General features: G+C 40.4%; 6 protein-coding genes and 4 long non-coding RNA genes across 23 annotated transcripts; 4 read left to right on the top strand and 6 right to left on the bottom strand.

Moving 5' to 3' along the window:
• Nucleotides 1-23010: 23010 nt before the first annotated feature.
• Nucleotides 23011-26961, bottom strand: LOC310898055. 2 transcript variants are annotated; one of them, XR_014582927.1, is made up of 4 exons: nt 26688-26961; nt 25917-26558; nt 24681-24898; nt 23011-24460 (listed from the first exon to the last, which is right to left on the bottom strand). It is a non-coding gene; the product is annotated as an uncharacterized lncRNA (long non-coding RNA). The 2 variants fall into 2 exon arrangements; XR_014582926.1 differs by having other exon boundaries at nt 25917-26961.
• Nucleotides 26962-46863: 19902 nt separating this feature from the next.
• Nucleotides 46864-52668, bottom strand: NDUFAF5 (NADH:ubiquinone oxidoreductase complex assembly factor 5). 3 transcript variants are annotated; one of them, XR_014582121.1, is made up of 11 exons: nt 52372-52668; nt 52249-52289; nt 52097-52160; nt 51116-51163; nt 50914-51017; nt 50496-50535; nt 49209-49406; nt 48642-48702; nt 47534-47634; nt 47127-47209; nt 46864-46991 (listed from the first exon to the last, which is right to left on the bottom strand). XR_014582121.1 is itself a non-coding variant. In XM_083830518.1 (11 exons), exons 1-11 carry the CDS (start codon nt 52651-52653, stop codon nt 46905-46907), a joined length of 1092 nt encoding a protein of 363 aa, XP_083686644.1. In that variant the 5' UTR covers nt 52654-52668; the 3' UTR covers nt 46864-46904. The 3 variants fall into 3 exon arrangements, 2 of the variants coding, with proteins under 2 accessions (XP_083686644.1, XP_083686645.1); XM_083830518.1 differs by having other exon boundaries at nt 47534-47617; XM_083830519.1 differs by lacking the exons at nt 52097-52160; nt 52249-52289; nt 52372-52668 and adding an exon at nt 51803-52080 and having other exon boundaries at nt 47534-47617.
• On the top strand, nt 52604-83562 carry ESF1 (ESF1 nucleolar pre-rRNA processing protein homolog). Its single transcript, XM_083830517.1, has 14 exons — nt 52604-52727; nt 53036-53729; nt 54477-54823; nt 55605-55718; nt 56929-57029; nt 58689-58841; nt 60294-60408; nt 61391-61529; nt 67054-67215; nt 74761-74882; nt 76544-76634; nt 81019-81089; nt 81828-81974; nt 82558-83562. The coding sequence occupies exons 2-14, from the start codon at nt 53063-53065 to the stop codon at nt 82852-82854; spliced, it is 2526 nt and encodes an 841-aa protein (XP_083686643.1). The 5' UTR covers nt 52604-52727; nt 53036-53062; the 3' UTR covers nt 82855-83562.
• A 24597-nt stretch (nt 83563-108159) lies between these two features.
• On the top strand, nt 108160-191683 carry TASP1 (taspase 1). The gene is given in 16 exon segments (XM_083828898.1): nt 108160-108593; nt 111123-111340; nt 113015-113082; nt 114692-114760; nt 122893-123013; nt 124509-124593; nt 130739-130818; nt 143909-144015; nt 145100-145153; nt 145155-145190; nt 149690-149809; nt 150659-150737; nt 165516-165626; nt 176109-176219; nt 179638-179711; nt 190199-191683. Coding segments are annotated over 15 exon segments (1347 nt in total). The 5' UTR covers nt 108160-108593; nt 111123-111201; the 3' UTR covers nt 190292-191683.
• Nucleotides 191684-198633: 6950 nt separating this feature from the next.
• LOC310896532 lies at nt 198634-223791 on the top strand. Its single transcript, XR_014581579.1, has 5 exons — nt 198634-198754; nt 201066-202810; nt 203928-205690; nt 206527-206746; nt 223655-223791. It is a non-coding gene; the product is annotated as an uncharacterized lncRNA (long non-coding RNA).
• Nucleotides 221646-265400, bottom strand: ISM1 (isthmin 1). Of its 2 annotated transcripts, XM_083828897.1 has the most exons (7): nt 265020-265152; nt 264060-264544; nt 241826-242062; nt 232598-232865; nt 229502-229645; nt 226609-226698; nt 221648-224975 (listed from the first exon to the last, which is right to left on the bottom strand). In XM_083828897.1, exons 1-7 carry the CDS (start codon nt 265027-265029, stop codon nt 224458-224460), a joined length of 1752 nt encoding a protein of 583 aa, XP_083685023.1. In that variant the 5' UTR covers nt 265030-265152; the 3' UTR covers nt 221648-224457. The 2 variants fall into 2 exon arrangements, with proteins under 2 accessions (XP_083685022.1, XP_083685023.1); XM_083828896.1 differs by lacking the exon at nt 241826-242062 and having other exon boundaries at nt 221646-224975; nt 264060-265400.
• On the top strand, nt 264363-278666 carry LOC310896531. Of its 3 annotated transcripts, XR_014581576.1 has the most exons (4): nt 264374-264498; nt 267399-267634; nt 272757-272840; nt 276000-278666. It is a non-coding gene; the product is annotated as an uncharacterized lncRNA (long non-coding RNA). The 3 variants fall into 3 exon arrangements; XR_014581577.1 differs by lacking the exon at nt 267399-267634 and having other exon boundaries at nt 264363-264498; nt 276000-278665; XR_014581578.1 differs by lacking the exon at nt 264374-264498 and having other exon boundaries at nt 265378-267634; nt 276000-278665.
• A 16089-nt stretch (nt 278667-294755) lies between these two features.
• Nucleotides 294756-466867, bottom strand: SPTLC3 (serine palmitoyltransferase long chain base subunit 3). Of its 8 annotated transcripts, XM_083831462.1 has the most exons (31): nt 466769-466867; nt 464706-464776; nt 462260-462333; nt 413074-413135; nt 411605-411683; nt 411089-411161; nt 410880-410946; nt 410330-410513; nt 410104-410216; nt 409258-409595; nt 408772-408907; nt 394323-394428; nt 391931-392190; nt 390784-390904; nt 388815-388875; nt 387320-387551; nt 385945-386096; nt 385417-385492; nt 383388-383475; nt 380971-381136; nt 348154-348345; nt 346462-346616; nt 345589-345737; nt 334992-335116; nt 332717-332810; nt 322013-322118; nt 314496-314715; nt 312233-312359; nt 298672-298807; nt 297578-297707; nt 294756-295226 (listed from the first exon to the last, which is right to left on the bottom strand). In XM_083831462.1, the coding sequence occupies exons 20-31, from the start codon at nt 381085-381087 to the stop codon at nt 295113-295115; spliced, it is 1665 nt and encodes a 554-aa protein (XP_083687588.1). In that variant the 5' UTR covers nt 381088-381136; nt 383388-383475; nt 385417-385492; nt 385945-386096; nt 387320-387551; nt 388815-388875; nt 390784-390904; nt 391931-392190; nt 394323-394428; nt 408772-408907; nt 409258-409595; nt 410104-410216; nt 410330-410513; nt 410880-410946; nt 411089-411161; nt 411605-411683; nt 413074-413135; nt 462260-462333; nt 464706-464776; nt 466769-466867; the 3' UTR covers nt 294756-295112. The 8 variants fall into 8 exon arrangements, with proteins under 8 accessions (XP_083687588.1, XP_083687590.1, XP_083687587.1 ...); XM_083831464.1 differs by having other exon boundaries at nt 409258-409274; nt 409455-409595; nt 410330-411161; XM_083831461.1 differs by having other exon boundaries at nt 410330-410946.
• Nucleotides 466868-494721: 27854 nt separating this feature from the next.
• On the bottom strand, nt 494722-498297 carry LOC310897632. Its single transcript, XR_014582422.1, has 3 exons — nt 498046-498297; nt 497652-497725; nt 494722-496622 (listed from the first exon to the last, which is right to left on the bottom strand). It is a non-coding gene; the product is annotated as an uncharacterized lncRNA (long non-coding RNA).
• Nucleotides 498298-503998: 5701 nt separating this feature from the next.
• On the bottom strand, nt 503999-565809 carry LOC310897407 (uncharacterized protein). Its single transcript, XM_083831028.1, has 22 exons — nt 557884-565809; nt 555616-555725; nt 551424-551543; nt 543598-543794; nt 542849-542942; nt 541509-541676; nt 540765-541189; nt 538515-540629; nt 530166-530391; nt 526841-527029; nt 524183-524237; nt 523892-524082; nt 523071-523721; nt 520001-520123; nt 517540-517776; nt 516584-516738; nt 512886-513048; nt 511692-511761; nt 510583-510771; nt 507021-507152; nt 504993-505054; nt 503999-504918 (listed from the first exon to the last, which is right to left on the bottom strand). The coding sequence occupies exons 18-22, from the start codon at nt 511693-511695 to the stop codon at nt 504811-504813; spliced, it is 495 nt and encodes a 164-aa protein (XP_083687154.1). The 5' UTR covers nt 511696-511761; nt 512886-513048; nt 516584-516738; nt 517540-517776; nt 520001-520123; nt 523071-523721; nt 523892-524082; nt 524183-524237; nt 526841-527029; nt 530166-530391; nt 538515-540629; nt 540765-541189; nt 541509-541676; nt 542849-542942; nt 543598-543794; nt 551424-551543; nt 555616-555725; nt 557884-565809; the 3' UTR covers nt 503999-504810.
• Between the last annotated feature and the right edge of the window lie 9801 nt (nt 565810-575610).

Genomic DNA, 575610 nt, shown 5'->3' with positions numbered 1-575610 from the left:
GAACAAAACATAGGCTATGTCTTTTTCTTTCTGTAACAGGCTAGCTGCCACAGAAGCATAACATTAAATATATATAAATACATTTTATTTTCTTGCTCGTAACATTGTTGATCAGAGTTTTAGCCTGAAGTATTAAGTTTGCCTGTTGTTACCACACAAAAAACATCTCCTAACAGGTAGCATCCTAGAAGTGGAGTGATGCTTAGACACAATGCTAATCTGTATAACACACAATACAGTGATTAACTTCTGCCTCTAGGCAGACACTTAACTGTCTATGTAAGTGGATGAAATTGTGCAAGGACAACACTAGATTTACAACAAAGGTGTAGAGTGAGCATGAACAGAATTCACAGGAGACGCTAAAGGAGAAAAACGGAGGAAAATTCCACACAAAAACCAACAGCACAGTGGCCAGGAATGTGAGAGCAGAACTGCTAGGACTGAAGGATGGAAGTCAAGGATGGTGATCTTTGAGAGAAGCAACAGAGGTGGCAAATGTGGCAGGAAAATTTCGCTAAAAAGCAGCATTTTGGTACTTAGATGAAAACCATTCAGGCTAAAAAATAGATTATTTTTTGGAGACGACTGTAGCGAGGTGTATACACTGTCAGCTAAAGCAATATTTAGAAGGCTTAGACATATTCTGTTGAAACAATGAGCATAAAAATGCATCTTTAGTATTAGACTAATGATTTGTGTGTTTTCGACCATCCATGGCCCAGTGAACATTCTCTGTCATTCTATACAGGAAGATGGGAAAAGCCCAGAAATAGTGTTTAAAATATGTATAGCCTGGACAGAATACAGGTTTCTACTGTGATTGTAAAATGAATGTTTGTTTAACACAAGGATAAAATAATGACAGGTTAGAGAGTTCCTGTTAGAGATATAATAGGAAATGTAAATTAGTAAGAAAATGAATAACACACTGTATAAGTGAATAAATGGATGAAAGAAGAGCTAGAACTGCACTGGAAACTGTTGGGTCATTCAGCACCTGTCTACAGCACTGTGATCACTATCAACCACCCCAACCAAAGTAAAGGAAGCATCTCCACAGATCCCTCAGTGAGCCTGTAAGAGGGGTAAAAGTGAGCAGATTTGGGTCTCCGGAGGAGGTGGGTTGTGGCTGCTGGAGGAGTAGTGGCTCCACAGAGGGTCAGTAGTGGCATCCATGCCAATGGCACACCTGAAGAGAGGAAGGAGACGGTTAGTTTGAGCTGCAGATCTTAAAGGGGGAATGAAAATCATCACTTGAGAGGACAGGAATGGAAGTTAATCATTCCTGATTGTGGTTGTCTGAAAAAATATTTGAAAAAATCTGTACAGAAGAGAGGAAGACACTTCAACGTGGCAAACTGATGCGTTACAGCCCAGTCCTACATCAAGTCAGATGTGAGTGAATATCCACAAACACAACATGATGCCAGGCCAGGGCCTATGCTTGTAGACTTTGCACTGAGGGCAGCAAAACCGAGCAGTCTGGAGCTGGTGCCCCATAAAACAGTTTAAAATATGCCTGTGAACTACTCAGTACTTGTAAAGTCAGTATGGTAATTTCAAAGGTTGTGTAACATGAGTTACGAAGAATAGATCTGAACTTCCTTATACTTCAAAAAGCATGTTCATGCCTGTTTATAAATCTAAGAAACCTCTTACATTTGCAGAAAATGCAAATGATCTTTTAATAATAGGTGGTAATGATTGTACTGACATGTTTTCCTCTAGTTTTCAGATTTTATATTTCTTTATTTTATAAAATCTAAACAACCGAATAGTACAGAAACTGCAAACAGAAATGAGTCAAAGTAATTTTTTTCAGTGTAACTGTAAGATGTTTCTATCTTGTTTAACACAAAATATTTGAGTTTTTCTTCTCACTCTTCCTTTTTAAAACTAGAAACTGTCTTGGTTATGAATTCAAAGTTGAATGCTGAGGCATGAAACGAAAAATTGAAGTGAATTCAGTGGTCCTTTACTTCATCAGTATTTACACTATTTAACTTTGATACAACGTAAAGATGAAATAAAGATTTCTCAAAAAATCTTTTTGAATTTTCATAATGTAAATGCCATTTTAATTAACTGATGACATTATTTTAAATGTGAATTTAAATTGGGATGATTTCCTCTGGCTCTATCCCACTGAAAAAAAACAGAACACAACTTTATGAACATTTTCTCGTTAGGAAAATTTCCTTCCTGATATATGTGAAGATACATTTTGAAATGTGTAATTTGAGTAGCTAGTAAACAAAAGTAATTTATTATTGCAATAACATGATAGAGCAATATAACATATAAAATGGGCGTTTGACTGATTTATATTTAATAAAAATTGTCTCAAAAGTCATTATTTTCACTTATTGGAGCTTGTTTGTGTAGTAAGCCGTGTTAGCACAGTCTTGATTTTGATTAAATCCTGTGCCAATGCACGCTTCCACAGCAAGAAATTCTAATGCAAATTTACAGCCCGTGTACATTAACCACCGAGTCTTTCCTCCTGTCCATTCGTATCACATGGTGAAACTGCTCTGAGTTCTTCTCACACAGCTTCCACAATATCATTGATAAAACGTCACCTTCTATTAGCATGTTCACTTTCAAATTCACTAGCACGCACTTGAAACAGAAAATGCACATCGTTTCTCTCTTATTTGAGAGTTGCATCCCCCCTTACGAGCTTTCAAGCTACTAGCATACCTGGGTCAAGTTTCTGTTAATAAAATTACACCTAGTGACAGGTAAAGAGGGAGTTAACTGATGATAAGCATTAGATAAATTGTTACCTGCAATTTCCCTGGTTCGTTGCCTTGGGCAAATGAGCTGAGGAGGAGGCAAGCAACTACAGGCTCCCTTTGTCCAGTGCCGTGATTGGAGAGAAAGATGAAAGACAATATACTCGTGGGTTTCTTACACCTTTTTGATTTTAATCTATTTTGCCAGGGAAATACATCTTGGTGCATCAGCCACGGTGATAGCTAAACTGTTCAAACAAAGAGAAAAAGAATGCTTCTGTACTGTTAATGGATGTGCTTGTTTATATGATTTACTATAGGCGCTATTTAACAAGTAGTCAAAATTCATAGTAGTTCAGTTTAATATCTTTTATCCACTGAAGGATATTTAGACCTGTACCTAGAAATGGCCATTATTGATAGCAAAGGAAACATTAAACACTTAAAAAAATTAGAGATAATCATTGAAATAATCTAATACAAACACATTAAGTGAATCTTCTGACCAGGAAGACTTTTATTTTCTAATATTGAGATATACAGTTACCTTTATTAGATTTATTAGAACATTACAAACACTTTTTGAAGGGAAATTTGTAGATCCTTTGAAGTCAGACCCATTTTAAGTCAACTGTTCTGGTAAACTTTGTTCCAGCACAGTAGTACCCTTGCACAGTTCAGTCTTGTAATGTAAATGAGAGTGGAGCATGTTCCCAAAAATGGCAGAAGACCCCAAACTGAATTACAGTTCAGAAAGATGAGGTGTGATTATATATGCCAGGCGAGACTGATCCGTGTTTTAATCAGTTCAGTTGTTACTGTGCTGTAACTGAATTCTGCACTACAATGAAGATAACTGTTCACCAAATTCATATCCTATGATCAAAATTCACATATCCAAGGACAAAGGAGAAGGAGCTTTTCAGACTTTCTAAAGAAACTGAGAGAGCTGATTTTTTTATGTGCAGCAGAAGAAGCCAAAAAAAAAAAAAAAAACAAAAAAAAAAACCACAGACAAGAATGTTCACCTTGTGCTCCTCTCTGGGATCAGCATCATAAGATTAAAAAATACAAGGAAAATAAAAATAGCTGTTGGTCTACACTGAAACCAACTCCTGCTCCTGGAACTGTTCCTGTTTCGGGAGGAAAAGAGGAAGAAAAGTGTCCCACCCTGGAGCTGACCAAATGGAGCAGGGAGAGGAATGCCAGACTGACACCTGGTCCCAGGTGGTCTGTAGAGATTCAGATGGTTGCAGTTCTGGTGGAGGTGCTCACACAACCCTTTTCAGGCCTCTGCCAGTGGCCACTGGAAACAGAACTACCGTTAAGTCTTAATGATTCTGTATCAGAACAAACTAAGATGCACCCCAGAAAGTATGCAGTGAAGAGGAAAACTTTTAGGCAGGAAATCGCTTCTCAGTATGCCACTTGAAAATGTGGAATTCCTGCTCAGCCTACAGTGCCCTCAGTAAAAAGTGGAAATTGAAAACACAAATAGATTGAAACAGTCAAAGTGACCTCAATACAGAAGAAGAAAATGCAGAGCTTAACCATGTGCTCAAACTTAAAGTACATAAAAGTAATTCTATTAACTTCAATAGGCTCTACTGGCGTAATACATGTCTGCTGGGGACTTGACCTCTGCTGGCTACGTGCAACCTTCTTGCAGTCAAGAGAGTCACATCATCTAGTGGCTTTGAAAGGACAGAAAATAATTAAATGCAATCAGATCTGGCAGAGGTATTATTCTGCAGTAGCAGTAGTTGATAGTTGAAATGTTTCCTAATTATAAAATTCCTTAAATGAATATTGCTTCTTGTCTTTCTAGAGAAAACAACATCCCGGCAGTAGAAAGGTTTACATAAGGTAACTATATGAAGGGGTAAAAAGATGCATTTATTTATTTTTTTTTTTTGCACTGATTCTTCCACTGTTACTGCAGATGTCTACATCCAGGCTTGATCTGTGTTTCAAGACTGCAAGGGGCAATAGGTGAGCGAGTTACCCCAGCAGGCTATGCCAAATCTCCAGTACCCAGCTGAGCAACTGGGACTAGTTGGGCTGGGGATTAATTGGTTGCTAAAAACAATAAAAGATGAGAACACTATTAAAAGACATCTAACATGCTGGCTGTATAAAATTAGGCTGAAATGACATCATTAAAGAAAGCTTTCAAGTGTCAAAAATGAAAGAAGGTTATATATTCTCCACAGAGGAATTCTAGATCTCACCAGAGGGGACATCCACTTTCATTATTCTGCTATTTTATCTGTTTTGTCTTTTACAACGGCTTTGTAGCCAGACAGGAAAAAAATAAAAAAATAAAAATAAAAAGGAGATATAGTTGAGAGTTGAAAGAATGAGCACAGACAGTAGATAAAAGATGTAAGAATTGGAAAGACAAGTCAAAATTTTAAGATTATGTATAGTGCAAAGCTAATATGAAATAGTTTTTGTTAAAAAAAAAACTAGGCTACCTTGAATATAAATGGTATACATTTTACTCCTTTTAAAGGACATCCTGCATCATCAAACTCAGTAAATGACGTCACTAAAAACGTTTAGTTCATCTGTAACAAGAAATAATAATTATTTTTTTCAACTGCTTGCTTTTCCACCTCCCTTGTTTGTTTTCCCTCCAAACAATGCCATCTAGTCATGGACATCCTCACCATTTCTGTTTTATTCTGTTGTTTTACATCCGCCAGTTCTATGCACCTTTTGTAGATTGGAGGGAAATCTCTTGTCAAGGCACACATCAGTTACAAAAGTACGTCTGCTAATTAACAGGAGTGAGATAGCGCTTGTGATACACACGGAGTGACAGCTTGCAGAAAATTAAGGGAGCTGAGAGTCCCCATGGCTGGAGGGCCCGTTGGGGGTCTCTAGTCCAAGTTCCTGTCCCAAGCAGGACGGCACTGAGTTCGTGCTGGGGTGCTGAGGGCTTTGCCAAGCAGGGTGCTCAAAACCTCTGGGGACAGGGATCCTGCAGCCTTTCTAGGCAACATGTCCCACCCTCTGCTGCATGCTGAAGTGTGTCAACATCCATCTTGCACTTTCACCTCTCCATTTTAGAAAATAACCATAACTTCTTGCTGATTGCAGGGTTTTCAGAACAAGAATGGTAGGGGTGTCTGTGTGTGTTTCAACTTTGTTGAAACAGTGGCACAGTTATTTTCCAGGTTATTTTTCATTCTAATTTCATTTGACTCTTTTGTGTTCTCTTGCATTTTCTTTGCTTCACCTAGCTTTTCTTGTTGTTTATTGCTCATCTCTCCATTAGTTGTTCTCTGTATTTTTACCCCCCTATAAATACAACACATACTCTTTCCTTTTCTTATGATGCTTCCAAATGCTACCTTTTCCTTATATTTTTATTTATCTTAATGCAATACAACCCATATCCACTTTGCTATTTTCCTCTTTCCTGTTCTAAATTATTTATTTGGTGTGAGAGGAGAACAACAGTGTAAATAACTGCTTTACCTATCACCTGGATATCATAACAGTTTGTGTGTACTGTTTTAGTTTAATTATGTTATATCACTTTGCAAAAATTTAGTTCATAATTTGGGAGTCCAGATTTTATAGGAGATTCACAATGTTACTCAGCCTGAATGCTGCTAATTAAAATGTCCTCCTCATCACTTGTGTTTCATTGCTTTACTATATAGCATGTTACTGTATCTTTGATGTTATAGTATATGATGCAACAAGTGGGATATTTTTTTTTTAATTAGGAAACAAAATTCTGAATATTTTTGTTCATTTTTGCTAACTTATCTCTCACATTTCATAATGGGCACTTTACATTTGCAGATATATTCCATGCAAAAATGTTTTCACACATCTTCAGAGAACACAGTAAACACTGATATTTACAAATCAAAGGTGTTTACTGTAATACCTGTGTGTGATCTAACCCAGAGTTGACTTTCATTTCTGTAGTACTCATCACCTATAACTTTACTGTTTTACCTTGTTGCAATATTTTTGTCACTGCTATATTAATGACTTGTGCTTTATGTGCCAAAATCAGTGTCAGCGTACATCCTTAGAGGAATCCATACTCCGTGAGGATTTCCTGTGGGAAACAATTTTCTTTTTTGTTCTCTTCTCCAGCAAGTTGGCCAATAACTGTATTATGAGCTCTAGCCTGCTCTTATTGAACTCAACAGGAAAACCTTTTTGATATTTTGGCTGAGGGAGAGTTATTTATTGCATACACAGAATTTCATTTACTACAGTAAATCCAAAGCTTAGCTACTAACAGTATTGGAGAAAGCAGAGAGTAAAAAATGCATCCCTCCTGCTCTGAGCTGGGTAGGACCATAATGACGGCCCCTGCTCATTCTCCTCTGAGGATCTCCGTAATCTGGCAGCATTATCGCCATGGCTCTAAAGCACTGTCTCTTTCCCGGGCCGTTTTCTAGCTGTACATTGACGCAGAAGGCCTTTGCATTGGGTGTCCTGTTCCATGGGTCACCTACACGAGCTCGACAAAGGTCCTAACATCCTCTGTCATAAATCCCTCAGTGCTCATGTAGTACAGTTAGGCCTAACAGATAACCAAGGCTCCCCATCATCCGTTCTGGTGCAAATGCAGACTTTCTACCTGCTCATGCATAGCCGTCTAGAGGATAAATGGCTGGCTAACCAGAGAACACTACTTAATTTATGGTTATTCATGTAGGTGGTCATGGCTTTGCACTAAATTCTGCCTTTTGTTATAGGTTGGAAAATGAATTTAATCTTTTTCTCCTACAGTCATCCCTTCCTGGAAGTCCTTTTAAGAAGAGGTCTGTACTGTGCTCATTTGAATTTAATCTCTTATATTTTAATAAGTATCCCACAGGGTTATTAAGGTGTTAGAATTATCTCTAAAGAAAAAGAATTACATTATTAGTAAGAAAATTAAGAAAATCTATCTTCCAAATATATTGTTTGAATAGAAACAAAACAGTTTTATAACAAAATGTACCCTGACTGATAACTTGTTTATTTTAAGCAGAAAACATTTTTTTGGAAACCACAGAGAAAATAATGTTTCAAACCAAGTAAATGCATTTCAAAGTATAATTTATCAGGGCAGAGGTTTAGTACTACCACCTTGGTCACAAACTGTGTCACATAGTCGTTTTCAGTGTGGACATTCTCTCTCTGTTAATAAATTTGAAAAGAGGTGTCTTGAATACCTTTTTTTGTTAGTTTGTTTTTAATACTAACATCCAGACTGCATCCACCCAGCTCTGTAAAGGTAGCAGGGATGGGCAGCACTCCCATGCATTCACTCACTGTCGAAGGAAGCTCTGGAGCTGGACATTAAGCACCTACCTGGGAAGTAGCTTTCAGGAGGCTCAAGGCAGGCTGCGGTGATATCGGAAAGTACCCAAAGCAATGCTGTGGAGGACAGCAGGAGCTGAGAACATGGTTTAATTGTCTGCCGGTGTGGTGTTATATGAGGTCAGCTGAGCCTTGCTGACACAAGAAGCAAGGGTCAGCCACTGTGTGGATTCTGGGTTTCCCAGATGCGGGCATCTTTCAGCAAACAATGTGGTTGGTATTTGATGGTACAAGCCACATGCAGAACTTGCCAGGGCTAGGAGATTATGAAGCCATGACCGTAATTTTAGTCATTCTCTGGGACACACTTTAAGGACTCATGCTTCTTGCTGGGCCTTGACTTAGAGTACTGTGCCATCTAGACACAAGATACTGGGGAAAATAGCTGTCAGTGGTCCAGGGAAGAGATCAGAAGATAGCCTGACACACACATACAGTACCAGAATACTGAGAGGGGGCTGAAACACGTCTCCAGAGGGCAGCTTCCACCATCAGTGGGATATGCTGCTTGGCATTTGGCCCCAGGACCCCACGGTCACTGCCCCACAGGAACCACGCTCCCTCCCACAGCTGCACATCTGGCTACACGTGGACTTACTGGTAGTTAGATGAGCCATGAACATCTCTCATCTTCTGTCCATCTGCCTGAGAGTTGGCCACCATTACACAGATAGCCCATGAAATACGCTTACACACAGAGCATCTGAAGTGGGTAGAAAAAATGAGAGCTAATTTTTAAATCGCAAGACTTCAAAACAGTTTCTTATAGTAAGCGTTCTCTCGTGATAGTTGATAACTGCAATTTTAAATAAAATTATTAAAAATCTGAGATAACAATATCATTATTGTTGTGGTGAAATATATCATTATTAGGAAAAGCTTAAACAGCAAGAGCAGCTGTTATTTATAATACCATATAATGTCAGTGTCTCTTATCTTGCTGCTGATAGGGTAAGAAAATGAAATGTACTTCCAAAACTGATAAATCTGTCCATATTCTTAAACTAGTAATCCAATGGAAATGAAAATGCACCAAATACAGCTAGAATTGTCCCAGAACATGGCAATGCAACTACATTTTGAAAACTGGTCATTCATTTTACATCTGTTCATTTTTAGTAACCAAATCGATATTCCATAGATGTGACTTGTGAAGATAACACTTACTAAATGTATTCAATTTCAAGTGTTAAAGTATAGCTGTGGTGTACGTAAAGAGTGCTTATCAAATATCTGCTCTCAGGTGTAAATTATTTAGCAGTGAATTTTGGAAATACCTCATTTTATGCCTAAATCAGGTTGCATTTCAATGCTTTTATTTGAAATAATAAGCTGTGCCAAAGAAGGGTCTTATCTGTGAATGGTATTATCACAGACTGCTCTCCATAAGCTTTTTATTGATAATCTTTCTGCTAGAGATTTGCATGCATTTTAGGCTGAAGTTCTTTTGCTGCTGCAGAGCATGTGGAGAAATAAACAAGTTTATCAGTACAACATAAATTGAAATCAGTGTGTACTTATTAAATAATTTAGTTCTTTGGACATTGCTCAAATTGCATTTAAAAACAATGTTAACTTTTCTGAGAGGTAAATAGCACAATAAACAAATACTACGTTCATCATGAAGGACTTCTGTAGATCACGAAATGGTAACAGCCTTTTGTGTATGAAATATGTATTCTAACGTTATCATTACCTTCACTAAAGGTAGCAGAACAGTTTTCATGGTGACCTTTGCTTTTGCTCATTTTATTTACTGATCATTTCCCATATTTAAATTCACCCTAAAAAGTAAATAACAATATTACAACAGAAGTATTGTTTAATCGTAACAGATTTTAAAACGTAAGAAATACCGTGAACATACCTTCTCAGACCTTAATAATGAACTGTGCCTTCTGACAATCTAATTGGAAAATTTATTCTCAGTGAGTTTCTTGTACAAGGAAAGCCAGCTATTTAGACCACAAAAAAAAAAAAAGGTAAATTAGTAGTTCATGCCTTCGACTCATCTCTCTGCAAAACTTCAGTCTCTTCATGTTGCTCTAGTTGTACAAAATGGGGTAGAAATAGCCTCAGGGAAAAATCCAGGAGTAATGAGGTTACTTCAAGTAGAGCTGACAGAACAACTCTTTATCAGTCCCCCAACACTAAGCCATATCTAGATACATCAGGTAAAATTCACACTAAACAAAAGATCAGCTACAATTTTACTTGTAGATAAATTGTGTTTTCTACTTCCACTTTTCTGATTAAAGGCACACCTTAAGATAGCATCAGAAGGTATGCACCGTAGCATTTGAGAATTAAAGATGCTAGATTAATGCTGGACTAAGAAATGCATGACTGTATCTGCCCTAGTAGAGTTTTGCAGTAAGTTTTAAGAATTTTACCCTTTCCATAAAAAAAAAATAAAAAAATCTGCCTAAATATAACATAGTTTATGTATGAAATACGGAATAACAGGATGTATTTCAGTTTACCCAGGCCAATTGATAGTGATATACATGCTAGATATACAACGGGACGAGGATAATTAATTGTGACATTGTCAAAAGGACACAATGCTTTTTCTGATAAATTCTTTACATCCTTCCAAAGGGTCACAGTAAGTATTTCAGCTTTAGGCTAGGTTATTGCCTAGAGCAAATGTGATTTAATAGAGTTACACAAGCTATGGAAAAGGCGCTGTAGAATGGTTACATGTTTAAAATGTGAAAAACATTCCAGGAAAAAAAGCTACCGCACTTGAACTTCATGCAAATAAAGTCTTAACTGAATGTAAATGATGTATGTTCTTAAGTAAGAGTGCCAAGCTGAAAACAACAAATCGTATTAATATTATAATACCAAGATAAGATAGTTTGATCTTAGTTTGATAGAAGTAATTTAAAAACTAGATAGGTGAGGCTAGTAGAATACAAATCATGATTAGAAGGAAATGAAACCCAGGAAATAGAAAAACTAGCAATAGTTATTTAGGGAAAAAATGAGTTTAAATCCAGAAAGGAAAAAAAAAAGTTCTGCTTTAGAAACGTCAATGAATCTTATTTTTATAACATTTTTGTACTAATTCTCTACAATTCTTCCAATACAGACACAATGAGGCTGATGTAAAAAGGATTTTGCTAGTACAACTGACTTTGCTTGATAAACAATAATGGCAAATCTTGCCCAAATTTTCATTTATAGATATAACTCTGTCAGCAGACATTTACATATGTATCATCCAGCCTCAAAACAGATCTGTCTCTACCTTTCTTTCCATGTTTAATCGGCCATCACCTGCTATATGCAGTTTCACATTACGCTATTCAAATGAAATACTTCAGTGATTCAGCAGTGATATTTTCATGATTTTAAAGTTCGTATTAACTTGACAGTACAGTTTCTTTTTCTGGTATGATAGACTAATATAAGTAAACTGAATAAAACTGTCAAAACTGCTCTGATGTTAGAATCTGGTTGCATTTTCCTAGTATATTCCTGCATCTGAGCAGGAGTAGAGAGAAGTCTGAAGAGCTTTTTAGTCCCAAAGGGCAGCTGCTGCACATAAAAGTGCCAGCTGCTTTTCATGATGGTTCAATGCCACCCACAGACAGTCATAAATGCTCTTTCAAAAGTGATGTCAAATTCTAATTGAAAAAATAATGCTTTGAAAAGTAAAAACAAGATGGGATAAGGAAGTACCTGAATTCAAGAAGATGCGCTCCAAATTCTGATGAAGTGATAATGAGAAATGAAATTAGATTTCTTAGAAGAATTACAAGATTGTCCCTTTATGAAGACTTCTATAAAGCAACCACTTGCAGAAGAATAAGTAGATCAAGAATAGCTCCAAATGGGAATTAATAATGAGGGGCATTAACAAGATGTCCTGTAATATCCATGGACAGTTTTAATTTATTTATTTGAATAATGAAAAAAACAGCAAGCTTTTCAGAAATCACAGATGTATTTCATTAGTCCACTCAAACATGAGGAAGAAAAGCAGTATAGGGAAAAACAAAATTTGAGTTCCTTGGCTTAAAAAAAAAAAAATGTTTCTGCAGGATAAAAGCTGAAGCAAGGTTTCTTCTTATAGGTCAAATTCCAACAACAATAAAACAAGGCATATAGCTACCTTTCCTAGATCTGTATATATATCCCCAGGCTGTCAGCAGAGGCTATACTGACTTAGAGTGAATGAAGCCTGACATGACCTTTCGGGTGTGGTTGAGTTAGGTCAGGCCAATATGGAATGCAATCAGACAGACATTTAGAAAAATGTTTAAGTGATTGTGATGCCCATGGCACTTGCACTAAGTGAAACAAAAGTTTGAGAGAATTTCAGTGGACCTTTGTGTGCTTTAATCAAGAATGTAAGACCCTTAAAGGTATATAATGAAAAATGTCACCAAAGTGTTTGGATAAGATGGAACTTCCACCCCTAAGAAAAACATCTTTCACACCATGCCTATCATGCTTGTACAGACTGCTATAGTTTGACAACAACAGACTAGACTTCAGTTAATGCATCCTAAAAAATGCCTACCTAAGAAATTGTAATTTACAGCCATATGGTGGCTCAAAGTTAAGATCTCTTCAGCTTTAGGTCAGAGACTCCAGACAGCACTGAAAAGCAGATATTGTTTTTAAGGAGAAGAAGTTACAGTGTGTAACAAAAGTAAGGTTTACTGTTAATATGCTATTTTGATACTGTGTTCAGCAAAATTAATAATTGCCAAAAAAATGGTGGACACTAGTCCAAAACAAACTCTTGCTCTGAAGTGAGGGCATTTTATATTAAATGTTTAGCTGAGTGGGCAACAGCAAAATCCTGTAGATTGCAAATATTAATCAGAAACACCTGGGCTGCGAGTCTGGTTTGCCGTGGGTGAGCAGGGTTATGAACCTCCGTGGTGGCACCGCTACCACGAAATGGAGACAGACTGCTCCAGGCACCAGCCTCACTTGGGGCCTGGAATTTAGGTAGAGAGATGGTAACATTTCAAGACACATTACTGAGCAGTAAACCCCAACTAACCCCTCTCCTCAAAGAAAGCCTCCCCTGCTACAAATTTATTTGCATTAAATTTGGCAGATGTTATATTTGGAAAGAGTCTACCAGATTTACTTACTTGTTGAGACACACTCTTTGGTTCCAGGTCTGTAAATTATAGAAATGTTAGAAATGTGTTGACTTGGTCAAAATATTTGTGGTGCATAAACGTAAGCAAATGCATTAGTCTGGAAAAGAGCAGGATCTTGGAATGAGAATAATTCCAGGGAAAAAAGAAAAAAAAAGACACATGCAAAATTAGTGGTAGTAATAAATGGAAGACCTAAGTATTTCCTGTTGAATGGTTCCTTCATTTGCTTTTTGTTTTCTGAGGAATCTAACATATTAAATATCATCAAATATGAGATTTCATAGGTGACGCTGGAGCTCTCATTCCTGTTCTAACTAAATTCCTAGTGCTAATAAAGCAGAATCTTTAAATACTTACTGAAATGTCTTCTGCCAAACAGTGAGAATGGGTCATTACTCTTGTTTATTAAAAGTCAATACAGATATACATTTTCTTGATGATCACTCTATTTGCTGTTACCAATTATAACCTGTATTCTTTCAACGTAGAAAACCCAGACTCCTTCAGCTCATACTGTATGTGCACATATTCATGCCATCTCAAAAGTAGATAAGCGCAAACATTTTATTTATGAGATTTCAGTCTTAACAAGTGCTGCAAACATGGCTCAGTAGCTCATACGGCAACATAACAAAGACTCTTTACACACTATATAACAAGAATAAAAGTAGAGAAGCAAGTGACATCTTATTTCAGTTATTATTGCTACTGAGAATGATGAACGATATATAGAAATACACATAAATGTATGCATGTATCAAAAATAAAAATGGTTTTGAACAAAATGGCACATCATTTCTTTTTGTCTTTACATCCAGGACACACTGAATGAAAGTCAAAGATTAAGACTGTAAGACATAACTCCTCTGCAAGTTGACAGCCTTAGCTGTAAGTGCTTGTTTTCTCTACATGCTGTTTGTCTTCTGTAAAGCATGCTGGCAGTGTAAGACAATGGAATTGCAAAGATTTTTTGAAACAGATGTCTATGTTAATGATTGTGCTCTAAATTTTCTAAAGTTTCACATTCTTCTATGCTTACATGTTATATTGTGTCCTCTCCAGCTGTCCCTTTGTACTTAATTCAATGTTAATAAACAGCTTACTTGTACCAAAAAGAAGACTGTCACCATGGTAATCATAGTAAAAGGTCATTTCTATCTTGTTTCACACATATGGTATAAAAATTTTCATCGTGCACGTACCAAAAACCTACAAGTTGCAAGTAAGGCACATACATAGATGGGAACACCTCTTTGCCTGCAGATCAAGGGTGGAGGACCACGTTCCACACGCTCATCTTTCTTATGGTTGTTGTAAAAAAGGAGGATGAATCTGTTAGTAAATCAAAGTGTTATTCTTGACTTCTGAGTACTCACATTTTTGTCCAAAAACTGTGATCTGCTTTCCCAGTTCAGCATGTTAACCCCATACAGGGTTAATTTTGAATTCATACTTAAAGGTACTTCCATATGGTAAAATGCTTGAGCAGCTGCTTAGATTTTTAATTGAGTGTTTTTTTTGACTGCAGGCCCAATTCATCATAGTTTACTTAATTTGCATTTGGAAGTAGATTATGTATTTTACAGACAAGTTTTCAAAAACTACTTTACAACTGTAGACTGTGTCATGGTAAAAGCAAGTGACTCAGTAGGGGAAAAGTGCGCAGTCAGCACATTGAAGTGAAGAAATGGTCATGGATAGAGGAAAAACATGAGTTCTTGAACTCAGGTCACTATTCAATGTATTTTGACTGAAATACACAGACTTTAAATCTATACTGTGCTCAATAGTAATTTACAGTGCTGTAGTATGTGTCAGATGGATTTGTGAGGCAAAGGAAACTTCTAAAGTAGTGCTTTCAGAGCACTGAGCCATCTATGCCAAATCCTTTTCACTGCTTACTCAGAAATCAATTAAATATTTATAATTATCACCAAAAATGATATTAATTACAAGCTAGTCCTAATAAGAATCTACCTTTTTCATAGAAGCTCCAGGTGAGTGATGATGTCATTTCATCTCCTCAGAAAGTATAACACATTCTTTTAAAGGCAAATTATTAAGCAAAGAGGGCCAGTTTGAATATTACAAAAAGTTACTTCAGTTTTCATATGTGTCATTCCATTTTTAAGTGTTTCATCAGTTGTACCAGGTCCAGGAGAGTTTGGTTTGCTTCACTGGAAAAAAATATGACAGATTTCTTTCTTACATTTCAGTTAACTGAGGTCCAAAGCAACACTTGTGCTGGGCTGGGAGTTGCATTTTTACTACTTTTAACCTCCTTCTTCTTCAAGTAATAAGTAACATCTGTAAAACTCAATCCTGAAACCTCTACTAGAGACAGACTGATTTGTGACAAGGCTTTGGAATTAGATAAATCTATATAAAATCATCTGTTACATTTAAATTGAGGCCCATCTGGAGCTGAATCTGTTGAGGGATGTGAAGTGTAAGACGACAGGCTTCCACAAGTATATCAGCAGTAAGAAGTCTAGGGAAAACGTGGGGCTACTGCTGAAAGGACATGGGACCTGGTGACTAAGGCTACAGAAAAGACCAAGGTACTCAATGCCTTCTTCACCTCAGTCTTTCCTGTTACAACTTGTCTTTGGGAATCTCAGGAATAGCTGATGGAGGGCAGTAAAGAAATTCATGCCAGACTCTTCTTAGTGGTATTCAGTGATAGGACAAGAGCCATATTAAAATAGTCGAAATTAGCTGAGCACGAGGATGGTTGAACACTGGAACAGGTTGCCCAGAGAGGTTGTGGAGGCTCCATTTTTGGAGATATTCAAAACCTGATGGGATGCAGTCCTGGGCAGCGTGCTCTGCGTGACCATGCCTGAGCAGTGTCATTGGACTGGGCAAATTCCAGAGGTCCAACCCAACTTCATCCATTCTGTAATTGAACAATAAAATTAACCAAAGAAAGCCAATTACCTCTCTTACAAAGACAAAAGCCAGAATAATCTCTTATATAAATTAAAGGGGCAGTCCCCTGCCAGTGATGATAAAGGCATGCCAAACAAAAGCAGATACTTCTACCATGTTAATCATGGAGCAAAACAGAATACTGGCCATCATTCTACAGAATGGACAGTGTCTTTCATATGTAGTATTGTTTGCCCAAAGCCTTAAAAGCATTTTTATAAGCTTTTTTTTTTTCTTTTTTTTTTTTTTCAAAAAAGGGAAAACTTGACAGATACATAATTTTTCTCCATTCTGGAAAAGTGATGACTAAGAAAGGGTATGACAAAGATCTGCAAAATCATGAGTGGTAGAGAGAGATTGGATAGAGGTCAAGTATTTATTGTCTCTTCCAAAGCAAAAATTATGGGGGATCAAATTAAATTATTATGTGCTGGTTGAAAATAGCAAGAAAGTTTTCTTCATGTAGTGAAGAGCAGATTTAAGGAACTCCTTGCCAAAAGGTGCAGTGAGTGCTGAAAGTTTACAGCAGCACACAGAGAGACTGGACAACTTCAAAGAAAATAAAACCACTGAGGGTTATTAAATACTCAGGTCAAGAAGCATCTGAGCTTCCCAGCAGCTGGAGGCTAAAAAGTATCCTATAAACTTACTCTGGTTTTAGTCTTTCAGAAACATTCTCATCTGGCCACTGTTCCTTTGAGGCTTCTCTTAAGGAGAAGCAGCAGCCTGCTTGTGCTAAGACTGGAATGTCCTTCCTACGAAAGGCAAGAGGAAAGGAAATGGTACGAAACATTTACAAGATGATATGAAGCAGAAAAGGTGGAGGAAAAAATCAAAAAGTGAGAAAAAAGTAAAAACCCAAACACGCAAAAAAAGTTGAGTTTGTGAACACAGTGGAATTGTCAGGGACCACACAATGTCAGGTCTGAACTGTATGACCACTGTCAAATGTCATGAGCATATCGCATTTACCGTAAAACATTTTGTACTAAGGACTATTAAATTGGAAAGTAGAATTTTTTTTTTCAGTGAGGATGTTGAGACACTGAAACAGGTTGCCCAAAGAAGTTGTAGATGGCTTATCACTGGGAAGTGTTCAAAGCCAGCTAGGACAGGGCTTTGAACAACCTGATCTGGTGTCCCTGCTCATGGCAAGGGGGTTGAACCAGATGATTTTTAAGGGTCCCTTCCACCCCAAACCATTCTATGATTCTATGGTATTGTTGCAATAAGATGTTACTCTGTGCAGTTATATAAACATTATTACACCAACCGTAAGTAATGCTATAATTTGTATCATACCAATGCATTACTGGGACAAATCAAGTAGTTCTATAAAAACTGTAACGCATTATATATATCAAAGATGTAATATATTGAAATAAAGCTTTTAACATCAGTGACAGTCAATTGGATGTAAAATAACATTATTTTATATATAAAGATTGAAGCTTAGCTACAAACGATGATAACCATAGCATTACCTGATAAAATACTCTACTGAGCTTTAATGGATTTTTTTTAAGTACTAATCTTTGATATAAAGATCTGCTTAAATTAGTTGTGGGTTTTAACATAAAAGAAAGACAGAAAGAAAAATACAAGATAATAATGTTTATCCTTAAAAGTACACACAAAAATAGCTGAAAATCCCATGTAGACTTTAAAGATGAAGGAAGGTAGATTGAGAAGTAAGGGGGTTCTTCATAATAAGGCAGCAGTTTGTGCTTCTCTAGCAGTTGTTCACAGCACAAACATCTACGAAACAATTCAGGGACTAACCTGAAGTAGCATGCCCTCATTCCTCTTTATTATGGAATAAATAAACAAGTTTCCAGTGCTCAGTAAGAAAACAAGGCACTTGGCATTGAAAGACTTTAGTAGCTAAGGCACCTTCCTGCAAAGAGCTGCTGTCTGATGCACAGCACTCTACCGAGAGAGTACCCCTAGCTGTAGCACGCTACAAAAATGAGAATACTCCCCTACTTATTTTTTTTCAGTACTGTTGCCTATGTCACCTTTGTTAAGTAATAACAATGCTGAAAAAATTTCATTTTAGTTAGGGACAAACATTTAAAACCAGCAATTTCAGGGCATGTATTTTTCCTTTCTAAGTACTTCTCTATTTATTCCCCAGAAAATTCCCAAGCACAAAGGTGCAAAGCGGTTGTGTAGCATGCACGCAGATGCACACGCACGCATAGATGCTGTGTGCCTCTTCTTTTTAGTTACTAAAGGAAAACTCCATGGAGCTGCTAGAAACAAGGCCTCCAAAAACACTTTCTACTCAGAAAGCAGGCTTCAGAACAATTCATTTCCAACCAGAAGAACTACTGGTAATCACTTTTAAGTATAACAGGGGGAAACTGTATTTTTTTTCCCCTCTTTAGCTTAATCCTCAGGCAGAATTTCCTTTATACCAAAGATCTTATCTACGTAGGTGCTTTGTTCTTACCGCATGCCATCCTCCCTTTGCACAGGTGCAAGGATTGATCTGGGTGGAGGAACTGATCTTGGTTATCAGTAACCTGACAGTCTTTTACTGTCCCTCTGTCTGGTGGCTTCCTTCAGGAAGTCTTCAGGTTTCTGCAGCTTTCAGCATAAATTCAACTCTGGCTTTAATAAATGCAAAGGGATTCAGGTGTCCTGTCTCTCACCAGAGGCTTTAGGTAAGCCTGAATGAGATATTTTATCTTTTCAAGTTAGCTTCCAGTTCCTCTTTTTTCTCCTTTAATGTTATTAACCCTAACCTGATGTTAACATTAATACTATTAAGTAATAGTCACATTAAATTGAAACTACTGCTCTGAGAGCATGGGAGGAAAAACAGGACTTGAAAGATCTCTGTAAACAAAAAGTTATTTTCTAGTTAGCTTGCAGGCAGAGGAAAGAATAGCTATCAGTGTTCCGGTGGGTGCCCCTACACCCTCTATGACTACTCCTAGAGGCCTTGAGAAACATTAAAATTAAATAATTAAATTCGAATCCAACAATTTTGAATTAGGGCGTACTAGTCCCAACAAAGCAACAGTCACAGGAAATTTGAAGGCAATAAAAAAACTGGAGCTCCTGATTTACTCTTCAGTTGTGGTGGCCTTCTGCATGCAAAGTCATTGCAGCTATGCTGCTATATGACAACCTGGTGAAAAAGGATTTCATAAAAGCCAAGCTAGAAGTACGATTTTAAATTTTCTTTTTAAGTGTATAAAGCTTTAATTAGCACTGCTCAGCTGGAAAGCTTATAAATATTTGAACAGCAGTAAGATGTAGTTTACTTTTACTTATAACTTAGCATAAATTGGGGCCTCGTAATTATCAAAACAGCAGTATCCTCTCTGAGATCGTTTTAAGAGGATCATGTTTCCTGATCAGTGTTGGGAATAACTAATTTTAATAGAGCCATTGAACCTTTATAATGTACTTCCTTTTTATTCTTTGAAAGGGTTGCTAATGTCCAGAGCTCCGTTCGTACTGGATTAGGCTGTTCCATATCACTTTTTGTGACGAGTGATAGAATTCTGTTTTATTCGGTTGTTCCAAAGATAATTGGCAATGTTTAACTAAATATTAAATATGATCCCCCATGAAGGTTTTAAATCTAAATTTTGAGTAACTGTATAATGTGAGAGTTGTTTTGAACAGTTTATTTCAGATGTTGGTACGCTACCAGTGAAAACTATATTTAACTGTCAAAGCTACACCTTTGTCTATAAACGTTAGCAGGATCCAAATGTTTTCCTGTAGGAAAAAGAATAGCTATATAAAAAAAAAAAGTTATAACAGTATGTTTCTAATTTGCTCAAGTTTCTTACATGCCAGATATCACTTAGAAGAATTCTGGTCTGAGTAAAACTCCTTTGTGACTACATATGCGCTAACTACATTGGTGATAGGGATTCCTTTAAAAATACCCTGTTATTCCCAGTAGCCGTTTTCTGTCGACTCGTACAAGATTCACTTCCCATTACAACTCTCTATCATTTAGCGTACCTTTAACTCCAGAGCCTGCCAACATTATCACTGTTAACTCCTCCCCACTGGGGATCTCATTATGAAAAGAAATCAGGTGCTCCAAATTCTATTAGTTTCATTCATAATTAATAGTGGATGAGATCCTCAGCCTTATACGCCTGTTAACAGCCTCCTGGATGTTTCCCACTGACAATTTTGTACAGGATAATATTTAGTCCAGCATAACAGAAAGTATTTTAATTATACTATCTCTGATTTCAAGTACAGGAGGATCTGCAGATGCCAAAGCTTTACTTGTGCAAGCATTCTTCTTTGGTGCAAGATAAAGTAAAAATAAACTAAACTTAACAGAATTCCCCATCGCTCAAGAGGGTATTTTATTTGACCCTTCTCTGTTCTCGTTAGGCCTCAATATTGCTCTTCACAAGGTTTCTGCATTTTGGTTGCATGAATTTCCTTCTGAAGAACACTTTTTTATTTGCTTGAGATCCCATGGCAACCATGGCAACAACAGGATGAGCAGACAGGGTTTCCAGTTCAAACTAGATACCAAACACAATCTCAGATTTGTTACGCATCTGGAGAGTATACATTTGAAACAAATGCTTTACGTGGAGGTACTGCACCCTATGCAGGAAAACTTCCAACTTCTATGGAGGCGAAACATCTGTTTTTCAAAATATTTCTCACAAAAATATTTATGAAATTCCAGAAGGATCCAGTAGGAGTTCACTGAGATTTTACGTCATTAGTCTAAAGCAGCTAATATTACAATAAGTTCACTGTAGACGTGAATATAATTGAAATATTACAGATACCTTCCCCCCCTGCCTTCTGTAACATCCTCACATACTCAACATCACCGTGAAAGTGAAGTTCAGTAATTATAAACCTACTCCAAATGCTCAGCTAGAACAGAATTTCTCTATTTCTAAGAAAGGATCATTGTTGAAATAAAAATGAGTAGATGGGAACCGTAAGTAACTTGATACATTAGAAGCCCTTCAAAACAGCAGGTAAATGTCCTACTACAAGGAGTTGTTCACATCTCTTGAATAAATTGACAGGATTCCGAATGAAAGTAATACTGTAGCACAAAGAGAAGCCATTTACTTGTTTTGGCAGCTAGTGTTTTGGTTCTGACTACAGTAGCTCCCTAAGTTTTAGCTAAGCTTGCTACACATTGTGTGTTTCTCCCTGTTTGTTTGAAATACACGTTCTCCTGTTGGGAAACCAGAAAGCATTGGCATACATGATGTGCTGCAACTTGTTGCCATCCTCCTAGGTTTAGGATGCAGGGTTTTCCAGAGGAATCATCTGTGCTGTGGTTGTATAGAGTGCAAGCGTTCTTGTTTGGATTTAAACATATTCCTCAAGGTTACAACTGGGTGAAGAGTCCTGGGAGCAGTGTCCTGAGCGTTCAATACAAGTCCCAGTCTCTTAATGCTTATTTTGCTGTAACTGCTGGCGCTGCCACATACTTCCCTTCATATTGCATCCACATTCCACGTGAATATTAGTACTTCAGTCACAAATTTCTATATCGTGCAGAATCACTGATTTAATGCCAGTATGTTGGAAGCACACATTTCACATCAGTAGCTCCTATCTAGGCCTCCATTCCAAAACCACTACTTCCTAGATGGTGCAAGACAGAATTTAATGTATGATACAGAGACCAAATCTGTGGACGGAACCCCTCCTTGGAGCAGGCTTGGCCCGTATAATATGCTGAAGAGCTGTCACTCTTGAATTTGGCTCCCACTGCTTAAATGTGACTCTGAATGTGATCATCACTCTAGATGTGATTCCCATCAGAATCTTATTCAGGATGGATCAAATTAAATTTTTTCCAGTTTGTTTAATTTCTGTCACTGTCACCATGGTGATAAGCTCTGCAGGAATTAACAGAATCACTTGAAATATATTCAATAGATAGTCACCCCATATCCATTTTCATGTGTGACGTCCTTCAGATGATAGCTCAGAATACTGTTAATGCTGAGGTCCAACAGACTTCTGTAAATACTTAAACTACATTGATCCATCTACTAACAGCATCGGAAGGCATTTGTTACCATTTAAAGTATATTATTTCACTTCTTTTGGACCAGTTCCAAAGTTTAGCACTGCATATGGACAAGTCCCATAGCTTTCTATTTATTTATTTAAGAGGAGAATTAAATCGGAAAAGTAGTGCATTATCCACGGTTATAAGCAATGCACTTCTGCGGAAAAGGTTTTAAGGATTTATTCAGCAGTATCGGTAGTAATTTTATAGGCTACTTCTCCATTATGTGTTCTTCGCATTATTGTACAGTGTTCTTTTTTTTTTTTTTTTTTAATTCTGTAATACTATTGTGCTATCTGCATTCTCTTCAGTAGGTGACTGTATGTGATGAATTTTAAGTATAAAATTATTCAAGGGATGTATACATACCTTGCTATATTTGGCATGAAAAATAAGGAACAGAGTTTGCAAACAAGAAAATAAATAAGCTAGATATATCATAAACAATACAGGGCAAAAAAACATTATTTAATCACAGGCAGTAAGACATCATTATCTTGGAGTTGAGGTTGCTAAGCAACATAACTGGTACAAAAGCTACATAGCAAAAACGTTCCTGTTAATGAATCATAAGTTTGGTAGTGTCCAAAGTAACACAGATTAAACTTATAAGATTATATTTCATATGCTCCCTTGCCTGTACAAACAAGAAAAGTCATAGTAAAAATACGTTATCTCATTGCCCATTTTTCATTATTTTTTAATTTTGTTCAACCATTTATCACTGTACAATAATATGGTATAGAAAATATAGTTCTGAAGACAACGCATAATGGATAGTAGTATAAATTTCAAGTAAGGGCAGAATTTTCAAAACACATTTTCACTTAGTACACACACTGCGGAAAATGCCTTACCTGAAGACCTCATGTGCTCTCCTTAGTTCATAAAAATGCCTTGGCTGTGGAATTTACAGGCCTACCAGGGATTTTGGTCTCTAGGACTAAATCCTACTTTTCATTCCAGGTTCATCAGTTTGCTCTGGAGACATAAAAATCACTCCAGAAACCATTGGCAAAAAACAAAACAAGTATATTATAAATCTCCTTCAAACATTTTGTAGATACATTGAATTTTACAGAACATCCCACTAGTTACAAACTGTATTCCAGGTATTTACTAAATAAGTACTCTGATGTGAAGAGAGGCTAAACACACCAAAATGGCGACTGCAGAAGTTTGTCACGTAGCTGTTATTTACAGTAAAATATATCAGGATGTGTGGATCACAGAAAAGAAGTGGGAAACAAAATAAACAATTTTTATTTTTTCCAGGAGAGGCAAAATCTGAAATCTTCATTCTCGTTAAAACAGAATCTTACAATTTCAGAAACTATTTCTACAGCTTTCCTCAGCTTTGTGCGTATCCTTGCACTTAAAGTTTGTACACAGCTGATGCCGGTGGAACATATCAGTCTTGGGCCTTACCACTACCATCACCAGCTCTCTGAAACCCCCCCAGTAGCCACAACCTCACCACAATTTCTTTTAATTTTATTTATTTATTTATTTATTGGCCTTCCAAAGCTTTATGAAAGCTCCTTAATGGTGTTTCATCAATGCTTTTCCTGAGCTCAGCCTGCTGGTCTGAGGGCGATAGCTTTGGGCCTACCATCTTTTGAAAATAATTTAGTGTGCCATGTACAATCACATGGACCTGGGAGCCCTACTTGTTAAAGGAACTGAACATATGGTTCAATATATGCATGTTACATGTCCTTGGCTTCACTGCTGAAATGAAACCTTACAGAAGATAACCACATAAATTTAAAGTTGAGATAAAATCGAATCTAAATAAAAACCACAGAAGCTATTTTACCACTCAGAGTTCATGCTGAACTAGATGGCTAAGCAGCTGGGCCAGAAATAGGCCTGCTGCCTCTTAGAGAGGCATCTCAGTTGTACGTGCTATGTCAGAGCCCTCATCCAGGATTTAATTAAAGATGATAAACTTTATTAGCGAATGACCTTGTATTTTATGGCATGAATCAAGACTAGCCTTACCTGATAGAAGATGGAGTAGAATATAATGCCAAACTGTACATTTCTTGAGTTCACCTTCAGACAAACTGAATTTATACATTTTCTTGATGTATGTGAAATCAGCTTTAGATTATTATTATTTTTTTATTTTATTTCTTTATTTTTTAAGGGAGGACATCTGTAAATGCCAGATGAGCATCTTTTAGTTGGATTTATTGAGGGAGTCAGAACAGGAGTTTGCATACAGTCAGCATGTAGCCATTGTTTATTTGAAATAAAGCTGCAGTCTAACGAAAGAAAGATAAAAACATCTGTTAAAAGTTTTGTTTAACAAAATTCACAGTATCTACAGTAATTAGTTTCTAATAATAACAAATTATTTCATTTTCTTCCCCTTCCTTCCATCTTCCAGTACTTTCTTCCTCACGTAATTATGCATGCTTGGTGGGCTGCAGCTGGATGCAAAATTTTGTTGTACTGTGTGCTCTTCCTCCTTCTGTTTCTTACCTGCAGATTGTATTCAAGGTTACTCCCAGTGGTTGGGGTCTTTCAGTCTTAACTAAAAGAGGTTACCATTACGTTTATGCTGCAAATGGTGTAACTCTGAAGATTCTTTTTGTTGTAGATTTTGTGTTTTTCCTTTGGATCTTTGTTCGTTTGTACTCATCCCAAGGGCATTCCAATACTCATTCCAAATTCTTGAGTGTTTTTCCTCAGCTAGTCCACTGACCAAAAGCATTGCAGCAAGATGGGAAAAAAAAAAAAAAGAAAATACATTAAAGATCCAGTTAAAGATTTCTGCTGACTTCAGTAAACATTAGATCAAGCAAATAACCATCCATCAAACAGGGTTGATTAACGCATTCCAGTGAGAACAGATTTCATTAGCAAAGCTTACAGAAAGAAAACATTCATTCTTGTTTTTCTAAGCTATCTTTTAATGGTTGGAGCACAAAGTTACAGCACCTTGGCAGTGATCTTTTCTGTTGGTTACCAGCACATGACCTTGACCAAAGGAAGGTCAATGTTTTTGGTTATACCAAATTCTCATATAGGAACCCCAGCAGAGGTCAAATAACTAACTGTCCAGGGAGCATGGGGTGTCTTTACAAACCATGAAACTGAATACAATTCTTTTGCATCTTAGCTGAATGTCTAAGCAAACAGATTAGATTTCTCATTGCAGGAACAACTTTCTTTGATGGATATCATCTCTCTGGCTTCTTTAACCTATTCAGCATGCAAATTTGAATAACTTGTTACGCCAGGTTGTATTCTTAGGCAGTTTGAACTTCCAGATTTCTTTGTTTTAAGTTTAACTTTAATCAGATGACAATGATTTAAATGCCCAACTTTCTTCTTCTTTTACTCCTGTGCTCAGAAGGAAAGACTATCAATCTCCTGTGGCATTACCCACATAAATCTATGAAGTTATGTTAATTTGGACTAAGAACTTTCCAAACCCATGTGTAGTTATCATTTGTGTTAATAGCTGTACTTCTGCTGATTTATTTTTTCCTTTTTCAGTAACATTTATAAAAACTACTTATAACCAACCTCATTGTTCCACCTTATTTAAGAGCTATTTAATATAATGGCTTTCTTGCTTTCCTCTCTATATGATCAGGGAAGGGAAGGAAGCCCATGAAAAAAAAAAAAAAAGGAGAGGAAAAAAAAAAAGAGAACCATCGTTTTGATAGCGCTGCAATAATGAATAGTTATTGCAGCCACTAAACTACTTACGTAAATGACCCATCCAGCGATTACCCGTCAGCTTCATCTCTGGAGCTGATTGAACCTATGATCCCTGTGTGGTCTCCTCAAGGGCATCTTTCTAATTTTCAGGCATAAGCAGTTATCTTCCTCTGATCAGAACCTGTTCCTTTTCTTCCTGAGCAGGGTATTGTCCTGAAGCCTCCCTGTAATTCATGGTGGTTGTTTTTCACTGTTCTGAGTGCGGTTCAACACCCTCAGAGCTCCCTTCCCTCAGAGGGAATGACAAAAGTAGCTGACCACTGCCTCACTTTTGAAATAACCAGTTTAAGACAAAAGAACTAGGGAAAAAAAGAGATAAGTAACTGTAAATGGTTTGCATACGTGCTAACCAAATCAAGATTTACACCAGCTTTGCCTGCCCTTAGGTTGAGCAAGAATTCCTTTTTCTAAGTGAGGGCTTACTTTCCACACATTTTGCCCTTCTTTCTGCCTTCTTAAAATGGAAGAAAGGAGTATTCAAGGCTGGACTGAGTCCACTGAGTACTTTGGCAGCATCTCTGCTCTTCCCCAGGAAGTCTGTAATTCAAAGGAGTGGGATACAAAGCCTGGCACAGTTTGGTACCTACCCTGTGACTGAGGAGCTGATGCACACTGCTTGGATGACATCAGCTGGAGAGAAGAAAAGGCACCTGTTAGTCCACTGCCATTCGCCTCCTTTCCTTGTCCGTGTGAGCCGGACCTGCTCATTCCACTCTCTGTGCATCAGGCTCTTTTTGCCAGTAAAACAGTTTCACTCACCTAAATTTCATGTAGTCCACAGATGGACACCTGGGGTGGCCACCCCTCTTAGGTCCATTCTGCCAAAGCTCTGTCAATGGATGTCTTTTCCCACTTCGCTATGGAAATTGTTGCATAGATTAGGGATTTGCATCAGTTCATAACTATTTTCTACAAGAAATCTTGTAGCCAGGAACTAGAAGGCTTGTATAACAATATTTCCCTGTCCTTCAGCTGCTCCACACTCCCGTAACATCTCACATGGCAATGCTTCTTTTGAAACTTCTGCCTGGCAGCCTGCTCCAGTCTCCCACAGAGAACCTGAAAAATACCATTCTTTTCCTGCAATTCTTTTGAGACATTTACTGTCGTATTACAGTAGGCAAGATTATAAAGAAACAAAATGCCATGACCAAGGATTTCTGTACTAGGTAACAATTTAAGCTGCAGTTATATAGTAGGAGATTGTTATGATAGCAGTTTATTGCAGCTTTGCGAGAAACTGTGTGCCAAGTTGCAGTCATTTTTAGAAATGGTCACTTTTAACCATGAAGCTTCCATTGCCTTGGACAACAGTCTCTCAAGTGCTTCAGCATGTTTTTCCTTTATACTTAACTAGCATTTCATAGCTTAAACTGTAGAAGAGTGAAATTTTCTTTTCCTTCCTCATTTCATACTGTAGCATCTTCTTTTAAAATATATATTTGCGTTTCTGTTTTTTGTTTCTTTTACCTCTGAACCTTCCCTCTTGAGCAGGATAGTTGGCTGCAAATTGTACATAAATTATGCACTTATCTTTCCCCTTCATCCGTTTTAGAGGCACTGAAATATTGTTGTTTTCCTTAATAATATTTATATATTTATATTTATGCAAATATATATATTTAATAAAAACAAATTGAATCAAAATAAAATCTCTCTGAGAATATTGTACACATGGTACAGTACTTTTCCCTCAGGCACATGGAAAGAGCTTTGCTCTAATATCTGTGGGAGCTGCTGTAGATTTTTATCTTTCTAATCTCATAATCATCATTAATGTTTTTAAATTCCAGATGGTAGCAACAAAAAACCTGGAATAGGGAGCAAAAAAAGACATACCTCATACCAGTTTCCATTAGAAGCTTGATTTGTGGGTTCCTAGCCTTTATGATTATATGCTTATGTGCATTTCAAAGCCAATGACACCAGTTTTCTGGACTGTACCCAATTCTTGGTAGTCTGCACTGGAAAAAATGCCAATGTTTTTGAGATCTCAAAAACATTTTTATTCTAGATTAGATCCAACACCCTCCCATGAAAAAAGAGATGACTTGCACTGAGCTTGGACTTCACCACCACCCAATTAACTCTCTTCCCATTTTCACCAGCATCCCAAAATCGTGCCTATGAAATCCTTGCCAAGTGAAATAGGTATGCTTTTTCCTGAAATATGTTTCTGGTTTGATCATATTCTAAATAGTAATAAGAAGAATAATTGAAAAATTTACCACCAGCTGTAGTTTGATGCATTTTTTGTCACTGTAGAATTACATCCCAAATTTCAACAGTCCACTAGTGCTTTAAGGCAAGAAATGAATCTGACTCTAGAAAATGGCAGCTGTGATGTCTTCACATGATTATACTTACACCCTATTTAGTCTTGTAAAGCATGAGAGAACTACATTTAAGATTTCATAGAAATTAAGCTCAGCCAGCAGAGCCATAGCTCATAACACCTGTACTGGTTTACTGACGTAAGAAAAATCTGCTCAGCCAGTTGAGTTATGAGTCCTGCAAATAATTCTTTTATTTACAACTAACTGTAACCTACATCAACTGCAAGAGTAGGTGTTAGGTTTTATCATACAATTTAAAAACATACTATTGTGATTTATTTAAGAGAGCTGACTAAGCTTCTTGTGGGAAATAGTGATGAGCTCCATTCTGCAAGCGGCAGGTGGGTAGAGATAGGAGCAACGTTAACCCTGATAGTGAACTGTTAACTAGAAGCTTCCCTGATTCACGGGATTGTACTGTACTTAGCGTACAACATGGCCACGTGGTTTTACAAAGTCATACATTCTTAATTTTAACTTTCTGTTTTTGTTTCCAAAGTATAGTGAGTTTCATAAGAAACTGTGTATGTTATATAGCTGGAACAATATTTTACCATTTGAAGTTAAAATTAGCAATTTGAAGTTTCTCCTACTATTAATGTGTGTTTTCTCAGAAGATGATTTTGTCGTTAATGCAAAAGCAGTAGAATGTCAAGTTTACATGAGTAATGGTAAAATGAAAATATCGTATTTTGCCAACTCGCAGTCCTGAAATAGTCACATTAGCGTAGCAACAATAAGTACAGAGCTCAGAGAAACACACTAAGTTTTCATAAATACAATCATTATTTCTCACCTCTTGTTGGCCTTGTATCTGTAGCCACATGAAGGGCAAACGTGATAATTTCCAGTGTAAGCACTTGCATTGACTCTTTTTCCAACTTTTAATTCTTACATTTTGCCTTGCAGAGGGCAAACTGGAGACTCTGCTTCTCTCATTCTGTGATCCAGCTCCTGTTGAGCCATTAGCAAAACAACTGGTATGCTGATTTGTTAGAGGCTTTTTGGTTGCTTCTCACATTTCACCAATATACTTACGTAGGCAAGACCATGAGGCAAGTCAGTTGTTCTGAATCGTGCTAAAAACAATAATAGTAGAGCCAAGACATTTCTTAACTAAAAAACCTATCTATATGCCCTCTGCCATCCCCCCAAAACAACACACCTTGTGCTAACTTGTTCAGGAGTTTTGCTGTTGGACGTTATTAAGGAGTGATCTTACAGTTAGATACTGTTCTTGCTTTTTTGAGCTGTCCAATAATTACTAAAAGGAGAAAAGAAGAGCATTGGAAATATTTTTGTGCATTTTTTTCCAGTTAGCTAAACAAGTTTATACACAGTTTCATTAATTATGTTTAACATAAGCTGGATGGTTTGAGATCTTTGTTTTACCATATACTGCTATTTCATCTCAACTTTAGGTCTTACAGTTCACAAGCAACTGCTGTCAGGTTGAAAAAGTTTAAAGATCTTTTAAAAATGTTAAAATTGAACCTCTAGCCACAAAACTATGTCTTGGACAACAGAAAGGAGGAAGGTATGGGGACAATTTCAAATATTTGCTAAATTGCTTTACTCAGAGGAGTAGGGCAAAAAAGGAGCATTATGAAAGGAAACAATGGTTTGGGTATTTATGTGGATGTGTTTTAGGCCCCTGCTCTAACAGCTTTTCTTGAATGTTGCTGAAGATGGTCACTGTCATACACAAAGTACCTTTGACGCTTAATGTACAACTCATTAGGGCCTGTGGTGTGGTTACAGGAAAAAAAATAGAAATCAAGGGTTCACTGCACTGTATTAAGCTATTGGTTTCAACTGGATTCCACTCAGACACAAGGACTGATTGTGCATGCAGGGTATGAACTCTTTGGGCACAGATAATATGTTTGCAGTACTGTGACAACATCTTTTACCCAAAAAGTCATGGGTGGGCTTATTTTGCTAAGTAAAACACTTTCAAAGTACACTTCCTAATTGTCCCCGCTTACCTGCTTTGGCTTTTTTTGCTTTGTGGATAATTTTTGGTGTGTACTAACTAGACTAGTTTCAGTTGAAACTATTAACATGCATTTAGTTCACAGAGTAAGATATTACCTAGTTAGATGTAAATTCCTCACCCCTCCAAAATGCATATCTAATGAATACTCTAGTGAGTCTGCAACATCACCTGCTTGTTTTTGTGATCCTCACCCACTGATTCACCCGTTTTGCTAAGACAGGCACAGCCTACAGAACTAAAGAGCTCACAGAAGATCAGACTTAATTTTAAGACTTTTCAGAGTGTGATCTAGGTCTTCTACTTCTTTTCATTGTGCCGTGAAAAATAAAACACCAATCCAGATCCTAAGAGCTGCTAATAGCATCATAGTTATAAAACAGAAATATGACATAGAAGCCTCAAATCTGGAATCAAAGTAGGCTCTAGGTCTCCAACTAAAGGGGGACTGAGGCCACCAGAGAGAGTGAAAGGGGGAGAAAGTTCCTTCTCACTTCAGCACTGTAGGAAAAGCAATTAAATCAGAAAGTGAGTCTCTTCTCTTTCTGTCCCTACTGTCAAAACAGAAGATGGAATAACTTCTGACTTACTAGGTCAGCATAGTCCTCAAGGCTTTGCAAAATAATGAAGATGAGAGTACTTTCTTAAGCCTAAGGCTTGCCCTCTCAAAAAGATAAATATAAGTCATACACACACAAACGTATGTATCGATTACTTTTTATATGTCACTGAGCACTTCTGGAGACACTGCCATCAACTGAGGCAGAACAGGGAATGTATTGTAAGCGTTAATAATCAGTGTTAAAAAACACTAATGCATATTGTCATAGAAAGTAATGCATCTTCCATATATGCCAATTCACTTCAAGACACATTTCAAATTACAGGTTTGCATGATTCTAGTAGAGTTAACCTGACCTTGTTCTTTAGAAAAAAGTCTTTTGAGGTGAAATATGTAACTGTTCTCATACGACCTCAAATTCAGCCACTTTCCACCTCCCACGTAAACTATGGCCATGTCCCTGTTACGAATTACTCAGTTGAGTGGGAATGTTCATGCATTAACCACTTTTCACAGGAATTTACAAACTCAAAACCTAATCAGGGAAACCCATTTTGTGTGTTTCAACAATTTTCAATCCATACGAAACAAAGTTAAAACATACGACATATCAAGCTTTTTTTCAGCTTGGGGCAGTGGAAGGTATTTTTCTTATTTCCTTTCTTTTTTTTTGTTTGTTCTTTTTTTAAAGAAAGCTTTTACAATTTCATAAAGACAGCTAAAGCAGGATATGCTAATTCTATGGCATTTGGGAAATGGTATGTATCATTTTAAGGCTAATTTGATAAATTGCCATAATTAAGGTCTTCATAATGGCTAGCTCTAATGCAGTTGCTCAGATAAACAAGAGTAGTATGATGCCTGCCCTTTGTTCTTTTTAAGAAAAAGCTGTAGCTTGACTCAGACACTGGTAACAGAATGGGCTGATTGCTCCTGCATCACGCCCTGTAGGATGGAAAATGTTCAAGAGTAAAGGGCAGAGTATAGCAGAACAGAGACAGCATGCATGCATAATGGAAATTGTTTGTTTTCTTGTATATGCAGTAGTATATAAGCCTTCTTCTCACCTCTACTTACCAAGGGAAACAGAATTTGGCTCTTAGAAATCATGTAATTAGTGACTCAATTTGAAAGCAGATAAATTAATGATAATAGTGTCCAAAGAAATCTTTCTAGGATACAGGCTGACTACCAACATACACTTAGTTTATGCTTAAATAATACCTGAAGTAAACTTGGAGAAATGATGTGTATTTGCCTGCTTAACTCCAAAGATAAAGAACCAAGATACACTACTACACATTTTGGTTATGTTGAGCTCTGTGAAGACCACTGAGCTTACATGCCAGCTTGAGATCAGAAGTTTTGCTGCCCTGTACTACCTTAAAGTCAGTAAAGGGAGAAAGGTGCTTTCAAGAGCATCCATGTCTTAGGTGGGGATCAACCTCAGTGCAGCTGATTCCTCTTTTATTTCTATAGAGAACTTCAGTTGTGGAACTTAGTTACGCGATTGATATTAAATGGGTTGAATTTAAACTTGGGACTCTGCAAGTTCATATAAGGAAAGGTTTGGGTCCACAACGCTCATCTTGATCAAATTTTAGAATATGCAAGAGAATTCTCATTAGTCATCCATAGTGAAAATAGAAAATTTTATTTAGTCAATAAATAAAATGGAAAGCTTAAGAAATTAACACATAACCCCTCACTAGATTCACACTTTTTTCACTATTCCTTGAGCAATAGAGAATATTGCTCAATATTTTGAGCTCAGTATGGATTGCTGGTGTCCAGACAACCCATATCCAACAGAAACCTTTGAAGGAAGTCATTATTATCCAGATACTGAATGGATGAACTAGGTAGAAAAAGAATTCTCTCTAAATAGAATTCAAGTTGGAAAGAACAGAACACTTCACCTGTGATATTTATGACTTTACTATCACATCTATAAGGAGAAGATACACTTTTCATATTAACTAGACATTTCTGGAAGAACACATTGCTGTCAGAGTAGCACTCCTGCCTTTAAGAATTTCAGAATGGCAGCTGAAAAGGCGTCATATTTCTTATGTTTTTAATATAATATTACAATATTGTATTTGATTTGTACTTAATTACAGGAGGAAAGCATATAATCTATTTAATGAGACAAAAGTTAAATATAGAAGAAAGGGGTAATATAAAGTATAATGAAATTCTGCAGCTGCTTGTATTTAGGGAAATAATAAATTCTAGCCAAGAAGTTGAAGAATTGAAAGAGGAAGCAAATTCTCATTGCATGCCTGAAGATTGAAGGGCTATTCACCAGGGTACTAATAATCTTCAGAGCCAATAGCTCAAGATCTCATTAAACCATAGAATAGATTATGCATATTAAAACACTAAGGTCAGGCTGATTGCTCAGATGTGCTGCAGACGTGTAAAATCGCACTTAGTTCTACTGCTAGCTATTTGTCCAACTTTACCAAAGTGTTTTTGAACTGCAAAATCAGTCTAAGAAATTCTGTACTGTGTATTTTATTTCCCAAATTGGTGAAATCGATTCACATTGTGTTTGGTACTACAAACTGCAGTTATTCCGTCTTCAAAGGTTTAGTTCTTGCTTCAGTTCAGAAAATACGATGCACTATAAAGCCTTAAGCCTATTAAGAACATCGGAGAGATAGTAGGTTTTCACATCCTTTGGTTGTACAACCGTGATTCTCATTTACATAATCATCATACATGAATATGCTCTACAAAAAAGTTATCTACTGTGTTCAATCCATGTAACTAGTTACTAAAGCTGTAAAAGAAATGTTGTCTTTAGCTAAATTAATCTCTTCCAGAAAAAAAAAGTCATCTTGTTCACTCATGAAAATATGAAGGAAATTAAGTAACAAAATTGATATAAACAGGTAAAAAGATGTTCTTTTTTAAATATATAGTACTTAGTTTAATTAAATACTACATCAAGAATAAACAGTTCTAGAAACATTCACTTGATTCTTCATCCAAAAGTGTTAAAATACAATTTGATCACCATCCAGTTTTGGTAAGTTTCTTTTTGTTTTTTGGCAGTGAAGGCTTACTGTCTCATATAGCAATCCATACCAAACTCAACACCTAGAAGCTCAAGATTTTAGGGTTAAGAAAAGGTCCACATTTTTTTTAAAAGGTACAAATAATTAACCGTTGCCAATAAGGTCTTTGGTAGGTTCACTGGCATTCAGGCTCTTCAGATCAGGATTAAATGTCTTATGGATACTTTACTGAAGTCATTCAGGCTCGCTCAGTATTATGAAAAGTGCCCCTGTGAGGTGACAGCACCCTAAGCACAAATGTCTTTACCAGTCAACAGAAGCTCCAAGATATTTTCAAGCCTTCAAAAACAAACGGACTGCATCTTATGAAGCTGCCAAAATGAAGCAGCCAACATGAAGCAAATAAATATCCGTAAGTACTTCCTCACCTGTATCTTTAAATCAGCCTGTAATATTAACTTTGATTGCTGGACTTAACTTTTCCATCTAGATAGTAAAATATTTACTTTCAGAACAGAAACATGTTCTCATACGACCAGTAAAAAAAGTCAACTTTGCTGTTGATGACATCCCTGTAGCTGTCCTTACCTTTGTCTAACCATTTGTATGACATTTCTTCATTTTTATTCCCTTATTGGCAAAGCAAGCAATTACTGGGCTGGGGTTGGGAGGGGAAAAGGGTGTGGGGAAGAAAAGAAAACCTTGCAGACCAGCAGGATGGAAAAAGAACAATGCAGGAAGACAAGGAAAGACAGACTTGCTAGGTCTCACAGCAGCTGCCATTGCAGCACCTGACTTCTCATCTACAAAGGCTGCAGCCCTGCTCTGTCTCAGTTGGGTAAGAGCAGCCACAGGAGCTGCTTTTCACCTCCTCTGGCAAAAGAAATTCATTCTTCCCCTCACTTCTTGGGCATTAAAACCCAAGCTCGTTCATAGTGCTGAAAAATACTGGACTTACTCCGAATTTCTCTTACAGTATAGTCAGCCTACACCACTCTCCAAGCTGACTCTTGTCTCACTTTGAGTCTCTCATCTTCTCTACCAAATCAGTTCCAGTGAACCTCTCTCCAAAACTTTGATTTCAGTGCCTTCTACAGCAAAGTTATTCCTGTTGCTCCACTAGTTCTAATGGCTTTGCATTTACAGCATACTTCTCCCTTTCCTTCTCTGAAACTTGACTTATCAAAGTGACCAAAAAGATGCTGACAGACTCCAAATCTCATCTTCATAGAATCTTTTATGTTCTCAGTGGCTTTGCTTATCAGTCTTTATAACGTCAAAGAAAGGCCAAGTAGTAACTCCTCCCTCTACAACTTCATCTCATTGCATAAGCTGATAAAAGACAAGTCTCATTTTCCTGCAGCCTTGAGGGAAGCTCTGTGCCTGTTGTCACTCTCACCTAAGTGACATCATATATTCTCAGTATTTCCAAAAGTCATTTGTGTCTTTAAGTGATCTAAATCTCTTCTTACTGCTGGCTGTACTCCCAGATCCCAATCTTAGCAGTAGAATTGAAGGTGTGCCTTGTCACCTCCAGCTAGCTAACAAAAAATATTTTTTTCAACTTTGTTAGATCTTTTTCCTTTCCATCAAACTTTCTCTTTTCTTCCATTATGAGGATACTTGAGCCTATTTCTCTTCTCGCTAAGCTACTGCCCAGGGGATGCATCTTTTCCTTTCACATTGTTCTCTAAATCCTTTCTCCTTTCTCTGATCCTGAAACCATAGCGGGTACTTTTGACATTACCCCTTTTCCTGCCTGTCACTCTGCTTTCTTTGGTTTGTTAGAAATACTGCTGCTAAAAACCCTTCTCAGCACCTGGTTTTGTCGTTCCTTTATCTTCCATATCAGATCCAGGCTTTTCGTTTTCAGCTTCAGAAATCGACACCTCTTGCCTGTACTTACATCTCAGGCTTCAGTTTAGCTGATGGTGTTGTCTGAGTTCTTTACTCCAAATGCCCTGTTTCTGAGTCCTTTTCAGAGTGTTCTGTCATTACTTTGACACTTTTATTCCCTACTGTTCTTCTGTTTGGAATAACCTCTACATATGTTAGGTTAAAAAAATCTATTCTTTTCTTTCTTCACTCATACACTTATTCTCTTCTGCCAAGTTCTAAGTAGCTAGGCATGTGCAATCCCATAAAAGCAATAGTTTCTTTAGCATAGCTTCAAAACATTACTAGTTTAATAGGATTTTATTTTTGCTAACAAGAAGTAAAAATGCTACCTTGAGTGTCCTAAAACAAAGGGCTTGCACTCAGAAGTCCCTCTACTCGCAGGCTGAACACACTACTATAAGATATCCACTGCTCAGAACAGCTACTTTCCCTCAATTTGGGGAGAAAAGACAACAGAAACTTAAGACACTTTGTGTGCCTTGCCCTTCAATGCCTGATCAACAACGAGGGGCAGACAGAAACTGTAAGACTGTCTAATTCTTTGTACCTCCCCCCCTTCTTTGAGGCACCCTCATCAGGAGCTTGCTGCCCTAAACTGGACCTTCCAGCCCTGTAACTCTCCAGGGCTGTTTTGAAGATGACACTTAAATAGAGGCCGTAAATGCCAGCTTCATAGTCGGTAGCTATACACTTTAGTCCCTTTGAGTAGCTCATGGCAGTAATCACCAGCTTTAAAGCCCAGCAGCAAAGTAATTCAGCAATGAAAAATGCAGATTGCAATAACTCAGTAATCTGGAGGCCACAGCTCCAGAGCTGCTCCACTCACAGACTCGTGTGACCTACTGTCAGATTTTACATGTGACTGTTTAACTAATTTCTGCACAAGGAATCAAAAAGCTGAGCCCAAGCCAAGCTACAAGACTTATTTTCCTGTCATATCACATTCCAATTTTGTAGGCATGCATCTTTAACCTTTTTTTTCTTGTCAATATCCATTCATTTTTAATTTAAAAACAAATAAAAACAGTTCACAGTTATGCTACCAATTATGAAACTTCTGTTTTGTTCTTAGTTCTGGCTGTTATAGAAAATACTGAAAAAAAATCCATGGACTTTTATTCTTCAGTGAATTTGCTTTAGTCATAGTGGGGAACTCCTTGCCCTTACTTTCTGTGAGTACTCAAACAATTGAGTTTTCCTGACATAAATGCCTATAGAGAGAAAATGAATGTCAAGGTCTTAAACCAAAGCATTCATGGCAACCTGACTTATCATTCAATCCAGAAATGATGTGCACTCTGGTTTGTTTCTTTCCATTTACTAAATGACATTGTGATTTATGATTGAGTACCTCTAAGCAACGCAGTTTGAAAATTAAAAACTACCAGGGAGTTGACTACACTATATAAAGGTTCCCCTTTATAAAGGCAGGGCGTCAAGAGGTGAAAAGGAAAAATACACATTTGATAATTGAAAGAATTCAGATTAAAGAAAAACATTACTTTTTACTTATTTTTTTTTAATCTTGATCTGCTAATACATTTCAAGTCTTTGTTGTTACATTTGAATGTGAACTTCAATAAACAAGTTGTGAGACATTTCTCTTTCCTTAGTTTCCTTCTACTTTTTGGTAAAAGAGGCAGGTCTTGAGGGTCATCACACACGTTCCTCTTCCATGGCTGTATGTTTTCAAGTTACATTTCCCTTTCATTACAAACTTCATTCTCCTGTGGTCAATTCATACTGCAAAGTTGAGTAAAACTTATAAGCACGGGGATTTTCACACTTTTATAGCAACATTATGCCTTTTTGTGATTTGAGAAAAAAAGTTAAATATAAGTAGTCAGCAACATCCAGTTAGCTGTATTCCACAGAGCTGGACAAACTGCAAGGTAATGTAATGCAAGTGATAATAACTGCAAATACAGACATATCACATTGTATTTTCTGCAAAATACATTATCAAAAAGAAAAGAGACATGTTTTACTAAAATACGAACCTTATGCGGTCAATTAAATACAGATTTTAATGTCTTTATTATTGCTCTGCTCTCTTATTTCTCAGGTGTACCGTTTAGTAAAATTATTGTCAGTTAATTGCATTGTCAAAAATAGCATTGTATTGGAGATTAATTTTATTGATGAAGTATGGTCAGAAAGTCTGTTCCATAAGAACACTGCTGAAAGTAGGATTAATAGGAAAACACAATGAGATCAGTTTTTATGTAGGACTGGGCTCGCTCTTTAGAGTAATGCCTGCTTGAGAGGCAAATCAGAAGCCCATCATGAAAACATACCTTGAAATACTTGTTTCTATTCTTCAAGCCTTGTCTGTTTGTTTGCTTATTCACTCTTAAGAACAGAAGTGAAAGAAACTTCATGTTTTATTAAGTATGTATTCTCATGGTCCATAATTATTACTACTTCAGTCACAGCAAGTCACTGCAACTTTGCTATGACTATCTCCGTTATTTTTACTGTATGAAAATATGGTCAGAAAGAACTTCCCATTATCCCTGGATCATATCAGCTAGGAATTCTGTAAAGGCCCATGCTGGTGTACATCCAACAGTGTGCACAACTACTGGCACACACGTACAGCAGCAGCTGCCTGAATCATTGTTTGAGAATCCCTGTATCAGCAGTGGGACTCCAGCACTCCTTTCCTCTATCAGTAGAGTATTAACATGCTTTTTTTTAGTCTTTGATCTCTGTGTATATGCTACATTTTGAAAAAAATTATGCAAGTTATGAGGCGGCACATACAGAGTTGGCCTTACATTAGTTGCATCCTGACATGTATTACAAGTTTGAATCCACAATCATAATACTCTCCGTTAGAAAGGAAAAAAGCCACCCTAATGCTAACCCAGACAAATAATGATTGTTTTTCTCAAAGAAATGGTGAACACCCCTCTCAGGTCTACTGTCATCCCTGTCTGAGCCAATATTTTAAGAACTCCTCATACTGAACAGGTTTGACTGGCATTTTACAGTAAGGCATTTTGTCAAGAAGGCATCCAATGGGAGCAAGATACTCTACAGAATCTAACACAGCTTACCACGTTTTTGCTAGTATGTTCAAAGTCCACAGAACAAGAAATTGCCCATTAAATTTATAGACCAATTTTATGCTAACTGTACTCATTACAGTCTGTGAGGAAACTAGGTAATTGGGTTGTTATAGTTCTATCTTTAGAAATAAATTAGAATTACTGCTTATTTAGAATAATTTAAAATGTCTGACTGTGCCTGTTCTAAGCATCCATTAACAAATGCTGGCTTTTATTTGACTTCCCACTGCATTAAACAGGCCATTTCTGTACACAAGACAAAGCAGCTAATCAACTGAAGGTTGAAAATAAATATGCAGGAAGCAGGCACACAAACTGAAGTGTTAAAATACATTTGTCTTATGCCAAGATTCATTTGTAAATTCATCTCAAGTGCTATACTAAGTCACACTGATGTGTTTTCAAGATGGTTAACTGCTAGAACACAAACAATATTTAAAGTACAGTTAAATGGAGAGAGTTATTTAGCAATACTCAAAAGCAGAAACTCAAAAGATAGGCCTACAAAAACATTGCTATGCTGCAGCCCTCAGTATTGTAACATCTAACTCTTAGATCCTTTTATAGCCAGGGGACTCTGACTTACATGTAAAATGATGCACAGCCTCCATGTGGCTGTTCAGAGACGCAGGAAAGCTAATATAATGAAACCAAGCTGCCCAGTAGTCAATACTGGAGTAATTTTGTCTGTGTCGAGTTATACTAACTCACTGTAGGGAGCCACAGGAAAACACTTTCTCACACTTACGAGCCCTTTGGGTTCATGAACCTGCATCCTTTCTCGAAGTGGAACAACTAAGTTTACTCCAAACACATTTAAGAGGCCAATAAATAATCATACCATTAACTTCTAATTCAGTACCTTTGAGATCTCTAACCACAGAATTACAGAAGCTGCAAATTAAAGCCTACCCTCTCAATAAGGGATAATTTAACTCCCAGCTACCAAAAAGTAACAGCCACCAGGCTGTAAGAGTCCTGAATAGATACAATCACCCAATCTATACAGTTTTTAAAGTTCCACTTTGCATACAATAAAGATTCACTGAGCCAGGAGGGAGGGAAAAAACAAACCAAACCCTGTAAGCTACGATTTGGAAAGCTCACCTATAAATAAAACAACAGATGTTTCAGTTTGTTTTGTGAAAGGTCGCAATCGAAGATCAGTCACCCATGCAACAAACAAGTGCTCTAACTCTGTTGACTGAACAGCGGTGTGACAGCACCTCAGTGCCTCCTGAGAGTGCCTTCTAAGCTAACTCCTGTAGGCAAAATAATCTAAGGAATGCTCTGATCGAGATCCGACTAACAAAACCTCCTGGCACTAGCTACACCTCTGCTATTTTTTGGAATTCCAGAAATAACTACAGGTAACTGCAGAAATCCAAAGGCAAAAATTAGGCATGGATGGGATGTTATGCAAACTCATGTTTCACAGATATTAAGCTATGACTTCAGTTTACAATTTGACCCCGGTTACTTATCAAGTTCAGCACTAGTTCACCAGCTAAATGTTGCTACAGCCTTTGCCTCCAAGCTACTGTATTACTCCTGAAAGATCAGACATTCTCTGGCTGAGTCAGGAAATGTACTGACTGGGAAACATGATCATCATGTCTAAAGTGGTACTTCATGGGAATTACATTTTTAATTACAAAAGTGAAAACAGCTCTGATACTAGGAAGTAACTTCAGAAGCCTTGTATCAAATGTTTGTAGCTCTGCATTAAATTAAAGCAGTGAATAATTCCAGAAATTGAATAAACCAATAGTTCCCCACAAAAAGATAACAGAAGACAGAACAGAAAAGAAAGGGAGAGTTAACCACGTTCCTGAAGTAGATTCTGGAAGGAAGGGATGTACCTACCAGCCATCTAGATGCTAAAGCAGTACATACTTTGTAGAGATGAGATGGTGGAGCTAAAGAAGGGGTGTTACAGCCATCCACCCACTAGCAGCTTAGCTCTGGGAGAATACAGAGTCTGGCAATTCAAGTATCCAAATTCCAGTAATTTGAAGTTAATTAAATCTAATATACATCTAATACGTATAATCTGTTACTCATTAGATTCCAATAAATTGTTAATTTTCGATATTTCTACAGAATAAATCATTTCTCAATATTAGGGCACTTCACCTTACAAGTGAGTTTAAGATTAGAGCTCTGATCCATTTAAATTAATGCCTGTACTAATTAACCCCCCACCTTTTCTTACGTTGTACATTTGGCTAAAAGCTGAGCTTATATAGAGCAGAAATGTATTCAACATGCTTGTGTCCCTGTAGTTTTGTCATCTATGAAACTAGAAATTATATTTGACTAGAAGTATGAACATTTTCATAAAAACATTATTCGCAAGGTTCATTTTTTCCTTGTTTTCTTAATGTGCTCACACAAGCCCTGGGTGTAATATTACAAGAATAAGCCCATGATCAGAAGTCACACAGTGTGCAGATCTCAACTTTGAAGTTGCACTTCTACCTGTATGAAACATAAGGAATTCCTACAAAATTCAGAAGAAAAATATACAAACTAGATGGAATTCATTGGTATGGTTAAAATGAAGCCTTCTTATGACAAGACAGCCCTATTGTGATACTTCCTGGCCTATTATGCACACTTTGAGGCCAAATAAGATTCTCCAGTATTCATCATCAGTGCTCCAACAGAAACATTTTTCCAAGAAGGACTTATTTTCTCTCTTATTTTATCTATCCCAAGAAACACCTTGAAATTGTGGTGGAAATCCGCATGGCCTCCTCCTGGCCAAAAAGCCTGGATAACAACAGCTGCTAATACAGAAACATGAGTTCAGCATGTGTGTGAACACAACACCCAAAACTTGAGGGGGTGTTTGCCCAAAACCTGCCCAGGTTAATAACGAAGGCCGCCATCAACTGGGTTAAACAGCAACCAGTTACCAAGAGACTTTGGGTGGAAAGAAGAGTCATCTTAAAAAGAAGAGTCAACTTAAAAACAAGAGCCAAACGCACTAAAATCTGTAATTGTGAGAAGCAGAAGAGAGAAGCAGCCCAGTCTGGCCTGACGCTGAGGACGCCCCCCTGGCACCTCAGGCTCCCCGGAGGCCCGGGGCAGCTGGCAGTCCTGCCCTCGGGCTGATGGCCCAGGGTGCAACAAGCATCGAGGGCTCCTGGGGTGCCTGCATGTCGCCTCGTGGGGTGCTGTCCCCACAGGCTGGGTGGATCAGTGGATTGTATGGAGCAGCACCGGTACACGTGAGGCTGTAGCACCCAGGCGTCCAAAGGGGAAGCACTCGGTGCAGGCAGGGGAACACGCCATCCCAGGAGGGTGAGCACATCACTGCAAACTTGTACGAGACTGCTCTAGAAGGGTGTATTAGGTACCTGAAGGTGTTTACTAACATTTTGTAAGGCTCCGGGATGGCCATTTATCTGTTATATTGCTGGTATTAATCCTGCATATGCAGTTCACTGACTGACAGTTAATTACAAGCTATTAATAAATCAACAAACCACTTTGATCCTAGCTTGATTTAAGACATGAGTCATTTTCCTCTACTACAAGCATACGCACCTTTCAGTGTTTTCCACTTCACGCTGCTATGCAGCCGTTGGCTAAAACACAACTTAAAATTTTTATTTTTATTATTTTTTTCCTCTCCTTCACCCAAGGAATAAGATATGCAGGAAATCAACTGGTTCGCTACATAGGTCAAATTTGCTTCAGTACTCAGTCTGCTTCCAATCAAACCACTAGAGTAACTGTACTTCCCCAAATCAACAGCTCCCTAATCTGGCCCAAAATAGAACGTCTTTGAAAAGTGGATATTCAATTATTGGGTTTGACAAATGCTAGCTTTCCTAATGTAGCTTCTTGAACAAATGTTCTAATAAGTTTAATACACTAGATCAGATCTTTGCATCAGTATATTCCAAGGAAAGAAAACATCTGAAAGACAGATATGTGCCACCCCCAACTGAAAAAAGTTTAGTTTTAGCTCACTTCTAGAAAACATTGAAAAGCGTTTTTTGTTGTTTTTGTTTTTGTTTTGTTTGTTTGTTTGTAAGCAGATAAAAAAGTTAAACTTTACTTTGTAAGGCTCCCTTCTGAACTTCTGCTGAAGTCATTTTTATAAACTAGAGGCAATCAAGGATCCTTTCCCATGTTTTAAATTCAAATTCTGAATCGTTTGAAAGCATAGGAACTGCAAAATCTAAAGTTTAGGATACAAAATGTAGAGTTTTATTATCATCCCCTATATCCTAAGTAGCCTTGGATAAAACTACACATTGACAGACTTTGTAATCAAAGACCCTGAAAGAGTATGATCCTTGATGATCACCGTCTCTGACCCTCAGATATTATAACATCAGAATCACTGACTCTGACCTTCAGATACTAATGTTCATTAAGTGTAAATGTCCTTCTAAGCTTTTTTCTTTTTTATTAACTTTTGATTTGCACTCTGAACTTTTGATTGGTCAAAATGATTAATTTTCCTGAATTAATTTTCCTTTCTACTGTAGTCAGGAGAAAAACATTCCATATCGTGTGTGGATTTTTAAAACTACCTAGCTTATAAGAGACATTATGTCACCTTAGCAACTACTTTTTAGAAGTTACTTATTCTGCAAAAGCTGTTTTTTAACATGCAGAGTTCAAAATAATGTCTAGACTAACAACTAGTAATAACATTAATCTTCATTATAATTTCAGAAAGTAATAGTCTTAAATCTGAAAAAGAGAATCAAAATACAAAAGCCTTACATGAAAAAAATTCTGTTCACAATAAACTAACTTTTTTCGAAGGTATTTGTAAGTGCCATACAAAGAAAATGACTAGTGGGAACCAGAAAAAAAATAATAATTCCAAGAAGAAAAAATAATTGCAGTCAAAGTATAGTTCACAGGAAGTTCCAGCTGAATTTGAGATGGCACTTCTTTACTGTGAGGGTGACAGAGCACTGGCACAGGTTGCCCGGAGAGGTTGTGGAGTCTCCTTCTCTGGAGATACTCAACACCCGCCTGGATGTCATCCTGTGCAATGTGCTCTAGGTGATCCTGCTCAGCAGGGGCGTTGGACTGGATGATCTTTCACAGGGCCCTTCCTACCTTGGCCATTCTGTGATTCTGTAAGTTAAATAATAGTAGAGGGATTTTTTATTTTTTTTGAAACTTAGCAAGCAGAAAGACTTACTCATGTCAGAAGCAGCACCTCAGTGTAGTTTTTTCTTTATTTAAATATGTAAAGGATTGTACCTTTGCACATTCATATCTCACTGCTGGTAACATTATGCAAATTTTTATGCCCAACTTACAGCAGCATTCTCATCCTATTTTACATGAAAGTCACAACCTGTTCTGCATTGTTATTTAAAGTTGGGAAGTGGCATCCATGCTGCTCACTGACTTTTTTTTTCTATTGAATTTTGCTCAGCTGGAGCAAGCATTACAGATTACCTCATATGCCAATACACTAGATGTTCAATCCTCAGGCTCTCTTCAACTTCTGTGGGCCACTGACTTGGTGGCCTAACATACCACTTGCAAAAAAAAAATCAAGAAATAAAAAACCTAGAGCACAGTGAAAGCCTGTACATTCATGACCTTCATATAGCATGGCAATGCATTTCAGAGTTTACTTTATCAAACAAACAGAAGGCTGTTTATCAAGCATCATTGGTCAGGGAAACAAACACCTTACCTGTCATGCTCCCTAATTCCCAATTAGCATTGCTCCAAGTAATTTATCTATTACTCACCACTTATATTCCGAGCCCTTTTCCAAGTTAACCAAGTACTTGCACTATGTTCTTCCAACTGCTAAAGAACAGCTAAGAATAGTTTTCTTCCATTTCTCTCTATCCAGAAGATACCTTCTCCCGTTACCAAATCACATTCATACCTACTTTGCTGTTTACATATTCCACCCCTGGAACATGGAATCAAAGAACTGGAAATTCTTCCCTCTCTTCCTGAGTGCTTCACACAAGCACAGTAGGAGCACATCTCCAATTAACATTTACCCAGCACGTTCCACCTCCTCATTCCCTTAACAGATCTGAGTCACAGCCACCAGCAGAAGTGACTGGAAATTAACCTGCTGAAGCAAAAATGCATAAAGTTAGTCATTTGACACAGCTTCATAGAAGCCTACATTTAGGAAACTTGTGAGTTCCCCTTGAAATAATTGAACTTTATTTAAAACGGACAGAACTTGTAAACTGAGGCAGTATCCTGTATTAAGTCCATTGACAGACTATGAGAGAACCAGATGCTGTTGCTGTGACAAGCTCTTCCTTTAGATTAAAATCTTTAAGTGCTTTTTTAAGTGTTTTAAGTGTTATTTTAAGTGTTTTTATTTTAAGTCTTTATTTTAAGTGTTATAAAGGTTATAAAACCACTTCCAGTCTATCTCCATTTTTCCAGGAGCGTTACTATTCTCTAACAAAAATGGAAGATGAGCTCTTTTCCCTTGAAAAATTATGGATTAGGCTTGTCAGCACCAATGGATGATTCTTTCCCTCCTTATCAGGGTGGTTTGTACTTCTCTGCCCATTTCTCACTCAGATAAAATAAGCCCCCACAGTAGGCTCTTAAATTAGTGTTCTAGCCAGCTGAATACTGCATTAATAGTTTCTTTCTAAACAGAATTTCTGCAATTTTGAAAATTGAATACTGGTTAAGCAGTAGGTGGTAACTTTAATATCTGCATTAGTTTTTGAATCATAACTCAAAAATCCTTGACAGAATATTAAGGCTTCTGCCTATCTTGCCTATTTGGACTGTGCCACATTCTGTTACGCTCCACCTGCTGGATAATCTTATTACAGCAGGCTTACAGAAGCTTTATTTTACACCAGTGTTGATACATCTACACTGATAAAACTGCTTGAATATGCTTGATTATATACTTTTCATGCTTTTCCATTCTACTGTTCTCTATCAATACTACAATCAAATGAAATTGTTGGGCAAACTATTTTTTCTAAACATCTCAGGTTAATGGGCCATATTCATAACTAAGTTCAATTTCTGCTAATAGTTATATATGGGAAAGGTCATAGCCCCATGCAACAGCTAAAGGGGGAAAAAATATACTTTATGCTTTTCAGTCTCTAAAGGTAGAAAAGCAGAAAATAACAGGCAAATGTGATTTTAAACCAATATTTAGATAAAGTACCACCTCTAATTTGTCAAATGCTGTGATATACATGTGTAGAAATGCCTTGCAACTTAAAAAAAAAAAACAACTCCAGAGAACGCCAATGGTAAGCTAATTGGTTTGAAGCGTGCAAGTCCATGTGTGTGCTAGTTGACTTTTCTGCTAGCTACTCCTTCCAGTAAACTTAGTCTAATGAGGATACATTCAAGCTAGAATTAAGCATACAGTCTTCTTTATAGTTAAGCTCTCCCACTTGTTTCAGAAACAATTATTTCTGTCTTTGCAAGTGGAGAGAGAAGTAATTGAATGTGCGTGACATTGGTGTAAAGTAGCATCTGAAGATATTTTTACAGTACAGCACTTACTCAATTACTTTCTTTTACGCAAGTCAAACATTCAGATTTCAAACGATACTGACAGTAACTTTGAAGCCATAATTTCCATTCCAACCCACAAAAAAACATATTAGGTTAGCTCTGCGTATTTGGTGATAATATATTTTATAGTATGCCTTATATATACATTTGTCACCAAATATTATTATTCTTTATGATCCACAATCCTTTAGGAATAATTTGAAAACAATGCAGGGTGATGTACACTTGAGACCTGCAATTCATACTAGGAGCAGTCTTTGCTATTGAAATACTTGAAGAGGCATTACATCTCAGAACAGTCATTTAATCAAATTGAGCACTTAGAATACTTATCGAATTATCAAATTATCAGAATTATTATCAAAATTATCAAATATTTATCTAGAAAAAAAAAGAATGCTGTTTTACACAGCTGATGTTGTAGCATAGGCACTAAAAAATCCCCTGCTGCATGCAGATTGCTATCATTTCGAAATGTCTTAAAGTAAGTACAAGTGGAGACTAAACACACTGAGAAGTTTTATAGGAACATCAAAACAACTTTATTTCTCATGAAGAACTATTTTTTTTCTCTCGTAAGAAGTCCATCTATTTTTGCCAGATCTCCAAGTGAAACTGTTGCAGAACCTCTCCGGGCAGGTTTTGCCTAAGAGTAAAAAAACACGAGAGAAAATTCAGGGCTTTTTTTTTTTTTTAAAAAGTTATTTTGCAAAAAAACCTTTAAAATACCAGTCACTTCAAAATGTACCTTCAAAGAGAAAATTGTTTGGCGTCACATTACCTGTGATTCATGAAATTTCCAGCCAATCATGTGGAAGATCTGAAATGTTGCAGGTACCGTGCCATCGCTATTTCCATACATTTCTGCCAGGACAGGAAAGGAGAAAAATGGAAAGGTATACAGAACATTAGTTTTAAGAAACAATCAGTTCCCAAAACATCAGAACCAAGTATGACATATTCATCATAGTGACCCTCAGTGAAAGATTTGGGACAATAAAAATATCCCTTACTGGTATATCAATATAGTTCAGATCCTGTCATTATAATTAAGGTTAAAAATACCTGTGCTAAAATAGTATTTTTTTCAGTTCCAAAATGGTTTTATTTTACATAGAGGTCGGAGAAAAGACATGGAAAATACATTCTTAAAGTCATTTCAGGTGAACTCACCTATTAAATACTTACCTCGGTATATTGCTGCAGCTGCCAGCATCGTATCCCTGTGAAGCAGAGGTTTTCTGTTCCAAGAGCAATTACTCTCTCCCATACCTAAAAATATGTTTCAGCTTTAAGGAAAAGAAGATACAGCATATATCATGAGTTAAGTGTCATGCACTAATGGCAGGTTTTTATTACACCAGAGTAAGTACAGAATCTTCTGAATCTCACTGTAAGAGTACAACCTACAGCAGGGAAGTTTCTTACCTGTACAGATCCAAGCCTCTTAATGCCAGTGCTTTGCAATTTACTGTTTGTATTGCTAGGAATGATTTCAGATTATTACCTTCCAGCAAGAGTGTTCAAGCATTTAGATTTTCTAATAAAATTTTTTCACCCACCAAGTACAAAGTGTTTGTTCAGACACCACTCGTATTTTTATCATCAAAACTAAATACCCCAGAAGATTTTTAGTAAGAAATAATCATAAACCTAACCTTAGATAATTCTCATTAATCACTTACTGTATCTGAATGCTTCTGCAGGGAATTAAAGTTCTATTTTCATTAACATATTAACTCTACACAACAGCAGATGACCTGAAATAAGATGCCCTGAATTGCTCCATAAGTAACTACTGACTGCATACCAACAACTACTTTGCAATTCATGACAAATGAACACCAACTCAATTGTTAAGCACCACTTTTTTTTTTGTGTGTGTGTTTTCCTCATACTCTAGTTTGAGGGTCTATTTATTCTCACTCCAAAGCAGTGTCCTGAACATCCTGTTACTTAGGCAGACTCACAAGAAAAAAAAAAGTCATTATGTTGGATATATGCTTCTGTCTTCCTTTCAGGGCTTTTCAGCAGTTTACACTGAGGAGGCTTACAAAGAACAAGAGTAAAAGAGCAACAGGAAATTTACAGAAGACCACAAGTACAAATTTTTGATTTTTCCTTCCCAATAAAAGTGTACTGATGGGCTTACGTTCCTTACGCACTAGTATCAGGAAAAAAGTAATGCTTTCACTATTACAATATGTTCTATTTCAAGTTAATAAACATGCTGAAACTCTTGTGCATCTGTATCGCTGATATGGAAAATGTTTATATGTCCAAAGTATATACTTGCCTTGCAAGTCTTCCATTATCTCAAACAACCCTGGGTAGTTTACTTGAATTTCATCAGTATCCTGAAAGAATTCAGAATCTTAATTTTAGAGCATATCAAATTAAAAACAAAGCACTATGTCAACTTTCAGAGCCTGCTACTTCAGTTCAAACAGAACCACGTATTTCTCAGAAAAATATACTCCCTCAACATTGCTGAAGAATTTTGTCTAGTAGCTCAAATGCAATCAAATTTTAATTGAAGTGCCATTATTTTCTTCTTCTTTTTAGAAGAAACAGCAAGAGTGTTTTTTCAAGTAGGTCTAACATTTTGCGACACATCTCTCCACAAAGACCATGCAAATTCTACTGGGCCACTAGCCAAAGACACTCTTCTGTGGGTTTCAAAAATCACAGTACAGCCAAGAACAGATTTAGTTCAGGCTATTTCAGAAACTTACTTAGCAAAGTGCACTACATGCAGAAATAAGGAAGCACCACATTAGTAATGTACTTGGAAGTAGCATTTCTTATGCACCAGTTCTGATGTTCCACGTTGTTCTGATTTTTTTTTTTTTTAAATAATTACCACAGTCAGGGTGTTGAAGCCAGTTCTTGACAGGAGATGTCCCAAGTCCGATACAGCAGTGAACGGTGATACATGAGGAGAAAAACCCCCTTCTCTCTCTAATTCCGCTAGCTGCAAAGAGCAGCGAAGCTCATACAGAGTGTCTCCCCCAAACATTGAACCAATAAATACTCCATCTGGCTTAAGAACTTGGTGAATCTACAACAGAAGAAAAATTATATTATTTCTTATATTTTTATTAATACTGCGCAACTAAGACATTCTTAGCTTTTTTTTTTTTTATGAACTATAAGAGTAATCATTATAATATCTTTAACAGATTTTTCATATTGACTATTCCACAAGGCAAGTTGCACCACCAAAGTTTTTGGTAACATTGCAAGATATATAATCTGTTCTCAGAAGAGACTATTTGTCCTTAAGAAAGAGAATCACTGGAAATTACATTCACAACCAGGAAACACAAAATACGCTATTTTCAATTTTCAATTTTTCAAATTTCCAGATAAAATAATGTATTTCTTTCCAAGCTTGGTTTTATTACTATTTATTTATTTACAACAAATACCGTGAGCATTATAATTCTTATTTTTACTATTCTGTAATAGGGTACTCCTATTTGTACGAACATGTGATAGGATAGTACATATATGTTTGAAATAAAGGAAAACACGTCAAGCTGGAGAAGACATTCTTCACTCCTGTGCCAAAGCCAGGAGATTTAAAAATAAAAATAAAAAGTTTTCATCTGCAAAAAAGAGCTTAGGTAACCCCCAAATCAGATTTTTTTCAGTAACGTTTGTGGTTTTTCTTCCTCTACAAATATTTGCTTCACATAAGAATCAGAAAGCTTTTATCTGATTAGAGTTGTAATTCAAAATAGATAGCTGAGGCAAATATTGAACACGAATTCCATAAACCAGCTTTGGACTAGTTTGATTTAGAAAATGTTTAGAAAGCTATTAAGTGCAACTGACAATGAAATCAGTAGCACTGACTCAGTTTATATTAGTTACCATGATCTCAGCTGTTAAAACTGTAAAATATTATATAAACGTGTTGTTTTGTAGTTATTTATCCTAAACTGCTTTGAGACAATAAATTAATAGAAGTATCAACTGGTACTCCTCAAACTGCCAGAAATATTGCAAAAAATACCCAACTAACATGAGCTATTTATGTATCTATTTTATTTAAAGAACAGGAAACATATAGAGCTCTGAATGGAAGTAATGGCAAGTGTTGTTTTTTATTTTAAAACAGTTACACTAAAAAACAGTTTCTTACCTCTCTAAAAGCTTTAGGAAGGTCATTCACCCAGTGTAAACTGAAATACCAGAAAGAATTGCAGAGTAAATAAAGTTTTGGGGAAAGGCAAAAAAATGTATATGCTAAGTATGTTTCAAAAGTCAAATCAACAAACAAGTTTTCAGGCTGCAGAAGTTCTGAAACACTGGCATAAGACGCAGTGAAAAATAAAGAAGAAGGTACGTGTGCCTTGAGGTAAATAAATAAATATTAAGAACCATCAGAACACCGCTTTTTCTTAATGTATGCTCATGTTGACTATGCAAATACATTTCATACAGCACGACTTACAGCACTTGTTGCTCAATGGACTACTTTTTTGGTATTAGTATGGAAAGAACATTATTTAACATCTTTATCCAAAAAATCTAAGTGTCAATAAATGATTAACACATACCTCAAGCTGCTAACAACAAGATCAAATGTATCTTCTTTGAAAGGAAGGAATTCCTCATCAGCTACAATGTTGATTGTAGGTACTTTAGATTCTACAGCGTTTTTCTAATGTTGGGTTATAATAAAAACATCATCAGATATTTGCTCCTTTTGCTTTTCAGCATTATGGAATTAAGTACATTAACACTCAGAAAGCCACTTACAAAAACATTCTCTGCCATATCAACTTGAATAAGTTTTTCGACTATTTCCTGAAATAAAATAAGAAACTCCGTCAACCATTTGAGTTGTTTTATAAATCGACATGAGTTATTTTTGAACGCTTACACGTATAAAGAATTTCTAACACTTGATTAAACTTTTCATAAAGCTGAAGATATTTTTCTCCCCTAGTGTGATACTTAGCAATTGCTCCTTGGGAAAACAGTTGAGGTAAAAGTAGTAAGAACCCTGAGGTTCAGTCAGATATAAACCACAGAATAGCAGACAGCAAAGTCCATTTACAGACTGCATGGTTTATGAAGGACATGCTGTTCTTCATTTTAAAAATCCCCATACTGATAGTTCTTGCTGACAATTAAGTGTGTGCAACAAAGACTGACCGAAAAATATGCACCTCCCAACTGAGGACTGAAAGTTAACTACTCCACAACAGTAGCTTCCCTTGCACTATTATTTGTCTAATCTTCAAATCTAGAGTCCAAGTCTTACGAGGAGAGGTTGAGGGAGCTGGGGTTGTTTAGCTTGAAAAAAAGGAGGCTCAAGGGAGGCCTTATCGTTCTGTACAATTACCTTAAAGGTGTTTGTAACGAGGTGGGGGTTAGGCTTTTCTCCCAAGCATCAAGTGATAAGGCGAGGGGTAGTTTGGATATTAGGAGAAATTTCCTTACTGAAAGGGCTGTGCGGCATTGGAACAGGCTGCTCAGGGAAGTGGTTGAGTCCCCATCCCTGGAGGTCTTCAAGAAATGCGTAGATGTGGAACTTAGTAGCACGGTTTAGTGGTGGACTTGTCAGTACTAGGTTAAAGGCTGGACTAGACACATCTTTGGACTGGAGGTACGTGTATGAGGTTAAAAGTAAAGGAACTTCCTCGTTAGCATTCAGAAGGTTATTTTAACTTACACCAGAGCCCTCCTAGAAAACAGATGGTAGAACACGCGCTTCGAAGCACGACACACCAGTACCTTGGTTAAATGCTGAGCGATGTAACCTCTCCCAGAGCCCACATCCAAAGCGAGAGGGAAGGTCCTGGGGGACAGGCGGAACAAGGTTTAAAGCCGCGCTCCCTCCAGCCCCGCTCCGAGCACGCCTCCAGCTGCCGGGCGGCGAGACCCACCTGGGGATGTCCAGCAGCCTGTCGGCCACCCTGCCGCCGACCTGTGGGGACAGTCTGCCCGTCAGCGACACCGGGGGCGCGGTGCCATCCCCGTCCCCATCCCCGTCCCCGTCCCTACCCCACCTCCTCCCGCAGGTACTCGCACTGCGCCCGCTGCGCCTGCACCGCCGCCCAGTTCTTCTGCTTCCGCTTCAGCCGCCGGTCGAAGGGGCTCAGCACGCCCGGAGAGGCGGCGGTAGGGGGCGAGGAGGAGGAGGAGGCAGCGGCGGCCGGCGGCACCCACAGCCGGCGCCCACCCCACCTCACGGCCCCCCGCCGCCACGCGCGGCCCGCCGCCGCCATGATGCGCGGCGCGCACCCGCCCCTTCCCCTCCGCCCCTCCCCGAGCATGCGCGCCGCCGCCATTTTGCGGGATTGGCTGGGAGCGGGCTGAGCGCTGCGGCCGCCGTAGCTGTGGTGGCAGCGCGTGGTGGGCTGAGGTGAGGTGCTGCCGGCCGGTGGGGGCCGTTAACGGTTTTAACGGTCGTTACCGAGTTTTAACGGTCGTTACCGGGCGGTGGGCGCGGGTCAGTGGTAGGGTCTGTTGTTGGGGGGCAGCCTGAGCTCGCTGTGAGTCCTTCTCCCACCGCCGCCCCCAGGGTTTGGGGCTTTCCCTGCGCGTTCCTTGGGGAATCCTTTTAGATAGAGGTTACAAACTTGACTTTATTAATCTTTTTTTTTTTCCAGTTATGTATCTAAAATTATACTTTTTCGAATACAAACTGCTTTCTTTTCTTTCATGTTCCAGTTACCCAAGCCTCCATTGACACCCAAAATGGCATCCCAGCAGGAAATCCTGAGCGATGAGCGGTTCAGCCGTGTCACCAGGGATCCCAGGTTTTGGGAGATGCCAGAAAAAGATCGCAAAGTCAAGATCGACAAGCGGTTCCGAGCAATGTTTCACGACAAGAGGTTCAAGCTCAAGTGCGCGGTGGATAAAAGAGGGCGCCCTGTTAACTATACCTCTGTGGAGAACCTCAGGAAGTTTTATGCCCTGTCAGAGTCTGACTCTGAACTTTCAGAAGATGATAGTGAAGTATGCACAGAGAAGAAAAAAAAGAAGAAGAAAGCTAAGCCTAAAGAAGAAGTAGATTCTGTAAAACCACTTGCTGATGGTCACCCTAGGAAAGAGAGTAAACTAACCAAACAAGGGGCGGACCGAACGGGTGAAGCCGTGACAAAACTGAATGATCAAAATGAGGGGCAGAAAGTTGCATTGAGGACCAAGTTGAAAGAGGACTCTAAGAAAATTGTAACAGAAATTGATCACTGTCAGGGAAACAAGGACCTTTCACCCCCATGGGAAAACAAGCAAAGAAATGAATCAGGAGGAAGATTGGTTTCAGTTCAAAACAAGCAAAAGCCTTCACGGCCAAGTGGTGCTAAATCAGAAAAAGCTCCTAGGAAGGATCATTCCCTAGGAGGAAAAACAAAAGAATCAGGTTAGTTGTTAAAGTAACAGGTAAATTCACCTATATTTATATGTGTGTTGTTGCCATTGTTTTATGCATAGAAAATATATATATATATTTTTTTCCCGCAATATCAGCCATGGAATAACTGGCTCGGGTTCAGTGTTGCCGAAGAATCAGAGTTGGTCAGCTGCTCACAGAGTTGGTGCTTGTCCTTCTGTAACATTGTGGACAACGATGTCCTCTCCTTTGCTGGAGCTGAAATCGTTCGTTAGGGTAGTTAGAAAAGTAAAATGTATTGTATTGCATACATTTGTGTATCTGCCAAACTGAATATTGAATATAAGGTCTGATGCCATGAGAACTTAATATAAACAGTCACTAAGTGAAAGCATAAGAAGAGCAGTGTAAGCCCTTAGTACAAGAGGGAGTTAGAACAGGTGATTTGAACTCTGTTTATACTATCTCTGTGCATATAGCCTGTATTATTAAAACCCAACTTTTAATCTGTTGATTCTGTATGTATAGTTAGAATAAAATAATAATAGTCTGTTAATTCGCTAATACAACTGTAGGACTGGAGAGCAATAAATTAAAAAAACTGAAGAGGCAATACTGATGATTTGTTGTTTGTACTTCCATGATATAGCCTGTTCTTGTGTTATGTACTTAAGAGGTTTTGTAACTCCATACAAAGTAAACCTTTGTTTTTTCATCCTTGTAAAAGATCTTATGTAGTTACAGCATAAAAATGGATATTTAATGTTTATATTTTAGGGACTGTGCACAGAGACACCTGTGATGAAAGTGATGTCAGTGAAAGCCAATTAGAGGAAGAAACTTCTGAGGGAGAAAACTTAGAGTATGCAGAAACAGAAGAGGAGTCACAAGACGATGGGGAAACAGGCGAGGATGAGGAGTCAGAAGATGATGGAGAAACAGGCGAAGAAGATAGTGATTCAGAAGACGATGAAAGTGATATGGGGCCTGATCTAGCTAGAGGTATAGGGAACATTGAAACAAGCTCAGAGGATGATGAGGACTTAGATGATCTATTTCCAAAGGAGCCCGAGATTGAGCATTCATGGGGTGAACTAGATAAAGATGCGCCTCGTGGAGATGAGGTAAAACTACATCTGCATGTGGAAAGTTGCTATGTGATTACCTCAAAGACGTATGTTGTTATGAGTTGATTGTGGATCTTCATTTATATAACTGTTTGTGAAAGTATTTTTCATAGCGGTTTTTCAGCATTTCTCATTACAAAATGCAAGCCATCCTGAAATTGGCTGAGCATGAGAGACCTTGGGCATTCTCTCCTGTATTCCTCTGCATCTAAGCAGAGGCTCATCTATGAATGTTACCTGCAAGTGAAAGAACGAATGGAATTGAGCTTTTTAAGAAATTCTGGAATTTAAGTAATACTGCTTATGTTTATTACTTATTCTTTTCCACTTTTCTAATTTGTTTTTTTTGATTCATACTTGAAGTTAAGAACTTAGTAGACAACGAAGCAGGACTCACACAGTTATTTTATACGAAATCGCAGTAGTGTGGTGCTGTTGTAACACTGATATTTATTGCTATTATGACTAACCATGTGGTGATAACCCAGTCCTAAGTGCTGATGTTATAAATGCAGTCCTAATTCCGTTGTTGGTGCAGTCCAGTGCACCAGTTGGTGCTTCACCATTTGTGACCTTTTATCTGCTCTGTTGATTGCTGTTTCTGACCTTTGCTAGTTTAAGAGATACTGAGTCTTGGGGAAAATACTACTTTTATGTTTTCTGCAGTTTGTTGCTGACTCAATTTTTTTTAAAGAACAGTTGCTAGAGAGTTGTGTATTCCACAAAGGAGATGGGAATTAAACTTAAAAACTTTGTCCTGTTTTTTTCTCCCATTCAGATTACAAGCAGACTGGCAGTTTGTAACATGGATTGGGATAGGCTGAAGGCTAAGGACTTGCTGGCTTTATTTAATTCTTTTTTACCCAAAGGAGGGACTATATTTCATGTTAAGGTAAGACCTGATTTCTAAAAGAGGTAATGACTTTTACTGGAAAGAGGGGGGAAGCCTGCAAAGAGAGGGAGTTCTGTGGAAGAACCAAACGAGAAATTAACGTGATAAATGAGAAACTGTATGTGTTGCAATTTAACTAGCTGTGTTAGAAGTAAATCACAGAATTGTAGAATATCCAGAGTTGAAAAGGACTGACAGGGAGCTGGACAATTGAGCCCATCTCCTGGCTCCACACAGGACCACCCCAAAATCAAACCCTATGTCTGAGAGCATTGTCCAAATGCTTCTTGAACTCTGTCAGCTTTGTGCCGTGACCTCTTCCCTGAGGGGCCTGTCCCAGTGCCTGACCACCCTCTGGGTACAGAGCCTTTCCCTAACCCCGAGTCTGACCCTCCCCTGTCCCAGCTCCATGCCGTTCCCTCGGGTCCTGTCACTATCCCCAGAGAGCAGAGCTCAGCGCCTGCCCCTCCGCTCCCCTTGCGAGGGAGCTGCAGGCCGCCATGAGGCCTCTCCTCAGCCTGCTCTGCTCTGGGCTGAACGAACCAATGGACCTCAGCTGCTCATAAGTCTTGCCTTCTAGAGTCTTCTAGACTCTTCTCAGCAAAGGATTTGTATGTAGAGATAAATTCTGAAGGTGTTAACACCTGGTCTTTATGAGGCTGGCTCCAAACGCTGTTTTGCTGAGCCTAACAGTGAAGTTCTCTGAGTCTAGTAGACTACATTTCTGTAGCTAGTTTAATTTTCAGTAGCCTATGGGGTAGATTACTCAACCTTAAACCTGTCAATTTTCAAGTGCTTTACAGTCCCTTTTATCATTGCAGAGGTTGGTTTGTTTTTCATCAATTTTGAGTTATTTATAAACTGACTAAATTCTGATAGTTAAGTCCTATTTTTCTGTTTTTAGTATCTGCTTCCAGCAGAAGTTTTTTGAGAAACGTTATTACCGCAGTCCTTTTTGAAATGGGCCACAGTAAGATGTCAGGGCTTCTGTTCTTCATCTGTCTGGAAACATTCCCATTTCTAAATCTGTTTATTCCAGTCTTTTGCGTACGTTAACACTAAGAGGGTATTAAAGTTTGTGGAGTTGATGGCTTTATCTTTCTTTCTCTAAAACCAGTGAACTCTAAAAGGCTTGGTGAGATTTTTTTCTTAATTGGTATACATTATGCTGCTGCAGTTAAAATTTGTTTTTGTGATGTTGTATTTGTAGATTTATCCTTCAGAGTTTGGAAAAGAAAGATTGAAAGAGGAAGAACAACAAGGACCTGCAGAACTAGTTGATCTTCCAGAGAATACCACAGAAAAAGACGGGTATTAATTTAATCTTCAAATGAGAGATAGAAGTCTTAATTCCTAGTGAAACGCCTGGTCAGCTGCTTTTTGCAGATTTTCATTTGTGGGAGTCTCCTGTGGACAAATTAATTTTATATCTTTTTTTTGAGAGAGATTTTAAACCTGACCCATGTACATTGTCAATGCATTGAATAGATGCGTTATGATAAAACTCGAGAAAATTTTCATATTGATAAGTGACTTGAAAATTTTTATTACATAGCTCATTGCAGTAATAAATGGAACAAATGTGTGGAGAGCTTAAAATGTTTTTCTCTGCAAATTGCCATTCATACAACAAACTCCCTTTGTTGCTTACTGTTGAAACTTTTATCTGCGTAACCAACAGGGACCATAACTTAGCCCAAGAATTCCCAGGTTGAGCCTTCCTGAATGCCACCTGCAGCGGCCCTGGCTTACTAGGCTGAGCTCATCAGGCCTACCATTGTCCAGGCTTCTTCAGGCATGTCTCTTTTTCTTTTGTTCCACTCCTCTCTTGTTCTGCTTGAAAGTCTTGTCTGTATGGAACTGGAGAGGTTTTGATTTAATATTTTTCCAGAATTTCCAGATGTTTGGCAACCTGAGTGGAGCCCATTTTGTATAATACATCCCACTGGACTGCCCTATATTTGGAAAATCTGGATGCTTCTAAAACAGGTGTAAATTTCTTTGCAGAAAGTCTCCGGTGCATCAGGGAATTGTATAATGAACTTAAAGCATGTGCTGAAGTCAGCTTCACTCTGTGCTTCAAGGTGCACCCTAAATTATTGGGTTTACTGCTCAGTGAGCTCCAGACACTCAAACATAATGAATGGAAATCCGGATATCTCAGGCACCTCTGTGATACCTCTGCACATACCCTTTACAGTTATAGGCCAGGACCTCAGCCCTGTGATCTGTCTCCTCCGTTTTTCCACCAATTCATCTACTTGTCAACCTCTTTTCTGCTTTTTTTTTTTAACTTCATCTTCTGTGACGACAGCACCACCTGTGCTACTGAAGTTGGTATCCTGATTCCCTTTCTCAGCCGTATCACTTTCTTATTCATTACTCCTACATTGTTTCTCTCCAGCATGAGAATCTGAAATCCTGTCCTCTTACAGTCTTGCAGTTTTGGTTAATGTTCTTAACATGCAACGGTACTTCTATATGAAAATGTTTATCAGCCTTGCAAGGAGCCAGGATTTCAGGTGCCATCCCAGCTAAATAAGTGCAGACACCTCGACAGGAAGGATTAAATGGTACTTCTTGTGGCATGCATAGGGGCATGCAAAGATGCTACCCTGTGTGCCCTGTGCAGAGACGCTAACCTCGTGATGCCTGTAGGAGGCAGAGCTGGATAGAGTTGCTGCTGCATAATGTCTTCAAGTGATTTGAACGCTGCCAGTAATTTAAAAGTTGGGAATTTCATGACTCCAGTCCTAGCATGTTAGCTCATCTTGTGGAAAATACCATTATAAAAGCACCAAGTGAAACAGCACCTCCTTTAATCAAACTATGAATTAGTTTTTTTGAGTAAAGCTGAATGGGTATTTGTAAAGCTTCATGCTGTTTAACATCTAATCGTAGTAAAAGATGAGGAGAGTGTTTGAATGGTGCATGTTTTTAAGTTGATTGTGTTGTTTTCTACTTTTGCAGGCTTTACAGGGAAAAATTAAGGGAGCATCAGTTTAAACGACTGAAGTACTTCTATGCAGTTGTAGAATGTGACTCTCCAGAAACAGCCAATAAAATTTATGAGGAATGCGATGGGTTGGAATTTGAAAGTAGCTGCTCTTTTATTGACCTGAGGTAAATTCAGTGCTGACTGCCTTACATATGTATCCTGGGTGTGGAGGGGGGCAATAAATTTAAAACCAATTTTAAATAATTTGAACTAAACATTATTGCGTTGTAACCAAAATGAGATTTATTTAATTTTTAAATTAGGCAAGCAATGCATTGTTAAGGTGTGGAGTTCTTTTGTTTGTTTGTTTTCCCTTGAGCTGGAAAGTTTCATTTTCTTACTGGAAAATTGCAAGTTTGAGAGGAGCTCTGAATAGAGAGATTATTCTCCGGTAAAAAGTTCTGGATGAGTCTTCAACCTTTTGGTAAAATTCAAGTTGTTGAGAAAACAGGACAACATACTGCTGCTCTCGTGCTTTTTCAGGGTTGCTTACCACAGGGCAAGAATGTTGTCCTGAAGCTGCAACAGATTACTATGCTAGTTCCTGTGAATAAGCTGGAAGCTCTAATATTTCAAAAGTCACGTTTGGGAATAGGAATTTTAAGTTCTAGTGGTGTTTTATTGTTAGTGTTTCCTTTTGTTACCAAAAAGTCTTCTGTTCTGAGCAGAAGTGAGGTTACTAAATCATGTTAAGTTTGGACAGAAGCTGGCTTTGTCTACTGGAACCCATGTTAATGGGCACTCTTGGAAATTGGTGAAAGATAACTTTTTTGTTTTGAATCATTGTCTAGAGGAGATTAATTCATTTTCCTTTGAATCATTCTGGAGGAGATCATCTCTGCCAAATAAACGCACAACTTTTCTTGCTTCTAAACACAGAAAGACAATGTTTTACAGCAGACAGCTGTTTGAAATTCCCCAATCCTTTTCCTAATCTTCCACTTTATTAAATTTTAGTGTTGAATAGTATTCATCATATTACATTTGTAGTGATTAAAAATAAATCACTCAATAACTTAATTTCACATGTAGTGCACAAAGGTGTTTATTTAATCTAACTTTTGGTGGATACAAGAGTCGTCTCTAAATTTTTTTTTCCTACTAATTGTTATGTTAATGATGTACCAGGCTTCCTTAAAATGTTTTGATTTTTTTTTTAGTTCATCTGTTTTAAAATTGTATTTTACTTTTTTCTTCCTAATTTTTAGTATAAACTTTCCTGTAAAGCAAATTCTTAAAACATAATTCTTCGAAAACTGAAAATCACCCCCAAAACAAACAAACAAAACACCACCCTGACTCTGCCTGCTACCAAACTGCAAATTGTTTAGTTTACTTCCCCAACATGGTGAGGTTAAAGACTGAAAATCTGTGGAATAGCTGTGCAAAAGCCAGACAGTTAGTGTGTGTGTGTGTGTGGCACTTGTGTATTGCTTTGGTTTCCTTCTCAGGCTTACTGACTATATTTTAGCAAATTCTTTTGTGCTGATGTACCATATTTGTGAAAAGCTTAGACTGCTTGTACTATGAAATTTCCCAGTATATTTGAATAATAACATGCTTTATCTGCCTTTAAGATTTATTCCAGATAATGTTACATTTGATGATAAGCCAAAAGATGTAGCCTCAGAAGCGAATGTATCTGTATATAAACCAAAGTACTTCACATCTGCTGCTATGGGAACATCAAAGGTATCTTTACAATGCTTTCATCATGTTTTTCTAATTTGTTTAGTTTTATTGTCAGATTTTAAATTATATGTAAGTGGTAGGGAAAAGCTTCCTGCTTGTCTTAAGCATTTCAAAATAGAAACATCCAATATGTTACAAGATGCAGGCATGCTACAGAGCTGCAAGTTGTGACCCAAGATATAAGCTTGAATTTTGTTGTATGAGAGGTTCGACTTTTCTGTTAGAAATTGAATACTACATTTTGACCTCGTAATACCCCTCTTACAAGTTGCGCATGGACTTAACTTTGTTATCCACAGTTAAATCTTCTAATTTGCTGAAAATGGTTGTTTGTGTGTAGTTCAAGAGGCTTTTTGGTGGTGGTGTCAGGCTTAAACAGTTGCTTCCCTTCCTTGTAGCAATCCATTTCTGCTGTCTTATGTGACAGCCAAAATGTTCATCTGGCTATGAAATGAACCGGATTGGGGAAGTGATTAGTTGAGAACTAAGTAATTTCTGCAGGATAATTTTTCAGTCATGTGTTTCATCTTCCTAGTTGAGGGTGCAGTTGCGCAAACACTTCATTGTCCCTATTGCAATCCATGCCTGATTCCAGGAATGAGTTTGTGCTGGAGGAAGAGAGAAGAGAAGTTGGAGGCTGCTGCTTCAATACCAGTATCTGCTGCCACAAAGGAAACTTGGCTTAGAGAGATTTTGGGTTGTGTGACCTGATGTTACAGAACCCTTGAATGCAATAGGAGACTTCATTCTTCCATGTAGTTAAAGCTCCTTGAAACTCTTGTTGCTGAAGAATTTTGAAGAAGTTATTAAATCTATTATAATAAATTATTATTATAGGTAATTGTTCTGTAGGAACATTAGTAATAGGTTTACACTTTTTAAGTAGAAAGTATCAATTTTTTTCTAAAAAAAAAAACAAACCTGTCTTGACATGCTTAATTTTAGTGCTTCAGCTTCTAGAAGTGGCTTTCTTATTTTTAAGGTAGATATAACATGGGATGAAACAGATCACGAACGAGTAATGTCACTTAACAGAACTTTTAAAAAAGAGGAGCTCCTTGACATGGATTTTCAAGCTTACTTGGCTTCATCTAGTGAAGAAGAGGAAGAACAGCAGCAAGGTACCTACATAAATGTTGTTCACAAAGTCAGTAGCTACATTTAATTAACTCGTGTTCAAAATACTGTATAAATTCCACATCATCAGAAAATGCTTTGAATGTCTCCTTTTATAGGGAATTGTTATACTCTGTACTCCTTATACTCATTATAGAGAAAGTATGGTCAAGTTCTACTCTGAAAATAACCTATCTTTGCTACAGAGCTAAAAGTCTCTGAAAATGGTGTATACCTACTTTTCTATATATGTATTATGACCTGGGTGGTGAGCACATTTGTATCTTTGATTCACTCTTCAATTAGGAGATAAATGGATTGATGATAGAATGCTGACAGATGATGGAAAACTTCTTGAAAAATTCTGTAAATCTTTGAGTTAGGCCTGGTAACATGGCAGCTGTAGAGTTCCTCGGATTTACTGGGACTTGACATTCCTTTTTCCCGCCCCTTTATTTCTTTATTTCTGTTCTGTTTTTGTTTTTATTTGAGTTAAATACTGACTGCAAAAACAAACTTTTCCAGTGTTTTCTATCCATAGTAAGAAAACACATGTTCAAATTTCTAAAATTTCTCTTAAAGCCACAGCTGAGATTCATTATACAGACCTGACTCTGATTCTCCAAATAAATAACATCACCATTATGACCTCAAAATGGCCAAATTCCTTTTTCGAAGACAAAGGACAAAATTCTATTGCACTTCTGCAATAGAATTTGTGAACTATATCAGCTGATTTAGGAGTTACAGATTATTTAGAGCATTGATAAGTGAGACAGTTTGACTTTCATGTTTAAACCTCGCTTTCAAAGAGCTTCCTGTTTCTCACTTGTCATGCAAAATCTCTTTACCTAGTGTAATTAATGTTTAATTAAGCCAAACATAATGGTTATAAATGGATTCAAGTAGAAACATTGTGATTCATCTAAATCATAGTTCATTTTCGCCAATATCGATAATTCTGTTAAAGAGGAGACTTTTCGTTGTACGTTTGACTGACTTTCCTAGAGACTGTGGTAGCTATCAAGTTCATTCAGTTCAGAATAAAAATAAGCTTTCTTTCTGTAGAGTTTGAGTAACACTGACTTAAAAATTATTTTAAAAAAATAAAATGGTGGGGGATCAGGAGTTTCCCTAAAGATTTAGTCCCTATGTGGCTGTTTTACGATTAGTAGCTTGGGCCTCTAAGTACAAAATCACTTCCTTCCTTTTTTTTTTTTCTCCTACCCCTCTCTTTATTTTTCAGGGTAATGTAATATTTCAACTGGAAAATTCTATTTTATAGTATTTAGTATATAATAGTATACAGTATAGTAATAGTATGGTATAGTGTTATATATGTAGTGATTTGCTATCTTCATGGCCCTCTGTATACATACTAAAGTCTCTGCAGGGCAAGGACACGCTGAAGAAGCTGTCCTAAGGCTGGGCCTGCTGGGATACCCTAGACAGGACATGGAATGGATCTTAGAGGGCCCTGGGGAGGATGTAGATTGTACAAAGGTCCTTAAGCGCAGCAGTAGCTCTTCTTGGGTAACCACAGTGTGAATGACAGTAGTGAAAACCTGTGGTATGAGACTTCTGGTACTCCAAAGCTTTACTCCAAAGTCTTGCTTTGTGAGGGGGAAGGTAAGCTGCAGAATGTGCTTAAGGGAACCTTATGAAAGATTGGAGCGGCAGCAAATTTTAATTGCTTTCGGATTCTTGTTGCTTCTTAAAAATAGGAAGAGAATGTCATGTAACTTTTAAAGTCTTATGTGTATGGTGCAAATTCCTCAATTACTTTACTTGTTTTCACTCTAAAAATCAGTCTGCTCTTAATTGGTCATATATATAGCCTAAATTACAAGGAAAAGAACATGTCATTAAGCCTTAATCAAGTCTTTCAAGCAGATATTAAAATGGGTTTATACAGCATTAAAGTAGGTTGTTGTAATCAGATGTGTTTGAAGCATGCAAAAGAGCATGACAGATTTTTCTGGTTATGGAGTTGGGAAATTTGCTGGCAGCAGACTTAGCAATATCTTGGCAGGATAAATGTCCATTTGTTTCTTATATTACATAAAAATATGTTTATAAGCTGCACCTCCATGACCTTAATTCTCTAGTAATGCTTAGTAAAATGCATTAATAGGAGCAGTAGCTGCAGAGAAAAGTATTTCGGTTTTCTTAGTTCAGGTTTTCAAGGCTACTGCTGCGTTAAAAGAACAGCCTCTGTTACAGAGTGGTGATAGAATCCATAAGTGAGCAATACTGAAGAAATTTTAAGTAAACTTCTGTTTCTGGGGAGGGAGAGAGATTGACCTAGAGTTATGTTATCACACTAACACATTTTAGACCTGAAATTGTGTAGTTCCTAATGATGGTTTTGAGAAATAAGTTGTTAATAGAGGAATGGTGTTGCCATGTCCATAACGTGTTCCTGACGTTTTATCCGTTGAGTTATAAGATACAAAGCAAGATTTTGCCCAGCAGAATTATGTGGCACTATGCACAAAAGGGAAAAATAGCTGTTTGAATGGAAAGGTAGGAGTGTGATAAGAAGGAAAAAAAATGTTCTGGCCATCTCATTTATTTATTTGTATGCTTTATTTAAAAACAGCTTTTGTTGCCCTGATCCATTCTCGTTTTTATTATATTTTTCAAGTTAAAAATGTCTGTTATGAATGTTGTTGTTATACAACAGTTTTGTAATGTCATGTATTTCAGTTTCATGGACCTGATATATAGTAGTTTGTGGGCACAAAGCATCTCCTTTACATTGCTTCTAAACTCTCTGTTGCTTGGATGCATTTGTTGTGATTAGTAAAACTTCGTGGTGTGCATCAAATTCAAGCCCGTAACTGCTATTTTGATTGTGAGCACCAATGACTTAGTTTATGGCATTTTAAACGATGCTTCAAATTAAGCAGCATGGTGTTGATGCCTAAGATTTTGTGCTGGTGGTTTTTTTATCTTTGCAATAAAAAGATCATATTTGCTGTGCTGCTTTGCTCTTCCCCACAGAGTACGTGAAGAGACTATATGACACAACACTTTAACTGGTGTGGTTTTGAGTAGTTGTTCTTGATGGAGGTGTTACGTGCAGGGAGTTCTGTATAGAATTCTGGATAGAGCCCTGCTCTTCACAGTAGGAGTCTGAGCAAGGAGTTCTGCTGCCCTTTGTGGAGTCTAGTGTTAGAAGCTCTGTACAACAGGAGGCTATTTTGTGCTGCAGCACCAATGCTGGAGATGCACACATGCAAGGAAAGAAAATGTAATCCTTGGAAGAAGGGGAGGATTTGCTAGGTGGAGATTTACTTATTTAATTGTGCTGCTGATACAATTTTTGGTGATTAATGGTAAATAAGATCAGTACGCTTAATAAATATTTTACACTTTTGAAATTATTTTGCTCATTAGCTTAGTTATGTTAAATGGATCTTTTAATATTTTATCATGTGACAGTACATATGTTGTCTTACCTATGAATACTGTTCATTTTTATGCTTGCTAGAACTGTTAAAGAAGGCTAATAACTGGAAGATGATAGAACATGCAGCTATTTAAGATTGTCGCTGAATTCAATGGATATTTATAAAATGCATTGAACACAATGTTATTTGGGTTGGCTTCTCTCCCTTACTACTCTGTAGATGCTTTGGCCACTCTGAGGCATTACTGCAGTTTCAGTGGTAATGAGGATCTGACTTCTTAAAATATTTCTGTTGGGTTAGTTTTGGCATGTTGCTAAAATAATACCTAAGGAAATAAGGCAGAGAGAGGAGTTACCAGTTAATGATTGAGCCAAGCCCCGGTGGAATTTCATGGGATAAAATAGAAGCACCACACCCTGATTGTTTCTTTCTATGAAACGTTAGAAGCTTGGTATAACCTGCTGGTTGGAGATTTTTCTAAGGCATATTTGCAGGTGCGTGTTTTGTGTGCGTATTTGTTATTAAAAAAATAAGATGGATCAAGTTCTAGGAAACCCCAGAACAAAGGTCAACTTGGCTTTCCTTCTGAAAAATTCATGTAACCTCTTGGAGTTGTCCAGTGACTTAAAATTAAAGGATGTCTCTGTGTGCGCTTGTGCAGGCCAGGATGTCCCTGCTCAGAAGTGCCTAGATGGGAGTCCAGTCTGACTTGTATTTTATATTCTTAATTTCATCTGCTTTTGCATTCTTTTCCTTCACAGGCTAAGTTGTTTTTTCTCTTGATTGTATTTCTCTTACAACGTAACTGTTAATGCACCAGACCTTTTTGTTTTGGCTGTTTTTTTTTTTTTTAATTCAAAAAGTCTTTGAAAAACCTATTGGCAGAAAGCGTTACTGCCTTAATATCCGTCAGAAAGTGGTTCCTCATGTTGTGCAATGCAGTGTGATACTTGAAAGCTAGCAGCAAGGTTACTTGAACTCTGAACAAACTTTGAGAACATATTCAGTTAATTTTCCTTTCTTGCAGCTGTTGACAAATGTTCTTTATTTGCTTATAGAATGAAAAAGCTCTTAAGAGTTTTTTGAACGAAATGTTAATGCTTATTTTAAAGCTATTGGTTTTGACAAAAGAAATTCATCTTTTATCAAAATTGGAAAGTATGACAATGTGTCACCACTTAAATTTCTCCTGGCAAAATTAGCAAAAACTGGTCATAATAAAAATGAATCACCCCTTCGTTACCCAGTTTCAAGGGAGCCTTTCTTAGCCAAAGGATCTCTTCAGTTCCCATCCAGAATAGCTTTGCTTATCATTTCTTATGATATCAGGAAAAAAAAAAAAAAGCAACAGTCGCTTATTTTTCTTACTTTAAGAGCTGAATGCATTTTTGCTTGCTGCATGAGCAGATGCTTTTGTCTTAAGAGTTTTCTGCTACTGATGAGGAAAGCGGAAAAGCAGCTGCAGTTAATTGAGCAGTCAAAACTTCCAATCACAGCCAACAACAAGCATCTTAAGGTTATGGGATGTTAAAGAACAACAGGATCAGAAAAAGAAAGAAAAGGAGCCGCAAAGCTAGATTTCTACTGTTCAAGGAGCTGCAGCATCTTTAAAGCTTAAAAAGCCTGTTGTCTTTGAAATGCTTCTTGAAAGCTTATTGCAGGTCACATTGTAATTGTGTTTTCCTTAGCAAAAATAGCCAAAACTGCTTCCATCTTGCTTTATTTATTAATTCAACATGTCACTGAAGATAAAGGCTTGAGTAATTTGTTAAAATTTCGAGATGCTTTACACAACTTTTTTTTAGGTTTAGGTTTTTAGATTTTATTACTGTGTTGCCAGGGACATTAGGGACTCCAAGAGTTGTAAGAAGCAGTAATGGATGCTATGTTCTATCAGTGGTTTCCTTTGTTGGACAAATATTCTTTGCCTTTTCAGATATTTGTATTTCTTTTGTGAAGTAGGGGAGTTCTAGAACTGGTTACTTTTTCTGGGAATAATATATGAAAATACTTTATTTTGTTATAAATGATTTAATGTTCCTTAGGTGTGTTCCTTGAACATAAATGGATCACTTTGAGGTTGTCTTTCATAGCTTTTCTTTTGTCTTTCTAGGCGATGATGTAGCTCATGAAATGGAAGATGACAAACCCAGGAAAAGCCAAAAAGATGATGAGGAACAAATTGCCAAGTACAGAGAACTTCTGCGAAGTATCCAAGAAAAAGAGAAAAAGCAAGAGGAAAAGGATATAGAAATGGAAATTAAATGGGTTCCAGGTAGGCTTTAACTTTTTTCTTTTACTGACTTGCGCAGTATGCAGTATTGGCCTGTTTAATGGGGATACAATGTAAGGTGTACGATTTATAGTAGTAGAAACTGACCTTTTTCCCATAAATTGAAATCCAGATGGAACACAATGGAGGAAATAGAAGAAATAATGACTGAACTCGGTTTCTCAGCTGTAAGATTCTTTGTGTAGCTTATTTACTTGCCAGTTTTTCTTGTGCTTGCTTTTTCATTCATCGCTTTATAGATTTTACTTGAATAGAATTCATGTTTGCCATAGAGTCATAAAACATACGTACACTTCTAAAAATGAAACACAGTATGATTTGGAAACATAGCATGAAATTGGAGGAGAGTGGTTTTGAAATCTTGCTTGCGTAATGCAAAAGGTTTGGGGGAACAAAAGGGAGAAGTCTGATCTTCCAGTGAGACAGCTCTGTTGGAAGGAAAGCTACCAGTAAAGCAAGCTTGGGAGATACTTAGTGATGTATAGATAACTTTACCATATAGCATCCCAGCAGACCTCTTTTTGAGGTCTGAAAACTATTATCTGTTCTTTTCCTTTGGAATGAAAACACATTGAGACTGACTTCGGTTTTGTTTATGAGTGTGTTCCTTCCATGAGAAGTAATGAGCCAGTTGAACAAGACACTACATCCAAAAAAGGGACAGTTTTCTCTGTAGCCTTTCCTCCTTCATCCTGGCCCCAAGCTCATTCTGACAGCATGTACCAGCCCTGGAACTTGATAGATTTATTTGCAAGTTAATTTCATTTGCTAAAATGGCAGAGCTGCTCTGGAAAAAAAGGAAGTGAATCTATACTGCTGAGTTAAAGAGTCCAGCATTTGGTGAAGGCTCAGAGGGTTGAATTATGTGGTCCAAAGACTAAAAAGGGTAACATGCCCCTTCTAGGGGCAGCAGTTGTTGTATTGGCGCAGTACATGTAGGACTGCAGTCTATACAAGGACACGATCTGATCTGTTACTGTACATATGAGACCAGAGCCATGCTAGAACTCATCCCCGTCCCAACTGATGTGTTAATTCCATCTCGAAGTGCATATCTGACTTGCACTATTGTTACTTTGAATTCACGTGGGTAACTTGTGTTGAGTATGTATGTTCCCTTTTAACATCTTGTTCTGGTGTGTGCCAACTCACTGAAATCAATTGAACATGTCAGGGCTAGTTCTTGATAAGGCCTGTATTTGTAAGTAAGCATTGGCATTAGAATACTTGTGAGCTTCAGCTGTGCTTATATAATTCCAATAATTTCTGGCCAGTGTTCTCCCAGAACTCTTTAGAGAAAGATATAACGTGCTTTATGGGACAAGTGCTTACTGACACGGCTATGTGGATGTTTTACTTCATCTGTCCACAGTGTGTCAGTATTTGCATTTCTGAAGTTGCTTGGTTATTATCTTTTATTTGATTGTATCACTGAGCATTCAAGGCAGCTGAGTTTTCACACATAGGTAAACTTAAGTTTTTTATTTTTATTTATTTTTTAAGCAACCTAAGATGGTGACAAAGTTAGGGATCTAGAGCAAACCATCCATTGTAGGAAATGAAAATAGACTGAAGGAAACTTAGTGGCACAGAAAGAGCAACAAGTTTGCTGAAGGGCGTAGCTTCATAAACTGCACCTTGAATGTTACAAGAAAATTTATATTGATGTTTGGGAACGATAGTACAGATGGAATCAAATTCCCCAATAGAGTGGCTCCCGTGTTTCTTTTTTAGTGAACTGGACTTCAGAAAATTGACTTTGTTCTGTACCTCATGTAGTCCAACTCCTTCATTACTGCACCTTGTGGAGCTCCTAGGACTATTTCTATACTCTCCTCTCCCTAGAATAAGGGATGGAAAGGAGCAGTGGTAGCACTCAACATTCCTCATCCTTCCTGCCATTCTGTCAGGCCACATGCTTTGTAAAATCAAACCAACCAAACAGCAAAGATGCACCCTGGTAAATATGGCCTTGTCTAGAGTCAGTAGGATGCCTGGGTGCTGTTATAGATGGGTTTGTATCATGATGGGTTAAGCACGCATGTGTGCACAATGAAGCTTATGAATTAGTAATTCATAGTGTTTGATGACAGTTTTGCAACTTTGATTTTACAGCATGTGTTAGCTTTTTCTTCATTTCTTACTCTTTCTAGAGTATTTTCCAAGATCAGAGGTTCTGGATATCGTGAAAGCGTTCACTTGCCTTTTTTAGTGAAACTCTGAAAACTATGGGTAAAACTGATGGTGCTGGCTGTATTCTAAGGGCTAGTAGCTAGTAATGGTATTGACTGACCTCGTGGAGGTTAGTAGTTTATTTCTTTATTTCATAGTACAAGAGCATTCAGGCTTTGGAAACCTGAATTCAGTTTGTGATATTGGTACTCAGCTCCCTTGCCTACCAACTCTTGAGTCTGTCAGACTGCTTTTAAAATCCTATTCGTGTCCTACCTCCCTTTTTTTATTTTTCATCAAGTGGATGGCTTCTTTCTGAAATAAGTGTTAAAAGCAAAGAAGAGCGTCTTAACTTTGTTTACAGGTCTAATATGTGGCAACGTGTAGCCTTTGTAGACTTCAGACAGCATTTGGAGAGAAGGTCCTGCACACCTGAAGGGGGGCGGCTCTGAGAGTGAAATGCAGTCGCTGCATGCTGAACAGTAGTTTGTTGCTCTGGCAAATATGCACAATTGAGGCTATGATTTCTTATGGGAGAGAAGTATGTCAGTTATTACCCTTTCCTTGAACAAATGTGCATATTTAAATTCTCAAAGAATTAATTATGTTCCATTTGGAGTATTTTGGGAATTTAAAAATAGTTTGTTATCATCTCTTAAGACTCCTTAAGTCTTTTAGAACCAACTTTTGTCTTGAAATGCTTTTATTATCAAACTCCTGCCTCAATCTGATGGACTTACTGCAAGGTCATTTTCCTGTCCAAATATTTAATATAGAGAGAGCTACAACAGTTAAATCTAGGACTTTTTTCAATTGAAAGGCAGATCTGAATTAATTTAAAAATTTGAGTTTTGGCACAAATATTTACACATGGTTATAGAAAGCATACTTTGTGAATGATTCAGTTATTCTTGAATCATAATAGTTTTAATAAACCACAGCGCCAGCAAAAACAAATTAGATGTAGTTCCAACTTTCTTTGGTCTGTTTCTTTTAGGCACAAAATCAATGTTATATTTAAGCATCCATCTGTTTTCTTAATCATAGCTGATTTGAGCAACAATTACTATGCATTCTTATCCAGCTCCCAAAACTCTCCTTAGAAGGTGAAGAGGGAAAAGACCACAATCACTGTTCTTGATGATATTCAGCCAGTTTCTCATACAGCTTTTTTATTGGACTTAAGCTCTTCCTTTGGGAAGAATGAGATGTAAATATTTAGCTGAGCTTAAAGGAAACTTTGAAATTCGTTTTCATCAGAAGTAGACCAGCAGGCAGTCAGATCCCTGTAAAGTGCATAGTGGACCCCAACTGTATGTTGTTACAGATTATGTGGGGCAAGAAAATGACAGAACTGAATCAAAATTTGTCTCAATCTAGATCGCTGCTTCAGCTAGAGGAAACAATAAGCAGTCCTACCACATGCAGCACAAAGAAGCGTGCACTCAGTGCTGTGGTTCTTCACACTTGACACTTTAGCATCTAAGGGGTTTTTGGTGTGTTTTTTTTTTTTTAAGGGAGTTGTTCTGTGTTAGGAAAACTGTCTCGACTCAAGTTGTGTGATATTTGTGGCAAACAAATTGTGATGTTATCAGAATATTTCTGCTGGCCATTCCTTTGATCTAACTGCAACAAGGTGTGTGTATCTGTTCTGTTATTTTTTTTGGGGGGGGGGGGGGGCGGGTAGGTAAGGTATTACACGTAAGATGAATTTACTCATTTAGATTTACTGAGAAGCATCTCTCTAGCTTTTAATAACTGTGACAATTGCAAGCAGTTAAATTGCCTAAAGTTTTTCAGCTGTTTAGAGAAGCAAAATTTCTGTCTCGGCCTTCTTCCCTCAGTGTTCAGCAGTGTGAGAAGCAATACTTTAGCTGGTAATGTGGTATGGTGTCTCACACTTCTAATCCCCTAGTTCAAGTATGATTTAGTTGCATGCTAATATATATTACCTTTACACCTTCTTTTCATGGCCCTTATTTGTAAAGATTAAATATGACTAGTGATTCAGTTATCTAAAAATAGAAAGGGTGAGGAGCAGATACGAATTAATTTAACTTGTTCTATGGCCAGTTAATAAGTCTACCTAAAGCAGATGATTTCTTTCCAGTTCTGCAATCAAAAGTCTTTTGACCACTTAAATACACTCTTATTCTCGGGAAGCGGTCTGGACAGTAGTTTGTAAGCCATTCTGATCTGTGGAGAAACTCTTAAGGCCTTTCATGAGATTGCCAAATACCACAAGAAAGGGTTGTATTTTCTTCCAAGTCCTTCTGTGCCAGATGGATCAAATGATGCCATGTTCTAGGCAAATAAATCAGAAATCTTGTAACCTCCTCTGAGATTTTTTTTAACCCCTGCCCCCCCCTTTCTGGAGATGTGATACGTTTCTTAATCCAGTCTTTAGAGAGAATCTGCAAGGTTGCTACCTGACCAGTAACTTTTTTTTTTCTCCAAAACCTACTGAAAAATAATCCCAAGTAATAGTAGTTCAGTTTCTAGGAAACATATGACTGCCGTTTCCTAGACTTCAGAGACAAAAACACGTATTGTTGGAAGTAACTAAATTACAGCCCTGGTTTTATGAGGGTTTCTTAGTGGCACATTTTTGGTGAACCTGTACAGCACACTTTCCTTTACTTTTTTGTGGCTTTGTATTTGTTTGCTGGTTTAGTAACCAGTTTCTGTGGCGGCACTGGCTTGCCACTTACTGTTAATTCTGGCTTCTTTCTAGCATATTAGAAGGCTGTTTTACGTGGTGTTTCTTTCTTCCTTCTTTTCTTCCTATAAAGCATGGTTTAATACATTTTTAGACCTTGTCCACACTTCATGTTTCAGACATGCTGTAACTAGCTTTCTAGCCTTGGAATTATTTTTGGAGAGCAGGCAAGTGCAAGAAGAGAAATTAGTGTTTGCAGTTTGTTGGAAAAATGTTGTGCCTGCTTTTCTAGGGACAGGTAGGGCTGTCCATGAAGGCTGCTCGTTAATTTTTTTTTGCCATTATGCCATCTGTTTTCAGTTCCTTCTTACTGAGAAGAGCTGGAAGGGTTGATGAGGAGCAGACAAGGGTCAAATGAGAAACCTGGGAGCTGGGAGAAAATACAGTCTAGGACACCTGGAGAGGTCCATATATGATTTGAGCGATAAAGCTAGTATGAGAAATGGAGCTATGTATGGAGCTAGTATGGAGAAATGGCTAGTATGAGAAATGGAGCACTACATGCTCCGAGATCTAACAGTCATGTCCAAAAGGAGGATGTTAATTACAGAACATCGGACTCTTTTGTTAGAGAAGGCTTTTCTTAAAAAAAATAAATAAAAAAAAAATGCGTGTAGTGAATGAATGAAGGACTTGCAAGTAGGAGCAAATCCTTCATTGCTCGGGCTACTGCCTCCTTTCACAGAAGTGGATTCTGCCTTTTTGCCACTGAATTCTGCTCTAGTGTGTTGCAAGGCAAGTTGTTTAATCTCTTTCCATCATGAGGTTTTCTTTTTGTGGGTGCCCATCAAAGTCAGTGTTTATCCTGACTGTAAAGGCAGCTGTAAAATGGGGACACTGTGGCTAGTGGATTCCTTTTTTAGGGTGACGTTTTTGCACTATTGAATACTGTGATGATGGACATTGTAGAAGGCTCCATTCTGTTTCTAGAGTAGAGTTCAATTCTTTTTGGTAATTTGACCATACGCTAGTATGTTCAGTAACATAGCTATAAGTTGTACAGTGACAAAATATTGAGGAGTGGCATGTTAATTACCTGTATATCAAAAAGGGGTAAGATTGGGCAAAGGTAAAATGTGATCACGTGATGAGAAGCTTTATCAATGCATATTGACAAGAGAGCTGAATTAAAGTTTAGGACGTAATTGTGCAAATTCAGGTGCTCAGCCTCGACACAATGACAGCTGGTATTGTTTCATTTGAGTTATTACAGCTTGAAATGGTAGCCGGTGATAACACAGAACATTCTTTTAAATGTTTTTCTGTTGTTTCAAGACTGATCTCTTTCAAGCAGTCTATAATCTTTTAAATTAAGTCCCTTAATCTCTTTTCAATGTTAGCTTATTTTTTTAAAAAACATTGGTAATTTACCCTAAGCATTGAATCTGAATCTAGCTTCCCTGTCGTACAGGAGGTTTACTATTTCTTAATTTAGGATAGCTTTTGTCATTAAAGCAGACTGGTACTATGTAGCTTTAAAAAGAGTTTTGTGAAATAAAACTTATACCTGTTAACAGGAAAACAGACTTCTTAGTTAAGAGCTATTAGGTAGATTGTGCAATGTATGCATAATACTTGATCAGGATTTCATAATATTACTTATTTCTGCTTTTGTGGATTAGAAAACATTTTGTTCTCTGTGAATTTACATACAAGAGACAATGCCGTGTTTTTTGTTTTTATTTTTCGTATTTAACAAGGTGCAATTTTCTATTTGAAGTATCTTGGGCAAAATAAAAAGTAGGAAACAGCAATCCAAGTTGAGAAAGATCTTCCTTTTCTGTATCACTTAAACAACTGAAAAATCCTAACCTTTGCAATGCTCAAATATGCTTCCCTCTTCTCCTTTGTTACTTGGAATTAAACCCAAGATACAGGTTTTCATATTTGTTCTGTTATCCTGAGGGGTACAACAGAATTAAGAACTAGATTACTTGAAAACATCTTGCCTCGTATGACTTAGTACATATCAACTTGTGGTATTAGTACATAATGCAAGAAATTACTTGTTTTATGTCAGTGGGGCATACTGATATAGCAACAACCATCAAATATTTCTGGGTGAAACAGGAAACAGAGAGCACCAGCTACAGGTTCAAGCCAGCTGTGATATGGCCGTATAGTGATTTAACATTTCAGAATCTTTGTCAACTCAATCTTTGTTTTCCCATGGACAAAAAGTGGGAATGACTGGACTGGATTCGAAGTGTTTTTGTGAAGCTTAACTAATAATAGTAAGGTACATTAAATTTAAGGGTGCTGTGTTATTACTGCATTATTATGTTACTCTCAGCATTAAAGTGGTAGACTTTGTAGACTATGCAGTCTACTGTCTGGACAGGTGACATTTTTGAGGAACAGTAAAGATGTTGGGAATAAAATATTGCATACGCAACCTCTTCATCTCACTCCTGTATGAATTGTTACTGGATAAATGTTTTATTTGGAAAAACACAACCTGTAAACTGATCATATTTACCGAGATGTTGCTCCAAGCGATACTTATAATGTTCTCATGGACTTGTGGAAGAAAAACTAGGTTTTTCCTTTGCAAAAGAAAAGCAGTTGATTTTTAAAAAAAAAAAAGTTCAAATTGATCCCATTTCTTTAACTTCCTTTTTTTTTTTTTTTACTAGGCCTCAAAGAAAATGCTGAAGAAATGGTCAAAAATAGGTTGGAAGGAAAGGATAACCTAACTCCATGGCAAAAATACCTAGAGAAGAAGAAAGAAAAAAGAAACCTTAAAAAGAAGAGAAAGGTAATGTCTTGTCTGAGTTGCAGAAGGAGTTACTCTTTCCTTTTCTCAAGTTGCTGTTCTAGTTTTAGTTAAGGGGGGGGGGGTTGTTTTATGGCAGGAGTGCAGTATTGTTTTATGGCTCAAATGTGCACTGGTTGCTCATTCAGAAAGCCTTAATGCTAATCAGATCTACAGAGCTAAAGGATGTTCAGAGTAATACTGATCATATATAATGCTCTTACAAAAAAAAAAAAGTCATTTATCTGTTTGTTTTTGAAGTCGTGCATCTTCCGAATGTATTAGGAAGGGTCTTTTTGCTATGGTATGCTTTTGGTGCAAAGTTGGAATGCATGATAGCTGTAGTTTTGAACCTTACAGACCTAGAATAATACAGACTCTTGTCAGAGCTGTAGCAGCGAAGAACTAATAGCTATGAAGAATCATTCAACTTTTGAACTACAAAAGCAAATTTAGTAAATATTTTTGTGTATGAATAGCAAAGTTGTCTTATAAAAATGCAAAAATTGCTGTTGATTCATCTTCCCACACACAGAAGGTAATTGTGAAGTAACTGACTCCTGTGGCAGAGACGTGCAGGAATAGGCAGATAAATGAAACGTTTGCTTGTATACTAGGAAAAAAAGCATGCAGTATATAGAATCTAGCTTCTGTGTAATCTGAATTACTCTGAATACGGTTCATGTTGCAGAATAATGTTTGTAAGTGTAATCCATAACTAGAGGTACCTTGTCCATTCTAGTTCAGTTTTAACTGGCATTTCATGAATAACTTCTTCAATCTTACAGAAGATAAGTGCTCTGAATTAAGTTGCACTGTTAGGTAGTAGAGCAACTTTTGGTAATGTAATACTCTCTTGTTTGGCCTGATAAATTAGGTGGTGAGGTGTATCACTGAATTCTTCCAGTAATAGAAAGTGCTCTTCTAAATCCAAATTTGTCCCTTTCGATTTTTCGAAGCATAAAGTGAAGCCCCTTACTCTAGCTTTTCCCCAAGGCAGAGTTTTTGTGGAGCATAAGGATGCAACAATGCCTTGATGCCACGTCAGATGCATGTATGTTTTTTTTTTTTTTTTTTTTTGCATGCTATATTCTGTCAGAATCGGTGTCCGGCAAAGAGCATGTGAATAGAGCAAGTAATGGAATTACACTTTCCTAGAGTACCATCGTGGTTTTTGATTCTATGACTTCCTGGGTAGGAGGAGTTTTCACTTGAAGAACGTGACGAGTTGTTTTTTTTTAATAGCACTTGTGAAGTAGTGAAGAACAGAACAGTATGATGCTTGAGGTAGTAAGGATTTAATTTTTTCTTGGTAGGAATTAAGAGCAATCAGGTTAACAACTATGTACCCAGAACTACAGGCTATGCATGTATTTGTTGGTATGATTAGCTACTACATTACAATCTGTGGGTAAGCTCAAAGAGTTCCTTGGAAAACGGAAGTTGCCCTTTTTTAGGTAAATAAAAGAAAGCTTGCAATCTATAATACAGATTTTAAATTGATTGTTCTTAACTAGCGATTTCTAGTGGGTTCTAGTTTCATGATGGTTTAGCATGCAATACTTTGGTTTTCACGTTCATAGTTTCTGACAGAAGGAACATTTAATTCCAGTGAAACTTGTAGTTTGTATGCTAATTGAAATAATGTTTCTGCTTTGTTACAGGCTACTGCTGAGAAAGAATTGAGTGAAGATGAAATTCCATCTGATGTTGATCTCAATGATCCATATTTTGCTGAAGAACTTGGAAAAACAGGTGAGTCAAGACACGTAACTTCTTTTCTGGGATAAGTGTGCTCTTTCTTTAAATAACGAGCTTTAGAAACAAAGGCTAGTCTAAATGCAGAGATGGCATGTTCAGAATGGAAAAAAGTAGGTGTCATTTGCCTATAATTGCAGGCAGGATTCGTGATAAAATGATGCATACTGTAATATATGTAATGGAAATGCGAAATTTCACCCAGTTATAATCAGAGACTGTTACTTAGCCAATTACTGGGGATGGCTGTTGAGAACAAGCGAACCATCTACTCCCCTAAAAATTCTAGAGGAAAAAAACTTGGTTGCCTTGGAAGCGTTTTCCAGACAGATTATATGGTCCCTTTGATGGTTGGGTTAGTTATGTAAATGACAGAAACATTTGACATGTTAAAAAAATAAAAGTCTGTCTTTCATAAGAAAGTAATTTTGTTTTCTCTCAGTCTGATGTATGTTTTTACTTGTGTACTCTGGCTGCTTAGAAAACCAATTGCTGAAATAATAAACTGGACACATACATGATTTTTTATTTGTGGACAGCTTAAAGAGTTATCTACACTATGAAAATATATTAATTATTTCTCTGAAAATAAGTCTTTAATATATGTAGCCTTTCTTAATAGAAAATGGAGAACTGTTCAGGCTTTCAGAATTGTAATGATCTAATGCTAAATAGGTAGCAGAATTCCCATGTGTGTTTTAGTCTAGGAATTTTTTTTAGCATTATTATATGGGCACAAGGACAATAGTAAGATATTTTGAAGTGTAGTATTTTGGGAATTAACTTGTCCAGTTCAGATTTTTGGGATACTGCTTTCACAAGTTTTTGGTCTGGTGTTTAAGTTAGCTCTTGCTGTGACGACAAATTTATTCCAAGGATGACTTTGGTGGCTAAAATTTTAAGTTGAGGGTAATCAAGAAGTGCAAGTTGAAGGCTCTGGGGAGCCAAAGCCTAGGACTGATTCATACGATTGCATATTAAGAGGGTTGAGGGGATGAGGTATTAGCAACAGATTTACAAATACCACAACTCAGAAGTAAACTACTTCTAATTTGACACCAAACACCATAGGCTTATGCCCTGATGGTTAGAAGTTTGTGTTAGGAGAAAGTAAATAAAGTCCAGCTTTTGTTTTTGAATTTCTTAATGTGTTTATATGAATGTCTTAGTAGTCTGAAGTACAAAACAGTGAGTTGTATTTATGTTTCACAGAAAGTATTAGCTTAATTTAAGGAAGGTGTAATGCAGTGCTGTTTTCTGCCAGACTTCTGTGATGAGTTGTGTGTAGGCTAGGTTTCAGAACTTGTTGGAAAGATGCCATTTCTTCCAACATCTTTTTAAAATTTTTCTAATAGCAAGAGTATGTGGATGTTCTCATACAACACTGAAACATCAAATATTGGTATGCAAGATCTCTGAACATGTTTTTCTGCATTATGTAAGAAGTTCTTCGTGTTGTGGAGGGACTCAGCAGAGAATGATTGTCTCTGATGATTAAAACTTCTCATCCATAATAGGGAGAATAGATTTTACTCTGCATGGAGCCTTTGGGGATATCAAAACAGACATAAAGGTTATGCAAGTGAAACTTATGTCTGCAAGATTATTGATAATCTACTGGGGGGAAAAACAATGTGGCTAACCCTGGAGAAGTTTTAAAGGGAGAATACAGTGGTTGACTACAAGCCAACTGACATTTTAGTTATTGTTATACACCCCAACTTTGTCAGGCTTTACCCAAGTTCCCTAAGAAAGGTCTCTGTCTCACAGCTGGGGTTCTCTTTAAGCACAGCTTGCTTACCTGGTTGGGGAAAATGAGTTAAAATCTTCTCTGGACTAGGCTTTATCTGTGACAGTTTCATATCTAGGGTACAGGCAGTATTAAGTTGAATGATCGTAACTTTTCATAAGCCTTCCACAATTCCCCTGAAAGATGGAAATTGCTCCCTTAAACTGCCTGTCATATGATATTAAATTATACTGGAAAAGTATATTACACAATATATTTACAGACTCAGGTGGACCAGAGCAAAACTGAAGATACAATAGTGCTGTTAGTGCTTTGCAGTGGTATATATGCTCCCATAGTGGTTTGACTTCTTGATTGTAATGTGCAAGGGTTTTGCATAAGTTCATTTTTGATGAGGTGGGGTAGTTTAAGGGAAGCAAGACTGTAAGGAGGTATTAGACACAGAGCCTCAGTTTTTCATATTCTGTTTAAGCACCAGTGCTATGAAAAGGAAAACTGGAAGTTATGTAAAGTCTACTCAAGTGTGTGTTTGTCAGATTTGTCTTAGTTCTGTGAAGTACTGTAGCTATATGAGCCTCGATGTTTGTTTGTATTTCAGAAGCTTGATTCTGTTTGGTATTGTCAAGGGAAAGAAAAAGCACTTATCACTTTTGATTTATATGAATGCATGTATTGCTGGAAAAAAGTGTTGTAAATCTTTCATTTGGCTTGGCCAATTTCAGTCTTTGTCTGTTTTTGTGGGCTCACCTGAAACTAAATGTTGTTATTTTTCTTGTTTCAGCCTTGTTTCAGGGAAGTGAATAGCTGAACGGTGTAATTGCTTATTAACGTGGTAGTTTCCAACTCAGGATATTGTGTGATGTATGTGCAAAAGAAGATGGGTATGTGGGTAGATGGACTATGTCAGGACTATGTTAAACAGAAAGAAAATGGCACTTCTGTGAATTACGAAACCAAACTGATTTCACTGCGATGCAATAGTTTTAGTGCTGAGAGAGATTTCAACTTTAGCTGCAAAAGATCACAGCAAGAAATTAATGGATTTTAGTTTTATTTTTATTCTACCTCCTTTCTCTATGCAAAAAAGCTTAGTTTGATACTGTCTCCTGATTTCACCCCAATCTACAGCAACATGAGTCTTTGAAGACTGAAGCATAAGCTGTCTTTGCTTTAGTGGTTCTTCACACAGTAAAAGATGCGGGAAGATATTATGAGGGCACTTCTTAGAGGTGTAGGAAGAAAGGCTATAAGAGGCTTAGATTTAACTTCCAGAATAATTGTCATCAGTTTGCATATCTGGTGCTCTGTTTACTTTGCTCTAGTTTAGTCAGTTCTGGAAAGACAGAGAAGACTTCCAAGTTGTTGAAACCTTACATAAGACAGGTATTTCTTCCCTTCATACATTAAAATAAATTGTTTAAATTAGGTAACAATATTATATCTGAATCTGATTTTCCTGCACACTTTTTGGAACTGCTAGAACAACAGTTCAGCTTGTGAGCTGATGACACTGTGCATCTGGATAGTTAATTTTTTCTGGTGGTAGTAGTTTCTTCTAGAAATCCATTTCAAGCTTGGAATCTGTTTAGAAATAGTCAAGAGAGTAGTCAAGGGAGGAAAAAATGTTCTTCAAGAAATGCATCCTGTTCCAGAGTATACTTAGTGATATAACTTGACATTTTTCTGGCATGATTATATTTTTAGTCTGACTACAAATCTGGCTTAACAAAATGGAGCCAAAATCTTCCTTAAGAGTACCCCCAGTGGACTGTAATAAATTGCCTGGGAATGAAATTCCAAGCTCAAAGGTCAGAGTACGTGTTTCAGGTCAAAACCTTATTTTCCTGCTCCTTCTTGGTCCAGTTCTACGGGTGTTCCAAGGAGAATACATTGAATTTCATAGGATTCATGAAAACAGACCTGTTCATAAAAGTTATGTTTGACTCACGCTTTATGCTGTTACTACTCATTTTGTCTCTAATTAGCACTATGCATCTAACATTAAGTATAAGAATAAGAAAGCTTTATCTGAAGAATATTCAGTCTGAACAGTCAATCATATTTTTATCCCCATGGATGAAAATAGGTCTTTTTTACCTTAATGCCTAACGGCAAGATAGGGTGTTTTAGGCTTACAAGTAAATTCTAAAAATGTGGTTTTTGTTTGACTGATATTTTATCTTACTCAGCTGGCAGGCTTGTGTTCTGGATACAGAGAGGAGGTGCACATTTGCTTTTTATTCTAAAGTATTTGCTACGTTCTCTAAGCAGAAAGAATGAACAATTTGAGAACTGTAGTACATTTCAGTAAGACTTAGGAGTCTAAAATAATTTCTATTTAAAATACTGTGGGAGTGGAGTTGCCATACTTGCCTGCACTGTTGTGATACCTCTCTACCGCTCTATAAAAAATACAGTAGAATCTATTTGAATATTGTTTCCTCCTTGAATTATGCAAATATTCTGTAGATTTTTATTGCTTTAAGTCTAGCTAATTTTTCATCAGTTTTCGGCATCTGATGTTGAAGAAAGAAAGAAAATGAGGTGTACTTTGAGGTCCTATTGATAGGTACATCATGGTCTCATGCAAAAGCTTGAATAAATGTGTGCATGGCCTATTTTTGCACTTAGGTTCAAAGAAGAAGGCAGAGTCAGCTGAAAGTGACCACGAAGAAGATGAAGCTGAAGTTGAAAAGCAGAAGGTAAAGTGGCTTAAAACATTGAGAATTACAGATGGTGCCTTGCCTGAATTCTGCAAATACTTGGAGATGTGTTTGTGAGCGGAACTATTAGTCCCCTAGGCTAACAATAGAATAAAGCTGTATAATTGAAATAGTGAGAGCTTTTGGAACAAATCACCCAAGGAAACTGGTAAATGGTCCCTGAAGATTATACCAGAATATCTTCCTGGAGAACTGTAGTTGAATGTCAGCTCAACAGAGTTTAGTAACCCTAAAATGTAAATGGGCATGGAAACAACACTGGATGGTTAATCTCTAGCTTTAAAGCTGTCTCAGCATGTTTGTCCTATTGGCTTTTAACCTTCAAGATTGAATTGTTTGCTATTGCTTATTTGTTTTTTTATTCATTCTCAGAATTTATTACATTTATGAAGTTTGTGAATGTCAATTATTTTGTGATTTGAATACCCGTAGAAAATGATACTTGTTCTTTTGATGTTAGGGTATACAATTCTCAAATTAGGTTATTAGTACATGTTAGAAAGTTGAAATGTGTATCTGCAGTTTTTTAATTAAAAAAATCAACTTGCATTCTTTAAATATTTTGAGGTGCAATAATGTTATGCATGATATAATACTGTTTTAACAACCCTATTTCAACTCATACGTATGTAGAATCAGACTTGACTAACGTAGTTGCTGTATATTTTCATAGAAAACTCCATTTCATTGCGTACATCAACTCTTATTTTGTAACAGGCTGAAATGGCTCTACTTATGATGGATGATGAGGACGATGGCAGAAAGCATTTTAATTATAAGCAGATTGTAGAACAGCAGAACTTGAGCAAGAAGAAAAAGAAACTCTTAATGAAAAAGAAAGAGTTATTAGAAGATGACTTCCAGGTAATGCTGTATGCTTGATTTTTGAAGATTAACTAGAACAACTTAGATGCTAATTGTTGGTATCAGTTATTTTTGGGATAAATTAGTGGTTCCATATCCTTCTCCCTTGCTCTAGGTGAAGGAGAAGCAGCTATATCTACCTTTTTTAGGGTTTTACAGGCTGTTTTAGAAAACAAACAAAAATATTTTGACACGAGGTTGAAGGGGGGACACATTCCAACTTTGTGTAAGTAACAGGACAATATATAAGACCTTGTACAACTCATTGAGTAAATACTCACAGGTACCTTTTGTTCTAATAATTTTCCACTGTGTCTTTGATTCTGGTCAATTGTTCTCAACTATAGACTCTTCCTTGGTTTGCTGATTGAGGTTTATGCAGGATTTGTACAAGTATTCACTCACCTGGTTTACTAGTATGATCTTCTGGTACTCTACTCTATACTCACTGAAAACTTGTGACTTGAGCAGTTCCTGGAATGATGAACCATTTCATATGCTCAATAAGCATCTAGTGTTGTACTTAGAAACATTGCTATATGAGTAAAGGTTACTTAAAATAAATTTTCTTTTTCTGCTTCAGGTCAATGTTGCTGATACAAGGTTCCAAGCTATGTTTACTTCCCCATTATTTAATGTGGATCCTTCAGATCCAAATTTCAAGAAGACAAAAGCAGTAGAGAAGATCTTAGAAGAGAAAGCTCGCCGAAGAGAACAAAAGCAGCAAGGTCTTAAGGAGGCAAACAAGGAGCAGGAGAGCAAGATGGCAAAGAAAGAGGTCGCAAAGAAATCTACAGATCCTGCTTTATCAATGCTAATAAAGTCAGTCAAAACCAAAACGGAACAGTTTCAGGCAAGGAAAAAGCAGAAAATTAAATAACCGAACTTCATTTATACTCAGACTTTACTTTTGTCCACGTTCTTCTGACAACATCTGTTGACATTTCTACAGTCTGGTCTAATTCCTGTTCACTTAAAATTTCCAAAAAAATCACTTAACTTTGGTGACAAGTTTTGAAGTAACTAGAATAATGATAACCCTTTCTTTCTGCCCCCCAAATTGTTTAGCTGTGTTGTTGGAAAAACTAAGGAATTAGTTGAAAACCTAAGGAATTAATGGTTTTGGAGCTATTTGGTTCGTATCATGCAGTCTCTGAATAGAAGTGCTGATGATGGCTACAAAAAGTAGCCATAATTATGGTTTTATTTAAAAAAGAAAAAAACACAAAAAACACTTCTGCTTTGGGTTTAGAGCTGAGACAATGAGTCTTAATGTTTTTAATTCTGCAGAAGTCTGTAAACATCTGATTAAAAAAGGTAGTAATATAACTAAACACTGAAGAAATTTTGTATACAGGTCTATTGTATACATTTAATTGTTTACATATATGCTACCTGATTAATTTCTACTCCAAATAATTGAAGAGTTTGTGGATCTTGTAAGGGCTAATTAATGGGAAAAAAATGCTATTTAGAAGAATTTCTTTAATATATATCAGAAATAAACATTTAAAACTTGCCCAAAGGAGTTTTTGGGCACTTAGCTCTGTTTTCTTTTTCTGTGCCTAAATAAAACTGTGTTAAAATTGAACTTCTCCTACTAATTTTGCATTCCTGTTAATATAGTTCCTCTTATACCAAGTCTTACAGCGTTGCAAGTGTGTTTTTTTTTTTTTTTTTTAAAGTCAAAAGCAGATCTGGGTGATACAATTTTAGAAACCCTGCTGTTGGTCTCTGTTAGTATTGGTGTCAGTGATGAAGGTATCAACAGTGCAGGGAAGGTAAATACAGGAAGTAGAAAATAGCGTTCTTTCCTAGAGTGTTTCAATTAATTGGTCTTAAGGTGTTTTTTGAAGTGTTTGCTATATCAGCTGTAGTGGAAATACAATATTGTATCAAAAAAGACTGAGAATATTAGGATCATGGAGCTGATAGGTAATTCGTAATCACGAAGAAGTATGGTTAATTTTTAAGTTGTCATATTAATTTGAACAAAGCACTGTTAAAGTAGAGGTTAGAAACTTCAGATACTCAGAACTAGTGTTTACATAAAATAAATATATCTTGATGCGTGAAGGAGATTAGAGTCAGATTTAGCACAGGAGGCTGTATACCTAATAGCAAAAATGGACAAAATATGGTAAGAGAGTATTCAAGTACACATGGAGATACTTTTTTTTTCCCAAGAGTACTTTGTATTGGTGTGCCTGAAGAATACTTGCAAACCTAGAACATTAAAAGTGTTGTTCTCTGTCACCAGCTGAACATCTTCAGATTCATTTTCAAATAGCTAACAGAAAAAAGGTAATGAAATAATACAGTATCTTTTGTGCATAACTTTGATCCAGCTTCTGTGACTTCTTGGCCTTTCAAGCAATACGACAGGACCGATCAAGCGCATTTGGTAGTTTGGAACCGACTGACTGTGATGGTGAACAAGGAAAACCTATCCTGCTGGAAACAGAGAGAAGCTTCTGAGCATGGGTGTACAGCAGAGAATAGCATAATAATATTCAGAAAGATTTGAGTTTACAAACAAAGGGAAGAAAGATACTTTGGGAAACAGAATTTTCCCCTAAGGGAAGTGTTTCTGCATCTCAATCAAAGAGTCAGTGGTTACTATTCTAAGAAAACATGTCATACAAAAGTGATAAAAGTGTATGCATATGCATCTGATAGTGTGGATAAGGAAGCAAGCTTCTGTCATAAAAGACTGTATTCATTTTGCAGTTAAATTTACAGTGGTCATGCCTCTTTTTGAATTCATTGCAATTCATTACCCCTGTCAGTATAAGCCAAAAAAAAAAAAAACAAGAATGGTTTTGACCATCTCATCCTTTAAGAACATTAAAATAGCACCTCAGAGTTCTAAACTGAACTTTAAACTATGATTTTCTTTTTTCAGTAAGTGGCATGTAACCAGCAGCAATGATGATTATCATTAAAAAATGGGGCTGTTGAAGTGAGACAGGACTCATTTTTCTAGTAACTTACGCAGGTTTGGTATAAAGTAGCTTGTCTCCAAGTTGGCGGCCATTAGAGCTGTGTTTAAGCCAGACACTTAAAGATCTAGTATGAGTGGAAATAACAAGAGGTGATTTATTTGAAAATTGAGAGAGATCAGACAACCAAAGATGAAGAGCCATGTATGTTTTCTATTTTTCCTTCCTTCTAGAAATTAAATGTGTTATTTCGAATTGATAGCAATAGTTGGCTTTTTGTTCTTGTTCTGGTAGTGTCCAAAAATAACAGTAAGTTGTGACATTTAAAAAACAGAAGATGAAATACTAGTCTCTCTAAAAGTAGTCTTATGAAATTGTTACATGTTTTTAAAACTACCAGAGTAATTAGTTTGTTTTGCACTTGTTATAAATCAGGAGTTGAATTCCTGTACCTTAGTTTTCTACCTGTGGTAAGAACAACAAAAGTAGTAGCTCTGGCAAAGTAGTTTTCATTAGTCATTTTCATAAAATACTTTGAAAAGATAAATTTCTTGCATTTAAAAGGCTGCAACTTGACATGCACAGGACCATTCTGTAAAAAGCAAGAAAAGTTGTCAGAAAAGCCTGTTGTATTATTTATCTTTTCTGTGCTTGATGTAGTGTTACAAATGGGAATATTTCTGTCTGGGCTCTGAATTCAATCTCGATAAATGTCACTTAAGGTCATTATTGTTTTATATCCTCTTCATTAGCATATGAGTAATGTGTACTCAGCACTGTTCCAGCTTTGTGTTTCAGCCTTGTGAGACTATGCAAGTTTTAAATAACTTTGTTTCTAGCCTCCAGTGACTGCACTGGCAAACCTTGTTCCTGTCCCATTCTTGAAGACACGCATCATCCAAAGGCTGGTTGCCACATCTTCCTGGGCAAATGCTCCTGGGCTGTGTCCCACGCGCTCTGTGGTGCTGCACAGCTTCATGGCTTTGCACTGCAATTCTACCCATAGCACTCAGACCTTCCTCTTTGTCTATTTCTGGGGCAAGGGAGAAGGGAAGGACGACTGAGGCAAATACGGTTTGTATTGACTTCCGACAGCATGAGTCAAAGATTGACGTTTTAAGTCTAAACTATCACAGAAAAACTATTGCTGTCTGCAACGTGTGTGGCTGAACCACTGCTCAAGTGAGTTAGCGGTTTGTTCGTGGAAAATGTAAGTTATAACAGCACTGGTTACCAAAATGACTAAGAATAGCAAAGTGACTGTTTCAGGATGCTTGTGATTTCTATGGGTTAAAATCATGCAACTAAGATTGAGTTTCTGAGGAGTACAAAATTCCTAAGCGTAAGCTTTTTACCTTCCTCATTTACTCAATCTACTCATCTGCTTTTCTCCTTAGGTTAATGCCAGGGCAACCAAAGAATGGACCAGGAGTGAGAGCTACCCCAAGAACTAGTGCGTCGCTCTCGAGCAGGATTTTTTTGCTGGGTGGCACAGCCCGAGCTGTCAGTCTCTTTCCTTAAAGAGTTCTGCAGAAGTGACAACTGAGCAGAACCAGCAACCAGCAGGGAGAGAGCCTGGGAAGATGTGGGATGATGAATTAAGTGTGGTTTTGCCCAGGGGTAGTTCTGCAGGGTGTCCTGACAGCTGGAGGTGGGAAAGAAGGTCAGTAAGGTCAGTAATCACCAAACCAACTACAAGTTATGCTTTTTTTTTTCCCCATCCCAAATACGTAGTTAATGAGAATCTTCCATGTCTGTTCAACAGCTTGCAGGTTAAAGGTAAGATAATTCTGATTTGGTGAATTTTAGAGTTCTGTGAGGACAAAAAAAGACGTGAATGCTTAGGAACCAAAGCCATGTCATAGAGAAAACCAAGTGTGGAGCTTGTGAAATCAGCTATGGCATTTGGTTTTGGTTATTGCAAATGCATTCTTTTCTTTGAGCTGTGGTCTGACAAGAAAATGGCACGCAGGGAAGCATCATGCTATATTTTGGTGTCCAAATGCTCATCTTTTCCAAAATACCTGTTTTGTTATGCTTTTTAATTTTAATTTATCCTAATGGAGGAACAACAACAACAAAAAAGAGTAGTAGATCAGTGATATGAAAAAGAAACATAAACATATTAGTAAATTTCAAGTTACCTGGCTTTCTTAAGAGGCCAAAAACTTCCATTTGACACCAAAGCATGTTGCTTTCATAAGCAACGAAGCATTCGTCACAGATTGGCTGCCTTGCTTTGCTGTAAGCCAAATTTTTTGAAAAGGTAAAAGGTACAATAGATGGAAGAGGGGTAACAGCAATGAACTTAAGCACATGTATTAAAACAAGCTATAGAAGTGTAAATTCTGTCCCGAAACAAACTTGCATAGATTCTTGTGCCAATCTGAACTTGTCTGTCAGCAAATTGGCATTTTGGAGCTCATGAACTAGACTAAGGGATAAGAAGGGATTTTTTTTCTGCATTTTACATCCTGAGGATGAGAACTTCTATAGAGAGAATTGAGTCTGCCATTTATTCTTAAGGTTTTTATAGTGAACTTAAGCATCTTGAACTTCCTGTTGCAGTTGGATCAGTACCATAGAATCTGAACAGGAGGATGTTGTGAAGAGCCCTACTGAAACTGTATCACACCTTGAATGCAGAAAAACAACCTTGGTTTGGGCTAAATCATTACCCATGGAGAGCTGCAGAAAAACCACCATGCAGGTCAAAGCCTATAAAAAAAATGAGATGGTAAAACCCATGGAGAAAATCTAGTCCAGGATTTACTTAGTCACCAACTTGGCCTGTTTTGCCAAAGTGTGTACTTAGAAATGGACGTATTAAAATCCGCACTGTTTTCTGTGGGCACGAAGCAAATGATAGGCAACCCTGAAAACCACTGTTCTGAGTCCTGACTTACTGATTTCCCATAATGGATGATGGGGAGATGACTGTCCTGCTGCATTAGCCAGTACGTATCCTGCGCACATCTAACTCAGCTTCTTTATTTAAGGACTAAAGGCAAAATCTTGTGGGGATTTTGTACTAGTGGTTATTTTGGCAACAGCTGATGAATGCATATTTGAATCTTCATTTCTCATAAGTCCTGTGTCTTACAATTTGGCCCCCACCTAGATACAACTGTGAAAGCTGGCTGAGAGAAGAACACAATCACACAGTTAGAATTTCTTGAGATGCTACGGAACGAGCATTGGAAATAACTGTGTGGGTGTTGAGCGGGCAGGAGTACGTGGAATGCTATTTAGACAGGTCCAGGACGCTGGAGTATTTTCCTTATGTAAACTGGCTCATTATCTGGAAAAAACATTATTTTACTGGCTGGAAGTCAAAGAAGGGGCCTCTTCATTTGCAGAGGAAACAACAAGCATGCCTGGAAAAGACCGCAGGCTTATGTATGCTACCTGCAAAGATCAGGCAGTCTTTGAGGGGGATTAATAAGTTAGTATCTGAACGGATTGATTCCGGTCTTTACAATTGCCTTCAGATGCTATTTTTTGCATGTGGCCATTTAACTAACAGTTTCTGTTGATACTTGATGTGTCCAGCTTCTTTTTCTGTTGATTGTAGAAACGAGTTGCTAAGTTCATGAACTAAATTGGAACAGTCGATATAGGACTACTTTTGCTTCTGATTTTTTTTTGGTCTTGGTGGTGGTGTTTTCTTTTTAAATCTACATGGCTGCTTCCCAGACAAATTCTTGGTTAAATGGTTAAAGTTGTCTTGAATGAATTATATGATGTGGTCCTCTAATCTGGGTCAAAGGGGATACGAGAAGGATGTGTCTTCTCTTGTAATCCCTTTTTTTCAGCTCCTCTGTCCTTTAACAGGCTTCCAAAAGCACTATAAGCTCCCAAAACGAAGTTTCAGCTTTTTGTTGCTGGGAATATTTGCTTTCATAGAGTAGGGAGAGATAAAATAAGTTTAAGTCAGGGTCTCTCTATCTAAAGCAGGTCTCCTCTTGGCCCACAAAAGAGAAGAAGAAAAAAAAGGCAAGAGAAGTATTAGGAAATAAATGTGAACTATGCTGAAAAGCCTGGCTTTCTTGTCTCTGACAATTGAGCATTGTGCTTGAGGGCCACAACTTAGCGTCGCCAGCTTCAGATTGTCTTCTATGAAGTGAAGTAGCTGAATTACTATTTGCTTCTTAATAAAGTTATATGATCTTCCTGGTTTAAAATCAACAGTCATGGCTAGGTTGTAGGTATCAGAGGTGTCATCTGGTTTCTTCTTTTTCTTTGTACTTTGTCTGCATCACTGTAACAAGCTAGTATGACGAATGTATATTGTCAAATACGTGGGCCTGATTTGATTGAAACTCATGGAAATTTCCAGCTACATTGTGTTTTTGTAGGGCTGCACTTGTACTAGTGTGAATGTCAGCAAGTCTGCCTTGCTGCAAACACATTTAAATTCTTCTTATTGAGCCCATGGGATCACCCCCTTCGATATTTGCTCAAAGTAGGAAGGCTCTGCAGGAGGATCTGGATAGGCTGGACCAATGGACTGAGGCCAACTGTATGAAGTTCAACAAGGCCAAGTGCCAGGTCCTGCACCTGGGGCACAACAACCCCAAGCAGCGCTACAGGCTGGGAGATGAGTGGCTGGAAAGCTGCCTGGCAGAGAAGGACCTGGGAGTACTGGTTGATAGTTGGCTGAATATGAGCCAGCAGTGTGCCCAGGTGGCCAAGAAGGCCAACAGCATTCTGGCCTGCATAAGAAGCAGTGTGGCCAGCAGGTCTAGGGAAGTGATTGTGCCCCTGTACTCGGCTCTGGTGAGGCCGCACCTCGAGTACTGTGTTCAGTTTTGGGCCCCTCGCTACAAGAAGGACATGGAGGTGCTCGAGAGAGTCCAGAGAAGGGCAACGAAGCTGGTGAGGGGTCTGGAGAACAAGTCTTATGAGGAGCGGCTGAGGGAGCTGGGGGTTGTTTAGCCTGGAGAAGAGGAGGCTCAGGGGTAACTTTATCACTCTCTGTAGATACCTTAAAGGAGGCTGTAGCGAGGTGGGGGTTGGTCTGTTCTCCCACGTGCCTGGTGACAGGACGAGGGGGAATGGGCTAAAGTTGTGCCAGGGGAGTTTTAGGTTGGATGTTAGGAAGAACTTCTTTACTGAAAGGGTTGTTAGGCATTGAAATGGGCTGCCCAGGGAAGTGGTTCAGTCACCATCCCTGGAGGTCTTTAAAAGACGTTTAGATGTTGAGCTTAGTGATATGGTTTAGCGGAGGACTTGTTAGTGTTAGGTCAGAGGTTGGACTAGGTGATCTTGGAGGTCTCTTCCAACCTAGGTGATTCTGTGAAAAAAATAAGTACCCACTCTTCAAGCTTCTATTAAGGGAATGCAGGTTACATCTCAGGACGTAACTTAACTGAAATGAAACTGATGGTGAGGGATATCTTGCACAAAGCAAGTGTACGTTGACTTCCATCTCTACTGCTAAATATGTTTGGATTTTACCTATCCAATTTATATACACAGATGTACAGATAAAAGTCTGTATTGCGTTACTTAAGATACCTCAATAACATTTTGATATTGGTGCACAGATAACCTCTAACTGAAGAGTGAAATAGTGTTTTCAATCTCTTTAAAATATCGGTCCCCACTCCCGGGCCATCAATTTGGTTTCAAAGGCTGAGGTAGTGTTTCCTACAGTTTGTTTATTTTTCAAACATCTCATTCTTTTTAACCTCTTTCTCTCTGACCCTCTTTTTACCCTTATTGACAGACAAATTCTTCTCTGATCTTCTCATGTTTGGTTGTCTCTGACCTCTTGTTTTTTTCCCTATACCTTCTCTTTTTATTCTCCAATTCTCTGGTCTCTGCTTTGAGTTGTTTTGCCCATATTGTTTCATGTACTGTTGTCCAACTTTAAATTCTTTCTTCTCATTATTTCTGATCTGTTCTTAACTGATTTGGATCTTCTCTCACCTTTTCCTTTGCTCTTTGCACCAATTCAATGCTCCTTAAAAAAAAAAAATCTCTTCATATTTGCTCTGCTTTAGCATACTGTGTTCTTCTGGTGCTTTCTGTCTCTTTGGCCCCCCTCGGGCCTTCTCGGCGCGCGCCCCCCTCGGGCCTTCTCGGCGCGCGCCCCCCTCGGGCCTTCTCGGCGCGCGCCCCCCTCGGGCCTTCTCCAGCCTTCTTTACACCTGCCCTCCTCGGAACGCCTTCAGGCCTTCTCCACGCCCCACTTGGGCCCTACTCAGGCCTTCTTTTTGCCCCCCTCGGGCCCTTCTCCGCGCGCCCCCCTCGGGCCCTTCTCCGCGCGCCCCCCTCGGGCCCTTCTCCGCGCGCCCTCCTTGGGACTTTTTTGGGCCCTTAGGCTTCCCCAGGCCTTCTTTGTGCCCCCTTCGGGCCTTGTTTGCTCCCCCGTCGGGCCGTCCTTGGGCCTTCTTCGGGCCCTCCTCAGGTCTTCTCCGGGCCCCCCTCGGGCCCTCCTCGGGCCTTCTTTGTGCCCTCCACGGGCCTTCTTTGGGCCCTTAGGCCTCCTCGGGCCCCCCTCTGGCCTTCTCCTGGCCTTCTTCGGGCCCTTCTTTGCGCCCTTCTTCGGGCCCTCCTCGGGCCTTCTCCGCGCACCCTCCTCGGGCCTTCTCTGCACGCCCCCCCTCGGGCCTTCTTCAGGCTTTCTTCGGGCCCCCCTCTGGCCTTCTTTGGGCCCTCCTCTGGGCCCTTCTTTGCGCCCTTCCCTGCGCGCCCTCCTCGGGCCTTCCCTGCGCGCCCTCCTCGGGCCTTCCCTGCGCGCCCTCCTCGGGCCTTCCCTGCGCGCCCTCCTCGGGCCTTCCCTGCGCGCCCTCCTCGGGCCTTCCCTGCGCGCCCTCCTCGGGCCTTCCCTGCGCGCCCTCCTCGGGCCTTCCCTGCGCGCCCCCCCTCGGGCCTTCTTCAGGCTTTCTTCGGGCCCCCCTCTGGGCCCTTCTTTGCGCCCTTCTTCATGCCTTCCTCGGGCCTTCTTTGTGCCCTCTGCGGGCCCTCCTCGGGCCTTCTTTGCACCCTCCACGGGCCCTTCTTTGCGCCTTCTTTGGGCCCTCCTTGGGCCTCCTTTGCACCCTCATTGGGCCTATTTTGTGCCCTTATTCGGGCCTTCTTTGCGCGCTCCTCGGGCCTTCTTTGGGCCCTTCTTCAGACCCGCCTTGGGCTTTCTCTGGGGCCTCCTCGGGCCTTCTTCACACACCCTCCTTGGGCCTTCTCTGGGCCATCCTCGAGCCTTCTTCGGGCCCTTCTTTGGGCCCTCCTTGGGCCTTCTTTGGGCCCTTAGGCCTCCTCAGGCCTTCTTCGGGCCCTCCTCTGGGCCCTTCTTTGCGCCCTTCTTCGGGCCCTCCTCGGGCCTTCTCTGCGCGCCCTCCTCGGGCCTTCTCTGCGCGCCCTCCTCGGGCCTTCTCTGCGCGCCCTCCTCGGGCCTTCTCTGCGCGCCCTCCTCGGGCCTTCTTTCGGCCCTTAGGCCTCCTTGGGCCGCCCTCGGGCCTTCTTTGCGCCCTTCTTCAGGCCGCCCTCGGGCCTTCTCTGCGCGGCCGCCTTCGGGCCTTCTTTGCGCGCCCCCCTCAGGCCTTCTTTGCGCGCCCCCCTCGGGCCTTCTTTGCGCCCCCCTCTTGCCCTCCTCGGGCCGTTCTTCGGGCCTCCTCTGCGCCCTCCTTGGGCCTTCTTTCGGCCCTTAGGCCTCCTCGGGCCTTCTTTGCGCCCTCCACGGGCCCTCCTCGGGCCTTCTTTGGGCCCTTCTTCAGACCCTCCTCGGGCTTTCCTCGAGCTTTCTTTGGGGCCTCCTTGGGCCTTCTCCGGGTCCTCCTTTGGCCTTCTTTGGGCCCTTAGGCTTCCTCAGGCCTTCTTTGTGCCCCGCTCGGGCCTTGTTTGCTTCCCCCTCGGGCCGTCCTCGGGCCTTCTTCGGGCCCTCCTTGGGCCTTCTTTGGGCCCTTAGGCCTCCTCAGGCCCCCCTCTGGCCTTCTCCTGGCCTTCTTCGGGCCCTTCTTTGCGCCCTTCTTTGGGCCCTCCTCGGGCCTTCTTTGGGCCCTTAGGCCTCCTCGGGCCCCCCTCTGGCCTCCTCTGGGCCCTCCTCTGGGCCCTTCTTTGCACCCTTCTTCGGGCCTTCTCCGCGCGCCTGCCTCGGGCTCTCCTCGGGCTGCCTTCGGGCCTTCTCCGTGCCCTCCTCAGGTCTTCTTTGCGCCCTCTACAGGCCCTTCTTCGCACGCCCCCCTCGGGCCTTCTTTGCGCCCCCCCTCAGGCCCTCCTCGGGCCTTCTCTGGGCCCTCCTCAAGCCCTCTTCGGGCCCTCCTCTGGGCCCTTCTCTGCACGCCCTCCTCGGGCCTTCTCTGCACGCCCTCCTCGGGCCTTCTCTGCACGCCCTCCTCGGGCCTTCTCTGCACGCCCTCCTCGGGCCTTCTCTGCACGCCCTCCTCGGGCCTTCTCTGCACGCCCTCCTCGGGCCTTCTCTGCACGCCCTCCTCGGGCCTTCTTTCGGCCCTTAGGCCTCCTCGGGCCTTCTTTCGGCCCTTAGGCCTCCTCGGGCCTTCTTTCGGCCCTTAGGCCTCCTCGGGCCTTCTTTGCATCCTTCTTCGTGCCCTCCTCGGGCCTTCTCTGCGCGCCCTCCTCGGGCCTTCTTTCGGTACTTAGGCCTCCTTGGGCCCCCACCGGGCCTTCTTTGCATCTTCTTCGGACTCCCCTCGGGCCATCTTTCCGCCCTCCGCAAGCTTTCTCTGCAAGCTATCCTCAGGCCTTCTTTGCGCCCTTTTTCGGGCCCTCCTCGGGCCTTTTTCGGGCCCTCCTCGGGCCTTTTTCGGGCCCTCCTCGGGCCTTTTTCGGGCCCTCCTCGGGCCTTTTTCGGGCCCTCCTCGGGCCTTTTTCGGGCCCTCCTCGGGCCTTTTTCGGGCCCTCTACAGGCCCTTCTTCTCACGTCCCCCTCGGGCCTTCTTCGCATGCCCTCCTCGGGCCTTCTTTGCGCCTCCCTCAGGCCCTCCTCAGGCCTTCTTTGCACCCTCTACAGGCCCTTCTTCTCACGTCCCCCTCGGGCCTTCTTCGCACGCCCTCCTCGGGCCTTCTTTGCGCCTCCCTCAGGCCCTCCTCAGGCCTTTTCTGGGCCCTCCTCTGGGCCCTTCTTTGGGCCCTCCTCGGGCCTTCTTTGGGCCCTCCTCGGGCCTTCTTCGTGCCCTCCTTGGGCCTTCTTTGCGCCCTTCATGGGCCCTCCTTGGGCCTTCTTTGCGCCCTTCATGGGCCCTCCTTGGGCCTTCTTTGCGCCCTTCATGGGCCCTCCTCGGGCCTTCTTTGCGCCCTCCTAGAGCCCCCCTCAGGCCTTCTTTGTGCCCTTCTTCGGGCCCTCCTCGGGCCTTCTCTGCACACCCTCCTCGGGCCTTCTCTTTGCGCTCTCCTCGTGCCCTCCTCGGGCCTTCTCTGCGTGCCCTCCTCGGGCCTTCTTTCGGCCCTTAGGCCTCCTCGGGCCTTCTTTGCACCCTTCTTCGTGCCCTCCTCGTGCCTTCTTTGCGCCCTTCTTTGGGCGCTCCTCCGGCCTTCTTTGTGCCCTCCTTGTGCCGTCCTTGTGCCCTCCTCTGGGCCCTCCTTGGGCCCTCCTCTTATTCTAGTATTATCTTGGTCTCTCCGATATCTCTTCTTGGGTGTCTTCAAACCCAGAAGATACGTCAGCCCCTTCACTCCTGTACACAGACCAGCATTTGTTACTAAACCATTCTTCTGAATACTTTCTAAATGTGTAACATAGTGGCTATTATATTCCCATCGTTGATGGACCTACTTTTGGCCTTCTCCTGGACCTCCTTTTTGGCCTTCTGAGACATTTTTCTATTTACTTCTCTTCACTTTTTTATTTTCTGAACGTTTTATTTGTCAGTTTTCCGTTTTCCCCATGTCTATCAGTCTTTTTGCTGTTCCCCCTCAAGTTTTTTTTCCTGTGCCTGCTCTCTCATCTTTTCTCAATTTATATGCCTAGGCTCCATTTTCTCTGATTTTTCTGACTTTTTTTTTCATTTTCTGATCTTTTCTAACTTCTTCCTTTGCCTGATCTTTTTTCTTTGATCTTTTCTAGTTTTCTTTTTTTTCCTTCCTACCTTTTCTCCCAGTGTCTGGCACTCTTTTTCTGACCTTTCTTATCTTGTTCCCATGCTTGAACTCTTTTGCTGATGACTTTGGCCTTTTTTTTTTTTTTTTTACTTATCTTCCTTCTGACTTTTTTTTTTTGCTCCCCTGACCTTCCTTTTGATTATTTTCCCATGTCTGACGTTTTTTGCTGAGTTTTCCTGACCTTGTTTTTGCCACTCTGACCTTGTTTTCAGGTGTTTTTGCCATTACTGACCTTTTCACTGATATTCTCTTCTACTTTCTCTAACCATCTTTTTTTATCTTGTCTGACATTCTCCTATTCATCCCTCTGACTGTCTTTTTTCTCCATGCCTGACTTTTTCTCCAGCTTTCTAACTTCTTTAATTTTGTGGTCATTTTCTCAGTCTCTGACCCTCTTATTCCTCGTATTTTCAGACATGCATTTCTGTGGCCTTCTTTCAATTATCCGAGTCTCTGCTTTCTTTTCTGGTGGTCTTTTTCCACATGTCATCTGACATGTCCATTTTTCTTCCAGACCTTCTTTTTTGCGTTCAGATCGACACTATTTACTAACTTGTTCTCTTAACTGCTTTTTGAACATGTTGTCAAACATTATTCCTATCATCTTCTTGTCCTTTCTCACTTCTTACAACTTTTCACACCTCACACATTTGCAATGTTTTTTCTTTTTGGGGCAGCCCTTCTCTTTTTGGGGCGGACCTTCTCTTTTTTTCTTTTTTTTGGCCTCATCTGACAACTTTTTATTTTTGACCATATTTTTCAGCTTCTCCTGTACCTGTTTTTTGACATTCTCCTCCTTCTCTGGGACCTTCTGTTTTCACTTGTCTGCTCCCCTTACCATCTCTTCGTCCCTCTGACCTTCTCTAACCACCTTTCACTTTAGCTAATGTGTTTTTGATCGTGTTATTAACTTTGAGATTTGCTTCTCTTCCTCATTATCATTTGATCTCCTTGTAATTGTTGTTTTCTGTACTTTACTCTATCCGCTTTCTTACAAATCCCCTCTCCTCTTCCCTTCCTTGCTCTTGTGTGTTCTTTTTGATTCATTTCTAAATCCTGAAATGGTCTTGTGGTGGTGGACTTTTGCTTTATTTATATGCTAAATATTTGTATACTGCTGTTTTTATTTGAGAAAAGGTTGCTTATGTGCTGTGGATTATGTTTGGCTGTAGAGAAAAATAACCCTTCCTGATTCAAAGTCTAAGATGATTTTAACAGAGCTTCACATACACACACCGCAATCATACTGGTCAGCACATTGAATTGTTTTCACATGAGAGTAATAGAATGCTTAATAAAATGCCCTAAGTCATTTGCAGTTCTTATTTAAAAAAAAAAAAAAGTCAGTATTCCAACAACACATTTTTCTGTACTTTTAGAAATGAATGCAATACTGCCTGCTAGCATCATCTTTTATGAAGTAGAGTTTTTGCTGCTAATGAGGTCATGGATGGCTTCTGTGTCTTACACAAGCATGGTTGCTTTTTGCCCATGTGTTGCATAGATTTGATAGATATGAATTAAGGAGATATTGAACAGTGCGGGTCAAAACAAGTGCTTGCACTGCATGAGATAACGCTCCTAATGATGAGTTTTGTGGATTAAGTCTATATACCAAGGTCAAATATCTGTGAAGCATTCTTTGTTTCTTTTTTCAGAGATCTATAAGTGAGGGAGTGATGACTGAGAATAGATACAGTTGTGGCAGAATTGCATAAACTTACAGTGCTACCTAGGGACACTTGAAGTGTAGGTTGGTTTCTTGGCTTTTGCTTAAGCTCTCTAGGGAAATTATGTTATATTATTTGATATTCTTTTCTGTGTGTTTTTCCAACTTTTAAGAGTCTCTTTGTCTTATGTTTTTAGTGTTTTTTAGTCTTTATGCATTACCGACAAGCTCTCTTTCTACATTGCCAAAAAAGTACCCATAACAATGTATATAGTTCATTGGGCACTGGCCCTGACATGTAAGTAGCCTTGAAGGCTGCTGTTGGGTTAGAAAATGCCCTTGTCCTGCTAGTTAAATGCTACTGCTTGTTTTTTTAGTTGGATAAGAAGTTACAAAAAAAGATGAAAAAAAATAGGAAGGCGAATGACTAACTGTATTTTAGAAACTTAAGATACAAAACCTTAGCTGCCTCACTTATTTATTTTACGTTGCCAGAAGAAAAAAACAAGCAGTTTTGTTTTGTGGTGATACAAAGCAATTCCTTTCACTCTGTGTTATGTGTTGTTTTTACACTTAAGAAGTTTTTCAACTGTAATATACATATATATTGCAAATGACATGCAAAACCAATATGCTTTAAGCTCCCTGTTGTCTCCTGTTCATTTGGTAAAGCTGTGTTAAAATGGAAAAACTAGTGTGATTGACCTGGATCTGCATTTTTCTTAGTTTTGCTAGTAAGTATTTGATGTATTGGCAATATAGTGAACTGCACATCCTGTCATCCTGTGTTGAGGAAGAACTGAGCATTTACAGAATGGGTCTGCATGTTTTTTTGGTGTTTTTTTTTTTTTTTTTTGTAGGGGGGTGTATTAATCCTGTGTTGAGGAAGAACTGAGCATTTACAGAATGGGTCTGCATGTTTTTTTTTTTTTTTTTGTAGGGGGGTGTATTATTTTTTTTTTTTTTTGGTTTTGATCTTGTTCCATTTTGGAGCCATCTGAAGGTATCCTTCTTCCTTCTGGTGAATTCTGAGATCAGTGATAAGAGTTTATACAACTATGAATCTGATTGTTGGTGAGTAAATTGGCCAAATTCCACTGAAATTAAGGGAGTTATGCCAGAATACAATACCAGGCAGTCTGCGATCCAAAAGCATTTCTGTTAAATGAATGGATCCACTGTTCCCTGCAAGAGACTATCAAAACTGAGTGGAAAACATGTGTTACCTGTAGACGAACATTCAAGTATACCTTCTGTCTCTTAGGATATGACTGGCTGTTGCTGCAGCTTTGCATGAGCCTGGGAAGGGATGGTTCCTCTGACTTTAGAGTGAACTAGGAAGAAGCTTGTGGTTGGATGAAGAAGTGACTGGAGCTGAAGATGCTGTTTTGGAGCAAGTCTGAGTTACCTCTCATTAGAGAATCTTTTGATGTTGTGGAACTCCAGGCTGGGAATGATAAGGTTGAATCCCTGTGGGTTAGGATCCGCGGGAAGGCCAGCAAGGCTAGCATCCTGGTCGGGGTCTGTTATAGACCGCCGAACCAGGATGAGGAGACGGATGAGGAGTTTTATAGGCAAGTTAGACAGAAGTATAGACAGAAGTTGCAAAATCATCGGCGCTTGTCCTCGTGGGGGACTTCAACTTCCCGGACATATCCTGGAAACACAACACGGCACAGAGAAAGCAGTCTAGGAGGTTTCTGGAGAGCATGGGAGATAGCTTCCTGACGCAGCTGGTCAGTGAACCTACCAGGGGTGGTGCCCCGCTAGACCTTCTCTTCACAAACAGAGAAGGACTGGTGGGAGATGTGGTGGTCAGAAGCTGTCTTGGGCAGAGTGACCACAAAATGGTAGAGTTCTCTATTCTTGGCGAGGCCAGGAAGGGGACCAGTAAAACTGCTGTATTGGACTTCCGGAGGGCTGACTTTGAGCTGCTCAGGATGCTGGTTGGCCGAGTCCCTTGGGAGGCGGTTCTGAAGGGCAGAGGAGTCCAGGAAGGCTGGGCGCTCCTCAAGAAGGAAATCGTGATGGCACAGGAGCGGTCCATCCCCACATGCCCAAAGACGAGCCGGCGTGGAAGAAGACCGGCCTGGCTCAACAGAGAGTTGCGGCTTGTGCTTAGCAGAAAAAAGAGGGTTTATAATCTTTGGAAAAAAGGGCGGGCCACTGACGAGGACTACAAGGATGTAGCGAGGCTGTGCAGGGAGAAAATTAGAAAGGCCAAAGCTCATCTGGAGCTCAATCTGGCTACTGCCGTTAAAGACAACAAAAAATCCTTTTACAAATATATCAACGCGAAACGGAAGACTAAGGAGAATCTCCATCCTTTACTGGATGCGAGGGGAAACCTAGTTACTAAGGATGAGGAAAAGGCTGAGGTGCTTAATGCCGCCTTTGCCTCAGTCTTTAGCGGCAATACCGGTTGTTCTCTGGATACCCAGTGCCTTGAGCTGGTGGAAGGGGATGGGGAGCAGGATGTGGCCTTCGCTATCCATGAGGAAATGGTTGGCGACCTGCTACGGAGCTTGGATGTGCGCAAGTCGATGGGGCCGGATGGGATGCACCCGAGGGTACTGAAAGAACTGGTGGAGGAGCTGGCCGAGCCGCTTTCCATCATTTATCGGCAGTCCTGGCTATCGGGGGAGGTCCCAGTTGACTGGCGGCTAGCCAATGTGACGCCCATCTATAAGAAGGGCCGCAGGGCAGACCCGGGGAACTATAGGCCTGTCAGTTTGACCTCAGTGCCAGGAAAGCTCATGGAGCAGATTATCTTGAGGGTCATCACGCGGCACTTGCAGGGCAAGCAGGCGATCAGGCCCAGTCAGCATGGGTTTATGAAAGGCAGGTCCTGCTTGACGAACCTGATCTCCTTCTATGACCAAGTGACGCGCTTGGTGGATGAGGGAAAGGCTGTGGATGTGGTTTACCTTGACCTCAGTAAGGCTTTTGACACCGTTCCCCACAACATTCTCCTCAAGAAACTGGCTGCTCAGGGCTTGGACTGGCGTACGCTTCGCTGGGTTAGAAACTGGCTGGATGGCTGGGCCCAGAGAGTTGTGATGAATGGAGTCAAATCTGGTTGGAGGCTGGTCACTAGTGGTGTCCCCCAGGGCTCGGTACTGGGGCCGGTCCTCTTTAATATCTTTATCGATGATCTGGATGAGGGCGTCCAGTGCACCCTCAGTAAGTTTGCAGATGACACCAAGCTAAGTGCGTGTGTCGATCTGCTCGAGGGCAGGAAGGCTCTGCAGGAGGATCTGGACAGGCTGGACCGATGGGCTGAGGTCAACTGTATGAAGTTCAACAAGGCCAAGTGCTGGGTCCTGCACCTGGGGCGCAACAACCCCAAGCAGAGCTACAGGCTGGGAGATGAGTGGTTGGAAAGCTGCCTGGCCGAGAAGGACCTGGGAGTACTGGTTGATAGTCGGCTGAATATGAGCCAGCAGTGTGCCCAGGTGGCCAAGAAGGCCAACAGCACCCTGGCCTGTATAAGAAGCAGTGTGGCCAGCAGGTCGAGGGAAGTGATTGTGCCCCTGTACTCGGCTCTGGTGAGGCCACACCTTGAGTACTGTGTTCAGTTTTGGGCCCCTCACTACAAGAAGGACATGGAGGTGCTCGAGAGAGTCCAGAGAAGGGCAACGAAGCTGGTGAGGGGTCTGGAGAACAAGCCTTACGAGGAGCGGCTGAGGGAGCTGGGGTTGTTCAGCCTGGAGAAGAGGAGGCTCAGGGGCGACCTTATCGCTCTCTACAGTTACCTTAAAGGAGGCTGTAGCGAGGTGGGGGTTGGTCTGTTCTCCCACGTACCTGGTGACAGGACGAGGGGGAATGGGCTAAAGTTGCGACAGGGGAGTTTTAGGTTGGATGTTAGGAAGAACTTCTTTACCGAAATGGTTATTAAGCATTGGAACGGGCTGCCCAGGGAGGTGGTGGAGTCACCATCCCTGGAGGTCTTTAAAAGACATTTAGATGTAGAGCTTAGCGATATGGTTTAGTGGAGTACTTAGTGTTAGGTTGGAGGTTGGACTCGATGATCTTGAGGTCTCTTCCAACCTAGAAATCTGTGATACTGATACCTTTTTTTTTATTTTTTTTCTTGAGGACAGTTAATTTCATTATCTCTCCAGTTGTGTGAGTCCCAGCCAGCTTTTTCCACCCCTTTTGCAGCTTTTTGCCTATGATTTGTGATAGACCTGTTGCTTTTGGCCTGTGCAACTGGTTGATATTGTTGCTGCCAGTTCTTATTTACAGTTTTGTAGTGTCAGACTGCAGAATTTACTTCAGACAGACCAAAAGGCCTGCTGAGTTCAAATTGAAGGGAAAGAAAGAAAAAAAAGAATATATATATATATATATATATAAAAGATACAAAAGGATGAAGGTTTACTTGTTTACAGTTAGAGTAAAGCTTAAATAAACTTTATTGGAAACGTTTTCCCTTGCCCTAGAAAGAGAGAGGATGTTGAGGATACAGTCAGAAGAAGTAGTAGGAATGTGGCTTTCTTGAAAACAGCCTGTCTCAAATTTGCTAAGTGAGATTGGCTTTGAGCTATGAGCAAATTCTATTTGGCTGTTGCAGAATAAAAGGATATGCGTTTGTAATGTCTTTTGATGCAGTCCAGCTTAATTACAGAGGAGAAAATGACTGGAAATTTTTGGTTGGTAACAGAAACAACTGGCTCAGTGCTGAATTGTGGCTAAGATGGGAGAAAAAAATGTGGTAATATTTTCTGGTTTTATCCTAGAGATGGGTGAGTGGTGTCCCTAGTTATATAAACACACAAGTATCCAGTCAGAGGAAGAAGCTGTTACAAGTATAAACTATGCTTAGTTAAATGTTCACGAACTCCTTTCTTTGGTTGCTGTCTTCTTTAAATCAGGCTTTTTGTATCATCTTTCAGTCTATTTCATTTTTTTTTTTAATCTCTGATGTGCAAAGCAAAGACTTCTATTCTGGTTGTGTAATCTCTAGTTGTCTTTTCCTGTGTTGCTTTGATCGTCTGTAAGTGGTCCATGTCCCCACGCAGGTGAACTGATTCTCAGTTATCACCTGCTTGGAATTCATTCTTGAAAATCTTGAAAAATTGCTTTGTCTTGAGAAGCAGCTGTGGCTTTACTCCTGGATGCACCATTTAAATTTATGATCAAAGATACCAAGAGTTTCACGATGGTATTTGCCAAAGTGTTATTTAAAAACAAATAAAAACCATGAGATAGATACCAAGAGAGAACTGAAATGCAGTCATTTGCTGTTCTGTAGACAGTTCTTGCAAGTCAGGCAGTATCATCCTCTTTAAACAAATAAATCCATTGTCTTGTCAAACCAGAGTAGAGTGCAGTGCTCCAAACAGAAGTTGTCTTAACGAAGTAATAATGTCAATGTATATAACAATTCAGTGCTCAGTTTTGTTTGCTAGAAAGAAATTAAATGAATACATTATGTGTAAGTTGAAATTCTTGGGTCAAGTGCAAGTTCTTGACTCTCCTGACCAGGAATGGTGAGATGAAAATTGGAGTGGGTAGCGGAAAAGCAAATCCGGACTTTCAAGGTGCAGAAATTAGGAAAAGTGATCTCAAACAGTGCATCTTTGCTGTTTCACTAAGACTTTTCAATACCTAGAGATCAACACTAGCATCTGTAACTTAATACTTATTTAGTGGCAAGCCTTGTTGTGCCCTGTAGAATTGCCATGCACAGCTGTATCAGTAATTAGAAAGGTCATGTTTTTTCACACTATCATTTGTGAGGTAGTGAAGGATGAGAGAGAATAGAAATTGTGTACTAGTAATGTGTTGCCTTAAGTCATGTGCTTAAACATTACCTAACAAGTGGGAATAAATACTTCAAATACCGCTTTAAGAAGAAAAGAGCAGTATATTAACAATATTAACAATCTAATCAAAATCACAGAATCACAGAATAGTTGGAAGGGACCTTAAAGATCATCTAATTCCACCCCCCCTGCCATGGGCAGGGACACCTCCCACCAGACCAGGTTGCCAAAGCCCCATCCAGCCTGGCCTTGAACACCTCCAGGGATGGGGCATCCACAGCTTCTCTGAGCAACCTGTGCCAGTGCCTCACCACCCTCTGAGTGAAGAATTTCTTCCTTATATCTAACCTAAACCTACCCTCTTCTAGTTTAAAGCCATTACTCCTTGTCCTATCTCTACACTCCCTGACAAAGAGTCTCTCCCCACCTTTCCTGTAGGCCCCTTTAGGTACTGGAAGGCTGCTATAAGGTCTCCCTGCAGCCTTCTCTTCTCTACGGTGAGCAATTCCAACTCCCCCAGCCTGTCTTGGTACGAGGTGCTCTAGCCCCTTGATCATTTTTGCGGCTCTCCTCTGGACTTGTTCTAATAGGTCCATGTTCTTCTTGTGCTGGGGGCCCCTGTGCTGAACACAGGGCTCCAGGTAGAGTCTCATGAGAGCAGAGCAGTGGGGGAGAGTCACCTCCCTCGGCCTGCTGGCCACGCTGCTTTAGGTGCAGCCCAGGATATGGTTGGCTTTCTGAGCTGCAAGTGCCCATTGTCAGCTTATGTTGAGCTCTTGTCAACCAACACCCCCAGGTCTTTCTCCTCAGGGCTGCTCAATCCATTCTCTGCCCAGACTGTATTTGTACTTGGGATTGCCCTGACCCAGATGCAGGACCTTGTACTTGGCCTTGTTGAACCTCATGAGGGTTGCACAGGCCCGCTTCTCCAACCTGTCAAGATCCCTCTGAATGGCATCCCTTCCCTCCAGCATGTGGATCATATCAAGCATATGTAAGGAAGAGAATACAGTGAAATGAAGTTCCGTCATGAGCTGTGTAACAGCCAAAAAAATATTGCAGTCACAACCTAAAAAAGTGTCATTGCATGTGGTATAGGGTGCTTGATGATCCAGAAACTGTTTCTAAATTTAAAACTGTAAAATTAAAAAAAAAAAATAAAAAATCCAGATTGCCAAGCCACTTTCCACCATCTATCAGCATTCTTGGTTATCTGGAGATGTCCCAGAGGATTGAAGGCTTGCCAATGTGATTCCCATCTACAAGAAGGGCCGTAAGGAGGACCCGGGGAACTACAGGCCTGTCAGCCTGGCCTTGGTTCCAGGGAAAGTTACGGAGCAAATCATCTTGGGTGAGATCACACGGCACTTGCGTGGCATCCAGGGGATCAGGCCCAGCCATCACAGGTTCGTGAAAGGCAGGTCGTGCTTGTCCAACCTCATCACTTTCTATGATCGTGTGACCAGACTGGTAGATGAGGGAAAGGCTGTTGATGTAGTCTACTTAGACTTCAGCAAAACCTTTGACACGGTCTCCCACAGTATTCTCCTGGGGAAACTGGCTTCCCATGGCCTGGACAGATATATTCTTCTCTGGGTAAAGAACTGGCTGGAGGGCCATGCCCAGCGGGTTGTGGTTAATGGAGTTAAGTCCAGCTGGTGTTCCGTTACAAGTGGTGTCCCCCAGGGGTCGGTGCTGGGGCCTATCTTACTTGGGCCTCTCAGCAAGTTTGCAGACAACACCAAGCTAGTAGTGTGGATCTGCCTTGAGGGTAGGGTGGCCCTTCAGAGGGATCTGGATAGGCTGGGCTGAGGCGAATGGGATGAGGTTCAACAAGGCCAAATGCCGGGTCCTGCAGTTTGGCCACAATAACCCCATGCAACACTACAGGCTTGGGGCAGAGTGGCTAAAAGACTGTGAAGAGGAAAGGGACCTGTGAGTGTTGATCGATGCTCGGCTGAGCATGAGCTAGCAGTGTGCCCACGCAGCAAGAAGGCCAACGGCATCCTGGCCTGTATTGGAAATAGTGTAGCCAGCGGGAGCAGGGAGGTGATTGTCCCCCTCTACTTGGCTCTGGTGAGGCTGCACCTCAAGTATTGCATTCAGTTTTGGGCCCCTCACTATAAGAAGAACACCAAGGCCCTGGTGCGTGTCCAGAGAACGGCAACAAAGCTAGAGAGGGGTCTGGAGCACAAGTGTTATGAGGAGCGGCTGAGAGAGCTGGGGTTGTTCAGTCTGGAGAAGAGAAGGCTCAGGGGAGAGCTCATTGCACTCTACAACTTCCTGAAGGGAGGTTGTGATGGGGAGGGGTTCGGCCTCTTCTCTCAAATAACTAATGATAGGACTCAAGGAAATGGCCACAAGTTGCTCCTGGGGAGATTTAGATTAGATATCAGGAAAAACTGTTTCTCTCAGAGTGGTCAGGCACTGGAACAGCCTGCCCAGGTGGGTGGAGGAGTCACTGTCTCTGGTGGTGTTCAAGAAATGCCTGGGTGAAGTGCTACGAGATATGATTTAGTAGCTTAGTGGGTAGTATTGGTGATAGGAGGACGGTTGGACTAGATGATCTTGTAGGTCCTTTCCAACCTTGTGCTTCTATGATTTTGTTGCATATCTTTCTTATAACTCCTCTTATTTCCTCCTTTACAAGTAACATTAATGATTTTTGGCATGAGTTAATGACTTAGGCTTGGCACTTTTTTTTTTTTTTCCTTTGCTGTTTTCAATATGTTTTATTTTGCCTTCAGTGTGCTCTTTTCTGTTGTGGGCGAAAAAGGGATGGGAATGAGTATAGATTTGTAAATGTGATACTGGGCTGCAAGCACCTCTTAGTGTGACTTACTATATTCCTATTGGAAGAGTAAGCAATAGGTCTGTGGCTTACTTGTCAACAGGTCCAGAAAAGTATGTTTTGGTACTGTGCTTAATAAAAAGCTATATTTAAAATAATAATAATAAAAAAAAAGCTAAATGCTCTTAAAACAAATTATTTCCCTTATTTTATTTTCAACAGTTTTTTAAAAGAACAAAATAATAATAATAAAAAAAACCTTCAATGTCTGTCTGTTTTATTTGAGGGATCTGAAATACATTTGCTAATCCATAACCAGAGTCTGCTAGACTTGCCAGCAGCACAAGGGAAACTGATGAGAGGGGTTGAGGAAAATGCATGAATCAACTCTGTAATGTGTACACTAGGAAATCTAATTATCTGATTATTACTGTAGCACTTCAAAAGTGGGGCAGCAAGTCATAGTGACTATGTGATTAGTGAGTCCTGGAAAGGAAAAGGTGAGAAGTGTTATGTTCAAGCTGAGTGCTGTCAGCATATAGCGTCTTTTTACCTCTGCTTTCTTTTCTCACAGTGTAGAATTGGGGATTAGTACAGAGCTAATTCACTTCTCGTGCACGTAGGAATACCTAGTGTGGTCAGCCCTGCAGAAACACTGGCAGAGTGAACATGTAACAAAATCCAAAGTGCTGGACAGACACCGTAGAGCCTGGCAGAGGACGAATGCTGGGTGAAGAGCTGTCCTTCACAGTATTTTCCTCCAGCAATAAGTCACAAGAACCTTTCTATCTTTACTGCATAGCTATTGAAAAGGCTTTTATTTTTCTTCCTTTTTTTTTTTTTTTTTTTTCCCCTTGTAAGCTGCTGGTGATGTGGCCCAGAAAATAGTGAGGAAGAATGAGTCCTAATGTATTCTAACTGATCAGTGAATCTGGGAAGTTAATACAAAAGGAAGATTTTGTTTGCGTGGTACATTCCTTTAACAGAAAACTGGTAAATGAATAAAAGCTATTTGAAATTAAAAATTGGAATTGGGGAGTGGGGGATCCTTGTGTACAGGGGTGTGCTTCAGGGCAAGGCAGTATGCTGGAACCACGTCAGAGAAACTTGCATCAGTGAAGGATGCCTGGATGTAGGCAAGGAGAACCAGAGGAGAGCAAAGGAGGCTCCAGATGCAAGTTCTTCCAAGATCTCAATGGAAGCTGATGGAGTGTTGCCAAGTCAGGAAGGAAGAGTTCATGATATATATATATTTTTAATCTCCATTCTTTTTTCTATTTTTAGTAAGGTTTCTGTAGCAGCAGGGAGAGGATGGAGCTGCAGGGCTGCCCTGTGCTGGACACAGCCATCTCTACAATGGACCCAACACAGAACATAGATGAACCTGAACCCATCAGTGCCCCCGGTGGAGCCTCAATGAAAACGTGCACAAGAAAGGGTAGAAAAAGCTGAGAAGGAGGAACAACACAGCCACAGCAGTAGGAAGAGGAGCTCTGTGGTGGAGTGGTAACATCCCTGATACGTTTGCAATTTAGGAATAACCAACAGTGTTGGGAGATGTCTGGAGTGAAGTTGAAAAGGGGAGAAAAGTGTTATTTCCCCTGCCCCCCCCCCCCCTTTTTTTAAAAGTGTTTTCTTTGTTTCTCAATACCAGAATCAGTAATTGCATGATTGTTAGTTGGAATTAAGTGAAGTTCCCCAAGTCTAGATTCACAGTCCTATGACAAAGAAGATCAGGACCTCTTCTTTTTAAGATACGATAAATGGAGATAAATGAACATGGCGTGGGATAAAGGACGTGGTGTGCAGCTGGCTGTTATGAACATCTGAAAAAACATGAAGGAAATAGGACTTCAGTGTGGCAGCCTTTGTTCCTGGGAAGGTACTTTTAGAAAATGATGCCGGGACAGGTGCCGAGTCTCCTTTAGAGGAAAACGGGTAGAAGCAAGGGGGAACTGAATATTCCTGTCACAGTAAAGGCTCTGAGAATGAAATGACTCTTTCTTGAATGAGGTCCTTCTGGGCAGCCTCAAGTGTGATGGGGAATTATCCAACATGCCTACTACGGAAAAAAGTGCTCTTTTATTTTATCCTTGGTAGAAAGCAGAGCTCATGCTTCTTACTTCGAGGAAGGCAACAGTTACCTCACAACCCCGCTCCCTATGCAAAATCCCTCAGAGGCAGGTCTAGTTTTATGCTCGCTTTTGCTTAAGGGACTCTCTGAGGTAGGAGAGAGGAGAAAGCAGCTGGAGGAAGCCCAGCCCGAGGCTGTCCCCTTCCCCTCCGGCCCGTAGGGCCCAGCCCGGCCGCCATTTCCTCGCAGGCGGCGCCGCGGGCACCACACTCTCTCCCCAGCCCCGCCGCGGCCGCCGTTTTCCGTCAGCCCCTCCCCGAGCCCCTTTCATAGCAGCGCCCGCGCCGCGATTGGCTCCTTCTCTTCAGCGGGGCGGGCCTTTCCCCTCCCCGCCCGCCAATCGGCCGCCCCCTTCCCCTCGCGACGCCTCTTCCGGTCGCGTCGCCGGCCGCGCCCAATGGGAGGCCGGCGGGGGGGCGGGACGCCTCACCCTCACCGAGGCAACGGGGCGGCCGGGCGGTTCCGGGTGCGCGCGAGGCCGGCGGCGGCGGCGGGTGAGTGCTCGGCGCCCGGCCCCGCCCCCCCCGCGCCCCCCGGCCGGCCGTTAACGGCCGCGCGGGCTCGCGCGCTGCCGGGAGGTGGGGGGCGGGGCGGGGAGCTCCCCCCGGTGACGTCACCCCCGCGAACGGCGGAGGCCCCGCCCCCGGCAGGGCGTTGCCATGGCGACCGCAGCGCTGAGGCGGCCCCTCAGGAGGGCGGGGTGGGGGGGGTTTCCCTGGCGGTTTTTCGCAATAAAAGTTGCTTTTCTGCCTTTTTTCGTGCGTCTCTGTGGCTCCTCGTTGGTCGTTGCGTGCTCCCCGTGGCTCACGTTGCGCTCGGGGCTCTCCGCGCTTGCCCTGCTGCCCAATGCCCTCCCGCCCTGCGTTACCCAGCCCCTGTCAGAAACGGAAAGCTCTAAAACACGAAAAGCGCCCGGAAATGAAAAGCCCCAAAGCACGGAAAGCTTCCCCAAAACGACCCCTTTCACGCGGCCAGGGCTGAGACGGAGCCGTCCCTACGGGCGCCCCCTCCTCCCCTCACCTGCCTGTAGCCGTCGGTGTGTGTCAGTACCCGCGGGCGTCTGCCCCGCAGAGCAGGGAGCTGAGCTCCACCTCCCCCGGGGGCGCCCCGCGTCCCCTCTGGGCTCTCGGGCTGCCCCTGGGCTGTGTGTGTGTGGCAGGCACCCGCGCTGGCTGCGACGCCCGCGCTCGGTGACTTTGTTTTTCTGAGCGGCCGCCTGGGATTTCGGCGCTCGTTGCTTTTTAAATGCAGTAAGTGCTTCGGACTGCTTCGTTAGGATTGTCACGGTTTGCGTTCTTCGCGTTCCTCCAGCGTGTCTGTAGCTGCGCGTCGTAGTTCTGTAGCGAGGGGGGGTGAGGTCAGGGCTATCGAGCGTACGAGAGGCCAGCAAAGGGAACAGATCAATCTCTCAAGGCAGCCGTAAAGGGAAAGGCAGGCTCCGACTGGAGCTTAGAGAGTGGAAGCAGCAAGTTTGGGAATGATACTTGAAGAAGGGTTTGGAATGGACGAGATTTGACAAAAAATAATGTAGAAGGATGTTAATGAGATGAGTTTAATATACGTTGTCTTTTGAGCTTACTGTGCAAACTCTGCCACTGCCTTGCTTGTAAAAATCAGCACATCCTCAAACCAAAGTGCGTGTTAACGCCTAATTAGGATTTTCAGTCTGGAGCTATACTATTATTTAGGCTTTAAATAGCATCTGTATCTTTATTTTTAAAAAACATTTCTCTCCCATCTTCATTACTGTTCCTACCACCGTACTATTTTTCTTCTATTTCTGCAAGAATACGTGTTCCATAATTGCCCTTCTATCATTTTACTTCAGTCTTTGTAGTTCCCCTGTAGGTGTGTGCTGCAGTAAGATGCAGGAAAGTGGAGTTTGTAGCAAACAGACTGTTTCAGGTCACCTCCTGTACCAATGGCTGCTGGAGCTCCCTTGCTTCTTGTTAGCAAAAAAGGAAGTAAATTGTGGTGGTTGTGACGTTAACTCGAGCTCTGAAGTCTATACACGAGACTTACAGTTGGATGTAGTTTATAAATTATTTTACTCCTTGTAGAATCTGTATGTTGTTGAGGTAATTAATTTTGTATGAGTATATGTATTTATATTTACATAAGTAAACATAATTATTTGTATTATATATGTTTAGAAATATATGAAGATAAATATGCATATATAGCACCTAAGAGAAAATGAGTGGAAAGAAGTAGCTTCGTAGAAAGCTGTGCTAATTTTCAATATTGCAAAGAAGGCTTTGGTAAACCAGTAAGTTTGTCCTATGCCAGTGCAGAGTGTTGACAAACAACATTTGCATTGTTATGGCTGTTTAAGCGGAGTGATGTTTAATTCCTGGAGTGAGCTGTACAGCATTTGCAAAATTTGTGGTTTAAATCCTACATATTAAACATCCCCTATTCACTTACTAGTGTTTTTAGGTTACAAGTAGTCCCTTTAGAGGTGGGAGGGGAGTTAGACATCATACTGGAATATCTTGATATGTTATCAGAGGTCTTCATCCAAGCATTACAGCGACATGCTTGTTCACTTCCTGAATTAATCCGACACGTAGAATGTGCTTTCAGTTTACCAGCTGAACTAGAGGAATGATAGTGTCATTATTTGTCTGTAGATAAGAGAAGCAGTAAATACAGCAAATTTATTTTCTGACTCTTGAGGAATACAATACATTTTTCTGTACTACCATTTGGGAGCTTTTACTTTTCTAGAAAATACTGTCGGTTTTTCCATGAACTTTCTATAAACATCAAATTCTGTAAACATGTTAAGGGTTAAGATCCAAAAGCTAGCTAAAAGAATGGGTTTACTAAATTATTTGACTTTAACTTAAGCGTATTGTGGTTCATTAATAATCACGGTAGCTGTTCTTTTTCTCTAGGCAAACTTTCCTTCACTGTCTTGGGCTTATTTGGCATTATTTTTAGAAATACTTCGCAATTAAAAAAAATATTCCTTTTTTCTTTTTCCCCTTTAAATTAATGGAGAATAATAAGGGGAGGACGTAGAAGGCTATGGAAGACTAGGAATGAGTTCATTATAGGATCTTAAACAGCTATTTCTTTCAAAAGAAAGAAAAAGATAAGGCATTATTTTTATTCATATGCTGCAATTCTGTGGAGAATGTGTTAATAATTTCTGATAGACTTGAATTTGTGTTAATGTATGTTTTCTACATCACCTATATAAAATAACACAAAATCATGCAGGCAGATGCCAGCACGTGATTTCAGGATAGGAGGTTATGCACGTATCTGTACATACCATCTTTTAGCTTTTGCTAGCGTTGTTATAATGATGCTTAGGACTTTTCACATGAGAAGGGGATGTCACTTTTAAGAAGTCAAGATTATGACTGTGAAGCATCATTGCATTTAAAGCTAGTTAGGCATGTTGGGTGGAGAAATATGTTGTAATGTTGAATAAAAGAAGACCATGGAAAGCAGCTTTCTCAGTCGTGTGCAAGCCTTTGATCAGCAGTTCCCTAGAACAACTGGAAAGATTATTAGGTTCAAGTCTCTTAAGGGGAGCTTAAAGGCTGATTCCAACTTCCAACATGGACTTTTCCAACTGAGTTGGTTATCTTAAGTCATGTTAATACTGCTAGCTAGGCAAGAGGCAGAACTTAGAAGCGCTCCTTTCAACAGGTGTTCTCGCCTTGTTTCAAACCTGTCTTCCAAAAATTCTTTCTGATGTTGATATATATGAAATATGCCTCTTGGAAATCAGTATCTAACATTTGCATGTGATTTGATTTTAGGATGATTCCTCTCCAGAATTTATTTTTGAATGGAAGCATGCTCTTTTCCAGTAGAAGATGGTGATCCTAACGTACGATCATGGAAAAGGGGATAAGTTCGATAGAAGTATTACCTTCCAAATCATCTCAGGTTACAGCTGTAAAAGTGGTGGTCAAAGAGCCCGAAACAAAGCAAACCCAAAGAGGGAAACGAGTGGGATTTGTGCTTGTTCACGCAGGTAAGGTGGGGAAACATAACAGCTGGAATGGAAATAGTGCGTATACAGACTAAATATCAACTGAAGTTTTATATTGGCTTTGGTCTGCTAGTATGTTAATGAAACACATTTAATGAAATGATGTGAACTTTGGATGTAAATGTGTGAGTGGAGAGTTTGTTTGGAAGTTGCATTGGCTGGAGAATCTTGGGAGCTGGTACTAAAAATGTAATTTTTGGTGTTCTGAACGGTTTGTGTGTGTATATACATATTTATATATATAAATATATGCGTTTGCTCTTTGTCAAAAAAATCCTTAAATTTCACAGTTATAAAACATCAAATTCTTCAGTTACATCTGCTGATAGGGAACCCTACAAAATGTGAGAGAGGTCTATTTCAGTCTGTTTCTTTACCGTACAGAAGGATCAAATAGAGCTCTTCGATTACCGACAATTTTTTGTCTAGCTTGTCCTTAAGCATGTCTAGTTAAGACTTTCTGAAACCTTAGGCAATGTGTTGCAGTATTTGACTCTTTTTACACTTTGAAGGTTTTCTCCAAGTCTATTTTTTTATTGTGTTCTTTTTAAAGTGAATTGTTATTTATTCTTTCCACATGTAACAGAGGTCTTCTACTCAGATGTGATATAAAAATGATGTACTATGTGTCTCTTGTTCATAAATAATTTTTAATAGGTTCCTTCTTAAATACTGTTAGTCTTGAAAATATGAATAACGTTTACATCTGGCTATATGTTTGTTTTTAGCTGCTGAAATCCTTCAGGCAAAAACCAAAAAGTCTCCATGGTGCTTATTCTGGGTTGATATTGGAAGACCCTGGTATTTTATTTAAAGAGCAGATTGAAATGATCAATACGTTGCTCTTTGCTGGGTTATTTTGCTATTTAAAAGTCCTTTTTTTCATTGCTAGAAGTGTTAAAACTGATTTTATTAGAGTTTATCAAGGCTGGCATTACTAAAGGTGAGGAAAGGGAAGTTGAAATCAATACAAACGTGTTTGTCAAGTTAAAAAAAAATGGAAACTAAAGGTCAGTGTGCTAATCTTGTCTGCTGTTTTTCTGGTACTGTATTGAGTCAAATAGTGGACACTGATAAATTTCTCAGGTATGGAAATAGGGGACAGTGGCTAAAACCAGGGCAAAATGGGTAGGTGTAGCAGGATAGGCATAAAGACTGAAAATGAGAAAAAGTCGAAAAAAGTGATCCTTATTTCAGGGACATCTTCTGGTTCTAAAACTGGAGTAATGAGCTCTAAAAGTGTAGCATAAATATGAGAAAATAAACAAAATAGTAATTGGCCAACGTACAAGTCATGAGGAAAAGGAAAATTGGAGTTTGACTTAAAAAATTGGAGTTGACTTTCTTTTTTTTTTTCCCCACATGAATGGAGGTTAAATAAAATAGCAGTGCTGGAAATCCTCCAAGAATGAACAAAACTGGAGTTGCTTCTAGAGTGTTTATAGGAACGGATTATATGACACTGAGATTTACACCTGTGTGCTCTGTACTCTATAAGTGTATTTGAATGGCATAAAGTTGTCAACCACGGATACAAAAAAGAAATGCTAATGTAATCCAGACACCTTCTGTTTGCCCATGTCATAATTCTTGCTTTGAAGTATAGACAGTAGTTTGATAAGTAGTATAATCTCTTTTTCTTTTGTCTAATTGTAGGTGCAGGTTATCATTCTGAATCCAAAGCTAAAGAGTATAAGCATGTGTGCAAAAGAGCTTGCCAGAAGGTATGTCTTACCATCCCCACAGTCTTGTACTGGGTATGTAAGAAGTATACAGGGAGCACTGTCCCTTTGCTATAAATAGGCATATTGTGGTTTAGCTACTCAGAACGTATGTGTTGCTAGAGGAAAAAATGGAGCAGCAACAGTTAACGTGATGGCTGTACAGAGTCACTACAGTGCTTGGCCCCAAGGTGCAGAAACTTTGCTATTTCAGTGGTGGCAAATAAAAGACATCAAAGGAATGGTGGAGAACAAACAGGTAAGCTCGCAGTAGTGCCTTCACAGGATATTCTTACAGCTTCATGCATACAGCTTCTGTGGTTCTGGGATTACCAGAGCTGAACATGATGCCTGGATCTTTCTTTCATTAATATCCACACTTTTTGGAGTTTATTTAAGCTCTAGCATCCAGATTGCTCCATAGATATAGGAATTTCTAGAATTCCTTTCTTCTTGATAGCTCTTAACTTTTTAATAGGAGGAGAGGTAGAAACAATGAAAAAAAAACAACCAACCAACCAAAAAAATCCTCTTCCCAAAGTTGGAAAGGAAGAAATGGCACGATTTTCATTTCTATGGCAGTACATATAAAAATATATATTTATTATTTTTATCTACCTTGAGAACTTGGCTTTGGAGCTGGCAAGTCTTGTACACAAAGTGTTGAATAAGAAGCTGGAATACTGATCTTCAAAATTCATAATGCCTTTTGCTTTCTTCACGGAGATGGAGCTGAGGAGCCTGGCAGGCTTTTTGGAAGTGTTTCAGAGCTGGAATCTAATAATTAATTAACACTTCATCTTTACAGTTCTGTTGCTCAATCCTAATACAAATCTAATTTTTTAATGAGAAGCCTCAAAAAGCATCCAAACTTAACACCAGCTTCATTAAAGTTGTACATTAGCCCTGATGATAGTAATTTTTCAGCTAATTATGTGTGGAAAAGAGGTTGTTTGCTGTTGAATTTGTCTAATTGGAGATTCTGTTTGGTTCCTTAAGCTAGGTAGCCAACAAAAATAATTTGTATGAAGAGCAAACAGTCATGGGTTTGTCTTGCTGCTTAAGATGCAGCCATAGCTGTTTTCTGGAGGTTACCTGAGGGCCCAGTATGGATCTGAGATGCAGCGTTAGGCTCTAGAACTCTTTTTGTGTGTGTGCATGCATATAAAATCTGAAGATAACTTTATCGTATATGATATGTTTTTATGCATTGTCTTTTAGATGAGTTCATTTGTTGATAATGTTCAATTTCATGATCATTACCATGTGTGGTACTAGGGATTGTTGTTGAATCTTGGAAAGAAATTAGAAACTTCTTGACTGAAACATTGTGTTTGAGGAAGTCAGGTATGAGAATTTTTTTTGCTACAAATATGAGCTTGCAGGAATCTGCTACTAAATGCAGTGTTGGAATGTCTGAGGAGTAAAAAGCCATCGGATCTGCCCTCACATGGTGCATGGCCGTGATTTCCTGCGTATCTTGTTTTTCTGTCTTCTTACATCTTAAAGTAATTTGGTGAAGATTCTCTTTTGTACAGGACTAGGAAAATGTAGGGCTTAGCGATAAAATATTAGAATTTCCTAATCATCAACTGAAAATTCTGTTTTACAGGCAATTGAAAAGCTACAGGCTGGCGCTCTTGCAACAGATGCAGTGACTGCAGCACTTATAGAATTAGAGGTAAGAATTTCTGACTACTAATGTATATCTCAGGTACATTGTCACATTTTTCTGTAGGAAGGTACTAATTCAAGGGGGGAAGGTACTAATTCAAATGGGAAATCTACTGAGATTTCCCTTTTTGTGTCTTAAAGTTAGTTATCTGTGCAGATAGGGAAGCTATACTAATTTTATCTTGCCTTTTAATTCTCTTTTGGAATAAATGTATTTAAAGACTTCTAAAATTGCCAAGTGAATAAAAGTTCTGTACTTGGTTCAAATTGGTTTTTATCTCAGGTACGTTTTATCAGATAGTCTTTAACAATTAAAAAAAAAACGATTAAAGATTTATCTAACCCTTTTTAGGGAAGTTCTGACTTACAGGTGGACTGCACTGGCTCTGCTTCTTAGGTGGGGAAAAATCATGCTACTGGTAACATTGGCTGACTAGACGTTCTAGAATAAGTTCTAATTTTTTTTTTTCTCATTAGTATCTCTCACAGTTACGTTTAGTTTCTTCAAATTATAGTCAAAGAATTTAGATGTAGTTAGTCCTTAGTAACTGTATTAATGCTCTCAGGTAGCAATTATATTGATGTAACTGTCTCTGATGTGCTTTCCTGGATTGTGTTATTCATACCTTTTTCAGTTCTTCAGGATAACATTGCAAAAGTGATTGTATAAATCTAAGGTTGCTTGTCTCTGTCCAATTAAACGACTATTAGAAAATGAAGTAGGAATTTTAAGTTCTCATTTGTTCCACATCATACTTGAGCTATGCACTTGAACTAATGTAAATCATGAAGGCTTTTTTTCTTATATTTTTACTTTTTTTCCTCTATGATCTCTGTCCGATAGGATAGGAGACTAGAAGCAGGCTGTTTGGCGAAATACAGCTTTTTGTAAAATTATCTTTTTTTTCTGATTTTTATGACGAGCTGTGTATAGAAGAGTAGGACAAGTAATGCTTTTATTTAAAATTGATTTTTTATTTAAGATACAAAGAATCAATAATTATAAGGAGATGAGCAGCTGTTTGTAAGGCATTTGGAAGAGTCTCTTTTTGGAATGGTGAGATTTTACAGCATCTGACTTTAGTGAATGGTCCCTATGAAATAAGGAAAAGGGGAGTAAAGCTAAAAGAATTTCTGGGATATAAATGAGGAAGCTTAATATTAATGATTGTCCCAGGTTCACATATCCCTCATGGCAGTGATTGTTTCATCCTCTCCAACTTTATTAGTGAAAAAGGGAAGGTGATGTGAGTGTTCTACTGTAAAAATAATGTCCTGGTTTGGGAATTTATTGTCAGATTTGAGAGGATTAGCAGTGGATTTGATCACACATATGTTTAGAAAGTATTAATTAACATAAGTGATAGGGTCAGCGTGAGGCACGCAGTATGTACTTCAATATGCGTTAGGCATGCCGACCAGGTGCCGAAGCTTCAGTCATACTTTTAACTTGGTGAACTTCTTGACTTTGAACACTACTCCAGGTCTCCACTGAACTGTTCAAATATGCTTCCATGTGCTATCTTACACATTAAAATAGATCTAGGTGAGAATAAAAGATAAATTCTCTGTAGAGGAATTATTTATGATGCACATCTATAAGCTAACTGAATCTTCTGTTTTTCTACAAGATTGTTTTGTGATTCAGTTCCCTCCTTGGTGGAAGAAAAATTTCATATTTTGTGTTGTGATTTTTATTGTGTTCCTGAACTAAGTAGAAGAAAACATATTTTAAGAAGCTTAACTTAAAAGCTATGTATCTCCTTGCAGCTGTGCCCAGGGTAATTATTTTCTGTTTTTGATATCCCTAAGAAAATCTTTTGCTGTAATAGATTTAAATATTCTGAAGTGATATCTATAAGATGTTATGGCTTTAAGATGAAATTAAAACATATTTAGGGAATTAATCCGATCAGCAACCTTTTTCTTCTTTTCTGTCCTGCTACTGCTCTGGTGATGCCTGCAATCATTCTACTTTCTGTTTTTGTAATTGTATTAGGTAGTATTTTAATGTGTACTGTTGTACAAAACCTGTTTTTTTTTTTTTTTCCTTTTTTCCTGTTTTTAAGATTAAATATTATTTTGTTCAGGCTATTCTTCCATTGTTCTCAACAAAATTATTGGCTTTCATTTACTCATTAAGTGATCTATATAACTTCTTAATTGTGTGTCATTTTCTTTTTTATTGTGATAAAGAATATTGGGTTTGGGATTTGGGCTTCTTTTAAATTAAACTTTATGGCTATGCAGTTAGGAAGAATCAAAGGTATACTCAGAACATAAAATGGTGTGTTTGGCAGTGGCAGTTTTTTGGAACTGATATGAGAAATTCCAAAGTGTTAGACTGTCAGCTTTGAAAATGTTGGAAGGTTTGTGTCTACTCATATCTCATGGTGAACACCACCTCCAGAGATGTCCATCTTTTCTCTAGCTGAGTCTTCTGTTTTATTTCCAGTTCTTTTCCTATTCCTGTCTGGAAAACAGAAACTGCATGTGGCAAACCAACAAAGCAAACAGAGTAAATTTTCTCTTTCATTATAAAAATTTTTAGGTAAAAATGTAGGTTTGTGTGTTGACTGTCTCTCTTGTGAGCTATCACTACTCTTTTTTATGCAGAAAAAATATTGACATTTTCATCAAGTACTTTAGCATTTCGAATTGGGAGGTACATAGTAAAAAATCTGTATAAAAACAGTTTTGTTTGTTTGCATCTGCCACTGCAATACAGATTAAGGTAAAGAACAACAAAATTTTGTATTACATGATAACAGATTCCATCGTGGAATACTGTTTCAAGCTTCTTTATATTTTGGTTGCTGGAGAACACATTATAGTGAGTTTATCTGAAATATTTAATCTCTTTTACAGTTCTGTAGAGTTTTTAATGCTGTATTCCAAAAATCTGTAGTCTTTGCAAGACACACAAATCTTTTCATGGAAGTGTCACAAAAGATTAATTTTTTTTCCCCTCAGTTCCACTCAATTACACAACTCCTATTACACAGAATTTCAGCTAATCCAAGAGGCATCACTTCAAAGACTTGTTGAGGCGCAAGACTTGCTCTTGATCTTTTATGAGCAAGCTGACAGTTTGCTTGTGGTATGCTGTCTGTTTTTTGTTTTATTTTTGCAGGCTCCAAATGGAGAATGAACAGCCTTTTTTTGTTGGACTTTGAATCTCAAATGAAATAGTGGATAGATTAAGATATAATGCTAATAGTTTTTTGAGAAAAGGTAGATTACTTTTACAAAACAACAACACCTGACCACAATACTGTTGAAATAACTTCACTGGTCTTCATAAGCATCAGCTGTATTTCCTAAGTTGATTAAAGGCAGTTACGTTTTCCAGTTTGTGAACTCTGTCATTGCAGAGAAACAAATGAACAGGTTACTTCCTTCAGCTTTTGGTGATAGAATGGATATGGACAAGGTGCTTCATAAAAGTCGTCATTTACACTGTATTCTTCTACAAAGACATGAGCCCAGAATCACTTATTTTTGCGATCTTACTATCAGCCACCATAGGAAGTCTGAACTTGCCTTGAAAAACAAAAGGATTTGGGCAGCTTTTTTTTTTTTTTTTCCTTATGAAACGTGCAGTTTTCAACAAAACCACATGCTGATTGAATTTATGGCTGGCTGGAGAAGTGATGTGCAATTTCAAGCTTAGAGTATAGAGCAATTCAGAGGGTCTACTGCTCAAATATCAGAGACAAGAGCATAAGTTTGTTGTAAAGGACGATGAAGATATTAAAATTTCTCTATGTGTAGTCTAAGTTTGTTAATACGATGTGTACATTGCTTGTTTCTTTAATTTGACTTCTGTGGAATATTATTTATGGACATCATTTAAATTGGAAATTAATGTGATTGATGGGGAAGTGGATGTCACATTTTGCTTTTGATCTCCTTGCTACTAAAATTCCTCTATTTACTTTGCTTGTTTTTTAGCCTCAATTCAAAGGAACGCAAAGCAAAATTTTGCAGTGAAGTAGTTTACTTCTTGTTGAATTGTGGTTGGTTTTTAAGCATGATTTATTAATTTTATAGTAAATAAGATTTTGGAATACAGAATCTTAGTCCCAAGGATATCTTTATAAAGCTGAAAGCACGATGCCGGCAGCACTGTTGTGGTAAGGCAGTCACCATAGATGAACTTTAAATGGATAATGAACTGGAAGTTGTTAATTCTAGTTAAAAGCATTGCTGTGATGTTTTGCAGCAGAGTGACTAATGGTAATCTATGACAAAAGTGTTCTTTAAAAACATTTTAGCTGACTTAGTTGAAAGGGACCTGACTCATCCTTGTAGACTATTACTTCTTGTCACTGAATTCCCACAGAAAAATGAATTTTAAAATTGCAGTGTGTAGAAAGAAATGGCTGTAGACTTTGAAATCCTTTTAAAAGTTGCAAATAAACCTTGGCCTAAACTGTAGAAAAGATGAATGGAATCCTCTTTAATACATGTCAAAATAGAACATTTTAACTATTTGCCTAGATGTAATTCTGGACTATTAGAGTTGAGTAACATCTTCAAGCGTTCCAACTTTGACCGCAGCTGGAAACTTCAGCATGCCTGTGATTGCTGCCAGAACATTTTCAAATACATCTTGAAATGAAAAGGAGTCTACAAATGAAAATGATACCCTTGGTATGGGGTTAACCCAAGATGGGCTAACTTTTGAAAATTAAATTATTGTTCCACATCTTAAAGCTTTGTATTATCTCTTTACTACAGTTTCAAGTTAGAGATACTTCAGTGATGGTGTAATTGCTGTAGTCTAGTATTTTTCACAAATTCGAAAGCTTTTGTTTTATTAAAATGCTTTGAATAGACACTTGTTTGTCTTTTCTCGCATTTTTTACTTTTGTGTAGTGGTAGGGCTTGCTGTTAGCTTGCAAAGCTCGTGCTGTTTTGCTTGTTTATCTGATCTTTTTCTGACTGCTTAGAGATACAAAGGCTGATCTCTGCTTGTGTTTTTTAAATACAAGTAAATACCTGAATATACCTACTGTTACAACTTTCTTTTCCTTCTTTCCCTCCCTCCCCCAAGATGGGTACAGCTTGGGGAATCAGTTCTTGCAGTTCTGGAGTAGCTCAGTTTATTTTTTGCCTTTTGAAAGCATGCACACTTCTGTTTTAATAATGTTTCCACATTCCTCAAAGGCTGTGCATTTTCATTTTAAAACACTTCTTAATTTTCCTAGATTGTATTCCAAAATTTGTTTATCAGTCTTGATATCTTTTGGGCAGACTTTGCAGAGATTCATGTGTTTCAAAAAGAGATGTATTAATGTGCGGTATTTCACGTCCTTGTCTATTCATAGATGTAGGTGTGAATATCTGTTTCCATTTGTTGTAAAGGTTTTTCCCTGCCTCATTTCAAAGGCTTTATATCTCATCTCATCTCATCTCAAAGACACTCCAGTAGGTGTCAGAGATTCCGTGCTGTTCACACCCAGTTCCTGCGCTGTCTAAAGCTGTTATCAGATCAGCTTTTAGGTTTGTGAAGTTACAGAGACCACCTTTCTCTTGGCAATTCTGAGACTGCATCTTAACTGAGTGCAGTCTAATTGTAAAGCTCCACAGAAATTCTGAGCAGGCCCTTGGAATTTGCTCTTCATTTCTTTTTCACTGGAGAAGTCGCTCAGGTTGTGAATGAGCGTACTGGTAAGACTCCGTAGTTCTGAAATGAAAGAGTTGTGCCATCAGAGGCACCTTCTGTTTTGTTGGTTTAGATACCCTATTTATCACATACTATGTGACATTCTCATAAATATTTTGTAGTATTCAGAGGGGAGAAACAGGTGGCATTCGCTTTGTCTTGAGATCCTCTCGATAAGTCATTTCTTGGTGAATCCTCGATGTTGTGCAGGGAAGGTGTTATTCCAAAGCACTTCTTGATTTTTAGAAATAAACCGAACTAGTGCTACTATGTAGCCTGTTTTTTTTTTTCCCCTTAAACTCTCTAAATTATTAGGTGTATCAGATAGTAGGGAGCTTTGTATCTTGCAGGCAGGAGGATTCTAGACAGAGTAACCAGGATTTCTCTTCTGATAGGTCCTCCCTACTCCCCTTATTTGGCTGTGACATCCACTTTTAAGGTAACAGCTGTCTTTGCTTTGTGGCTGTAACAGATCTATAGAACACAAAATTCTTGCTCTTTGCTAATGTTTTTGAGTATAATGTACTGAGCAAATGTTTTTGGAACAGAGCCTTAGAAATTAGTCTCCAGACTTGCAGATCTCCGTGCTCCAATTACCCAAGAGCAAGGAACTTGGAGAGCTCTAGGAGTAAGCACAGTTCATCCTAATGCATTCCTGTTTTTCCTTTGTCCTCCAAGAATTTTTCACTGTTTGCATTCAGATTCCTTCTGTCACTTCGCTGCTCCTTTTGTTCTAAAACTTCACTGGCTTAATTTTCTTCATAGTTGCAGTCTGGCGAGCAATACAGTTGGCTAAGCCCGCTCCTGCTCGGCAATCTTCCCCCTTTCCAAGACCATCATCTTGGTAGCCTTCCACCTTTCCCCCTTTCTAGGGAAGGTTATTCACTGTGTGCCAAGCTGCAAGTGTTTCAACTTCTCTCCCACTTTACTTCTTTTCTGTGATGCATATCTGTCAAAATGAACAACACAATGAACGTACACAATGAATTTGAAGATCTGTTACGGCATGAGATAAAATGGGATGGGATAAAATCTTGTGCTACTTCTTGGATGCAGAAGAAAAACAGACAATAAAGATGAGTGGTGTAGAATTAACATGACGGAGATATTACTGTCTGTTTAATGATTATACGTTGATCATGTATTAATGATTCTCCACTGTTACCTTTAAGCATAAAACTCTAGTGAGACTGCATTTTGATAACTGTTTCCAATATTAATGTGCTAAATACCTTATCTCTGTAAATTAGAATCAGTATCTTGCAAAACAGGTTTTGTATTTACTCATTACTGTTCATTTGGAAGTTAACAAGAGTTCTGACTTGCTGCAAAGTTGTTTTTCATTTCTCTTCTCCCTCTTTAGTTTCCTTGCATTCATTGCAAACTAGCGTGTGCAAAAAAGAGCCAATTCTCTTAACATTTAAGACAGAACTTTGTTTCCAATAGATGTGTTTCTTGATTCTGCATATATTACGTGTATTTGTAACATTATGGCCATCTAATTTCTATGATATATTTACATACGGTCTAGACAACCGTTTTATTTCTTACGTGAGGTTGTTCTGCTATTGTAATAAAAACAGATATAAAACTCTGAAAGCATGCAGCATCTCTAAAATGTTATTGTTTGAATGTTCTGGCCTGTTTTCTTTCTTCATCTTGTACTCAGTTTTGTGCCTGCATATGGAAAGTGGGGGTTATGTTGACCTGACAGTGAGACTTCTGGACTATGCCACTTTAAAGCTTTGTGATTTTAAAATCATGGTGATGCTCCGAGGGAACGTGTAGGCAACAATTCGTACTTTTAAATCTAGCATGCGACACTTCTTGTTCGACAAACTTAAGTTTTCAAAAACTACAGAAAACTCTAATAAAAGATGAGTTAGTTTTTAATTAGGTAGTTTATTAAAGGTTGTTCCATGCTTTATGTGAAATATACCTTTGTTATTCAGTAAACTTCCAGACCATGGTAATGACTGTCCTTGTGCTAGCGTTCAAATAGGAATTTTGCAAAGTGAATTCTTTTTATTGGTGCTGATTCCTCATTTCTGTGTGCAAGGCTGAAATCACAGTCTTATCATCTTAAGGAAACATACAGTTCTGTTTTGCTGCTCCACCATACTTGAGAGTTTCAGAAGTAGACCGTGGTCTCTGTGGAAGAGATTTTTACTCATCTTGTAAAGCTGTTGCTTGCATATAAATGATTATCTAAATTTGTCGTGTGGTTATTATTTATAATAGCCCATTATTACACTTGAGATGTATCACATTGAAGAGGGTATAAGGTATCTACGGTAGTAATTTGAGATGACCAGTGCAAATTGCTCCTCTTTGTTGTTGTGGCAGATTGAAATACTGCAATAAGAAATTGCGCTGTACAAAGACCAGTGTCACCATATTAGTTATGCAAAGGTCTTAATATAGTCTGTTATGGATGTGGCCTTACAGTGTTTTATTCTTATTTTTAGGATTCTCCTTTTACAAATGCAGGAATGGGTTCTAACCTAAACCTTCTGGGTGAGATAGAATGTGATGCCAGTATAATGGATGGAAAGTCATTAAATTTTGGAGCTGTTGGAGCACTGAGTGGTATGTTACTTACGTATTGTAAAGCTAACTACTGATTTATGTGCAAAGATCAATCTTGTTCTTTTTTGTTATGTTTTTGGAGGGGGGTGGTAGTATAAAATACTTCCCTGTTTAATAAATCCTTCTCCCTTTAAGGGGAGAAGGAGGCATTCCTGCACCCTGAAATGCTGCTTTGTGTTGTTGCAGTGTGTTATCTTGTTAGTTGACTGATAATCCTTTGATGCAGAATGATCACGTGATAAAGTGTTCACCAATGGAGTTAAATTTGCTCAGATGGCTTTGGAGAATGAAACTTTATGATATGATAACTACATATGAAAATACAATTATCTATCTTTCTATCTACGTATTAAAAAAAAAAAAAAGAACACTAGCATTTAAATTCCACTTTATATTTGTTTTTGTTATCTGCCTCTTTGGGGAATTTACTGTTACATAATTCAGTCATAAGGTTACCTGATAGTTGGTCTCTTAGTTAAATTGGTCAAATTAGGATACGAAGGAACTGAGATTTCCTTTACAGTGTCAGAAAGTTACATAGATTGCTAGCCTCGAAACCGAAGCTTATTATTTATTCTCGAGAATGGGTTTAGCTATTCATCTGTCAAGCTGTTTGCCTGCAACATAAAATTTCTGTTTAATGTGGATTTTTTTTCATTATAAATTTTCTCACATGAATAGTTACATTTGGATTATTTTTTTTGTGAAACTATTATGAGGTTTGATAAATATGCATACAGGACTTATTTAATCTGAGAAATAATGTGTTTTTCTTCTCCTTTTTGCCTAGCTTTACCTTTCATTACAAAACAAATATACAGACCCAAATAGGGATTGCTGAGCTCTTTCCCTAAGTATGTTCAACAGCCTTAACTGTTACTATTGAATAGCTTTTCTGACAATGTTTCAAGCTTTGTTCTTTATCCTAGAATAGTTCTAAACTGTGGTAATAACTTCCTCATGTAGATATAAATCTAAAATAAATAGTGAAATGAAGTGTTTCAGGGCTTGCTTGTTACAAAAAATATCCTTCAAACCATGGCGAAGGAGAAAATGAGGCAGTGAGAAAAAGCTAAACCTGAATCCTATAATCCCTGTTCTGGCCAGATAGATCCAAATAAAAGCTTTTTCCGTCTTGAAAAATTAATACTCATAAAATGTCTTTGGCCTGTAGAATACCACTGAGTTAATTTTGAGACTTCTGTGGTAGGCATTCACTCCTAATATTTCAGTATGCTTCTTTCTTTAAAAAAACAAAACAAAAGCAAGTGTTGATTAGAAGGCCTTGCCACCACTGATAGGATATGTGAAGGAAAAACTGATACAAAGTGTTATTAAATTGAAACATAGCACCCTGAGGTATCTGTTACTGAATTGCCGAAGCCTTGGAAATTAAAGGAAGCTGACTTCATTGCCAAAATGAAAATTAAAATGCAATGTGGAAAAATATTTTAATGTTTTGTTCCCATTTTTTTTTGCTAATTTTTCTTTTCAGGGATCAAGAATCCGGTTTCAGTTGCAAATAGGTTGTTGTGTGAAGGGCAGAAGGGAAAACTCTCTGCTGGCAGAATTCCACCTTGGTAATTGCTTTGTTCTGCTTGTCTTTACTTTAGTCTTACGTCTCTACTGCATGCGATATTTGAAGGCTATATCTTATCCAAAGAAGGCTGATGCTGTTTTACATACCAGCTATAGCGTGCTTTTAAAAAGAAGCTAAGTTTTGTTCTCTGATCTTGAAACATCTTGTGCACTTGATGCAGCTACGTGTCGAAGCATTGTGGGTAGATGGAGATGTCAGTTTGTGATAATTTCTGTCTGTTATTATTTCCAAAGTTATGTCATACTGAATTCTTATGTTTTTTACTATATCATTTTGAAAAATCTGTGAGCGCATCAAAATGAAAATGAAATTCTACTACCTTTGCCTCTGTTTACCTTTTAAAAAAAAAAAAAAAGCAAGAACACAGCTTTTAAAAAGCATGTAAAAGAATCCTGCTTCATTGACTATGTGGCTTTATTTTGTAGCTGAAACATGAAAATTTCCATTGTTTACTTGGAAGTTGTTTTAAACATGAATTTAATAGTATTTACAGCAACAATGAAAACATGCTTTATTGATATTGGTATAATACCTATATGAAAGAGGAAACTATTAAGCACATGACAACTTTGAATATTCCTGGAAAGAATCCAAGAACTGTTTTGGAATTGATTGATCTTAAAAGCATCTTATTTTCATCAACAGTTTAAATTGACAAGTAGAGATCTTGAACTCAAAGTGGTTACCTCAGTTATCATACTCACGGCAAAAATTTGCTACCGTTTGCTCACTAACTGCAATATTGGCAGATGTGTTAAATCAGCACTTACGTTGTTTGAAATTCCTATATTCAGATTTACAGATTTTATTTTCCTTACTGTGTTATTCTTCCTATAAAGCTATCCAAATAGTCAGTCTGTATCTGATAGTACAGTATTCCAGTTTAAATAGTGAGGGAAACTACTATTTCAGTGTTCTGTAATGCTGCAAAGGTAGGTCACAGATTGAAAACAGGCCCTCCAAAACCAGCCCATCAACAAGCAGATTTTGCATTTAAAACTGTTTTCTTTACTAAAAGAAGGAAAGAGTGATTGTAGTTAGTGAGAACTTCTTTTTCAGAGGAGAAGTTTACTAAGGAATAGGAACTTCAATTTCAGTTGCTGCAAGTAGCTTATTTCTTGAGATTTCAGGAGAAAGCCAGCGTTTAGACAAAATACATTAAAAGGGGGTGTCAAATGGGGTGGTTGTTGGTTTTATTTATTTATTTAGTTTCAGAACAGGGGAGTTTTGTAGCCTCCTACAGGAGCAAGCACCTGTGATTTAGTTTTGTCTCTACCATCACAGTATTTTCTCTAACTGTGGCAAGGAAGAGTACCTGGGATAGTCTGTATCCTATTTTAGCATGTTTTCTGTAACTTCACGACCTAGTTTATGTCGCTATTATTTTAAAAATAACTGAATGGAAAAGAAACTATATCCTCTTGTCCTCAGAAGACAAGACTAAATCTTTCCAACACTGTGCAAGGTCTTGACTAACAAACACTGTAAAAGACAAGGGAGCTCAAATTGTCAAGGTGAGAAGTGAACTGTCTTCAGAGCCAACACATTCAGCTTATTGTGCAAATGCTTTGGATCTTATTTACCTATACATATTTCAATTTCTCCTTCCCCATTCTGAATTTTGGGTATGGATTTTATTAGAAAAAAACTAGTTACCTTGGGAACAATCTATAGTAGTGGAACACAGTAGCTTGCTTTGGTAGATGCTTCTGTATGCGCAGGGTATCCTGAGTTCGGAATGGAGCTAATGATCGTTGTAGGTGTTGACTGTTGACAATTTCATGCCTTGCCTTTCTGGCAGGGTTTGGCGTAACACATTCTTGTTCCAGGAGTGAAACATATTCCAGCACAAGCTGGGAAAATATGTTGTCAAGTAGCAAGAGAACAGCTGTATTTTTGGCGGTCTTCCCAAGTGTTAGGCTTTTAGTAATGAATTTTTATTTGTGAAGATATGCAAGTTTCATCTTGTTTCTTGTGGGCAAATAGTGCTTTGGGGAATCTTACAGATACTGCATAGCCTAAGAACCTATCTTGTTAAAGAAGCCTAGTGGTAGAGACAGCTTCTATAGCATGAGCTAAGCTAGCTTAATGTTTTCTGGCCAGGATGTTTGGCACAGGACCACATGAGAGAAATTCAGGAACTGTGAGATCAGTAGAAGTGGCATTATGGAGGGAGAGGCTTGTCTGTAAGAGAACATATGGAGGCAGTCAGTTTGGCCTGTTCACCACTGTTCTGCACCCATTTGTACAGTGACATTTCAAAATGGCACATTTCTAATTTGCAGTAGAAGAAATTCTAATGACTGTGAATTAATTTATTTGGAGATGGTAAGTTTATTGGGAAGGAGCGATCAAGTGTCCTGACTGATACATGTATGCAGTTTGCTGGGAATTGCTCTGTTGTCTGGTCATTCTGGAACACTATCTTGTTGTTGTGTTCAAAACACAGAATCCCACTATCCAAATTAAAATTTAAAAGGTTTCTAGTAGGGAATTCCTGCATGTATGAGTGTATTTGTTAAAGCTGTTTTAAGATCCTTACACCTTCTCTCATAGTTTATTCAGCTTGTTGTTGGCAGAACGTTCTCCAGCTGTGTGTGCAATGATAGAAAATACTGAACTCTTCAATGTTACATATTATCCTGTAAGACATTCCTAATCGTTGTATAACTTTACAAAAGAAAGAACAATTATAGTTGCACAATTACACATCGGGTGGATCATCAAGAGTGGTCTTTGGTCCCAGAATAATGGATTAGAAGTTTTGTACTAATAGCTTTTAAGTTTTTTTTTTTTCTATTTCATATGCTGAAATGAGGGATACCTGATCCTCCTAAGAGAAAAAAGCTTATTTACATCTTTTACTATTCACTTTAGATATGTAAGGATTGCAAGATTGTACAAATAGACCTAAATGTCTCCTTTTTTAACAATTCCTTTGTATTATTGATTTCAAAGTTCATATTTGTATCCCTTTTTCAGTATTAATAATAATCCGTATGAGAAGAAGGACTTCCCCCCTCTCCCCCCTCTGGACATGAAGGGTTTTGCAGTTTTCACGCCTGTGATGCACAGTGCTATAGACAGGATATGTATGTTGGGCAACTTGCAGGGCAGTGCATAGTCAAGGAAGTGCATAGATTGAAGATTCTCACCACCTTTTATCCCTGTTCTTAATGTCATCTGAATAATTTCTTCGATGCAAGAGTGATTTCAGAGTGATTGCTGCATTTTAAAATAAACATTACAAAATTTGTTACATTCAGGATCACCTTGACCATCTTTCATGAACCCAACCCTCTTCTGCCACTTCTGTTCAGCTCAATGTAGCCTGTCTCCATACTGCCCATATTAAATGGTCCTGTTTGGAGCAAACATCACCAGGAGAACCATGTTCTTGTGAAAATTTGCCTAAAAGGACCATTTTAAGAGTCCTTTGCCTGCATTTTCACTTACTGTGTTGTAGTTCCCCTGGAATTGGAAGGCACATCTAAATGTGGACTTGGTCCTAGGAGGACTTTTTCATCTTCTGTGTGTTCGGAGCCTGTAGCAGCTGCAGAGTACTCTTCATTTGATACATTTGCATCTTTTTATCTTGTTTGTGTAGAACCAACTTTCAGAGTAGCAGAGCACAAACTGTCATTCATCCTTTGTTTTTGTTTTGTTTTTGTTTTCCCTTTTGGGAAAAAATGTATTTTGAACTAGCCTAAAGGCTTTTGAGACTCAGTAGAGTTTTGGCTGCTTTCTGTAGCCCATGGGCTTTGTTCCCTATTTTCCCTCTTCCTCGGTTAATCATGCTTGGTGGTAGCTGCATAGGGTTAGTTTTGCTTTTATGCCAGCTTAAACTATAGCCCTGTTCATTCTTGCCTGCTGCAGCTCTTCTACGTAGGTATATGGATGTGTCTTATGGCACCCAAAGTAGTTTCCTAAGTGCCTGCCTGTTGGTTCCCACCTTCCCACCTCCCTGTGATCTCTGGCTGTGAGCTGAACCAGATCACAGAAACTTGCTTTTTGGACTGGTGTGAAGACTATTTAGTCTTGTTTAGATTTATAATTATTTGGCTACCTACAGAGCTGAGTTCATGCTGTATGTCTGTAGGATTTGCTAACTAGCTATCTTGGTATCAGTTTAGAGGAGGGAGTACAGGTGGTATGGATAACAAAGCACTGAGATCCTGATTTTTTGGCAAACTGATGATGCAACTCCTCTGTGATTATGTTGTCCTTTCAAGGCATCTGAAGTGAAAGATTAAAACAAAAAAACAAACAAGCAAAAGCACTAACTATTCTTTGGGACCAGAACAGGAAAATGCTTAGTCTGTGTCCACCTTATAACCAGGGAGATGAATCCAGGAGTTAAGGACACAAGCGAGAGCAAAATAAAAGTCACGTTACTTAAGTTTTGAACAACTTAGTATATCTTGAACATTCTTGGGGGCTTTTTTTCTTGCTTTGTAAATACCAGTGACTGTTTTTGTGTCTCTAAGTATAACAGAAGCAATTGTGAGATGTCAGGAAAATGTAGCGTTTCTGACTGATCTGTGCTATTCAGGTTATCGTATGTAAGACTCCTAATATCTGATCATGGTACTTTTTGCAACTACCCTTCCTCTATTTTATTCAACAGGAAGCAGTTACTCACTTCCTGAGAATGTATAGTTGAAAGAAAACTTTTAGTCAGTGGAGAATACTACTTACTTCAGTTTGGCTACAATTTGCATTTCTCTCTTATGCTGATCTGAGTGACAGATTGTTCTCGATCACTAGCTTACCTAAAAGGAGACACTTGAGTTCTCCCAAAGTACCCAGTAACTTACTCTACAGTATCTCGCAACATGAAAAAATATTTATCTGGAGCTACACTAACAATGGTAAGAAATACATGCTTAACGATTCAAATTCTTATCTAAAGAAACTTTTTTTTTTTGAGACTTAGGTAAGGAAAGACTGAACTTGTAATGGTTGTGTCATAGAAAAGATGGAAAGTACCACTGCAAAACACCACATACTGAAAGCTGCAGGTGTCAGATATAATGCTATCAAGAAAATTTGCAGCAGTAGTAATGCCAATAAATCTTCTATATCAGTAATGTTCTCAGGAATTGATAGTATTATGTGGTCAAGGAGACTTCTGCATAGCTGAAATAACTTTTTTAACCTCATATATTTTTAACCTCATATATTCATAATTCCGATATTTCTGTAAAGCTTTTTGAAATTATTCTAAGTCCTCAGTCTTTGCTTCTTTTGCCCACTAGGCAGTTGTGGTATTCTTATTTCAAAAGGGAAATAGGAAGTAGTGACTGGAAACAGGTGTCCTTTACTATGTTGCTGCTGTTGCTGTTTTTCAATAGCTTTCTGAAAATGTGTAATTTTCAACTACCACATTCCCTTTTTCAAGGATTCAGATTAATTTATCTAAGGGGAAGTGGTGTAGATAATTGAGATAACTTTTTTTTTTTTCCTAAAAGGAACATGTCTGTGTATAACTCTTGCCATCATTCATTATCATGGCAGTATGTGCTATCTCACTACTGTAAAATGTTAAGTATTGACTACAAAAAAACTTAAATTTTTTTGCCCCGCAGTTATGTTAAATATTCAGTGGACTTGTCTCATTTGCAGATGCTTGATAAAACACCAGACTTATAGAAAGACAGATAGACTTCTGTCTTTCTAAATAAAACTTATTTTTAACTTGTGTCATACATCCCAAAGTAATTCTTGATATTCCAGTAGCACTGACTAACTTCACTGGAAATGTCTTACCATTTTTTTTGTCATTCATCCCATGTCGTTAGTCTTCAGGATCTTACTCAGCTGTTATAGAGAGCGAGCCTATGGACAACTTTATGCTGTTTTAGCTGCAATTAAGAGCTGGTGCTATTTGGTAATTCATTTCAAATTTAATAGCACGTGTTTTTATTCAATAGTAAACAACGTCAGAGCTGCATAGTCTTTTAATGAAACTACGTAAGGTTGCCAACTGAATTATAGCTGACACTTCTGTGAAATGCAGAGAGCTTACAATTTTTAAATGACCAAACCAAATAGAAAAAATAATTGCAAGGAAAGGGGGATTTGTTATATGGTTTTGTTTAAACTCCCTCTTCTGTGTCTCCTAGCTTTTTAGTTGGTGAAGGAGCTTACAGATGGGCAGTTGATCACGGGATACCAGCATGTCCTCCAGGTATCATGGCTACAAGTGAGTAAACTGGTGGTGTGAGTAGGAAGAACAGGACAGAATAATTTAAAATAGTGCCTCATACGTTGAGGTGCACATCATGTCACTGTTCTTAACGTTCAACTAGCTTATGGTATTATGGTATATAAGGATGGTTAAGTTTAATCATTTTCTATTAAGTATCTAAATAGCAAAAATTAAGAACTGTTACTTCAGCTGCATTTTAGCAACATGTAATTCAAATGAATTTGTGATTCTAGGATTAAATACAACAAAGGACTTTTTTTTCATTACTATTCTTTAACCAAAATATAGACTCAAACAGCTCAAGTTGTGATCCATCTTGGATCCAAAAAGCACCAACTAGCCATGTATGTAAATAGTCTCAGATTCTGTAATTACATCCAGCTCTGATTCTTTGTCCAGGATTGTGTGTTGTAAACAGGCCATTATTATTATTTATTCTTTTAAACTTAGCTGGTCTTTTCTTCATCTAATATGGTGGGATGACCCAGTCCAGTGTGACTCAAAATATACTGTACACTAAGAGTGGCCAGGTTTCTTATAAAAGCCTTCTTTTTCTTAAAATAAACAAAGTGTTTGGGGTATATTGATACACCTTCTACAAACTAGGCTAAAAATTTGTGCATGTACCCATGGAAAGGAGGATATAGTTCCCCTTCCTTTTCTTTCTCAGTCCCCAACCTTTTGGCAAGTGCCCTTACCATTAGTTTGTAGCTTGTTATTTTGGTGAGAACAAGCCTTATACTTCCTATTTTTCCTGTGCAGGAAATAAGTCAGAGTTCATTACCAAGAAGACAGACAACTATACAATATTTCTTTTTTTTACAGTTTAAAAGATTACTGCATGAAATATGTGAGTAGTCCCAGAAATTGAAACCCAGGGCTGCTATTAAGGCTTTTATTGGACGTACTTCTAAATGTAGATAAACATCCATAAGTTGCAGTTCAGAGTTGATAATACTCAGTACTCAAATGTAACCCCTGAAACAGTAGTACTGTTACACTTGATCATACCAATTTTCATACATATTCATGATGCATTCCATTTTGAAAAAAAATTTTGATTTCTATTCTCACATGACTTAAACTTGCTCCATCTACCTGCTATTCAGATCAGTATTTGCAAAACAACTTTTGGGCCCAGTTAAGCGAAACAGCTTTATTTCTTTGACTTTAGAAAAGAGGAAAAACTTCTAAAGGATTTTTTTTTGGATGTATTTTCTGTGTATGTGTAGGAGATACTCCAGAAGGAGAGTTTCTTGACTAGCTGTGTTTGAATGCACAAACGTTTACCCTGTTTCTAGTACCACTGCCTTTCTGTTGTGACAGAGATGATTAGTTTATAACATTAATTTCCAAATGTTCTTTTGTTTGCTAAAATTTACTGCGGTCAGAGCAAATCTACATGTGAAGGCTTAAAAATAAGGATGACCTTACTTGGTTGACCCTACTTTGGTCTACCTAACGCAGACTGAATTTACATTGGAGACATAGAAGAAGAATAATCTCACTTGACGTATTTTCCACAAACTAGCTCCAAAAAAATAGTGATTTCTTTTTGTCTCCTCAGCACACTTAGCATATATCTATTTGGCAAAACAATTTCCATTAAAACTTCTCCAGGATTGAGAAGTTAATCCCATTGCTAAGTCAATGCAGAAATGTCGTTTCCTGTTGCAATGTCAATGAATAAAGGATTGGTATTAAATATTGGTATTGAAGTAGCCAACCACCTCCCCCTCCCACCCCCAGACATACACCCCACTTCCACCCAGGTTTATATGCAGCGAAGTACACATATATATGATTATATGCTTGAGTCACTGCACAGGATGGACCCGCTCTGGGAATGAGCTGATGCTGTGAAGCAGGCTGTGACTGTTAGGACTTGTGTGCAGACTGTCACAGAATCATAGGATATCCTGCGCTGGAAGAGACCCACAAGGATCAGCGAGTGCAACTCCTGGCCATGTAAAGGTTTTGCTAGAATGACTTCAGTTTAGGGTACTTGAAGGGTACGCTGGAAAAAAACAGTGGCAAAGAGACTTTGTAATAATGAGCAAATTTCTTAAACTGAGTTCTTCACAGATGTTCTCCAATTCTGTTGCTTTTGCATAGCTTAAATTATAGTCCATAGCCAATCGAATTTACAGAATGGAGGTGTTAGACTATTATAGCGTTGTGCTTCAGATTCCTTCTCAAAAAAAGATGAGATGAGTGTGACCACTATTTAAATAACTAAAATGGATATATAAGAAAAAAAAAAAACACAACAACAACAACAACAAAAACAACTGCCTGAGCAACTTAAACATTGTCATTTTCCCAAGAATTTGAGTATACTTCGTTGTGCAGGATAATCACTAGCTTGTACATTTGATTTTTCTTTAAAAAAATAAAAAAATAAAAAGGGCAAAACTAAACAAAAGCATGAAAAATCACTTCCAGAAAATAATAATACATTGATTTCCTTAACAGTCCTTAGGAAACTTACTCTCTTAAGTTGTAGACTTCTGGTTAGTGAAGCTGGAAGGTAACCACTATCACCTTGAGTGTTACATGCAATTGTTGTAGCTGAAAGCAATTGGAAACTGTCTCATGGGTAACATGCAAGAAAGTCAAAATTGTTTTTTTTTTTTTTTTCCAGTGTTACTAGTGATTTCAGAAATTGCAGTGAAAGAGAAAGCTGTTTTCAAATAACCACAAAGGATCTCATTTGAAGTGAGCTTTTGGACTATATAATGCAAGGAATTTCAAAAATTGGGAGAGGTTTTGATTATGTTTGCTATGTAGGGTTTTCGTGGAGAGTAGGGGGGGTAAATTAACTTGAAATGATCTGACTGTTGGGTAGCTGTGTAAAGTGCAGAACCAAAATAATTGCCAAATGTCAGGGAAAATATGCCGGTAACTTAATTAGAAACAAACAAACAATAACAACAACAAAACACCAAAAAAAAACCAACCACCAAAGCTCTAACTCAAACCGTAGACACATACTTGCAACAAGTATCAACAAGGAGAACTAGGTGCATATGTTCTAGCTTCTCTGTGCTGCACATGGAAAAAATATTCTTGGAGACACATTATTCTGTCTCCCTTTTCCTGGACCTGAGAAGGCAAGAGAAATGTTATACTTGCTATAAGGCTGTGGGATTGTGTGGCTGGTTTTATAGTGATGGAGCTCTCTGTATGATCAGTTACAAAGAAAGCTGCATGATCAGCTTTGTGGTCACACTCCATAATTCTCAGAGAACTTTCAAAGTATTTGAGCACCAAACTGAAATGACATTTTAAACCATGTTATTTGTTGAACTACATTAAGGTTATGTCAAGGCTCACCTGCTTTGTCTTCTTCGGTTTGCCAAGTGTGCAAGGAAATGGGCTTTCTACTGTATGTAGAAATCTGGTGGCTTCCAGTAGAGTGAGTGTTTTTTCTTTTATTTTTAAAAAAAAAAAAAAGATGAAATGTGATCTGCTTGCATTGCCTACAGACTGCAAAAAAGCTGAATTTAATAATTCCTGCCCATACTAGAGCCCATACAAGCATATGATAGTACTTCATTACCCTGCGTAAGAGAGACTGCTTTGAAAGTGTGATCAAAATTTTAAGAGTGTAATTACAATTTAGAAATTCTAATTGACTGTATCATGCAACCTCTCATGAATGTTGAATGTATGCTTTACTCTAAATTGGCAACATAAGTGTGAAGTACAGCTTCAACTGCCAATCTCTCTGCTTGCACTACTAATAACCAAACCACTTTTATCTCTGTTTTTCAGTCCAGCCTATAGTAGATGCAAAGCAGTTGATTTGACAAAGATAACGTGGTACAAGACAACATCTTGCAATTATGCATCTTTGATGGTTGATGCCATCAGCCCTGGCTGGGTGGGAATGTGTATACTATGTATATAATGTTAAGGTGGATCTACTTTGTACAATTGTGTTTGAAAGGGGGAGTTCAATTTCTAGCAGCCTAGAAACTGGCATGAAACTGGAGATCAGAGTTAACAGCCGTAAGGCCTTTTATTTGTGAGACGGTAGTTAATGGCACTTCATTTAAAATCCAACCAAGGCATCACAAAGGGACTTTAAGTTAGAACGTCCGTTTTATATCTGAAGCTGTGGTAGACCTAATCTAGTATTTGTTGCAAAAAAAATCATAATCACTGCACAGCTAATGCTGCTGAGTATGGTCTTCCTACTTGACATAACATGGGGCTGCTTAAGTATACAGTCTTTAAAGAGAAAGAGAAGTACACTCGTGCAGTGTGCTTGTACCTCCAACTCTAATGGTGTGGAAGGGACCATAAGCACTTCAGTAAGTTGTATTCCTTAAGAGCAGGAGCACCTACATCAGTAACTGGAAACCAAGCGTAGCCAAAATTGATGCTTGAAGAAAAACGAACGAGCTGAGTGAATGTTTACCTCCTTTTCCCTACCCCATTTGCTGTCCTAGACAATAAGCTCCTGAATTAGGACTGGTTCCTGCATACCTAGAGGCGATCGATGGTATTTTGTGCTCTTGAGCCCACATTAATTTCTAGCATCAGTAAAGACCTTCACAGCTCAACTATGGTTTATTTGAATAACTACCTCTTTTTCATTAGTCCGAGATCCGCTGAATAAAATCTGCTGGTTTATTGTCAGTCACTGACTCAGAATCCTTCTTCAGTTCTTCTGCCCAGTGCTTATCTTGACAAAATTAGCATCATCAATTTCTATCATTGTTTTGATGCTGCTATGTGTTGGTTTGGCATTCCAGTTGTAACAGGCCATTTACTCCTGCTTTGTTTTCTCTTACTTTAACCATTACAGTATTTTTTATTGTCTATGTAAGGATATTCCTTTTTACCTTATGACTGTTTGGTTTCTTTAATGAAGGAGAGACATTTCTAGATGCCATGCAGATGGTGATACTTCTACTGCCAGGATATGCCTCCCTGTGCATCGGTACTGCTAATATTTGGCCTGTCTCTCTTCCAACCCTCCTCACACCTCCTCATTTTTTCCTCCACTTCACTATTGCAGTAAGAAAAATGTTTGTCGTATTGCTGGAACCGTGCTAGAAGGTTCTGCCAGTAGCTCAGGGCAGTGGCATAGACTGTGATTTGGTTCTTTGGTTTTAGGATGAGAAGGAGATCTGGAGAGAAACTCAGGGGTTTGGGGGATTTTACTAGGTAGCTTGCTTATCTGCTTTGTGTAGTGGAATTTCTGAGTGCCTATCTTGGTTTAGGAAACTAAGAAGTATCTCTCAGAAGATGCTTCTTTTTAACACTAAGGGTTGGTACTTGTGTTCTATAATATGCAAATTAAATTAGCCCTGGTAAATGCAAGTTTCACTTGCACACACAAAAAAACAAAAACAAACAAAAAAAAACGGATGTGGTGTAAAGGCTCCCTGGAGCTGGACATAATATTGCAGATTCACTTGCAGTTCTGAAATCCAACCAAATGCCACCTATATGCAGGCTGTAAGTTAGCCTGGAAAAATTTTGGGCCAAAACACCCAGAAGATACTTTGAGTGAAAATCTTCCAGGGAGCAGAAAGGGCTGCCTGATGAAGAGAAAGGGGTTTCTTCCAGGATGTAGTAAGAAATGATATATTCAGCAATAGTTTACCCTGAGTCCTTGCCACAAAGGACAGATCTGTATGGTAGTGCTCTGAAAAGATAGGTTAATTCTTTTATACACTTCTGATGCAGAGTATTTTTTTCCTTTCATGCTGCTGTCTGTCAAAGTATGGCGACATGGGAAGTAGCACTAATAGTCTTTGATCTCAACAGAAGCATAAGTGGTGTTAATTTGTCATTTAAAATGGCTTTGTTAAAACAAAATTTATTTTCGTCTGTCTTTATTTGTGCCATTCATTTTAGCAACTGCTCAACAGAATTCCTTGTTGGATCATTTTAATTCCTGTGGGTTAACTAATTTGCTAGTATATTCCTTTTTAATTTTCTTCTCTCCAATAGCTGCATTCTCTTTTAATATGGAGTAAAAAGATAAAATGCAGAAAATTCCTTTGGGTTCTTTCAGTTGACTATAAGAAATGTCTGCCAGGGGGTGCTATATGATTGGTCAGAGCTCTGTGCTCCATCTGTACTCTGTACTCCAAAGACTTAAGAAGAGTTTTTGAGTTTTCTTAGTATTTTCAATTTACTGTTTGCTTTTAAACAGGCTTGCTGAACACTCATAGCTTGCATAATGTTTTGTTGCATAACAATTTGTAATGACTGTAATAGAAATAATGGAGTTTGTGTTCCTGGCTTTCTGTTCCACCACTGTAAATACAAAGGTATTGTCCTTTCCTTGAGTTCTGATTTAACGAAGCTAGAAATCTGTATCTGTTACTTGAGTCTGAAAACTTTATTGTCCACTTAAATATCTTACTGGCTTTTAAGCTAGCCTGAAAGTACTGAAGTGAATTGGTATGGCTTATAAAAACATGGGAATTTTATGGAAATGTGGACTTCTTATTAAAAACTTTTTGCATTACCTTTGAGCAAGAAATGTTAGTGTACTATAATAAACAGCTGGTCAGCTACAGGACTGTTTAAAGTACACAGACCTAGAATTAATAAGTAGATATGTATCAATTTTACCATTCTCAAAAAAAAAAAAAAGAAGAAAAAGACTGTCTTACATTTTGTTCTGCATATACAATTCAGTAGTTTGAAGGAGTCCATGAATAGGACAATTGTAACTTTCTCTCTTTAATAATATTTTCTCTTATCTATGTTCTTTAGTCCATTTCCACCGTTTCTTACAGGCTGTGAAAGAGGACTCAGGAAAAGTTCTGTGTAGTGTCTGTGAATAGGAAGTCTAAGGCCATCAGTAATGCTACTGGAAAATTATTAGAGGTCTAGGAGTTGGAGAAGACTGTTCTTTACTGAAAGGGTTGTTAGGCTTTGGAATAGGCTGCTCAGGGAAGTGGTTGAGTCACCATCCCTGGAGGTCTTTAAAAGACATTTAGATGTAGAGCTTAGTGATATGGTTTAGTGGAGGACTTGTTATTGTTAGGTCAGAGGTTGGACTCGGTGATCTTGGAGGTCTCTTCCAACCTAGATGATTCTGTGATTCTGTAAAACAGTAACTCGGGAACTGTGCATCAGTCTAGTGATTCCCAAGTCTCAGTCTAATCATTGCTTGGTTGTAGAGTGTCCCATTTTATATTTATAAAATTTTGCTTTTAAGTTCAATAACTCCCTTTCTGTTTGCAGGTTCATTCTAGATGGTTTAAGGTCCACAAGCTTACATGGCTGTGATCACCTTGTATCGTTCTTTTGTTATGATCCCTACAATTCAAAACTAATAATCCAGATTTGGCTTTTCTTGATTTTAAGACTGGAAAAAACACCATTTTAAGACTCATGGACTTAGATTTTTTGTGCTGCTATAGAAATCAGATTGTGGACTTTGTCTGAATCCAAATGATCTCAGTTTCTTGGTGTTCTTTCCAGCTGGTGCTTACAACTGCTGTCACTGAGAATTTGTCAATGTACACGTGCCTCTGTACAGCCACGTGCCTGCGTGCACATACAGCAGTAGTTTCCAGCAGGTCAGTTTCCTCCAAGCTCAGTCTCGAGAATATCCCTTGGACATACAGAATGTCAGGTCAGTTCGAATCCTACCTGTGGGTAGATGAAACTGGGGAGGACCTGTAAATATGTTGCTAAAACTTTTCTTCATCAGAGTTGATTTTGAAGAGCTTTATCAAAGGAGGAGAGCATGCAGCATGCAAAATTGTTGCATATGCAAATACAGAAAATTGTTTTTGAAGTTGTTCTGTTTTATGAATCAGAAAAGTCAAGTAAGGTAACGAGGGTTGCATGAGACAGAGGTGTGTGCAAGGTGACTAGGAGAAAGGATTACTGCTCTGGAATGATTTCGGGAGCGCATGTGACCAAAAGAGACTTAACAGAAGTGGTATTAGGGGGCTAATTGGATGAAAGTAAGTGAGCCTGGTTTACTGTTTGCAGTGCAGAACAGCACAGTGTAACCTCTGAACGCTAAGGGTTTAGTTCAGTGGTCAGGAGGAATTATCACAGAAGAGCGGTGTAGGACAGGGAATACAGTTGTGTTCCATTTAATCGGTTGCTGTATCATTAAATAGTAAACTGTTAAGATTTTGGGTTAAATATTTACTTGTACATAGTATAACATAGTAACAGGAGTTATGGGAATGATCAAAGTTCCAGAGTGCCAACAGGATTAGTACAAGAGATGAAAAAATGATGTGGAATTTTTATGGCAAACAAGTGTCACACACATGACATCTCTGAACCGACTCAGACCAATGTTCTATTTCTTTTTGTTCCACTGACCTGCTTACTGCAGGTTACTTTCTCATCTATTTCTGTAAAATGGTAATAATGATGTAAAAACCCTATTAAAAAATGTATTAATTGTCTAGCCGTGGTCATACACGTGTAAGATGAAGAGCTTGTGCTAATGAATTATGTAATAAAGATTTTGTGGTTCTTTCTCATCAGTGTGCCCAGTAATACTGGAACCTTTTCAAACTGGGATAACCTGTAACATTCTAATTTTGAGTAAGATGTTCCTGTGAGATTTTTCTTCCACATTTATAGGTAATAAATAAGCACGTATTCTGACACCATCTCTGCTAATACCGACCACTCATGCAGGTGAGGGGTGTTGAGTAGGTTCTGCTTCTACCTGTTCTGTGCTCAGCCACTTAACCTACTCTGCAGGAAAACCCCTGTGCTTGCTTCAGCTTCCACAACTCTGCTGTGACTACGTATTCCACCCAGTGCTTCTACCACTGACTACAAATAGACCCAAAATGTAGGGCTTTTAGGTACAGAGTGCACATGGAGAGTTCCTGTTGGTACCTTGTGGGGTTGAAGGCAGAATGTGGAGGACTGGGAAGATGTTTTCAGGCCCTCGAAGATGATTTGTTCTTAATGGTACCCCATGCTGCATTGCAGGGGCTTGTGACAAGTGCCATAAATGTGAGAAACTGAAGTCCCGAGCTTTTAATAATGTTCTGGTTCTGCTATGCTTTTGTTGTCAGTCATTACATGTCTTTCATCTGGATGAGGCCTGAGTATGACATTTAAACGCTAACAGACAATCATTTTGTAAAGCTGTGGGTTTTTTTGTTCTTTTTTTTTCTTGTCTCCCACCAGCTCTGAAGTAGTTTTATTTATGACAGTATGTGCATAAACGAGAAAGCAAAACAGAAGGGCTGGTTATATTCTGTGGCTTCTGAGATGCAATTCTTTTAAGATTGAGTGTACGTACTATTACTGTGTAGTAATCGTCAAGGACTTTTATCTCAAGGCACATATCTGATTTTCATCTAGACTTTGAAATTCTTGAGTAAAATCAAAGGATGCTGTACAAAATTCCTTTCCATATATTTCAACAACAATACCTCTGGGCTGTACTACAGGAATTTTTCAAACTAAAATCCTGTCTGTTCCCTTACCACCCTTTTTCTAACTTCCTCCCCTTTCCAGTCAATAAGCTCTATCTCTTGCTTCCCTTTTTCCTTGGCCCAGGTGCAACATCAGGCTGATGTAGCTATATTGCATTTGTTTTAGGAAAACATACCTGTCTTCAACACTGTGTTGTCCTTTTCCTCTTCTCAAGCTTGGAATATGCTGTCTTGTTGGAGAAGGTGAGAGTGTTTTTTGTACTGTCATTTAGGACAAATGAAGTTTCTTTTTATCCTTGCATAGCAGAGTTGAGTTTTTGTTTTGCTTTAGGTGTAATTTGAATTATGAACTTGCTCTGTGTTTAGGTGTTTTTCTTCTATGTACATATAAGTAACTCAGGGAAAGGAGGCACACTATTAAAGAAACCTACCCTCCTCCACTCCCAGCTCCCTAAAAATGACACCCCCTCTCAATCCTTCCTCTGCCCAAGACCCTCAGTTATTTCTGATCAAAATTCATGTCATCCTAAAGAACTGAATGAACCACGACTGGCATCTCTTTTAACATCTGCTAGCATAACAGTATGAACTTGCCCACATGACAAATATCACGGTATCTTTCATGGTAGGAGTTAGTGATTAAGTTTTGTAGATACTGTGGTGGAAGAAGCTGGGAAAGTTTGTGTATTTTTTCTAGAAAAACACTATGCTAGCTTCCTTATCGTAGTCTGTTCTGTGTTTGTCATTTAAGTGTCATATTAGTTATGGGGGTGTCTGCTGTACAGGGATAGGATGAGAGCGAAATGACATAAATTAGGATGTGGGAAATTCTGAATAAGTAGGAAAAAAATACGAATTTAAATTGAGGTTAATCAAATACTGGAACAGGAGCCCAGAAAATTTCTAGAATCTCCATCATTGAAGATATCCAAAATTTGACCGCATAAGTTCCTGTGCAGCACTTTTGCAATGGGCTTGCTTTTACTAGGAGGCTAGAGTACATGACCTCCTAAGGTACCTTCCAACCTACATCATTCAATGGTACTAGAAAACTGTCTTCTCCGTCTGTCTGCTTGACATCTGACATAGCTTAAGCTACACAACAAAATACGTGCCGCACCATCTCCTGGGGTTCTAGAGACCTTCTCATCCAGAAGAAGAGTCTTTGTTGGAGCAAAACACCACTGCTCCCCCATGAGATCAGCAAAGTAAAAAAGCAGTGGAGAGAAAATGCACGATAAGTCTTTACCCCAGCATACAGTTAAAAGGCAGTTGAGGTACCTGTGAACTGAAAATATTTGACACCTCGGGATGCAGCAGTTTTTTGTTAGCCAAAATTACTGCTTTGTATGAGAGTCATTCATTCTATAAACATGGACAAAGTGGTACATTGCTAACCCAATTTCCTACTTAGTTTTTCTTATCAACTAGTAAAATGTATGCTTTGCTGTCAATAATGGTCTGTCTTCTCCTGTATATATCCTTGCTTACTGCTACCACTTTGAATTAACAGTGCTAATAAGATACTGTGATCAATGATGTCCTTCAAAGCAAATCTTCATTTTTTTTTTATTGTTTTGAAAAGACAAATAGTATCTTAAAGCACAAAGTAAAATCTGAAAATTGCTTAATCGCTTAGCTAGAAACTGAGGACTTGAGTGGATGGAACGCATCTATTAAACTTGGCGAATGTCATATGTTGTGGAAGAAGAGGCTGGATGAGTAGCAACCAAGGTATAGTTGGAGTGATGATGCTAAGAGGTCATATAACAGCAGCCTGGATAGCTGGCAGAGCAGCTAGGAACTACCCCATGTGTTCCCAGTTTTGCTGCGGTCCTTGAGCGTATGTTCAAACTGGTAGGCATGCAAATATTGCAGAAGACTTCAGAATACCACTAGCATTCAATTCTGGAGTACAAGGAAAACTTATGTTCAGGTTTTCATGTATGGGCTTGTGTACTCTCATATTTGTCTTTCTTCTCTGGTTAGGCAGCTTTTTTCTGAATTGGCAGGAGCCAATGGCAGCAGTAGATAACAGGCTTAGGCATATAGATCCCCATGTAATAGCTACTTTTTGTGAATACCGAGGCCAGGCACCACTTTTCCTCACCCGTATAAAGGTTCTGCTTGTAGATATTTGCTGTACTTACTGAAATTGTGTCAACTTGCAAATTTTCCTGTATAAAAGTTCTGCTAAAAACAATGTGCTGGCTTGGTTTATTTGGCGATACTTCAGTTTAACAAGTGCTGTTCTTGATCTATGGTTAGTTTGTTTACTCCCCCTGAATTAATATTATCAAGTGTTTGTTTTTTACCTCTTGGACCTTATTTCAAACATTAAAAAGTATTGACCAAAGTAGCTGCATCTATCAGCTCTGTATGGTAGGAAGAGTTCCTTTCGTGGTGATGGCAGATGAATACGTGTTTACAGTTTTAAGAAACTGGTATGTGTTAGTTTTTTGGAGAGAAATGCCATTTTTCTCATTATTTTTAGGTTATATACTTGAATAATTGTGTCAGGTTAAGGTTGATTTTTGTGGACTTAAAACAGGTTTAAAAGAGAGTTCACTAGATGATTTTGGTATCTGAATAGGAAGCTTCAAAGAAGTAAAATGCTCAGTCTGTGTACTGTGTGTGAGTTGTAAATGAAAGCGTTGTGTTCTTTTGGCTCTGCAGTATTGATTTTATTCGTAGCCTCTTCTTGCAGCTGTTCTGGTCTTCTGAATAACAGGGATGTAGCTGTATTATGAATTTCATTTAAAATGACATTTTAAAAAGGTTATAGTTTAAATAGGAAACCTGTGCTTTTTAACTTCCACTGAGTTAGTGACCTACCTGAATATACCTCTGCCCTCCAAATAACTTCATTTTCCATGCCTGAACAAGTGACAAAAGACGTTGTTTTCCCCTCTTTTCTCTATATTTCAATGGAAATGTTATTTCAATATGTGGATAATATGAAGTCATAACTGATTTAAAGTAAATTTGTCAATATCTGCAGGTTATTCACGGACTGAAACTTGTAAAATGGCAACTTGTCATTTTGGACTCTTCAGCATAACATTTTTTAAATATTTTTTTTATTGCACTTTAGAAAACACTTTCATTCTGAATGTGGGACTTAGATGTGGAAAATACATGTTTGTCTTTTCAAGATCTAGGTGGTCTTTATACTGTGTTGGATTATGGAACATAAAAATATTGCTTGATTATTGTGTGGCTTTAAATATATGGGTAAACATACAGATATTCAAATAAGGTAATAAAGTAGTAGCCTAATTTTATGGATATCAGAATGAGCTCACATGGTATCTATTTACTTGTCAGCAGTCAAAAACAATAATTTTAATGCAAGCCATTTATTCCATTCTCTTCTGTGTAGCGCTGCTACTTTGCCAAACAGAGAGATATTTAGACTGACATAGCTTCCATATGTGTTCTGCAACTTGTTTCTACTAGTTATTTTACCCATCACTGTTGCTGAACAATAGTAGAACTTTTTTTCGTTTAGGAAAAGATGTAAACATCTTGTACTGGAACTTAAATACTTTGTTGTAGGCTTTTTTTATTGATGCTTTTTGCTGAGAGTGTGGGGAAAGAGACCTCCAAAATGTAAACTTATCAGTATTTGTTTAAGTTAAGTAAGTTTTATTTAGTTAAATGGTTTTGAAATATTTTTATAGGGTTTAGTTTAGCAGCTTTTAAGAGGAACAAGAGGAAGCTGGAGTTGGCTGAAAAGGTGGAAACGGATCTCATTCAACTTAAGAAAAGAAGACAATCAAATGAAAAGGTTAGTTTGTGTTTCAAATTTTATTGTGTCATTATAAGCTTACAGCTGATTGCTAATAAATTTTGTGTTGTACGTATGGTCAGACTAATGTAGCCTCAAAAGATCCTTCTCCTTGGCCACCCATATGTTCGGATGATATAATGGTAACTTAGTGCAAATTAAAACTTTCTGCCTTGCTATTTGAAAGCCAAGCTCTCACTTTGGATTTGTCTATGCTATGGAAAATGTATTTTGCCTATTTTGAAGTGGAAATATGACAAATGTAAACACAAACAGATAATTATTTCCTGAAACATTTTCTTTAGCTTGGGATCTCTGTCAGTGTTTCCCACTTTTTAAATGTTTCCTGAGCGCACTGCATTATGGAGCTGGAATTGGTGAAATTTGAAATATCAGGTAGGTAAACATATGCATCTGTGCATGCATCTAGCATTGACCTGGTCCCTATTACTTGTACTACAGAACTATTAGGACTCCCTCTGTTTCCTTCACTCTGTTAGTTTAAATTTAGAGCCTTTGTTATCGTTTGAAAACATAGATCACGGTATTTGTGTTACTCTTAAATTTTAGCTAAATGAATTAAACCCTTGTGCTTTATCTGGGGCCTGTGGCCATTTGGGTTGGCCGCTTCTTTTTGCTTTGGTAACCTGACTGACCACTGCCTTATTTAGCTGCATATGTTGGTATAAATAATGTACAAATCATAGAGAATTGGACTACAGAGAATGCAACTTTTTTTGCCATGCAAATGCAAACCAGTGATAAATTCAGCAATTTTCTTCTTTCTTCTCAGATCAGGACTTTTTTCTATCAGGGTGCTAATTTTCAGTATTCAGGGAGGTAAGACCTGTAAAGAAAGTAAGGCTAGAGGAGGGAGAAAGTTATTTACTGGTTTTGCAGCTTTTCCTGTTTACGTGACTTCACGCATTTCCTTGTGAAACTTCCATTTCCTAACAGTGTTAAAATGTAACTGAGGGAGGAGGGGTCTCTGTGTAGTATTGGAGTTCATGTAATAAGGGGCAAGTCAATGCTTGAAACATATGCCAATGCATGAGCTTACCGACCTGCAATTTGAAATTTCAAGGGCTCCAGAGTCATGTGCAGCACTTGTGGGAGACCCTCAAAGGCCAATGATGGTAGGTAAAGGAGGTGATCAAATAGAGCTCTACTCACCGGTAAGTAATGCTGTAAAGTAACACAGTGGTTTTGTCCACATTCTGGGTGCATCGTGTCCATGGAAGGGGGGTGAAAACCAAACCACGCTGACAAAGTGGACTGCTTGTCTTACTGCACAGAACATAGGATAATTGCAGTCTTAACTCCTCAAAATGAAATAGAAATGAAAAATTCTGTGAGCGTAAATTTTACAAGAAAAGTAGAATAGTTCTTGCTAAGCTGTTAGAAAGGGGCTGTTTATCAAGGATGAGGCACATGAACTGTGATCCCCAAACTATTGACAAAAATATTGACAAATATTCGACAAAAATATTGTCAAAGCTGAGCTCCCATAAAATCTTAAAAATATTTTTATAGCTACTTAAATACATGAATACTTAAAAGTAAGCATTCCCATCAAGGTTAAGTTTTAATTGTCAAATACTCATTTTATTTTTGTTTGTGTTGTGCTTCTCTGGAGCTGGGGACCTGTCCCTGTAAGCAGGAATTGGTAGCTGTTTTATTGTTTGTCTACTTTCAGTCTCTTACCTGCTTCATGTGCCGCAGTACTGCACAGTTGTTATAAACCCTGGTCATTTTTCATCTCTGAAATTTGAGAAGTCAGGAGAAGAGCAAGGTAGAAAGGATGTTAACAATTTTAAATTTGAATGGAAAACATAACTGAAAGGATTAAGTAAAGATATAGTATCGCTAACCAAGAAAGATAGGTCAAAATCAACTGGAAGCTTAAGCTGTTAAATTTAAATTTAACCAGCTAAAAATGTACAGTTTTGAAAACGTAGCTTTTGATAAAAATTTAAGTATACTAATCTGAAAAAGAATGAGAAGCTGTTTAAATGTAATAAAGTTCCATGGGAAAACTAAATATAAACTACACAACAAATTATTTTTAAATTGTGGTACTACACTGTTAAACCCCCCAAACTGTTTTTGAAATTGACTTGTTAATATAAATTATGAGCTTAAGTTAAATATGGAATTTGTTAACAGATATGGCCAAGTAATAATAAAGTTTCCTCGGGAACTTGCAAAATTTCGAAGTTTAAGGTGTTAAATTTATGAATTAGATACATAAAAAGTTATGGGCAAGCAAGCTGGATCACTTATAGTCCCTTTTGGACCCATATGGAATTTGGACTTATTTTAGAGTTTTGACAGTCTGTTAAGTTTGCCTACTTTAAAATACATATATATATATGTGTGTGTGTATATATATATATATATATATATATAAACTTTGTGAATTGTAGTATTTAACACATTTCTGTTGTTTGTCTTGGTATCAACTTGACAGGATCCTGAATCTTTCGATGTTTATATGGTTTGTAGATCTGAAACATGTCATTGAAAGTCTTCTCACCAGGTGCATTCTTCCTGGCACTCCTCAGGGGCGTAATGCCTTTTTGTATGGAGAGGTACAGGCAATACCTTTGTTAGATTGTGAAGAATTCTTCGTTCACTGATTCAGAAATCATAGGGTTGTTGGTATGCTTTATGTAGGTAGAAGAGTTTTAAGGCTGAACTATAGACATTTATGGTATCACTCACAAGTGTGTAAAGTCAATAGTGTTGAAATGGGAACAAATATAGAGATAAATCTAGAATAGATCCAGTCATGTATTTTCCCATTGCATGTGGAATAGAACTGGTCCATGCTGGTTTTGAGTTTGCTGAGTAAAGGTAAAGGTAACATCAGCAGTGATTCTTTTTCTAATCACAATCTACACCCCAGCCCCTACTTCTGTTCTGTGAAGCAGAATGCAGATTTGCTTTGTTTTACTGGTACAAATTTCCTTGAGAAGGCTGGGCAGGGGGCATGTTAAAATAGGCATTTCCCTTAAAAAAATAAACAAAAAATTCCAGCCTCCTAAATTTCCCTATCTAAAAATAAAATAAAGCCAAACAAGCAAGCTATACCACTGTATTGACAGCAAATACTGATATGAAATAGATCTTCTTTTAAAGTAAATAATTTTTAAAGAAAATAATGCTGAAGAAAGTTTTCATGCAACATATATTTGTAAATGCTTGTGGGTTTTTGATTAAAATATCTCTGAAAAAAAATGTGCAAGGCAAATATTTTATGCAAGTAAGAGCTAGATCTGAAGTTAGATGACAGATTGAGCAATAAGATGCTGCAAAAAAAGGCTGCAAGCATTTTTTCTTTGCTGTCAGATGATATGGAAAACATACTGGTCTATTCTGAGCCTCATCTATCTACCATGTATTTCTGTTCGTTATGGGAACCCCAAGTCTTTGATTTAACATGAATTAAGATTACACAGGTGGCCTTTATTCTGGCATTTCCTAACTTTGATGGGCTTGATTTTCACATCTGTAGTTGTCTATCAATCTATTTTTTGTTGTGGGTATAATTTCCTTTGATAAAAGAGGGGGGCAACGGATGGACGACAAAACCTGCATCCTATTAGTATTTCTTCTCTATACAGAAATCATAGAATCATAGAAGTTTGGAAGAAATTTATCCAGTCTAATCTTGAAAATCTCCAAGGGCTGGGAGTCTGTACCTCCAGTGAGCAGCCTGCTCCACTGCCCAGTATCTTTGCAATCCACTTAGTAGTGTTGTTCTAACTGGGCTAATAATACCCGAATTAGGATTTATAATTTTTCACCTCTCCTTCTCTTTTCAGTTATTCTGCTTTACTTTTAGAGCATTCATCTGTTTTAATATTGAATATGGCCAGCTCCTGAGTGTAGAACTTGTTCAGGTGTGTAGTTCAAGAGTGGAAGCTTACTGTTGTCCTGGGTTAGAGCTGAGGATGACACTCCTGCTTAGGGGTTCCAGTTGCACGAAAAATACTGTAGAACACTGTAGTATTGCATTATATGTATTTCATTTCAAGACTGGTGCAATATTAAGTCAATTAGAATATTTCAGTTGGAAGGGACCTCCAAAGATGATTTAGTCCAGCTGCCTGACCACTTCAGGGCTGACCAGAAGTTAAGCATATTGCTAAGGGCATTGTCCGAACGTCTCTTGAACACTGACAGGCTTGGGGCATCAACCATCTCTCTAGGAAGCCTGTCCCAGTGTTTCAGCATGCTCAGAGTAAAGAAATTGTTCCTAATAGCTAGTTTGAAGGCGTTATATCTATGTGAAGTGTGGCCAGAGTATCACCAGCATGAGTCTCATAGGAATTCTGCTTGACGAGTGACTCTGCCCAAGTAAATTTTCATTGATGATGGGAGCTTGATGATTTGAAGTTGAATAATTAAATATAGATTTTTTTTTAGTTTGCTTTTACACCTGGGTTCTAGTCCAGAAAAAAACATGTTTATGTGAAAAAATACAGCTTAACATCCTTTGGGTTTATTTGCTTGAATAAGTTTTATTTTTACTTTACTTTACATTACTTTACGTTGCTTTACTTTACTTTACTTTATGTTTTAAAGCAGGTATATATCTACAGAGGAAAGATCGATCAGTTCAAGGGTTGAGGGCTTGTGCAGAAGCAGTGTTTATCTTTGGAGTGTGTGATGGATGATGTATCGGTGTTGTTTATTCATTTTATTTTATGTATACTGCATCCTGTGTCCCATTAAAAGCGTGCAGTTGGGCATGAAGTCAGAGTGCCTTGCACTGGCTTGGGCAGAGAAGGGAATCTAGGGGAAGCCTAGGCAGAGGGGAAAACTGCTCTTTCTGATAGAGTGACTGAGTGTGGTGTGTTAAAGAAACAGGGGAAGGAAGGGGAGATTGGAGGGTGAGAGGTGAGAGCTAAAGTGTTTGTGAGACAGTAGGCAGAGAGCTCACATCAGGAACAGATGCTGAAAGACCCCTGCTTTTAGGGGAGGAAATGTGCCTCGCAAGTGATGGAAGTAAGGAGACGTTTTGAGCAACGCAGAGGGAGTGGAGGGTAATTTGTTTCAACCAGGAAGCCACTGGAGATTGCTAAAGTAAGAACAAACATGGCAGAAAGAATCTGTCCTGGGGGGGGGGATTTCCTGTCTTGCTCAGAATATTTGAATGTTCTCTTTACGTGGTAAATTGCTGCTTGTGAATTCTGTTTTCTTTTGATTTGGTTGTGTGTGTGTGTGTCTTTTTTAAAATCGTACATAGCTTTAAAGATCAGAAGTCTCTGAAAATGCCACCTCAAAGCTTTTGGGAGAGGTCTTTTGATACGGTATCTTTGGAATGAATTCCTGAATCACTTCTTAGTGGACAAGTGTGCATCACTAGCATAAAAGGATTTTTGGTACTTTTGTGAGTAAAGGCAGGTAATCTAAGCACTGGATGAGTTGTGAGATGCTTATTTCCTTCTCGTTTCCAGAGAAGCTTTCTTCAGGTCTTGTCGGAGGCAAGAGAACATTTTGGGAAGATTCATGGCAGCATCACCAGTACAATATGCATGATAACAAATCTGTTTTGTTGATGGGCCTGCCATTTGGTTCTGTGCACGTTAGTTTGCACACTCCTAAAAAGCATAATCTGACTTTAATATGCTAGTTTAGTAGTTATTTCTGTTTGTGTATCCTGCAGGAGAATGACTCAGGAACATTGGATACAGTTGGTGCAGTTGTTGTTGACCAAGAAGGAAATGTCGCTGCTGCTGTCTCCAGTGGAGGTTTAGCACTAAAGCATCCTGGAAGAGTCGGTCAGGTGATTATATGTTTTCACTTGGGAATGCCTGTTCAGTAGAGCTGTGGTAGCAAACTGATGTTCTTCCTCCCTTTCCCATTAAACTCTGAAGGTATTATCACTGTCTTGGAATGTAAGTTTTGTTTTTAGTATCCTGCATCAGTGTTATAAGACATTGATAGGTAAGAACTTTTTCTTTAGTTACCTTTTGCGAGAGCTCTTAATATTTAATTTTCAGCTTAAATACCTCTTGCTTACTACAAGTACTCTCTTAAATGCCTGAAGTGTTTTTAGATAGGATTTTTATCAATATTTAGGGAAGTTGTCCTAGTTATTCAATTTTTAAATAATCTTATGAATTGGTAGAAGCGACAATGGTATTAAAAGAACAAATCAGTTGTAGGCATTCTTTATTGTTATTAAGCAAGGGAGTTTTGAAATGCATCAGAAATAATGCCATACTCTGCTGTAGAGGTGTATTTTTGGTGCACTTTTGCCACTGTCATTTGTCTCTTTCAAAACATATTAAAGATTTCCTTTTGGAATAGGAGAATGAAAGGAACTTTATATGAAAGGGAGCAGTTGGCATTATTTTGTTTTGATATTTATACTTAATTTTCTCTAAGGTTAGGTTAGAATACTATACCTCTAGAGATAATCACTCAGTTCTGAAGAGTACTATTGGAAGATACACCGAAGTGGATTGGAATTTTTATTTTGACTGTTATGATTTCCTTATCTGTTGTATTAATACTTGGATTTTTCTCAGGTTTCTTTTTTTTTTTGTCCTTTTTGTTTGTTTTTTAAGAGATTGAAACAACCCAATAGCTTGGATATTTAAATTTATGAAAGATGTGTTTCTTTACTCAGGCAGCTCTTTATGGTTGTGGCTGCTGGGCTGAAAATACAGGAGCTCATACACCTTACTCCACTGCTGTGAGTACTTCAGGTATTTGCTACTTTTATAAATATTTCAAAATGTTGCTATCTCTCTGTAATTTGTTTACAAATCCAAAATAGTTTTAATATAAATGATTAATTAAAATATTATCATTATTTCCATAATGCATTCTATATTTGTTTCACTGTATTTATATATATACACACACACATATATACGCCAGTATTGTCTTTAAATCCATAAATTAATCTCTGTTGGATGCCTACATCAGTCACTGTACTTAACAACCACTTGAACTTTTATTGCACTGAAAGGATGTGTTCTATCTGTTATGTTTTAAGAGACCTGTTGTCCTTTAAAGAACTGTTTTTAGAAGTCTAGTACTGTTTTAAACAAAATGCATCTCTAACTGTAAGCCTTCTGTAGAGGACTAAGATAATTTGAGGGTCCTTAACATAAGAGGGTCCCTGCGATACAAAAATGCTACAAATTGCACTTTTCCCTCCAAAATGGTTAAGTATTATTTTAAGTGAATATTTAAGTCATTTTGTTCTTCACGAAGCTCTCGTTTCCTCTTAAATGGAAGAGGAAAAGGCAAAAACAAATGACTAGAACATATATCTTGGAAATCATTTATTCAGAAATTGTGAATGCAACATCAGAAGAATTAGGGTGGCTTCTCTTCCGTTTGGAAATCTCAGGGTCCTGGACACACAAAAGTATTTTGTTCATATTATGCCTTCCAGTCTGCTGTCACACTGAGCTGTTCTGTTGGCTGGAATGCTGAGCACTGGAGACAACAATTGTAAAAACAAGTTTAACAACAGATCTACTAAATTTAACAGGACAGGAGGAATAGTAACAAAAGAAAAATAATAAAAGAGTAGATAATTAGGATAATAGCTCATAACACTATGTACAATTGGAGAATGTAACCCAAGATGTTTCTGACATGTCAGGAACAGACACTGAAAAGATAACTGTGTTGTATTAAATACCAGATAAATATTTAGAACACAAAAGTTTTAAGATGAAGTTATGCAGGAGTTGCAAGTAAAATTAACAAATAAAAAGTAAAAGCTGTTGAAAGAACTGAATTTCATCTTATGATTGATCCTGGTTGTATGAGCAGTATTAAACAGAAAAACTACTTGTCAGGATGCAAAATCTATGATACTAAATGCAGAAGTGTTGGAAGACATCTCTGCACAAGAAACACCATATTGATTTTAGTTTAAAAAATGCTTACTCGTGTAAGCAAATATATATAAATATTGTAGAATTGGGGACCATAGTAAGTGGTGAGCATAAGGCCAATATTGGAGATTGTTTGTGGGAAAGCTGAGAAGGACACCTTTATTTAATTTTTTTAAACTGCTCTTTACAAAGTCAGCTGGATTCGAAGTCTATGTAAGTACAGACAAACATCCTGATATACTTACAGGAGGTTGACTGAGTTTAATGATGGCCTTAAACAGAAGTCTCCTTTCTTTTATGATGGTACTAATTTTATATAATGGTAAATACTTTAATGTTACACTATTTATAACCCCCCCCCACACACATATATAAATGTATTTCCTTGGTTCAAGTCTTCTAGCTTCCATCGCGTTATATTAATACCAATCACAGTTAATTGAAATAGACTGCTGGCGGTCTATGAAGCATGGCCATCTGTTTATTCGGTGATTTGAAATTCAGACTAGCGGTGTTTAATTAAACTCTCGTTTCTGGCTTTCCTTTAAAGTTTGTGTGTGTGAGAGAGAGAGCAAGAGAAAGAGCGGGAGATAGAAATGTTTACAGGAAGTGAGAACTCTTCTGTAATCAATACCATTCTTTTTTCCATTTTCAGAAGCTCATAATGTTTTATCTTGTAAATAAATTTGTTTTCTAGATAGCCAGAGACTATTTTTCAGTGATAGCTAGGGATAAAAATTTGAGCCTTGAGAGTTTGTTGAATCAGCCTTTATATTCAATGTTGAGAAGGGATATTTTTTGGCATTAGTTCTCTGCAAGCAATTTTTAAGAGCCAGTGTTTGTAAAATATTTTAACATCCCTGTCTTTGGATTTTGGAGATAAGAAAAAGATTGAACAAGCCAGGGAAAACCTCTGGCATGGGGAAGGCAGTCTGGGATAGTAATTCAAAGTATACAGAATACAAACACTTGCATGTCGCAATCCATTCAGAATTGGCAGGAACATAGGACTGGACACACTGGGTCAAAGTAGAACTCCAGACAGTTTGGTGTCCAGTTTCGAATAGAGGGTGGTTGCAGGTCTGCAAGGAAAAGTACCGGACTAGGATTGGCACCTCCACTCTGTTATGTAACCTTCTAGCGATATGCGACATTGGGGCTTTACAAGCTGGAGATACCTTTCTTTTCTATAGGTCAAATGACTTTCTAAAGATTTCTTACTTGTGTTTGGAAGCTCAGTCATTTAATCCTTGATGGGAATGTTTTTCTTATTGTGATGACTGAACTGTGTAGAAGCTTTCCTGGAAAAAGAAATGTCAGTTTGAATGCCACAGTTAATAATTCAGTTGTTTATGTACTTGGATTTTTATTAATTTTGTTCTAAAATCATTCTTTCAAAGCTTCAGCTTGAGACGTATCTTTCACTGTTTTCCTCATAAAAGAGAAGAAACACTACTTCATTAAAAGTACTTCCAAAATTCATGTAGCTTTTTTTAATGGTCATGTATTATTTGAAGACACACTTTTACATCTTGATTGTCTGTTGGCCCTGTGGATGCTGGCTGGCTTCCTGCTTCTGACATACTCAAAAAGGATTTAGTATTAGTTGTTATGCCTTTAGCAAGTTGTTTCTCAAATATTGGCCATTTTTATCATGGTTTTACATCGGATGTGTCAAAGATGGTGGTTCTGAACTTGTTTGGGCATGACTTCAACTTGTTGAATGGTGTTTTCTTACCTCTAACAGTCTCTTGGCCTTGTTGTTTAGTCACACTGTCTTTTGGCTTTTTTTTTTTGGCTTTTCAAAAGATACTTTATGGTTTATAATACACAGGATATTGTAAAACTCATATTATATGGATATAGTTCAGCAGGGGGTGGAACAACTGAAATCAAAAGATGATGACAGGAATGGGGAGACTTTGGAATTTAGGAATGACTTTGCATGTAAAGGGCCTTGAATTCAACGTCTATTTTGTAACTGTTAGTCTGAAACTCAGTTTATATGTTAAACGAGTAAAATCTTTCTGAGTTCTGCATCGTTTTTTTGGGAAGACATTTTAAAGCAGGAACTTTGAATTATGTTACAATTTATGTTTTTTCTGATAAAAAACCAACATGGTTTAGGGACTTCTGGCAGCTTAAGGATAAATATTATAGGAATGCTGTAAGTATCTCAAAATGAGTATTAAAATTCAAGAAATTCAGAGAGTGTTGCTGTTACAGACATAGCTAAGATACCTGTGCAGCCTTAACTGTGGCACCTAACAACAGAATGCAAGAGCCATTCCATGCAAGAATGGTGGTAGAGATTGAGTGAAAGCATGCTAAGTAAGATAGGCATTGCCAATGGCCTTTATTTAGCATAAAGATAAGTAGAAGCTAAACTCTTTTTTGGTTCAGAGTAGTATAAAACCACAGCTTTTGCCTTTAAAAGCTCACACATGCATTTGTGCCCGTGCACACACGGACATGCACACACTTGTGTGTGTGCACACAGAACAGCCTCCCCTTTTAAGCACCCAACCCTCCCAAAAGCCAAAGGCACACTCCAAGGGTCACTTGGAACTCTAATAAATATTTTTTGTTGGTATATGAATATAAACACAGGAAGATGGGTATTATTTGGCAGGAAAATATTTGTGAACAAAATCCGACCACAGGAGAAACAATTGTCTGCCTTTTGGCTGTACTTTAAGAAAACATTTCCTATTTTTTCCTGAATGCAATATGAATTAAAGACATTGTGCATATTTTTTTCATTCAAAATAATATCAACTGTGACTTCAGGCTCCTCCCCAGCTGGGACTTCCATGATGATTGTGAATATTGGTCTACTAACTGTGCCAAGAAGAGGCAGTTTATGTTTTTCCTGGGAGATAAGTTGAAAAGTAAGAATTCTTTTTTGGAGATACAGAGCCTTAGATATAAAATCTACAGTAACAGCTAATGGAGGAGAGTTCGAAAACGGAAGTGTAAGTGGAATTTTTGAGTGGAAATAAAGAGACGGAGAATTATGTGTTGCATTCCTTTTTAACATCTTTACAACAGCAGCTAGTAGAAAGCATCCTTACCCATTCTTCATGTATGGCTGGTGTGCTTTGTGTGTATATAGCAGCCAATGAAACCAGCACGCCCTTTGGTACTGCATTTCTGAAGATAGACTTAAGGTCTTGGGTTATTTAGAAAATGCAGAAATTCTGTAACACAAAGCTGAAAAGTCTCTGACTTTTAGTAGAATCCATTTGAGGAGCATGTTTGGTACATGAATGTTGAAGTGATGTCCTAATTTAAATGGGGCTTAATTATAATTTACAATCCTAAAGAAAGGGGAAGAGTACAATCTTTAAATATATTGAGTTCTTTCAGAAAAAATAAGCATATTAATGAATATAACTGGACTGAGCCCAAAGTTATGTTTTGTTGAGAAAGCAGCAGGTATGTCAGGTTTCTGGACCCAAACTGAGATGTAGGTGAGGATTTAGTCTGGTAGACGTTCTCATAAACACAGAGTGGCCTCTGTTCTCATAAATGCATTTTAGGGATTACATTAAGATACTTCAAAAGGTGGTTTGGAAATACTTTTCTTTTGATGCATCATTCAGTGAAGTGAATAGCACATTTTATATTGTGAAATATCACAGAATTGCTTTGGTTGGGAGGAACCTGAGATCATGTAGTCCAGCCCCTGCTGAAGCAGGGTCAGCTGGAACAGGTTGCCAGGACCAGCGTCCAATTGGGTTTTTATTATATCCACAGACAGAGATTGCACAACCTCTCCAGGCAACCTGCTGTAGTGTTTGACCACCTCATAGTAAAGATTTTGCTTGTGTTCAGATTTAATTTCATGTCTCTTAATTTGTGGCCATTGCCTCTTGTCCTGTCACTGGGCTCCCCTGACACAAGTCTGGCTCACTTATCTTCATTCCCTCCCATCAGATATTCATACGGATTGATAAAATAAGAAATTAGGAGAGTTGTTTCACAATAGGTTGAGATTGCTGCTGTGTGTACCTTTGCCAGCCCTAACAGCCATGGGGCAGTGTAATGATCCTTACAAGCTAATCGTCTTTCCTTAAATTTTGGGTATGACTTGGTTTTCTAGAATATGGTTCAAGATTGTGAAATTGCTCTTGGATACATTGAATTTACTTGACAGATAAGTTCATTAGTTGTGGCCTCCCAAACCTCTGTTTAAAAAAGTTACTGCCGCCCATGTTCTCTTCTTTTCAAAATTATCGTCAATAAGGAAATGAGCGTATTCACTCCTCCTTCCACCGCCTCTTCCTGCTCAAACTTCTGTTTGAACTTTTGTTCAGTTTTGTTCTCCTTTCAAGTCCATTGTGTACCTCATGGATGATTTTGCTGGAGGACAGAGCAGGTAATGTGGAATAGGAAATGCCCCCTGTGAAGAAAAGATGTCTTGTGCTCAGTAAATTGGTTGTTGAGCTGTGCCATAGCCAGCATCTTCCTTTGTGCTTATAGAAGTTGCTGAACCGTAGACTCTTACTTGAAAACTCATTTCCAACAGGAACCATAGATTTATCTGCAAATGTGTGGAGGAAATGCCTCTCAAGGAAGTTTTAATCCAGTAAATTGACTTGTGATGTCTGGTTTTGAGATACCCGTGCACTGAGAGCAGTAGTGGCTGCTGTGGAGCCCAGTGACTGCCAGTGCGTGGGCACGTGCGGTCTGTCTGCCTGACCTGTGCCCTTCTTTGTGCAGAGGCCCACAGTAATTTCATGGGCAAATCTTGTATCTTGCATGGGTCGTTTAAGCTACATCGTGTGAGATAGCTACTGTGGTACAGCTAATCTCTTTGCAGGGAGATGTATTGTCTCTCAAAATCAGTCTGCTCTTGTAAGGTTTGGGGAATAATAGGTAATTTAATGCATCACAGGTGAAGCAGCTGCCTATGGAGAAGAGTTATGTCATTGTGCCAGTTGAACAGAGGGCTGCAGCAGAAAGGTCTGTCTCCAGACAGATCAGCATTTACCTCTGATGCTTCTGTCAAGAGTTCAGACTTTGTCTCCAGATGCCTTTTGGAGGCTTCAGTGCCGTAGCATGTGGTGTCTGAACTGACGTACTATCACCGCAAGGCCATGTGAAGAGGGAGGAAGCAACAAGCGGAGATGATTTGTGGAAGTGGTAGCGCTGTGAGGCAGTCAATGAAACACGCTACCACGGTGCTCAAAGCTGAGGGGCTTGTCCACAAAATAATCAGAATGCTTCCTTGAATGGCCTTCAGAGAGATTTTTTGTTTTTTTTTTTTAAGCAGAACTGGATGGATGCAACACACATAGGGTGCTTATTGCCTTTTGAAATTTTGATTAGACTTAATGTAATAATATATTTTAAGCATGAAGTCGCACTGCTTTTAAAAAGCAGTACTCCTGCAGAAGGCCCACTGCTCGCAGAGCAGTGCGTTCATAACTGCGGGCAGCAGCCAGGCAGGCAGCACAGCACTGTCTCCTCCTCTGAAAAGTGTTAGTCCTGGTCTGCTTGCCATGCCTGGCCCAAATGGCATGACCTGGATGCAAAGGTAGAAAATTAAATGGAGACCGCATCCACCCGAGTTCTGTTTTTGTCTTAAACATTTTTCCATCATTGAGAGAAAACGATTGTATGCATTTAGGTAGCTAATACATAAGCTACTGACTCGCTTCTCTTCATGTAAATTTTACCTGACCAAGGGTTTGTTGTTTGGTGTAGTACTTTTTACAAAGAGATCAGTAGCAACAAACCTTCTGATGAAGGCCTAGGCAAAAATGAGTTTGTGTCTTTCATTTTTCAATTTTACTGAATTTAATCTTTCAAAATATACTAAATGTAAAATAAACTGTAAAATGTGCATCCAGTTTAATGGAACTACATTTTTTCTTCATTCTGTTTTCTTGTTTTCTCTTTGACAGGCATCTGAAATGCTTGTTCTTAATAATTGAAACAAGCAGGTCTTTAATACCTGAAGTTATCTGACATTTTCCAGAAAAATTTTCCATGAAAGTGAAGGATTCATGAATTTTGCAACTTTTAACTAGTCTTTTTTTTTTTTTTTTCTGTCTGTAAAACTGTAGAATAGCGGGATCAGTTGCTCTTTGGAGTGATTTTTAGTTTTTTTTTTTTCTTTTTTTTTTCTCATGCTAAAAACTTGAAGATGTAGAACAATAAAGCTCCTTAGAAAAGATAAGTGAGATGAAGTTTGTCCCAGTGTTAGATTTGTCTTGCTGTCTTTGAAACTTATCCAAATTTACTGAAGTTACAACCTTTTGGAAAATTTCAGTTTGCATCTTCTTAGTAGGTGTTTGCTGGTTTTGAAGCTAAATCACCCAAGAAATTTCTGTCTGCAAGAATGTGCTCCATTGATCCCTCTAGAATCAATGCTTCAGGAATTGTACGGGATTTTGCTTGCAGGTGTTCTTCCTGGCAGCAAGTCAGTAAGTTAAAAAAAAAAAATTCCCCTGCTAGTATGAAGGCAAGATGCAGCAGCTGACATGAGTGCAAAAAGATAAAAATTACGAGGTTTTAATTTAGTACTGTAGTGCATTATGCTAGACTGTAGCATTTTCTGTCTTTTCAGAATTAGAGTTTAGAATCTGAAATGTTCTTAAATTTCTATTTTAATAGGTAACTAACTGTATCAGTATGTTGCAAGCCAAATACTTTTATTTTTACTGTATTTTATTTTTTAACATCATTGCCTTGTAAGTTTTTAGTCATCTCTTTCTAGAGATGCTGGTAATAAACCAGAGGTTATTATAATGCAGGTTTCACTGTATTTCCATTAGGTATTACTAAGAAACTACTTCAGGAAATAAAGCAGGAATAGTAATTTGTAACTTGTGAACTGATACTTGTTTTTTTGGCATTACTAAAAATAATAACATCAAAACTGAAACAACTTGACAGGGCCAGGTTCAGACTCTGCTTTATGAAATAGATAATAAAATACAGATAACCTGTGATTTCTATCTTTAGCTTCTGAAAAGGGAAGAGTCATATTTTGGCAGTGGAGTAAACTAGATTACTTTTTCCATTCTTAGATGAATGTGAGTAATGCAAATTTCCATTTTGTACTCCTTTAAAACAAGCTCCAACACTTTGCGTCGAGGTACTGTACATTTCAATAGCTAGATGGGCTCAGGCAGCTTGTCAAAGCTCCATAAGCTCTCTGCTTATGGCTTGCAGAAAGCAAGCTAGATTTTCATTTCTCCTTCCATTCAACAGGAGTCTCTTTCATGTCTGAAAATTGAAAACGCGTGTTTTTCAGTGTGGTGCATGGATGTGTATGTGCCCTCTGGCACACCTGTTTCTAATTTCCTGACTTGAAAGCATCTCCCATCAAAAGAAGCAGAAAAACAATTTCTTTCTGACACGCTGCTCGGAGGCCTTTGCTTTGCAGAAGGCCTTCCTTTCGTTTGCCATCTTGGTTCCATTGGTAGGACATTATAAGATGCAGAGCACGCTTTGTATGTGATGTTCAGCTTATATTGTGCTGGGTTCTTTCCCCTCTTGTTGTGGTTATTTTAAGCATTAGAAATCTACTTGAGAAGTCCCTATGTTGAGAAAAAAAAATAGAAAGAAAAAAAACCATAATAATTTAATCCATCATTTCTTACATGAAGCACAAATTAGGAACCAAAGTCTACAGCAAGTTTACATTTGTATAACCTACAAATTAGCTGGAACACTAGTTACTGTTTGGTCCAAAAGGTCAGCCATGCTCATTTAACTGTTATAGCTCAGATTTCTAACATTTTCTTCAAGATAATATGCAATGTAACATAGTATGTCATTTAATAGCTGAAAATCAAAGATACTGACAACCTTGAAAATTAGTAATTTGGTTGTTGTGAAATTTTTGTAGGCTAGCTAGTAAATTACTACAGAATAGAGCAATTAACTGTTGAAGATCATTAGGAATTTTAAGCTCTACCTTTCATGTTACTGACTTGTTTTCTCAGTTCAGCAACTGACACATTCACAAACAAATCTGGATTGTGTCCACAGCTGCTGTGCTGCAGTTCGTACCTATCCAGCAGTATGTTGTTGAAATACAATGGTAGAGTTCACTGACAAGCTAAACAGAATGAAACTTTCCAAAAGAATTACAGCTCAAAAACCATTATATGCATACAGCTAAATAGTAATTAAAGTATAAAAACCTTAACTTGGCTCTAACACATGGTGTCTTGTAATTATACTAATAATACACCCAGAAAACCTGATTTTGCTAAGCTTTGCTGATTAATAATATGACCTGGCATATCACTGACAAAAGGTTAAAATTGTGAATCAAGGTATATACTCCTATGCAACTTTATGGACTAAAACAATTAAAAAAAAAATCTTAAATCTTTAAATGGGTCAATAAGGCGTGCCATTCGCATTTATGCCCCCTAAGGTATGCAATCCTAATATATTTCTTGTGCATATACTGACATGCTGTAACAAAGACATCCTGTGCAAAGAGAATATCTGCCTGCTGTTAGAATTACAGATGACAATAGAAAAACTATTGTCATGTGTCAGCATAGTGACAGCTTTCCATGATTGGTTCCTGTCTTTCATTCCCCTGCAAAATGGCATGTATCGCGCTTGCAGGACAGCACTGTACAACGTAACAGGTACTTTTTTTATAACAGGTACTTCTTGTTTGCTTGATCTGTGATTCACTGATCAGCAACATCTGATGCATGGGGCAGGGAGTGCAGGAAGAACTATCTTACTGTGCTCAGAGCTTGAAAAATGCGTCTTGGGGGCTCTATGTTTTTCTGTGCTATTTTTGGCTGAAATAGTAACTTGAGAGAACTACTGATATATACATAAATGTTAAGCTATAAGAGAAGAAAGAGACGCTATGGGAAAAAAAAAGGAGGCTCTGGATTCTCAGATTGTTCTTGTGGGGACCTTGTATGAATCCTCGAGGGGCGTCTGAGTAGGAAAAGTGGTGTTCTCAGAAACTGCACATTTAAATACTCACAGAAGAGGGAAGTCATGTTTCATTGTTGGTTACCTTTACAGTTTGAAAGAAACACTGCATTAGAAACTGTTCTCTGATGTGATCCAAGATGATCTGTATTTCTGAAAGTCAGTTCTGATGCTTTTTGTATGATCTGCAGGGCTAAAGCAGTTTTCAGACACAGCTGCAAACTTCTGAACTTTGCGTTAGGAAAGGTGTAACTTGATCAGTTAGGGTTCGACAGGTTTTATTTATTTATTTAATTGAGACTCTGGATCTCCTCAAACCTTTTGGTTTAAGTGTGAAATAAAAGCTAGGACTGTTGTGCCCTATACTCCTTTGCTACCCTGGTCATAGGAGCCTCTTCCTGCTATGTGACTTTGGAGCCTTGGGGAATCTGGTTTTTGAACCTATTTACTTCCCCTTGACGTAGGAGGCTAGAAAATTGCATCAAAATACTAATCTTTATCAGCCTTTTGATTTATTTATTTCTCAAAATAGAATATCCATTGCTCCTGCAACCATAGACAAAAAGGCCACATGGTGCTTGCACAGTATTACTGTGTTAGGAAAATACATTGGTTACTATATGAAACAGTTCCTTCAGTGAGAAGCAATAAGTTAACCCAGTAAATTTTTCCAGACAGCTATCTCCATTTGACTCACTCTTTCGTGAAGACTTACGGAAGCTTTGGTCTTGTTGCAGAACATTTGTCTCTGAGATATCATGAGCTTCTGGTTACCGAAGAAGTCATCATCTTAACTGGGAAAGGATAATAAAATGATTCAGACTCTGTTTACAGGAAAGTTACTAAAACAAGCATACTTCAAATTTTATGTAGAATTGAAAATTCATCATAGGGAGTTTCCTGTTGGTTTGATTTCAGTATTGTTTAGTGAAAATCTGTGAAGTGTAATAAGACATATTTAAACATAATGTGAGATAGTTAAGCAAATGAAGTTTTCACTAGCTCATGCGTGATTTGGAAATGCGTTGCGGTAGCTCTGACTTGTTGCTATCTTGGTTCATGTTAATAAAACTTTTTCACAAGTTGGCTAGTGATGGTGGTTAGTTTACAAATGAATGAAACAATAAATTTGAACCCACAACTTTATATTGTACGTTATAAATCAGGTTTAGATTACTGTAGTTCTGTGTGCATTTATTTTGTGTCTAGTCCTGGTATTATCAGCACTATTTTCCCAGTTTGAGACAGTAGAGATGTACAGGTGTGATAAACCTGCAGACAGTGCACGAGCTAGTATTTGCTTCTACTTGAGATAATAGGAGATACCATTCTATTGGAATAATTATGATAATTAGTTTTTCCCAGCCTTTTTCTGGTCGAGGTATGTGAAACACTGCTTAGTTATTTTTCTTGTTCAAAAATAGGTGTTCCTAGCTGAAAAACTGAAGGAACAAATTTATCTGTTCAGAAAAGGGTGGCGGGGGGATTGTTTTCATTAGTTATCTGTCCCTGCAAATTGCTGGCGTGTGATGTGCTGAAAGATTTTTACGTACGCTGCCAGCAGTGGTCTGTAAGTTTACTGCCTTGTAGGTTGATATAAATATGACAAAAAGAAATCAGTTTGTCTGTGGGGATGTAGAGATGTGTGATGTGTTAGTAGAATTGCAAGGCTGCTTTCCTTGTGGTTGTTCCTGGATCACGTCAGTGGGCTGCAGCTGTTCTTAACCTGTATTAAGTTTTGTGTCTCTTCATTTTTTTTTTGTAGCAGACTCAATGTTATGGGAACTCTTCAATAAAGTTATTCTCTTGGGGGAAAATAAGATAATGTATCATGCTAAAAAATAGCTATTGTCTTTTTGATGCCAATTTAGGAATTACTTAAATTCTGAAGCAGTAACATCTGGCTTTATTACAACTTGGAGGTGCGTAGTCTCACTCTTATTTTTGTTTCTCATTTGCTTGATTCAATTGTAAGCCCAGTGCTTCTTACCTCATGTAGTGTATTAAATTTATCTTTAAAGTTGTTAACAGGTTTTGTTTAAGAAAAAGTCAACTTGCTTTTTTTTGTTTTTGCTGGAGCATATTCTTATTTAGTTCTATTAATTACAGCTAAATTTCATAATAATTAAATTTTCTTTGTTTAAAAACAAATGAGGTCCAAATTGTGATCTATGGGCAAAATGCATCTTGCAGTTTTTGCATGTTCTTTATGCATTACTTTGTCTTGAATGAATAAATATGAGATAACTCTCAATTGTATTGTGGTCGAAAGGTTTCCAGCATGGAATTAATGAGGCAATGAACGGACAGACCCTCCTGTAAGCAACTGCTGAAGGACACTGTATTGTGTGATCCTCTTGAAGATAATGTCCTAACCAGGACACTTTTCTCAGTAACTTGAGAGTTTGGCAGTCTCTGTGAAAACACTTTTTTCTTGTGCTCTCAAGAATGGCCTCCCTTTGCTGTGTAATTGTGCTATTTTAGGTCTTTCATTTTCCTCTAAATTTATACCTGGCTTTTACTCAATCAGTTTGCTATACAAAGATTTTTTTTGCCTTTCCGTTATGCCAGTTATGTGTAGATTCAATGGCAGAGTGCCCCACTTCAAACAATTCAGTTTAACTGAATTGTATTGATCAGGAGATACTGCCCATTTGAAGGAGCACATAACTGAAGACTAAAGTGTAAGCTTGATGATGGAAGATTGTAAGATTTTGGGACAAGTACACACAATTCTTCCGCCATCTGATCCTGGGCTTGTTCTCAGACTTCTAATGCTTACCTAATGCTCCAGGGGGGTTTTGGTTGTTCATTTTTTAGTCTTGGAAATGACGGTGAAGGAGTAATTTTTTGTCCTGTTTTCTGATATTTTAGCAGTTTTTGAGAAATGGTATTTGAAAACTAATTCTGCCGTGAAGGGGAAGGGTATAATTGCGTGATGAGTAGCCAGAAAGAGAGATTCTTGGAGAAGGTCACTGTGGTAATTGGGGCTTAAAGTGGTGGCAAGAACAAGAAGCAAGTCAGCAAGCAGCTCCAAGACACTGTGCTAGACCTGCCTGTGTGTCTTTGTGCAGCGGTGTGCCGAAGCCAGCCAGTGCTCCCAACTCAGAGCTTTGGGAAGCACAGAGATGAGGCACGCAGCAGAGGCACAAACTGCAGCCAGTTTGGGTTGGATTTAGTTATTCTTTCTTTGTGCCAGATCTAGGCTGGCTTCATCCAGAGTCACTCAGTTTCCTCTGTTCTGGGCTTGTTCGTGCTTCCAGTAAAGTGAATGTTATCCGTGGAGACTGAGCTGCCTTTGTCTGAAGCCAGCTTAGGCCTGATGTCTTACCAGCTCCAGCTCTCTGCCGTGTGAAAGCAGTTAGGTGCTTTCCAGCCCTAAATCGTTTCTGGAAGCTGCAGAGGTCTATTTATGTAGCTCTGCACCTAAGCTAATAAGTCCAACTGGATTATAGCTGATTTTTGTATGGAGCCAGCACAGTGCTTGCAGCCTTGTGGTTAATGAGAAATTAGCTAGAAACATATACAGATATTTGGGAATTGACCGCATTTGACTTCTCTCTATATATTCTGGTGTCCATTGAGGTTTTAGGCCCTGGTACGCTGTGAAGTTGCAGGTCTGATCAAATTGCAGTCACCTAAATGTGGATAATTAAAACCATTGTTGTGTCACAGCTGTTAAATTAGTTGTGGCTTTCCTTTTTTCCTCACTGGATTACACAGCTGAGCTAAACTGGTGCTTGGTAAGACCTCTTCTAGCTGGCTCATCTGCTTCCTTGGCACCAAGGGAAAAAATGTCAACAGATGGGAGGCACAGCAGCAGAATGACTTTCTTATGTATCTAGAAGGTATCACCAATGTGTTTTCCTCTCCAAGAGGAAAGAAGTCTCCAAGAAGACTTTTATCCAATAAATAAGCGCTGTACTCTTTGACCACAGCTCTATGTCCCAAAGAACGTTACAGGAATGGAAAAGAGGATGGCGGAAAAGCAGCGGGTATGAAAACGTTCCTACAGAGTAGCACTAATGACCAATTCATCTTCCTCGTTGGCAAGTTTCATACAGAAAGTACTGAGGCAGTAAACGGTTGGCAGCTGGTGTTTTTTAGTTTCTTAAAGACAAGCCTTTGAAAGTTAAAGTAATTTTTATTAATAGTCCAATAAGCAGACACCGTGTCAAAGTAACATAGTTGTAGGTAAATTCACTTATTCCTTTGTTGACAAAAGGCTGAATCAGATGGACTACATCATGCAGAGGAATTAACTGTGGCATTCACCAAAGATGATTTTGGTTTAAAGATGTCATTTTTTTAAGATTAAACTGTTAAAAATATTTGTTGTATATAATGAGCTGTATCCAAGTATCATTCCTGTGAGAATGACCAGTAGGCGAATTGAGAGAGAATTGCAGGATCTGGATAAAGATGACAAGTCAGAGACAATCTTACTGTTTATTCTCTCTTTATTTAACCCTCTTTGGTTTATGACTTCGTGCAGTAAAAATTTCAGTAAGGTTGTGAGAGAAACTGCTGGCATAATTGAACTTTCTGGTGACCCATTGTCATCCTTTTAAGAAATAATAATTAAAAAATGTTGGATACTGTCAAATGCAGCTTTTATTTTTTTCCCTGTGGTGTTAACGGCAGAGTACTTTCATAGTGCTACCTATATTTTGACTATTCCTAATCTTTATATTTCCTTAGGTTGTGGAGAGCACCTTGTCCGAACCATACTGGCCAGAGAATGTTCATGTGCTTTGCAAACGGAAGATGCCCACCAAGCTCTCCTAGAGACTATGCAAAACAAGTTTATTGGTAAGTATCTGGTGCTAATTGCCTAAGCATTTCATAGCATTATTTAAAATACAATAAATCCTATTAAATAAACTTAAGATACTTATTTTTATGATTTCCGTTGAAACCCTGTGTTGCAATTGGCTTCAAATTTAGTGTTGTATTACATCTAAAGAATGTTAAATCAAACTACAGAGGAAAAAATCTAAAGGAAAACCCTTGGAAATATCTAAATTGATATGTGAGTCATAGAATACCCGGAGAGGTTTGAAGGAAGAATTTCCTGTCTGAATCACTGGCTGTAGCATACAACTGCATGCTTTAGAATTGGTGGTTTAGCAGCATTTATAAAAATTATTCATCACGTTAACCCTTTTCAATATAGCAGACCTCAAAGCCACTGCCTTTTATAATTTAATTTCTTGGACAGACAGCTTCTGGCTTGCTATTTACATTATGAAATTGATTTCTTGAAAAAGTGATGTAGACTACATTCAAGAGGTAAACACAATTTTTTCTTGATCTGAGAGGATTAAGTATATTTGAATGTAGATCTTGTTTTCTTCCGTCAAGTTATAACCAAAATATGAACGTGAAGTTTTAAAATATCTATATGAGCTCGAATTTATGAAGATAGCATAGACTTTAATGGGAATTCTGGCATACATGTTGACTTGCATTGTCTTTATACACCTTGAAAATTTTGAAGCTTTAATATCTACAATTTTGACTTTCAAAATTTCTTCTGGAAAACATAGCACTTCTCGTACACTGTGTTGTAAAACTTTATGGTATTTTAATTAGAACAGAGAGCGACATACAGATACCTCTTTGGGACCCGGGAACTATTGCCCCTGGTCTTAGTAATAATTGTATTGCAGTTCCATTATTTCTGTTTATAATGTTGAATCCTTGTTGAATTCTGCTTCTGACAGCATTACATTTGACTTTTTGAGGAGAAGCTACCTCCATATTAGAAGGATTCACTTAATAATATACTGCTGTATTGCAGTCAATTCTAGCTGCTGTAAAAATGCGGAACAGAATAATCCTAGTATTTTCCCCAAAGAGATTATAACTGAAGTAGAACAAATGTAACTTTTTGTATTAAATTATTTATTCCAGTGCACAAAGTCAGGGATTTAATTATCCAAGAGGTCTTTAGGAAGCATGCATGTGATAGCATCACTAATTTGTAATGTCGCTCTGAAGGTTCTGTATGACCAGGTTCCTGACCTAACTTCAGGAAAATCAGGTCTTTAGTCTCCCTACTTTCTAAAATTATTGTACAGTTTGTTGCAGGGATACCAAAAGAAAACATAAAATAGTACATACCCTTGTTTGATTTCATGTTAACACACACAGATGCATGTACACACACAACAGCTACCGCCAAAATAGTTCTTTAATAGTACTTCATAGAAACTGGCTGATAAAAGATTAAAAAAAAAAAAAAAAAGTTCAGGAAATTGTTAGTTGAGGTACTTTAAGTTGCTAGCAAAAGTGCAGTTCTCTTACTGTTTGTCCTGGTAAAGGTATTTTTAACGTGATCAACGAGTTTCTTTAACTCCTTTTTTTTTTTTTTTTTTCCTTTGGTTTCAATATATTTTGCCAACAGTTTGCATAGCAGATGTTTTTGTTTTAAATGTTAACTGGCTACTATGTGATATATGAATTGTTTTCTTTGCTGAAAATGTTTGTATTGGACTTAAGAAAATATTGAATATTGCTAAGCTTTTTATTATACCTGAAACTATAAATTACAGAGAAAGAGGAGCTGGGCAGACAGAGATACCAGGCTAACAGTGTGATATCTTATTGCCTTGGGAAAACAGACTAAAAACAACAGAACAGGGGAAAGTGAAAAGTATGAGAGGCAGTATCAAATTCATGCTTTTCTTGGCAAACTTGAAAAAAAAAAAAAGTTTTATAGTTCTTTTTTGTAATTTCATATGTTAATTAGTGATAGGTCTTACTTGTATTTTCAGAAACTTGTCACTGCAGGTTTTTGTTATCCAACAGCAGGGATGTGTATTACCTTCTCAGTGGTACTTTGGGGCAGCATTAAAGTGAAACTTTTTTTTTTTTAAAAAAAAAAAGGATGCAGCCATCTTTTTGTGTAAGTGAAGTGCTTCTGTGCATTGATTAGAAAGGGTAAAATCTAGTTTGTCCTCAGCTGTCGTATGAATGAAGAGGCTGAGAAAACCTCAAAGTCCAGATACATCTTGTTGTTTACATGTAACATCGTACTAAGTTTGTAGCCAGTAGTGTAATTTTGAGGAACTTGGCAGTTCTGAAGATGGAATGCAAAGTTATGTCTTGCTAATATAATGTAAGAGCTGAAAAAATGCACTGCATGTCAAACATTAGGTTTGTACTAAATATATATATATATTTATTTATTTCTGTAAATTTTCAGAGAGGTTAATGTATTGTTTGCTATCTCAAGATGTATGGTATGATGCAGGATTTCTTACCATTGTAAAACAATAGGTTGAAACAGCTTAATAGCCTACTTGCTAATGGCATGGATTCTTTCCTTGATAGTCTTTCTTAAAGTCCTATTTTGTGGTCATGTCAAACTTTCGCCAGAATTACAATGGACCAAGGCCAAAAAAAATTAATAGCTTTAACAAAGCAGAGCTGGAATGTTTTGTCAGAAGTCAAAATGTGTGTTACTTGTATTGGAGGGAGGAACAGCTGATTTTGGCAGTTGCCATCAGATTGGTGCTTCCTGTTTACAGAACTCTTCAAATCTCCACAGAGCCCTGGGAATTGTTCCAGCAAGGGAATGCCTGGCTTAAACAGTGAGTGCTGTTTAAACAGCAGGTGATGAACAAACTAATGGCAGATGTGCTTCTCTCATCCTTGCTCAGAGCCAGCTAAGCGTGGATAATGCACAATTGATGGTTGAGCTGGAGGTGGGAGAAATTGAATTTCAACTTTTTGTAAGTTGAATGGGCTTGATATCTACTGTAGAAGAATGCTAAAGGCTTGGTTTGCCGTCGAAGAATGGTGTTCTGTAAACACAAATACCTTCCATACAGAAGAACAGAGGATTTTGTTACTCATCATTCCTTTCAAATGTGGCCAAGTTTGTGGAATGTAGACTTAGAGTAAATGTTTGTGTCATCTCACTGGCGGGAAATCTAGGCTTTTAACAATGGCAATGTTACGAATTCTGCTTCAAAGTTTCTTATAAGCTATTAGAAAATAACAAGCTGAAAGACACAGGTGGAATCTGATATTTGTTCTTTCCTTAGCAGAGAAGTGTTCATCTATTCTTGAATTTTTAAGCTGTACTTCCATCCACAAATGAGCAATGTCTGCAAAAAGGTTTTAACAGAATGATAACACCGCAACTTTCTCTTTTAGAAATTTTGTGCTGAATACCTCTCTTGGGGAAGGAGTTTGGACTCCTTTTTTCAGTTTGTTAAGAATCACAGAGCATAAATTTCTCCATTATGAGCTGTACTCATTGGTGGAAAAAAGCCTCATGCCACAGTTGCCAGTGACTGTTGTTACGCAGGGTTATTTTTGCTTTATACTGAGGTACTGCATCACTCTAAGCTTTGTAGTATCCCTTGGGGTTTGATAGCAGAGGAAGCATGCTATGGAAGCATTATTATGCCTTCTCCATGATGCTGAGAAGAGAATGAAGTGATCCTGAAGTTTCGTGTAAAATGTTTCATCCACTGCACGTTTGAGATTTCAGAAGTTTGTATGGGATGGTAGGACAGGTCTCTCTCTATAAAAACTGAAAAACTAACATGACACAGTGATGTTACACAAGGGTTTGTCTAGGCCCAAGTCGTGCTTCTCCTTATCAAGAGCACTGAGATTTTTTTGGACAGCAGTATCCTCAGTTATTTAATTTCTTAAAATTTTACTTGTGAAGTGTGAAGGTACAGTTCCTTTTTCCTTGCAGCTTCTTTAAAAATTCCAAACAGAAGTTTTAAACAACTTACTTATCATAAAATATGAAAATCTCTGGTTTCAAACAGCTTGTGCTTAAACATTTTACAAATAATAGTGCATGAAATTAAAAGCAGGTTTCATTTAGTGCTTAAGTATTCCTCTAATGTTTATTTAAATTGTTAGCTTGAAGTTTAGCATGATACATAGCAGAAGCAGAGTGGTGAACAGCTTTGTTTTAAAGGCGTGCTGTACAAAGGCTGACAAAGTGCAGTGCCATAGGTGAACTATGGACTGTTGGCCTGGGAAAATCTGAATTTCACTCACGTTATAGCACAAGATGCAGAAGTGTTTAGCTGGGGAATGCTATGGCGCTTAATTTGTTACATTGCGCCACGGCCAGCGTTTAGACCAAAGTTCTGAAGACTTTGAAAGCTGATGTAAACAGTGAAGCTGGTAATGGTTTCTCTGCTGTGTAAGAGTATGAATGTCAGACATCTGATGAACAGCTGGTTAGTCCTTCAGCTGGTAAAGTGTAAATAAAACACTTCTTCTACTCTTAAGAAGGTCTGTGCTAGACTGGATCTGTCCAGTAGCTACAAATGGGAAAAAAAGCACAGGATCAGAAATGCTCATATTGATCGTACGCTTTGGAGTAAGCCCTCTTCATCTTGGGAGCAGATTAATTTACAGGAGACGTAGAAGAAAAAATGTCCTTTATTTATAGCTGTAGTTCCTCCAGAACAAGGCTGAATGTGGAGGCCAGTATTTAACACTTGTGAAATCTCTGTGCTTTGTCCCTGTTGGAGGCTGAAATGGGTCTCGGTGTTCAGCTATGGTTGTTCTTGCAGAACTTGAAGGGATCGGTGAATGGTGGAGCTGCTGTGAAGATCTGTTTGCTTGTTTTAAAGAGACCGTTATTGCAGATTAATAAGGTACAAAATATATAAATAAAAACTCGATAATGCTTTCCGTGTGTCAGATAGCATTAACAGACTAGTTGAGCTCTGAAAGAAGGGAACATATTTTGTAAGACAATTTTGTGACTGAGGGAGCTGAGATTTAAACCCAAAGTATCAAATTATGTTCTTTCTTTGGTTTTCTACACCTTCTCTCTGGTGTGGCCAGTCAGTGGTAACATTATTAGTTGATGCTGTACTTCCAGTTTTGCTTCGGATTTTTCTTACCAAATTCTTCCATGTTATGCCAATACAAACGGGAAGGAACAATGAGTTTCATGAGACTTAAACTGGTATTGTTAAAAGCCCTGGGTTTTTATAGCTTTTTCATTAGCAAGCTATTAGATCAAAGACAGCAATTATACTTGATTACAATAAAAAAAAAAGAAAAAAAAGACTAGTGGGCATATTTTATTTTATTTTTACAGAATTTTTAGTTTTATAGCAACATCTGTCACTCTTAAGAGTACAGAGAGATCAAAATGATGTAGAAGCCTGGGAGCCAGATTTCTTTTTTCTTCTAATGTGAAACCTTTATGGCTTTAATATACATAGAAGTTCTTTATTTGCAAATTTTCTCTTTTTATTTAAATATAATTTAATACAATATATATGAAAAATGCCATTACCTATACTGTTGTTTTTATGTCTGCACTATTCTTTCTTTTTCTCAACGGCTTGGCTTTTAATAGAATGATTTTTAGAACTGAATTAATGAAACGTGTTCCTAACGTTTGAATTCATAGTATTTTTGAGAATACTCAAATTGCTTTATGTGTACTTTGCATGGGTTTTATTTGGGAATAAAGTATAATACTATTTTTCTATTTAGAAATAAAGTACAATGCTATTTTTGTGCCAATGTTTTCAGAAACTTATTAATGGATGCTCATCATTCAGCTGTCTAGAATCTTGCTTAACTTAGACCTAGTCATTTACACTCTATGGCTGTGTTAAAATACACCCTTTAGTGTAATCCCCAGTAAAACGTATGCACATCAGAAAAATCTTTATTTTAAAAAATATTAATATATTTGAAACTCTCTTTTAAAACAAATTCTCTAATTGGAAAATAATGCACTTTGTTTTAAAGAACGTACAGTTTGGTATGTGTTTAATTTAGCTTAGAAACTGATTTTAAGGGAGGAGTAACAGTCTCACTGAATTTATTGTTGTGTAGAAAGATGTAATATTACTGTAGGCAACTGATTTTTACTGCCACTATTTAGAAGCTGATTCCCCACAACTTAGTAGAGTAAATTGGAGGCACATTCCGTATTGTTGCTGGTTTTGCACTGAAATGGTTTAGCTGAAGTTGCTGATGAAATCAGTTGGAATGGATGAGGGAGCAGTCACGCAATTTGTTTCTGATGACTCTATGGAAGGCAACCTCCAGCAGAAGTGGTGTGTGTGTGGAAATTATGAACCATTGTGATGGTTTTACAATTGACTATGTGTTTGTGTCTTCGTTTGTTATTTGTATTTGGAGGTGAGAAGAAGGGTTGTGTTCTTGTTTCACATGTTTTTCCGTATTTCCAGAAGAACGTTCGGACTGCAGTTTGTCATAAAATGGTGTTGAAGAATAGAAATTGGCTCTGGTTTATGCTCAAAGAAAAGAGAGGAGAGAATTTTTCAGTAACTCATCAGAAAATACTAAATCCCAGTAATTTATTGAATTGAAACTCTGTTTTGGCTCAATTTCTATTGCTACAGCTCTGTATGATGGCTAGCTGCAACAAGAAAATCAACATAATCTCATCATTTTCATCGTTGTGCTGTAGTATATTGGTCAACGTGCTGCAAATGAGGATAGCCTGTAGGTTCTGGGTTCGTCTTGGATGTTGTGCACTGCTGGACAAGTAATGCCATGTCTCCATCTGTGGGAAGAAGATAATGCCTCCCATCTTCTTTGCTTTGTTTACACAGTATAAACTTTTAAGACATTCCCTGTTTTAATACTGTGTTCAAATTGCTGACAACTAGTCACTCAAGCCACTGACTTTTACTCATCTCTGTACCAACCCAGTGCTATGGCTGTGTTTGTTCACACCTTACAAAGTTAGTGCAGGAAGGCCTGGTCTATTGGCATACTGTTCACTACAGCAGCCAACTGTTGTCTTTGCTCCAATTTTGTTATTCTTAAACAAGTCACCTTCCTGCATCTGATGTGCTTTTATGAGGGCTAAAGTTAAAGCTGTACTTCATCATGCTTTTATCACACACACAGCTATTGAATCAATCGTCTTTTTAAACTGTTTGAAATGGCAGTAGAATGGCAGTTTACTTCAGCAAATGCTAGATTAATACAGTTAATTTTATAAATTTTGAGTTCTTAGCATGGAATTCAAAGCTTTTGAGTTTTGTTAACTGGTAATGAAGCTTCCATGGTCGGTAGTCACTGAAGGAAGTAAGTTGGTTCGGAGAAACACTTGTGTACATATTTAAACAGTATGATGGTGAGAATGTTTAAAGTAAAAAAGGAGATATACACTTGTAGAACTGGGATTTTCATGACTGTAATTCTGCATGTATAGGTAGAGCATTTCTTTGGAAATTGTATGCTTACAAATTTGTCTTGTGCACTTAAAGCTCAAGTTCTAAATTATTTTTAAATCCTTTTTAAAAAAAATCATAACACATGCTTTGATTGATCACTTTTCTCATTCTGTACTCCACTGAAGAAAATAAATTAACACAGCTTACAGAAAAAAAAAAAAAAAAAAAAAAAAACACAACAAAACTAGTTGCAATGACTTTGACCATAGCATAGCTTATAGCCTAAATAATTTTAGCAATTGAGTATAAGATTAGGTCTGCAAACCAAGTTCAGGTTAAGACATTGTCTTAGAAGTGGACAAGTTTCTGAAGAAAAGATTAAAGGACACGTCTCCTATGAAGAAAATCACTTATTTTGTTCATTTACTTGCAGAAATCGAAACACATACTTAACCAGCATTTAGTTAATGCGATGAGAGTATGTAAAATATAAAATACATTTGACATCTTGGAAATTGTAGAATAAAAGATTTTGATTTGGGTGGTAAAACTCTTCACAACTTCTTAACCCTTGTGTTTGTATTTTAGTCAACCACGTTTTCCTGTTTTATTATCTATTATGTTATGATTGGCTGCATTCCTGATTCACAGGGATGTGGTTGCAGTTGACGAGCGATGCCATTGCACGTAGCAATAGTTCTTGTGCAAAGCGAGTGGCACTTAAGTGCCACTATGATTGTATTAGGTCAAATTAGACATACCTGTTTATTAAGCATGGTAATTTTGTTTTCTTCCTGCAATTTGGACATCTGTTGTAATGACCATCTTGTATCACTTCCGAATAAGGCTTCTCTTATGTTGAGAATGAATGTGGTAAGACTTAAAGTTTTCCCTACAGAAAAGCTTGAAGTTGGTTCTTATTGTTGTTTTGACAATTTGCATTAATGGAGTAATTTGAATCATAGGAATAGCTGTGGGCGAATTGAAGGGGGCTGATGAGTAGGTCTGCTCTGAAGTTCTTGTGGCCAGCAAAGCCTTATACAGTGTCTGTACATTAGCCATAGTATACTAATTTATGTAAAAGAAAATAATTGAAAAGAAATATATGAAATGCTTGTTGCAATTGTGTATTCCAGTTTAAATTGCAATTTATTGCAAATGTGTGACTATGGTCTAATTGGGCTTAAGTGCAAGAATTTGGTTAATTTTGTGGCTCAAGGCATTTTAAATCGTATATAAATCATGCCATTATTTTCACATTTAAAACTATAGGAATCTCATTTCAAATTAATAACCAAAAAAAAGAATACTTAGACTTGATTCAGCTAACTTTAAAAGTTTTCCAGCTTCTGATAGAAGATTTTTTTCTAGCATATGTCTTAAATTAACAATAGAAAAGCCCCTTTAAAAAGTAGGAGATTTTTGGCTTTTCTGCTAATATCTGTAAAACAGTAAGAAAGACCGTCTATAGCAGCTTGATCATGTCTTTCTACAAAGTGCTTTAAATTGGGAAAAATGAATACATTCTAAAAGTGACCCAGATTTGCTTGATTTTTTATTTATGTGGCCATCTTTATATTAATTACACTACAGAGGGAACTAAATATTGAGACATGATTTTTATTTTTTTATCTTGACACTCCATTTTTCTTTATTATATCTTCTTTGGTCCAAGCACAAATGGTTTTGTACTCAAACGTAATTTCCAATTTTTATTTACACAGTGTTGTTCTCTTTCCCTTTTTGATTACTGGTATATTGTGCCATGATTCATTTTCTTGGAATCACTGTATTTCTCCACGTTATTTTAAAAACAGAAGTTTGAATATATAAAGCAAAATTCAAAGTACTAGTAACTGTGTCCGGGAATTGTGGTTTGAATCCGGAATGATACTGAAGACACAAAAAGCATGTAACGAATGAATCACAGTATCTGTACGTTCACTAGAATCTGAGAGAAGGACTTCTGGTTGCTGACAAGTAGCCAACTTCCCAGATGTAACTTTTGAGACCTGAAGCCTTGTTTGTGCCTTTGCCTGCTACGGGTGAGGACCTCAGAGGGTCACACGCAGTATCTTTGATTTTGACAGTGACACCTTAAAAGCCTACAATTTCCTGTCACAAATACATTTCTAAAGATAAATAATGAATAATGCCACTGAGAATTAAAAACTAAAGAGGATAAAGAGGATAGGAATAGAGAAATGGAACAAGTTTGGGAGATATTCATCAGAATTAATAGAAGGTTTCAAAAGCTCAACAGCTGAGCTTAATTTCTAGTTCTGCTAAGTGTATCTCAGACTGTGTTGAATCCTACACGAAAAAATAGTTTCTTTGTTCTTCAACTGTCTGTGCAACAGCAAAATATAGTGAAAATTTGTGATCTCTATTACATTGATTTGCCTGAAGAACAATGTTCATGCAGTTTATCTAACGTCTGTTTTGGCAGGGGGCTTCAGGGAGGCTTACTAGGTCTTATAGAGCAGTCTGAAATTGGAGTGTTTCATGGCTTAGGCTGACCATCTTTTGCCATCTCCTCTTGTGTGAGTGATATTTGATCTGCTCTTAATGTACCGAAAACTTGTGACTCTTGCTAAAATCATACTGAGTTCTAAATTTCAAGTTTGAGATGTTTAGATATCTATCGCCTGCAGGAAAAAAAAAAATGTAGCAGAAGCACAAGAAGTTCGTGGCATATAAAGTTTTTCTAATTCAGAATTTTGCATTATTTCTTTCCACAGATAAGAAAGGGTGTAAAGTGCTTGGGAAGTGGTGGGCAAAGTTAATCACTACTTGTGCTTTAAGTACTTTTTTCTTCCTTGAGTCTCGTGTTTTCCATTCTGTTTTGAATAATGAATTTTCAAGCTTCCATTTTAAAGCTGCCATGGGAATTTTCAGTGTTATCTTTGCCATTTATGCAATACAAGACCAGGCTTTTATGAACCATCAAATCTTTTTAGAAAGCTGCTCATTAGAAACACTAGAAAAATTAAACTGATGCTTTTGTAAAAGCACTGGTTGACCTGACAGTCTTTTTAACCCTTACAGATAAAATTAAAGAGGAAAGTCAAATAACAAAATATCCAAAAAACTAATCCTACTGCAAATAATTCTCCACAACAATTTTGCCTAGGTTCACCTTTTCTAGCCAATGAAGATGGTGTACTCGGAGGTGTGATAGTTCTTCGGTGTTGCAGGTGTTCAGCAGAGACTGAAACGTCACAGGAAAAGCCAACTTTACTAGGTAAGAAATCTTACTCATTTTTACTTTAGGTTGGTGCTAACTCAAGGTAATAGCTGAAATAAAAATTCTTGTTGCATGTTTACCATTGTTTAAAAGCCACAAGTTATTACAGTTGCACAAGGTAAGGTGTGTGTTATCATTCAGCGTGTTATTCTTGTATTATGCCTTGCTGGTTTGCGTTATGAGACTTCGTGTACACGAGATACTGAGTACTACTTTGTCACTCAACTTGAGCCTGATTGTATCGCTCCCCAGTTATTTACTCTAGGAGGTAATCCGGCTCAATACAGATAATACCATTAGTGATTCTCAACCCAACAATAAAAGTTGATGTGAGCTTTATGTGTTTAATCAACATCATTTCTGTAAGAGTTTCATGTACACATATTTTGCTATTAAAAAGAACCACAGATTTACAAGGTGAATCCTTACAATTCAGATGATGGTTCTGGGGTAATACTGATGAACAGCAAACGGATTTTGGAAGTCTTGGATGGGAAAAGGATTTAGAAATAGGTTTTTAATGTTATATTTTTGGAGTTATTACTTGAATAGCATGTCTTTTTGAAGTAGACTATTAAATAGCATTTGACAATCATCCTACTATTGTCTTTCAACTATTTGAAAGCCAAGATGGTCTCATGCTGACTCCCGAAGCAGGACGTGGAGTTGCTAAAAATACAGAGAATGTTGCAAGTTTGATTTACAATTTTAAAATTTAAGAATGGAATAATTGTGACATTATTGATCTAGTGGAAAGTATCCCAGCACATAAATTCTACCACTAAAAAGGAGTTAAGAAAATGAAAATACAAGTTTGATTAAACAAGAACAAATAAGATCAGCTTAGCCATAAATTTCTTATGTTTGGAAATGAGAGTAATATTTTCTATTCATTTAATATTTGACTTACATGTAAGTAAACATGTTCCTATTAAAGAAGATTTTCCTCAAAAATTTACAAAGAAAATTCCCCAAGCATTGTAAGTAAAGACTTGATTGTTCTTTTTCTCTCCACTGAAATAAGATTCTTGCAGCACAGCTTATTCTAAACATATTTTTTTCTTTAGTGCAAAAATTTCCTGCCTTATAAATATGTTGAGTTAATCTGTAATTGAGCATATGTACTATTTGTGTTGTTTGGATTGAAGATAAATTGTGTGATACTGAACAATTTGGTGTATAGTATAATAAAATCATTTGTCTCTATTACAAGGATGATCTTTTTATATTTTTGAAACTATTGAAACAATTTTCAAGAAAGTGATTTATTAAATAGTTGAAAATGTTGGAAATGTCCTCAGAGCAAGTATGTAATTTAGGATTTTTATTGTAATTCCATTACTTTTATTAGTTAGCAATAATCACATTGCATGCTAGTATATGGTACTTTTGGTGGACAATGTAGAAGGAAAAAAAATCTTAAAAACTTAAAAAGAAAATATGCCTAGAGGTATCAAAGACAAAGAAGTATTTTGAGGATATTTGACCAGAACTGTTACTCAACTTCTCAAAATTAAAAGATAAAATAAATTTTGTCTGAAAAAAAATGCTTTCATTGACTGTTGAACCGTTAGAGTGTTAGGGAGGGGTAGGCCTCATCAAATGCAGTTACATTGCACTGAATATGTGTCACTGAAAGTTCTTGATTAACCTTTGGCAATATCAGTCACAAATCTATTACAGGGGAACAAATCGCATACCAAAATGAAGTTAATTTTTCTTTTATGGTGATATGTACACATCTGTCAGAATTTTCCAGTCTGCTGGGATTGTCCAAACTTTGATCTTCTGCTAAGGGTTAATTGCTATGCAAGGAAAAATGGTTCAAAGGATAAGCATACACGGCATGCTATGACCTTCGTCAGTCATATTAAGGGACTGTGAGGAATAACAACGAAGGAGTTTTAAAAATCATCTAGACATGCTTTTTACAAGATGTGAAAGTCTTTCAGTAATAAAATACGTGAAAACAGCTTTTTATGGCATCATATTTAATTCTTGTAAGACTGCTTCTGTAATCCAAGAGAAGAATTTGTACTTTGGTGCAATTTTTAACTCTTTACAGTATATACCCTAAATTCTGATTAACAACTCTTTCCATCATCCAAATTATGTACTTCATGACAGGAAAGAAAAATGTCTGTGAATAAAGCAAGAAAAATACTTTGTGACAATTTATAAAGCTCCATTAGATTAGAACTAATACGAATAATGTGCTCTTTGTCTGAATTTTGTAGGAGTGTATGTATGCATCAGGGAATTAAAAATCACTGCAGAAGGCTGTTTAAGACTGATAAATCAGGCCACTTTTAAACTTCAGAACAACACTTCGCTTGATTAACATGCTATAAGAGTACACGTTACCAGAGTTTAGTTTTCTAAATCACTATCACTACAAACACAAAACTGTTTGTAATGTTTCTATTCTAAATTAGCTGTGAGTACATGGTACCACGGAGCTGATGCTCTATATAGCTGGTGCTAGAGGTCAAGGTGATCAGATTTGAAAGTACATTGATGTGGAGGCCAAAAACAAAACCGGCCAATTTCTTCTCATCTTTCTTCTCTTACCTTTGGTGTTTCATGCTCACTCTCCCCAAAGAGAAGGGGTGATAGTATCTGCTCTCGATATCATTCAGTATACTTTCAGGATCAGGTCTTGCTCTGAGTTTGCCAGGCATCTTTCTTGCTTATTGTGCAGGATTATTCTGGTTTCATCCAATGTCTCTCCTGCTGCTTCTGCAGGATTATTTCTCTTTCACCAGACGTCTTTGTATGTCTTCAGTTCTGTCTTGCAGAGTTTACTAATTCTGCATGTTTTCCTGTATCCACTGTACCACAAATCTCTGTTTACCCCTTGGTGTTTGCATGTTATATATGTATTTATGCTCATTTCTGTGAAAAAATGCTTGATACAGATTATTTTTGGATAGTCTTACAATTCTACAGAATCCTTGTACACCATCTGAGCTTATGCTGTTGTAGAGGGCTTGTGTCTGAGTTCAAGGCAAGTAAATGCAATTTATATCTGCTTCTACTTTATGGGTGAAACCAGCCTCTGCTTTAGAAGTTAATCGTATCTTTTAACTTCATTTGCAACTTTTCTATTTCTCGTCTTGGAGGCTTCTTATTGTTGAAGTAACTTTCTCATCCTGGGTATTAGTTCTGCAGTGTGTGACTGCAAATAGTACAGGAAAATCTTATTGTTTGTTTGGTAGCTATTTCTTTTGAGATTAAATTATTCTGGCAAGTAGTTTTTGTTCTTTGAGTTTTGTAAGACCCTGTTCATTTCTTTCTCCTTTCTCAATCTTTATTTTAAGCTAAGTTTTTTTCTCAAGATTCCAGTCTTGTTAAATTACATCTTATATTTTTTAAAAAAATGCATTTTTATGACTTCTTGCATTTTCCTTTATAGTGGAATTTCTGTGGAGCCATACAACAGAGAGCATGTGTGTAGGATATATGTCTGCACAGGATGGCAAAGCTAAGGTAAGCCATGAGGAATAGGTTGTAATGGTTGTAGAGGTTGTAGAATGGTTGTAATGGTTGTAGAATGGGTGCAGAAGTTAAGGAGAATTTAAATAACGAAATACATAAAAATTCTGTCTTGAAGAGAAGGGAAAAAGTAACGGGTGCAGAAGAAGTTAAATATATTTATTGATGGGGTCTTTCTGATTCCCCTTCCTTAATTGCAGCAGTTAGGAAACCTATGCTAACATATGTATTACGTAAGGAAAATTTGTCACAAACATATTGTCATTCCTTCTGCTGTTGGTAATTGTATTTGAATAATTTTATCCAGCTTCATTTAGTTACACTCTTTATCTAGGTTGGTACACTATTTTTCTGTGGGTGTGTCTTCCTTCAGATAACAGAATTGCAACATCATCAAAGAAGAAGGGAGAGGATATAAAACAAACTTTGAGCTAGTTCCTAGAACAGCCTCTGTTATATACAATCTGCATGTTAACATCCATGTTTTCAGTTTCTTGGGGACTATTTACTTTTTTTTTTTTTTCAATGAGAGAAATAATATATTAAAACTGAGTTTAGCAATGGGAACTAGAAAAGTCTTTAATGTCAAATAGTAGAGGTTAACCAAAAAGGATGAGAGCCACCTATGCTTAGGCAAATACAGTACTGCAGGGACAAGGCAGGTACTGCGATGGAGGGAGAGGACTACAAAAACAAAATATTTCTCTTTCTTTTTTTTTTTGGGGGGGGGGGGGGGGGGGAGACTGTATTTCATTTGTGAGAGAAGTATAAAAAAAAATGCAAAAGAAGGAAATTGACATCAGATAATTTTACACACCAAAAGTGGTGTAACATGCTGGTTGGAGCATTGGGAACAGATGTGTTACTTTGAGGAGAAAAATGTATAGAAAAAAATACAAGAATGCCCTAGAAGGAGAAGGAGATAAAAAGCTGGTGAAGGTGATGCTGGTAGAGGTGTTAGTGAAGTACTCTCCTTCATGGCATATGTCAAGTTCCTTCCAGCTGAGTATGGAACAGGACATGTTTTTGCTTGTTTTCTTAACATATATTTTAGATTTTCTTGGAAAAGAATCTGAACTTAGACTAAAAGCTCAGACTGAACTAAGTAAAACTCACTCAAGCTCAGCTGTGGATGTGCTAGTATTCATTGGTTAATGCAGAAGTCACTGTGTTCACAGTGAAAGAAGGAGGATTTCTAGAATGCACAATATTAAATTATTACAGTGTGCACACCTGCTTCTTGCTTACATTATAACACTCAAAAGGTGTGTCTAAGGAAGTACTCTGTTTCTTCCTGGTAGTGTCTTTCTAATTAATGAATAAATGCTAAATATGAAATCTGTCTGGAAATGAGTACTAGCATGACAGTGCCATGCCCAGAGATGTTTTCCTACTCACAGTTGTAACATTTGACATCTGGTGTGCATTGTTTTCATACTGCTGGTAAATTCTCCAGCTGGTAATCTTGATTGCGCTGACAGACACAGCTGCTCCTCTCGGTTCACTTTTAAATTATGTTTTTGACCTTCACTGAAGAGTTAATCCCCCTCCCTTTCTTCCTCCTTTGAGTCTGTGGCCACAAATGCTTTCCAGAGAAAAACCACAAATGCTTTTGCTGCTGACTTCTATTGATCAAAAAAAGTCTTCTGTCATAAAAGCTGGAATTTTATTCTGCTACAACTAGGGCTAAGTTATAGATGGAAAACTGGGCTTGAAATAGAACACAATGTTTTGTACGTTGAAAAAAAAATCTTTTTTCTTTAATAGAATAACTGTTTTGGAACAGTTAATTTTGAGTGCTTGCCATGAAAAAAACAAGGGTATAAGAATTCATAAAAGTATAAAATATCACTTGTTTATGAGTACCATAACAAAATCATCAGGCAGCAGCTTGTAGGGAAACATGTTGCTTTCCTGTTTATCTCGGGTGGTAAAGAACTTCAGTTTTTATTTCTTTCATCAGTTTAGGACTCAAGTTTTATTCTTAAACCAAGGGATTGTCACGGTGGCTGGTTTGGGGCTGTTTCAATTTAATGAATATGAAAGCAGATATTGTCACAGCAAGGCTTTTAGAAAGTGAGAAGGTTTTTAAGTGTTTTTAAGTGTCTAGTGTTATGAATTAGACTACTGTTAGAATCATAATTATATAAATGGGTACGTACTTAAGAAAAAAGTTCCTGCTTTATAATCTTGGTGTGTTTCTTTGTGCATTGGAGGCTAATGCGTTTCATAATAGTATCTAGAAAATGGTCTTCATGGATTTGATGCGAAGAGATAGCAGAGGCCTTTCTTACAAGGCAGACACTGCACTCTGACCAGCTGGATACCAGCTCACCTACAGAAACTGGTACGCTTGAGAGGCAGAAACATACTCAACCCATTAACTATCAACAACTCCTTAAAAGAAAAGTGAGGCAGGAAAGCGGGATCCGAGGCTTGAAACGGTTTGCACATCCTGACCTGCTGGTGCCTCTGGCTTTTAGCGCTATGAGCTCTCCAAGTACTGATCTGGAGGCAGCCTTGCAACAGGAGTTTGTTTCCTTCCAATTTAGAAACGGCTGGGCTCTGCAGCCGGCCGTTCACCTCCAAACAAGACTGCTTGTATGCTCACTTGCCAGCCTGAATGCATGAAGTGGCTGAGCCTGCAAGAGCTGTAGAACAGTTTTGCAGTGTGACTAATAACTGTTTGATTTAAAGCATACTTTCTGGAAAGGTGTCCAGTCCTTTTTGTTGGAAACCAGTTTTCTGAAGAAGTCATTGTTTCCTGTCCAAACATTGGTTTAAAATGTTTGGTTGAAATTTGTTTTAACAGTAGTGTGGAGGCTTACCAGATGAACTAAGTTCACACCTGACTGCTGATGCAGTCATCCCTGGTTGTGTGTCCTGTTAGTTGCCTTTATCTCTCCCTCAGTGTGAAAGTGTTCCGGCTCCTCCAGCACTGATAGCAGCAGTAATGTCGTCTTTGCTACCTGCACGGTATCTGCATCTGACTTCCTTCTGGTTCCTAGGCCCTGGAACCCTTACATCACTGCCGCAAGTAGCTCATCAAAGCACATCCTTGCTGGTTCAACATTGTACTCTGTTTTGTCATCCCCCCCAACACTAGCAGTTTCATAATCACTCAGGCCCAATGTTTGTCACACACTGGATGTGGAAGGAAACAAACTGACTTTTTAGAATATACTTCTTGGAACTAACCTATACCACCTATTGCTACAACTTAGGCAGGGTCTCTCAGCTATAATGAGCTTAAGTGATGGATAGATTCTATTTTAGCAGTTGCCATTACATTTGAGATGTAAATGAAGAGCAGGAACGAAAGGAGGTTTGTGGATAGATTACAAATTAATTGACTCCTCTGAGCTGCTGCTTAGTCTTTGTATCTTGTTCTTTGTCTGCTTTGACCAACTGAGAACGCTGCAAAGGAAAAGTTCTTCAATGTCAGGTGACAGTACAACATATGCCGGCAACGTAAGCACACATATAAACAGCATCTCTTGAAGATTCTGGTTATGGGTGGGCATCCTTTCTTCGATTTAACACCATATATTTTTGCTTAATCAACCAGGAGCCCTTTTAGCCCTGGCAGAGTCTGCAGTGTATTTGCTCACATGGGGCTCACAGCATTTTGTGCCCACAAAGTAGAAGTAGGTGGGATGTGCTACAGGACTTCTTTTTTCCTGGATACCCCAAATTTCTTATATTATCTTAGTGATTTAGAGGAGTTGGTGGTGGATGATATTTTTGCTTGAAAATAGGGACTTCCTCACTGTTTTTTCAGTAGTGTTTCAAGACCAGGCTCTTTCTTACAAGTGAAAATTCCAATCTCAATACCAACAATATGCAGTTCTGGTCCTATGTTATCCATAAGTATTTGAAATAATTTGTCATCTCAGTATGGTTCTTAGTAGGGATATGATGAGTTAATATATGATCTGTGTATAATTGTCGCATACTTCCGCAATTATTGCAAATACTGCAATGCTTTTGAGATATCACTGTAGTTCAACTTTTTACATTTTAGTATTTCTAATAGCTAGATGAGCTACACAACTAGTTTCTAAAAATCTAGCTGTAATATTGAATGTAGTCCAGATTCAGTTGCCAGTTTAAATCTCTCTTTGGCACATATTCAATTCATGAATTAGTAAGCTTTATGTTGTAGCAGGTTTTAACATTGCAAAACTATGTATGCCATTCTTTCCATTTTCTAATGAACCAAATTCAAGTTGCTTTGCAAGACAGGGGGAACTGTAGTGGAGAGTGTCATATGTTGCTGGGTTTGGAAACACGCATTAGCAGCAACTGCAGTCTACACCAAATGTGGTTGTAATACGCAAACAGAAACTTTATCTTTGACAGCTAATTTCATGTTCCAGTATGAAGAAACAGTGAATGGGGAGACCATTTCCAATTCACTCTTCTTGTTGAGATTAAGTGCTATAATCAGATTTACTTGACTTTACGAACACTGTAAAATTTAGCAAAAATTACTTCCCTCTATGTTTAAAGTAATATTTATGACAAACACCGATTGTAGTGATTGTTGTCAAGTTTTCTGATGATAAACTGTGTTTTACTTGTGAATAAAAGGTTTGTGAAAGCCCTTTGTGAGGAGAAGGGCAGCTATCCAGTGCTCATTGGGTGAAGAAATACATCTTGGAAGAATCCAAATATTAATTTGAAAATTAGTGGAAAAATTTAACAAACCTGTTTAGTTAACAGAAATACTAAGTCAAATAATTTAGTCATTCATTTCAGGATACAGAGACAGTCTTTTAACTTCATGAGACAGGAAAAGTATATGTCACTGTTATCTTTTTTTTTCTTTAATCTGCACTCATGTCTGGAGACTGGGGAATCATTCAGAAATTCTTACTTGAAAATAACTCTGTGCATACAGTAGAGCATCCAGTTCTCTCATAAAAATAAGGTATTTATACTTGTTGGAAATAACCTTCAGTGCTGAGATACCAGTTAAAATATTTGGCTTACTGACCTTCATGGAAATTATGGGCTTTGAGATGGGAAGATAAGTTAAATTTGTTGGGTTGAGTTCTTGCACAAAGCCAGAAGTTCTGGAATTTTCCTCATATTTGGCTGTTATATCTTAGAGCAGAGCAGAGTAGAGGACATTATGTATCTAGGTATGCAAATATAAATAAAATGACCTGACTTAGCACCTGCAATTCAGACTAGTAAATATCAAGTTTTAAAACATATGGCAGTATTCTAAAATACCTCTACAATTGCCTGGAGTGATGAGCTGAATAGATGATGAATTGCTACATAGCTTTAGATGAAGTATGTGTATGAATGATACAAGGAGTTTAAAATACTTTAGTTTTCGACTTTCTGAAAATCTCATTTGTTTCTAACACATTGTCCTAAAGTTTTTAGATGCACCAATTGTGTGTAATTATATATTTAACCCACAGAATGAATTTGAGCTTGGAAAACTGTTAGGTTCCTGAGTAACCTGTGTGTAGAACCATTATTCTGAGTGCCTGAGAGCCAGAAGCATGCCATCAGTATGACTGTCTTGCCCACAGGGACAATCCTTCTGGAGCACCCCCCCATATATATATATATATTTATTTTTTTTCTGCCAAGAGAGAGTTGTGTATGGAATATTGTGATAGCAGCGGTTGTCAGTGTTTTTCAGGGCATCCTCTCCTGTCATATGGCAGGCATACATTCAGACTGTGATGGAGGAGAGCTTCCCAGGAGACGGAGCAGCAGAGGATGACTGTTGCCACCAGAATGGGCTGTTACTGCCTAGAGAAGATATTGACAGTAGGTCCAGATGGTTTTCATGGTGGAAGTGCATACCCAGCTAGAAAGCTTGTAGACATCTGAGTGATTCTGAGTTTCTAACGAATATATGGGTTTGGTACTCTTTTTATTTAACAAGTAAGGTGGTAGAAAACAATTTAATTAAGTACATGATGTCCTCAGTCTCTGTTTCATTATATTTCATCTCAATAGTGTAATGAATGGAAAAAGTTTGTTTTATACATTATTCTGTCCAAAGCACATCCTGAGCGTGTAATAAGAAAGCTAAACACATGAAGTACTCCCTTGACTTGCTTAAGAACTGAATGTGCTGCCATCTGGTAGTTGTGCTCTGTTCTCTTGGCAGTATTTGATTGACTTCAGTTTTCTCATGTAGTGCTGTCTGTCTTTTGGCTTAGGCATTATATTAATTCTACACTGTATCTATGCTTTTAATGAAAAAAATGAAGCTGATGTGACAAACTCGTACTTTTATGTGAATAAAAGGAGGAGACTAGCTCTTTAAAGACTTTAAGTCTTTAGTTGGCCCCAAAGTTGTTTCAGAAACTTTATCTGAGAGACATGAAGTAAAGAAAGTCTTGGCACAACTTGTATTTAAAAAATATACTAAAAATACATTACAAAAAAAAATCAAATGTTTTTGATGAAAAGATGAAATCTCTGTAGCAGTTAACACTTATTCCAGGGCAGGATGACCAATTAGTTTTGGACTTGCAGGGCAGTGGGGAGCTTTCCAGTGTAGATCAAAAGGGACTGAGAGACAGTAAGTTTGGACAGTGTCTGGGGTTGTGGGAGTTAGTTGCTGTGGTTTAGTTAGGAGGGAAAGAGGGATTAATTTTTGTTTTGTTATATTTTTGATGACAAGTACACACAGAGCAAGAATCAGTGTCTGAAGGCTGGTTAGCTTGGTTGTGCTGTGTAGGTGGGGGGAAAAAGGCAAAATCAAGTACTTCATCTAACATTTATTTATTTTCGTTTTTAATAGTGGGCATGAGATTTTCCCTCTAAGCTACAGACAAGTAGCTTAGTACAGGCAGTGATGATGTGGTTTCTTAGTCCATTCTGTCAGAATCTGTGTTTCTGCTAGGTGTCACCAACCTCACTTTTTGCTAGGAAAACAAAGAAACTCAAAATATTCTCAGGGACAGTAAAATTTCCATTTATAGAGCTAAAGATCTGGATAGCCCTGCCATTCCTGATTTACCTTTCCTTAGCATACTGTTTCCTCAAGGAGAAACTTCTGTGAAGCTTAGTGGAGGATTAATTCCAAACTTTTTTTTTTTTCTTTTCTTATTTGTATATTCCCAGGTGCAATTTCCCCTAGATGTAGGTTCATTCAAGTGTTAAAGCTGATGGACTAATCAAATTAAAAAAATTAAAAGCTTTCCAGTGTTTTTGGTTGTTTTTTTTTTATATATATTTTTAAATCTAAATCCAATCCATTGTACAATCTGAACTTAATATAAATATGATGTTGAGGTAAAAAAAAAATGTAGCAAACGGTACAAATAAGTTCTGTGGTTGCATTTTTAAAATCTTAAATATTCTTTGATGTTTCTTTTTATTTACTAGAGTTCATTCTTATGGCTAGGAACAAGGGAAGTTGTAAGAATTCACTTGGGAGTTTATCTGAAGTTGTCCTGATATGGCAATATTATCCTTTGATATTACTTATTAGTAAACATATTTTAAATACTCTCATCTTGTATCTGTGTGGATTTTGTTCTACCTAAAGCAGACATTGGTGGAAGTAAGAAGCAGTAGTCAGTGTAAGCATCTGTATTTGCTTCATCGTACAAAGTGCAAATAAACAGGATGCAAGTAAAGGATTAAAGAAAGGTTTTGTTAATATGTGGTTTCGGTGTTTCTGTAAATGGAAATGTACGTGTGCTAGTAAGTAGTGTTGTTTTTTGTTGTTGTCGGTTTGGTTTTGTTCCTTTTTTATGGAAAACTTGTTTTTCTTTGTATACAAAATGCGTTTTTGTTTTTGTTTAATAGGAAATGTGTTTTGGACAGCTATGTAAGCATAGCTACTTGATGATGTATTGACAGATATTAAATATCTGTTTATCCTCTCTTGGTCTTTTTTTCCTTCCCTTGCTCAAGATCTTACTAGGATATTATGCTCAGCTAACTTTTGAATAGCGTGATCTATAAAATTTCAGGTAGATTCGATGGAGTCTCACATTTTGCTCCTGCAGTTATGTAAGTGTGTACTAGGCATTTAACTTTGGGTTGTGGGTTAAATCAAGCCTATGCAAAAGATTAATTCATAATTCCAGTGAGAAATCTAATTTCAACAAATAAAGTCTGTTGTATTTATAAGGAAAAAAGTGATTATAAGATTCATAATAATCATGATAGTGCTAATACTTCTTACATTTTGGTAATAAGTTTCCTCCCTTATGCCTCCTGGAATCATCTTCGAGCCTCCATGCTTTTTATTGTCTTGCTGCTACGGTCTGCTAATAATTCTGACTGATCACTGTGTAAATGTCCTCATTTACAAATGATGTTTGATTTAGATTGGCCCACAGGTTTGCTTTGATTTTAGTATCTCACTTTAGTATCTCAAAGGCATTCTTCCACCGAGGAAAGGTTGGTACAATGCCCTTCAAACAATGTTGTTTGTACATTGTCATCCTATCCCACTTTTCAGTTACAAAACTTAACAGACCTGGAAAAATGTCTTGGGTCTTTTGCTCTTAAAATCAAAAATACCCTTTTTTCTTTCTTTTTTTTTTTCTCTTTTCTTTTTTCTTTCTCTCTCTCTCTCTCTCTCTCTCTCTGTTTTTAAATTTAGGAAATAGCTTCTTAAAAAAATGTCAGTAAGATTTGGGGGAAACTAAGAGATTTGAAAGGAATCTTTTCTTCTTGAAGTGGTAAATCATGGTCGTAACCAAAATTGTTCTGAAAGTAGGAAGATGTTCATATATCAAGCAGGAAGGCCAGAGATCAAAGTTTTAACAGTAAAATGAAAACCTTTAAATGTTTTTAATTAAATCTCATTCTGTAATTTAGCTGAAAACAAGACCACCTAAGAGCAGACACCAGGATACCCTTATCAAGAAAGGAATTGAAAGAAGCTGCTTCTGAAATACAAAAAGTCTCTGTGATGCGATGAATTGTGGTTACAGCCTCAAAAATCTTCCTGTTGAATTGATGGAAGTTCCTCTTAGGGAACTTTTACATCATAGAACCATGGAATGGTTTGGAAGGAATCCTTAAAGATCATCTAGTCCAACCCCCCTGCAACCCATTGCCTCACTGCAAGTTACACATTTTGCAGCACTTCAATCTTTTAAATGGGATAATGTACACACAAAAACTTAAAGATGTAGTTGGCTGCACCTAAAGGAACCTGTAATTTCTCGTGCCAGCAATTTCATTGTTGTGAGCTTTATATCATAGTAGGAGTCATTCAATAATTGTTTAAGCATTAAGTTGTTTGAGCTTTAACGAATCACTTGATGAAAGTTGTTACTCGTGAGGGGAATGAAGTGCTTCTGCTTTGGTGGGAGGGGTGGCTAGGGAGTAGCTCTAGCTGATGACACCTTCTGCCTCAAGCCCGGGGAAATGCTGTTATCAGCGCCATTGCATTTTAGACTTCCACTAGGGCTCTTTTTAGTGTTTTACCAGAATCCACTCAGCAGCTCTGAAAACTGGAAACAGCAAAGTCTGTAGAAACATGCTGCTCTTTGCTGGTTTGGTTACACACTGATTTAGCCCTTGGCTCTATATGAAAGCCATCAATATATCTGAAAATGACTCTGCTGTAGCTCAAAATCAACAGTGTAGATGAAAATGGAAGCAGTTTCCACAGTCCAAAAACATGCACAGGAAAAAAGATTGTCATTACTTTTAAGAATAAATCAAAATATCTTTTAATAGCTGAATACTTTTGCCCATCAGTAACGAGATGTACCACAGAATAGAAAGGATTTTTAACAGATTTTTAGTGTCACTGAATTACAGCAGTGTTGTAAGCTAAATTGCTATATGCACATGCATATATGCCCAGTTTATTGCTGAAATATTACAGAACCATCTAAAGACCTGCTTTTAAAACTTAAAACTTCTCAATAGAAAGATGCTTGTTGACAGAAACACATTGCTCTTTGGGTCCTTTTATTTGACAATGGACAACAAATACTCTAGAGGAAACTTTTGTGTTTTTTTTTTTTTTTTTTAGGGGGACCAGTAGGTATTTTATGCAGAGAATTTTTTTTGGCGTTTTCATCATTGCAGTTGGCTTATGCTCTAAGGTGCAAGTTTATCTCTGTCAAATATTTTATTGTGTCTTGGGCTTCTGTAAAGCATATTTCTGTATGCAGTACTAAATTTCTTTGAATCTTCGTAAGGAATAAGCTAACAAGCCATGGAAGACCACAGTTATTTTTCTTTTCATGATGAATTATCTTTTCTTCTATTCTCAGTGGACTGGGTTATCCAGTTTACCTTTTCTACACATCTGTCATGGTCCTTCTCTTCATGTGTTAAACATTAGCACAAACAAAATAGAAAAGAATCCAAGTTGTTTGCAACTTTTGAAGTTGCTTTGTAATTCGCCCTTCAGACTGCAGTAATTAAACATATTAATTGTTTGATATTTACAAGCTTGCTCTGTGTCCTGTATAATTTTGCCTCTCTTCCTATTTGATAACACTCTCTTGGCTTTTCCACAGACTCACATTTCAAGACTTCCTCCTGGAGCTGTGGCAGGACAGTCCGTGGCAATAGAAGGAGGGGTTTGCCGACTGGAGAGTCCAGAAAGCTAAACAGCTGATTCCTCACTTCATTGCAAAGAATGTGAATGACTTTTTGTACAATAAGTTTTTTTGTGTTTTAACAGATGTTGGAAATTCTACTCTTGTTTTATACCCCGTATTGCAACCATGTGCACCATAATTTGAGACAAGTGCTGCTGTAGTTTATGTTCTCACTCTGTGAATGGGGGTGTGTGCATGTTCATTTTTTCCCTAATAAAATAGGAGCTCTTCCCAGTTGTACAAAGATTATGTATGATTAATGATTGTGTTTTCATTGTTTTACGTTTGAAAAGTATCTGAAAGTACAAAAAAAATTAATTTAAAGATGTGGTCGCAATTGTCATTCATGTTCTAAATTTAAAAGTAACAGGCCTTTGAAGTGGCTGTATAATTATGCAAAAATGATTATGGTTTCTAAGTTTCTCAGTGGTTTAAGGAAATCCAGTGATGGTTTAAACATGGGTTGTTTTTTTCCTCCCCAATAAGGAGGAATTTTTTTTGTCAAAGAGTGGTTTCAGTGAAACAAACTAAAGCAAAATTAAGGCTAAAATTGTTTTAAATAATCTTATAGGTCATATCTCTGTTCCCAAACTAAGATGTTAATAGCTTCAAGCTGTATGTATTACAAAAAGCTATATAAAGATAATGTATCGTAATGCAGTCTTTATGTATAATGGAATATTACAATGTAAATAAGAAAAAAAAAGTTTATGGAAAGATTCAATATTATTCTTCGCTTCTGTTTTAAATCTATTTTTGAGAGAGGTACAGAAATGAACATATTACTGGATGCGAAGTGCAATGTGTATTGAATGGATGTTGGGAGGTCTGATACTAGCTTTCTTATAGATAAAGCAACTTCCTAAAGTCCAGCCACAGCATGGGTATTTATATAACTGTGTGTAATATGTATGTACTGTGCATAAATTTACTGTAATTCTTTTTTATACCTTCAACAAAACTGCAGTATAAAACAATGTAATCCTTGTCTGCCTCGTGAAGCATTGGCAGCTGAACTGTCTTTTGTCACCAGTTCTGATACGTTGGCCAGACGCCTGAGTACTAAAAGTGAGTTCTGACATATAATCTTCCATTCAGTACTTTTTTCTTCACAGCACTGGCAGCAATAGAAGACTTTTGTAGTTAATTCATTGTCCTGATAAGTATGCCAAAGAGAAACTAAATTAGTTCATCTTTTTCCCTGGTGGATATTTGGTAATTCTGTTTTCAGAAATAGTGGATGAATAGATATTCAGACTGTATTTGCTTAATCGGGCATTGTAATTGCCTCTTTTGTAATGTTGTGCCTGCCTATAACAGACATACTTGACTGATTAAATGGTTACATTGATTGTAGTACCAATCTTTCATGGATAAAAATCTTAATAAATTTTTTTTTAATACCCGGAGTTCATTTTCACTTTTATGTTAAAGAATACATTGATATACTGTCTTTTTTTTTTTAAAGTGAAATTAATGTCATCCTGTAGTTGAAGATATTTATGTAAATTCCTGCAAAAAAATATGAAACAGGCTTTTCAGGTTGCAAAAACAAAAAGTGGAATGCATATCAGTCTGCATCCTCAGAGGATATACTTAGTCTAGTCTGATGAAGTGAAGTAGAGCTATACTTATTTGCACTAGCAGAGACCTCGGCAGTGAAGAGTACAACACTTCAGAAATGTTCTAACAAAGAAGCTAAGTTATCAGAGACAGTAAAATTTCTCTAATATACAACAGTAAGTTACTGTATGGGTGCTGTACTATGTAGTGAGTGAAGAACAGAAATAATACTTACGGGTTTGCAAGTAGCCAAATTTGAAAACGGAATTTTATTTGGAAAAGTATTTGGAAAAGTAACTGTTAACCTTCCATTCCAAACATGCTTTTCAGTGTTGCCTTCATAGAAGCATTGGTATAAATTCACTCTTTCATGGAATAAGCATGGCAGAAGGGCTTGTAAAATGACAAGTTCTTTCTTCCACTCACTTCCTTAATTTCTCTTTATGGAGAGCTGTATTCCAGCTTATGATTTTTTCCCATATGCTGCCTCAAAATCTTATTTTTGTGTGTGTATATATACATACGTGTATATACAAATCATAACCCGAGTGTCAGATGAAATGTTTTGCTTCTCCTTTGCTTCCATGTGTAAGTAGTACTCCAATCTATTACTTCATAAATAGTATTTGTCAAAAAAGTCATGTTTCTTCACGAAGCTATGTAGGAACTATTGTTTGAATTTGGGCAGTGTCTATTTTCATTATCCAACTTTTCCTCCTTCAGTCTGAATAGAGGAAAAAGGAAAAAGAAAAAAAAAGTTTTTCTTATCCTGAGAATCACAAGCAAGGTATGGAGCACAACCCAGGTACAGAGTTGACTTTCTACCTAAGATACTCATATGAAGCAAACTGTTAGCACATTCGCATTTCTGTATCAATAATCATAAAGCCTGACAGGAGCACAACTTCCTATCATCCTACTCCCACTTAAGCCAATGAAAGATCTTACACAGCTTTAATTGTGGGTCTAATTCTGCCGCTGAGTCTATTTTGGACTTGAAAAGGGCTTATGAAAAATAAGTGGTGAGGACGACGGATACACTTTGCAATGAAGCGATCTGCAAACTCTTGTATGTGATGAGTAACCATTGCCACTGGCATAAGCAGATACAGTCCAAGAAGAAATTATACAGTTGACAGCAATAGCTTGCTAAAATTATAAAGGAAGGGTAACCAAATGAAATGCATATAAATACAAACAATTTGAATACTGTTGATTTTATACTCAAACACACAATTACATGTCCTAGGTTATTTTGTAGCAGACAGGTTGGTGCCAGTGTAGTCATTCATCTACCATAATAAATTTCACTGCTAAAAGCTTGTAATAGTCTCTCAAAGTAAAGTTCAGAGGTGATTTGAATTCCATTTTGTGTATTCTGTAGGTACAAAGACTGTGCTTCTCTGCTTGTGAATTAATCTGCGGAAAGGACATGAAATTCAAGTGATTTGAATGGGAAGGAAGAGGGAGCCTGACTTTCTGAAGCTGCAGCCATTCTACATGCAAAGGTCAATATGGGACATGTTGTGGAAGGAGAAGAAGGCCTAAGAGGAAGCAAAGCTGGTAAAAAAAAAATCAGGGGCATTAGCAAGGCTAATAGTAACTGCTATTGTTAACTAAAATTCAGGTTAATAGCAGGGTCTTGAGGAAGAAGCCCAAACTATTGATTATTATGGTATTACAGTTGAAACCGGTGCAACCGGTGGCCAAAGCACACCTAGAGTTGAAGCTGGCTGTGTCTGTGAGAGAAAATAAAAAGGGCTTTTTCAGATATGTGAATGGAAAAGGGAGAACTAAAGAATACATAGGGCCGCTCCTTGATAGGGAAGGTCTCCTCACAGACAATGACATAGGCAAAGCAGAGACGCTTAACACCTTCTTCGCCTCTGTCTTCAATGCCGATGATGGGCTTCGGGACCCAGGGTGCCCTGAGCTGGAGGAGCGGGACGGTGGGGATGACAAACTCCCAACCGACCCTGAACGTGTGCGGGATTTGCTACTCCACCTGGATCCCTACAAGTCCATGGGTCCGGATGGGATTCATCCCCGGGTGCTGAAAGAGCTGGCGGACGTCATCGCGGAACCTCTCTCAATTATTTTTCAACGATCCTGGGAATTTGGAGAGGTCCCGGTAGACTGGAAGCTGGCAAATGTTGTGCCGATTTACAAGAAGGGTCAGAAAGAAGACCCTAGCAATTACAGGCCTGTCAGTCTCACGTCAGTGCCTGGTAAAATCATGGAGAAGATGGTTCTCGAACTTATTGAGGCTCACCTGGGGGACAAAGCAGTCATTGGTCCCAGCCAGCATGGGTTTGTGAAGGGTAGGTCCTGCCTAACTAACCTGATTTCCTTTTATGATAAGATCACCCGTATGATGGACCAAGGGAAACCAGCTGATGTGATTTTTTTGGACTTCAGCAAGGCTTTTGACACGGTTTCCCATAGGATCCTACTGGACAAAATGTCCACCATACAGCTAAATAAAAACATCATACGATGGGTGAGCAATTGGCTAACGGGCAGGGCCCAAAGGGTTATGGTAAATGGGGCTGCGTCAGGCTGGCGGGCGGTCACCAGTGGGGTCCCTCAAGGCTCCATTTTAGGGCCGGTACTTTTCAATATTTTTATAAACGATCTGGATGTAGGAATAGAAGGTATTTTGAGCAAGTTTGCTGATGACACCAAACTTGGAGGAGTTGTGGACTCGAATGAGGGTGGAAAGGCCTTGCAGAGGGATCTGGATAGGTTGGAGAGCTGGGCGATCACCAACCGCATGAAGTTCAATAAGAGCAAGTGCCGGGTCCTGCACCTGGGACGGGGAAACCCTGGCTGCACGTACAGACTGGGCGATGAGACGCTGGAGAGCAGCCTAGAAGAGAGGGATCTGGGGGTCGTGGTAGACAGCAAGTTGAATATGAGCCAGCAGTGTGCCCTGGCGGCCAGGAGGGCCAACCGTGTCCTGGGGTGCATCAAGCACGGCATCGCTAGTAGGTCAAGGGAGGTGATTGTCCCGCTCTACTCTGCGCTGGTGCGGCCTCACCTCGAGTACTGTGTGCAGTTCTGGGCACCACAGTATAAAAAGGACATGAAACTGTTGGAGAGTGTACAGAGGAGGGCTACGAAGATGGTGAAAGGCCTGGAGGGGAAGACGTACGAGGAACGGCTGAGGTCACTGGGCCTGTTCAGCCTGGAGAAGAGGAGGCTGAGGGGAGACCTCATCACAGTCTACAACTTCCTCGTAAGGGGGTGTCGAGAGGCAGGAGACCTTTTCTCCATTAACACCAGTGACAGGACCCGCGGGAACGGGGTTAAGCTGAGGCAGGGGAAATTTAGGCTCGACATCAGGAGGGGGTTCTTCACAGAGAGGGTGGTTGCACACTGGAACAGGCTCCCCGGGGAAGTGGTCACTGCACCGAGCCTGTCTGAATTTAAGAAGAGATTGGACTGTGCACTTAGTCACATGGTCTGAACTTTTGGGTAGACCTGTGCGGTGTCAAGAGTTGGACTTGATGATCCTTAAGGGTCCCTTCCAACTCAGGGTATTCTATGATTCTATGATACAGTTGAAACCGGTGCAACATTTCACAGCGGACAGTCTTTACAGCTCAGTTTTGAGCAGAATGATGCAGAATTAAAGACAGGAAGTTATGGAGCATATATCTACATATCTGAGAAAATGAAAACTTGTCATTCCACTGTAATTCCTAGTAGGCCTATAGCTTTATTTTTTTTCTTTTTTTCTTTTCAGAAAGCAGTGTGGGAGGATTAGTCCTGTGCTTGATCATTCACTCCATTACAAGATAGCACAGCTATTAGGAGGACTTTTTTAGTTTAAGGTCCTATAATGATGCAGCATTCATCTACATAACCTAGGCAATAAATCCTCATAAAAATGATCAGGATCACTTAATGGTTATTAGAACATAATAAATGCCTGTCTTCTTATACGCAGTCCTGTGAACTCAAACCAAATGACATGTTAATGAACACATGAGCAACAGCTGCCATGAGACCTGCTTTCCTATGGCTTTGTGTCTTAACCACAATACCCTCAGTTGCCTTAAAAGTCTCGTATGTTGCCAATGCAATACACTTATTATATTTCTTATGCTCTACACTCCTTCAGTAAGATATTTCTTGCAAGGTAATATCCTGCTCTCCCATGTTCCCCATCCCAGTACAGAAGTGTCAGCTACTCCGTCTCCTCTGTCTCCACATACTGCAGTATTTTTAGCTAACCCTCATGTTCCTGGTGTTCATGCACATCTGCTGCACAGGAGGCAGCACACGTGTGTGGTGACAGGGTAAGTGTCTCTTATACCTTGGCTGCTGGTCTCAAGGGTTGCCTGTAACCCCCAGGCTCATGTTGTGCAAATCTCCCATAGGCAACGACTATCTGTCAGGTATGTAGTCCTCTTCAGATTTGTAGAAATTGGCGAATGGAGGCAGGAATTACTGAAACAGAACAGACAGACAGCATGAGTGTGTAAGCATGGTTTCCTTAGGCTCCAGCCTGAAAGAATATGAAGCAGCTGCTTTGCCTTATTTCTTAAACAGCATCTGAGAAGCTTGAGAGCAAACCAACTTGCACCAAGAGCTATATTCACCAGCCTGTCAAGGGTGATGTAGGGGTTTAAGCAAGTCAAAGCTGTGAGGCTCCAACTAGCCTGGGGAGAAACCAGCTGTGACATTATGGTATCAGTGCTCATCCTGGAGTTTGTATAAACCTGCCAAGGACTGTGGGTGACATGTCCTTGTCTTGTTAACCTGTTATGCTCTGCACTTTCAGGCACACAAGGCTTGTTTCTGTGCAAGCCGTGCAGGTGTATGTTAGCCAGGCATGCAGGGCGACTAGCAGAGCAGGAGCCCTGCAGTTTATCTCATCATCCCATTTGGAGTCTATCAATCAGCTGCAATATATTGTAGTAAATATTTAGGCTAACATTGCCTAATGTATTATGCCTTGTTACGTTGATGTAAATATTCACATATGAATACAGAAAGAGACCACCTAAACTCATCTTTCTAAAATAAAAAAAGCCTTCTGAAGTTGTTAAAGTGCTGTTTTCAGAAAGTACTACACGAAGGCGAATGTTTGAAGTGAAATCGTGTCCCCAGTGAAGTCACTAGGAGCTCAGCCATCAGCTTCAGCAGAGCCAGGACATCTCTCTTTGAAGTCTTTCTCTTAGAGGAGTCAAACATTACAAGTCCCTTAATGTCAACACTGGAGACCTCTGAAACGAGATTGAGCAAGATGTTTTGATGGCTGATGCTTATTTTTTGGATAATGTGAGAGTATCTGTTGGGTGTGCAGGGATTGAGAAGTCAGATGGAAGAATCAAAATGCAGACTCTCCTGTGCAAATAATTTGATGAAAGCAGGCTATGACTTTGCTCCAAAAGGAGCTCTTCTCTAGCCAAGGACTTTCAGTGCTTTTTAAAATTTAAATAATTTTTCTAAAGGTGATAATTTCTACAGCTCTTGTTTCCCTGCGGACGCATGTATGGAAATTGGATGGAATACACTGTGTGGTGCAGTACAAACATTAGCAGGGATTTGCGTTTGGCATGATACATCTTAACAGTGGAAAAAACACTGTGTTCAGGGTTGCATATCAATAAATCACAACACCAGCCTGAATTGTAAAGTCTTCTGTGTGTACTGCACAGAAATAGAAATGCTGTTAAACATGTTTCTAGAATGACTTCCCTAAAATGTGTGTTGTATCCCTCAGCCAATACAGCTGCACATTATGGTGCCATACTGCAGGTCTCCAGAACATGCTGCCCATGGACTGGAGGAGATTCAACTCAAAGTTGAATTTTACAGCTTGAAAATGGTGCCTCTTTACTTCTCATGGCTAAAAGTAAACTTTCTTGTCATGTGTCGGCGTTGAGGCACTGCAGCAGGGGAGCTGCAGGGCCTCTGTGAGGGAGCCGGGGCTGCCCCACGCCAGTTCCAGAAAGTTCTGGAGGGCCCAGGGCAGGGCCCAGCCCCTCAGCGGCTCCTGAGGGGAAAAGGGCTGGAAGAAAGGGCAGCGTGGTGCTGGGCAGCAAGGGTGGGGGGAAAAAGGTGAGGAACAGCCCCGAGGAGACAGGATAATGAGGTGTTCCAGGCATGGGGCAGGCATTGCTCGGCGGCCTGTGGACAGACCGCAGATAGAGTTGTTTTAATTTGTCTTCCTTTCTCACTATCCAAACCTATTTTAATTGGAAATAAGTTAATAAACTACTTTTCCCCAAGTTGAGCCTGCTTTTCCAGTGATGGTGCTTGGTAAGTGATCTCCCCCTCTTGATTTCATCTTAATTTCTGTCTGTGTTGAGGAGAGGGAGTGAGAGTCCGGCCAGGTGAGTGCTGGCAGCTGGCCGGGACCTGTGCACCAAAGGGATAAATTATGGTTGCACCTAGAAATTACTTCAAATCTTGAAGTACCATTTTGCAAGTGAAAAGCTTTTTCTTGTGGTAGGTTAGTTTTCTTTTGGGTCAGTGAACTGAATTTTGTGCCCTGCAGCTGCAGGATTGTTAGGTGTAATATAAAGGAAACACGGGAGCACAGGGATGCAAGAGGGATGGAGACGATGGGATAACCCCTTTTGGCTGATGTTAAATCAGATTAGGTATAGAATGAAACTGCCCCTTCATTGCTGTCACTGTGATTATTATTTTTGTTTGATGTTATTCTGTTCCAACACATCTCAGGAAGTCACTGCTACAAGGTATCGTAGATTTTGTTGGGGAAAAAATTGACATCTTTATAAAAATCACGTTCTTTCTCTAATTTTGCAGGAATCAAGACTAGTTAAGTGCAATTCTCAATTTGATGAAGAAATAGTTTCTAAAATTTGGAAGCTAGTCCTTTTGAAAGGCGGTGAACTCCTCTGGGGAGATAAGAGTGTGCCAAGTCCTGAGGTAATTAACGGTCAGCGTTGTGACATGATGGCCTTTGAAATTAATACCGTGTGTTTGAGGAGGGAAGGGAGATTGTTTCAAAGCCCATGTTTGTTGTATTAATGTGTCATGTAATTTCTATGAAAGAAAATTAGCAAACCAAAAGACAAACAATGCCAGGCACAGCAGAAAATGCGTTATGATACATGATTTGAAAAATGTTACAATTTGAGAGCTGCAAACCAGTTCATTCCTTAGGGAAAAGGACAAATGAATAGAAAAAGTACCATTTGAGTGCACTCTTTGCACATCACAGAACAGTTATTCTCAGGTAAGTTTCAAGAACCTTGACAAACATCAGGGAGTTACCTCAATTAGAAGAGAACTCAAAAGTAAGGAAACTCTCACTATAAATGGTAAACAAAATCCCAGGATGAAGTTCTCTGTTAAAAATGATATGCAAGGGACAGAAATCATCCAAATTGTCTTTTTTGGCCAAATTGTGACTCAGAGTTTTAAGTTCAGGTATGAGCTAATGCTGTTTTCTTCCTTCTTTTCATTGGATTTGTTTTCAATTTCTAAACTAAGATGCCTTTTTTTGTTTTGCTAGAATAAAATTATTTTTACTATAATTATCTCTAAAGTCATGAAAGCTCAGTTAAAATGAAGATGTTTCTACTTCCGTGAAAATGACAAATCTGGATAAGGGTGTCTGTACAGACTAACCCTGCAGGGATGTAGCATCCAAATGTGTTCAGGCATCTGAAGAAATGGTGTGGGTTTTCAACACTAAAGTAGCCTCTGTTCTTCATCAACCCAGTTCAAACTCTAGAGCTTTGCTGGTGTATTTTCAGTGCTCTACCCTGCTCTGTGGCCTTAACTGCACCTGTAACTATTAGGATTCACCTACGGCACTTCCAGAGTCCAGTTGTAAATCCTGTCTTTTGTGAACCTTTGCCTCATCAGCAGAAAATTTGTGTTAATCACAACCTGATTATCCAAAAACACAATTCAGCTTCATATGTTCTCCAAGTCCGCCTGTAACTCTGTCTTCTTATGCCCAGGGCATCTCATTCTTCCCTCTAGCCATTTGTCTCTACTTTTGGTGATTTTTTGCTTCAGTAGATCAGCAGTGGTCTTAGTTCTGCAATCTGCTTCACCAGGAATAACATCAAACATAGCATTGCGTGACTATCCTTGGATGGTCCTCTTCTGTTTCACAGCTCCCTGTAAGCAATATGTTTCTGTGGATAGCAGGAAACTCTCAGGTCCTGCTGTCCTCGCAGTACCTAGCAAGGGCTTCATTCTTCTGTTCCTGATTTTTTGTAAACTTAACGTCAAATTTAATCCTATACACAACTGCATTAGAATGAGCCACAGGAACATTAGGTGGTCTCATAAATGACACACATGAAGAGGTAAAAGGCTTGCTTTTGCCCTTCCTGGAAGGGCAATAAAGTAAACAAGTCCTGGTTTTTTTACCCTCTAAATTGTACCACTCAACTCAACTTTGCCTGAACCCTGCCCCCTGAGGATATGTCACAATTTTTTCAGGGTGTTTTCTGAATGTGAGAGCATGATGGCCATGATGGTCTGCAGGCCTGGTACTAGGGGTGCTAAAGCCTGTTTCCACCACTGTTGCCTGTCCTAGCACTGAAATACTGTCAAGAGCCTAGCAGAATAATTTGGTGCCTGAGGAAACCCTTGAATCCACCATTTTAAATGTCAAAGGGTATTCTCCATACGCTACTTTTTTTTTTTTTTTTTTTCTTCCTTCTTAGCAATAAGTGGCCAGGCTGGCTAGTAAGTGTGATTACCTATTCATTTAGAAGTTTGCAGGTTGATAGGTGCAGGTTTTCAGGCCACCGTGGTCTTGTAAATAAGGTTTTTATGTGAACATTCTGTCTTTATGTGCATCCATCTTTATGTCCTGTTCTCTCCCCTCTTTTCTGTTCCTCTTTCTTCTCTCTTCCCCCAGCGGCATCACTTGGCTCAGTTCAATACTATTAACAGAGAATAAATAATTAAATTTCCCCAGTTAAATGAATGTATGTGGCCAGACAGAAGAACTACATTAAGTCCCTGAATTGAAAGGAGATTGATGAGTCTCTTGGGGATCCGTGCAGAAAAAAACCTTTATAAAGGATCTTTCCCCAGTTAGGGCTAAAACATAGGTTGCTGTGGGATTCACTTTGCACAAATCTGGATGAAACCATGCATTGTTTCTTCCAGTGATCACAGAGCATCTTTATTCACAATTAAGAACTTGTCAGGTTGTTTCAGAAGTTTATTTCTATTTTATCCACTCTATTTTCCTTTTTTTATTTTTCAGATTTTTTTCAAAACTGGTAAAAAATCAACTTCACAATACTGTAGTGCAAGGTTTACACTGAATGTCATCTGAAGAAGCCAGTGCATCCCTAGAGGCTTCTGGCATAAGGGGAACTGCTGATAGTGATGCAGGAGCTGTATCTGCTTTCTGGGCTGATGGAGTTTAGTTTTTCTGCTCTGCAAATTGTCTACAAAAGACATCCCTCCATTACTACATATGGAGTCCTTTTGCTAAGAATCATGCGGTGTTCAGGTAATTTTGCATGAGAAATCCTGTATCAATTGTATAAAAGTAGATACACTGGCTTTTGGGAACAGGGCATATAACAAAAAGACCACAAAATCTTTTGTTTCTTCTTCATTGAAATCTTTCCCATGGCTGGAAAGAAGACCCCTGTCTAGTAACAAATCATATCTCCCCCCCCTCGCTCCAAAGAAAAAAAAGAAAAAAAAAAAAAAAAGTCTTTCAAATGAGAGCTGACATTTCCTCATCATTCTGTGTTTTCTGGTTATTTATATTTCACTGGCAGACAGGCTGAAAGGCCTTGTTCTTTGTGCTAAAGATACCGAGGACATTTTATTGTGGCCTGTCTTGCCAGGAATAAAGTGCAATAACACTTTCCAGTGGATCTTTCCTCCCAGTTTGCTCCCTAGAGAAACAATGCAGCTCCCAGAATCACTGGCCATACAAATGCGTTACAAATACAAGAAAGGTCACCTGCTGTTTGCTGTTTCCTCTTTCCTGTCCTCTTGGTAGCCCATAACACATCCCTGGTTGCTGGTGAGCCATGGAGGTTTCATTCTTTTGATCTGAGGCTCTGTGAGGGATGATGTGAGTACAGCACAGGTTTGTCATGCTCCATATGGTGGTGCTGTAACTTGTGCTTGGTGCGGAGGACTGGGGAGTCCCAGAATGTCCTTGCTGGACTTGCAGCAAGGGCTTAGGAGATTTTCTGTCGTGCTTAAACGTGCCCCATGTTGAGCACGTTATGAACTAGTGTAGTTGGGAAGTGTCACAGGCACGTATGGGGTGTCCTCAGTGTGAAAGTCCTGAGCCAGAGCTGCACTGAGAGCTGTGTTAAGTACAGGCTGTGAGGCTCCAGCCTTCTGCTTGATGGGGTGTGATGAGCCCTTCCTCTCTTCTGGGACAGAACATCCTCACACGCAGAGTTGGAGAAATCCTGGGGTTTCCCCGTCCTGGGCTATAGCTTTGTTGACAGACTTATTTTTCACTTTCACAAAGTAAATAGAGTATATCTCCTGCTTGGCTATGATTCATCTCTCATTATGTTTAATAATTAGAATTCCATGCTTGTCTGCTGCTTCCCCTGTGCTCTGCCAAAATGAGTGGTCTCTGCTCTGAACAGCTCCATCTGTTGGCATTGCATTGCCATATCAAACCCTATCAAAAAAAGTTTTTTAAAAATCCTTCCCACCAACAACCCAGCAGCAAGAAGATGGAGCCTTTCTGCCTGGACTGTGAAGAGATATGATGAGCACAGGTCCTGGTGCACCAACAGCCTGCATCTGAAACCCGCTGGGTAAAATTCCTGCAGTCCTGGGCTTCTTCACCATTCTCCAAAATCAGGAGAGGCATGTGTTTGCTCCGCAGATCTGGGCAGAGATGGGGAAGGAGATCCTCGGCGCCTCGTGTCCTGAGCCCATCGCTTTCCGTTTCACAGCTGGGCTGGCGGCCAGCAGCAGCCTGCAAAGGGCTGGCACTGCTCAGGGAGAACATGCGGCGAGGTGAGCAGCAGGGCTGGAGGAGGCTGCAGGTGGCACGGAGCTGGGTGCACGGAGGTTGTTGCTATGTCAGACCTGGCCACAGGGGGGTACCACAGGCAGGGACACAGCCACTGGGACACGGTTTCAGTATCTCAGCTAACACATGCGGTCACAGCGCTTCTTGCTGCTCCATGTTCCCTCCCTGCCTTGCTGCTAAGGGCGAAGGTGGGAGCAAGGCCCGTGTCCGAGCTGGGCAGAGCATCGGCCTGTTACGCGTTAGTATATAAACCCTCTGCCGCCTTTCCTCCCCTGGGATGCTGGGAATGCATCTTCAGGATTAAGCCTTCGTGTTGTGCTTGAGGCATCAGCAAGGAGCTGTGACTGCTGCCTGATTTCCCAGCACACAAACCATGGAGAGCGAGGCTGCTTCCCGACCTGGTTTCGCAAGTTTGTTGGGAGTAAAGTGGTCTTTGCAAAAACTGTGCTGCTTAGGGAGGTTAAAATTCAACACAACCTTCCTTCTGTTGTTAAGGACCTAGAGCCCAACGCCAAGCACCCGTAAATTCAGTTATCTCCCTGGTGGCTGTGTGTGTCCAGGCTCAAATCTGTAGCTGTGTTTGAGCAGCTGCGTAGCTTGCACTGGGCATGAATACGGCTGGCTGGCATCAACTGAGGCAGCTTCAGTTGCTTGTAATTGTCCAAAGCTGGAGCCATTTAAAAAATTAAGATTACAAACATGCTCACAAGCAAGTATTTTTGCCTTGTATGGTTTATGTAAGTTTCTGCTTCAAAGAAATAATTACCTGCCTTCTTGAAAATGCTGTCTTCTTTCATTTGCCTTCTTGAAAATGTTTCCTTATTCCAGCTACTTTTAGTGTATAGGTATGAACAGGTTTACAGAGTATCTAGTGCTTTACATCAAGTTTAGGATATTTTCACTATTGACACTTCTTATATGAGGCCTGGTCCCATGGTTCTAAAACAAGAATGAGGCTGTATTCATTGTACATGCTCATTTTTGTGTTGTTGTTGTTTTAATATCTTCATCTTTAGGGGACATCAGATGTCCAGAGTATCAGAAAGCAATATTCTTTATGATTAGAGTAAATATTCATGTTTGGTTTTTTTTTTTTGGCAGAGATTTTTTTTCCTCCATAAAAGGGCAAATAAATCTGCCAGCTAAATAAATACAAACATTTTGTTTCTCATGCTATCACATGTAACATGCAATATCATCCAGCCTCATTTGTGAAGGAACAGTTCTAGTTACACAGACGAAAAACGATACTTAAAAGGAAAAAACAAACCAAAACTGTGCAGTTTGTTTGCCTATCTTCAGTTGTGATTGTCCTTTGGAGACTGAAGCCTGGCCCAGAGCTGACATAACGCAAGATAGATTGCTTCCATGGACTTCGGCGGGAGTTTGGATTGGACTATGTGATGTTGCAAAACTACAAATGCCTCTCAGAAAGGCTGAAGTCTAACTTATTCATGATACAGGCTTTAAAATGGAAAAAGTGGTCTGTGAACAATGTGGCAACCACTTCGGATTTCCAGACTTCTCTGCCTTGAAATGGGAACACCTCTGGGCACGCTGCTACTGCTCTCCGGCATGGTTTGGGTTGCCTTTGCTCGGGTGTGGGCACAGCCATCCTGGGAGGAGCGGCAGCCCTCATGAGACATATGCTGGCCGAAGCATCAGCATACTGTGGGCACTGGGACCCACCCTGCAGCTTCAGCGAGACGTTGGCTGTGTTGGAGTTTGGAGAACTCTGTGCTGGAGAGTTTGGAGAAGAGCAGTATCCCCTGTTTGGAAGATGGGAGGTAGAGATTTGGATTGCTTAGCTTACCCAAACCAATTTGCAGCAGTCTTGAGATGTCTTCATAGTTTGAAGAAAAAACACTACCATGGCTTGGGAAATGTGAGCGAGTCTGACTCCGGTTATGGAAAAGCTACGAGGCAGAAGTATGAAAAGCTTGCTGGTAAATCATTTACAAGAAAATATCTTGCTCAGCATGGGGTTTGCAATGAGGGGGTCATATTTAATGACCTGCTTCAAATGTTATTATAAATCATTACTTCCTCACCAGCTAAATCACGGCTGGCTAATACTCTGTATGCTCTCCTGTAGAAGTGCCACTAACTTGTGAACATGTTGGAGTTCAGAGCCATGTGGCCCCGCAGGATGGAGGAAAGGGCAGGAGCATGAAGGGCCGTCAGGCATTCCGGGGGCGATGCCTGTCCCTCCCTCAGCCACGCAGCTCCTGTGTTTTCATAGCGCTGGCCGCCTCTGCAAAACACAAGACCTTTGGGAGCTTTTTGACAAGATGCTAAACTGGAGTAACCTCAGTGAAAGCATGTCCCCGGTGCAGAAGTAAGAACGGTTTTCAGGAGGATAAAGAGGGCAAGTGTTTAGCTTTGGTTGAATGATGCCTTTGAGTTATGCAGGGAATCTTCTTCCAAGCTGCGTAATAAACCTCATGCCCGCTTGGGACAGTCAGCAGGGCTTCACAATAAACTGCTCCAGAGCCCGCCCAGGCAAAAACTCCAAATCCTCTTTGGGTTATGCACAATCTGCAACAGTTAGAGGAGCATGAGTGATGGCAGCCCATGGGTACATGGGATCCTGGCCAGTGGGATGTCTGTGTATGGGGGAGAAACTCCTTCCCCACTGAAAATAAACATCTCACCTCTGAAAAGCAACAGACACTGCAAACATGAGGGAGCACAAGTCCCACGTCCAGTTCTTGATGGAGGATCCACTTTATGCTGGAAGGAGTCTATGGGCTGCTTTCACCTATTTATTTTACACTGAGAAGTGGGGAAGAAAAACCTCAGGGCAGTCTGCAGAGGCGCTAACACCTTGGAAAAATGCATAGCAGTGGGGACGTCAACAGATGGTTGGTAGCTTCCTACTTCTTTCTACCTTTAGATCATGCCTTAAAAAAAATCCCTGTGCATTGCATATTTTCTGTCCCTACACCTATACAAGAACCACAGTCAGCAGTTCTGTAGGTCATTTAGAGAGATTTTATCAATAGAATAAGAATATGCAAGTGGAAGCAGTATTTCTTTTGATGGATACATTTAATGTAATAGTACTTTTACACTTAAAAAAAAAAGAGAAGAAAGCTTTAATGCCTCTTCAGTCCATAGAGAGCACAAAAAATCAAAGTCAAAGCCTATTTAAGATCTTACTCTTTCTTAACAGAGCAGCCTTAGCCAAGGAGAGAAAATAGGGCTTCTAATCTGGCTTCAAAGTAATTGAAAAACAAGTTCAGATTTGGGGTGAAGGTGGAATAAGGAGATGGGGAATATAGCATGAATGGGAAAATGAAATCTTTGGCAGTGTCACAACTACCATAAATAAAGGTAACAGGACCTGTAACAGGACCCAGAGACCAGCAAGGGACATACCCTGGCTGGGCTGTCCTATTCCCCACTCAGGAACCAAGAATGGTGTTTGCCAAGTCTGTGTACATCACTGGTATGTACTTTCCTCAGCACACAACATCTAACTCTCTCTCTTTTTTTTTTTTTCTATTCCCCTCCCTTTAAGATTTTAATCTTAGAAAAAATTCTGGTAGTCTTTTGTGGGCAGTTTGGAGGAGGGGAGATGAGGGATAGTTGAGTATTTTTGTTTCTGTTTACAAATGCAGGGGAGTTTGTCTGGGTTCAGCTGGTGAGGCCACAATCGGGCAGGTGTCACAAGTCTGGTTTGCATTTAACTTTCCAGGGCTTTATTGAGAAGAGGATGTCTGAAGTCACCGTGCATGTTCAGGCACAGAGCTCATACGATTTATACAGGTACAATTCACACAAGTCTGTCTGACTTCACCTCCTCCTCCACACCACGCTGGACCCACTTGTGTGCCTATTGTTCTAATGCCTCCAGCAAGCAGCTTTGCAGCCCCTGCTCCTTTCCCTTGGCTGTGGTCCGACAAGAAGGCTCTCAGGTACAGCTCCTATCGTGTCGTGGTTCTGTGCGAGCAAAAAATGTTAAAAAATAGGTGACTGTCTTTCTTTGCTAATGCATTTTGCAGTTTTGCAAAGGCCAGCATCTGCCTAGATAATAGAGGAGTCTCACTAACGCGAGTAATTCATACAAAGGCATTCACACATTTGCTTTATGTTGCACTTCTTGGCTATTACTGCAAGAGACTTTTATAAAATGATGATCTTTTGATGGGTTTGACCAAGGTAGAACGGGTAACTGAACTGACCTCACTAGTCCAGATAGGGAGCCAAGGCACCTGTGCTGAGTTATTACCAGTGTTCGGTGCAAAAGCACAGAGAAAATAGCACAGGGTTTCTTTTGACACTGAGCAATGCTGGAGTCCGAAAGATACCCCTGCCTGCTCTGTTTGTTTGTTTGTTCAACACTCGTACACCCCTGTTTACTTACTGACACAAGAGACATTGGCTCATTTGGCAACCTCTAATGACAGCTTAAGGTTCACCACCCTGTACTAATTGTGCAGTGTTAAAAATACAATTTTTTTCCAAATGAGGAGCAGCAGTAAGCGAACGCAAGGAATGGTTCTCCACAGCATGTTTGTTTTGTCCCACACCTTTGTTTTGGAAGCTGCTGTTTTCATAGAAAATGAGAACAAAGCTGGGTAAGACTAACTCAACTCTTTCTAAGTATGTTTTGTGGGGATTATCATGCTGGCTGAAAAACACGCCACTTCTCACAGCCAAAGATGTGAACTCGAAATGAGGTCATGAAACTTTGATTACAAGATGCGCAGAGGCCTTTCAATTAAGATTGGCCACACTGCTGTGGGATGGTTATTACTGGTCAGACACTTCCTGAAATGCTCAACAACTCCCATAGAGTGGTGTCAGGAGCTAAAATTACCAACATTTCTGTGGGGTTTTTAAAAGCCCTTCCTATTCAGTTCCACCAGCCACTGTATCAGCGGTGGTCAATATTTTCCCCTACATTGGTACATGAGGAAATAACCAGAATACTGAATGAGCTATTTATAAAGACATATTGTAATGCACACTCATCTGCTTCCAATGAGAGGTTCTGGCCACCAGCAAAACCATGCAGAGTGAGAGGAGAAAATGGCTTTGTGTTTAATTTTATACTTCAGCTTGATCCTCAGTTCCACATAGGATGCTCTGAGGACCCTTGGCAAGCACCCCTAGTGAATGGTGATAGGAAAATACAAGCATGTGTGGGGTATAACAGCATCACTTTCTAGCCAGCCTTTCGCCAGGAGTACAAAATAGCTTAAACTCTGCTCCTGGCATAATTTGTGTGGGACAGAAATGCAGCCTTTCTCTGCCATGACCCTATGTCAATGCCATTTCCAAGCGTTGGCCTTGGCAGAGGCCTCTCCCTTCGCACGGGGCATGTTCCTGGCAGCAGAGGAGGAGGGGAAAAGGACCTAGTGCTATGAAGTGTCCCATACCTCCCGTCCCTGTTGTGAGGTATTTGGCCTCACACTGTTCCAGCGTTCAAGCCTCAGATGCATTTGTGCAGGCAAGACTTTCCTCGGTTGCTCTTGCCTGACTGCTGAGGTCAGAAGGGTGGATGGTGCTGTGCGACACGTTACAGGACAGCTGTTCACAGTGGGCATTTGCCACTTCCATGCACAAGCAAAAGCTCTGTGGTTTAACAGAGGGTTCTGTGTGCCCCTCACTTCAATGTACATAGTATGATTTGTATTTGCTGTGGACCTGCAGGGCTGCAGAAAGATTAATTGTGCTCTCACATGTTAGCTGATGTCTGTTCTATCAGTATGGTGGTCTTGTAACACTTCTAAAATACTTGGGAAGGTTTTTTTAATGGAAGTAAATATTGACTTTCAGTGGAAATAGACAGCCCTTTGTTTTGTCTGAAATTGAAAGTCATTTGCAGTGCTAAACGAATGGTATAGTTGAACTCTTCTCCATAGTTGTCTAAGTCATTTAGTGTTGCATCACTGTTGGATAGTTCATATCCATCTTTAAAAGTAGCTTGCTTATACATTCAGGTATGAATTAGTTAAACCAGCCCAAAATTGCTGTTGTGCTGATAGAGAAGTAGTGTCAGGCCCTGGCAGTGGCTGGGACCCCTCTAGTTGGGGATTTGGCTACTGAGGGCCCTGCTGGGCTCTCGTGTTTATGCACGCTCAGATTTATCAAAGAACAAATAAAAGGACCGTTTGGCCTCCAGCATGTTCTGTTGCTTGCTACGCAGTTTTGTTTGGGTGTAGGTTTGGGTTGAAAAACCACATAGAGCAATTTGCTCCCTCTCACTGAAGAAAAATGTCTCCTCCAACCCCAGATGTACTCATGCCGAAGTTAACCTGAAATAGGTTTACAGTGGCTTTGTGGGCCTCCAGGTCATGGTATCTTCTCTTGAGATGGAGAAGCATGGGTGGTTGCTGAGCTTTGCTGCAGGAGCTAGCTGTGCGCAGTAGAAAGTTGTGTCATCTCTGTAGGTCACTAACAAGGAATACTGCTTTTTGGGATCTAAGGCAGGTGACAGGCTCTTCCCCAGTGTCCTGCTGCCCCACCTCCTCGTTGGTGTTTGACGGGGCGAGGTGTGGAAATCCCATTGTTTCCTGGGGGCACCATGCAGGCATAGTGGCACACTAGGGCAGTTGTGACCAAAGACTCAAACTAGGTACCTCTGCCTCACTGCACTCTTCTGCAGCTTGGACACGGGGCTTTTCATGTCCTAGCACAGTGCGAGCAGAAGCTAATTACTATTCTGTGAGGCAAATAAGCATGTATGCACACATGTAAATTATATGGTGAACCAGATGCCTTCTCCAGACAGTTTTCTGAAAATGACTTCATATAGGAAAGTTGCATTTTTCATGTCTGGCTCTTGAACATTGTTTTTCAGTTACATGGTACTTTCTGTAATTAGCAACGAAAATTCAGGCACAAGAATATAGTGTGTGTTTGTTCCATGAAGTTGGGACCATTTTGATATTTTGTGAAAAAATGAAAAGCTCATTTAATACCAGTCCAGCTATTTATACCTCTTGCACAAACTTAAACATAACAAAAAATGCAACATAACTCATGAAGCAAAGGAGCGTCTTTGCCAAGTGTAATATTTGTATTTGGAAACATGGTCTATATTGTATGAAGCAGTAGCCTTCTAACTGCCTCCAAGGTTTCTTTTGGCTGATGTTTATCCAAACAGTCTTGCTCTTCATTCATTTTAATGGCTGAGAGGGAGCTGAGTGTTTTTACACTGACAGACTGGCACAGCTCAGCCTCTGCTTTTTCGGCTGGCGCCGAATGCCCTCCTCCGCTTGCCTGAGCGCAGCAAGCCTCATGGCATGCCAACCGTGGGCTGAGGTGCGCAGCCCTGATGCACAAGCGCCTGCCTGTTCTGCCACTTCTCAATCACACTCCCGAATTTTGTGTGCTGACGTCTCAGTCCTGCCTTTGGTTTTGCCCTGTGTGTCCTGCGGGTTTGGCACGATGGAAGCAGAATAGTCGCAGTACCCTTGTTTGAAGAAGGGAATGCCCTTTGCTGTCATATCCGTGTGCAACCTGAGCAAAGCTGCTGGGCATGGGAAAGGCGCTTGCACTGGTGCCATCAGGGAGGGGAAGAATTTGGAAAGTTTGGAAGCTTGGAAAGTTTGCAACTGGGAAATGTCCATGGGTGCCTGCTCTGGAAACAGTAGTGGTCAGCTAGAAGGGGGGAGACACGTCAGCCTTGCCTTTTAGCTGCCTGATGTGGTAAAAGGCGGGCACTTACTTCATATGTGAGGCTGGTGTCTTGGTCACTTTCTTCCCCTCTAGAAAAGGTTAGCAAATATTCCCAGTTCTTTTTTCCCTCCTTGAACTCTTTTTAAAATAATAATAATTAATAACCAAATACAGTAGCTGTATTGTCTGGACTACAGGGCTGCATTTAAGCTTTATCACTGTGGGTAACTTAATTCTTTTAGGGACTACATATGAAATTAAGCACCTAAAAGTTAAGCTTAAAATATTGCAGGGCAAGCCTATCAAATCCTTGTCCTGAAGAGCTGGAGATGTCAGGATGTGTTTCAAGGGGTCTCTTCAACACAAAATAACTAAACTTCTGGAAATGGTATTATTAGTAATAAGGTACAAATGCAAGACAAAGCAGTGGGAGCAAGAAGCAGGGAAGACACGAGTCATTCAAATATGAGTCAAAGAGGTTTAATAATAATGGGAACTTTGGAACAAACAAGGACCAAGCTACATTTCTCTACTTTCCCCACCTGCCAGTTACGTAGCACAGTGCCATGGGCCTCACTGATCCTGACGCTATCACAGCAGCCATTTCTTCGTGCGGATGAGTTGTTCCTGAAAAATGCAGTTGGCACAGACCACGCTTATTTTTCACGCAAGGAATGCAGGTCTTCCTGTTCCACATATTTTTCTTCAATGAACGTAGTTATTGTTGTCACTGCGAGGAAAATCCTCTGTCTGTCTGCTAAAATACTTGAGAGGGGGGAGATAAAGCATGAAATCTTTTTGTTGTGGCTAAGGATTTCCTCTGCAAGCTTCCACTTCAGTGATTCACTGCTCTTTTCCAAAAGAAATGCAAAGCCAGGATGGGCATTAATTATGACTTGTAGTCCCTGGCTAGTGTACCTCACATGTTCGCTGGCACCAATGAAGGTGCTGTAGGCTGGCATTCATGGCCAAGCAGGTGCCACCACCTCCTTGTTCTGCTCTGGGCTCGGGGATGTGCCATCATGCAGCCCTGGGAGAGCAGCTTGGGGCTGAGAGGCACCCCCAGGTACAGGGCATCGTTTCTGCTGTCCCCTTCGGTGCTTGCGCGGCAAACCCTCAGGCATCACCTGGCTGACTCGCCTCAGAAGTCACCTGCTGGTCCATATCACAGCATGCAGTCTGCTTTTGTACTTTTTTAGTGCAACAAAACTATACAGTTAATGGAGTCTTAATAAATTCTGGCAGGGCTGAAGCAAAAAAACAGAGGCAAGTGTTCTGATTTTTCTCTAAAGTTAGAGCTATTGTTCATCTGGGCAACTTTTGTGTATGAAATGAAGGCAGAGATCTCTGTTTTGGGGGAGAGCCACACTGTGGATAAGTGCAAAGGAATTCTGCCACGGCTTTGCCATGAATTATATGTTGTCTGAAGGATTTAACAATATCACAGAGTTCATCAAGAACAGGAACACTCATTTTCCTATCTTTTTCTGCCAGCAAAATGAACAAGCGATTTAGCTTCCTTAAAGAAAATCCATCCGGTAGCTGTGCCAGCTCTGTCTTCCTCATGTTCATGTGCATTTGCTTTGTTCCTGAGTCCCAGATGGATTTCTGAAAATGGCACAGGGTTGCCAAAATGCATCTGAAGACACATATCATCAGTATGCACAAATTGTAAAGAATGCAGCCCCTGGAGCGATGTGTGATTTCATCAAAAGTGACTTTCCAGCTACGCCGAAACCTTTCATGTCTCTTGTGCAATCTGCAATGCTAAAGCAAACAATTTGAGTGCCAGATTGTCATAAGTATCTGAATACTTCAACTTATTAAAGGGCCACAATCTTATCAAATCAGAGAAAATATGAAATCTCAAAACAAATTAAGCTGCTATAAATACAGCTAGGTAGATACAATCAATTTCTCTCCCCTCAAAAAAAAAAAAAATCAACACACTTCTAAACCTATCAAATATTTTTAATTAAAGCACCAAGGTGCACTTGCCAAACTTTTGGGTTTCTGTACCCCTTGGGCAACATTCTCTGCTTGTGCACTGTGGTGTTTCTGGTGGCATTGGTGGAGTTAGTCTGCATCTCACCTGGGAAAGAGCAAAGAGATTTTGGATTGGTGATGGAGCTGTATAGTGTTATTACCTAATTTTTGTTTGGATATGGCAGCCTATAAAATAATAGATTCTGAAAATAATAATAATAATAAAACAGAAAATGCGGATACTGTAGTTAAGGAAAGTTTTCAAAAGGGCACAGTGGCATTAGGGAGATGCACTCAGTAGTACACACTGAAGCTGAAACAAGTGCGGGAGTTTGTTGGGGTGGGAGTGCATGGGGACAATCATGCAGGTGTAACCTTGCAGAGGTTCAGGCACCAGATTTCATGAAAAATAAGAAGGGAGAAGAGAACAGGTAATAACCTCCGGCTGCGTGGGTACAAGGAGAAAGGGAAGGTGTTGCTTTCTGTGTCTGTTAGCCATGGAAAAGGGTGCTCAGCCCTTGAAGCAGAAAGGGAGGAGGCTCATGCAAAAACCTGCCAGTGAGGAAGACAGTTTGCTCAGGTGTGGAGCAAAACTTCCATCAGCAGAAGCTTTTCAAAATATGTGGAACACATTGCTGCCAGAAGCACTGTGTTTGACTTGCTTTAAGGCAAGATGAGGGACTGGACTCCCTCATGAGGACTGCTGCAGCCTGATTTTCCTCTCATTAGCAGCGCTGCTGAGGCCACCGACTGCTATAGCTGTGCCGTCTGTGGCATCTAAATGTGGACGACGTGTCAGTGCAGGGGTTTTGGATATGGTGCCTGCATTTTTTCCCCCCTCTCCTTTTCCAGGCTTTGGGAACAAATCTTAAATGCTCATCAAGTTTCAAGACAACAAATTAAAGTAGGTCACATCATAACTTAGCCAGCTGATTTATTTTAAAAGAGTAAACGAGTGATGAATTCCATACAGTCTGATGTCTCTTTCGGAAAAGGCGCCATCTCCTCTTCAACTCAATTTACGGTGTTACAAGGTCGGTATTTTCATGGCATTTTTTTTCAACTTAAAAAGAGTTTTTTATGAAGAGTCTTTGGTTGCTTTCTTCTATGTTTTCCTTTTTAAACAAATTAGGAAGGTTTTTGTGTTCAAAGGCAGTGCTTATATTCTGCTGGAAACTTTTTTTCTTGTTGAGGATTTCAGCTGGATCAGCTTCCCGAATTGAATTGCTGAATTAACACCAGGGTGAAGGCGAGGACTGGCAGGAGCAAGGCAGTGAGCACATCTGGCTGGAGGCAGGGGGTAAGGGCAAGGGGCAGCCTGGGTGAGGAGAACAAAGTGCATTTGACCCCTGGGTGCCTTTCTGAGGGCCTACCTTTGCCACCAAAGGAGCTGACAGCTTTTGGGTAGAAACTTGTCAGGAGTAGCAATGTAAAGGCACAGCCATCCCCAGAACTGATTGTAATCTGTAGCTTTTGTTTTCCTTCCAGACCCTGCACTGCTTCAGGCAGGTCCCCCTCTGGGGTCGAGATGTCTCTGCCATCTCAGTAGCAGAACCCAGAGGTTTTTGCTCCCTCTCCCCTCTCCCCTGGTGCTCCTCTGCAGGCAGCCTTTTTTCCCCAAGCAAAAGCTTGTTGCTCAGGTCTGATGCAGAAGAGAGACAGGATCCAGTCCTGCCAAAAGGCTGTCTGCCTGCTTCTGGCTCCTGTGGCTGGACAGGTGTTTGGTCCTGGCAAAGGCTTTGCAATCTGATGAGCAGGGGAAAGGGACAGAAAAATGCCATCATAAGCCAGGGCGTGCTGCATGTATGTTTTGCACCCCACAGTCGGTGCTGCTTGCAGTCTGCTAGTGAAGGCATCCTGTGCCAGCAGCTTTAGCTGGTGAAACATTAGGGGTGTTTCTCCCTCTTCCCCCCCTTCCCCTTTTTCTCCTGTATCCTTTAAACAGGGTTGGGGATGGGGGCAGTGAGAAGGAAGGCAGGTTGGGACCCGATGTGGCCAGCAAGGCTGGGGGAAAGAGCACTGTATCTGAGGCAGGCGGACGGATTCGCTGCTGCCTTTTCTTGGCCACATCCTGGCTAGAGATGGAGGGAGCTTTGCAGCTGGTGCTGCAGGGGAAGTTGTCCCGGCTGTGTCCGTACCTGCTGTTTGCCTGGTTGCTCTGTGTTGGTTTGCAGCCGATACCCACACAGGTTGTCTGTCCAAGCCCTCGCTGGGATCAGGTGGGAGGTGATGGACCAGGGCTGCGCCACAGTGGGTCCAGCCACCCACCTGCGCCTGTCAGAAGAGCTTTGCTAGGCCTAAGCAAACCTCTGTAAAGAAAATGCGTGTCCTCTTTGCTTTCATCGTATGCATGCTTACACAACTGGCTTTGTGACTCATCCTCTTGGCTTCTGTGATTGCATTTAATGAACTGAAGGCTGAGGTTTCACCCCACAGAGAACAAAGCCCTCCTGGATGCAGGACAGCGAATCATCAAGCCCTCTCAAGAGCAGCACATTCCTGAGAGCTTCGAGAACAAACATCTGCACCAGCTGCGTGCACCCACTATTTCAGCTCTTTGAGGCATGGGGGACTAGTATGGGTGCTGCTTTGAGCCACAGAGGGTGTTTGATATGGGCACAGGCTTCACCTCCCACAACGTGGTAGCTGCTCAGTTTCTGTCTAAACTGATGGTGGAAATGAGACACAATCACTGAAATTTTAGAAAATAGAAGCACAGAAGCACTACAGTCCAGTGATTGTCACTAGAACAGCTTATGCCTTTAGAAGTAAGATGGACAACATGGAGTCAGTTCTCAGTTTTGCCATAATCCTTCCTTCCTGCCCTGACTTTGGCCAGGTTAATTCTCCTGACATCATGAGGTTCCCTGACAATCACAAGGACAAATGAATTTTCATGCTTTAAAGCTGTGAGGAAATTCAGCTCATGAGTATCTGTAGTAACTGGGATTCCTGAGATGGACTGAGAGAAGCTTTGCACTGTGGTGTATAAATGCACCGAGTCTGGAGAGCATTGCGAGCCACACCAGGTATGGTTGTGGTCCTGCTGCCTATGTCTGCCTGTCCCACCTGGAGGCGTGTAGCATTGGCTGATAACTGATCTTGTTTTTAACATAATGCCCATGTGAGAAAGGCTGTACTTGTAGAAAGGCCCCAGATCTGTCCCTGCTTTGTCTGGAAATTATGCCCATGGTGGAGGAATGCTCTTGGGAAGGGGATGTACAAGCTTCGCTATATGGGTATAGTTAAGCTCACAGCTCATAGTCCCCTGAAGCCCTTTAGTTATGTGCCAATAATCTAATGAAGTTTGCATTAACATCGCCTATGGTTATATGCAAGTTCCTTTGCATGGAAGTACTAAAAAGCCTCACCCATATGTTTTTGTGTGGGATCACCAAGAAGCAGCACAGCCTTTATGTTTGCCCAGGCTTTGAGCTCTTTGTCTCCCAGTGCCAGTTACAACTAGTTCTTGCAATAGGGCTGCCTGTCCATGAGAACTGAACTGTCCATGAGAACGGAACCACTTGATGGTCCCAGTTAGCTACGGTCCAGTGAGCAACAGTCCCAAGATAGCTGACACTGTCTCCCTCCTGGTGCCCTGGTGAGTATCTGAAATTGTGGTGTGAGGAGGGGAAAGAGCTGCAGTTGTCCATCTCAGCCCCCTGGTACAAAATGTGCAGAGCATTTCGTTGGCCATTCCCTACTTGTTCTCGCCAATGAAACCATCTCGCCTTTCTTTCTGACTTTATTTGCTTTTGCAGCATGGGCAAGCAGGCGAGGAGTGGCAGCTCCAAGTGAAGGGACTGGGAGGGCTTTTGGCAGGTGTCCTGCTAAGGGGGACAGAGCCCGCAGTCCCAGCACGGGACTGGGAAGGCCAGATACCAGGACGCTGCTTTCGTTCTTTTACAGGCTCTTCTGTGACCACCACCAACTCTAAAAACTGCCATTTCCAGTTCTTTGCTTCCTAAACCATTTGCTTTGCAAAACTATTGCTGAGTTTGATTCACAAAAGTGCTCTGAGGCCTTGGGTGTGAAATGCTATGACAAAAGAAGGCATTCCAGCTCTTTATTACATCGCACATTTTAAATCACGGAAAATTGGTCTAAAATACAATAAAATTAGCATAAAAAGGAATGTTTTCCAATTGCCTGTCAGGATCTCTTCAGTCTCATAACTGTTTTCGTGTGAAGCAACGAGTGTAATGCTTGATGATAGTTGTTTGTTCCCTTGTTGTCTTGAAGTCGCTGGAAGCAATTTACAAGTTACTCTTGCTCAATGTCTAGGAAGGGAAGAGAATGGAAAATGTTTACTTGTTTCTTTTTGGTAAAGAGTTCATTCCCAAAACAACAGACTGGGCCGAAGACAAATTAAGCCTTGCCGTTGACTTTGGAGGGTGAAGGATGCGTGTCCCTGCCGCTCACCCCAGCCAGCACAGAGCAGAAGTGTGGGTGTCCGGCCCCCCGTGCCCGTTGCCCTGTCTGTGTGTTGCTCTGTCCATCTGTGCCATTCCCATTACACTGCTTTCACGTATGCATGTCTCTTCATTGAACGGGTGGTGATGTTTGGAGCTGCAATGCAATGGCAGAGGTTTTTTTTGGGGGGGGTTAAACCACGCTATCCTTTTTCGACCTGCCCAGGGATGCTGACCTGAAGCTTTGGGGCACAGATGTGATCATACCCTGGGGAGGGCACATCTCCTACAACACGGACAGCATCACGGGCTGTTCTTTTTGACTTCCTGCAGACGGTCTAATTATATGAAAGAGCATTACTCTCCATTTGGTAAGAAGATGTATTCTTAGCTAAGTTTACCTAATGCTTTCCTGATTTGTGTGGGTTTTGCTTTTTTTTTCCCCCCCTTGAGCTGGACAACGATGTGAGCTTAGTCCAGCAATCAAACATGAAAGAGCCCATATGTATGAAGTACCCTTCTCACGCTGGCATCTGTCCAGAAGAGACAAATTGTCTTCATGCAGGAGGTCTGTCATAGCCTCTTCCCATTAAAAAAAATAAAAAAATCTGGCATAAGAAGTGTCTCAGGATAAGCCAGGGCAATGCAGCGGTCATTGCTAGTGGTACTGAGCTGTGCCATCAGACCCTAGAGCTCGCAGATGTGGTGGACCTGTGCTGTGCACGACTGCAATGGTGCAAAGCCGACATAAAGGGCAAGTGAGTGGAGGTGGGGTGAGCTGTGTGTGGGGTGTCAGCTGCTGCTCTTCCCCTCCTCTTTCGTCATGAGGAGATGAACTTCTCTGGAGGGCCCTGCCTCTGAAGAGGCTGGAGAGCAGCTCTACGCCTGCTGCAAGTGGTGGGAAATTTTGTGGAAGGAAATCTTTTGGAAGAAACAGGTGGCAATTCTTGGGAGGAAAAATCTCCCGGTTTCTATCAGCTTTTGCTATTTCCTTTCTCAGCTCTGGTTAAAGAGGCTTTTGCAGCTCACAGTATAATTACCAGCCTGGAGGTGTCAGGTGCACCTGACAGCCTGTGGGACTCCCTGGCCTTGCAGATCTCCTCTTGTACAGCTGGCTGATCTGGTCTCATTTTGGGCATGAGAGAAAGGGGGCTGACCTCTCAAGCAAAAGCCGCATAAAATTACAGGAGTACTGATGGCTGTGCCGCTATGGGCAAGGGCAAAACATAGTTATTTGTCAAGGTTAACCACCACCATCAACCTCTTGTGGACAGCTAAAAGCTGTGGTGCAGCTACCACTGTGCTGTGGCCTCTGGGAGCATCAGCCCATCTGGGCTGTTATTCAGGAAAAAGGCTCAGCAACTTTTCTTCCCTTTTCACCTACTGGCTGTACCTTTTAATTCGTCTTTTCTGGTGTTGTGTACCTAGTGGTGATCCAACACATGGTGAAATATTTGGGAATGGGTCTGTGAGTCTATGGACAGGCAACGGAAACCCTCAGCCTGCCGGGGAGGTAGGCACTGCTTCAGCATTTCCTTTGCTAGGTTCCTTTGCAAGACTTGCTTTGTTCCTTCTGATTTACCCTTCTCTGAGGCCGTCCTCCTTTAGGATATCTTTACCCACATGCTCTTATAAATTTTGGTGCACCTTAATGAGGCCATTTTATAACTTAATGTGCTGTTGTTTCCTCTCCTCACTAGCCAGAAGTCATTTCTATTCCTGCTACTGCATCTTCTTTCCCAAACCGAAGCAACTGCATCTGCTTGTTATACGCTCTTATTCTGTGTTTCCTGGGTAGTTTGTAAGACGAGGTTGTGTAAGTGAACCAATGCCTTGAATTCAGCTCACCGTTGCCTTCAGACACGGTTACTGCTGCAGAGGCAGTGGTGGACCTCGCTGTGTCTCCAAACCATTGCTTGCCATCAAGGCCTGGGTGCGCTGCGGAGGCCGGGACTTTTTCCTCCTGGTGGGAGCAGTGCTGGAAGCTGCTTGAGGTTGCCCTCCTGCATTGCTGGCAGGCAGGAGGAGAGAAGCCAGGCCGTATTGTGTTTTGAACGTGCTCCTGGTGACTGCCTGACAGAAAAAGCTGCTGCGGACGGTGGGACACAGGAATCCCTGCATCCACACTGGCAAGTACATTTGCATCTTCCCCATCTTCTTACCTGGCCAAGAGATCCCTATGAAGCCATAGGGCTTTTCCAAGGGCCGCCTGCACCCCTGCTCCATTTTGTGTGGCTGAGCGATGTCTCCTCAAGCTGCCCCCAGGCCGTGGAGATGGGGCCCAGCTGCAGCTTTGGGTTTGGAGGCAAAGAAATGTGTTGAACACAGCCGTGCAGAGGCAGGAGCTAGCCTGGATGAGGGTGTTTGGGGTGGGATCTGGTTCCCCGACCTTCCCCCCCTCCCCAAACTTTGTGAGTCACATCCTGCATCTACCACCACGGCGTGCAGATGCTGTCCCTTGCTTTAGGCATGTTTCGGAGCCGTACCAGAGCCCTCCTGAAGCCAACGGAGTGACGCACTCTTCAGCTCTAAGCAAAGTATTGGTCAGGCCCATAATAAACAGCAAATTCTGACATTTAACACATGTAGTGTTGTTTGCCCACGTTTAAAAAGGAAATATTATTCAAGCACTCCTTTGAAAACTAGAGCCACCCACACTTTGTTTTGTTGGGTTTGGCTGATTTGACCTGTGTCATGTTGCTATCACTTCCAGAATGTAACATTCTGAATCCCTTATAAATTGTGCATTTTAATGAATGAAAGGCTTCTCCATGTGGTTAAAATCCCCCCCGCCTCATTCTTGCGATAGAGAACAAACACAGGAAAAAATTTATAACTCCCTAAACTGATAGAAAATTAGCACAGTCATAAAAGGCGCATGTGGCTTTAGCAATGCGACTGAAAAGGAAAAATGAATAAACCTGTCACTCAAAAAGTAAAAGGCAGAGCTGAGGAACGGCTTCTGCCAGTTCAGCTTCCTGGTGAAGCTCCCCCATGCGAGGTCAGAAATAGCCTCATCACCCTGTGCAGGCCACAAGGGGAGGGCTCCTCTGTAGGTCTGCTCCTGCAGACATCACACTCAGCAACGTGCTGCTATAAAGTGCATGGCTAGAGGATATCCTAAATAAATTTACATAGATATATAAATATATGCATGTGTGTGTATTTTGTATGAAATACGAAACCGGTGATTGCTTAGCCAACCCCTTAATTTGTCTGAAACAGTGCAGGCAGAATGGAAACTGCCCACACATTTTTCCATTAAAAGTTACAAAGGGAAGGGAGGGGGGAATTGGTGACAGAAAAACACATGCTCTGTCAGCTGTCACATAAATGCCATGCAGCCAGGCAGCAATGTACACTTGCACCAGTTTGCTGGATGAATTCTCCTCCTTTTTCTGCTATCTTCCCCCTTCGTGTGCACTCCCTCCACAGCGCTCTGCGTGTAGGCAGGGGAAGGGCCATGGCCGTGCCTGTGCAGGTGCATGAGGAGATCTGATTCTGTTCACCTCCGGTCTGCAGCCTTCCTCCATGACTGCTGCCCTGCAGGTGGGATTTAGATGTGCCCAAAGGCCTCGCAGGATCTAGTGCTGGAGAGGGTTTGTGGTGGCTTTTTGGTTGCTTGTGACTGCAGTCTGTAAACCCTTCACTCACCCTGCTGCTCTGGCCCCTCTGCTGCTCCACCAACAGTTGTGATAAACACCCAAAAGCTTTACCCAGCACCGGGCTGCAGGAGCCGCCTTGCCCATAAAATGGTCAGGAGGAGCTCACTGCTGGGGATGAAAAAGCAACATGATCATCACTGGTGTCACCTAAATCCAACTAGACAAAAGTGTCAGGTGCATCGGTTATCCATCGCATCGCAACCAACCCTACAATCGCAATGAGAAGGCTATATATGGGAAGGCGATCCTGTGAACTCACCAGCATTTTGTGAAAGAATGCATTGTGTTGACAGTGCTAACCATTTTGCACAGCAGGGGGAAAAATGCAGCTGGTAACTAATGCAGAACTGTAGGGATTCATGAATGTGTGTATGTTTTTGTTTTTCGCTATATTGTCCTATAACCCATATGCATCACTGTGGGTTGTGTTAGTGGAATTTTGCTGCTCAGCAGCTGTCCAGGCAATGTGAAGCCAGGCCCACTCATCCTTTTAACCATCAAAGGTACATATTCAATCCATTTCTGGCCGCCTCGGGGCACTGCTCCACACATCTTTCTCAGCAGCGGTGCCAGCTTAAGGCACTCTTGCCAACTCAAATCTGCAGCCGTGCAGTAATCTATCTCTGTTGGTAGAGCAGATTTAAAAATAACTTGGGTGACTTGCCTGGTTCCTTTGCTTCAAGAGCAGACGTGCTGGTCCTAGAGAAAGGTACTATAGAAGAAGGAGTGGCCACAAGGTGAAAACACCTTACTCTGGCTTTGCCGATGAGAAATAGGTAAACAGAGCTGCTTGGATACGGAGAGTTGCTGTGAAATCTGTGTTTTGGGTTTCCTTTTGGGAATCAGGATGGCTACTTCAGACTCTCTGAGGGTTTCTCATTGTGGAGACCATGAGCCTTGTTTAGTTGTGCTTGTTTCAATCCCCCTCATATCTTTGGTTGGGTCTTTGAATATGGTTGTTCTGTGGTAACTCAGACACATGAAAACAGCTTCGTCTAACTACTGAGCCGTGCCCACAAACCTAAGACCACAAAGCCTTCTTGAGGTCTTATTCTGACATGAAATTTGAGAGACTGAGCCAAATTTGGCCATAGTAACTCCAACACCTTGCTAAAGACTACTGCTCAAAGTCATTCCAGGTACAATTGTTGGAAAGGAGATTAAAAAATAGAAAAGAAAAAAGCAGCCAAAGGGATCATAATTTATTATAAGATAGCACTGTCTTTGTTTTTAATAAAGACCATTGCTTAAGACTGTAGAAGTGTGACGACTCTCTTGATGTGTGCTCCAAGACTAATGCTATGAAAAACCTGGTATGTCCTTATCAGTGGTTTAGGCTCCTTCAGTGTTCCTAACCTTGGCAAAACATGAGTGGTAAGGCTTGAACTTTGTGCGTCATTTATTAGAATAATTTTTCCTCTTCCCTGACACTTTATTTGTTATGATCAGTTTTAATGGTACAGTAACATCTCTCAATAGCACCATAATTTACTAATCTATAAAATGCAGGGATGTTTTATATTTCAAAAATTGTGACTGCCCTCTCATTGCCCTCCCAGAGAAACCTGAGACTGTTGTTCCCCCACACTGCTAAGTGAACTAAAAAGCCGGGCCTTCTCCCCCATATTGCAGAAAATACCTGTCTTCCCTAGTAACTGACTGATCCTGGAGTTGCTTATGCTTTTCATCCATCTGCTGTCAATTTAACTGGCTCAGCTAGCTACAGGCTCCTTCATATGACCTTGCAAGAATTTACAAAACCTGGTTTCTATAAAAATTAAGGGGCAATCCCCATGTTTACCCTCTTGCTCAACTAGCCATGTTTTGTTACTACCAGCTAGTGCTAGAATATCTCCATGTCTCCCCCGACCTCCAGCTCGAGCCTGCATCTGGGAAGATCTGATGACTTGGCAAAGATTTCCAGCTGCTGAAGTTACCTCGGTAGATCAGTTCTTGTTGCATATGTGCAGTAGCTTTGCCTAGACTGCTGTGTTTCTGGAAATCTGGAGCGTAAGTACAGTGCCGAGGCTCTGCAGCCTGTCAGACTACGTCTGGCAGAGCTGGGGAGAGCCTTCGCAGCGTGCACGCCACACATTTGGTCAGAGTGGGTGTCCAAGGCCCGGGCTGCTTTTTAGCCCTCTGATTCGCAGCACCTGGGCAGACCAACACAAGCCCGACACTTCCCAGACTCAGCGGACTTAGGCATAAGTTAATGCTGGGGGGAACATGCACACGTCTGTCCGGGAAGTTGCAATCAACCAGCACCTGAAAGGCCAACAGAGGTAGTGAAAAGATTTACAATAAATATGCGTCCACATACGTAGCAGAGGGAATTGTCTTTTGTGGCCGTCTTGAATCTTTTAGCTCAGATTGACTGTAATGCAAGATTGGCTGTACTGCTGTGTGAGGTTTCACATGCAGAGCACATATGGGCATCAGACCACATAACCCGAAAATACACATTTCTCTAGTGACATTTAGCCTTAGTTTTCCAAATGAAGACATTGACTTGCAGCAAGACAGGCTTTTAAAGGATGGAACTGTACGTATTTATTTACCCATGGTGTAATTTTTATCTTTCATAAGAACACGGGTATCAGCTGCTTAATTACAGGATTATGTATGTAAACGTGCACTTTATAAAAATTTGGAAGTAAAACCTTTGCCTAAAAAAGCCAGTCTTATTCCTGGCAATCGAGTTCCATCTACAGAAGCCTTTCATGTTAGAGACATATCCCATATGTGAGTTATTGTTATAATACAATAAATACTTTACAAAAATAATGCTAGCTTTTTTAAAAAAAAAAAAAAAGAAGAAATTTAACTCACCATAGTCCCTCCCAAACAGCTTCCTTAAAGAATAGGTTCTTCTATAGGATACTGTACACTCAGCATATGATAAAAAGGGGAAAAGAGGCTGGTTCCATGCTTTGTCTGAGGGAACTTAGAAATGTATATTCCACTTTTCCTGTTTTTTAAAAAATAAACTTCTTTCTTTTCTTGAAAGAAAGAAGCAGATCTAAACACTCTTCATATTAAAAATTGAGAAGTAACTGTGATTCTTTTTGCCTTTGACATGATTTCCTTCTGTGGCCTCACTCCTCCAAAGACTTACAGCACGCTTAATTTACAGGTAGCTGCCCTCAAGGTCTGCTCCCCAGCGTAAGACATAAGCCCTATCAGCTGTAGTTCCACATCTGAGAAGTCTCCAGGAATGGGCTGTTCGTGACACCTGGAGAACCACTGCATTGGGACTGTTCCTTGTCCACAGGAAAACTGCAGCTACGCCTCCCTGCAGGTCTACCCCAGATGGACAGCAAGGACCTGAGCTAGAGGGTAACAGGAAGAATTCCAAGAAAGAATTGCTAGTAAGGTACTATACTCACTTTTAAGTATTAGCCTTCCAAAAAAAAATCTTCCTTTCTTAGATATGACTACTCATGAAATCAATTATGGGAAAAACTGATGCTGTAGGTGCATTAATCTTGTAAACCATTCCCATATGGAAGAGTACATTTTTCAATCCTGTTGTGTATAATAACTTCTAAATATGTGCCCTGCTCAGCTGGGGCTTTGGGCTTGATGGTGATGGCAGCCGCTCCACTCCTCCCCACCCGCCCATCTCGTACTTATGTTATAGTTGGGGAACAAAATGAAATGCACGTTATTAAATGAACATTATTGCAGTATAAAATCTTACCAGGACAAATTTTATGTATGTCTGTATGCAAAAATAGGTGTGTGTGAGATAGAGAGATATGTGTTTATAAATTACACACACTATGAAAAATACTTATGTATTATATTACAACTATATACATTCATTAGAAAGAAACCGATCAACTCCTGTCAAGGAGATAATGCAGCAGCCGTTATCAGTTCTTTGGCATCCAGGAAATGAATGCTACTTTCTGCCTGAAGAGGAGGAAAATCTTTTCAGTATTCCCTTGCTTCTTGAAATTGCTTGTAATAGTCTTCATCTGAAGGGTTTTCTGTACACTTCTGCCCATTGTTTGGAGGCCGTGCTTCATTGTATCGGCTCCAGTCCCCTTTGCATATAATCCAGGGCAGAATGTCCACTTTGTAATGGAGTTCTGCTGAGAATTCGATGCTAATCAGGTTTGGTGTACCTGCCCCCTTCCCCCTGGTAATCAGCTGCATATTATCATCATAGCAGCAGTGCTGAGCTGCCAGCGTTGTGCTCTCCAAAGAGAGCATGGAGCGGATGCAGTATCGTGCAGTGGGCTTATAGATCTCCAGTTTTTCCTTTGGGCCACTTGCATCTTTCCAGCGAAAGTTTTTCCTCTTAATTCGATCATAGATTTCAGCAGTGCTGTATGCAACTTCTCTGGGGTAGGAGCATGGGCAGCTGGGAAGATCATTGACAACTTTGTGCATATATTTCTTCAAGAACTCACTTTTGCAGCTCATCCATCTTTCGCAACTGTCAGTGTCTGTTTAAGGACAGGAAATGGAAAACTTAAGATACATTATGCAGCATCCCAGTTCATATGACCATGACAAATAAGTAAAGCATTACTGTTCAGCACCAGTACTTTGCTTAAGAAAGAAAGGGCATTAAGAAAAGCTTGCCTCCCTGCCTGCAATGTGTTAATGTGCTGTCTTGTCAGACACAGAAATCAAACATGTGACTGACTTTGAGGGCCTCAGGCATCGCTACTCCAAATTATATTGCAGTACCAATGCCAGCATGAATTTTTGACAGTTCTTCTACCTGGCAAATTCTAACTAAGCCTCTGATATGCCCATGCAGCACAAGAGGAACTACACGGCTTTATAAGCAACAGAACTGACATAGGGCAATTCCGTTCCCTGAACTTGTACAGGGATTTGAAGCCTGTCTTAGGTTTAAAGCCCTAGTCCACACACTCACCTTTTAAGAACAGCAGATTCAGATTTTGAAAGATTTTCTCATGATGTTGGAAATATCAAGATGGCAAGCAAAGCCTGGATTATTTTTTCTAAAATTTGTTATTAAGCCCTAATTCAGCCTTTCTTTTAACTAGCAAATACTTTTTTCTCTTTGGTCTGCATCTTCCCGAAGGGGTATTTCAAGCAGCTGTAGTTCAAACACGGAGACTGACGTCTTGGCTGGCTTCTCACAAATGCAGCCAGAAGTGATTCAGATTCTAAACGAGCGTATGTGACATAGTATCAGAGAGTCTGTACATTAGGAGGACTTCGTGGTACCAGAGCCATGACTTATAGCTGGGATTAAAGAGATTTATACACTAGTAGCATATTTAATACTGACATTTTATTATTTTGCAACAGTCTTAAGAGAATCTGGTTAAAGATCTCCTACGTGAAATGTTGTTTAAGGTGTCTGTATCGTGCTATGGGCTTTAAAAAGCCTTGCACATCTTGCTCCACACTTACTTAACAGGACTCTGGAGTAAGGCAAAGATTGGGACCTAAAGCTCTTTGAGCAAACATTCTTGCAAAATATTTACTTAGTAATCTGTACTTCTTCTTTTTGTTGTTTTAAGAGTTGTATCCCAGCTGTCATTAAACGTAGTGCTCTACCACCATAGGAAGGAGGTGCTGGAGTACATTGTTTATCCAATTAGTCCAGCATACAGTGTTTAAGAGTGGCCACACTATGGCTTCATTGGAAGGAATGTTTTAGAGATTGGGATAAGTTTTAGATAGATCATGCCCTACAAAATTGTTTTGGCTATCCCCATTTATTTTAATGTGACAGCACTATCTAAAACACTTTTATAGTATCTTCCATTCAAGGTTATTTCAGCAAAATGCTAAACAGTGTTTGATTTTCTCCCTCCATTAGGGTTGAGACTTACTGCACTTTTCAGAACTAGGAAAGAGACTCACTATTTTACAACAAAAAGAGTCACAGAAATTTGTTAAGAGTTAAGAAGAGAAAGATTCAATGATGGAAATGAGCTAAGGTCTGGGTCATAAACTTAAGCAAGATAATAAATGACAATTTTTACTGACACGTTTAACGATAAACTTAAAACCTTAGTCCCACAGCGAGAGTCAAAAAAGGAAAATCTAAGTAAGTTTCTTATCTATTACTGAAAGATTGACTAGGCTGCTTACCAACTTCAAACAGTTTGGTGGCATTGAAGTCTTCACTTCCAGCCAGTAAGCTCACTTCTGTGGCAGCTGTCCGGAAGGTATCTTCTATCCCTAAGACAAACATGTTAATGGTGATGGTGTTTTCCTATTAAAACAAAACAAAATCAACCGTCTCCCTGCCACCCTGTCCTCTCCTCGTTCTGCAAGTTGCTTTTGTTTGGCAGGGACGTAATCTGAAGATGTTGCTTGAGGAGGGGGGTGTTCATTTAAAAGTATAATGACCAAGCAATCTGTGGTGTTATGAAGCTAACCTCTCCTTTAAAGCATTAGCTTAGCCCTGAGGTAAAAAGTTTTCAAATTCTAGAATTTAGATTATATTTAAGCAACAAACTGTTTAGTTATGAACCCGGTGCAGAAATAGAGGTGGGAAAACAAATTTCTTTCTTCCTCTTTTAGACCCAAGGCTTGCCAGCATCTCCCAGTAATTCAGGTAGGACATCTGCACAGACTTCACAAACAGTCTCTTGGTCAGCTTTATGTGACCAGCATAGTCTTGAGAGCATGTAATACAAGTCACTGACAAAAAAATCCGTGTGTCCTAATGGAAACTATAAAGCATTGGCTAGAATATGATGTCTAGAGGAGACACCATTTATTTCCTAAAATAGAGCAACATGTCTGTTGACAGGTGAATAAATTTATATCTATGTGTGGGCAAATATTTTTCAGGAAGTACAAAGGAAGAAAGATGCTATTTCAAGAAGAATGGCACTTGTCAATCTCTCCCAGTGCTAGGGAGTTGAAAGGTGTGAGTAGCTGAGAGATAAATAACCTCGCCAATCAACCCCACTCCCCACCAGCTATCGCAATAAAATAATATAATAGGATCTTAAAATATAAGGATCTTCCAGCAATCTCCAGCTAAGTATCCGCTCTCAGTAGAGAGAAACATAACTTAACCCGAAAATATATTAAAGGATCCTTCCAAAGTATGCATCCTTTCACTGCTGTTTTAGTTTGGCCTGCCTGCCAACCTCATGTCACCCAGTCTGTCAGTCTGTGCTGTGTAGCCTTAAAAAAAGTATGTCTTCAAAGAAGTATGTGAATGATATTCTTTTTTTTTTTTTTTTTTTTTTCACCCTTGACTTAAAAACCTCTACAGAGAGCAGAAAGATCTTTAATACATGATAACTATATGGTTAATAATGAAGTCTGTTCACCATCCATCTTGTCTCCAATGAACTTTCTCCTGATCCCCTGAACCAGGGCATAATAGTGGCTTGCAAAGCTTCAAAACAGCCTCAGGCAGCTTTTCAATAAAATTATCATACGGTTTTGCCTTAACTCCAGCAGTAGATGCAGAATAATAGATACCCAAGAATCCATTACAAGGCAGTAATTCACTGCTGGAATTATAAACAGTAGAAGCTGAGCTTTGCCCTTGTCATTTTAAAAATGTCAGCACAGCCTCAAAGAGTGAATATATTTTGCTTGCTGATCGTTGGGGGTCTGTTATATGACATAATATGTTCTTTCAAGTTTGCCACTGTTTGATGCTAGCTGATAATAAATACTGGAGAATATAGCTGGGGAACTACATGCTTTCTTTCGGATTTAACCCCTTATTATTGAAGTTTCAGGATGTATGAGAAAATCCAGCAGTATTTTTCTGCTGAACTAGCAGTCACTATCTTGCAGTGAATGCACACATCTATCTGTGAGTGAAACTTCTCTCCAGCTGCCTTACTAAGGTTCCTACCTCTTTTCTCCAGCACTGCTGATATTTCACTTCCCATAAAAAATGACCTCCAGTTTAAGAATTTTTGCCGTTTTATATCATTAAGTAAGCTCAGTGAAATGTATATCACCATGGCATGTGTTTTACTTCTCTTTTATTGTGGGAAGTAATGAAACTGCATATAGCCCATGCATTGTGGCATCTACTGCATCACTGCACTGCAAACTTGCCTGAAGTATCATTTTAAGAACATCATGAGACAAGTTTCCCATAGCAGCTTTAAACTTTTATGCTGTAGGTTTGAGTGCTCAGCCCTGCTTTCAGCAAAGCAAAAGCTGTATGGTGGTAAGGACACCTCCATTACTGCCATTTAAATGTCTGTGCCAGCCGTTGGGTAGGAGCTAAGGAAAGGCTCCTTGTCTTGGACATACTGTCTGAATGCATTCAAGCCAAAATTACACTTTCCCTTGTCTCATTGTGCACAGCTGTTGCAGGACCAAACTCGCTGTTTATAATTCTCTACAACTGACCAAGCAACATGGCAAGAGAGATGACATTTCCGCCTTAACATAAATGTTGACTTTCTAGGACAGGAGGTTTTGTAGCCCAATAAAAACACAATCTCTTAGGTCAAACACAACCAGGTATTTAAAGTATTTTTTTCATATTAATATATGTGGAGTCTTACAGTAACTATATATATGTTAGGCACAAAACTTAAAAGCCATATAACTGGGGGGAGCTATTTGTTCACCACACAGGCACATCTATTCACTGCCCAGCAAAATATGAGCTCACTGAGGCAACAGTTAGCATGACTGTTTTGAAACTCTAAAGTTAATACAAATTTGTTTCATGAGAGTAGATTACACCCTTTGGAATACAAAACGTACTGTGAACAAAAATGCCTGCCATAATCTAAAAAACCCTGTATTCGTCTTTTAAGTCCCAGGGGATAGTAGACTGCAACTAGCAGTACATTATTACTAGCAAAGAACCTGCCATTTCATTTCACAAATGCCCTTGAAAACCAGCTTGCCTCTTCCCAAAAAAACTCCTACCTAGCGAAGAAGCAAATGGGACCTTGGCTTAGCGTTCAATAGGGCCTGTCTCCCCCTCCATTGCCCCCCGTTCCCACTCCCCTTCCGCTAGCAGTCTGAGAGGGTGTAACCAAACCTGGGCAGTTTGGCCTGTCGCAGGTCCGTGACTCTGTGGCGGTACAGGCGTACCCACAGGACCTCGTCCGCTTCTGATTGCCGCTCCCACAGGTGACGCTACAAAGGGACCACGGGCTCCAGTCTCCCTCACCATCAATGTAATCTGCGCAAGAACAAAGATGAGGAAGGAAATGAAGAAACAAAACTCCTACTACCCCAAACTACTGTGTAGTGTTTTTTATTAAGAAGGCAAAACAAGAATGGAATCCAGATGTCTCTACCTGAAGCTTGGGCTGAATGCCAGGCGTAAGCCTGCTGTTTAAACGGTTTTCACACTTGACGCTCCTCGGGGAAATGCATGCAGCATTATTTGAAAAAATATTTCCTTTCTCTTTTGACCTTTTGGCAGCTGAGAATCCTCAGCTGCAAAGCTGGGTCATGAACTAACAGTACACATCTATTCACATCATTTCCCTGTATATAGGAATATGTTTTCTGACCACAGACTAATCAGGCACAGGATGAATTAAGTTTTCTTTTTCTTTGCTTCAAAACACACAGAAATAGCACAACAATGCTTACTTTATTAATTTTTAGGACAGAATGAATGTCGGACTGTTGGAGGCTGAGGGTCATGTGTGAAAATTGCAAATTTTGTTCTTCAGTCCCTTAAACAGGAAACAGATATTCAGGAATACTGCCATGAATATAGGGGTCTGCATATTCACCTCGCACCCATCAAAACATACAATTTGTAATGATTCATCCAAATTTTTAAATAACATCGAATCTGATTCTTTACTAGGACAAGCCTTCTGATAAGGAAACATGACTTCATTCTCTTCTGGTAGACAGCCAAGACAAACAATACCAAGTCTGTACTGCTGAGGCTCGGTGGCACTGTGAGTATCTAAACACCTTAGAGCTAGACCCGTTTGTTTGCTGAGCTAACGGCTGCACACCCTACCTTGCACCAAATGCAGCCCATGGACCAATCCTGATTCACTTTCATTCCCATCAGCCTCCTGACTTTCAGCCGCCCCAGCTGAGGTCTGTCTCTCTCCATAGCTATAGGCTGACCGTGTATGCACAGGCACGATAACGGGACAGATCCCTGCCTGCACAGCCCCCCGTACTACACGCAGTTCCTGCTCCCCCCTCACTGCCATGCTGTCTGTGGGCTTCCTGAGCTGGTTAGTAGAACACGTAACTTGATTTGTACCATATGTAATGACTGACGACAACTCTGTGGGGTGCTATTAAACATTTATTGCCGGGAGTATGGGAAGGTTATATATCTCACTCGTAGCGAGCTGCCTAGATGCGAGTTCCTTGTGGCAGGGACCTTATGTGTTTCTCCTCCTTTTCTTACACCGCTGCTGATTGCTACGTCAGCATACTTGGACCAGGTGTCCACTGGTCAGGTGTGGGTGGAATTATGGTCCCTGCAGTACAATCGTTGTGCAAAGAGCCATGATTCTGGGCTTTGCCAACAGAAGGGCACTGCAGAAGTCTGAAGAGGCATACGACCTCTCAGGAAAATGCAATCTGCCCTCCCTTACTAGCCCTGCTCTCCTTTCCAGCCCTTTTCTGACTGAATCTTTTTTCCGTGTGGCTGGCGAGGAAGAGCGAGGGTGAACAGGTGTGATGCTTGTCAAAGAGCCCAGCCCGGGAGGCCAGGGTGGGCAGGCAGAGCACCGCAGGGTGCTTTTTGGCAGGGGTGAGGTGAGGGTGATAGGCAGGTAAAATGTGCGAACAGTCTGCTGGCTGGAACTAGCCATCAAAGCGGACAGGATCTGCTGCTGCATCCTCCTGGCAAAGCCAATGGCATGCAACATTTCACACTAGTCATAAGGCCGGGAGTCTCTTGCAATTAGCGGGGTGCACTGGTGTATGGCAGAGAGCTCGAGGATGATTTTCAGGCCTGCCTACATAGTGTATATACTGCACCATGAAACACACAGTATCTAATATTAAATATACAGAGTTGGATTTTCAGCTGGATCTCAACCTGCTCTCCCTATTTTTGTATTTGTAATTCTTATTATTTTAATTCTACTACAATTATTTGTGAAAGAAATTTTATTTTGCCTAAATGAATAACTACCTAATACATGAATTCTTGGCAACAAAGTGTGCCCATGACTAAATGCAGGTGCAAAAAGAAGGGATAGACTTCAATCTTCTGGCCACAAAATTTAATACATATGTATACATTTAAATACAACATTCCATGGAAAGGCCATCTCTAATGTTAAGGCTCTTGGACTTAAGCAGGGAAAAATAAGACTGAAACAATGCAAGACAGCCACTCTGCAATATCTAGGTGATGCAACACAAGTGCCAGGGTAAAAATACCGTGGCTTTGAAACCCTGCTCTAACTAATTTTATTTATTTATTTATTTATTTATTTGCATAAAAACCAAAATCTAAGAGGCTGTAAGCTACCTGTGGCTCCTGGGGTACGCATATTAATTCATCTCCCTTGAGCCTTTTCCTGTGGATAGCTACACCCCAATGGGGCAGTGAATAAATGTAGCTCCTCTCTGTTTCTAGTTTCTGCAACCGTTTCATGCAACAAGCTGAAAACAATTGTTTTCACCATGACACATCTGGAAGAGAATTACACACACAAATACACAATGTTCCTGCTGCATATGCCACTCCCCACACATGCACCAACATAATTCTTCTTATTTGTGTATCCACCAAACACTACCACGTTTTAGATCTTACTTATTTATCCAATGATTATATTTTAGTTCCCAAACCACTGCATGATTCTAAATTTGCACTTATCCTTACTCTAAAAATAAATATGAAACCTTGTTTCCTTTGCTTTTTAAAAAAGTACACTTAGGACTAAAAAAAGGTCCTCTTATGGGATAACTGGTATGATTTTCAAGATTATAGACTTACTAGTGGAATGTAGCTACCACAGTACAGCTTGTGCATCTGCACAGATTTGTATTTAAAAGCTGATGAACAAAAGCCACATGTTGAAAAATTCTATTTTGTTTGGCCTGCTTTCAGCAATGCCTCACCATTTTCATTTCCCCCAAACTCATTTTACAATCCCAAGATGCCCATAAGAGGCCTGGAACGCAAACTTACCATACTCTGTCTGCTCCTTGGACTCAAACGTTCGGTGACTGGGTGCATGACTATCCCACCCACCGAGAGGGTTTAGGAAGTTGCTGTCCTCAGTAGTGCTGTCGTACTTGTAGTCCTGGTCACCACTGCTCATGCGAGTCAAGGTGGAGGACCTCTGCCACCAGTTTCTCCAGTCGGGTGATGGGACTGGCCAGCTAGGCTTGCTGCTCTCTTTCTGCAGGTCCTTGTCTGTCTCAGTGTCAGGGCCATCCACCACTTCAATGGTAACCTGGGGGATTCAAAACAGACGGGAGTGTCCATCAGCATCGCCCCTAGTCACGGGGAAACCCTCTACATGGCAAAGGCAAATGAGATGCTGCCTTGCAAAGGGGCTGTGTTATACTGTAGGGTTAGCTTGTTGTAAACCATATGTGGATTACTGAGCCCAGAGATATGCAGAGGCTGAGTGATTCCTTCTGCTACCTCTGCTGAATCAGACCTTGGAACAAAGGCTAGGAAAAATACCGTGCAAAATAATAACCCATGCTGTGCCTAAAACCTTTGCAGCAGAACTTTCTGCCTTATGGGGAAAAGATGTTTAAACCTGGACATATATGACCAGGAGAAAGAAAACGAAACCTGTTACTCTAAATATGCTGGGGCTGAATCTGAGGCAAGCATGAAGCACACCAGCATGCAGAGCCTGTTCCGAGGGCTGGGACTGACTCAGCACAGGGCTACATAAGTCCACGGGTCCGCAGGTGGAAGACAGAGCCCAGGGTCTCCGCGGGGCCAAGGTGTTTGCATCTGCCTTGCCCTCTAGTGTCAGCTCAGCCATACCCTCACGCTGCCCACCTCGCAGCACCCGCCCTTCCATCACACCACGGCACGGGATGTCACTGCTGTGAGAAACCACTGTCTGTGGCGATGGGAGCCAGCAGCTCTTTCAACCAGTGCCATACAAATCACTTGCTGCTGAGCCAGCTGAAGTGGGTCCTCCTTCTATGCTTTGGTGTAAAATCATATGCAGTCCATTTACAGTTTCTGCAGAACCCAGAGGTGAGATTCAAAGTTTTCTGCCCAGTTCACTCACATACATCATGAATATAAATATAATTCTGCATAGGGAGAGTCCCTGATGGCTTATGCTGAACAATGTGTAATTATGAAACTCTTGGATAAATATTCTGCGCGCATATAGGTGGCTATTTAGGTAGAAATAGGAACTAGCCATCAGAATCCTTGGCTCTACGCAACTGTGCAAGCACAGCATGACCACAGATAAATCACGAAATGCTCTGATGCTTCATGTTAGTGTGTTTCTGTGATTATATTGGACTGGTTAAACAAACGTGATACAGAAGTGAATATCAGATATACCCATAATGTTTAATATGTACAAAGGTGTTCTTCATGATTTATAAACTTACAAAACAGTCTTTCAAGACATTACTCCAGGAAAATTGTGTTCCTTTTTGGAGAAAGGACACTTTGCATCTGTTTTATGCTTTGCTTTTGACCATACACAGAGACATATTGAAATAAAACAACTTTGAGGCTACTACGAAGCTCACTGGGAGAAAGAGCAAGAGCGAGGGAAAGTGCAGTTGTCAGCCTAATATCATCTTTACACAAGAGATATGTTACTCCCAGATTAAATGTGGAATCAGAATGATTACTTCATTAACCTCAGTTTCTACAGACCAAGAATTAAAATGTATTTCATAAGTTTGAAAACAACAGGGTTAGTTCAGGGATTCAAAATTGTTGCATCGACCCAAGCAAAACAGTTTTCACAATAAGTGAAAATAAATGATGTTACTGAGTTGGTAACACTGTGTACCACTGGCCAGTCAGAGGACTTTGGTACTGACCATGTGAAAATCAGTATGACTCTAGTACTTTGGTAGCAAGTATTTTTAAGACCACATTAACTTTGTAAGCAATGACTCAGCAAAGTGGGGAAAAAACAAAACCAAAAAAAAAAAACTCTCGTAAAAAAGGCATGGAGCACTTGATAATCATTTCATTTGCTTTGGTAAACTGTAGTTATATGATTGTGAATCAGGGTAAGCTCCCATTATTTCAGCCAGGTAAAATGAAAAGAAACAAAGGGATTTGATTTAAAATAATTATTCAAGATGCTGATTCAGTTTAAGCAAAAGAGGGTTTGCAGAAAAAACTTCCCAAACTTCTGTTGGGCTATGCACTACACTGAGGCAGCGAGACAAGCGACTTTCAGGCTCATGAGACCTCATCAGACCTCCAACAGCACTGCCACTAACTAACTTTCAAGACTGCAATGTCTGTGCGGTCAGATAGCCTTCTTCAGCCTGTGTTTACTACCGAGTTGGCTTATTAAAAAGGCCTTTAAAATGAGTTTTCTAGCACACAAGGTGTGAGGAACCACACTTTGCCACAGAAAGCTCCAAGTCCTTTCTGTCTGGCTTGGAGCTACCCAACATGGAGCAAACTGGGAACCCACAGCCTGTCGGGGTGACTCATGCCCGGGGTAGGCACGGTTGTCAGCAGCATGTGAAATCATACAGTACTTCTTGCAGTGATACCTGGGCAGGGGAGGAGTAGTTCCTGCACTTTGTCTTTTTTCCTCTCCAGCATGACCGTACCAACCTTGCAGTACCACGATACTTTGTCAACCATGATCCAGACACAGTTAAGGCCTGAGACCTTGTTCCATTTAATAATCCCTTTATCTCAAAGAGAAGAGAGGTCTGGGGAGAGGAGGGACCAAGAGAGATCCACCTCAGCATAAGCAGTTTTTTTTAAATAGCCTATTTAAAAATGTACATAACGAAAGCAAAGTCCAGTGTGGCAATCTGACAAGCACCAGTGTTCCTCCCTCCTCTTTTTTAAACGTTGATTACAAAGTTTTTTGTTCGTGGCTTTAAAACCGTAGAGTGCAAGAAATTCTACAGAGTCCTGGGATTGCCTGAACTGTCACTCCTGAAAAGTTAAAAAAGACAACTTCAGTTGACTCCAGCTCTGTTCATTTTCAGGGACTCATCTACACTCTGCCCAGCCCCATTTAACTCTAAGGCACCTTCTGACAGCTGTGAGGAGATCGGTAAGCAGTAATGGCTCCATGTAGTAGTAGTAATGCCACCAGTAATGCCACCATGATATGGCCCAAGAGTTAGGGTGGTGGTGTGAGAAGTAGCTGCTTCTTCAGGAGAGCAATTGCTCCCCTATCCCAGTGTAAAATTTGAAAAATTAGCATTCACTGAACTCTTCCTGGTACTGGAGAGTTAGCCTTAACAGCATTAGCCCATGACTATGCATATACATACACGTGATACACAAATATGTATCCTGTTTGATTGGTTTCTATACTGGGGATTGTTTATAAAAAGGAAAAAAAGAAAACGGATCTAGAACTATAGTCATGAAAAAGGAGCGGTTAAAACAGCTCTGGAAAAGCTTTCATGCTGGGTAACTATTCCAACAAAAATATGTTCTCTCAAAAATTAAAAAATAGATCTTGTTTAGTATTTCTATCACAGAGACTGCTTTAAAGAATTCATTTTCCCTGTTTTCTTCTTCCAGTGATTATCAAAACTGCAAAGATGATTATTTATTTTTTTGTCAGACTTCCCAAAACGTCTGTGGTAACATGGTTCTTGTATAAATCCACAATCATCTCCAGAAGTATTCAAGCCTAAAATGAAGCCATTTCTTTTATGGTTGTTTGAGCTATAAATAAGGATGTTCCTCTAAAAACTGTTAAAAACAATTGGCATAGGTACATTAAAACAACAGATTTGCAATGAATTTCTAATGAAATAAGTGTATCAAGCACAGATGTCTTGAGACACCAACATCCAATTTTCTCCTGGCCAAAAATATACAGAAGATAAATATTATCCCCGCCTGCTGGAGTGCACAAAAAGTTCTATGTGCTTTGTCCTGTTTATTGAGACAACGTTTCTGAATTCACTTTGATGGTGTAAACATTGCCCTAAGCAACTGGAAGATTATGTTACAGGAAGAACTACACTTGCAGTATTGTGCAAGCCGTGGAGTCTACCACAAGGCTATCCTCTGTTTCCTTTGTGAAACTGATGCAAACTGTCAGTGCAGCACCTGCCATTCTGCAAGGTGGGTGTGCAAGTCAGCAGTGCGTATAATAGCAGAACAGAAATTAGTTAATTATAAGGTATTGAAACGATAAATTTAGGTTTACACCACATAACGATTCAGCTAAAATGGTATCAGCAGTGATATCAAGTTACTCCTGGTTATGTCATGACACTTTTCTGGACTAGTTGGAAGGAAAGTGAAGGACTTTGAAATTTGCTGGGGGCAAAGAACACAACACGACTCAAAATTTAACATTTGTGTTATATGTTGTCACTCTTGGTTGCACTTTCTGATGGGCCTAACTGAATCCCACAATTCAAACTCTGGTCCCAAGCCCAGCTCTGAATTTTGCACTCTGTGACGAGCCCTTGTTACACCATGACATGCAGAGGTAACAGCTCTGTATTTAAAGCAGTTTAAGCATGGCCCTCTGGCACTCTGTTCTGCCAAGACTAATCCCTCCAGCTCACCATGAGGACTAGCTAGTTCCTGGTGTGGCTACGCTCTGCTCTGGTGCTGCAGCAAGCTTGGTGAAGCACACAGACTGACCAGGCAGATGGTCTTTGGTGCAGGGAGTTCTCCCCGGTACAGACCCAGCCCGAGAAACAACAAAATGAACAATGCACTTTCAGCTTTTCCACATCTTAGTTTGATAACAGGGACAATTGCGCTGCTACTATCTCAAAGAATTAAGCCCTAGAAGCACTACAAGAACAGAGTGCTACCTGCTGGAGCCCTCCAATTCTTACTGTGCTAGATTAGGGATGAGAAGTGCTGGTCAGAAGTCAGTATTACAGATATTGCTGAGCCTTTTGTGACAATACTGACAGGGCGTTGCTTTCCAGTGCAGTGAAGCCAGTAGCTTCAAATGACAAATATAAAGGTTATCTTAAAGATACATCAAATAAAACAAAATTAATTAATTAAATTTAATTAAAACTACATGTGATATGGATGGAGGTGAGGGGAATGGGTACTGATGAACCTGGAAAAGAGTTACTTTGAAGTCTGCAGTTATTTTTTAAAGCAGATCTTACAGCCTTTTTTCCTCTGTATTCCATATCTTCCTAGTGGTTCTGTGTGGAGCTTTTTAATCTTTATTTTATTTATTTTTTATTTATTTATTTATTTATTTATTTATTTTAAGAGAAGGTAGAAACGGAGTAGATATCAAACAGAATAAATAAACCTAACAAAGCAGCACTAGTGTAGTATGACTGGCAAATATGGCTCACAGGCCTCATGCAACATGTCACCAAGGAGGCAGCATTAACTTTTTCTGCCTTAGAATCACTCCTATCAATTATTACTAATGCCACAATTCACAGTGAGGATACTAATCAAAACAGGTTTAATCATATCCTCCTCTAGTTCAGTTTCCAGGCCACATCAACACATTTTTTAGGCCAGGAATATTACCTAACTCTGTTTCTACTCAGAACCCATCTTGTCAATCATCACTGCTGGAACTCACCCAGTTGTATTTCAGGTATACTGGGTGTAAAATTTGGTCAAGAATCAAGATCTTCAAAAAGGATCAATATCAACAAAAAGCTCTTGTCTGATAAACAATAGGGAGTTTTCCCTTTTTTCTTCATTTGTCAAGGTGCCCAGCGCTGCTAGGAAAGCAGCAAAGCAGTGGGACAACAGAGAGCAGCGCTCTACCTAGAGAAGCCTGAGAAAACAGGAGTGAAAAGCAAAGAGGAGAGACATGGGAAAAAGTTCAACTGCATGATGAGGCATCAGGTTCCAAACAGAGGAATGGCCAGGAAGGTGGAAGACACAGGGCCCAGGGTCTCAAAGGACAGCTGAGAGGTTGTAGAAGGCTGTTTGGAAGAGATGAGAAAAAACACATCAGAAATGGAAAATAAGCAGGTTCCTCTACATCCCCCACATGGCTTTACTGTGTTACTTAGAACAAGTAGGAACAAGTCTGTCCTCTCTGAACAACCCTGCATTTACAAGGTCTTCGTAGCATCCCTCAGCTAGTTTATGTCAAATGAGTGCAAACCTATGCAAAAGGGGTACTCTTCGTGTGAGGAAATCCAGAGAAAAGGTGTGATCAGTTTCTGTAATCATCTTCTCTTGCTGAAGCCTTACAGACATTGACAGAATAGTTGAAATTACAAAAAAAGAAAATCAAATACCTCAGACCAAACAGCCCTCCTTTGCACAACAACAGCCCTTGCAGTTACTCTCAAACAACCAGTGTAAAAGTAGTGCTAAAGCATAAAACTCTCCTTGAAACATTGCAAGATTTAACAAGGCTGGAACACCATAGAACGACCAGTAAGTGTCATCCCGGTCTTGCATGCATAGAGTCAAACAGCATTTGCATTACTGCAGCAAGACAGTCCACTATACTTATATTTGATTATCACCTGATAAACACAGTAGTAGCCTTAGGGACATGTTAATTTTCTGAACTCCTGTGATTGTGTTCTGATATCCACCACTTCCTCCCTGAAAGAGAACACAACTTGGGCATGATACAGCAATTACTTTTTGCAGGAAACCAGAGAAGGAATGGTCATAAAGAAAACTCACCAGAGTATCTTTTCAACTTGCTTTCTTAGGCTGATTTTTTACATCTGTTTATTAGGTTTTTAAAATTTCCAGGTACAATTTCCCTTTAAAATGTTATTTTTGGTCTACACAGACTAGTAGTAGTAAAAAGCAAAGAGGCTGTGGGGTCCATGAGAGGTAAATGTGGCCATTGTACTGGATTACACACAGTTGTTGGTTTTTTTCCTCCTTTTCAACCAAATCCCGGGACACAAAATATTAGTTTGCTACAGTACCATGGACTTCACAGCAGTGCTATACTGTGCAATACGAGGGTCACCTTTATCCTGACTCCTGTCATAAAGAGGCAAGAGGCTGGCTCGATGTCTCACAGCCAGTCCCCTGCTGCTGTTTCACCAGCTGCCTCTAATGCTTTTTCCACTTACTGCTCGTTATGTCCACTCACATATTCCTGTCCTCTTCTAACTGCAAGCAGGAGCCCCGTCTGGCAGTGAGCTGACACTTTCTAGGTTGGTGGCTGTCCTCTGGAGCAGCCAGTGCCCCTCTTCCCAAGAAGCCACACAAATTGTCTCTAAACTGCACGTAGCATGTGGAGGGCTGGATGCAAAGCCATCGGGGATGTCAAACCATGTAAGCTGCAGCAGAAACCGAGTTTGTATCCTCCTGCTTACCCAGCAGTGCTCATTCAAAATGCAACCATGCTGTATATTACATTGCATGTACGTAATAGATCAGATCTCCAGAGATGTTTGGTTCATGACTGTGAAATCGCGTCCTGTGTATCACGGTCCTATGAAGGCTCTTCATTTAACAACCTCAGAACTGCAACTTACAGAGCCCGAAGCCATTGTGAAAAAGAAAAATGAGTATTGATTCTGCTTTCACTTGCCAAACAGATGATGAGAAATTTGCAAGTCAACAAGTGTCATTATTTCCATTCAGATAAGTAAAGTATCGGTTAATGAGCAAGAATTCACTATACATCTTTTTTTTTTTCCCCACAGGAGCAGACCACCTTTTATAACCTTCAAGCAAAGAAATAAACTTTCATTGAATTTTTAATGAATTAATGGCAGCTTTATCTCAGTAATGCTTGAACTGCTGTAGGACAGTCAACCAGGAACTTCAGGAATCTCTGTATATCCTTATTTATGCACCTGAGTAAGCAGACTAAATATAAAGTAGAACGTAAGGAGTCTATTTCGGAAAGAGTTGAGCCTTGTGCGTAAGAGCTCTGTTATTAATGTTGCCCAATGTTTTCCAGTTTACAGGACTAGGCTTTCCAGTTCTCAGAGTCCAGCAAAACTGCTGACTTAGTTGGCTGACACATTTCCAGCATCAGGTGGTGGAAAAAGAGTTCATAGCAGAAGTAGTTACTGTAAAGACAAGCCAGGGAAATGTTTCCATCCTCCACTCATTTATCTATTCCCTAGGTCTAAATGTTAAATGCTGTCATGAATCAGAGAAGGATTTTGTTTCCTCTTCTCCTCCTTCGTGGTTTACATACTGTTCAAATGGTGATGTTACACCATTCACCTCCTGCCACAACCTGGGGCCCCTACAGCTTCCCCACCTTCCCTTCCTAAGGCTTTCTGGAAGGCTTCTCCCAGCGTGCAGGATGCGTACAGGCACCACATGTTGAACATGTTTACTACCTTGGCCTGTCAAATGTTGGACCTGCACTTGATCCAAAGCTGTTAGACTTCTTAACGTTGCAAGCCATCTATGAAGTAATGGAGCGTTGACTTGAGACAGCTTGTTCTCTCACGAATAGATCTTTTATATCTTTAAGTATGTACTTCTTAGACATATCAAAAGGATGGCAATTTTGTGGGCTGGGGGACTATAAGAAGCCAGGAATTTATTTAACCAGAATACTCGTTCTATTAGCGTATTGTTTTTATAAGCACATCTTAGGCAGAACAACATTTCAATTTATTGTTTTGGTTAAAAAAGACTGCTTATTAATGCCAATTTTGCTTTAAGGCTCTGAATTAAAACCAAATCACTCATTTTTTCCTCTTTCTAATCCTTGAAGTTTTAAGATGCAAGTGGCTTGCAAGAGGCCATTCCAAACCCAAGAATAGTTTGAGGAATAACATATAACAAAGTTTCTTTGCAGACAACTTTTTTTTTTTTTTTATTCCAGGCAGCTGCTGCAGAAATTAACTTTAAGTCTTAGTTCCATACAGAGGACCATATTTTAAGATGAAAGTTAAGTACATACTTTCTTAAAACCTTTGGGAATGGTTGTATTTTATAATAGCATGCTAAAAGAGAATTTGTTCATAAACAAACTTTACAATGGAGAGCTGAAAACAGAATTTAAAATACCCATTTAATATCAAAGATAATATATTCCAAAATGCAAAAGCAAAGATGGCTTTAGTATCATAAATAGGTCTATATTGATATCTACATTCTGCAATCAACAATATCCAAAGAAAAATTCAGAAAAAAAACCTGAAATCTGGGCATTCAGACAGAGAGCACATATAATCTCTCTTGGGTAGAGAGGCAGGGAACTGACTGCACAACATGGAAGCCAGGCTGAAAGGTCACTTGGTTCAGTAAAATGATCTTGTGTAGCTTCACAAAACATCACATGCTAACGAAAATTTGTACCTGAATGTTGGGATTCTGCCCATTGATATCTGCTTTTGACAGGTCAGGGAAGTTTGGGAGATCCAGGAGGAAAGATCTGGGTCCATCTCTCTGTAAGGACGTGTGCCCGTTTTCCTGCCTGAATCGCTGCTTAGGGAATGGCCGGTGGGCAGCCTGAAGATCAGGGTATTCTCTTCTGTCCTCGGGGTTCAGGGTAAAGCTGTCTTCAGGAGAATGGTCATCTGCAGTAAGTGTGTTCTGGGAAAAAAACAACGCACTATAACAACAACTGAGGTGCAGTCCTACCAGTCCCCCCATCTCCAGCTTCCTGCTAATGGTGGCTGCAGACTGCAGGTAGAAATCCTTATAGCATCCAGACCCACCACTACTTTCTTAAACATCCAAGATTTACCATGTATTTTCTAGGGTGTCATGAGTTTGGCACTGGATTCTTACTGAAATATACTCGGTTACGCTGGTGCAAAACCGTAACCATCTGACACAAGATAAAACTGAGTCAGGCTTGGGTGCTTGGGGCTTTCAGGTTCCTGGAACATTCCAGCTTTCCAGTGACACCTGCACTTTGACACAAATGTTTAATTAACGCAAATCTGGAAACATGAAGATCTGAAGCAATCCCTGTGAAATGAAGTTGTATCAGATTAAACACATCCCTAAAATGGTGGAAGGATGTCTTTGCCACTAAGCATTTCAGTTTGCTTTGTTCCAGAGTGGAGCAAAAACAGTGCTAAGTTCTTGCTGAAATTTATGGTATTCAAAGATCCTACTGTGTTGAGCTGGCAGCTTCTCTCTCTCTCCTCAGTTTGCAGCAACTTCCATCTAGTTGTCTGTCTTCCTCACCCAATTTCTCTGGTCTTGAACATCTGAACCTTCCTTCCTCTGGGATCTCATTTTCATGTTTGCCTAATGGTGGGATTGAATTTCACCAAGTTGTGGGTCAGCGGTTAATGCTTTTGTTATTGCTGAGCGTACTTTTGGGTTTTGTAGTTTATTACAGCAGGCTGCCTTCGAACCAGTAGCACTGCTGCCACTGCCTTTGACCTCACCAAGAAGATACATTTAGTATCAAAACACTCTCTCCCTGGGTTAGGACTGGCCTGGGGACTCGGGAAAAAAAAAAAAAAAAGCAGACAAGTCAAAAAAAAAGAAAAAAATGCATGGGGCAGATTCAACACAGGTTTTGCTTTTGACTCAGCTGAAAAAATTTAAGTTTGAGGTCTTAGTATGACTGCCTGGGGAGCTTTTATTTTCAGTTCATAAAGATACAGCAAGCATGGATAGGGTAAATGTTAAAGACCTATCTTTTAAAACAAGCACAATTAAAGTGGAATGGCCACATGTGGTTCTGGCTCTTCTGAAGCATATTTTTGCCAGCATATCTGGTTAAACACAATCTTCATTCAGCTCCCCTGGCTCAAATTAAGCTAGCATACCTTTTGTTAAGGTCTCAGATACACAGCAGTTCCAGTGCCTTTTATTTTGTGTTTATTTGCTCAGACTGTTCTAAATTGACCTTTGAAGAGATTTTACAACGTAATCTGTGCACATTACAGGAAGATATTCAGGGAGTTAAATAAATCAAGATTTAAGAGTTAATCTGGGACTAAGTCAAATCTCAAGCAAAAGCTAAGGCGTTTCTCTTCTCCCCCTCTCACCGCACTGCATTTGTAGAGAAGACCAAAGAGCAGATTTTGTAGTATTAGTATGTTCTTGGTGTTTTCATGATCAGAATATTTATACTCTGAAAGTACCAAAAGGCTACTAAACATCTCTCTACAGCACAGATGTACAAAGTTCATTCCAAGTTAGTGTACGCATGCAGTGGTAGAAGTCTTTGTGCTCCTAACTGCGTTGTTTGAACGCCAAAACAGCAATGCTGCTCTTTGTTACAGACCAGGCAAGACTTTGGGATGCCTTTGGTGGGCCATCCATTAACACACACCTTATTTAATGTAAAGTAGAAAGAAAATGCCATCGCTGCAAGCTCTAGGAAATAAAACTGACGGCCACTTAGCTCACTTTAGGGCCCTTACCCACATGTTTGTGCTTTAACTTAACACTTATCAAACCAAATTTAACTTCAGACTTCTTGGTGCATGAGGATTAAATGGCTTCTCAGCTATGCCTGACCAACAACAAGGAGTAATTGCACCGTTATTAAATTACTTCAGACAGGAACCAAAAAAGTGGTGTTTTCAACTACTTTTTTTTTTTTTTTCCTGGGGTATCACACACATAATCTTGCCTTTATTAAAAATAAAGTGAGAATTTATTAAAAAATAATAAAATTCTCACATACGATTCCATACTTTTGCTGTTTGCTTGCACATTCAGGAGCATCTTGATTCTCTGCATTAACGTACCGTACAGCTAGAGAGCTGGCCATGGGCTTTAGAGCTCTACGTTTAATTCCCTGATAAGACTCGCTGTGTGATCTCGGCAGGTCACGGTCTGTCTGTGCCTTGGTGGGGATAACAGCACTTCCCTTCTTCACTGTGATGTTTGTGGGGAGCTCGGCAACTACAATAATACGGGCTATATAAAAAAGTTTTTTAATAGTGTCAAACAGATGGAATATCACATGGAGTTAGTTAGAAAATTGTCATGGCGAAGTAATGACATCAGGCTGATCGGGCCCACTACCAAGCTGCTTGGGGCAGGGACTGTCATTAATTACAGCCTGACTGAGTTGGGGTTGCTGAACGTTAGAAAGGAAAACCGAGGGGACATCAAAACTGCCCCATGCCAGGGGCTGCTGCAGCGAGGAAAGAGATGGACCTCTGCATCTTCAGGGTGGACAGGAGCAGGAGGTGCTGGTTCAACATCAGTAACACGTTTCTGATGGCAGTGACCACGAAAAACAACTTCAGAATTTAGAGTTGGAAGGGACCTACAAAGATCATCAAGTCCAGCTGCCTGACCACTTCAGGGCTAACCAAAAGTCAAAGCATGTTATTGAGGGCATTGTCCGAATGCCGCTTAAACACTGACAGGCTTGGGCATCAACCACCTCTTTAGGAAGCCTGTCCCAGTGTCTGACCACCCTCACGGCAAAGAAACTGTTCCTAACACCCAGCCTGACCCTCCCCTGACACAGCTTTGTGCTGCCACCGCATGTCTTGTCATCGGCTACCAGGAAGGGACCGGAGCTGCCCTCTGCACGTCACCTCCTCAGGCAGTTGTAGAGAGCCATGAGGTCACCCCTCCGCCTTTTTCTTCAAACCAGACACAGTTTGAGAGCAGACTGTGCTGGGGAGAATGTGGAGCCTGTCTGTAAGAACGGGGTGGACTAGTGTCTGTCAGGCATGGCAGAGGTCACGCAGAGCACCCGCTGCCTAAAAGCCACGCCGGCTCTTGCAGACCCTCTCAGGCCAGGGCAAGCCCACACTGAGCCTTGTGTGTCAGACTGCAGCAGAAGCTGTCAGCCAACACGACGGGTTCAGCTATCGTCTGCTCACGGTACCACCAGCAAAAGACCGTTTGTTCTCAGTCATTAAAATAAATAGGAGGCCTGCTTTTTAGATAAATCATTTTTTGGCACTGTGTCTAAGCTAATGTGCAACATTACTAGAAACATTTATTTCTGGTAGGAAGGTAACAGAGGCTGCCATCAATAAAAGTGAGCGTGCACTGCACCTGACGAGCAGAACATGGGCCTAGTGGTGTATGGCACTAACTCAGGGGATGGCTCTTCCAAGGCCAGCCCAGCAGGGAAAAGTGTGTCCGCACTGCAGTGCCAGCATGCCTTCTGAAGAAAGCAGTGTTTGTGCTCCAAAGCTAACAGATGAAAACCTGGGGAGGGCTATCCTTCTCTTCTAATTTCTTATTTCTAAGTTATTTCACATGTTTTTATTTCACACTATTTATTTTTGGGTGTATACAATTTGTATTTCCGACTGCTTTAGGGAAAGCGGGGTTGCTTCCCTTGCTTCAGAAGCAATGTCACTTCATTCTGAACTACTGACTCAGTTTCTTTGAAGTTATGACATTTCTAAATCAGGCACATCATTGGTTTATTGCTCAAATGATGCATCTGCTCTAAATATTTTAAGATAAATCACTTTTTTCCCTTCATTTAACAGGATTATTCATAACTTTTAAACTTTCCATTAGGATGACTTTTAAGGGGTTACTCATGATTGCTGTCAGCCACAATTCTGCCGTCCCCGCGGGATCAGATATTTATGGAAGTCCCCAGTATGAAAACAGCTTAGGATTTCTGAGCATTCTAAGTGTGGACAGTATACAAGGGCAGGAACTCATTATTCATAGCTGTGTGACAAGGCACTGAAATAAACCCTATAGAGAGAATCTGCCACGCTGTTTGTGTTACACACTAACATACCCTGCCATAGTCATCACTGAAGAAGGGGGGGGGCAATAATTCCCTACCCCTTGTCTGCTAGGTTTAGGCTCTGTGAAGAAGTGGCAAATGGGGAGCACAGTTAAAATACATTAGAAAAGAGAGCACAGAGATAAAATGTGCTATCTATCATCTCCTTCATGGCAGAAGCTGTACAGGGTGGAGTGTGACAGATGAGTTGGGCCGTGCAAGAAAAAATAAAGCAGACCCCAAGCATCGTTATCCCATCTCTGCCACAGACTAACACGAGACTTGATGAAGTCACTCCGATTTGTTTTAAAATCCCACATATCGATATATTTGTGTCTACCTATACACCAGGGAAGAAGAACAATTCACAGGCATTTCGTGAGGATAACTTTAAAAGTTGGTGATCCCGGTGGGACTTACACCATGGCATGGTTTAAGGCACCAAGATACAACTCTGCATGCAGGTAAAATTTCCTACCTGATACTGCAGCTTAAATTTTCAATAATTAAATGGGTATTTTAGCTCTGTCCACTGCTGCCTTATTGTTTCTACCTCTATCATGTTAGACATGAGCTGCAGGGAAGTGCACTGTTTCTCTTTCCCATAGATAATTAAACAGAATTTGGAACTTCTAAAAATACCCTACTAGGGGAAAAGGGAAGTCCCCTGCATTTTTAGCAAGTGAGGAATCCATCTCCTTCCTCTCCCCTTTATCTTAATCCCATTTCTAGTTCTGGAAGAACAACCAAGACAGGGAATAGGTGAGGAATGGCTGGACCTACAGAAAACATTCTGTAGGAGCTGCTCTTTCTCTGTCTTTCATAGTTCTTACTCACCTTCTTTCATTTGCTCCCCACTTGCCAAGCTAAGGGCACATTTGCAAGCACTGCTAATTACGGAGCTGAAAGAATTTGGGAAAACTGATGCCACTTATAACCCTAACAACTCCCAGACAGAAAGGGAATCTATTACCAAATACCTGCTATGGCTACACTGCCTTTATTTTTTTTTTATTTTTTATTTCTTGTATACTCCTTTGAAATATCTTGTAAAATGATCTTGACAAGAGGTCTTGAATTGAAACCCGACAGTCTGTCAATGCACTTTCATGATGCACCTGTACAGCATCTTCAACCACCAGGAATGAGGAACATTTATTTATTAGGAAACTTCACAGACGCTATAAAAGATTATATTGCTATCAGAGACAAAATGAGGCCTGGGGCCTTCACAGAAAATCATTATAGCCATTAGGGCTGGTTTCATTTCCCACCTGCCTAAACAGATTGTTTTGATTTTGAAGGCTGTCGTGTGTTTCCAGGTTAGTGCCAAATGATCACTTTAAAATTAACCCATCTGGGGAGGCTGAGTAACGCACCGGGATACCGCATGAGACTTTCACCTCCGCAGATCCAAGATCCGTAATGAACTTGGGTGATCTAACGCCTGGGCTTTATTTATTTACTTCTTATATCGTGAGTGTAAGCAGCATGTGACCTAGCATGAAGACGTATGAGGACAGTGTTGGGTAAGCAGACAGTGCAGCTAACAGCTGAAAAGCATTATCGGAGATACACAGAGGAGAATTTATTTTATGATTAATGCCACGTACAGTCCAGGCAGTCAGGAGACCCACGTTCTCTTCCTAGCTCTGTTGTGGCTTTCTTATAAAACAGGCAGCTCACTTAGGCTCATACTTAATTTCTGTGGTGGCACTGAGCCTCGCAGCTCCTTCGCTCCAAGGAGTCACTGACAGCTCCCACCTCCAGAAGTCACACCAGAGGTGTGGCACATCAACCACCCAGATTCTGAAACACTCGCCTTTTTCTTAAAGCATGCTTGTCCCTCATGTTCACAACCGTCAGTGAGGTGAAAGACTTACTTATCTTTGGAAAGCCACATAAATTAATTGATGCAGTAATTAATAGCCCATTTTAGATAACCGCGGTTCATAAATCATTTAAAATGGACTACACTGGCTTGCAAGTACACAACCGTTTTCACAAAGTGGCTGCAAAACCTATCACCTGTTTTAAGCGTTGTGCATACAGAAGACGAATTGCTGATACAGTCGCTAAAAAGCAAGTCCTGTTTAGCGTGGTCTATTTTTTAATATTTCAATTCAGTCTAGAAAAATTAGTAAAATGACATTGTATCCCATTCTCTTTAACCTGCATGTATGACTAGATGGCTATGGAGACACCAACCCAGGCATCCCACAGGGTACTGCTGTGGGATGCATTAGCTTCTGGGGCTGTGGAGCTTTTGATTTTGTTTCTGTGATGAACAGGAGTTGCAGGAGCTGCAAACAGTGTTGTAATAGGACAGCAGAACTTCAGAGTGGAAGTGGTGATCCGCAGTCACTGTTGGAGGTTAAACGCTGGGTGCCAGCGGCAGCAGTTACGTAGCTGGGGGTGCCCTACTGCTGCTGGTTTTCTGATGCATGCTGAGATAGCTCTTGGGAGCTGTGTACAGCAGAAGCAGCACCTCAAAGCATCTGGGCACACTCATCTCAGAATCAGAGCTTTTTATTTTTATTTTTTTTTCACTAGAAAATTCTAGCCTCCTAGTTCCACAGAAAATCTTGAGAGCTGAGCACGCAGCTGAGACTTATGCTATGTCTGCAGAGATGCAGGGGCAGTGGTACTGAGGCCACCTTCCCACCTAAGCTCCAGTAAGTCCCAGACCACTCTTCTGCGGCACATACCCAACACTACGGCAGGACTCTCCGCAGCAGAAAAGCCCTACTGCCATTTCTCCCTTGCTGAGGCTGAATAAACAGCCTCCATATGCTTGCAATCATCGAGCCTTGGTCCATCCTTTCTTCGGCCTCTGTCTGGTGAGCTTCTCTCACCAGGCTCCCCGTCTCTTCCACAGCATTACTAAACACTAGGTTCGGAGCCGAACTGCTCTGGCAGTCAATATTGTTTTCCTCAGAGCTCAAGGAGAAAACCAACCATATTATACTCAGATCTGGCAATTTTTTCCTACATGTTGTGGACACACATTTCACAGCACAGCTATTTTTCATGCTCTGTTGTTTGCTTGTATTTCGTGTTTTCTTTCAGCTGGAAAATACAAACAGTATGGCTCAACTTAGAGGTGAAGAGCTGCCAGTTTGTATAAACACTTTGATAATAAAATGGACTTGATGGTGATTATAATTCAAGGTCTGCAGGAAAAAACAGAGGCCCTTTAGCAAATTTTTCTAACACAGTACACACTGATGCTTTGTTCTTCAGCAGATACTCAGCCATCCATGAGACAGCCAAGTGCACAGACTTAAAATTATGTAGGGCTTTGACAGATGATCAGTGCCAAGTTTTGCTTGTAGTTAACAGATATTTCCAGTTGCCTAAGCTGGTGGTAAACCTTTAGTCATTCTTCATGACTCTGATGATCTTCCCCGTAATCACCGCCTGGCTGGAGCTCTCCATGCAGGACTCATTGATTTAGCAGTCGAACAGGCGAATGCACAACTGGAGAGCAAGCCAACTATTTCACTCATATAACCTGTGATGCCAAAATGCAAATTCTTTGAAAGTACTGATTCTTTTGGGCTTTATTAAATCCTTGCATAAAATCAGTAGCATAATATAGTTTTAAACAGAATCAATTTATGCCATGGCTAAATTTAATTGAAGTCATCATTTGAAATCTGTATCTTAATTTATACATACAGTTCCAAGAGAATGGGAAACTCTGCCTTAAGCTGTAATCAAAACCACAAAAGTAAAGGATATGCAGAGTATTAATACTTTTTGTATACAACTTTTTGGTCAGGCTTTGCAGGCCAGCAAACAAAAAGTCAGTGTAAATGAAAGAGAACAAACATACATCTGAAATTATTTTCATGGGTTTTAAACTAGGTACTTTTGCAAGTTTATTCCACTAAATCACTGTAGCTAGTGAACCAGCTTTAATAAATGAAGTTTTCATCTCTCCCTAGCCAAAAGAGTAACCTTACTTGAAACCTTTTCAATTTTCAAAGTTGCCTTCAGCCGTTAGTTTCCAAGAAACAGCTATTCCCAGCCTCTGTGTCTCCCTCTTATATGCCACTGAATATCCACCCTATGCTTTCAAAAGTGTCTGTGACTCTGGCTGTGCTAGCTGGCAGATGTTTTTGGAGACTAGAAAGTGTTTAGTCCCTGTGGACCAAAAGTTACATGATGACTTCATCACATAAGCAAAAGCTAATAACGAGAAAGCAGACAAGTGTTATATTCCAAAAACATGATGTTTCCTGTGCTTCTGGCAATACTACTTCCGTGCCTGAAAAAAGGCAAGTCGCTGGTCTTGATGCTCAAAACACACATGCCATCGAAGCACTGCGAGATAATTTACTAGACCCTCTGTTAGCTGCACTCCCCACCAACACGAGTTTTTGTTTTGATGGAAGTTAGAGGGTGAAGGCAGAGGAAAAGCAGCGCTTGTTTATATTCAATACCTATGCCCCAAGTATATGCCTTACAACACTCTATAGAAGGGGTTGTTACTACACCCAGGAGCTTACAGAGAAACAGCAGCAGAAACCTGAGCGGCTGCCTCGGGATCACGCACCTCTGCTCCTGCAGCAGAGCTCTTCCGAGGCTGGGGGTGCTGCTGTAGGCTCTCCGTCAGAAAACGCTGGAGACTGATACACGAGCAACTGGAAGTCGTTAGCATAAATGGCGTCTGCACACGCAGCGCGATAACTGTTGTGTTTGTCTGTCAAGGCATCATCAGCGGGCATTGTGCCCTCTTTCTACATCGCTGTGAACTGCCCTAATGACAGAGCAAGAGAAAGAAAGGAGAGGAAGCAGATAGACAAGAGAAAGGCCTCCCTCCAGTGACATGATGGGGAAGAAGAGCAAGCAAGGAGATGCGCAGCCCCATGACAAGACAATGTGAGGACCCTTCCCTGTTTAAGAGATGAGAGAGAAAGGATTTGCCCTGGAGAGAAATGTGGGCCTTTTATATTATAAATTCAATGCATGTATATATACATTTTGTGAGAATAGTAAGGGAGGGAGACTATTTCCTAGAGCTGATTAAAGAAGCATGACTCGATTTTCAATTTCAAACGACTCGGGGGGCATTCCAATAGACTGCAGACAGGAAATGAATACCATACATGCACTGAGCAAGGCAGATGCTTTTGAATCTGACACTTACGTGAAAAGAAAATATCTTCATTTCTGTCTCCCCCCACCCCACGATCGCTGGTTAGTTCTAGGCTATTCTTAGAAAACGGTTTTATTTTTCAAACTTGTTATAATCGTTCCACGTGCCTGAAGCCACCCAGATGCCACTGACAATAAACCGTAGGGAGCTGCTGGTCAAAACCATCCCTAGGCTAGCCACAGCAGCCAGATGTTGCAGCAAGGTAGAGGAGGAAAGATGAGCAGCCTGGGTTTGAGATGTCCTAGCCTCCCCCGTTAGAGGGACGGAGCTGTGACCCTAGACGATACACCAGCGCCCAGGGAGGAAGAACTGCTTCTGCATAAAGGGAGAGTCCAAAGTGTCCACAGCACGTGCGCTGCAGAGCAGGTTGGAAGAGCATTTCCTGGCAGGCTGTGGCACAGAACTCGCTTCCAGCTACTTAACTGTGCTAAGGAGATGTCTTCTCTCCTCATATGGCTCTTACCAGTAAACTGCGATGATTGTCATGGGAGTATTATGGGGTTTATAACCCGATTGCAGTGTAATTGTAGCTCTTTTTACCAACAGCAGCAGTGTGTGCTGGGGAATTGGCATATACAGCTCTTTCCCCTACTTATTCCACATGTGTGCAAACGCACAATTTCAGCTGCAGTCTCCTCTTGGATTTTACTATGGAAAGACTTAAATGGAATAGAGGAAAAAAAAAAAACAACAGAGAGGTGATATTAAACTGGCCCTTGCTCTGATGTTATGCAACTAATTAGCTCATTTTAGTTTGATGTAAGGACTGTGATAGCTATATTCCTGAGAACACAAGAAAAAAAAAGATCCATTTACTTGTAAGACCGGCAGGAGAAGAAGAAAGAAGAATGGGTAGGTGAGAAAGGCAGCCATGCCTTACATTATTCAAAAAGCCATGAATGTCAGATCAAAGAAGAGCAAGAATCAAACTCCCTGCCACTGAATTCAGCAGCTTTTTCAGAATTATTGATCCCTCAAGGGCAAACTCTTTTAAACTCCAGCAATGCCTCTAACTACCCAGAGCTCCCATCTGATGCTGGCTGAGCCTCACGTAGTTTGCTTTCATCAGCTGGCATCTTGGGGAAAGCAGAGACAGCTAAGACACTGCTGTATCTGGGCCTGATGAAGGAGACATACAGCAGAGCACAGAAATACCATGTGTGTATTTTTGGCACCAGATGTTACCTTTTAATGGTCATTGTGGTGGATGTTAAATAAAAGACCAGCTTCCTCACTGAAAAGCTGTACATTTGGTATCCACCGAGTCCTTGGAGAGCTTTGTCCGAGGACGGGATGCAATCACCCCACTGAGAGCCCAGCTCCCTGGGCAGGATTTGTTTGCTCAGCTCTGTGGAGGCACCAGCACCTTGCTGATGAGTACAACTCACCTTGTATTTGTTGTGGGATGAAGGTGGGATAAGGCAGCTAAAGAGCTACTGCAGCTCAGCTGGCGACCTGTTCATGAGTTTGGACTCACAGGTCTCATCTGGACACCCAGAAGGACCAGGATCCAACCTGAAATCAAGTCTTAAGATGTCAAATGCACTACAGATTGGCCTCTTCCTCCCCCTGCTTCTTGGGCCAGGTGTCTTTGGTAGGGAAGCTTGCAGGCGTTGTGCCTTGTCAGGACACTGCAGGCTCATGCCCTAAGCCAGAGCCACTGGGATTGGGTGCAGTAAAGCAACTTCACTGGGCTCATCCCCAGTGTCTCTTAAGAGCTGCCTTTGGGCTTCTGACACTGATCCCCTCGCACCGGGCTCGCTGCTGCTGCCACCACCGTGTCACTGGGGACCCTGCACCCTGCGTCTCACTGCCCCTAGGTTACGCGCACACCACAATGGTGCACTGCACATTATTCAGCTCTTTCCAAGCTCTTCCCACAATTCAAAGTCTACCTATTCTCACCAGCATTTAGTGCTGTTTGGTACCTTATGCATTTTCATGAAATGGATGACCCTTTTCCTTCTGCGTGTTTTGATTAAGAGCGAGAGCTAGCACTGCTACCATTTAAATGCATATCAAAAGCTCCAGGGCTCTATCAGGCTAAAGAGTTCATTTGAAACCTTTGGTGCCATTGTTCCAGAACATCTGAAGACACAGGCATGGTGTGGCTGCCCTAGGTTCCCTTTTGAAATATATTTCCACAAATGTTCAGCATAGACATATCAACCCCTCTATTCTTTCCCAATAAAAGCTTGGACTTTAAAGCACAAGATGAGGAATAGATACTCTATTGGCCAGCTGCAGCTAGCCTTTCATAAATAACAGGACAATCAATCCCTGTAAAGGAAAATGATACTCCAGAAGCTCTATCCTGACGTACATCTGTTTTCCTATTGTAGGAACGAATAAGATGACAGAAAAAGTTAAATGCTGAAAGCCTAAACAAACTCTGAATTAAGAGGAGATGGTAGTAGAAATGATGGATGAATTGTAAACCACCTGCAAATGTTAAGATTGCAGCACTCTTCTGCAGACCACTGCAAACCTCCAATAGACATGGACTGTGCTCTGTAAAAATCACGATGAATGCAGACTTGTTTTTTATATTATGGAGGTCCTAATCCTCCTCCTCCTCTGCTTTTGCTCTATTGTTACAACATCAAAGACCAACTGCTGGCCGAGATACAGTCAATATGAAAAGGGCGACCAGCAAATTTACTGCTTGACTTCATTCCCTTTAAATGGAATAGGCACCATGGCCCTTTTTCAAAGTCCAATCACAGACATATATCTTTTTTATTGGACATCATGTACAATAAAGTGAAGCTGTAACTTGGAGAAAAAAAATAGAACACCTTAAAAAAATCCCATGAGGTGAACATTCCTTTATAAAAATATCACTGTGGTTACGTGTTTAGAAAAACTCTGGGTGCTCTGCAGTGCAAAAGGCATGGACTTGTTAGGTTATAGTTTAGCTAAGATGCATACCCATGCCTAATATCTAGTTGGTTTCCAAATTAAAAAAAAGGCAACAAAAAACCCCAAAACTAATAAAAAGTGATATATTTAAGACAGAATGCCAGTGTCATTCAAATAAACTGAAATGGCAGCACTGATGTCACAAGAATCATTAACTGCTTTGTTACAGCCTGCTCTGTGCAGTGAACCTTTACAGACTTCTTCAGGCCAGCGAATCTTAAAATCAGCAGCACAAAACACCAATATATACACCGCATCTTAAACAACTCCAGGCCGATTACTGAGGTAATTTCAAAGGACACTTTCAGATAAGAGTTGTATCCGCAGACATTAAAGGCACGGGCAGTTTTATTGCTATTGTACCACTAAGTAGATGCTAAGTAATTTCCTGGTATGAAATTAAAGAGTGTATAAGCAACTCATCTGATGTAGGAGATGATTCTGGTGGGGTTTTATAGAATCCAGGCTAGCTAGCTCTGGCTTCTATTTTTTTTTTTCTAATTATAAATGTTATGTCAATGTAATGAGAAGCTTTTGTTTTAATCTGTTTAAACTATTAACCCATTTTGTTTGTTTGGGTAATTTGTGCAAAAAGACATTAGTAAATGTCCGATTAGTAACAGTATATCTAGATGCAGTTTACATGGGTTTTAAAATCCTGCACTGATATGTAGGTGGCAGATAAAACCAAGCAAGTTTATGCTTTTATACACCTGCAGTAATCTTAGGCAACTGCTTCCAGTGGAGTAATTTTGGTTTCCTCATGGCTAAACCTGCTGCTGATGGCTTACTTTTAGGTGAGAAAGATACTAAAACTATTTGGTGTTTTTGCAAGACTATCACCCAAAATAGCTGTGTTGTCACTAGGCCCTCCTCGCTGCTCTTTCCATTACGTTATGCTCCGTTGGCAGCCTTTCCATCGCACCTACAGCACAGACCTTCTGGGGAAAGGACCTCGCCTCCCACTCAGCCTTCCTGGGCTTGTGCAAGAAGAGGTGTTTCAATGACAGTGTGCATTGTTCGATACCCGAATACCCAATCCAACGGGAATGCAAAGGCCAGACGCCTGAAGGAAGCCTTCTGGAAGTTAAACCCGGCCCGAGGGCAGCACCCACCCAGTGCCTCTTCCTTAGAAAGGGAGGACTCTGCTTTTTCAGAGCAGTACTGTAAAGAAGGATGGAAAAAGATGAAGAAAAACATTATCTGGGTGGTTTATACAGATACACTGCACTCATGGTATTGTCGCAAGTGCTGATCTCAACAGCTGTGCAGGCGAAGAGACTATTTTAATCTTTCCAAGGAAGAAGAGCTACTGCGGAACAAAACAGCCCAAGATATTTCAGTGGGTATGAAAATAACAAAGAGACATTTTGGATGGAAATAGATTCCTGCAATCAGAAGAAAACTACATGCCAAAGCCCAGCTTGTCTTCATGGATGGAGGTCCGGATTAAGTGTGCTACACGCATGTCAATTCTTTAGAAAAAATGAGTTGTGGAATATTCAGATCCAAGAGGAACTTTGGCTGGGTCTGCAGCCAGCACAAGTCATTGACTCCTCTTGCTTCATGGAAGTCAGAGGCATAAGGTCAATTTAAACACACTGAGAACGTAGGTCTAGCACGGAGATGCAAAAGCCAAGGTACCTTTGAACTTCTCCTGCCTTTCAACATGGACCGGACCCACTGCAACTGACGAAAGAAAGATTTCATCTCTGATTTTCCTCTCTCATCTTTATGAGCACCTCCATAAATTGAAACGGACCCGAATTATCTTTAGACTAAAAGAGCTTAGAGGTGAACAACTCCAGGCCTGCTTTCATCCTGCTGCCAGCTTGAAGGGAAGAATACAAAAATACGCCCCACTACTATGATTTCTCCAAGCACAGAAAAACAAGGGCAAAAGGATAAAGGAACCGCCCACACCAGCTCCTCTGACCAAGTATTATACTGCTGCACAACTGACCAATGTGGCAAACCATCACTTGTTACAATGATAAGTTACGTTTTGCTTTGTTTTCTTTCTTTTTCTGGTATTTCAAATTGAAAATACATGGAAACACCAGCACTGGAAAGGCTCTGCTCTTACGGATGGGTCTATGAGCTCAGTGTTCTATTTCTTGGAAGCCTTACTCATCCAAATGTGTTCAACTGTGACTTTTAACCTGGCATTTTCTGTCTTGAAAACTTTTAAAATCAGTATCCTGAGGGCACAAGGGTATTACAATGCAACAGTAATCACTGTATTATTTAATACTTCCTTTTGCAACTTACTAAAGCACTTTCTATTTTTCTGCTGTAAGCTGTCACTTTATTATCCATTGTGACAGTGTCTACAGCCTCCACTCATGCCTGGAGACCTATTATACTACACATTGTTTGCAAGCAACAACAACAACAACAAAAGAATCTCAACCACAAAGAGCCTGGGTTGAGATTTCAAAAATAAAGGAAAAAAATAAAATGCATCACTGACCTAGATCTGCTACTACTGAAAAATAATGCTTTAAAAAAGTCAGCTTTAATGGAGAACATAAGTTAGTCAACTCAAAGAGCTTTTGATTAGTGTAGTCTTAAGGCAGATAGCAAGATATGAATCTAGCAAAGCAGGCCAAACAAGCACCAAACAACACTGCGAACAGCACAAGTGAGGTACAGCTGGGTACCACCACAGGCGTTCACATGGAAGACCAGTAAAATGCACAGAAAAGTGTGCAGCAGCCAACTCTGATACTTAAACCTGGCACAGCCCCTAAATCTCGTCTGTCACTATACTTTCAGGATATAAGCCCAAAGAAAAACCAGCTTGCTTCACTTTTATAGTTTATGTTTGTGTAAGAAAACATCTAAATTGCCTGCATATATATTTGAAGTGTGAGTGCATTTCAAGATTGTTTAATGACTTAGGAGAATGTAAGCATCAAAAGAGAATGGCAAGACAATTTCCTACCATTGCTTGCATTCTGTGCACTTTTATATTGTGGGGAAAAAAAGGAAAAAGAAAAAAATAAGGAAATTGTTAAGCATGAATATCTACAAACCTGTGGGAAGGCCAAGATAGAGTAGTCTGCATCGTTATCACTACTACTGCCTCACACAAGGTGAGTGCATGGGAGCCTGTTCCCTGTTTTGATTTGGGCATTTCAGCATCAAGTAAGCAGGACTAAAACCGGTGATGTTTTGAGCAGAAACCTGTGGTTACTGTGCTGCAGCTGCTTTGCAGCAGAGATGTGCATGGGGCAGGGCCTGTGCCGGGCACCACTTCCTTACTGACCTGTGAGGGTTTCCTCGGGCGGGCTCTGTCCCGCTCGCTGGCAGAGGAACCATGGCCAGAAGGTGGCTTCTTCCCAGGGGAAAGCAAGAGCTGTGCCACAACGTGCCTGCTCCACTCAGCGAACAATGATGCACTGGACGATGTGAGCCAGGCAGCCTTTTCACCTCCAGTGAGGACTGCAGCGCGGCCCCGTAACCAGAGAGAACTTCTGTCCAACAGAGAATGAAGTGAGGTTGGGCAGCTCTGCAACGGGCAGCCTCTGCACTTCACTTTGTGAGGTTTTCAGATGCTGCAACACAACACAGCCAGAGTTTTCACCTAATCTTTCACTGCTCCTTGTTTTCTTTAAAGAAGTTTTTCCCCATTTTGGAACAATGAGGCACTGGTTATCAATATACAGATGCAGACAAAAGAACAACTGCTGAATTCAAAACACAGATCCCAAGTTACATTTAATACTGCTTGAATTGGTTAAACAGATCTCTCCCCAGCAAAACAATTGCAAAGCAGATCAAGGTGTTGAAAAGCTTAGCATGCTGAAGCTCTAAGTACTAGGGATGGGTTACCTATTAGCAGGTCGTAACGTCTGTGATAAAATCACAGGGGAATACACAGTGACCAGCTCCTGCCTGACAGTAAAACGATGATGAAATTGTTGGGGCCGTGAAGACCAACAGCAGAGCTCCAAGCCAACAGCAGAGCTCCAAGCCGAGGCCTCCTGTCTCTGTGGACAGCTGGTGTGAGGAAGGACAGAGCGGGGAAGTGCAGCTGGACCTAAGGACCGACAGCCTGAGCAGGAGGAGCGAAGGAGAGCTTTCTGTGCCCATCAGATAACAATTAGGGTCAGTAGTTGCACTGTTGTACTGCTGTCATACTGCTGCTATAGCTGTGATGGACTAGCTGTGTTCTTCCTGCGCAGAACGGGCTTCTGTTTACACGATGAACAAAGGCTGCAAAATAAAAGCTACTTGAGAGCTAGCGCTGATTGCCCACATTAGGTGAACCAACATAAGTGCCAACCCTGCTCCTTCCAGGATCTCTTTGTACCCATGCCTTGTCTCTCTATTCCAGTCGTCACCAAGGAACATCATTAAGGCTCTGGACCTTCTCAGGAACCAGACTCAAACCTACCACTCTTTTTACTATTGTTAGTCAGCCACCCAACCCTGTTTGTAGGGCTCAGAGCCACACGTTAGCAGGCTTCCTTTTAACCACTCTCAGCAAAGCCCCAGCATGAATTTAAGACAATGTGCACTCCACTTTTTTTTTTTTTTTTACACAAATAACCCGATACTATAAAGAGTTGGGAAAAGATTCCCAAGTCTTGCTCAAAACAGAAATAACACATTACAATAGACTCATCCGTATAAGGCACTAGGAAAAATCTGCTCCGGGCTATAGTCGCAGAGACAAAATTGAGATGCACCCTCTGATTTAATGCCAGGTATTTATCACTGATGACTCAAGATGAGCTGTACAATAACTGTTAGCTGCTGAGCTGGAGAGAAGTTCAGCAAAATATGTCTCATCCAAACATCTTGGTCAAATCTAATGTAGAAAAAGGCATTTGTACCTGCCTCACAGTGCCCCTTGCAGCCATAACTAAATACAATATTCCTGGATTCCTGTTCTAAATTATAGCAGCAGTCTTAGGTACTAAAAAGGCTTCCCACATCCTACCCTGAAGGTGTGGCAGCTCTTTTCCACTAGGGATGCTTTTGTTTGCTGGGAAATGAATCAATGGGATAGGTGTGACGCTTAATTAATATTTTCTGGAGTTTTCCTGGAGCCAGGTTTGGCAAGTGGAAGAACATCTCTGAGGAGCCACGGACAAGAGCAAATGCTCCACTCGGAGCAGCGGTCTCACTCCTTCACCCTTGTTTCCTGCTTTATCCTCTGCTTCCACACATGCGGCAGCAGCAGCACACGTAAAGCTAATCACCCTTCCTTCCCCCTAGATCCTGGAACAAGCCACAGCCCACTAGCAAAACCACTAAAGAGCACACATAATTCTCTCCCTTGGGACATGAGTGAATGAAGTGCACATGGTGTAAGTCATTCGCAAGGCTTAGTGCCTAACTGGAAGAACATATGCTAATGGTAAGGGTGAGCTTTAGCTAAGAACCTCTACAGCAAAGCCTGCTGAGAACAGACAGGTTTTACTATCACTGTCAAAAAGCACGAAACAGAACATCCTCTGTGATGAGTAACAACCTCACCAAAAGAGATTTGGGTTTTCAAAGTATCAGCCTGCTTCACTCATAAGACACCTGCTCTAAAAGTCATTTGTGTAATGTATAAACTGCTCTTAAGGCAGAGGAGGGTTTAGTGCTCTTATGAAATATATGATGTGTAGTCAGCTATCGGCGTCTTATATAGGCCAGGGACAGTCTGGGAAACGTGAATGCAAAACGTTGAATCAACAATTTTTCAAAGATGATTTAGAGGACCAGTTCCTATTAAAGCTAACCGAATGTAAAGCTCCAGAGCTCCAAAAAGCTTTAAAAAGCTCAGTCTAAAACTCTCCCAAAGTAAACAGCTTCACTCCTGCTTGGACTGAGAAAGCCACAAAGCTGAAGTACGCTGCTGCATCTGAATGGAGAACATTTTGCAGTTTGCATGAATCTAGTGCACGGGCCAGCAGGAACATCCAAACCTTAAAAGCACAGAACTACATCTCGGGAAAGGCAACAGACAGCACACCTTTTCCAAACTTCTCGTCATGTTGAGCTGATGATCTTAGGAGAAAATTAGGAGTTCAGACCTGTGTAAGATGCCTCACAGGACTTGGGGAGTGATGTTTGTAAGCAGCAGAACGTGTTTCTACTTGCAGGGCTCAGAGACCATCTCTGGCATGCTGTAATTGCCTGCATGCCCACTGAGAGGGACAAGGAGCATGGAGATGAGAATTAAAAAGCTGTTCGCAGCATTGTGCTTCTTTTCACATTACGTACTCCTTTATGGCCCCAGTTTTATGCACAACTACCGAGTTTCGTGCTAACGTAATTCTGCTGCAAGTACCGCTGTGGAGAATCTGACTTCATGTGCTACGGCGCGTATTGTTGGTGGCGGTGTTACCTCACCTACAGGGTCATTTGTCTTGGGGTGGGAACACTGCTTTTCTTGGTGTGCAGTGCCTGGTATGGAAAAATTAGAAGTAATGGGAATAAACTTTTTGACGAATTATTTTCTCTTCAAATGAAAGCAGAGGAGATTTTAGACGATCATAAAGTATTACAAACGCCTTTCAAATGTTATGTGAAGGCCTTCCAGTTAGTTTTAGAACTGGGTCACAAGATAAAAGCATACCCAAGCAGCAGCTTTCCATCTCTTAACAATAGCTTCACTTGCTCTTTTTCAGAAGAAAATGTTTATGCTTATTTCAAAAAACGTACTCCAAAATACTTCCTGTCTGCTAATTAAATTGTACCTAATAGAATTCTCACTGGCAAAAAACAAATCTCCCAACCCTCCCTCTCCCACCCCCACCCCAAAAACCTCCTTTTTTTCTTTGGTGGAGATAGAAGAAGGGGATAAAAGCTGACTGAGGGAAAAAAACAAACAAAAAACTGATTCCCTCTCATAACTCAAAACTGCCAGATATTTTACAACTCTAATTTGGATTTCCCACTTTTTGTTAGTTTACCATAAAACCAGTTTTAGCAGCAGCACAATACTGCAGTAAGGCAGAGGTCCAGTGACTGTTTTTGCAGCAGCGAACTGAGGAAGCCTGTGCCTGTATCTCACCCGGCCCAAAGAGCACCAGCAGAGTACATCTGCACTTTTCTCCTCACTGCTGCTCCGCTACAGCCAGCCCCAGGGGCACAACGCTCCAGGAGCTCCAGGGACAGGCACAGCACAGGGAAGGGCACCAAAAGTAGAAATAAGAGTGGGGAAAGAATAACTTTTTAATTTTAGGATGGAAGTTCTATTTGAATTTCTTTCATCTATCAGCATTTGAAACATAAATGAGAGGCAAAATAAATAAATAAGTAAATTCTCCGAGCCTATCCTCTTAAAATCCTTCCATCATTTGTAGGACCAAGAGTGGCAAAAAGAGAAGCTCTTCCTCCCATTATGAATCTGACTATGTGCACACAAGTCTCTTAGAGTACTTGAATCTCCATCATTATTTTAAGATTAGAAAGGATTCTTTCTGAACCAACTTTAAGGGAAAAGGTTCAAGGGTATGCTAGGTTTTTGCTTCTTTGTTTGGTTTTCTTTTCTTTTTTAACTGGGACTAACACTTCATATTTTCTTTCAGACACATAGGACCAAGTTCTGACTGCTTTATTCATGCAAACTGACTTCACAAATCCTAAAATACCATGCCCTCCATTTGGTATTAGTCAGGAACAAACACTAACACTTTAACTCTACCAGTAGTATGTTTTTACACAAATTTGCCTTGTCAAAACCCATTTCCAAGCACTTGCTGCACAAAGTAGTTTTTTTCTGGGTTTGCCAGGATGTGTGCAACAAACTTGGTCAACAAAATTTCATCAGATGAAACACTGACCTAATCACTTCTCACAACCCTTTCTTTCCACAGACATAGCAAGACTAAGGAAAAAAAAAAAAAGAAAGAAAAAACGGAAGAAAGGAACACGGCAAATCATGCACCGACTGAACACCTGGCACTTTCTGGCATGTCTGGCAGGAGAGGGTGACAAGCTAGCCAGCTGTACACATGAAGCAGACTTTCACTGTACCACATATGAAATTTATATTAAACCAACAATAGTTTTTTTTTTTTTTTTCGTATAAGCGATAACAACCTGAAGGATGCCCATTTGCTTGTACCGACAGTTTTACTTTCCACACCGATTCTTTACCTGTGGGTGCAATGCACTAGTGTTTTTCATTTCACTTCAGTGCGACCCATGGTAACAGCCAAGAAATCACTCAGCCCCAAAATCTGAGGACACCAGTGCAAACCTCCCAGCCAGGTCTCTATTGCGATGCCCTGAATGGAAGCATCTGCCTGTCAGGGTTCCATTTGCTGAAGCAGGTCACAATATTTTTTGGCTAGCGAAGGAATCCATGAAAGTTATAAAACAAAAAAATGGATCGACTGCCATCTGTTTCACTGATTGCTCTAATCAATATACTTTCCTCCCCTAATGTCTTGTACAGACACGCTCTCTCAAATACGTAACTGCAGAATCAATTCAGCTGGGAAGTATATAAAAATTTTAATTTGACAACTATCAAAACACGACAAAAACCACGAACTGCTAAAGCTATCACGATGCTTAAAGGCACAGACTTTCATTAAGCTATCTGTAAAAAAAATAGAACCGGACAGAAAAACATTCTTGAAGTCACCAATCAACAGATTTTGATGAGACAGTGTGACAACACCCGAGGACAATTATCTGATCTTCCTCCCGCTTCACCTTAACTTTACAATAGTGCTCTAAAAAGGGCTCCTCAGGGAAACGGCATCACCCAGAGTTCCCACTTGCCCAGATGTTTCCCTCATTATGTTACAAGCCTGTCAAGAAAAGGCAAATTCAGGGTTATTCTAATGATAGCAAACACCTCATAAAAAACCTCTCCAAATTTACTTTTCCAAGGAACATCACTTTAAAAGGCATTTCAAGTGCCCATGAGGAAAGAAAGCATCATTTATAAAACATTATTACCAGAAATCTTGAAGATATTAACAACAAAAAAATAAAATGTCCTGGAGCGTCAGGCCAGCGATAAAGCTGCAGCCCCAAAGAGTGGCGGCACCTTGGGCCCTTTCCCGAGGCACGCGGGTGAGGACTCCCGGGCAGGATCCCCACCACAGCCAGCGGGGTTCTCCGTGCAAGGAGGGTCTGATCCCTGCTTGGGACCGGGCTGGGGAACCCCCAGACCCTAAGTCCTGGCTGTGGTGAGGGGTTGCACCCTGGGGCCCACCAGCCACAAACGGTGCTCATTACTCTCTATTTCCTCACCTTTTATAAAAACTCTCTGCTGGTGCCGTGATTCTTTTAGGAGTGATAAAAGCGGTTATGCACATTTGGGCTGGTTATGATTATATGTTTTCTGTCAGTGCCTTGCGTGATTTGGTGCTTGTTTCTTTCCTAACACCTGGACGCAGAGAAATGGGAAGAACTTGACCTCGGCACATGCAACTGACCAGCTATTTACAAGCTGTGCCTTGGGATTTGGATGGTTCTGCACCTCTTAGCCCTTTATCGCTGTCTCTGGCCATTTCAAACGGCAACAAAATGTGATCCTGAGTAAAAAAAAAAAAAAAAAAAATACACTCTCCAAACCATGGAAACAGAACCCAAAACAGTCCTTTACCTCTGCCTGGCAATTCCCCGTCGGTGTCTGGGGGTGGGCAGGCTGGAGCAGCCCGGTCCCAAGCACCCACTCACTTTTGGGGCCGGGTGCCCCCCCGGGTGCCTGCCCCGCTCCCTGCCCCATCCCCGGGCTCCCAGCCGAGCCGTGCCGTGCGGCCCCCGGGGCTCCCCTCAGCCCCTAGGGGGAGACACCGCGCCGGGGGGGGCGGTCCGGGGAGGGGATTTCGAGGGATTCGGGCACTCACCTGCCGCTGGCTGTGGTTGCCGGGGCCGTGGGGCTCGCCGCCGCCGCGCAGCACGGTGATGTGCAAGGTGAGCAGGAGCAGCCCCAGCAGCAGCAGCAGCTCGGCCGCCAGCCGCACCATCCTCTTGAGCCGGGCGGCTTTAGGGCCCCGCAGCGGCGGCGGCGGCGGCCGAGGAGGAGGAGGCGGAGGAGGAGGAGGAGCCGCCGCCGCCGTCGCCACCGTCCCCGGCGCCGGGGCCACCGCCGGAGCCCCGGGAGCCGCAGGACGGGCGGCGGGGGCCGCGCCGCCGTCGGGGCAGCGGCGGCAGCAGCAGCAGCAGCAGCAGCAGCAGCAGCGGGGGGGGCCGCAGCCCCACGGCGGAGCCACGTCGGGGCGGGACGCGGCGACGGAGGCGACGGCGGCGACAGTCCCGGCGCTGGCCGGCGGCGGGGGCCGGCAGGTAGCCCCCGAGGGGCCGCGGGCCGGCGGCGTCTCTGCGGGCGGCCCTGCAAGCCAGAGGCACCGTGGGCCGTCGGAGGGAAGGAGGAGGGAGGGAAGGAGGAGGGGGGGCCGGGGCCGGCTCTCACATAGCGGGGAGGAGGGAGCCGGCGGCTGTCGCCTGCCCCCTCGCCGGGGGATGGGGGTGGCCCCCGGAGCCGCTTCCCCCCGCTGCGGTGGCCTCGCCCCCCCCCGGCGCTGCCCCTTCCCCGCGGGACCCCCGGCGAGGCGCCTGCCCCCGCCCGCCCCGGCCAGCCCCGTCCCGACCCGTCCCGGGGCAGCTGCGAGCTGCCCCCGAGGGCTGCGGGATGAGGGGCAGCCCCGCTGCCTCCCCGCCGCCCCCCTTCCTCCTCCTCCTCCTCCTCCTCCTCCTCCTGCTCTCCTCTCTCGGAGCGCTGCCCCCGGCTCGGCGGCGGGGTCTGGGGGCGGCGGGCGAGGGGCTGCGAGAGCTTCAGCTGCCTGCCCTCCCTGGGAGCTGGATACCTGGCTCCATCTCTCCTCTCTTTCCTCCAGCGGCCCTAGTGCTGGCAGGGGCAGCTCCGCACTCTCTCCTGCCACCGTGCGTGCGCGCGTGTGTGCGAGCGGCTGGCTCTGCTCCTGCTCCCGCTCCCGCTGCTGCTTCCAGAGCAACTTTCTCGCCCCCTCGCTCTGTGTCGGGAGAGGTGTGTGTCGGATGCTTTTATACTGCCCTGCCTCCCTCCCCTGCTGTCCTCCCCCCTTCTTGCTCCCCCCCTTTCCCTTCTCCCTCTCCGCAGCTCCTGCTGCAGCCTGCCGTCGCCCCCCCGCCCCGCTCCCCTCCCGCCGTGCCCCTCTGCCAGCCCCGCTCTGCCAGGGCACCCGGCGGCACCCGGCGGCACCCGGCGGCACCCTGCACCTTGCGGGAGCGCTGCCACCGCTGCCCGGTGGGCACGAGGCTGTGCTCGAACGTCCCGTCCCCTTCCGCTGGTCCCGTGTCCCCAGCAGGGCTCGGGCTCGGGCATTTCACACTCCTCGCTTTCCCCTTCGCTGACTGCGTAAGTGCGGTGGGGAAAAAAAGCAACCAGAACAGTCTCTATCAGGTGGGAAGAACCCAAGTTGCAAAGTAACTTATGTTTGGAAATATGTGAAAGTGAGGGTTAGGTTGTCACCTGCTGCAAGTCAGGATCCTGGCACCCGAGCTGATGGAGCTGAGCCCCTTCCGAATGCTGACGGTCCAGCTCGCTGTAACAGGAACAAACGCAGCTCAAATATACTTGAAGCGTAAATAAAGTCACCTAACAAAAAAAAAAAAAAAAAAGGGAGTTTTGGCATCTTTGAGGTTGCTCTTCCACAATTCAGGTCGTTCTATGTGAAAATGAGGACACAAGTGATCATGGCCTGGGCAGGTGTGTGGCGGAGGGGTGTGTGTGACAGCTGGCACCTCAACTGGTATCGAAATGGCCAAATGGGGAAGAAGCGTTCCCACCCCAAAACATTTTCAGCCTAAGAGCGATGCCCTCAGTAGTGTTCCCGCAACGTAAGGGTAGGATGTGCAGAGAGCAGTAGCAGCAGGGACCAAGGCACGACAGGAGAGCCTCTGCATGCGGCACGCCAGGAATCTGGCAGGTTTGGGGCGCGAGCGGTCAGAGCTTGCGGGAGGTTTCTTACGGGTCTTGGTGCCACTGAAGGCTGCGGTCATGATTGAGTCAGAACGATGTCTCGTACCCTTCCAGGATAGGTTTCCCTTCCAATGATAACCACCGTAAAGTATTAGCCATCAGACACGAATATGGTTAAAATAATTGCACTGAATTATCGTTAAAGATGCGACCAAAAGCCACAAAACCCAACCCTTCAGATTTAAGGATTTTTAATCCACAAACTTGGTCTGTATTAGTACTATAGCAGGAATTATGTGCACAAACAACTGCACAGGGTAGGGACTCGCATGTGCATTGCAGTGAGGAATAGCCCTCTGCAATCTCTCGTTGAGAAACACCCGATATCGCACCAGTGCTCGCGGATACGCCGGGAAATCATATGGAGCTATTCCATATTACATAAAGCCATAAAAGCCTGTGGGACTGTCACGTGGTTTTAGAAATTTTTTTTTTATTTTTTTTTTTAACCCAAACATTCCTTGGGCTAATCAAAACACTGAGAAGATAAAAACACTTATGTGCTTCAGATGTCATCACTTGGCCTGGGCTCTCCTCCTGCTGCCATCGCTGCGATCCTGGCAGCCGGCGGCTGCATCCCCGGGCAGGCAATGCCAGCGGCAGCGAGCATGAAGCAGGGGGTGGCTAAGAAGGCAGGCTAGTGAAATCGGGTAGAAAAAAGGCAGAACAATGGCCCTCCAGGTGTACAAAGGTCTGTCCCTAACCCTGTGGCTGTCAGTGGATCTCAGCTGGTGAAGCAAAGTGGAAACTTGGCATGGGAGTTCCGTATCTCAGGGCTCACCAGTGCAAATCGATGGCCAGAGACGGGAGGCTGTAATGTGAAACAGTCCAAGTGACAGCCTGGTGAAAAACACACATGGGTCTGCTGCTGAGCTCTGGGTAATGTAAGTTCTCCCTCGCCTTATGAAAGACTGAACCAAAAGACATCTTTAATCCAGATGAGATGGGCCCGAACTGGTGCGCATTTCCTCATGGGACATTAAGTTTTATGCATTAAGCTCTTGTGGAAAGACAGTTAGGGACAGAGCAGAGCTACTATTAGCAGCAAGCGGATGGCAGCGAGAAACCAAAGCCTCTTCCCATTGAAAAGTTGGCACAAAAGCGGCGCTGGTGTATGGTGACACTGCCTGCATGGCTGTGCTGGGGGGACTGGGCAGCCAGAGCGGGGAGCGTGTGCGTGGGCACTGTAGATGCTGATTTCAATTCACAAACACTGTTATATCAGCATATGACTTCTTCAATGAATCCAGATGACGGAATCACAACCTGTAGGGGAGATGTACTCAAAAGCAAAGGGAAAAACTTCTCCAGGCTGGGCGAGTAACTTGCTAGGCAGCCACCATCTGATCCCTGGAAAATGAAGGCAGGCTTTGCCCTGGGGAGGAGACCCACTGGCAGGCTGCAGGGGATGCTGCTCCCAGGATGTGGTTATGGGCACCCATCAGGGAGGTACATCAGCAGGTGGGTGTTCCTTCGACAGCCTCGCCCCTCCACCTCCAGCTTCTCCCTTCCATTTCTCTTCCTGCTGACAATAAAGTTAGAGGTGGACAGTGCTCAGCGGGGTGCAGCACTCCCAGCCTCTTGTGTATGCAAAAGGAAACACACTGAGCCCACGCTCACCAAAAGAGGGTTAAATTCATGTTTTATGAAGCATTTCCTATAGGACAAGTGCACTACGTGGACTGTTAGTGCAGCTTGGCTGGGGTGTGAGGAGTCAGCAAGCCGCAGTAGCTCAGTGTCTGATCTCCTGCCTCTCCCAAGCCCCGCAGATCCTGCATTCCTCATTGTGCAGCTTCAAAAGGGAGACACGGCTGTACCTGTCATGGCCTTGACCACATGTTGAGGACTCTCTCCTGGGGAGGTGCTTCCGGGGTCCATCAGGACTCTGGTCATGGTCCCATCAACAAAAACTGCACAACAGTTGTTCATGGTCACCGTGACACCTTCAGTGCCCAAGGGCAAGAAGCTGGGGCTGGATTTGCCACGTCCTAGCTGGCATGTCCTGCTTGCTGGTGTTCCTGGCACCTGCACTTTCCAGGGCAAACCCCACCACATCACCATGAAGGCACTCACCATTTGGTGTCACGAGTGCCACGCCTGAAAAACGAAGCATTGCCTAGCTGACAAATGACACTGCAGTCTGGGTGGTCCTGTTGGCTGAAATAATTAGTATGTTAGCTGTACCTGCTCAAGTGTGAAAAATCCTTGTTTTGGATGAGTGCCACGAGGTGACGTCCTTCAAGGCTACTGTGAGAGTGGCTGGAGAGAGAGAGAGGGAAAAATACAGTATGATATAACACAACGTATGGCGCTGTCTATGCTTTATCTCAGAAGTATGGAGGAGGCAGAGGTGGGAGCAGTGCCAGATTAAGCAGTGTGAAGTGCCTTTTTTGTCAGAGCACCACGGCTCAGTGGGGCCCTGCACCCCACTCGTCCTGGTGGTTAAAGGATGCTGGTGCCTACCTGTTTGTCCACTTTGCCCCTTTATTGCCAACCCTGGTATTGCTTCGGGACTGTGGAGGTGTCCTGTCTGTAAGACTGACAGCTTTTCAGACGAGACGTGGCTAGTAGAGCCTTCCTCAGCTCACTCCTCCCTGCGCCCACTCCCAGGATGCTGTCGTTTTATCTTTAAGCCCGGGGGTTGCTTTAAAATTATCTGGGATGAAAACCTGGCTCCACTGAAGTCGTTGGCAAAGCTCCCATTGACTTCAGAGGAGCCAGGATTTCACCCTAAGATGCTTTGTAGATTATTGGTGAATGGAAAGCATACGTCTGGCTTCTCGAGGGTTATTATTGTTGGTGGTGACCTCTGCTCTGACGAGCATTGAGCAAGGCCGGCTGAGACAGATGGCTAAAGCTTTGCCTGCCTCTTCCCCTGCTTCCTTACAGGGACTTTGCTTTACAGCTCATCATCTTGGATGCTCCTTATCAAGGAATACCTTCCTGTCGCCTGCCGGTGGAATTTAATGCCTGTTTGCCCACATTCCCCTTCCCCCAACGCCAGCAGATCAGCAGATAGGAGACAGAATGGCTGATTAGCTTCTAGCTCCAACCTCTTAGCTGTAAGCTGCAAATGCACACATAAGGGTCTTCTTGAAAAAAAAAAAAAAGAAAAAAGAAAAAAGAAAAAAGAATAACCTTCCCCTGCAGGCAACGTAGGTCTTTCTGTGACGCATGGTTCCTTTATCTCGATAAATTACTACTTGAATAGTAACCACTGTCTTTTAAAAATAACTGATTAGCTTAGGGGTCTCCATTTTCCTGCCTCTGCTAGACCAGCGCTTTCCTTCCCGTCTACATATTTTGCCACCAGCTGGGTCTAACGGCTGGGTCAAGATTTCTGAATTTTGCAGTGCCTCGTGTGACAGGCTGGAAATTCAGCGGCCACTTTATTAAAACTTGAAGCAAAAGCAGAAACGTATAATGAGAAGTCTCAATCATGGAATATGGAAATGGAGAAAACAGTCTGGCCCAGTTTCCCACCTGTTATTTATTTTTTTAGTACCAAATTTTGTTTATTTTCCACTCGCCCACATTTTCACTTTTCAACATGCTTCACGTTTTTGTACTGATGATGTGCAACTGCACTGCAGCATTTGCCAAGATGCGGCAGTACGGGGCTGTGGGAATCGGCATACTGGGCAACATTTTTCAAAAGTGCCCAAAGAGCCTCAGTTCTGCTGACATTCAGAAGCGCTTGCCACAAGGCATTTTTGCCTCTTTAGAGAAACACAGCGAAACCAGCAAACTCCTTTCCCGCAAGCGCAGTTTTATTGCTGCAGAAGGACATGGGTTTTTAGCTGAGGCGGGCGCTGCGAGGCTCAGCCACCTGATTGAGTTACCTTGGTTGAGACGCAGCCCCTCAGCCGAGGCGAATGCCTTCCCGGCGGTTTTGCTGGCTGCAGTGCCAGGCATGTGGCAGAGCCGGCCCTGCGGCCTGGAGCGGGGAGGCAGTCTCACAGTTTGGCAGCAGAGAGGCATTAAATTGGCTCACCCATTAAGTTGGCTCATCCGTTAAGTTGGCTCGGCCAAATTCATCATTAAGTTTAAATTATTACATTTAATAATGAATAAGGTGACAGCTCACCCTGCGCATACCTACGCAGGCCGTCTGCGGGTGCATGGCAGCGGGTGCTGCAGAGAAGGAGCTTTACACGAGCACATCTGGTGGGGCTGAGAGCACAGCCAGGAGGTTCGGTTCTGCTGGCCCAGCTGATGGAAACGGGTTGTACGACCGAGGCTTGAGCAGGGCAGAAACTTCTGACATGTCTTGTCCTGTGTTCAGTGGTGTAGCAGATCAGCAGCATCTCTGATAATAATAAAAAAAAAAAAAAAAAGGAGAGAGATAAGTAGAGCAATTCACACCTTCCACACCTATGGTTTCCAACCCCTTTATTTCCCCAGCAAAACCATCACACTGCTGGATTGCTACTGGCCTTTTTTTCAGGGCTACGTTTGTGACACTGGAAGTGGGGAACTTAATTAAAAACTAAAACAAATCAGAAAGCCAGCTGAGCGGCTAACGCACAGCCCTGCAATAGGGAAGAGAAAGGAAGATTTCACAGCAGATGCACTGATGGTGGGTGAGATGAAGGGCTGTCTCCCCCCAAAACAAACAAACAAAAGAACAGTTTAGCTACCTCCATTGCAGGGAACCTTTCATTCCTACAGAGAACATATATAGAATATAGCTCATGTGTTGGTGGCTTCAGGTGGTGTCACCTGGCTTCGCACAGCTGATCTCACACGAGAGGCAGGGCGCTGTGCTGGAGCCCCTTGCTGGGCTGGCAGGGCTGAAGATTTTGCCACTCTGGTTATGCCTCCCGGTTAGGGGCTCTTCAGGCGTTATATTTTATTTTCCTTACTACATCAGTTCCTCTCCTTGATGGCTGATGCTCTGGATTTCCTAATATCTTTGTGCAGTGCTTTGGCAAGTCAGAAGTATACCACATCAGTAAAATGACCATTTATGAATCCTGCACTCTAACGCCTGTAACATTTGAGTGCTGAATTTACACTGACATGTCTCGGCTCAGTTTCGAGCCAGTGCTTTAGGAGCTAAACAGCATCAGTGATAAATATCCTCTTCTTTTCCATAATGGAATCTCCAGCGAATACTTCAGAAGAAGTACGTCACGTTGTGTACTGAACCAAGTGGAAAAATGCCACAGTCCTGTCATTACAGAGAGACTTTGTTTAACAAAAGTGTCAGAAACATGGAGCAAGAGGACAGATTTTCCCCTGCTATTTACCTCTTTCTCTGAGGCTCTGATGCTGAGCCCATTGGTACCCCAAGTCCAAGCCCAATGACAAATGGTATAATCCCTGCAGAGATGTCTGAATGATCTGCTACATTAGCAACAGTCTTTCAAAACATGTATGTTCACTGAGACGCATACACACAAAAAAAAAAAGCTCTTATGGAAGTAAACCTCTCTTCTGTAGGGACTGTGGCAATGTGCTCAGTGAAGGCATATCTGTTACACAGCCATTTGGCATGCTGCAAGGAAACAGCAGGAAGAGGCTCATAGTTATTACTGCAGGTGAAGAAATCATTTAAACCAGTACATGTGCCCCTTCTCTCTCTCTCTCTCTCTCTCTATTTTATTTTTTTAAGTTGCTGAGGCCTTAAATTCATTTGTACTGGACTAAAGATGGGCAGTTGGCTTAGATATTCCTAACACCGGAGCTAAAGTGCAGGCTGGGTTTTGTGTCCTCTGTTAGCACAGCTTTTAACAGAGCAGAGCCCAGGTTTGCGATAGCCTAGAACCAACAGTTAAATTCATAACAGCAAACAGTGGTAGAGTCCCTGTGAAATATCCCAGGCAATAGAGAATGGGATTAATTTGAAATGTCCCTTTAACGGATGATGATATGTTAAATAAAGCAATGGAGAGGAAAAAAAATAAAAATAAAAATAAATACAAATAAAAATAAAAATAAAAATAAAAATAATAAAAATAAAAGAGAGAATCTGGGGCCTTTCAGCTCAAGTATTTAAGAAAAACATCCTCTGCTACCCAACTTCAAACACACTGTTTGGGAAACAAATGTGTACATTGCTGGTGTTCCCAAACACAGTTTGGACAGCAACAGCTTCACCTGCTGTCCACGATGGGACGTGAAAGTCTCAGTGGTCTGGATGAGGTGACCAGAGCACAAAGTGCCAGAGCATCTGCAGCCTCTGCACACCTGACGCCTGGTGCATGCAGGTGATGAGCGGGAGGAAAGCAGGGGCACCCACCAGTGCCCAGGGAATTCACATGGATGTGTTTCCTGGTCCTGCTGGAGGCAGACATTCTGGATAAATTGCTCCAAACTGGAGCCACAGGGCTGGGAGGGAGCGAGGGAGAGTGGGTTGAATGGATGACACACTGCAGATCAAAGCATGTGTTTGTTCAGGGCAGCTGACCTGTCTGTAGATGTTCACTCCTCACCTACCCTGAAGATAGCAGCAAAACGGCACAGAACAAGCAATACCTGGAGCTCCACCTTGCTGTCTGAGACAGCTATTTGCTGCTAATCAACTACTTTTTTATTTTTTCTTTCTTTCTTTCTTCTGTATTTACTGATAACATCCCAGCACAGTGAAAATCAGCTTCAGGAGGTGGTGTAACTACGCAAATCCTCAAGGGAGGAAGGCTTCAGAAGGACTGGTGGAAAAATGGTAAGCATCCCTGCATAACAACACAGCCCCCTCTGATCAAGCACAGTCTTTATCCTGCTGCGCTGACTGTAACTGCTGTCCCTTATATGCCGTAATATCACTTCATAGTTTATATGTTTCTAGTGCATTTTTTATGCATAATGTCATTTTCCTAAAATGTGGGACGTATGGGCTTACTGTTGCTATTGAAGATGCTGGTGGTGGTTGTTTTCTGGATAGTCCCCTGGTCTGAGCAAATGGCATGGCAATCGGGCCAGCCCCTGCCAGTTTTCCTTCCAGCGCTGCCTCTTCACCAGGTTAAGAAACACTCAAGTTGTTCCTAGTGCTAAACCCACCGAGCAGGTGGTTGATAAGATTATTGGCTCAAGAAACTAGAACGTTTGTGACTGGTCCCACTATAAAAGGAAATTCTTTCCAATGATTTACAAATAAATGAAACTTAGTGCAGGCAGGATCAGACCTTGTGCACCAAGGATTTTTTTTACTGTATATGGAGACACTAAAGAGATCTTTTTTAAACAAGAAACAACCTGAAACAGAATGAAAAATTGAAAGAGAGAGAGGGAAAAAAAGGAAAAAAAAAAACCAAATTAACCCTTTTTGACTTCTGGCGTTTAACCTCAAACAGTTTTTTTAAGCAGATCCCTAGGGGGGTTCGTCTGTAAAACGCTACAATTTACAAGTGGGTTTAAGTACAACATGTTGCTTTTCAACCGCAGGCAGACAGGAAAAGATCCAATTGACACCTGCTTCAGACAACAAATGGGGCACAAAAGATAAAACTCATTTCAAAGGGTCTATTTGTTTGTCTCTTGTCATGGATTAAATCCGGGGGCCACTATTTCAGGATGGATTCTGCTCCCATTCCAGTCAATGGAAAAAAAAGCCTATTTGTGTGAATAACGCAGAACCAGCCCTTGGCAAGGAAAAGAGCTGGTTGTTGCTGAAGTTTTACTGACGATTCTGTAGTAAGCGAGGATATGGTGCTTCTGAAATGCTCGATTTGCAAGCCAGATGTTTGAAATATGAATATTCACACTTGCAGAACTTTAAACAGAATGATGAAAGTTTACTGAAAAACAAGTGGGAATACAAGAATTTTTTTAAGAATGCAAAGTACCACAGTGCTTTTTAAAAATAGGTTTTCATTTATTTGATTCGAGTCTAACTCAATTTAGAAAATTCTTCCTGTCTAAAGCAATTTTTGTGTGTGTGTGGAAGAACAGAGAAAAATCGCTGAAATTATGCTTTTTAGAAATTCAAACCAAATGAAAAAAAAAAATGGATTACCTTGTTGCCAGTAGTTTCATTAATGGAAATAATGAGATGCTGAAGCAAATGCTCTAAATCATCAGAAGTTTCAACACCCTCCCCCCCCCACACACAGCATGTCGCGGGGCTCACCCAGACACATGCGTGCCCAATAAACCCTTTGCACTTTCGGTTTTGGATGCTCCCTGGGTGCAGACAAGGTCGTGAGCAGCTCAGCTACAACCCAGCTCTGCCTGTCCAAAGGAAAAAAAAATAAAAAAAAAATAAAGAGAGAGAGAGAGAAAAAGCCTGACATGAACATTTTGGCAGCTCTTCGCTTCAAAGAGAACAGAACTTCTGTCTACTGCTTGTTGTCCTTTGATTTTTCATGGATGTGGTGGTGGATGGGGTTTCCAAATCCCTGTCCCTGCCAAACAGCAAGCCAGGTTTTGTCCTCAGATACCTGCCTCTAATCCCTTGGATTTGTGCTGAGTTTGAGCCACGCATAAGCTTTTGCCTGTGTATTTAATCACTGGAGGCTGGGGGGGAGCGGAGCCTGGACTGTTATCAGCCATTCTGCTCTCATGATTAATCTCGTAATTACAAAATGAAGTCAAAGCAGCTCCAAAGAGGAAGACAAACCCCGGTAGCTGCAGGCTTCAGCTCCCGGCTCCTGCGCTCTGAGCGCTCGCAGCCGGCAGCGCTGGCTCGCCTGCATTGGAGAGGCCAAAAACCTGCGTGTGGGAGCCTCGTCTGCGCTGGCATCTGCTGCTGCAGGGTACCCTTAGCTTGGAGGCCACTGCTGTCAGCTGAGGCTGCAGAAACTGGGCCGGGCAGATGACCTGCAAGCGGCCCAGAGCCCCACTGTGTTGCAACAGAGCACTGATTCCAGCACATGCACGCAGAGAAGGCGATGGTGCACAGGGGAGTCCTAACTCTGAATTTTCTGCCTCTTGTAGCCCGCGCCGCAGCCCCTCCAACAATGGTAAAATTCCACTAGCAAATAATTCTGTGCTAATGAGAGTTTTTAGCTTGCATTTACTGAAATGCTTTAAATTGGATTTCTGCCCCTTTAGCTCCCAACAGTTCCTTGAGTCTAAACAACACACGTTTTTGTATCAGATGAAACCCGTGTACTTAAATGCTGTGGTGCAACTGCCCCCTCTCTGCAGGTAGAGACGATGCACATGTAGAGGACATCCCAATTCACAGGAGTAAGCTATACCAGTATAAAGCACCTTTTGCTGATATCTCACCTTCATCAGGACTTTCACTAATTTAACAGCTTCGGTTAAAAAAAATACTAACTGAAATAGAAAAACTATGTGTAAAGCAGGTACAGGACATAAAAGTTCACTAGCACTCTTCAGCTGTTTCAGCAAAGCAAGAGATAAAGCCTACTCAGCCCTGCAGAAAGACTCCTACCAGTGATTACTTATGAACTCAACAGTCATAGCGGAGAGGACAAAAGTCTACCACTGCCTGAAAACAATTTAAACTGTAAAAATCCCAACCCGTAGAACAACACACGCACACAAAGTAGTCTTCAGTTGGAGCAAAGCTCTCTCGATTGCCACACCTGTTAACAACTGGGGAAGAAGCTGAGAAGTGATGTGTTAAATTTGGCAGATGAAACAAAACTGATAAAGCTAAATAAAGCTGAGGGAAAACAGGAACAAATTCCATTCCAAATAGACAACACGGCAATGAAGAAATTCACGTAGAAGAACCTAGCAGAAACAACATGGCAAAAATACTCCCACACACTGCTTTGTGCTAAGGGAACTCTACCAACCTGGGTGCCAATGTGAACAACAGGGAACTGTCTGGGGAGAAGCACTCAGAATAAAAAGCTGTGATGCTTGGGGAGAAAATAATGCTGAAAATATTCTTTTGCTGTCATTTCAGCCAGCGCGTTAAGCATTGACTTTGTCTCAAAACCAGAAACCGGCTACAGAAAAAATCCACATGACAACCAGGGTCGAGGGAACTTTGCCACTTGAGAAGGGACCCAGAAGGACGAGGAGGAGAGAACGGAGTAGACGTTCCAGTGGACAGCATAATGTCACATTAAAATAGCCACTGCTTTACACAAAGGGAAATGACCTCCTCTGTACTATTGGATGGAGACAAAGCAGCATCGTTAAATGACATGACATCTGAAAGCAAAAAGGAGTATGCTTTTTTCATAAATAATGCCTAACACTGTAGAAATGAGTAGAGGGGTTCAGACTGAAAAAAAGCTGAAACCAGAACAAAAAAATTCTCCGCAAATCTAAGCATTTTTATGAGACCTAAATTTCTTCCATTGATAGCATAACATTAGCTAAATCAGTGGTTTTCCATCTTGCTTTTAATGTGGATTGCTGCATTTTTTCACTAGACATATAGATCCCTGGGCAGTTCCTGAGCCTACTGACAATACATTTGCTTTTCTTAGCTGCTTGTTGCTACCCCACAGATTCGTAAGCCTCAGGTTGAAGATCTCCGTTCTAAAGGATTTCGGTCCTTGGAGCTCAGGATGCAGTCATCTCAAAACCAATTAAAAAAATAAACTAGTGATGGGAATGGAAAGATTCTTCATTTGGCTTAATTATCTAGGGCAAGGAGAAAACATCCTTTCATCCAGGGCTTGCATAATTGTCCATTATGGGCTACAGTTTTGGCTTCTCTAAAATGAGTGTCAAAACTCATACTGAATTAAACGGAAGAGGGATTTGACCCATAAGGATTCAGACCTTTTGAAGCATCCGATCTGTCGATCATTGCCTAAAAGATCCTGGGAAAAACAGTTCACTGCTTTCAATGCCTGATAAGCCTCTCTACACTCCCTCCTCAAAAAACCACATACAACCAACATCTCAAAAATGAAAAACAAAAAACCAAACCAAAAACAAAACCCCATCAACCCAAACCAACAAACAATTAAAAAAAACAACCAAGAAACCTGGACTGACTGCCATCTCCACAGTGCACATGTGCTTTTATGAGAGAAAATAAGTTTGCCTATTGCACAAGTAATTTGGGGGTTCTTAGGTTCAGGAATGTATATACATATATATCTTATTAAATGGTAGTAGAGTATGGGAAATCCAGAAACAATCAGCACTCAAAAGACTGGTCAAGGCTATCATTACAAATACAGAAACCAGTCTAAGAAACCAGTTATAGTCTGTGTTAGGCTGGTGGAATGGATTTTAAATTAAGTTTTAGCTGGAATGTTTGTTTTTTTTTTTTTGTAGTTATTTTTAGATTCAACCATGTGAGAAGCACATGGCTCCATAAATACATCTCCCTCAAGAATAAGTTAATGGGGTGGGGTGCGTGGGAGGAAACAACCTAAACAATTCATTTAAAGTTAATAACTGAGTTAAGAATTTTATAGCTTAATTTTTTAAACATTTGTCATTAAAGTGTGATTGACTTCTGTAATAACATACACACATATACCAGCAGCGCATGGGACAGTCGACTGATGGGAGGATTCACGCAGGCCCCTATTAGCCTATAGCGTCCCTGGCTTCTTCCCAGAGCTGAGAGAGAGGGAAATTATTCATGAGCATTTTGGTGCCACTGGGGTAGGCTCTGGCTCTGAAATACCCCATACAGGAACCTGTCTTTTCCTCTGCTCATTCAGAGAGGGCTTGGGGAGAGTTGGCCTGTGTAAAACCCTCCAACAATCATTTCAGAAAACTGTGCATAAGAAAAAGGTAAAGAAAAGAGCAGTCATGTGCTAATGTTTGTATGTTTCTACCCAATACAAGAGCGTATCTAGGTAGAGATGAAGATGATGAAGGGCTTGTGCAAGTGAACCATACCACGTCCTCAGAAAAGGGACCTCATTAGTTGGAATGGCAATGAGCTGTGTTTTTTGGTTTGCTGGAGTCTGGATTTCATCTCCCCGCCGTATATGTCCAAGTGCATATCTGACTGTGGACTTGTTTTTTTTTTTTCTTAAACTCTACAGAGAAGTTTATCTTCAGTTACTTCTACTGTGGACTACTTGCTTTGCCTCTTTTCAACCTACAGATCAAAGACTTTATATAAAAACAGTGCAATTATGACTAAAATAAACACTTTAAACACTGTTACTGTGATTTCATCCAGACTTTTTTTTTAGGTTTGTATTAACACTCAAGTGACTCAATCAGCATTGGTAGCAATAAAATACACATGATAATCCCCTGCTGATCCATCATTTGTACCAAGAAGACTTAAGCGATGCAGCTTGTATTTTATTTCCTTTTTCTAGCCTCTGTCGAAAGTACATGCCCTTGTGCAATGTACATGTGATACTTAGAAATCAAAAGAACAGCTAATTAATTACATCCCACCTCCTCATATGGAAAATGGATCTAAACTAGCATCTAAAACACAATGTGTTTGCTTTAAATAGCCAAACGCAGAGGGACCAGAGAGATCTGTGGGGAATTTTTGGCACCATATGAAGATTCTTTCAGCCCTCGAATCCCCCACCCTTGAATTCTGTGGTGGGTTAGTAGGGAAAGGATATAAAATTGTGGAATTTTTTTTAAAGGCTTTTCTCTTTGTTTTCTATTCTCCTTGGCTGCGCTGTTATATTTTAATACCGTATAATAGTAAGGAACAAGGAGGGTCATTCAAAAATATTTTTTAATCTTTATTAAAAACAGAACTGCCTTTTGCTGCCGCTGGACCGCATTTACCTACAAAGTCCTAAAATGGCTGAAAGGACTGCAACCATAGCTTCTACTTAGGGGTTTTGAGGGGTGCCAACCCAAGTCTGAATGACTGTAGGCAGTGGAGAATGCCAGTCTCTCACTAAGTTTTTACATGGTGCTGACCACTTCAGTGTCGAGGCATTTCCCCGGGGTCCAAAATTAGATACCAGCATTGCTCTTTTACTTTTGAACAAAAAAGATGCTTTGCTTTGGCCTGACTTTTTCCACTTAGCCCCCCTTTCATTAAGGCATATTTAACTTTAATTCACCATGATGGGACAGTAGCATGAATTTAAGGGCTTTGGTGAATGAGGAAGGGATTGCTCATGTATTCAGAGCTACAAAGTGCTGCAAGAATAAGAGATGGAGTGAATGCTTGGTCTCAGTTGTGATGTGACTTTGTTCTCTTGCTTCTAAGACATTTGGACTTTTTTATGGCCATATGCATATTGCACTTTCAGACTTAATTTTACTGTCTGCATGAGAAAGAAGGAGCTGTAAAGGCCTGAAGGAGGCTTCTGGAAGGAAAGAGAAGGTTATAGGGAATATGAGGGCTTAGAACACAAGGTTTAAGAATTCAAAAGTATTAAGGCTGGCCCAGCCTGCTCCAGTACAGGTGGTGGAATGCCTATATTAGCTTTTCCTTCCTCTGCCATGCTGTTCAGTCCCAGCATCTATGGCCATTAGCACAGACCAGCAATAAAGCCCCAGATCACTGGAATGAATGGGTTTCTTCCACGTGTGAGGATTTCTACTGCTTGCCCATTTTGTAAAGGATAACGTGGTTCCCCCCCCCTCCACCCCCAGCTTCCATACCATGGGCAAGATCTCTAACTTCTATATAAAAGAAGTTAAGCTCACTAATAAAACTTATTGAGATTAAGCAGATAATCCAAATGTCTTGCTTACTCATAGAGTCCCAGCTACTGTGAGCTGAATTGCTGGCATGATCTTATATACAATGTAGAACAACTTGGGCTGCTAGGAACACTAGCAGCTACACAAAACAGTCTGGGACAATTAGTGGAAAAAAAAAAAGAGTAATTAAAAAGAGTAAAAAGCCATGCTAAAAATCACATGAAACATTATCATTAGAGCATACATGATCATGCTCTTCATTGTAGTTACAATGAAACATTTTTTCACCTCAAAAAGAATGGGGAAAAGACTTCTTGAATAAATACCACATATCCACCACCAAAATAAATGGATCGACAGCATCTTGTCCTGAATTATCTTGGGAAAAAATATCCACAAAAATTACAGAAACATCACAGATATGCAGAGCAAGTATCTTAGACCAGTTAAAGTATCTATTATTGCTTGTTTTTATCTGTCTCTAAAGGGAAGCTACGTTTGACCTCTAAGGAAGGTCAACAACTTAATTATTGTACTCAAGACAAAGCTACTCTGTGCACAGGAAATGAAAGCTAAAGAGAAGCACTTCGAAAAGAAAGGCGTTTTACTCTCTTAAATAAATGAGACCCGCAAAATTCAATATTGTTTTCATACTGATCAAGACTTCTGGCTGGATGCTAAGTGGTGTTCACTGGGTAAAGACAGGAAATCCAGGAGCCTTCCTGCCTCTGCAACACAAGTGCTAGAGCAGGGCAAAGCAGCTCGGAAGATAGTATAGGAAAACGGTCTGCATGGGTGCGGGCTGTCATGCCCATACTTCGTTAAATTGTCACATCTACTTGCTTGAGAAAACCAAGATGCTTTCTAGAGCTTAAGAATATATTTTTTCCAATATTTGTATCCAGTTTATGGGTTACAAGTTAGCACCTCCATAGAAATGACACAACAGTCTTCACTGCAGAGTGCTGCAGCTTCTCCTATAGTTAACAGAAACCATTCACAAAGGGCACTGTAACATCCAGGCTGCTTTTGCTGAGCACTCTGCTTATGGACTGAAAACCAAAACCAACAGAACCCCGCATCATAGCTTGTCCTATTCCCACCCTGCAGCAGAGCCAAGAAGCTCTTCTCACCACCAGTATCAGCCCTCTCCACTCCAGCCTACTCAGATTTCGAAATATCTTCCTGATGTTATATGGGGGAGGGTGGGAGGTCCAAGAGGGTAAGGAAATCCCTTCCGGATCCCTACCTGTGGTATATCCCTATCTGTGGGGCTGGCTGATGCTTACTTTTAGCAGCTTACCTGCTTGGTGATGACCCAACAGGATTATATTTTCCGAGAGTACCCTGGTGATTTACAGCTTATGTTGCACTTTCAAAAGTCAGGCAGAATTTAGGAGCCTGCATTAAAAAAAAAAAAAAAAAAGGCAAGTGGAAAATCATTAAGAGGACCTGTGGAAAAATCAGCAGGGGTCATGCAATGAGAGGCTTAATCCCGTCTCACAAGGGAAATGACTTTAGGTTGCACAGATAACCTTAACTCTGACATTTCTTACCATCTGAATACCTGACAAATTCTTTGGTATATAAAAGGAAGAACAACATGAGCTGCTCAGTCCTGAAGGGTTTACGAGCTTCAAGAGAACAATGATCTTTCCAATCCAAGACCACCATTTATCCAACAGATCTTTAGTGATATTTTGAACATTTTGTCTGCTACACAGCCTTGTTTCTTCGTTTACAATTGGCAGAACAGCCCTGAAACTAGACCCCTCATCAGGTAATTGATGTGATAAGTGGCAATGTTCACAATCGCAGGATCTTTGCTGCAGATAAGGCATTTCAGATCAAAAAGCACCAACTAAGTTTCCAATTCAAAATTGGATACTTCCTGCCTGTTCCCAGCTATTGGGAAAATGCAAAAATTGTCCCAAGGAGCCAAACTTTCACTGAAGTCTGCACAGTGGCTGAGAACTGAACGGTCTGGCTAACAAGAACGACCGATTATATAAATTTAACACAAACAGATTTTAGAACGGCTTGGGCAGGATTTATGTATGTCTGCATGTATGCACTGACAAAGCCCACAGCCTGTATCTGGGCCAAGGCTTTCACAGTCACTGCTTCCAGGATGTAAACTGTCATTTGTAGCCTTTGTTCTCAAATATATGACCTTGCATTTTGCTGTTTTAAAACACATGTTCAGAGGAGACTAGTTTACCAAGTGATGCAGTTTGCCTTGCAGACTTGACCCATCTTGTTTATTTACCACTATGATGTATCTGCAACTTTTCCAGCAGCTAATTTAGTTATTTATTTTTCTTTCAAATCCTTGATATCGATAATGAATAGCCCAGGGACATGAAAGAATCATTGCAGAGCCTTGATAAAAATACCCTCCTGACACCTTTCCATTCTGATCCATCAGTTTAGTTATTTAATACGTGCTACATCATAGGTAGCAATGTTTTAGAACTGTTTTGTACAAATACAAACTGCAAATATCAAAACTATACTGACTGGTGTCATTTATGTCACCATCTCTTTAACTAGATTGTGACTATTTTGCTCATCTGATTTTCTTGCAGTTGTTTTGGAACTGATGTCAGGTTAACTAGCCTATATTTACGTGAGGAGTCTGGGAAAAAGGGGTCAGCTCCATCATCCTTTTAAAATAATGAAACATTTGTTCACTTCAAGGTTTCTGGAATTTCCCTAGTACCTTACGAAGCAAGAGTCTCAACAAGAGATGTTGATATAAAGTACAGACTGCTATAAGCAAGAGAAAAAATCTTGGCCTTGAGGCTTGGAAACAATTTTGTAACTCTTGGTTTCAACCAGATCAGCATGGAAATGGATAGCATTTGTTCCTGTGGATTAGCAATCAGTCCTGGTTTTGATTCTGATGTATTCGGCTTCCTTAGAACTACATTAAATTTCTGCAATTTACATCCATCTATAATCTCCAATGTCAAATTACTGAGTTGCACTGACTCCAGCAGCAGCATGATGTGGCATTACCAAGCACTACCTGGTTTCCACCTGTTACAGTAAATTTCCTGTGTTCGCACTAAAGCTGGCCCCAGCTTGCAAATATCAGCACAACTTGCCTGAATTGCAGGTTTTTATTAGATCTCCTGAAGTAGGCAGTTTCTCCTGGTTTCGAGTTTCATTAGGAAAGCTTTGCTTCAACCATTTTTAAGGGTAATGGGGCATCACCACACCTGTTAAAAATGGAGACAAACTGCTCATCCTTCAGCAGAACATCACTACATGGAGACATCACTGGGAGACTGTCTTCGAAAGCAGATTTTTTTTATTTTTTTCCTCCCTCAATCTAATTTTGAAAGCTCAGAGAGAGAGTCTTAGCCTTTTTCCTACCATTAAAGGAATTATCTCCTCCACGCTTCTGTATTTTCAGGCTGTGAATACGTGGAGCCATTTTTATGGGACAGCAGAGTTGCACTGAAGTCACAGAGTGCTCTCAGAAGGCCTGACAGGTAAACAGATGGCAAAGAAAGGGAGTTGCTAGATACCTTATCAGTAGATACAGCTCTGAGGAAAAGCATGAAGTGTGCCCTGAAGTACCCGTACCTATGTCCAGTTGACATTTCTCCCACAAACACTGAAGGGGAACTTATTCCACTGAAACGTCTGCCTGTCTTTTAACACTAAAGCCATCTGAAATCAGATCCTTAACTCTAGAGGAAAAAGGATACTTAAACGCTGATATTATATTAGGAGAAAGCCAGCAGGAGAGAGAGCTCTTTAGTTAATCACCTGTCTTTAAGAGACTCCCATAGATTTCCAGAAAACATACAGTAAATTCAACTGCTTTCCCTCATGCTTGTGAACAAAGACGTAGTTAGAGATCCATCTTTTCTTCCTTCCTTCCTTCCTTCCTTTCTTTCTGTTATTAGCGTACATCATATCTGTTTGCTTAGGACATGGTTTTCCTTTCATCAAGAAGTATGGTTTTCACAGATAGGCTATTTATATGGGCGCAGGGTCAATCTCTGCATTTTCTTCCACCCCTACTCTCAACAGAAAGAAAAGAAAATTGCATAATAACAGAATAGCCTTCACCACTACTTTTAGAGCTGATCCAATATCAGCATTTCTGTTTCAAGAATAACTCCCACTTTCAACACCACAGAGGTAGAACTGGTCTTTATTCTTCATTAAATATCCAGAGGGCCAAATTCCCTGCTGAAGTGCAGTAGGGTAGAGGCCACTGAGCTCAGATAGATAGAACTCAGTCCACCCCATGGTTTCTTACAGTTCTTGTGGACTCTGAAGGCTGGTTTCCCTAGGTGAAGCTTCAAATGCATTTAGAGAGACAGATTTCCTAAGCTAAAGAGGCAGTACCAGCTCCATAACCATCAGTTTCACATTTATTTATTTAAACATTTGTTGAGGAGGTCAAAGTCCTGAAATATTTGGTGTCTTTTTGTAAATCACAAGCAATCCTTTTCAGTGAATATTCCATGACAATTTAAAATTGACCAAAAGATTTGTTTAACAAGAATATATGAGGAGTCACACTGGTTTAGAGAGAGATGGAGGGCTCCAGCTATAGACTCTGAGCCTTAAGATTTGTTCTGAAGCAACTTATGCCACATAAAGTTCCTTCTACTCCTTACATGGCGTTTCAGGACATGTCCTATATCCATTTAGGATTTTCCATTGATGCTCCTCTAATTTGTAACAGTAAGATTGTGCTGAACAGTGGCACTTTAGTTCAAGCAAGCTCCTCTGATTCCTGATGTTTTTGCAGACATCAAGCAAGACAAATCTGAGAGCATTAGCTGTAATACATAGCAAATGCAATCCAAGAGTAGCCAGGCAGAGACAGCCAGCATCTCTCTCCAAAACCATAGCAGTGAAGTCACAGCTGCACACACCTACAGTGATATTTCAAGTCAGGAGAAAGAACCATCGGTAATAACTCCTCTGTTCTTCTGATTTTACTGTAAATGCATCCCAGTCTTTTCTGGCCTAGCTGGGTGTAAGCTGACAACAAAAATATGCTGGCTCCCTCTTTCAGTATTAATTCTGCAGGCCTTACTTATATTATTTCAAAAATATGGAAACCCATGAAGAACAACATCTTTTATCTCCATTAATAATAAAAGTTGGAATTAAATGTTATCTTGGTGCATTGGTTGCCAGAACAGTTTCCTTCTGAAGTATAAAAAGCCACAGAAAGCCAATGTGTTTCATTGATATAGCACTGATACTAGACACCTTCAAAAGCCTTTGCTGTGCTTTTTCTCATGGGCAGAAAGTGACTAACTCTGGCCATATGCACATGGGTAAATGCATCAATTTCTGCCTGTAACTTGTGTCCTGGGCTGCGGCAAACAAGCACTGCAATTTATACCAGACACTGGAGAATATGAATATTTTCTTTACTACTCAGCTCCAGGAAAGGATAATTACTATAAGCAAAACCAGATGAAAATCTGAGAATATTTTATGATCCACTTTCATTATAAAAAATCTCTATTAGCCTTAGAACAATGGGGCCAAATTCACACTCAGGGTAACATCAGTGACATCAGTAGAATACTAGAATTAATTTGGCCCATGGGATCTACTTGAAGATATAACATACTGTCACGGGGATGACAGCCAAATTCTGTGCAGAAAATCTTTCTATACTGACTAATTTGGCATTAAAAAGACAGCACAGCTGTACAAGCAGTAATCCGGTGGGCTGGATCTTCAAGTGCAACTCTGCTTACATCTGTATGATAAAGCTCTGGTATAACTACCTGAGAACCTGGCCAAGTGCCTTTTCCACACCAAATGGGAGATCACAGTATAAATATTATTCAGCACCGGAATGATGTTAATGTGACGTTCAGACAAACAAAGAGAAGGATACTGGGAGGTAGATTTTAAAAGGAATCAGGTAGCCAAAGATCTGAATGAAATGCTGATATCCCTTGCTAATCCTTGCTTATCCTGTCTTCTCTCTTCTCTCTCTCTCTCCCCCTCATCAAGCAGTCTCCTGAACCATATTAAGCTGCAGAGAGAATCAACAAGTAAAGCAGAAGGCTTTTTTTTTTTTCTTTTCTGTTTCTGTCGTCATTTATTTATTTTTAAATAGAAAATTCTTGTCTGTTTCAGCGATGACATTTTAATGAATCCATCAATCACTGCAAACTCCAAACTAGAATCCTACATAAGAGAGACCTATTTGTAATACGTGACCTAAGCCCATACCTAACAAAATTAGTTCTCAGGGAGACAATGCAGGTCTTTCACTGCTGTCTCCATGGAATCGTAGATGATTAAGCTGGACAGGGCATCGTGGGTCCTCAAATCCAATCCCCTACACCTTGCATCACTCTATCCCTGCGTTATTCCCCTGAGTGTATTATCTAATCCTTTGCTGACTGACTGTGACCCACCTTACAACTTCTCTTCCACTGGCAAGTTTTCATCATGTTTTGCCTAAGCAAGCTCTTGGTCAGTCTTAAAAGTCTTCAGTTCCCCATATTGATGTTTTTCAGGGTGTTTGGATCCATACTATGTCCTGTTCCCTAAATTATTTTAGATCTCTTCAGCATTGACTTTTGCTTTTCTTACTTCCTTACTCATTTGCTTTGTACATCTCAGTGCTGCAGGTCCTAGTTCAAGGGTAGGCCAGTAAGTGCTGCATCCCACACTCATAGCCAGTTCTGCCTTTTTTGGCTGCTGCCATATGCAGTAAATTCACCAACCCCACTACATCATGACTCAATTCTTTGCTTCCCTTTTTACGGCTAACAGACTTATTACAATTTGCTTTCATTACCTTTGCACCATTTCTCTGGTTTGCACCATTTGGCAGTTCTCACTTTATTCCTCTGCTTTCTTACTACAGTATGGCTTTTCTTTGCTGATCTGCCACTTGTCCTGTACCTACAAAATTTGAGCTTACTTCTCTCACCCTGGTTGAGAGGATTACTTAACCATTTGGGTTGAGAGCATTCTTCTTACTAACTCCTCTTTCCCAGGGCTCCCAGCAGCTATGCCTCTGAGATGCAAATCACTAAGATAATTTTTAAAATCAAATTTGACTTAGAGAATATCTGAACTGACTCCGCATTCAAAGATTCTGAGTTCTTTACTGACTTAATTTTGGCTCCTGTTGATTTAAATTTACATGGATGAGTTAAGTGGTGTGACATTTGGTGTGCTGCAACATGGACAAATCCATAGACATATAACCATGCTGGCTTCAGGAAGATCAAAGAAAGCAGTTGCTGCTCCCTCGTGGTCATCATCATCACCCCTATTCTGAAAGCTACTATAACTAAACCATGCTTCTATTTTTGATCTTCTATATTCTGTCTTACAGAGATGTTTCTATCTATGCTCTTGGTTGAGTCAAAGAGAACCGAGGTAACAAAGACTTACTACTGAGACTGTTTAAATCCAACCATGCCTGCAGCCTCACGTGATCACTCAGATAGGGAGACTATTACAAACAGCAATTTCTAAAGAAACTGGGTAATCATGATCGCAGTGATTTCTCTCCACCCTTTTCCACTTTCTTTTTTATCACTTGGAAAAGTGTTCTCACTAAATACATCTCCTGTCAGGACTGTCTGGGATAACTATGAAGCAGTTTAAAATCTTAGGTGGCCCCTCAGTTTTCAAAGAACAGGAAGAGACCAGGACACTTACATCGTATACAATACAGAAACCAAGGCTTACAATTGTTATCGCACAGCTGACCTTCTTTGGTGCTCACCATGGATGGCATCCCACAGTAAATCTGCAGTAACAAAGTGAATGGCATTTTCAAACTTGTTAGAGAAAAATATCTTCTTATATTGGGACCAGCAATTAATTCTTTGCTTTCAGCATGCCTTTATTCTTTTGAGGTCCATTGTCCCCCACTATATTTACTATCCATATTTTTCTTTTCGTGCCTGTTAAAACCCAGCAAGAAAATCAAAGCTCTTGTGCCTGCTTCTTGCTATTTTACACTTGACTTTACTTTCTGTTGTCCATTTTGGTCCTGGAAAGCTAGTATCGCAAGTGGCGAAGTGGAGACCACCCTCAGAGAAGTATCTGGTTTAGATGTTCACTTCTCAGTGATCAAGCATCCCCAAATTTCCTTCACAGAACTATTTATGAGGACCTATATCAATTTTCATTATCTTATAATTTTCCATTAGGACTGGAAGAATTCATTGGAAAAACTATGGGGGCATCTCTACCTTAAAGCACTGCCCTCTCTTTGGCAGAGTCATCCTCGATGTGTTTCCACAGTATCACTTGTCCTGAAAGAAAGACAATTCCTGTTACCATCAGCTTTTCTTACTTGCTTTGCCACTGGTTCACATCTAACATTCCTAGTTATGGAAGACAAGGCATCTCTGACTTTTGGCTCGATATTGTTCCTCCCTTGTTCTAAACAATTAAGGGACCTGTCTACAGTCACAGACACCCATGTCATACTGGTGTGGTAGGATCTCCTCTTCTCTCTTGCTTGTCTGAAAATCAGTCTGTCTTATTTTCTCCCTCATTCTGCCCTGTGGAGTCTCAGTCCTGGCTGTCTTCACTGTCATGTCATTTTGTCTTTGGGGGATAGTTTCCCTTATTTTCTCTTTGCTACTGCTTCTTTTTTTCTTCTCCAGTAAAACAAATGTGTTGCTCAGCTTCATCTCTCCTGCACTAGCAAATTCCGTCCTCCCTCTCGTGCTTGTGTAGGGTTCTCCCATGGATAATTCTCACCTGTTTGTTCTCCAGGCCTTCTTCTTCAGAAGGTTTTGTGCTCTAGTGTTTTTGTCTAGTCTTCTCAGGACATTCCTCAATCACATCTTTGAATTCCTTCCTGAATTTGAAGTTACCTCCATGTGCCTCTTTAGCTCTTGCATTGTTTCCTCTATTGCTGTGATCAAATCATGTTTTGCACCTACATATTACATACCACAACATATTGATGTGCAACTGGGAGTTTCTGCAACTGTCCATCATGTTTGTGAACCCTTTCTTCTTCTGACCATTTCAAATACTTCTTCCAAAGTGCCTATCAGAGTTAGGTACCAAACTTCCACTGATATTTACTAGGTGCTAGGTGCATAGGTCTGTTATACACAACAGAAAAAGGAGACTATCACGAACTGTTAAGCAATAAAAATCCCTGCAACTTGATCTGTTGTGGTTGGACATTTTCGTGAAATCCTGGATAGTCATTTGCAAAAAAGCTGACATGCAGGGTTTGGATTTAATCTTCACATTTCCACTCAAACTGTGGCATTGTTTGAACACAACAGCTTTGGGATCCTGGCAAAAGAGTAAAACTGTCCGAGCTGTTCCACTCTGGTTTGAATTATCTCTCTTTTTATTTATTTATTTTTAGCTTTGAAGTCTGTGTACTTTAAAAATCAATGAACAACATATTAACAAGCAGACACTAATTACATTTTAACAAACTCGAAAGGCTTGGCTACAAATCTTTGAAAAGATAAATTCACATTTTATAAAGCTTCCTAATCCAAATGGCATCATTGGAGCAAGACATTGACAAAGCCTGTGCAGAATGGAAATGTTGAAAGAATTTGTTTTCCAGATTTTTTTTTCTATAATTTATAATTAGTCCTCACTATTGCACTGTCTTGTACATTAGGTCTGGTAAACAGAGTACTCATGACTTTTACAGGATTAACGGAGAAGTCCTGAGATGTAGAAATGAAAAGATTGCTCAGATAATAACAACGCTTAGCTCTTTGATAGCTCTTCTTGTCTGTTCAGCTTAGTGTTTTACAAATAAATTGGGAACACTATCATAGTTTTACAGAGGAAAAAAAGTGAGGCAAAGAACATTAATGTGTCTCATCTGCAATTACTTAGTAGAGAAGAGACAGAACAGAATTGGTTTTCTTGAATCCAGCTTAGAGCTCTGGTCCATAGGTTACACTGATTTGCCAAGAAGAGGAATTTTTAAAATATGGGTACTGGAGTGTGCAATGGGAGTCAGAGAGTTCAGACCAGGATCTTCTGCACTTAGGGAAACGTCAAAAGTATGCATACGTGGCCCATGAATTATGAAAAATATCATGCATCATCCTGGCTGCAAGTAGCTGCATCCTCGGTATTAGGGAGTTTTGAAAAGCGGCTCCCACATGAAAGTAGTATCCCCAGCAATGAGCATAACAGTTTCTGCACTGCACACAGAGCCAAGTCATCACGAGGTTTGTGTGGTAACAAGGGGAGAGTAGGACACACACAGGATATTTGTGTCAGAGCAAGCTCCAGAAAACACACAGGGGAAGCGAAGCTTTGGTAATGTCCCCATTGATTTCATCACTTCTGTGCTATTCCCGAGCAGCTGCTGGAGACGTCAATAGATGAGGATCCCAGTTCAGACTAGAGGCTATCTGCAGCACAGAAAAAGCCAGCCTGTGCCAAGAAGCATTCACTCAGTGCTGTGCCATGGACCGTGGTGGAGGGCACACTGGATGCCAGTAGGCCTAGCTGTCCACTTCATGCTGTGCTCTGAACAGACAAAATAGACCTGCTGCCTGCCGTGCTGGAAGTGGAAATAGAGCCAGAGCAGATTAAATGCAACAAATGTGATGGTACTTAATGCTTTGCCATGACATGAGAAATCAGTTTGGTGTTCCAGGAACTGGAGGATACTTTAGCCCACCACACAATACTAGGGTTAGCTCATGTTCACAGAGAATTCTTTGAGGCAATTTCAGTGGGGATGGTAGAAACGTAAGCTTCACCTCTCACATCTGGCACCGCTGTTCCATGTGACACACAGAACATTTCCTCCATCTGTTACCACATGACTTACCTTTGAGAATCAAGCTTTTAGACTTCCTACAAAGTCCTGGTTTCATGGGTACATCTTCTGGTTGAGCTGCTTTGCCAGAAAGAGACTCATCTGCTGGGTGACCTACAGGCCATGTCCTTCTGTACCTGCAAATAAGTTGGCACTGTCATGCCTGTCCTGGAGCCACATCACAGTTACACCTGGCAGGGTAGCACAGGCAGTTGTCACCATACCTGCAGCATTGGCATCTCAGCAAGGATGCCCAGTGAGGGCATCACAACCATCAATAAAGCTGTGCATTACTATTACTAAAACAACCTCTGAACCATTTTTGGCATCAAAAGTATTCGTTACAAAAGGTGGCTCAAACACTACTGCAAACTTGGTTACCCTGGTAGCACAAGCTGTTGAACTCGGGTCTGTTGAGAACAATTAATAGCTGTTGGCCTTTGTACAGCATCTGACAGAAATGATTATCTATAAAACATAAAAGAGTACAAAGTGTCAGGGTCATCTGCTATTGCACCCTATCTATGCTGCCTTCCCTTCATATACAAACTGGCATCACACAATGTGTAGCATCTCTCTTTCCCCAGTTCACAGTTGCCATTCTGGCGTTAAAGACAAGAATTTCCTCCTAAATTGTTTGAGAGACCCACAATTTCCCACTAAGGGACAGAGTGAGAATCTCATTATCTTGTGACTGATCTGCAGTGAGCACAAACAACATTAGATGTGTGAGTAAACAAAGAAAACACCTAGATGCTTTTTTCTGAGCTCCTTAGAAGGCATCTGGAGGCTTGAAAGTTCAGCTGCCAATATTGGAATGACATCTGCCATTTCTCAGCTGGTGGTGTGGTTTCTTTAAAATTTGGTCCCAATCTGTATTTTAATTTGAAGAACAATTAAACTTTATGCACAAATAAAAAGCAGATCAAATATTAAAGATTCTCTATTGGATTTCCAAGCAGGCTAGAAAATGCACAATTAAGTAAACACCTGTAAATTACTTTACTTACATCATTATTTTTCCCTGTCTCAGCAGGACTGGGAGATATGCAATGCAACTTCAACCAAACACGCTTTGGTAATAAATAAATAAAAGAAAATTCAAATCCTACCTTAAATAAATCCAATCCCATATCACGGTCCCTTGCGAAGAGCAGCCACTGTGAAATAGTCTGGAGATGTCAGTGTTCAAATCCCTTTGAAACAAAGGCAGGCAGCTCACCTCATACTGACAGGTCCCTCTCATGGTTTCACCAGTTTTAAACCAATGGCATTGACTTCAAAGCAAGATTTAACCTGATCTACAGTGGAAGATCAAACTCAGTCTTGGTTCAACAGCTTATTCAGAGCAGATGTGGTTCAGCTTAGAAACTTAGCACCATCAGTAAGAAACTTTTATTTGAAAATGAAAGATTAAAGTCTGCAGGAGCTGATGAGGATACCAGGAAAAACAGGCAGAGTGAGGCAGTGCCTACACAGCCAAGTGATACTCACACTTCAGGTCCTCTGCAGCTGCCAGCGTGCTTTCCCTGAGACCCAGAGGATGCGAACTAGCAGAATAGGAAGAACATTGCAAAGAGGGAGGAGAAATGGATGAGGGAACAACCTTGACAAGCAAGATAAGCTCAGGAAATGAAGGCTTTCTAAAAGATGAGGTGGGATAAAAGTACAGGAAAAAGCAAACAATTCACTTACTCTGTCAAAAAGACAACTTGAGTCTTCTCCTAGCATGAAGGTCAATCACGATTTTAGGTAGGATAACAAGATGCTGGAATTGCAGCTTGCCAACAAAAAATTAGCATGTGCATACTTACGTTTCCACTGGATTAAAATGTGACAACTTGAGCAAGTTTTATTTATTGAGGGTAGTTCTTTTTCAAAACCACCTAAAACAGTTATAGAGAACTACATCTCATAAGAACATGCTTGCTTGAAGAGGGAGTATATTCTAGGAAATGTGATCCTTATGCTACACGTGCTAATTCCCTAATAAATACTCCACCAGTTTTTTTCCTAAGCTAGCTAAAATTGGGTCTCCAAGTGCTGATCTCTAAATCTATTAAAATTGATGTAAATCTGGAAAAACTCCACTGAAATTGCACTGGTGGAAAAGCCAGTGCCAGGCCATAGCTAAGCCTCATGGGGAAAATCTAAGAGTCTGGAGTTCCTGGGAGTTTTATTATTGTACCAGTGGAGCAGGGATTTCTCCCCAGATGTTGCCCACGCTCAGGGATAGTCAGGGATAGTCAGCCTGTACTTTCTCTAATGTGTAAAGGATGGAAGAAATCAGAAAAGAGCATATAATAAATCAACTGACAGACTCTGAAAAATAGCTGTCCTGTCTCCTTAATATGAGAGAGAGTAATGTTCTGAGGGCAGGAGGAATTCGGCTTTAGACAGAAAACATTCCCCTATAGGGGGACAAAAAGTGATCACTCTGTAGCTTAATCAATCTCAGACCTCTCTTTGAGGAAAATAACATGTTGCCTGCAACAGCATGTGTAATAACGTTTGCTGAAATATAAACTATGGCTATATACCCCAAGATGGAAGGTCAGAAGTCAACTGAGGATCTGGCCACAGATGTTCAGCAACAGAGATCAAAACGCAATATATCACGTTCAGTGCTTTTCCTCGAGGAACAGGTTGCAGAAATATCTCAACCCATCTCCTTCACAGTCAGTGCACTCACCCTGCATGTAACAAAGCTGTAAATCACAAATTGCCAGGTTATTCAAAGACAAAGTTCACCTTTCCTAATTTCTCTCTGTCCTGTGTCTCAGTATTCTAATATTTATACAGCGAATTTGCTCTTATCCACAAACACTGCTCCCTTGAACCTCTGCAATGTTTTTCAAGTCCGTCTACCAGAGTGAAGAATCATATGACACCACTTAGTCCTCCCCCAGACCTTGATATATGTTTCCTAAAGCCGACATTTGATATTATGGAATGTGTTGTAATCAATTCTTAAAGTTATAGCACCACTGGCTTTTTATTAACTTGCACAACAACAACAAAAATCCAACAAAAAATGGGCCCTCATAACCAATCAGCCTTGTTATATCCTGAAAGCAGCTTTAACAAGCAGGGAGTAATATAGTGTAATTGGTACTCCGCAATTTAATTGTTCTGTTCTTAAATCTAATATTGCAGCTGTGGGTTAAGTTTACACCATAGCTTTCAAGAGAACATGAAAGTGTGGTACATCTGTGCAACAGAAAGCTAAACATCTCTCATCTGATGTGTTTACAATGACATTTGATAGCGTGGAATGGTTTGGAGTTTATTCTTAAAGCTGTAGAGCTGCTTTTCAACACAGCAAAAAAAGGGAAAAAGCCTCCAATCTCCTTCAAACTACTCAGCCCACATAAGGCTTATGATTATGCTGCTGCAGGCATTGCAGGGAAACTGCAGGCTGTAACATTTCCTTCAAGTGTCTTTGAGCATTTGTCACTCGAGCAGTGGAAAAGAGAACAAGGACATCTTCCCTTCAGATGACATAATCAATTATTTGAAAAATAAACCATTCAAAAAGTCTGCAACCAGACAAGTAAAACAACCCGACATGCATAAACCAGACAAGAATATTTCAAGAAATGTTATTAAGTGGATGACACACTTAGCACATTTAGAAATGGTGGAGTTCTCAGTTTAACAGGTGACAGAACTGCTTATGGCATCCTGAACTTCACATTTTGTGTAACTACCAGCTTCAGCATTATGTACTTGCTAGTGAATTTATTAAGCCCGTAAGTAGTTCAAGAAACTTAAGAATGGGGCCTTAAATGTCATCTGCAGTTTGTGAACTGCAAGTATCTGACTGTTTTGATCAAGGTTTTTACGGGAAAGTTAAATGGTTATTAAAATTATTTACTACTGCTACATGAAAAGGGAGTAGGCCTGCTGAAGAACTTTCATTGTGATAAGATGTGGAAGGCTGTAGGTCAAATGCGTTAGAAGAAAAGCATTTCTGTTTATTTCTAAGCCCCAAATTTTGTACATTATGAAGCTTACAGTGTATTTAAGCGGCAGAGAAAGGGTCTGTGGAAGGAAGGAGACATTTCCCTTTCCCATAATCTGCTGTCAGAAACAACTGATGAAACTACTTTTCTTGTTCTCAGCGTTTGCCTTCTTCTAACATTTTCTGTCCTCGGAGAAAGGCATGATAGGACAGATTAGTTAAGAGGTCACTTTCTGCTCTTTCCTCTGTAGCAATCCACAGCGATGGCTTGATTTATGCTCTTCAACAGACAGAATTCAATTTCACTGAAGAAGTTCAGTTACATCATCATACTACACTGGAATCCATTCAGTTTTTAAACTTTATTATTTCAGTCACAATTACGACTATCTGAAGCCTCTTCATAAAAAGGGGCCATAACAAAAGCTGTACACTAGCAACTTGATCAACGGATGCATTCATTCTGCATCAAAAATACCGCAAGAAGGACAGATCTCCTGGGGAGGCAAATCTGTATCAATAGTTCAGTCTCTTGAATACAGAAATTTGATACAATAAAATGCAACGACAAAGCTTCCCCTCTTTTCAATTAACTGAGAAACAAAAATTGTCCTTAGAAGGGAAGAAATGCATTTGTATTTTTTAGTTTCAGGGTTTTCCCCCCTTTTCATAGCATCATAATGTTCTCTTCATGGGTGGAAAACTCAGTCTTCAAGTTCAAACCTAGTTTCTTCATACAGTTCAGGATGAGATGACTTGGAATACCGGGAATATTTCAGTTGTAGAAAATCACCCAATTCATCCAGAGCATTCAAAACCTGTAAGACCACCACACTGTGTCAATTCTCCTGGAAAAGATATGACGTTCTACTAACTTCTACTTTATAGAGGAAAAACAAGTTCATAAAAACGTCAGTTAAAGAAAGCTGAAAGGGCAAATTTTGCTTTTACTCTCCCATAGCAAATGTTCATGCAGTCATAGATGCACAATAGCATCCGTGAGAACAGAATTTACTCCTTCAGAAGGTTATGGTTTATCAGTCAGTACATGAATTGAACACAGATTAAAAAAAAACAAACAACTTTCTAGAAGCATGGTGAGATAATAATCCAGACAAAAAATTATCGTTACTTGCAAAAAAGGCATATGTAAGGTAATACTTCAACACTTCCATATGGATCCTGAAGATTGCAGTTGCCACTATGTTTTCTTGGATGGGACTCAGCACACAGTGCTGATCACAGTCATCATAAATACCCTGTACAGTTTAAGGTATTTCTAGTGCATTCCATTGTTTTCTTGTATTAATATCACAGGCATAATTAATAATGCATTAGGACTGTAATGCAATTTGCTGAGCAGTGTCCTCAGCTCTCAACAGATTCAAAAAGTAGCCAGGGAACTTTAGACCACAGAGAAGCAGCTCAGTGTCTTGCAGCATCTGAACCATGCTCAAGAGCTGCCAACCTTTTGTCATTGAAAAGGAAAACAGCAATTTTGATTGTGAGCGGAAAGGAGTATTTTAGTAATGGTTAATGCAGAGAGATAGTTTCAAAGTCATTAAGGAAGTTATTCTTGGGAGCTTGCCCTTTAAATGGATCTTTCTTTTTCTTAGTTCCAAGCCAAGATTCAAAACAAATTTTGCCAAAGGGAAGTTTTCATTGTGCTTGTTACCTGTTGTTACACTGGATTTAGGAATGTTCACAAAGTGTTTGCCCTAAAAAAACCTTTCCGTCTGCATGTAATTAAACTCAGGGCATTTCCATTCTCCCATAGTATAAGGACATTTAAAGAATGCCACAGTTAGTATAGTAAAGGCACAAGCACAGCACATTTAAGAATGATAGCTGGGGAGTGTTTCAGACCTTCACTCGTACCAGGAAGCAGCGATGTGCCGGTAGCAGAAGAGAACATGCAGTGACAGCTTACAAAAGTAATGGACTTGACAGTTGAGGGTGGAGGGTGAGGAAGCAAAGCAAAGCAGCAACCTCAAGAGATTAACCTTCAGATCAACCTCATTGCCTGTTACCAGTTACATAAGCCAAAATCCACACTGTCAAACAGTAAAAGACGACAATGACCAACACACGGACATAGCTCTGCCCTGCTCTATGCAATTTTATCTTTATGGTATTATGCCCTGCTAATAACTACTGCACCTTTAAGAGCGGCAGGAATTTTGCACTGCACACATGCAAAGCAGATTTTTCAATGTTGTTTGAGAGGGGTCTACACTGGCATGGGAGCTGGTCAGCCAGGCAGGGCTCCCCCATCAAGTTCCATATGAATCTCAGGATGCAAATGGGAGCCAGGGGCTCTCTGCAGACACAGATGCTTGTCTGCATAAAGAAGTGCCATCTTCTACTCAAATGCCTTCTGTATTCACAGGTGTGATTTTTTTTTTTATTTGAGTATCATACTTGTGCAAAGAGAAGAAAAAGAATGCTTGAAATTTACTGTTAACCCTTTGTGTTGCCTGCCCCTAAGTCGGCTTACTCTGAGAATGAAAGAACGTATATCAAGTTAGGCCAAAAACCTCTTTGGCAAGAAGGGGAGATGGAAAATTTCAAAGAGTTTATTTTAAACACATTTCGGAGTGTGTTGGAATGGAGGGTTAATTTGGAAGTCTCTACATAATCTTAACAGTATTTCTGGTGTCAGAGAAAGATACAGAGCTGAGAGAGGCCAGACAGCACCAATTAAACCTCATTAGGTTCAAACCATTCCAAATACTGTTTGCAATTGCTACCTGTACCCCCAAGGCTGTCCCATGCACTTTTACATTTCCACGTGTTTCTTGAATTGCAGAGTGAAAAATGGTATGGAAAAACTGATTTGCAATTATTTCCATATCGTTTCAGGTTTCCTACTCTGACAGTTTTGACCTAGCAGTTAACTTTTGTCTTGCTGTGCTTTTCATGTAGGTCTTTACTAGTTGTGGCAGGCTTGGTCACTATTAGAAATAGAAGAACATAACAAGTTAACTGTCCCATAATCTGTTTTTAAAAATAAAATATATAAGGCTAAAATGCCTTTAAAGATCAAGTGACAAGACCAGAAAAACAGAAGTAAAAATGAATTATTGAGATTCAAAGTAACAGACACACAGCTTCTCCCAACCCCCTTTGCATCTGAAGTTAATTTCAGCAGGACATCTGCTGTTCTTACCGTGTCTAACATCTCCCGTGTATGTGCAGCTGACACACAAAACCGAGCCCTGGATTCTGTGATAGGAGTAGCTGGAAACCCAACCACAACCACCCCGATATTTTTTTCTAACATGCGTCTTGCAAAGGCCCTAAGAAGAAGAAGAAAAAAACAAGAGTAAATTATCGCTAATAAACTGACCACAAAGAGAAAACATTCAAGTATAATAAAACAATGGGTAAAATCCTGTCTTCAATTGAAGTGGATGGTAATAGTCTCATTGAATTCAATAGGAGCCAGAATTTTACCAGTGGGATTGAGATTCTTTGCTGTTTAACAGCTCATGAAGCCAAGTGGGTGTCAAATACTGGCAGTATGATGGCAGAAAGCGTACTGTAGAAGAGATCCAATTCATTTATGTCAAAGGTTTTGAGTGCAAATCAAAACCTGTGGGCACTAGCAGTCCCTAAGCACTGAAGAAGCTGGGCCTCTGGAAGGTGTGAGAGCTGTGTTCCAGCACATCAACAGGACTCAATCTGTGTGATGGTTTCCTTCCTCTCACAATTACTCTGCCTGATTAGGAACATTTTGCATAGTGTGTACTACACCTAAAGCACATAACCACCCTAAATTACCTGCAAAGGCTCTCTACAGTTTGGCTGTTACATTACACATTTCTCAGTCAGTCCATAAGTGCTGCTTGATGGGTACTGAACGGTAAAACAACTTCTCTGTGCAAAGTGTTCAAGTATCAGATGGAGATAAAGAGCATCCATCAAAAACAATTCATACTTCAAAGGCAATATGTCTCTTTTAAGGATTAATAGTTAAAAAAAAAATCCAAGTTCAAAATGTAATCAGGAGTGTTACTCCAGAGCAAGATAAAGAGGGTTACAGGAAGTTTTTAAGATGATGCATACTGGAACAACTCAAAATTATGTCTAGGGGTAAATTTAAAATAGAACGTAACTAAAGATGAAATCACCTAACAGAGTATGTTTGTTTTGTGAAGCATCTACCAAACATAACTACATTTTTCACAGTTCATATGAAATAAACTTTGAAATAAATTTGAATGGTGTTGGTTTTGCTTACAAGGTGTTTTCAGTACTTACCCTATCTTACCAGGCATATAAAGGAGTAAGGGGACAACAGGAGAATCATCATTGCCATAAATGATGAAGCCCATTTCGTGCAGTCGTCTTCTGAAGTATCTTGTGTTTTTCCCTAGCTGGCGCACTCTTTGGAGCCCTGAAATGTGTCAGTCAGGAGAACAGTCAGTGCAAACATCATAACTGGAATCTAGTAACAGCCTGGAAACAGGGCCATAACAGTTCAAAAAGTTCAGCTGAAATATATATATTACCATTTGATTCAGAAGAAAAACACAGAATGAACAAAGTGCAATTATATTGATTATTATGGCATTGTAGGACAGACAGCTGACACTTCCATACTTGTGAGATGCCTTTCCACTGGCAGAAAGTCTTGTTTCATGTCTTCTGGAGATGTATTTGTGAACAATTCCCTTTATTGTATTGCACTGAATAAAGCCTGCTGAATGACACACACCCATAGAGAAGCAGTTACATGTCTCTAGGGATGCAGGACATATAGACAGAGTATGTACTTTCCCAACACAATTCACTACAAGGGAAAACAACGTATGCCTACAGAGACCTTGATACATATGTCACTTTATCTATATATTTTCTCATTAATGACATTCTGCAGGGTTACTCTTATACCTTAGCCAGTTCTGTGCACACACTTCTTTTTTTTGCCATAATAAAACTTAAATAAATAAATAAAAATAAATAATAATAAAATAAATAAATAAATATAAAAAAATAAACTTAATAAAACTAAAAGTAGAAAACACTGAGTTTTGGATCAGCTCAAACTGATACTTCCTTTTCCCTCAGTTTTTCAGGCAGATGAAAAGCATTCAATAAACTCTTATTACACAAAGCCTGATATTCTATAGTGTGTTGTCAATATTCAGCATAACTCCAGTTATAATAACATGCATCTACATGTGTAATCCCTTGCTTAGTTCTCCTGATTTTTCATTCTGAATGACTTCCTACAGTAAGCTCAAGGACAATTTTTTCTCATTTTCTTTTTCAAAGTAAATGAGGAATGCTGAGATGGAAAGTGTGGCAATCCCATGTGATGCTTCCTACTCCTTTCTCCATATCCTAGAGGTGCACACTGAATATTCCTCCTATACATTTTGTCACTTACATCAAATAACTCATCCACTTACATCCATAGGACTACTTTTGGCTACATGCAAGCATTTACGGATTAGGTAAGTTGTGGAATTCTATGCAGTTATGACTGTACGTATTGCTATGTCAAGGAGGACCCTCAACTGGGGAGAAGAAAAAAAAAATAGGAAAAGACAGGCAAAGCGTAGAAAAGAGTTAAATATGACCTGAAAAAGAAACATTGTATTTTGGCCCTTATTTGCACAAATGCATTAGAAAAACATACAACAGGTCTCTAGTTTCTAAGATGTTTTCACACTTGTTTATTTATGTATGTGTTTTTAAACAGAGCACTAAGCCTTACCTTCCTCCTTTTAAGCAGCTAGTGCAATTGTAGGCTGGAAAACTGGGAATGAAAAAGAAGGGGAACAAGAGAACCTACCCAGACACAAACTTAAGTTACAGAGTACCTTAACATTTCTTGTACGAGTTTTCTTGTTAGTTCTTAAAAGGACACAGAGTCTAAAAATCAGCTGTTCAGTTCCTGTGTCCTCTTATTTTACTGTTACTTCCTCAGTATCACAATCTGACAACAAACTTAAGTCATTCAAGTCTTTCAGACACAAATTTTGTACCCTGCATTGTTCCTGGCCTCACTCAGTCACTAATCCAGAGATGTATCTCCCAGCAAAACCAACAGGAGAGCTGAAAACTAGTATTTTTAGTGAAGAAAAAATAAGGCCAAAACCAGCAGAGAAAAGTGCGCTTGAAAAGTCAGCTCAGCCGTTTCTTTTGCAGTGTCACTAAGGAGGTGATTTCTGACAAGGACAGTTACCTCCCTACCCATTGCATACAAAAGAGAAGAGCCACACTCATCATTACTGCAGACAGGGGCTAGAGCATGCCCTTTCCTTACTCTACCTGCATATTTCATCAGCTGGCTGATGGCACTGCATTTCTAATGCTGTACCTACCACCTACCTGGATGGTGCCACCTACTCGGTACCCACACGCTGCTGCATCCCAGTGCCCCCCCAGCACCAGTCCTGGGTTCATGCAGCCACACAATGAATCAAGCCAGGTCCTTCACGTGCCTGACCCGACCAGAAGGAACCACACCGCTGTCAAGCAGATTAATTCTCTAAGCGTTATCACTGTGCAGGTCCTTGCACCTGCCCAGCAGAGGTGGTGAGAACGCATGGTAGGAGCGGGATTTAGTGGGACAACATCTCAGCTACATCCTTGTATTTTGTTTCTCCTGTTCATCAGCCCATCCTTTCACTATCACTTTGATCATGTCACCAGACATGAGCACTGAAGTCCCCAGTACAACTTATTTCCTCTCTTTCCCTTTGCTTTTAAGTTGCCTTTGTGCAGACGTACTTTGTTTTCACTGTCCATTTCCTTTTTCCTTTGCTTTTTGTTCACTTCATTCTTCATTTACTACTTTCTGCTGTCATCATTCTCTGACTGTGTGCCTATTTGCTGATGTCCCATCTTCCTCTTTATAATCACAACAGCCAGTTAGGCATTTACGTCTGCAATGTACCATCTTTGGCAGATCCGTCCTCCGACCACATTCTGCCAGAGCTACTGCCGTGGCTTTTCTTCCTATTCCCTCTTGGCACAGGTAGAAGTCACCACACCTACAGAAACTTCTTCTCCACTAATCATTTCTGAGTGCATGTAGGTTTCAACAAGATCTACTGCTTCATCTGTTCTGTATCTTCCCGAGTCAAGGTTCTGTCGATGTTCTGGCTGGGAAATTTATAGGGAAACTGGGACTTGCTTCACAGTGATCAGTGTTTTGCTGAACAAATTAAAAGATCTCATAAAACTGGTGCATTTGTAACTTTATGCACGAACTGCCCACACAGACAACCTGTTAGTTACAGTTTCAGTCATTCAGCTTAAAACTTTCAGTGGAAGAGATCCGCTGGGTTAGAAAAGGCCACAAATAGTTTAACCATCTCTCTAATGCTGCTAAAACAAAAACAGCTGCGCCAGAGCAAGGAAAACAAATGAAACACAAAAGCATCCTACTACAAAGCTTTCCAGTCACTAATAAAAACAATAGTCTGTGGTATTTCCAAAAATATTTTTGGTGTAGTAGATCTCAAAGAACCAGGAGGAAATATTAAGGAGGAGGAGAAGAGATGGGGGTAGGGGAGAATGGCTAAGTAAAGGGGTTAGAGAAGAACTACAGAATAACGTGTCTGAGGAGAGAGAGTTCTCATAAAGACTTTATTAGCACCTCCTGAGTGCCCAAATTACAGGGAGGTGGGTGCAGGAGTGACCTCGACTGGGGGCTCGAAATCACCGCTGCTTCTCGCTATCTTAGCAGCCCCTAAGCTAGTTTCCAAACTCCCAGCCTCCAGCATTTGAAACTACTAGATTTTCAATTAGGGAAAGTTTTCATAAATGCAGATGTTCTTGGCGGATGCAGTTTAATACTTGCCGCCTTCTCCTTTCTATTCAGCTGTTTACCACAAAGCTGGAAACAAAGTGTCAGCCATGCAAGATTCCAGGCGGTTCGGTATTTATCAAACCATATGCGCACGGCCTACAGTTGGTCATTTTGTCTCTCCTTGTTTTAGGTACCAGGAACTTAGATTCCAAAGCAAAAGAAACATTAGAGCTGAAAGAGGAATTTCAGGCAAGCCCCCCAAGTGTCGAACACCTCCCTCCTTTTCCAATTCTACCCTGCTGAATCCGTAACCTTAACCAGTTTGTGATGGGACGGATTCCCCTTTGAAAACCCCCATGGAATTCATTCGAAGAAAGCCAACTTTGATGCAAAAGAGCCACTTCAATGTTTCAGAAACAGCCCAAAATAGTAATGTCACTTGCAGAGATGCATTAAAGAGCCAAATAAAAGATCAGAGCATTCACATATATCTGGAGGGAGAAAAAGCACATTAGGAGACTATTGCTACACACACTGTACTTGTGGGTGGGTGGCTGGGAGGAACCTACTTCTTTACCAAGTGTCAACACTTTCCTTTCTCATGTTAAGTTTTGTGGTCAAAGACCACATACACACACCATATACACAGCCATCTTCTAGGCTGTCCCGATAAGAGCAATAAAAACCTGAAAGTTTGTAACTGTACCCCAATGCTTTTTTCTTTCCTTTATGGGACCCTCCAATGTCAGATAAGAAGGCAGATCTGAGCAAAATGTTTATTTTGGTCTCATTGGCCCAATTTTTCCCCCACACTGCAGATTAAATCAGCGTAAGAGTGATGGAATTCAGTTTAGAATCAGATCTGAGTCCAAATTTCACTGTGGTATGTTTAATCACAGGCATTGTATTTAAAAGCTATTTTCTTTGATTCTTGAGGCTGTGATCTTGAGTCTTATAGTCTTCTTGCTAACCTCCTCCTTTTATGAGCAAAAATTCGCAGTGTCAGAGCTAAAACAATATAACTGCATCTATTTTAGGGCAAGAATTTGCCTGTGCAGCACTAATTACAGGATCAGAGCCTTAGATAGTAAATATATTTGTTCAAAACTTCTTAGTTTGCAAAATTCTTCAGGATTTTCAGACTCCACAGTCTATGCAAATAGCATATAGCACAGCATGTAGGATGGCCAGGTAGTTATATTCCCTATAACAACTGAACCACTACAGAGTATATGTTCAAAGAAAATAGGAAGCCTGGGCAGGGAAAACTGTCCCTTAGCTAACTAAAATGAAGACCACTAATGCTTCAGATTTCACAGCTGAGGTTGAGCACAACCTTATTAAGAGCTCTACATCTTCTTATTAGCTGAATTAAACAGGGACATGAATAGGGAAAACTGAAGGATAAAGGACTCCTAACTTCACAAGTTACCTTCGTGCTACTTGGAACATACAGTGATAACATAGCCAGTTTATTGGGATTGTACTGAAATGCAGGACTATTTACCTGGACAGTGCAACTGTGCTGGCAAATTCAGAAACTACATTTGTTCCACTGCTTTAAAAATATTTGTTTTATTGCAAAGTTCTAAGGTGTTGGCAATTCTGGGAAAAACACTGATTATATTTTTATTTGACACACATTATTGCATATTGTCAGTTCTAGCTCATTAATTTCTGCAAGCTTTTAGAAGGCTTTACAGCTCACAATTAATATGGTTTAGTTTAAGGGAAAAAACACAAAGAGATGGCAAGAGAGAAAGAAATGATAAAAGATGGATGGCTTGCTCATAATTTGTTTGAAGCAGCAGATGTTTTAAGAGAGCCACTTGGAGTAGCAGGCTCGGTGGATGCTTGGTCACACGCCGGGCGATGGCTACAGACCTGCTGTCAGTGAGGAGCTGCTCTAAAGTCTGACAGCAGGAAGGCATCCTGACTACAAGCCCGAGGGCCTGATTGCAGGCGGGTGTTACCTGGCACAGCTCCACGCGCTTCAACAGAGCTTTGCTATTTATGCCAGCCGAGGACCTTATCCTGGCAGCAAAAGAGGTAGTAAAGCTATCAGCTCTCTGAAACAAAAGTTTGTTTTCCTCTTCCAGAGACGTCTGCTTTTCGCTCCTGCAAGATTTTAATAAGCGGAGAAGCTGGCTGCGTTCAGTTCTTGCACAAACACTCTACCTTTGAACTCTTCCTGTAGGCTTCTAACTTTGGAAATTCTGACTCAGTATATTGAAAACAGGAATAAGCAACCTGTAGCCTTTCATATCAAGATCTCAGGTGTATTTTAATTGAAGGAGAGCTGTTTTTCCTGAACTCATTCCAGGAAAGATAATCCCACACCACGCTTTTCCTTGGCACATGGTGGACTCTTCAAGATACAAATCCACCTGCTTTAATCATCTCCAGCTGTTGTTTCATTGGGCCTTTCTAGATAATTAGTTACACAATCAAACTTCTACATACCGGTGTCAGAGCGTCTCTTCAATCTGTGTTCCTTGGATGCAGAACTCTGCTCCCTGCCCTCCTTGACTAAAAACTAGATAGTAAAAAGCAAACTTTCATAGGCTGAAAAAAAAATAAATTTGGAAAACAATAGCTCTTCCCCACTAAACTGTTGCAGATGGACAGATTTTTTTCTTCCTCCCCCCTATGCCCCCCCCAGTTCCATTATAAGAGTAACACACATGTACCTCCATGTGCATTAAATCACAAATAGAATGCTATAAAACTGGGGTGCCTAAAGGAAATATGTTCTCAGATAAAAAAAATCTTTATAAAAAAATAACTTTGCTATGAAATGGGGAGTAGTGAAGACATTTTCTTCTCCAGTCTAATGCCAACTATAAACCTAGTAATTTCAACTTAATTCAACTGCTAAATAAGCCCTTAAGGACTTATTTAGTCAGTCCAATTTTAACTGTGAACTGCTGCAAAACACTTTCCAGATCAGACTACAGGAAGAAAAAGTGGCAATTTCAACTGAAGCAGAAAAGGGAGAAATTGTACATATACTGTCATTTTTGCCTTATTTCTCAAATGAGTCAACCGTGCCTACCCAGCACCTTATCTGTATTCAGATATACAGTGTCAGCACTTGGTGTCCTGCACAAAAGCAGGGACAGAGCAGCCAGCCTTGGCTGAGCCTTATTTACTCCCAGCAGAGGTGATTAATCACAAAGCACATCAGTCCCTCCACTGAAAGCCAGCCAGTGCACAACGTGCTCCATCTGTATCACATTAGGTGTTTCTGAAATGCCAATGACCTGAATGCTGTTAGAAAAGGCACTTCTCTCCTTCCTGCTCCTCAGGCTGATAACAATGCTGGAGTCCTCAGGCAGTGGCAAGCAGCATCAGGAATGGGAGGGATTCTCATGCTCAGCAGCAAAGACACTCTTAAAAGGAGACTGGTGTGTTGCTGCCCCTGGGGATGGTGTGGCTTTCTTTACTGGGGGATAGGCTGCTAGTCATCAGATAGATTGCATGGCAGGGTGTGAAGAAAAGCTCGCAGTCTGGTCACATCCTTGCTCTGCCTGCAGTTAAAGCTTATTTATGAACACAGGGAGACTTATCCACAGACAGGATCTGGTAAAGGACTCGGCACTGGTTTAACTTTGACTATGGAAAAAGTGACTTCAAATGAGGCAGGATTCAGTCAATCCTCAGAGCTCTTGCAAATCCCACTGCAGACACTATTACTCCAAAGCCCCTGCTTGTGCAGATCAACTGACCCTCCACAGATAAATCTGGCTTCCTTTAGGAGGTGGTTCACATGGCAGGTGGCTCCTCTGGAATAGCACGTCTCACTCATTTCAAGTAAAGGTGGCAGAATTTAACTCTGTTTCATCATTCACTGCTGGGAGAACATCTGTGATGTTCAGCTCAGACAAGTAACAATCACGACAACATATTATCATCATTAGCATCTTCACCGTCATAATGACTGGGAGCCTTAGCCATGGAGCCAGCGCTGAGCAAGCAGGGAATAAAGCTTCTTAAATGCTCTAAATGTAGGCACATGCTTATTGGGAATATTAACTTACTTAAAATTAAGCCATGGTTCAAGCATTCTGCTTGATGAAGACCCCAGAGAAGCAATCATCTTAGAATGAAGCAGCAGAAGGAGAATTTGAGAGGGAACAGTAAAAAGCCACACTTTAGAGGGACTGATTCTGCAAGCTGTTTTGAGCAGGTTCAAGGGGTCTATCGCTAGGTAGCCTGCAGCATTAAAGCTTACTGCTATAGTTTCATGATCAGTTGAGTCTGGCACAAATTTAATTTGCTGAGAAAGGGATCGTTCCCCTTGACTCCAAGCTGTTCAAGTCCTGGCACTAGGATTCATCCAGCCATATGGTCAACTGGCTCGGGGAAATGGTTTGGCTGTAGGCTCACCATTCGTGGGGACTTCAGTTATTTTTCAGCTAGATCAGTTCCCTGATTCAGTTCATCGCATGGCTGCACGAACACTAATGCTAGTATGGAAAAGGGGCACTAATAAGGGGCAAGGCAGGGGGAGAAAAGCCAAGACTGCCCTTCTCAGTAGCAGCGCTGGCTTGTGCCAGACTACAGTGATGGTTAAACTAAGGTTTTTCAGTTTACAGAGGACCCCGAGATGCAACGGTAATGTTTTCAAAAGATTGCTAAGCACCGATAGCAGTGGAAAATGTTGAAAACTGAGCATTTTAAGAAGCTGGTCCTCCAGTTATACAAAAATCTAAGGCAGACGGAAATGTTTTAAAAAGGAACCTTTTAAAAGCAGATCCTTTTAATGCCAAGCCAAAACAGAAAACAGCATTCTGCAGCTTCTTGCAATCTGAATGTGCTCAAAAGTGAGAACTCACAGGCTGCTACAAACAAAAATGAAAACTAGTAGCTACAAGAAGATAAACCAATCAGCACAAATGGCAAAGCACTTTAACATGTTAAAGGAACGCTTTCTGTCTAAACAAACTCAGGAATTAGCTTTTAACACAATGAGGACAGCAGATACCTGAGGATATGGCTTTAAATTTTGCAGTGTCCCATAAAAAACATATGAAACTGCCTATGGCTTTTGGTGAATTATTGTTTGCTATGCATTAAATAGAAAAAAAAAAAGCCTTCAGAAATGCTATAATTTGCTTTTTATGTCACTATAATTTATTATTACCCATCAAGAAATTTGCTTTACATTTCCTACCAGTTTTAACTCTGTCTGCTTAGTGGTTCTATTTTTTACCTATCAAATTTAAGTGTAAAAATATGCTTTTGGTATTCTCAGGCAGAAGGGGGAAAAAAAGGGTCCCAGGTCACAGCTGGAGAGGCTGTGTTGCACGCAAGTAAGTGCACATGAACATTTGCACAGGGTCCAAGCTCTCTGAGTCAACCACAGTCTCATTGTGGGGATAAAACCACTAAGGCAGCTGCTGAGCTTCCTGAGGTATCTCCAGTGGTGTAACAAGAAGCCACAAGGAGAACATATAGAGAGTATCTATATTATGAATTATAAAGAGTAACTGCCATGGGAACTTCTGCTTCCCATATCTCCTAATAAATGAGGAGAGACACATTTGAGATGAAAAGGCCACAAAGCTTTAAGAGGGATTTTTTTTTTTTTTATAGACTGCATGAACTGAGCTGTGGAACTTGCTGCCTTATGACATTACTAAAGGAAACACAGCTGCCAGGAGTTCATACACTTTTGAACAACTCTATTGTAGCAGCTATGATAATAGCTATGACATTACACTACCAAGAATAAATGTCTTGTTCTACCAGTTGCTGATTATCAGAGAGTCCTGTAAAACATGACATTGAAAAATGCCAGTACTTGTACTCTACTAAAAATATGATTTTACATGAAAATGGAAATATATTTCCAATTTTTGTTGTTGTTCTCTGACTCTTCTGCTAAAAGTCACTCAAGAAACAAAGGACTTAGTCATACTGGCCCCAATCCACCTGCCAGGCAGGAACAACTGTTCCTATCAGTTTTAAGGGAACTACTGCCTTCTCCTGATTCAACATTTCTTGCACTTCATTTTCTCAAGGCACAGCAGAAAACAGGAAAATAATGAAATGGTAATACCTGGTTATGGTCTCTGCAGCAACCTCCCAATCTCTTTTACTGAATTTAAGATGACTAAATGGTAAGAGATACAGATCACATTACCATGACATTAATGTTTCACTGTCATCACGAATACTGATGTGGGACATATTCTACATTTACAGATGATTGCTTTGGGAAATACCAGGTCTTCTCTTTACCTTTTTAGTTATGTCAGTACAAAGCTTTAAAATGAGACCTTCCCCAGATAAACTGGAATCTCCTGCTGCAAAGGAAGGTAAGCACACATTTTGCTAGCATACTTCCACAGCAGTTTGCTGACCAGAGAAGATGGAGGAGTATCTGTCTCAACTAGTTTGGAGAGTGGTGTGCTTGCTGTAGTTGCTTGCAGACCCATTTGCAGACCCTGTTCCTCTCCTTCTCCACACCAGGCCCATTTTGCTCGCAGCCTCTGTAGCTCATCTTCTCAGCATCTCATTTTGGTCCGTCTCCATCCTTCCTAACCACTTGTTTTCTATTCCTTGTGGTGTCTCCATTGCTTGCCAGAGTCTCTTTTCTCTTTAATCTTTCTGCCTCACCTCCCTAAATGCTTGACAGTGCAGGATGGATGCAGGTGCTCAGGGCCCCAGTCTCCTGCCCAGGTCCCAGATGGGGGATGTGTAGTTCAGGCCTTCTGGCAGTGAGCTGCAAGATACTCCTTCACTTGGTGGATCTTCAAGTTTTTCACCGTTCATTTCAAGCATATATATATATATAAATATATACACTCATAACATCACAAGACTCAGAAGGTATTTCAAAAACATGGTGAAAATACTAATCTTGGCGATCATAATCCAAATCTTCATCCCAAAGCCTGAAGAAACCAAAGCTCGTCAGGGAAAGAAGTGATTTTTTTATTATTATTTTTTTTATCGTCATCAAAAGCCCATACGTATATATAGACTTGTTCTGAGGAATGACAGTCTTTTTTTTATTTCTGCGAGAAAAGTACAGCCTGAAACATACTTGTTGTGGATAATTTCCAGCTAAACAGTTTAGGTTTGATTTTTTTTTTTTAAGTGTTAAACCTTACCATCTTTGTAATTAAGCTGTATCCCTTGTGTACATATATGTCTATTCATATTCTGTAGTCATGCATCCAATATGCTGATCCTGTCTTGGAAATGTATGCCATGATTGACTTTCCAAACAACCATATTCTTAATAATTGAAAATAAAGGAAGAAAACACAGGAGAGCAATCATTCGGATACACACCGGGATAAAGCACAAACATTATCTCTGCATTTCTGGCCTCTGGCATTATCCACTATATAATTTCAACTACCCTACTCTTTCATAAATCAGCTGCTTAACAGATCTGTGGAGAATAACTGTCAGAAAATGCAAGAGAATGTAAAAGCATGATATCTGGGAAAATAAGAGAAGACTGTGTGAAATAATAGAAAATACAGAATAAAGACTTTTCAGAACAGCAACTTAAAAGACCAAATCAATCTTCCTTCCCTTGATTTTCTATTTACCTATGAAGGAGCCAGTCATGAAGTTCACATACAAGAACAAGCTGGGTTAACATATTTTTCATCCTTTTACTTCAAACTCTTTTCAAGAAGCACCCTCTAGATAACACGTAACTTTTTAGCAAACTGTATTTTCATTCTTTTCCAAAACTTTGTCCGTATTTTCTGCAAGACTCCCTCCCCTACAGGAATGACCTGTGGAGGACAGGCCATCAGGGCAGATGTCCTTATGAAGGATTCCGCCAATTGTCCTTTGGGAGAGAATGCCATCTGAAATAAACTGCAAAATAAACTCCCTTTACCGATCATTTCCACAGAGGATTCATTATCACCCTGTGGTAATTCTGGTTCACTTGAAACTTCACTACCAGGTGTCTGTGCTACATGGCTCATGCTCTTACGAGGACAACTCACACACAGAATTCACCATTTTCCATAACAGCAGACCAGAAGAACTCAGTCAAGACCACCATTGTCCTTGGAAACAAAACTATCTAAGAAGATAGCTTTCTCTCTTCTCTTCCTCTCTTCGTCTTCATCTTTCTGTATGCCAAAGCAGCACTGTAGTGTGGTCCAGCACAACATTTTTTTCCTGTGTTTTGGTGTTGCTTTTTTTTTTTTTTTTTTTTTAGTCAGCAAGACAGCCTAATGAAGGAAGGCCCACATGAAAGAAAAACCAATAGTCTAAAATAATGAGTCTGGCTCAGAAGGACAAGAAGCATTTTCAGACATCATAGTCAGTTTGCTAGCCTTTGTGTAATACTCTAAGTTGTGATATATGATTTATTAATTTGTTCTTCTATTCATTTGCATTTCATATTACCAGACAAATTTTAAAGAACTGATAGAACACTAATTTATTTAATAAAGCATTTGTAGGAGACTTTGTTTGTGCACAAATAAAAACATTATGTTATTAAAGAATACTGTTTCTAAAAGAGAAAACACTGCGACCTCTTTAGCCCTGAGAGAGTCAGACACGCACGGCTTAAAAGGCTGTATTGAACCAAGTTCTTCTATTAGCCTGCACTGAACTGCATGCAGAATCACGCTAGCTGAAGGTCATTTGTAAGAGGCTTTGAAGGTTTGGTAATGCTCTGCATGTTTAATATTTTACACGCGGCGTCTAAGAGAGCCCTAAGCATGTAGCTGATGGGAAGGCTCAGTGTAAGGCTGCCCTCTGACGGCAAGCATTTCCTATAGCAAGTGCAGGGAGTAGCACAGCAAGACAGGCTGCACACACAATCCCCAAGGTAGAAGAAACGTCAGACATGGTCTCTTAGAACCAACAGGATGTAGACATCAGCATACATAACCTTGACCTTTCAACCCGCAGAGTGTAACAACAGTTTCCAACCTGACTTCTCTGTCGAAATGACAAAAGCATCATTTCCTCGTTGTCTACATATTGCACTGGAGTTTGGCTGCACTTTGTTGCTGGACTCAGCAGAATTTGGCACTGGGACTGGATTCTCTATCCCTCCTTTTCTACACGGAAGTCTCAGAAATTCTGGCCTCAGTGTAAGGCTGTGATAAACATCTCAATAGTCTTGTGTCTATCATGGCTTAAAACCACTCTCGGCCACTGCAAGAGAATAGTGCAGAGCAGCATCACGTGGTCTTACACCCTCTTACGCATCCTTTTTCCTTTTCATTCCCACCTTACTCCCAGCAGAACATATCAGGGAGGTCTAACACAGAATGACTCTGTTAGTCCTACGCAAGGTAAGAAAAAACAACACAGTGCTGCTGGACCAGTATAAAAGACACTACAATTCAGAGCAAAATCTGTGTCTTCATCTATATGTTACGCAATGAAGTGACCCACAGGCATGCCTAACAAAAACTATATAAATTCAAAAAAACAAAAACAAAACAACAAAAACAACAGCTTTTCTGTGAGGTAGGACTTAACCCATTTTTTTGGGTGAGGGACAAAACAGTCTTCAAAACTAGTTTCAGGACACTATACCTAATGCCTGAATAAAGTGAGAACTATCATAATCATCTTCTCATACCGGTATTTAATGTACAATACCCATGTTAAAATTCTGTGCCAAGCTTGGGATGCTTGCAGTTTTGAAGGTTCACACCTAGAAAGAAGCTGAACAGGCAGCACCTTGCCCATTCATGAACGTAAGTCCTTCTAAACACCTCCTTCAATGTCAGACAATCTATTCAAAGGGCAATTTATGTACTTTTCCAAGTTGCTGCTGCAAATCAGAGGGGACTGGTGACTATGGGTGGTAGCTTGGTGTCAGAATTCAGGAATATTTCCACCTCTGCTGCACGTGAATAAGTGTAGAAAAAGTACAGTTGATAGCACTTGGAAATGTGATGATCTGGGTATTAATTGTACAGTAGAATGATTCCCTTTGGATTACATTACCGTACCAGTTTGCTGTTGGATGACCTTTTGTGTGCACCTGTACACAGCAGATGCACTGGTTGTAATTGAAATACATGCAAGTTAAAGAGGGTGGCTTACCTTGTGTCGTTCCGTCTAGTCCCATGAGACATTTCATTGCCCTGATGATTTGCTCTGCCACAGGTGGACACATAGATGTGGCGTACACAGCACTGTGAGAATGAGTTCGTAAAAAGTCCACAAGGTCCTTACACAAGCAAAACAAAGTATGAATGAGCTTTGAGGTGCCCAAATAGCAGATCTCCCTCTTAACTACTGCAGAGTGAGAACATGCAAAAGAAAGAGGTTTCACCAGTTATTGGTTTACTTTCTTGGCTGCTACTGTTAATACGCAGCCTGAAGAAATATCAGGCAGGTGCAAGTACTTTACAATTTAAGTGGGGCAATTACAGCTGAAACAAAGCTCTGGAACAGAACACTGTTTATGTGCTGAAACTTATTATAAAGGAGCCAAAATCATTTAAAGACCAACAAACAACCAGCTGCATTTAAAATACCTCTCAGTCCATCTCTGAGCGGGAATGAAGTAAAACCTACATGACAACAGCAGAGTTGCTCTGCCCCAAGACCTAACTCAGGAAAAGCAACCTTACTGGGATCTATATTTGTCTATTAGCATATACATTTCTTAGAACTGAAGCTTTCCATCAGTGTGGCAGGTTCTGTCACGTTATAGTCAGTATAGGCGCTTTAACATTTCCTTGTATAAGCAAGAGCACAATCTGTGGTCTCAGCAAAAGCATTGCTGTACTGTAGGCATATCTAAAGCACCAGCAACTCTCCTGAATGCAGGGATAGGGGAGGAATTCAGAACTTGCTTAGGACTATCATTGCTATGACAACTCCTATTTCATAGTGCAAATTGCAGAGAAACTGTCACCACACTAAAAGCTAAATGCATTTTAGTGAGAAAGGGGTGATGCCTGCTTGGAAATGGCCTTTGATTAAAAAAAGGAAAAAAAAAGACAATGGTACAAATTATTACCAAAAACCAACCATCCAAACAAAAAACACCATGTATGAGTCTATGCTGTAACTCCAGTGCTAGGGAAAAAGATTTAGCTAACTTCGTATACATTATGCATTGCTCCATTGCAATTGTAATCCTAAAGGTTTAACCAAATAGCTGAGAAGGCATCTGTGCTCTTACTGACACAGCAAAAAATGCCACAGTGAGATTCTGGTGGCAGAAATGAATGCAGGTGAGAAGCTGCCACCAAGGCCCAGAAGCCTGAGGCAAAGCTTAGTGATAAACACAGGCATGAGAAGAGCGACCACTTTCATTTAAGAAAACTTCCTAGGGTTATACAATAAGACCTTTTTTTTCACAGGTCTTGGCTTCCCCTCATTTCTAGCTATGTTAGCCATATTGTCCTTCATAAAAGCTGAATTTTCAGATACAAATTCAGGAAGCAAACAAAACAAAGTCGATTCCTTATGTTTTATGATAGTCTGTGTTAAGATGAACTCCCCCCTGAAGATGGTGAAAAATATACACTATGTATTTTCTTATATCCATTTTGTTCTACTCAAGTGCTACCCTTATTATTACTATCCTGACAGCATCCATATGGACTGTCTAAAAAGGCTTCCTACTCATTTAGCAATCTACTTAAGAAATACATTCATGGAGTATGAAGAGAGTAAACAATCAACAACCACTTCATATCTCTGCTAAGCAACAAAAATGATGACATTTCACAATGGCACTGATTATACTTTCTCTTCTCCTACACTCCTAGTTAAAACAAGCTCAGCTCTACTTTTCGTCGACATCTGTTGTTGACAAGAAAATTGTTTTGTTATTTTGTTAATGTAAACAGAGCAATTGAGGACACAGATTTTACTATTGCAAAAGGCCCTCAGTAAACCCTCTTTCACCATCCTCCTAAAAAAATGCAACTATGACAATCCACAACTGTTCAGGAATTTTATTATCAGTGGATGAAACTGTGGCTTTAATCTCTCAATATTGCTCCACATGCTGTTTACAAATGTGAAATAAAGTAACAAGCAGTCTGCATGCAAATTAATGTAGTGAAGTATATTTAGCCAACCACAAAGTGTCTAAACATTTCCAAGACAAACAACAATCATCAGGGTGGCACGGAAATACCCTGCCCAAGCAAATTACATAATACGAACATGAGACAAAAATAAGAAAGTCTGACTGTTTGATGTGCATTTGGGACCCAGACAAAAGTGGTACTATCTTTAGAATTGTGCTTCTGTAAAGCAGTCTATATGAAAAGATAATAAAATATATCACACAATAAGAAGGTACTTTTCCTCCCCTTGATGTTAAATGTGTGTTTTCTTTTACCTTTTTGCCAGCTATGTATCCTCCAGCTGCACCAAAGCTCTTTGTGAACGTTCCCATTAGTACGTCAACATCATCAGGACTCATACCGAAGTACTCCACAACTCCTCGTCCTGTTGCTCCCACTGCACCGATGCTGTGAGCTTCGTCCAAGTAGAGGTAGGCTTTGTATTTCTTCTTCAAGGAGACTATCTCTGGCAGGCGCACAATGGACCCTTCCATGCTGTGGAGGAAGAGAATTATGGATAAACAACAAATATGGCACCACCCTCTCTCCTTAAAATACGGCCAGAAAACAGACATTAATTGCATAGCAGAATTTCCTCCATGGAAGATCTTCTGCAAACTCACTTTATATTTACAAAGAAATATTGCAAACTTCTCACAACTGCAGGTGAATATAAAACAGTCAACCAGTTTTATAATTCCAGCAATGAAGAATAGTTAAAAAGTTCTTGTATATTTGCAAATTGCTAACAGAAAAGAGAAGGAAAGGTATAAAGTAAGGGGGAGATATCCATCCAAAGCAACATACTACATTTCACTACAAAAAAAATAATACTGTAATGAATGAATTATAAGGAACTGCTATAATTCACAGTCTGGTCCTTTCTTACTTCATCCATCTTCTGCTACTGTGGTGATATCTGGGGGTAACAGCTTTAGAGAAAAATTACCCCAGTGCAGAGGAGTTGGGTCTAACATATATCAGATGGCCCACACGAAATGCATGGACAGTGCGATAACTCAAAGCACCCCAGTCTTTAGAGTGGAGAGAATCAGGGATTAGAAAAGGTAGCTCAAATCTACTCTTTACAATTGCTGCTCCTGTTTTTTTTTTTTTTTTTCTCCAGGAAATGCAGCCTGCTGCCTAGCACTCAAAAGGAAAAACAAGTTTCCATTCTTTTTCTATTTATGTTCTTACAGCCATGCAGGATGGAAATATTCTAAACGTGTACTAATGGCGTGTAGAGAGTTCTAGAAATAAGAAAAGATGATAAATCTTTTGTACTGTTGGTAATCACATCAGTAAGTTAGAAGGCACAGAGGAGCTGTATAGCAAAATGAAAGCCCTGGGAGACATAAGAAATGCACTCTAATCCTATAAAAATGAAGTATCAATAGAATTGCTGTGAAGACTATTATGTCTTGAAAACCTTTGTGAGATGACTAAGGCTACGCTTGGATACGCTCTGCTGCACTCAGCATTCATTTCATAATGAGTTAAACATGTTCTCTTCACTAGCTCTAGTGAGCAGGTCTTTAAATGCTAAGTACTTCCTATCAAACGCAAAGTGAATGCGCCATGTGCCAGGAAAAGCAGTGCTCTGTGGCTACTACCTAAAGCGTATTCAACTGCATGTACTACAAGAGCTTCAGATAGGCAGAAATGTCAAGTTTGTTCCCAAATGGCAAGTGAAAAAAGAGCAGTGTCATCAGCATAATTTCTCAGCAGTTTTTTGATCCTGGACCGGTGACTTTCACAGATTCTTTTCCTTACACTCAAGCTGCACTGTGCAGCAAGAAAGGGGCAGGAGGGGCTTTGGACACTTGGGACAATACTGACAGTTTTTGCCCTCCTTTTCATCCTTTGGTCTCCTGAGTAAGCTCGGAAACAGCCTGGTTTTGAAGGAGATATTTGTTCCCTGCCCATCGGCAAGCCTGCATGAGTTTGAAAGACCAGCGCTGGGGAGCAGCCAGGGACACAGGTTGCCTGGGCTGTTCAGGCTCAGAGAGCCTGGCTGCGTGCACCTGGATGCACATTTTTGGCCATCAGGTGACTGCTGGCAAATCTTGCCTAGCCCTAAAAGAGGCAGCTATGGGTGTGTGTATCAACATCACTGTTGCTTGCAGCAAAGGGTGGACAGGCTTGTGCTGCAAGCTCCGAGGACTGAGCTTTCCTTCCTGTCACCCTGTGCTGGGGACAGAGCCGCTCCAGCAGCCAAGTGGCACTTGACAGCTCAGGGAGAAGGAACTTGAACCACCACAGCTATTTTCCTAATGAGTACAAGGACAGAGCCCGCAGTCCTCACATAACCCAGAGTCAAACTATTAGTCAGCTAAAAATTATACCGAGCCACTGGCTGTGCTGGGGCATGCAGCATCCTACATGCTAGGGAGGGCAGCTTTTGGCCACCTGGTCAGCTTGTAGGCTGGCTGAGTGGTCAGAGAGCAAGTGTGGGGCCGAGGAGCTCCTCTGTAGGAAACGAACAGGCATCCCACCCTGCGCCTTCCAGCAACAGCTGGGGAGACCAGCTAGACAGAGAAGGAGAATTACAGTTTTTCCACATTTACATAGGCATCACAGCACACTGGCTTATGGAGATTCAGGTGGGAGATAAAGCATTTAACTTCAAAAAGAGCAAAAATGGTAAATTAAAAATACAGAGCTTATGCAAACACTGCATATTTGCCATTTTCAGTGATGAGTTAGTGCTTTTTAAAGATGCCTGCTGACACAAATGTTGCAATAATTGACAGAGATCCTAACATGGCTTTGAAACATCCTTGGAATAGGTAAAGCCCTGATGGCTTCAGGTACATTTTCTGTGCTGCCATTTGAACTGGCCTCCATCCTCCTGATGGCAGAGATGAAAGCTGTTTCTGTGCCTACCCAGTTCTTTGATTCTCGGTCATTTGACCCTGGGAGATGGCTTGTGATATGAACATCCCTCTGTTTAGAATTGCTGCAAGATAAAACTTGCTTCATATATCCCCTTGGGTAGCCCAAATGGAAAGTTTACTGAATCCTTCAGTAAATACTGCTGTCAACTGAGTTTAAACCAGAGAACCAGAAGTGAACTGTAATCTCTCTGTCTCAGTCTGGCTGCGTCACTTCTACAAAGCTATTGATCTGTTTCCAGATCTGCTCAAGCACACAGTGCACGTCTAAAGAGCTGTATGCAGATGAACGTAAGCTGGCTTTGCCCAAGCCAGACATAAGCATTATGTGGTATTACATCCTGTCTCACAGTAGAAATTATTAGCTTGGCTGCAGGGATATACAGCTTCTAGATTGCAGCTGACCCTCACCTCCCTTGCTCAGAGAGTGGCAGAAGAGCTTAAGTATGCATTCATTTTGAATCTGCTTCCAGACATGAGGAGCTAACCCAAAATTTGGGGAATCAATTAATTTTGAGGCTTGGTTCAATCCCAACAAACCTGAGATCCTTCCTGATGCAGCTGATGAATTCTAGACGCAGGTGCGTTGAGACACAGGAGGTGTGTATTTGTGCTGGTCACCTCTCCTGGAATACAGACTTGCTATACTGGCAGTTTTTTTCCATTTTTTTTTTTTTGAAACTTCTCAGGAAAAGAGCTTTCTACAACCTACTATGTTACAGTAATTTGAAAGTTTTTTTTTCTGTCAGAAAAAGTGATTTACCAATATTCAACCTATCATCTTCATAATTGCATCACTCAACTTCCCTAAACTTGCCTTATAGTATCACTGTCCTTTCAACATTTGACAACTTGTCTGTTTACTATCAGGCTAGTTTGCATTTGGGAAAATCTCTTTCCTTCCTGACCTATTGCTCCCAAAATACATGCACTGCATTTTAATATTTACTTTAGGGATTTTTTTCTCATATAAACCTTGGACATTCATGCTATAATCTCCGTTTTGTAGTTTAGAGCAATAGTTTAGGGAAACCTTCTAACGCTGCCCTCAAATACAACCCCATACACTGAAATGATAGAAATGTTAACCTTTAATGCTGGTCCCTGGCCAAAGACATTAAATGTTACCCCATTCTTTTCTGAAGTCCTGTCATCTAATCCCAGGAAATAAAAAATAACCCTGATAAATTTCTTATGGTATTGGCACTGAATCCCCAGGAACTTCTAGTGCACATGAAAAGGCACTGGATAATATCCAATTGATCAGAGAGCTATTTTCTGAGCTGGAAGGAAATATACCCAAATTAAATTAAAAGCAGGGGAAAAAAATCTGTTTCGATCAGTTTCTGGTGCCCCATAACTCCTGCCCTCGTCCTTAGCCTATCTGACTCCTAGGTAAATATGTGTGCAAGAGAGCAGAAGTCTACCACAAACCGTGTAAGAACACAGTAACTGATTAATCCTGAACTGGAAATGGTACAAGCCAAGAAAAACATTAGCTGGATATTTAAATAATAGAAATATGATTTCGCAAGTCACTTTAATTTATGCCCTGGACACTGCCAAAACTTGTTCATGCTTTTTGTACTGAAGATTGATGGCTTGATGGTCTCTCTGTTTGGAATGAAAATGAAATATATTTGCTCCTAGGCTAGTCCAATTTAAGAACTAGCTTTCACTAGTAGTTACATTTACTTCTGATGATATTTTTTCTTTTTAAGATGCTAGAGACATTAAAAAGCAAACAATCATACACTTATCGCTATTTATTTGACATGTAGCTTGGGTGCTTCCCAAGTCAAGGGGCCAATTCTGCCTTTGGTTGTAACCGAGCAAAATCTGTGGCTTATGGTTTCAAACGCAAGTCTGATTTCCAGAAATGCTCATGTTGGCTAACAACGACCCTTTTCAAATTTTGCCAGCTGGTAACTCCAGGCATATGAGCAGAGTAAACACTTTAACATACCCCTAATGCAAACAGAAGGCAAAATTTTTTCCATATCATCGACTTCACCGTATTACAACGATTGTGTCCCATTTAACAATATTTATTTAAAATAGGAAAGCTTAGCATTTCTTTTGCATCTCTGGAAAAGGCATTTCTATAAACACTTGCCAAGCCAAACTTGCAAGTCAAGATATTTTAACTTGGAGAATGGCTCTGACCAAGTTATTTAAATTCTGTATTAGTTGTCCCCAGAGCAAAACTTCTTTAAGTCCTGGGGAGGGAAAAAAAAAAAAAAAAAAAAAAGGCAATATTAACTGTTTTAAGAAGAATACGTTAACAAAAGTCTGCCTCCTCTTAACTCCTCTAGATGAATGTTGATTTGGCATCTGGCAAATCTGCAAGAGAATTAACATTAGCCAATATTGGGGTTGGAAAATTTTAGTCCTTCTAAAATCAGGGGCCAAGAAAGGAAAGAACATGTGCACAAAAAAAGTAAGAGCACTTCTAATATGTCTTTCTCCAACTTTTTCTTTTGCATTTGAAATGTTACTAGCTACTTAGACTACATGGCTGGTGAATCTGTTCCCAGCCGCTCTGTAAGGACAGACCAGCTGCCTGTGTCTTGGGTTGGCAGCGATGGCAGGGATATGGCACGGTGGGGTGTGGAGGCATTCTCCCTCAAGTCAGAGCAGATTTGCTTTGCAACCAAACCACAATCTTCAATTTCTGATCTGCTTAGACTAAGAAAACAGCTAACCAACCAACCTAGCTACTGCTGGAGCTTGTTCCAGTGACATTAGAGAGCTGAACTTTGTGGGTTTATTTATTTATTTACTTTATGCCTTTCACAAATATTGACATTCAGGACATGAGTGGTCTTAAAACTGTTCAGCTCTTTAGAGGTGAGTGTGATATAAATGAAGTAGAAACAAAGAAGCATAATATCTGATTCTGTGTGCCTGATATTTCTCTAGCAATCAGAAGGAAGCAACATACTAGGGCTGAGACTCTAAAGAAATAAAATATAATTTGATTGTCAAATCCCATTGAAAAGTGGTGACTTATGAACTGTTATGTACCACCACCAATTCCTCTCTAAAAAGTTCCTTTTTGGTGTGGTTATCTAAGGTTTAACATGTTTGTATTTCACATCCTAACAGATGGATCTGCAAACTTTTGAGAATGAAATCTTCTTTGAAAATCAATAGCAAAAACTAAAGCAATACAATGCCCTATACCAAATATACATCTGGAAATACAGCTGCGAGTATTGCAACTATCTGACAGTGGGTTTGTCCCACTGCTTAAATGGATCTATGCCTCTGCGGTCACCAATCTACTGTCTCTCTCCCTAGTGGTCAATATCCAGAGCAAAGGATTTAAAAGTGAAAAAAGCTCAGCAGCTGGAGCATTTTCTGCAGGCCATGTAACTGATGGGAGTATTTGTCAGTAAAATGTTGGTGGTCCACTTAATTTCTGTATGATCAAAGTCCTTAAATCTGAGCTTTCTTTTAGTAGTGCCAAGCTATGTTTATTTGCAGTTTTGCTCTGTTTATTCTGGTTGAAAGGGGACGTTCAGCCTGCTTTGGATCAGCTGACCTGTTTCAGCTCTGAGTGACAGGTGTTTAGATAAGGACTGATTTGTTCTCTTTGCAGATGGAAAATGTTAGGTAAAAAGAAAGTGCTGATTACTATGAAGTTGTGATGACATGAAATTGTATAAGAGATCTTCTGAAAAAGACTGATCTGCTAAACTGCACTACCACTTCTCAATAAAATGGTGTGACTGTCCATCTGCAGCGACTATATTTCAGTAACACATGAAATAATCTCTGCATATAAAGTTTAAGGTTCTTTTCATAAACCATGTCACGTCCTGTGAACGATTGGTCCTGCCTCCCTTCTCTCTAGTGCTAGAGTTGCTACTCCTAAACCTATCCTTCTCCTACTCACCCTCTCTCATCACCTGCACTGTAGCCTTGCCTAGATCCCTGCTTCTTCAGCCCTTCCCTCCCCTTCAAAATCTCTAGCTCTCCCTGTGCTCCTGCTGGCCAGCTCCTTGCCCAACCTCTGAAGACTCCAGTGGCTCCCCCTCCGTGCTGTCCATTGGCCCCATGGCCACCTCCCCAGCAACCTACTTCTGACTTGAGCAGTTGCCAGAATGAAGCCCAAGGTGGTGAGCCTGGCTGGCGCCTCTGCTCTGCTGTCCAACTCTGGCGATGGCTTCTCCCTCTGGCTGGGTGTAAGATGCACCACTAGTGAACTGGAACAATCTGACTAGGAAGCTCGTTAATTACACTGATAATGATGTTACCTGATGATTCTAAGAGACACCTCCTTTCATTCAAATTCCTTCAGGGACTGAGGTTGAAATGAAATACCACTATGTAATTCTTTGAAAGTCAGTCTTGTTATTGTTTTTCCTGTTAAAGTTTGAGTCCATTATATCCAGCACTGATAACTGGAAAGGTGCTGGTATCACTTGGCCTGTGTTTAGTTTGAGGTTTTAATTTCCAACAGCTGGGTAAGAACTGGGCATGCAGAAAAAACTTAACTAGGAATGGCACAGTTGTCTTTTAATCTGCTAGTGCATAACACATAACTCTGGAAAACTCAGCTTTGCAAAACTCCTCACCCACTACAGCTCCATGAATTTTATCACATCTGTGACAACATACACCAGCTGATGATCTATCTTGCTCTCACAGTACATATCCTGCTCCACAGTGATTTTACTAAATCAACATTCAGAACAACACGCAGGACCTAACTGAAGTGAGTAATGCCACAGGGTACTAACTGAATGAAAAGTACCAGCTTTATAAGATCACTGAGGATGTTCTTGTAAACTCCATTCATTTCAGATTTCTTTCAGATACCTAAGTTGATGATCAATATATCATTCTGTCCTCAGAAATGATAGAGTACTGATGTTCCTAAACACACATACCTGTAAATGCCTTCCACAAGGATGATAATTTTTCTCCATGCTCTGCGGCTTCGAGGCTGGCCATATATTATTGCATCTCTTAGTAGCTTCTCGAGACTCTGCATATCTTTATTTAAAAATAAGTAAAAGGAAAAAGGAAAATATTAACAAAGATTTTTCAAATTAAATTTTTGTTTTTCTACCGGTTACTACTTTTTCCTACAGAAAAAGATCACATTAAAAAAGGTATTCTGAAGATAAAATTCCTTTGCTGGCAGGCAAGAACCAATAATTGATTTTATTTGCCTGAATGCAATCTTGTGATAAGTAGAGTTAGAAAATGCTTTCAGTTATGCACCCCTTCTGGGAAATTTCTAAAAATTCTTGGCACACATTTTTATTTAAAGACAAAATTTAACCACTTTGCTTAAGTACTGAGACTAATTGCAGCAATTCTCTGTAGGGGTTGCTGATACTCATCATATCGCAAGGCTTTTGAATAGGAATAGGGAATATTCAGTTGCTTTCCAGCATCACCAAAGGCTCATGAATCACATGCACTGCTTCAGCAAAAGCTTGAATCAGGCTGCATGAAGCACATCAGGATAGCAGCAAGAAAAATCATGTCCTTCTCAGGAAGAAAAGCCAGCAAAAGACTGTTGATGAGAAAGGGAGAGACAAGTGGGTACAAGTACGCAGCATGGATATGCTAATTAGATGCCAAAATACTTGGAACTGGCAAGACCTTGATATAAGGAGGCCTGGAGCAATGTTAGAAATTTACCTGCTTTCTCAAGGTCTAAGTGCAGATAATCTAATAAAATGCTGAAAAGAAAGCCACTGGAGTTTTCAAAAACATAGAAGAAAAAAATCACAGGAACAAGAGTCAGATCAAAATGTGACTCAGTGCAGAGCTGAAATCAGTGTTCTGGTGTCTGCACGTGGATGAACTCTCTTCAGAATGAATTACAACGGTACTTTTCAGGAATCTGAACTGACATTTCAAAACATTTTCAAAGAACATCTTACAGAGGCTCACACAACCCAAAGAATGCTGGAGATCAGCTCAAAGTTTTGGTTGGGAAAATGAACAGCATTTTTTCCTGATATAACCCCACCTTTTCAGCAACACATCTTTAACCTAGTTACTGTTACCTAAAATTGCAAAAAACTAATCTTTAAAATATAATTCTTCCAGCTGAAGCAAATAAACCTTAGTTATATTAAAGTTGACCTACAGCCTGGTTTCCACCTGACTGGAACCAGGTGGTTTGCACAGTACCTGTCCATCACAAATAACCTGTGAGCTGAGAGATGGCCAGGATATGACCTGAACCCTTACACTTTGGTACCTTGATGTTTGCTGAGGTCCTGGTCTCAGTGAAAGGTGCATTTCTCAGAAAAATCTGTGCCACTCTGCACCTTACAGTGTAATCTCTTGACCTAGCAAGACTTTGCTATAACTTACACAGCACAACACATAAATGATAAGCCCTTATTTCAACTGTGCAATCACCTGCACAACTGGATGGGTTCCCAGATGGAAATGCTTTTATGGATAACGCAGTGCAGACAGCACAGTTCCCACTAGATGGCAATAAAGGAAATAAAAGTTCTTTGGTGCTTTAAAAAGGGAATTTATAACCCCACTGAGCATGTTTCGTGAAAGAGAGCTGCTCACCTTCTCTTCTGGGTAGATAATATTCAGAAATCCTTTTCGGTTCTGAGAATTAAAGGACTCCGTAGAATGACAAAGTTCATGGTTCACAAAAACGAGGTAAGATATTCAGTCTTGAACTCAAATTTAGGCACCTCCTTTTCTCCCCTGAATGTAATTGTCTTTGTCATCTAAATTCCTTTGGGACTTTTGAAACTCCCCTCTGAATCATGCAGGGTGCTTCAATTCAGTATTCTGTCTACTTGTCAGTCCAGATTTTGGAAAAGTCAGCTTACCAAACCTCTAAGCTGAAATCACAGCTTGAAAATTCAGTTGTTTTCACGTAAGTCCACCAAAAGAAAGAGGAGAGGGTAGAGAGTTATGAAACATATATCACTTTTTTTTTTTTTTTTAAAAAAGCTATTTGAAAAAGTACATGGATGTGAATAAATCCTCTGTCCCAATGAGTGTAGAATGCAGGACTGCAGATGTAGAAGAACCTCTCCAAGGCAGGAGCTTGCCTGACTTTACCCATGACAGTTCTGCTGAAGTTAAGGACATGCCTGCTTGCAGGATCAGGACTATCTCACTCTGCTTTTAATGTCTCGTTCTGAAAAACACACATGGGTGACTTTCTTAAGCCTGTAACAGCCAACACATAATTTGCTTAGGTGCAAATGAATTTTTCTGAACCTTTTACTCTGTACTTGTAGTATTTCATTTGAAAAGGGGGAATTGAAAGGAGAAGAAAATCGATTGCCTTTAATCTGCCCTCCAGAAGACAGCTTCTGTTATTCAGAAAAAGTAAATATGCTTTCTGTGTGCATGGACTTTCCAAACAGTGGGATGTATTCAGTTTCAGGAAATAGTGCAACCCCAGATGACTTTCTTCTACCAAATTATTTGGCCATTAAATATGGTTAGACTGGGGGAGGGAGATGTTGCACAAGTCCATCTTGAATAACCAGTTATGGGGAAAATAACTGTCCTTCCTCATTTGACCATCACTAGCCCAGACTTTTCAGTGGTAGAGGCTAATGACCGTTCACCAGGCCCAGGAGCTGGTGGTAGGAATTTCACTTGGTTAATTACTCAAAGCACAACCAAACTTATCCTTGCCTCAGTTTCCACCTTACCCCTTTGAAATATTGTTTGGATTTAGAGGATAAGGTTTCCTAAGCAGGGACTGTGGATCACTGCAGTTTTTAGAATTTAATAGAGACGTGCACAACCCTTGTTTGGGATCCTTCAGAGTTACTTCAGCAGAAATAACACCACACACTGCCAGTGGGTCAAGGCGAGCCTGGACCTGGGCGGGCTGTGTGTCATGCTGCCTCCAGTGCAGGTGGGACTCCAGGCTCCTGCAAGGGCCCCTGCCTTCTCCCAGGCACGATGTGCCTCCTCCTCACAGGTAGACACGGTGTCTCCACCCCTCAGCCCCACATTACAGTGCTGGGGACATCATCACCATTCCTCTGCGTGGGCTGAAAACCTCCTGCGTGATGTCAGCCAAATCCTTTTTAATTAGAATAAAAAGGCTCCCACTACCCTTATCGCATTCTCCTTTCCTTCCTATTGCACTTGCCACTCTCATTGTCAGTTTCTCACATTTTGCACTCTTGTGCAAGTTGTTCATGCAGACACTGTGGCTACCTGCCCCTTCCCAGTCTCCCACGCAACCAACTCCCCACTGCTGCAGCTTCTGCCTCTCCTCTCTTGCTCTCCCCCCACTGATACCTTTCCTGGTCACTGTCCTCTCATTGGTGACCCGAGTGCCTAGCTCTGATGCTGCCCCTCCTTCCAAATCCCTAGAGCAAAGAGAAACCACTGCAAGGCTTTCAGTGATCTAAACGTCACCTGTTGGACTGTAAAAGTGAAGTTTTCAATTTTCATTCTAGTGAAAACTAGACTTTGAAAAGTCTCTGACTGCTGGCACAGCTCTGAACAGAAAGAGTGTCCTTGGAGTCATTTGCCTGAAATCACGGCTTGGATTATTTTTGTTTGGAATGGTTGTGGGTGGTATAGGGAGGTGGTAGATACCGCAGCCACAGCAACAGTCTTAGACTCCCCTCCTTAACCCCAAGAAATACACAGCTGGGTGTAAGCAAATAGCACTTGCTCAGGAAAAAATCCTGCTCACACGTGGCAAGTCAGACATGGCTTTTTCAAGTCAGAGAGGGCAAAAGCAGACACAGCACACTAGGAGCAGGATATACCAGTCTTCTCTCTGTGGCAGCGTCTGTATGTGTCACAGGGAAATACATGTCAAACTGGATTAGGCTGCGGTCGATCTATCTAGCGCAATAATCTTGTCTCTGATAGTGGCCAGAGGCTTCAAACAGGACAAAACCTTAGTGGTTAATGTGCCTTTCATCCTGCTCTGTAATAGCTAGAACAGAGCCCTCCCTTCTGAAATTCAAGGACCAATTACACCTCCAAAGAAAAAAAAAAAAACACAAAAGGACCTGTCTCATATGAAGCCACTGCAAATTTTTTTTTTTACTAATACAGATTTTTGACTAATTTTTACTTATTAATTTCTCCCTGTTGTTTCCCCTCCACTTTATTTGTTTACTTGCTTAAAGGCATGTAACTGTATTCTCCCCCCCTCTTTTTTTTAAATTTTTAGCTAGAGAATATATTTGCACTGGCACATTAGGGCCTTCTGCTACCCTTTCAGTGTTAACTACAACTCCAGACAGCTGTGCTTTCTCTAAGGCATCCTTGTGGCACACACATCCAAACTCCAAAGCTTTAGTTTGACTGAGTGGACCAAGAAATGCCAGATCTGGAATAACAAATTCACTTGTTGTCCAAGCAGGAACGATTTTGTATGGAAACCTGAACAGCTCATGCCTGCATGACACATACCTGTCATCAAACACCTGAGCCGTGAGAACCCCCAAAAACCCTCACTGTTTTCACAACACTCCTGCAATGTCCATGAGGAGGAGGTAGGAATGTACCACCGTGATCCTCACTTTTCAGATGTGGATTCAAGCACCAGATTTGAGGTTAGATTTTCATCTACCCAGGGTGCTCGGCTGTGCCTCGCAATTGCCTTCCTTCCTCATAGTATCACTTACTCTGATTGCACATTGAAGTGCCTTTGCAATGAAGAGAACTGGAATTTTCTTTTCCCCTGTGGCCTGATTTCTGCGAGTAGTCACGACATTCTCACAGGTTGCTCAAGCAATTGCAAATCTAACCCTGAAAATGTGACTGCAATTTAGCTGCTTGATGCTATAAGGCAAAAATGCAGTAGAACAAGAAAGAACAAACAAATCCTAAGTCTCGTACAGCATGTCCTCATACAAGCTAATATGAACAGAATTCACCTGGATGTAGTTAGTCAGGAACACCCTCATCTGTTCACTGAATGAACAAAGATACGCTCTCACCTGACGCTAGTATATGGCCCAGAATTGCTGCGACAGAAAACCCTTGATAAAAATCGCAAACTGATTAATGGTTAGCTGCTTGGTTTTGGTTTTCAAGTTTTATTGGAAAGGTTAAGAGATTTTGGCAAATATTTATCCAAGAAAAAGGTCACAGGTTCTGAAAAAGTGCTTTAAAACTTATGATATAAATAAAAGATTGTCTTAGAAATACAAAAACAACAGGCGGTAAGTCAATCTTTCCCAGGACTAGAAAACAAAAGCACCCACGAGTGTAACCCCACATAGTTGAAGGGACATCCACATGGGTCACTTGGGGAGGGTGGGAGAGGCTCTCCAGAGCACAGGTGTGGTAGGGATAACATCCTGCTGGCACACACCTAACCAAAGCCAGGCCACTACAGCCGCAGAGGTGGGGAGATGTCTTTGTCTCCTGCCCTCCTCCCACTGCACACTGGCCATTGGGCCGTGCTCATTGCACAGTTTCACTTCAAGGATGGAAATGCAGCTCTTTTCTAGCTTTCTAAACAAATCACTGCCCAGGAAACAAGGCCTGATACTAACCTTCTTAGTCAATCTGTCTGGAAATGCAACCTATAACTCCTATCTATTAACCCAATCAATTCCATCTTAAACCTAGTCAGATTTAAAGCTCCTGCTACTGGGTTAAAAAAAATGTTCTAAAAGTATTATTTCTACAGAAGAATGTTGGGAATAAATAGAAAGGAAAAGAAAATGGAGAAAAGAGTGTTTATTTTTAAGCAACAAACATCCTAGTGATGTGGCAGGTGACCCCAAGATTGCCTCTGTACCTCAGCTCATTCCACTGGCAGCACAACCTAAGTGATACTCAGTGAGACTGGAAAAAGGCTGGCTGATGTAGAGCAGAAATTTTAGAAAGGCCTTGTTACTGCCCAAATGCCATGGAGATGGTGGAGGGGAGGTTTCAGTCTTTGCTATGACTACCTTCAGGAAACAGGAAAGCTGTGAGTCACCAACTGGCCTCACACGGCTGTGGGACTCTTCCTGAGTGTTGTGCTACCGTGCTGTCCCCACCTACAGGGAAAGATCCTGGTGCAAATCAGGCCCAACTGCACGGACATGTAACCCAAGGATCTCAGTTGTGATCCAATTGAATAAATAATAGTAATTAAAAAAGAACTGCTACCCCCACTCCTCAGAACAGGGGCTTCAGGGAGCAGAGCTTTGCTGCTAACATCCACAAAACCTCACAGATCCCTGGAGCAGAAATCCTTTAAAGGCCAAATACCTTGTGGCACACTGCTGTGACCCTGGCAGGGCGAAGACTAGAAATACTGCTAGTGAGAGCCCATAGGAAGGGGATGTTCAGTACTTCTCAGTTATAGGACTGGGGTATTCTCCTAAATTTCTCTCTCCTGGATGACCTGTAGGCATGTGCCTGTGCAGTTCTCTCAACCCAAGCCTGTAAATTCCTGTCTGTTTACAAGGAAGGGATTGTTCACCTGCAGCCAGGATGCAGGGCACATTCCTACGTCCAAATAAAAATAGATTTACAGATTCACATCTCGTTTTTGCTCTATTATTCACCTTAAGGTTTGAAAGCCTTCTCACCTACATAACAGCCTTTGAAAGATGAATGTGTAGCAATAGTAGATTTAAAATAGCAGTTTTTGCTCTATTTTCTGTGAAATATTTTTTGTAATAAAACATGATTTCCTATGATTTCTTTGAAAATAATTTTACTATTATAAGGGGGAAAAAAAGGAGGGGAGAGATTTACAGTGTTAGGGTTGTTAGAAAGGGAGGCTACCAGCACACACCTGTTCATGTTTTTGCACAATATTCAGGAAGCAGCTGGTTCAGAAAATATACCTTTGCTTTGCTAAATTGTTACATAATTATTCCTCCTCGTTTTGATAACCATTTATAATAACTGCATCAAACGTTCACACCTCACCTTTCTCCCAGTGTCTCTTCTATACATATGCAACTAAGGAAGTCAGAGCCAAAGTAAATATGTTCGAGGCAGCCTTATCAAAGGTATTACATAGCATTTCAAAAGAGGCTGATATAAGCAACAAGGAGCGTGGAAAGAGCCTGCTTACTCAAGCTGCATTCTAATAGTAGAAAGGTAACTTCAAAACCTGCTGCCTGATTTAAACTTTTTTTTTGTTTGCTTAATCTCTTGCACAGAAAGCGTGTCTCAGGCACCAGCGGTGGTACTGCCTGGCATCCCGTCTGTTGTCTGTAGCGCAGGGCAATACTGGGTCAAGTGGCATGCGAGTGGGACTCGGCACAGCTCCAAAGCAGATGAGCCAACTCATGCCAGCGGACAACTTGGCTCTGTACTTACAAGCCAGAAAGAAAAGCACATTAAGCCCTAATCCTCTTTGGGATAGGATTCAGATTTACTCTTTTCTTCTGCGCCTTGCTGGAAAATTGTTCCAACCACTCAACAAAGGGCCCTAGCCAAGCCTTTGACACAGTAACATCCTGCAGTTAATGCCAGGAGCCAAGCTCTTTAAAGGATCATTGATTTCTTTATATGAAAAGGCACACATCAAACCCCTCTCCATGGAAAGGAGGAGGTGGAGGGTATTGACCTTTTCTATGAGAATGCAGAGGAGGATTTTAAAAAGACAAAACGCATGACTACCCGATGCTGAAATTAATGCTTATCAAAGTTCTTCAGGTGATAACTCAAGGTACAAAGTTTTCTATTCATCCACAGGGCCAATTCAGCATAAGGAACCTTATTTTCTCATCAAGCAGTATGACACAGATAATGGCTTAATTCCTGTTTGTAAGCATGACAATGACAGTACTAACATAGTTGGACATTTTGGGCATGTGTTTGCACACCAGTATATATCCTGTATATCCATGAGTGAGAATAATCATCTGGGAGCACAAGCAACACAACTCTGATGTAACAAAACAAACAAGTACCTATTCAACTGAAAAGAACCCTCCCAACATAAGAAGGTAGTTTAGGCTATGTATCCCCTTACATTCATTTGCTCTACTGACTTTTATTATACTACTCTGACACATCCATAGAGAACAATACTGTCTGCTTCATTTTGTGTGAAACTGCGCACCCTACACAAAGCCAGTCCTGCCAGATTATCATTTCCACTGCTCTCTTCCCCCAACACACATCCTATTTTCCCCAAAGCAAAAGGCTCATAAATGTATTTCTGCATATAATTTTAAAAGCTACAAAACAATGTTTTTTTCTTTGCTGATGATAGCAGGTGACAATTGTACCTAAAATGGATAGTATGACTTGACTTGTTCTTACAGATGTGGTCAAGGATATCTGAAGGATGTTCTGCTTCTCTTCCACAAAGTGCCAGGGGGATCCCACACACCAAGGTCCATCTGGCCCAGTATTTGTTCTCTGATGGTGGCAATTAGAGATCTATTTAGCCTGGGCGCTTTGTATGGTCATTTCCCCTCATTCTCCTCCATTAATCTCAACTGACATTTTAGGGATATTAAAAGACACATCCCTGATGATTTTTTTTTTTTTAATATCCACATATGGATCTCTGGTTGTGATTTTTTCTAATCCCTTTTGAAGCTCCTGTCCATTTCCACAATCTTCTGTAGCAGTAACTTTTGTAAGTTTACTAGCTACTATTTAAAGAAGTACATTTTAAATCCTTTTAAAATTACCTTCGATCACTTTCATTAGGTGCTCCCAAGTAGTTTTCTTGGTTTTGGACAAGGATGATTTCTTGATGCATAACTCATGGGTATGATTAAATAAATAAATAAATGAAAGTAAGAAACTTTCTAACCATGGAAACATGGAGAGGTTCACAGTGGGCTGACAGAAAAAGCCAGAATGTGTGAAGCTTCTTCACACAAAGTGCTCTCTAAGTGCCACTTAGGATAAGACTCCAGGGCTACAAAATTGTGATGAAAAAAGATGTCACTCAAATTTCAAAGAGTATTTGCAAAATTTTCACAGTTTCATTTTGAAAAATAAGTTAAGCTGTTAACGCAGAAATAGCATACAAGACTGACTTTGGCAGATCAGATCTCTAACCTAGAAAACAATGAGCTTTTCCTAAGCAACATTGACTGGGCTTCCACTGATGTTTGCTGAGACCCTCAAAGGGACTGTCTAAATTTTCCAGTGCTGGTTTGATGCTTTTTGGACCAGTAACTATTATTTCTAGGGTCACACATTATTCACAAAAGAACATCAGCTTTCATTTGGCATTAGCTCAAGTAAAGGCTGGTTGGTAACGGCTTCTTGGGAGAGGAATGAAATATTGAGGGATGGATAAAGACTGAATTCCTTAAAGTGAGAATGACAGCCCAAAGTGATGTCTTCACTGCTTGCCTAGCAGCTGAGAGAAATACACTCCTTAAACTGGAATGTTCTTTGAAATGCTGTGGGAAGCAGCACAAGCCAGCTGTGCTGCATGCGGCACTAGATGGGTGGAGAAGCTGAGAATATTTGGATTTGGGTAGTGATAGATCATCCCACAAAGTGTAATGCAAACCTAAGTTTGAATGGGATAAGGTACCAAACAAACTAAGGAAGAGTTGAGAGAAGACCGGTAGAGCACCATGCCTAGCATATCTAAATTTGTGGAAATGGAACAAGTTGGGGCTTGCCATAGGCTAATACACGAATAATTACTTTTGTAAAAACATTCTGATACACACAATCATTAATTCTTATATGATCTTTAGGAATTGCTTCTTACCCAAATTATGAATAGATATTAATTATAACAACACCTTGTACTATAATTAGTGTGCTTTTCATTCCAAGTGATCCTTAGGCCTTTTACAGTATATGTATAATTCATTTTTGCTCACCTCAGGGCTGAACACAACACAGTAAAGAGAAGCGACCGTATTAGTTATTAATAAAGGTGATCAGACCTCTTTTCTCATTCCTCACCACTCCTCTAGCTTCTCAACCTCTGTTGCAATCACTGCCTGGTGGCAGCAGTAGGGATGTAAAGGGGAATTGCAATGGGGATTAAGGGAAAAGAACAAGCTCTTGTCATCAAAGCCAGTCACAATGTCTCTGACTGTGACCACAGCAGCATTAACTAAATAAAAGTTAAAAAGCATGAGTATTTTAGAAGATAATTATGTGATTGCAAAGTTAATGCGTTGCGTTAGTGTGATTTCTATACTAAAATTATACTTCAAAGAATATTTGGATGATGCTCTTAATGTAACCATCTACATCTTTGGTATAATCCCCCCCCCCCAAGAAATTCAGGGTAGCTGTTTCAAAGGAATGTTACATTAATGTAACTCTGGTTGCACTGAACCTGCTAGAAACAGAGGCAGGAAACACAGAGTACGTTTCTGTAAGTTTGTTCACACTATTTTGCTGTAGTGACAATAACAATACAACCTTTATGCCAACACACAGTCACTCAGCATGTCAAAAAGACAACAAGGAGGTTAAGACTCCAGATTTCAAAAATTAAGATCCAAGATGTCCCAGATCATGCACAATGGCGATTATTATCTTACACTGTTATTTTCTCCCCCATCGAAAATCATTTAATCTTGAACAGTTAATTCTTGTGCCTGGATAAAAGCATTATCTGGGAACAGAAAGCAGAGCATGCATTGAAAGAAAGCACTCTTGCCTTTGAGGTATGAACATCTCTGTCTCTAAACATTTCCAACTTCAATACTCACTATTATGCTTGAAGATTCTAATAGTAGCACCTGAAAGCCTCGCACCAAGAACGAGGGAAGTGTGGTTCAACTCATCACTTAAAATGAGGCAGCCCTGTGGAGAAGGAGTACAATCAGCATCTGCATGAACTGGGAGGCTGTTGACAAGTGTGTGTATTTCAGCATACATTTCTCTATAATATAGCACTGCACCAATTAAACTGTAAGTATTATATGTGAATTGGAATTTCTGCCACTTTTATGAGTGAGCAAAGACCCACTGCAAAGGCAGGCAGAAAGAAAAAAAAAAACTGGATTCTCAGGAATTCCCAGGAGGTGCAAAGGGGCCAAATATTTCCTGTAACTAGAAAGTGGTGAATAACCCTAACAGAGATCAACTGCTTTATAGGAAAATCAAGTGATGTAGGTTCCTCTATCATCTATCTAAAGTCTATGATGTGTTTCAAGAAAAATACAGCCAACCACCCCAAGTTGCTGCATGACACTAATGTAAGGAGGAGCAATGCTGAGGCTGGACTGACATCAACACTTTGAGCTACAGAAATAAGATCAGGTTGGATTGCTGCTGCATAAATTCCACTTCCATTAAGACACAAGTGGAGCCTAGGCACCAGGCAGAATCTCTCCCTCTAGTAAATGAATATACAGTTCACCTGTAGTATATTTTTCATTAATTAACTCAGATGAAAACTTGTTTTCTTTTTGGAATATAAGAAATGCAGGAGAAGTAACTTTGTATGTTATATCAACAAGAGTCAGCATTCACAGCTGAAATTCAAGCTGGAACCCTAATTTAGTTCTCCTTTCTATTGTACATCTTGTATTGTTTTGTTTCATTACCCAGTCAAAAGACAATACAACATTAGGCAAATACTTGTTTTGGAAACACAGATTATGCCTTGGATGAGAGATATGTACACAGATCTGCCTAAATACTAGTATACAGCATCAGCAGTAAGAGTTAGGTATGTGCATCTTGACAAGAAAATACTAGCTGCTAGGCTAATTATAGGGGAAATTTAAGAATAAATCTCCCATACACATGGTAATTACATAATACTTGCAACACATAACACTTCATAATGATATATAATATTAATATATACTATATTTATATTCTACATAATACATATAGCAATATCTTTATGCCACTTGTATCTAAATATCCCACCTCCAAAAAAGTCCTGAGTCTCCACATGAGGCCAGCTAAGTGAGGGAAAATCATTTCAGAGCTAAGTGATGGAAAGTTATTTTATGCTGTTATGTATGTCTACAATATCATAAGTTTACCTCTATTAGTCCTTATCTGTTTCCTGTGAAATTACTGGACAACTCTTCCAGCAACATTGCAGACTGAAGTTCAAGTCCTGGGCAGCAGAAACATCCCCCCCGCCCCATCTTTGTATATATGTATTTTAGAAGTCTATTGTGAAAGCTGGATTCTTCTTCAATAACGAGTGAAAAAGTGACTTCACCTCTTGCCTGGTGATTTAGAAGAAATCTTGATCATACACTACACAGTGAGTTCATTCCATCTCCACCAAGAGGGAAATCTGTTTCACATTTGTCTGACCTGAAGAGGTGATACCAACTTTCCCAGCTAATGGCACAGTATATCAGCTTGTTATGTCAGGAGTTGTGAGGGATGGGATGATAAATTTTCATGCCTTTGTGTTAGGTACTCCAAATTAAAGATGAGGTTCCTTCAACATCAAATAAGAACCCAACTTTTGCCACGTTGCCTCAACTTTTGACTTGCATTCACAGCCAGCTTTCTTTGCAGGGGCTGGCCAGAGATCCATTAATCAGGAATGCTGAACACTGTTCTATGTCTTTTCTGAAAGGTTTGTAAAAAATTATCCTAATCACCATCTTTCACCATAGGCATCTGGACAATTATTCCTGCTCAATCTATGTGCAAGTTAAAAAAAAAAAAAAAAAAAACAGTCCCAAATAGTTCATCCAACAACACCTGAGACATGGGAGGCAACGTGCTCACTTTTTAGGAAGAGGTAACTTGGTTAAGAGAATCTGGATAACAAAGTGGGTCTCTAACCAGATGCTAGATGTGTGTGATAGGAACACCCAGAGCTAGAAAATATGACAAAGGAGCACATTTCAAGCCACAAAGTCATCAGTATTATGACCCAGGGGTTCCCAATATCATGCTTTTTTTTCTCTCAGTCAAGCCTTTCCGCTTAACGCTTGCCCAGAATACTGCTGTTAAAACAATTAATAAACAACAGTTCCATGTGTTCCTTCAGGAAGTACTCACCTTCCCAACAAGGGCTGGAATATTCATTGAATTTGTTGCAAATCCCATGCCAAACACCATAGCATCATCTACACCAAGGAACTTGGCCACGAGTTTCTCTAGTTCTACATGCTTGTCTAAGGTACCTGCAGAAATATACAAAGAAGCTTAAATCTCATTAGACTGAAAGTTTTTAATTCTAAGGACATAAAACATACAAAAGAACAGTCGAGAAGACTGTCATTAACCTTTTTTTTTTTTTTTTAGTTCTAATTAAGTTTTTCCATTTATATCTGGTGCATGTGGAATAAAACAAGAAAAAGCAAGGATGCAAACAAGCTATTACTAGTGCTAAAAATATTGTTGCTGTTAAGGTAGGAAAGCAGTTGCTTTGGGGGAAAAAAAAGCTTCCATTTCCCACAGCAACAACTTTTGATGTAGTTTATCCTGAAGAGTCATTTTCTGCTTCCTCTCCCTACTCCTCCCTCAGTGAGGAAAAAGCCCTCCTCCTTTTTACAGGAAGCGTAGGACAAACAACTTGAACATGCTTGAGTGCTTTTTGGATGAGAAAGCAGAAAATTACAACTAAATTCTTCCATTTTTTTCTTGTGTGCCTGTATGTATACAAAATTTTTAATGATGATGTTATATGGATAGACAAATGAAAGCTTTCTCCATCTTTTTGTACTCTGAAAGGTAGAAGCCATGCCACTCTTCATAAGTGATAGCCGTTCTTCTTTCTTCCCTCTCATCATCAGTCAAACAAATGCCAAGGCAACAACTGGAGAGCCTTCTTTATTGCGTGTTACTTATCTAATATTACTGCCTGGAGGCTCTGAATCAAAAATGTGCTCCAGCTGTCCAACAAAAGCAGTATCTTTCCCCACCAACTCACAAAGGAGGACAACAAAATACAAAGGGGAACAAACAGGGGAGCAGTGTTAAAGAGATTAAGATAACAACTAACTTTGAACAGTAATGAATCATCTCAGCTTGCCAACTCTCTAGTCTTTGGCTGGCTGTGCATTGCAGGTAGCAAGGCAAGAGGAATTCTTACAGGGTGATACACGGGAAAGAAAAGAGTGGCCTGTGGATTCTGACAGCATTTCTCCTATGAATAAACAGGGAACAGAAGAAAATATTGAGGAAGTGAACATCTCACCTCACTTGAGATGCACAAATCAATGTCACAATAATATAGGTAAAATGAATTACAATTAATGAGAATAAGAAATCTGTGTTTACTGTGATGGCCAAAGGGCAGAAGAATGTAGGAAAGCAGAAGCTTGTCTGAGTGCCTTGACAAGAATGTCAAGTTAGGAAGATGATCTTACCTTTATCTCATGGAGGGAAGCTCAGTAAAAACAACAAAACCAAAATGGCAGCAGCAGTACTAACTCAGCCGTTGCAGCTGAAAAGTAGTGGTTTTGTTAGTTTTTCCTCATTAAATATCTAGAACCTCCAGTAAACGTGAGCTGACTGTGCATGAAGCTCGACTGTGCATGAAGCTCCTCAAGGATGGCTACTTTTTGTATTTGTAGATCCCAGGATGTGCATGGATATGTGCCAGCCCTGCAAACAGCCAGTGCTTAGTAGCTGAGCTCCACAAAACACAAAAACAGTTTCAGAATTGAGCTGTCTGCTGGACAGGTCACAACCACGTGTGTGGGAGGCTCTATGCCTTGACTTGTAAGCCCAGTAGGTCTCAGGGTATATTTCTAGTTAGCTCTGTGTTTTATTTTTTCCCTCCAACTGCACTAGTGCTCCTTGCAGATGCTATTTTGTCACTGGATGGCTATGGACAGACGAAGGGAAGATGAGGTTTGAAAAGAAAGTTTTGGAGCCAACCACACTGTGTTGACATACTGAATCAGAAGTAGGTTTGTGAAAGCATGAGAAACAAGCAGTGCATGCTTTGCAAGGCAGTCATTTTAAAGCATGAGAAAACTGTCCCTGACTCTACCAGGGGTAAATCTGAAACTACTGGGGTGGAGTTAAATTGCTTTTTGGGGTTGCAACATGTTTTCTGTTTTTACAAATGAGGAGTGCCTGACTCACTACAAATTATTCTAGTCAAACATCTATTAGATGAACCAGAAAGGAACAGCACACTTTTGACCCATTTTTAATGATTGCGTGATGCGGAAGAATCAGACATTCTGAAAGTGACCTATTCCTACTTATTATCTACTAACCTTAACACATTGAACACAGATGATACCATATATCACTATTGTCTACAAATCCTGGACTACAAATTGGAATCAATAGAGGTTGGTTTAGCAACACCAAAACCTGAATGACAAGGATTTGCAAAATCAGCCCTAGGTTTGAATTACTTTAATCAGAATGGGAATACTGTAGGTGGTAGGTGGGTAAGGTGAGGTGTTGGAGGAGCAATATGATAAATACCCATACTGACAGAGGCAGGTTAGTGATAGCCATATACATTGGGAAGAACAGATCTGAAAAAGCATACCAGAGTGCATTTTCCCAGTTTTAGAGTAAAAGGGGTATTTATTTAATGAGTTATGCAATTATTTAATCACATCAGAAGATTTCTCCATCACAGGTCACTCCTTGGGCACCATGTAAACTGCAACAATTATATCACAACCATTTCCACTGGGGGAAAAATGAGAGAATAGATGTGCTTTATTGGAACAGGACTTGTCCACTAGCACTCCCAGTTGGTCACAGAAACAACCCCAAAAAGCACAAGCAGCACTACCAGACTGATGCGAATCTGATTTGAAGGAACTTCCCACAGACACAAGCTGCTATGTCTCAAGCTACATAAGAAAGACAGTAATTACAGTGGTCTTCATTAAACACAACCTTATCAGTACCAACTCAGGTATCAGAACCATGAAAACGTTTTCTATTGTGCTGGATTCAGACCAGCATCATGACCTAGTGAATGCAAATTGGTATACTAGGTATATCGTTATTAATACACAGGTACACTGTGTAAATGGATACCTTCTATACTTGTCCTATACATAAATACAGACATTAGAAATTTTTCCCCATACTCTACTTGCTCTGATTTTTTATTTTTACATTGACTACAGCTTGGTTTGACCCGAGAAATGGGATATAACTAAATATACATCATCCTACTGTGAAAGATTTAGGGTAAAAAATAAAAAGAGAAACCTACCTGCACCTTTAAGAGACAAATTAGTTTCTTTTGAAAGTTATTCCTCCCTCGTGAACAATTATATGCAACAGAGGACAGCAGGTGTTTTGTTTCAAGATTATATAGATGTTATGGAAAGTAAAATCAAAGATCTTAACAAAAGTGGGAACTTTCACAATATTAGCTGCCTCTGCAGATTCCCACCCTTTTCAAAGTAAATCCCCTCCTTTTCAAATGCTGGTGACCTAGTTCCTTCCCTTAACTTGCCACTGCATTTTGGGGACAGGGAACACAAACCATACTCTGCTGGGGCAGGTTTTCATAGTCTTACCCACGCTCTTGGACTGAAAGTCACGGTCAGTCTACTGGATACAAAAAGCTTGAAAATTCACTTCCCCCAGTCCACATATTTTATTATTGAGCTTTGACACTTCCTTCAGCTTGAATGTGGCGGGTAATACCACTGTTCACTCTGCCCAATAAAGTTTTTCAGGTTCTTACACACCAATGACATGTACTGGTTAAACTGCGAATATTGGCAGCAGTATCTTTTAATGCAATTTCTCATTTTGATTTCTGAAACCCAAGGAATAAAGGAAAATGTCTGTTTGCTTCAAGATAAACAAAAGCTAGCTGAGTACACTGATAAAAACAGGAAGCCACTGAAAGAAAAAGAACAGATTCCCATAAAAGTCAATTCCACATATGAACAGCAACTGGGAATCCTGATATGACTTGTCAATGAGAATAAGAACCATTACTCTATGAAAATGATGGTTTGTCAGAGGTACCTTTAGCTGCATGGGGAACAAAATAAGACACCGAAATGTCCCTGCCACACTAGAAACTTCAGGTCACAAACTCATTCTGGTAAGGTATTTGTCAGAGATAAAAAAAAAAAAAAATTACTGAAACATACACATTTTTACAAAGGAAGATTAAATAAGTTATTACTGGAAGATGAAGAAAGAAGATGTAGTAAGTGTATTACTTTTTCACATAACTCTACAAAACTGGATGATCCAGATGGCATCACTGTCACACAGAGCCCACTAGAGGAGCAAAGCCTAAACTTGTTGGATGATACGCAGTGATGAGAGGCAGAGGAGCACATAGCAGTGTTATGCAAATGCCTCATTTACGACTGCGTGTGTATGAAAGAGCCCCTAAAGAAGTGGGGTTTGAGGAAGCATTTGAAATAAAGGAAAGTGCTCACATATTCTTAATTTTGCTCATGGGGCTTCCATACCAAAAAGATAACACAGGTGTCACAGATCCAATAATTTACCCGTGTTACTTACTTATTCTCAGAAAAGAGATTGATTTTAACAAAACTTCTAGTTTAGTTTGGATCTTCTCATTTTCTTGGATTTTGTCTACCTTTATAAAAACGCAGCTGAAGTCCGACCTGTCTAGTGCCAGAGAATGGACAGCAGCACCTTAATTGTATAAATATCTGTACATACATAGATAACACTATATATTGGAGATCTTTTAGGTTTAAAACAGACCACACAACCCTTATTTACTCCTGATGCCTTCAGTTCTACCTGCTGGAAATCAGACTGTTTGGAGCTTAATCATGCTTTACAAAGCATTCTTGTGCAGTGGTGAAATACCAGAAGCAAACCTGGCCCTTTGATTGTAAGTTGCATCAGTTATTTATGGGAGGCTAGGCAAAAAAAGGAAAATGATGGTAGCAGATGACAAAGAAGGAAAATTCCTTGTTAACTGTTTCCTAATCTATACTCTGTCCTACCAGAAAGCTGAGATTATGAAATATACATACACACTAATTCTCATTTAATATGACCGCATTTTTTCCTTAAGTTTCTAGCTGGAAACTCTGAACTATAGGAACTTTAGTTCCTTATCATTTCCTCCTAACTGAAAAATGAACCATTTATTTCTGTGTGTTCAGTACTGAGTTTAAAACGGGCCCTTGCTTTTATTAAAGCTATGAAATGATATAAAAGAAAAAACAACTATTTATACCTTCTTGAATTTGCTACTAGAAATTCCTATTAGGCCTTAAAACCTAACGGAAGGATGTGAAGGGGATGAAGCTACCTTTGTAATTTAAATGTTGGCACAGGCTTTCTGATCTGCTTTTTAGAAATTGGATAATCAAATATCAAAAATCGTCAAACAAACAAAAAGCCATACAACCAAGTGCAAGGTCGGCATTTAAAGGTAAGCTCCTAACCATGCCCTCCAGAATGAATCATCCTGCAAATGTTCTGTGCAGGCTCCGTCTTGTCTTTTGGTCCAAGACTTAATCACAGGAGAAGGATTTCAAAAAGGCAGTAATCCTGCTTGGCTGCTTAAATAGCACTAATGATACATTTGCTCCTGTTACTCATGTATATCATCTCCATAAGGAATCATGGTGAGTTAGATAAATAGAGCACTAGAACTACTAGCTGCTCACGTGACAGCCCTGTCACAGCCCTGGCAATAAGCCTGGGAGTGGTTAAGGCACAATAATCTGCTTTATTAAAAAAAAAAAAAAGTTTTAAATTACCGATTTTATTCTCATCTGCAATCAGCAAGCGAGAAACAGCTTTAAATAATCATTTTGCAGACATTTGTATAATTTCCCCTTAATTTGAAGTTACATTCCATCGAAAAGTCTGACCATAAACATAAGAATGACAGGATGTGCTCAGACAAAAGGCTTGTGAGCCTGTCTCCAGCAGTGGCCAACTCCCACTCTAGCTATTAAAATGCATTGATTTGCAAGGAAGGAAAAGACTTTACATTCAAGCTGTCATTCTTTTCACCATATAGAGGGAATACACGCTATTTCTAACTTATTTGGATACCTATTTGTTAGTGTTTTTATTATGGTAAAAATAACACTTCTGAGAAGATTAAAACAAATAAAACAGTTTTTTGTTAGTTTGCTTGAAATTATTTCCATGAAATTAAATGTTCTGAGTACTCCAGTTACTTGAGTAGGTGGTTTTTAGTTACTTAAATCCTTCAGCATTCAAAAATTATTGCCTCAGATCCAATTTTTACTCCTGTACAGTGGAAAACAGAACTTCCTACTTTTTCCTGTCCAAATTGATTCCCTAGTCAAATGCTAAAAAAGCTAGTCAAATGAAAAATGGACTTTTTCTGCACCTGTAAGAGACTGCTGCTGGCAAAAAGCTATTTTAATTTAAATTACGCCCATGGTCAGTTTTGTCAGGTATGGTGGGTGCAGGTCTCTCTTGTATCCTCCCTTGACACCTCAGACAGTTAATGCAACATCTTTTCCTCTGGCTTCAGTAAGTTTAACCTTGCCATTCCCAGATGCCCTCAGAACGCTCTTACCATTGTACACAAATGCTTTTATCATTCCTCCCAGCCTGTCCCTCTGACCAAGAAGGTCCTCATTCTACATCTCCACCTCCTCTGAACATTCCTAAAGAATTCCACTTATACTTAGATTTTCACCCTCAAAATCCTTCAGGGACTAATTCCATCACATATGCCATGCAGAACAAAAAAGTCTTTCACCTCTAAGCAGACCATGATGCTAGAATCTTTTGCCATCCGCAGATAGCCACTTTCACACATTCACTCAAGCTACTGCTCTAAGAAGACATGCTCCAAGTATATGTGCCCCACTTTCTTGTTGGTTTCTCAAGTCTCCTCCCTTAATCTCTTTTTAACCTTTGTGTCCTCAGAAAAGCTGAAGACAGACGGGTTACTAACCTTATGAACACAGTTTCCTTGGTTCCTTATACCCTACCCTTATCATAATGTCTAACTTTATAGAAATCTGAATATGTGCACATTCCTGATTCAAGTCAAATTTGTATCATGATTTGCTAGTCCACAGGTCCAGTGTTAATGATTGTACAACAATAGTCATACGCACATTAGCAATAATACTAAACTAATTACATAAAATAGTGCTAAGCAACTAGTATTAGATGCACTGTGCCACATGAAAGGTCCCCTTAGCCCATTACTTTTCATCTGACAGTCATCTTGTATCAATGTCTGGTGAAGAACGAAAGCAGGAAAAGCATATACATACACACATATATACATAAAAATAGCATCCCAGCTTCTAACTAATCTCAGCAAAAGGATATCCTTAATCAGATAAGAGTTCTGGTATTTTTTGTAGCTATCAATGGTGCTGCTCTGTACATAGCCTGTGTCTCCTGGAATTCAACGAAGTGTTAAGTTTTGGCATCTAAAACCTTATTTGCAATGAGTTCCTCAGGTCTGCAAGACTCCTGGTTGAAGAGCTGCCTCCTGTATTTAGATAGAAATCTCCTACCAACTTCATACAAAGTCCTGTAAGTCTTGTAGTGCAAGAGAATCAACAGCCAAGTCTGTCCACTCTTCCATGTCACACATCAGTTTGAAGACTTCTGTAATTTCCCCCCGGGCTCTTTCCAAGCCTAATGCCTGGCATTTCTGACAGCTGAAGACAGTTAGCTCAGTAGTTCTTTACCCAGAAGCTGTTTGAGACCTTTGATGATACTTTTTGCCCTTTTCTGGCACGTTCCAGTTCTGCTGAATCTTTTTGACCAAAATTGCGCAAAGTACTTAAGATGACAGCAAACTATGCTTTTATATAGTAGCATATGGAGATTCTATGGTTAACTTTCTGTTCACTTCCTAATTATTTCTAGTATTTTGTTTGTTTTCTGACCAAACAAGCAGCTAATGCTTTCACAGAACTACTACTTATAAGCCTAAGATCTTGTTCCTAAGGGACGACAGTTTGCTTGGGCTAAAAAAAAAAGAAAAAAAATATTTTTCTTTCAGATTGCAAGTCCCACAAAAGCCTCAGGAATGTGTCTTAAATTACACTGTTATGTTAAGAAAGTGATTTATTATTAGTATAATTAAAAAAGAACACAGGATTAAAAATGGTGCAAAAAGCCTAGAATCTTCTCATGGAGAGCAAATTTAGAAGGTCAGATCTGTTTTTATCAGGTTCCTATGCTTTTGTACTTAACCAGGAATGTCTGTTCAATTGACGTATGGATTATTATTTTAGAGAAAATTATTTTAGAGAAAACATGAGCAGGGCTTCACAGTTCTCACTGAAGTTAATTTCTGAACTATGTTTAGACACAGTCTGAAGTTACTTTTCCGAGACAGTAACTGTTTTACATTCACTACATTTCCTTAATAAAATAGTGTTTTGTAAATATAAAAATGATATGTTAAAACTTTCATACTAACTTATTCTGAGAGCAAACTGCCTGCAACAACATTCTGATGTGACAACATTCCACAATCTGCACAGTTAGGAAAGGGGGAGTTTAGACCACAGAGGACAGTTTTATCATCATGTATTCTTTCAAACATCACTCAATCATTGTGTTTCTTTTCTTTTCTTTTTTTTTTAATTTTTTATTTTCCCCTCTCTCTGTAATCTTCTCAAAGTAGCAGAATGATCCTTCTTATAAAAAGAAACCTATCACTGCTTTGAAAGAGATCTTGGTAAAGCCCTGAGCATGCCAGACCCTTAAATGCACATAAGCAGAACAGCACATTTAAAGCCAATTAGGTTGAAATTACTAATATGTTTAAGTGCTTCCTTGAATTAGGATAGTCAATTTACAGTCTACAGGCTCCTACAGCTGACTGTATTCATACCTCACTTCAGTTATTTTTGTGTGGCCAAGTTAACGTTTTGAAATGTTATCTGCCCAAGAACAAAATCATTCTGTTCTATTTTACTAAGATGAAGATGGCACGTAATTAAAGAAGAAACCTTTCAGAGAGCAAACCCTTCCCTTTCTTCTAAAAGAGTATGCATATATTATAAAACAAGCAAAGGAAGAAATTTAGACAGAACTTTTCAAATCTGCTTGAATATGAAGGAGAAGCAGCACACGTGGGGAAAAGAAAGAGGGTATCCACACTGGTAACAAGCAGCTATTTTCCTTAAGTTGTTTTATAAATTTATTGGAGATAGGTTCCAGCAGAGCCAGGGCCACTGAAGTAACCACTGTGCAGAACTGCTCTGCACAGCAGCTTTGGTCTCTCCACTGACCACAGAAGCACAGGACCTCTACTAGCTGCCTGGGAGAAAATGCTATGACTGCTCCTCCATGTGACTTAAGCCAGGTCTTAACACAATGCTTCTCTATTTTGATAAATCCTCTCATCGCATCTGCTCCCTAAAATTCACTTCAGGATTATTGAACAGGAATTCAGATAAAGTCCTAGAAATCTGCACACTGTGGCTGTTGAAACAGACTAGATGGAGATAAGCAGTAACATCTAAAAGACACAGGTGTGGTGCACAGGGACATAGTTTAGCAGTGGACTTGAAGCGTTAGGTGGATGGTTGGGCTTGATGATCTTAAAGGTCTTTTTCAACAGAAATGATTCTATGACTTAATATTTGAAGACAGATTTTTTTTTTTTTTAAGGATAAGCTAAAAGTCATTGCAAGTCTTCCAAATCAAAGAATTCCAAAAGCAAAAGATAAAGAACGACAAACACCAGACATATTCTTTGAAGTACTGAAAACAACCGAAAACATTCTCAGACAAAATAGAATTCAAGGCAAAAAGACACAGAGAAATGTTCCTTGAATACCTTAGATGACTAGTAGTGGTGACAACTTTCAAGCATGCATGCAATTCAGGTTAAACAATATATTGCAGTCACCACATGGGTCACCTACAAAAAGAAAGTAGGGTCAATCTCTAAACCCTCCTAGTGTGTTGTCAATGACAATTTTATTACTGAAAATCAAACCATGATGACAAGATAAGTAATGACAAGTTGTTTTTTTTTTTTTTTTTTTTTTTGGTCTGGAAATGAGACAAAATAAAAGAAAGAAATGAGAAAGTTTTTGTTTTTCATGAGATTTTGGAAGGAAAAAAATTTGCATCGAGAGATACAAAATGCAAAAAAAAAAATCAGGTTGTTGGATAAAAAAAAGTCTATAAAGGACTTCTCCATGCTGTGAAGCCTACCGTTCTCTTTTGACAGCTCCCAAGAAAGTTAAAGCCTAAAGGGAAACCTCCTCCTGAGTTTCGTGGATGGAAATTGCTTTCTCTGAAATGCAGGCTGATTGCACTATTAGAAATGCATAACCATATCCACATTTAATAATGGTTTGGTAAAAGGATTTGTATAAAAATATAGGATTGAAGATAACACCACATGCAGCCTAGAAAGTGAAAACACATTTATTTCTTAAAGGACATATCAACTCAAAAAAGTGAGATGAAACCTTCCGGACTCTCTTCCTTACATGCACACTGGAAATTTTTACTTTTCTAAAAAATAGTAATATTTTTAGAGTAATATTTAAGAGTAATACTTTCTCCTTTGAAAAAAAAATCCTTACATGATAATTAATAAAATATCACTGTTAATAGTCAAACAAGTACTTGTTGATATGATTAAAATTCTCTAAGTTTCCAGTTCCTTCAAGATACCTGTACAAAAAATCATACAGTTACAGAAACTTTAATGGCCATTTAGCTGTTTACTCACCCATTTCTTGTCTGGTACTGCAGATTCCTGTTCCATACTTTTGTAACTCTTTGGTTACAGTTTTCAAAGCATTAGGTTCTGTTTCTGCAAAGCCGAGGTAGTTATAAGAACCCATATTGATTACATTCTTGATAGTTCTTCCTGTGAACCTATAAATCAAAGCAAATTTTAAAGAATGCTGCAACCCTCCCACGCTCACTAAACAAAAAGAAAAAAAATCCCAAATTTTGTTCCACTGTCAGGTTCATATTTGGAATTGACAATCCTTATATCATTAACATCCTACAAGTTTTTCCATCCTTTCCCTTTTTTGCCAGGTGAAATGGCAATTTCATGGACCAAAACCCAACCAACCAAACCAAAAAAATCATTGTTAGTGTAGCCAACCTACAAATTGTCTATATGTTAAATTTTCATATCATTTAACTCAATAACAGTTGTGATATACTGAAATCTTCAAGTTGTAAACTGCTTAAAACTCACTGCCAGAGACTCACTATGCAAGTTAGAAGGAGCACTTATGCAATGCAAGAAATTATTATTTAAATCCTAACCAAGGGATACAACAAACTTAGTTGCAATATTCTGACTAAAGATCTGTTATAAATGAAGCATAAGCTGTTTTACTTGTGCTGACATAGTCAAACAAATCTCACTTCTGATAGAGTTCAGTGCCTTCCACATTGCATTGCCAAACAATATTCAGAAGAAAGGGGACAGATCGTCAGAACTGTGTTGATTTTGAAAAAAAAAGCGCCAACGGATATATCTAGGATTTAGGTATTATGGGCTAGATGCACCTTTCTGTGCTTTGCAGATGTATCAGGATTAATTCTTAAGAAGCTGACACCTGCAGAGTGTAAACTGACTCACCTAAATGTCCAGTTGTAATCATCTGTAACACGTTCCATGAGGTCAAACTGCGGCCCTGGGACACTGCAAATTGGACGATTCCAGTTATCACGTATTCTCATATAGAGGTTTCTGGTGTAAAAGTTCTCAAAATCTTGATAAAGTGGCACAAAATCCTGGTTTGAAAACATGCACAGGGTTATGTTGCTAGGAAAAATCTCTGCTAAGGAACCCAAGTCATTCCCATTACAAAGTAAAAAATGATTCATTAGTAAACAGAGGGTTATAACAACCACATGTTCCTATGTCACAACTCCAATCAGCAAATATATTTAATTACCTTGAACTGCTATTTTTTTTTAAAACAAACAAACAACAAACTTAATATGGTCCACAAGTTGGCCTAATTCTCCACTCCAATATTTGGAATGTTTGAAATGAAGTCATGATACTCTCACTTGGAGAATCCAAACATTTCAAATTGAACATTTTGCTATGTGCAGAGCAGATTGAAAACAGAGAAATATCTCACTGTATTTCACTAAATGTTGGCTATGTTAGGTTAAAATTAGTCCAAATGGTCTGGGCATTATTGGTCTAGGCTGGACATGCAAACAGTTATGACGATGAGTTTGTCTGATGATTAGTTTCTATCTATGGATTTTAACTTGAAAATTAAACTAAAAGAAAGGTACAGAATCAACAGAAAGTTTTATATGAAACAGAAATATAGCCATGTTAGACATTAGATACAATGGACTGGTAAAATAACATGGCATGTAGTTACATATGTAGAAGACTGGAGAATTAACTGAGCATGTAAATACATGGTGGATGGTGTCAAGATTTAACTAGTATGTCTGAAATCAAAATAGTGCATGAATGGCCAAAATAAGTGAATTGAAAAAGATATTCCAAGAGAATGCTCATATAAGGATTGCACCATTATATTTCATTTGGTAGTGCATGCATCTTTGAGAAGCCAAATCAGAAAACATTATTTTGGGAATTTTATCTGTAAGAGGAACAGTAACACTATTTACCTTTTTCCTCTATTATGCCAGGTGCTATAGTAAGTCACAGTTCAAACAGCACGGAGGAGGTGGAGCAGCAAAAAATCTAGATGAAGTTAGAATGCAATTGAACTTGCTGAGGTGCAAATTTTACATAAGACTATGCAGACTGAAAATGTTTCTAGGTCAGGACTCACAAGAATTCAGTCGCCATTGACTCTATGCTGGGACAATGATTCCTGAGTGCTTTGTGACCAGCAGTTTGACAAACATAAGTGAGCAATCACAAAGACGTTAGTTCTGCCTATTGCTAGAAAGGACAAGGTAAGACAACCAGATAGCACAAGGAAAGATGGGTGTTGAAGAGATATAGAGAGATGATATAGTTAACAATAAGGGGTTTCTGAGTTTTCTTTTTCTGTGAATTGAACTAAGACACTGAGATTCTATTCTGCTGACAGTATTCTGACACTCTTAGAACAAGATAAAAAAAATATGATTTTTTATATATGTATATATGTACATATTCATACAGATGTGTTTAATGATACTGCAGTGTGTCTCATTCCTCTCATCCCTAACACAGTGCTCTTCTCCAAGATGAAAGATGTCTTATTTGTTACTTTGTTAGGTTATTCTATATAACTTGCAAGCAGTGGAAAACTCAGCTGTGGATACATACATACTTTCTTATACGTACTTTTTGTTGTTCTCTCTCTTCAGCAATGTTACGTTTTTCTAGTCCCCAGGCTCTCATAAAATCCCGCAGGTAGCCAAATATTGTGCCCACTCCAAAACCCACGAAAGTAAGAACTGCAACATACATTGGTGCCTGTTCAAAGTGCTCAATAAATGTTTTTTTGTAGAGAGTTCCATTTGACACACCATTCTTCTGAAAATATAGAACAGAAACTTGTGATTAATAACACTTCAGCTGATCAAAGTTTATACCAAAACCGTAAACCTTGAAGTAAATCTTTTCCTCTAATATACAACAAAGCAGGAGAGGCATTTAGACCTCTCACCATATCAGATAATGCAATTTGTACTTGAAGGAGAGGGCTTCTAACACTGCTGGTGCTACTGAGCACTGCAAATATATTCCATTTTCTCTCCTCTCCATCAATGTCTTCAATTGCAGGTGTCTTCAGCACCACTCCCTTGTCTATTTTGAAACACTGGAAACTTATGAAAGACTGGCAACATATTATTGTTTAATTGGACAATTATTTCAAAGGTGATTAAATGCAAACCACAATACTCTGTTCTTGCAAGACCAAACTATAAAAAGGGAAGGGCGGCATTGAAAACTCACCTACACTGGGCCTGACGCTGCTTCTGGAAGGCTTGTGTAACCCGCTACAGCAGCTAACCCATAAACAGGAAATCCTGCCTAAAATAGGGCACCTTCACCATACTGTTCTTCAGATCTGAGGAAGTACCCAAAACAGCAATGATCCCAGCCTTCCACTTCTGTTCCAATTCCAAAAATGCCTTTAATTATACTTTCAATTACCTCTTCCACACTTCTAAGGGTATTACAAAACGACAAAAAAGAAAAGGCAACACACACGGACAAATGCGCACCCTTTGTTTGCTGGAATTTATCATGCTATTGTGACTGACTCCTAGAAATTTACAACCATGTGTGGACAAAATTAGTTTGTCTCTAAAATATTCTAAAACTTCGGCAGTTCTCAAGTGAAAGAAGCTCAAGTTTTCAACTGCAATCTTTTCAGACCAACCTATATTCAGAATGTTTATCAGATTGTTCTTTGAAATAGAAGTAACCCGTTATTTCCACAAAATATGACGGCATTTTCCTGTTAATTTCTAGTAATGTCCAACTTGCCAATTCAAAAAATAATAAAAAAATGTAATCCTTCTGTTAAAAAAGGACAATTTTTGAGCATATTCTAAAGCAAAGTCTACAACCATATGAAGAAATAGTATTAATCCATTACTGCCTGTGGGTTGGATGAGCCAAAATAAAAGATTATTTATGCAATGCAGCAAGCTGAAATACAGTAATTATATTAAGAACAACCATAAATTCACTGCACTTGCTAGACCTAGCATACTGCATTAAGCTGCCTTTATCTTCAGAAGATTTTGATTTCAATTGTAGCTTGCTGTCCAATCTTGGATTTACAGTGTTTTCCCAAAAAATGCAAAATAAAGGTAGAATATAAAGATTTTGTAGAAACCCGAAAAAGGAAAAAAATTCCAGGGTGATGGTGAACAGAAACTCATACAGACTTTGGAAAGACTTACTACCCTGTGAGGGAGAAGGAACGCAGAGCTGTTTCTCTCCCTGTGACTGGAGACCTTTGAAGCAATTCTGCACAGGCACCTCTACCTAAAGCTAATTATTCTTTTAGGACAACCCATTTACCATGAAAAACATTCTATGAGAGTGAGTTAAACACCTGGTCAAGTCATATTTCAGGTAAGCCACAAGAGCTGTGTGTACGCTACGACACAAAAATTCCATCAAGGACTAAGCTAAGCCCCGTTACCTTATGTTTGCCACAGGCTAAGAGCATACTTATGGTCATCTATGGCAATTCCATTGACGTTGTAGTTTGGCAAGCTGTGGTGATGTGATAATGAACCTTAGTCCAGAAGAGAGAATTAGCATGATGTTTAGCAATTTTATTAATATACGCTTTACAGTTATATATTTTATTTGTAAAGGAGCAGAGAAGCTTTGGCTTATATCAGAGTCCTGCATTGCGAAACTCTCTTCTGCAACAAAATGCTCTGCGTTCAGCTGCTCCTGGTTTATACAGTCAGTATGGTATATATATTTAAAGATGTAACCATCATCACCTTCTATTCTTAATACAAACAGCTAGTAGTAAATGGCACATAAACAGGAATAAAGCACTGAACACGACGTCAAATGGTGACCCAAATTTTCTAAAACATGACAGTCTATGAACGATGAAAACCAACAGTCTTCAAATAGTGCAAGGTCAGTACAAGGCTGGGAAAACAAATTCAGAAAAAGTGACATCTCATCTAAAAACTAAAGTGGGGAAAACAGAGGGCATTTCATCCATTCATGGAGTCCCAGAAAATAAAATAAAATAAAATGAAACAAAACAAAATAAAATAAAATAAAATAGGAGAGTGCAAGCATTGGAATAACCTAAGTAAGTGGATTTGCTGCTTCTGGAGAGTAGATTATTGGGATGCTTTTATGCAGAACTTCAAATCCAGGCACTGGGGTAAAGGTAGGACTGACTGATCATGATGTTCAGCAACTTAAGTCAACCTAAATGGTCAGTGGATGAATACTGAATTGGCATTTTGCATTACATTACTCTTAGATTTTTATATGTTATCATAAAGAAAGAGGTGGAATCAGAGACAGTGAATTTTAAGCACCTAGACCACAAAGGCAGATGTAGTTGGGTTATTGCTGGCACCACAGTCCAATACAACATCTCTTACAAATGCCTGCAGCGATTCAGAGATCACTAGTTACACACTGGGTGTTCTGCTGAATTGTACACTTGCAACTATACTACTATCCATAAGAACATCTGTAGAAAAGAGGAGCTTTCTAGTGCCCTGCCTGTACCAGTCCTAGCAGATAAGGCAAAGATTCTAGAAGCAAAAATAGGGAATGATGCTTTCTTGAGTATATTCTCCTAACTTCCAACAATTTGTGGCTTGGATGTTTCATGAACTTAAGACTCTGTCATCACATTTAATTAATTGCATCATCAGGGGATAACTATGAATTTGTTCAGTTTTGAACCCACAAATAGTGTGGATATGAACTGTGAATTTCAATAATTGATTTCATCTTTAAAAAAAATATATTTCTTTATTATATAACTGATAAATTTCACTTGATAATTTACTTTCTGACCACTGCCCTCTATTCAATTTTTCTGTTCGAGAAATTATGCTGTCATTCTCCTTACTCAAATGACTTCTGCTTCTCCACTTGTCCTTTTCAAACTGAAGAATCTTAATCTATTTAAGACTAGATTAATCTTTCTTCTTGCATAGGAAAAAAATGAATAATCTATATTATAATGCTCAACTTTCTCTTCACTCTGCTTAGTTCAATAATACCTTTTTGTAATGCAGGGTAAGGGAATTAAAATTACACACAACACTGGAGGGCACAGTGTCAATTTACACATTGGGAAATGATGCTTTGGCTTGTTTTCTGTTGCTTTTGTCAAGATCTCTGACATTCTATCTGCCTTCTTCCAACAGTTCAGTTCCAGAAATATCCCTAGTGATTACAGTATATCCTTCCTTAGCTGCAATAAACACCTCTTTTAGAGCACACTGCTATTTTTGCATTTTAGGATCATTTTCCTCTTCCAATTCATGTATTGCTTTTTATTTAGTGACATGTAATTTTTTCTACCATTTTATCAAATGTTACTATGAGAACTTTCTGCGATTGTTGTTATCCAGAATTTATCTTCCACTACCCTGAAAAATTCTGTACTGCCAACACCTATTATCACCTATTTCTCCTCACCCCTTTTTTCCCAGACTGTTGGTAAAAATTGTGAAAGCACAGCTCCAGTCCCTGGAGGACTTCATTCTCTGCAACTCCTTGCTCACCTTTTCAAAATTTGTATCTTATTTATAACCCTTCATTTCTGCGGTGAAAATGCCAATTTAAGCAGCAGCCCAGAGTTATTCAGCAGCTTTATTTTTGTATTCCTTTACAAATTTTGAGTGAATGTACTTTGTGATATGCTAATCCAAGTTTTCTTGGCTTGTTAAAAAAATTCTGCCAGTATTCCAAATCAAAAGTCACTCACTAGTCTGCAACAAAGAAAGGGTACTTTCTAGGCACAAATGCTAGGAATCCACCAATGCAAGTTATAAAGACACTCAAGAAAGAGAGGCTATAGATGAAATTCAAAATGAACAGATATTTTACCACTGAGATTGACAAATCTAGGATTTCATCAGCTTCACAGAAACCAACAGCACAATCAGGATTATAATATGCACCTTCCTTGTGCTGAGTCTATTTAGTTTACTAGAACATACTGCCTTTTGCTCTCTTGCAACCGAAGGTCATACTGGCAGCTCCAGCTCATAACTCTGTGTGCAGCACAGTTATACAGAATCCATGTCGACAGATTTGGCAGCAGCTTTAAACCACAGTTGCAAAGTGGTTTCCAGTAAGATACTCACAGCAAGAGAATTCCTGGGAAAGATTTTAATGGCAATGAAGTCAACAGGAGCGATGCCAATACAGTCAATAAAAACAGCTTTAAATGCAATACACCTTATATCCCCATATTCTGCAGTTAGCAAAATGATTTTGAAACAATTTCTATCTTTTCTATCATGAAGAATATCCTCTTAACCCCCTCAGGTTTAAAATGGAGAAATTAACACTAACAACAAATCTAACAGTACTTTTAGAATCACGTAAACTAATGTGAAAGTCTAAGCACACTTCTGGCAACACTTTTAAAAGGAGGAGTTACAAAATATGAGATTTCCATTAGGAAAGAAAAATAAAATATATCTATGCAATAGTGTGAATAGTACTTAAATATTTGTTTATACTACCCAGAAAGTGAGGAATGACATTTTCATTTCATTTGGGTCCTGCAGCCTCTGGGAGAGTGCTAGTCAACATGAGCCAGAATCATGTCGAAGTGGAGAGCTAGGACTGAACAACATGGGCATAGTGTGACACTACTGAATCTGTGTGCTGGCCATGAATAATTTACTGGCAAAGAGGTAACCACTTACACCAGCATAAGTTAGGAATACACCCATGTGACTGGAGCTGTGAGGACCCAAGTGCTCATGTTTTCACACAAGTCTGTTCTGTAGAGGCAACATATGCTGTAAAGAAATCCAGAAATTGTAATCTGCTTTTTGAAACCCCTTTCAAAAAATTAAAAAAAAAAAAAGTGTGCCCTGCTATGGTCACTTCCAATACAGCAGTAGTAGGCACAGATAGCTATATCCTTGAAGCAAAACTACTAGGAGAATAAAAAAAGTCTGTATTTTAATATAAATTCTCCACAACAAATAAAAACTGATCCAGAAACAGATGAAACTTTATTTTACTCTCACTCGGTTTAAGAAGAAAGTTTAATCTGTTTCTGGATCAGATGTTATCACATTGTTGCATAAAACCTATATAAAAAAAGGCAATGCAAGCTGAGTGATCCATATAAAACTTCTGTGACAGACATGAATATGAAAGGTGTAGATGTTGAAAACCATGAACCAAATGATAGCCACATTTGCTCAGTACCTGCCAGGTTTCAGGAACCCACTGAAATCCTGAGCAAATTGTGACAGTGCATTGCTACAGCCGAGAACTGATGGGAGCACAGACTGATAATCACTGATGCACCATCTGGTTGCTTGCAGATGGTTTAGTTCTAAACAGACATTTCCTTCCTAACACTGGAAAAAAAATCTGGGGAATGACTCTAAATGCAGGTGATTTTAGGAGTCCTAGGATGTGTGAGACATCCACATGGTGATGGCAGGCAGGACACAGGACCTATAGAGGCTTGTACCCTCCTGGAGCAGAAGCTGAAGATGGGATAATACAGCGTCACATTTCAGCCACGAGAAGGGTAAGGTCAGCCTGAATCCCACCCAGAGCTTGCCACTGGATAGTTAGAGTTTGAAGTGGCTGGTGTGCAACTCTGTACCCTGAAGAACATTGTCATGAGAAAGCTGGGTCTCAAAGAATAAAACTGTTCCATACGAGCCTACTACAACTACTGCTTTCTCCCAGAAACACCATACCTCAGCATCCATTAGAGACTGTGGGATACTTAATGACTGCATGCAGTCCTCAGGAAAAGAAAAAGGAAAACAGATTATGAAAATCAGAAGTTTCCTATAATGAATATAATATTGTCAGACTGAGATCATTTCACAAATCTCTTCAGTTATTGGTAATGATATCCTTTACTGTAAGCATGTTGTTTCTTCTCTGTTACAATACATTTCACAATTTACGGGTTCAGGTCTCTAAAAAAAATTAAAAAAAATGGCTACACAATGAGCTCACAGCTTACTGAGCTGTACAGACAAGCCTTAAATTAAAAATAATTGTGAAACTGATGTCTAGAAGGTGCTAAAATGAAGGCCACAGCCTTTTAAAATGTGATCAAACCACAAGAAAGTGTAATTTTCACACAAACTGTAAATAGAAACCAAAAAAACAAACAGAACAAAAAAAACCACACTTTTGTTATTACTCCTGTGTCTGCAGAATCCTTGTTTAGACTGGTTATTGATTTCCACTGAAATTTATAAAAAAAATAATACACCTGGTAGTGAAGCAATTGCTAAAGACAGAGCAAAATGTCCAAGACTGTCCAAAAGACTCAGGAAATTTAAGACACCTTCAGAGCAACTTGGGAATCCATATGCTGTTGAACTTCCTATAGATTTAGAATCTAACAACTCAGAAACTGAAAAGTTTGCTCCCTGTAAGCAGTATGAGCTGCTGCTTGTTCTGCTCTGCCAGTTTGTGCTTGTACAAAGCTTGAGTCCTTTCACCTTACTTTTCATATTCACCAGTGAAATCACTTGAAAAACCAACCAACCAACTGCAATCTATATCTAATGACTAACTGAGAACTTCCAGCTTCCTTGCACAAATTCATGACAGCATACCAGCATACTATGGGCAAATAGCAAAAAAAAAAAAAAAAAAAAAAAAAAAAGGATGAAAAAAAGGATGAGAAGATGTGGTCTTCACTTCCCAAACTTGCACCACTTTTTCAGTTAAGCACAAGTGGAACTCCAAGATATTCACCTTGTAATAAATTCTTACAGCAACAATTAATGGAGTCCTGCAAAGACAACTATAACATAAGTATTACAAAACTACTGCAGTGAATGACAGGATCATTCAAAATATACTGTTAAATAGAAAACATTGTTATAAAATTAAAAAAAAATCCTTACTACACAGATTTTGGACTAAGTACTTTGCTGTGAAGAACACTTGCTCCATATTCAATTTTACAATTCCCTTTCTATCAGATATATCGCCTGTAGTAAGAACAATAATCTACATGAAGAATACATGCTACTTAATATCAGAAAAAAATCTCATAGCATATTAATACTCAAATTGACTTCAACCTTTTCTCAACAAAACGAATTGGAGTTTCACCTTTTATGTCACTAGTTACCTCCCCTAGAACATTATCACAAATTAGAGCTAGTGTTGGGCACCATGGAGCATTTTAGAAACAGCTTCCTTGTACAGTATAAGGAATAAAAAGAGATAAAATAATACTTTTGAATGCAACATTGGAAGCTAGAAGACAAAGAATTCTTACTCATAAGGTTTAGGAAGAAAAGAAATTGGCAAAAGTTTGGAAACAACAGTCATAACAGGTCTAAACTAGAGCAGAGATGAACTTGAAAGGTGAACATTTCATCATCTTACTTTATAAGTTTTTATGCAGACGTCCTTATTCAAGTTGCCTCTTAGCCTGGTGCGTCGGGATATGTATCTCCATCCCTGCACACATTACAGGCACTGTACATTCTGGCATCAATGAATGGTTATTTGCAACTACTAAGTAAACTGTGTGCAGTTTTCCCAAAAATCTATGGATCCGCAAATTTCCATCTGTTATGAATTTAGTCCAGTAAGTCAAATTACTGTACTATAGTACAGTACAGGTAGTACTATAGTATTTGTCAAAAGAAAAACCACATACATATCTTTATAGCAGAGAAGTTTAGATGCATGCACGCAGACTTGGGACACACAAGAATTTCTTTGGAGAGTTTTCATGCCAGTAGCAAACCATGAAAGCACAATGTGATGATGGGGACAAGGAGCAGGATACAAATCTGAGAAAACACTGCTTTGAGCTGTAGGTTTCTGAAATTGCTGTATAAACAGATAAGTACCAACTAAGACACATTAAACAGTACACAGGGAAAAAAAATCACATAGTACATTCTTCTAATGACTTTATATCTGTACATTACAAGCAATAGCAAGAAATATTAAAATTAAAAAGGAGTATGTAAAAGGCCTGATACAGCTATTACTCTGCTTGCCATTGTTGCTGGAGAATTCAAAGTGGACTCAATATAACTAGGAAGGGATGAGGGCAAAGATGAAGTTTAATAATTTTAAATTACTAGAGACATAACAGTGAAGTTCACTAACCAGGGAGATACTTACACATACCAGAAGGTATTTCCTAACCTTACAGCAATTACAGAGTAGAAAGCCAGACACGTTGAATCAGACAAAAGAACGAGATGAGACGCCTAGGTTACAGGAATTCTGGCATAGTTCCTAGCGTCGAATTGCAGCAAGCGTTTGCTATTATTTCTAAAGCTCATAGTGAACTACAAGAGTCACACTGCCTGGCCACTTCAGAATCTCTCCCTATCATTCATATCTCATGGCTTTGGCTTTAAGAATGAATGGCAGAAAACAAAAAAAACAAGGGTCAAAGGTGGTACTACTTGAAAGGGTTTCCATTTCTGTGCAACACTAGTGGTGATCTACTAACATATGAAATTCCTTCCACAAATGATTTATCATTTAGGAAGTCATTCAGCGGAGTCTCTACACATTTTTGTGACTGAAAATGTAACTGAATAGAAAGATACTTGATATTATCTAACCATACTGTTAGTGATTTTGCCCAGTGCAGGCTCTACGCTAAAAATCTATGTGAAGCAATCCACCAGCTCAGCTTCCCACATACGGACTTTGCAAAAAACACCAGAAAGTGTTTTAACTATCATCACATTGCTCTCACCACAAAATTCCCTTGTGAGGAAAACATTACAGGTGAACAGACAGATCACAGAATCACAGAATTGTAGGGGTTTTAAAGGACCTCAAGAGATCATCGGGTCCAACTCCCAAATGCTGTGCGGTAACTTGCATGACTGGATCAGTGTTGGATCCCAGTGCTTTCCCATTATAAACTACAGTGGCTTCAAACGGGACCAGGATTCTGTACAGGAGACAAGAAGAAACAGCTTAATAATGAGACTCATTTCCTATCAAAATGGATGTGTCCCTGGACTTCCCATGCCAAATATGCAACAAGGCTCAAACTTAATGTGTTAAAGCTTCAGAAAGTCTCAGGCCACCCTTAGCTCCCAAGATGACAGAACCAGTTTTGATGAAGACTTCTGGGAGGCACCGAATACTGGGTCCTTTATGAAAGTATCATGAACACAATTTACAGCATTCACATTTCCTACCTCAAAGTTGTATCATTAGAATAATTTGCACATTAGTCCACTTATTTTGAACGCAATGCACAGGTTAAGTCAAAAACGTGCTCTGCAAGACATTCCTGTTATTGCAAGGAGTTATCTATCATATCTCAGAAAAGTGAAGATAGAAAATCATCGCCAATTTTCTTAATGCAATCAGACAATCAGACAATTTTCTTAATGAAATCAGACAAATTTTACTATTTATGCCATATCTTCCAAGGTAATTAATTTTTTTTATAATGGTATTTAAATATGAATCTCCTAGCATAACATGGACAAAGAAGAAAGAGTGAGATGAAATACCAGAATCGAAAAGTTAGAGATTTAATGATGGGGAAAAAACAGATTTTCTCTAGAACAAAAAGAGGCAACCAGGATGCACTGCTAACTTCGTAGGGTAATTAAAAGCTCAGTAGGAAAACAAAGCAAAACTGGTAGACAATGTCCTTTTGCGAGCTAGAATAGGATTCAAAAGGAGCATCCAAAAGGAGCTCTAGTTAAAAAAAAAAAAGGTTTCAAAATAACCTTTTTATTTTTATAATAAAAAAACAGAGCTTTAGGATAGAAGAATTTAAGGAAGATGAGAGACAACCATCACTAAAGGTGGCTATAGTCTCACATTATATCACGAGGTGAAAAAAGTTGAGAAAATGAATAGCTTGACACCTTAAAACACAAGAGAAACTGTCTTAAGCAACACAAAAGGAATTCATTTAAACAATAGTTAGGCAACTTGGCAGTAGTGCTCATGGCATAATTAAACTGGGATGGATCATACCAAAGCCAGCATCAGAACTGGCATACATGATCACATCAGTGTATCATTTAATGTAACAACATGACATGAGGATAGATCGGTTGCAGTCCAAGTTATGTTGCAAGAAGCCCAGAAGTTTATAGAGTAACCTGGATCCACCAACTAGTGAGATTTTATTGAAGGTCTGTCATTTTCTTTCAAAACTCCTATCTTGTTTTTAAAATAATACTAATACCTACCATAAAAAAAAAAAATTCAACTTGCTATATTCCACATGGATATTTAATCTGAAACAGTTTTATAGGAATGGCTTCCACCATTTCAACTATGCAAGCAAGATGTAGCCTGTTTACTCCTTTTCATACTTTTAATATACTTCCTAAATTGTTCCAAATTACTCATTACACTTTTTTTTTTTTCCCACACATCCTGTGATAGCCTCTTGATTTCTTTGCAAGAGAAGTGACTAGAATCAACTGTGCACCACAATCTGGCCTTAAGTGTCATGATTAAACAATCTGGCTTGTGCTATTGCGAAGGCACCCACACGTACATTTTTTCTTCTTCCCTGATCAGGGCTGCCCAGATGCAACATGTACAGAAAACAGGCTAATTTTTATTAGTCAGCACTTGAATAAATTGTGGACACCACCAAAGGTGGATTGCAGTTGAAATTCATTGCTAACAAACTCAAATCAGTACATTTTTGAAAAAAAAAATCTGAACAAGATGGTATACAATACCAGTCCCAATGTAATTATTTCTTAGAGGCTGCAAGGCCTCTATCATCAAGCATTGCTGTAAAATATCTGGGAGGAAAAATGATCTAGAAAATGATCAAACACATGAGTACCACTGCATAAAATATGTATTGAAATTGTAAGCAATGCAGAAAAAACAATACAATTATAGGAAGCTTACACAAGTTCTTCATGTGTTGCTTTCAAGACTACAGCAAGAAATCCCTTCAGAAACAGAACTGCTGACTAATTAAGATATGAGTGTGACATGGTACTACTCAGTACTACAAAAATGGAAATAAACATTTCTGTAGACTATGGAGAATATTCTGTAGAATAAAATGTGTATTTCAGAGAAACGTCAACCTCTTAAATGGAGGTGGTTTTCCAATTTTTTATTTTTATATTTTTTAAATAAGAGACAGAACTAGGGAAAAACTGTGAAGTTTACATTACCACTGACTATATTCAAATCCCGCAGTTCATAGCACAAGAGTAGTGAGAAGAAACATACCATAACAAATTCTACACTTGCAGCTTCTCATAAGGTACAAATACATTGGTTACATACTGAAAAGTTGAGTGAGACAGCTAAATATGAGAAGGTAAGCGATTAAAATATCTTAATAGAGGTACCTGAGCAATAAATAAGATTATCACAATACTGCAAAAAGTCTAAGAGAGAAACTTGACACGATTCTGCAGAATCTTTACATCCATTTAAGGCACAAATACAGTCCGATATTTTTTACACTTGTGCCCTAATGCAGAAAAGCTGTGTATTTTCACAGATTACAATGAATTGCTTTCTTCAGTTTTTTTTTGTTTTGTTTCTAAAAAACAGCAGAAACAGTAACATGCTTCTATATTTTTATTTATTTTTTTAATATTAAGAAAAGGTGATTTCAATCTGTTATGATTGAGTAATCTCCACCTCTGTACTTGTGAGGAAATCACAGGACTCCTCCAGGATACGAGAGGTGGTACAATAAGTCCTCCAAGAGGCACTCTATTCCCACTAATTCCAATTTCTTCCTGGTATAATTTGAAAAGATGATCCATTCCTTGGTGACTTCTTAATGCCTATTTGATTGTAATGACATTCATTAACCATTATTAAATTGGCTAACTCAATCTTAGAGCTCATAGTGAAATGTATTCTACTTCAATTACTTGAATATTAATAAAAAATAATCTAGAAATAAATTGTACATGATTATTTTCAGTACATCATGCAATAAAATTCTTTTTATAAGCTGTTCCACTAATTATGCAATGCTGAAGATCAGAATGGCTTGCATTCTCTCATCTGAACCTCCCTCCTCTACATTTGCAGAAATTATTTTTAAATAAATGCTCTCCTCAGGTTTTATAGAAGTCTAGATATATACAACAAGGGAAGTCCTCATCCCAACATGTGGTACTGATTTTCATTAGCAGATACACATCTAGCCAGAGGCAAACATCTGGGAGTTGTGCTTCTTGGCTGAAGAGAGAAGGATTAGGAAAAAGAACACCAGAAATTCAAGAGACAGAAGTCAGGTGTAAGCACACTGAAAGAAAGGAGTGACAGAAACATGTTTTGTTTGGTTCAAAGGAAGGTGCCTTTTCAAATGCACGACAAGCAGCAAAAACTCATCTGAATTAGCTTTTGGATGTGAAAAATTTAAAACTTTTCTAAGAAAACAATGGATTATGTTCTCATGTTGCCCCTCTGTTTGCAAGTACCCCTCTAAGAGCTTTTGAATTCATAGACCAATTTCAACCTGACAGAAGAACTGAGGTCTTTCAAGACATAAGCTTTTCTGAAAGCTTCAGGAAAATCTGACCTTGATAATTTAAACTGATCCAGATCCACACAGAGAAGGAAAGACAGCAGTAACTCATCTCTTTGGCCGTTCTTGGAGTAAATTACACATAGACATGTAACAACCCACCAGTCAGCGCCTGTATTGAACATGCCAAGCCTTGGTCAGTGTTTTCTCTTGCCTATCTGGAAAGTGAGAGACGTGGTAGTCAAATTGTAATTTTCTGGAGTAGAAGTTTCTGGACACGCAAGATGAATAGTTCCATCACTAATGGGAAAACAAAAAACCAACCCCCCCAAAAAACAAAACAAACAAACAAACAAACACAAACAAACAAACAAAAACAAAAAACAGATATGGACACTTCACAAGCCTCTCTCTCTCTCTCTCTCTCACCTCTAACATTATTTCTTCTTCCCCTGTTGCGGTGGGCCAAATTAAAAAATAATACTGAAAACACTACTTGGAAGTAGTTTAAGTAGACATTAGGGCATCTTAACTCAAAGTTTTCATTTATACTGATCATAAGATCATAAAATGGTAGGAATCAAGGGACTTAGGAAAAGCAGGAAATGGAACAGCAGAATAACAGATTTCAGGAGAGCACAACTGTACTCAGAAATGGCATGCAACTCTATAGGAAGGGATATTAAAATGAATTGTTAAAAACAACCATCCTTCAAGAAAATGATTTTAAGGGCAAAAGAACAAAGCACTCTAATGTTACAAAGCACTATACAGGTCTCTGCTGAAGTCCTCCATCCAGCTTTGGGCAATATGGAACGGAGATTTGAACCAACTGTAGAGATCTGGGAATAGAAAGATAAAGACCGGAAAGAAAGTTATGAGGAAAGAATGAAATAATTTGAATTGTTTAGTCTAAAGGGAAGGCCTGAGGACTGGTGGTTTGAGAGTCTTAAAACATGTAACAGGTAACTGCAAGAGGAAGGGAATGAATTATGTGGCGGACAAGATACAACACTGTTAAATGACAGCCAAGGTAGCCTAAATTAGACGTGAGAAAGAACTTTCTACTGGTAAAAGCAGTAAAACATTAAGTTAGATCATGTTAGGTTCATCAGTTAGATTTACCTTATGTTCAAAAACCTCACTGTGACATGGAATGCGGAACAGAAAAGAATGAATACTCTGAAAATAGCCAATATATTTTCCACAGAGTCAAATGCAAGCAGACAGAGATAACCGTCAGGCCATGGATGCTAGAAGAAGGAAGTGAATATACAGTTTCTGTTTAAAACTAAAATAAATTAAAATGACTCTGGCTCTTGGCAACTCTGTATTTGGAAAATTTAAATGTGTTCAGTACACTTTACAGATCAGCGAACAAAGTTATACCTAATGAAGACTGTACAGATTTATTTTGTGGGCACAAAAAACCTGTTACCTCTATCTCAAGAACACCTTCACACACACACACACACACACATGTTGCTTGAAGGTGTACATAAGTAAAAACATCAGTCAAAGTAAAATTTCACACAGAAGATAAATAAATCTTTCCTTGAACACAATTTAGGAAATGATAGAAGCTGAACATGATCTGCAGAAATCTAAGACTTTAACAAAAGCTACTATGCTTTGATGTAGCATTCCAAAACCATCTTCCCGCATGCTGTATCTAAAGTCAGTGTCTTTTTTCCCCTTAATTTAAAAACTTAGATTTCTAAAATGTCCCCTTAAAAGTAACACCAACACTGGAACTCATGAGGAGATAAAAATCAGCTACAAACTGAGTAACTCCTTCATCCGGACTATGTTATATAAACAAGTAAATTACTTTTTAAAGAGATGTCAAGATTTTGCATAAATTGGTTATAAATCCTATAAAAGACAATATGTGTTTCATATTTACAAGATTTGTAACAAAATTTGTACTGTAGTGAAAAACAAAATTTTTACTGCAAAAAAAATTGCAAACCTGAACATAAGATTAAGGCCATACCCTCCTGTAGTGGCTGCGACAAATGTATTTGTGCAACGAGGCAGATAAGACAATGACAAAAAAGCAGGTGTTTCAGCTGTAGTGGAGAGAGGTGTACCATTTGTTCTGGCTTGAGTTCATCCAGTACCACCTGTGTCAGGGTGAACTTCATACTTTCATCCTACCATCTAACAGAGAAAAATATCATTTACTTTTGATTCATGTCCACATGTGCAAAGTAGTACAATCTCAATATCACGTCCCAAGAGACAGAATTAATAAAGCTCAGTTACAGTGGGGAAAAAAAATAATTATCTGAGGTCTCACACGTAACCTCCTCACAAAATCTAAGGAGATGCTCTTCTAAGTATTTGGATGTATCAGACACAATGCTTTATAGTGAGTTCTGAAACAATACTAACATACTCTGATAACTGCTTCTCCTTTTATATTGCTTCCTGTTCCATGGGGTAAAAAAGCTCTGTACCCCAGCCTCGCTCTCACTTAGGAAATTAATTGTCCTAAGCTAAATTAAGAATTTTTATGTGCCTGACATCTCACTTACAGACTAATGGAGTAACTTCAGTCTGTGTAAAAGATCAGTAGATACAAAATCAAGAATGAAAAGAGGGACATGGAGAATAACCATCATAATTCAAGAATATAGTCCCACTTCTGGGGAACAATTCATACCAGATAGTATGGTTGTCTTTTTTTTTTTTTCTTCCATGAATCAAAGCTAATCTCTTAAAGCATACCAGTTGCTGAAAGATAACATGTAATAAAACACCATTTGCAGTACCTTTATGTTGTGTGTTCCCTCTCTCCCCATTCTGCTCAGTTGCAGGAATGTTGAAGCTTTTAGAACAAAACTCAGGTAGAACTGCCCAACAGCAAGGACTTACAAGGCAGAATCCAGGGTCTACCAGTGGGGAAATATGCCTAGGGAACTAACCTTTTGGTGAGCTCCAAAGAAGGCACAGCTCAGTACTCACGAAACAGCTAGGGGCAGGGGCACAAAACCCTAGAGAAACTTCTAAAAAGGGCAAATCTTTCCTCCAGAAAAACAGAACTACAAGCTGCAAAGGGTAAACGATGTAAGTAGCCTGAGTTACTTTTTTATATTAGTGCTGGAATTATGGGAGAACCTGATGTTTCCTATTCCTCGCTTTAACCAGCAGTACTCCATGTTGGCAGGAGATCATATGTAAAGTCTTCTGTTGCCAAGCCATACTCCTTATCTTGTATTAAGTCAGTTGAGGCAGCAGGCCATTTCTGCAGTTCTTGAAGGTCTTGCCTCTGCGACATGCAGGGGGGCTCCCAACTCACAGCAAGCCTTCCAACCTCTTCCTGGTACAGAGCTTTATGTAAGCTAGATGTTGTACCTTGCTTCAGTGAGAGGTGGTGGCTTTGTAATCAGGCTCAGCTCAGTAAGCGCAGTGGCCTGTCTCAAGTCTTGCTCATGTTCACATAGAAAGAGATGGCAGTTAATATCCCTATCCAGTGCTACAGCCTAATCCCCCGTGTGTAGTAAGGTTTCCAGGTTAAAGTCAAGTTAAAAGAGAAATAAATGAGAAAGTTTTTTTTTCTTTTTCTTTTTTTCTTTTTTACCATTTGCATGTAAGGAGATGTTCAGTATAGCCACATCCATTGGGTCTGTTGTGTGGAAATGATATAGAAATCATGATTATAGGAAGTACAGTAAAAGGCATTGGCTTCCCTAAGGGATCCTGAATGGTACCAACAAAGTTATGTCCATTCTAGCATGCAGAGAGATGACAAGACTTCATTTCAAATACTCTAAAACAAAGCATGTACATAAATTCTGTCCTCAGGTAGTTTACTTTCACCAAATGCATTGCTGCTTCATTCTCACAGAATCCTTATAACCCAAAGCATGGGGTAAGATCCAATATGCTCTGTTATTTGTTAGTTAATAGACAAGAAGCTCTTATGGAAAGAAAAAAAAAAACACTCAAAAATGGAAGAGTTTCCAAAATCGTCACTCTACCACAGACACATAGCCCTAAAAGTAGGCTGGGCTAGACCTGTCCACCATATGCCAAAATTGCTTATGAGGTCAGCTGAGTAGTATGATTGTGTCCTACACCATGCCTAGACAACTGAAAACAGTTGTGAAATACTGCAGTGGTAAGTGAAGATATACAGGAAGGTACAGAAAATAAAAATATAGTTATGCTTCAGGTTCAAATTATTACATTTTTCTTGACTGAATGAAAGTATCAAATATTTAAAGTACCCTGGCTCAGGTGCAGATTATTTGCATTAGAACAGAACACAAACTTGGAAAGGGTAAATTCATGCAAAGAATGGAAAATATTTGACATGAACATTCTGGCACTGCCAGGAGAAAGGATCACTGACCACAGAATTTCAAAAGATTTTCAGTAGGAGTCATTCCAAAAATCTGGCCACTTAGTTTGCAAAGCAGAACTGAATTATTTTGAAATTCCATCCATGTCCCTCAGTCTCTGTAGTGAACAAGAGCTAAGTGTTGCTGACTTTCTCCTGTGTTTCACACCTCAGTCAAGGAACATGGAAGGCTTGCTTTTCTACACAAAAACCTGCAACTCTATCCTCATCTCATAAGATCCATCCCAGTACCCTCCACCATCCCCTGTCTGTGCAGCCCTCAAATCTGTTTTTGGTCTTTTAAGAAACATCCTGCAGAGGTGAACACATTTGCTCAGAAATACTATGGCTCAACTTTGGATTTGGAAACGAAATTGTAAAATGTAAGTATATTCTTGAAGAATTTATGCAAAAGAGGATTGTGGTATGCTTACTAACCCAGACAAAGAGAACAGAACAAAGGTGTTGCAAACAGTCACAAAAAGGTCATCCTAGAACTCTCCTAATAGGAATATGGTAAAAAGCTGGCTGTGCCAGCCACAGCAAGCATCACTGCTTTTGTTATAACTGGTGCTCTGATAAAAATATTCAGTCAACACTGAAGTATTTCCTTCCAGAGAACTACACGTAAGTAATATGATGGCTGTCAAATGATTTATGTTTTGGTAGCCATCCCCATGAATCCTACTCAGTAATACTGCTACTTTGCTATTTGCAAAAAGGAGAAAAAAAATCACCTCCTCTTGTTAAGACTGCAGCTGCTCACTGACCTACATCTTCCTGTCATTGCACCATTCCTTCCCCTCTGTTCCTTGCCTTCATCCTGGCTGAGATCACCTGCCACAGGCTCAACCCATCCACCTTTCACCTCCTCTTGGCTTTCCCTCTCTAGCCTCTGGCTACGCCGGCACCCCAGGATCTCGGCACACCCCTGACCTAGTTCTCACAGTGCATTTTGCTGCCTCGGGCAGCTCCACCTCACTCCATCCGAGCACTACCGCACTGCTGAACACAGCTCACTCCTCAGGACAACCGAACAAGCCTGACTCTCCAGTTCAACCAGTGCTTTATCTCACCCCCCAATTTCCACCCTGCCTGGCCACTTGTCACCTGTCCCTTGCATTGACTAATACAGATTTTACTGAACTTGACTTGAAAGTTAGAAGAAGTTACAAAAGTTCATGTTTTATCCTCGTGTGATTCCTTGCCCGTAACATTGCTTCTTGAATACTTAGAAGTTGTACCAGGTAGGTATGTCTTTCTCCCAAGCACACTTTTCTCATAACAGATGTGAAAGTGGGACCTAAACCAATTTATTTAAAATTCTAACCTGCCTGGTTTATGACATACACAGCTTTATATGTAGCTGATCAGTAATCTGAATATGTGAACTGACTAATGTTAGATAAATTAGACGTCATGCAGCTCAATAATGAATTTTCCTATTCCAGAAGTGACCAGCATGTAAAAACTACTTCTGGCAGCTTTAGGGATATCCTTCTCTTCCAATGTCTTGTGTATGTATGTCATTTGAATTTTTAATTTTTTTTTGAGAGAGATTTAACTATATTTTCAAAATACAGAATACTTCAAAGCCCTGGCAATGTTCTTACCCATTCAGTTATATTTAAATAATGTTGTTTATGAGCTCTGCTACATCTTGCATGCTGAATGATATGGGCCAAAAATCACAAATTCTTGTTCTAATTTGCAATGATCTGCCAGAATGTGTAAATGGACAAAACATGGGTGTGATTGCTTGTTTTAACCATGGCTGAATGGGGCTAACAGAGAAACAAGAAGCTAGCAGTTCTATCAAGGTAAGAAAAAAGCCTTGTCCAATAGCATAGAAAGTATTACTGGCTTATTTACTTCTACTACAAGTTTCAGGAAATTGTGCCAGAAGAGTTATCATCAGAGTTGTAACGCTGACTATCATCATCATCATCTGATAGGTAAATGTTTCCTATTCCAAGAAAGTATGGTTGGCAAATACAGTTGCCAAAACATGATACATGCCCATCTGCCATACCTTTGTGGAAACATTGCATTGCAAACCCTGAGTGAGTCTTGAGGAAATATTAATATACATATTTTTTTTTTCATTCAAATGGCAAAAATGGACACGTAGCACAGCCACAAATGCAACAGTGACTAAATGTAGCCTGGAAATGTTAGCCATAAGTCAGGAAGATGGAAAAGCTGGAGGAAGGGAGGATAGGAGTAAGTGGCAAACAGCAAAGTCTGCAGACAAATTACTGTCAGTCAGCCATGGTGGTTACATACTGAGAAGTGTCAGAGTGCTGAGATATTTTGCTTACCGTCCCCAACAAATCATCACCCAAAACAACAAGCAAACTAAGGAATGCTTAAACCCTATTCTGACAGTCTTCCAGACTATGTTTCTAAGGAGAAGCCTTTCTTGCATCTGGTTAAAAGTTCTGTGACAGGCTTTCCACACTATCAAGTTATTGTATGAGTAGCTCTGAAAAATCTTCTAATTATGATCCCCTAAATCTCAGGGAAGTAGTCAAAGCTCTCCAAAATGCCTAACTACCAAACTTCTGCCCAATCTTACAAAAACTACCTGTCACAGGATGAGAGTTCTGTATCCATTACATTTCTGTCTTTATGCTGATGTCTCAAAATACATCTCCACTAGAATGCCATTGCTGAGTAGGTGCAATACATGATCAGCACGGGATGAACTGAAATCATGCGCCCTTTGCGACTGGGTAAGCGCCAGTTAGATGACAACAATGACTTTGAATATGCTTACCTTTGGACCCAGTCTCCTCTAAAGATGAAGAACTGATGCATGACTGAATGAGAATTGAATTACTGCAAATCAATAATTGTGATTTAGTACATTTAATTTAAACTGAAGTTCCACCTGTAGATAGACTGGTAGAGGAGAAATGTCCTGTGAGAAATGAGACCAAAGTCCACTTTTCTATCCTGGCTTAACTGCAGCAACTAGAGAAGGAGATAGCTCAACTGCTTTACACAGTATTGATGATAGGCTACTGACATTTGCAAAACGTGGGAAGGCTGATGAAAATCCCCTCTGAATGAAATGGCACTTAATAGATACTACTCCTATGTGTACCAAGTATTTTACAGGAAGAGAACAGAAAATAGAGTCCTTATCTCAGAAAGTTTACAGTCCAAAAAAAAAAATCCACAGAAATGCAATAAGATACATGCCACACAGAAATAAGCTAGAGCAGAAGTAAACAGAGCTCTGTGAACTTGGGGAATAATGAATTCTGGGTGTCTGTGCATGTGTCACATAGACTGATTTTGCTATCAAATTAAGAAACACACCGATGGAAACTTCCTTCTTATTTGGGACATAGATCAAATCTCCTTTCTACTAGAAAGGGTACAGGAAAAATGAGTTCACACAGCAGCTCCACTTTAAACAAGGAATATGCAGAGCTTTTTTTCCTGTGCCCAGCTGCCCACTTTAAGGAAAGAGTGGATGGCAATGCTTTGTCAAATCCTGCTGAAAATGGCTAACAGGTTCAAAAGTTATTAAGGAGTTGACAGACAGCTACTACTGCTACATATGCCCTGTTTCTACAGAAAACCAGGTCAAAATGAACTAAGATTATTAACTTTCAGCACAGTTTCATAAATAGCATTATACAAACTATGTAGTTTTTCCCCCTCTCATACAATATCCCCAAACACACACGTTTTTGACACCTATAAAGCTCTCAGCAGGGAATAAAAATAAGCATGCCTATGTTTTAAGACTCTGAATAGCCTGTTGTTGAATTAAATTGCTTCCTGTAAACATTAACATTTCTGCAACATAATTAGAGGATTGCAGCACTACGTTTCTCATCAGGTACATACTGTAACAGCCCAAAAAGCCAGAGTTTCTGCTAATAATAATAAAATAATTAAATAAAAATATATGCTTCACCTCGGCTTCATAAAAACATAGTTCTCAGCCCATGCACATGAGAAGTTCTCAACAGGTCTCCAGTTATACTGAACATCAAATATAAAAAACTACTAATAGTACCTTTTCTAGGCCAGCTTTAGAATATTTTCCACCTATAGGTAAGTAAAGGTAGTTTTTACCTTCCTTTGCTTGATTTAATTGTGTTGTCCTAACAGCAGAGAAGTCCATGTCAACATTTTCAAATACATTGGTTAATCAATACTTTGGGTTGGGAGTGTGTGCGGGGGGGATGTAAGTTGACAGAGTTCCATTTTTGATCCGTCATTCTTGGTTATGTGGTCTTGTTCATTACTGGCAAAGAGTCCGGTGACTTTCACTCTTGCATAGTCTCTAAAGATGTATCTTTAATGAAAAAGTCATGGTAATTTCCTTCTGAAATCAAAAAGGTGATGGCAGGACTTCCCTTACACACTAAGTCAGTAAACAGAATAAATTTCTCATCAGAAGAGAAATTTAGGAAGAGCCAAGACACCAATGAAGTACAAAGAAAAGCTTGCTAGAAACAGACAGGTGAACCTGCATGCTTGGGAATACTTTGTAATAAAGGAAAACAGAAGGATCTTGTAGACATCACTTTTTGCTGAAAAAACAAGTCCTCTGCTAGGTTTCCACACTGAGCACCACTGCCCAGAAGCCAAGACTTTGGGGCTTGCCAGCTCACCCATCCATGCTCACAAAACAAACAAAAAGACGGCAGCCTCATTGCAGGCCTTCTTGGTATGGTATATTTCAGGTTAAAGACTTATCTTTTTGCAGAAGTTTCATTCTTTAGCTAGTGAATACAACACATGAGAAGGCCAATTAATTCCTTTTCAAGGAATGCAGCAACTCATACTTCTCTAGTACAAAAGGTTTATTAAAATTCAGTTTCATCTTGAGTTAAAGATGCTCAGTTCCCAAAGTGCATGTATTCTGTCTCAAGACAGAAAACTAGCTCATAATTATTTTTGCCAAATCTTACTAATACACACAAGATATCCAATGTTTCATACTACGCATATCAACATACCAGTTCAATTTGTATACATCTCAAAATTAAGTTGGATGACAGAATTAAAAGGCTTTCTATCTCTTGAGAACAAATGTAGATTTTAAGAACAATTAGGCTTAGCATATATTAACAGTATAATTGTCACAGAATGAAACAAATGAACAAAACATTAACTTTTTCCTTTAAAAGTTGCAGATTGTGGCAAATGTTTGTTTTTGTTTTGGAATCTTTAATTATTCCTGCTTGCTTATGAATAGGAATCAGATACCAGACTCAAAGGTTCTGAGGTCAACTTAAAGAGACGCTGTTACGAAATGTATTCAAAGCCAAAAATGACTAATAAACAATTCCACCCATGTGGCATTCTTCATACATTATTTGATAAAGTAATTTTACATTTCTCAACCTGAGATTACACTGGGCTGTAACACACACACACCAACCAGAACCTACTTTGTAATGCTCCTGACATATTCACTTACAGATGCACCAATTCAATACTTAAAGGCTCATAAAAACCTCACTATCGGTTCTGACATAAGCTAAAGCAAGTGAAAAGCAACCAAGGATGATAGCTCATAGGTGAGAGATAACTACGATTAGAAGAGAGGAAGAGGGGTGACGATTGCATCAAATCACAGTTTTGTTTCCTTTGTGATTAAGACAGAACAACAAAAAGCAACAAGACTTTCCCCTTGGGTATTAACACTCCCTGCTAGAACCTCCCATACAATTTCACCACCCACATATGCAAACCAAAAAGCTGTTTATATAAAACAATGATGCAAGGAAAAATGGTACAGTGACAACACAGGAGAGTAATGCCTTATATAAAGAAGATATGACATCAACAGACATGCAGTCAAAAAGTTTTGGGCCAAATAAAATGATCCTTTTGAGCATGCCTGGTGTAAAGAGATTGACAGATGTTCAAAAGCTCAAATATTTGCATTTATGTGAATACAAAATCTTAAAGAACTGACAAAACACACTTATTTTTCAAACATTCTCTTGGACCATGAAATGTCTTCAACAAAATCTCATTCATGTTGAATTACGCCTGTGAACTGTTTCATTGCTTGGTGTTGGTTTCTGTGAAGCACCTGAAGCGCTAGCAGTGAGGCTGATCAGCATGTGGCCTGAGCAGGAGATACGTCTGATCAGATCACAGGGCTGTGATTCTTTCTGGGAGCAGCTGACGAGGTAAGAGCTGACAATCACTGACAGTCTTTACTTTATTTCTCAAGTTATATTCCCTGGCCTCCGTGGTTCCTGTATCAAATCGCTACAGTCACTGACTCACAGCTGCTGAGGACTAGGTGGAAACACCTGTGTTCTGCCCTCTCTAGGCAGTGGTTTGGGTGATCTTCACAGATCTTCCCCCCAGCAGTGTGTACAACATCCTGATTGTAGCTGCCTTTGCACTTCTTCAAGGTAACCTAAAGGGGCCAAACAAAGGGAGGAACATTCCCTTCAAAAGAAAAACAGTAAGTTTTGTGGAGGCACAAGGAAGAGACAGAAGCTTGAAGATGGAGACAGACTGAGTCACTCTCACAGAACACCCCGAGAAACTCAGGAGCATACAAATGGCCGCTGTGATTCCAAGCGCAGGCCAACAGCTTGCGAAGATCGGCCAGGCTGAAGTCTCGGATAGCTACACATGAGTCACAGAGAGGGCTGTATGGCAGCCCTTCAGACCACATGAATCAGCAGCAGTGACAAGAAAGCAGCAACTCAAATGGAAGTTCCTGGAGGAAGCAGGGTGCAGCGTGATGTCAGCTGAAATGGCTGCAGGTCTTAGCTTCTCACCGCAGATATCCCTTTCCATATTCCTGTTGCTCAGTCAATAAATCCTCAATTCTTGGTAGCCTGAGCGGGGTGGAAATAGATTTTTATGGAAGAGGGGGAAATAACATAGCTGATGCCAAACACTGTGCTTGGCTGAACGAGCAAAAGAAAGGATAGAGCTGAATGATTTCCAAAAAGACTGAGATGATTAGAACAGACAAAGCTTTGCTGCGTTACATCTACACTGGATGATCTCCCAAGAATTCAAAAAGCTTTCAGTCTCAGATCAGTTGCAGCAGGAGCATCTTCTGCCTCAGACTGAAGGCAGACACGGGTCACTCTCAAATTCGTGTTGGACCCCTTTCTAGGAGCAGGGGAGGGAGAAAGTCACCTGGCCAGAACAGGTTAGGAATTACCTTGGTGCTGAAAACATGGGTGTACATAGATGGTTTCTGCCCTGGGAATTCAGCTGCTCACCTCACAGTTTCATACCAAAGGTATCTTGCTGCTCTAGCTATTTGGCTGAATTAATGTATCCCAAAGTGTGAAACCCCCTTGGTACTCTTTGGTCTGGCACAGAAAACTGTTTATTCCTGCCTGCTCTGCTCCTTACGCTTTGTTTTTCTTCCCAACTCAACATCCATCCCACAACGACAGCTCTCTCAGACAATAGCCTCACAAAACTTCTGGCTTGGTTGCTTTCAAAAAGTGTTTTCTGTGAAAAAGTTAGCTGCCAGGAATGGCAGGAATTCTCTGGCTGAGCCAATGGTCATTGTAAGGAAATTTAATTTCCTGTTTTGCTGCTCTGTGCCACAGTCTTAGCCACAACAAATGTTAATTTTCTTCAAAAAGAAATTAAAAAATAATAATCCTTGAGAGAGTTCATAATTCTGTTGGCAGCAGAAACAGTGCCTAGTACACCATAAAACAGGATTTGAATCACCACTGCACACTTGCAAACAGCAAGCTGTGAGAAACAACATGATGTTAACCATTATTCTGGCTAAAGTCAGGTTTTACAGAAACCTAGAACAGTCCCTAAGCAACCATTACCTTATCATTCTGCCCATTATATTCATGAACTTGCTCCTGCAATGGAATGCAGCCAGCTACATCCCTCACCGACACAGCGGGTAGAAAATGTGTATTACCTTGCTTGTTTCTGAAAGCTAGACTGCTACTTACAACTTGCAAAGGTAATTAATTCTCATGCTGGAGGGACATCAGTATGTAGGCAACGGGACTAGCCACTTCATGGCTTTCTTTTTACTAGTTACCTCTACTGAGCAATAATAAGCTGCTGTGAAAAAACGTGGTCTTTTACCCATGGAGAAAACATAATCCTGGTCTGGGAGTTTAAAACATAGTTAGTGAGAAAGGAGCTCCAGGAGAATACAGCAAAAAAGCACAGAATGCACAGCAGTGCTTTTTGGAATGAGTGTATCACAGCCGTCTAGGAGATAGCAATAATGCTTTTTTTTTTTTTTTTTATGCAGTATGAAAGTAACAGGGCACATAGTCACTGTTCAGAGAAGCATCAGCATGTGCTGTGGCACCTTTTGGAGTTCTGGTCTCCTGTTCACACCAGTGTCAAAGCAGAACTCAGGAACTTGGAAGCACTCACAGACCCTGCAGTTTAGGTACATACACAGTAATGGTTGCAAGTGATTTCCCAGATTTTAGCCCTTCTGGATGATGTGTTGCAAACCAAGTGTCTGCCTCAGATTTATTTTTTAAAGCTTGGTTAAAGAAATAAGGATTGAGGAAGCCCAGCAAACAAACAAAACACACACACATTTTGTTTCAGTTCAACTAAAAATTGCACACTATATTTTTACTGAGCAAGTTCAATGTATTCATTCTTTGAAGGAAGGACTTGAAATTCTGCAGGAGGGTTGAGCCTTTGGCTGTTCTTCTGAAATCATTACCAAAGCTGGCTGCATCTTCACCCTCTGATAAACCTCCATTTGATCAAAAATGTTAAAAGATGGAGACAAATTCCACTAGCTTTGTGCATAGGACTAGTGAAACTAAATGAGATTTCCTTGTTGTTTTTTAATACTGGCAGCCCCTCTGACATTTGACACTGAAGAGTGATTTTCCAGAATGTGGAAGCCTGAATGGCACATACGACTAATATATATAACTATCTTACCAGGTAATTAATTACCTGCAGGAGCCCCACTGGGCTTCTTTATCATCATCATCATCCTGTCCGTCACTATAGTGTCACCAGAGAAATGCTGCCTCCTTATACTACAGGATCACAGACCCACTTGGACTGGATGGGTCAGCAGGTCTGTGGTCCAAACCTCCTGTTCAAAGGCAGGTCAACACCAAATTCCTGGCAGGGTGATCAGGGTTTTGCCCAGGTGGGTCTGGAAAGCCTCCATGCTGCAAGTCCCAGAGCAACCTGTCTCAGTGCTGTTATCTGCATCCTGAATTTTTCCTTTCTCCATATATGGAATCTCTCCTGTTTTAATGACCACTGTCTCTTGTTCTCCTTCTGTGCACCTCAGTAAATAGCCTAACTTACCAAGGTCCCACAGCTTCTCCTCATCATGCAGGTGCTCCAGCCCCCTGACCATATTTGGTGGCTCTACACTGGAATCACTCCAACTTCTTGTATCGGTGGACCCAAAGCTGGATGCAGCATCCTAGACTGTCATCTAAAAAGCACCAGGTAAAAGTGGATCGATACACTGGCCACGCTTCTTTTAATATAGCCCAGGATACCGACAGTCTTCCTCCCTGCCAGGCTGCACTGCTGTCTCATATGTAGTGGGCTGTCTGCCAAGACTCACAGACTCTTTCTTGGCAAAACTGCTCCCAAGTCAGTCAGTCCCCAGCCTGTACCAATGTATTGCAGCTTTGCATTTGTGCTTGTTGACTTACATGATGCTTCTGCTGATGCATTCCTCCAGCCTGTCTAGATCTCTCTAAATGGTGGCCCTGTTCTTGAGCATATTGTCTGATGTTGTCTCCAAAGCTGGAGAGCAGGCATTCTGTTTCCTTTCTCCATTTTGTTGATACAATTATTAAACAGGAAAAATCCCAGGACAGACCCCTGTGAACTCCGCTTGTAAGCAGCCTCCCAGCAAATCATGCACCACTAACCACTACCCTTGGAGTCCAATGATCCAGTCAGTTATTAACCCATACACTACTCTACCCACCAGGACCGTAATGTCCCAACTAGCATACAAGGACTGCATTGCTAAAGACAAGGTAGATCACACCCATCACTCTGCTCTCATTCACAGATGTAGTCACTTCATCATAGAAGACAATCAGTCAAACATCATTTACCTTTGGCAAATCCATGCTTCCTATTCTGAATCACCACCACCTTTATGCTTTCAGAAATGATCTTTGCTAGAAGTTATCTACATCTTGAAGACAGGTGGAACATTTGCCTGTCTAAAGTTATTAGGGATCTTCTTTGATACCATCTTTGAAAGGTCATGGATAGGGTGAGATCTCACAATGACATCAGCCAGCATACTTGGATGCACCCCTTCTGGTCCCATGCACTTACATGGTTTGAGATTTCTCAAGAGATCCATGACTCAAACTTTTTCCACTACTGGTAGTTCCTCTCCTCCTCCAATCTGGTGGTTTGAGGCAACAGAGGACAATTTATTAGTGAAAACTGAGGCAAAACCAGCATGAAGTACCTCAGCTTTACCTGTGCCTGCCATCACTAAGTCACCCACACCATTCAGAAACTAGCCTTATTTTCCATGTAAATTCATTTACTAGTAATGTAGCAGTAAAAGCTCTTCTTGCTCCCCTTGATATCCTTTGTAAGTGTCAACTCTAGGTGGGCTTTGGATTTCCTAACACCACCCCTACATACTTTTTTTGTAGCCCATTCCTGCTTCCACGTCTTATTATACTGCCTGGCTGCACTGGAGGTCAATCATGGGTTACCTGGTTAACTAAGCCAGTCTCCTGATGTTTTACTTGTTTTCACGAGTACAGGGATAAACTGTTCTTGTGCTAGGAGGTTGTCCTGAAACACCTGACATCTTTCTTGAGTTCCTTTGTCCCACTGAATTATCATCTGCTTTTCTGTTTGCTAGGCCTGTCAATCCAAAGCAAATCTTTACATGCTGTTTTGGCTAGTCACTTCATCTTAGAAGACAGTCAGTCAAACATCATTTACCTTTGGTAAATCCATGCTTGCTATTCCCAATCACCACCAAAAATTAATTACTTGAATTTAGAGATTTCCAGCCATTAACAGGAGAGTGACTACAGTCTTACTGGAAACTTACTTGTACTATGCAAACAATCTCCAGTCTTCTATGTAAAATCTCATGCAACATACTTTAAGCATTGCTACAAGACTCCTTGACTGTTACATGTGCCCACACTCTAGTCACATCTCAGTTTGCTGAAGGTAGCCTTCGACATTTCCTGCTTCCAATGCATTGAGCTCATCACATAGCAGGGCGAATGACAGAAACAAGGGTGTGGATCTGAGACCTGTGATTAATAGCTGAGAGTGCTGGTACAAAGCAGCAAATTTCTGGGGCCCGAAACCGAGGAGAGAAGAAGGCAGGAACTGAGGATGAGGAGATCATGTCTATGGTGCAGCTGAAGCAACAGGTAAAGTAATTGGTAGGGAATGCAGACTGGAAACCAACTCTTAATACTTTCCTGCTGTCACTACAGCTATAAAACTCATATAGGGATTCCACTTTCCACTGAAACATGCATAATGGAACAGGTCCAAAAGGCTTAGGTATTGGAGATGAACCAGGCTGGGGCCAACGATGTCAGTTTTCACTTTGTTTTGATACAAAGCAACAACAACAAAAGATATTTTAGAGGAAAAAAAATGTTATGATCATTACAGTTGCACAGATGAGGTTACAAACTTGGAAAAACTGTAGTCTGATCAGCCTTAAGCCCTCCCTCCGTTCTCTTCTCTTATTAACAAGCCTTATCGCATCACCCTAATTGCAGGAATTAGCTTATTTTTTTCCCCACAGGACTCATTAACGTTTATATTGAGCTTGCATCCAGAATGCCCCAGTTACACTAATTACTGCAAAAGCACATGAAGTAAATGCTATATATGTGAGAAGACACAGCACAAAGCAATTTGAGGCGGCATTTACAACACACAAGAAAATGAATACAGTGAGAACAGCTGCATGGCATATTCTTTTCATGACCTTTTTTTTTTTTAAACAATGTTTTCTTTAAAATCTTCATTTGAGAGTGACGCTGTTGTGCAGAAAAGAGAGGAAGAAAAGCAGGGGAGGAAAAAGCATGGAAGGGACGGAGGTTGGCTGCTGAAGTATTGAATCAATAGCAGAGTAGAAAGGATAGGAGGACCAGATGTTGGAAGACAGAAGGCAAATACAATCAGCTTCTGAATTTTAGGACCCCAGATGCCAGAGTCCATCATGTCTTCTGGCTATCAAAAAAGCAAGACAGAGGTTACTGGATCTGGTATCATTCCATGTTCTTTTCTTTATCAGAAAAGAGTTTGGAAGTCCTGGAAAACGCTGTAGTCTGTTCACTGCAAGTATCTTCCAAGCTACTGCCATTATAGCGTAGAAAAGAAAGAAAGAATTCATGAATAGATTGATATTGTCTTGGAGGCTTTCTAAGGCATCCAATGAAATGATCCATCAAAGAAATAAAATTGTTGAATGTTTACCGTAGGAAAGAATATTGTTCCCATTGGAAAAACACCTATTGCTTTAAAATACAATGCCCCCTACAGCTGACACCCAGCCAGCGGCAATACATAGCAAAAGAAACCACAGCTAGGAAAATACCTTCTGCCTACTACAGTTAGATAACAAAATAGGTTAACTATTGAAGTGTGCCTTACATGAAGATCAGTCCAGGTTTCAAGTTCTGGAAGAATATGAAGCATATGCCTATGTTACAAACAGTAATTAAATGGAAGAGATGGCCCACGATCCACCTCCCAAAGCTAGGGTCTAACTGTGGCCCAGCTTCCAATGAATGCTATCAACTAGAACCAAGAGAGTCAGACTTCAAATAATCACAGAAGCTATTCGAATGAACAGTCCCTCTCCACCAAAGTAGCATATCTCTTTGCCAGAAGCAACAGCATCTCTTCTGGCTGGATGCTTCACTGCTTCTTTATTACTTAGCTACCTCCTTTTCTGCCCTTGGTATGCCACAGACAGCTAGAAGTGAAGAGAGCATCCCTTCCTGCTCCCCTGCATTTGATCATCCCTAATTACCCTCCCCAACCCGTTAAACAAAATCCTTAGTTCAGAAAACAGGAGGCTTTGCTTTATTAGAATCGTTCCTCTCTCTCTTGTCACGCACATACACACGCAAACGTTCTTACATCATAAAGATGCAAAATACGTTTTTCCCAAGCCAGTGTTTTCAAAGGCAGTGCTTCCTGTGGGCTCCTTAGAAAAGAGGTTTATGGAGCTGATTTTTGCAAAGCCTGATGTTCCAGTCAGCCAGTTGTGTGCAGATATTGCTACATATTCCTGGCTTAGAAGCCTTCACCGTGCTGTGCCCTTACTGCAGCCTCAGCAACATCAGCTTTCTCTCTCAAACCAGAACATCTTTATCTTCTCCTTGCAAGTAACACAGCTGTAAAAAAGCTCAAGACCTCAGAACTGCCACAAGTCTCAGGTGCTAGAAGCAGTATCATCAGCCACATCCTGAACATCCTAGCACTATTTCCTCTCCTATGTAAGGTGCTTAATTATGAATCAATCTGCTGAAGAGACCATAAACATACACATGCGTGTGAGCACATGGCACAATATTAGGGAAATCAGGGCAATATGGAGAAAGGACAAAAGAGGAGAAAAGGAGGATGACTGGAATCATGATGAACTTGTGTCTGGTTCCTGCACAAGCTTCCTTGTGCACCCAGCTGCCATTTTCCTTGCTCCTCAGATCCCATCTGTAAAAGTGGGGAGCACACCTCAGCAAGCTGTTGTGAGTATAAGACTGGGTGATGTTGCACACCTACAGCAGTAAGCCACATAAACAGACCAGGTAGAAAGGAACAATATCTATTCCTGCAAAATAGGATAAAGCGTACGTACTGAACAGGGTGAGGCAGCTGGGGTGGGGAAACAGACCAGACAGGAATGGGGAGATTCCTACCGGGAATGAGATTCCTGTTTCATACAGAGCTCTTGTCTGTTATTGTTTCCTTCTTTCTCAACCTGCATTTGAAGCAGGAAGACAGGGGAAATGGCATGTAATTCATAACACAGTGCCAGACCCGGATTTACCAAATCTGCCTTTGATAAGCCTCCTGAACTTTCTAAGGCTTCACTTCCTCAACTCTTCCTCAGCCACAAAAAGTATTTACCAGTGGTGCAGTGCTTCTCTCCCCTTCTCCTCCAACCATATGGTGCTCATAGCACTTCACTAATCCAGTAGCTATCTCTACTAACACTTCCTTCATTTCTTTACCATCCCTTTCAGCCCAGCCTTTGCTACCCTTTTGCTTACCTTTAGTAATATTCTACTTCACTTCTCTGGCCATATCTTTCTGATTCAGGAGGAAATTCTAATTAATACCCTCCTGGGAGCTTACCGCTTAAAAACTGCTCATTTGTAACAAGTTAGCAACAAACAAGTGGCAAGGCTTAGTTCGTGAAATTTGCTATTCAAACCGAAAGCAAAGATTTCAGATATCATAGTGGCAAATAGTTAATATATAAAATGATGAGGAAATATATGTAATATATTAAAGGATGCTAAATTAGGTTTCTGGAAGCAAATCCCAAGAAAGGCCTTTTCGATCATTGCACAAGCTTTTGTGCTCTCCTCATCCTACGCAAGCCAGCGATCAGGAAACACCCATACCAAGGGAGACACCTAAAGCCAGACAATCATTAAGCTTGACACTGGGCGTGCCTTCATTAGAGTGCTAGGTGCATGACAGCTCCATTTAAAAAAGATTTAAGATAGCAGTTTACTTGTAAAGCAGTGGAACCCTTGCCACACTTGTCTAAAGCTTTCAACAGGCTCCAAAGAGACAGTCAGATGGGAGCTCAGGCTCCTGAAGCAACTTCTCCATCCCCCTCTCACCATGGCACCATGCTGTAAAGCCAGACTTCTCCTAGTCACTACAAGAGGTTCTACTAATGGCCACACTAAGATCCAGAATTAGGACACTTTAAGACAGACGGTACATTCCCAAGTAGAACAGGTATTGCAGACAAACATTTAAGACTTCATCTCTTCTGGCAAAAGAACACCTTTGGTTTTGTGGTTTGTTCTTTGGCATGCTGCACTCCAACTACTTTACAAAACGTTCACATAAATGAGAAGTGTCGGTTTGACAGAGAACAGCTCGAGAAAATGGTAAGTAAACTGATGTGGATTTTAAGCTGTTCAAGGCTGGAAAGCAGGCATCAGTAAAGTAGGTATCAAGACAACCTTGCAGTAATGTAAACATCAGGAAAAGACAGCTTCTCCTGCCTACATTTTTTTGTTGTTGTTATATTTGTACAGCAATAAATCATACATTGAAAATCACTCCACACACACTTTAGGTTGATAAAACAGCTTTCCACCAGTGATTCATACATTGCAGAGTCAACTCCACCATCGGTTAAGCTTTAAAAGGAAACTACTGTCTTTCAGGGTGCATGAGTTTGCTGTGCTTGATGTGAACTAGAGCCTAGTTAGTCCACAAACAGTATGTTCGTGAGCATCCACAACTCTTACTGCAGTTTAGGATGACAGAAAACAATGCAGCAGCACATTCTGAGATTATAAAACTTAACACACAAGCCAATGCCATACCACCTGTTCAACGAAGACTAAGACCTTCACAAAACTAGCTTAATAAGCCATGTTTCAACTATTTGTTTTCAATATTGAGACAATTGTGGTAAACAATTAAACCTTACCTTCATTCCTTTGGTAATTCCATTTTTCTTACAGACTCCACTTTTTAAGAGGTTATTCTGTTTCTGATGATGATGATGATGTAGATGTCCATTGCAGACAGCACTGGGATTAGCCATCTGTTTAAATTAGTCAGATTCTCAGTTCTTAAGGTTGTCTCAGGTCTTTCTACAGTAAAAAAGACAGTGGGATGAGCAGATAAACTTCTTAGTTAAGGCCTGAAAGGTATCCAACTGGTCTGTCAGGATTTTCCAGGATGAGAGGAGGAACTATCTTTTGCAATATCTAAGAAACTTAAAACTGTTTCTTTCATACACCTTCAGCCCCAGCAAACTAGAATGCGAAATACATAGCAGGAGGTGTGCTCTTAAAATCTCTGAAAAATACTGCTCATTGCTGGCTATTGTATGAACACAGCTTTTATGAGTCAACAAGACTGCTGCAGCTATCAAGAAGTGGGTGGATTCAGAGGCGGAGACATTTAAAGATATATTACCTCTTAAATACCTCCCAGGGAGGAGCATTACATTTTTTTTTCTCTCGATTACATTCCATGTGGAGCTATGTTACTCCATTTAGAGTAGAATAACAAAATGTTTTGAAAACTTAAATAAAGTAATCTTTAAAATTACATGCTTCATTTTATGAAGAGTATACTGGCTGAAGAAAGGATTTTGCTGAGTATAACAGAACATTTTTTTTTCATTTTTTAAAATCTTTTTATATAGGCAGTGATAGATGCAACATTACCCCCCCCCCCCCCAAGGAAATGGAAAGCATTCTAGTATTAAAATGAATGAAATATTTACCTATAACCAGAAAGTATATATTTGGCCCCATCCTACTGACACATGCACACAGGTGCTCACCAGAGTGAACTGTCCCTTTAAAACTCACTTTGGCTAGTAATGGGTTAAATTGCATGGTATTCCAATCAATGAGAAATGGGCTTTTATAAAGTTGATTAATGGGGTATAAACCAGCTAGGCTTTAATCAAATGTGAAGCTACTAAGCAGAATATATATGTTTGCTTTTAAGAGTAGAGTTCATTGATTATGGAAATACTTGCATATATACCTTCTTTGCTGGACAGAACACTTGTGTTTTAGATTTTAGTAGAAAAACATAATAGTATATACGTTCTTGGCCACATGTGACAGAATTTCTTCTTCCCCAAATAATTAAAATTACTGTGGAGACAGATTAAAGGAAAGCTGTATTATAATATCCATTTTGGAAAGCAGTAAGGATGAAAGGCTGGGAAAGTAAAAGTCTTTGAGTATTTTAATTAGAAAAAATAATGATTTCATCTTGCCAATGAAAAGTAAGCAATATACAGAAAATGCAGCCTACAACTGGAATATATGGAATGAAGGAGATTAAATGTTAAATGAGCCACTGTGAAAATACATAAGAAAAACACATTACATTGATTTTGAAAACTTCTTAGCCACCTACTGAATTGCTAAAATGTATTTTCTCTTTTGAAGTGATTTGCAAATTGGGGTGCCTTCAATAGGTAGGGACCAAAAGTTTACAAACACAAGGGAGACCTGAAATGAACTGTATTTAAAAGAAATATGTGTGTTTTCCCTTCTGCATTTTGCTTCATTTCATAGCACTTGGTTGTTTGCAGAGACTTCCATTAAGATCTGTAGAAAAGCTCCATAATACACTATGTAGTAGAACAACCAAAGAAGAAATCCATCCCTAATTAGGTTTGATTTTGATATCCTTGGAAAGAAACCTTTTACCTACATATTCAAATTAATAAGGCAGTATCAGTTTTGGTCAAAAAAACAAAAACAAAACAACAACACATACACAAAAAAAAAAAAAAAAACAACCAACAACCCCAAAGCAACATCTCCCTATCTGACTAAAACCAACACAGCAAGAGTAAAACACTGATGTATTTTCATAGCTATGTAACTTCACAGTTACACCAGATTCAGCACCAGAACTCAGATTTCCTAGTTTTTGTTCTTTTTGGCGTTTTTCCTAGGCAAGAATGCCTCATTTCTGTATGAATCAATCTTTTGTAGGCTTCAGTAAGGTATCTGTGATCATAACTCAGTTATAAATTGTGAATATGTAGTGATAAGATCAATTGCTAGCCATAATTACTGTCCAGGAGTTTGCAAGGAAAAGACTGAGATGAGGACAATGCAGAAGTAGGTGGAATGAACAGTCAAAGTAACACTTTCCTGCATATCTATCACTTATGAGACCCTGATAAATCAAACAAAGTGATGTAGGAGAATGTTCTCTGCACCTGGCAACACATGCCCACCAAGAAGCATTCTTCCGGAAATTATTATTTCCTTTTTTGGCTTTCATGGCAAAACATTCCATTTGTTCAGTCATTTACTGATCATCTCGACTGCATTGTGGTAAAGGTAAAACAAGAAAACTTACCACAGTGAACCAGTGGTTCTTCCCCTCAGCAGCTTCCAGTGACTCAGCTAACACCTCTGCCAGGTACACTTCCCAAGAGACTGAGTACCTTCCAGGGCACAAAGTAATATAATTAACATCTCATGTATGCATTACATTTTTTTCATTCAGGTTTGTGGGTGAGGGGAATCCCTGATTAGATAACAGTTCAGATGATGCAAATTCTCTCTCTAGTCCCAGACTGTCACAGTCTATACTTGTTATCTGCTTCAAGGCCCATGAAATAACATTGCCTTTATAGGAATAAAATAATTAATATGCTATATTAACTTTAGTTTTCAATATGCCTAACACATTTAAGATCACAAACAGGCAGCACTAAAAAGAGGGGATTACATTTAAATGCAAATTTAAATGTGCAGTTTTAAAAACCCCAGAGAACATCTGTCCTTTTGGTTTTCTTTTAACCATACTCTAAAAGCCAAAGCTCACAAAACAAACACCAGTAGGGGATGAGTAAAATTCCTGCCCTAACTCCATTTGGAGCAAATGATTTATAGCATCTGTGTCTGGCCAGATAAATACAGATAATCTGTAAACAGGATGTGGTATTGCTCCTGGAGAAAAAAATGTTGAATTGTACCCTTTAGAGCCCCCTCTTACTCAAAGCCATCTGTTATTCAGGCTTTTACATCCATATCTATCATGCTACCTATTAGCTGCATAAAAATCAATTATTTAAATACATGAGGGCCTACCCTGCATGGGCACTGGAGGACAGACCCAATAATTGTGGGCTGTACAACACCAAAACCACAAACAGCAATACACTTTCTCTTTTTACCATTCTGGAGAATGGGAGGAAAAACTTATTACGCTGACTGTAAAAGAACTGTGTGTATTTTAACAGCAGGGGACCCCAATCCTATTAAGATCATACATGTGCTTCACTTCAGTAGCTTGGGTACTAGTCAGAAGGAACAAAGTTGATCCTTGTACACTGGCAAGAAGGTGGGGAATTCCTAAGGTTATTAGCAGACCACACACCATGTTCCAGAGAGATGTTAGTAAAGTTTATAAGATGTGGCTACAATCACAATAAATCTGTAGGAAAGCCACCAGTCATTTCCCAGGGTCTAGGTATTACTCCTTGCTTTGTCATTATTACAGTATGCCACTGGGTTTTGGCTGACCCACCTCTTGAAATGAGGATAAAAAGCCTTTGCAAAATGCTTGGAGATAAATTGCAGAGGAGCATGGTACTGAAAGTAAGATAGATACAGTTAATTAGCCAAGGTTTAAGAGCAAAGAGGAGAGAAATGACAGGGCAGGGCTCTGTCTAAGCAGTCTCTCAGTTCTGTAGGAAAATGTTTCTGTCGTGCACTACCGTTGTTACACAGGATGGGTAAGACGGTTGACCTCTGCTGATACATTCAAGAAATGGGGACACAAATATTCAACCTTCTGATAGAGTTTTTGCTCAGACCAACCATTGTGTGTCATGAGAGCGGCCACAGGGTCCCAAGCTGTAATAGCGCTACTGGATTATCTACCATTACAAAAGTACAGTGTTGCAAGAAAAGTGTGAGAGCTGATCCCTAGAAAACTGTAATGTCTTAATCCAGAACGATTTCCACAGGATTCCTGTTTATCCCAGAGAACAGTTAGTTATGATATAGTTGTGAAATGGTTTTGCAATCTATCTGCAAGATCCTCATCATTTCAGTTCATGACAGGTACAAATTTACATGCCACAAGAAGCAGTAAGGATCTATGCAGAGGCACCTGCTAGCTTTATGCTTATTTGTGCAGGGCAGATACCAATGTCAAATAGGGACTGAAAAAAACTGGAACACCCAATTCAATTTGTTAAATGTCATAGTTTTTGTAATAATTAAATTAGCAGCAGAGCATGCTCCAGTGGTGGAGAACGGAGCTAAAAAGTCCTCCTGCTATCCTGATCACTTCTCTTACAACAGAAGTCCATATTATTAATTCTGAGTACCACTGAAGACTTATTCTCTGATTAGGATCCCAGTATGTTTGGTACCTGTGGAGACGTGGATATCTGAGATATGTCCTGCCTCAGACATGATCATAAAATCCTCATGTAGTGATCAGTGAGGCTGAAATAAATGGACAGAGGGGAATTATAGCAACAAAGCAAAATAAGCAATTGCAAGTATCATGTATCTGCTTGTCAGTCATCTTCTTGGGTGTCTTTACAGATTCATCCATACTTCCCCAGCACTGGGTATAGGCTAAACTTCCAAAACTTTTACATGGAAGAACCCCTAATCCATGTCTGCTGCTTTAAACCTTGTCTAGCCAACACATCTGTGGGAAAGGGTAGAAATGTTACCCTATACCTGGGTGTAAAACTGCACACAACTGCCGATGGATCTGCTCAAGTGCCCTTGCACAACTGCCCCCTGAAGGATATACAAAATTTGGTCAGGAAATAATCTTAGAGCATCTTAGAACAAAGACCCATGGCACAGGCAGATGCACCCAACCAGCAGTGCAACAGAGAGGACATGGTACAACAGGCAGGGCTCTGCTACGGCAATGCTCCCACCTGGCCTTGCTCAACCTGGAGGCCAGCTGTATGCAGGCTGGGCTGGATCAGCTGCAGGGCTGCCGTCTTCCCGAGTCCTGCAGAGATGATGCAGCTCCACCAGCTTTAAGAGATCCTCTCCCAAGGCATCTGAGAGGGCTGGGACATACTCTCTGCATGCAATTCAGAGGGAATTGTTAATGGCAGCTTGAAAAATTAGGCAGGGCCAAAAGGCAAGGGTGGGTTGGAGTAGCATAGACTACCTAAGTGGGAGGCTGCTTGGGAAGATCAACCACAGGGAAAAAAATTGCATGTTTTACAGCTTAGCTGGTTTATATGAAATTCCAGAAGACAGGCTGTGAGATCTCCAGAGCAGGAAGCTCCTACAAACAAGGTAGTCCTGCATCACTTAAAAAATAAATTTCTGTGAATTCACTACAAAATGCTTATGCTCTGACAGGAAAAGCACAGCCAGCGGTGTGGGCACTGGTGCATGAAGCCATGTCCAGCTGTGAAAGCTGAGCTATCCCTGGCTGGGATTCAGGATCTGAAGTCAGGCTGAGCCAAGCTCAAGACTGAGAGGAGATGAGGATGTTCCAGGCCTGTCCAAAAGGCCAGTGGAAGCATGACTAAGGGCTGGGAAGCCAAAAAACAAAAGGTATGTTATAAAAAATTCCCTGGCTGAAGCAAAAACAGTGGTTTAGCAGCTTTATCCTGTCAGCATATACAAATAAATGACTACTATGTGGATGGAAGAACCTTTTTTCCTGTTTATGTAAACGTCTTTATTTAACTTTTGCCCTCCATGTACATATCAAGTCTTGATAGGTTCCTCAACATTGCTCCTGTTCTAAGGGACACGGAGGTTGCCATTCTGGGGGCAGAGGTCTGTCCTTCTCACCTCAGACTGCAGCTAAATCCTTAGGGGAGTGGAGGCCTCTCTAAGGGTTAATGGATAGGGAAGTGTTACTTCATAGCTGGAAATGTGACTCCAGGCTTCTGAGCAGCACTGGTTTTCCCTCAGAAAAGGCCAGTTACTTGCTACTAGGGTGCAAGAACTTCTTAGGGATCATGGATATATGTACCTAAGAAAAGAAAGTGTATTGTGGAAACTTATAGTCCTTATGGAGAGATCCACAAACTTGAAGGCTGTACCAAAGACTGAATATTCAATTTCATTCCCTATGCTGCAACTGTGAATTTCATTCATGGGCTTTCTACAACCCTGCAACTTTCATTTTTCAACTCTGGCAAAGGAGGCTGGGAAGGAAAAGGTTTTAATTGACTTTCTTTTCTTTTTCCCCAAATGGGCCCTTAAAAAAATTGTTGTTATTTAGTACAGTGATAGCCCAGAAAGATATGTTGGTTTTTATTGCAGAGGTGGACTGTTACTAACCTGCTTTCAGGCTCATAGATCGAGAAGTGGCACAATAACATAGTTCTGTGGGAAGTCACATGCACACAGGTTCATGTAGAAAGGACTTTCACAAAGGAAATAGGAGATTCCTGATTTTTTTCAAGCAGTCAACATTTTCTTCCTCCTCTTTATCTGGACTAGATGATCTTTAGGGTCTCTTCCAACTGAACTACTCTTTCATATACTTTCCCTCCCATCTGATTCCTTGTCTCTAAAAGGAAAAAAAAAATATCTGTAAACTCCCAAAACTCAGCTCTGGGCAGTCCAGAACAGGTATCACCTTTATAATTAGACACACCTCATTAATCCTCTCCAGTTCTTTGCTGGATGGCTCAAGGGAAGCTCTTGGGAAACAGCATGGAGCAGGCAGGGACTTGATCTTTTACACTATCTGAACTTCATCTGTACTGTTTTATTATCACAATCTATTATTTCTATCTTCTCTTCCTTTCAACAGATTTTTGTGGATAAGCTTTCAGTAAGGCACAAAGAGGTTTTGGCCTTCATCCATCCTGCTTGCCCACAAAATCTTCAGAAAAAAAAACCACAGCAGAGTAGCCACAGACAATTCTGAGAATTCTTACTAGATGTTCATAATAAAAAATGTTTGCATGAGGATAAGTAAGGGAAGAGATTTCCAGTTATGATTGCAGGCTGGCAGCAAAGCAGTGATACATACAAGTATTTATTGGGAATCAAAGGTTTCCTTTGATGTGAGTAAAGTTACTGAACTGATCAGAGCTGGAAATCTACAGTACACAGTTATAAACCGATACACCCATTGAAACAATGTGGAGAACTAGGCACCGTGTGTGAACGCTTGTTAGACCATACAAACTGGCAGTTTCATAAGCTTTCAGAAACTTTTCTTTAAGACTATAACTCCTATGAAGACAAGGATGAATTCAGTTTAACAGCTTGATTACACTACCCAGGTTCATGAAGGGATCAGAAAACATTTTAAAACCAAATGACCCTTCTTATCTCAGAAACTGAAGATAAGGGCCAATGAAGCTGAAGAATTTTTCAAAAACTGCTTTTGAAAGGGATGAAGTGCTAATAATTTAAATGAAGATACATTTCTAGCAATTGTGCACTTTGAGGAGAAAGGAGGAAAAGTTTTTCACACCTACACGAAAGTACTTGTTTTCAAAGGGAAGCTCAAACATGGCTGACTAGAACAGATGCTCTGTTTATGCTCTTTGCACACCCCTGGCGCAGAACATATTCTGAATTTGGCTTCCCACCAGCTCTGTGTCTTATATTTCAAATTTGTTGTAGGCTTTCCAGACCATTTTACATATGGAACATAGTGGAGCTTCAATCACACCTCCAGGTGCTTATGTAACATTAAAAATTACCTTTAATTGAAAAGCAGAATAGACTGCAGCAGGGATTTTTGCTGTTGATATCAGTGCAACCAGAACTATACTAGTTGTATGTACTAATTAAGTTAATTCAAAGCAGACATTACCTCATGGATTGCCAGACCATCACTCTGATGACCCAAGTACCCCCAGTTGCAGTGGACATACCTAAAAACCCCAAAGTAAACATGTTATACATAGTATTTCTCATTTTAATATTGCATTCTGTAAAACCCACACTGCATTGAGTATTCCAGTTGCTACAGGGAGATGTGCTGAAACCTTAGTATACAGTGGGGTAAAATGGTGATACATGAAATAATTCCAGCTGTTTTACGCACGTGAGTTATGCAGGACACTTTATATGTCCAGATGTCAGATCACCTGATTGTTGGATGGCTAGATCTTTGCTTAGGTGTACTGTTTCTCTCATTTTTTTCTTTTACCACTTAATGCATAGCTGTTAGATAAATTCAGCATATTTCTTGTTACTCTCAGATGTGATTCCTTCTTCAGTTAGGGTTAAAAATCTCATTCTTCTCTTGCACTGTAGTAATACATTATTTCCTTAAGTCACTACATGTCAGTGGAGTTACAGCAGTGTAAATAAATTGCCAGTCATGGCCGATATATTCAATTTCTAACTACTAATGTAGTGGACTTGTGAAAAAAGAGATTAATAAATCCATAAATGATTTATTATAGATCAGTAAAAGATGACAAACAGGCTCATTATAACCAGACCTAAGTTTCATGTATTAGCATGTGCACAACATTTTGGATGTTATTCTTGAATTGATAAAGAAACTATACATTTCAAATTTTCAATTTCTATGCAGCACCATTAATGATGACACCTACTATTCAAGACAGGGTTTAGATAAAATTTATAAAGTACACCCGGTTTTTCAGTTTATAATTAGCAATGCACACCTTAAATAGCCTACGTCTGCACTAACTTGATCATTTAAACACTGCAGGCTAAGTTTTGCGTAGAAAAAACATCAGGCATTCAGGTAGCCAACTGAAGCTTATGGATAATTTTGGAGGTCAATTAATCTTGGGGTGCTACATCTGCCTGAACTGTTTTGATCTATTAAAACTTAGGATAAAGACCTCTACTCTTTTGCTGTTATTACCATTATTTCCATAATCTCTCTCTTCTTTTTCCAGTGTTCATAAGCTGAATAGTATATAATAATATCTTTAATATGCGCTAAAAGTTCACATATACCCACAGATTTTGAATATTTCCTTTGAGAAATGAAGCTTCTAAATTCTTTTATTTCCCTTTTTATTAATTTTAACATAAAACTGAAATCTCAAACCACCTGTTCTCTGTATTAAAAGCCTGCCATTATCATAACCTGATCAATAGAAATCCAGTACAGTCGTACTTTCCTCTGAAAACACCTACTTAGCTTTACCGTTTCCAGTAGTTATGTTGATTTCAAAATTATTTTACCATTGGTTGTCATGACTTACTGGATACAGCCAACATCAACGATGGAAATATCATAAAGCATGTTTAAAATAATAATGATTTTAGTCATTCTCCTTTCCAAAAGTTTCAGATGCAATTGGGTTGCATTCTTAAGCACTAATGCAAAACCTGTTAGCGCTTGATAGTATCTTGTTACTGAAAGCTGGAAACCTCCTGACCAAAATTTAAGTCCCATCACCCCCAAAATCATACTTAGCAGCACAGACCTTGTCGCAATATTTTTCAAGTACTACTCTAGAATTTTCAGAAGTGAGATAATTTTTCTGAATTTCAATTTTCAAAGAACTCTGCTAACTCTTGAGTTCAGGGAGCGACTCATATAAACTAAGATCATTTCAGATAGGCCGATGGAACTTGCCTCAAGTAATAAGACAAAATACAATATAAGCTACTGTACTTGTGGGGAAAACGCATTGGAAATTACTATGTTGGGTAAAGGGTTAAACTTTAATATTTGGGGAATTGTTCATACACTTTGTAGCAGGCATATTAAATGGTGCTCAGGTTAGGAATCTAGACTAAATACAATGATGAAATAGAGTCCTCTAGAAGCACAAGAATTATGAGCTTACCTTCTTTCACTCATCAGGCAAGTGGTCTTCTGGCAAATGACCTCAACACTGACAGAGCAGTCAAGAGTAAAACACTTGTAAAGCGGGTGATCTGAAGTGTATCCAAATCTCACTTTCCAGTCTGAAAAAACAAATAGGTAATTTTATTCACTTTTTATTTACCAAACAAACAATTTTACACATTTTAAAGTTTCTTTTCATTTTGCTTTTTGAAATCTCAGCATTGTAAATACTTTCATTCCTTCCAAACTGTAAGTATGCCCTTGTTAAAAACATGTTCACCAAGCCACAGAAGAAACTTCATAAAGACTCATACCAATAAATAACTCATACCAAAAATTTGTATTTGGTGGTCTATAACAATCTGTACCACAGGCCCAAATAAAAAAATCCTAACAAGTTTCCTTTCTTTTGGAACAAAATCTGTTTTTCCTTAGTTACAAATTGTGCCCTTCTTTATTCTCTCATTATGTACAATAAGACAAAATGAAAATGGTTGCAAGCCATAAGCACATGAAAATACTGTCTCCCTGGTTCCTTAAGCAACATTAACAGAATTTGTTCTCTGTATGTATTGAGATGTCAATCAGCTGTGAGTGCTCATAACATTAGGCAAATGCTGGAATTTCTTTTTTATATGGCACACATATCTGCTTAGGAATTTGTACGCAAACCAAAGAAATGTTGTGGCACCTGACAATTTAATATTTTTGTAAGGATTAAGACTTCCTAAGTTGCACAGCTGATACAGTTCTGTCTCTATCCCACTGTACAAAAAGAAAAAAAAATCTTACTGGAATGTCATAGTCAGGCAAAATCAACAGTAATACAGAAAACCTGACCAAGACAAAAAGAACATCGCAGTAACCAGAATTCTACTGCAAAAATACAGCAGTAAGCACCAGGAAGTCTAGTATATCCTTCTGCTCTAGCTTCTTCCACATACAAGTATCATGCCACTACTACATTCTTACCTAGTGTTTGATCATAAAGTCAAATATGCAATTCTTACTCCTTAAATGAAGCACTTCATGTGATTAGACACAGTGAAGTCAATAGAGTAACTCACCCAAGCCAAAGGGTGAAAGAACTTTACAAACACCAAGGTGATTGCAAAACCTCTTTCTTGGGCCACTTCTCTACTGACCTCTTTCATCAGCAACGTGATCCAGAGGCATTTAACCTCTGTAGCTGTCCAAGGCAGACTTGAGTCTCTTTTTCCGAGATCTCCTGCCAGTCAGGCTAGTCTGTTCACTGGTCTCCATAATTTGGAATAAGCCAGCATGGTATTGTCATCATTTCCAGTTGCTGACGTAATGAAAGGAGCAGGGACAGCTCTATGCCATCCGTTCCTTCTCTGTGTCATCACCGAATCAATCCAGGTACGTTGTTCTTAGCAACAAACATCTGAAACATTAAGACAACTGATACTTGACCCGGAACACAAATCTCCTCAGTATTACTAACGAAACTCATCCAAAAGATGTAGCATTAACATATATTTAATGATGAAATTTCAGTTTCTGAGCAGGAAATTACGAAGAGATTTCACACAAAGCCTAGTTTCTGAGCAGGAAATTACAAAGAGATTTCACACAAAGCCTAGAGGTTATTGTTCATTGTTCTTGTAATGTAATTGTTCGGTGCTTCCAGAAGTGTGAGATTTATACAGGCTCAGATGAGAACTAGTAATGCTACCCAGTTTAAAAGAAAGTAGCATTGTGAAATACCCAAAATATATTTTTTGATCTAACAACAAATGGCTACATTTTGCAATTCTTACTCATTCAATGAAGCGCTTCATGTGATTAGACCTATTGAAGTCAATATAACTACTTACCCAAGTGGTTGTTATGCTTCAACACCTCTATTAGCATTACTAAACTTAGTGACATGATAGAGTAAATTGTTTGCCTTCCCCATTGCCATTGAACAAATCATTTCAAGACGTGGCATAGAATTAGACTGTGTTAAACGTGACTCCATACATGGATTAACTTTAGTCTCATTTCCTGTTGTTATTGCCTGTATTTTTGCTATTCATTATTTCAGTTCTGTCCATTCTCTCTCTTAGGGAAATACGTGTTAAGAGAGAAAAAATGTCTGTGTTGCTTATCAATCATAATGGTAAAGAGCCAGTAGGTAGGTTGCCTTATGAAAACTAAGATTTTTTCCTTCAGCAGACTGATGATACTTTACTATTGTTGACAGTTATTTCAAACAGACAGAAGAAATCAATTACTGTTCATCTTACTAACCTGCTATAAAATTTCAAATGGTTTTCTAAATACAATTCCTTATATTTTCAGTTTGGCAGAAATTCTTTTGAACTTTAAGAGTTTTGCTCCATCTATGGCTTTGTGACCTAGTTGCTATTTTGTTTTAACCAGGTTTAGCTGTAATTCTTTCCCAATTTTGTGCTTCTCTCAAGTCAATGAAGCTCTGAAGAGGTACCATGGGATAGATAGGAGGATAAGAGTCTGAATGAGAATTTAAAAATTCATCCTAGAAATTGGTCTCAATTTGCAGATGGGGCAATATTGCAAAATGATCCGAAAATCTTTTAAATCCACAAAGTTCTGAGAGAGATGGTTTTAGAAATTTGTTTAAGCCTTGCATTTAATTGCACTGTAACTTTATTTAAACAACAACAACAAAAATATGTTTCAGTTCCTTACTTGGGGTTATTTGTTTTTCAGATTTAGTGCACAAGTCTGAAACACCCTATATTTGTTACAGAAGCTTTAGGAAGCTGAACAAACCCTGATGTTCCAAAAATACTGCCATTTTTCAGGAGCTAGGACTCCAAGATTCAGCTCAAAGCTGGTACGTAAACCAGAGAATAAAATCATCTGAAGGAATTCCAGAAGAGCAAGTTCTCTTTCAAGATATTAACTTCAGTTGTGGCTTTTTCATTAAATATGCTCACATTTTTACAGGAAGCGAATTTATGATTGAAGCCTTTTGCATGTTGCGCAAAGACACTGAAAAACCAAAACTTCTGTCCTATGGCATTCATTCATTCATTCCTATATTCCATGTGACCTTTAATTGTTACATTATGCAAGGTAAGTTTGACAGACCTCAAGAGAGAACTGGAATCAAGTGTTGTGTTTTCTAGTCACTATGGTTCTGTTGAAATAAGTCCCCGTGTCAAACAAAGAAGAACGTATTATAATATCACTGGAGAAGGCTAAACAAGTAGGGCCTTAGAGCACTTTTAGCCAGGCCTCATTCCACTGACCAGCTACGTGCATTCATCCCTTAGCTTGGGAAGTGACTTCTCCAGCTATCTTTAGCAGCTTGGATTTCCAAGCAACCTTTTCAGTACATGATACTGTAACCCAGGACAGGGGTCTTGTGCTGTTTTTGTTTTTTTTTTGTTTTTTGTTTTTTTAGATGTTGCTTAAATGTCAAGCTAATAAGTGATCAGCTACAGGTTGCTCTGACACTGGTACATGTCCCTCAGTTCCAGAGTTTTCACTACAGCTAACAGACATCTAAGACAGTGTTTTACCTTTAAAAGTTTCTTTCCTCACCTGCTGTTCAATAAGCTGGCAAACAGCAGCTGACATCATGGATTTAGTGCAGCATTAACGCAGTTTTTTGCATATCATTTACCTCTCTTCAGTGGATGAAAACATGCTAGAAATAGAACAGAGATGACTCAATATTTAGATGACTCAATATTTCTCATCAGGACAGGCAAAACTGAATACTCAGCAGGGAAGGGTGCTAGAATCCCTTTTCATTGAAAGAAAGGTGGATAAAAAGGGGTGGAACAGGGATAGAGAACTGACATTCTGGAGAATGACTTGTACTATCCTACCTCTGTGAAATAAATAGGAGAGCGGCCTTACCCTTCTTTCCTTCCCACAGCAACTGCTGTGCTCCAGACCCTCTTAGCCTCTAGCAGCCAATTTAGCTCCCAAAATGTCTTGTCCTGGTAAGGCAGACAGCCAAGCCAAGCCATTGCCATTTTAGTATCCCAGGTGCCACCTGCCCTAGCTTACTGCCTCTGTTACACGTTATTTATAGAATCATAGAATTTAAGGCAGTTCTTCAACAAATCAGTAGTAGAGTATGTGCTACTCCCTGTTGTGTAAAAATTTCCAAGTTCTGATACTGTTTTTACCCCTTTTTAAAACAGTGTAAAAATGACATCCTTATTACTAGATTTCTGAGGCCTGGAGACACCACTAATCTTAGATCTTAGATAAGTACAATTTTATTCAGAGAGGTTGGGGTTCTCCTAGTATGTACTCTCTTATGGAGTTAGGTTTGACTAAAGGACCTCTCCGAAAAGTTCCCTGACTTAACCACAATTCCTCAACAGTGGAAAACATAATGCTTGCTGTAGCAGTACATTCAGGATTGCCCATGTCCGGAGTTTGATGTGTAAGACAAAGCCACAAACACAGAAAGAGTAGTGCCATGTAAAAATAAACTTGAGGGAAAAAAAATTAAAAAATCCTGTGATAACTCTGCAGGAAGGCATAACCCTTGTCCTGGGATGACACATACAAAGCTCTGTTGGCTTTAGGCACTCTGTTCAGACTCAGACTTACACTTTTAAAGACTCAGACCAGAATCTATCTAGGCCTAGTTAGAGATTGCTTGTATTCTCTCTAGCTGAATCCACTGTGTCTTTCCGAAACTGGACAAGAAAATTACACATCCATCCAGACGTCAAAAACAGAATATTTCAGACTAACCTTCCACATAGTTGTTAGGGCAATGCTTTAAAAAACTTTAGGAAGTAGTATAATTAAAGAGAAATACAGAATTTCATATAGTATAGAACAGCAAGCAAATCATTAATATAATTACTCTTTTACATATGTGCTCAATTAGAGTTGTTAGTAGACTTTACAAGAACTCAAACCAGCATTCATTATCACGACTTTTTAATAACACAAACCACTTTTGCACTGAGTCTTTTTTATCTAACTGTAGTCATTTCCAGGATACCAAAGCTCTTGCAAATATCGCAGCCTTCCCACAGTTGCATACTTATGTACCTTTACTACTTCGAGTATTTCCATTCAAATCAATACAGCTGCTCACAACATAACTGTAAGGCTGAGAACAGCTTTTGTAAGACACAGTAAAACTCCTGACCATTCTTATAATACTTCTCTATATCTTCTCCTATTTCAAATCACAATCGTTAAACATAGTTATAGCTTGGGTTCTAGAGAGTCTTCCTTCTAGGTTTTGTCACAGCCTCCTAAAGAATTCACAGCGTGACTCTGTCCCTGAGCATCCCCTTCAATAAAATCCAAGTTGCTTTGCTATCTTGTAATAATATAAAAGCTAATTATTACTGAGATAACACCAATACACCAATACTGTTCATACAGAACACTAGGTGATGTAAGGACAGAAGTCAGGATGCTACCTTGTTTAAGCTTTTGTTTAGACCTCAGGGCAGACATGATGATGGTCCTGATGGGCGATACTAGGATTTGCTAAATCATTCACCAGGACTACGAAGATTGCCTAGTCAGTTCAAAGTTGGCACTCTTAAAATGTCTCCTGTTGACAGGACTCACATTTGAGCTAGATATTTTGAGTGGATTCTCCTTCTGCACTCAGCATTGTCAACTGGCACAGTTTTATTGATAGTCTCATGATATATTTTTTTCCCCTCCTTCCCTGTAGCCCTTTCTCCTGAAGCACTGGGACTTTGTGAACCTAGCTTTATACTTTTTTTGTTTGTTTTGTGACAGTATAGGAATAGTTGAGTTAGAGCTTTTTGTATTTTCATGAGTTCATGGCCCAAAGGCAACAACATGTTCTCTTAATGAAAACTGAGATTTTCAGATGACAAATGGCTGTGGGAACTTCACAGATAAACAACCAGTACTGTGAGATCCATGTTGAACCCGAAGCCTTGGCAATTCTGGGTGTGCAGCATTTGGTAATATTTCTTACCCTCTGAGACAGAGTTTGAGTGTTTTTTTTCCCAATAAGATCAAGTTAATAAATTGCATTTTTCATTTACAACTGACCTTCTACACTTGCATTTTATTTTCATAGCTTAGTTGTAGATAGGAAGCAGTTCACATTATTATTTCTACTGTCCAGGGAACTAAAATCATATTTTCACAGAGTTTTTCTCTGTTTCAATATTTCTTTTGGGTCAAAACCAAAATCATTTAGAAGTTTCTTTTTTCTAAACAAACACTTATATCCATTGTAGTTACCAATTTTTGTTTATATTTTAAGTTTGGCTCTAGAGAGAGAAGATTCCATAATCGATAGCCTACTTTTACAGTGGGAGACAATTTCAAATTCATTCTCTGCCAGACTCATAACAGAACTTCTCAACCCTTACATGCAGCAGGGACTGAAGCCACCAGGTTTGTTGTCTTTCACTCTCCCGCAGTACAGCCAAATACAATTTTATTCATGTTCCTCTGAGGAAAAGAATATAGTGAAACAGATGCAGAAGGATACAGAATTAAGTATTGTTTTTGGAAAATAACTTCTGAACTTCCTGAATCTTCTGCTCCTCCGAGTTTTATTATACTTCTCATTTTTAGCAGTTCATAGCATATTTGTTGAAATAAATATAGCACACAGTAAAATCAGTTATAAATCCACAGGATATAAGCTTCAAAAATTCATTCTCTTTAACTGAAAATTATTTAGATAAAATGTAGTGTTTTTATTTTCTTTTCTTCTCCAATGCATCCAAGTAATATATACTAAAATAGCACACCACATAGTGTAGGCTCTTTGCTGTAGCTGTCCTGGTGCTCACTCTTAAATTTCATATCCAGTAGGATTAATGACAAGCAGATCTCGGTGAGGCACAAGCATTAAACAAAGTCTGGAAAAGCACTTGGTATAGCTATTTCACTTATTCCGGTCTTCTGGCACTTGCTAAGTTATACTCCCCAAACCAGTAGAAACATGAAACGGAACATTTTCTGACACACTGTATGGCATCAAGATATTAGCATAAGTGTACACTTTGTGTGTATTAGCTTTCTACAGAGAAATAATCTTTTTATTTAGTAGGATGGTACAGACATGAAGGCTCATTTTCATCTTTATCAAAAACCTGTTATAGAACTGGAGGAATAAAAGACTTTAAAAGTACTCAGATGAACGATCTTGTACTGACCTCTGATGGCTTTAAGTGTGTATGACAGTCCTGAAATTGTGCCTAGGAGCTCTAGTGCTCTGAAACAATAATGTTGACATGACAAGAAACAGGCTCTTTCAAGATGTAAACCAAATAATTTCTAAGGGTGTCCTGGGATAATTTTTGCTTTGCACCACCATTCTCTTTTGAAGGTGAGGTGAAAATGTGTACAAGCCAAGGTAAGTGCTTGCAGAAAACGTTATTTCCAATGGAAATCCTGTTTCTGTCTTACAGCTCTTCAGAAATGTCTCCAGGTTTTATTAACAAAACAAAACAAAAAAAGTTCACCTCATTATTTCTTTATAAATGAAATAGTATTTCTGATCACAGAGCAGAAAACGTTTGAAACAGGAAGAAACTACTGTCAAAAAGTTTACGTCTGCCAAGTTCACAATACACCACCTAAAATACATGATTCCTAAGGTGTGGGGAGCACATGAACTTAAATCTTCATCAGTAGGGTAGAAAATTATTAGAAATCTTTTGAATGTGCCCACCTGGGCCACAGAGGGAAAAAAGAAAAACAAGGGGTGGGACAGGAGAGAGGAGTGTTTTCAGTCCAGCAAGATTTTCTCCCAGGGGTTTGTGCCTAAGGCAAACTCTGAGAATTGTTACATCTTTATCCAGGAGTCTTATTAGCAGCAACTCTGAGAGCCTCTTGAGTGGAAATACCATTCTTTATTATTTAAAAAATAAACAGGTAAAAACCAACCAACCAACGAACAACAAAAAAACCCACCTGGATCTTGTGAAGATAGCCTAAACAACCCTGAGAACTGTGCTCAGGGCTAATGGGCTTTGAGAATGAAAGAAACAAGTGCCTAGGTTCCCTATCTGCAGAAAGAAGCTGGCAACCCAAAAATTGACTTGAGTATCTACCAGGGACGGTACAAAAGCAACTCTACCTACATACAGTGCAATGGCAGCCATGGAACACAGTGTGAAATCGTCAAAATCTCTTCCGCCTTTTTCAAAAATGCACCAATGGGTTTGCAAGAAAATGAGTTGTAGTGTACAGTACCTTTCTGAAAAACTTCTGTTTGGGGGCCATCTGCTCCCTTTTCTGTCCAGAGTAACATTTGTTGACTCAGGTGACACAAGATATGAAATAAAAGATGAAGCTTGATTCTCTGTGCTTATCTTGAATAGCCGAGGAGCGACAGGCTTTATTCCCTCTTGGTTCATGGTGTCACAGAGTGAGGCACAGCTGAGTAAACAACAGGCCCCCATTACAGCTGCACAGGATGGGGCATAAGCAATGGACACAGGAGCAGCACTCTGTACATCAGAATTTCTGCTCACTCCTACGTGTGGTACTTTCAGTAGACAGGTTCATGAAGGTGTAGTAGAGGAGGTGATCTGGCCTCCTGTCCTGTAGTACTTGTGGTGGCACCCTGAACTTGTTGGAGTACTCAGAACTGACAACGGCATCACACACACAAAGCCACCAGAACAGCCAGACTTGAATCTTAATACGTGACCAGTGTGTCACATCTGTGCTCCATCTCAATTCCATATGCACCAAAGCTTCCTACCAGACACTGGTTCAATATTCTTCAGAAGTGATAAAAAGAACTGCATTTAGCTGAAAGTAATCTGATCTCCGAATCTCACTGAAAAAAATGTCATTTCCAGAAGGAACAACTTCAGAAAGCGGTGGAAGATGAGAGCTTTTCTCCCTCAATAAAATCAAGAGTTCACTGTGGAGATCCAGTGATAAGGCATTGGAGCCTTATAGCCTAATAGCTCGTGGCAGATTTCACTAAACTAATAATCTGGCATAATTAGGAGTCAATGTATAAACCATGAGCCCTCACATTTTCACGTTAAATTAAATGTGGATGTTCAACATAGATTTCCTCCTGCCAGTTGGGCTTTCATAAAACACAGCACCAGGAATATTTTAAATTAAAAGAGAAAGACAAAAACTCTTGGCCTCTATAATTGGTTTGAAAACTCCTTGGTCTTAAAGTTGAGCCCAAATCATTTATTTCCATAGAAAGACTCCCATTTATTTGGGTGGGCACTGAATCAGGCCCTCGAAGCTCAAAAGCATAGATGGAAACATTAAAGCAGCTACAGAATTTCCATCTTGTTGGATAGTCTGACTTTACACATCTTTTCCCCTCCCCTAAATTTTGGGAAAAAAATCAATATCTTGATATACTAAACAGACCAGTAATTCTGAAATGCCTTTAATAATTTGATGATATTAAACCTGAAAATATGGCATAGCATGCTGTCAAAATAAAAGGAAATGAGAAAGTCAGAAGTAAGCCAGAAAATGCAAACAAATCAATTCATTGATTTTGGAAACTTCTACAAACATATCTGTCAACAGTATATTTGTGACGGTAATTGATCTGCAGAAAAATTACTATTTTGATTAAACTACAACTTTCCAAAAGGAAACAAAGGCAGCAGTCACAGCAGTCTTGGCACAGCAACCCTGATACCCTAGGCATTGCCAAAAGCCTTTCTTGAGTTACAGATGTTCAGTTCCTCTGCAGGGAAGGGGCAACAGGGATTTATGTCAACTTCTTGTTGATCATGCAAGGCCATTTAGAGACTGTTTCAGTGTTTGATTTAAATTTGAGGAGTCTCAATTCTGCATAATCTGACTGCATATGAGGACAGGGACTCTAAAGGGTGAACATTGCAGACAGGATCTGAATCATTCAGAAAAGCTCTTGCTAATCACGGCTAGATGGAACCTGATACTGAATAAAACACTTTTATTCAAAAGCACTTAAGCCTATAGTAGCCACTGAGAAAAAGCCACCGTTGAGAAAAATCTCTCAGGAAATTTGCAACATACTCCCCACACATATTTCCATCTTCTTTGAGACTTTTTTTTTATACTGCCAGAGAAATTGGGCATTACTAAAACTGAGAACCTTGTTTGTATGATCTATCAGACTTATGTAGCATGCTGAAATACTGCTGTTTGCAAATTTTGAACACAGGCAGGTGGAGTTCTATGTGAGAAAGGACAGAGTAAAGCAGACATGAAAGAACATGATCTTAGCTTACATTGCTTAGCTTTTGAGATGCGGGTCACATTATGTGCTATAAATTGAGTGAGAAGATACGGCTGGCTCAGCACAGCAGTTAGGTGAAATCTAAAATCAACAGAGAAAGTATTCATTTGCAGGTGAAGAAACATCATATCCTGAGTGACTAGAGTCACAATTCCTTTTGCCAGAGAAGTGGTGAGAAGTGGTGTCCGGGTGGCACCTGCAGATCTGCTGCTGCACAGACAGCAAGCATCAGTGGCTAACAAACCTTTGAATTATAGTTCACACATAGACACGCTTCAACATCCAAAAGCGTACCCATTTCAGTTCTTACTTTAATAATAATTGCAGTTTAAAGTGGCCTGAAAATATACAGTGTAACATAAATGCATCTAGATATTTTAAAATTAAACGACACACACATGTGCACACAGTCTTTTATGTTGGCTTTAACTTCTACCTTGGCATGGATTGTGCCAGCTGGAAGGTGGATTAATTTTGAACACTGTAATTTAATACTAGAAATTCAAGCATATGTCTTCAGTTACTGGAGCATCCTTAATACTGAGAGTGATTTATAGAACATAAAAAATTAATAAATATCTTGGGTCAAATTATTGCTTATTTGAATGCCTTTTACAGCAAAGCTTCACAAATCTATCACAGAACGTACAGATCACAGTTCATTTTCTGGGATAATCACACAATTAGCAGGAAATTTGGCCAATTTATAAAAAATGTGGTTATGTTTTTGCAAGCACGTGCTTAACCCAGAAACCAAAATTCAAGTGAGCAGAAACCGAACTACCAGTTTTTTCACAGATTGATGCCACTGCAAGAGTACATCTAATCAAATCTATACACAAAACTTTTTGAAAGAAGATAAATTTTGTTTTTACTGTTAAGTGTAAGAAGTACAACTCACTTCATACATACGTAAGATTTTCACTTTTTTTTCTAATCTATATTGGAAAGTACTGGAAACTCAAACTTCCCCACCCCCCTTAGTAAACAGAAAAACTTTACAGGTAAGATGTTCTCTAGAAATACATAAGATTATTTGAGCAGAAAAAACTCATGCATTTTGTTGACCTCAAAATTACGGTCATCCTTGTGATATTATAGAGTGAATCTATATGCTAGAAAGAGTTTTGTAATCCTGTAGCTCCCTTAAGGGCATTTGAAGCAACTTAACTGAAATGTGGGTCGTTGAAACATTTCAAAGACAGATATCAGAGAAGAACGAGTACGTAGCTGAATTTTTAGGAAAACGGGTGAGAGAGATGTTTCCAGGTTAGGAAAGCACAATACACCAAGATACACCAATCAATGTTAGCACCTAAAATATCCTGCTATTTCTTCTTTATCAGTATAGTCAGGAAATTCTGGGTGATATGGGAATGGAAGAAGAATTAAATTATTTTCCATGGACCTGCAAAATATTATGCAGACTTTTTGCCAATACACAGCGAAATGAAGACATTGAGTTGCACAGGAATAGGGTCAGGAGCCTCGCGTACTGTACATTTACATTTGACAGGGAATAGAAACAAACAAGAATCATGGGTTATTGAGTCCTATTTAAGAGTAAGAAAATCAAAAAATCTCAGGCTGCCACTCTGGAGTGGAAGAATTGTGCAAAGATATCAAATACTGTTCCTATGTTAATTACACCTGCTTCAGTGGAGAGCAGCTGACAGTGGCACAGGAAGCCCACAGCTGGATGAGTGCTTTAGAAGTAACTAAGCCTGAGCAGGTACATCTGGTAAGGAGAACAGCAGAATGCCACATACCAGTGAATCACATTGAAATACACAATTGAGTTATGAGCCAGGAAAAGGAGGAAGATTGCTTCCGTATGGGAAAAGGTAATTACTTCTAAGATAAGTACTGTACCATCAACTTTGTGATCTCCATGCTAGCATAACTTAGGAATTCTGTGGTTAAAACAATTTAATCAGTATTCAAGATGTATTCCGTTTCAGCTGGGGTTATTGGCACACACATGAAGTTGCGTGAAGGAAAAAACCCACAAAACAAAACAAAAAACATCGAAACAAACAAAAAAATGCCAGTGTACTTCACTTTTACTGTGAGATAAATTCAGCTAAGCCAACCGTAGGCAGATGAATAGTGCTGATCTCAAAGCAAAGCGTTTTGCCTTCACTAGGCTTTATTTCATGAAAGCTAAGGTGTGTTAGTTACCCTTTTTTTTTTTTTTAATCTATTTCAGTCATAGTGAGGACAAGCAGTCAGTTTAATTCAATGCAAGGTAAGCAGCAAGGCTGTGCCTAGATAAGAATATAACACTGGCCTTACATACCTAGCCAGAGGCAAGCACCTGAAGTGCTTGCCTGAATCTTCCTCTTTCGCATTTGTAGCGACATAATCCACATTTGTTATCTTACTCTAATGAACTCATCTGTCTTGAGCAATGAAGGTAAAACATTCCTCTGTTTCAGTTTTGGGGTCAAAGGCAAAGCCTGCAGAAGGTTTTAAAATGATCCAATATATTAGGAATCGCTGGGAAATTGTTCTGTCCCATTTAAAAAAGGGTTTGCTTTGCTCCCAAATTTCTGAAGGGTTTTCTTTTGCTTTCAGTACACATACCAGAGATTTTACCTCCTTCTGTTGAATCTGATTTACCTTTCCCTTGCCTTTAACACAAACCGATACATCAGTTGCCATTTACATATCCCACTCCACATTACTTCAGAGACTGAAATTTTTATGTAGGATACAACCTGTGCCTTCCTCTGAAGTTCCCCAGGAGCTTCTGTAAGCATCTCCAAACAGCAGTAGTCAGCAATTTCAAAACCAGGTCATTTAAATTAAAGCAAAAAAAACCCAAAAAAACAGGCTTTATAGATTATAATGGAAGCAAAGTCATGAAATTTATATTAAATATAACATAAAATCAGAACCAGACTAGACCATCGCATTACAATTTGCTAACTAAGCAAAAAATAAACCTTACATAGCAGAAAGGCCAGCCTTTCTTCAAAACAGCACACAATCTGCCAGGTATCTCCTCTGAAACTCTGTAACCTTTTTCTTACATTCTCCTGGGGCCCCGTGCTCAGGTGAGAAGACTTGTCATTTGCAAGTGGGAAACACTGATTACTTCCATTCTAACTATTGCATATACTGAGCCTGGAATGCCTTTCCAACCAAATTATGAACAGAGTTTGGACTGAGACTATGAGATTTACCTCCAATATATATTGTGAATATTTCAAGGTGACAAGGACATATGGTCATATCAAAGAGTAAATTGGATTCTCTGCAAGCAGCTATAGAATTTATAATTTAAAATTCTCAAAATTTGCAACCTCTGTGTTAATGAGCTGGCCCACCCCAGCTGGTAGCCTAGTCCTTCCAGCTGTATAAGTTCAGTATCAGCTGAACCTTCCTTCAGAACATAATACTAATTTGCTGATGAGAACACATTGGATAAAGGCACCACAATCTATGTGCAGAAGCTGTCATAGTCTAAACAAAATTATCCCCAAGCCAATCAAACAGAAAAAACACCCCAAAACACAAACAAATCAAAAAACAAACAAGAACTCAGAACGTGAGACTCATTATCACATGGAATGCAATAACCAAGTCCTTGTGTTTGCAAACAGTTTGAATATCTCCACCAAATCAATCACATGTATCAAATATTCACAATGGAGCTCTGCCACAAAATATTGCAAACAAATCGTTAGTGCAGACCAAATGGTATAGCTCTCTGCTCCATTATTTAGCCTAGCCAGTTATTCAGATACCTTTCTTAAGGTTCAAACACCTTGCCCCTCTCCCCTTTAACTTTTACAACCATTGGCTGTTACCAGTTCTGGTGATTTCACTGACCTACAAAAGAACATGTGACAGAACTTAAAACAAACAAACAAACAAAAAAACATAGAGAAAGAAACTAAATTAATTTACAGCCATCTTAAATTACATTGGCATTAACAAGTGACCTTTTACTTCTCTCTAATTTTTAATTGAAATTCAATCTCTTTGTTCTCAGAGGAACACATAGGGTGTGATTTTCAACACTGGCTCAATTTTTTCAGCTTTAAGTATAATTGGCCTCAGCAAGGACAAGAACATAAACAAAACAGGCAAGCCAGGGAAATCCAAAAAAAAATCACCCTCAGATAAAATTTCAGATTAAAAAAACAACAACAACAACCCCACACACTGATATTTCCATTGAATTCACAGAGCTTTGGGGCTTGGTCCTGCGTATCAACATGCAGCTGTAATGGCTAGCGACAACAGATATATGGGAAAGGCATGACAAAATGCCTTCCCATACACCCAGGCCACGGCAACATATCAGGAGTTCTCCTTTCTTTTGTCACCTGGAAGAGTGATAACATGCTCAAGCATTACACTGAAGACTGTGACTTGAGGTGGAACCAGTATATCCACTGTGTTGTCTGTATTCACTAAAAAGATCTAGAGACAGACAGCAGAGTGAACTTACCTCCTTTACATGGGGAGCTAAGCATATCTAAGTGGCAGAAGAACTGAGACAGGTATAAAAATCAGTTTAAAATGACAGTCTGGCACAACATCTCAAGTAGGAGAGAAGATATACTGGCATGGACCCTCAGCATGAATGGCTGTGGCATGCAGCTAGGCCAAGTTATCCTGGGACAACCAAAGTCCCAATTACTGACTGTGTCACTTAGTAATCAATACATTGGAAAAGGTTTGTAATAAAAGCCAATGATGCACAAAACATAAGGATCCACGGTGTCTATCCAAATCTTACACTAAACTCATCATTTTAAAGGGAAATATCATTGTGATCTTCACTAGTGCTTTACAATATATACTGGCAGGTGTCATACAAGTCCAGGGACATGCTAGTTTCCTGTTAAGCACTAACATGCACTTTGAGATCATCTGCATGTTTGCTCTCCCCAAGCAGAGGCTAGTGCTGAATCCATCATTTTTGATGACAGATAGCCACAAAATCTTGAACCACGGGATTGTAACTTGTGAAAAGCTGCAGAACACCGCTATAACCAGAAACATCCTGATGACAACACCTTGCCTGCATCTCAGAGGTCTGCACTACTTCTAGGACCCAAATTCACATGCATACATTTCCATTTCATGGAGTTATGCTCAGCCTGGATTTAGACTGGCCACAAACACCATCTGCCCTTGCAGTAAGCACAGTACTTGTTCCTTTCCGAGCTACTGGCTGCCCACACTGGGACCTGGAAGCCAAGTTTGTTGCTGGGCAATCCAACAGATGGCTGTCTTGCATTTCTTTCCATTAACAATCACATTTGCTATAGAGAAACAACTGTCACTATTCTCTAGAATCTACTTCCAATCATGGTTCTACGTAATTTTACAAGAAGAGGGAATAAGAAACTCCCCAAACTCTTCCACACCTTGTATAGGGACGAAATTTTAACCGTGATATGACTGTTGCACTCTTTAACTATAAGAAGACTGTTACACTTTTTTTTTTTAAATCAGTAAGCCTTCCCAGTTAGTATGCCAGCTTTTTGTCTACTTCAGTTTAAATCTTTTCTACACTCATAATAACAAGAATAAATGCAGACAGATGTACAGCACAACTAGTTAAAACTATCTGACTTACACTACCTAGGAGGTCAGAAAAATTATCCAGCAGATCCACCTGGTCTTCAGAATCTGTAAGTCAGCAGTTATTTATACATCCTAAGTAGATGTGGTTAAAAAAAAGTGAATAATTTTTGATAAGCATTGTAGGCTCATTCGCGAATTATTTATGACTTATTATTAACTCCATATGCATATCTGCATGAGAAACATTTTTAGTCCTGAAGATATTTATGAGTTTAAATGTTTCAAAAATAGTCAGTGAATAATCATCCAAGCTGAAAAATAATATTCCAAGTCATCATGGGTTAGATGTTTTTGGTTTTATTCTCATTTTAACAGATTGAATTATCTAACCATGGTTTAGAAAGAAAAAACAACTAAGGAGACAAATCAGATGCCTGAAAAATTATCCTGTACTTAAAGAAACAGTGGCAGGGAATAGCTCATTAAAAAATCTTTACAATCATTTTCTTTTTTTAGCAAGCATTAGATGAATTTTTGAGCAATTAACACATTCATAGCACACCTGATCAGTTCAGGAACAGGACAAAAGGAAAAAAAAGATTAATCAATTCAATAGTTCATCAAGAATAATTTGAACACTTCTAGTCCATAATGGACTTAAAGATTTACAATTAATCAGCACTGTCAGAGTCAAATTCCCCATGTTCTTTAGGCTTTAAAATAAATTAGACTGTATTCTGGATAACTCCATTACTGAACAGACATAAAAAACGCAACCTGAAAGAGTATTTAGTACAGATTAATGGACAGAAGAACTAAACTTACAGATATTTACATGGATGCAAATTCAAATTTCACTGCATTCATGTTTGTAACTGGCATTCCATAGAAAACATGCACGTTAGAAATATACAAGTATTTCTGTAGTAGTTTCTTCAAAACACATCCACATTTCTTCATCACCCTCTGCCCACAGAAAACTGTGTGGAAGAATCCTAACTTCACCGTTCTAAATGTTTTAGCCAAAAGCAATAGTATATTGGATTTGAAGCACATTCTCTGAGTTTCATGGAATTTACACTCCTTTAGGGGTGGGATTCAAAAAATAGCATTCCACTCTTAGGAAATACATTCAATGCAATATGAAATGTTGACTTTGAGAACCCAGGTGTGAAAACAACATAGGACAACATGATAGCATTTTGTCATTAATGTGCTTATAGTTTTGGCGAGATTATTTGATGGAAACTGAAAAGCAGTTAGGGGTCTTAATTCATTTTTTCAGTTATTTATTTGTACACAAGCTTACTCTTTCTTGGAAAGTAGATTGTTTGCACTAAGATTTTGTTTTTTTAATGAAAAATAGAATCAGTTTACATACAAAAAATAGTTTCAAAGGCAGAATTCTGGGATAAAATCTAGAATCATAATTCAAATTTTTATGGCTCAGCCACTAAGAAAACCGAAACACTACCAGATGTCTAAGATATCATACCAAACTATTACCACCTCTGAAGAGTTTTCAAAATGAAATTATAGCTCAAAGTTATTCAGCTAACCATTCTAAACAACAAATACATTCAGAAAAAAATACCACTAATTCAAAACCAGAAAGCAAAAGTAACATTTATCAAATAAATTTTCTGCTGTTATCACAACACATAGTTCTTCAGTACGTAGCTGTTGGCCATACAAAATTGCTGTGAGGTGAAATAGAATGATGATGATGAATCAAAGCATAAAATATATATATTTTTTTGTCATAAAAGAAAAAAATATCTAGAGTTAAAAATATTCCTGCAGAAAAAAAAAAGTGAATTTCCTCATTTGGAATCAAAATTTTTCTTACAAAAAACATGACAGCCTCTTGCATTCACAAACTAACACAGTTGTAACATCTAGTAGCTACCTGAAAACTTGGCTCCACATAGAATAACCACAGCAATTTTTTGTTTGTTTTGAATATAAGCTCTAACCTGTGAGGTGTAAAGGACCAAATATGTAGTTATAAACTGAGCCAAAGAAAATTCCATAATAGTGCTTATTTTAAATCCCATTTGAAGGGATATGGGATTTGAAGGGATATGGGATATCATATGCTTAGATGAACAGTAGGACAGTAGGAAATGAAAATGTAAGGAGTGTTACTTTCTTACATTCTTCCCCCCCCCCTAAATTAAATGCCCTTTAAATTATTGCATTCTTCCTGGGGGGTCCCAGGAATAAAGTTGCAGAGTCACTTACCTTAGAGGGTTCAGATTTTCACTGACAACTCTGTGCAGCAGATGAGCAGATGAACTACTGGGATCAGTCACTATTTATTTTCTTTTCCAATGCAAGAACTTGGGGCCCTCTAAAGAAGCTAAAGGAAGCCAGGTCCCTGCAATTAAAAAAAACAACTGTCTAAACAATTTAAAAAAAGAGTGCTTTTCACACTCAAGTCATTAAAGAGATCCATTGAAGGTTACTAAACAGTCAAACACACTGGGTACAGGATATCCCTTGATATGAAAATAACTGGAGTCTAGGACAGTTCTCAGGTGTACTCTCACACATGCTATTCTACTTCTTCCCCTTCCCTGGCCAGCTGCCGCTGGGTACAGCTTTTTGTTTTTCTTTTACAGCTACTGCTTTATTGGAAAACTAAGAGTCTTAGTCCAACCTTGTGATAAGGAGGCTTTCTCTGGGGAGGGGTCACAAGGTATCAATTTCTCTTATCTTTTTACTCACTTTTAACAGAGAATCTTCTTTCATGTTGTAGAGGCCAAATGTGAACATAAGACCAGTGAAGGAGGCCAGAATCAAAAAAAGGAAGAAAAAGTTAATGATTTGGGGGAATATCTTTGCCTGGAGTCTTTCACCTAAGTTTACTAAGTTGCTAAAGAGCACGAGGGAGAGGATGAAGACAAGAAACCTCAGCAGCCCACCAGGATGGTCAGTCACTCCATGGAAGCCTGCTGCTTGCAGCATAGTGGTGAAAAAGAACAGGCAGAAGACAAGGAATGTGCCAGCAATTGCAGTCAAAATCCCTCAAAGTCTCTTTGTTCCATGCATCCTGATACATCAGCCTGCAGCAACATTTGGAAACAAAAAAGTGCATAATCAGCCCCTGGGTTGAACTAGTATAGCTATTTTTATAATCTTATGGTACCCTGAACAGAACTACATTTCTTCTGAAAATGGAAAGAAGACAATCTTGCTTTTACTGTGATGTCCATGTGTATTTTTCGAAAGCATCTACTACGCAGCAGATTTTTCATCTGCAATAGTCAATGGCCAAATATTTGTGTGGCACTTAAAAGAAACCAATGGGCAAGTTTTTACTGGAAAAAATATCTATAATATTAAAAATATTATAAAAAATATAAAATATTATAAATAATATAAAAATATCTATAATATAAAAAAATCATATTTATATGACAGCTGAGTATATTAAAAACATTATATTTGTGAAGTAAATTTACACAGGTAAATTGTTTCTGGTCCAGTAGCTGACACAGCTCATAGTCTAAGGTTCACTTTTATGTTTTCTGTAAGACTCTGCACATAATGACTCACAAAACAAATACCAACACTATCTGTGCTGAGAACCAATTTCTTTTCAGATTTTCAACGTCTTGCAATCCATGTTTTCATGGTCTTGCATGCAGCAGGCTTCTTTCTGTAGTGCATGATTTTGTGGCTTACTAAGAAAATTAAAAACCCAAATGAATCAAACAAAAACAAACAAAAAAGAAGACTTTTCCTTCCCCCCCCCTTTTTTTTTCTTTTCTTTTTTTTTTTTTTTTCTTTCTCCCACCTAGAGACAGGATGCTGGGAATCATCCATACTGCTGGGTTCTGCTGAAGCTCCATGACATCTTCAGAGACTCATCTGCATCTCTGACTGACATGATTCTTAGTCTCTCATCACAAACAGGCTATCACTCTAGATGAATGATCACAGCCACGTCTCCTTAACATACTCCAAGGTTACCTTGGTATCTAGATGAAATTTAAAATACCTGGCAATCAAAAATAACTTCTCGCATTGGCTACAGAGGATAGCGACATTCCACAAGCCTTCCCTGTAGCTATGTTGAAGGAGGAACACTACGGAGAGGAACACTGTGGGATGTTGCCAGAACTTGGATCTTTTATGGCCAATAAAAGGAATCAATATGAATACTTATTCATTCCAGTTTTGGTGGACATTATCAATAACTCCTTCAATGCAGGCTGCATTTCATATTTATACTCATAATGGAAATATCAAACCTTTCTTAAAATCACTGTTACACTTAATTTGCTTTTGCATCAGTTTGGCTGAATTTGGAGATTTTTCTATGCCATCTTTATTTCTTCTTTTACCTAATTCCTTCCTGCTTCAGAATATTTCAGCTGTGTTTCTGAGTTGAATCCAGTGAGACTTGCCAATCTGGAAAGCGAACAGACTAGTGCTGCATTTCTACAGACATAGAGAGCATTTAATGCCACGGCAAATTCAAGAGAGTGCTCCTCACTCCCAGAGCTCTTGAATTTCTTAACTCACTCAGAGTCCAGCCCAGGCATTAGCTTACCTTTTAAGAAATTCCTCAGAGTTTTGGATGCGTGGAGAAAATATGTAGCTTCAGCAGAGCACTGTCACTGGAGCTGATTTAAAATGGTACAGGAGAGGCAATTGTGGCTTTCCATCATTTCTGTAAACTTATCTCTATGCTTGTTGTAATTGTGCTGTTAATATTAGGTTGCTATGAATAGATTTTTCTCTGCTTTATCTGTCCTCACACAACTATTTCAGATTAATTGACAAACCACAAGAATCCCATCCCGTTCCTGGACACCATGTGATCTTGGAAGATTCTCATGGTGGCTACACCCCAGCAGGTTCTTCAGTGAAACTTACCTTGGTGAAGATTACATGTTTTTTTTCTTCTTTTTTTTCTTTCAGAAATTTGGTCACATAGAGGGTCTGTGTGAATGAGATTTCTCCTAGAGACTGGTGTCACAGGAAGAAGTCTCTCTCTCTTTCTGAAGAGGTGCATGAAGACCACACGGACCTATATCCAGTTAGGTTAGCTTCACAAAACCCTTACCTTTCCTTAAATAGTGGAACTACTCTGGATGTCTCCCTCCACACTCTTCTGGAGAGGAAGATTTACCCTGGAGGAACCACTAGATGACCAAAGAAAAGACTGTAAACATATCTGGAGAAAACATCCTATTTTCTAACTCAAATATGTTCGAATATATATAAAAATATCTTTAAGCAAGTCATGCCTTAAAAAATGATGTTGGTACGAAACACTCTTGCACGTCGGGATGGTGTGGGGGAGAGGAGAAAAATGGTGTGGAAGCAAAAATCAAATAAACAAAAACAAAAAGGAAAGAACCTCACACACCTGACATACAAAGAGCTTGTGGGCTGTCCCCTTGTCTGAGGATTATCTCATAAATGTGAAGGTGAAGTGAACGTTAAAACCTATGTATTCTTCCACATAAGGCTATGAACAATAAGAAATTGACTGTGATTGTAAGGAGGTAAGGAGGCTTCACTTGTATGACAGATTCATTATAAACGTTAATTATTCCAAGCCTTCTAACAGAGCATGCATGTATGCAGCCGATCAGATGGGAACCTGCTCTCCTATCATTCTGTGCACTTCCACGTACACTGATAGAGGTCTAAAAATATTCGCTCATGTAATCCATGTTCTCTCAGGGCTTTTGTTCCTGCAAATGTAGCATGTCCTTATTCCCAGGCCTGCTGTGATCTTATCAAGCTTAAATTGGTTCCTCTGGAAAAACAACCTTCAAACTAGTTTCAGCAACTGGGATGGTTTGGGGTTTATTAACACTGTGATTATTAAGCCAGACAATAAAAGGATAATGAGGGATGGTAGTATGGTGTTATTAAAAGTACTTGATCCTCCCTACTTAAGACCCTGTATTTTGTTGCTTAGGTCAGAATATGAACAAAAGACAAAAATCAAAGAAAGAAAGAACAGCAACTGTCCTTTGAAAGCATTATGAATCTCTTTCTTCATCCTACTTGCCAGAAAAGTTTATAAATGAACATTCCCAGTTTATTCAGTCAGGAGGCTGACCAGAAAACACAGGTCCTTGAGTCTATGAGTTGCTGGTTTATATCCAGCCTCCAAACATAGGCATCAAAAGCATCTCCACATGAGATCTGTTTGTATTAAACAAACTTGCTGAGTTCAGAAATGGTTCTAGGAGGTAGGAATCCCATTCTCTTCATCTCAACCAGCACCCTTTAGCTCCTTTTATAGAAGAGATGTGATTAAGATTAAATCTAGAAGTATTCCCAGTTAGAAGGTGAGGTACAACCCTAAAGAAGCTTATTCTCTAGATCAATATAAAATTATCAATTTCTGTGCTTTTCATGGTTGAATGTGCACTCTATTTCTTCTAGAGGCAGTAATACAGTACATATTGACTGCAGCAGAGCAGAAGTAACTGGGCTATAGCACTGTTCTTTAGCAAACATAGCAACTACTACTCATACATATTGAAAAACAAAGGACCATTTTACCTCACAGACCTGGTCAGGGATGCAAAAGATCTAGACTGATCTCCACGTTTGGCCTTAAAGTTCCTGGATGACTGAAAAAAAAAAAAAGTCACATAATCCCTCTGTATCAGAGTTGTATCAGAGTATCAAAAATAGAGCAAAGTATCCTTCCCTTCCTTGACTTTGTCTTCGTCTAAACGGGGATAAAGAAGATTGATCCCCATCTCCTACCTTCCTCAGCACCACGCCCGTAGGAACACACTGTGACCACGAAGTACTCTCATATGCACTGAAAAACAAGGGCACAAGCCTAAAACTAATGAGATCAACACCATGTAAAAATGCTGCCTGAGTTCAAGCTAACAGGGCAGCTGTCGGACGTTGCTCTGGGAGCCATCTTGTTTCCTACAGTTGCAGAGAAACCTTCAGTTTAGACATCTACAAAACCGAGCTGCAACAGCAGAAAACTTTGAACATGAGTAGTTTTCTAGGAAACCAACTCCAGTATCTCCCCTCTACGCTGCAGCACTGATGTACCCTTTGTTAAGAACAGGACATTATTCATCTCTTTCTCCGAGTGCCAATGCCTTACAAGTCAATTCTGTGGTTAATACAAGCTGACAAAAAGAGGTTTATGTGCTGTGCAACAATACCCACTGCCACTCACACGAAGAGAAAATACTTCAAGGGCAGCCCGTTCTTATATAACACAACTGCTGCTTTGCTAAACAGAACAGAGGACTTAGAGCAGTAACACCATTTCCCACCTCAAGTCCCTCAGCTAGGCTGTTAACTTCTATCTTGTGGCACATCTGAAGATTAATCAGTCTCTTAGCCTGCAATGGTCCAGCTAATTTAAACACAAACATACTCTGTGGAGAGCAGCAAGCCTGAAGGAGGTGGGAGGGGAAAGCTGGTGGGCTTTGAAGGAAGCACAGCCTGCTAATATCTGCAAGAGCTGAACATAAAATAGATAAAAACAAATTAGAGACCTATTAGAAATAAATTAATGGCATCTGCAAATGAAATTAAATTTAAGATAAGCACGCTAAATAGCAGGGTCTCTGGTGAGCATTAATGCTTAATTTTTTATTATATTCAATGAAGGCATATATTAATCAAAAATATTTATGCAAGGTAGAGGCTTGACAGGAATACTCTGTGCAACCATTCTTAAGGGAGCTGCTTCTATTAATCAGCTATTTTAGAAGAGAACGCCTCTGCTCTATACAATGAAGGCAAGACTGTACTTCAATAAATCTTATTTAGGGCCTGTGCTTTCTAAATATCCTCTAGGGTGAGAATTGGATGGAGTAGGCTGCTTTCTACAGCACAATATAATACACTTTCCTTCATATTGTTTAGTTAGCTCATACTGAAAATAAGCCTTCATCTTATCCTCTGCCTCCCTTTCTATTGTTAACCTTTTATTGAATTGTTGAATATCCAAGCACAAAGGCAGATGACCTGATAAGTATGAACGTATTGTACAAACGAGAGGGACAAAGCTAAACACACATTCAATAGCTGGTATGAAAATATTATCGCACTTTGAGGCAGGGACAAAACCAAGACCATGTGCCGTTAATGAGGCTATTCAAAGTAATTTTGATGAAGTTATGATTCTATTGTCATTCAGTACTGAGAAGGAAGTGCTTAGCATTTGAAAAAAGAATTGTTAGTCATTATGTAGCTCTCTGGGGCACTAACTCTTTCAGGATTTTCCTCTTTGTTTCATTTTTTTTTTCCTCCCTCGTCATCTTTTCAAAATGAGCAGTGCTACGAAAATAGAGAGGATTAGAAGTTGTCCCTGGCATATTTCATTGTAAGGTTGTTGGTTTTGCCTCTCTGCATTTATTATTTTAAATTCTATACGAGGCACCTGTTGGCTGCTGAGAATAAATCAATGGGAAGGTCATAAATAGCTTTGTGATTTATGCTTGTCTTTAAGCCTCTTGGGAACTCACTGCCTTGCTATACAGGAATAAATGCCAGAAAGACATGGTGTTCAGCACAATTTTGTCATGTGAATTGTGCAGTCTCCTCCAAAAAAAGTTAAGTCCTGTTACTAACACTGTCATAATCTAACTCAGGTTAATGATGACAGCAGCCTCAATTAATGTCATCAATTAAGTAAGCTACAGTTAAACATACCTACCAGACTTGTTGCTACCTTACATGGAAAGAAGCAAGCACTGCAAAAGGATGCTTACAGAAATAAACAGGGAGGTGATGAATGGATGTAGCTTGTGTAGCTTTCTGAAAGCTCTGATAGAAAGGCCTGGCTGTGCAGTCCATCATGCCTGATGACTCAAGGATGCATTGTGTAAAAGCAACAGTGACAAATGTGTTAAATTGGTGAAGAGTGGAACAGAGGAACAGCCTAGGAAAAGCAACTTTGACTTAATGATTTCTTTTGATTATGCTTACTGGTCTGGTATAACTCTGTAGCCAGCTGTGTGGGAACAACAGGAAAAGTGCTGGGAGCCACACACACACACACACCATGAGGGGACAGCAACTCTGGAGTCAGGACCATTTTTTTAAGAAGGGGGAATCAAACAAAATACATTTTTAATGCACAGACCTTGAGAATGCCCAGTTCCCCATGCCCTGAAAAGTGCAAAAGGTGGGATTTACGATGAGATCTGTTTCTCAGCTACATTGCCCGTATCTTCAGCACCACAGCACACATACATACATATACACATATAGGCACATATATACACATGTACACACACACTACTGTGTTTGTCTGGGAACTGGAACACAAACTTCACGCTCTCCTTGGGATGGGGAGGGAGAGGAACACAACCTTCCCAAATCCAGAAGCCTTACCTGGCAGTAGGCCCTGTGAACACTCTCTGCCCCTCCCTGAGAAGCTGTACTGCTCTATAAAGAAGAAGTCAGAACTGATGAGGCCAGAGACAGACAGCAAGGGGTACTGCACTCCTCTTCCTGTCCTAAGACTTCCTTATGCATTTTGATCGAGTGTAGCTAAGTACGTAGGATTTTCCTTGCCTTTGGAATTGCTCAGATGAACAAATTCCTTTTTCCTTCTTCTCTGTGTTTCAAAGGATCTTTAATTATTTTTGTTGTTTTAAAAGACACTTGCTATGGATGGTTGTGTCCACAATAATTTGAGGCCTGTAGCCACTTATATCTCTTTCTTTTTTTTTTCCCATTAGTAAAAGATAAATTTACAGTTAGCTGTGTTGTTTTTGTCAGACTGGGTGTTTGATTAAATATTTTTTTTTCCTCATACTATTTTTTCACCCCTCTCTGCAATTTGGAAATGCAGCCAAAATGAAAGTCGAAGCACAGCCAGAACATCATTTCTTGCACAAAGTGAAAACATTAAAAGTTGTGAGTGAGATCCATTCCATATTGGAGCTCATGGCAAAGCTTCTACGAGCCTCAGTAAAGGTAAAACTCTTCTCAGTTATTTCAATATATGAAGAAACAAACATTTTACAGTTCAATCTACCGTAATTTTAACTAAATTTAAGGAACATTCAAGTTATAAGTATAATCATCAGGCAAAAATCTTAGTTTCTCATTTTAAAGGAGGTCTTCAAATGTTTGCCAATCAGGTTCTTTTTTCCCCCATAAAGAATTCAACTTTCCCATTCTGATTTTATAAATGCTGTATGTTCTGTAGAGTAGAAATATGTATTTTGAAGTTTCAAGAGATTATTCCAGTAATAACCAATTAAGAAATCCTAAACTTTTAACATTTGCTCATCATTAACGTATAGCATGAATTGGCCTATTCCCCAGACATTTCACTCAACAATAAATTCTGATGATACCGACATATTGAGCAGCAAAACAGAATAGACAATGGAAAAAAATGAACTATCAAGCTGTCTCTAAGTGTTAGTGGACTGGCATTATTAATGGATTTCTCAGTTCCATTGATGGGCACCATGCTGCAATTACCATGCTGTGCCAGCTCATATGATTTGTCATCTTTCTGACGATGCCAATGGATCTGTGCAAGTTTTGCCCCCAGGTGAGAATCTGACCCAACGTTTAGACGTGACATTGCTTTGATAAACATGCACAATACAAAGAGGATAGTGCTATAACAAGCAAAAGACTCATGGGGAAGGCAGAAATAGAGACAACTGTAGTCTGTCAGCACAGGTGAAAGAACAGGGGCTGAACAGAATAATAGTGATAAGTACCAGAATTTGATTTCATTAGCCATAGAAGACTGAAGCTCTTTGCTGGCCATTTTACAATTCTCTCACTTGACTTGTTTACTGATGGAAATGTTTGCCAAGGAACTTTGGAAAAATAGTGACATATGAACAATCTGTTGCGGCATATTGTAGTGGTGTTGTTTGTGCTGCTATAGTTACTAAGCTTTTAGCATTTTCATAATTTGTCTTGAAAAAGCTGGAACTTGGCATGAAGTTTTTGGGTGCCTCTATCTTCAAGTCAGATGGTTTTCATATTTTTTTTTGTTTTGTTTTATATATGTAGCATTTTCTTTTCTATGGGAGGACAAGCCTGAAGAGATGCTGTGTCAAGGAGAAGGAGGTGTGCTCAGTTGAAGAAAGAAACAGAAGGTGGGAAAAAAAAACACAACAAATGCATTACATGATGAGGAGAAACAGGTGCAATCTCCTTTTGCAAGGTGAGAAGTGTTAACAGGATACTCACAGGTCTTATGTAACTGCAAAATCGATCAGGCTATTCAAGGAAGTCCTTGGGATTTTTACTTTCTTTTGGTTTCAGATCTCGTAATAATGATTTACTTCATTGTCAGTCTTAAGTATGGGACCAAATCTCTGGATTTCAGTGTACTCATTCAAAAGACTTCAGAAAGATCAAATCAGCACACTGAGGGAAGTACTGCTGGCAGCTACACTTCAATTTGCAACATGGATTGCATTAGTAAAGTGGAAGTGGTATTTGTGACATGACGAAATTTGTCAAATTTTCGTCTTGCATGAACATGGCCCTGGATTTGGCTAAAAAGACAAACAAAGCCACACAAAAACCAATCAGACTTTTGCAGAAGTATTTTAACCTTGGACACACAATAGATATGGAAAAGGGCAAGGCCAAAGTGTTGGACAAACACGATAAGACAGAATGAATTTATGCTATCAACATGAAGAAAGACTGAATAAAAAAAGCATGAGTCTCCTGCTTCTGTCTGAGCAAGACCACCTTAGCTCTGATGGCCTAAAACTGACTCATGAGATAAATTTCCACTGCCTGATAAGTCCAGTTCGGATCCTCCTGTTCAAGTACTTGAACTGCCATTTAGCTCTGCTGTGGTGGGACACAGAAACACCTACAAGAAATGTGGACTGTACCAGTACAGCAGACATTTGGTGGAAAGAAGGCTAGATGTGCCATCAGGGGAGCTTGGAAGGATTTAAAGTGGCCAACGTACTGGTATATGTTATTTCATTTGGGACTCTTTTCCCATTTTTCCCTAGGGCTTTGTGTATGGGTAGTTCCTTTACAGTTAAAGGCATATGAAATACCAAGTTTCTGTCAGAAGAATAAGACCATCATTTCTTCCCCCACAAACCACAGCCTGCACAGAACATGTCCTACGTGCCTGCCATCATCCTAAATGCAGGAAAAATCTCATCTGACATGTGTAAGATTAATGAGGCATTTAGCAAGTGGTATGGAAGTCTTCACTGCTCAAACGTCATGTCTTATCACAATTTTGCAACAATTTTCTTGACACCTTGAACTTTCCATAGGTCTTTTTGAGGGAGAGGGAGGCTGAAAGAGGAATATCACAGCACTGTTGATGAACCCGTTAGCAATAATGCTCACTCTACGCGACTTGGGGAAGAAAATATATGGATAATTGTTTGCTTTTGACATTTTGCCTTTCATAGTAGTTTAAGATGTGGATGCATAGAGAAGTTCATTACAGCAGCTTTTAAGTCAGACAAAAGTAACTGAAAAAATATACAGTGTATGCTTAACCAACAGAATTAACTCAAGATAATGTGGCTGACATTTGGTGAGATTAAACGAGATTATATATGTATAAGCATTGTGAGGTATAACCTATCAAGGTGTGTGTGGAGAGAGTAATATCCTTTATTAAATTAGGCAAAACATATATCCATATCTATATATCGATTATGATGTGATATCCATGCATGTATTAGAAATAGTTATGAACCAAAAGAACAACAGCTAACCAGATGGTGATTAGAAAGAAACTTTCCCTCTGGGGAGTTTACTCCACAATATATCTTCTAATTTACTCTTCAGGAGCTCACATGAGACACTGTTTCATGCTGGATATTACTTATGAACCCCTAGTACTACCCTGTAATGACTTGTATATTCTGATGTTCCCCTCATCAGTCCCTGTCCTGCTGTTTCATACCATGAAACACAAATTGCCCATAAAAAATGATAATTCTCTTATTAGTTCTAAAGGTCAAGTCAAATGATGTGGAAAATACGCAGTGGTGTGACGTATAAGTTACATAATTGCCACAAAACACTGCACTAAAGCTGTGTGAAAAATCAAGCTTCACTCTGAGGAAAAGCCAATCAACCAGATTTGTAGGGAGAGAAAAGCGAGGCTACACCACTGACATGAGACCAGCAACCTGATGGTCTCAATCACATTCACTTCTGAAGTTACTCTCCTCTTTTCCCCACCTCTTTCCCCCAGCTCTACTCACAGAGAATGAGAAAGGGAAAAAGAGAAGTATTTCCCACCAGTCTTACCAAATGATTTGTTTCTAGCCCTGGAATGAAACTGTTGATGTTTTTATATAATTACAACTATCTTTGAGCGAGGGGGCAGACACGAAGATGACATTGCTGGGCCTACCTGGTCTCCTAGATGGTGTTGTATGTTGGAGCTCACAAGGTGGGAGAAGAGTCAGTGCTGGGGGCCCACCAGTCCCTACTGAGGGGGGAGCTCCCTTTGCAGAAGCTGCTTCAAATACGCAGGGTGCAATAACAGTGACCCCAGTGGAGGACTCAGAAAGCAGCAGCTGACATTCTTGTACAGGGAGAAACTCAGTTTGTAGCTTAACAACTATTTCCTAAGAGCTCTCACAGAAAACAGACTCTGGATAAATGTAGTTTGAATCCATTAAAGAGAAAGCAAAACCATAAACACCACACAAAGTAAAAGCTGAGCTGCTTAAAAGTGAACATAAGATTTGTTCTAGTGCCCTGTTGCTGCCTGCTTAAAGTAGTTAACAAGATGTCTGGGTTTGGCTCATGACTTTAGAGGCATTTTATACAGGAATTAGATAAGTCATAGAAGTGGTAGCTTGACACCTGCTCATTTTTCTTAAACTTTAGGGTGCATCCCTCTCCTCTGTCTGCCTAGCATACCAGTCATTATACCAGGCTTTCTGCTTGGTGCATCTGACAGCTGACAATTATGCTTATTTCTGAGATGAAGACATCAAGTTTTCCCTAGTTGTGTCAATGAAGTATTAACTCTGACTATATCATCGGCTACTATAACTCAGTTTATTAGCGTGCCCTATTATATTCTTATAAGTTAATTTATGTGTATTGCATTAACTATGCATACATCTACTTAGGCTTTTTATTTTTTATTTTTTAAATATTACAAAGCCAGTGTTTCTTTGATTAAGACCTACCTTATCTTAAAATAATTAAGCTGACAATAGCTGTCCACACACTAGAAAAATGGGGTAGGATATTGAGAAAAAAAAAGGTGTTTTATTACATTGTGTCTCCAGTTTGGATTTATTACCTAGTTCATCTTGTATCATATATATTTATCATCTAGTTTTTTAATAGAACTTTTTAATCAGCAGAAGTGAGAGAGATTGCTCATTCGTTTGACATACCCCAAATTAATAAAAATGTAATGAATGAGAAAATCCAAATGGTCTTTCACACCAGAAATTTCACTGTTTCTGAAATGCAAAGCTCTGTTATGAAACAGAAGAGGTGAAATTCTCTTACCTATCAACAGGGGTTCATATAATTCACTGCATATGTTAAAGGAATCCCCACAAGGTATCTATTCAAGGTCAAGTTATTTTACACTTCCATAATATTAAAAAGAGGAAAAAAGTAATACTATGACACATTGAAAGCGGGTACCAGGTAATTAGACAAGGAACATTTGTTGTCCAGGTATTCAAAAAGCTTAAAAGTAATTTAAGAAGTGAGCAATACTGGATACCGGTCTTCTTTTTTTTTTTTTTTTTTTTAATATGAACAGGTTAACAACAGCCACTGAAATACAGAAGAGCTGTAATATGGTAGTGTCATGATAAAAGTCACTTTGCACGTGGCTATCAGGGACACCACAGATGGAAAAAAATCAGTCAATACTGGTCAATGACTAGGAAATCCTTATTATTTGTAAATGCTGCCAGACATGCATACATATAATTATCACGTGTACTTCCTTTTCTCTAAGCTTCTATACATATCAACAGATATGTAATATGATTAAATCTATGTATGCTTAGGAAAGAAACAGCAAAGTAGTGCATAGTCAAATACCTAATTTTTATTACCCCATTCCTCCTCGAGCCTGACTTCTTTTTCCCCACCTACTTGCTATGTCTGGTCTTTGCCAGGAGATTTGAAGGGTGAAGACTGGCACTTATGATGTTTGTACAATACCCAACAGGCCTGTAGATGTTAGAATAATAATAATATAAAAAAATCCCAGTCTGAAGGGACATCTCAAGCAAGGGAAATATTCTGAGTCATGAAATGGATCTCTGGTCATATTTGGGCAAACTTTCCTACACTGACCACAAGTACAGCTTGATACAGTTCTGGTGGGCCCATGCTGGGAATGAGTGCCCTCATTCATGTGCGCTTTCCTGAATTTCCTTGACTGACACCTCTCACATTGATACAGTGCTTGTGTCATGCTGAAACTGTCCTATTAATATGTGATTTGGGACCAGCCATTATTTTGCATAGCACAGACTGGAGTTAAACATGTCCCTTTTATTGAATTTGAGAAAAATAGTATTTATAATCATTATTATTCACTCTTTATTAACAGTAAGCTTCTCAGGCCTTCTAAGGCTGACTTACAGACATATCCACAGACGGCAGGTGCAAATTAGGCATGCTTTTTTATACCTGTTATAAAGCCGAAGTGGCATAAAGTGGCCTTAGTATGAGTATTGATAACAGTATGCTTCATTAATTGCAAAAATTATTGCATCTGATGCTGTTCCAGCCAAGCCGAGGAGTAGGAGGTGTACATGAGGGGCTTCCTTGGGGCTGGCCCTTGGCCAGAGCTGCTTCCAAGAACTGGCAAGAGTGATCCTGCCACCTTGGTGCCAAGCCATGGCTAAGTGTTACCTTATCAATGAACTGCTCCATCATTCCATAACCTGATTTCTTCCGCTCTCACAATGGTGACAAAGATCAAATGAAGACTGATCATAAGGTAGAGCATTTACCCTTAGTGTCTACTGTGATAATGAATGAAAATATACTTAGCATTTCTTACTCCAATTGGCTAGTTTCCTTTTCTGATATACCCTGTTTATTATCCTAGACGGCAGGATTTCAAGGGCAGACACTGTCCTTGTGCTGCATGCCAAACAATACGGCTCTAATTCTTATTGGGGATTATGAAACACTACAGCAGAAATAGAAATGACACACAGGGCTGGACAGTAGGAGAAAAGATTGGGAACTGTGAGCTTCAACTTGAAATTTGTGAATGTAACACATCCAGTCCAGTTTCGCAGCAATAACGGGTTGCTGAGGGGTCAGGCTGGGAGTTCTCACTCACAGCCCCGCACTGCAGATAGCTGTGAGAGACCCATTGAAAGCCTTAAAAATCTGACTTGCTTCTGGTCACTTGCTTCTCTGCATTTCAGAGACTGTTATAGAATGTTATAAGCTGGCCAGGGAAGAGGCACTTAAAACAAATAAAAGTTGATGCTTAAGAGAGCTGGAAACAGTTTAATTTCTACCAAATCTCAAGATCTGACAAGATTTATTTCTCATTTGTGTCTTGTTCACTATGGGAGAATTCAAGTGCTGTAATCTCTGTCTATCACATAATAGCTCCAGACTGGATTTAGATGAGCGAAAGGGACATTTCTGAGGCATGTCAGATGATAAAACACACTGCAAGGAGAAGACAGACCTATGCTACAAAATGGGAAGATTATGCATACACCAGCTAATACATCATTATTGCCATCCGATCACAGCAAGATTTACCTGAAAGGCTAGTATTGAGCAAAGTAGAAAAAAAGTAAGAATAAAAATTGTAGGCTTCTTTTACAACAGTTTGCTCAAAGGCTAAGGATCAGATTGCCACGTTGAAGTAGCTGCCACTGGATGATCATAATGAATACTGGTGTTTTTCTCTCCATAAAGTTATAGATCAGCTGAACTGCAGTTCTGCTTGCCCCACAACAGACTCATTTAGGAGCTCTCCCCCCCATACCAGTCCCACCTTTCTGCACAACCATAAGCAACCAAACCAAGATATGAGAAGAGCTCTTCAGTTCCTCAGCCACAAGCTGTTCTGGTGGGAATGACTGGGATTTCTGCATAGCCATTCACCCTCCTGCAAAGCACTGACAAAAACCTCCTGAATTCCCTACTCAGCCATACATGCATATCATCATTTGGAGGATGTGGGAATGGTGCTGGCATTACTGGAACAAGTTTCAATGGTGCAACTGCAGTGATTTGTCTACCTAAGGTTGGTCCTGACAGTAGCTGCTGAGACATCAGTTAGGACAAGAAAAACAGAATTATGGATCATTCTGACAGCCAGTCTGTCAGCAAATTATTACTTAACCTACAATTACACGTGGCCCACTCCCAGCAAATGAGTAAGGCTCAAAACAGATCACAACAGAACGTATTCCAGTGCATGAAGAGCCAACCTCCTGACCCTCCACCCTCCTGCAAAACACACCTGCTGGCAACTTTACTGATGCTTGAACAAACTGATAGCGAGTAGGAGGAGGAGTTTCAGACCTGGCATAAACCACAGCTCTTCTCACAGCCTTTAACTGCTTCTTTAGAAGGTGTCAGGGTAACAAGTCCTGAAGTGAACTCTGTGAGATGTTTATTTCCTGAGAGCAACATTGCTTCTTGTTGTTGGCTTTTTAAAAAACAAACAACAACAAAAAAAACCAGCTAAAACTCTTGGTAGTTAGGAAATATTACCTATATTACTTTTTTTTTTTTTTTTCCCTTTTTATTCTAAAGGGAAACAAACACAAAGAAACCCCAAATAATCCAGAGAAGTTAAGTGGAACCCTCTGAAGAACATCCACAGACATATTTTGAGAACTGCTGTCTAGATTTCTGTAAGAAGCTTGGAAGCTTTTCTCCCAAATAAGCTCTGTTTAAACCAACGTAGAACTGAACAGGGAATGCACATCAAATAACACCACGTTGATTTGGTGGGGTTTTATCATGTAAGATTATGGTGGAAGATGTCATAGGCCTTCTGTCACTATGTTTTATAAGCAAGCTGCAGCAGGACTTCCGTCAGCAGAAGTTAAACGTACCAATTGAGGGCAGTATATCATCTCCACAAGAGCTTGCTTATGAACGGAACATTCATTTGTTCTGTAAAAATTTTGCAGGCAACTAACTTTTCTTTCTCATCAGATATTTTTTTTTTTGAGCAGATTTTTCCAGCCAGTTACAGAATGAATGTTATGACACACAAAAAATCCAGTCTGCTCTTGTCTGTTCAGAACAGAATATTGCTCTCTGGCTTCATCTTTCAGTGCTCACCAAGCAGAGTAACAAATTACTGCTGCAGGAGGTCTGAAGCAATTTATGCAATATTTTGCTCAGGAAAGCTTACTGTTATTTCTCAGCAGTCATAATAGGAAAATATACACTGAATACCTTATTGCTTTTTAGCATTCACAGAGTTTACAACAAACATGTTAGGAGTTGCCAAATGCAGTAGCCAGATGGAGACAAGGCTGCCACAGCTCCATGTTCCCAGGTCTAGTGAGCAGTGAGGCTGAGCATATATCCCTAATAGGTGCACACAGAAACACAGCCATACAATAAATCTATACACAGACACATGGCCAGCTACATGGCTCAATGCAGACAACAATGCTAAGCGTGCACAAATGAACAACGCCAACAGCCTCATCTTCCCTCTCTGGCTCAGCTGGATAAAAGCCTGTTAGTGGAAAATACACACACAAACGTATATATACGCATGCAAACACAGATGCCCTAAGTAACTGGCCTTAGATGTTCAGCCTGTCCAACAGCTTGCCCTCAATCCTTGCTCTCCCCACCTGCAGGCACCTCAGGACAAGCAGACCACAACAAGTGCTGGTCCACGAGCCCTCTTGCACACACGCTAGGTATCCCTGCGACAACTGGCCTTACACACTTGGTCTATGCAGAAACGGCCCCGGCTCCTCTCGTCTCCAGTTGCCTTATCCAGAGACACGCACATCCTAATGGGTCCTGCAGCCAGCTCCCACAGACCTTATCATCTCCCTGTAGCTCTAGAAGAGAGACCTGAACTCAGGGCTGCCTTGATACCTGGCTCCCAGGCCCCTTGTCTTCTCACTGGCCAGTCCAGCTCGATGCCCACGAGCCATCGCACGCTGACGTACTCACCCTCACTCACACCTTTTGCTGGCACCACAGGAGCACCACAGAGCCCCGTGAGCCATGGTGCAGGCACCGAGACCCCCATACACACACGTGCACCCAGCACAGAGTCCCTCACTCACAGGATTAAGGCATCCTGCAGCTACTCAGAGGTATAGCGAATTAAGAGTTGTACCATACTTCAGAAACACAAATACACGCAGTGCTCAACAAGATGTTCGCTGGCAAATAATTTAATCTGCAAGTTATACAAAACATTTCTGCTCTGCATTCTGATTTTGCTGGAATAGACTAGTGCTTTCAGGCTGATGTAAGCATTATACAGAAACACAAAAGGACTCTGATATCAGCATATTTTCATACTTCACATATGATAGCAGTAGAAAAAGCAGCAATTTTGACACATTCTAACTTTTATGAGGTACAGAACATACCTAATGTATAAGAAAACAAAAACATACACGAATACTACTGAAATTCAAAGGTCTTTAGATCATTTGAAGCTGACACATTTGATGAAGTGACAAGGCTGAGATAGTACTATTATGACAGTTTTGTGGCTGATGGTAACAGAAAAAGTTAATTTCAAACTCAGATCATGTAGACGCCATGCAGATTATTCCTTTCCATCATTTTCTGATGATACACTGTAGATGAACAACCTGCCATAAAAATGGCTCACTTAAGACATGAGGCACCAGCTGAAAAATTATAGAGCAATAACTTTGCAGTCTAGATGCCAGAGGAGCTTGGTACTGGTGCTGTAACAAAACCAACAAAAACCTTCTCTGATGACCCCAAAAGGGAAGTCGCTGTCTGTAACGCTGAAGTGAAGGAAATCTTCACCAGGTGAATAGCTCAGAAAGAAGAAAAACAAAACAAAACAAAAAAAACCACCAAAAATAAACAAAAAATAAATCCAAACCACACACACAACCCTAGAAATCCATGTACTTTCTAGCTCTGCAGCAGACGGGTCCTGTCATTTAGGAAGGCCAAACGTCCCACCCAGACCAGACAGCTGCACTATGGGCCATCACAGGACAAGATTTCATGGAACAGCAGGTGTCCTCCTTTCCTATTTCCACAGTTTTTACAAGACACATGGCAGTCTGCAAACACCCTTATGGGAATCCCTCATTTCTAGGGGTTCCTGAGTCAGTCCTCGTTAGTATTTTCAGTTGGGATCTGATGCAATGTTTTGAAACAAATCTCCAAATTGTCCTTATCTGCTTTACTTTGGTTCATGACATAGGGTTGTCTCAGAGAGCATGAACTGGATCCCTTTTGAATGTACTAGACTGGAGGATTATCTCCATGAATGTGTCCAATACGCTTCAGCTGCTAATGGCAATGGCCAGTTGACAGAGCCATATTAACACTATTAAGAAGTAGCTCGACTCTAACACAATATCCATTTTGAGGGATCTCATTTTGAGACTCCTGCTGCTATGCTCCCTGCATCCAGCCCTCCTTGGCTGCCTTGCTGCTTGGTACAGACTTAGTATAGCCACTGGCTGCTCTGTTAAGGGAAATAAATGGACAACAGAACAGGACCGTGTGTGCAAGGCTCCATTACTCCTTTGCATTTCCAGGCACAGATGAAATGGTAAAATGAATAAACCACACATATCCCAGCGCTGCTGGGCAGCAAATACTCACAGGTCTAGAACAGCACTGCTAAAGCACATGCACCAAGGAACTGAGGTCTGTTCACAGCGGTGTGTGCTTCCTAGTTGTGCTCTGATTTAATACCCAATGCAGCAAGCACTGCACATTGACTGCAGAACTCTTTGTTATTTCTGACCTTGGGCTACTGGAAAGTTAGAAGAAAAACACAGGCACTGCCAACCTAGGGAAGCGAGACTGACTCAGTTCTACTGCTTTTCAAACATGGGCACTACCATCCCACTGAAAGCAAAAGAAAACATCACAAAAGTAGATGGTGTCTGTTCTAGTCAAGGGTGACTCCAAAAAAGAAGTGACATCTAGGACGGAGAAGGAAAACAAAGCATTTTCTGAAAGTAACCATGTGTAAAATAAAGAATACATAACAGCACAATGAAAGTTGGAGTCAGAGAGCTAGCCTACAGTAGAAACTGAACATAACTCAGCAGAACCCATGTGAGGATTTACTCATGAACAACACGTCTTCGAAGTTCGAAAGATGCTAGATGCACTAGGCTACATCTGGTGGAGGTTGAGGCAATGAGCCATGTGAATCCATGCCCTGAGAGCCAGTCCATGACAGATCTTAGCAGAGAGTTTGTGAGAAAAAGTAGCAGCTCCAAAGCAGAGCAAAGCAGCTCCAAGGAACAGCAACGTAAGGAAGAGGTAAGAGTTAAGACCTTCTTTGATGTGCAACAGTGTTGACACAATAAAGAGATGCAAATAAAAATGTAACACCAAAATGGTGTTTTTAAAGGTCTGACCAGGTACTCTTGACATCAAAGTAAATCAGTGATGATTCACCCTGCTTAAGAGTACAGACGTGGACCCTAAACTCAGTATTAAAAATACATTAGCATTGTTCTGGTACTCTTGCCTAGCCCATATCTGAGAGCACGCTCAGCAAAGGGACAGAGTTTACACTAGATAGCAAAGGGAAAAACTATAAAGGTGGTAGACAGGCAGCATTATGAAAGGCAGAAAGGATGTAAGCACCTTTCTCCTTCTTGTAGGAAAGGGTCTTTCTTCAGGTCCAGCCGAACAGCCGGCTGTTCCCAACGCGAGGTAAGGATTTACCATCCAGCCCATGGAGAGCATGGTCAGCATTACTCAGCTAGACTGAGCTGTAATTCACGATGTAATTTAGGCATCTGTTGAAATGCTTTTTTGGACTGCAAGCAAGCAACCCAAGTGGGGGATTCATGACACTTGGCATGTCACTCTGTGTTAGCACATACTGTAACCTCTGATAAGATCTGACTGTAATTGACTTGGCTCTCAGGGGAGACACCCAAAGTCATTCATATGCACAGAAATGACTGGCTTGATTTCCACAACTACAAAGTGCCCAGTGCTCTAAACATCCAAGGGGTTAAGTGTTAAAACAGGCTGAACCAAAATTTTAAAGAAAACAGATGAAAATTTGCATTCAGCTCAAGATCTCAAAAGTTTGAGGTAGCTTAGTACAGTTATAATTTGCACCCATATCTTCTTTGAAGACAAGAGATGAATCATTTGCAAAATTAGTTGCAGATGGAGGCTCAGGTCTTGGGAGGCTTCAAAGATTTTAGGCTGTTTGGAAGGGTTTCAATTTGCATCCACAGCCAGTTCTAAATGAAGGATGAAGCAAACTAGCTAATATATGTTGAGATAGACTGTGAGGATCTCCTTTGTCTGTTCCCTGGAGGAAAATTCTGGCCTAATAAAAGCTTTCTAAAAAGAAAAAATGTATCTTTTCATATATTTTACCCACATGGTAAAAATCTCTTTACTGTTATCCTGTATTGCTGTTGTGTGCCTGCTATAATTGAACAGCCTAATGCAAAAAGAAATATTATACAATCTGAACACAGACATAATGGGTATTGAAAAAACCCCGGCAACAGCCAGGAGTTAAATAAACAAACAAAAATTATCTTGCCTAGGCATAGCATTTCTATTAAAGGAAGCAAATAGATGAAATGCCTTTGTGTTGGAGAGCAGAGCATTTCTGCGTATATTCATATATATTCAATTCCAGCCAGCTGCACATTTTTTGTTACAAAAACTGCTGTGATTTTAGAGCATGAACACCTCCCTCTGCTTTATGACGCCTCCTGGACAGAAAACCTTTACTACCCAAAAATATCATGAAGGTGTGGGAAAGAAATGGAGTGAAGCAAAATGGGAAGTGGATTGCTGGTGACTGGCACAATCATGCAAACATAGCTTTGTAAGAACAGATTTAAGATTTTTCAGGCTAAAGCTCCAGATTGCAGATGGAAATCAGGACCACATGGCAAAGTGTTTAGAAGGGCAACTAGGGGGTTTAGATGTAGAGCCATCAAAGGCAATGAGACAGGATTAGTGGTGCTTGTAGATCTGGTAGTTTTTTGTTTTCAAATCTGATCATAGCAAGCAGTATTAAGGAAACTATTTTTTGTCTTCCCTTCTACTTATTTAGGCAGAACATGAACTATGCTATTTTTTTAATGACACTTCTGAGGACAAGGTGATGAGGTACAAGCTGTAAATCATGCAAGTAATTAAAAACCAACAACAGACAAATCATGCTGGAAAACAGAAAGGGGAAAAAAGTGACCATTGCTCAGAAGTTACAAACTAACCAGGCACCACAAAGATGAAAGATGTTATGGCACAAAGCTGTATCTTCCAACAATTTCAGAAAGAATACATAGCAGTAGATCTGGAATAATGTAACTGCTGCTAAGATCTCCCCACCTATTATTATATCCCCAACCTCTGGCAAACAAGTATTAGTATGTTTTACTTTGACCACATCTGTGTAATGTGGGTGACTGTCAGGTTCCTCCTAAATCTTGCATTTTTTCATGCACATATTTCCCTCCAAGGCCACAGGAAACATATCCTTCAGTGGCTTTACAAGCACAACATCCTTTAACGATGCATTGGAATGAAAGAGATTTAATTGTGTGTGGTTACAGTATCAGTTCTAAACATGTCAGAGCTCTAGGCACTTAGCTATATGACTCTTTCAGAATATTCAAATATGCCCTTTTCAAAATATACTGGAGAAAAATGCTAATTAAAAACATTTTTCTTCAGGCAGTAAAATATTCCAATATTTCTTAATTGGCATGTAGATTTCTCACAACAGTCTACCTGACAGAACAAGTTTTGGGAACAAAAGATTTTCTTTTTCCCCCATGGTTCAGCGTTTCCTCTGTTATTTTTTTATTATGTTGTTAAATTAATTTCTGAAAGAAAAGACAGAGGATGGTATGGAAACTCGCTAATCAAGCCCCATACCTATCCATCAAGAAATGCATATTTTTTTTTACCTATGTCTTTACATTAAAAGACTTTCCAGCTGAAGCTGGGCCACTGCGTCCAGCACAAGCCACGTGGAATCAAGCTCCATAGCTGGATCAGCTAATGAGATTTGAAAAGCCAAACTAACACGGGTTCTGCTAAATTGGAAAGTTCATTCATACAAGTCATGTTTGTTTAAATGCCTGAACACACAAAAGGCTTTGTAATAGTGTCACAACCAAAAGAAAGCTGTAAAAGAGTGGATGCATAACTGAGCGAGGTATTCAAGCAACAGCAAATACAGTTAATAAACAGTAAACATGAGGCGAGTTGCGATAGAATGCCAATGCAGGTTCAGAGGGAGCGACCTTTTAATAGCGCCAGGATGAGTATCTGTGTACATTATTTTTTTTTTAAAACCAGTTCAACTGAAAGGGAAACAAGGTACTGGTATGCAAACAAGAGCTGGAGTAATTCCGAATCTCGCTGTGACACCGACGTGCAGTTCTGCCTCCCGCTGGGGAACTGTCCAGACCAGTGAGTGTCCTTCCCCTTTCTGAAGGGCAGAGTTTTCACTCACATCACAAGCATCACTGATTTATTCTACACCAGAATGCCCACTAACAGAACTATTAACATAAATAAATACTTGATAAAGCTCTACTACAAGCACCTGAGGACTCTGGTCCACGCAGTGGTCCCTGTAGAGCAAAAATTTCATGGTCCAAGGCAGGAAAGAAATCAAGACTTAAGGACACTTCCTGCTGATGGCATTTATGAGAAAACAGCTCTAGTTGAAGATGATTTATTCTGATCAACACTTTCATAATTACAGCTGCTGTGAAATCACCTCAGAACAGACAGCTCCTTAAGAAGGACCCAAGCCACATGGCCATTTCCTGTTTAGTTGGGCTTTTATTTGGCACTGAATTTCTGCAAATCTGTGCTTTTTTAATACAACAAAATGAAAGCCTTATGCTTCCTGCCTTATGAAGTTCAACGTGGTAGTTGACTGCAGATCTCACAAAGACCAGGAATGCAGACTTTGGAAGTGCTGGCTGGGTGACTGGAACAGCAAAGACTGTTACTACCTGTAGTCTTGAGTCCTATTGGGCTGTTATGTACGTTTTTCTCTTTCTGGCAGGGCCTGGGATTATTCCCTGCTCAGCATGTAGGATTTTTGTTGGACTGGATGATCTTGGAAGTCTTTTCCAACCTTAATGATTCTATTCTATGATACTAGATGGGAAAACTGAGCAGCACTGTAGTCAGGATATGAAAAATAGTACTCAAGTCCTATCTAGTGCAACAGGATAAGCAATTTGATATCATTATCGTATCACAGAATGGATGGAGGTGACTAAGGTTACCTTAAATCAGGTGAGCTGGAAGTAATGCTACAGGAATAAGAGTCGGAGTGAAGAGCAGCTGATGGTGATTAGCTATCAAGTACAGTGCACATTCATGGATTTTGGTGCTCAGTTAAATCCAAGTTCCTTTTGGAAGACCAAAAAGGGGAAACCAAAATGGGAAAATGCCATGGAACTGGTAATTCTATTCAGGCTCTCATTATGCATTCTCTATCATGGCATCTGAGGGTTGATCTTGTTTGATCTGGTCTGGTTTTGCTTTTGCCATCCACATCTTTGTCACCTTACCAAAAAGGTGTTGCTAATTTTATTTAGGGCCACATAGGCATAAGACAGTAAGGAATACCTTTGCCTTTTAGATGTATTTCAAGTATGAGACTTGTTGAACAAATATCACAACTTGTCTTTGGTACGGAGACTTTTAGAGGCTTCTGGGAAACACAAAGTATGTGTCAAAACAGTCAGTATGAGGTTACCTTTAAGACTGCTTCACTTAAGTCTAAGCCATCATGAAGAAGCAGCCAGAAGTGTATTCCAGTCAGTAATCCACTTCTCTCTGTGGTCAGGTAAGATGTGGATTTATCACCTTTCTTGATATTAGTCAGAGCCTGACAAATTGATACTTGAGGACAGAAGAAACAAGTCCACTGGCAGAAGGAATGAAGATTGATTAATCCATGAAGGATGTGTGAAGGGAAGATTGTTCACCAAAATAGACTAGGAAAGTCTACCAGAAGCGCATATGCATTGGTATTTGTATCACTGAACATTTGAGTCTGTGCTGGTGTCTGTCTAGATTTCAACTTTGTGCATTGACTATTTGAACATTGAGCAGTCTCTGGGTCCCATGTGAAGAACTAGGAATAAAGTAAAGGGAAATAAAAGTCACTCCCTGAGTAGTAGTAGTTCAATGGGATGGGAGTCATTTGTATTGCCAAAGCAGCCTTCTTGCTTAAGCAAAGGCACACTGTGAATGTAATCTGAGTCTCAAGAAAGGTAGCCACCTGTTTGTGACATTTCTGACCCAAGAAACCTTGCTATGGATTCCAAAGATGCAGTGAGACAGGGCAAAGGCATGGCTGAGGGAGAGGACCAAATTGAATTTGTTTCCCTTCTCCCTGCCCACCCATAGTCTGCTCAGTGCTCTCCATGAAACAAACTGTTTTCTCCTTTCCTCCACAGAAGCAGATGATACAGTGGAGGAAGTGTCAGGAATAACAAGCAGTACTGCAGGGTAAGTAGTAAAGCCCTACAGAATATATAATCCTTTATGAAGAACTCTTTTAGAAATACCGTAAAAATATCAGTTTGCTTATTGGAGTGAGGTGCACACAGATCACATAAGCTTCCTATCAGTCAGAAACAGTCAGTATCGATGGACTTTAATTTGATCTGAGTCTTGGTGAAAAAAGATTACCTTTCATTCAGGGCACAAACATGTACAGAATATATTTTTGCCGTTTAAGTGTTAATGTTAATATGATTTCACACCCAAGTAAATAGGACAGTAGATTGATTTCTACACATGCTTTTAAAGGACCTATTTGAAGAAGACAGTTTTAGTCCATTCATTGAATAATGAAGTCTAGCAGAGAAAAAAAAAAAGTACAATGAGCTTGATTTTAGAGTTAATCCTTTCAAGTTCCATAAATCTTTAGTGACCGTCAAAGCTTATATAAGACTCACCCATACCTGAGCAGCAAAGATTACGGTATAAGATCAATAATTGTAATATAAATATGTTTCTTTTTTGATAGCTAATAAGATCTGGAAAGATTTGAGAGTATGTCTGCAAAAAGCAAATAAACTCCAGAGATACAATCTGTTCAAGTAAGAGGTTGGTTAAATGTGTTAGTGTTTGGTGGAAGGCACTGGAACATTTCCAGTATGTTACTCCACAACTTGTGGAAAAAATGAAAAATATTCAAGAAGCTGATATTGGTATTTTCCATGTCCATATGCATATTCCAAGGAAAACCACATAGGGCCTGATTCAGAACTCACTTGATTCATAGGGTTGCAGCAATTTAGACCCAAACCAGATCAGATCCTCAGCAAGCAAAAAGCTTCTTTTAGAATTCTGCTCCTATGTTTAGCCCCAAATGTTCCGGAAGCAACATCATCGTCTGCCAGCAGAGGCATCCAAATTTTTGTTGGTATCTTTAAATAAAAAATCTAGGTGGATGGAATCAAACCAACACAATGTATCGTGCAGAAGGTGGTGAGTTTGCATATCCAGGACCATGAGGGCATCCCCTATCTCCAGCAGCAACATTTGGAGCCCACCACACACCTCTAGAGCACGCTACAGCCGTACCAGGCTGTAAAAAACTTGGTGTGCTCAACTTGAGCAAAGCCTTCCAAGAGTACAATCCAGTACTTAAATAGGTGCCAAGATCTGGGGCTCTGATGCTGGAAGAAAAGTAGAGTCTGTTAAAATTGAGAAATTAGTAACGAGCACCATAAAGAGCTCAATGGAAGCACAAAGCTTGGGTCATGGCAGCAACGAAACACATAAAATTACAGTATACCAGATGGATAAGCATTAGCAAATTAATGACCACATCACAGTCTGAGTGCATAACAATATCTATAAGCTTCAGTGACATTGCCTGGCAAACAATACCACCAGAACCATGGGGAAGAAGGGTGAATTAAACAAGAGCTTGAAAAGGGACAGGTCACCATGCCATGTGTTGGGACTGTCCAATTTTATCTTTAACAATAAAACCAGGAAAACTGCAGAATGCAATTAGACAACTGCTTAAGCCCAAAGATTCTAAAGCAATTGCAATCTAATTAAAAAAAAAAAAAAAAGAAAAAGCACATTGTTACTTTAAAAATAAATTGTTCCACGTTAACAAAGTTATGTTTTTAAGGTAAACATATTAATTTATCCTTTATCTTGTCTAGCAAGAAATCTGACATTAAGTAACCTGACATGTATGAGGCAGTCTGTACTTTTGTGGGTGGCAAATCTGTTCACTGACAAACTTCTAGAAAATCTGTCACCCAGCAGGCTCTGGAAGTCCCAACAAGCAGCAGGACAATCTGCTACAGACCTGCTTGGGCCTTAGCTTTAGGTGGATAATGCACATGGCCATATTGTAGGGGGTTGTTCTTTCTTGGCAAGCAGTAGCAAAACATCTTTGGCAAGTGGCAAGAAAGCAGGGAAGAAAATTAGAGGTCACAGGGAGCACCATCAAAATGGACTTATTGGCAAATGCCTGTTGCAAGACATAACTACAGAGAGCCAAGAGCTTCAGAAACACCTAGGTTCACCAGCTGTCTTCCCAATCATCATAAACTGTCCATTTCCATGCATACAATTCTGTAACAGAACATGCAAAGCTTATTTTTGATATATTGAGGATTCATTTGTAATGTTCCTTCAAAACCTGAGGCAAGGAGCCAGAATGAAAGAAACCGGGGAAGCCGAATGATATGGACCTTAACAGTTTTGCTCATTCAGGTCAAGCTTCCAGTCCTATGTTCAGTAACTTTTTCTGTGATTCTGGACCTAACAAGTGGATAACCAGTCAAAAGTAGCCAGCCAAGCCTGACTTTTTCACCCAAAATACAAACAAAAATAAATCTCTCTCTTCCTACTCAATAAGAGCACACAGAAGACCACCAAAAAAACCCCAGATAACTCAATTGGTTCCTGACCACTCAAGATATTGTTCCTGTGTACACAAGATTTTTAAGTCTCAGATAATGCACAGCCACATTTCACCTGCTTTACCACACACCTAGCATGCCCAAACACTGAGGCAACGACTGTGCTTCACTTCATTCCTTTTCTAGTGCTGTTGAAAGACCAAGAATTGAGGCAGCCATTTAGAAATGATTGGCTATTGGGACTCTGTGGAATAACGTTACATTCCCTAAAAAAAATAATTTGGTTACATGCTACTTAAAAGATAAAACAGATAAAGGAAAAAAAAAATATTTATTCTAAATTATAAAAAAAGCAAATAAACAACAAATTCCTGCATCACTGAAGAAATTAAACCAGCATCTCCTATTTGTCTTCACTGATTCTGAGGCCAGGATAAATTATCTGATTGCCTAACCTGTATTAGAAACCTCAGAAATATCTCAGTTGCCCCTATATGATTACTGATGTGAGATGGAAAAAAAGGGAAATTCTACAACATATTTGTAGAAAAACAGATCTGTTTTGGCTTAATAATAATAATAAAAAAAACTGGCTTAGTTTTCCTATCAAAACAACCTATTTTTTACACCAATTGATTCTGGCTAGAAAATACTTAAACTTTTGTCTGGGATACACGTTGGACCAAACTATAGAAAACAAGGCTGTTGATAAATACGGCAGCACTAAAAATATCTTAAATTGAAAAAATGCATTTATGAGTTTACACAAAAAGTAGACAATGCATTGAAGTCCTTATAGTCCAAGGAACAATGAAAAGGCAGCATTATGACAAGAAGAAAGAAAAAAATACATGTATCCTAAGTTGTCTGTACAGTTTTGATTTAGTACTGGAGGTTAATCCATCCTAGGTTACTGTCGAACAGTAGCGACACTATTAATCATTCTTTGACTGGAAGTGATGACAAGAGCTCTGCTGCTGTGTGGGAAACGTGAATTTTTCTTCGTCAAAAGTTACAAAGATTTTTAACGTGGCTTCATTCCAAACTGGAGAGGAAAGTACAAAAATTATATCAAAATTATCTGAAGGGAACATTGAAACAAGTTGTTTCAGTTCTCTAGACATTTAGGCTATTATATTTTTTTTTCTTTTGCTATACATAAAAGTCTCAGTTGAAACGAAGCTAAGACACAAAAATCCCAAATCAGAGTAAGTGGCATTATCAACAATAACATTATATGTATTTCATTATACATATCTAAATATTTCATCTGGAAAAGTACAAATACAGGAAAAATCAGCATTTTCAAAAGCGTTTCCTACTTTCTTTCTTCTTTCTATAAAAAACCTTACAAAATATTAAAATGCGTTTTGCTCTGGATAGAATTTCAATAGAACAACTCCCTCAGCGTTTCCCCAGTCAGCTGTATTTTCGAGAACTGTGAGCAAATTATAGCTAAAGCACCCAAGGTTTCATAGAGGATAGATGCACCTACTGCTTAAGAATCTGCAATCCATTCTGCCTTGAAAATCTCACACAAATCACCTTTTTTCACTGCATCAAGACATAGCCAGAGTCCCTTCCCGTTCCTACCACTGCCAATATGCAACAAAGCCTGTGAAGCAGGAGAGAGCAGACTGAGTTAATGGCAAATTTCTCTTCGATCTAAACTGCTGGGGCCCATTCTTCATTTACACAGGAGCTGCGCTGCAGCTGCAGCACAGAAGGCAGGAGCAGAGGCCTTTCTCGTGCATGGGGCACCTGTGTGAAGCACTGTTTGCCTTCATTTGCTCTTTCATTATTTCAAGCTCAAACAGAATAAGGTTTCCCTCTCACCCTTCTCCCCCAAGAGGCTTATTCCTTCATCAGATATTTATTTAAAAAAACCTCTACTAATTTCCATGTACATTGATGTTTAGTGCAGGGAAAGTGGATTCTTTTTATAGATTTATTTAATTCACAGATGCTATTTTAATTGGTCTCTCGTGCAACTGTCTTTCACTGGGAATCTGTACGGCTCTAGGGAATTGGCAGTGACTTTCAGCTTTTCCAGGTCAGTGATTATTCAGATGTAACCAAAGCCACTGGTGACTGAGAATTAATGTGGAAAAAACTGTTTGATGGCCTGTGTGAAATAAAGTAATGATTTCAGTCCAGCTGCAGTTTGACAGATTACCAGGAAAACCAATTGGTGCTGTTATGGACCTTTTTGGAAAAGGGGCCGGAAAATTAACGTCTGCAAATTATCTTTCACATTAGGGCTGAAGGCAGGCATCAGCCATGCAAGCATGAAGCCTCTAATATCACTACACCTTTTTCATGGTTAATTATGGAGATTTCACATTTTTTTCCAAATTCTGTCAGTTTGATATTCTGGGGACTGTTTGCCATGCTCTGCTTTAGACTAAGAAGGCTAATCTCTTTAAGCTTCATCTATTACCCAGGGGAGGGAGGGAAGGAAGAAAAGAAGGATGGAAAGCAGAGGGAAGGAGGGAGATACTTGTCCTGAATTATTCTTTACAGAGCCTGACTTAGAGAATTTAGAGCATCTCCCTGCACCAACTGTAGAGACTGCTTTGGCAGTATAACCTTTACAAGGCTAAAATCTGATTTTGTAACCTCGTCCCTCGTGCCCCCACAAACACACTGCAAGTATTGGGACAGACTGTCAATAAATATGTCAGACCACTGAACTCAGATAAAAGCCCGTTGGCACAGCAGTTAGAACTCCATCCCTCAAATTTTAGATCCCACAAGTCCTAACTGGACATTTTGCCTAGGATTGCTGGCAAAAATAAACATTTTTTCACTTCACACTCGTGTTATGATTAGCATGTGCTTGTTGTTTAAACTCCCATTCCTCACAAAAGACTTCTTCAAGGATTGGCTTTTAAAACAGCAACACCATTAAAGACAGCACTCAGGCCTTTTGTCTCTTTTTTCCCCACCACAGGGAGAAGTTACAAAGCAAATCTGTGTCTGTAGAAACATACTGTTCTCATAGCTAACAAGATCCTGCAGTCTTCAGTGAATAGATGCACTGATTCAGCTAAAATTAGGGTGTAAAACCAGGATGAACAGTACATGCATATGTTCTTCAAATTTCTATATGATTTCTTCCATTGCCTCATTAACTGCTACTGAGAAAAACTAACCAGCAAGGAACTCAGTTTCCTCATACCTACTTTGCCTGGCTCTCAAATGTGTACCAATACAGGGATATTTAGGTTATTTTTCTTGTGAAGTTTGTAATGAACTGCCGCTGGCAACAAACTAATGAGGTTGTCAAAAGCTACAACAAAACACTTCTGCAATTTACATGACCAGGATAACATCTATTGAAAATATATAAAAAGATGCACTAAATTAAATTCAGCTTTTTTTCAGCAGTATATGATGAAGAAAGGGTAAGAACACCTTTGCTTAATGTCATGCAAGGGAAAAAGCAGAATAGAAATGAAAAATTTCCCAGGGGAAAGAAAAGATGCAGAAAGAAACCTAGTGGCCCATTTTGTCCATGGCAACAGAATTAGGAAGCAATGCACAGCTAATGGCCAGTTATTGAGTATTTTCCTGGTTTTAAGACAAACTTTTTTTTTTTTCCCCTTCCTTGTTATAACTTATTCTAGTGCTTTTTGCCAGGAAAGAAAAGCATTCTGTGTCTACAAGATGTCTTCTCTGCTTCACAAACTATGGAGTCCTGAGTTTAAGAAGTTCAAATTCATTTACAGTTTATGGCACCCATGAGTAGTTCGTAATTCAGATCCACTGAAGAGAAATAAAAACTAAACTTCTGATACTTCACCTGAGGGCAGGGGATGCAGAGCTACTGTCTGTGCAATAGCATCAGTTGATTTTCTGCCTTTTTTCCTCCTGCTATTCAGTGGTAAATTTGCAGCAAGCTTTATTAACTTTTGAAAGTGTTGACTATTGGAAACAGCTGTTGGAAATCCATGCCAGTCCCCAGTCCCATAGAAAAATTTAAATAGGTAAACTGCTGTGCAGGAATCCACAAATTAGTAGGTGTAATGCATTATCTTCTATTATAGCTGTCAGTTCTGGAGGGTCTTGGTTCGTTGCCAAAAGCAAGTGAGGCTGTACAGGGGAGTGCACACCACAGAGCCTTCTGATAGCATGGCTCTGAAAACACAGGCAACAGCTACTGCAAGGCTTAGCCTTTCCTGAGCACAGGAAAAAACAACAACAAAAAAACAGCAACAACAACAAAATAAGCAGCAGAAGAGCAGTTGCTCTATCAAGGGGTTGTTCTAATTACCAGGAACAAAGCAGGATAACCAGGATGCAATCAGATCTCAGCTGGTGAAAATTAGCATGAATCAGGTCATGGTACAGTTATTCAAGCAAACAGAGAACCTAGGCTAATTTTGTTAACACAGGGAGCAATATATATGCCTTGCGACTCTGCCATGGAAGATATCTGATAAAATATTTGTGTGTCAGGTGTATTCTCACCTCACAACCTTCAATGTCCACACAACCTGAAGCGTAGAAGGAAGGACCTCTGGTCAAACCTGTGCCAATTCTAGCTTGCCGAACCTGTCTACTTGCACCTGGGGAAATGAGATGTAAAGCATACAGGTGATGAACAGCACAGATTTATCTACAGCTTACCTAAGCATCTTCAGCGTAGCATATGGCAAAATACTCTGAGAGCAAAGGGATCAGGTCAACAGAAAGCCAGTTCTGAAAACAGGCTGGAAGCAGCCCAAGGAATGGAAGGCAGGGCTGCAGCAGCACTTGGCCCAGACACCTCAGTGGTGTGATTTGCAAGTGGAGAGGGTTTGTCTTGGGACTGAGGGGGACATTCCTGCCCCCTCCCTTCTCTCCAAGCTCTTTGCTACTCCTAAGCAGCTGCTGCAGCTCATAGCTGTCTTGTCAAGGTAAAGAGCAGTGCTTTACTCTCTCTCAATACACCAGATCATGACGCAAAGCAGTTCAGCAGTTGCCGCCTGAGTAACTGAATTATCCCTGCAAGAAAGGCAGCTAAGGGGTAGAAGCCCTAACAGTCACCAAAACATCAGCAATTCCTGCTTGCAAACAGGATACACTAGATACACTGACTGCAATTGGTCAGGGGCAAGAAGCACACAACACCAAACACCACAGCTCTACAAGCTGAAGACATAGGGGAATGAGTAGTTCTTGACTCCAATACCCAGCTGTGCCTTGAAGCTAGGTTAGGAGCTGAGAATTCAGCTCAGGCCCCCAAAGGCTCAGGGCTTTTTTCAGCACCAGGCTGCAGACAGAACTAGCTCTGAGGCAAAGCAGCCAGCACTGTTGCTGGGGCTGCTTAGCTACGCGACCTTGAGAAGCAGCTCAGGTCATCCAGCATGCAGCTAGGAAGAGGAAGGGGACTTGGGGATCTATAGCTACCTCTTACACAGTGATAATCTTCCCAGCAATTAATGCTCACTCATACAAACATAGTATCATAGTTAATCATCACAGAGAGGCAGACAGTGAGAAGGATAACTAGTTTCTGTGCTGCAGCCAACCACAAACGTCGTAGAATGAATGCTGTTCTCAAGGAAGACAGAACTACCTAGGGAAGAATAGGGCCATGTTCCCCCCCACTGAAATAAGTCCATAGGAATTGGGGCATCTGGGAAAATTTTAAATACTAGGCAGTTCCCTGACTTGCTTCTCTGTGGTCCCTGTAAAGTGTCCACCTTCTGGCTGGAAGAAGCACTACTCTGAATTTCTTAGGCAGTAGAAAGCACAGGGAAGACAAAATACAAGATAAAGAAATAAAGAGTTTATTTAAAAGTCCATAAGGCTGAAGGAGTGAGGTGGTATCTGTTGTTTTTCATGGCATATATGTGCACAAAGTCAAATTCTGAAGCAAAGTGCGTGCTAATGGGTGCATCAGCCTGTGCGTACATAAAACTCTGAACACTCAGGACTGCCTCGTACAGATATGCTATTTGCCTCATTTAGAGCACCAAGATGCACATCATATGTCACTGTGACCTGTCAAAATCTGTTGCAAGGGATCTGCTTTACTGTGTATGACTTTAGGGACTTAGCCAAACACTCTTGTGGCACAGAGGCCTCAAAGCAGGAGAGAACAATCTGAATTCAGAATCAGAAAAATTTCATTGCTATCAGGCTATTCAGATACTTATTTATTTATTTATATATATATATATTAAGCCATGAAATACTAAACTATGTTTAAGAACCTGTTTGTGCGGTATCCTACTGCCACCAGCCCTATGTTCTTTCCAAGACGAGGGAAAAAGGCCGTTGCTGAACTTTCTTAGCCTTTACTGCAGGGAAGAGAGCACCACAATTACAGCAGAAAGTTTCAAGAGACAGCTAGAAAAGTTCAGTGCCTGACAGCGGTATGTCCCAGAAGCAGCCACTCTCTAACCCTCATTTTGAGGTAACGACTGCTTGCAGGAACAAGCTAGTTCTTACTCTGATTTTAAACACTACTGCTAATAATTTCGTATCTTGACACTAAGAGGCCATTTTGGTGAATTAGTTTTCTGTGCTTCTTTAGGTTTCTTGTCTTTTTTGCAAGGTTTGGAAGTAGTCATTCTAGAAATAAGGAATGCCTTAAAAAAAGCCAAAAACAACTGCAGTGAGGTAAGGCAACTCAGTTTTAGCTCGTTTTAAAAACTTGTTACAAACATTGGGGAAAATTTGATTCAACTTTACTGCATTCAGTTGTGCTAGTGCTCAAACTCAACCTCATCATCTAAGGACCCTTTGTACTAGGAGAGAGGTGAGCACTTTCAGAGGGGAATTTATCCTAGATTGGGACAGGATGCATCATTCTCAGGAAATGTTTAGCTCTGTGCGTAAATCAGTTTAAGCTAGCTCCTGGCTTTAGGATTGCTATAACTAGGTAAAGTGAATACAACACCATTTTCATACTTCTCAAATAAACCATGCTTTGCTGGAAAATTAGCAACCACAGACCACCTGAAGCAGCGAGACAACTTCAGATCATCGTTACAACTTCTGGTCATCTCAAGTCAGACTACGTTGTGGGAAATTTCTCAAGTGTCAGAAAATTAACTTTAAATAAATATTCAGTGAGTTATAAAATCTAGTGGGTATAGATTTAAAAACTTGTAAAACATGCTTATAAAACGTTTGTTATTTTTCATGGTTTGTCCAATCCTCTAAATTAGAAGAAATTTTGAATGGCTGTGCATATAAGCTCCACTTGATTATCCTTGCTTCTTTTCGTTGAAGTGAAGTATTACTCAAAGCGGGAACATTTTCACCATAGATAAAACAACTTGGGGTAACAACACTATCCAAACTAGTTTACCGTTAATTCCTTAGGAAAATACTCCTGTAAGGGAAGTTAAGGAACAGCACAGATGAAGTTTGCACTCATTCTAGGGACAGATGTTCCCCGTAGTAGCAAGGATCCTGGGAGGCTGTTTTTAGCAGGCATTTTTGCTATTTTGGGAGAAAGCAAGGAGTACTTTCCATGTAGATGCTTTGGAAATGTGCCTGACAGACACAAGACGACCAACTGAAGTCCCAGCAGAGAGAAAAATTAAATGTGAACAGATGGACTAATTCAGTATTTTCAAGTAGTGAAATCAAAATGTGAAAGAAACCTGGCCAGCCACAGATGACAAGGCCTGTCTCAGTTCAATCTTCAAGCAATAATAGCAGGCTCTTGATTTTTTTTTTTTATTTTTTTTCCTCCATCAAATTAATCTTCTTCAGGAGAATGGCATTTCAGTGGGCTTGAAGCACTCAAATAACCTTCCCTCTCCAGGGGCTTCAGTTTCAAATAAAAATGCAACGTAACAATCACTAGACTTGTTGCTCTCAGTCTATTCAAGAAAATCCAAGCAACCCGCACAGTTTGTTATTTACGCATGCCAATATTATCTGTTTGGAAAAGGTCAGGCTAGAAGAAAAAGTTTTCATAGGTTAGCCTTGAAGTGCCCTGCCAGAGGTACACAGATACTGGAACAACTCTTTTCAACATTGCCAGCTTCTAGCATAATTTGACGATCCACTACTTTTCTGAATGCTGCATTTGGATAAACTATTAACAACATCTAAATGAAAACAAAATAAAGGAACAAGAATACCCACCAAGCTCAATCTCACTTGCTGAAGTCCCCCACCACACAAACCTCATTTATTTGTAATGTACCAGTAGCATGGTGACCATGCAAAATGTTCTGTCATGGCACGAGGCAACTTCAAGAATGTAGACAAATTATTATTATTATTATTATTATTTAAACAGGAATATGTATTTTTTAAAGTGGAAAGAGAAAATTTCTGGGGAATCTGAAGCACCTTGCAGTTTGTATGAGAGGAGTAAAAATGTCAAAAAAGTCAGGTGCTTTCACTATTTTGACTTGCAATGTTTTGAAACTTACCATTTAAAATCTCAGTAGCTTTTTTTGAGAGAACAAATGGTTTTAGTCATCTTCAAATAGGTAGCAATCTTCCAGCTAATTTTGTGGTTCTCAAAAATACAAAGCACTGATATTTTAGACAGACTTTTTTTCACACCTTTCAACACCATTAGTAAACTAAAACTAACTGTTATTTCCACAAAAAGTTTTTTGAGAAAAGTCAAATGTGCAATGCAGAAAAAGGAAGAACATGAAGTAGAGACAGCAACATTTTAATCTAAGTTTAGTTATGGGTTCTGCCACAAGTTTATCTGACTTCCATCAAGCATCTTGAGGCTTACTGCCTTCAGTAGGCTAAATGAATTCTTAATGGCACATCATTATGTTTCATCCAAACTTTATTTTGCCCATTCTGTTCATCTGGTTCCTGTTGCCATTACTGAGCATTAACACAAGCCTAAAAAGGAAAAGGATCCATATTTGTTTACCCATAATGTAGTTGTTCATTATTTGTTTATCTTTCTAATGATACATGTGGTTCTTTAGTTTGGATTGTCTATATAGCCAAAACTGTCTCTGCACAGATTCCTTCCCCCACAACTATTGTAATGTTAACCCCCAGCTGCTAGAGTAGTACAGACGTCCCCAAATTAACAGAGGGCAGGCTGAGGACAGCTCACAATATCTCTAGATAGAAAATAGTCAAAGAAAACTTTTCTATATATGTTGGCTTGCAAAGACCAGTGTCAAAGGCAATTAAGAATCCCATTTACTTTCTTCCACTAGCCTTCTATAAACACAGAGCTAGAGTGTGGAAATTTGTAACTGACCTAGAACAGAAACCTATGACAAATGACTGACTCAGGACACTAACCCGCGTTCTAGGTTTCCTCACTCAAGAGCACATACATGCAAGTTCATCACTTTTAACAAAAAGAAAATGAGCTAGTTTTAAAGTTAAAGGGAGTTGAGTACATGTTAAACTTCTCTGCTGAGAGTCTTGTTGCCCTGCTTAGTATGTATATGTAGATAAATTTCACCAAAATGTCATATTCTTTCAGTAATTTTGCCCAATTCACTAAGGATTGACGCCAAACTTCAAATAAAATTAGTACATTGTTATAGCCGAAAAAAAATCTAGGAACTACTGGCAACACTACAGGCATAACTAAACTGTTGAGTATAAAATAAACATAAAATAAAAAATGTGAGGTAGAACAGCAATAAAACAGAAGATGCTTGTAGTAACCAAGATTTATCCATCCTAGTAAATTCAAGTTATATAACAGAACTAGAATAATACTGTAACAGTAATGTAACTGCCTTGATTATGAAGTGCATCCCAATCTAGCGATTGCACTGTAATTCTTGCCAGTGAAGTTTAGATTGAATTCCTGATGAAGATACCGAATAGCTGAGGACTATAATGAAGTATTATAAAAGGGGAAAATGCAACAGCAATAACACATTTGGTCTCTGACCAAAGAGCTCTGTAGGATCACACTGCAGCTCTACCCAGCTGAAGTCATTGATTTCCTATAGAGTTGCCATTTTAGTCACATAAGTAAAACCGCAGTCAACTATCATTCACAAGTTTCCAGCACCTTAAAAATATAGGAAAAAGTAAACAGCACCACAAGTAAACAAAAATTATTATACATCTAAATGTTATTTAATATATTTTACATTTAGATCTATTTTCAGGCAGCTGATATAAAAGAAAACAAAGCACAAGCATACACTATTTAGATGAACAGCCTTCACAGATTCCTGTTGTAAACTGTCCTAAGTTACTAGAGCCTGTGTTATGGCACTTTGCCTGCAGGGGCAAGCTCCTTCCTCAGACATTCCTTATGACAGAGAAGGATTCACTAGAGCATGGAGGCAACTTTTCTCCAGAGAAGCTCCACATGGGCTCTAGGGTCCCTTCAGTCAGGCTCTCAGCGCTTAGCAGTAACACATACTTTCTGAGTTTTGGTTCTTCCTAAACCACAGAGGGAATGAACCCTGCAGAAAACCCTCCAGAAAACCCTGACTTTGCTTCTTTCCCTGCCAAAATACTGTTTCTTCAATCCTTGATCGACACACCACAATTATCTCTTTTTGCCCAGCAACTGCCCTTAGCTGATTTACTATTATTATTATTTTTTTTTAAAGAAACATGGCTGAGCTGAAAAAATGTACAGAGGAAAATGAACCGACTCCCTTCTAGTATTAATCTCTAGAGAAGAGAGACACCAAATGAGATGATTTGGCTAAAATAAATTTTGATTTAGCTTTCACAAACAGTAGCATATGTGCTTTCAGTAACCTTTCAGTTCTATTGGTTCAGGTCTGCTTATCTTTGTTCCCTCTCTTTTATGACTCTCATAAGAAAACTGCTTCTACTGATAGGAGTTTTATTTACCTTTAATAAAAATTAGTAATTAGAGAGGGAAAATGGGAAGGAGTATGCCCTTCCTTTGTTGGAGTTCTTCATTATGTTTGCTTATGTTAATTTTGATTATGTAGCAACAAGTGTAGTTGCAAGATAAATTTGCTTTACAAGCAAGCTAGTAAATACAGTTATAAACCTCTGTCTTTAGGGCAGAACTACATTTTTCTTCATGTGGAGTGGTCTCAGATGTTTTGTTCAGACTGATGGCCTTCACTTTCACTGAACTTCACTTCCACAAAAAGACATCATTTAAGACAGCATATCAATCAGTAAATTTAAGGGAAAGGTGGTACATTTCTGTTGCAGTCATCCACGTGTTTCTTCAGAAGCACAGAGAAAAAATGTAGGAAAATCACGTCTATACAGATATTACTCTTCAAATGAACGGAAGAGGAAACAGTTGCCTATTTTCTGACACTATTCATAATTTTAGTTTTCTGTCCCATACAGTATGAATTAAAAGACCTCCTGGTGACTAGGAAAGAGACAGGAGATAAAGTCTCCTGTGTAAGTGCACAGAGATAACTTACACCAGAACTATCATTAACTTATAATTAGGTAACTGAGAGGTTGAAAGACTGTAACACAAGTGATGACATAAAATAATGTTTGTTGTCAGGCGGTATAGCTCAGAAAAGAGACAGTGGGGAGAAACTCAAAGGCCATCTACTTTCATATGAAAGATATTTAGCTACGATAAAGGAGAGCCATTTTATAACACTGGATCAGGCTGTGAAAGTGTCCAGAATCTGTTCACTGTTTCCACGCTACAGTGATTACACAGTTAATTATTGATTTTGAACAGTTTGTCAGTATTGGTGAGATAAGCTTACCTGACAAAATGTTTTGGATTTGATGAGCAGGTGAGTAGAATTTTGTAATGAGAGATGATTTGATTCATTCAAAAAGCAATTAATGTTTCAGTTGAAATGCAAGGGAAGGAGAGAAGAAATGTGGCTTACCTAACACAGAGGAAAAACCCTGACAGTGATAAGCAAAACTAAAATTTTAAAAATTAGATTTAATTAGATATTAGTCCTAAATGGAACACTTCATTACAATTCTAAGCTTCTCACTTGGTTAAAGAAAAGCTTAAGAAAAGCCAGTTCAGCTAAAAGAAAAAAGAAGCATTAGTTTGAGAACAAAAAATAAAGCATTAACTCTTTAGACTTTTCCCATATGTTTTTTAATTTTTCTTCCTTCCCTAAAATGAACAGGCCAGGGAAATAACAATTGCATTCACCAAAAGCATTACTGTCACCAGATTAGCCGCTAAGAAATTCTGAGTCAAAAAACCTCATCATTAATTTGCTTTGTTCTACTCATTCACACCTTTCACTGGGCTGCACAGAAATTCCTGCTGGTTGGAAGATGCCAGCAACATTCCCTCAGATATTTACACTTCCATTAAGAACATATTATACCAGCATCACTACAGATACATTTTCAACTGTACTACTAGCAAAGGTGTTAGAGACAAATCAGCAGAGCTATAAAACCCAAGGGAGATAAAACTGGAAAGCTCACAAATAGTAGATTACAATCAGTAAAAGCACAATCAAACATCACTATGCTCCTGATTTCAAACAGCCCTGTTCTAGCAATGCTCATTACTCACTATTCATCACTGGTTCTCTTCTTTCACAGAAGATTTTAGGGACTGAAATTCTCACACTGGTATTTATAACATCATTTAGAAATACTATGGAGAAGAGTTCCTTTATGCTGGGTCCTGAGCACCATAAGGCCCAAATCCATTTAGATGAAGCATTTCTTCCTACCAGTTATCCTGTTTATACATTACTGAAGATAACAAAAAAAGTGTTTTTAGAACACCATTGGTTTTCATCACTGGATCTGTCAAATGCTGATATCCTGAATCAGGATAATTAATTTTCAGTACTGCTTCCAAAGTACACTTCACCTTGACACTTGCGTGAGACAAAGGTAAAAACTATCCATAAGTGAGCTTTGGCTCGGAGTCATGAGGAGCACCCAGCTTCAGGAGGAAACCTCATAATTCAAGCTGTGTGTTTAATAATGCTGTACAAAGCACAGGCAGACTTTAGCACCTAAAAATGGATTCATAAGTCGAGCACACTCGAGGAAGAAGTTGCAGGTACCTGCTTAAGCCATCTAATAAACAGAAAAAGTTTAAATTCAGTGACACTGTCCACCCCACACCCCAATCCTGATAAACCTACATACAACCTGAAGTAGCTGACGCCCAGTCCAACATATCCCCTTTTTGCACTTAACTGTTTCAGACAGCCAATTTGTCTTTTTTTTAGCAGCATTGATTGTGCTGAACTCAGGTTTTTAAGACCAATGCAGTGTTTACTCCAGCTCCTTCCATCTCCACACCTGAAGGTGACTCAGATCACCCGGTTATTAGCTTAAGTGGGACACTCCCTTGCGTACCAAAAAAATTCAGCTTGAACCTTCAGCTGCATAATTTGTTGATTCAGGCCTCCCACTCTGTGATTGCCAAATTGACTGACTGATCTTATATTAAACACAAGATGGGGGTTGTCCTTTAACTTTGTTTATTTATTTGTAAAGGAGATACCAACAGCCTTTGCCCCCTATATATAGGGATCAGTGCTATCAGGACCCCACAATTCCAGTGAATTCCACCCTAACTTTACTGGGGCAGAGGGACATCTAACTTTGTGACTATCCAACTAGTTTCAATGCAAGATGTTTAACCTGGCCATATTGCCTAGGGATTTTTACAAGCCTAAAATGAGCAGGAAATCCAGTTTCTAACTAAATTAAACTATCATGACCAATACACTTTTTTGATCCCCTTCATCCTTAAAAATAAACAAGCAAGCAAACAATAAACAAATCACAGACATCTTGAGATCTTATTTTGGGCTTGCAGCTTGTGCTAGATTTGAAATTACCTTGTAGAAAATTAGCCTGATGGATAATAGCAATTAATCCTTCTCAGCAGAGAAAGTACTTTTCTTATATTGTTATGAAAAATGAACTGTATCCTTCGGAAGAAGTAAGGACCTGAATAGCATTCAGCTGTTGATCACTCACAAGCATTAAGGAACGGCAGGAGCTACTCCTCCCTGTGCTTAAACACTGTCCATTGGATGTTTTTCCCCAATGTGCACTTTTATTTTGGATTGTCTGATCCAGAGCAGTATGACAGAACGAGCATGAGAGATCTAGCGATTGATGTGAACTAGCTGGTCAGGGACCAAGCTACAGTTCTTAAACCATCATCAGCTCCCGTAGCATTGTGGAAACGAGTCGAGGAGCTAGACTCCTGGCAAACAAGAAACCCTCAATGTTTCAACTCGTTCTTTCAGATGGGTGTTATAACCAGTTACACCCTAGAAGATGAAAGGCTGTGTGACAGTAGATCTTTGATTAAAATTAGGGATCGTTATCTAATTAGGATTGTCCAGTTGCACCTCAGATTTCTATGAAACAATTCAGAAGTGATCCCAGAATTCACTGAGACTCCTCTGAGCCAAGGTACAGTTTATGCATCATGCAATGTCAGAGGGAATCTATGATTCACCAGAAAATTAGGACTGGGCTTTGCTGAACAGAATATTTAATTTTACCAGAATTATGCTGGGTTCGTGGGTTCTACAGAAAGGAAATTCAGATGGCAAAAAGGTAAGATGAAGAAACAGGCCTGTAAACAATCTTTGCCCTTTGAACAACAAAAATCTACCAGAGTGAACAACCACCTCACAACATCTAGCTTATAACTTCAACTTCTGTGTGTTATCATATTCATTGACTTCAGCAAAGTTTTCAGCACATAAACAAGATGAGCTGGGATCAAAGGTCTTACAAAACGTATATGTAGAAATATTCCCTGATGTTTCTCTTTCAGCTATCCAGCTTGCAGAACAGGATACTCCTTTGGGTCAATATAGTTGGAGGAGATGTCCCTGTATGCAGAAATTACCATCTAGATAGGGCTGAGAGTGTAGATTGGCTGCAGAGGGAGAAAACAAAGGCCTTAGAGAGGATAAATTTTAAAATCTTATTTACAGCTGAAGCTTCAATAACCTTTCGACCCTACCTTCCCAATGTTAGGCACTGGCTTAAATGCAGTCTTGAATCAGGAACTGATGGAGCAAATGACTCATTTAACACTAAGGAATCTATGGTAGAGTCAAAATTGAAAACTATGTACATAAATTTTTGGACTGTGAATCAGTGACAAATTCCTCCTTTCTGTAGTAGTGCAACAGGGAAATGCTTGATGTTTATCTGATTTAACACAAGCCATAATAAATACTGTATCTAAAACAGGACTTTTAAATAGTGGTTGGGGAAGAGAAGGTGTAGAAAAAGGCTGGGAGGGAGAAGAATTAGGGATGACATTTTGTGTCTTTTAAAAGTATGACCTTTTGGAAATATCACTGTGTACATTTTAAATATTAATAAAGGCACTAGCTGTTAGAAGGCACAGGGCTGTTGTTGGGGGGTGACCTTTTATTGAAGTAAAAGAAAATTGACAGTTTTATTAGCCATAGAATACTGCAAACAGAAGCTACAGGAAAAAAAGCAAGCAAAAAAGCTGTCACTCTAATTAGCTACATTCTGTAAATTAATCTGAGGATGTGGCTGTGTCTAAATATTGCTGCAGGTCCCTCTGTATCTCAGCCCAGACTTTCCAAACAGCTTCAGAGTGAGAAAAAAAAACAGCATTTCCCATTTCAGTTCTTTAAAGAGATGATGTTCCCAGTGAAAAGAACCAGAACACTGGGACAAAATTGATGGGATCTTCATGACTCAATGGTCAACATTTCTGTGTGCCACCACAGGCATCCCTCTCACCAGCTCTGGACTAGAACCCATTTAAAACATGATCTACAGGACTAGAACAAGGACCAGACAGCTACTGCCTCAGATCTATTTTTGCCTCTACAGATTAATTAACATATTAAAAGATCCTTGCTGAAATAACCCAGACTTATTCAGACTAGAACTTTGGTACTGCACGACTAGGAAAGAAATAATCCTTCTATTGGCTCATCCCAAACCTTTTGCTCTTCGTTAGAACCAAGACAGCTGAGTTAACTTCTTGTATTCATCTTTGCTGCTGATAATCCCCAAGGGTTCAGCTGTGATCCAAGGCCAGCTGATACAGCACTGCTGTATAACCTTGACTCAAACTTCTGAGAAAATTAATAAATTGTGAGGACAAGCTCTGAAAAATAAATGAAGCAGAGCCATATAGGATAAGAAAGGTAAAATTGTAGGCAAATGTAAGTGTTGAAGCAGGAGACTTAGCAGTTCAAGGATTTGAGAGAAAAAAAATCCAACAACATGAAAATGTATAAAATGTTTGTTTTTCCCCTGCAGGAAAAACAAACAAACTACAAAAAGGGACTTGGAAGTTGACAACACATCCTCAAGGATCTCTGTTCCAAAGAGGAATAGAGGTCATTTGCTCCCCACCTGACTGATGACTACCTAGCCATTTCTTTTTACCTATCACCTCTACAACCTCCAGCATTTGTTCCAGGCAAGGGTAACAAGTTTATGAGGAGTTTATTCAGATTCTACTACTCCTAGTAGGAATGAGGGAGCAGAGAGGGGGAAAAAAAGAGAGGAGAAAAAGACAGCCCTTACTTGTCCTTCAGATATCCTTTACTGACAGTGTTACATAACATTTTCATTTCACCACCACTTCCTCAGTATGATAAAATCTTTCATATATTTCGGCTCTATTCAGTGCTTTTTCATTAGTTATGTTATAGTTCAAGCCACAGAAAGAGTTGGGTTTACAAACTATATCTAGTATTGGAGTTATAAAGGGCAAAAGCTGCCCTCCTTTATGTCACAGTCTGCATAAATGAAGCATTTCAGTATGTAGAATTTAAAGTAGATGTGCACCCCATAAAGCCAGCTGAGCCTGTTCCCCAACACTGCCCTACCACCAAGGCAAGAGTGGTGAGTATTCAGGAATGGTGAGCAGCACTGGATTGACTCTAGAGGGAAACATGTCAGTCTTCATCTCTTTTGTATTCCTGAACAGCCAAGAACCAGCAAACACCCAGAGAACAGCTTTGCACACATAAGCAGTGAGTGGTGGTTGAACTGCAGATCCTGGGTTTTACTACTACTCAATCACACTGCAGACATGCATGCGGAAGGAGAACCTAGAACCTCAGAGCAAAACACTTTAAAAAAGTTGTATAATTTATTTTCTGATCTCAGTTTTTCTTTTGGTTGCATCCTTTGGCTGGATAGAACATCAGGCTGTCCTTGTTCAGAAAAGCAGACACGAAGGGAAAGTTCAGCCTTAAACAAATATTTATTCAGTATGCCACAGTTTAATCAGTTTGTTCACAGAGAGACATTAATGTGAGATTAAGTACAAGCTAAAAATATGACAAGGAAGTCATGGATAAATCAAGTGGGAAGGAAAAGACAGTGAAATAGTTGCAAGCAGATTTATAAATGTTACCAGAAAAAATAATCCAGGTCAGCTGTATCTATTTTATTATTTTTTAAAGCAAAGTACTTTAGACAAAGCATGTAGAAACACTGCAAAAAGCACACAAGTATCCTCTTACTAGTTAGATCTACTTAAATGTACCCATTTTCTCCTTCCTCTTTTGCCTCTGTATTGACAGAGTTCAGGATGTCTTGAGGGCATTGATATACTCCAACAGGATGCAATGGCCATGTGGAAGCTGAGGACACAACTAGTCCATCTCAAGGAAAGGAGTCCTGGCCTTCACCACCAAAATGCTGAATAATGCAGAAGGTCACGCACCCTTTTGGGATAGAAGCTTAAGCTGAAAGTGGAATTAATGATTGTGACGCCTCCTGATGTCAAAGGAAGCAGTCCTCTTTGAACTCCGTAGATTTTACAGTAGACACGCGTTCCACTAATATCCACACTAGATATAATACAGAATCCGAGGGTTGCAAAATTTATTTTTGGGGAAATGGGGGAGATCTATCATAGCACGTAGAAAAATATTTTTATTATTAAAAAAGGATAATTGCCAGCTAGAAGTTAGCGATTTCAACACAGAATGACATACTAAAGTTCTGTTGAATGAAATCTTTGTCCTCTCAATGCAGAATGGTGAATGTTCAGAAAGTTATCAGATTTGCAAAGCTGCAGCATGAATGACAGAGTTATTTAGGGATGTAGGGAAAAAAACAGACCAAAGAGGAAACTGCTACAGTACATTTTGTGATAACGGGAATGAAAACATTCACAAAACAAAGTTGCTTTAACAAGTTCCCTTGATTAACTTATGTGACCTCAAAAAGAAAGATGTGTCATCCTCAGAGGTCCTGAGGACGCTGAGTAGGCTGGGTAGCATCCCTCTGCAGAAGGCATTAAGTTTATTTCACACAGCACAGCTGAGTACAATCATTCCAACATAATTCACACAGTCTATCAGTAACTAAGACTGATTACTTTCAGCAACATACAGAGAAATTTTCTCCCAGTCTATATTTTTACATTTAAGTGACAATAGCAACTTACAAACTAATGCTCCTTGATACTGTGCTTTCCCTTGTTATCAGGAAAATGACTTAGTTTTAGGCTTTCCTGTTGGGGAGATGCAGGGGACGACCAGAGGGTAGAAGTTTACTTTAATGGGCAAATTTCTCTTCTTTGCTTTCAAGAAATATTTCAAACCTCCACTTATCCATGGCTTTTGTGGCTGTTTTGAAGTTGAAAAGCAGCTTCCTGCTGAACTGCAGCCTGAGGAAACTCCTCAGTACCTATGAAAAATGAAGTTACACTCTAGGGAAATGGCTAGAGATTTCAGCTTTTTGTCCAGAGATCTGAAGATATGAATCATCTAACAGATATGAAACATTCAACAGATACTTTGCTGGAGTAAGAAAGCATTATATCCAGCCTATGATAAAGCATCTTTTTAATGGACTTGTGCCTAGAAAACCGCTTCCTGTGAATCTGTTCATGCCTGTGCTGGAGCCTGCACTAGTCCTGTACAACACTAAACTCTCAGGATTGCTTAACAATGACAAAAAGCAAAAAAAGTCACTTCTGGGATGCTCAGCAGCTAGTATAAGTCAGAATGGAAATTTCAGTGGAAGTCTGAAAATACATCATCCATCAATACTCTACCTGGGATACCTGAGGAGCGTGATAGGAAATTATCCACATGCCTAATGGTATGCAACAAAAAGAGCACAATTATCTAATAAAATAAGCATGATATTTTGCAAAAGTAGTTACATTATTTGTGTGAGCAGCTCAGCACAGCTAAGGGTGAAGGAGGAGGAGAGCTATTTGGATAGGGAAAATCCCCCCCACCCCTCCAGTCAGGTTATGAGGTGTTGTTCATAGTAGAAAAATTAAGCCTATTTTCTTTAAAATACATCAATAGCTTCTTCATGTTTCTGTGTCAACTAAGTATCAAAGTTTAAGACATCTGTTGAGACCAGATGAATTAGCCATCTTCCTTTGAACTGCAAGGAAGTTAAATGATACAAAACAATTGTCACATCAGAAAGAGAGAAGTCATCCAGATAATCAGAAGTAGACAGTGTGAAAAAGAAAGGGAAGGATATCTATTTATTAGTTTTTAAGGAATTGCATGGATAGTTAATATTTACAGAATATGCTACATCTGGAGGGATCTGAAGGTGTTTGGCATGGTCTGGAGATACCAGAAATATCCAGGCCAACAGTTTGAAGTCACTGCTGACATTTTAATCAACAGTCTGCTCTGTCTTAGCACATACATTTCCTGAGGGTGTTTCCTACCTCTACCAGAACATGGCGCACACAGCTTGTGCTTGTACCAGAGATGAGTGGGGAAAAGACTTTTTAAGCATATGGTAGGCTGGGTTGGCTGCATGACAAATAAACTGTATGTCATCAGCTAAAGGCAAGGATGAAGAAGAAACAGAGTGAAGATGCTCAGGTCTGTTGGCTCAAAAAGTTATGGGCAGCTGTTACCAGTCAAAGGCTCCCCCCCCCCCCCCCCCGATTTTACACAATTCTGTGTAAATAATTCTCTGTTAATAAGAACCTTAAGACCCACATGCTTTCAGTATAATGCCTTTCATCGTAATGAAAATTCTCAGTACTGGCCCAAAACAATGTTAACAGTTTCTCCTCTCCTAAAAGAGGCATCTCATCTCAACTGTGGTTAACTGGTTCTGCAATACCCAGCAGAAGAGCTACCACACAGCTCATTTTTCTCAGTAGACTAGATTCCCTTCATTTTCTATAGTCATTTTATGGAGCATCACTGCATACAAACATTATTACTTAAATCTCAGTTTGCTTCAATTTAGCGGAATAAAGATGGCCTGGTGACATGAGCTGCAGATTTTCCATATGATTGAGGCATTGAGTCTGCAGCCTTCATTTATCTTCATTTTTCTTTAAGGTAACAATGCCATACTTCAGCTGGGACTGTAATTCTTCAAGGCTCTTTTTATATGCCATAGCAAACAGGCTGAACTGTCCTCCTAAGGTAGGGGTCTCTCCCCCAACAATACTGGGAACCAACTTTGATAACTTTACATTAAAAGAGAAGCTGAAAATTTGCCTCCAAGGAGATAATAGTACTTTCCTATTTTTTAGGATATTACTTTAGAGATCACAAAACTTTAAGACACTGTAATCTTAACAGGAACAATGATGCTGGTGAAACAAGCCTTATAAATACCATTCAGCATCATCTAAATCTACAAGAAATGTGCATAGCTGTGGGCTTAATCGCAGATTGAAAGCTGTTAGACAAATGCACCAATTTTTTCTATGAAGTGACTTAAATCTCCGTATAGATAGAATTCACATTTAAAGATTTTTGCAACCAATCTCTTAAGGTGTCTTGAAAGCTTCAGATATCACAATTCTGGGCTTGTCTGCTTGAAGTAGATAGCTCATCTGGACAGAGTGCAAAAAGGGAGTTAGGAGAATAATCAGAGACCTAGAAAACATGAGATACAGAACTGGATTTGATGAATCTCAAGGGGGGAGGAAAAAAAAAAGGAGGACACAGCAATATTCTTCATGTATTTAAAGAACACCTACCAAAAGAAGGAGACCAGACTGGTGGATGAAAGAAGGAAGAAGCTTGAGTTGTAGCAGAAAATATTCAAAGGAGATTTTCAAAAGATTTCCAGTGTTAAGGGCAGTAAACCCCATTAGCTCCTTAGATGTCACTTTCCTTTCTGAAGTTCAAGATACACATTCCTCCTATCAACTCATTCAGAAACACATTCTTCCTCTTTCTTCCACTATTCATAAACTATAGGAGTACATCGATCCTTTGGTATGTTATTTTTTACTGAAAACACCTGTATTAGTGTAACAGATGTAATCACAAGGGCAGTTAAGAAAACATGCAAACCTTCGTGTCCAGTAACTATTTTGAAAAACTTATTTTTCATAGAGAGCAAGAAGCAATTTCAAACCAAGATTCAATAAGCAGTGTACTATACATGGAAGCCTTTTCAAAGGTAGCTTGGAGGTTCTCATCATTTTCTTTAATTAAGGTAAAGATTAGGTAAGATGCAAAAACAAACAAACCAACAACCAACTCTCTTAGGTCTATCTCAAGTATTCAAAGGCTAGTTGACAGCATTTCCTGCATATCATCCCTCTTTAGGAGCCTAAGATATTGCTTGTAGTTCATGTTTTCTATACATCTGCTTGTGCCATGCTCAAGTGCTTGCAAAGAGCAGCACGCAAAACACAAGTACCTATACAACCACATCCAGTTGTTCTGATATCCAGCTGAGCACATGGAAGTGCTACACAAGTGTGCAGAAGTAGGTACCCGAGACTGTAGATACAAGAGGACATGGAAATGAACTTCAGCTTTTGAAAGGTGGAACTACTGGCTTATCAATGCACAACTCGCACAAGAAATTCTCCCTTACATCAGGTTGTCGGATTTTTCTTTACCACCTGTGGTGGTTTTACTCAGGTGGGCGGCCGAGCTCCACCACAACCACTCTCTCACTCCCCCTCCTCAAAGAGGAACAGGGAGAAAATACGATGAAAAGGGCTCAAGGGTTGAGATAAGGACGAGGAGATTGCGCAGTAATTATTGTGACGGGCAAAGCAGACTCAGCATAGGGAGACAGTAAGATTTATTGCTAATTACTAACAAGCTAGAGAAGCGAGAAACAAAGGAAAGAAACCAAAAGCACCTTCTCCCCCCCATCCACCCTCTTCCACCTCCTCCCCCCGAGCGGCGCAGGGGAACGGGGGTTATGGTCAGTCTATAGCGCTTCTTCACCGCCGCTCCTTCTCGGTCACTCTTGTCCCCTGTGCTGTGGGGTCCCTCCCATGGGATGCAGTCCTTGCCAAACTGATCCGGCGTGGGCTGCCCACAGGCAGCAGCTCTTCAAGAACTGCTCCAGATATGGGTCCGTACCACAGGGTCCATCCCTCAGGAGCGAACTGCTCCAACCTGGATCCCCCACGGGCAGCAGCTCCTGCCAGGTCACCTGCTCCTGCGTGGTCTCCTCTCCACGGGCTACAGGTCCGGCCCGGAATCTGCTCCGGCAGAGGTCTTCCACAGGCCGCAGCCTTTGTCAGTGCAGGTCCACCTGCTCCATCGTGGTCTCCTCCACGGGCTGCAGCGTGGAACCCCGCTCCACCGTGGTACTCCATGGGCTGCAGGGGGACAACCTGCTTCACCATGGTCCTCACCACAGGCCACAGGGGACTTCCACTCTGGCACCTGGAGCACCTCTCCCCCTCCTTCTTCACTGACCTTGGCGCCTGCAAGGCTGTTTCTCACTCCTCTCACTCTCCCAGCTGCTGTGTGGTGCAGCGTTTTTTTTTCCCTGTCTTAAATATGCTCTCACAGAGGCGCAAAACAACATCACTTATTGGCTTGGCTCTGTACAGCAGTGGAGCCCTTACCTAACATGGGGCAGCTTCTAGATTCTTCTCACAGCAGCCACCCCTATGGCCCCCTGCTACCAAAGCCTTGCCACATAAACCCACTACACCACCACATCCACAGAGTACCTCCAAAAGGAAGAAGAGATGTCAGCAAGTGCTTACACTGGTCTGTTCCAATATCGAATGATGGTGCAAATTCAAGCAGAAATTCAAACAAAATTAATCTGTTTGCTGAAAATAATCAAAGAAATTGTGAACAGGAAAAACCAGATGCTGACACAGGGTCACGGCTTTTCAAGGCTAGCTTTCTGTCCACAGCTATTTGATTACTTCCCCCCTCAGCCCCCCAAAAAAAGAACATGGAAAGGAACTGATTAAAAACAAGCTGCAAGTTTACAGACAGTTATCTGTATGAAGGTATAACAGGAGGAAAACTTATTTTTTTTTCCCCTGCTAGATATGAAGGCTGGAGGGCAGTATTCAGCAATCCTATCCAATCACAAAGGCACAAAACTTCAAACCAGCTAACATCTGTGTTAAATGGTCACCTAATGAATTCAGAACTATCTAGAGGCTTTGTGCATAGACCTGAAATCAGCTGTTATGAGAAGAGGAATAGTATTTCACTTTAACATAAATAAAGCGTAGATCTGGGTTTCTGCTGAATTCTTTGTTCACACTCCTGTGCAATGATTGTTCCCAAGTACTTTTCTGTTTCCCCTGGAGGTGCAAAAAAAGTAGCTTAGCTAAGCCTAGTAACACAGCTTATTTTATAAAAGGATTGTCTCTCTCTCAGCTGGAATACGTTATCTCTGGTCTACAAGGAATGAGAGGAGCAGCACTTTAGGGAAATTCTGAGGACAGGTCTGCAACTGCACAGAACCTACATAGTGCTGATATACTGACTAAAACCCAGGCATAGGGGATGGATGTTTGGTCCTGAGTTCAATACCAGCCTTAGCAGTTTGCTAATGTGCAGCCAGACGGTATATTCCAGACAGCTGCAGATGAGTGGGCGCAGAACAGATTGAAACCTGGGTTAGTGCAGAGCTGATCTCATGTAAACAACACCTTCTGAAAGGTAGGGGAAAACTCGTTCAGATTGGGCTTTTGTAGCCATCAGGGTCACAAAACAGCCCACAAGGGGTATTAAATGACAGAACACATCTGCCACTGTGTAATACATGGACATTTCCCCCCCCCCCCCCCCCCCGAGCCCTACATCCCTCTTTAAAGGGCAACAAGAACACTTCTGCAGACTTTTTGGCCTCTTTGGCCAGGAAATATTATACATGTGATCTGCATCTAATTACATATGTCCATAAGGCTCCAATTTTAGTTGTACCACCATGAACAGGTAATACAGTAATTAACACTTTTGCCAAACCAGATTTCTGGTTTATTTACACAAGCGCTACAGTTCTAAAAAATCTCGATGCCTGCTCTCTGTCACAGTGCTGTATTTGGAAATCACGAGTGGGAGTTTAAAATAGGTTCGGCACACAGCTCACACTGTTCCCATCCCTGACATCCATATGTGGTTTGGACAATCTGGAGCTTTCTGTGAAAGGCCCCGCTCTGTGTATTTTGCAAAATGGAGTTCTATATTTGCTGCTATTAGGCTCTACGAGTTGCAGCATTTTAAGATGTCACTAACTTGATAAACAATGAGGTTTATTAAACTGTCTGGTGGCTAAATAGACACATGCAGGATCAAATGTTTGCCACACAAGCAATCAAACAAATTGATGAACATCAAGAAAGTGATTATAGAACTATAACTGTTCTATTATTAACCAGCAATCTGCAGATCTTCCCCCAATTAATGTCTAGAAAGGAGATGTGAGTTGGTGGAAACCTAATTACTGGCATAACACTGTTGATTAGAAGCATGGTAACAGTCATTGCTTCTACTTCATTTACACAAGGCCCATAATAATAAGCCAAAAGATGTCAGTCAGCCACTGCTTTCCTGCCAGAAGTTTCTGCTGTAGCAATAGCTTCTCGTGCAAATACACTCCTCTACCCACGTCACTCAGCTCAGTAATTGCCTTGCCACTCACATAAAGAAAACAATTTCCGGCTCTGATGGGATTTTGTCGGCAATGTGAAACTGCTACTGCAGTCGCAGCAGCTAGGTGTTAGATGGGTTACTTCGGTGGATCATAACATGAAACTAATCTTTAAGGAAGCAGGTGGAAAAAGGAGAGAGACTTACAGGTTGGTAGGTGCTAGGAAAATGGTGCCGTCCAAGTGATTTAACACAACGAAAGTGTTAGGTGATGTGAAACTGAGACAAGAAGAAGAAAGCTGAAGCAAACAGAATGAAGTTGCTATTCTACCATCAAGATCATCTCCCAGTTCAGCACATCTGCCAGAAACTCCTCTAAAATCATACACACTTATTTTACATGCCACAGGCAGCTGACCAGCAGTCTGTAATTTCAGCGTGCAGGCTTTGTATTTGGGCCTCCCTGTGAGCCGTACGCTTAGCACCACCCCTTCTTCATCCCCAGGCTGAAGCTGCGGATGCAAAGAGTTTTCCTTTCAGTGTGTGACACGCAGCATTTTTTTCACTTCACAACCTCATTCTCAGAATTGGGAGTAGCCAGTATGAGACATTTGATTCTGTTTCTTATCTCAGGTGAATCCAGAGTCCTGTGTCAGGTTTCAGTGTGACACCTGAGGGCCCCTCCCAAGCTCCCCGTGTACTCATGCTTCTCTGCATAACTTCAACATGACTTAGTAAAAGGAAAAGTGCTAGGAAAGGGACCACTAGTTCTAGGATGGCAAACAACAGCCAACCTTGTCTGCTTCCTGCCTGCAGCAATAGAAACCAGATTTTATTATCCCCCCTCCCCTATCCTTACATCCCAGGTGGATTCATATCAAACTTTCCATGGACAGGCAGAAGAAAGGTATTTCTCTCTCATGATAATGAAAAACTTAATCAGAAATACAGTTTCTGTGGAGCAATGTGAGCACAGGACAAATTGAAAGACTCCTTTTTCATGGGTTACAGAAAAGTGCAGAGAGAATGTGATCCCATTTCAAGGCTTTTGGATTGAGGGCCGCAGCAGAAAGAGGGGATTGAGACAAAAAAAAAAAAGAAAAGCAAAATAGTAACCATCCCACAGTATCGGAAACTGTAGTCTGGCAGCCTGAGTCTTACTTGCAGGCATAATGGACGGTTTGAAACAGCCAAGCTGTCCATGAATAACAGAGCAGCTATACTTCTATGTTTGTAAAAGGGCCAATACATGGGCAAAATATGTTAATTCACACAAATTATTATAATTTACATATTTTGCTACTAGAAAAATAAAGGTCCAAATTATTAGAGTCCAGAATTTGAGGACGCCAGAAACAGTGACACCAAGGAGCTGTCAGAGTTACAGAAGGTTTAACTGCCAGGCACCCACATTCTAACAGTGAATTCGTTATAACATCCGACAGGAAAAAAGCACTAAACAATACAATCTATTTCAGTTGCTTCCAATAAAGTTTTGGGTTCATTTCATATCTATTGCTTTAATGTTCAGTACTGCTATCCCAAGATTTTTTGACAGCACTGAAATTAACTGTCTTCAATATGCTTTCTATTCTATTTCTGAGCCTACTCCTGAGAGACATGAATTATGAAGGTCTTAAATGCACCAAGCTTCTCATCTTTTCATAGCATCATCTATATCTTAACCATGGCACACACCTTTAGCAAGTAAAAGAATCTTAAGTTATTGGCAAAGAAACAAAAACTTTCATTTTAGCTCAAGTTGTTCTACTTCAATTGCAGCGTATTTCATTGCAATACCATTAAGATACTTTCAAAACTGCTCTTGCATTTCAGAGGTAAAGAGGTCTATTTGCTTCTGAGTGACACTAAATCTGATCTTTTGAGTGATTACAATCCTTTTTCATACAGAACAATTTGGATGCACACAAACCACAGATTTGGGGAAATCTCTTAGTGCCAGCTGAAGCCCACTGATTACTTCTGTCCCAAAGAAAGCATGGTAGATATTCTTACCTTCAGAAAAGCCATGAGAACTCACAACCTTCAGACATTTCCAAAAGCAGTCAGGCTTTAAGCTCTTGCTAATTCTAAAACAACAAAAAGAAGCAACGTTTAGGTTTTTTTGTTTGTTTGTTTTTTCCCCCAAACAACACCAAATAAACTTTAAAGAAATAAAACCATGAAAGCGATACTATTATATTTTTGATCTTGGAGAGACGGGGGGAGGGGGTGGGGGTGAGAAATGCTCCTTGGCAGGTAGCCTGGTTTTGTATTGATTACTTCAAGTTCTTCACATATGGTGAAAGGTTAATGCTGACTACACACTAAATAAAAATGGAGATACACAAAGGATATATCCAAAAGAGCCCATGCTTAGTGTTATTGTAAATAAGATCACTAGCAGTACACCCCATAGATGATTTGTACCGTATTTCTGGTAGGGCATATTTATTTAGTATAGCACTTATCAAAAGCAAAAAACAAGCCAAAATATAACAAACTTAAAACGCAACCTAGGCAAAAGCATTTTACAGAATACAAGGAATTGTTGAGGCAAAATTTAAAGCGTAATCATGAATTTAGGACAGTTTCCTACACACACTTCTTTCTTCAAAGTTTTCAATAACTCTCTTACACCCTATTCTCTTTCTCCCTAAATTTTTCCTGCTTTGTATTCTTTTCCTCGCATTTATTTTTTCCTCCCAATAAAAAAATACTTTCCTGTTTCCTTGTTTGGGGGGAAAAAAGAAGTAAACATTTCTGTAGAATCACTATGCAGACAAATAAAAGGCTGCTGCATATTTTAAAGAGAAAATGGCACTTTTAGAACATAGCAAAACAAAACCAAGTGCACACATCCCTTCTGATAAAAGTAGAAGAGGTTTCCAGGCATATTTTTCAAGGTGAAGGGATTTGTCTAGTACCTGTTTGTTTTGAATGAGCTTGCAGAGAATTACAGAACAGCCACACCTAATAAGCAACAACAGCATGAGGTTCTGTACAACCTACCTCATACCACTTCTGATTTCACTTCATGCACTCTTTACTGTACTTATACCTTCAAAATGCACAAAACAGAGCAAGTTCTACTCAATTAAATAACATATCTTGAACAAATTTGTGAAACGCACACCCAAACCCTTTGTGCTTCTATCTGAAAAAAGCAAACTGTGGAGTCAGCTTAAGAAGAAAATGACAACATTTTGATTTGTAGCACAGAAAGACATCAACAAATAAAACCAACAAAGATTACCTCAGGGACTCTAGCCCACACCTCCCTAACAGTTTCACCTTTGCCTCCTCTTCCAAACTCAGTTAATCTCTCCTCCTTCCTCTTTCCTGTTTTTGAGGTCCCTATCTGCTAACCACCTGTGTCTCCAGAGCAGCTTGGCTAATTTGGCTCTGTTAGCTATTAGTCGCCAGGCAACACCCAGCACTAGCTTTTGCATGTCTCTCTATTTACCCATTTATCCCTTTCCTTTCTTTTTTTTTTTTAGGAAGATCAGAAAGTCAGTATGCTACAGACATGAACAGAAGGAAGCACCTCAAATAAGAGTAGAGAGCACATCTCTCACACTTAATTTTTATCACATTTATGAATATTCATAAGAGGAACACAGCCAAGAAGGGGAGCAGTACTTTGGAGAGAAGAAACAAATGCAGCTGCTGATTAGCTTTGTAAAGGCACACATGAAAATTGTCACAGCTTTAGCAGATCGGAAAAAACTGTTTCATGTATCCCAAAAGCCATTCTTAAAGCGTTGTAATAAAAACCCTGGGATATCTCTGTTTGGCAGAACAAACCCTAAAATGACTAACATGTTGCAAAACGCCTTCCATGGTCACTGTAAAAGTGTCATGAGGACAAAAGACATAAGTGTTGCACAAGTAGACCTGTGGGATTAGAAAAACAAACGAACAAATCTAAATGCAATTCAGCTGACCTTCTAACAAGAACCGGAAAGGCTCAGCACTCCAGTGACTCCCTCCACAAAGCAGAAGCTGTCATACTTCATGTTAAAGATACCTCATTATTGCTTATGTAATGTGTAACAGCTACACCAAGACTGCAGGAGGGCAAGAGACCCTAAATAAGTAAAGAAATAAAGGGGTCCTTGAGAGAGGGCTTTGAAGCTTTGTTTGCATTCAATAGAATCAAGGAACCCCTTGAGTATGAAGGTTAATGGAAACCCCAGGATGATAGTCTACTCAGAAAGCCAGCCCTATGGAGGGGGAGGTCTGCTGAATTGGCCCCTTGACTTTGATAGCTGAGAAAAAAAACATGACTGACAGCTCAAACAAGAGGTTGTTGTTAGAGTCACTGTAGGTTTCTTAAATCTTTGGGCTTGTGTTCTTTTCTGCATGTGTAACTGCTTCCAAGCTTGTAATCAAGAGCTTAATTCTTTGTTGCTATACAATCAATTTGCTTTCTTAAGTTTGCTTTTATATTTGAACTTGCCTGGTGTTGCATGACCTGGTAGTAGCTCCAGCAAGCTGAGATATGTTGTTTCTCCAGAAGACAGCAATATCCTGTAAAATAAGATCCCACAAAGAACCTGTAGAATATCCCATCGAGAAGACCGAGTGCTATGAAGACTGGTATTATCAAGATACAAAACATGGGGGGGGGGAAGCATTTTCTGACATGTTATTCAGTGACCTGCAAGCAAAGGATGAGACAATTTGCAGCATGAGGGATTATCAGATCTTGACGTAAACACAACCTAGAATCAGCCATTTGTAACCTTAATAAGAAAATATGACTTCAATCTAGCAACCTGAACAGGATTTCAAAGCATATTTGCATACTACCTAATCTCTGCCTCTTAAGGCTGTATTGGCAGTGCTTTACGTGTTAAAGACCTGCATGATTATTAGCAGCTGTATCTGATTACGTGCCAATTAATACTGGAGCTCCCACAGGGTTAATATGAAGGTTTTCCTTTCTTCTACTGTTCATTTTTATCTGACTTTGAGAAAAATCTATTAATCACCCTATGCGTGTTCTCTCTGTGCTAATACAGTCATTTATTATAGTTATTAAGCTGCTATAAATCCCAGGGGACTTTGACAGACCTTACAATTTTAGATAGGGGATTTATAAGAAACATTTGGCAAATCATTTGTAGGAACTATATGTCCTGTCTCCAAACCATATGCCCTTGGAAGTACCAGGCTTACCAATTTTGTCCCATTTTCCAGTGCACTACTCAGAATATCCATCTGTTTTGCTGGTTTCCTGTAACGGTGCCCATCCTGATGGACACCAATAACCACAGAGCAACATAAAGGTAGAGATTGGGAACCAAACCCAGAGACCAGAGGGAGGTCTTTAAACGTGGATCAGCTCAGGAGGCCTGGGACTGTCCCCAGGTCACACAGGGTGACCATAGTTGAGGTGCCCATCAATGAAGATGGTTCTGTATGCTGGTAGTCCTGCGTAGGACTTTGGCAAGGAAATTTGAAATTATTATTCCTAGCTTCTCAGCTGCCATACGATTCCTTTGGTTCCTTATTACTTTATGTCCTTAAGTTGTGCTTTGTCACAGAAGCTGCACCCCTTGGGAGGGCAGGACAACCTGGCATGAGAACCAGGTAGCCACTGTGGAGATTCACTCCAGTAATACATTCAAGCAACACCTCCTCCACACCCTAGCAGGTCTATGCTCCTGACTGTGCTTAGAGCAAAACAAAATAAAACCTTTTGGCTGTGATTTTCAAAAGCTCCTTAAAAAACTTGTGATCATGAGTTGTCATAGCTTAGGTCAGGTCTGCTGCTTTTGAAAACTCTCCTTCTTGGTCTTAATATAATTTGTGTATTAGTGTATAAATATTGTGGGAATTAATGCTTTCTCAGTGACTGCGTGATACAAAGAGAAATATCACCTAAAATAGCCACTGATTTAAAAGTATAAACTATTTATTCTCAGCCATCTGGCCTGTGATATGAACTTCTCTGTATCTGACAGCATTTCATCTCCATTTCCTCACTAAGTTTGGGTGACTTTGATGGCCTCTTTGCAAAACTCTTTTACCTGGGCAGCAATCTGTTGCTCACATAAGCCATCAGTCTCCTGCAATATGACCTTATACTATAGATAGTATAATTTAACATTCTTACTGATTACAGCACAGTTCTATGGAATAGGATGGAAAGTTTTGCTGGCCTTTGAGGCCAATTTACTACAGTGAGGTAATTTTCATTTTTTTGCCACATTTGTAACTTATCACTGATGTGATGACCCCTGAGTCATCAAAAATGCAAAGTCATTGAGAAATTAAGTGAGCAAAAGGGACAGCTGTGGGTTTTTTTTGTTTGTTTTCTTTTGATATTTTATTATTTTTTTTTAATATTCCTTGTGTTACCTGAGTTCTGAAACCTGGCTCAGCCTTGATTAGTTTCAGGCTGTCATTTCTTCTTGAGCCATCTGTCTGAGCCTAGCAAGACAGGACTGAGGAAAGGAAGTTGCTGGCCTTCCCTTCCACACAGTGGAATTGTGAACACGGGCAACTGCAAATCACCTGAATCAAACTTTTGGTACTGCTGTAGTCATCAGAAGGTTCCTTGTTGCTTTTGGCAGAGCAACAATTTCTTTCTGGGCCAAGCAATTCCAACTGCCACTGTCTGCAAATACCTGCAAAAAGGCAGAGTACAGGATATATACATCAGGATGTAATATGCAGCCTGCAGGAGAGTCCCTAGATGAGACAGCTTTGAAACATTTCCTTCATTATTTTGCGGTTTTATGTTCTTGCTTGCTATATCTGTGTAAGCATCACTAAAGCTTCAATAGGAGTAATATATAGAATAGTATAATTAAAAAGAGAATGGATGAAATTAATTCCATATATAATAACTTTTTCTGACTGCTGTCTCACTCTGTTTACATTAAGAACTCAAGGCTTTTGGTTGCCATCACAAGGCAGAAGGAAAATACCTTACATAAAACATGTCTGGCCATTTTGTAAGAAAATTAAAGTTATGGGATTTGGTTTCACTATTGATATAAAGCTCCCCTTCAACTCTTGAAGCATAAATGAGCTTATTTTGTCGTCTCCTGAAGATCAGCCATATTGTCTACGTACAGAATGTATTTTCTGTTAATCCCTTGGCTATTAATCTGTCTCGTGGCTGAAGCCACGTTTCAGAATCCAAGCACAGAAACACAAGGGTTGAACCTAATACAGTCATAAGATGTTTTTCCTTGTTGTTTCCAAATGTGGCATTAGTCAGCGAAATGTGGAAAACAGACCACACAATTAAAAAATGATAGCCTCTTTCTCTACAAATTAATATATTGTTGTTAATAATCACCTGATATTAATGCAAAGCTGTGCTGTCACCTGCCACAAACAATGGCTGTGTATAACTCCATCAGCTATTACATTACAAGGATGCCTGAAGCCTTATGCTGACTGTAAGGAAGCAAGCATTTGATTTAATGCATTTAACTGAGTATAATATATATATAAATCACACCTTTAATTTAATATATGTATGTTCTTCACTGTAGCAATTACCCACACATCCACAAAGAACAGTCTGGGCTTCAGGGTATCAGATGGTTTATTCAGGATTGTTCTTATGGATGATAGCACTTCATGGTCTCCAAAACAGGCTTGTTCATTACATTGCTTTCTGCTAACAGGATTTCTGCAAGATGCCCCTTTCAACTGTTTTGTGTGCGTGTGTCTCTGAACCATGAAAAATACCAGTAAACTGACACAAGACTGATTTCAGCATCACAGGTAAAGCAAATGTGCAAAAAGGGTATTTTTTTCTGACACAGTCCTTTAATCAAGGAAAACATTTGCTCAGTCGTAAATGAATGAATGGGAACTGAGAGGAAAAAATACCCGTTCAGAATTATTAACCTGATTTTCAGCTTGATTTCTAACACAAAGTGAAAATAAATAGTCATCACCTCATATAAATCCGTGGACTCAGTTATTCTCACTTAAGTAGGGCTACAGAAGTTTATACTAGCTGAAAATTATGCCAGTTATATTTATCTGAATCTGTAGCCTTCCAGAAATCTGTTTCAGATTTCTGAATAAGAAAGCACTGATATGCTGAGGGCATCCAAACGCTCCAGTTGGATCGTCCACAGCAATTAGCAAACAAAACCTTTATCAGAATAGACCAAATCCTATTCTCAGCTCACTGTGTTGATAACATGAGATGTCTGAAATTTTGAGCTACAGTGCAAAGTTTAGAAACTTAATATTCTAATGGCATGTTTTTTTTTTCTCTCCCTGATTTAAGGCTCAAAACCTTAGGAAGTAAGACGTTTGACTCCTTACTCTGTCATTGTCATGTAAGTTCTATATTTCTTCAGCTAGCCTACCAGGCCAGCTGGTTTCCAGGGGCTATACCTATACCACTGGTTTATCTTTATTGTGCAATATATTGAGAAGATAAGGGAATGGGTCACAACTGCATCAGAAACATTTGTTAAGCATATTTGCAACCACAGTCTTGTTGCCAGTGGCTTTTTCCTGTGCAGCTGTACAAAACTCATAAAAGTGTTCTTAAATATTGACCCATTTTATTTGTTTAGTTATCCTATTGCTTATTTTTATTCTAAAATAATCAATAATGTTTCTACCTGGCAAAGCACTTCCACAAACATTTTCAAAGCAGCCAACAGAAGAACAGTGTTGAAAGGTTTGCTTTCTCCATTACAGCTGTAACTAATGATTTGTTTATTCAGAAAAATGTAGAAAGGTTTGGTGTTATCTAGCAAGTAACGTTGTAAAAGATTGGTCTTTTTAAAATTGTGTCTGAAAGTTGAAATGGCTCAGGAGCGTTCCACTAAAATACACTTACATTGGAAAAGAGATTCTTGAAAGTTTTGATATTGTGATATTTTGTTTGAGTGACAGAACCTAAGAATTAGCGTTTTTATAGTACTAACTGGCAAAGCACCTCAACCTGCACAGAGGAACTGCAACAATTCAGTGATGCACAGATCACTGACAACATAAATGAGCATAAAAAGTTTCGCTGTGATCCTGCAGATGGAAATTTTCATTTGAAAAATATTACTTCATTTCAGGTCAAAGCACTTTTTTTTAACTTTTTTTTTTTTTAACAGTTGTCATGTTTTAGTATGGATTTATTTTCAAATGCAATCATCTTCTATACTAAAAGAACTTCCTTTTGAAAAAGGAGTTCTAGTATATGAATCTGTTTCTCATGTTTAAATTAGTTTATTGGTTTATAAGGTAAACTGATTTGACTGTCTCCAATATGTATTCACCCTGCTTTAATGAACCTAACGGGACAAAGTGCAAAGTTTTGTTGCGTTGCTAGAGATTAAAAAAGAAATCTGTCCATTGCTTTACCTGGCAAGAGTCTATTTCCTGACAACGCTGTATTCTGCAGAAGTACATGCTTCACATCCTAGTATTTATTTACATTTCATGAAGGATACGTGACCAGAGAGAACATTGTCCGTATTACTTCGTCCTTACTGACGTGAGAGGGGTTATTCAGTCAGCTTTTTGAACTTTTCTGCTGATAGAATATCCTGCTAATAAAAATGACACAGTTAAACTCTATACTTAAGAAATCCAGGAAGATTTTATTGAGCATCTCAGCACTATAAACACACAGGGAAGGCAGAACACAGGGAACAACAGCAATTGCTCCCGAATCTGCCACACTAAACACCTCAATTAAAGAAGATGCTGTCACCTGGAATTTCTTTGCCATGAGGTGCTAGGAAAGGCTGTAGCACACAAAGTTGGCAGAACCTACTGCTTTGATGGGTCAGGATATGACCCAAAATGATCGGTGAATGCTCCGGAGAGGACAAGGCTACCTGAGGGAAGGCGGTGGCCGACATTTCCTGTCAGGCTGACAGACCCCTTGTGGCAAGACATCCTCGTACCACCCAAAATGGCGGCTCCCTCCTTCCCTCCCTCAGCCATCCCCATTTGCACGCATCATCTCTGTTACCCCAAGGCTCATGGCAGGGGGCAAAACACCTCAGAGGGCAGGTGAAATACACACCCAGGCAGCACGGGGGAGAAGCCATGGCACCTGTGAGGGGTCGCTGCTCTGAGGAAAGACAGCCACCTCACTGCTCAGCGCTGAGGGGGCTGCAGCTCCACAGCGTCATCCCTAGCATTCATCTTAATCCCTTCCTAACCATTCCTCATTTTTATCCCTTTATGTTCAACTCCAGCCCTCGGGCCATTTTGAAGGGTTGGGCAGCAGCCCAGTGCCTGTGGCGACGGCTGAGCGGGAAAAGCTGTGTGGTGCCAGGTGCCCGGAAATGGGGCAGGGGGGCCAGGAGCTCTTGGCACAGGCCATCCGGCACGGGGTACCTGACAAACTGGTTTCATGCACACAGTATTGAATCAGGGGCTTGTAAAGTTAAGTCAACACAATAAAAACAAACAAACACACAAATACAAACTGTATTCCTAGCAGTTCTGTCTTTGTTTCAGTTAGACTGCATGTGAATCCTCTTGTAGGTGTTCCAATTCAGAAGGAAAGGTGGTATTGTTTTACCTCATTTCACTCTGCTCCAGCTCCTGAGTTACAGCCGTTTGAATTCAGAATTAAAGTCTGTATGAAAAATTATAATTTCACCTACTTTATAAGCCAGTAAGGTTTCCTGTGTGCCCCATGCAGACAAATATTTGAATGTCAGGTAGTAGGTTTTTTGTTTGTTTTTTAAAATTTAAATACCATTTCAACATTTCATTTTCATCCTTCTTGGAATGTCTTTGCCTATTACTCTTTTATTAGCTTTCCTGCACTGATTTTGAGCCATCCACAGCAGCACGCTAAGCGCTCCAAAATGAATTTGCCTTTTCCCACTGTAGTATTGCTGTTACCGGCAACAGCCTCATCATTTACTCTGCACTAAAAGACAGGAGAGGTTCAGCCCCTGGGTAAGCTTTCTGGCTCCTCACTCTAATAACTAGTGCCACTAACACAATAAAATTTTATATCATTTTTATTGGATCCCTCCTAGAGACTTATAGGAGGAGCGCTGGCTTGCAGAGCAGATGTGTGAAGCTGCAGACAGAATTGCATCTGTTTCCTTTTGCCACAAATTGTTCTGCGTTGTCCCCTGTTGACTAGGAAATTTAACATACTGTCACTGTACATCGCATTTGTAATAAAATCATTGTTGAACATAAACACATTACCCCTTTCTACTTTTTTTTTTTTTTAAATAATAAACTGAGCTTTTTTCATTTACGTCTCCCTCCTTCTCATCCCCCAAAATAGATTTTTCTTCTGGCCCTGATATTCCCTGGAGCTAGGCCAGCTCCAGAAGTTTGATGCTGCCTTTCACAGCAGTCCTGAGAGTGAAAAGGAGTACAGGGGAAGTGGAGAAATGTATGTAAGAATCTGCCACTTCCCACTAAATCAAAAAATATTTGGCACTATATTTCTTGATATATTTTTTTTAAACCCAAAAACTGTTGCCTTCTAACAGAAGAGAAATAAGCCGCAGTCCAGATCCAGGTAAGGAATTAAAAAGAAAAGCTCTTTTTCCCAGCTGCAGAAAGTTGCCAGCAGCTTTTAATTTACAAGCCAGGGTGAAACCCTGCTTTTGCTGCAGTCACAGGTGCTCTGCATCCTTGTACTGCTCTGGGTCACTGTGGCCGCTCTAGTTTTTGGCTTGCTGCATAAACTAGCTCCTGGTTGCTGATGAATACAGAAGACAAAGGAGTCCAATACCACATTGACAAGCAAAGATGAGCTTATTTTGCTCATTTTCCAGACTGAGGGAAAACAAAGGAGATGCATTTGTGCAGATCCTCCAAGGAAATACTGTGGTGTCTTGAACACCTGTGACATGTGGACCCTAATCCAAGAGGAGACATCTCAGTGCTGTGCTAGGAGAGGTATTTGGCTCCTGCATCCATCCCAAGAGTTTCAAGATAGCTTGGGGCTGTGGCTACACTTTGCTCACAACAAAACTGTCACCTTCTACCATCCTCACAGTGAGGCACTGACGAGCCACTGAAATATTTGGGTATGGTGCCAAGTTGGGAACGCAGCCGACACACACAGCCATGAGGGGAAGCCAATGGGATTATGAGTGAAAGTCACATCCATAATAAAAGTGACAGGGGTGTCACAAGCCCTTTAAGGGGCTCTGTCTCATTTGCATTTTCTTATGCTACTCAGAAAACTTAATGAAGTTTAGCTTCTGTCATTAAGATAAACCAGCTCTGGGGTGGTACTGTCAGCCATACTAATTAAGTCAGCCTCCAAGTGCTTAAAGCTTGTCTACACTTGAAAATTCAGTTTGAGGTAGTGCATAAATTCAAAATGCAATTGTTATTCTAACTAAATCTGTAAATCAATATATTTATTTTAGAATAAGAGTGCCTTTGAGCTTGGATCAAATGGAAACAGATGGAGCAGTTGTTTCTTTCTCCTCTCCCAAAATAAAAGATCTCTGCATGGGAAACAAGTCAGGGGTGCCCATTGCTAAACATCCTTATGCACAGACAAGCCTTCAGACAGCTGCAGGACAGCAGCCTTCCTTTCTGTATGCTTCCCTTTGCACAGTGCTTCGCCAGCTGAGCTGAAGCTGCAAGCAACAGCTGATACATTCCTACACAGTGCTAAACTAAATTGATATAGATTACAGTGATTAAATTTTTAAGGACCTGTAGTGTTTCTGCAAGGCTTCTGTTAGAGTACAAAGCCCAAATAAGAAAACTTAAAGCTGGAATAAAATACTTCTAAGAAATATAACGTACTTTTTAAATATTTCATAAGCAAACAAGTTTAGAATAGAGTTAGAAGACTCTGAACATGTCTGTGAACATGATACCACAAGACTGTGGTATCATCTTTATGTGCATTGTAGGAGTACAGTTATCAACCAGTTTAAAAACAGCTAGAAAATACTAGGGAATATAAAAAATTTCTGTCACCATAAAGAATGGTTTTGTAGGTAGATTCCAAGAACCCACAATATCCAAGTCCTTTGGAAATGTCAGAGTACCTAAAAAGCACAAAAAGTTCTGCATCTTCCTCCCTTTCATATCCTGCTCTCCCAGCTGCATGTTTCAGACAATGCTTTTGTGATGCTTGCTAGCAGAATAGAAATAGCAGCTAAAATCATCATTGCTGGGGAAACATGTCTAAGACAAGGGCTAGAGAAGACATGGAGCAGAGCGATGTAACATACACAACTTGACTCTAATTTGGATGATGTGCACAGGGCCAAAAGATGCTGTTTGAAAGGGAAAACTGTTCCCACTCAAAGGAAAGTGAGTGGGGAAAAATAAATGGCATTTCAGGTGCTTTTGTCCAATTTATTCTTTAGAGGCTTCACGGAGCATATCTCTGGGTTGGCTCTTTGGTTTCTGGAATCTCCAGCCAGGAAAGCCAGTGAGAGTGGGAGTTTTATTTGGGATCTTAAATGAAGAATTAATACGTGTGTGAGAGAAGGGAACATATCACTTACCTCATCCATTATTAGCACAGATTTTGGAGAATGCTGTGGGAAGATGGTAAATAGAGAGTCACCTCTAACAAGAAATGTTCTTCATTCAAAAAGATGATTGGCAGTCCTTGCAGGGCTGTCTGACCATGTCTTTGAATAGGGAAACAAAACCAAAAAAAAACAGCATTTTTCCTCTTATGTGTGGTAGAGGAAAGTATGGCTGCAGCACAAATGAAATTGACTTTCCTTGCTGTTGAATACAAAACAGTTTAATCATCATCTAATCTCCACCAAATCACAACCTGATTTCCTAATTGGCCACCTCCTACTTCTGGAGGGAGTCCTCTGGCATTTGTTAGAGGCCTGCAGTGGGTTCCTCCCAAGCAGTTGGCTGATGTTTCAAATGCTGCCACCATCCTACTACACAGATGGAAACTTCTGCTCTAGAGAGGACTCTAGTAACACAGAGCTTCTCTCCACTCAGTTATTATGGGGAAAGCGTTCTCCAAGAAATAAAAGGAAATACACATTATTGGTTAGAAAATGCAGCTGCAAAAGGTTCCCAAAATTATTTGGTGCAGAGGAGGAAGACCACATACTATTACCCAGAGGCAAATATCCAACAGGACTCCTACACATGCAAGTATGTGTTTACACATGTACAAATGCATGCAAACAAATAAACACAAAACAGGACTCCACAGCTGCCTTCAAACCAAACCCGAAGGAAAATTCAGCATGCAATTGGCAGTGGTCATCCAGCTGAGATGAGGTGTTCCTCCTGCTGATATCCAACCTCTTGCTTGAAAATGAACCACTTGGCAGTCGCAATGCGCCACAGCTGGAAGCCACAAACAAGTCAAAGCAAATAAACAATCCCAAAATTAGGTTTAAAGCAGAGAACAAAAAAAAACAAATGTCATTTGAAGGCCTACTAAAATTGGCTGGTGTCTACGAGAGTGCTTGGTAGTTCAGCACTTCTATGCAGCACTTCAGAAATAGAGAAACAGAAAAACAGTCTTAGATGAAGAAATAAATAGTGGACACTTTCAACACACAATTTGCATTTGAATCAACTAGGCTGGCTAAATTAATTCATCCATTATGAAAGGGGAATTTTACTGTCTATATTTTCAGGCTCCCTATGGTGCTAAGTTAAATGGACATTGAAGCAGGGACCACTGGCTTCATAGAAATTGCCACTAAATTAGTTTCCTCCCAATTATCATCTAGTTTCACACTCATGATCTGGAAGTCTAATGCTAATGGAAGAAACTGTCTCAGGGCCTTGTCTTTCCTGTTCCCACTAGTGAGGGTGTACAGCTACAATAGTACTTCGATAAAAGGCAAAGGCAGAACTCACCCAAAGCTTTGGTCTGAAATATTTTTCCAGGCCACCCTCCCCAAAAGGGCTAAATCACGTAGCTAAGGTTATTTTGTATTAAATATCAATTTAAAAGACTGGGAAGGTTGAGGGGTGATTCCTTGACATATTATTTTAATTGCACCCTTGAGACAATTTCAAGCAATCTTAAATAGATGGTTGATAACATATGACAATAGATTATTAATTACATAGCTTATAACATCAAGAGCTATCTGGAGGAAGACAAACTTGTTTGGAGATTTATGGAGTAGTGGGTATGCTTTGTTGTTCTTAAAGCATTAAAGTTGCATTTTCAATGGCAAACAGGTTAAATTTTCATTAATTGTACCATCATGATTTTTCACTTCCTTGAATCTTGTACAAACTTTCAGTCACATTTAATGGACATCTTACAGCTTAAGTCTGGAGAATTTTGCCAGATAACTTTTTTTGGCTTTTAATAGTGGTGCAAATGTTTTTTATTCAGAGGGTGTATGATGTAGGGGAAGTAACTAAGATAACCTGCAAGACAGATCCATCTCTATGCTTTTATTAAGTACCAAACCCTTGTGCTTTATGCAGTCCTGTGACTCAATAAGGTTTGGGAAGAATATTTGAACTTATTCGAATAGCTCAGGAGCAAAGGTTCAAAGAGGAGAGGAAGAACCCTCTTTGACCAAACACAAAGAATAGGCGAGCACCCCAATGTGTTAGCGTTTCTCCAGGCCACACAGGAATGGCAATTTCTCTTGCACGAGTTACAAATGGAGCTCATGCAACAAGACTACAGCACTTCCCCCCTCCAGCCTTCCCCAAAAGTGCTTCCATCACTGTAGCCTCACAGCAGCTCAGAAATGCCACAAGCATTTGAAGAACGGGAAAAAGGAGAATTATTGTTATCTCTCCTTTGCAAACAAAGGGTGGCAGAGGAGGGAACCAATCTCACAATTTGAAGCCATGATCAGGGTCACATCCCCCTGCCCACACTGCTTAAGGAAAGTGACACTACAGCAAACGCAATGTTTGTCCCAGGCTTCCCAAGGGACAAGCCATGCTACAGACTAAGGGATGGGATCAGAGGCAGCAGCACTTCAATGGGAGCATTGTTCACCAGGAAAACCTATTTAACTTACTGACGCTATCCACCGGTGTCTGGAGAAAACGTTGGGAAATAAGAATAAGCAAGTGATGGACAGCTGCCTGGCAGCGCTGCCATTTGCCAGTAAAGCTTTTAACACTTCTAGAGTCACAGAGAGGCTTGTACCAGGTATCTCAATTCACATTGCAGGGTTGGGACAGGATGGATTTTGGCAGGAAAACATTACCCCATAACAGCTATGTTAGAGCAAAAGTCATGCATGTAGCTCATGCTGCTCTGAGCCCCACACCCCAGAGTATCTCCATCCTCATCCCCAAAGGAAACACAAACCATTACAGCACTTTCTTTCCCTTCTTTCATAATGGAGAAGATGGGTGGTCCTCGTGGTGCTGGAATATTAGTCCATTAGCTCATAAAGCTCACTCTACACAGACCATAACAGCAGAGTAGGGAGGAAGGTAGAAAACAGAGGGCAATATCTCAGTGCCACAGTCCTTGTAGTGGGGCTGTGGAGCTGGTCTGGAGAGCTCTGTCACCAAGAGCAAACAATTCTGCTTCCCTTAGGCTGCCGTGACAAAAACAAGTCACATGAATCAATGCCTATGAAAGCCACCCAAACAGCTTCCATTGCCCTTCCTCCCTGCCCATCGATTTCCCCCAGGCAGAAAGCAAACCATGTTGCAGCAGAAAACCACAGTTACAGAAAACCCAAAGCAGCTGTCTCCTTCCCCGTCTTCTTGTGACACTGAGAAAGTGGCACTAGGCTTTGTGACAGTCTGCTGCCGGTGTCACTTCAACACCAAACAGGATATTAAGTGTATTTTATTTATCATTAAACGTCAGAAGCAAGATGTGTTGTCACATCCTTCAAGATCTACATCCATTTACAGAAACCACCAAGGTTTCTTCCCTTGCTCTTAGTTCCAGAGGAAACTAAAATATTTACCTCTGAGTGAATTCAAACAGCGTTAACAGGATTGGACTTAAAATATTGATTTTCTTATTATTGGAAGGTTACAGCACAAAGCATCCACAGCATGCAGAGCAAGGGTGGACTGACACCATCTAAAGCAGCTAATGCCTTGGAAATTTATGGGATAACTTTTAAAACTATTCACTAAAGGATGAGCATAGAAATTACTTAAGTAAATACAATTAAGCTACCCGAAATGACTGGCGAGCGATTGACTCTCACAATGACTATCTTTAAACCAAGTGTGAACTCTGACTGCACTTGGGTGGAAAACAACCAGAGCAGACTGCCACTAAGGGGAGCGGTAGCTTTCCAGCCAGGGCCTAACAGCGAGGAAAGGGAAGATTAGACACACCATAGCTACAAGTCTGCATGTTTTAATTTTTTGTGAGCTGATACAAATCAGAGAGCGCTTTCAGGAAGCATTCAGAAGTACTGGGCAATTCAATATCAAAGATAAGGAAGAATAAAACTATCTCACAAATCACTATTCTGAGAATACGCATTCTCCAAGATTCATGAAGCCATCTGAATTTTCAAAAAGATCCAACAGACAATATATTAAATATTATTTATGGATTCCTTTAGCCTTCAAAATGAGAGAAAAAATGCTGCATTTCCTAAGCTACTGTGGATAAGGTAGTTTTCTTCCATATCAGAAACATTTAGCTTTGAACAGAAAGTTAATTCTGTATCTCTGAAAGGTCATTTATTCAGGATGAGTGACAGGTGCCACGAACTTACTCAGTGTCACTTGCATGTCAGTTCAGCTCGACTGAACACAAAGCAAATCAATTCACCCCAGTCAAGTATAATTACCTGCCGGAGCAGGGCACATCGCTTTGCATGTGTTATTATTATCAACGCCACAGAAGCACCGAGTCCAACGGCAGTTTGATTAGTGTGAGGTTGCACAGAGCTCCTCCTCCTCCAACACTTCCTTCTCCAGGAGTTTACAACATGATCAGTAAAATATAATAATTGCAATTGCAAAAATTGCTAGGTCCAATGCAAGATTAGTACTACTAGATTAGTTGTAGTTGGAGGGGAAAAAAAGGCTCGAGAGGATGTTTGCAGGGGCTGGAAGCCTGCATGTGCTCACAGAACTTGGGAGCCTTTGCTCCTGTCTCTTTTTACTGCCTTGGAAGTGGTAAATCCCTGGAGCCAGGCCATCGATTTCAAAGACAAATTTTGCCAAGTCACTTCAGAATTCTGGCAAGTTTAAGCCTTTTGTGACAAATCTCTGATATATTTCTCTCTGTAAATTCTCAGAGGCTTTGGGGGGCTGGGGGTGAACAGATGCACAAGTCTCTCAAATTTAACTGAGTTAGGATGCAAAATTCACTTAACCTTGGGAAAATACAAAACAAGTTTTAGTAGAAAATTACATATCCTTCCCAATCAACTGATGTGTTATGCTAGGTGTTAATTAACGTTTTTCTAGATCTCACACCCCCCACCCCCACTTTTTGTTATCATGTAGTTTATGGAGGACTGGGATACTGGATGTTTTAACATAGATGTTTTTTAATCTGCTTGATAAAAATGTGAATGACCAATACTCAGTCAATCCAACACATATACATATATGTTTACAGATCACTGAGTCAAAACAAAAAGGGTAGAGATTATAAGAGGATTGACTGCAAACCACCAAACGCTTTAGACAGATTAGGCTAACATTTTCAACAGATATACCATAACCAGTCACAGTGTTAGGAAGGTTGGAAGGAACTGATCATTACAGGAAAACTGAGAGCATCCCTGTACAGTTAAAGTGCTTATTAGACTGCAACATGTTTGGGTGGTTACATAGTAGTAGTGTTTTCAGTTGTATTTTTTATTTATATTGATAGAAGTGCTTCCGGTTTAATAAAATGAAAAAAATAAAAAGAAAATCAATTAAAAATAGAGGTAAATCACAAAACCAGAAACTTTATGCTCCACAGTTACCAAATTAAGAAGTCTGACCTCATTGGACTCGTTGCTAAACCACTCAACTGGCAAACTTGACAGCGTGTTAGACTATCGTGTCCTTGATGCCTTTTCAGAGCTTCAGAAACTACCGGGGTTCCCAAGAAGTTCTCTACATTCTCTGCATGTTTTTCAGCATAAGATATGGTTAAAGAACAAAGAACTAATTCTGTGCAATGCAGAACACAATTTGTCTTGTTTTGTAAGGCTCCTGCTGAAGTCCTGGCTCTCAAGGTAGCATAGTCAAAATCAATCCACGCCTCCATTCATCGTGCCTCAGGGATGAATGGATGCAGTCTGCGTCACATCCATAAGAGCTACTTCCATTATTCTGTGATCCCCCCAAAACAAGTATAGTTCAACTGTTTTTCTCTGTGCCTCTGAGAAGGTTGCAAGGGACAAAGCTGGGCAAAATGAAGGAGAGCAGCACTCTCCCTGTAGGATTCAGAAAATACTAGGAAAGGGGAGAAGCTGGAGTTTAATAGAGGATGCTCTTATGCAGGGGTCCCTGGAGGCTGGAGACTGCAGAGATCTGTCTTCCTAAAACTCTGGCAACAGTAATACCAAAGCAAAGTGCTCTGACTTTTGCAGTCTCTGCCCACTTATGAAAAAGGTGATTTCCCATACTTTTTATCATAGGTAATGCAATGCATAATGACCACAGGTTACAGCAGAGGACATTTTGCAGGGGTAACCTTGACATCTGACTGATGTAATCAAGACTCATTTTTCAGTTTCGTTACCTGCCTTGGACCAGGAATAAAAGAAAAAACACACGAAGACCCTGTTCTATTTCATTCTTTTCATATGAAACTGGACTTTTTCAGGAACCAATTCCTTATCTTGCTCTGTTAGAAGCTCCTGAACTACAAATAGCTCTTGCTTAGCCCAGGATCCTTCTATTTTTATCTTCTTTATTTGACACAATGAACATTTTCTTTCTGTAATATAATTTACTATCAGAACTAATAGATTCACCAGAAAATTTCAAGCTATGGGAAAAGGTTGGTTTCGGTTATTTTTATTTTTCCATCAAGAGAATCTAAATGAAAAATACCACTTTCAAGTCCACGTTTTGAAATGAAACATTTTAAATTTAATACTACTCTTTGGGGAAAAATAAAAAAAGAAACAAAACAAACATCTTTCTCTACTGAATCATTTTGTTTCACTGCTTAAATCTCAACATTTTACTCTGTATGGGACAAAACACCATTACTCTTTGTATTTCTAAGAAGAGAGCCTGTCACCAGAATATGAATATATCCACATGGACCTAATTGACTGCACATATCCAGACTGCATGTTCTCAAATATTCTGCTTGTTCGGTCACAATATAAAAACAGAAAAGAAAGTCATTTCCTTCCTCAATATTTTTATGTAAGATGTTACAAAATTTCTAAAGCTTTTTGGATAAAGCATTTCATACATACAGTGAGCAAAGGAAGGTAGAAATACAGTTGACACCGGAATGTAGAGACTGAATAATTAAAAAAAAAAAAAAGAGCATGAACTTCAAGAACAGTTTTTGCAATAGTTTCTTATAGCTATTCAGTGCCACAATCTGCAAGGCTTAATGCATTTTACCTGCAAAGGTAGGTGGACTTAGCTCATCGACTATGGATTTATTCTAGTATTTTCAAGCTTTGTGACCAATGCAGGAAACCATAATATTCCTCTGGACACAGTGCTGGGTTTTCTTTTCCTTCATTTCTGAAGGTATAATTCAATCAGCAGTGAAGTGCTTTAGAAATTAATTGGTAGGGAAAAGGGGGCTCATCAGGCACGTAGGCTGATATCCCTTTGACATTTTATTCATATCTCCCTTGATCTCCCTTCGTGAAATCAGCACCCTTCACACTCTCGAATTAAATTAGACTTGGTGCTCTCCTAGTCTGACATCAGAGAGATCACAAATGCTCCAAGGCAGGGGGTGGTCCTCTCGTGCTGAGGAAGCGAGCCTAATAAAATGTATGCAGGGTGCACTGGGTGTCAGATGCCAAAACTCAGCCTCTTCGTTTTCCATGTTAGTTTTCAGACTTCCTAATCTACAGCTTTGCAACTTTTTTTTTTTCCCCAACAGAAACCTCAACTTAGGGGTGCGTTCAAAAAAGATAATATAACATTCAACTGGTCTTAACAAAAAACTTTTTTGGATGACACTTGAATGAAAACAAAGGTTTCTTAGCTGTTTTTAAGGGTTCCTGTCTCTAGATTATTCCAGCAGCAGTAGGGCTCTCGTTATTTCTATACCACCCACCTGGATTTTAAGACAGAGTTAAACCATTCACAACCTTTAAAAGAGAAGACTAAATGATAGCATCAGCTCTCCCGTGAAAGAACAGTAATAGGAAGTCAGAGGCATTGCCTCTCTCCCCTGTTGGGATGGCATCATCACAGGGACCTCTGCCTACAGATTTCCCCAAACCTCTTGGACGCTTCATACAAACAACACACAACAAGACAAGAGCTAAGTTCACAATTACCTACGTATTTTACATTGAGTCATAATTAGCTGCAATGTATATACACTTCACTTTAAAATAGCTATGAATAGATAGAGTAAATGCCAGGGACTGCCATCTGCTCCGTAAGCCATAATTAACTGCCTGATTACGACATACATATATATTTATCTCATTAGTTTTAATAGTGCTGCTTTTGCTGGCACCGCACCAAAAGTAAGGTGAAGAAGTGAGTCCCACCCCTCTACAGAGAGAGGCTGGGGATGCAGACAGCTCTCACGGGGACTTGCTCCAGAGGCCGGTCGGGATTCGGTAAGAGTGCAGATGAACACCCCAAACAGGGCATTGCAAAACCAGAGGGTTTTGCAAGACAAAGCTCAGGGCATGGCTAAGCCAGCCCCCACAGCCTGTCTCTGTGTGTGGCATGAAGCACATCTCATCTTGGATCTCAGACAAACCCTGTGGTACAGGGGTGATGACCACACTAAGAGGTCAGGACAACAAATATTTAAACGAACATGGCTGTGTCCCACCAGGTACACACTGTAACCAAATGCTGCTTCTTAAAACAATTCAGGATTACTGATTCTTTGAGCCCACAGAATTCTATTGTCAGCATAAATCCAGAAGGACTTTCTAGGGAGATTAGGATACTTATCTATTTTGTTCTAAAATAAATAAATATCTGAATACGTGTTTCTTCCCCAGTTGTCTCTGCAGTATAACCAGTGTTGCAGTCGCTATTAATTTAAGTGTGAGTAGCATTAATGCTTTGCCCCAGGACACATTGTCATAAATTCCACGTTTTGATTGCAACTCAGACACTTCCTGCAGGATAAATACATTTAGGACCACATTTTAAAAGTCTTTCAGATGCCAAAGGGTACATTTGATATTGATTTGGATGGAAGCCAGGCATCCAAACGCATCAAAACCCAGTCGTTCAACCCAGCCCCACTGAACCACTCAGCCAATTTCCAAGGGCTAGTGAGTTTCTACTTTAGATTACGAAGCACTGTAATTATGGTAAGCATGGGACATATACCTCTGTATGCATGGAAAGCCAAAGGAGTAGAGGAGATGGCCCATATCTCCATCAATCCTTACACACTTGGTGATTTCACAGAATCAGATGCTATCCATCAGGTTCTCTCCTGCGTACCAGCGGCATCTATTATTTACACCTCCTCTGGCTGGTTGATAGGTCTGAATTTTAAAGCCCGGCTCCCCTGTGGATTCAGTGAGGTTCATCCACGAGGAGCTTTGTGTTAACTTTACAAAAAAATTTTTACAAAAATCACCTCCCCACCTCCCTCTCACTGCCACCCCCCCAAAAAAAAACAGAACATGAACATACAGCAGAGGCATGGGGGATGCCCAAACCTTCGATGGTCTCACAGTACTGGCCTGTGTCACACACCTCAATAGCCAGGTCCTGCCGCCTGCTCCCACACCAGTTACACAGGAGAGCAGTCCATCAGCGCAGGCAATGATTTGGCAAATCCGTCATCAAAGCCTGGTAAATGAAACGCGACAGACACTTCCTCACTCAATGCCCACAGCGGGACCAGATGACAGCAGTGACACCAATGCAACTACCTTGCAGCAGAGCAGGTACGGTAATTTAGTGACACATATGCCTGTCTCCATTCCCTCTCTCCCCATCCCCAGAGAGCACCAGCTGCGGATGCCATTTCTTCCAGCCTGCAGGCTACAAATACCTGAGAAGTCCCTTTATTTCAGCAGATGGGCTGAAATCCCTTGACCCCCAAAGAGCCTGCGTAGCAGCATCCTTTCCTTCTGCTGAAGGTGGAAAAACACAGTTCCCTTGCTTTTCTGGGGAACTGACAGGCCCTTGCTACTCCAAATGAAATATTATTGCTCAGGTATTGTAATTAGGTGGCGTACAAAGCTGGCGATATTGCAAATGCCAAGTGGGAGGAGATGGAGATCACGTTTTTTTTGTTTGTTTTAAGGAGATGTGGGAACATAATTTTTCAAATGGGACCAATAAAATTATATAGTCCTCTTCAGAGCCTGTATCTGGAATGCTGCTCAGAGCCTCTCTCAGAGCCGTAACAAGACAACTGCTGGAATAACAGAATAGAAACTTCTGACATTTCAGTAAATAACATAGGACGGGCTTAACTCTTACGGCTTCTGCAGAACCCAGCAAGCCAAGCAAGACATTTTATCCCATAAGATTAAGACACATCGTGAGATTAAGACACACCGCAAGCTAAAACATTTAATTAAAGAAGAGCCATGTCATCACCCTGGGCCTGTCTCTCTGCTGGGAGACACGCAGAGCCCTGTTCCTCTGACCACAAGCCTGCTGTTTCCCATTCCTGTCTTTACTCACAAAATGAGGATCCCATTCTGTAAGACCATTAGCTAAGCAGCTTTACTGCTCTAATAGCTTTGCATCTGTGAGTCCTTCTATGTGACTCCTGATGGCCTCTGTCCAGAAAAGTACTTAAATATATCCCTCTGTAGCCAAGGGAACATCCTCTTTTTGACTCCAGGGGAACTTCTCGCATGCTGGAATTCACAAGTGTGCTGCTGAATCAGGGCCTCTTGCTTATTTGTCCAATTAAGAGCATTGTCCTTATTAATTATAAGCAAAACAAGGCAGGTATTGTGTGCCATTTGTTGGAGCAATTTTAAATGCTTGTGATAATTACCAATTTCTTTATATATATATATATATATATTAATAAAACCGTCCTCCATTTTAGGAAACATTCTTCTGAATCCACACCAGAGGTTTCTGTTCAACAGTGTCATGGATATTGGGGTCCCACCCCTTACCTGGTCTAGGATGTTCAAGCAACAAGACCACTCCTCATGACCATCTCGGGTAGTAAAGCTGAGGCAAATAGCTCAGATGGAAAAAGGAGGAACACTCTCCCTCTGTTAATTTATATTTTATTGCAGATTTCAATTATGCCAGCCACTGATGCATGCAGAATTCACATGCTCCTCGCTGGACCTTCAGAAGCAGAGCTGAGGCAGCGTATTCCGGTGATCCCAAGAGCTGAGCTTTCACAGACCTGTGCCAAACACTCGGGCTTCCTCTGCATGCCCTGGTGCTGAGCTGCTTCACTTTACCCCCTACTCATTTTGCTCAGTTCCTCCCAACTGCTCATTTTGCCACACGACTGCAAACCACCACCTGCCTCGTGAAGCCACACTGCATTCAGTGAGGCCAGAAATTTCTCAGCATGCTGATACACTCTAAGACATTGCTATTTGCTTCTTTTGAGGCAGCTCTGAACATACATTTCCTGAGGGAAAACAAGCAAGCATCCATCAAAAATGCCCAGCCTTTTTGGCATTGATGCCCAGCCTGAGACTCGAGATTTTTACTGCAATCCAAATTCATTTCCACTTTGTGAAAAATTCCATTCTATTTGGAAAAGCCCACACAATTGCTGTCCTTTTCCATCCCCTGCCTTGTTTTTCTGAAATCATTGTTTGAGACGGATGTATTTCATTAGAGAAAGAAATAAAAAAGGAAAGAGACAGATCTCAACACCAAGTTTTTTCCCCTGCCACTGTTACTCCCTCAGAGCAGTGGTACCCACCCTGCTAGCTGCGTCAGGTGCTGCCACTCCAGACATGGCACTCCACTTCAGTTTGGGTGGTAGTCTGGATGTTGGGTCACAATATATTCCAGGGCAGGTGACTGTTTTTTCACAGTATAAAGGCTTATGCATCTGAATGGTAAAGAAGGAATCTACATAAATCAAGACACCCTTTGCAAGAAAAAAGAAAAAGCCACCCCCAGGCAAGGGCACAGCTGGAGGTTCGGCTTCTATTTGTGGTTTGGCACCTGGCTTGCTTCAACTTTAAGCCATCCCCCTCCTTAAAGTGGCACTGCTGCTTCTTTCTTTGTGAAGCGCTTTGAGACCGCACTAGAACACAGCTAGGTGTTAGAGGTCACCGCACGGCACACTGCCTCCGTGAAAGACCTGAGGCTTCCTTTTAGACACACAGCACACTCAAAACGTGGGTGGTGAACTAAGTCCAGGCTAGCTCTGTATTATGCCAACCTCTACAACACGGTCAGTTTGGGGCTTTTTCTGTTGCTATAGTTTGAGGTACAGCTTCTTACAGTAAGGAGGGGTTTTGGCCAGCTTTGTTTGCATGTGATCAGTGCACAACAGCGGGCATTTTAAAGATGAGGAAGGAGATGGGGGAAGAAAAAAAGTCAGAGCCCTGTAAGATTTGAATGTTAAAAATAAAAGAGCTCATATATGGCTTGAACCTTTGGATCTCTAATTCCATGCACGTGCCCTCTGAGCTCCCTGCATGCTGGTCCTGGGAGGAGGAGATCCCTTAACAGCCTCCTTATGGGTACCCAAGCTGGATTTCCAAACCTCCCTGCTTTGCTGGGCAGCTGGGCTGGAGGTACATGATCACACAGGGCTAGGTACTACATCAAACAAGCCTTTAATACCCGTACACTTGTGGTTTTGTACATTACAGTAGCAGCCAGAGATGGTAAGAGCACCGACATTTGGGTGACCTGAGTAATGACAAGCTAACAATGCATGAATTATGGCAGACTCAGGGCTGTGCCACGCTCCAGAAGAGCACACTGTGAAGACAGGAGCATGCACCTTTTTTTCCTTGGTTCACTGAAGGCACAGAATTGCCTCACAGAGCAAACATCATCCAGATCCCCCTCCGCTGACCAGCCCTGCAGTGACTTTCAATTGGCTTTTTGTCACCTCCTTGATTTGGCAGCCAGCTTCTTGACAGCGGGCAATGAGTGCCTAAGTGCTCTCAGAGAGCTCTCCTAGCAAGGGTCTTGCCTTACTCAAAAATTGGATGACAGCATGATGCCTACACCTGTCAGCATCCCTGACACCAGCCACTTTTCTCATTGATCTAATGCTTCTTCAGCAAGATATAACCAGGGACCAAGCAGCTCTGATTTACGTGCAGGGGACAATGCAAAAGGGCTTAGTAAAAAACACTTAACTCTTCTTATGAGTTTCTCTGGAGCTGTGGAATAAGCATGGTGCAATATTTTGAATTAGCATTAACCTTTTCTGTGTTATAGATAAAGTTGTGAACCTTACATCATCATCCCTTACTTCAAGGGCTGAGTTGCATCTGAAGAGCCAGAGCTGTCACAGCCATGCTGACAGCTGCTGAGCATCCCAGTCTCCTGGAGAAGCATACTAGAGGGCCTGTGAACGCCCTCACTGGAGGTATCAGGTGTCCCAAGGACTTCTGCCAGAAAAATAACATTGCAGGAACTAAGAGCAGGAACGAGACTAAGATTTGTCGCCCTTCCTCCACAGGAAAAAACAACTCTCACATGCACAAGGGAAAGGCCGTGGGGGCACAGCAGCCTTAGTGTTATTAAAGCTCAGCTCTACATGAATTTCTTTTAGACCTTCATGAAGTGGCTTGAGGCTCAGTAGGAGGAGGGGAAAATTGGATCTAATGGCTGGGGCGTAGGGGCTGGTGGCAAGCCATCGCCCTACTGCTGAGCAATTCTATCAGTACCGCTGCTGCGCTAAAATTGGTAGCACCGCAGCAAGAGTTAGCTGGAGTTTGTGTCTACAGCAAGTGAAAAAGATTTCCCCCAAGAAGACTGGGCCCAGTGCAAAGGGAGAACACATTCTGCAGAACTGTAGCTCTTAGCTTTTCTTCCCTCTTCAATTGGCCTCCCCCTGTGCTGCTCTGATCATATGCCACCATGCTCAGCTGTTATTAAATCTGTAAAGCTTTTAGGAACACATTCAGTATGGGAAGTGGAGCGTAATGATGGAGGTGCATCAACCTTATCTGGATTTCATGAAATTGAGGGGAAAAAAGCCCTCAACAAGCGTTCAAATAGGATTGTGTGAAAAAACTCCAGACAAACATGTTGGGCAAAATGCTCAGGGTAACCAGATTCACAAATATCAAGCCAAGAGTTAGTTTACTGAAATGTCTGATTTTGTATTTTTGTTATCCCATTAAATGAAAAGAAAAAAGGCCAGGGAGCCTCAGCAATAGGTAAGTAAAAGCCTGGAAGAAGTCAGCTTTCTTCACAGAGCCAATAAGCCAGTTACCTTCATTCTTCAGAAGAAAGCCCTGACAACTTTTGAAGGACAGAGCATGCTGCAGATACAGCCTTCCTGTTTACATCAGGGAGTGGACCAAGGCCTTTGGTCCCCCTGATTTTTTTCTCCCCTGCATAACAATGGAAACTAAGGGGTTTTACTGCAACAGGCTTCTTTTACGGGTTTCACCTGCAGACAACTGAAGGACTTTAGCAATTCAGGCAAAAAGCTCTGACAAAAGGCTCTTTGTAATTTGGTACAAGCTTAATGCACAACACAATCATTTCATAAGTGAAGTTATCACAGCTATCCCACCAGAAATATGACACCCACCTCTCAGACAATCTAGATTTGATGTTTATGTTTGGCCCATCACAGCTTGCTTATCCTGAATTCTGGTTTTCTTATCAAAACTGCTAAGAGCTCCCCAGACACAGCTGACAGAAGGACAAGTAACATCCCCCTCCTCAACCACAAAGTTTTGCTCAGCTGGAAACGTCAGGTCAGAGCTTTTAATACCAGTATTTGAGTGGCATTAAAGGCCAAGGTCTTTCTCAAAGATCTTCTCTAGGTCAGGAGCAACAGGATTCCTACCCTTCCTGCTTGGAGAGGGTGTCTGTCATGTGGCAGGCTGTGCGTTTCAAAAGCCAGGGACCCTTTTGTTCTCAGATAATGAAACTCACTTCTTTAGACGAGTTATTATTAAAACAAATCCTCCATAGGATTTAAACAGGACAGGAGACAATTTCAGGAAAAGCCCAGCTTTCATGTCGGGTGTAGAAGAGGCACAGCATGTAAGAGATGACATCTGAAGGTTTTTTTTTTTTTTTTATCTCCACATAAAATCTATGAGCTGAGGGACTGCATTTTAGAAAAATAATTGTTTGACAAAGGGTTACACCTCAGGAAACTCAGCAGTGCTAGTCACAAAGGTTTTTTTTTTTTTCCTTTCTCCCCAGAGTAGCCCAGGATTTCATGCAGAGATCCTGTTGTTTCACACAAAGAAGGGCACATTGGTTAAAACACAGCAAAATCCCCTAACAACACCCAAATGTCTAGCCATTGAAACAGTATGGGGGAGAGATTCCTTGTTCCTGCCAGTCAGTTGTCCTCACGGACTCAGCCCCTCGCCAGCAGATGACAGCTAATCCACCCACATCACTTGGGGTCCCATCACCATTTCCACCCTGACTGAGTAAAAAGCTAGAAAAAAATGAAGACAAAGTGTTTTTTGCCTCTGCAAAAATTCAGCATTTTCACTTATTTTGCCTCACCTCACTGTGAAACAAGTCCACATCTTAGAATTTCATAACACCATCACGATCCCAAAGCCGCAGGTTAAATGAAGGTCAGTGACCTAGGTAATCACAAGGTGCAACTTGTAGGAGATGTCTGCTCCACGCTGCATCCATAAACACACAACCTGCTTTTCCTCTACCAAAGAGGAATGTCATTTCATGTTTCTTCTCACCCACAAAAATAACTGCATTCTCTCCACCTCGGGGCAACGGCAGACAACCTCCCTCCCCAGCACCTCCCTAAGGTGGCAATACCACCCCTTGGGGTCTGCAGTACAGCCCCAAATGCCCCTCTCCAGTCTGAGAGCCTTACTACCAGTTTATGACAGACCAATCTCTCCCCAGGACAGCAAAGACCTTTGAAAGAGCTCAGCACGAAGCATGTATCTGGCACAGAAAATGCCATGTCAAGCGTGTAAGGTTATAAACAGCTCTGAGGCCCAAGGTAGAGGCAGGGAACTCCCACATGAGTAAGGCAATACCAGGTTTAGCTACTTATTATGCAGAAGAAAAAACACAGGAAGGAAATTCACTTTTGACTAAAGTATGTCATTTCAAAAAGCACCAAACTGAATTTTAAAAGCACTATTACGAGAAAGGTTTTGATATATATTTATATATATATATACACACAGATTCAAGTAGATTTAGCAGTAGGGGCAATTTTAATTTTACCTAGGCCAGCTTGCTCACTCTTGCTAGAAAATGCAGATCAAAAGAATAATTCATAAGCTTTAACAAGGATATGGGTTTGCAAGGTCCCTCCTACTCACGTGGGCACGCAGCAGCGGGGAAGGAGCAATGCGAGCTGTGGCCAGAGCCTGGCTTGAGGCTGCAGACGTGTGGGGCTCACGGAACCTGTGCTGCCAGGGGAAGGGCAGCCCCTGCTCCCCATGAGGGTAAGCATCAATATTTCCAAACAGCTCCCCATCTAATTTTTACTTATGCAAGAGAGCTGTCCCATAACACAAATCATCAAGCAATTAACATGCAATGCTTTAGCGAGACTCTCCTTTGCTTGTTGTTGAACCATCTTCAGTGCCATTAATGAGAGCTAATTAAATCAATCAAGTCACCATCATACCTCCAACATCCCTGCAGTTACTGAACTCATTTCAGATGGGGAGCGCTTTCCCAGGCACTGCAAATACCAGGACGCACATTTATCATGTTCTCCTCCTCGCATACACCTGCTCTCAGTGCTGTGCCTTTCATTTATCATCTGTTGTCACCACTCCCATCCCTGATGCATCCAGGTGTCAATTAATTCTTCCCTCACTTTCCTGCATGGCTCAAGCACATTGTACTGACTAATCTGCCTTAATGCCTATTCAAAGCTCTCCTCACAGGAAAGCAACGACGATCAGCCACATCCCCTAAATCAGGTGTCTGTGAGCATATCCTCTTTGCTTCTGCGTCACAAGTTATTAAAACCTCAAACCACCTCCATGAATTCAGACATTTTTCAGGGGAAGAGACAGAGATTTTGACTCCCTTCTCCCCACTCCTAGGGGGATTTGCAATGCAATTATAAAACAACCAACAAAATACACCGAGCAAAGAAAAACTTGTCTTCAAATTATTTCCAGGAAGATCCTCCAAGTGGATAATTGGCATGGCCCACAGACCTCCAAAATGCTCTTTAGTCTGATTTGAATGCTCATCAGTTGTCTCTCAATACTTGCAGTGGCATTTCTGGTATACCACCAGCTCATGAACCTACTGCTCTGTTCCTGTGAGCACGCAGAGGAATGATAATCTTTTCCTAAATGGGATCATCTTCTTGCATGATAACATTCGGTCTCTCTATTTATGTTTCCGCTCTGCCTGGCTAACTCTGCTTTTTATTTACAAATCAGCTACATTAATGTGCTTTAATTTCAACACTGGTTGTTTATTTTAGAGACAAATCAGTTGGCAAAAGAAAAGCCACCCTAATGGAAAGCAGCACCAGCATGACACACGTTTTTATGTATATATATAAAAATTCAATAGTAAACTTAAAAGAACCGTGAAGGCTTATTTTAGTTTTTACTTCACAAACATACCTGGTGGCATTTTCCATGCTTTACTTATACAAATAACAACTTGCAGCTCAGAGGGAACAGCACTACTTTCTTATGCACCCCTTGCCCATGCATTCCCTGCTCTGCCACTGCAGGCTGGCATTTATCCGCTTGTGCAGAAGGCTTCCAGAACCTCATCTGAAGACTACCAAAGGCATACTAGGAATAATTTGGCCATTATTATAGTGGCATGCAAGTCTTAAAGAAAAGGTGGAAATATATATATTGTTGCCAGACACTCATTCTCCATCCTCAAAGTTATGGGGGGGGGGGGGGGATTTCCCCCCCCTTGCCAGTGAGGGACACAGGGAGCACACAGCAGCCAGGCCATGGGCAGTGCCACGTCTCATGGAAAGCCTCTGGTCCCAAACCTCCCCCCTTGGTGAATTTGCTAAGCTCTAACGCAACTTTCCCTTACTTCATCATGCCCTGATACATACTGTAGCAATTTTAAGAATAAGCACAACTGGCCTCATGGTTCCCTCACGCTTCAAAGAGGATCAATGAACTTCTTTCCTCAGAGGAAAACCCCTGTTAAAATTTGTGTTTTAATCCATTTAATATCATATATTTGACTAAATTCATGCAACTAAAAGCATTCTGTCAGTTAAAAGCATTTCATCAGGCATACACACGACTCTGGTGACAAAGTGATTTTTGTCAACAAAATTCTGCCTGGCAGACATACAAAAGCTCGCTTAGCAGAGAGTGGATACACAGCACAGGCAGGAATCAAATACCGCAGATTAAGCGGTTATAAAAAGACACGGAGGAGAGAGAAGTTATCTGCTTGGTGCCAGACCGGGGGAAGCAGTTTACATGAAAAAAGAGAAGGAACTTGCACGTCAGCATCAGCTTCCTATGGGCCTTTAAAGTTCGCGTAAATCAAGCCATCAGCACAGAGCCACGGTCACATCACACGTGCAGTTCGTTTCCTACTCCGCTTTTGGCTGCGGCGCTTTTGATCCTGCCATCGGTCGATCTGTTTAATGTGTTAATTGCAAGCTCCTCTGGTCTCCATCCAATGTTTCTTCTGTTTATTGGTGCCTGGCATGAGAAAAATGCAAATAGGGTGACCAAGTTATTTTGCCTTACACATATCGTCGAGCCTTCATCCCGCCTGCTTGGAGAAGCCACCAATGTCTGGAACTCAGGACTGTTACATTGCTCCGAAGGTGTTGGGCCCTAGGCGGGATGGACAAACCACACAGCTGCATTGCAGCAGTGCAAAAGCCCAGCAGTTCTTGCTCCTGGCTTTCTCCATCCAACATCAGCAGGTTAAACCCTGCCCACACACCCAATGCATTTAAAGGATGCACCGAAGGCACCCCATTCCCAGCGCACTGCGTGGGCTCAGCAAGGTGACCGCAGCACAACCACAACAGGACTCCTGCAAGTGGCAGTGAAAATAAAACCCCACAGCTTTGTGCTGGGATTTGCGAAGTGAAGTGGTTTGTTTACTCTTTTGATTAACTTTAACAAGGTGTTTTGGGCCTGAATCAAACTCTAAGACTGGAGAAGGCATCGATATAACTTCAGGGCACCTGAGTGATACTGCCACTAGGGTGGAGGTCAGGTTCTGTGCCAAAATTAGTATTTATCCTCATCTAGCAGAAACCCTATTTATTATAATATCTGCCTGGCTTCCCGCACAGCAGTTCTCACCAACTGACAAATGGTCAAGTTTCAGGCATAAAAGACAAATTGAAAGGAGGCAAGGAGCAAAAGAAATTACAGGCTGAAGGCCTGTGGCCATTGCAGAGGTCAGGGACAGGGTGGGGAGCTGGGTACTGTATGAAGTGATTCATCAGAGGAAAAAAGAAAATGCAGAGAAAGGCTTCAGCTGCTCAGCGCTAGGGAAGCTGGGCTGCAAGGGGCAGCACATGTGGGAGCAGGGAAGGGAGCACACAAAGACAAACCCACAGAGGAGAAAACTTAGCAGAGGACAGGGCTACAACACATCATCTGTCCTCAGGAGATGCTGGCAGAGAGGGGAGGAAGGAAATCTCTGAGCAGCTTTATTTATCTGGTGGGACTCTGACTTCCAAACCATGCTGGAGCCAAAGCAAAGCAACTTGCTCTGAGCCTGCAGGGCAGCACCAGAACTTTTGCCTTTCCTGCTCCCAGAGGAAAGAGCAGCCAGGGAAAGGCTGTCATGCACCAAGCAGCAAGGAAGTCTCCGTTCAGTAGGTAGGAAGCCTCATTTGTGATGTGAGAGGGAATCAAGGTTCGTACAGGAATTAGGAGCTGGGCTCTGCTGCCTCCTTGTGCAGTTTCCCTGCTGCAAGGTGGACTGTGGCCCCCAGCACTTGTCATTTTCTTATATGGCTTACAGGGCCGTGCAGCAGATCCTAGACTCTCTAACATCTCTTCCAGCAGACCCTCTCTCCAGTTACTACGTTAGGTTCTTCCTTGCTAATGATCATTTTGAAGCCTTTGAGCTGTATTTACAGCACGCAACTCGCACAGGGAGCTGAAGTGCTCTGTTCAGAGATGCTAAACCAAAGAGGCGTTTTAAGGAGTACATCTGGCAGCAGGGTTTGCATAGCCAGGTGATTATTATTGTCCAGGAGAGAAATCAAATTAATTTCACCCCCCTCGCTTCATCATAGCACTTGAGCTGAAGCAGTAATAGAGAAAAATCTTGTCAACTAACCACTAGCCAGCAGAGTCATTTGTCTGCTATTGATCTGCAGTGTGATTGAACGGGCTGGAAAAGCAGGTATGGGAGGGTACAGCCCAGGGACATGCTGTGTCCCTGCGCCCAGCAGCCCTATTTGCCAGTGATGAAGCATTATGCAAGCAGCAGAGCTGTTTGCCTTGTTGCCATTTCTGCCCTGAATAAGGATTAAGAGTCTGTTGTGCATGGCAACATCCAAATGACCTTACTGAGATGCATGACAAATAATTGTTGTCAAATTAAACCAAAGTGTCAATTAAAAAAAAAAAAAAAAGATTCAGAGCAGCAGCACTCATCAGGCTGCTGCTCAGAAAGGTTTCAGCAGTTTCTCTCTCCTGGCAGCCCTGGTGCCTGGGGAGGGATGTGGCTCTCCAAGAGCCAGTGCTGCTGGCAGGAGAGGGAAGTCCTTTTCTGGGACCTGTGGGACAGGGAGGAAAGATTTTTTTTTTTAAATCATTCAGTTCTGCACTCAGCTGCCAAACCCTAAAGTCTGCAGATTTAGCATCAGCCTGCCACAAAATGGGAAGAGGCTTAACATCCACCAGGAAATTCTTGCAGGCTCTCACACCCACGTTTGCCTTGGAAAACAAGTTCGCCCTTACCGTACCTGCAAACATTTGCATCCTCTACACCAGTGAGAGCCGAAGCCACACTGCAAAATACCTTGAAATTTATGACTGATGTCATTAGCAAACCACAAAATTAGAATACAAGACTCTCCCCATCTCCCAGCCAGTTGTGCCAGCCACAAGCCCAGCTCTGCCCAAGCCACGCAGAAGCCGTGAGAAGGAGCCACACACCAAGCCATAAATCCCAGCTGCCCTCTCTCCTGCTTAATACCAAGTGACACAGATGCCCCCAGGCATCTGTACAGCTGCTTTGCTGATCACATACATAAGTAAAAAAAACAATCTCATCTGAGTCTCTTAAACAGCAGAAGTGAGTGCCAGGGTCCCAGCTAGGCTAGCAGGAGTGACTCAGTGATTTTTGATGGAAGCTATTACCAGATACAATTAAGATGCCATTTCAGTTTAAAGATGAATTGGCTGTGCCGCAGCAAATTGTGAGTGCTTACTGCTTGCACGCTGCAGCAGGTAATCAGGGGATGGAGCTGCGATTGTGGCGCCTCATGTTCTGCTCCTGTCGGAGTGGAGAACGTGAGATTCAATTTAACAATTTGCCACGTGGCTCATTCCTGCTGGGTGGGAAAGCAGAGCTTGCTGGCAAGGCTCCCTTTGAGTTTCACTCCTGTTTAAATCCATTACAGACAGAAGAGGCACTTCTTTAACCTTTGCACTGAGGCTGAAAAGAAAAGTAGAAACCAAGGAGCATCGCTGAGAGTGTTTTGAGAACCTCTCTCAGGCTTCATCCAGAGCAGGTGAATATCAGTGGAAAGTCATCCTTGTTTTGATGCCTTCTGGGTCATTGTGAGCTTCAGAGAAACCAGAGGGCAGCAGGGCTGGTATGTTAGGACAGCAAACACCGATGTGTACAAAGGAGAGGAAAATCCTGTATGCTGGGAATTGCTCTCCCTCTGTGGGACTGCCAAGCTGGAGACACTGGGTGGTCTCCAAGCCAAATGCCCTTCCCTGCTAAAGGAGGGAAGGCTGAAGCAAGGAAGAAGCTATGTACAATTTAGCTTCTCCTCATCAGTCTGCCCATTCTGCTGCAAGGAAGGGAGCACCGGGACACTCACGAGGCAGGTCTCGAGGTGCTGGTTTGCCTGTGGTGAGCAAACACGTGTGAACTCCATGCTGAGGTCTGTTTATTACACTGGCTTTGTTTCCTTGAGTGTTTGAGGCAAATGCTCTGCTAGGGAATTAATCCTGTTATGGTGAATCGCTAGAAATATAGTAATTTTAACGGGCATTTCACTGTCAACAGTTGCACATCTGTTGAGCGCTAAATTAGAAACCAAGAAAAGAGAACATACTTCAGTTTTATATCAGCAAGAGAAAGCCCTGCAAAGTACTAAATGCAACGCACACCACGCCCCACTTCTGCCGTTGCTTCCTGGGTCTTCCTGTGCTCTCTTCCAGCTAGCTGTCTGGGGGGCCTAAGGGGCTGGCATTTAAAGGACTCCAAAAGATGTTAGTGCCAGGGATTTCCTGGGCTAGGCACTGAACTTTCCTCTCTTCATTCACCCCTGTTTGGGACCCATCCTTGCACGCAGCCACTGCCTCTAAGTTCATAGCCGGGACTCAGCTCCTCCAGCACATCCAGCTCTACGGACACAACACCACCACTCTGCACACATCTCCCTGCTCTATTGTGGTTAATGACTCAATCAATCAAATCACTTGAACTTATTCAAAAGCCCAAGTCTCTTAACCTGATTGCTTCCTTAGGCTAGAAGTATGTCCTGACATGTTTTAGGAGCTCAGAGCCTACCAGAAGAACCTGTTGCTTTTCAGGATGAAGACACCTGCACCACCTTTTTGGTCAAATGGAGGACAAGTCAAGTTTTTCTCTGGTTGCCAGTCTGATTTGGCTCAGGTAATGAGGACACAACCTGTCACAGGCAGGTCTCCCCTCTTTCATCAGATTTCCTTTATGAGTGGTTGTCTCTCTCCTCCCCCTGCAACCATGCAGCAACCAAAAAAAACATCAAAAAGCACAGGGGAATGTTTAGTGGTTGGTAACTGGAGAGGCTTCAACAGGAACCTTAGAGAATTTAAAAAAAAAAAAAGGAAAAACTTCTTTGCTTCTGGTCACATCTTTGGAGAAGACATTTTCTTGCCTGCAAGCATGACACAGGACTCAGCATCAGTTTGATCCCGCTCATGACTCCTCGTCAGCTCTGGAAAAGCCCCCAGGAGAGTTTCTAGGCAGCCAGCAGCAAGATTTGATGGGGCTTTATGCAGGCACGACTCAAAGAGGAGAAAAGCTCATCTCGTCAGATGAGAATTCAGTGTTTTAGACAGAGGCAGGCTGTCAGTGCCAAGAGCTGCGTGCGCTGCCAAAGCGAGAAACAGAAGCACAAACAAATGCGTCATAATTTGTACGTCAGCAGTGCTGGAGACTTGGGGAGCAGGAGGGAAAAGAAAAACACTTTCTTAAATGGAATAACCTGCACATTCGTGAATTCTCCTCTCCAAAACCCACCGCTACCTGCCAGCCTTGCTTTATTAAGGAGCTTGCCCTTGCTCAAGCAGCTTGCAGGAGACTTAGCACTGGCTAAGATGCAACGTCCATCACAGGGATACATTTTGATGCAAGATGATGCCTTTTTGTTAATTGCATCATAAGGTTCAGCTTGTTGGTTCCTTGTTAATGCCCTCCACTGGAGTGGCACAGCAGGCTTTGGAACAGGACTGAATTTAATAGGAAGTTATTTTGTCCCCTCTCAGCTGGAAGTGACTCATCTTATTCTTTCAGACAAGAAGACTCACAGGTTTCCAGTTAAAGAAATGGAGACTGAACAGTAAAGCAGTGTTTGGATCTGTCCCAGTGCACTTACTGAACGTAAAGCTTTTTGGCTGGTCAGAAGGGAATTTCAGGTATGCTAAGTTTAACGCAAAGGCTGCACCTTGAGGTGAATCCATGGCTCCTGCAGCACGAGCCCTGAGCACAAGGATCACAGCAGGAGCTGTTGCTGGAGCTACTTAGCAACTAGACAAGCAAAGGAAGGCACATACTTTGCTTGCAATCCCTGCCCACTCCCTCACATCAGGACCTGTGCCCTGGCTGCACCTTGGGAGCTATGAGCTTAGGACAGCATGGAGGAAGGTGACAGATGTGGCAATTCACAGACTCTCTGTCAGGCTGCCCCAGGCAGCTAATACATGCACCGATTACAAGAAACAGAGGTACATGCGTCCCAAGAGGTGCTCACCTTTGATGGCCCAGGTCAGCCAGAGATATCAGCTGAGATATCAGCCAGAGACACCACAAATATCTTTCCCTTCTGACACAAGCGGGTCATGCCAGCAGCTCTGCTATCAGCTGGACAGGGAAATCAGGCAGAGAGAGGTCAAGTACTCACCTTGACGACATCTGCATGAATGCAGAACGTCTCTTCTCTAAGCACTCCCACCAGGTTCAGCACAACTGCAGGTACTATATAACAAAGAGGGCAGCTTTCTAACCTGCTGTCTATCTCAGAGTATTTGGGGATAGAGGCAAACAGAGATCCCTGTCCCCACCTGAGACACCCCCCAGACAAAAACACCACCACCCCATTACTTTCAGTCATACAGCTTTCTGTCAGAGCTGAGACCCCCCAGCTTTAACACCCAGGTTACATGTACCTCCTGAGCAACTTCTCCACTTATCTCAGGCCCCAGACACAGCAACTAACACTCTCTGATCTCGTAAACCATCAGCCCTAGTGCTACAGAGGGAACAGCTTTAGAAGAAAAGAGAGAAAAAAAACTTACCCTTTGCTGTGAGGATCGATGCTCCCAGCCTCAGGGAAAAGTGGATTTTGATGGCCAGACACACAGAGGATCAAAACACACCCCTGCTGCCCTTCCCTGCTAGCCAAGCTCTGCACTCAAGACAACAAACACAGGGAAGAAGCCTGCAAGGAGCCACCACAAATCTCCTAGAGGAGCTCACTCCCTCCAGCATCTATGGGCTCTGCCAGGAAGGCACCATGCTTTTCCCTCCCAGCAAAACCCTGCAAATACCCCAACCCCTCACCTGGGACCACTTCAGCCTCCTGATGAGGTGGATTGGGCAGCCCTGGGGCCATCCCCACCTCTCCCGAGCATTTGGCCAGCTGTTGGGTGGGTTGGGACCCCCACCTCATCAGTAGGTGGGAGCAGACACTTGGGCAGCCTTGGAAGGTCACACTGCTGATCAGCCATCATTGCTGAAACCATCGAGTGACCTCCCTGAGGACACATCCACCTGTGCTGCCCCTTCAAGACATGTGGAGGCATGGGGGCTCCCCCAGAGCTGAGCCCTCAAAAGGCTTTTGAGATGTACTACAAGTGAAATTTGTACCCTGGTTGTAGCTGATGAAAAGCACTCCCTGGGTCAAGCTGCTGGAGTTTCTGATGCCGTGGAGGTGGCAGAAGAGCCCCGTCCAAGTGCCTTTCACTGCTTATATATGTTTGGGGCAGGGACAGAGTTATAGAGGAAGTGTTATCTACAAATGGCTGTATTTGGAAACAAATGCATATGTTACCGCACTAAATTAACTCAGCTAAGGACATGGAAATTAGATCATTTAAAAGCAGAAAGCTCTCCCATATTGTTTCAGCAGAATCATCTTTTTTTTATACAGCCAGGCAAGGGGCTCGTTCTGGCAGAAAACAAACGCATCTTTTATGATTATGGCCATTCAAAGCTGTTTCTTACACTCTAAATTGTCTAACATGAAGGATCAATGGTGTTCTCAGATGATGATTTAATTAAAAACTCCTCCTTTCTTCAATTTGAAATCTGCAAAAATGCTCTGAATGGCTGATGGATGACTTGCCATTACCTTGCCATCTTTCTTTTTAATATTTTTTTCCCCAGGATTTTAATTGCTGCCATTTGAGCATTATTGATTAACTGTAATTGCTCCTTTTCCCATAGTTATCTCTAGCTATGTGGCCTGTGCAAGGGATTAAAGTGAAATGCTTCAGAACTGCAATGGTTTTTTCTTGTCTGTTAATGAAAAATGCAGATAGCTTGAGTATGTGCATGTGCGTGTGTACATCTCTTATGCCTGGACCCTTCATAGGCTTGAACTTGAAAGTGGATCAGCCTGTGATTTTTTTTTTTCCCTTAAAGAAAGCACACCAAAAGCACCGAAAACTCCTTTTATAGTCCAGTTTCTCTTCAAGAGAAGCTCAAACAATGAAATCCTTACAGCACAGGAAACTCCTGAGTTCACAGAGGAATAAACACTCCCCTTGCCTTCGGTAGTCCCCAGGGTGGACCCTTTTCCTTTGCCTTGCCCTCATTCCAGCAGTCCTGTGGCTTTTCTGGGTTGCAAATGGTCAGCTTGCCTTCCCATGCCCGTTCCTTTGTGTTTCTGGTGCATTTAAGAGTTCACGTGTTTCAGGATGTGCTGTTACACAGGCAGTATCAACTGCAATGGGACAAAGCCACTCCTCGCTGCAAGTTTAAGGCTTTGTGTTAACTATAGTCTGAAGATCATGATCTTAGCCTACAGTATTGTTGGAAGGCAGCAAATGATGGTGGGTCTGACAAGTCTGGTGCACCTAAGTACAGAGATAAACCAAAAAAACACAAACCCTGCATCATTAATACCAGAGCAGTTGTTTCAGGAGGGTGATCATCAGTTAAGTGGGAGTTCATTACCAGGATCTCTCTGTCTAGAAATAAGTTTCAGATACTGAGCAGCTGCCCAAAAGACCTAAATAACAAAAGTTAGTGGTATAGAAAAATAGTGGTATAAATTTGATAAATTCTTCCCTTTAATGTTTTTGCCCATGGATGCCTGTACTCTGGTGCTGCCCTGCGTCACGGCAGGGAAACCAGCACCATACCCAGCTCTGCTCTAGCCCAGCCACTGCCAACAGCTGCCGCTGTGCTATGGGAAATCCCGCTCGACCACAGCCCATGAGAGCACCCTGCAGCCCAGGAGAACTGGAGACAAAACATCTCAGTGGTCAGAGGATGCAGGAGCTTTAGCAGAACCCCTGCACCTCATGATGGGCTCACCAGCCCAGCAAAAGTTTCCATGGTATGACCAGGCAGGCAGACCTGCAAAGGACACTGCTGGAAATGGAAATAAAATGCAGCAGTTGGCAGGGAGACGTATGAAGGGAATTATGGATTTCTGATCTGGTTTGAGAAGACAGCTTGGGCAGGCAGCTAATTGGGAGCCTAGGGAAACAGCTTCCCAAGCCGCATGCAGCAAGCAGCTCAAGGAGAGGGGAGGTATAGGTTTTCTGCATGAACAAGCTGACTGTTAGATTGAGTATGGTATTGACGGTAAATGCATTTTATCACCAAATTATAGAAAAATAAATACAGCAGAGGAAAGGAAAATCAAAGTTTTGTCAAGCCTTCTGTGACTTTTTCACTTGTCTAAGGATTTTTTTTTCTCCATTATGCAGGGAAGGACAGCACAGGTGGGAATGCTTTCACTTAAATAAATGTTGCTAGGATGGAGCAGCTTCATGTCCTATGTCTTGTTCAAATTAAATGCTGACAGCTATTTAGTAGAAATGATGGTCAGGACATCTACTTCCACTTTTTTTGAATATGCATGAAAACAACTCTTGCAGTTCTCTATTTTGAAGAAAAGGCATTTCTTCTGTATAAAAAAAAAAACATAGTTTCATCATTAAATTACTATGGTGACCTTCATTATTAAATCTCTGCTCTTCAGAGAACAGCAGAGTTTCTTTAGGCACATGCTGGGAACTTATGCAGCCTTCAGCTTTCAGTTCTTTAGTCTCACAAAGTAACACCAACCCCAAAAGAAGGAAAAAAAATATATATATATCATGAAAGTAAACGAGGTTCTTTGGGTACAGAAGAAAACCTAAAGAGTTGGACCATCCAGTGGCACATGGACATCCAATGTGAGCCATGAACACATTTAAGGACTTGGGGGACTTAAAGAATTAAGAAGGAGGAGATCTCACTTCTTTTGACAATAAAACAACATTTGGAAAGTTGTAGCAGAGCAAAACTTGGCATAGAAATTGAGGGGTGAAGAATTATTTGGAAGGAAGCAATAAAGGATTTCAGAGATTAATTCCGCCTTGAAGGTTTACCACAGAAATTATTTCTGGGATAAGAGGAAGCTTCTTGCAGTGCTTTGGCAAATCCCAGTTTTTCTTGTCATCAAAATATGTTTCCTTTTTTTTTTTTTTTTTTAATGTGATTTGATGAGATTAGCAGTAGAAATTTTTCAAAAGCATTTTATATATCTTAATAAAAGAACATTTCCATTAAACTCAAAACATTGGCCTAAACCCTTCTCTTTTGTAAGGCAATTGTGATTTCACTTTTGGCTTTAGTCAGACAGGAGTTGGGCTGATGGTGAAGTGCCTAGACAGAGCACAGGCATATTATGAGCATACATTTATGGACAGTAGAGAAGAGAAAATTCACTCTTAGAAATGCCATTAGGGACTAGAGCTGATCCCACAAGCAGGGACAAGAAGGGTCTTGATCACATTATCTCAACGTGCCCCAATTAGGGGCCAAGAGTGATACAGAGTACTTACACTGGAAAGCTGACTATATTAGGCAGGCATCTATGTCTGATGTATGTATTTAGATGGTGTGAATACTCAACCGAGAGTGAAACCTCTCCCTGGTGTAACACAGTTAAGGCAAGGGTACGCATTTGATCGCGAGAATAAGCAATTTGGAGGCATTTTCACTGCTACCTGAAATAATACTCCAAACTCCTCATGCAGTGAATTGTTTCCCCAATATCGTGGAATAAAAGCTTCTTCTTGTGAAGGGAGAGCAGGCGGACGGCAGCCGCTAGATGGGATGACAGCCTTACGGGCTGTGTGGCTGGGAGATAACCGCATCACACCGCCTGCACGCAGCCTTTGGCCAGCGTCGCTTGGAAGGGATTGGCAAGCAAACCACCACGCTACGTATTAAACCTGCCACAGCCGTGGTCACAGAGCAGATTTAGGAAACGACAAAATCTCTTTAAATATTCATAAATGCTCTCTGTAATTGCTCTGCTCACATTCAAGTGTTTTTATAACTTGACTATTGCATGGTTCCATAATTGAACTTGCCACGTTTGCGAACGACCTAAAAGGCTTGTTTCAGAGCTCTGGCAGGAGCTGTAATACTGTAGTAAAGCAAATGGGGAAAAAATGTTGAAATCAAAGGGTCTGGATTAATTTGCATCAGAAGGAATTTGACCTGAAGATTTCTGTGCTGTTTTATGACATAAGAAAAAAAGTGATAGTTCCAGTTTAATATTTACAAGACATCTTTCATGCATCTTCTAACAGCGTTGTTTATAAAAAATGCATTAACAGTTCTGTTTTGCTTCAGGCAGGGCCATCCTTTACAGGATAGGCAGCTTGATTTGGATCTTAATGATGACAATGCTCTACCTGTGTTCATAAATTAATGCATCTGGTAGACGAGCTCCTGGGGAATATGCGAGAATGGGAGCTTGGGCTTTGCACATGAATATTCTTGAGGAGAAAGCTCTTGCTCTGTTTTACAGTTCCAAGCAGCTCTGAAAGCTCCCAAGCAGCAGTTGACTTCTCTCCTGCTCTAAGTAGGAACATAGAAAAAAAGAAAGACTTAATAATCCTCATCACCACCCACAGAAATTTGTTTATAGGTGTGCCTTTTGTCTCTCTAGTTTCTCCATTTGGAATTGTTGCATTTCTGTTGTTTATGTTTGTTTTAATAGGGGCATATCTCTTAAAAGAAGGCAGGGATTTAGTCACCCCAAACCCACCTCCATCCCAAATGATCAGTCACCATCACGTCTCTCCCAGAAGCCAGTATGGCACTGCAAACATTTATAGGTTTCTCTAAAAAGTCCCTCTGGCCAATACAGGGAGACTTGGACATGACAGAAAGTGATTTCCACAGGTTAACAATTTAGGAATAATTTGGGCATGTGTATGTAATATGTACATATTTGTATATACTCTATTTCCAAAATGGAGAAGATGCTCATTTCACAGGAGGGAGGAGGCTGAAAATGCCTCCTATATGAGTTAAGGATCAGAAATTGTTAATCCTTAAGAAAAAGCAGAACTGAAATATTAACAAACACCAGGCAAATCTCAAGCAAGAGCAGAAATACCAAGACTAGCAGTCACCCAATGTTTTGTTCCATAAAAGCAGTCTGATGATGTAGGGTTTCTTAAGAAGTTAGGCTGCTCTAAATAGACCAATCTTAACCTAAAGAAATTAGTGCAGGAAAATATTTTTGTGTGTCATAGCACTGATTTCTCTTCCAATAAGAGCCTCACTTGCCTGTGAAACCATAACAAAGAAGATTATGGAGCAACATAGAAAGAGTTTTCTAGATGATCAAATTTACCTCCCAGTCTGTGGAAGAAAGAATTTGATTTTGTAGCATTTTCAAAATAATTTAGCATTACAAAACTAAATCAGAATGATTATGATATATAAAGTAATAAAGATGAGAGACACACACTACTGATCCTGAATTGCCAGTGTCCTAGCTAGAAAACAACCATATATTAAAAGTTTTCAGCCTAAACAGCCATGAGAAGCAAAAGCGCAACAGGAAGGAATCATCATAAGATTTCAGAAGCTGCTACTGGTCCTGGCTACCAAAATTTCTTACTTTTAACAATTAGGCATTGTAAGGCAGTTTGTACTTTGGAAAGTACCAACTCTGCGTCCCTTATGCCATAAGTCAGGATCTGCTAAAAATAGCAATCAGCAAGGAAAATAGATGAAACTTTTTTATTTTATGGTGCCGTTTTTACAAATAAGGCATAACTGTTCATACACTCCACACCATGCTTTAGAAAGTCCTTTGCCCCCATAAATTTCTAGCAGAGTCCGGCTCCAGAGTCATGTGGACTTATAAATAATAAAAATAATAAAAGCTGAAGTTGTTGCTGAGCAATGGACAACTCATCCTCTCTGTGTCTTTTCCCAGTGTCTCCTCCTCAGGACTTCTGTTCCTCCATCCACGGTGCACCTCATTTTTTTAAGAGAGCGCTCAAGGTACTCAGGACAAAAGCTCAGGATTTCTTTTGTCTCAGGAAATCTAAGCACAAGTGTGGCAGCAGGACCCCTTGACAGGCTGAGAAGGGACTTGTCCCAGGTCTCAGAGGAAGTCAGCTTCTGCTGTGCGGCCTTGGCCCTCAATTTTGGCACTGTGCTTCCACTGCAAGGGCATCTGTTCCTCTGCAGTCACCAAAAGAGATGTCAGTCATGCAGCCAAAGGACAGAGGAGGACTATGGGGATGAGAGCCCTCTAGAGTGACATGGTTTCATGCTGTTTCTTTAATTTTTTGTCTGGCAAGTGAAATATATTTCACCAGAAGGTGGGAAAGGACTTGGAACAAAATTGATCTTGGCTGAGCAAACATTTGACAATGTTCTGTGGGAAACAACCATCTGTCTTGGGAGATATCAACTCCAGGAGATATTGATGGCACTAAAAATATCCGCCTTAATCCACAGTCCCAAAGCATTTAGTCCTCAGGCATAGAAAGCCTCAATTCTTCAGGAGTAAACCTTTGTATTTATTTTTATTTTTGGAGTGCTGACTTCCCAGGTGTGCAGTGAAAGGCTTTGGTTTGTTCAAGATGCAGCCGTGCATGTTTTGGCACCTGGGCTGAGTGGAAACTATAGAGGAGCTGTAGAGAGATAATTAATATGGATTAAATGGGGAAAAGGGCTTTGTGCTCTGCTTCACAAGTACAGACCGTACACAGAGATGGATGTCTCTATCTCCGAAGAGCTTCCTGGAGCAGTTTGGCAGGCTGGTTTCTTCTGAGATGCATGAGAGGAAAAGGGGAAAAAACCTTTGAGAGAAACTTTAAAAACACAACATGAATTCAAAATAGATCTTTATTTCTCAGTGACAGAGGTTAATGTATATTTGGAAACTGAGAAGCAGCCCCCATCCCACAAATCATTAAGATTTAGACCATTGCACCTTCCATGTGTGGTTAAAATCAAGAATGTCCAAAGTTTTTCTAGGGAGATGGAAAGATAGGGAAGCTTAAATTCATTGCTAGATGTTCTGTGCTAAAGTTGGCAGATACACTTTCATACCTGTGATTTGTTGGCCTCCTGCCTTCCAGGCAGGTACCCCTCTGTGGGCTTTGGAAATAAGTCGTAAATAGTTTTTACCACTAACTGGAACCTTGCTATGAGTTCCTCTTCAGAAAAGGCAGGCTCTTGGCCATCAGAGGGATATCAGGGACCAGAGAACTAGAGGCAAAAGCCTTAACCTGTTAAGTCTTACCTGCTCCATGGTCTCTTGCTCTCTCCATCTGCAGCTAGCACAAATTCCCTGCCAGAGCTATGCTAACATCCCCATCTTCCCCCAAACAGCTTCGGCTGCAGTCACAAGATACTTCCCTGGGAACAATTTACATTTGCCTCCTTTGAGCCCTGCCCCACCACTCTTCCACTTCCTGTCATGATCGTTAGATTTACTCTCATTTTCCTGTTGTTTTCCCTTTTCAGGCAAGGTTTTTGTTTGTTTGAGATTGCTTTATGGTGGTTGCCCAGGAGAGCCAATAACAAGAGCCATACACTTGCGCTGAGAGCGAGCATAAATGATGCTTCCTGGGGCTGTCCTCCAAGAAACCCCGGGGCTGGATGCACTTCCTGTGTTTAGTCTCCGCTAAAGACGACTTCTTTTCCATTGCCAGGGTGAAAATCCCATGGTAGGCCACGCTGCTTACCTTGCAAAAGTATGACTAGCAAAGCCAAATGTCCCTGATCAAAATGTAGGGGCATGAAAAAGGGCAGGCTTATCAGAGAGTAACTTTTCAGCACGGTGAAGGTGGCTAACATAAGCTAGATTGACAAATAACAACAAAAATAATAATAATAAATGTGGAAGGTCTATAACCAAGCCTTCCTCAAAAGCTGACTCAGATGATATAAAAGAATAAGAAATAATATTAAAAACAATGAGATAACTGAAGAGACAGATAAAAGAAATACAGCGACTACTTCATCCAGGTGATCTCAGGTGGATAAAGTAAAGGGGTTGACCTAGCAGCACAAGGTGCTTCACAGGACAGGTTTTACAGAAAAGGATAATTTTTTATTCTGCTGTAGTTGAGGAAGAAAACATGAAAAAAGCTTTAGAAAACAAGAGTTCTGTAGTCCTGGAGTAGTAAATACTATGTGTGTGGGGAGGTGAAGGGCACAGAGGCTTATTGGACAACCGTGGCAGACCAGAGCATTTGGGGGAGCCACAAAGTTATTGGATTAGTTAGAAAAAAAAAGTCAAAACACCTGAAAGAGAAGGGCAAGCAGGAGAAGGGATTTCTCCCTACACATACAGGAAGAGAAGGAGCCAAGACAGAAGGCTGATAGGATACATACTACTTTAATGATTTTTTTTTTTTAATTTGGGTTCATTTGCATGACAGCTCTGAAATAGGATAAAGTACAGAGAAGGGCAATGCTGCATAATGTGAACGAGAAAAGGGAACTGTTCAGCTTTTTCATTTAAATGCATGAAAATCTCTGTGAGGTCTGCGTGCATGCGTGGGGGAGGGCAGGAATTAAAATTTTAAAAATGTGCTGAAGTAAATGGTGACTCTGGTGAGAGAACAGGCTCAGTCAGAAGGCTCAGAAGCACTGCTGAAATTACAGACCATGCTAGCAGTCCCAGTCTGCCTTTCAGGAAGCTGTGCGGGCATTGGTTCAGTAAATACATTAGCAAAACAGAATTTAACACCACAAAACCCTTAGTAGCACTTCAGAAACATACCTCTGTGGTCATGGGGACCTGTCTGTTGGGACAGGATGGATGTCACTGATGTGGTGTGGATCTGCTCAGCCAGTGGGAGCTCCTGAATGCAGCAAAGCAGGTGGCCACAGAGCTGGACGTGCCAAAATGCCCCTGCAAGAGTCATTGTGTAGACCATGTTGATCCCTGCTTTCCTGACGTGGCCTTACAGGGACAGAAAAGACAGACTGAGGCCATGAGATATCCGTGGAGGGGACAGGCACCCAGAGGGAAGGGACTTGCAGGTTTGGCACTGGGAGCAAAGAGCACATGTCTTGCTCCCTGCTCAGCAGTGGCATGGGATCTTGACCTGTCACACAGCGCCAGGTATGGCTGCCACCCGCTTCTGGGGGCCTTCCTCTGTGCTTCATTAAGCAGGGGCCGTCTGTGTGCTAGGGCGACCTTTGAGGGCGATGAGCAAGAAAGAAGCACTTGAGAGGCACGGAATTGCTGCTCAAGGCCAGAAGACATGGGTGGTGCCTTACCAATGGAAGGCCTTGCTGGCTTTTTATCGTCCTTGCCAGATGTCCAAACCCAGGCAGGCCCAGCACCCTTTTAGCATCTGAGGGAAGGTCATACCTCACACATTACAGGCTGGCCTGAAACCTAAAGAAATAAAATTTGGGCCATGATGCATAACAACCGATGACTCCAGATTAAGCCTCTTACCCTCAGACCTCCAAAACCCCAACCCAGATGAGGCCAATTAATGTAAAAATAAAATGCATGTGGTCAATAATAATACATGCATTTCAGCTGTCCTGTGCAAGTCAAAGGATATCTGCCACATCAAATATCTGTGCACTCTGCGTTCAATAATGATTTATTTATGTATGGCTACCGTGCACACTGAAACACATAGCTTCCTAATTAACTCATAGCCACCTGGAATAGTAATTAGCACAATCTGGAGCAAATCCGTAAGACTGGTCATGGGATGTACATGCTTGTATCACTGAAAATAGTCAGCCTGAGTGAGTTTAACGAGTAAATGAGAAAATACGTGTTTCAAGTTGTGTGTCAAGAGGCTACCCGGTGCTAATTACAGGTCTGAAAATCAGGCTCTAGTTGTGCAGGGAGGTGTGGGCTTTAGGTCTTTGGCCTTCAAATCTGCTCAGCAGCAGTGCAAGGATATGGCTTTCAATATTGAATGAAAGTGTTGGAGCCAGAGAAAGTGCTGGAAGTTTTTACCCAATGGAAGCATTACTGCCCTGTGCTGGGCCTCAAGGCAAAGTTCTCCTGGACTTTGTGATGGAGAACCGCAGATCTGCATGGGACCACCACGCAACAACCAGGGCAAATAGTTAAATTGGGGCAGAAGACTTCATACCTGGTGTGCATGTGCAGGAAGGCAGCTAAGTTGATACAAAGCTTTCTGCTACTGCAGCTGCTTTGTTTGAGGCTCCTGGTGTTTCGATACTTACACCTTGCTGTTATGCTACCACAAAGCCTTATAATGACTGGGCATTGCTTATGCAACTCCATGCTCTGCGTTTGCTGCTGATCGGTAAATTTAGACCTGCTGGAAATGTGGAGGCAGGCTATGAAGGCTGAACTGTTTTCCTATCAGTGTTTAAGTTCCTTCGTGCCTACTGAAGGGCTTTGCCTAAAATCAGTGACAGCCTACCCCCTCCCATGCCTATTCGTCATAAATGTGTGAAAACAGAACCCAGCATAGTTAGTAATTATCTCTTCATTATGCCAATGTGCTTCTGAAAGCATAATCATGATCAAAAGACACATGTGATTCTCCTCTTACCATTTTGTTTGCAAGTTTCAGTTTTTTTCTTCTGTTAATAAGTATTTTTTTTGAAAAAATAAAAAAAGAGAAAAAAACAACAAAAAGAGCTTTTGAAGCTTGTGTCTGTCCTTGCATTAGTGACAAAGTCTCCCCTGACCTGAGGACTCAGACTCTGCAGCAGTGAATTGCAGCAGAAATAACAGGCACATGACAATACTATCAAGAAGGGCACATCAGAAGTACCTAAAGCCCCAGGAGACTCTGAAAGATAATTTGGTGCCCACTGCAGGTGGCTCCAAATTTGCACTTCATCAAGGGTGAATTTTGATTGAGATTAGTTAACCAGCAATTTCCTTTCTCAATGGCTTTTAACCATTTCTTGTTTCCAGTGCAGTCTCGGAAGCTCTTTGATACACGCTCAAACGTTTTGGAGAGGCAGCAGGAGTCAGTCCAAAGTTTTAGTTCAAGCTCAGCGTGTGTCCTTCAGCTGAAAATCGTAAAGCATCCCTGGAGACATCTAGCTGACCCTGAGCTGGAAGGCAGAAAACAAGAGGGCACCTTTCCTGTTCCCTACAGAGGATGCTGACAAGAGCCACTCTTGATTCATGGTTTACATCCAATGTAAACAAACCCCTTCTTACTGATCTTATGCTAGGTTTGATATACCTGTGCCTGCATAGCCTTTATATTCATTCCTATCTTCCCTCTGCTCCCTGTCTTTTAGGACTGACTGCCTGTGATAGTCTTTCTCCTTTCACTGCCTATCCAGAAGTGTTCCCATTCTTCCTCGCAATTGTGCTGACAGTCGTCTGTCCTATCATCACCAGATATCCAGCCATTACGTGATTTTTGGGAAATACATACAACTTTAAAAGTTTATCCTGAAAAGAAACTTGCTTTGGATATTGCACAGAAGGTTTAGGAATCTAGGAGCTCCCAGTTTAGGAACTGCTTTACATTATACACTACCTTTTTGTCAGAACTGATCAGAAAATGCCCATCTGAGCTAGTTATTCCATAACCAGTGTGTACTGACAGATCTTGAAAGAAGAAGGGTGCTCATAATTTGTGTCCAGCTTGCTTACTAAGGCAGCACTGGATTTAAGAACAGGCCCAGATTAACTTGCGCATTAGGTAATTTTACAAGGCAGCAATGCCTGTGGCTGACTGTCACCATCGAGGGACAGAGCCGTGACTTCTGCGTGAAGATGTTGCAGTGGAGAAGAGAGCATCCGTGTGCCAGTGGCTGGAGGACAAGTGTGGAGCAAAGATGCACAGCCACAGTAGCTTAACACCGACTTTATTAAAGCTCCTCATTCCTCTGGCAAATTGATTTGACTTTCGGGACAATTAAACTAGCTGTGCCTCCATCCAGTCTGCTTAGTGGTGTAAAATTCCAATGTAAAATGAATCTCATCTGAAAGAGCAGCATTTGTAATGGATAGTGCAGCTCTTTGTAACGAGATCCTCTTACCTCCTTTGACAAGTTAATAGTGAGCAACTGCAATAGTTAGCAATGCAGACAACACGTAGCTACTGACATCTGAGCCAGCAGAAGGACATGGGCTTTACACATCAGAGCTGAAGTTTCAGGCTCCAGAAAACTGGTCATCCCCTTCCTACACAGGGACAAGCAGCACCACTTCTGTACATAGCACAGAGCTTGTCCTTGCCAGCTACCCACACCCACACCACTGCCAGGCCAGTCATGCGGGGCAGTGCGAACCTGCTCAGCCCCTACCCTGCTGAATCGCTCAGCTGCAGTGTGTCAGCCAGAAAATCTCCTGTTGGACAGTCACAAACCTCTGCAGGTAAGCATGAAACCAAGCCTAAAGCTCTTGCACAGCTGCTCTTCTGGCACAAACATTCCCAGTGTGGTCAGCAATTCCTGCAGATCAGTCTGAGAACACCGACACTGCCCAGACATCTCCAAACCTCTCTGTGTACCACTCCAAGCACTTACACTTATTTCTTCCACCTTGCCTTTTCTCCCTGAAATCCAGAAGAATGCATCTTCATTAAAAATAAAAAATAAATTATAGATATATATCAAACCACTCCCTTAAGGAGAAACCCAATGAAAACCAGCCACACCACTGCACATGCATTTTCCCCAGAAGGGAGGATGCGAAAGCAAACAAAACGAGGCAGATGTTAGCCCTGGTGCTGAGAGTACTGCTGGAAGGCGCCTGGGTGTTATAGCAATGAGAGCCCAGAAGCCTGTAGTGCAGAAGCCAAATACTTCACAATGAGCTTTTCATGGCACACTGTTTTGAAATACTTCAAGGTGATGTGGCACGGAAATAATTTAGGCAAGACTAGATTTTCCAAAGCAAGACAGCAAGATAAAACATTACCCTTTGTGATATACAGCTGAAATTATACTACCTGAAAAGGCAATCTCTCATCTGAAACACTAAGTATCAAAATCATTTGATTTTTTTTCCATCAGAACGCGGAGAAGGTGAAGCACATTAAAGCAAAATTTCTTCAGATTGAAATACTGGCTGTCTTGCAAGTACAGAACGCTGGAAATCACAAGTTGTCTTCATTTCTCCAGTCATTTTGAGTTAACTAAGTAACTACCTAAGCTTGTTTGTAAACTGCAGCGACAGCCTTGTGGTTAAACTCTCAGATGTATTTAAAAGATGCCCTAAGTGACTAAAAAAGGAAAAATAACAACAACAACAAAAAGCTCACAGTTTGTGCGTGTTGCATTATATCATCATTTAACTGTAGGATGTTGGAGTTTGCTTTATCAGGATTTGACAGCATCTACTTGACTAAGCAGTAGCTCGAACACACAAAAAATAAAATGTAATAAAAACACGAAAAATGTCATGCCTGCGAACTTCAAAGCGGCACAAGGCTCAACGAGTTTAACGCTTTTTACTGCAAAAGGAACTGCTTACCCATTGATTCATCTTCTGTTCAGCCAGGATCATGCTGTCGGTACTGCTCAGAGTACTAGAGCATTTCTCTCTGCACAGTTTAAAAAAAAAAGATATAATAAAAAAAAGTCAAGGCCTCTGCTTAAGGCTACAGAGGTACCTTGTGGTCTTTAGAGGAGAGCTTGTTAAAAATGCATCGTCCCAGTGCGAGAGCAATAGCCTGCCTGCAATGAAAAGGTTTGCAGAAGCGTGGGGCAGCTGAACGAGAGGGGAAAGGCAGTGCTATGGAAAGCAGTGACGGATGCAGCTTGGTGCTTCATGGCTAGTGGCAGTGATTTGAGAACGCTGCCACAACCAATGTATGGCTGATCCTTCATCCCAGATGGGGCCTTTTTTTTTCCCAAGGAGAGAAATACCCTGAGAGGTGGGCAGTGGCTCATGGTGCCTTTTGCAGTGTCCTAGGAGAGAAATAGAAAAGTATCTCCCCAACAAACACAGGGACACTGCTATCTGTGGTGGGAATGTCCTGAAACCCTGCTGGGAACAGCAGGGGACACGGCTGGGGCACGTGTCTGCAGGGGCTTGCAGAGCTTGCAGAAACCAGCCCCGTCTACTGACATGGGCTGGGGGAAAATGATCCCAAAGCAGAAAGACCATATAACTCCCAAATCTCCCCCACTACAGCAACCTTCCTACCTTAGGGTCATTGCACAATAGACACACTTCAGTGCCAGCATCCAGTGATTTTAGAATAAAACAAAACTACCAACAAAACAAAACAAACCAACAAAAAACCAAAACATAATGAAACAAGGTGCCAAAGCCCAAGACATTTAGAAACAATGAGATCCTCAAATTATTAAAATTTGCTCATTTATGCATCTTCTCCTCTTGGAACCCTTAGGGTTTGCATCTTTGCAGGAAGGCAAAGTAACTTTTTTTTTTTTTTCCCTCCTTTTTCTTTCCTTTACTGAGGGAAGTGTGGCTACTTTCGAAGTCGTATATGACATAAGATATTCTGGACATCAGCAGTCAGGCGTTCTGCAGCAGCATTCAGGTTCCTTCTTTGTGTTGAACTTAGGAAGTCAGGGACTCAAGCATCATATAATTTTACGTGAGCTCAGGGGGCGTAGGATAATAAAACAGTTAGTTTAGTAAAACAGTTTTTCCTTTTAAGCAAAGACATTTCTACAAGATTTTTTGAAAAAAACTCACCAAGTATACCTGACAGAATAGCTGAGTCTTCCTTCCTTGCCCCTGCCCCCTTGAAGGAATTCTTTTTTTTGGTTTTTTTTGGTTGTTGTTGTTGTTGTCACCTCTGTGAGGATGTTTGTGTTGTTTCTTTCCACATATTTCAGGTAGCCCAGCAGCACGTGTACTATAGTAAATTAATACACAGATGACACAAAGGCTGATGTTTCCACTTATTTTGGGGGATGTAGGGGCACATATCACTATATCATTCAGTGGGAATATCTCCTTAACACAGGAGATGCTAAAATAAGCTTTTTGTACCTGTTCTCCACTTTTGATTCCAAACATACTGCAAGCAGTAAGTTGGCACAGTAAGGACAGATATGTCTGCAGGTGTGTAAAAATATACACATCAGCCTCTCAGTCCTGAATGCATGAACGTAGCTGACAGACTGAACAGCTCAGTGGGATGGAGAGGATTAACACATCAGGAGCAAAACGCAGAAAAACAGTGTTATTTCCCCTACTTCTACCCATTCTGCCTTCCAGAGTACTGAGTGTATTGCACCAAGTGTCACACGCCATCATGTTTCAGACGTGCTAGCTGATAATTTAGATAAAGACCAAGAGGCTCAAGGACAGGCGGGAGCATTATCAGCCCTAACTCTGAGGATGACAGGTTGTTACCACAATTTCCTAAGAGGCTGCAGTTGTGAACTCTTCTTCTTTTGCTGCTTTCACCCCCTACTCTGCAACCTTCAGAAACCGGAGTTTAAGTCTCTTTTAAGTTGATGTGCTACAAAGAAACTGAAAGAAAGCCTTGGGGGGAAGATATTGGCTTTAGCTATTTGATCCAGCTTTTCACATTGCTATTCTGTGCCCGGTTCTGAGAAAAAGAAATCCCTTTATCCTATGATTCCCTACCTAATCAAAACTAGGCTATTTTATCCAAATAGCCAAGCCACGCTGCTTAACTCCTGCATTGATTTTAGCCCCTGGAGAGTGAGATCTGAAAGATCTTCCTTGAAGGACTAGTCAGAAAGGAGAGCAATTTTGCTGCTGCTGCCGTGAAGCCATGCCTTTGTCCCAGAATATTACTCTTCCCGTTGAGAAAACAAGCAGCGTGACGAGGGACCACGGGACCATAGGCAGCAGCTTCCCTCTGCCCCACACTTTCACCAGGGCCATGTGTCTCACCTGCACAGGGAAAGCATCAAGGGAGGGCCTCAGAGCTGCTGCCGGGGTGGGGAAGTGTGGCTCCTATTAGGGCAGGTCTAATATTAGTGACGTGGATGGGACATCGGGCAGTGGATGGACACTGTTTGCCACACCTCACATGAACAAAAAGTCTGAAACATTTCAAGGTTCTGCCACCTCTGTGTGGCAGACATTGCCAAAGGTGGAGAGGTGAAGAGGGAGGGATATCAGTAGGAAAATAGCATTAAAGTGGAATTTTTTTTTTTTTTTTTTTTTTTTTTTTTTTTTTTTTTTTTTTACAAAATGACACAGGGCTCCAGCACAGCCCAACATCCCCTTAATATCTCAGCTTTCCTGGAAATCTGCGGCAGGAGCGTGGAGGCATGGGGATCTGTCCCATTTTCCAATTTTCCTTTAAAACACAACCTATCGGGTAGGCAGGAAACACCAGAACACCCTGCATCTCTTCCAGGGACACAGTTCCATTACACAGAGAAAACAATTACTAAATCAAAAGCTACAGCTTGTTTTTCTTTTACAGGTGCCAATGCCACAGCAGAGTCTTGCAGTTAGGGAAGCTGATTTTGGAATACAAATGAAAAGCACTTTCTGCAGATGTCTTACAAGTAATAAGCTGTGGAGTATGCAGTCCCTTTGGCTCCCAAAATCACGCAGATGAAATGAAGCCATCACTACATGGTTGGGTCCCCAGCAGCAGCAGAGAAAAAAAAAAAAAATCTTATTTCAAAATAATTATGACTACAAGATGTAGCTGTTCCCTTCAGTCTGAAATTGATTTTGAAGATTCACTGTGCAAATGAATTACAGTGCCTGCATTTTGTTTCTTTGCTTTCTGAACTCACTCCCCCCACAACATTCCCTCGCATGCTGCTCCATCTTTGCCAAAAAAAATCCTGTACACTGCAGAAAAGTTATCCAGCCTCCTTTGACCCACCTCAAGCTCTAAAGTTATTCTTAACCTCATTCCTGCAATCTCAGACAATTGTAACATCACATATAGCTGGATCAACTCTCTCAGCACTGGTCCTGCTAAAGCCAGTGTGCACTTCTAAGAGCAAACTCTCGCCAGACCACTGGTCTCCATGAATTCCAGATTAAGGTTGGGCTGATACCTTATCCTAGGCCCTGTCTTCACTCTTACAACTCCCCAAACCTGTAAAATAAAATGTATCATTGCCAATCCCCAGTGCAGTTAAAAAGGCTCTCCACTAAGCAGGGCTTACCTGCTTCTGCTTTCCTCTCCATCTCCGCTTAAATCCTACCCTGACCTTTGCTTTAATGCTTTAAGGATAACTGCAATGTGCTCATGCAGGCAAGCTAACTCCTTCTGAACACTGCCTTACGCCATCTTATCTTTATGTGCTGACAACAAATGAAGCAGAAATAATGGCTTTTTTTTTGTTTTCTTTTTTGTAGCAGAGCATCCCAGAAGACCTTGTGTAAGGTCTGTTGCCCATGCTGCCCAAGGAGATGCTGAGGCATTGCCATCCTCTTTTGCTGTTACTTATGCTTCAGAAAAAGAAGGCAGGACCCTGAGCTTTTCTCTAAACAGGGATGCAAAGGTAAATTTACTGCTTCGAGAAACAGAACTGGTGCTACAGAAAGCCACCACTGGATTATGATTTGCTTTGGAGCTTTGCTGGCCAAGCCTTTCATAAAGGCATTGACACTTAGGTTTCTTTTTTGGTTTGGGTGTTTTTTGTTGTTTTGTTTGTTTCGTTTGGTTGTTTGGTTTTGGTTTAATGCTGGACAGTACTGGTTCATACTGTCCGTCTCCCATTCTCTCATCTGAAGGTTTATTTAGAGGAATCATCCTCTTTTTGCATTGCAGTAGCTGTTACTGCTGCAGCCTGTGTGGTGACGCCAGCAGCCAGAAGACACCTAGGAGATGAAGGTGTGTTTTCTCAGTGCAAGCAAATTATTCCAATATCTCATCTCCAGCCAGCCTAAGCCAGGATGATGCATTCGGGATCCACCACCATAGGCGGGGGTTGCTCTCAGCCCATCCCCATGCACCAACGGATCAGGAAGCAGCAGGTTTGGGAGCAGCATCCCTTGTGACTTTTACAACAGAAGCAATATTTAACTGAAAGAAACAAGAAGAGGCCAGCCAAATGGTGGGATATCCCTTGCCTTCCTCCATTCTCACTCAGCACGAGAAGGAACCAAAGTCACTGGATGCAAATTCTGCAGAGAGCCCCGGCAAGCATCTGGCAGCTGTTCAAGTCTGGATCACCCCAGCCTCAGAGCAGCTCATATCCACTCACTTTCAGTTGTTTTCAACAATGGTAACAATATCTTCCTCAAACACCGGGCTAAAAATATCTTTTAATATCCACCCACCTGCACCTGTATTCTTTTCCTTCTCAATAAAATCTTTATTTTTTTTTCCTTAAACAAAAGTGGACGCATAGACAAAAGAAAAGGAAAACAACGGGGGAAACCAAAGCATTATGGATGTTGATTACAAATGAGTCTTATTTAATGAGCCCGTGGCATACCTTATTTTCGGTTTGGCATCTTATTGTACAGCAGAATCTTCTTTCTGTAAAACACATTTCCGAAGTTCGCCCTACACACCGACGTGCCTCTGCTGGAAGGCGCTTTGTGCTTGAGAAGCCAAGTGCCCACTGGGGTTGCTGTGAAAACAGGCTTTCTGTTGGACAGGAAAATAAATTGCTGTAAGAATACTGAGCAATTACTCAGGGAAGTAACAGTGCTAAAACACATCTCTTCAAACAGCATGGCAAATTTTAGAAATCCTCACCCTCTAGAGCATTTCTGATAGGTTTCTGTGGGCTGTGGTCCCCCGCCCCAATGCAGCTTGGTATCTCTGTTCATGATTTGGGGTGGGGGGAAGAACACTTCAAATGACTACTAGTGATACATCATACATGGTGTAAGACATGCACACAGTGACACAGAAATTAGGATGAAAATAAATAACAATGAGACCCAGTCAATTAAATCCAGTGAAAGGCAGCTGCTAGCTGCATGAAATTCATAGTTAAAGGGAGCTGCTCTCAATTTCCAGACAGGTAGCAGTGAAGAGACCCTCCTGCTTCTCTCATCTGCAGCTTCTTCTCATCAAACATGGGGCTACTGGAAAGGTCAAGAGACTCAGCACCGCACGGCTGCTGCTGTGCTTACCATCTATCCCATGGCCTAGAGGCACCAAAATCAAACCTGAACTTAAGAGCATCCAGCTGGGAGAATGGGATCAAGTGAAGAGACCGGTGGGTGGCAGATAAAAGAGAAGAAAGCCTGGGAAAAGATGAGAGACTCTGTGTAGCTCCATCAGAAAGTCAGAGGGACTGAGCAGACTAAAGCAAAGAGTGCTATCAGACTAGGGGGCTGTTTAGTGGCTTTCGGGATCAAAGCCAAGCAGAATTTTGTCCAGTATACTTTTAATTAAACTTTTCTACCATTGCGAAAATACCTCCATTGATTTCATTACCTTGTTCCTGGCTGTCAGAAGTCAGTGCTGGCTGATTTGTCTTTTCAAAGCCCGTGTCTCACCGTTACAGCACACAGCTTATTCTGTACAACCCCAGCCTGTTCGCAGACTGACACGCAAGGGCAAGCTCCTGACCTCCATGAACCGACAGACACATTCTCACTGAAGCTGCATGAAAAGTTCTTGTTTTCCTGCTGGCTGTTAGCTCTCACTATAGGACAAAGGATTCCTCAGCTTCTTAAAAAACAAACAGATGCATTTCAGATATTGTTGTCATAAACGTTAAACATTAAAGCAGAAAATAATTTAATAAATGAAAATTTCACCACCTTGTTACCTTATTACGGTTGTGGCTCAGCACCATAGTCACTAAAGTATTTATCACTGTTACATAATTTTCAGGCTGCTTCTCCCAATTTCATAGATGACAAAACAGAAAACTGAATAGATTATGTGGCTGCATAAATTGCTGTACACCAGAGGTTCCACAGAAAGCCTGCCATTGATTTAGACATCAAATATAATCCATGTGTATATATGTATGTACGTATATACATACATATATATATATATATATATACAGGCTTTCCCTTTATCTAGATTTTCATATTTAAAAAGAAGCCATAACAATGAAGCATCTCCATGTGTCCCTTTCTATAGGCAACTTCTGTATAAATGGAAAAGTTACACTTCTTCACAACCACACCTGTGCAATCCCCACTAGGGTTAAAACCATATCAAGAATTCCCTCACATCCTTGACCATCATCTAGCAGAATTAATTCAAAAGCCTGCTCACAGGCATCGGGGGGAAGCATGTTCATCTTTCTATTCACAGACTTTTTCACTATTTCCCTTGCAACAGTTGCTCTGAGCACAAAGGACAGCTACAAATCAATGCTCCACTTATTACCTATTTCTGGGATCAAAAATGCCAAATTTAGACATGTCAAATTCAGCAAGAGTGCGTGCACACAGGCCAGACAGTCTGTGTACATCTGAAGGGAATATACAGCCATGCCCAGACTTGCAGAACTAGCAGAGAGCACGACTGCAACCCCGAACCAGATGTGCTAGGCACAGCTGACAAGAGGTAGGTGGAATATCCAAACCCTGTAACTCTTACTTTGCAGGAAGGGCAAGGAGTGAAAGAACATGCTGATAGTAAGGAATACTTATATGACCTACCAGGGAAATCTATCTAAGCATAAGGATAGTTGTCAGACTCCCTGGGGAGGCTCTAAAATCAGGCTTTTACTGTAGGCTGAAAATCAAGCCATAGTTGTCTTCTTGATAGCAGTTCTCCTATTTTAGTATTAACTCCTTATATAAGGGGACAGGAAAATACATATCGCAGGGCTCTGTGCTCTCCCTGGCAAATATTTCTTAGCCATGTCCTGTTTTATTCTGAAGTCATTTTTTTGTATTAGGCCGCCCTCAGTAAGCTTAACACAGCTCTGCATGGCTGCTGCTGACTCCTGCTTCAGGAGCTCAGGCTCAGCAGCATCACTGAGAACAGAAAACCACTGGAAGCACCCAAACCTCAAATCCTCTGTGCCTGCATCCCTACAGACCTGTCTGTGCTGGGCTCTTCCATCGGCTACCCTGCAGCACAAGACCACTGCAGGCTTACCAAAGGCTGATTTTCAACAGAATTTCATTTGGACCAATTTAAATTTCTCTCTTTTCTCTTTCTCCTGCATGGTTTGAGCTTCCCACCCTACTCTCTGTGTATGTTCCTCTCTGGATCTTTGAGATCTACAGCTACAAGGACAAAACTTCCAAAATACTTCCCTGCAAGTCTTTCCCTAGTCTTAAATGTTAATGCTTTATACAACCCTGCCATGTGCTGGGGGACCCTTTACATTATTTAAGGGCTGTCAGTCAGGTGTGAACCTCTCCATTGATTTCCCATTCACATCTCCTCTCCTGGATGTGTCAGGAGGCTGCAGCCCACGCCTCGCGCTGAGGAATAACAATTCCATTTGTTTGAGTCTGGCCTGGCGCTGTTCGCTTCTGCAGCCCATATAATTCTCCTTACTGCGCTTTGTGTGACATTAATGACAAAATAAATAATTCAGCATGGTTTTCACCCAAATGTAGCCCTGTCAGAGACTAAGATACGATCTTTGCTAGCTTATTTAACGTAACAAGCAGTTGAATTGTTCTTTTAAAGGTTGAAACTCTCATTTTAGTGGAATTTGGTGGCAAAGCTCCCCTGAGACCTGATGGTAACTAAGAGGTAAAAAACTCCTGCTCCTGCCACCCTGGCTTCCCATGTAGCTATCTCATTTGTGTGCCCACCCAGCAGGTCTGCATCTTCCTACCTTGCAAATTGAACAAAACAGGCTGGCTTTTTAGGAACCTGCATGTAGCTCAAAGGGAACATGAGCCAGACAGGACAAGCTGAAGAGCACTAGTGATGTCTGCACCACGTAATTATGAGAAAAGAGAACACTTACTTCAATAACAAGCCCTGGCAGTGAAGCTTCATGAATGAAACCACTCCTGATTGGGGGTCTCAGGGCAGTGGGTGTTGAATCCAGCCTCTCTGAGCATTTGAGGCATGCTGCTTGTCTACATGTCTAACAAGATTGCCATTAAAACAAACAAACAAAAAAAATACTTTTTTTTTTTTTGGACAATAATGACAACATTTCCAATAACTCCACCAAAACCAGGATATGCCCTTCACTATCCACTCCCCCCACCAGGTAGTTTTCCTTCATTTCTCATACTCTCAATCCTACTTGCCCTGTGCTCATTAATGCTTTCCCTGAGCTGCCATGCTAAAATTGGTGTTGATAGCTGTATAATTTCTGCATAAAGGAACACTCCTACCAGGAGAATTCTTGCAGCTTTCTATGCTGCTTCCCCTTACCCAGAAGCTTATCAGCTCCAAAATGATCTGAGGGTTGCATTTGGATCAAGACCCTTATTTTCTCATGACTTTATATTCGCCTCCTGTTCTTTTTTTTCCCCCCAAGCACACCACTTAATCTGTCTGTAAGCAACACATTCAGAGGTGGCAAATACATCATGCCAAATTATTCTCTCCTGGAGCAGGGTCAATTTGGTATTCATATTGGCTTTTCATTTATCCTGGGTCTACAAAGTGATTTTACTTTCTTTCAGCTTCAATTTACCTAAACTATTGGTATCCGATTTTTGATTCTGCAGAATTGAACTGTGCCTAGACTGCTATCCAGGGTGCTTTTCCTCATGTCTGCAGAGTCTGTTTTTCCTATTGTGCAATTGCTGTTTGGGAAAATCATAGTGTGCGTTAGATAGCTGATCAAATAAAGCCTAATTAATTCACATAGAGAGAAATCATTAAGGATTGCGATTTCAAAATCCATGAATGGCCCATTTCCTTCAAAATAAGATAACAATGAATAGATGATACACTTTAAAATGTAATCTAAGGAAAATTGCTAATTGTTTCACTGGAACTGGAAACTGTGCACATGGAAAGGGATGCATTTACCCCCAGAGGAGCTGTGATTAAGGGGGAATCGAAGAGACAGGAAAAGGTATCCATTTCGGTTATTTGTCTCCAATCCTGGCCAAGAAGACCATATTACCCCAACCAGAAGCTCTCTCAAAGCCCAGGTCCCTTAGCAGCCCGCAGTTTCCTTGGGAGCTCCTTCCCAGACTCACTCCAGTCATGCTTTAATATCTTTCTTGTTCTCCCTTTATGAAAACTAATCCTAAAAATAATCATAGTTCAGTGATAACTATACGGTAACTCCCATACCATCTTTGCAAGGGACAAATATAGCCTGGTTTAAAGTCCTGATTAGCTAAACAACTGGATTTGTCAAAAACATATTGACTTATTAAGCCAAAAACTAGAGTTTAACAAGGAAACCCTTACTTTTGAACAACATTAAGTCTGCCCGCTCAACAGAGATTTTAGCTTTGACAGTGTCACTGGCACAGCTGACCGTGAGCAGGTAGAGAGCCCCAGAAAGTTTTCCCTAAAATACTCAGCCTTATTGGTTGAAATAACTGCCTTCAAGGCTGGACTTCCTCCTGTTTTTTTGAAGTAAAAATATTTTACACTAATATGAAATATTAGAAAATATTCTACACTAAATTTTATTCCTATCATAAAGAAGCTCAACTTATAGTTCTTTCAGTACAAATAGCAAGTGCACGTTCCCAGCACGGCAGCCCTGCTATCATGTGTGAGGTGGCTCCCAGGGTAGAGTTACTCCAGATTAAAATGAATTTTCATTTGAACCAGAGGCCGGATTGCACTTTTCCATGGCTGCACCCCAAAGCACGCAGTCGCATCCACTGGGATCCCTCTGAAGAGATGCTGTGCTTCCAGTGGGCTGACTGCAAGCAGCAATGCAGCCGGTCCCTGCGACTCCACAAACCGCAGCCTACATACCACCGACCAGAGCTCGGGCTCATTTATCACCAGTCAGGGAGCTGATGACTTCCACTTGCACGTCTGTGCCCAACCCTGCTGACAAGTGGGCCGTGGAAAAGAGGTAGGGAAAGGTGGAGCTCGCTGCAGGCAGTGACTTCTTGGAACAATAACAATTTTGCTCTTGAATTCTGGAACATGCTGTGCTTTAAGCATGACATCGAGAAGTGTTGTGTTGCTTTGTCCCCAGCTCTTCCACCCACCTAGGGTCTCACCACCCCACTTTTTCTCCTCCTGCCTTAGTCTCCCCTTTGTCTGTCAGCTTTGGCGCTGAGGAGGAATAGAGGTGACTCTTTGGGGGGTCCTTGTGCCAGCTTGATCAGAAGGGTGAAGGTGAGTCTGTGGTCTCATGCAGGGGTCTGGCTTCTTTGGGAAGACACTAAACCCAGCACCACAAGGGCAGCTGACAATTTAACACACACACACACTGCTCCTGTCCCACAGCACCTCACCCACTGATGTATTCAGACACCCCGCATGGCTTTGCCAGGATATCAGCCCAAATAGTGCACCGACACTGCCACTGCAAGGACAGCAAAAAGGGGTCGGTGCAACCATCCCTGCTCTGTGTGCGAAAGAATATTTATAACTTGAGTGTTTTGCTCAGGGAGCTGGAGCCTAGTTTAGTCTCCTGTTTCCTGCTTGCTTTCCTCTCCCCGAACAAACACCAGCTTTCCATCATTAATGCCCAGGGCCTCGCACTTCCAGTTTCCTGAACTTGTGTTTCCCTTCCCTATAGATGCACCCTCTCCTCGGAGCAGGAGTTACCTAAGGTGAGGGAAGGCGTACGCAGCCTGACCATCCACAGGACCTTGCTCAGCCCAGGTGAAGGATGTCCCCAAAACAGCCTACAGCTCTCTGACATAGCCTTTGACCACTGTCCCTCCAAACCTGCTCCGTGCCCTGTCTTTGCTACAGCCTCAGGGAACACCATCTCTGCCTGACCCTAAAAGATGAGGTAGTTGGGCTTCTCCCAGCTTGTGCACAAGAGGAACACAGCTCGTTCTTTGTGTACTGGAGTAAAAGCCTGCCTTGCCTTCAACCAGCGACACATACCACGCAGCAGCACAGTGGATGAAAGACAAGAGCGTTACCTCACCAGTGCAGGCACATCATTGCAGCTAGCACTAATAGGAAATGTATCTTCTTCAGAGGTGCTCTTTTAGAAACACTTTGCACAGTTAAGTAGAGGTAGGTGAACTTCAGGACCCTGTTTTATTCCCAAAGAAATGCAGAGGTGATTGACTGAAACCACTGACTATCGCTGGCATCGGAATGGGAAAAAAGATCAAAGTGTTTTCAATTTGCATTTCAAATTATAACTCAAGCCTAAATAAAAGGTATTTAAAAGTCCTCAGCGCTACTGACAACAACAAAAGAAGGTCAAACCTAGAATGAAATTATTTTTACTTTCATTAGAAAACAAATAATTCAATTTCTGACCCAGAACTAAGGCCAGGGCAGAGAACCAGAGCGTGCCCTGCCATTGGCACATGGGAGATTTGGGTGGGTAATTCCATTAGCACTATGGGAGTCCCTCCACATTAATTATTATTATTATTATTTTTTGTATTAATGAGGAAACGAGGCATCAACAATGCAAAAACTTTCAGAACCTTTTTTTTGTCCCTACTTCTGGATTTCAAAGAAGGACATCTCAGTTTTCCCATCTCTTCCAGAGCATGACTTGTGTGTTACTAAATCTTCATGTACACTCAGCCCTGGAAGCAGGGAAACATGAACCGCTGCAAGCAGCAAGAAACACAAGTGTTATTCCGTTAGCATTCACAAACTTGGATGCCCTTAAAAGCTGTGTATTAAATAACAGTGTAAAGGGATGGGAAAATAAAGAGTTAACCATTCAAGAGCAAGTGGCTGTTCTCCATGCAGGCACTTGACTCTGTAACATCCTCACCAAGCAATTGTGCGGCGCTCTCAGTGTCGCAGCCATTGTTTCATCTCCTTATCGGCGCTGCACACTGCCGGGGGCTCTGCAGCTCTTCCCCGAGAGGGCTCCCTCCAGGATGTTCACACACATGCAGAGCCCCAGGAAAATGAAAGCGCTCCCAGCCGCTGCCCGTCTTCCTGCGCGCCATCTCTGCAGACCTGCACAGCGTGGAGCAAAGGAACAGGTTTTTGCTTTTAAGCTGGAAAAGTAGCACGGCTGCTGGAGAAGGAAAAAAAAAAAAAAAAAGATCAAACCTGCCTGCTGCTTTTGTGGTGGTTCTTTGAGAAAAGCTCAGTCTCTAGGTTCACCAGGCCTAAAGATAGGACAGATCAGATAAATTGCTTTATAAGTTTTCTAACAGTTGCTGCATAACCACATCAGGCTTGTTCACAAGTGAAAACACACAGCACTTCAACTAGGTTTTAATTAGAAAGTCAGTGAGCCCATCTCTCTCCAGCACCTAGAAGGGGGAAATAATAACTACCTGGGGTCAGACGTCTACCTTTCCAAAATTTCAGTGTGGCAAGGCCACAAGGACCACTACCTGCAGGATGGGACCTCGAGGGGCTGCAACTGGGGACCTGTCCAAGCGCCTTCTCAGCCAGAAGGAAGACCCAAATTGCAAAAACTGCATGTCTGTTTTGTAATTAATTTTGGCTCTCGGTGGCTTTTCTTTCTGGCTTACCAATAGTCCTTTCTCTGACTGTCACAATTTCAAATGAACTCCTGGCTGGGCCTGAGCCCTTCAGCATCCCATCAAGCCGTGATGCATCTGGACATCTGGATCAGAGAGTTGGGCATCTACATTATTGATGTGCCAGTGCTTTTCTGCTGGGCTGCTGTTTTTAAACACTGATGCTCTTCCCAGTGTGAGATACAAGAGCAATAAGCAAAGGCAAAGTTCTCTCCCCACCAGACCCTAAACCCTTTCATGCTAGTTAGACATCAGACCATGTCCCAGCACGCCACAACTCCTTCCATGCTGTGCTAAGATCACTGAACTAGGCCAAGCTATTGGGAGAAAAAATCATGAGCGTTTTTCTACTTGGCTGGATTTGGAGGGTGGACACACAGGATGCATTATTTTTGCCTTCCCAGTGAAGCTGGGAAGCTGCTTGGGAAGCAAAGCTTTGCTGTTGGCTTAACCTTCGCAACAGTCCCAGAAGATACAACTGAAGCTTTTTTTGCAGTCCATTCTTCCTGCTCCCAGGCAGGCCCTTCCCCACACAGACCAACAATAGTAATTGTGCAGCAATTACACGGCTCCTTCACACGGGCACGCACAAATACATACATCTATGCTGGCCCCAGCCTGGTTGGAAACCCAGGTAGGTCTGGTTTGAGCAGCTTGGTGTCCCTCGGCAAATACCCAGAGCTCAGCAACAGCAGAGGCAGCTGCAGCAGCACTCACTGCCTGAGAGCCTGCTCTCCTGCTGCATTTATCCCACCCCGGCTTTGCAAACTGTTTTGCAGCTCAGGGATTTAATTGTGAGTCTCCTGATATTGGGCGGTGGTTTTAATGAAAACTCCCGCTCCTGGGGGGTATGGGAATCTCAGCCTTCATTTAAAACCAATTAAGTCCTCTGATTGCAGAGGCAACCTGAGAACACCCAGTGAGAAAGTCCTAAAGGATGTTACTCTGAAGGTAAATAAGAAGATCCTCTGCTTTCCCCGCCCAATTTTTATTTAAGAAATTGCTCTCAGGATTTCTGAACAGATTCAATGGCACTGGAGTCATATGAGTAAAAGCTTCATTTTAGAGATACTGATATTAATGCAGTGGAATGGGCTGGCAGGGAGAGCAGATAACTGTAGCTTTGAACATAAGTAATGACTTATTTTTATAATAATGATAATAAGATTAAAGCATTTTCACTGTAGCTTGAAAGAGGCAACACACTCATTGTTAGCTGCTCATAGAAATAGGTCGATACAAGGCAGTTTAATGGCTGGGCTGAGTTACCAGTTGCATCTCTAACATTTATATCACCAGGGCATGAATTCAGCAGCAGTCAGGGAGTACAAAGCAGCTCTGGAGCACTCTGGGATAGACAAAAACACTGCTGAAGTTTGAAAGAAAACTGGAGCAGTGCGAGTTATGGGAAGGTGAGCTCCAAAAGTGAATACCACAGCCTTTCCTAAATCTTGGAACCTAGGAGCCGATAAGGAGTAAAGTCTGCACTATTTATGATTTAATGGGGAGGGGTATGCCTGTTTTCACAAAACCAGCTGCTTTGCAGATGGGTGTAAGACTGGCCAGAGTCTCATGCTGATTTTCTTCCAACCATTTTCTGGTCATTAAATTCAGATTGAAAAAACATTTTTCTGTATGTTTACACACCTACACAGTTAATTGGAAGTAAGAGTGTGTCTGTTTATGGCCAGAAGTGCTACTCCTGTTTGGAAGAAACAGGTTATTGTGCAAAATTCATGTAATTGCTTTCCATAGCCCAGAGCAAATCAGGAATAATTTCTTATAGCAGAGGAGCAGCTTTATACTGAAGTGTCCCTTGAAATCTCTCATTCAAAGGCTGATGGCTCTAATGACTGCCTTCAAATTGCTATCAGTAAAAGTTTACACACAAAAAAAAACACAATTTGGCAAACAGCTGTGCATTCACAGCCTTCTGTGACTAATCTAGTCTGGACACTAATTTTGCTTTGTGTAGATGTGTAACATACACAGGTTTAGCTTAACAGGGCCATTAGTACGAGTAGGTGCTAATTTTTTGTTGTTTGCTCATACCCGTATGCCTGTGCAGTGAGAGACCCTGCCTGCCATCAGCTGGTGCCAGGCCAACCCTATCCCTACCCAGTGATGTACAAGTGGAAAAGCAATTTGAATTTTTCCCCTTTCCCTGTGGTCAAGACACCCCGGGAGCCTGAAACCAAGCGACCCCATGGAGAAGCACAAACCTCAGGTTTTTTGCTGAGCCTGGTCCATGCCCAGACAGCTGCACTGAGCCAAAACAGGGACCAGCTCCCAATGCCTGCGAGCATCTCCTTTTCCTGGGGCAACTCACATTTGTGCTGATCCCTTCCCATCAGATCCAGAGCCAGGGTGGTGGTGGTAGCAAACTGCTCGCTGTTTTATTCCTCCTTCACCTGAGGATGAGACTTTCCAATTCACAGTGAGGGACAGCCCCCGATGAAATTGAATCAAATGCACATGTTTACAAGATATTTGGACCAACAAATTATTTTTCCAGTCAGACTGAGATACATCGGTGATGATGATGATAACTCAGGTTTTTGGAGCTGAATGGCTGTGGAAGCCTTTTTGCCATTACGCTCAGTGAACATCAATAGGTTTAGCTAAGTGCAGGCGAAGATGGATGGCAGCACTTTCTACATCTTCTGCCGCCACCAGAGAGCTCTATGTAACATGGGCTGGCAGCTCTGCCCCAAAAGGGGATTCACAGATTCACAGATTTTTCTAGGTTGGAAGAGACCTCAAGATCATCGAGTCCAACCTCCGACCTAACACTAAGTACTCCACTAAACCATATCCCCAAGCTCTACATCTAAACGTCTTTTAAAGACCTCCAGGGATGGTGACTCCACCACCTCCCTGGGCAGCCCGTTCCAATGCTTAATAACCCTTTCGGTAAAGAAGTACTTCCTAACATCCAACCTAAAACTCCCCTGTCGCAACTTTAGCCCATTCCCCCTCGTCCTGTCACCAGGCATGTGGGAGAATAGACCAACCCCCACCTCTCTACAGCCTCCTTTCAGGTAACTGTAGAGAGCGATGAGGTCGCCCCTGAGCCTCCTCTTCTCCAGGCTGAACAAGCCCAGCTCCCTCAGCCGCTCCTCGTAAGACTTGTTCTCCAGACCCCTCACCAGCTTGGTCGCCCTTCTCTGGACTCGCTCGAGCACGTCCATGTCCTTCCTGTAGCGAGGGGCCCAAAACTGAACACAGTACTCGAGGTGCGGCCTCACCAGAGCCGAGTACAGGGGCACAATCACTTCCCTCGACCTGCTGGCCACACTGCTTCTTATACAGGCCAGGATGCCGTTGGCCTTCTTGGCCACCTGGGCACACTGCTGGCTCATATTCAGCCGACTATCCACCAATACTCCCAGGTCCTTCTCGGCCAGGCAGCTTTCCAGCCACTCATCTCCCAGCCTGTAGCTCTGCTTGGGGTTGTTGCAGCCCAGGTGCAGGACCCGGCACTTGGCCTTGTTGAACTTCATGCAGTTGACCTCAGCCCATCGCTCCAGCCTATGCAGATCCTCCTGCAGAGCCTTCCTGCCCTCGAGCAGATCGACACACGCACTTAGCTTGGTGTCATCTGCAAACTTACTGAGGGTGCACTGGACGCCCTCATCCAGATCATCAATAAAGATATTAAAGAGGACCGGCCCCAGTACCGAGCCCTGGGGGACTCCACTAGTGACCGGCCTCCAGCCAGATTTGACTCCATTCACCACAACTCTCTGGGCCCGGCCATCCAGCCAGTTTCTAACCCAGCGAAGCGTACGCCAGTCCAAGCCCCGAGCAGCCAGTTTCTTGAGGAGAATGTTGTGGGGAACGGTGTCAAAAGCCTTACTGAGGTCAAGGTAGACCACGTCCACAGCCTTTCCCTCATCCACCAAGCGCGTCACTTGGTCATAGAAGGAGATCAGGTTCGTCAAGCAGGACCTGCCTTTCATAAACCCATGCTGACTGGGCCTGATCGCCTGCTTGCCCTGCAAGTGCTGCGTGATGACCCTCAAGATAATCTGCTCCATGAGCTTCCCCGGCACTGAGGTCAAACTGACAGGCCTATAGTTCCCCGGGTCTGCCCTGCGGCCCTTCTTATAGATAGGCGTCACATTGGCTAGCCGCCAGTCAACCGGGACCTCCCCCGATAGCCAGGACTGCCGATAAATGATGGAAAGCGGCTCGGCCAGCTCCTCCGCCAGTTCTCTCAGGGATGGAAGAAGATGCTGTACATTATTGTTATGTTCTGCGCTATACTGAATTTATCTTTGCTTTTCCCATTAAAAGCAGGTTGCAAAAGACACTGCTGCGAGTTAACATGAAATTAGTTCCCTACTAAAATAAGAGATCTCCCTGAAATATTGAGGTGTCTAAACAGCTAAAATATCTTTCCAGAGTAGGCAGTAACACTACCATTAAAAGAGAATTCCGAATAACATCACTTAAGAACAAACAAACAAAAAATCCACCACTATTTTAGAATCAAAACCCATTACAAGCAATACAAGCCTTGACTTTGAGCCTGTTCCTCAGCCTGCTGTTCCTAGGATGGGAACCCCAAATTTCCTCTGACACTCTTAAAGAGCAGCCCAGTAGCTTACAGCTGCTCTCCTGCAGCCTGCACCACTCAGGGATCTGTATAGCTTCCATTATACCTGCCTGGTTTTGGTGTCTGAACTTCTTTTTGCATCTTCAAAATTGTGACAGCATGGCAGCTATCCTTAGCACAAGCAACAAAACAGCTAAGGAGAGCTCAGGTACTGTATGTCAAACTCCTGTCTACCACCTGGTGCCTTTGCCTTCTTATTTCTGGGAGCATGGCCACTCTGCCTCTTTCCCCAGCTTTCTCTGTTTATTATTTCTTATCCAGCGGGGCATCAGAAAGAAATGATGAAGGAAACAGAAAGGGAACCTGAGAAAAGGCACAGACCACACCAGCACTTTGGTCCCATGCAATGTCCTGCATGGAGAGAGCTGAGGGAAGACAAAGAAGAGAGGGAGAGAACAAAACCTGGAAAACAGCATGCGGCAGAGTAACTGACTGGGGAAAAAAAAATAGCAGCTAGATTTGCTGCGTGAGAAAATAAAAGAGCAGATTGAAAATTAGCCCCTAAAGAGCAGGTCCAGGAGGGATTTGTTGGAAGCACGAAAAAAGTAAGTATTGGTAGGGAAACAGGGTAGGCAAAGCAGAATCTGCAACAGGGTAAACATAGGTAGCAAAAGAGCACAGATGATTCTCCCTATTAAAAAATGACACTTTTTTTTTCCCACTCTGAAGGAAAGTAGCAAAGACTGTTGCCAAAAGCGATTTCAACTGAGAGCAATGCTCACTGAAATCACTGGGAGCTTTTGCATCCTCTTAACTGGACACTGTACCAGAACCTCAGCCCCTTAGCAAATAAGCATAGGAGGAAGCAGGTGTGCAAACAGCCACAGGATGCTCTTATGTCATTCTCACTAATGCAAAAATAATCCACAAAGTGGAATTTAAGATGCATTGCTCATGCCTAGTAATCACCATGGTTATTTACTCACGTGAAGAAAACTGGGCCAAGCCTGTGCTGTAGTCAGGAGATGAGGAGCTGAATCCACGCCTGCACAAACACTAAGACTTACAGAAAAAATCCAGGTACGGCTCCCTGGCAGTGTGGTGCTGGGAGGAAACATTTTGCTCTTGTTTTCTCTCCAGTAAACGTCTGCACAAAACAGGCATCTGACAGATGAGCTCCTCGGCAGCTGCTGACAGGAGGGCCAGGAACAACTGAAAAAATGCAAGAGTTTGAGCAGGTGAAGGTACCAGCACTGTGCTGTATGGTGAAGGCAGGAAATGTGCAGGAAGCACTTTTATTATTCACTAACTACCAGATTGTGAAACAACCCTGCTTCTGTTTACTTGTAAGCAAAACCTTTCAGATGAGTTACATTCCTCAGTTACCTTCTCTCTAAGGTGACCATGAGTTTCTTATCCCATCATGGCACCTTACCTGCTTCAAGGAAGGCCCAAGATGGACAAAACGATGTGCTAAACAAAGTTTGTTCAAAGGAAGAAACGGGATCAATCTTCTCACAGCCTGATTAGTACAAAGTCCCTTTATCCACCTGCCTCTGGGGCATTCACCTGTGTCCTGGCACCATTTAGCCACTTAAACTGGGTTCCCAGTGGGCCCAAAGCAACCAGCCAGAAGGACTAGAGTCACCTCTGAGCTTTTTCCTGGACTGTGACCTTGAGCAGCCTGGAGGGACCCATCCAGCAACGCTGCCACCATCACCTGCTCACCCTATCGCAGCGCCATGTGCTCCTCTGCCTGCTCAAAAAAAACTTATCTAAAGAAAAAAAACAACTCCCCCAGCAACAGAGAGATGCTGAACTCTAATCTCCAGTTGAGTGCTGTTATCATTGTTAGTCTTATTTATTAAAAAATAAACAGAACCTTGTCTTCCATGAGACTTCACAAATGACAAATGATTTTGCAATGACACAATAAGAGAAATCCCCAAGTGCTTCCAGTGCCAGAGAGATTAATAGACTCCTCCATGGTCTGTGGGACTTTAGCCCTCATTAAGGTCAAGCCAAATTACCTTACAAATAATTTAGCTATGACCCTCAGCTCCTTGTTTCTGAACTGCCAGATTATGCAGCCATTAATCAGCTCCAGGTTTGGCCTTTGCTTTTGACATTCAGAAGGTAAACTTCCTCCATGACAGTTCTCCTATTGGGTTTCTCAGAGACATTCATATTAAAAATAAAATAAGAAAATCTCATTCCATACTAAGGACTGACGATTCCTCATGTTTCATGAAGGATTGAATGCACCTTTTAATAAATTTCTTTGTAATGCACCAATTTCATTTTGCCGACTCCCAAGGAAGCAAATTTCTATTTGATGGGCTAGAGGACAAGAGGGATTATTTATCACCGTACATCTGGGTCTGTAGTTAGTTGCAGAACCATAAATTTGGAAGACAGCACAGTAACTGATCTTCAGTTAATTTCCTGGAAAGCCTGAAAACTTTGTTCTAGGTGATCAGTGGCAGAGATATAATAACAAAAAAAAACCTGAGATAGCCAAACCCACTTTAATAGTTTCCACAAAGATTATTTTGATCAGAGCTCTGCAGGACTTCATTCACTTATATAATACCACTCTCTCCATATAAATGATAGCAAAAATATGCTTTTATGTCCTGATCAGATTTTGGGGGGATAAGACCCCTATAGCTGTATTTAGCTCTTAGAAGCATGTCTTTAATAAGAACCACCTGTATATCCGAGGGCTGAATTTCACTCAGCAAGGATGTTCAGTGAGGTTTAATTTTGACAAATGATCAAAGGCCATGGCCTTATCGCTCAGTGCCTGCTTCAGCTCCCAGCGGATGGCAGGTATACTCTTGAAATAAAGCTCTGACTTTCCATTACTGCCATAAAGAAAGCTGCAGAACCACCCTTTCTTCATTTGTCTTAATTATAAATATATTTCCTAGCTCATGAAAAATAGAAAACTCCTTACCTTAAGTGATTAATGAACTTGCAGATTCTCCTGCAGATATATTCAATGGCCTTGCAAGGTCTTTTCTGCCAAAAGTTCTGCTTTGAATAATACTTTTTTGTATTATATCTATAGTAGCTAGCAATTAGGGACAGCTTTTGTTGCTTTGATTACTTTCCCATCAAAATGGCACCAAAACATGGAATAAGCCTGCAGAGCACCAGCTCCCAGGCTTGTTGTAGTGCTTCATAAGGGCACATTTTGGGGCAGCTGATGAGAAAGCCCTTGTTGTAAATGCCTGAAATACTGAAATATGGTGGATCAGCTGGGCTCTGTCTATTGAACTGTATTTTCCCCATCCACACACAAACAGTAAAAGGAAAAGAGCACAGTAAAGGATCTAAACTAAAGGATCTACACTAAGGCATACATGCAAATCCCTTCCTACTGCATGTTTATGAAACATGGAATAAGTAGTAATTACAGCTTTCCCTCTTATAGCCCCAGAAAGCTCTATTAACCACCTACCCTTCTCTGCTTACTATTATTTCTCACAAATGAGTTGAGCTATTGGGTGAATCAAACCCAGTATCTTGGCAAACGTGACTATTCTTCATGTAATAAAATACGCTCTGCAAAAAGCACTCATTTGCAAACACGGGTTAAGTTAATGCATACAGTGAGCTCGGCATGTAGGAGTGCAGGTTTTTAAGAAGCCAGGCTGTCCTGCACATTTGTGCATGAGTTACGACAAACCAGGCAGCGTGTGGCAGGGCATCTTTCACTGCTAAGCAGGTCAGCGAAGGTCTTCGATTTCATTTGCTGCCACCTGTATTACCAAATCTTGTGATTTTTTACATTAAACTTAAAGTACGTGACACAGAGAAAGAAAGAGGGATCAGGTATTTTCTGAAGGAACAACTTTCGGCAGGATATATGGAAAAATATTTTATAGATAGTTCATGTAATAAAGTGTTTTTTTTAATGAAAAGTTCAAAAAGAGTATTTCAATTTTTCATTTCTTAACAAACATTTATTGTTCTGTTTGACTTAAAGGTCTCACTTGCATTTTGACTTCCTGATATTAATCCCAGTTGTTATCACTTCCTTTTCATGGTAAATTTTCAGAATAATAAGTGAATCATTATCATTTGGTTCTTGCCCCATCCCAATTAGTCTTTTTCTCATTAGTTCCAGCTCTAGCCTCATGAGACCCTTATTGTTTTCTAAAAATACATCTTACCCTACTCATTGTAGTGAAAACGTTAGGCTAAAAAACAAAGAGCTAAAAACAAAAGACAAAGAACAGCAACAAGAAAAACAGGAGTGAATAGAGAAGAGTCTTTTTTAAGCCTTACTATTTCTGGGGATACAGTGCTATACTCCCATTTTCTTGTTTTATTGTTGAACGTGGTGTACCATGTTGACTACTCTCATTCAATCTTGCATCACTTTGGAGCTCAGCAGCTGCAATAACTGCTCAGCTGAAGAGCTCTCCAGCTATGCATGTATGTTATGTACCTGTATTTATCTGTATGCACCTTGCATTACCTGTGTAGAAGGCAGAAGTAGATTTTCAAGAGCTCAGCAGGCAGTGTGAGGGACGTGTTTCCAGGAGGTCCACTTCTGTTAGAGAAATTCCATAAACAACTGATTTTCTCTTAACACTCAGCACCCTTACTGGGACTTTCGTGGCCAGACGATCAAAATTGTTCAGCACCCAAAACAGCCAGTTTGCCTGGAAGCCCCGCTGCTAATTTTAATGGCTAAATGAGAGCTGACCTCAATCACGTGAGTGAGTTCTTTGGAAAAATCTGGCCACAAAGCTTTCATTTAAACTGACTGCTCTTCAGGCAAGCAGTAAATATCTTCTGACGTTGTCCTCCTACTTTGGTGCCCTAACATATGCAGCCTGCTTATTTATAGAATGCACGAGCTTCATATACATTGGGCCACAGGATGAAATCTCATTCAGTTCTGCAGTGTGGCCAACCATTTCCCCCAGCTGCCAAGTGCTAAGGCAGCAAAACACTTGCTGCACAGGAGAGGGCAACAGGACCAGCCAAACCCAAATGCAAGAAGTTTTCTGGGAACAGTAACAACTAACAAAAGCAAGAGAAGGAGGGATGAAGCTTATCAGCAGGGTTTGCACACTTTTTGCCCACCCTGTAGGATGAAGAACAGAGGGAAGATCCCAGTGCATCAGCAACAGAAGCCATCCTACCCGATGTCCAAAATATAGGATATTTAATGTTGGAAACAGAGCCCCTAGGTCCTACAGTTTTTTTAGACAAAGTTCTACTTGTGCTCAAACAAACAAACAAACAAAAAACAGCCAAGCAAAATTGTGACACCACACACCACAAGTCAACTTCACCCAAATTGGTTTAGTGGAATTAACAAATCAGGAGAAACCAGAGTTAATGCTATTCCCTTTAAATATTAGTAAGACAAAATGTTTCTTCCTTTGGGGACATATGTTTCTGGTATTTTATGTGCAAGAACATGCATTTGTATATAGAGAAAAAATGAAGGTGAAAAATCAACCTCCACATAAGGATGGACACACTACTTTTTGCAGATGTAAAAAAATGATCTGAAATGTTTAACTCCAAAGAAGAGTAGCCGACATCACAAAAGCCTCCCTCCTCATCCGATGCAGGCAGGAAAGCAAATTCCCTTCTTCTAAGGCCACAGTGTGTTGTGGTGGGCACTGAGCTCTGAGGCAGTCCAATCATTGCATAAATAAGCTTTAATTGGCATTCCCAAATGCTTTGAAATCATATTGCCTGCTGCTGGCACTCCGAAAGATATGCCTCTGGAGACAAAAGAAAAAAAAATAATAATCAAAGATCAGTTGCAATTAGATGCAACAAAACCATACCCGACTGGTATGTGTCAGAGTAAAAATAACATCAGCCAAAATGGCAAATGCTTCTTGGTTTGTCAGGAGCTGGATGCGTAGCACCAAGCTACGAGTGATTATTACAGCCTCTGATCAGCGAAGCAGACAATCATTTCCCTTGTTATCTTGCAGCCTGCCCATGTGAACAGCATCAAACAACTATTAAAAGACACCCTGCTCCCCCCCAAAGGGAACACCAGTGGCGAATATCTGAAAACCTCCTCGTTAACAAGGTAACCTTTGAGACTGGTGAGAAGACAAGGGAGCATTTACCAGCCGCTGTATTGATAATTATGGGGAAAGAAAATCGTAGCTCATTGTCTATCCCAGTGGGGTGAAAGAGAAATAAATAAGGCAGGAACATTTTGTGCTGTGCCTATGGTGCCCATCCACTACATCTCCCATCCACAGACAAGTGCTGCCGAAAAAGCAATTATACATGGAGCTGCTTCCCTGGGGCTGTTCAATACCGCAGTGACATGAATTTGGAAGTTACCCCCAAAGCTTTTTGCTTAGTAATAGGAGGCTCCGTGGCACACAGCCCTTAGGGACCCTAAAACATCCTGCTGAAAGTGCCCTGAGAGGGCACCCACACAGGTGGGCAGCAGTATTGTGTGCTGGGGCTGAAGCATTCAAAATCAGTGATTTTTGTTCCCTGAGGCCCTTTGGAAATGCAAGGATGGAGGTGCAATATTAAGCAGAATATCTGAAGGTAACTTGGTTCACTCTTCCCAATATTTCTCCCTCCTGTGTCACCCAAGAAGCTTTAAATACCAGCAATGCTCCAGCATACAGCCACTCAGCCTTGACAGGGGCAACGTGGAGGATGGATCAAACCCTGTCCCCTTCCACAGCCCGACTCCTCCCTTACAGTGAGGCTGCAGACAAAAAGGAGGAAGGCTACACCTGAGCCTGCACCAGGCTCCACGACGCTTGCCGTCCTACTCAGGCACAGCCTTCACATCAAACTACCGGTTATCTTCTCAATTAATTGCATGTATCAATGTGGTTGGCAGGACAGCCTTGCTACCAAGGGATAATTTAATATGACTAAACCGTAATCAAAGCGTTAATAGCCTCAGAATTTAATCTGTGCACAAGTAGGATTTATAAAAGAGAAAGAATGACCAAGGCTAGGATGAATAATGTTAGTTGTAATATTACAGCTAGTTGTAATAGTATAATTAGTTGTGATATCAAGAATTAAAAATTACACTGTTTTGAGTTCCAGGACGCGTGCCAAAGAGGAGCCGTTAGTCACAGAGATGAGGAGCAGTTACACAGCCCATTATCTCATAAACCGCAGGGCCCAGGAATGAATCCTACACACCACCGGAAAATTTGAGACTCATCATTTTACAGCAATACAGAACATTTCATTTTAGCCCTTAAACCAGACCCTTTCTGATTATCAGCGTGCTGTGCTTTCCAGTTTCCACCCCGAACCCAGCTTGCAGGTGGCTATCTTCAGCATCCCTCCTGGCTGAGCTCCCCTTGTCCTTCAGGCACGGCCCCAAAAGGTCTCTCCTGGACATCAGAGCCAGCTCAGCCCCGGCATCCCACCCCGCTCCCTCCCTCCACACTACCACAGCCCTGTGTGCAGCCTCTTACATGGAAGGAAAAACAAATGAAAAACAACAGCCAACAACCCCAAAACACCCCAAAACCCAGCCTTTTTCTGTTTGTCCCTTGCTGAGGAAGGATAGAGGGTGCTGGGCTGGTTGCCTCCTCCGACACGGGCTGTTTCCTCACGGGGTTAAGCAGCCCCTGCTGCTCCCCTTCAAGGCCAAGCAGTTCAGCCAGGTTACACACCAAGTGTGGAAGACATCAGTAAAAGCAGCATTAAGTGCTGTAATATGTAATGAAGAAGCTATACAAAACCTGAAGTCTTTCCTCAGTCACATCACTTTTTTTTTTTTTTAAACTATTTCATTGTTACTCACTCAATGAGACACTGAAGCTATTGCTTGATAGGTGAGTTTGGAAAAAATATTTTAAATGACTTCTACATTGAAAAAACAAACCAAACCAAACAAAAAACGCAAACAGTCTCCTAATTTTAGGCAGCAATGAAGAAGTTAAATGATTTTTCAGGTTGTGCTTATCCTTCCCTCCTTTGTTTCCTCCTGCATACTTACTTTTCTTCCTCTTCTCTCAATGCCAAAAAGAAAAAAGTGCGCTCGTAAAGGAGGAAAACCGGGCAAGAAAAGATAACTCCCTTTAGGGAAAACAGACAGGAAGAAGTGAATAGAAAGAGTTGTGATTTTTTTGCTGAAGGCAGCAGCACACCGCCCCGCCGCCCTTCCCCAGGCACCGCTCCCATCACCCTGCGGCAGCGATGCTGCAGGCTTGCAAAGGCTCGGTGGTTTATGTATCGCGAAAGGCTCTGCTCATACATGGGGGAAGCTCTCCCCACACATTCACTGGAGCCCTGGCACAGAGGCAATTAAACACTCCAGGCTGCACATGCTCACACAATTTCCTTTTGTGACTGTCACTAAATAAATGCTGTGCTGAGCCAATAAATCTTACAATGGCCTTATTTTGTTGGCAACGATGCCTCCGGCAAGGCCTGCATGGCCCAGAAAGGGAAAAGGTTAACTTTTCTGAAATTCCCTAATCCCGCTTATCTGCTCCTTCTCCCTAAACATCTGCCAGCTTCAGACACCTGTTATAAATATCAGTTTGCATTGCTGTGGTTCCTGGAGTCTATCAACAAACCGAGCAATTAGTATTGTCAGTGGATCATTCATTAACTCAACTATTCAGCTTCGGCTAACCTAAGACTAATCATGTATCTAGTTCCTATCTAGCTGGATCAAATCAATCAAAAGAAGAAAAAGAAAAAAGAGATAGTAGGTAAATATCACAGATCAATAGGTAATAAATGAAAACCTTAATCAGAATCTTATCTGAATGCTAACAACTCACAGTAAAGTGAGGGAGATTGTTTCTTTCCCATCAGGTCCTTATGGTCATCATTGTGCTTTCTCCCCAGCTCAACCCTGGAGTAACTTATGTACACAGTGAAAGGGTCAGAGCAAGGGCTTGGTGCCCTATGAATTAGGAGCTGCAGCTACTGACTTTACTGGCAAGGAAGCAGTTTCACTGCTGGTTGCTCTTAATAGCAGTCACGGCTGTTATACAGGGAGCAGGAGCTGGTTCCTTGCCGTGTGTCATCAGCAGAGATAAATAACCTCTGCACAACTTTGCTGTGCAAAATAGAGAGTAATTAAAGGGAACTGGCCATTAAGTTGATGAGCTGATATCCACTCGTACCCTTGGAGATTCACGTCCCAAGCCGTACTCAAATGCTGCTATGGCTTTTAACAAGAATGTGGATAAAGAAAGCAGAAGTGCTATAGCTAGTTTTCAGCTATGCTCAGATACGTCACTTTTAACAACATCAAGGACAAACAGATACATCAAGAAGTTAATATCTATTGAGACCAAGAATGAAAAAGAGAGAGGGTAAAAAAAAAAAAGTCTTACCAACAGCAATACAAGTAATCTTGACGTGATCCTTTGAGTGGGGTTTGTTGGCAGTGGAGCGCATGGGCTCAGACTACAGGAGCTCTGCAACCACCACCAGCTTCAGACCCTCCCAAGAAATTTGAAACACCAAAACTACCTCCCCAAGACATATCAGCCTAGCACCACTGTCCACCACTGTCCTGCTCATGCTCACAAGCATCAAGGTAACATACCCGCATCAAGGAGGAGACCGCAGTGCGGGAGTAGGCAGGAAAAGGAAGAACTTTAGGAAATCCTGCTGATTTACTTGCTCCCTTGCCCTACCCCTCCTTATGCTATCTTCTGCTACTTCCTTCCATCTGGCTGTTCCCTCACTTGAGTGCTCTTGCCCCCACCTGAATTTTTTTCTGCATTAGCTCCTTCCTACATAGGTAGGAAGGGGTAATAGCATCCTCCACACATCTGCTGTCCCACAGCCCAGATCTCACTTTCAGGTGAGGCTGAAGCCAAAAGACCTAATGAAGCAGAGAAGAGCAGCTACACTCCTGACATGAAAGGCACGGCAGGCTTTCATCTTCTGAAAGGTTAAAAATAAACAGTTTAGCTTTCAGCAAAGTGGTCTGATTAGAGGCAAAGAAAACTATGCTGATTTCCATGGAAATGGAATATTTTGTTGCTGCTACTTGATCTTGTTCAAATGTATTAAGAACACGAAAGAGTGTAATTTCAGTATCTGGAGAGCACTAGTATATTTAAAAATTTTAAATTAAATTGATTCCTTTTAAAAGAAAGCTGGCTGATTTTACTTTCTTAATTGGTTCATTATCACTGGAAATGGAGCATGCTCTTGTAAGAGTTTAGCAGGATAACACAGAAATGTAGAAACAGCTGCAGCCCTACAGCAGGGGAGATACCCTCATAGACAATATCTGTACAGCCAGATCAGGGACTGTAGATCTGATCCTCTATGTCATTTTGTCTCTAAAAGCAGTGAAGGACCATTCTTAAAATCATAAACCTTACTAATCTTAAACCAATTACAAAATTCTAACTGGTTTCTAAAGAAGGATCAGGCCCTAAATTTCATTCACTTCTGTTAATGTGTAGGAATACTTTGTAGGAATAAGGATCATCTACGCATGCTCTGAAAGTAAAATAACTCAATTAGTTTGGGTTCTCATCTCATTACCGTGGTACATATCTCCATAGGGAGGCTTTTTTCAGATGCACAGTGTCCTATTTCCGTTTAACCTAGATAGTAACAAAATAATCACTCAAAATGGGGCACCATTGTCATGACCTTCATGGCAATAAATACTAAATACAGGTATGAACAAAATGCTGCTTAGTTGGTGCAGCTGTTATCTTTATAGACATGCCCTGGGGTAGGATCATCTCCAGCATTTCTACACTTACCAATGGGGTGCTGGCACAGCAAATGAAACAAATTTTCTAGCAAACAAATGTTAAAAAAAAATCCAGTATTTTTTCTTAGTTAAAGTAATGCATTGTGATGACAACAACAACAAAAAAATCTGTTTCTTCCTCTATTTCCTCAAAGTGAAATTTCAACAATCAAAAAACTCTTTAGGTTCCTGTTTTGACACTAACTTTTTTTTTTTGGTCAGAGGATTTATCTCACTGTAATTTCAGGTGACAGAGCAATTCGGATTTCTAACCAAAAGGCTGCTGTACTTTTAATCTGTATATTATATTCTCCTACATGGCAGTAACTAACATGCTCTTATTCCAGTAGAAATGACCCAGGAAAGTGGAGCCAGGAGAGATTTGCCCACAAACCACAGACAACCTCAGCCTGATTTAGGACAGCTTTCTACTGCATTAGATATTGATCAGTATAAATAATCATTGATACACTGGCTCAAGGGGCCTTTTTTTTCCTTTTAATATAATGGCCTCATGAAACTGATCTGGCTGCCTCCTTTCCATTACACTGAAGACCCTGTTCAGCTAAGGTTTTCACTATACTGTTAATATGAAAGACTGTCCGTTAAGATATTTAGATGTAGATCCACGAAGAGATGTAGTCACTGAGATTCATAGTTTTAGGTGCCTGCTCCTTACAGAGTTCATAGGCCCAAGCCAGGTGTCACAGTTCCTTCCTTGAATGCACTGAGAAAAACCACAAAAGACAACTGTTATCACAGCTACTCAGTAAGAAACACTGATGAGGAGAGGGGGACACAAGCCCCTTCCCTGAAAGTAATTAGTAATTGGCTAATGAGAAATCACAGAGAGCCTACTAACCAAGAAGTGTGGTGAATACAGCAGTCACCAAGGGGATGGGCGAACTGTTTGCATATAACTTGGGTAATGGGGTATGTACCCAATTATGGCCATTACAGAATTCTTCCCTTTTTTTTTTCCTTTACGTTTCTCTTCTGTGTATGGACACCTTTTATTTCTTGATGATTTTCTACTCTCAAATCAGCTAATATTACACCTTCATAAGCTGGGTCAGCTAAAAGCTCCTCCATGTTGGCTGCTCACAGCCACACGGGTTCTTGATGCAAACTTAATTGCATTAAGGACTGGATTTAAGAGCAGCAGATCAATGCTCAGGGGAGTTGTTAGGGTGAAATATGGAGACCTCATCCACAGATGAAAGGAAGAGCACAACATAATGACAGAAAAGTAACCTATCAGCTGTATTTTCATTCACTGTGTTCTGCCTAGAAAAAAAAAAAAAGTATTGGTGTACTCATTTCACTTCTTCAGCAAATTTTCTTTTAACAATATCTGACCTTATTAAGGGAACTATTTTTTGGACACCCAGTGGTTTTTACTCCGTATGTGTCCTGTTTCTGGCCTAATACATTTCTGCATCAGTGCTTGCAGGAAGATCACCTGAGGAAAGCAGAGCAGAGCCTGCCAGCCCCTCACTCTGCCCAAGCAAGGCATTAGGTACGCATCAACAACTTTTATGTACAGTCCTTCTTTCTATATTATTTTTCCCTTTATATCACCTATACAGATCATGCTGCCTTTTACCTGGTTATTTTGGCGTTTGGTGTCCCTTGCAATGTGTTTCATGCACCTTAGCTGAATGTGATGATTGTTCCTAGGCAGTTTTTGTTGCTGTCGTTGGACGTCTTCATTTCAGGCTTTCTACCAAGCTAAAAGGCATTGTCACGTGGATGGTGATAGGCCTGAGCCTCCCTGCAATTTTAAACAGATTGGAAAGTCATAAGACATTTATGTATAACTTCCAGCGTATATAGATAGACTTATTGATAATTAGCCAGCACAAGTCTGCTTAGATTTTATTTATTTTTTTTTTTTTTAAAGCTAAAACCCTTTTAAAATAATCCTATGCTTGATTCTGCTGAAGTAACAGTAATTGATTTGGACCATCCTGAAATGCATTCAAGCTCAACACAGGTCATGGCCTGATGATAGGTGAGCCCTCACTGCGCAGAGAAATGCAGCCTGCTAGGGAGCCTGCAAAAGCCATGACCTGCCAGGTAGGAGGCTAATTTCCAACAACCTGATTCAGCAATAAAGCAATAAGTACAAAATCCTCCTCAGACCTTTCAGCCACAAGCACTTCAGAGACACCCAGAGTGGATTATCTCCCTTCAATATGGGCACTCTTTCTATTTTCAGACATGTCATATCCCACCGTTTTGGCCAAATCAGTCTTTGGTTTTGACAACAGACAGCTACCTGTAGCACAGAAATACTTAAACAGCAGGCCAGACTGGCTTTTCCTGTCTTTTCTTCTAGTGTTGGGAAGGAAGGGAAAAAGAGGCCTCTCTCAGCTAGCAAAGAAAGCCCATCCCTGCAAAAATAGTTGCTTTCATCCTATTTTCTCAAAAGCATGAGTGAATGTGGCTTCCTGGTTCCTACCATGCTCCTACAAAACTACCTAAAACTACATAGGAAAACTACCGATAAGTAGTATTTAGGTCAGCAGGACCACATTTATAAGCCATAAATAAAATCCAACAGACCTCAAACATTTATTGGTAGCTCGCAGACCATAACCTTAAGCACCCTGCAGATCCCAGTGCCAAACTGCTGCATTCGGTTTGGGTGGCAGCAGCGGCTCCTCGCCAAGCTGTCACGGTGGGCTCTGCCATCTGACACAAGGCGGTGCGCTGTGCTGGCATGTCCAACAGCAAACAGCATGGGCAAAAATTGTTCACAAACCCCAGCTTCTGTCACATAAACCTGTGAACAGTGGAAGTGAACGACAGCACCACATTGCCACTGCATTCCCTGTGTGCAGGACTCCTGGCCTGCTGCATGTCAGGTCACCTTGTGTCGTACATCCCTGTGCTTTCAGCTCCTTAGATACAGGCATTTTACTTCGTCAGCTGTATTACCACCTCTCCCTTTTAATCCCTTGGTTGTCTCCCTGCAACACTCATGAAGAAATTGTCCTTCTCAGTTCTTTTCAGTCAGGGCAAGGTCTTCCCCTTCCTGCACACAATCACATTTTCAAAAAAGAAATAAGGCAAGCTTCTGCATGAAAGGCAAAATAATCTCCGTGTGTAGGTAATAACAATTTTCATGAACAAAAGATTGAGAAACTGGTCACACTTCCTTAAAAGATGAGGAAACATTTGTCCTTTGGTTAACAGAGGGGGACAGGTTTGTTTCAGGAGAATGACAAGTCCACCACCTTACACACGCTTAAGTTCAGGAGTAAATGTCACTCAGAAGAGTGCAGCTTGCTCACATGCACTTCGCACAGACACCACGTGCTAGCATTGCCCCCATCTGAAGTAAGACCAAGCTACGATGTGTAGATCCTTCCTTCCCGCATTAAGCTTTGCTTTGTGCACAGTGACATTGAGGTCTAGGTGCCTCTTGGTGCAGGCTGGTGGGCAGTTTAGAGAGAACAGCAGTTGCTGTTCAAATGAGAAAGAATTTTAAAAATTATGTAGTTTCTCCTGTTTGTACAATTCTCTCCTTTTAGATGAGAAAGAAGAATGAAATCTGATGAATTCCCATCTGCCAAGAAGAGGAGCTGTGTCTCTCAGCTGATGTGGCTCTATTGCAGCGCCAAAACTGGGCTGCGGTGCTTGCGTGAGCCTTCGCCCCTGCTCTTCCCTGCTGGTTTTACGAAGATTACCTGGCTGATGGCAGCAGTGCACTGGGAAGCAGCAGGGCTCTGGGTGCAGGCAGGGGGACTGCTGTGCCCTCTGTCATTGCAGCAACAGCTCCCGGTTGTCCTGCAGCTCGTTCAGAGTGACGTGGAGGGACGGGGGTCGGGGAGGGCTGTCAGCGTGATGCCAAGCTCTGCCCACAGCAGAGCTCTCCTGCGTCCACCTGAGACAGGATCAGAAGAGGGATTTGTGGCTGCCAGGGTTCAATAGAAGCCAGCAGCGCAGTGACAAGCAGCCTGACTGAGCTACAGGTGAGACAAGGGTGTTTATTTAGCCATTGGCACCTTCACAGCACTCAGCCTGTAGAGAAAGGACTAGCGTATGTTCAGTACTGCTACAGAGGTGCACAGGAAAGGGGGAGATTTCTTCCTCTGAAGATATCTGGAAATTTTACAAAACCTCCCTGCTCTACACTGCCTGCAATACCCACGAGATGCAGGGAGATCAGGTAACAGACACTGGGGGATGGAAAGACAGGGAGATAGCAGCTGATGCCCTGGTGCCAGACACACCAGGCGGGGGGGGGGGGGGGGGGGGGGGGGGGGGAGAGAAAAAAAACAGCCCCAAATAACACACATGGAAAAGGGATGGTTCAGTCCTCCTTATGCTGAAACACGGCAGCAGGGCCAGAAACGATGAACCTGTTGGGGGACCAAGCATGGAGCTCTCCAAGGGATCTTCCCAGGTATTCTGCATCCCCCAAAGGAAAGCTGGAAAATGGGGCTTGGAGAGGCTTTTAGGCACTGCTGATAGCTTAGCTGAGCTACAGCCGAGACCACAGCTGAGTGGGGCTGGTGGTAAGCGAGAGGGGAACTGTGGGGGACACACGATGGCAGAAACATGCTGAAATACCGGCTCTGCTGCCTGTAATTGCATAAGAGGCTTCTCAAAAGGATGGGGAGAAATTTCCCGGGCAATTGGCTGTCTGAGGTTACGGAGATAATAAGTATTTTCAGAAATCAGCACCACTGCCAGAAAATAAAGTGGAAAACCTCCCCCACAGAAACAAGAGAAGGCAGAGTCAGAAATGCTGGAGTAGGGAGAAAATACAGAGCGATGAGAAAGCCTGGTAAGTGCTGGGGGAAGGCTCCCTTCATCAACACACCCGCTGCAGGGAACGTGAAAATTAAGTTGGCTCTTGGAAGAGAGGAATCCCACCCAAAGATGGTTGGGTTTTTTTTTTTGAGGAAGGGGATTGTCTTGGCTTGGTTCCCTACAGCTTTTAAACGTGCAAGGGAATTTAATTAAGTGTTGCCACTTTGCTAATGGCTGTGGCTATTCTCAGAGGCTCTCGAGACTTTCCAAACTCTGCAGGGTTGGTCTGGAGATGCGATTCCTTAATTAACAGCTAGGTAAGGCAAGCAGTGGGGTCCGGGACTCGGTGCCTTGGACAAACAGCAGCTCCGTCAGCTTATGAAACACTGACACAGTTCTGCTGAGGTGCAGCCAGCTGAGGGATTTATTTTGCCTGTTCTGTTCCTGCAAACTCACCTGGGGTTTTCCACGGGGTACAAGTACAGCAGCTGCTTGCTCTGTGCCACAAGCCGCTCTGCAGTGCTGCTGTGTGCTCTGCTCTTGAGGGACCACATTTCACAGGCTGTCCCTTACCTCCCACTAAAAGTGGGATGTTACCTCCCCCTAAAAGAGGGACGTAATTCTCAGCCAGCTCACAGGTTAACAGCTTTCTGCTCCTCTGATGGAAAGAGCCACTGTAGGATTCATTAATCAATCTGTTTTGGAGCAGAATGTGGGCTTATGATCTGTTCAGACTCCAAAAAAGGCTGATAACTGGGACACACTGGTCTATTCCTGGGACTTGCAAGTGTACAACTCAATACACAAAACATCTCATTTTTTGCAGGTTTGAGTTTAAACTGGATAAGGCTGACAGAGTAAGTGCTCAGAGCTTCCGGGCCTTGTTAACAGTCCAGCCTTGAAATTACATAAAGGGGAAATGAAAAACAATTAACCCCCTTTTAGACACATCGCAAGCTTTTCAATTTTTCTACTCAGAAGTTCAGCCAAGTGAGCAATGAAAAGTGACTACGGCTCCAAGCTGAGTGAAGAAATAAGACATTCCTACAACAAGATGCAGGCCTTTAATACGGCCTTACTAGTGGGTATATCCTTTGTATTTCTGACCAACTGGGCTGTTCTTGCTGAACACCCTTCTGCTCCTTCTGCCCCCACAGTTACCCAACAACTTGAAGCAGATGTTTGGAATTGAAATTTCTGCCTGCCCAAGAGACTTGTTACAAGATTGGTAAGAAGGGATGAGGAGTGTGAGACAGCTACAGGTATCGCTACAAGCCCTACCAATAACAACAACAGATTCAGACCAGTGTGTCATGTTTTGCATACGTATCTATATTAATAGCTTAGATCTATTCTGGAATTTGGCAGGAGAGCTTAAGTTGCATTAACATCTTTTTTCTTGACTCATCATTTCAAAACAAAAACAAACAAAACAACAACAACAAAAAATCCCACAACCACGAGTTCTTTCCAGTTATACGCTAATGCTAATTCCAAAAGGAGCAAATTGCAGAAACTACAACTGTAGAAAAAAAAATAAAGGAGAAGCTATTATGGAGACCTGAAGCAAACAATACCTGTGTTATGTCCTCCCCTCCAAATGGCTTATGCCTGAATAGCTTTCTGCACTTTTTGTTTTTCTACTGAATTTGATCTGAGCAACTGATTGATTTTTCTCATGGCATGACGTGATGAAATCTGAACTGACGTTACATTTCACTGATGTACAACGCCCTTGAGCCAATATCAATTTTGTCTATAATGGCTTTGCAAGGGCAGAGGTCAGCTAGGGGACTTTCCCCTTAGCTCTGTCACAACCCCCTGCATTTTCATGACAGTCTTATAAATAAATCAGACATTCACATTTCAAGCAATGAGCCAGGTTCTGAACGGTTTCTCCTGTTGCATGAAAAACAATTTTCACTTGAATGATATTTCAATCAAAACTGATCGTGGATGACCCGATCCAGTCCTTGACTATGAGTAGAGTTGGATATAAAATTTGTTGAGTGTGCACTGGTTGTTTTTCAGAGCTTGGAAACATACTATAGTCTGTAGATGTGCAATTCGTACCATGTGTCTTCGCTCATCCAGCCATTTTCCCTACCTTCAGCTTCATTTGGGATTGAGTTTCCCCATGAACCCAACCTACTTAAGGGCTCTTTCAGCACAATAACCTGCCACATGGGCACTGTGCTGGGGGAGGACCATATCACACGTCATATATCTCATCTGGCTGCCCTTCCTGCTAACCTTGTTTCAGCATTTTCTGGGGTAACACTGGCTGATATGGAGCATTAAGGTCATGGTCTTTCTTCCCGTCTGGCCTCCCCTCTTTGGGGCAGGAAAAGGCTATAATTTGGGACTTCTCAGGAGAGAGGGTGCTGCTGTAGCAAGCCCCCCGGGCCTTGAGATGGGGGCTGTGCTTCCCAGCCCCACCCAGGAGGAAAGCCCACCCCAAGGACACTTTTGGCACTTTGATGTTTCCTCAGAACTAGGCAATGCTGTCAGCCCTTTGGCAACTGCAAGCAACTTCCCTGGAAGGATGTCAGCCCAGGACCAAAAATCACAGTAAATTTCCATATACTGTCAGGATGAATTTCATTTATCAAGGACTGCAGCAATGTGAATTTGAACTCACTTGACTGATGGACTAGGTAGAAAAAGCTATTATTTTACAAGTACAGGACAGACTAGTCAGTTAAAATCTCTAATTACTATTATTATTATGTTTTACCGAGTCTGTTTGGGCTCCCACGCTTTCCTGTAGCTTTAGCTGAGCCCACCCATATTCTATTATCTGAGGTGGTTTTCCCACACAACATCTGACAGGTCACCCCTAATAATGCACCAAGTTATCAGCTTGACAGGCACCCCCTTTTACTTCTCTTTTTATTTATTTTTTGGCTCAGAGTTTGATGCAAAGCAAGCTGAAGCCTCTCTTGCTTCTGCCTCTGACAAAGCAGAAATCATCCTTGGGAGGCAGGGCTCAGAAATGGTATTAAATCAGGGCGGGGGGAAATGCAGATGAGCTCTTTAGCTAGGCTGTCAACAGTGCCACCAGCCCCCAGTAAATCTTCCCCCCTTTCTTTGCTACTGACAGTTCCTTCCCACTATTTGTCTATATTTATGCCTGGTTAAATGAGTAGATACGTAAAGTACATCTAGCCCACAGCCAGATCAGAGCCTCAGGCTCACAGGCAGTTGCAGATGCACAATACTGCATTTCTTACCTACGGTGATGCACGGCAGCCCTGGCTGAGCCGGCCTCGGGGTGTGTTTGCACTGTGGCAGGTTAGGGAGTCATTGCCTAATGCTTTTTGCCCCATAACCACAAGGCTGAAACCTCCAGCGATATACCACCACGTTTTCCAGCAGATCCAGAAGATGTTGTTGATACAGTAAGATACTATGAGACAGCATAAGTGAGCAGCAGGTCCAGCAGTCACCCTTTGCTTGCCCAAAACTCTTTGCATAATTCATCCCCAAGAAAATGAAGCATAGCACACGCAGCCTGCAATTCCCATGGCCTTCCCAGAGAGTATGCTCAGTGATACTGCTATGAGGACAACTGGGGTGAAAACACTTGTCCTCCCCTCTACCTCCAAGATTGAGAAATCAAAAAATAAATCAAAATAAATAATAATAATAAAATAAAAATTAAGTCCTCAAGTGTAGGAAGAAAAAAATCCACAGACAACAAACCCTGCATTTTCCTGGTTTTCCCCTCCCCATCTCGAATCACTCAGCTCTAAAATGTCATGGAAACAACTTTTTATCATGGCCATACTTGCCATGTAAGACTTTTGAAGCTGTAGTGTTATCTTAAAAAGAAGAACAGAGCAGTAGGACTGACCTTGATCCTAGATTTAAGACATTCTAAATTTAAATGCCAGTTCTCTAGGAGACCTGAAATGCTTTGCCCAGGATCTGAGAAGTTAAAAAAAAAAAAAAAGTAAAAAAAGTAACTTAAGTAACTTTCTACTTCTCTGGCAAACCGTGAGGATTAAGATGTTAGGGATTATTGAGTTTTTCACTTCTTCAGTAATGCCTTTCTTCATCAGGAAGATCTGGCAAGATTAGGTGACTAATTTAGTTGCTGATGTGAGAAATGTTCAAGTTCAAAGGATTTTTCTTGTCCTTACCTGAACTTTCACTAAAGAAGAATTTTTCAACTGAGAAATGACTGCTTCAAAACCAAGTTATAGGTCTCGAGGGAAGGGCATTTAGGGTTTTAATTCTCAACAGTCACGTCTAATTCCTCTGTGAAAGATGCCATGACACCAAAAGAAGGAAATTGGTTACTTAGATTGAAAACAAGCTGAACATTTGTCATAAAGAACAGCTTAAGAAGGTGGGGAAAAAAAGCCAACATGTTATAATGTAGAAATGAACCCAGCAGCTAAGAAAAGGGAAGAAAAAAATAAAATCACAGGTCCATGGGATTCATTTCTCTGATAGATTTTCTTTCCATCCACTGCAATTAATTTGGTCAGACAGTTTGCATCACGCTTATTTCTCTTGATCCTCGAGAGTCTTAAAGTTATAAGGCTGGGTAACGATCTTCAGCCCCAGAGAGGCTTTTAAATAGTTATGAGAGCCTTCCTCGGGAAATCAGAGTGGTTTCCATCACTAGCTTGACTGGATCAAATCTGCAGAGATGACTTACAATCCGAGACCTGGAACCTCTCAGGGTTTCTTGACAGTCTCTTCCAAAGTCTGGCATTGTTCAGCTTGAGAAACCTTGCTTTATGGGATTTCCCATAGAAAGCCTAATTGCAGGTGGTATCTTGAAAGCCACAGAGGATCTCTGATGCCAAGAAATATCCTCTGCTCCCACATCACATTCCAGAACCCACACCGACTGGGAAACTAATGACCCTTTCTGCATAACAGCTTCTCCAGAGGTGAAGTAATTAGTCATACTCTCCAATATTGGAAGTGCAAGAAATTCAATAAGAAATTGAATATAGAAATATTGCTCCAGAGAATTTCCTTGTACTGTTTCAAAGCGCTGAACCCATCTCTGAGTGTTTCTCAGCTTCCCACCCCGTGCCTAACAGATGAACCTCCCACAGATACCAACGAGCAAGTGATGACTACTTCATCATGGCGCTGAGTGCCCAACAAGACACAGAAGGACATGGTGGAGGTGGTCACTTTCTGTGTTCGCCCACATTACTGCTGCTCTGCTCTTCTCCAGCATTGTTTGCTGGATCTTCTTCAAGCATATTCCTGAACAGGACCTGAAATTAGTTTTGCACAGAGCAGGTAAAACTTCTGGAACCACTACAGCGAAGTCAGGGGGCCAGCACTCATTTTCAAAACAGGTTTGCTCCTACACCCACGGGGTTAATTAGGTGCCAAACACCCGTTGCTTGCAACCCACAGGCAAAGATTTCAGTGGCAGAGGCTGCGAGCGCAATGTGAGCTCCGAGCTCTCACGAGGCTCCTGGGGGATGACAGATGTGGGCTAACGATGCCGGTGCAATGCTCCACAGAAGCACGGTGTCGCAGCTCGGTGGATGAACTGCTCTCATAAGAAACCCGGGGCCATTTTGCATCATTCCTCCCTGAACACGACTTTCATCCAAGCCCAAATGCTCACTCTGCTAAGATGAATCGCACTCCCATTCCTACTCCATTGTTGCCAGAGCTCATTTCCTCTATTGTTTTTCTGTAAATTAGGGCAATTCATTCAGAAATGAAATGCAGCCCTATACAAAGGCCTTGGCAAGCCTAAATGCTGTTCAAGGGAGCACAGAGAATGCTAGTTCTCCTAAAAAGAGTGAATTTCACAGTAACTTCTTTTGGCCAAGTTTCATAATTAATGTTGAAGTGAGTTCATTAGAAACAATCTCTGGGCTTTAGTCCACTTTAAATATATTAAAAAAAATACTCAAAACTAACTATTTTCCTCCTTTTCCTCGCTTATTTTTCTTCTAATTGTTAATAATTTTAATTAACACCAGAATTTCTCAACAGCATGCCATCTCCTCCTTTTTCATTATAGGTGTTAATTGCAGATTCAAATAAAAAGTGAAGGAGAAATTGAGGTAAACATCAAAAGCAGCACAACGCTGCTGGATGTGCAGAAGAACAATTACTCCCACAGTTATCTTATTAGGGCTTTGGTTGACGTATAACAAAGTTTTAAAACTACTTTTTTTATAGCCTCCTACCACCTATATCCCAGAACCACTGTGCCATCCTTCCCTGCAGTCCCCAAAAGCTCAGGAGCCCCTTAGGTAGATCCCAGGCAATGGGAGGCACTGGTGCCCTGGCCCTCTCTGCCCCACCATCACAGCTCCAGATGCATCAAACACATCACCCTGAAGCCTTACACACTGTTTGCTTCGTATGGGACCCGCCCAGCCATGAGGATGCGGGAAGGAACTTTCCTTTCCCTGCCTGCCAGTGAGCATGGGAAGGATGGCTAGGGGCTCAGGACACTTGCTCACGTTGACAGTAGTCACTACTTGCCAGATGACAATGAAATGTAGGCTTTATCTTTCTATATTAAGGGTATAGTTTTAGATTAAAAACAAGACAGACATCTGCTAGATCAAAACACGTCCCTTACCTGCCCAGCACTGACCCATGAAGTACATAAATATTCATAAGAGCTTTGTCCATACTAATTCTGGATGACATTGTCATCTCCATTTTATAGCTTCCATATGTGCTGCTCCTGCCCTAAGTCACACTGTCCTTTCTACTCATGACACACAAAGAATTAAGAATTATTTATTCTTACCTGTAGGTCAGACTTTCTCTCATTAACATCTAGTTACGCCTTCATCCATAGCCTCAGTCATTTCTATTCCTCTTGGAAATCCTTCTGGTTTTCATTCTGCATCCGTTTCCCCCCTGCATCCTGCTGAAAAACAAACACGCCTAAGTCCTGACCTGAGAAGCACCAAGTACTTCCAAACCATGCTGAGCCATTTCCCAGCACAAGGACGAAAGGACAGTGCAAGCTGTCACTTCTCCAAGGCCACTCTCACCATTCCTACAGGGCTCCTTGGAAAAACCCATCCTCAGTGCTGAGACTTAGGGCATCTCCAAAGCTCAGGCATCCTTTAGCGTCTGGCATTTCCATTTGTGCTAGAGAAAGGTTCCTGCATGGCCATATTTCAGACAAACTACAGGGCAATGATGTGTCTCCCTAGGCCCCTCTCTGTACCACTGAATTTCCCCTAAAAAAAAAAAAAAATTGCTTCCTATTTTCCAGGTTAAGTTTCTTAATAATTTGTATACATTCTCTGGTCTGTATTTTTTGTTGTTTAATTTTTTTCCCCAATACATCCTGATTTGTGTTATCCAACAGCAACATTGACTAGTTTTAGCAAGTATTTGGCCTTATTAATGATAGTTTAAATTTAAAAAAAAAAAAAATAGACTACTACTCCTCTCCTGTCCCCAGTCCAGTCCAGTCCAACTCTCCCTTCCCTAAGAGAAACTGCGCAATAATGTGCTGGGCAATCCCTCAGGAAAGGTTCACTTGATTTAACTACAGTATTTCACAAGCCTTTCCAATTTAAGCCCTCAAAAAGAGCCTCAGGAGAAACACTGCTGCTTGCAGCCTCAATGCTTAATTTTTCTGAAGAAGTCCTTGTCCGCCCATTAGATGCTCACTTCATATCAGTTTGGTCCCCAGTGTTGCCTTCACAGCCCATATGCTCTCCTTTCCCTCTGCATCTCATGTAAAGCCACAGATCACTTTTGCCCCCCAGTTCCTTTACCATCTCCTTCGACCAGTAAACAGAGAGCATAAAATAAAACTTTTGGAGGCCTTTGCATGGTCTGTACTGGACCGTGAGTTTGGGGCACAGCCTGGCAGCTCTGCTGAGCACTCTACCTGCCGATGAAATACCCCGTTTTGCTCACCACTTGTTTTACTCTGCTTTCTGACTACTCCAGCTTTCTATTTTGTTCTTTCCACTATCTTCCTGCCACCATTCCTCAATTCCCAGCACTTGCTTTCTGCTTTCAGCTGTTGAGTCCTCCCCTGTGAAATGTTGCTCTCCTCTCATGGATTTTCTTCTTCTTTAGGGTTTATTTTATTTTAATTTGCATTTTTCCAAAAGGAGCTAAGACCTCTTCTGCTTTAATTACTGCTCCATTTAGCATCCTCCAGCCTTCTTCCCACCCCTTTCATTTTCACCGCTTCCTCCCAGTGGAGCTGGCCCACTCACTTCTGTAACTCCCTAAAATTTACTTTCTTAAATGTAGTGCAATGGGCATAATTCATCTCTAACTCAAATTTGTTTCCTACTGGGATAATCACACAATCTTCCTTAGATTTTATTTTTTTTTTTTGAATCGGTTCTTATTTTTTCCTACCTGCTAATTCTATCCATAAAGTTACATATTGGGGCAAGAAAGCAGAAGCTAAGTCATACTTCAAAACTGCATTTCCCTCTCTTCCCTCTCTCCCCCTATCCAGAACAAACTACTCTTCATATAATTTAGAAGGACTGAGATTTCTAAGCAAAATTAAATATATATATATAATTAAAAATATATATATCATATATATAAATATATATAGAGAGAGAGCCATAAATATATATATATATAGCCATAAAGCAATATCCAAAGACAGGTCATAAGCTGATGTAAATCAGGATAGATCTATTGTCCTCAAAGTAAATGCATCAGTTTCTAGAAAAAAAAAGTAATAAAAAAAATCACGAGTTTTGCAGATACAACACAGCTGAGAACCAGGACTACAGTTAAATCTGCTGTTGTTTTTTGTTTTCCTTTCTCTTAAAATTATGAGCTAACTGGCTTATCACATTATTTTTTTTGAGACATTAATAGTGTGGAGTTTAATTTAGAAGCAAAGCTAATGCACAGGAAAACCAAGCAGCACAGATGACAAAATTATCACACCTACCCTGGTACTGGCAAGCAGAATAAGGGCTGAGTGCTTGCACATGTGGCTTACTTGCATTAGTGTGAAAACAAGCACTTTGGAAAAAGTATTTTATTATTCAAATTGGATTCTTTTTCATGTCAATTTGTGACATGACATCCATTTTTGTGAGTTTTTGCTGTCAGGAGAGAAACTTGCTTACGTGTCTCTTTGATGTGGTTTTACTTTTCAGATTATCACAGGACAAACAATGACAAAAAACATCCATACAAATGTGTTGCCTTCATATGCGCTTACTTCAGAGTGAGGGAGAAGAGAGAAAACCAACCCAAACAGACAGAAAACAGATAGAGCATGACTATTTGTAACATGTATACGAAGAGTTTCCTGCAACGGAGACATATCCCCGGGCTTCTCGCTGCTCGTATAAAACAAATAAGAAATATACAAAGTACCACATAAAGCAGCTTGTTAGATTTTATTGCCAGAAATCCATTATCCTTCATATTATCATGCAAATCCTCTTACTGCGTTGTCTGAAAACAACATTTCAAAAAATATATATATATAAAAGAGACAAAATCTTTCTTTTGTGCATGTCACTTGCACATTAACAGTAATAAGAGTTTCTGTGCACCTGCCGAGTCGAGAATGGACTGCCCACCCGCCTCCCCTACTCAGGAGGGTAAGTTGTGAATTGCTGCATATATATTTTTTTTCCCTGAGAGATCAAAGCAGGAAGGCAGGATAAAGGGGAAAGGAAGAGAAAAATAATGAAAAAAATATTAAAAGCCATACCCACACACATAAACACCCACACACCAAGAATCAGGACACTTCCATAAAATAAAGATGCAGAATTAAGCATCTTTTTTGCTCTTTGATAGCCTGCTAGATTAGTGAGGCAAAGTCCCCTTTCCTACGCTCCATGGCTTTGCCCATAGCTGGGCAACAGGACAGGATTGCAGCTAGTGAGGGGAATATGCTGGAAACAGAAAACTGCATAAAACTGCATTTGTTCTTTATTTCACAGAAAATGTAATTACGCTGTGTACGCAGCTTCCTGATCAGAAATTTCAAATCTTTTCCTCTAATTCTAACTTTTGTAAAACATTTTTTTCTTTTTCTGAATTCTGTATGTAAATCACAATCAATCAGCACAAAATAACTGCCAAGATAAAGGCTATTTTGTGGTGTTTTCTCCCAATTTCTATCCAGAAGTAGTCATAACTTCCTTTCTTTTTAAGAGCAAAGTAAAAAATTAGCTGCCAAAATTAAACCCCATCACTTCAATATTACATAAAACAGCAAAGCTTTTATTATTATTATTATTATTTATTATCACATTTCTATGTTTTAGGGTTTTCTTACACTCTGCCACCATGCAAGAGACCCGAAAGAATAAAGGCAAATTTCAGTCTAAAGAAAGACGCTTTTAGTTTGACTTAATTTCATTGTTCAGGATGATGGAAAGAATGAATGCTATAGCACCAAGCCTTCCATACCATAAAATCAGCTATGCGGGGAGGTTGGCTTCCAGGAGCACAGCTTGTGGTGCTAAGTGCCAACATCAATTACAAGGGAACAAAGATTTCATGAACCTACAAACACCGTGGGACATATCCCATTAGCTGCACTGACAGGCTGTTCTCAAAATGGTTTGCCCAGAGCAAGACGTGGATGGGTCCCCCTGCTACTACACTATTTAGCACCTCGCAGCGTTTCTAGCACATACAGCTTCACCTCACTGCTACAGGCCAGGGAAGGAATATTTTTCCCATTTCACAAAGATGAAAAGGAGGTGCACCACCTCCGTGAAAACCACACAAACAATCTAGTCGCCAAACCCAGTGACTCCTGTGCTTTTCCAAACTCTGGCTTCCACCATCAGAAGAGAAATCTCAGTTTGGAGAGTGAGCTCGACTCTGGGTGGGGAAATCACACAACCACTCTTACCCCTCCTCCTCCTCCTGACACCAGTCCCAGTGATGTCTCCATGTGAGCAGGAAATCAGCTTTTAAATTAACTTTGCTGAATAAACAGAAGGAAAAGAGAAAGAAAAACCAACCCTTGCTGCCCTCCTTGAGCGCCTCTGGAGCCTGGGACCATGCAGGGAGGCTCAGCAGCCAAGTGCATCACAGGGTCAAGCCATGTTTTGAATTCATCCTTTGAATGGTGCTGGAAAGATAAAAGACCAAGTTATAATGTCATAGGAGATATAAGACAAAGTTAAACGGTGCATAAACAAATCCAATGCTGTGTTTGACCTATGGGGGAGGAGGAAGAGCTGGGTGTACTGCGTGCTGTGCATCTTCTAGGAGACAAATGAAAAGGTGATTGGAAACTTATTCATACACTCCATAAGCTTCTGCCATTCACTAAATGGTACGTAATAAACCTTATTGGATTCCATATTTTGTGGGAAATGACTCTTTCATAGCTTTGTCCCTTTAATGGGTACTCATTTAGGAAAGTACTATATCGGTTTTATTGCCTCAAAAGGAATAAAAGATTTTAAATGAATCTTAATGCTCTCTCAAAGTGCTGGAGTCAGGGACTTCAAGCTAAATTCACAGCTAGAAGCAGAATCTTTCACAAGCTTTTGAACGTACAGAAGAAAAACTCCAGGAATAGAAGTATTTTATTTTAACAATCCTTAAGTCTCCTGTCTTCTTTTATTCACGCTGATAACCTCTTTCACCTCTCATCGGTTTTCCTTGTCTTCAAGTTTCTCTTAAACCTGCGTAGCCTCGTCCTCCTTCCCCCCCTGACTCCTCTTCCAGCCAATGTACCCATTCCTGCAAAGAACAGGCAGTTTTCTTCCCGTCCTATTTCACAGGTGCCTGCTGGGAGAGCACCGCTTGTATATTTTCATGTGTTTTTCCCCCACAGGCTTTTTAATCAACACATCTGGGAATCATAAAATAACAGTCATTTTCTAGCGTTATTGTTCCTGAATAGGGGGAAATACTACAGAAGCAAGAAAAACCTCTCACTCCCCTGCTTTTTGAGGCTCCCAAATAAGCAAGTCAAACTGACAAGTTTGTGAAGATTTCCCACTGACCTAAAGACACAGCATATTTTGCATATTTGTTCCACGTGATCTCATTTTACATACGTATATTTTTCACACGTAGCTACTTCCCACACATTCACACTTGCCATGCCCAGCATCCTGGCAAAGGCCAGTTATCCAGCACAGATGCATCTGCTCCAGGTGGTGCCCATTCCTCTTTAGCAATCTTGCTCTCCCTTTCTAACCCTCTTTGGCAATCTTGCTCTCCCTTTCTAACCTGATGTCATCCTCAACCCATTCCCCCTTCCTTCTGAAAGCTTTCCTGCAGGAAATTCAGTCATTCTTGATGACAGCTCCAGCTTCCCCACATGCATGCACCTAACCTCTGGGTCACAGGGGATGAATCAGCATCCAGGATGCGCAGTCCAGGATAACACACAGTTGAGGAAAGTAAAGTCTTTCCATTAATTTCCATTTGTCAGGCCTGCAGCCTAATCTGCAAATATGTCCAGTACCACTGTCTGGAGTCAGTATCAGAGGTGAACGTGTCTAATTCATTGTAGGACTGGGATTAATTGTTGCAAAATCGTTAAGCATGCACAGTGCCCCTGGGATTTAATCATACAAAATAGCATTTTTCCTCTTTCAGATATAGGTATAAAATCAGGAGAAATTCAGTTAGCAAGGTATAGGAAGTTGCCATCCTTTAGATGAGCCATAGCTGCTAACTGAGCCGTTCTCCAAGTCCGCTCCATTTGTAGGATAAAACATCTTTGCTCAACCCCCTGCAAAATGCAACACATCCACCGCACGCCCCTCTGCTTCACAGCCCAGCAGTCCTGAGCAGCTCACACGGGCAGCTAGCTGTCAGCCTCCAGCTAGGGAACCAAGCTGCCCAGTTCTCTTCCCATTCACGTCTTCTAATTCCAATTCAGTAATGAACTTCCCTTTCAATGACTTGAGGAATGATTTGCTTTGTCTTGCATATCTCAGTATCTAAAGAAGTTTTGACAAGGACTATACCTAGATTTTCTGATATAAACATATAATAAATCTAATGTTGTCAAGCACGGTGGCATTTTTATTTTATTTTGAAAGAGAATTTAATCTAACTTCCCAGGGGATTCTTCTCTTGTGTCATAACAAAGTCTGGCTTGTAATGGATTTCCCATTTTTCTTTCTAACTCGAATAATGACAAAATTGCTGCACAGAGCAGCAGCATTCTGTAATATGTCACAAAATGCAAGCGGGAAGTGACAGTTGTCTCTGAATGGCTGGGCTCAGCCCAAGCCCCTGTTTCTAGCGGCACAGGTACTTACCTGCTTGATGTCTCCCCACAATCAGCCCCCAGCCAGACTCGGAGCACAGGGAAAATCCTCATTGAATAGGAAAGGAAGCAGACAATGGAGGGGGGCAGCAGGGAGAGAAATAATAAAAATAAAGAAATCGATAAGTAGCACTTAAGGACCGAGCTTTCAATTAATGTAATGTTGATACAAAGCAGCTGAGAATCTCATTCATAAATATCTATCTCTACATGTCATCCTAAATAACTTTTTTTGTTTTAATATTAAATTTATGTAAAGCAATAGTATTTAATGGAATCCGTGTATCCTTTGGGGGAAAAATACCTCTATTATATTCCATTATAAACCCTTATGTATCAAAGGATTAAGAGCCACTTCTCTCTTCAATGGCATAATTTTCTGCAACCAGTTCTAGAATCCTTCCAGTGCTGTAGAGCATCCTCAGAAAAGTAATGTTTTCTTCTGTAGCTGGGATGACTGGCTATATTTTGCTAGCTCAAAAACTGTGCTGGACCTTCCTGGCAGAAAGACAAGCTGGTGCTCACTGTACGAAGTTGTATTTGCCACCGAAAAATAAAAATAAAATTTCCACCGTGTTTTGCATTGTAGACCTCAGGGAATGAGCTCAGAGCTTGGTAATTAGTGGGTGAGCAACCTCACACTTAAGGTACCCTGTGTTCTGTAACATTTACGGTAGTGAGAAGTTGTCATGGGAACCTGGAGGCAATAGTCCTGCTCGCATTTCCCCATGCGGTTACACAAACCCTAACTCACTGTCGGCTGCCCCCCTCAACAGCACAGAGCTTATATTTAAGAGGCCATGCCCTATCAAGCCTGGTCAAGACCTGAGGTCCCTTACACAGCACTGGCAGATGCTGCTGTCTATTCTCCCTGCTTAACATTAACGATTCCTGCCGGGTCTCCTCTGTAGCCGATCCCAAAGCACTCTGAGAGAAGGTTGGGGTCATTCTTTCCACTCAACAGGTGAAGAGACGGAGCCACAGACAGGTGGCTTGCCACATGCCCTGCCACGTGCTGATGGCTGATGCCAAACTCCCTCCATCACCCAGACATCTGCCCCCCAAAACCATAGCAGTGACAGGGCCCTTCTCCAATTAAACTTCCTGCTTCAAAATCCAGCACATCTCACAAATCCGATCTTATTTCTCCCCTAACCCAGCTGTGGCTTACACCACGCAGCTCCCTGCCTTCTCCGTCCTCCCCGCCTGGTTCAGTCCAGCCAGCCGGGAGCTCAGGGTGCCCCAGGGTGGCTGTGGCTTTGTCCTCTGGCAGGACAGAGGCTCCTGTTGGGTGTCCACCAAGAGGTGGACGGTGCCAAGGCTCATCGGCCTTGCAGCTGGCCTGCTCTCGATGCTAATGTGGGGAGGGGGGGGCAGGGAGTTGTGTAATTGTTCTGAAAGCCTGCCAAGCAGCTCGTTTACAGAGTTAAATGGTCTGTGGTGTAATTAACAGAGGGAAAACTGTATGGCTTTTTGTTACTCGTGACACAAGGTGGCTCGTTTCCTCATTCTGACGAGGCAGGAGGAAAGGGACCACATGGACGGGGCGACCACTGAGTGCGCCCGGACCTCTGCCCTGTTCTGCATCTCCTGACACCTGCAGCTCTGTTCCAGGAGCACGTGCGCTGCTTGAAAAGATGTACAATGCCTGGGCAGATAACTCATGGGGATCCAGAATGTAAATGAGGATCTAGGAGTTGCAAAGCTGGTCACTGCTAGACCAAACTTTGACACACCTTGGTGTCAGAGTCCTGATTTAAGAGTCCAGCCCCCCTCTACCATACTTTGCACCATCCCTCCCCCTTCAAGCAGCACAGAGCCATTGATAACAAGAGCCTGGGGCCAGATTTAGATACTTTCAGCACCTCCTTCTGTAATGTTTGCAGCAGATTTTTGTTCTGTATCAAGGAGTGCTGAGTCCTTTTGAAAACCCAGCCATCAGACTGATTTCTCCTTTCCAGCTGCTACAAAATCTGACATAAAAGCTAAGAGGGAACTTGCCATGGCCCTCAGTGAGAGCTGGGTCACACTCAGAGCTCACCCACACCCATCCCTCTGCTGCAGAGACAGGCTATTGGGAGGAGGAGGAGACGGCTGTGTTACTGAAAGGGCATCCTGCCACTGTTTGTGGTCACAGTGATGTGAGTGGGGCAGTTTCTCCTCGTGCTAACTCACATTCACTATGCCACAGCAAATTCTTTCCTTTTTCCTGCTTGCCGCTGGAAGATGGGGCTGCTGGAAGATGCTGCCGCAAGTGGTTTCCCAGCCACCCTCCTCCCATCGCTCCCACCCCCACTCACCACTTTCTCTTTTCATTTTTGAGAGGCTGGAATATTGCAGGATAAAGAGACTGCAGCTGTGTTGGGGAAAAGAAACCAGTCACGCCTCAGCAATTTATGGACAATTTCCCATTAATAAGAGATAATGGAGTGCAGTTCAATGGATTTGCAATTGTACACTTGCTCTTTGAGGATATGGAGGGGGATCTGACAGCAGTTTGTTCCTCTCAGAAATGGCATTACCATGATTTTGTATATCCCATTGTAAGGAGGGAGGTTTGGACAGTTTAAAATGGTTTAACAGCCTATTAGAAAAACGCAGGTGTATCAAGTTATTGAAATGACCCCAAATACTGTTCCTGCAAGGGAAACATCTGATATAAATTACCCATGGGCTCACAGATCCCACCTGCATGCACTCAGTGGGCCAGTGCAAGAACAAAGGTCTGCTGGTCTTTGTATTTCTGACTCAATTCAGTTCTGCTTGCGCATGAGGCAGGGGAAAAACCATGGTAGGGAATGATCCAGGAGATGTTTAGGCTGCAGATCGTGCGTTTGCATACAAATTTTGTGGTGGGTTGGCATGCTTGACATCCATACGTTGCACACAAGCTTTCAGGGAAGGCTAGCCTGACCACAGGCTCTCCCTGCCCCATCCTAATAGTATGGGGTTATTCTGCCACTTTGTGCTGCAAACCCATGCAGGAACAACACAGCCTGGTTACTGCAAGGAGGTAGAGTTCTCAGGGGTGTGAGGCATGGGTATGCACAGCCACAAAACGGTAAGCTTATACAGGAATTTTCTCCTGAACCTTGTCTCTGGGTGCGTGATTCACCCCTACAGAACCAGGGCTCAGTGCCAGATAAATCTCCTCACCTATGTAGGTGGTTGTTCCTCTTCAGAGTCCCTCTAGATATGGATACACTGTCCTGGTCTGTACACAGTCACACTGGCTAATGGTGCAGACAGTTCCTCCCAATTTCCACTTGTTGTCCTCCAGTATAGCTGACTCCCTTGTAACACCTTATGACCAAGGGCACACAGAAGCGCACCTTCTCCAGCACTCATTTCTACACACCCCCTCTGATACATCTACTGCTTAAATTCAACTTTTCCATCACTAAGACTAAGGACAAGCAGGAAATTTCCAGATCAAATTCACCTCTCCAGATCCTCTCTCATTCTGTAGCATTGTACTATTTCGGACATAATGTAGCTAGAGTCCCCAGTGAAGATGTATCATCTGTTATGTTACAAGTGGGTGATTATATTTGATGTTTTATTCTCGTCTTTCGCTGTACTAACATTTTGTTTGCTGCTGCTACATGACTACAAAAAGCATTTCAAGCATTTCTTCACAGTCACAGTACCGAAGTGGAAGACCTTTTTTTACACCCTACATACTGATAAAGCACTTACTTATGAAGAAAAGAGTCCGAAATCCAAATACAGAGAATGCTACTATCCAAATAAACGAGTCCCGGTTTCCTACCCACACCAAACTAATTGCATTGACAAATACCAGCTCTACCAGCACCATTTCAATGAATTTTAGAAATCTGTTCCTAGTCACAAGCTTCTGTATGGAATATAAATTCACCAAAGTTTAAAGGTCAAAGTTTTCGCCAAATTCTCGAGTCTATTACTATTTACTTGCTTAAAATATTTTTAAAAAAGAAAAAGAAACCATGGGTACACAGCTACTGAGGAACTGCACGAGACCCCTGCAGGACTTCCTTGAAAAATAAACCAGAAATAACCAAAGCAGCCCCTTCTCAGATGCAGGTACAATTCGGGTTGCATGAACTGAGCATATGTTCATGCAAACGCTTAATTTGAAATTTCCTCTTAAAGCTCAGGACAGACTCCCTTCACAACTTCCCAGACGTGATTCAGGTTCACAACACAGCCTGAAATTAGTCACATTTGACGTGATTTCCAGTTTTAGTGAAGGTCTCTCACAGTTACAGGCTGCATCCAAAGGATGCAGTTTTGGGGCTATACCACACATCTCCTGTGACATATTATCCTTAAAAACTAAAACCACAGAACTTTGTTGCACAGAAACATTACTTGCCATGAGGAAAGTTAATGGCCATGAGTACGTCCCTTTGCTCATGGCTGGTAAGCTCTCCTCCTTCTCACTCCTGCCTCCTGAGAACAATGCAGTCAATGTCCAGCCACTCAGTGGGAGACAGATCCAACCTTCAGAAGTTTATATTTTATAAGATTGTATTTTATATAAGATAGACAAATAAAGGACAACAACATTATTTATTTTTCATGAGCTAAATAGAGGAGGTCAGTGATCTACCCCACGGCTTCTCGATCACTTTGGAGAACCAAACCCTGTGCCAGCCCTTCTCCCAGCCACCCACTAGACCATCCTCTCCCCATGTGGAAGGGGAATTTAAGAGCACGTTGGAATGATAGGGCTCCCCAGTGCAGCTGCAACAGTCCATCTCCTTGCAGATCTAAAAATACTAACGTGCACCAAAACACAAAACTAAGCCCAGACAGGTTCAAGTTCACTGGAGAGGAAAAAAAAAAAAAAAAAAGTGTTTTAGATTTCAGAACATATCATTTGCTTTAAAAATAAACAGAAATTCAGGAGGTACCTTTACAGATTTTTAAATAGCTCAGCTGAAAACCAACTCTCTTAATGAAAAACAATAGCAAATTACTTGGTTATTAATCTCATGCACAGAGGCAATTATTTCCCAACTGAGACTTTTATTTAAAAAAATAATCATATAGATTATTTCGGAAAGATGACAAGTCTGCTTCTTGGCCTCCCTTTCTCTTGCTGTGTCTTAATTTGCATAAACATGACATTAAAAACTGAAAGAATCGCTTTAAAAAACAGTTACTCCATCAGCAAAACCTGACAGTGCAGAATTCAACTGCACCACGGAGATCATCCTGGTAAGAAGAAAAAAGATATTTTTCCACTTTTCCTGACATTAAAACACCTCTCACTTCTAACAGGACTGCAGTTCAAATTTATGTTTTAGAACCCTTTAATAATTGAACATGTGTAAATATCATTATTTTTAGATGCACTGCAGCAGATAGCGAAGGAAAAAAATCCTACACCGAGCACCTTGACGGGGCTGTTCAGCCCAAGGGGGGAAGGGTTATACAAGATCTTACCATGTTGAGATAAAAAAAAAAATGTAGACACCTTCCTATTATCATGCTGCGCTTGTCTCTCGAAGCTTTTGTTCCATTAGAAACTTGTTAATTGCTGCCTTAGTAACAAAGGAACAACATGCTGTGGTGGGACTATTAGGAGTCTACGTGCCTTGTTCACCCTTAGAAAGGCAGAGGGGTTTAATTGGCTACCTGTTCTTAAGATGCAATAAAGTGGGATAATCAATGGTGTCAGCATCTAATAATGGAGATTCTTCACAATGTGGAAGAGAAAGCCCAAACCCTCATTAATAAAAAGCAGTTTTTTGCATGACCACGGAAAAAACTTGGATGACTGGATGTAGAATTTATGAAGTGCACAGCCAAGAAAACCTGCTCTCTAGGAATTTTAGAAGGCCATCATCACTTCATCGGTCTGACGAGTCTATTCTTCCAGTTCACCAGAAAAGAGATCTGCAGCCTCAAATGCAAAACAGCAATTTATAACAGTTTGTCTTGCAAACAGCAAGAAGTTACCTTCTCATCTTCACTAATTTATTGTCTCATGATATTTGTAAAGCAGAAGGATCTCCCCAAAGCAAGACAATGAGAATTATTTGTTTCACTGCTGCTGATTTTTAAAAAAACATTTTGGTTTAATACTTTAAAAGGAGCTAGTAGCCTTTTCAGCAAGAGATACAGCAGAAGGTCAAGCTCATGGCCTTTTCCCCCTCCTCGCAGCAAGCATCCTCAAACAGAGAGCTGTCAGATGGACCCAAAACAAACCCTCATCTTAAACAAACACCCTCTGTTTATTTACAACTGGATTATTTTCGTTTGTGTAGACTCACCTGTATTTGGCATGAGGCAGAAAGGGCTAAGTGTGACCACAAGGACCATCCATTTCTTTTCCCATAACACAGCCCCTTTGTGCAAAGCAAATGCCAGCTCTAGCATGAGCTGTGATCACAGCTTGTTTGCACACCTCCTCCATCCCTCCCAGGCCCTTTGGGGTTCAACAGCAAAATGCAATATAGGCAGCTTTAACTGTAGATATCTAGAGGCTCCAGCAGGACCAAAGGTATTTTCCTATAAAAAGGAGTCCAGATCTCTGGCAGCTCGGCTGGCTGTGGATTTATGCTGCGACGCTCAGGCCTGGCACCTCCTGTGCATCACTAAATGGAAGGAACATTTTCTGTTTGTGTCCTCACATTAATTCAAGTCAGTAATGAAGTTGGGAGCATCACAAGGTTTTAACAGTATATGGGATTAGACCAGGCTTAGATAACTGAATAAATGAACTGACTTAATTAGCTCTCCTGAAACAAATTATTATACAGCACTCATTTCCAATTCTTGTATGAACCCCAAAGAGTTCTAGAAATGCATTAATCCCTTGAATAATAAATCTTTATATTTTTGCATACCTACTGCAATTATGATGGATAATGAGATTTTAATTAATCAGACCCAGATTTTTTAATGCTGTTGAAGAATGCAGATACATTAGGGACCTATTTATTTGGTAAATCCTAGAGAGGGAAAAAAGGAGGAAAAAGGCAAGAAGAAAAACAACAACATTCAGTGTTAAACCAGCCTACATCTAACAGTCTTCTTAACAGCATCCATCCTGCAAACATCCTTATCCTGAACATGAACTCTGTAAATTGTCAAATGCTGGTCAAAGTATTAACTCCAGTACCTCTCTAAAGACAAAATACAGTTATTAAATATTATGCCACCTGAAATACACTCTGTTTCATGCAAATAAGATCTTTTCTACTGGAATTTGTATGCTCTATATGGAAAGATTATTTTCTTGCTCATGTTCTAAGCTTCCAGGTCCTTATGAGTGACAGCCACTTGTTATCTTTATTATTAACATGGCAAAGCAGCTGTAAATACAATCATTAAACCTTTCACTCATATTTTCCATTTTTTCAAACCCTTCTGAGGAGATAGCTAAAGATCTCTCATGGAAAGGTAGTGGCATTGCAGTTGTCATTAATTATAAATCAGTTTCTAATATGACTGAGAGAGCAAAGATTGCAGGGGGTCTCGTTAACATGAGATTAAAATTCCCTTGAAGTGTAATTATTTTGCAAGAGAGTCTTGGGCTGGATTTATGACTATGTATTGCATCTCTGCACATACCATATTGACAAAAGATTTTTGCTGGTCACAAGGAAAGAACATCACTGATGAGCACTATTTCCCTTGGAAGGAAAAACTGAAGAATGGACTTCAAATTCTACATCCAGGTTTCCAACACATTGCCTTTTTTCTGAGCAGCAGTTCAGCTGGAGGTGGCTGAGAAACTCAGGAGAACACCCTGGCAGTGCAAGGTCAACTCCTGTGTGCATTTGGAACAGAGAAAAGAAGTAGTGCTTCTAGTTTAAATAACATTTAATTTTAAGTTTAAATGTGAAATGTTGTAGTTTAATTTGTTTTCCATTCTGCAGTGAACCTCCCTGGATTTGACACAGTCAATAGGTTTCGTTTGTTTTCCCCCGCCTTGCCCACTCTGAAGCATTTCCTCTGGAAAACCACTTTCCTCAGAAAAATAAGGTCAAAAGAAAATTTTTTATTAAATCTAGCAATTGGCAGTAGCATATTCAAGTGCCTTTTCCCTCTGGTTGTGTTGTTAACCACTGCACTAAAATAAAATGCAATCCTTTCTGAGCCACAGAGAAGGGACGGAGGTCACAGACACCTCCACGGCTATGGCAGAGCTGCACGAGTCTGATCTTAAAGTCTGAATTTGCAGCAGCACCTAGGTGTGGAGGTCCCCGTGGCTCAAGGGGTTGGGAAACAGGGTACTTTCAGCCCGGAGGGGATTTTCCAATCTGTATCTTTGGGCCCTTGCATAGCTTTAAAAATCTGGGTGCCTTGTAGAACACAGCAAGATGCGTTCTTGGCATTTCTCTGGGGAGAGCTCACGTTAAAGAACATTTTTTTGTTGTTGTTGCACAGAACCGCTCACAAATGAGAGCCAGCTCCTAGCTGCACTGAGCAGTACCTGGTTTGAAAAGCGAGCACCCAGCCTGGAATTGCTGTCAGCCTTCCCTGGCTGATCCTCAGTATTGCTTCTGTTTGGCACCTACCCCACCCCACGCCAGAAAACCCGTTTCAACAGAAGGCCAAAGCAACAGGGATACACAGAGGATGCTAAACGCCATCTGACCCAGGGAAACTGAGGACATGGTAATCAAATCCTACTGGGAAATTTTGTTCTGCGTTTGCAGAAGCAGAAATCTTAAGAAAAATAGACCTATCCCAAGACAAAGTGTGGTTTTGCCCAGGTCTCTGTGGGAAGAAACTTGCCATTTATTATTAGCATCAGTGCTACTGCAACTCATCTTGTTAATTCAAAGCTTCACTCACAAGCTGCTTTGATATGTTACACTCAGCTCTTTGAGTCCTGAAATGCTTTTTTGTGCAGTTCCCCCCACCCCCCAAGCTTGGTTGCCCTACCCCCAAAAATCTAAATTTGCTTTCATGTGCTAGGAAAACAAACAAAGAAAAAAAAAAACACCAATGTGTGAATTTGCTACTTCTGAACATCTTGTCCTCTTAATTTGTACTGAGCCAGTTTGTTCAGTACAGAAACAGCCGTAGGAGCAAGGCAAATTTAGCTGTAAGGCAGGGTTGGGGCAAAAAGGGTACCAGCAGAGCCAGAGAGGGTGACCAAAACCCTCTGGCTGTTTGCTCTCCTCCCAGTGCCCCCACAAAAGGTTTCATCAGGACCCTGCCCTCCTCCTGCATCCTTGCTTCTGCTGACCACAGATATGAGGGTTGGAAATGCCACATCCACAAATGGTCTCTAAGTTATTCTGTCTTCCTCCTGGGGCACAGCTCCTTTACTCACCTTGTTCCCAACCCTTTCCATCCCAAATGAAAAATTAACTGGAAGCAGAGAGCAAATACCTTTGTATATCTGGGCCTAAAGACTACAAGGGGAAGCCTCAGCAAGCTGCTTTATGCAACGTACTGGCAATTTGGAGAAAATCAGTAGCAGCAAATCCACAAGTTAAGCCCGGCAACTTCTTGAACTTCTTGCCTGTTCGATTTGAAACAACACTTTGTTTGGAATAAATAGCAAGGTTTCCTCTTTTGGAGTGAAAAGGGCAACTGTAAATCAGAGTTTGTCATTTCAGAATATCAAGTCTTAACGTTTCATTTGGTATTGTAACGAGCTGATGGCCTTTGAAAAGGAGAGAGGAAATGGCCAGCTTCATCGTTACGACATTTATTTTACCTAACAACTTCCTCAGCCGAGATGAAGACCGAAAGGGACAGATGAGTCATTAGCCCCAGCGAACCAAGTCTCCTCGCATTTACGGAACAGAAAGAGGCCTGTGAACCATGATAAGTGGCTATCTTCGGCCAGCAATTTTACACCATCTACAGAGAGAAAGAGGGTCAGAATCTGCATTGGTAAAAGGCATCCCACACTATTTGATGATCAGCATCATAACATGGGGTGTTTAATCTGCTTTCTTGGAGTAAGAGCCTGGCTGTCTTTTGGCGTATGTGGAAAGCTCTCCACACTGGTAACAGCAAATAAACGTTAATTTGGCATCAGTGACGCAAATGCACCGACCTTCACCCCAACTTCACGAGCCAATGCCTGCCTACCACCACCTGTTGACATGATCTTAAATCACCCTTGGGAGATCTGGATGGAGCCTGAAATGCAGGAGTTCCTGCCTCCCCTGGAAGCCCGACATGGGGCAGGTCCCTCTGGGAAGCCTCAGCAGCAGCCCCAGCAAGGGATGGGTGTCGGGGCTCGGTGCAAGTGCAGCCCTGCAGCCGGGGCTACCTGCAGGAGGGTTTGCCCTATGCTTTACAGGACAGCCAGAGGCTGTCAAAGGGAGAATGCTTGCAAACAAATGAAAAGTGACTTTTGATAGCATGACTGATGCTGTCCGAACAGAACAACCCCCATAAAGGCCTAGCGAGAAATCCTGCACTCTGTTAGTGCAATTACAGCCTATTGAATCAGTGCAAACACCAGGCACATACTGTAAAAACATTTCTGAACCTGTCTGAAGCTACACGTCATCTCAGTATATGCTCACAAATCTGCTTTCTGTAGGCATCATCAGCCCTCTCCCAGTGCACTGAAAGGCACTGGGCTCAGAGCTGATGCCTTTATACTTCAATTATTTTACACTTCAGTTATCTCCAGCACCTGTGTGAACAGCACAACTCCACATCACAGTGTCACCACAACCAGCCCTTGCTGCAGCCATTTCTGCAGGGACTGCAGCAGTGCCTCCCCGCAGGAAGTTTGGTATGCGGACTATAAGGTTTTATTCCCAAGACCCATGAACGTATTGTATTTGGATATTAGCAAAATAATGTTTATCCAGAGACCTCAGTTACCGCTTAGGGACAGCTTGTACATAACCACTCACACGGGGCCACTCTCCCTGCAAACCAACTCCTTGGTCAAGCTCTCTTTCTCCTTGTAAGAGATGCCTTGATGTCTCCCAGCCTCACCAGCCCCCTGCAGATGAAGAAGGTTAACATACCAGCTAAAAGCATTCGCTCATCCATCACATGAGACCTGCTCCAGGAGCTTTTGTACCAGCTCGTGATCTGTGACAAGTCGTGTCCCCTCAAAACCCTTTTGAGGGAGGCCCTTTCCCAACCAGAAGCAAGCAGCTAACGATGCTCTGCTGTGGGGTGGAACATGGCTGATACCGAATGAGCCCATGTGTAGGACTTCTGGTCTACAGCAGATTGATGCCATGATATTTTTTTAATTTTATCTATATAGAGAAATAAACATATGCACACAGTGTGTTTATTTCACTCTATCAAACATAATTTGAACAAACATGACATAATTTTTACTGTGCAACAGAATGTCTGTGCTAAGTATTATAAGTTTCAATGCTTTGTAATTGTATTTCTATAGGCACAAGAAGTATTTGACTGCACAGTGAATGCATTTCATTAAATAGTATAAATTTACACACTGTTGTAAATGAATGTTCATTTCACATTGTAATTTTTTTACTGCAGAATGTTGCCATTTTAGTATTCACTGTAATCACTCCACTGTGTTGCAAGCAAATGTCATTTATATGATATGTAAAAACTCAGAGAATTCAATTTAAGGGATCTCAGTCTGAAGTATAAATACATGCAAGCCACGTAACACAAATAAACTTACTCCAGATGGTTGCTTATGGTAGATAAAATCAAATTTCGCCATCCTAAGAAATTAAATTCCCAGTTCAAATCCAAGCAATTCAGTACAGTTTCTGCTGACCAAAATGGCCAGAAAATTAGCACCAATCTAAATATAATAAATATAATGAAGTTTTTGCTACTAATAAGAGAGCAAACATTGTGCTTTCTAAATGCTTTAACAGCTTTTCCGTCTGAATGTTTTTGAGAACCGACAGAGAGTCCCTCAGCTATCTGTCCCAGAAAATACCGTATATGTAACTATCTAGAAAGAGAACTATTGATACAATAAATTATCAGATTCCAAATGCAACTGTGCTTTATTTGCTACTCTACCATTACGGCTGCCTGGAGTACTTACAGTACGGCCCAAGAGCATTAACAAACAGTCAAGCTATTTCTTCTCCGTTGATAGCCACCTTATTGCATTCAGCAGCTAGCAAATTAAACCTTCAAAATAATTCTCATGTGCACTGACTGTAAAGTGAATTTAAATTAAAGTAATACATTACAAGGAAAGCAAGTACCTAGCCAGAGTTCTCGGCAGCTTCTTCCTTCTTCCAAAGCCATCTTCAGTGCACACAAATAGAGCTGCACAGCTCACACCTGCCAACATGCAGCTGCACATGCTGTATGGTGCAGGACACACCTTATCCCAGCACTCTCGCACATATGTATTTGCGAACACCTCCTGCCACTGGGAGACTGATGAATCCAGGCAAGTGCTGCTGAAGCCAAACAAGAAATGCCTCGCTGCCCAGTTCTCCTCTGTCAGGCGCACACATCCTCCCCAGGGGAGGGTCAGGGCACTGGGCAAGCTTTTAAAATGGAATTATTCACACTGGCCACCCTAAGCAGATGAAGGCCCATGACTGTCCCCATACAGGTTGATACGAAGCCAAAGAAATGAAGTTACCCAATGTCACAGAACGAACCTGCATCAGGCCAAAGATTTGAAGAGAAACCTTGTGTAGCCCCACTAGTATCCTGCTACTTGTATTTATCTGTCCGTAGCTCCCAAGTTTAAAGTTTGGGCCCAGGAGCACTCTGTGAGGCTGCCTCATGCTTTTCACATGCTTGCTGCAGTGCAGAGATAGAAGTAACACGGAGGTGGTTTCAATTGCTCTGTTTTCCTGAGGTGGTGCCAACAAGATGGAGCTGAACTGATTGAAGTGTTCTGATATAGCTACAGCCTTGAACGTGGCTTATCTGCTCCGTGACTGCTGGAGAGACCCAAGCCTCAGAAAGTCTGTGCACCCTGATGGGAACGAGCTGGATTACATTTCCAAGAGGCACGCTCAGCAGTGGCTTTGATGAGAGTCAACTTAGATGAGAATTAGAGAAGCCACTCATTAACAATTTATTTATTAAATGATAAATAATAAATTATTTGAAATCCTTTTCCTTTTGTTTCTGTTCATATAGCTCAGTTACAGCATCTTCTGCACTTATTGCTTTCAGGTTTTGCTTGAGAACAGTCCTAAAAACTCTCTTATTCTAGGTCAAACTCAAGATAAAGTTAGCTACCTACGAGTAACCCCCTGCAAGTGTCTCAGCAGGCTGATCACAGTGGAGATGGCACTGTAAGTCAGGCACTAGGCATAGCCTCATTGAGAAATGGATATTAGCACATTTAAATAGGCAGAAAACCCGACTGCATCAGTGCTGAGGAACCCAGCTGGCACTTGGTACAGACATAAAGCACAATAGGAGAGAAAGCCAGCAGCAAAATGAGAGGAGCCCTTGTCGTGATAGGTGTTGGTCTTCCACAGGACTACAGAAATACCGAAGCAGACATCTCCTTCAGCGGTTGCCCAGCCCTTTGCAGAGCAGCAGGGCGACCACCAGTAGGGCTGCTTTATGGTGGAGATACAACGAGGCTCTCCAAGGCAGCCCCAGAGCCATAAAGCAGTTCACTGGGGAAAGATAAACAACCTGTGTGTCCTGAGACTCTCCATGTCAGCAGGCAGCTGCCTGGTCTGTGTCTCCAGATGGAGACTCCTCAGTGGAGCTTGTGCTGGCTGGAGACACCCAGCTAGGAAAAGCTTGGGGCTATTCCACATCCACCAGGTCAGGGTGTTGTGTTTAGTGCTACAGCTCTCCCCCTGCAGTAAAGGCCAGCTACTCCAAAACTTCATCACCACTGCATTTTTCCCCACTGTGTGTGTCTCGCCTCCTCCTCGTTTATAGCCCAACCTGAGCACGGCTCCAATTAGCAGTTCTTTTGGCTTCAGAGAGGTGCAAGGTCGCTAACAAGCTTTCTCCAGTAACCTCAGAAACCAGAGGATCTGAATTTAGCACTGCAAACCTTAACAAAACCAGGTCTGGTTTAATTTATTTTTAATGTCCCCTCAATGTCAAATAAGGAATTACCTCATCCCAGCCAGCTCACAAGACCTCAACACTCTTTCATACAGGGCTATAAGCCATGTAAGCTCTCCTTGCCCTTATGCACTAAAGCACAAGGGGCATCAGCTCATTTTGTTACTTTCTGCAGCAGGGATTTGGTTATCAAAATCTGCTCTATACATGCTTGAGAAATGGCTGGTAACTGCTGATGTTAGCACGTATCTCCTTCTGGATTATTCCTCAGCACTGCAAGGCTGTCCATGCTTTTTTTTGCGGGGGAACAGGACTGGATTTGCTGGCGTTACATTTCCTGAGGCAGCCTTCCAGGTTGGAAGCCTCCAACCACAGGCCTTTGGTGGTCTGTCACTTATGCACGGGTCCAGCATCAGAGCAGTTTATGTACCATTTATAGAAAGAGACCAATATCGCTGGGTGGGACCCATGCTACCTGCACCGCAGGTCACTGAGTACTCTGTGTTTGCTGATAATTAAATTCACTGTTGGAAGCTCCTTGCATCTCCATGGGATGCATATCTGCAGAGGTGGATGTTGCCCCTAATTGCTTTTTATAACAAGGTTATAAAAACCATACTGTTACGTCCAGATCCACCAGGGCCCTGACAACACTACGTAATCATAGGTGGCGTTAGTAGCCCACCACATTGTACCACAGTTGGGTATCAAGAGGAAGTCTCAGCCACCCTCTTTCAATATGGTGCTTTTTTTGCGTGTTTTGTTAAGGGCTGTATTTACAGAGGAAAGTTGAGGAACATTAAAGTAAAACTCAAAGTATAATTTGGGCCTGCTAAATGATGGAGTAATTTTAGGTCACAACATAGTCTGTATGAGCAATATTGTTGACTGCCAGCTTACATGATTTCTCTAATAGCACATTACCCTTTTATTATTTGACCTAACACTGAAGTAAACCAAATAAATGAATACATACCAATGCAGCTGCCTTGGGCTTTGCTGGTGATGGCTAATTGCATTACTTAGCAAGGAGCTGCTTGTTGAGCATTTGCTATATACAACACAACCTGTTAACTTCCCCCACCAAGAAAGAACTGCTGCACAGCTTGATACTGGAGAAAACTGGGCAAGAGAGACAAAGTTGAAACTGTACAAAACCATCCCAGATATCACCATTTTCATTCTCAGCCGTGAAAAAATGAACTAGGGAAGAAAGTAAGTTAAGTCTGTCCAAAACATGCCTCCTGGCACCAATACTGTTGCTATTTCGATATAAAAACCACATCCCTTATGAGCCCAACTCCAGCAGAAGCCTTCCCAAGGTGCAAGTGCCTGTGCTACTGGGCAAGAGATTAAAATCAAGTCTCAGAAGAGAATTCATCCAGACCAAGGAGAAGAAAAGTGTTCTTAATTTTCATATTACCAATAGGTGCATTTGGCTGCTACTTCTACTTTTGCAGTCTCACCAGTCCCGCAATGCCGAGTTTATCCATGTGGGTTTCAAAACACGAACCAAAAGTCTGAGTTTGCTTTATGTAGGGTTAGGTGCTGCTAGATCATCAATTATTATTGTTTTTTTTTATCCATGGTAATTGCCTAAAATAGGTCAGGGGAATTGTTCCTCAGAAGTGGTTATTGCTCACTGCTGAAAACAGAGCAGCTGCTCAGATGGAGACACCTCCGCTGCAGAAGGGAGAAGCACCACTCTTAATGAACCCTGCAAACCAAACCCACGTGGCACAGGCACGCCCAAGTCCAATAGCAATTAATTATTATCCAATTAATCAGTTAACCACATTCTGATACGCATTTGGCCTAGAAAATGCTCGCTAGTCCTACATATGCAACATGTTTACATTAACATTTCGGAAAGCCTAGCAGCTTCCAAGTTCTTTCATGTTTACATACAGCATAGATCTCTAGGAAAATCTGATCAGGAAGCATAATGTAACTAAATTATTGTAAACTGTTTTCGTACATGTCTCTGTTTTAAAAATAAGCAACTACAACCGTTTTACATACAACATGATTGTTGCTATCTAACCGTATTATTCTTAACTCAGCAGTTGATGAAGAAAGTGGATTTTTAGCAAACATTTTAAGCAAAAAAAAAAAAAAAAAAAGGATGGGGAATAGTCCTGTCCCAAATAGCTTTCTATTTGGGCATTCCCTTACCTAAGACCAGAGTAGTAAAGTATTTTAGTCCTTTCCAACACCCAGATTTCAGCAGAACTGAAGCCATCAGCAGCACATCTGTACTAGAAAGTGCCACTGAGCAAAGCTTGCTTTCTACACTAATACACACCATGTTACATTGATTTTTTTGATTATTATAATAACTTGCTTACAGACAGAAGATTACATTATCCTACGTGTCTTTGCATCTCTCCCAGTCCTTTACATTTCCACCAGTCTTCTTATATTTCCACCAGGAATCCAGGTAGGACTTCAATGCTTTTGTTTGTCTAACGCGTATTTCCAGAGAAGGCATTCAGTCTCAATCTGACGGCAAGACCAAGACAAAAAGGGGAACTTTCACATAACTCACTGAATGCTTGTTTCAAATGCATGGCAGGAACTTGTTAAATAATTTCTCTGATGGCAAAAAGAAAACCTGAGGGAATCAAGGCATTATTTGTTGCCGTACCATGCCTGGAACATCTGAGATTTGCCCATAACAGAAGAGGAGACAGTGGGGAGCTGCAGATGCTCCCCGCAGCATCTCTTTGCAGCTGCAAAAGCAGTCCCTTCTGGCAGCTCCTGACACGACAGCTGTGTCACAGAGGCCTCGATAGCACTGAAGCATTAAGATCCCAGCTCATCGCACTGGTGGCCGCCAGTCACAGATGAGGGGGGAAAACAAGCAGCTATACGCTCACTTTCTTAGGAGATGTAAAAACACCAAGTGTCTGACTACACCAGCAGCTTAACACCGTCTCTTAGACCGCCACTAGTGTCTTATCATAATATAAAAGATAATAATCTGCTTGTAACTCAGGAGCACTAGAAAGTTAATGGCAGGGCTGCTGTCAGTGACCTGTCATCCTGGCTGACGTGATGGGCACTGTGCACATGTGAAGGTAGAGCATCTCTACTTCAAAAGCCTCTCCGACTCAAAAAGCACCATTTTGCTGAGGACGCATTACGCTCAATTTCACACGTTCTTACATTTTCTTACTGGCAGTATCAAAAAAAAAGTGAGAAAGATTTAAGCGTGTACGTTCTGTAAAGAATCATGAGAATGACATTACAGAGCTGCAGAAAGCTCAACAGTTCAGCATCACAGAGGCTGGTGGGAACATGTTTGCTGAGCTGGTTGCTGATTCTTATTTGCAATTCAAGGAGCCTGTGATTGATCAGACCATTGTTTCTTCTCCTCTGACTAACATACTTTCCACCCTCGGGGAAATACCAAAGAACAATTAGTGAATAATGCACTTAAGGTATAAACCTGTGACATTTTGGTGGATATTTTAACTGATGCTAGCATTTCATTTAATGATATAAAATAAAGAGTTGTACAGCCTGATTTCCCTTGCGTGATTCCAATCAGTGGCAATTGCAGTCTGAGTCTCAGGTTGAAGATTATATTTGCAAATCAGATTTTGGGGGTGGGGAGGAAATAAATCTGTTAGTCCATGGTTTGATCAAAAGTTTGAAAGAAAGTCTTATAATGAAAGGGTAAAATCTTGGCTGCAAAGTCAACAGGAGCCTCATCCAAAATTTCTCACAGCTCTTTTAATAGCATAAATGTTTCAAGCTAGTACATCTGGGTCTCTGAAAC

The sequence above is a fragment of the Anser anser genome (genome assembly GCF_964211835.1).
Source record: "Anser anser genome assembly, chromosome: 3".
NCBI classification, from domain to species: Eukaryota; Metazoa; Chordata; class Aves; order Anseriformes; family Anatidae; genus Anser; species Anser anser.
Note: the sequence above shows the minus strand (reverse complement) of the source record. Positions and strands in the feature narration are given on the sequence as shown.

Excerpts from the sequence above, each read along its gene's own strand:
- NDUFAF5 (XM_083830518.1), bottom strand. The coding sequence starts at position 52,653 with ATGGCGGCGGCGCGCATGCTCGGGGAGGGGCGGAGGGGAAGGGGCGGG. Across the intron at positions 48,703-49,208 it reads GCTTCAACACCCTGACTGTG|GATACTGATGAAATTCAAGT; the intron begins GTAATTATTTAA and ends GAATTCTTTCAG. Across the intron at positions 47,618-48,641 it reads GATAATGGAAGACTTGCAAG|GTATGGGAGAGAGTAATTGC; the intron begins GCAAGTATATAC and ends ACATATTTTTAG.
- ESF1 (XM_083830517.1), top strand. The coding sequence starts at position 53,063 with ATGGCATCCCAGCAGGAAATCCTGAGCGATGAGCGGTTCAGCCGTGTC. Across the intron at positions 53,730-54,476 it reads AGGAAAAACAAAAGAATCAG|GGACTGTGCACAGAGACACC; the intron begins GTTAGTTGTTAA and ends TTTATATTTTAG. Across the intron at positions 54,824-55,604 it reads ATGCGCCTCGTGGAGATGAG|ATTACAAGCAGACTGGCAGT; the intron begins GTAAAACTACAT and ends TCTCCCATTCAG.
- ISM1 (XM_083828897.1), bottom strand. Across the intron at positions 242,063-264,059 it reads GCAACCACAGCCAGCGGCAG|AACACACTTACTGCAGATGA; the intron begins GTGAGTGCCCGA and ends TTTTTTTCCCAG. Across the intron at positions 226,699-229,501 it reads CGACAGGCCAAACTGCCCAG|GGATAGAAGATACCTTCCGG; the intron begins GTTTGGTTACAC and ends TGTTTGTCTTAG.
- SPTLC3 (XM_083831466.1), bottom strand. The coding sequence starts at position 381,087 with ATGGCTAATCCCAGTGCTGTCTGCAATGGACATCTACATCATCATCAT. Across the intron at positions 348,346-380,970 it reads GAATTACCAAAGGAATGAAG|AAGAATGGTGTGTCAAATGG; the intron begins GTAAGGTTTAAT and ends CTATATTTTCAG. Across the intron at positions 346,617-348,153 it reads AAGAGAGAGAACAACAAAAA|GATTTTGTGCCACTTTATCA; the intron begins GTACGTATAAGA and ends TTTTCAAACCAG.
- LOC310897407 (XM_083831028.1), bottom strand. Across the intron at positions 507,153-510,582 it reads TTTCATGCTTACCTGCAGAG|GGGCATTTTGGCACGTCCAG; the intron begins GTTTGTGACTGT and ends TGACTCTTGCAG. Across the intron at positions 504,919-504,992 it reads ATAGAGACATCCATCTCTGT|CTCCTCTATAGTTTCCACTC; the intron begins GTACGGTCTGTA and ends ATCTCTCTACAG.